The following is a 425,493-nucleotide window of genomic DNA, read 5'->3' on the forward strand; positions in this document are numbered from 1 at the left end:
GCTCTCAATTCTGCTCACTGTTCTTTTCTCCTGTCACTGTGCAAATAACACACCATTTTAAATACTATAACTTTATAAATTAATTTTATAACTGGTAGGTCAAATTGCTCCATTTCATTCATCTTCTTCAAGAGGGTTTTGGTTATTCCCAATCTTTGCTCTTTCAATTTAAATTTTAGGATTAGTTTGCTCGAATTCAACAAAAAAGTACCCTGAAATACTGATTGGAATTTTATTAAACCTACACAGCAGTTTAGAAGAAAAGACATCATTATAAAATTGAGTCTTTTATTAATTAACATGGCTTCTCTCTAATGTTTAGGGGTTTTTTAATGTATTTAAATAAAATTTTATAAATTTATCTTATAGTTTATACCTGTAATATTTATTGCTAGGTACTTAATATTTTTGATGCCGTTATAATAATTAAAAAAAATTTCCCCAATATGTGATTTATTTATTTATATTTTTATTCAGGAACAAAGGACACATTAATGATCACAACATAAGTAACTCTTTTTTTTTTTTTTTTGCGGTACCCGGGCCTCTCACTGTTGTGGCCTCTCCCGTTGCGGAGCACAGGCTCCGGACGCGCAGGCTCAGCAGCCATGGCTCATGGGCCTAGCCGCACCGCGGCATGTGGGATCTTCCCGGACCGGGGCACAAACCCGTGTCCCCTGCATCAGCAGGCGGACTCCCAACCACTGCGCCAGCAGGGAAGCCCAGTAACTCTTTTAATATTTAACTAATTTCATCCTGTAGCTATACATATAGTAAAATTTAAAACCATGTCTATTATTTTAAAAAGAAACAAAACTGAAGTGTTTAAATAATCCCACCAGTGATTTTTATCGCTGAGCAACAAATGTCTTCGGTTTGGTATTTTATATATATAATAAATTTTAAAATTCATTTTTGAACCATCTGTTGATAGTTTATACAAATGCAATGCACTGATATTGATGTATTTAGGAACATGCTATATTTTGAAATTAATTCTAATAATCTGTAGATTACTATGAGTTCTATTACTTTGGAACAATCATACTACCTGCAAAATAATGGACTTTTTGTTTCTTTCTTTTCATCTCTATTCCTTTTCTTTATGCCTTTCTGTGTTGTCTAGGATACCCAGTACACTGTTGAATGAAATAGTTATTGTGGCTATCGTTGCCATTTGCCTGATGTCAAGAGTAAGCTTTCACTGTTTCACAAATAAAAATTTGATGTTTTATTTTATGCACAGCCTTTGTCAAATTTAGAAAGTTCTGTTTCTAGTTTTCTAAGAGTTTTATCACAAATAAATGTTTTATCAAACACATTTTTTGCATTTATGAAGATAATCATATGATTTTTCTCCATTAAATTGTTAAAGTGGTAAATTTAACCTTGTATTCCTGAAGTTAAACCCAATTTTGTGAGGATGTATTATCTTTTTTAGCTGGATTTGATTTTTTAATAGTCTTAGGGTTTTTCTATTTCAATTCATGAATAGTATTGACTTGTAAATTTTCTTTCTCACACTGTTTTTTAAGTTTTTCTTTCTTTCTACTTAATTTTTTTTTTCCAGCTTCTTTGGTGATTTCAGACTTTTCTTCTTTTCAAATATAAACATTCAACACTACCAATTAGGTCACAGTGGTTAACAATGCTCAAAATCAGTATGTCTTTGATGTTTTTTTTCCAGTTTTATCAATTTCTGAAAGATCTCTCAAATGGTAATTGTGTTAAAATCTTCAGCAATAATTGTGGAATTGTCTATTTCTCCCTTTAATTTTTTCAACTTTTATTTATGAATTACACATGTTAGACTGCTTGATATTATTCCTGGTCTTTTTATTTTTAACTCTTTTTTCTCTCTGTTCTTCAGACTGAATAATTTCCATTGATCTGTCTCCAAGTTCTCTCACTCCTTCCCCTGTCATTTCCATTCTGCTTTAAGTTGACCCAGTGACATTTTTATTTCATATATTGAATTCTTGAGTTCTAGAATTTCTATTTTATCTATTTTTATAGTTTCTATTTCTCTGCTGAGATTTGTTATCGTTTCATTCCAATAATATCTTCCTTTACCTCACTGAGCATAGTTACAATAGCTGCTTCAAAGTCTCTGGTATTTCCAACATCTGGGTCATCTGGGATCATCCTTCTTTGATTATCTTTTCTCTTACATTTCTTTAATTCTTCAAATGTCAAGAAAATTTGGATTGTATCCTGGATATTGTCAATGTTGTGCTGTGGGATTCAGGACTGTGGATTCTTTCATATTTCTCCAGAGAGTATTGACGTTTTGTTATAGCAGGATACTAATTGGTTATACTTAAACTGCAAGCTCTTCCTTGCCTAGAGTGGCTGGAAGCTCAAATCTCAGTTCAGATCTTCTATTTTAGGGGAACTGCTTGCAGTCTGCCATATGTAGGTGTTGTTCAGAGGCCGGTCTTGGGCAGAGTTTATACACAGGAATTTGGGGTCCCCTTCTTAGGCTCTCTCTTTTCTGGGATTTTTGTCTCACTTTCTGGAAGCCCTTCTTACTTGGGGTTCTATCCCCCGGCTGCTCAGGACAGAACGATGGTTGACTTTCTGTGAGAGTCTAGCTGCCCATAGCATGCTTCATCTGTAGTTACCCCTGGAGGCAAGCTATAAAAAAGCAGGAAATTTACTCCAGGCTGGTCATCTTTTCCAAATTTTAATTTCTCTCCCAAACTTGCTGCTTTTTGTTCACTCTGCAGAGCTCTCAGGTAGTTAGTTTCTATATTTTGTTATTTGGTGGGAGTTTCAGTCTGTTAGGAGTTTATTCCTCAGTACCAGGAGAGAAACTTCCATATCTTAAGTTACCAAGTCATGTTTTAAGAAGAAATGCTAAATATGCCCTGGCACAGCACTATACATTTATTGGTGAGGGGGTAAAAGTGCTTTTGCCCACTGTTGTAGCAATGCCACAGCTGGCCAACCTAGTCACTGTCTTTTTAGGGTTGTTCCTAAAGGCAAGAATGACTGTGAATAAACTGGGGATGATTCTATCATAATCCTTTCAGATATCCCTCACAGCATGGTTTATTGTAAATCACTGACTTTCAGTATAGAGAACTGAATTCCTCTGAGACCAGCCCAGAAACTCTGGCTTTTTTCATGGTCTTCCTGGTCACTGATGGATTTATAATGTTTCAGCAACAATTTCCCAAAGTGGACATCACTTTAATAGCGCTTTCTAGGTGGCAAAGGTCATTTACCTCAGAGACCCTTCAAAAGCATTCACTGGTGTATTTTTTTTTGAAGGATGGAAGGGCAAATTGCCTGAAAGCTGTACAAATCACTGTGGTTAATGTATGGTAGGATAACCAAGGCCCCTAGGAGTACTAATAGCATGTTAGAAGGCATCTAATGATAGACTGTATAGGATGTTGGACATATATTTAAATACCAAACTTGTTAGAAACATTTTTTTTTCATTGTTCCCATGTTTATGAACGAAGTCATCTCAGTAAAACTTGGCAAGTCTGAAAATGTTCCAAGGTCCTCAAATTGGCCTGTACATCTTGTAATGATAGTTATGGGTAAGAGATAATGTTCATGATTGTAAAGAACGTTGTGCGGGCTTCCCTGGTGGCACAGTGGTTGAGAGTCCGCCTGCCGATGCAGGGGACACAGGTTTGTTCCCCAGTTCGGGAAGATCCCACATGCCGCGGAGTGGCTGGGCCCGTGAGCCATGGCCTCTAAGCCTGCGCGTCCAGAGCCTGTGCTCTGCAACGGGAGGGGCCACAACAGTGAGAGGCCCGCATATCGCAAAAAAAAAAAGAAGGTCGTGCCCTTTAGATCTGAAATCTTGTTGGTGGTGGTTTTTTTTTTTAACAGGTAGCTTCATGTCATATCTAAGTATTTTAAAGCAGTGTTTCTCAAAATATGGCCCAATAACCTCCTGCATTAAAATCTCCTGTGGTGTTGCTAGAAATGCAAATTCGTAACCTTATTTTAGCCCTAGAGAATGAAAATCACAAGTAGGGAGGATAGGAGCGATGGGACCCTTCGATTTGCATTTGTGTCAAGCTCCCCCAGATAAGTCTCACGCACATGAGAGAAAACAACTACATTAGATACTCAGGAGGATATTTTTCAACATAAGGGTGCCAGTAAAATGATGTAACAAATTCTGAGAATTTTTTTCTTTTTATCTAATACATTCACTGTGTATCTCCTAAGTAAAGAACACCATGCTAGCTGCTGGTGGGATATAAAGATGAATAAACATAGAGGCTCCTGTTCTGCTAAGGGAAGAGCAGAGTGCCCAGAGTAGCTTGATTAGAAAAAAAGCAAAAGGTTCTAGTTGGAGTGTGATATGCAATGAATGTGTCTCAAGTCTTAATGAATGTCATGAAGAACCTAGGGGTAAGGCAGGAATAAAGACGCAGACCTCCTAGAGAATGGACTTGAGGTTATGGGGAGGGGGAAGGGTGAGCTGTGACAGGGCGAGAGAGAGTCATGGACATATACACACTAACAAACGTAGTAAGGTAGATAGCTAGTTGGAAGCAGCCGCATGGCACAGGGATATTGGCTTGGTGCTTTGTGACAGCCTGGAGGGGTGGGATAGGGAGGGTGGGAGGGAGGGAGACGCAAGAGGGAAGAGATATGGGAACATATGTATATGTATAACTGATTCACTTTGTTATAAAGCAGAAACTAACACACCATTGTAAAGCAATTATACCCCAATAAAGATGTTAAAAAAAAAAAAGTCTTAATGAGTTTCTCAAGTTGTCTGGATATATATTAAAAAAGTAGTCAAGTTAATGAGGGACCACATTATAGATCCATCTCAGAGACTGCTCTAAAGTCTGAGGCCCACAAAAAGAATGGAATTCCAAAATGTATTTCTTTTAATTCAGACTAGTTTATTTTTAAAGTTTTATATATATATATATATTTTTTTTAAAGATTATTTTCCATTATAGGTTCCAAAAGTTATTTTAAAACAAATTTCCTCAGTGTTTCAGACAGGTTCTGAGAAGCAGAGCCTGAGACTGGGATTCATTCAATTGGTTGATTGGGAGAATGCTTTCCTGAGACACTATAAGGGAGGGAGGGTAGCAGGAGAGGGCAGGGGAAGAAGTCAGACAAACGTGTAGTTCAGAAGAGGTCTAGCCTCCGCCTTTCCTGCCCCTACATGAAGCATTCTCACAGGAGTAGGTATGTGCCACAGAGGCCTTCCGCACACCTGCACAGCCTCTGAGGGCCTGGAGCCACCACCGCCAGCCTCCCAGGCCTCCTAGTCATCTCCTGTCAGCCAAGGGTAACCCTCCCCCAAAGGGTGCAGCTGTGAGCCAGAAGCAGCCAATATTCACGTTAGCTGGGGACGCGTATGCTGCCCAGTAAAGAGATCAGGGAGGAACCAAAGCATCCGCCACCCTCACCCAATGCCTGAAAGGCTTCTTCCTCTATGCTGCGCTGACTCTGCTATTCAACTCTGCAGTCAGACTGCCTGTGTTCAAACCTCAGCTTCATCTCTCATTTGCCATCTTACAGCAGCCTCTTTGTGCCTCAGTATTCTCATCTTTAAAATGTAATTTATAAAGTTAACCATTAGAAGACTGTGAGGAGAGAATGAGATAACCTACACCAAGTATTTTCCGCAGTGCCTGGCATATAGTAAGCACTCAATACATTTTAGCAACACTAGTTATTATTTGCATTCCCTCACGATACTCCTCATTAAGACCTTGGCTACCTTGTGTCTAGGATTTTCCATCAGCTTCCTGCCTGGTTTCTCTGCCTCAGACACTGCCTCCCACTCCGCCAAAACACACTAAACAGATACACACCTTTTTCAAACTGTCCTACACACATAAGCATATATATGAGTTCTCTTCGTAAAAAGTTCCTTTCATCATATTATCTCTCTGCTCAAAACTCCATTATCTCCATGATAAAAATACCCACTTTAGCCTGCAATTCAAGTTGCTTCACAGCTTGGTTCTTCACTGTCTCTCCAGTTTCATCTGTCTCTTTCCTTTTACACCAGTGGTTCTCAAAATTTGATCTCATAACCCCCTTTCCTTCTTAACAGTACGTTATCTATTGATATTTACCATATTTGAAATTAAAACTGAGGAACATTGAAAAGTTTTACTTACTGATTCATTAAAAATAACAATAATAAGCACATTACGTGTTATTAATAACAGTTTTATGAAAATAAATGTATTTTCCAAATTAAACAAATTTTTTGAAAAGAATATCACTTTTTCATTGTTGCAAATCTCTTTAGTATCTGGCTTAATAGAGGACAGCTGCATTCTGATATCTGTTTCTGCATTCAATATGTTGCTTTGGTTCAAGTATATGAAGAAAATCTGGCTTCATGCAGACACGTAGTTGGAAAAGGGAGAAGTATTTTAAAAGCTTTACAGATAATTGTAGATATTCCTCTATGATACAATAATAATATTCAACCAGTGGTAGTTTCTCAAAGATTAGCTACAGTGAGGAATCTGAAACCATATCCACAGTCTTTTCATACTTGGTTACATTAGAATCCATTGGGCTTTTGCACTCTGAGAAGATCTTTTACTTGTTCATGATTTTGATCTCTCAGACTCCCTGAAAGGTCTCAGGCAACCCAGAGTTCCTCAAACTGCACTCTGAGACCAAGTTCTACATAAGCCCTTTTCATTCTGCATCTCTTGTTTTTAAAACATACCCAGGATTTTGGTTTTTATTCTGGTAGAGTGGGTCCAACAGATCAGGAGACAACTGCCATTGAAAAGATAGTTTGTTACTTACAGTTCCCAAGAGGAGGGGGCACGCCATGCCATGGAGGGCCACAGGAAGCACCACGTTCAGTCAGGAGGCAAGACAAGCGCGGGGAAAGCATGGGCAAAAGGTTTGTTTGTTTTTGCGATACGCGGGCCTCTCACTGTTGTGGCCTCTCTGGTTGCCGAGCACAGGCTCCGGACGTGCAGGCTCAGCGGCCATGGCTCACGGGCCCAGCCGCTCCACGGCATGTGGGATCCTCCTGGACCGGGGCACGAACCCGTGATGAAAGGAGGCTGAAGTGGGTACGGACGAGGGATTGATTGGTTTGAATATCAAAGGAGTGCTGTGTTCGCAGCACAAGCACTATGGTGGAGTACCTAGGAACTATATTTTCCTTTCTTTAGCTCTAACTCAATATCACAACCTGATTTATACTTACAGACAGACTATAAGCCTGTCTTATAGGTATAGTCAATAAGCCAAAAAAAAAAAAAAATTAAAGGTATTTAGAGACTACCTAAAGAAAAAGATGTATTTTTCATTTGTCTTTGTTTAAACCTCTAGATCCTTTTATGAATAAAAAGATCATGAACATTTTATTTTCTAATGGGGGCAAAAATAGGGAACACGTGTTGAGTGTTAAAGTGGTAGTCATTCATTTGTTACACTTAGGGTTTCCTTTTGACATTTCTTTAATAAGTGATATGCCTAGATTCTGCTAATGTGCTAATGAATTTGGGAAGCAAAGGTTATTTCATATTAACTGGAATATAGAAGATGTTAATCTTATGACTAAAGGTTAGTCCTAAAATAGTAATTTGGTAGTAGGTTAAGACTCCCATACAGTGTATTAAGAAGAATAGAGCAATTTACTTGATTTTTGTGTGATATTAGTTTTCAGCACCTAAGATTTGAATCTTAGACCATGGGGATGTTTTTGGAAGAACATTGTCCTCTATTTTCTCCTAACAACTCATTATGGATATATAATCTACAAATTGATCTTAATCTTCTTTGGAACCACTTAACTTTGAGGACTTTACCAGCCTAAATTTTTTTTTAAAGTGTCTCAAGTTTATTGTCCACTGTATTACGTGTATTTTGTCAAATTATGCTCATTAAATGTACCTCTTATAAACTACAAAGAAATCTTACCCACTTACAATATATTAATATTTAGTTAAGAGGTATATTGTCACTTTATCAACTCCTTCATGGTTTTACATGCTGTTTATTTTTTTTTAATTTTAAGTATTTATTTATTTATGGCTATGTTGGGTCTTTGTTGCTGCACGCGGGCTTTCTCTAGTGGTAGCGAGCGGGGGCTACTCTTCCTGGCAGTGCGCGGGCTTCTCATTACAGTGGCTTCTCTTCTTGTTGAGCATGGGCTCTAGGTGCATGGGCTTCAGTAGTTGTGGCACATGGGCTCAGTATTTGTGGCTCACGGGCTCTAGAGCACAGGCTCAGTAGTTGTGGTGCACGGGCTTAGTTGCTCCGCGGCACATGGGATCTTCCCGGACCAGGGCTCGAACCCGTGTCCCCTGCATTGGCAGGCGGATCTTTAACCACTGAGCCACTACAGAAGTCCCCATGCTGTTTATTTTTTAAATGAAGATTATAATGCTTAATTTTTACTAAATTTTTATAAGCAAATGAAGTATTGCATTACAGCATTTTTGAAAAATAATGCCATGTACATATGAACTACAGTTTATGAACTCTGACCATATTCCTTCTTAACGTCTATCTTTCTTAAATTGTAGCCTTACTCATTTGGCTGGTTTTCCGATAGTAGACCTCATATAGTTTATCACTCTGGTGATTCCTTTCTGGATATTTTCAAGAGTCATTATATTTGTGAAGTGCCACATAACTAGAACCATAAAACATATTTCCACAGCTATTAGAGTATGGTTTTATAAAAAAGTAAGTAGATGTTTTCTGCATTATTTCTGAATGTCTTCTCCATTTAAAAATCTTAAATACCTTACACAGTGGAGGGTCATCCACCACTACATTTGCCTGTCATGTAAGCTCAACAGTGTCACTTGCTATTTATGGCACTTCTACTTTAGCATCCAATGATGTTTAAATGTATTATTCAATTTGTTGAATAAAGCAATTTAGCCTAGTAGAGTGATAAATAGAAATAGTAAAATGTCCCCCTCCCTCCTCAAAAAACTCTTTTCAATTCTTGCCCCTGATCTTTTCCCACAGGATTGCACTGGTATCTCTAGGAGGGAGACCTACAGTAAGCTTGGATGTGCCCTCCTTTGTTATATTGACCCTATGATAATTACAACTTCTTCCCTTATTTTTTCTTAAATTGGGCCCATCATCTTTATAGAATTCCTTTTTATTTCTAGTCCAATGACTTCAGCTACTGAAATAATCTACATTGTTTAAAATGTGTTAGTTCACACCTGCGTTTATACATTTGCCCTAAATTTCCCTCCCAGATTAAGTTGGGGGGCTTGATGAGCCAGGGCTGGTTTAATGTGTGAGGGTAACAGAATTTGATGTCCAGGAAGATCTGAAACACAGAACTGACAGCAAAGCTAGAGCAAGCCTGGGAGAGAGTTGAACTGATATGAGTGTTGAATTTACTTGTTGCTAACTGAAGGGACAGTTAGAAGGGACACAGCAGAGAGGAGGATGCTGGGAATGAGGCACACGTTGGAATCAGAGACACTGAGTGCAACAAGCGGGTTCATAAGAGAAAGCAGGAGGGAGACGCCAAGAAAGATTCCTCAAGAGGCTTAACGATAGCCACGGGGATTGCAGTAGGACGTCTGAGGCCCTGCCTGTGGGTGGAATCGAACTATTCAGGACACTGAGACTGTTCAGGTGCATTTGTTCAGCCAACAGTTGTTTGCACATCCGCTGAGCCAGGTGCAGGTGATACAATGAATACTAAGTTGTAGCTCTTAGCACATTAAAGAGCTATTATTTTATATTACATACGAGTTTTTTTTGGTGCAAACAAAAGAAGGTTTTTTTAGGACATCTATCTCTATGCTTAATCTGAGATCTATAAAATATCTTATTAAAAATGTGAATATACTTGTGGACAATATGGTGACCCCCTGCAACAAACGTGATTTCTTGTTCTTTACATAAATCTCTGAAATGTCCTTGAATTGAAAATTTCCCTTGACTAGAAAGAATAGATAACTTTGACTAAAGTAAGAATAAAATAAGACATTTGGGAAAAAGCAACCTAAGCTGCTGCATGCTAGGTTAAAAGGCATGTATTAATTATGACCAAGAAAGAGATCTTAGAATTTTGAAGTTGGCTTCCTAAAGCTGTTGGTTCACGCTCAAGATCCTCAAGAAATTATTGGAAACCAAAAATGAAAATATAATCCTACCTGGTATATCTCTACTTGGAATGTTTCACTTTAAGTAACACTACAGTGATTATGGAAAGGATCAAAAAGGGAACCCAAATGGGACAAGAGACAAAGACAGTTATTTTTTAAAAAATATCTCTTATTTTAGAAAAAGAAAGATTTAAAAATATAGGATCTTAGGAGGATATAAAAATAATAAATTCAGAATAAATTCTGAATACTAAAATTAGACTGCACCCTTTAAAGCTAAAAGAGGTAAATTTTAGAATAACTAAAAACGGCTACTCCACATACTGAGTGAAGTATGTCAGACAGAGAAAGGCAAATATATGATAGCGCTTAGATGTGAAATCTAAAAAAAGGGTACAGATGAACTTATTTACAAAACAGAAGTAGAGTCATAGACATAGAAAGCAAACTTATGGTTACCAGTGGGTAAGAGGGGGAGGGATAAATTGGGAGAATGGGATTGACATATACACACTACTATATATAAAATAGATAACTAATAAGAATCTACTGTATAGCACAGGGAACTCTACTCAATACTCTGTAAATGGCTTATATGGGAAAAGAATCTTTTTAAAAAAAGAGTGGATACATGTATATGTATAACTGATTCACTTTGCTGTACACCTGAAACTAACACAACCTTGTAAATCAATTATACTCCAATAAAAATTTAAAAAAAAACCCAACTACTCCATAGCATGCATAAATTATGGCTGTATATTGCCTGAAAGTGACGTTTTAAACCTCAAATGCACGTTGAGATTTTACCTGTCTTTAGTGCCCAACCCAGATAACTGCTCTTCTGACTACCTCTGCAGAGCTTCATGGAGTGCTGGTCATTGTAGGCATAATAAACATTGCTGAATGACTAGCACAAATGAAATTAAGTACAAAATAAATACTATCTTTACATTAAAACTAAAAAGGAATTAATTTGTTACAGTCTCGTGATGAAGAATAAGTAAATATTGATATTTAAAACAGCACATCCTGGTTTATTGACATTCATTGGCAAAATGAATTTATCAGCAAATACTTTTTATTAAACTCAATGTAGGAAATATACAAATTTGGTATACTATAATGAGGTATTATTCATATAATTTGTTTTGTTGTTGTTTTTTTTTTTTTTGCGTTACGCGAGCCTCTCACTGTTGTGGCCTTTCCCGTTGCGGAGCACAGGCTCCGGACGCGCAGGCTCAGCGGCCATGGCTCACGGGCCCAGCCGCTCCGCGGCACGTGGGATCTTCCTGGACCGGGGTACGAACCCATGTCCCCTGCATCGGCAGGCGGCATATAACTTTTTAAGGTAGATAGAAAGGGCAATGTTTTAAATTGGCCAAATTGGGTTCCTGCAATTTGTTTCAATATTTGCTTCTGTATTTTGTAGTTATGGCCATTCTGTTGATAGGAAGTTAAACAATGCCGCCACCTACTGTGCAGGGCATGGTAATAAAGATGATAAAAGGAGAAATAAATAATTCTCCAGTTGTAAGTTAGTTATGAAGTAAAAAGCTAATTTTTGGTGTAATTACATTATACCACTCTTCAACTGTATTTTCAATAAACAATATTACTGAATAGAATCAACCAATCCTGCTGAGAGTCCTGTGAGCTAGGCCTTTATGGCCATGGGCCTTTTTTTTTTTTGCTTTTAAATTTTATTTACTTATTTTTTAACATCATTATTGGAGTATAATTGCTTTACATTGTTGTGTTAGTTTCTGCTGTATAACAGAGTGAATCAACTATACGTATACATATATCCCCTCCCTGTTGCATCTCCCTCCCACCCTCCCTATCCCACCCCACTAGGTGGTCACAAAGCACTGAGCTGATCTCCCTGTGCTATGCAGTTGCTTCCCACTAGCTATCTATTTTACATTTGGTAGTGTATATATGTCAATGTCACTCTCTCACTTCGTCCCAACTTACCCTTCTCCCTCTCCGTGTCCTCAAGTCCATTCTCTACATCTGCGTCTTTATTCCTGTCCTGCCCCTAGGTTCCTCAGAACCTTTTTTTTTTTTTTAAGATTCCATATATATGTGTTAGCATACAGTACTATTTTTTCTCTTTTTGATTTCATTCTGTATGACGGACTCTAGGTCCATCCACCTCACTACAAATGACTCAATTTCGTTTCTTTTTATGGCTGAGTAATATTCCATTGTATACATGTGCCACATCTTCTTTATCCATTCATCTGTTGATGGACACTTAGGTTGCTTCCATGTCCTGGCTATTGTAAATAGTGCTGCAATGAACATTGTGGTACATGACTCGTTTTGAATTATGGTTTTCTCAGGGTATATGCCCAGTAGTGGGATTGCTGGGTCATATGGTAGTTCTATTTTTAGTTTTTTAAGGAACCTCCATACTGTTCTCCATAGTGGCTGTATCAATTTACATTCCCATCAACAGTGCAAGAGGGTTCCCTTTTCTCCACACCCTCTCCAGCATTTACTGTTTGTAGATTTTTTGATGATGGCCATTCTGACTGGTGTGAGGTGATACCTCATTGCAGTTTTTTTTTTTTTTTAATATTTATTTATTTAATTTATTTGGTTGAGCCAGGTCTTAGTTGCAGCTCCAGGGCTCCTTAAGTTATGGCTCCAGGGCTCCTTAGTTGTGGCATGGAAACTCTTAGTTGTGGCATGCATGTGGGATTTAGTTCCCTGACCAGGGATGGAACCTGGGCCCCCTGCATTGGGAGCGCAGTTTTATCCACTGCGCCACCAGGGAAATCCCGTCATTGTAGTTTTGATTTACATTTCTCTAATGATTAGTGATGTTGGGCATCCTTTCATGTGTTTGTTGGCAACCTGTTTATCTTCTTTGGAGAAATGTCTATTTAGGTTTAGTGCCTATTTTTGGATTCGGTTTTTTGTTCTTTTGATATTGAGCTGCATGAGCTGCTTGTATATTTTGGAGATTAATCCTTTGTCACTTGCTTCGTTTGCAAATATTTTCTCCCATTCTGAGGGTTGTCTTTTCATCTTGCTTATGGTTTCCTTTGCTGTGCAAAACCTTTGAAGTTTCATTAGGTCCCATTTGTTTATTTTTGTTTTTATTTCCATTTCTCTAGGAGGTGGGTCAAAAAGGATCTTGCTGTGATTTATGTCACAGAGTGTTCTGCCTATGTTTTCCTCTAAGAGTTTTAAAGTGTCTGGCCTTACATTTAGGTCTTTAATCCATTTTGAGTTTATTTTTGTGTATGGTGTTAGGGAGTATTCTAATTTCATTCTTTTACATGTAGCTGTCCAGTTTTCCCAGCACCACTTATTGAAGAGGCTGTCTTTTCTCCATTGTATATTCTTGCCTCCTTTATCAGAGATAAGATGACCATATGTGCGTGAGTTTGTCTCTGGGCTTGCTATCCTGTTCCATTGATCTATATTTGTTTTTGTGCCAGTACCATACTGTCTTGATTACTGTAGCTTTGTAGTATAGTCTGAAGTCAGGGAGCCTGATTCCTCCAGCTCCATTTTTCTTTCTCAAGATTGCTTTGGCTATTCGGGGTCTTTTGTGTTTCCATACAAATTGTGAATTTTTTTGTTCTAGCTCTGTGAAAAATGCCATTGGTAGTTTGATAGGGATTGCACTGAATCTGTAGATTGCTTTGGGTAGTATAGTCATTTTCACAGTGTTGATTCTTCCAATCCAAGAACATGGTATATCTCTCCATCTGTTTGTATCATCTTTAATTTCTTTCATTAGTGTTTTATAGTTTTCTGCATACAGGTCTTTTGTCTCCTTTGGTAGATTTATTCCTAGGTATTTTATTCTTTTTGTTGCAATGGTAAATGGGAGTGTTTCCTTATTTTCCCTTTCAGATTTTTCATCATTAGTGTATAGGAATGCAAGAGATTTCTGTGCATTAATTTTGCATCCTGCTACTGTACCAAATTCATTGATTAGCTCTAGTAGTTTTCTGGTAGCATCTTTAGGGTTCTCTATGTATAGTATCATGTCATCTGCAAACAGTGACAGTTTTACTTCTTTTCCGATTTGGATTCCTTTTACTTCTTTTTCTTCTCTGATTGCTCTGGCTAAAGCTTCCAAAACTATGTTGAACAATAGTGGTGAGAGTAGGCAACCTTGTCTTCTTCCTGACCTTAGTGGAAATGTTTTCAGTTGTTGACCATTGAGAAAGATGTTGGCTGTGGATTTGTCATATATGGCCTTTATTATGTTGAGGTATGTTCCCTCTGTGCCTACTTTCTGGAGAGTTTTTAATATAAATGAGTGTTGAATTTTGTCAAAAGCTTTTTCTGTATCTATTGAGATGATCATATGGTTTTTCTTCTTCAATTTGTTAATATGGTGTATCACATTGATTGATTTGCATATATTGAATCCTTGCATTCCTGGGATAAACCCCACTTGATCATGGTGTATGATCCTTTTAATGTGCTGCTGGATTCTGTCTGCTAGTATTTTGTTGAGGATTTTTGCATCTATGTTCATCAGTGATATTGGCCTGTAGTTTTCCTTTTTTGTGTCATCTTTATCTGGTTTTGGTATCAGGTTGATGGTGGCCTCATAGAATGAGTTTGGGAGTGTTTCTCCCTCTGCTATATTTTGGAAGAGTTTGAGAAGGATAGGTGTTAGCTCTTCTCTAAATGTTTGCCATGGGCTTTTAAGATAAACCTTAGTATTTTTCTTAAAAAAACATACACACATGTGCACACACAGAATTTCCTGAATTTGTACCTCTGTTTTTCTTCTCCAACCCTTTTAACATGATTTTTAATGTTATTATCATTTGTTTATCCCTTACTTTTCCAGGTTATCTTTTTCTTTTTTTAAGCTTAATACATATTTTTCTAGTGACAAATTTTTATTTTTTAAATTTTTTTATGTTTATTTATTTATTTATATACAGTATAGTAGACCATGTTATCTTTTTCATAAGCTGATTTTCAAAATGATTTTTTTCTATACTGTCCATACATAGTTTCTCTTTATTTTGCTAAGGATTCAACCTATCCAATTTGTGAGAGTTTAGTTCAAGATAAAATTTCTTAATTACAATCGGAAGCATCCCAGACACCAAAATTTGTTAGGCTAACTACCCTCAACTAGGCAACTAAAATATTTTAAATAGCTACATACCAAAATACCATTGGTCTATATTCCACCAACAGTTGGTAATTCCCTTTTTCCTGTGTATTCTCTTCCATTAATCAATCATTTTCATAAATCACTCTCCTCTTCTAAATATAACTCATTCGAGAGCAGTTATATCATTTTCATGCCCCCATCATCAACTCTTTTTTTAAAAAATTTATTTGTTTGTTTGTTTTTTTGGCTGCATTGGATCTTTCTTGCTGTGCACGGGCTTCTCATTGTGGTGGCTTCTCTTGTTGCAGAGCACAGGCTGTAGGCATGTGGGCTTCAGAAGTTGTGGCTCATGGGCTCTAGAGCGCAGGCTTCGTAGTGGTGCATGGGCTTAGTTGCTCCATGGCATGTGGGATCTTCTTGGACCAGGGTCGAACCCGTGTCATTTTTTTTTTAATTTAATTTATTTTTGGCTGCGTTGGGTCTTTGTTGCTGCATGCAGGCTTTGTTGCTGTTAGGTGTGGCAGCGGGGGCTACTCTTTGTTGTGGTGCGCGGGCTTCTCGGTGCGGTGGCTTTGCGGGCTTTAGAGCGCAGGCTCAGTAGTTGTGGCGCATGGGCTTAGTTGCTCCGCAGCACGTGGGATCTTCCTGGACCAGGGCTCGAACTCGTGACCCCTGCATTGGCAGGCAGACTCTTTTTTCTTTGCCGTATGCGGGCCTCTCATTGTTGTGGCCTTTCCCGTTGCAGAGCACAGGCTCCAGACGCGCAGGCTCAGCGGCCATGGCTCACGGGCCCAGCCACTCCGCGGCATGTGGGATCTTCCTGGACCGGTGCATCAACCCGTGTCCCCTGCATCGGCAGGTGGACTCTCAACCACTGCGCCACCAGGGAAGCCCAAGCAGGTGGGTTCTTAACCACTGCACCACCAAGGAAGCCCCAGCAGGCAGATTCTTAACCACTGTGCCATCAGGGAAGTCTCCATCATCAATTCTTGCCCCTACCACTAATATTTTGTAAATAGTAGGCACCCAATGTTTAACTAAATTAAATGGGAAAAATGTAACGTACCTGAAAATATGCTTTTATTCATTTTGCAGGAGTGGGGAGAATAAAGTAACACAAAGGTAGAATAGAAAAAGATAAGTAAGTATTTTATTGGATATTTGGGCACTTCTTTCAGCCAAATTGGTAGTGGGAATTGGAAGGTGAGAAGAATGAATCAGAGAGGTAAAGGACAAGTAATAAATCAAACAGGGTTACTCAGTGTGTCTTAGTTCATGCTGCTAAAACAAAGTATCAGAGAGTGGGTAGCTTATAAACAACAGAAACTTATTTCTCACAGTTCAGGAGGGTGGAAGTCTGAGATCTGGGTGCCAGCATGGTCAGGTTCTGGGGAGGATCTTCTTCTGGGTTGCAGACTGCTGACTTATTGTACATTCACATGGCAGAAAGAGAGTGTGCTAGACTCTCTGGCCTCTTCTTATAAGCGTACTAATCTCATTAGTGAGGGCCACACTCTCATGACTTAATTACCTGCCAGTGGTCCCACTTCAAAATATCATCACATTGGTGACTAGATTTCAACATATGAATTTGGGGGAGACACAAACATTCAGTCCATAATGCAGTGTTTACATATTTTAAGTAATGGGCTATTTGCCTTGGAGGGGCACAGAATCAAAAACCACACAGATCCTTATATTATGCTCTTGGGGAGTTACAACTATTGCACAAGATAGGTCAGAAGAATATTAAGTGCTAACTAGTGCAGTGTTGACCATCTGTTCAACAAAAGTTTCAGAGAAGTGAAAGACGTGAATTGTGACCAACTGAGGAATGCTTCTTGAGAAGATGGGTGTTGAATTGGGTCTTAAATTTACAGATGTGAAAAATGAAAAGAGGTAAAAGATGAAGATAGGTGAATGAAGAAAGCACGCATTTCTAGAAAGGGAAGTATCATGAGATACAAGTAATACAGACAAAAGACACTTCTATTTCCTTCACCTGATTTTCACAATGTTTACTAGTGCTAGCTCCGTCTTAAATGCTAGCCACTAAGCTATGTGTGGCTATTTAAGTTTAAATTAATTAAATGAAATAAAATTTAAAATTCAGACACATTTCAAGTGAGCAATAGCCACAGATGCCTAGTGGCTACTAAATTGAACAGTGCAAATAGAAAACACATCTATCATTGCAAAACTTCCTTTTGTAAATGCTACCGAGCACATACTATATGAAAAGCTCTCATGATCCCATTGAATCTTCATAGCAAACTTATGAAGTTATACTTATAAATAAGAAAACTGAGATTCCTAGAACTTAAGTATTTTCCCAAAGTCACATAGTCAGTGGCAAGGCTGTGAAAATTCACCTGACTTCAAAAACTGATGCTTTAAGCCATGGAAAATAAGGTTATTGGGTAGGGAAAAATGAGTTATTTACCACAGACAGTGACAGCCCAGATTGAACTTTCTGTGGCAGGCAAATCCAGTAGGTTCTTGAGGGAACAAAACCATAAAGGTGGTGTTTCAGGATAATTAAGTTGTTTTGTGGGCAGGGATAGGCTAGCCCATATGATGTCTTTAAAAGAAAAAGGCTCCCTCTCTGGGAGAGACGTAGCCTTATGGGTTCATGACTCAGTTAACAGAGCATGAAGTAGATCCCAGCCCCTTCTATTGGGTGCCCTTTCTCAAAGGGAAGAATTGGAAGGCGTGGAGGAAAAGAGAGCGTGGGATACAATAGAGGTGATGCCAAAGGGAGGGGGTGGGTGGACAGCAAAAAGAAAGTTTAAAGACAGAAGTGAAACAATTAGGTTTTTAAAAACTGGAAAAATAGAAGCAGAGTTAGAGCTTATTCTAAGGTTTCTAGTATGTAGGTCCAAAACACTGTAATGCCTATGATAGAAAAGAGAGAAAAAGAGAGCCAACTTCTGGTTTCTGGTCTAGAATCCAAGAAGCTTAGGAGTTGTCACTCTGGTCCACACAATAAGAAAAAAAAGCTGACCTGAAAATCAACAACTCTTTTTAGCTCCCTCAGAGATCTGAGGTCACAGGGCAAACTGCTGCCCCCAAAGTTGGAGAGACAGACAGGCAGCAGAAGCCTCTGCTGGAACAAGTACTGGGGTAGGGAAACCTGAACTGTGATTGATGAACTGCTGGAGGCTCACTGTGGATAAGTCTGAGAGTTAAACACTTCATGAGGACCCAGTAACAGGGAGGCCCCCCCATTATTGTAAGTTTTACCTCTAGGAGCCCTATCAAGTTCCCACAAGGAAGATCAGAGAAAATCCCCTTGTGCTTCTGGCAGGGGGAGGAGGAAAGTAGCCATTCTGAAATAAGCCCAGAGCATTCTATTCTTTTTAAGGAGGCCTGACCTCAAGAGAAATTATTATTTTAGAATCTGGTAAAACCCTAGATTCTAACCTAAACTAGGGTTTTACCAGAGCCTAACTAACTAGGGTTTCACCAGAGCCTAACCAACCTGGCAGAAATTAAGCCAGGTTGAAGAAATGTCTAACATCCCTGCCATGTCTGAATCTAGTTCTGATGCTTGCTCTGCAAACTGTTTTGTTTTGGTTTTTGTCTTTTAGTATGCTTTGTGAGTTTTGGTTAAAAGCCAGACATGATATACTGGGTAAAAGGAACTGAGGAGAATAGGCCTTTTGTGTGAAGTTTTATGTTTACCTGGGTAGGGTTTAGGTTGTGCTCCACACAAGATTTACTAAATCAGAAACTCTGCAGTGGGGTCCAGCAATCTGTGTTTTTAGCAAGTCCTCCAGGTGGTTCTGATGCCAAATGTTAAGAACTACTTCCGTAGCATCACAATTACTAAGATCATGGTAAATTGGAGTTGGGTACAGGTAGAAGGGCATGCACTGGCTTCTATAATAGCTCTAGCATTTGAGAGAGGTGAAGACAGTTATAAAAACTGTGGAATTGGATGGCTGTTGTTAATTACTGTTAATGTGCTTCAGGAAGGAAATAACAAGCTCAGGTTAGCCAGCCCTCTACTTAAGGCATCATGAAGTCTAGGAATCTTCTATGGCAGCCTTTAAAGAGAACGTCAGAACCAGGTTGCCTTCGAGAAACGGTTGATTCTAAGAATGCAGCAGAGAATACACAAGATGAGCCTAGAGCATCTTATAGTACCAGGAAAGTAAAGAAATGCTAAAAAAAAATAGTAACACATCAAAGGGACATAGAAGTCAACTGAAAGAACTCCCAGTGACCAAAGATGGAACACTTTGAGCAAACGCAAACAAGAAAAGAGCAAAAAAAAAAAAGAAAAAAAAAAAGTATTATTGGGTTACAACTCAAAGTATAAGATAAATATACATGAGTTCATACTGCTATAAACAATTTAATAAATGGGTAAATAGGATAAAAGAGACAAATTTTCCTTATAGAAAAATTCCAATAATATACTTAGATATTCCCCTCTACAGAAGGTAAAGCTTAATGCCCTTCCTTCCCCTTGAGGGTGGGCTAGACTCAGTGACCTGCTTCCTAAGAACAGAGTAGGGAAAGGGAAAAATATTAACTTTTAAGTGGAGGAACTTGGCAAATGCTACATTTACTAAGTGCTAAAAGTTACCATCACCAGATATCATGTACTCCTTACAATAATGTGATAAGGACACTCTACCTCTGTGAAATACTTTCCAAAATCCTACAACACCCATCTAATCATGAGAAAGACATCAGACAAACTTAGATTCAGAGACAATCTACAGCATATCTGGTCAGCACTCCTCAAGACTGTAAAGGTCATGAAAAACAAGGAAAGACTGAGAAACTGTCACAAACCAGAGGAGACTAGGGAGACATGACAACCAAATGAATTGTGATACTCTGGTATGCAGAAAAGGGTTAACATAGCAGGCCTGAGACCACTATCCTTAGAAAGGCCTGCTTGCCACACCACTATATATAAAGTAAATCAACAAGGATTTACTGTATAGCACAGGTAGCCATATTCAATATCTTGTCATAATCTATAATGGAAAAGAACCTGAAGCTGTACACCTGAAACTAACACAGTATTGTAAATCAATTATAGTTAAATTTAAAAAAGCAATCAGAAATGATCATGCTAAGTGAAGTAAGTCAGAAAGAGAAAGACAAATACCATATGATATCACTTACATGTGGAATCTAAAATACAACACAAATGAACCTATCAATGAAACAGAAACAGAATCAGGGACATAGAGAATAGACTGGTGGTTGCCATGTGGGGGGGCGGTGGGAGAGGGTTGGATTGGGACTTTGGGATTAGCAGATGCAAACTGGTATATATAGAATGAATAAACAGCTAGGTCCTACTGTATAGCACAGGGAACTATATTCAATATCATGTGATAAACCATAGTGGAAAAGAATATGAAAAAGAATGTATATATGTATAACTGAGTCACTTTGCTGTATAGCAGTAATTAACATGACATTGTAATTCAACTATACTTCAATAAAAAATAAATTAAAAAAAAAAGGAAAGTCCTGCTTGCAAAGTTGGCCCTTGACTGGCATCTGGGAATTTAGATTTTGGGAGAGTTCCCACAATTTCCCTGATAAGAATGGCTCATGGTGTCTAAACTGTACAAACAATGTGGTTTATGCTGACCACCTGCTTTCCTTCTGAGAGTCTGGAAACATGGGTGCATGTTAGGTAGAGGGTGCCTGTGTGACTAGACCCCGGTAAAAACCCTGGGCATTGAATTTGCAATGAGCTTACCTGGTAGATGACATTGTTGTACGACTCATTGTTGGAGGATTTAAGCATGTCCTGTGTGCCTTCCTTGAGAGAGAACTCTTAGAAGCTCGCACCTCCAGACTTTACCCTATGTGCCTTTTCCCTTTGCTGATTTTGTTTTGTATCCTTTAGTTGTAATAAAGTATAGTCATGAGGATGACTATATGCTGAGTCCTATGAGTCCCAATGAATCATTGAAACTGGGGATGACCTTGGGGACACCTGGCACACCTGGATTGGATCCTGGAAAAAAAAAAGGAGGCCATTAATGTAAACATTGGTAAAATCCAAATAAATCTGTGGTTTAGTTAATAGCAATGAACTAATGTTAGTTTCTTAGTTTTGACAAATATACCATGGAAACGTAAGATGTTAACAGTGGGAAAAAGGGCTGAGGGGTAAATGAGACCTCTCTATACTATCTTTGTAACTTCCTTGTAACTCTAAAATTATTCCAAAATAAAAAGTTTATTTAAAAAACACTCAAACTGAATGCTTTGGAAATTAATGAAAAATAACATACCACTCATCCTAAAGACACATAGAGAAATTATCCAAACTGAAATACAAAGAGAAAAATGAGAGAAGGAGAGAGAGAAAGAGAGAGAGAAAGCTAGCTAGCTTTATTTGCTATGGCCAGAGGGGGGGCCAGAGGGACGGATTACAATTAAAAAAAAAAAAATCAGACTCAGGACCTGATTGTGAAAGTAGCAGAATTTAAAAGAAGGTTGAATTCATAACCCATAGCATAATGTAAAGTCAGGACTCTGCAGGGGAAAGAATGAGACTCTGAGACCTAGGATGATGGGGATATCTGGGTGGATACTCTTGAGAACTTTGAGCTGATAGATTCACCTCAGTCCTCTGGACTGACAGAAGTGGTGTGCTTGCCCCTGCTAGAGGATAGTGACCTCCCTTTGCCCGAAGACCATGGAGAAGCCTCATCTGAGGAAGATGCCTTCCAAAATGCTACTTTCCCTTTCAAGATTTCCCTTTTGATCCAGAAAGAACCAAACCACTGCTTTCCCTGCTGACCTCAATCCTTATTCACTGAAGTATTGGGAGGAGGTCATGTTCATTAATCTTTTGCGAGGGAGAAAAAGAAAAAAAGATTTCCCACAACCCCCTTCAGTTTTTCTAGACCAATAACTAGAGTCAAGTTTCATCATGTCTTGACTGGGGAAGCACTGTCCCTGTTTTGGAATAAAAAGGGTTATTCACCAAATACGGACTGGCAGAGTTGGAAGAACATACCTGAGGATGGATCTTGGTGTATGTTCAGAGAAAGTGGTGTGAGGTAAGGATGTAGATTTGTTGAGTGTAAACCCAAAATAATAATAACAACAACAAAAGCCCCTAAAGAGACAGAATTTAACTGAAATTGATGAGATTATTTTGTTATCAGGGAGACTGGGGCTCAAAAGAGGTTGTACAACAGAAATTTTGCACACCAGAACTTGTGGGCTGCCATTGACATATCTTTTACTTCTTCAATAACTTCATTAGGTGAAGTAACAATGAACAATCTTTGTATCTTCTTGTTTCTAACACAGGGCCTGGCTCTTAGTGACTATTAAAAATTTTGTTAACTGGATTCACCAAGAGACTGAGTATATGCACAGATGAGTAAATACCCATAGATTCTTTTTTTTTGCAGTACGCGGGCCTCTCACTGCTGTGGCCTCTCCCGCTGTGGAGCACAGGCTCCGGACGTGCAGGCCCGGCGGCCATGGCTCATGGGCCCAGCTGCTCCGCGGCATGTGGAATCCTCCCGGACCAGGGCACGAACCCGGGTCCCCTACATCGGCAGGCGGACTCTCAACCAGTGCGCCACCAGGGAAGCCCAACCCATAGATTCTTGAACATGCTTGCTATTAAAGATGTGGAGGAGCTAAAGGAATCTCTTTAAAATGTGAATAGTTTCCAAAGACAAATCCTCAGACCTTTGTTCTTATCTCAGTACAATCTCCTCTACAATATCTCTTCTTCAAATACTACGTAACTCCTAAACTGTTCCACTGCCTGGTCTGCTTCTTAATATATGTCATGCACACTGCTGTCAGATTACTATCTGGAAACTCTTTTTTGTGTACTCCTCTGCTGCTCAAAATCTTTAAATGATTATCTAGTGCCTTATGTGATAAAATTAAAAATTCTTAGCTTGCTCCTTAAGGCTCTTCCCAATCTGTTTCCTCCTATCTCTATCTACCCTTGTTTTCCATTCCAACACTAAGCCTTAATCCTAGACAAATTCACCTAGAAAGTCTCCAAACATATCTTGAACATCCTAGGTTCAATGGTTTTTGAAAATCAGCTCCTTTCACCTGCTGATGTTTCCTCCTTATTTGTGAACCTATCTTTATGATATAAAATGCAACAACCTTTCTGAACTATTCCATGTATAATGGTTCTCTCTTTTGTATCAAGTCTTTACACAGAGGTTGTAAAATGGTCTTGTTTAGCCCATTATTAAAAATGTTGAAGTAATTCTTAACATTAAAAAAAATCATTGAGGGATTCCCTGGTGGCGCAGTGGTTGAGAGTCCGCCTGCCGATGCAGGGGACACAGGTTCGTGCCCCGGTCCGGGAAGATCCCACATGCCGTGGAGCGCCTGGGCCCGTGAACCACGGCCGCTGGGCCTGCGCGTCCGGAGCCTGTGCTCCGCGACGGGAGAGGCCACAGCGGTGAGAGGCCCGCGTACCGCAAAAAAAAAAAAAAATCATTGAAAAACTGGAAGCTCTAGTAGAGCCCACACTTAAACAAATAGCTTAAGTTTACTGGTAGCTGCCATGCACTGTTTGGTTGGATTTGAAAAGTATTTACTGAGCACCTATTACTTGCTGGACACTGTTTTAGATGCTGGGGGTACAGCAGTGAACAAAAATAATCATGGAGTTTATAGTCTAAAGAGGAGAGACAGAAAACATAATTCTATATTAGGAAGTGATAAATGCTATAGAAAAATAAAACAGGGTTAAGAGGGTTTGGGAGCGTGTGGGTGGGAAGGGTGCTTGCACTTACACACTCATTTAAATACCTGGCTGTCTCCGATGGGAATTTGAGTTTGTGACCGCGATTGCATATCAGAACCGTCATGTATTGTCACGTATATGCTATACACTGTCCCCATAAAACTGTCAGCAACTTGAAGGCAGGGACGGTGCCTCATTCGTCTCTGGATTCCCAGAGTCGAGCAGTGTTTTCAGTGTAAGAGCGCGATGGAAAGCGAAAAGTGAGGAGTCCCGATTTCCACGGTGGTTATTCTGGCGGGGTTTAGGCGCCGAGGAGAGTGTAACCCCAGAACCGCCAGGAGCGGAGCCAAACCCTTCGCCGACTCTCGAAACCAGTGAGGCTCCATCCGTTTCCAGGGCAACGGGACTGTGACGCGAACGTAGCCGCGGGCCCTCAGCCGCGTGGGACTAGCCCATATTTTAGGAAGGAACTAAACTGGAGAGAACTTGGCCGTCGGAACCAGCAGCCCTACGCAGGGAATCCCAGAACACCTCGCCCCCTGCAGAACTGCCGCCGGCATTGCAACTCCCGGTCCTCTGGCGTCGCCAAGTTATAGGCTCGACAACTTCCGGCCCTGAAGGTCCCCCCTCCATGGCTTGCCGGGGTCCTAGCGATGGAAAGGTGGCCTCGGCGGCCGCCTGACCCCTACGGGGGCTTCGGATCAGGGCTGCCGCCTCCTCCCGGAGGGCGGCGGCTACAGGGCCGCTGAGAAGATGCCCGCAGCTGGTGGGACCTCATACCGGGAGGAGAGGTCGGGGCGGAGCGCAAGGGCGGAACGCGGACCTAGAGCTGGTCCGTCAGGCAGGAGTGGGGCAGATGCGGTGGCGGAAGTGCCGGACGCGACTGGAGCCGAGCCGTCTAGGAAGCCGGGGCCGTGGGTACCCCAGGCCGGAGCAGCTGCAGAGCCTCCGCCTGACCGCAGCAACTTGGGCTCGGGCGCCGGCGAGATGCCTCTGTTTACCGCCAACCACTTCGAGCAAGATGTGGGTAAGTGCTGGGCCGGGGCCCCAAGCCGTTGTTTGTTGTGCTAGAAAGTGGGCGGTGGCGACTCCGGGGACTGGAAAGCCTAGCAAAGGGGGAGGAGGGTGCGGCGTCGCCGCTGCCTGGCAGCCGGGATTTTTCTGGGGGCAACCTCGGCGCGTCCCTAGCTGCCAGGGGAGTGTCCCCAGCCCACCTGAGGTTGGGGACCCCGAAAGAGGACCGTTCCCCTCGCCAGGCACAGGAATAGGGAGGAGCCTGGGGTTCTCTGGAGACCGGACTAATTGAGCAGTTGCGGAGTTGATGACACAGAACTTCCAGCTCCCTCTAGAACTGGTTGAGTCTTGTGTCCCCCCCTCCCCACTCCCCCGCCCCGCGGTTAAAAGTGGTGCAGCAGACCCTGTTGTCTAGGGCAGCTCAGCACTTAGAGACTTCAACTTGCCCCGGTTCAATAAGAAGAACCTATTTTATCTCGCTTATATATAGATGCGTCCAACCCTTGATCGCACGGCTTCAGGATTTATTTATGATAGTTGGAAGTGTTACACTATCCATGGATAGTGCAAGTGCTATAAGGTGTTCTGCCTTAGGGTATGGAAAGGAAAACCCCAGGATTTCAAAACAGTCCAGAACACCTGTTTTACTTCTTCGGGGGTCGTCAGTGACTATGGAGTGAGAAAAAGATGGATTGGGCATGAGAACTCTTAACTTGTGGCTTTAGAAAAACAGTAAACCAAGCTGGCTAAAATAAATATTTTTGTAGCAGTAGTTAATTCTAGGTAGAGTTTTAGGATTTAGTGGAATGAAAAAAACACATGGCTGCAAATTGCCAGTTATACAGAATATTGCACCTGTTTCATAGTTACAATTTTCTAATTATGGGGAAAGTCTAGAAAGTGCCCTATTTTGGTATATTATGTGATTCCAAAAATGTGTTCAGAAGTCAAATATGATGTATAAGTACCTTCCTTTCGCAGAGAGCTAAAAAACTATAGATTTTGATCCTTAGATAGTCTTCAAATATGTATTTCCATAATTTCATTCAACTTTTTTCTTGGTAGTTTAACATTGCCGACTGCTATAAATCTAGGAAGCATAATGTTGAGGTTCACAGCGTCTGCTTTTGGAACACCTAATGATGTCTTCCTTTGCTGCAGTGAGACCTTCACTTTTTATTGTTGTGAAGACTTTCATTTTGTCATAGTGGAAAAAAAAGGCAAAATAGAATAAGACAAATGATTTTCAAACTTAACAACTGTGGAACTCTTCAAGGGAGATCTTTCCTGGCAGCCCATTGTTTTCTGATTGACAACTTCTCTGGTGAAAGTAAGCCAAGTTGCTTTTCTAAACCTCCCCCTCAGTGTCTCCTGAGGTTCCTACATGGTTTAGTGGATCACAGTTTAGTTCCACTGTAGTAAAAGAAGCACTGCTGTTCAGACAAAAAAAAAAAAAAAAATACTGTGTATAGATGATTTCATGGGCAGTGCCATCAGCCAAAACTTCAAGTACTTACTTGTTAACTCAAGTATGACTGACTGAAGTCAGTTTCCAAAAGGCAGTTTAAGATAAAATAGAAAGTTTGATTGTAACCTCTTTTAGGCAAGTGGTTGGAATTAATAGAAAAAGTGGCATGAAATACTAAGGATTTCAAATTGGCTTTATACATCTATCATAGAAGAAAAATTATATATTGCACTTTTCAAAACTTAAAGCCCCTGTTAATTTGAAATACAGTAGTTAAGTAATATGACGATCAAGTCATTGTTTAACTTGAGATGCCCACAGGAATGTTCCTTTGCAGTGTCATTGTCCTTTTCATCTTTCTTTGATTCAGTCAGATTTTTATTACCATTGTTTCTTTTTTGTCATAGCTTTGTTTACCTTTCATTCAACAAACAGGCTTTGAGTGATTACTGTGTGTCAGACAGTGTGTATCAGACTTTGGGAGCACAAATTTAATAAATAAACTGGGTTCCCTCAAGGAACTCTCAATCTAATGGAGGACTCGTACACACATAAAAAGATAATTGTATTTTTCACACCATATTACGATACTAGAAATACAGGAGATGCTTTACATTCTCCCTGCATTTAAAACAATCATCTTCCCTGAAGAGAAGACAAGGACCTTCAGGCAGACACTTTATTTGTAAAAGTGTTGACACTATCCTCTCTCTTCCCCTGCTATCCTGATAGCACTTACACCTGCAGGAAGTGACCATCTCTTACTATATGTATGGTTTGGTCATTTTTATAATTAACTGTAAAGTTGAAACTACATTCCTTTGGTCGATGCAGTCTCATCAGAGGGTGAACAGTGTTTCTGACATCATTCATGTGGGGAAGAAATCCTTTTCTCAGACCCTGAGACTCTGAGAAAAGGCTGTAGTGACTCAAGATGTCTAGGAAGGCACTCATAAGTTGATGATGGTATATGACTTGTCGAATGGTAGCCGGCCAAAGGCTAAGAGGTAAGGAACTCTGGCAAGTTCCTGGTTTTTTTTCTTTTTTTTCTTGGAGTCAGAACCTACAAATCCTGAAAGGTATGCTAGGTATGGTAGCATTAGAGCTCTTTAAATATTTATTGGATCGCTTCTCAGCCTTTTGATCGGCTAAGATCAAGTGTAAATACTTATTGGATTTCTTCTAATATGGGTTTATTGTTTGTTTTGTTGAATAAAATTCCTTTGAAGCTGTGCTGAGAAAAAAAGAGAAAATATCCACACACATCCCCCCTCACCCCGGCCCTGATTCTTATCTTGAAGGGGAGTGTAGGTTTCCTAAGGTAGAGAGCTGGTTTGGGGCAGCCTTTTTAGGAGATCCCAAGGAGAAAGTAAAACGTGAGGGACAGAGCCACAATAGGAAGATTTAGTGGCAGTGTTAAAAGGGCAGACAGATGTCATTTCCTTACATCCTGTACCGATTTTTCCAGTCTCATTACATTGATTCCTGAGTCATGGATGTCTGTTCTGCTCCGTAACCCCAGTTCTTATTTCCGTGTCTTTTTTCTCCTTACTCAAGCCAGGCAATCTTTCTTGCCAGTTTCTGTCTCTGTGCCGTTTACTACTATTCACTGATAGATTTTTGCTTTTTTCAGCAATACTTGGTATCTCCTTTCTTAAAGATAAACTTACTTGTGTCCCACAGAGCTGAGCTCAAATTCTACTTCTACAAAAACTCTTTTCACACAGTGGATTGAAGTATGAACTTTATCTTAAAAGGAGACTTTTCCAAGTAAAATTTGAATGCATGTATTGCTATGTCTTTGGCTTGTGTTTGGTCAAATAACTTGACAGTGAGTAGCTTGGAGTTTTTGATAATGGAATCGTTTTCTCCAATGAAATTTTACAAGAAACCCTAATATAAAAATAGATATTGGGCTTCCCTGGTGGCGCAGTGGTTGAGAGTCCGCCTGCCGATGCAGGCGACACGGGTTTGTGCCCCAGTCCGGGAAGATCCCACATGCCACGGAACGGCTGGACCCGTGAGCCATGGCCGCTGAGCCTGCGCGTCCGGAGCCTGTGCTCCGCAACGGGGGAGGCCACAACAGTGAGAGGCCCGCGTACTGCAAAAAAAAAAAAAAAAAAAGATATTGATGGCACTCTGGTAATACAAATTTACTTTATACATTTAAATATATTACATTTACATAGTCATTAAGGCAATTCTTGAACACATGAGGTTGTTGCAAAATATTAAAATTAAAAAAATTTTGGTTTTAGGTGAGAATGACAGCTGTAACAGCCAGTTTTTTTCCTATACTTTCTTTTGCTTACATGGTACCAAAAATTTCTAATACCTACTCCTAATTAAAATAGTTACAAATTTTAATTAATATATTTTGTAATTTTTTAAACGATGAAAAATTTTTAGCATAAAGTACAGAATATAACATAAACTCTATTCCTGTCAGTCACCTCTGTCAAGTCCTAACATTTTGCCACACTTCATTCTTTTTTTTTTAAAGAAAACATTCAAAATACAGTAGAAATTATTACTTTTATTTATTAGCTACCTGATAATATTCTTTTTCCTCTCTTCTCAGAGTTAAACACTCTAAAAAGATTTAAAAGTCTATTTTGTAATATATACTATACATACAAATATACTATATATATTGTTTTGCATGTTTTTAAACTTCATAAAAAATAATATTCTCTGTAGTCATTTGTAGCTTGTCATTTAGCATTTTTTGTGAGAGTTATTCATGTTGATGTTTGTAGCTTTAGTTCATTAATTTTAAGAGCTATGTGATATTCCACATTTTTTAACCCATTCTCCTATTAATGAACATGAAGTTTTTTGCAGTTTTTTGCTATCACAGACAACACTGCAGTGAAAGTTATTATCCACGTTTTCTTCTTCACAAGTGAGAGATTCTCAAGGGATTGTATCTTGAAGAGGAATTCTTTTTTAAAAATGCATATAGTGCAAAGTTGCAAAATGTTAAATAATACAGAATTGTTCTTCTAAGTGTTTGTGGGAGATTTTACTCCCACCAACAGTGGAAGTGAAGTCCCTGTTGTTCCACAGTCTCACTAACGCTGGGTATTGTCAGACTTTAAAATTTATGCCAATTTGATGGGTGTGAAATAGGGCATTGTTTTCCATTTATTTCAGCTTCATTGCAGTTGAGCATCTTTTCATGTCTCTTGGTCAGTCTGTTTTCTTTTTGTATAAATTGCCTGCTCCTTACTTTCATGTACTTATTATTCTGTTGGATTATTTTTTCTTATTGATTTTTAAAGTTTCACATGCGTTCTCTACTAATCTTTTGTTGTTTATGTGAATTGCAAATATATATCCTTGTCTGTTGCTTCTTTTTGTTTTTCTTTTTGTGCTGCCTTTTACTATTAAGAAGATTGAAGTTTCAGTTTAGTAATATTGTCTTTCTCCCTTGATTTTATTTTTCTTGTTCAAGAAAAGCTTTCTCTCCTCCTTGAGTCTATAAGGATCTTGCTATGTTTTCTTCTGAAAGTTTTATTGAAGTTTTGATTTTCACAGTTAGGTCTTTAGTCCACCTGGACTTGGTCTTTATGTAAGGTCTAAGGAGAGATTTGATTGGATAGTCGATTCACAGTAGACAATTATCAGTTGCCTAATCACCATTTATTGAATTATCTATCCTTCCCCCACTAGTTTGGAGCACTTTCTCCTTCATATAGTAAATCCCTTTCCTTGTATGAGGTCTGTGTCTGTACTTTCTGTTCTACACTGTTCTCTTTATCTATCCTGTACCAATACCACATTCTAATGCCATTGGCCTCTATAGGTGGTAGGGCAAGCCCCCTGTCTTGTTTTTCTTCATTTTTATACTCTTAGCTGTTTTTTGCCTTTTTTCTTTCATATGGGTTTATTATCAGATTAGTAAAATCATAAAAGGGAATTTCTTTTATGTTCTTTTAGAATTTGAGAAGACATTGTAGTTTATATTTTTGATTCATATGCACTGATGATGTTGATAGTTAATAATACACTTTTTATTTCCTGATAATAATGTTTAGTTCTAATCTTACTTAGATTATATAGTTGACCCTTGAACAACTCGGGGGGTTAGGGATGCTGACCCCCTGTACAGCTGAAAATCCATGTGTTAACTTTTGACTCCCCCAAAACTTAACTACTAATAGCCTACTGTTGACTGGAAGCCTTACCGATAACAGTCAGTTAACATGTTTTGAAGGTTATGTGTATATCTACATATATTTTATACAATTCATGACATACTTTTTTCTTATTTTTTTTGATATTTCTAGGCTACCCGGTTTGTCTGCAAGTTTTTTCTAATTGTTACAAATCTCCAAAAATTTTTCCAATATAGTTATTTTTAAAAATCTGTATATTAAGTGGATCTCTGCAGTTAAAACCCATGTTATTCAAGGGTCAAGTGTAATTGTAAAGTTAGGTAAGAGAGCAAGAGGATGATTTTTCTACAAGTAAGTATACACATACTACTACTGTCCCTTGAGGTGGAAGGGAAAGGGAAAGAACTTTTTTTTAAAAAAATATTATTGCCTTATTAGGCTCTGTAACTTTACTTGATAGTGAATAAATGTTTGTACTGAGTATAGGGATTGAACCTAAGAAGGTCTATATGACAGATATCAGACATTGCCCCCTGAAAATTATTGACATTTTGAAGCCACCTACTTATTTTTAGCTCATATTACTTCAACTTCATATAAAAAATTTGTTGGTACATGGTGGTGTAATTTTAAGAATTTTAGCCATTCTAGTGGCATCTCTTTGTGGCTTTAATAAGTATTTATTTATCTAATCTTTAATATAGTTGTTCACTAAATTAATATCCTCTTTTTTGAAATATCTGTTTAAGTTTTTCACCCATTTTTCTTTTCACTTAATTTTCACAACTCCTCTTTTAAGCATGGCAGCCATTTTAATTTCCATTTTACAGATGAGAACATGGATTCAGATTTGAGTCAGAGCTGAGGTGAACTACCTAGCAACCTTAAGCTAATATGTAAGTTTCAGAGCTGGGAATAGAGAAGGTGGGTCTTCAGTGTTAGTGGGTGATGTGTGTACTCCACATGTGCATAATGATTTCCTCAGTCTGCAGAGGTTATGTGGTCATCTGCCCAACCTAACTGCTTTTGATTCTCCATCTGTGATGTTTTGGCGTGTTAGTGGCTACTTTGAGACTCATTTTTCCTTTTCCCCAGCTCTTACTGTGTCTTGCACGTGAAGCTTCCAGATAGGTCTGTTAAAATAGAAATTATACTTACTACATTTATTCTTCTGCCCTGTTCCGTAATGTAAGGATGTTTGTAGAAAAGAGCATGCCTGTTCTGTGGAGTTGTGAGGGGGTATGGCTCTCAATGAACAGGATTACAGAGGGCATCTTGGGAGTATTAGACAAGAAGAAAGTGAACTTGTAGGAATGTAAAGGCTGGCTCTAGACCTTTTACCTTTTAAATAGATGATTTACAATATTAGAAGGAAGTAAAAGATGATTTTAATTTTGTTTCTTCCTTTTTCCTATCTGCCCAACTCTCTAAACTCTTCCTAGTCCCCCCACAAATGTTGGTGGTAACATGTGAAATGAAAAAAGAGTAGCAATCACTCTTCTGTATTCCACCAGAGCAAGAAGTTCTTAAATATGTACATTGTGTTATTAAATGATGCGGTAAATGGAGTTAAGTGTGGCATTGTGTCTGATTCTTTTCTTATAAACAAGAGTTGGTCTTGCATTTGTCCTATTCAGTATGTTTAAAATGTTCATGCATAGAGAAACTGAAAACTAACTTGTTGAAAGAGTTAATTTAGCAGTTTTGAACAAAAATTGCACCCAAGAGGCAGATTAATAGAAAATATGCCCTGAGCCAGACTGCCTAGACTGAAATCCCGCTTTTACTATTTAGTATCTGTATGATCTTGTGCTAGTTACTTTTCTGTCTCAGTTTGCTCATGTATAAAATGGGGCATCTTCATTGGATTCAATGTAAGTAGTTTAGCGTATGTAAAATACTTTGAAACTATTGTTATTTTTTTCTTTTTTAGTTAATTAATTTATTTTTGGCTGTGTTGGGTCTTCGTTGCTGCGCACGGGCTTTCTCTAGTTGCGGCGAGTGGGGGCTACTCTTCATTGCAGTGTGCAGGCTTCTCATTGCGGTGTCTCCTCTTTGTTGCAGAGCACGGGCTCTAGGCGTGCAGGCTTCAGTAGTTGTGGCACACTGGCTCAGTAGTTGTGGCTCGCAGGTTCTCGAATGCAGGCTCAGTAGTTGTGGCGCACGAGGCTTAGTTGCTCCGTGGCATGTGGGATCTTCCCGAACCAGGGCTCGAACCCGTGTCCTCTGCATTGGCAGGCAGGCTCTTAACCACTGTGCCACCAGGGAAATCATTGTTATTGTTTTTTAATTAATTATTACCTATCATTCATTACTCAGAGCTGTAAGTAGGCTTTCATTTTAGGAAAAGTAGAATTTATATTACTGTTTTCTCCAGAGTAAACTGAAGATTTGTATCAATAAAAATTTTACCCAAACAAATCAAAGCATTAAATGGGGAGGAGGATTAAATGAGAAAATGTATGTTGAACCCAAGTACTCTAAAATGCTAAGTGTGGTTGTTGTCATTGGAGTCAGAGAAGCAGTGAAATATTTATAATCTGTCAGTTTGAAGTATTGGGCGTTTAAATATTTTAATTTAACTACAGAAGAATTGTGTGGTCTAGAAATTTAATAACAAATATGTATTTAATAGTGTAAACATGTAAGATTTCTAAACTAGAAAAAATTGGCTGTTCTGTATTTTCAAGTAATTGTTTAGTTTATAATGAATTGGTACAAAGAAAAAGCATTTTTATATCTTTAGTAAAAGCTGTCAGCTATGGTTTCCTGTTAGATACCAAAATGAATTTTACTTATTTACTTGCTTTCCATTTTCTAGTTTATTTCTTCTTCTGGGAAAAAAAAAATTTTTTTTTTTGCCAGTTTTCCCCTGTTCTTCTACTATAGTTTTAAGGTATAAAAATAATTGTTTAAAATTAATACATAAGAAGTAATTTTTCCTCTAAGATCTAAGCATTGCTTTAGTCATAGCCCAAGATATTGATATATAGTATCCTAATTATAATAAAATTTTATGTTACCTTCTGTTATAGTCTTAATTATATGTTGTGATTGTTAATGTCCATGTGATTGGCTATTATGTTTGATCTAATACAAATACAGTGTATTCAGAGAACACACTGAGTCTGTTGTCCTAGATTATTTCTAGGTGTTGGTAGTTTTGTGCACATTTGAAGAAATATTTAAACTCTGCTTTAATGTACAGGCAGTCTTCACTTTACGTAATTCCAACATGCATGAATTTAGTTACCATGTGTAATTAATTAACAACAATTCCCCAACAACAAGTCTGTAATAACCTGAGCATAGAGCCCAACTGAGCCTGCTTAGATTTTGAACTACAGAACTATGAGCTAATAATGGGTGGTGTTTTAAACCACTAATTTGCATTTGTTACATAGAAAGTTTAAAAACTTAATATACTGAGACTCTTCAGTTTTCTTAAATCTTTTTTCGCTGTTCTTCAAATTTGATAACTTTTGTTGACTTTTCTTCATGTTCACTAACTTTTTTTTTTTTACATGTTCAGGTTTGTATCTGAGGTTATATTAACTGTATAATACTGAAACTTTCTTTTTTTACCAAATGACAACCATTTCCTCCATTACTCAAAACTGTATATGAACACATCCCATAGTAGTTGACAGTTAGGACTTTTGACTTAATTGCATTCATTCACTTGCTCATTCATTCATTCTTCAAACATTGAGTAGTCATTTTAATTTGCCATAGATTGTGCTTATGTGTTTCCTTTCCCATGATAAATTAACTTTTGAGTAAGGATCACTTTTTAAAATTTTCATTTATTTTTTGGTACAGCAAGTTCTTGTCATCCACTTTATACACATCAGTGTATACATGTCAATCCCAATCACCGAATTCATCACTCCACCACCACCCCCCCCACGGCATCCCCCCTTGGTGTCCATACGTTTGTTCTCTTCATCTCTGTCTCAATTTCTGCCCCGCAAACTGGTTCATCTGTACCATTTTTCTAGGTTCCACATATATGCGTTAATATGCGATATTTATTATTCTCTTTGTGGCTTACTTCACTCTGTAAGACAGTCTCTAGATTCATCCACGTCTCTACAAATCACCCAATTTTGTTCCCTTTTATGGCTGAGTAATATTCCATTGTATATACGTACCACATCTTCTTTATCCATTCGTCTGTCGATGGGCATTTAGGTTGCTTCCATGACCTGGCTATGGTAAACAGTGCTGCAATGAACATTGGGGTGCATGTGGTTTTTTTTGTTTCTTTGTTTTTGTCTAATACAGCAGCTTCTTATTAGTTATCAATTTTATACACATCAGTGTATATATGTCAATCTCAATCACCCAATTCAGCACACCACCATCCTCACTCCCCCGTGGCTTTCCCCCCTTGATGTCCATACGTTTGTTCTCTACATCTATGTCTCAACTTCTGCCCTGCAAACCGGTTCATCTGTACCATTTTTCTAGGTTCCACATACATGTGTTAATATACGATATTTGTTTTTCTCGTTCTGACTTCCTTCACTCTGTATGACAGTCTATAGATACATCCATGTCTCAACAAATGACTCAATTTCGTTCCTTTTTATGGCTGAGTAATATTCCATTGTATATATGTACCACATCTTCTTTATCTGTTCGTCTGTCGATGGGCATTTAGGTTGCTTCCATAACCTGGCTATTGTAAATAGTGCTGCAGTGAACATTGGGGTACATGTGTCTTTTTGAATTATGGTTTTCTGTGGGTATATGCCCAGTAGTGGGATTGCTGGATCATATGGTAAATCTATTTTTAGTTTTTTAAGGAACCTCCATACTATACTCCATAGTGGCTGTATCAATTTCCATTCCCACCAACAGTGCAAGAGGGTTCCCTTTTCTCCACACCCTCTCCAGCATTTGTTGTTTGTAGATTTTCTGATGATGCCCATTCTAACTGGTGTGAGGTGATACCTAATTGTAGTTTTGATTTGCATTTCTCTAATAATTAATGATGTTGAGCAACTTTTCATATGCTTCTTGGCCATCTGTATGCCCTCTTTGGAGAAATAACTATTTAGGTCTTCTGCCCATTTTTTGATTGGGTTGTTTGCTTTTTTAATATTGAGCTGAATGAGCTGTTTATATATTTTGGAGATTAATCCTTTGTCCATTGATTCGTTTGCAAATATATTTTCCCATTCTGAGGGTTGTCTTTTCATCTTGTTTGTAGTTTCCTTTGCTTTGCAAAAGCTTTGAAGTTTCATTAGGTCCCACTTGTTTATTTTTCTTTTTATGTCCATTACTCTAGGAGGTGGATCAAAAAAGATCTTGCTGTGATTTATGTCAAAGAGTGTTCTTCTTATGTTTTCCTTTAAGAGTTTTATAGTGTCCTGTCTTGCATTTAGGTCTCTAATCCATTTTGATCTCTAATCCATTTTGAGTTTATTTTTGTGTGTGGTGTTAGGGAGTGTTCTAATTTCATTCTTTTACATGTAGCTGTCCAGTTTTCCCAGCACCACTTATTGAAGAGGCTGTCTTTCTCCATTGTATATCCTTGCCTCCATTGTCATAGATTAGTTGACCATAATAGGTGCGTGGGTTTGTCTCTGGGCTTTCTATCCTGTTCCATTGATCTATAGTTCTGGTTTTGTGCCAGTACCACATTGTCTTGATTATTGTAGCTTTGTAGTATAGTCTGAAGTCAAGGACTCTGATTCCTCCAGCTCTGTTTTTTTCCCGCAAGACTGCTTTGGCTATTCAGGGTCTTTTGTGTCTCCATACGAATTTTAAGATTTTTTGTTCTTGTTCTGTAAAAAATGGCATTGGTAGTTTGATAGGGATTGCACTGAATCTGTAGATTGCTTTGGGTAGTATAGTCATTTTGACAATATTGATTCTTCCAATCCAAGAACATGGTATATCTCTCCAATTGTTGATATCATCTTTAATTTATTTCAACAGTGTCTTATAGTTTTCTGCTTACAGGTTCTTTGTCTCCTTAGGTAGGTTTATTCCTAGGTATTTTATTCTTTTTGGTGCAATGGTAAATGGGAGTGTTTCCTTAATTTCTCTTTCAGATTTTTCATCATTAGTGTATAGGAATGCAAGAGATTTCTGTGCATTAATTTTGTATCCTGCAGCTTTACCAAATTCATTGATTAGCTCTAGTAGTTTTCTGGTGGTGTCTTTAGGATTCTCTATGTATAATATCATGTCATCTGCAAACAGTGACAGTTTTACTTCCTCTTTTCCAATTTGTATTCCTTTTATTTCTTTTTCTTCTCTGATTGCCGTGGCTAGGACTTCCAAAACTATGTTGAATAAGAGTGGTGAGATTGGACATCCTTGTCTTGTTCCTGATCTTAGAGGAAATGCTTTCAGTTTTTCACCATTGAGAATGATATTGCTGTGGGTTTGTCATATATGGTCTTTATTATGTTGAGGTAGTTTCCCTCTGTGCCCACTTTCTGGAGAGTTTTTATCATAAATGGGTGTTGAATTTTGTCAAAAGCTTTATCTACATCTATTGAGATGATCATATGGTTTTTCTCCTTCAGTTTGTTAATATGGTGTATCACATTGATTGGTTTGCGTATATTGAAGAATCCTTGCATCCCTGGGATAAGTCCCACTTGATCATGGTGAATGATCCTTTTAATGTGTTGTTGGATTCTGTGTGCTAGTATTTTGTTGAGGATTTTTGCATCTATATTCATCAGTGATATTGGTCTATAATTTTCTTTTTTTGTAGTATCTTTGTCTGGTTTTGGTATCAGGGTGATGGTGGCCTCGTAGAATGAGTTTGGGAGTGTTCCTTTCTCTGCAATTTTTTGGAAGAGTTCGAGAAGAATGGGTGTTAGCTCTTCTCTAAATGTTTGATAGAATTCACCTGTGAAGCCATGTGGTCCTGGACTTTTGTTTGCTGGAAGATTTTTAATCACAGTTTCAATTTCATTACTTGTGATTTCGTCTGTTCATATTTTCTATTTCTTCCTGGTTCAGTCTGGGAAGGTTATACCTTTCTAAGATTTTGTCCATTTCTTCCACGTTGTCCATTTTATTGCCATAGAGGTGCTTGTAGCAGTCTCTTAGGATGCTTTGTACTTCTGCAGTGTCTGTTGTAACTTTTCTTTTTTCATTTCTAATTTTATTGATTTGAGTCTTCTCCCTCTTTTTCTTGATGAGTCTGGCTAATGGTTTATCAGTTTTGTTTATCTTCTCAAAGAGCCACCTTTTAGTTTTATTGATCTTTGCTATTGTTTTCTTTGTTTCTGTTTCATTTATTTCAGCTCTGATCTTTATGATTTCTTACCTTCTACTAATTCTGGGTTTTGTTTGTTCTTCTTTCTCTAGTTCCTTTAGGTGTAAGGTTAGATTGTTTATTTGAGATTTTTCTTGTTTCTTGAGGTAGGCTTGTATAGCTATAAACTTCCCTCTTAGAACTACTTTTGCTGCATCCCGTAGGTTTTGGATCGTTATGTTTTCATTATCATGTGTCTCTCGGTATTTCTTGGTTTCCTGTTTGATTTCTTCAGTGATCTCTTGGTTATTTAGTAAAGTATTGTTTAGCTTCCATGTGTTTGTGTTTTTTACGTTTTTATCCCTGTAATTCATTTCTAATCTCATAGCATTGTGGTCAGAAAAGATGCTTGATATGATTTCAGTTTTCTTAAATTTACTGAGGCTTGATTTGTGACCAAGATGTCATCTGTCCTGGAGAATGTTCCATGTGCACTTGAGAAGAAAGTGTAATCTGCTGTTTTGGGATGGAATGTCCTATAAATATCAATTAAATCTATCTGGTCTGTTGTGTCATTTAAAGCTTGTTTTTCCTTATTAATTTTCTGTTTGGATGATTTGTACATTGGTGTAAGTGAGGTGTTAAAATCCCCCACTATTATTGTGTTACTGTCGATTTCCTGTTTTATAGCTGTTAGCAGTTGCCTTATGTATTGAGGTGCTCCTATGTTGGATGCATATATATTTATAATTGTTATATCTTCTTCTTGAATTGATCCCTTGATTATTATGTAATGTCCTTCTTTGTTTCGTAACATTATTTTAAAGTCTATTTTATCTGATATGAGTATTGCTACTGCAGCTTTCTTTTGATTTCCACTTGCATGGAATATCTTTTTCCATCCCCTCACTTTCAGTATGAATGTGTCCCTAGGTCTGGAGTGAGTCTCTTGTAGACAACATATATATGGGTCTTGCTTTTGTATCCATTCAGCAAGCCTGTGTCTTGGTTGGAGCATTTAATCCATTCACGTTTAAGGTAATTATTGATATGTATGTTCCTATTACCATTTTCTTAATTGTTTTGGGTTTGTTCTTCTAGGTCCTTTTTTTCTCTTGTGTTTCCCACTTAGAGAAGTTTCTTTAGCATTTGTTGTAGAGCTGGTTTGATTGTGCTGAATTCTCTTAGCTCTTGCTTGTCTGTAAAGCTTTTGATTTCTCCATCGAATCTGAATGAGGTCCTTGCCGGGTAGAGTAATCTTTGGTGTAGATTTTTCCCTTTCATCACTTTAAGTATATCATGGCACTCGCTTCTGGCTTGTAGAGTTTCTCCTGAGAAATCAGCTCTTAACCTTATGGGAGTTCCCTTGTTTGTTATTTGTCATTTTTCCCTTGCTGCTTTCAATAATTTTTCTTTGTCTTTAATTTTTGCCAATTTGATTATTATGTGTCTCGGCGTGTTTCTCCCTGGATTTATCCTGTATGTGACTCACTGTGCTTCCTGGACTTGGTTGGCTATTTCCTTTCCCGTGTTAGGGAAGCTTTCGAGTATAATCTGTTCAAATATTTTCTCAGGTCCTTTCTCTCTCTCTTTTCCTTCTGGGACCCCTATAATGCGAATGTTATTGCGTTTATTGTTGTCCCAGAGGTCTCTTTATTTTATAAATAAAGACAGTCCCAGGCTGTCTTTATTTCTTTTCATTCTTTTTTCTTTATTCTGTTCCGCAGTAGTGAATTCCACCATTCTGTCTTCCAGGTCACTTATCCATTCTTCTACCTCAGTTATTCTGCTATTGAGTCATTCTAGTGTATTTTTCATTTCAGTTATTGTGTTGTTCATTTCTGTTTGTTTGTTCTTTAATTCTTCTAGATCTTTGTTAAACATTTCTTGCATCTTCTTGATCTTTGTCTCCATTCTTTTTCCAAAGTCCTGGATCACCTTCACTATCATTATTCTGAATTCTTTTTCTGGAAGGTTTCCTATCTCCACTCCATTTAGTTGTTTTTCTGGGGTTTTATCGTGTTCCTTCATCTGGTACATAGCCCTCTGCCTTTCATCTTGTCTATCTTTCTGTGAATGTGGTGTTTGTTCCACAGGCTGCAGGATTGTAGTTCTTCTTCCTTCTGCTGTCTGCCCTCTGGTGGATGAGGCTATCTAAGAGGCTTGTCAGGTTTTCTCCACTGATTCTTTCTGCAGTCTTCAATCTGTTTTAAGCCCATTTAGTGAAATATTTTAGTTGAGATGTTGTATCTTCAGTTCTAGGTATACCACTTTTTAAAATAGATCTTTATTGGACTATAATTGCTTCACAATACTGTGTTAGTTTCTGTTGTACACCAAAGTGAATCAGCCATATGCATGCATATGTCCCCACATCCCCTCCTTCTTGAGCCTCCCTCCCATCCTCCCTATCCCACCCCTCTAGGTCATCACAAAGCACCGAGCTCATCTCCCTGTGCTATGCTGCTGCTTCCCACTAGCTAACTATTTTACATTCGGTAGCGTATGTATGTATGTATGTCGATGCTACTCTCACTTTGCCCCAGCTTCCTCTCCCCCCATGCCCCCGCCGTGTCCTCAAGTCCATTCTCTATGTCTACGTCTTTATTACTGCCTGCAGGTTCATCAGTACCTTTTTTTTTTTTAGATTCCATATATATGCGTTAGTGTATGGTATTTGTTTTCCTCTTTCTGACTTCACTCTGTATGATAGACTCTAGATCTATCCACGTCACTACAAATAAATCAGTTTCGTTTCTTTTTATGGCTGAGTAATTTTCCACTGTATATGTGTGCCACATCTTATTTATCCATTCATCTGTCGATGGACATTTAGGTTGGTTCCATGTCTTGTCTGTTGTAAATAGTGCTGCAGTGAACACTGTGGTACATGTCTCCTTTTGAATTATGGTTTTCTCAGGGTATATCATTCTATTTTTATAGTTTCTATTTTTCTGCTGGGCACTCATCATCTACTCACTTATGACCATCGTTTGCTTTAAGTTCTTGAAAAAAATATATAATATCTGCTTTAAAGTACTTTTTTGCTAATTCTAACATTTGGATTATGCTTTTTTTTTTTTTTTTTTTTTTTGCTGTACGCGGGCCTCTCACCGCTGTGGCCTCTCCTGTTGAGGAGCACAGGCTCCAGACGTGCAGGCTCAGCGGCCATGGCTCACGGGCCCTGCTGCTCCGCGGCATGTGGGATCCTCCTGGACCGGGGCACGAACCCGTGTCCCCTGCATCGGCAGGCGGACTCCCAACCACTGTGCCACCAGGGAAGCCCTATGCTATCTTTTTTATTGATTATTTTTATCTTGATTGTGGGACACTTTTTTGCACATCTAGTGATTTTTTTATATTACGCTGGTCACTCCTTATTCTTTGTAAGGAGGCTAGATTATGTTGTCTTCCTTTAAAAGAGTGTTGAATTTTGTTCTGTCAGGTAGTTATATTATTGGAGAATCTTTTAGGTTTTTGTCTGGCCTGGTTTTCTTTGTGAGGTAGGCCTATTTCAATATTGTACTAAATTTTCCGGTAGCTGTACTCCTAAGGTGTTTTAGCCTTTCGGGGGTTTCAACTGATAGCCTGAAATGTTCTCTCTACTCTAATTGGGTGGAGTATTAATCTTCTTGGGCTGCCATAGCAAAATACCATAGACTAGGTAGTCAAGCAACAGAAATTTGCTTTCTCACAATTCTGGCAACTGGAAGTCCAAGGTCAAGGTCCCAGCAGGGTTGGTTTCTGGTGAGGGCTCTCCCCTTGGGTTGCAGATGGCTGCATTCTCACTGTGTCCTCACATGACCTCGTCTTTGTACGTGTGAGGAGAGACAAGTGAACTCTCTGGTGTCTCTTCTTATGAGGACACATTCTCTTGGATCAGGACTTCGACCTTATGACCTCATTTAACCTTAATTACTTATTTTGTGTCTAGTCTCCAACTACAGCAATGCTGGGGGTTAGAGCTTCAAGGTGTGAATTTTGTGGGGACACAGACATTCAGTCCGTAACAGGAACTTTAAAAGACTCCTTGCATTGCACAACCTTTCAGCCTCATAGTAGGTTATCTGTGCTAGACCTCATAGAGCCTCACCCTGTGTGGATGTGGGTGTGGGTGTGTATAGCACAGCCCTTGAGCAACGAGGACCCATGATTAAATCCCTGTGCTCAGAAATCTGCTGTCTCCTAGCTGCTTTATTTGAGCTAGTCCTCCTTGTGTTGGGACAGGAAAGTGTTCCCAGGCAGAACACTGGGGCCATCGAGAGGTTCACTTCATATTTCCCTTCCCTCAAAGACCTCAGATGTGCACTGCTTGTTATTCATTTCCTGAACACAGTTGCTTTGTATATTTTGGCCAGTTTTATCCTTGTTTTTGGTAGAATAGCAAATCTGGTACCAGATATTCTGCCATGGTTGAAAGCAGACAAGTCATGAGTTTTTATTTTCAAACATAGTAGGAGAAGCTTTAAAGATCTCTTTTGGGCATTCTTGTTTTTCATAGTTAATTTTTTTTTTAATATTACTGAAGAAGCCTATTTTATTAAAAGTTTTATGGGTAGACTTGGACTTCCCTGGTTATGCAGTGGTTAAGAATCTGCCTGCCAGTGCAGGGGACACGGGTTCAAACCCTGGTCGAGGAAGATCCCATATGCCACAGAGCAACTAAGCCCGTGCGCCACAACTACTGAGCCTGCACTCAAGAGCCCACGAGCCACAACTACTGAAACCCACACGCCTAGAGCCCATGCTCCGCAGCAAGAGAAGCCACTGCAATGAAGAGTAGCTCCTGCTCGCCGCAACTAGAGAAAGCCCGTGCAGCAAGGAATACCCAATGCAGCCAAAAATATATATATAAATAAATAAGTTTATTTTAAAAAAATGTTTTATGGGTAGACTTGAATTCTTTTTAATGCTGTGTGTTGAACATAATGGACTTTGTAGAGGGTGACTCTTTTGTTCGTTATAGGTATTGATGGACTGATTCTTTATGATATTGTTAGAACCTTTCTGAAGTATTTCACTGTGTATTTGAAGCTCTCTATATACAGTAATCAAAACCTGGTGATGAAATGTTATAACTTACACCCACCAAACCCTAGAAATTTAGCATTTATTTAGGCCCCAGGAGGGCTCTTTTAACTCTCTCCCCCTATATGAATTTGACATAGGATAATGTGAGATATGGCCCCAACGCTGGGCAAAGTGACATGCTATAAAAGAATGGTTCCTTAATTATAATAGTTAAAATTTTTCCAGGAGTTTAAAATACTCATAAGTACATAATTTAACTGTTACTTCGTTCACTTGAAAAATGAAATCCTTTTTGGAAGGCCATTATAAAGTCTTTAGATTTTATACTTTTTGAAAAGAGTAATTATGAGTCCTGTATTTGTTGAAAGTAAACTATGCTGGATAGAGTAAGTCAGGATTTTTCCATTTTCTATAAGGATTACATCAAGTAAAAACAATTCTGTTTAGATATTTTTGCAATTGTTAGAAGGATTTTGAGGGGTATTGAAAAGGCTTCACATTTAATTATGTATCACATCGCCAAAATTGAAAAAGCAATCATTAAAAGTTGAGTTCTAGCAGAAATAGGTAGGTTATTGGATGGTCCAAAATCGGACTCATTTGCATGTGGGGGGTGGGTATGAGTGGGTGTGAGTGTGTGTATTTGTACTCATACACATATGTACTGGCAAAATTTGGTAATTGATTATGCTGGCTTCTCAGATCAGAGAGGAAAGGATAGATTCTTAGATGTTGGAACTACTGAAATAATATATATATAATTTATATAATTTATATAAATACTTTTCTGTCCATGCCTCACTCCATGTGCCAAATGAAATTTCAGAAAGACTAAGGATTTGCCTGTAAATAATATATATACAGAAAAATATACGGGTGAATATTTAATCTCAGGTAGTTATAACATTGCCAAATGACATTTAAAAAAAAAAAAAGATCAATCTGTACAGCAAAAACAAAACCCCATCGATTATAAGCAAAGAGAAGAGTTGAGCATGAAGCTGGCAAGTCATATGTAATATATGTGATTTGTTCTTCAGACTCAAGGTAAAAATTTAGTCACCTATATATCACTGTACAAGAAGTCCTTTGCCTCCCTCTCAGGCATTCCCTTCCGCACTTACCTTGTCTGCCTGTTGAAATTCCCAGAGGTATTGTCATTCCTCTTTAGTAAACAAGCAGAGAACTGGAACCTCCCTCTTAAGCCCCCGAGTGCTGTTGCCTGTTGTTGCCACAGGGTGTTGCTATTGAAGCTTGATCCTGTGCAGCCCCTTGATGTCTGCTCAGCGGTGAAGCTCGTAACTGGTCCAGAAGTTTGCACAGACTTCACTGGGGGCACATGGGGCCTCTTAAAGGCTTTTAGAGTTCATATAATCAGAAGTTCTGCTATTGTTTCCCACTTTACAGCCATTGTACCAGGGTTATAGGATATGAAGGAGCAATGAGCATCATTCATTCATTCGACAAATATTTACTCAGCACCTGCTATGTGCACCAAATACTGTTTTATGAATTGGAAATAATAATAGTGAACAAAACAAAACAAAAAATTCCTGCCATAATGCAGTCTACATTCCTTCTGAGGATTGGGTGGAGGAAGAGTAACAGTGGCAGAGACAGACAGTAGATAAGATTAAGTGTGTATGCTATGACACATCTACAGAAAGGCCTATGCATGAAGTCCTGACCTCTTTTAATTATTTTGTATTTATTCTATGTGGGACATCAATATGAATGGTAACAGTAAGTGTATCAAAGAAGAGAGGCTGAGTACTTGATGTATTTAAAATTATAGTTTGCTGATGACTTCTCAGTAGCTTGTATAGGCACTTTGTGGCCACACTGTATACAGTGGTGCATCATGCAGCTATTAAAAATGTTAGTATAGACATATATTTATGAACATGGAGAGATGTTTATTATAAGTGGAAATGCAGGTTAGGAAATGATATATTTAGTATGATCACGGTATCTTATCTGATTGGTAAATTAGGGAGTAACTGGCCCTACTGATGCCCTTTGTCAGCATAGCAGCTAGCTAGTCTTTCCACAGCCATTGAGTGATTTCTTCATGGAATAAGTTGTACAGGGGCTCACCCCTGAGGGAGAGCTCTTTTTCTTTCTAGTGCTAACATGTCCACCTCTGGGGCTATTAGCAAGCCCATTTGTCCAGCACACCTAAAGCTTCTATTAGTAATGACAGTAATATTTTATTCTTTGTTTTGTTTCTCAACTTGTTCATTTGGCAGGGAAGTGGTTATCAGTTTTTGGGTGCTCTCTTTGGACACCTTATACTTATAAGCCTATTTTGTTTAGTTTTACACATATTTTTATTATTTTTCCATATACATATATAGGAAGAAGTCTGGGAAAATATGCATCATAGTTTTCCAAGAGGTTCGTAGAATTAGAAGATTTTTGCTTTCTTTTTTTTCTTGTCTGTACTTTTGAATTCACTGGAATTATTAGATATGTAATTAAGAAATAGTTAAGCATTTTAAACCTCTGAAAAATATAGCCTGGTCTGACTTTCCCTGTAGAAGAGTTAGTCATCTTTGTACAAGGGAAGAAGCTGGACCTGAGTAGATGTTTCCACCTACAGAGCTTGGTGCTTGAGTCTAGAACTTATGGCAGGCAAAAATATATTACTTTTCTGAAGTCTCTGACTTGTCATTTCATCACATATGTCAGAATAATTGCCTTTTATCCTTAAATTGTGTTAGGCAATTTGCATGATTTTTTTTTTTTTTTTTTTTTTTGCGGTACACGGGCCTCTCACTGCTGTGGCCTCTCCCGCTGCGGAGACCGGGGCATGAACCCGCGGGACCTGCATCGGCAGGCGGACTCTCAACCACTGCACCACCAGGGAAGCCCCCAATTTGCATGATTTTTAAAAGTTTGTTACAGTATTTAATTGAGGTCAACTGGATTCTGTATTTTTCTTTCCTACTTGCAAAATATAGCTGTTTGCTAATAAGCCTGTTTATTTTTTTGGTTTCTTTTACTATCCCTTGCCTTTAGAAAAGGAGCTACTCTAGATTCCTACCATCCTTTCTGTTTATCATAGTGATAATAGTACCCTTATATGTATATAGTACCCAGGTTTGTCTGTATTTGAAATCATAGGATATATTTATTAAAAGGGGAAAAGACATAAGGAAAATGTTTCTAAAGTGCTAGTTTTTATATCCCCACTTCTCTATACTAGTAGAAAAAAATTGTATTGTCCCTCTTGATACTGAAGTTGTAAAAGAGTAAACATGCTACATAATTAAATTATTATAGTTTGACCATGCTTTTTAAAAATTTACATTTTTAATTTTTATTTTGATCATGAAATATTTCAGACCACAAAAAAAGATACTGAGAATAAAATAAAGAATTTCTGCATACTCACTTTGCAACTTAATAAACAAAAGTTTACAAATACAATTAAGTCCCTGTGTACATTGTTTTAATTCCCCATCCACCTCCAGTTTGGTGTTTATCATTCTTGTGCATATGTTAATATATTTACTGTCTGTATATGTATATCTAAAGAATAGAGCATACTTTTAAATGTTTTTTTAAAACAGAAAGTTTTAATTTTATATGAAACATTCATATATTGCTAGTAAGAATGTAAAATGATACAGCTGCTTTGGAAAACTGTTTGCCATTTCCTAAAAAAATTGAACAGTTACCATACAACTCAGCAGTTCTCCTAGGTATATGCCAAAGAGATATGAAAACATATATCCACACAAAAACTTGTACACGGATGTTCATAGCAGCATTGCATTATTCAAACTTAGCCAGAAAAGCCACAAAGAAAACCCCACCCAAATGTTCATCAGCTGGTGAACGGATAAATAAAATGAGGTATATCTGTAGAATGAAATATTATTCAACATTGTAAAAAGGAATGAAGTACTGATACCTGCTTCAACATGGATGAGCCTTGAAAACATTATACTAAGTAAAAGAAGCCAGTTACAAAAGACTGTATATTTTATGATTTCATTTATATGTGAAGTCCAGAAAACGTATAGAAACAAAGTAGATTAGTGGTTGTCTAGGGGGAGAATGGGCTGTGATTTCCCATGGTTAGGGATTTATTTTTAGGATGATGAAAATGTTCTAAAGTGAGATAGTGGTGATAGTTGCACAACTCTGTGAATATACTAAAAACATTGAATTGTACACTTTAAATGGTGAATTGTATTGGGATGTGCATTATATCTCAATTTAGCTGTTTTAAAAGTTCATGTGAATGTTATATATAAGCTTTTTAAACTCAGCATAAGCCAAACAAATCATTTTGAGATTTACAGATTTTTGGACAGTTCAGTTCTTTATAACTCATTTTCACATTCTGTTATATGAATTTACTGTATTTTCTTAATCCATTTTCCTTTTTGCTCTTAAAAAAATGCTTCAGTGAGCAGTTCACTCCATGTTTCCTTATATTGTAACACATTTTTAAGGCTTTCTTTGAAGTAAGAATTTGGTAGAATTATTGATCATTTGAAATTTATTTAGTATTTAATTATTTAGAAGACATTTTATTGGTGTACCTCAGCACATTTAATTATACAACTTAAAATTGAAATTAATAAAAGTACTCATTGTCTGAAATCTTTCTGTGCAACTTTTATATTTGGCAAAAGAAAAGGTAAGACTTCTCAATCTTAACTACTGTGCCTTTCTTGGTATTTTTATTTTATTTTACTGTAGTTTAACTGAAGTATAGTTAATGTAAAATATTGTTAGTTTCAGGAGTACTACATAGTGATTTGACATTTGGGTGCATTATGAAATGATCACCATAATAATAAGTCTAGTAACCATCTGTGCCCATATCAAGTTATTACAGCATTATTAACCGTATTCCTAATCCTGTATTTTTATCTCTGTGGCTTATTTATTTTAAAACTGAAGTTTTAAAATATTCCCCTCATCTATTGCCCCCCCCAACCCTGCCAAATCCCTCCCTTCTGACAACCACCCACATTTGTTGAGTCTGTTTCGATTTGTTTCATTTTGTTTTGTGTTTTAGATTCTACGTATGAGTGAGTTCATGCAGTATTTGTCTCTTTGAGTTATTTCACTTAGCATAATATTGTTTATATCCATCCATGTTGTCACAATGGCAATTTTATTTTTTTCATTTTTTTAGAATATTACTGAGTAATATTCCATTACATAACATGTATATACACACACCACATCTTCTTAATCCATTCATCTTTTGCTGGGCGCTTTGATTGCTTCCATATCTTGGCTTTTATAAATAATGCTGCAGTGAACATTGAAGTGCATATATCTTTTAGAATTATTGTTTTTATTTTCTTTGGGTAAATACCCAGAGTGAAATTGCTGGACCACATGGCAGTACTATTTTTAATTTTTTGAGGAACCTCCATACCATTTTCCATAGTGGCTCACCAATTTACAGTTTCACCAGCAGTTCACGAGATTTCACGTTTCTCCACATCCTTGCCAACACATGTTATTTGTTGTCTTTTTCATGATAGTCATTCTGATAAGTGCGAGGTGGTATCTCATTGTGGTTTCGATATGCACTTCCCTGGTGATTAGTGATGTTGAGCATCTTTTCATGTGTCTGTTGGCCATCTGTAAGTCTTCTTTGGAAAAATGTCTATTCATTTCCTCTGCTCATTTCTTAAATTAGGTTGATGGCTTTTTTTGATGTTGAGTTATATGAGTTCTTGGTGTATTTTGGATATCCCTTATCAGATATATCATTTGCAAATATCTTCTCCCATTCAGTAGGTGGCCTTTTTGTTTTGTTGATAGTTTCTGTCACTGTGCCAAATCTTTAAATTTGATGTAGTACCATTTGTTTATTTTTGCTTTTGTTTCCCTTGCCTGAAGAGACATATCCAAAGAAAACTACTAAGACTGATGTCAGAGAGCATTCTGCCTATGTTTTCTTCTAGGAGTTTTATGGTTTCAGGTCTTAACATTTAGGTCTTTAATCCATTTTGACTTTATTTTTGTATATGGTGTGAGAAAGTAGTCCAGTTTGATTCTTTTGCATGTAGCGCTCCAGTTTTCCCAACACCATTTATTGAAGAATTTATTTCCCCATTATATATTCTTGCCTCCTTTGTCATGGATTCATTGATCATATAAGTGTGTTGTTCATTTCTTGGCTCTTTATTATGTTCCATTGATCCAAGTGTCTATTTTATGTCAGGACCATACTGTTTCGATTACTGTAGCTTTTTAGCAGTTTGAAATTAGCTAGTGTGATATTTCCAGCTTTGCTCTTCTTTCTCAAGGTTATTTTGGCTATTTGGGGTCTTTGTGATTATGTACAAATTTTAGAATTATTTGCTTTAGTTCTGTGAAAAATGCCATTGGTATTTTGATAAGGATTGCATTGAATCTGTAAATTGCCTTGGGTAGTATGGTCATTTTAACAATATTCTTCCAATCCAAGAACACAGGACATCGTTGTTTTCAACTTCTTTCTTCAGTTCTTGTAGTTTTCTAACTATGGGTCTTTTACCTCATTGGTCAGATTATTCCTAGGAATTATATTCTTCTTAATGCAATTGTAAGTGGGATTATTTTCTTAATTTTCCCTTCTGATAGTTTGTTGTTAACATATAGAAAAGCAACATATAGTATATCATTTGCAAACAGTGACAGTTTTATTTCTTCCTTTCTAATTTGGATTCCCCTTATTTCTTTATCTTGTCTGGTTGCTGTGGGTAGGACTTCCAATACTCTGCTGAATAAAAGTGGCAAGAGTGGGCATCCTTGTCTTTTTTCTGATGTTAGGAGAAATACTTACAGCTTTTCACCATTGAGTATGAGGTTGGCTCTGGGTTTTTCATATATGGTCTTTATTACTTTGAGGTATGTTTCCTCTATACCCACTTTATTGAGTGTTTTTATCACAAATGGATTTTGAATTTTGTGAAAAGCTGTTTCTATTAAGATGCTCATATGATTTTTATTCTTCACTTTGTTAATGTGGTGTATCGCATTGATTGATTTGTGGTTGTTGAACCATCCTTGCATCACTGGGATAAATCCCACTTGATTGTGGTGTATGATCCTTTTACTGTATTGTGGAATTTGGTTTGCTAATATGTTTTTGAGGATTTTTGCATCTATACTTATCAGTGATATTGGCCTATAATTTTCTTTTTTTGTGTGATTTCTTTGTCTGGTGTTGATATCAGGATGATGCTGGCCTGGTAGACTGAGTTTGGAAGCATTCGTTCCTCTTCAGTTTTTTGAAATAGTTTGAGAAGAGTAGATGTTAACTCTTCATTAAATATTTGATAGATTCACCTGTGAAGCCCTCTGGTCCTGGACTTTGGTACTTTGGTTTCTTGGAGGGTGTTTTTGTTTGTTTGTTTGAATTACTGATTCAATTTTATTACTGGTAATTGGTCTGTTCATGTTTTTTTTTCTTCCTGATTCAGTCCTGGGAGATTGTACATTCTAGGAATTTATCCATTTTTCCTAGGTTGCCCCTTTTACAGGCATACAATTGTTCATAGTAATTTCTTATGATCCTTTGTATTTCTGCATTGTCAGTCATAACTTCTCTTTTATGTCTGATTTTATTTATTTGGGCCCTCTCTTTTTTTCTTGTTGAGTCTGTCTAAAGTTTTATCAATTTTATTCATCTTTTCAAAGAACTAGCACTGAGTTTCGTTGATCTTTTCTATTGTTTTTTTAGTCTCTCTTTCATTTATTTCTGCTCTGGTCTTTATTTTCTTTCTTCTATTAACCTTTGCATTTTGTTGGTTCTTCTTTTTCTAGTTCCTTTAGGTGTAGGTTGTTTATTTGAGAGTTTTCTTGTTTCCTGAGCCTGGCTTCTGTTGCTATAAACTTCCCTCTTAGAACGGCTTTTGCTGTGTCCCAAAGATTTTGGATCATTATGTTTCCAGTTTCATTTGTCTCCAGGTACTTTTTTTATTTTTTCTTTGATTTTTTTTCAGCGGCTCATGGTTATTTAGTAACATATTGTTTAGCCTCCATGTGTTTGTGTTTGCAGTTTTTTTCTTGTAGTTGATTTCTAGTCTCATACCACTGTAGTCAGAGAAAGATGCTTGGTATGATTTCATTCTTAAATTTATTGAGAGTTGTTCTTTGACCTAGCATATAATCTCTCCTGGAGAATGTTCCATGTGCACTTGAAAAGAATGTGTATCCTGCTGTTTTTGGATGAAATGTTCTATATATGTTTGTTCCATCTGCTCTATTGTGTCATTTAGGCCAGTGTTGCCTTATTGATTTTCTGTCTGGATGATCTGTCCATTGATGTAAATGGGGTGATAAAGTCCCTTACTATTATTATATTACTGTCAATATTTCCATTTCTGTTTGTCAATATTTGCTTTATGTATTTAGCTGCTTGAACGTTGTGTGCATAATTTACAATTGTTGTATCTTCTGTTGGATTGATCCCTCTATCATTATGTAATGTCCATCTTTATCTCTTGTTACAGTCTGTTTTAAAGTCTGTTTTATCTGATATACATATTGCTACCCCAGCTTTCTTTTTGTTTCCATTTGTATGGAACACATACCTTTTTCCATCCACTCACTTTCAGTTGGTATGTATCTTTCGATCTAAAGTGAGTTGCTTGTATGCAGCATGTATATACAAGTCTTGTTTTTTAATTTATTCTGCCACCCTGTGTCTTTTGATTGGAGCATTTAGTCCATTTACATTTAAAGTAATTATTGATAGGTTTGTACTTACTGCCAGTTTGTGAATTGTTTCTGGTTGTTATCGTAGTTCTTTTTTGTTCCTTTTTCCTTTGATCTCTTGTGATTTGATGACCATCTTTAGTGTTACATTTGGATTCTTTTCTCTTTTTTGTATGCGTATCTATTGTAGGTTTTGGGGTGGGTTTTTTTAGTAAATCTATTTATTTATTTTTGGCTGCGTTGTGTCTGCATTGCTGCGCACAGGCTTTCTCTAGTTGTGGTGAGTGGGGGCTATGCTTCATTGTGGTGCGCAGGCTTCTCATTGCAGTGGCTACTCTTGTTGTGGAGTACAGACTCTAGGTGCATGGGCTTCAGTAGTTGTGGCACACAGGCTCAGTAGTTGTGGCTCGCAGGCTCTAGAGCACAGGCTCAGTAGTTGTGGTGCACGGGCTTAGTTGCTCTGCGGCATGTGGGATCTTCCTGGACCAGGGCTCAAACCCATGTCCCCTGCATTGGCAGGCAAATTCTTAATCACTGCGCCACCAGGGAAGTCCTTATTGTAGGTTTTTGATTTGTGGTTAGCATGAAGTTTATACATATCAACATATAGATATATATCGAGACATATACATACATATATAATCATATGTATATTTTTTGACTTGATGACTTCTTTTTTTATTAACTTATTTTATTTACATACTTGGCTGCATTGGGTCTTCGTTGCTGTGCACAGGCTTTCTCTAGTTGAGGCAAGCGGGGGCTACTCTTTGTTGCGGTGCACGGGCTTCTCATCGCTTTGGCTTCTCTTGTTGCAGAGCACGGGATTTAGGCATGTGGGCTTCAGTAGTTGTGGCACATGGGCTTAGTTGCTCCACGGCATGTGGGATCTTCTAGGATCAGGGCTCGAACCCATGTCCCTTTCATTGGCAGGTGGATTCTTAACCACTGTGCCACCAGGGAAGTCCCGACTTGATGACCTTAAGTTCAAAAACATTCTAACCACCTTACATTTCCCTACATTTTTAGTTTTTTTATGTCATATTTTACAATTTTTCATTTTTTGTATCCCTTAATTACTCTTGTGGTTGTAGATGAATTTACTATTTTTGTCTTTTAACCTTCCTACCGGCTTTGTAAGTAGTTAATCTACTACCTTTACTGTATATTTGCTTTTACCAGTGAGATTTTTCCTTTCATAATTTTTGTATTTCTAGTTGTGGTCTTTCCGGCTTAGAGAAGTCTCTTTAACATTTCTTGTAAAGCCAGCTTAGTGGTGCTGAACTCTTAGCTTTTGTTCGTTTGTGAAACTCATCTCTCCTTCAAATCTGAGTGATATCTTTGCTGGCTAGAGTATTCTTGTTTGTAGGTTTTTTCCTTTAATCACTTTAAACATATTGTGCCATGTTCTTCTGGCCTGTAGAGTTTCTGTCAAAAAGTCAGCTAATGGTCTTACAGGAGTTCCCTTGTGTGTAACTGGTTGCTTTTCTCTTGCTGCTTTTATGTCTTTCTTGGTATTTATTGTTATGCAAGACATCCTTATTTTTGTGTGTGCTTATCTCTTATAGAAAAGGCCACAAATGAGTACAACACTACCGAAGATTGGAGTCTTATTATGGACATATGTGACAAAGTTGGAAGCACTCCTAATGGGTAAGATGCCCAGTCATGCCCGCTGAATGTCTAGGAACTTAATAATCTGTGTCTCTTATCCTGATGTAACTTTGGAAGGAAAATGGGATTTTTACTATTTCCTTTTGGGGGATAAAAGTAAAGACATGCTGGGTGGCTGGATTTATGTGGTTAACCTCATCCTGAAAGAACAAATGAAAAGAATTGACCAAAAACTTGAAATATTAAAACACATAATTAAAGCCTTTTTACAGCAGGGACACACGTTAACAATGAATAGACTTAATTATTTAGGGAATTCCCCTGTGACTTAGACATGTTTAATAATGAAGTAGGTAAATACAATAACATAAAACATATATACTAAAAAGACCTTTCAATAATGAATAGGTAAATGCAATAAATCATAATGAAAAAATGAATATAAATAATGGTGCTTTGGGGATGGAATGGAGCAGTCAAGCTGAACTGATTATACGTTAGAAGTTTAGAAGACTGATGAAAGCATTTGTTTTAACATTACAGCTTTTCAAAGTGCATTCATGCATGTTTATACTTAAATCTTTTGAGACTGTGTATCTTGCTAGTTTTTTTTCCCACAAGATAAGAATTTGCTCTGTGAAAGCTCAGTCTGTCTTGAAGAAATGAAAAGGTAATTTATATGATATTATTCTCTTGTGTTGACTGACCTTTTTTGAAATGATTTGGCTCTTCATTTTTGATTTTGGAATGTACAACCTTTGCAACAAGTTTTCTTTTTCTTTTTTTTCTTTTAAGTTCTACAAGTCTATGAGCAAAACATTGTGTAAGATCATTTGATAGATTGAGTTCTTTAATGAAGTGACATTTGCAGGTGTATATATAAGGTATTCTGCTACCAAATAAGTTTAAATTTAAAAGTAAATGTTTGAATTGAAATTCTGAATACTTAACCTTCTTCATTTTTTTAGAGCAAAAGATTGCCTAAAAGCCATAATGAAAAGGGTAAATCATAAGGTTCCTCATGTTGCTCTGCAGGCGTTAACTGTAAGTGAAAGTCTTGTTATTATTTGACCCAAATTTTAAATGTGTATTTATTTCAGTTAAGTAAGATAATATCTCAACATTTATATATTGATTTTTATTTTAATTAATAGCTTCTTGGGGCTTGTGTGGCAAACTGTGGAAAGATATTTCATTTAGAAGTATGTTCCCGTGATTTTGCAACAGAAGTACGTGCTGTGATAAAAAATAAGGTAAATTTTAAAAAGAGAAGAAATTTGTCATTAAAAAATATATATGCTGTGTTATTTTTAACTATATAAAGCATTAATAGAGTTGTATAGTAAGGGAAATCATTTTAAATAGATTTGAAATGAAAAAAACTTTCTGTTCTAAAATTTGTTGTTTGCATTTGTAACACCAAAAACTGTTTTCCTCCCCAAATCATATATATTAGTGATAATAGCTGATCTTTATTGAGGGTTAGCAGTCACTGCTTTAAGCATTTTATGTATGCTACCTTTTTTAAAGCTCTTAACAACCCTTAGAAGTTAGATTCCCTTATCATTCCTATTTTATAGATGCAGAAACAGACTTAAGAGAAGTTAAGTAACTTGTCTAAGGTTATGCAGCTACTAAGTGGCATAGTTGATGTTCATATTCTGGTTTCTGTGACTTCAGAGTCCAAACTAACCACCATTCTGTCCTGATTCCCATTAGAGATGGTGAGCAAAGGGGGCCTTTATTTTAGAGCAGGGTGGAGAGGGTCTTCTTGATGGGGTTGTTATTAATTTATTTCTGTTAGAAGCTCTGAAGCACTATTCTCTTGCTATTAGTGGCAAAAATATCAGAATTTTAGTTTAGTTGATATGAAAAGCTTAATCTAATATTGAGAATATTAAGAAAACATAAAAGAAATAACCTCTGAATATAATAGATTCATTGTCATTGTATAAGGCATAAATGTTGATGTTCAAAAAGGGTAATTTTCTGGGCTTCCCTGGTGGCGCAGTGGTTGAGAGTCCGCCTGCCGATGCAGGGGACACGGTTTCGTGCCCCGGTCCGGGAAGATGCCAGGGAGTGGCTAGGCCCGTGAGCCATGGCCACTGAGCCTGCGCGTCCGGAGCCTGTGCTCCGCAACGGGAGAGGCCACAACAGTGAGAAGCCCGCATACCGCCAAAAAAAAAAAAAAAAAAGTAATTTTCCAAGAAACAACTATATATTAAAATGTAAATAAGCATTTATCAAGTGCTCATTTAGGCTAAGGATTGCTAGACTTTTGTTGATGTTCATAAAATGAGAGAATTTTGGTGGTAATTCTCTTTGTTAAATAATTCAAGTACTTATTTTAACAATTTTTTTCTTTGCCTTTTCTTTAAAAGGCTCATCCTAAAGTATGTGAAAAACTGAAATCTTTAATGGTGGAGTGGTCAGAAGAATTTCAGAAGGACCCACAGTTTAGTCTGATATCTGCAACTATTAAATCTATGAAAGAAGAAGGAATTACTTTTCCTTCAGCAGGTTCTCAGGTAAGAGATCATTCAGACTCATGGTTGACCCTATACTATTTTGAAGATATATACCTTGGGTAAAAGCTGGCAAGGTTTATCTTAGTCATCATTGCTTACCTGCACTCTACAGGAGTCTGTCTAGCGTAGTGCCTTATATTGAGTAGACATTGTAATTGTCAAGTGAATTACTTCTACAAATGAGAACTTTGAGAAGTGAATCATCCATAAATAATCTGTTTAATGCTACTCTGAATGTAGAGTCATGCAAAAGGCATAGATGTGTGAGAGAGCCCTTATGTTCAAGAAATTTATAGTCAATTTGGAGGGTAACTATATACATGTGAAAAATAACTAGTTATAATTGACAAATATGGATGAGGGATACACAAGCTAGATGCCAGGTTAACTACAGATTGGGATGGTGAAGAAGGTGAAGAGTAGAATTTTTAGGCTGGAATGTATTTCAGTATGTAGAGAGGAGTAAAGAGGTCATCAAGGAAGGAATGACATGAACCAGTTCATGGACTTGAGAAAGCTCAAGACCTGTTTGTTGAAGAATGAATATGCCTGGAGTGAATAGTGTAGTTTACATATAAGATGGGGTGAACTATAAGATGAGAAATTTATTTGGAGATGTAGGGGGTAGCTTTAGTAGGACAGGGGTGGGAGCAGGGATGATGAGTCACAGAGTAGGTTGTTTTTTTTAGTCTGTGGGAGAAAAACACTGTGTCTTGGCTTTTGCTCTCAGTGCCTCTTCTTTTCCAGGATGTGGGCTAGGCAAAGAGACTAAGAGAAGTACTGTATATTTTTTTTAAATTTTGGACTGTAGACTGAAGACACAAAAAGAACCTTTATAGCTGACCAGGCCTAAGGGTTCAAGATAGAATTTTGAGATAAAAACCTTATAAGTAACAAAAGTCTAGCATTTTCCTGCTCTGTCCTTTCTGCAGGTCATTCTCAAAAATCTGTGTTAAAGAACTGGTTGATGGTTCAGAATCCTGGACATCTCTGTCTTCCATGCCTTTAAGTTTAACCATGACCTTCCTTAGTCCTCTGCTATGCCTGAAGAGCCACCACCATTCAAACACAATGAGTAGTAAAAGGGGGCTTAACGTGTATGCCTAGAGCTGCACCTTTTGTCTGCGTCCTCCCTCCTCTTTTCTTCAGTCATTATCATGGCTTCTTGCTTCTACTGCTCGCATAGCCCTGTGCCTCTAGCAGTATAGCACCTCTCACTGAATGAGAGACCTTGGACCACTGAGATCAGGAAGTGCAATCAGGAAAGATTCATATTTAAGTACTTTCTGTATGCCAGGTTCTGTGTCAGATACTAAGATTTATGCAAAATGTAAGCCGGTTCTTTTTTTAATGTTTTCTTGAAAATTCTGATGTTCTGTTTTAGTGCTTGAAAACAACTACTTAATATTATCACAAAGACCTTCACTTTTAAGTGGAACTTAATTAACTTTTTAATTAGCATGAGCGAATAATCATAGAGCTTGTGTTTTCCTTGAAAAGGTAGTTGTGTTCATTTTACTCATACATTACAGACTGTCTCAGTTGCTGCCAAGAATGGTACGTCATTGAACAAAAACAAAGAAGATGAGGATATAGCTAAAGGTAAATAAAGGATCATGCACGTGTAATTTAGTGTTGCTAATCTAAAAACTAGTGGAGTCTGAAAAGTAAGAGAAACAATTGACGAGATATAAGATTGATTGAACTCATAAGCGTTGTCAGTAACATGTATTTAATGTCCTACCTTTGACGAGATTACATTTCACCTTTTCTTTAATGCCAAAGTTATGAGTCAAGCACAGAAATATGTTCATGACTTGTCCTATATGGAAAGCTACCCATATTATAATGTCACAATCTGTTTGCTGTAAAAATAATAGCTGCTATATATGACAGACTGTGATAATAAGGAATGAGCAAAAACTTATTTTAAAAAATGTCATGGTTCTCTGCCCTGTCCCCTCTCCCCTTCCTGCCCCCACAAAAGCTAATTGTTTAGCGTTCAACTGGACAAATAAGATATTCACTTGATTTATTCTTATTAAATAGTACATTATGTAATATTTCTTATTAAAGTTTTAAAAAATAAGAATTAATTCTGGCTGTCTTGTTTTTTGTATTTTAATTTTTCAAACTAGCTATTGAATTATCATTGCAAGAGCAGAAGCAGCAGCACACAGAGACAAAATCTTTATATCCATCTGCAGAAATTCCATCAAATAATAAAGTTGCAAGGAAAGTGAGAGCTTTATATGATTTTGAAGCTGTGGAGGACAATGAACTCACCTTTAAACATGGTGAAATTATTATTGTTTTGGATGACAGGTATGTTTTAAATATTTCTTGAATATTTTGAAGTTATTAAGTGTAATACCCTTAATTTAGAATGCTGGATATTCAGCTTTTGACTTTGGTGTATTTAAATCGTACTAGAACCTTTTCTACCTTAGTTATTTTTTTCTCAAATTAGACTGGGTAGTGTGAGTTTCTTATTCTTTTGTTAAATTTGGTAATAAAGTATTCTTTAGATCTTGGATTAAAAATGTATTAAATAATATTGTTTATTATCACAATTGGGAAACAGAAATATTCAGTCATCTGAATGGCATTTATATTAGGAGTTGTATATTCTAAAATTACTGGCAAAAAAAAACTTTAGGAAGAGATATAGTTATATTACCTTTGATCAGTGCAACCAAAAACTACTCAGCTCCTCCGCAATTCTTAATCTGCTACTGCCTCTCCCTCGCAATTTCTCTATCACTTAAAGTTGTAATAAAGAATAGATCTGTCTGTATTGGGCCTAAGTCTATTTTACTTTGCTTTTAAAAGAAATTGATGAAATTTAGCAAGAGTGAGACCTCATAGCTTGTTGCTGTGAAGAGAGATTGCAAATGTATTTGGTATCCATTATAAATAACTTAGTAAGGATACATTAGTATATTTTTAAATGTGTAGATACATAAAATCATTTTACTTTGCTACAGTAAATATTTATTGAGAAAATGTTATGTAAATAAGCTGTGTTTATAATAAAAAAGTGACCGAGGGCACAGTTCTTTCTTCATGAAACCTAGAATAAAGTAAGGAAGTTAAAGTTAGAGGTAATTAGGTGGGATGCAGATTGTGAATGCCGTAAGAGGTAACGTTGGGGTCCAGAAGAAAGCAGAATCACACCTGGTACAAGCATCTAGGAAAGAAGGCTTATCCAGGGGGTCTATTTCAGGTGTTTGGAAAGGAATAGACAAAATTATCATTTCCAGATTCTGTGGCTGTCCATTTACAAGGTCCAAGAGAATCAATGATCAAACTGTTAAAACTGATAAGAGTTCATCAGGTTGTTGGATATAAGCTCAGTATACAAAAATCAGTGGTATGCTTTAATCACAACTATTTAGAAAATGTAGTAGAAAAAAATGTCATTCTCTATAGTCACAAAAATTATAAATGATTGAGGAATAAATAAACCTAACAAAGGTACATAAGGACTTTATGGAAAAAATTATAAAATTCTTTGAAAGATACAAAGGAATATAAATATATGTAATATATTTATGTAAATATAAATGGAGAGAGATACCATGTTTATGGTGAAGAAACCTTAATATTGTAAAGATTTAATTTTTCCAATGTTAATGTATAAACAGTGCATTTCCAATTAAAAGCCCAATAAGACTTTTTTTTAGAGAACTTGAAAACATTTTAATTTTAACATTAATATGGAAATGTGAAGGTATACAGTAACATAGGGAAGGTACTTACCCTGCCAAGTATCAAGGCATATTAACAAGCTGTAGTAAATAAATACATAGACTGTTGCAACAGGATGGAATCCAAAAATAGGCTCATGAAAGATAGCAGCTTGCTGTTTGAAAGATAGGCTATCATAAATCAGTAGAAAAATTGGTGTACTATTAAGTAAATTTTGCTGGGATGGTTTTTTGTGCAGTATAAATAAAATTTGATTCAGCTTCACACAGTACATAAAATTTCATTCCAAATAAATTAAAGAACTAAACGTGGGAGAGGGATATAAAGGAAAACCTGAAACTATTAAACAAATATATAGGAGAATAGGAGTTCAAGGATAGAGAAAGATTTCTTTTTTAAAAAAGTGTAGGGACTTCCCTGGTGGTGCAGTGGATAAGACTTCATGGTCCCAATGCAGGGATTCAATCCCTGGTCAGGGAACTAGATACCACATGCATGCTGCAAATAAGAGTTCACATGCCACAACTAAGGAGCCCACCTACCGCAACTGAGGAGCCCATGTGTCGCAACTAAAGGAGCCCACGTGCTGCAACTAAGGAGCCCACCTGCTGCAACTAAGACCCAGCACAACCAGATAAATAAATATTTTAAAAAATAAAAAAAAATTAAAAAGTGTAAACCATAAAAGGTTGCTAAATTTGATTATAGAAACAGAAAACAACATGCAATAAAACTGTAAGCATATGTTAAAAGACAGTGACAGTTTGAGAGAAGGTATTTGCATAATGCAGACAAACAAATGCTAATCAGAATATGTACAGAACTCCTACATATCCATGAAAAGAGACAAATGACCCAGTGGAAAACGAAAAGTGGACAGAAGGTATGAACGAGCAGTTTACAGAAGAGGCATTTTGGATGCTCAGAAGTGCAGATGAGCACAGCAGTGAGATGATTTCTCCTGTGTGACATCATGTGTTGATTGGACAGTTAACACGTGTGAGCAGAAATGACATTCTCACACACTGCTGAGGGAAAGGAGGATGGTGAATTGCCACAACCACTTTAGGGAACATTTGGCAATACTAGTAACGTGTTCTGTGGCCCTGCAAGTCCATGTCTGTGAATAAGCTAGAGAATTGTTGCATGTACGCCCTAAAATCTAGAATGATTATTGCCCCAATCTTCATAAGGGTGAAAGACTGGAAATAACCTAAATGTCTGCCTGTATGGGGATGAATAAATCAAATATGCCATGTTTGTGTGATGCATCTTTAAAAGGAATAAGCAAGAGCTGAAAGTATTGACATAAAATTTAAAAGATGTATAATGACTAGTATTTATATCTATAGAGCTGACTATAGATATCTATAGGTATATAGATATCTATAGATATATAGATATTTATATCTATAGAGTTTACTATATAGATATTTATATCTATAGAGTTTACTATATAGATATAGTAAAAGAATAAAAAATACACTTGAAGGAAGGTGACATACCAACTTGATAGTGGTGGTATGAAAGATGGATGTGAGTTTGGGACTTGGGGATGTTGATAAAGGAAACTTCAGTGTTATTTATAATGTTTTGATTTTTTTTAAGGCCCAGAATCAAATATGACCAGTTGCTGATTGGTTCTAAATTTAAGTATGGGAGTATGGATGTTTTGTTTTATTTGTGCTTTTTTATAGTTCCTATTAAGTTTAAGAAGAACTACATTTAAATATAGTGGGATTTGAGCTGGTATTTTCAAAGTAGGCTAAATTTAATTTTTATCTTAATTACTCTTGACATTAGTGTACTGAAATGTAGAGTAACAAGTGACATTTTTGTACTGTATTTTCAGTGATGCCAATTGGTGGAAAGGAGAAAATCACAGAGGAATAGGACTCTTCCCATCTAATTTTGTAACAACTAATTTAAACATAGAACCTGAGGCAGGTAAGTTAAGTCTGAGGGAAGGTTGAATCTATTGAAGTTTTTTTTAACTTGAATTTTGTGGTTCAGTTTGAAATATAAAGTAGATTGGCATTTAACTCTTGTTTTAAATCATTTATTTATAAGGAATACAGTGTAACATACTGCTTACCAAATTAAGGCATTAACTTATCCCAGGTCAATTCCAAGAGTTATTTCCTTATCATTATATTTTAAATCCTTTGAGAGCTAATGTACAGAGGTACAATTAAGGCATAAAATAAGCTGTGCTTGACCATGTAAATATTTAAATCAATGTAATTATAGTTTAAGAGGCAGTATGTGTTTGTTCAGTACAAACAAATATTTGTTTTATTCATCACTGAAGCACAGTATCAAAGCGGGCTGGGGGTGGGGTGGTGGTTGGGAGAACTGGTTGACAAGTGCTGAGTTTGATTACAGGGGTTAGGAGTACGCCTAAGTTTTAGACTTTTCCTCACCTTGATTTGATCCTAGCGAACTCAGAACAATAACAAAGTCATGTAATCAAGGCAGTAGGTCCCTAGTTCAGATCTTCTGAACTTCACTCAGTTTTGCAGCCATAGACCGTTCCCCTCAGCTGCTGCCAACCATACAGAGAAAGCTTCCATTTGTTAGGCAGGCAGGGAGTTGGGGGGAGCTGAGTGTAAAGAATAGCTGATGATAACACTAATGATGGTGAGGATCAAAAATAGAATTGCTCAGTGGTGTTTAAGCACTCATTTGTCAGGTGTTAAGCCAAATCTTTTGCTTGCACTATTTCGTTTAATGTTCATAAGTCTGTGAGATAGGTACTTTTGTTACCTCATTTTACAGATAAGGAAACTGATGCTGAGGTTATGTGGCTAGTAGGTGACAGCCAGGATACTAAAGTCAGCTAGTCTGCCGTTAGAATATACTTGTACTAACTGACTCACTGCTGGACATACTGCTTCTAATCCTTATAGTTCTAGAGAAAGAACTTAAATTGAAAACTCTCTGCGCTGTGTGTAACATCATCTTTGTATGGGTAGGGTGATGCATTCAATTAAAATGAAGTGTAGAGAGATGAATACTGAGTACTCTGCCACTATTTATACTTTTTATTCCTCTAGTCTGACTCTCTAAGTAGGTATGAAAATTGGAGACACTAGTTTTAATAACTTGATAGACCACGCTCAGGGAATCCTATACTATGGTGATTTCCCCTTGGCATAGGCTAGAGAGATTGAGCTGCAGTTTTAAAAGGAAAAAATATTTGGGGTTTTCAGTAAGTCCTCATGTTATGCTGAGGTCTGCTCCTTAGGGCATATTTGAAAGTTAGCCAAATATTTGAAATAACTGTTGGGACTTATAAGTTCTTTGGTTATATAAATTTTGATTTTAATTTTTTTACTAAAATTTACTTTATTAAAATATAGTACATTATAGCAGTACTCCAGTGAGCATTTAAATAGTTTTTTGTATATGTATGTTTGTAAGTTATTTTTCAGCCTTCTTTTTCCTAGGAAAAGTTTCTGTTTTGTGTTGCTTTAACCGTTATCAAAGTTAGGTTGAAATCAAGTCTATTTTTTTGTACATATAGAAAATAATTTTTTATAGCAAGGAAAGAGTGTAGAAGTTGTTCATAGATTTAACTCTGAAATTAGCTAATTAGATAATACTCTGTCTACTCTCTCATATATATATATTCACCCTAGTGATAACACTCAGTTCTCAGGAAAGTATCTGTAATGACAGTTCCCATGAATTGCTTACTTGTTCCTCTAGAATGTAAGTTCCATCAGGGCAGGGATTCTTATCTGCTTTATTCATTGGTGTATTTCCAATGCCTAGAACAATGCCTGGCACGTAGTAAGGGCTAAATAAATGGTTGTGGCATGAATGAGTGAACATACGTAATAATTTATATTGATTATGAAATGTGATGATTATTTAAAGGGTTTCCATTTTCTTATGGATAATCACAGGCTACTTATAAATTAATGACTAAAATACCAAAGTAAATACTAAGGAACTTAAAGTTTACTTTGTTTCCATAGCAGCTGTGGACAAATTGAATGTAATTGATGATGAAGAGGAGGAAATTAAGAAATCAGAGCCTGAGCCTGTTTATATAGATGAGGTAGGATCCTTCTTTTGTTTAATGGTTAAACTGTTGAGACTTAAAATGTATTATCCTTGAGAATGCTTGGAAAGAGTAATTTTTATTATCATTGAAATTAAAACTCTTTGTAAAGTGTCCTATTACTTTTTTAGGATAAGATGGATAGAGCCCTGCAAGTACTGCAGAGTATAGATCCAACAGATTCAAAACCAGACTCCCAAGACCTCTTGGACTTAGAAGGTGAATATTAGGGATTAATGTCATTTAATGTTTTAGCTATTTATAATGTCTTAAATTTCTTCTGCCTTGGGTTGCTTCCAGAGTTTAGAAATCTCTGGTGGGAAATAGACTGGTGTAGTAAATGAGTAAACGTATTACTTAGAAGATGTTGCTGTAAAACTGCCTATCCTGTCCAGTGAAGAACTCTGCTTTTCTGTAATATCACTAGTGAAATTTGCAGTCCAAAAAAGGACAGAATTAGAAATAACAGCATATTAATTGAGTCAAAATGTTTGAAATTCTTATTCCTCTTTTAATTTTCTTGTGTCGTAACTTTAAATGTCAAAATTATACATGATCTGTGTTAACTTTGTAATGCAGTTATTTGATGCATGCTGATGTGTCTTTTTAGTCTCTAAGAAATCTGAAACAAAACAAATGTCTTTATGTCTTTTTTAATCCATTGGGAGAAAAATCTCTGTGATAAATGGATAAATGTTATTAAATTTTTTTATGGAAGAAAGCCTGGTTATGAATATATAATATTATGCTATTGTATCAATGTTTACATTTGGAGATATATAAAATGTTTTATTTTGAAATGGCTTAAATAAATGAAAAATGTTCATATCTAATCTGTACTTAATTACATATTTTATACACTGTGACTCAAATTCCTTTTACTTTAGCTAATAATAGTTTTCTAGGTATTTTTAAGATTTTTGAGGTAACTCCAAATTTCAGTCTGCAAACTTAGTACTTCCAGAGAACATGGTGGGATTTCTGTTCTGATTTTGACTTTGCCTTGGTCACATGATATTAATGTTGATGCTGAATAGTATTAAATTTGGTCTTTTATAGTACCTTCTCTAGCATAAACTTAATTCTCTTTGTATTTTGCATGGTGTTGCATATGGTGCTCTGTTGTTCAAAATTTTTGAAATTGACTTAAACTGGTTTTTAGTTTCAAGATTTTAAAATATTTTTGTATTTACAGATATCTGCCAACGGATGGGTCCAATGATAGATGAAAAACTTGAAGAGATTGATAGGTGAGATTCTTCATGCAGGAAATAACAAATATAGTTTTCCTAAGTTTACTTGTTTTTGGCAGAACTTTAAGCTAGGGAGTTTTTGTGGAACTGTTCCAATCTTTTGAAATTGTTTCTCAGTTTCCAAAACTCTTACAAACTAATAGCAGAATGGTACTTTTGATTTTGGTGCAGTTTTTTTCATGGCAATATATTACATGCAGAATGATAGACTCCAGCTCTTACAGTGCCAGTCTTCCTTTTCCTACTTGGGCTGGAGTTGAGAGATAATGAGTTGTGAAGAATAAAGCACAAAAATGGGAATAGGGATCTTAGGCAAGCATTGTTTTGTTATATAATGAGAAGTAGTATTTGTAAAACTTTCAAATGAAATTTCCTATGTGTTTGTGACTCTAAATCCAGTGTATATACCTTCTGTTCTCATTTTTGTTCCCTGTATTTCTGTATCTCTGTTGTCCTTTTAATTTCATTATCCTATCTAGTCTTACACTTCCTTAAAAATAGTAGCACTGAAAGACAGACTGTCAGGGTTTTGAGCTTTTAACTTAATTTTGCTCCTTCTCTTATTCCTCAGAGCTTTCTGTCTGAAGTCAGAGGGGGCAGCCGTAGTGAATGGCAGACAAGGAAGAAGGCTTTAGTGCTCCACCATCCTCCCTTTCTGTTTACTGAACTTGTGTACAAAACAGCACAAGAACAGGAACTACTTTACTTCTTATCTACCTTTACCAGAGAAGAGTAGTAGCAGCAAGATTTTTTTCTAGTCACTGAAGATTATAATCTTTGTTCCCTGAGACTTTTTTTTTGTAAATTTGTTGTATTTTCTACAGAAATGAAAAATAAATCCCTGTCGCAGTAAATGAAATGATGGTAGCAGTTTCATCACATTTTATTGGTCTTATTTTGGAGAAAGCATTGAATATCTACCTATACATCTGTTACTTTGGTTTCATTGAAGGCATGTTAATGGTCAGTGAATAATCAAATGGGAAAGATTAAAAAGAAAGATAGTATTATCTTAGGTGTGGTTAGGGGTGCAATTATTATAAACCTTTCTGGAGCCTAAACATAGTCTATATCTTTTAACCCAGCAATACTAAATACATAGGGATATATGCAAAGATTTACCTCTTAGAGTGTTCTTCACAGTGTTATTTATAACAAACTTGAAAGTAACTAAAATAACTCTTTTTTTCCCCTTAATTTTTATTTATTTATTTTTGGCTGCATTGGGTCTTTGTTGCTGTGCGCGGACTTTCTCTAGTAGCAGTGAGCGGGGGCTACTCTTTGTTGCAGTGCTCAGGCTTCTCATTGCGGTGGCTTCTCTTGTTGCAGAGCACGGGCTCTAGGCGCGCGGGCTTCAGTAGTTGTGGCTCATGGACTCTAGAGCGCAGGCTCAGTAGTTGTGGCACAGGGGCTTAGTTGCTCCGCGGCATGTGGGATCTTCCGGGACCAGGGCTCGAACCTGTATCCCCTGCATTGGAGGTGGATTCTTAACCACTGCGCCACCGGGGAAGCCCTAAAATGTCTTTCAATGTGAAATTGGTTTAAAAAGTATTCTACATCCATACATTCTACAATAAAAAGCATTACCACTGATAAATATCTATTGACATGGAAAGATGTCATGCTATATAATGAAAAAAAAAACCGAAGATATGACAGTATAATTTTATTTTTGTTGATAAAAAAGAATATCTTCAGAGAAAAAGGTCTAGAACAATTAAAAATTAGAGTGATATTTTCTGATATGAGTTAATTTTTTGAGTGAAAGCTCACCTGTTAACCAGTTCTCTCTTCAATTTCAGTTCCTGAATGGGCCAGCTGGCATTTTCCATTCCATGCCCACTAACTGCAGATGCATCTCCTGTTCTGGAAAATGCTTGCTGTTCTGCAACAAATTTTTATTGACTATTTACCTTTGTCAAACATTCAGAGATGAATAAAATATTGCTTCTTCACTTGAATGGATCATTGTCAGTTTGTTTTTCCTTAAAAGAAAAACAACTTTACTGTCAGAATTTAAAATTTTACATTTCATTTCTGTCTGTCATTGTACAGAATGAAATTTTGTAACATTTATCACACTAGGAAATTATATTGTGTAAACAATATAAATTAACCCCAAAAAAGTGTACATAGAGTTATTGAAGAGAGATCCATAGCTTGAACTTAACTATGTTCCAGGCTGTTCTAACGTTCTTTCCTTCTACCTTCCGAAAACCGTTTTCTACCACCTTAATCAAATTACCCTCTTCATTCTTCTCTCGTGTACCCTTCTCGTTCCTTTCACTTGCCTTAATTCACACTGTCCCACTGACCTGACTTAGCCTTCCTTTTTTTGCTTGGCCTCTCCATCCTTCCTCAGGTGCCAGCTTAAGTCCCAGCTTCTCCCTAAAGCCTTTTCAGTCAAATTAATCCCCTCCTCTAAACTCTTCTGTTCCCTACCTATTTCATTTAATTTTGCATTCAAATATATGCTGTCTTACATCATTTGCTATTTTTCAGGTGCTTAGCCTTGTCTTCCTAGTAAGTTGCAGTCTTTCTGAAGGAGAGGACCACACCTTCTGCCTAATTTCTCTGTCCCAGGATAGTGTTGGGCACAGTTTAGTAAAAAATTTTTTTCTTTGGTATTATGTCTCAAATCCTGGAAGGTGATCTCAAATGTGCTCAGTCATCCTGCCCTTCTATGTTCTTCTGGTATTCATCAGTATACTGGGTTATGTGGACCAATTGCCTATGGTTATTTCTTAGTCACAAATTTGTCAGCATGGACACTAATTTCTGAAGCTTCCTGTATGATTTATAACTGGTATTTCTGAAAATAGAGTTTGACCTCCTTTATACTGTCACACATGCAAGAGAGGAAACAGCACTTTTTGTTTGTTTGAGACATAACAGTCTCTGATAGAGGAAAGGTGACAAGTCCTGACAGGACTCAGTCCAGGTCATGTATTTGGGAGCCCTGTGTCTGGCTGCCTGTGTTTGCCTCTTGTCTCTCGAGTCTCTCTGTGTACATATTTAAAAAGCTACATTTAATAAACAGACTTGTGGGTGCTTTAGGCCAGATAAAGTGGCCGTTCAGGGTACTTCCCAGGGTAACAGGCAAAACTGTACCAAGTCAAAAGGATTTGCATTGGAGTTCCTTGGGCAGATTTGAAGATGCAAATTTGAAAATGTTCTTATTTGGACCTGGTTTCATTCACTTTTTCGGAAGAAACCAGCAAACAAGCAGTAGAGACTAGTTCATTATATTGTTTTCATTTTCATTTTCAAGGATAATTATTCTTTTTTTTTTTTTTTTTAATCCTTTCATGAGTATGAGCAGATGAAAATGTGTGTGATTTTGTTTGTGAATGTACTTTTATCTCAGTCATATTGTATTTCATAGCAGGCTCTGGGCCTTGCCTGAGGACTTTCTTCTACTAAGATTTTTTTAATTAAGGCTTGGACTCTTCCTAAATTTAGTAATTATTCTTCTTTGTAATTGAATTTCCAACAGAGACCTGTAACATAAGAAACAACATTCTCCTAGCACCAGAATTATGAATTGATTGCATTTTATGAGGTGTGGAAAGGAGTTCCCCTAATATTATGAAGTCATATCAGCCTAGACATTACATGAATTAAATAATTCCTCCTCCCATTTTCCCTTTTTGAATATACTTTCATATATATAAAGAACCTTTTAAAATATGAGTAGAAAATGTGGTAAATTTTTAAAAATAATTTATGTTGCTAAAAATTAAAAATATGCTTAAAATGCTTAAAAACTTTGAAGAGTATTAAAGTGCTTCCCTTCTATGTTAGGAAGCATTCAGAATTGTCTGAATTGAATGTAAAAGTCTTGGAAGCTCTGGAACTATATAACAAGTTGATGAATGAAGCACCAGTATATTCAGTCTATTCAAAGATCCATCATCCAGCACATTACCCACCTTCATCAGCTGGAGTTCCAATGCAGGTGAGCATTTTTGAGAACATTTTTCAAAATTTAAGAAAAGTTTTAAATTTAAAAAAAGAAAGCTTTAAAGCATAGTATTAAAATTTCTATGGTCTATGAATAACATTATAAAATTCACCTTTGTCAAAAAATGTTGGCTAAACAATTAGTGTTCACCAGGACAATTACAAAGACACTGATATTTCACAAATACATTTTAGTTCATTTATAACATAATGAAGAGACCATTAAATATATGAGGGGAGTTCTGTTCTTCATAAGCTTTTGTAAATATAAAGCATAAATCCTTTATGTAAGTGTAAATCCTTTTTGTAAGTATAAATCCTTTGATTTAGGACAGTGCCTGGCATGTCACAATTTCTACAGATGAGGTACTGATGCTGTTCCTGTTGCTCAGCAAGCAAAATTTAACATTTCTTTTAAATTTCTGTTAAGATTTCTTTGACTTACATGATTATTAAAAGGCTTCATTAAAGAACTCATTTTGTTCTCAGATCATGCTTTTTATATTTTCTTAGATGCACAACTTAAATTGTGCATGCATAACATATATGATGCAGGCATATAGATGCAGGTTCCATGAGCCATTCATGAACACCATCTTTTCCAGAACTTTACACCTTTTCTGTGTTTCCCAGCTGAACTGAATATTTATTTTTATCAATATCCATTATTCTGAAGCCTTTTTGAAATTTCAGCCAGTTAGTGGTTGAATTCAGAATGAGTTTGGATGAACAAATTTCATATTAATTTACAAAAACTGGTATGTAAAGGAGTGTGTGAAGGAGACACCAAGGAGAAAAGATAGAATATGGATGCATAATCTAGATGACTTGACACAACATAATTGTTAAGTAAAAAAAAGAATAGTCACCATGGTAACTCACATCGGACAAGATGCATTTATCAAATATGCCATGCCCTGAACTTTTGAAAATGATGAAAGAGTCATTACATATGAGGATAGAAAGAATTTCTGGGTGCAAAAGACAGCTGGAGTTTATTCAATATTGCTTCTGTTTTCAAAGAGTTATCTGCTGCTGCTATGAACATGGAACAAAAAGAAATGTTTGCGCCATTGTGTTATGGGACTGTGTATTGTATTTACTTCTTTGTGTGTCTGTAAAGGGTTATTTATTATTCCTATGTCAGGTTTTTCTGTTTAGTTGCATACTATTTACAGTCTGTGTTTTGCTAAGCATAACTCATTTCTTTAAAAAGCTAGCATTCAAAAAAAAAAAAAAGCTAGCTTTCTGTCTAGTTTGAGTCTTCACATGATGCTATCTGTACTGTTCGTGCATAACAGCATTTGAAATATTCAAAGTTCCTATTCTAATTTGAAAAAAAAAGTTCGTACTAAAAAAAGTTAGCGTAACACACCATTAATTGCATCTGTGAAGGCCACTCAGGAATCCTAACCTGCAGAAGAGGTCTGCTTCCACCATCTCAGCCTGTGGTCAGTGGGCTGTTATGTGTCTGCTAAGGAGGTAATATGATTGTACTTATTAATGTCATAGTTGATTTGGCATTTCTAGCATTCTAAATTTTCATGTCATTGGTCTTTGCTTTAAAAATAGCTTAGTTTAAAACTTATGGTTACCAAGGGGGAAGGGGTGGGGGGGAGGGATAAACTGGAACATAGGGATTGACATATACACACTACTATATATAAAATAGATAACTAATAAAAACCTACTGTATAGCACAGGGAACTCTACCTAAAACTCTGTAATGACGTATATGGGAATAGAATCTAAAAACAGGTGGATATATGTATATGTATAACTGATTCACTTTGCTGTACAGCAGAAACTAACACAACATTGTAAAGCAACTATACTCCAATAAAAATTAATTTTTAAAATGAGCTCAGTTTAAAACTGGAGCGATTGATATTTATTAAACGTGCATCGTTTTGATGCTGTATTTGGTAAGCAGATGGTAGATCCTGTATGTTACCCTGGAAATTAAGTAGGGCACATATAAATATTCACAGAGACTTAGACCTTTGCTATTTCTTAAGAGTACATCTCCTTTACCCATAGTTCTTCTTTCCTTTTGTCCTATCTGTCCTGCAGGCAGGATGAAGGAGGCATTGGCAGAGAGGGCCTGCACTCTGCCTTGATACCATTTATTCTTCAACTTGCTCTTTTAAGTTTCATTCTTAAGAAGTTGAGTAAGTCACCTGAGATGGGGGTGAAGAAGGTCATCTCTCTGATGGTAACTTGAAGTGATACTGTGCTGCCCTTCAAGGGAGTACATAGTTTTCTGTGGCTCTTCAGCAAGACATGTTACTTAGTAATAGGCAACCTGGGTGGATTCCAACGTGCTCCTTAAAAGTACACCACCTCCCTTCCTTTCAACCCCCTGCAAAATAAAAGAACAAGTAAATCATAAATTTCCATAGATTTGGCACTGTGATTTGGAAGCGCTTCGCTTTTTATACTAGGGTGGATAGATTGGTAGAATCAGATTGCTCCCCAAAGAAGTATAACATTTTATTTCATTTAAGTCTTTTAAAGTTTTAAATGAATTGCTAGGTAGTTGTTTGGGAGATCAGTAAGTCAACTTTTTCTCTTTGGTTAATAGACATATCCAGTTCAACCACATGGTGCAAACTATATGGGTCAAAGTATTCACCAAGTCACTGTTGCCCAAAGCTACAGCCTAGGACCAGATCAAATCGGTCCACTGAGATCGCTGCCTCCAAATGTGAATTCCTCAGTGACAACACAGCCTGCTCCAACTCCGTATTTAAGGTGAGTGTTTGGGAGCTGTGTTAATTTTGTAATTATATGCATTAAATTTTCACAGATTTTCAGAATGAGAATAATTAGACCCTTCTCTTTATAATAATAGTGCCCTCTTTTGCTATTGAGATGAAGTTGTAGAACTTCCCATTCAAGATCCCATGAAATTGGAATGGTGCTGTCTTAGCTTTGTTAACCATACTGAGATGGTGCCTAGACCTGGCTTATGGTCTGGGTCCCCGGGACAAAATAAAGCTAACTGTCCCTTACAGGACCCAAGCCTGTACTTGGGTCCTGTAAGGGTATACTTAGCACAGTGCTCTAATCAGCCTAGTAAAGTAGTCCCAGACATATTTTAGGAGCATGTACTCCTAAAAATCAGAAAACTTTTGTTACTTCGACTCTTAAAAAGAAGTGTTTTGACTGTGGAATTTGTAGTCTAAGTTTTCATACTAACTTCTATTCTGAAAAACATGTTTAAATCTTGCCTTCTGTTAACTTTGCTTAACCACACAAAATGTTTATTCAGTACAGTCACATGTAATGATTTGTAAGGTCTCTTCCCACTCTTAAATTCCATGTGTATAAATTTTAGACATTATCTGGAAATTAAATAAATCTGTTGGTATTGGTGTTTGATTAAGTTAAAATGTAAAAATTTTGTTATCCTGGGTGACACTAGGAATTACAGAGAGAAAAACGAGTATAGACATTACTCATTTTTGGACGAGTATAGACATTAATCCTCCTATATTGAAGCAGTGTATTTGGTGCATTTAAAAATTATATATCTTTTAAAAGATATGCTGTAGTAATTACAGGAACACATGAAAGTCCTGCGATTTGGTGTGACTTTTCAACTTAGTGGGGTTTGGGGGGTTTTGTTTTGTTTTTGTATAGTGTCAATAAGTAAACTATAGGTCAGGACTATTTTGAGGGTAGATTCAGGACCCTATGTGGATTACATGTTCTCCCTGCCTTTATTATTTTTATGTAGGGATTCAGGTTAAGCTATCCCGGGCAGCTTTGAAAGTGCCCTACCAAAGGAAAGTATAAAGAGTGGGTGAGGAATAGTGGTCTCCTCTGTGCTGATCGAGAGAAGAGGGAAGGGAGAAAATGGGCCGAGGGTGTACTTGAGCCGGGGTTTTGTTCTCATTGCAGCTGGCCAAGGACGCCAGCATCAGAAACAATCTGCATCTCCTCAAAAGCTTTCTAAATGTTTTCCGTGAGAGATTTTGGAGAGAACAGAATTAGATAGGCCGTATAATCCTATATTTTATTTCTTTTTGAGTACTTTCTTCTTCCCAAATATAAAAATTACATTAACAGTATTGGATAGCTGGAGTAGTTAAATCATAATCGGAATAGTAGAGGTATATAAACTTTAAGAGACGGAAAAGGCATTTTTATTTTCTCATGATGATTGATCTCTGACCGTAACTTAGATAATGTAAAGTAATTATGGCTTTCTTTTTAAAATTTTGTTTGTAGTGCTGGACAAGACACTGTTTCCAATCCTACTTACATGAATCAGAACTCTCACCTTCAATCAGCTACTGGTGCAGCTGCTTACACACAGCAAATGGGGATGTCTGTGGATCTGTCATCTCACCAGAGCACTACTTCCAGTTTGCCGCGGTCGGCAGGCTTTGCAGTGGCAGCTCCAGCTCATTCAGTTGCACAGCAGCAAACAGATTACCCTCAGCAGCAGCCTCTCCTTTAAAAACAAACCAAGCATTTTCTTGAAAGCCTTCCTAAGTGTACTACTTGACCCTTGTGATTGTAATCTGAAAATATTAAAAGAAGAAAAAAAATTTTTCTCAGCTCAAAAGGCCCATGAATAAAGCTCAGAAACGTATTTTACTCTAACAGGCCATAAAAGGTTTTTTCAGTCCCAACTTGTTTGAGGTCAAATTTTTGATGAGAGGCAGCTTCAGGTTCCTTCCAGTTAGTTTTTTCTTACTTTCAAATCTCTCTACACAAATCTGGACAGCCAGTAAGTAGCCTTATGACACTAAACAACATGACATAGGAGCGTATAAAGAAACCACCATTTACCCCTAAAATATGGTAATTGGGAGAGCACTGAAACGTTTAAGTATTTTTTGTCTGCATATTTTTTTTTCAGAGTTTCCCACCCATCATTATTTTAAAAGGCAAACATGTTTTTGTGTACGCTAGCTTCCCTACATATTTCCTTTGGCTTCTTAAATTGTAGTTGTGTTTGCAGTACTGTCAGTTTTGCTCTCAGTGGTGTGTTGAGTAGTAATTAGCATATAATTGTCTACAGAAGCAAGAGCACTTTGGGAGGAACAAAAATGTTTTCTGTTATTATCAGTGAAGACCATGTAAATGCAGTTGTGTGATAAAGCATTTAGCCAGTCCCCCAGTCATGCCAACAAGTGGGCTGAGGAATGCCCCACAAAACATTTCCATTCCCTGGAAAAAAACGATTTCTTTTCCTACAAGGTTCCTTGGCATTTAGAATTGCCACTAATGACCTTTTCAAGTGATTTTGGCCATTCTCTAATGAAGGTATGGTCAGTTTTTTTGTTTGTTTTGTTTTCCTGTAGTGTGGTGTGCAGAGATGCTGCATTCCCTTTTTACAGAGTATATGTGAATTTAAGCTATGAGACATTCCTAATAATTTGATGTGATATATATACCAAGTGTGGATGATGTGTGTTTTTATTGATGTTGTTCTTTTAAAGAGATGATTTGAGTACCACTGGTATGCCAGACTGTTGAAAATTTTGGCCATTCCTTTCAAAAGTAATCCTGAGCCTGTGGAATAATAACAGGTAATGGCTTTATAGGGAAGCCATCAAGACAGTTTTCCTGAAGCCTATGTTTTAAAGTGAGTTTATAGTGCTAACAGATTCCATGTATTTTAGGAGTTCGGTAGTAAACCAATAAGGATTGTTTTCTTTCCTAAAAATTTGCACACTACTGCATCATCTGCCAACTTTTTAGATAACACAACATGCAAATACATATGCTTACAGATATATGGTATTTAGACTGGGGAAAAACAATGGACATAAGTTTTGTTTTTAAAAAGTTAACTTGTGGGAATTCTCTGGTGGTCCAGTGGTTAGGACTCGGCGCTTTCACTGCTGGGGCCTGGGTTCGATCCCTGGTTCGGGGAACTAAGATCCCACAAGCCGCCAAAAAAAAAAAGTTAACTTGCATGGAAGCAAGATTTCTATATTGTTTTTTAAAGAAAGCCCTTAATCTTTCTACCAAGAATCCGTTTGAAGACAGTACTCTGGAAATTTTTGTCATTTATGTAGTTACAGAAATTTGATTATAAGTATGTTCCTTTTTCAAAGAAACTGTATATTAGAACAAAATAGTCTTATGTATACTACTTGGTCTACATGTAAAGGGAAAAACAAGCAGTATTTGAAAGCCCAATTTCTGTCATTGTCTTATTTCAGGTACAAGTAACTGGAAAGAAACTTAACCTTTCATGTCTCTGTTCTGTTTTTTATCCAGTATTTTCCTTCTATGTGAATTCAATTATATACTTATAAAAAATTCTAAAATGGCACCTTACTTTTTTGGAAATGAATCTTCTATTCTTTAAAGAAAACAAAACATAAAAAACATTTACAAAGCTGCTCTTAATAATAATTAGTGTTTGCATATATATGGAAAATCTTATTTTTCCCCCCAAACAATATTTAATAAAGTTATTTTAATGTTTGTGTAAATAATTCATGTATAGTTGTGATCTGAGTTGTAAAAGCTTAATTCTGTATAAGTCTTTGAAGTAGAATAAATACTGCACACCCACTAAATTGGGATCTGCCATTTAAGTTCACCTAATGTAGTTTTGTAATGATATAACATGCAACATGTATATAGTGTATATTGGCATTTAGCAGTGAAATTTTATACATCCAGAAGTTTCTTCTCCCTTTTAAATTAAAAATTATTTTTGCCATACTGTAATGAATTTTGTGTTGCAGGTTGTTGATAGTATAAAAACGTTATTGAATCTGTGCACTGAGATGATATTTTTGGTGTTAATAAGAAACACAGGGTTGTTATTTTTCTTTCTTTTTCATGATCTTATGGATTGTATTTAAGACCTGTTTATAATTAAATGTTTTCTGCCAAAGGAATTGTCTAACATCAGATTTCTACATTAGGTTCATAGGTTTATATAAAAAATAAAAATAACTTCTGCTTTTTCATATTGTATCTTGGTACATTAGAAAGAATTCCTGAAAATTTATAATAAAATTAATTTTCGCTAATGTAGGAAAAATTTCCCCTGGATGTTAAACTGTATAAAGTAGGATATGTTCTTATAGTTTGGAAAATGTACGGTCTTTCAGTATTGTCTTGTAATTTGGTAACTTGTTTATAAAATTACCTGAACATTAAATAATTATAATATTTATATCAACTAGGAGTTGATACTTGACTACGTAACAAATTTCACTGTAAATTTTTGAAGATAGTTATAGTTTCATTGTCCAAATTTTTTAAAAAATTGATTATTAGATGTTAAAAAAAATTATGGCTTAAAGATTTAAAAAGCAAGTTTTTCTTAGTAAAAATTGTAAGTGTCAAGGCCCCTGACTTCTAAGAGAGGATTTATTGAATTGTCATTATGATGAGAAAGCTGAAGTTATTTTTGTAAATAATAAATTGTAAATAATATAGCACCAGTCTGTCATGCTTTGTTTCTGTCAAAAGGCATTTTTCTTATTTACTTACATCAGTTTTAGTAAGTAAAGGGAGCATTCAATTCTAGGGATTTGATTTTTTTGTTGTTAATTTGATTTATTTTTGTTTGAAGGTTAAAGATTTTTTTTTTTTACGTTTATTTATTTATTTTTGGCTGCATTGGGTCTTCATCGCTGTGCTCGGACTTTCTCTAGTTGTGGCGAGTGGGGGCTGCTCTTTGTTGCAGTGCGTGGGCTTCTCATTGCGGTGGCTTCTCTTGTTGCGGAGCACAGTTTCTAGGTGCGCGGGCTTCAGTAGATGTGGCGAACGGGCTTAGTTGCTCCGCGGCATGTGGGATCTTCCCAGACCAGGGCTGGAACCCGTGTCCCCTGCATTGGCAGGCGGATTCTTAACCACTGCACCACCAGGGAAGCCCCAAGATTTATTTTTTAATAAAGCTTTCTGCAGAAGAATTATTCTAATTTTACCAAGCCAAATTTGAGTTTGCATCTTTAAAAAACATTACTGTGTCAAAAAAAATTAGGTTGCTTACGTAGAGTAGTGGGATGAATAGTGTCCTCCCAAAATTCACGTTCACCCAGAATGTCAGAATGTGACCTTATTTGGAAAAAGTCTGCAGATGGAATTAGGTAAGGATCTTGAGATGAGATCATCCTGGATTTAGGGTGAGCTCTAAATCCAATGACAGGTGTCCTTATAAGAAGAGAAGACACAGAGACAGCGAGCAAGTCATGTGAAGATGGAGGCGTAGATCGGAATTATTCTGCCACAAGTCAAGAACTGCCTGGGGCCACCAGAGCTGAAGGAGGCAAGGAAGGATTCTTCCCTAGAGACTTCAGAGGGAACATGGCCCTACTGACACCTTGATTTCAAAGTCTAGCCTCTAAAACTCAGAAGAAATTAATGTTTTAAGGCACTATGTTTGAGGTACTTTGTTATGGCCGCACTAGGAAACTAATGAACTTGGATAAAAGTGTACAGAAAAATCTGAATACCAAGCATTCCAAACTTTTACAAGATTGGTTAAAATTGTCACAAGAGTTTTGAGACAAATGTTTGTAGCCCAATAGCAATCTTTTATTATCTTTTCCAAACTATAATGAAATTGCATGGATAAATGAAACTAAGACCCCTGATAATCCCATAATCCCATTTTTAGTGATTTTTTTAAAAAACATCTACATTTCAATTATTGCTTTCTTTATGCCAGAGGTGTTAACAAGATTGTAGCTTATGCATTTACTATTCACTCTTCTCCTCTATCTTGAGTAGTGGGTATTGAACGAAAGGAGAAATGTTCAAAGGCAAGCAGAGGAACAGAAGAAGAAACCAGAAAACTGGATTGGATATTCCCCAGAAAGGCTACTGAAGAATGGAGTTGTGTTCTTATTTTATACCATTTAATATACTAATGAGGAAAAGAAAGACTTTCCAATATCTTTACAGCAAGTCAGTGACCTCTACTAATTACATGTGGTCTAGGGAGCCTGCTACCTTTAAAAAAAAATTGAGGTGAAATCATATAACATAAAATTAGCCGTTCTGAAATGAACAATGGCATTTAGTACATTTATAGTGTGCAGCCACCACCTCCCAAAATTAGACTTTTTGTGTCTCGCTGTTTTCACTTAATATAAAGTTTTTGAGGTGCATCTCTATATATACCGTAATATATGAGGTTCATATACCACAGTTTATTCATTCATCTGTTGATGGATACTTGGGATGTTTCCACCTTTTTGCTGTTGTGAATAGTACTGCCATGGACATGCATGTACCTGTTATTTGAGTACTGATTTTCAATTCTTCTGGATCTATACATAAGAGTGGAACTATTGGGTTATGTGGTAATTCTATATTTAATTTTTTGAGGATCTGCCAAACTTCCACCAACAGTGCATGAGGGTTCCAATTTCTCTACATCCTCACTGACGTTTATTTCCTAGTTTTAAAAGTTATAGCTCTCCTGGTAAATGAGAAGTGGTACCTCATTGTGGTTTTTGTGTTTCCCTAATGATTAATGATGTTGAGCATCTTTTCTTGTGCTTGGCCATTTGTATATCTTCTTTGGAAAAATATCTGTGTGAGCCCTATGCCCACTTTTTAATTGGATTGTTTGTCTTTTGTTATTGAGTTGTAAGAGTTCTTTATATATTATGGACACTAGACTCTTACTATATACATGACTTAGATCTAGTTTCTTCCCTTCTATGGGTTGTCTTTTCACTTTCTTTTTTTTTTTTTTTTTTTTTGCGGTACGCGGGCCTCTCACTGTTGTGGCCTCTCCCGTTGCAGAGCACAGGCTCCGGATGCGCAGGCTCAGCGGCCATAGCTCACGGGCCCAGCTGCTCCACGGCATGTGGGATCTTCCCAGACCGGGGCACGAACCCATGTTCCCTGCATCGGCAGGCAGGCTCTCAACCACTGCGCCACCAGGGAAGCCCTTTTCACTTTCTTGATGATATTCTTTGATGCACAAAAGTTTTTAATATTGATGGAGTCCATTTTATCTATTATTTTTTTGTTGCTTGTGCTTTTGGTGTCATATCTAAGTTCATTACTAAATCCAAGCTCATGAAGATTTTCTCCTGTTTTCTTCTAAGAGTTTTATGGTTTTAGCTCTTATAATTAGGTCATTGATCCATTTTGATTTAGTTTTTGTACATGATGTGAGGTAGGACTCCCAACTTCATTCTTATATGGGTATCCAGTTGTCCCCATTTGTTGAACAGACTGTTCTTTCACCAGCTGCTTTTTGACACTGCTATAACGTACTCTAATGGTGGTCAGTTCTAGAACCTAAGTCCTCCAACTGCAATGCATCAACCACATAGCTGTATAGTTTGCAGTTCTAAGAGGTGACAGCCTTGTCCTCATCTGATTACTTCTGTCACATACCAAAAGGGGAATCAGTGCTATCTTGTCAGCATATAGCTCCCCACTCAGTGCTATCTTGTCAGCATATAGCTCCCCACGGTGAACAGGTAGCCCATGAACAGATATGTTGGGTGTCAATGTAGAGGTGGTTTTTAGCTGTCACATAAATTTTTTTTTTCTCCAAGTAACTTCAAACAAGTGTTGTGAAAAGTACATTGTCTAAACTTTATAAATGGGACATAGAACCCCAGACAAATATAATCTTTATCATATTTCTTTCCTGGGAAACCCTCCCGCAGGGATTTTTGCCTACATGTCTTTGGTCAGGACTGTGTCAAAAGGCTACCCTTAACGGCAAGTGAGTCTGGGAAAGTGACTATTTTGTTTTCCAGCCTCTATATAATATAGAGAAGGCAGGAAAGAAGATGATTAGGAATGAATGTAGAGTGAGCCATTCTATAGTATCTGCCACAGAGACAGACCTGTCCAGGTGTGTTTACAAGTTGGTGTTACTATTTGTGTGCCTGGTAAATAAATTCAGACTCAAATTGCTCTGTTACTGTCCCATGGTCAAATAAGCTCTTGTTCAGATTCTCTAGTACAAGCACACCATAGTTTTTTAGTCAATAAAGGCTAGAATTAATATATTTACATCTGACTTGATTATTAAAACTGGGACTTTTTTTTTTAACCTCAGGAGAGACAGAGAAGTCCCTGGAAGTGGAGATGGGGATTAAAGATTTAAGCTGCTCCTGTCACTTCTATTTTAAAACAGATTTAAAAAATTACAGGTTTATTAGCATTCATTAATTAATTCATATAATAACATAGCTACTATATGCTGGGGATGCTAAGAACTAAATTTCCAAGGCTGAGTTGTTTCTCGCTTCACCATGCACTAACTGGTCATATAACATCAGATGTTGCACTTTCACTTGATTGTAAACCATTTTCATATACAGTGTCATTGAATTCTCAACACTTGTTAGAGAGGTAGGCAAAGAGGTTAAATAATCTTCACAAGGTCACACAGCTAGTTAAGTGGCAAAGTTAGGATTATGAACCGGTCTATCCGATGCTCACACATGTGCCTTTTCCCTTTTCCCTTTTCCTTTACGCTAGTGTGACTATCGCCTAGAAATGATTTGTATATTAAGGTTATCAGGTAACAGCTTCCTTTCTCACAAATCACTGAGATTGATGGGGTCCCAAAGGGCTCACATGGATTTAAAATGCCTTCAGATGTGAGAACGCTCATCTAAAGAAGAGCATACAAGTGGCTGGATCTATTTACTGTGTAACTTGTAGTACACTTAGCTCTGTCACACAGGTGGGCTGATGAGACCAGAGTTTGATGCAAACAGACTGGCTCTTTCTGAGACTCTGACAGGGTTCTGTGTTTGCTGAAAGAGTGAAATTCAAGGGATTGCTCTGAGGAAGACAGCAAGTGACAACTAGTTGAGTGATCTGAACTAGGAGAGTAGTTCCGAGTTGAAGCCTGGGGACCCGCCGTCAACATACATAGGCTGGTTTCTCCAAGAACCAAAGTTGCTGAGAAAAATCATTCAACCTGAGCTTGGGGTTCCGTTACATTCTCGGTAAGGGCTAAACTCTTAAGGATCACATATTAGGTAGGGTCTTCATGATCTCACCCATGTCAGTCCTTCTAAGCTCCTCCACTTTCTCACATATATGCTAGATTCCAACCCCCAAGCCCCAAATTCCTCAGGTGCTAATTTTGCTTTTTTGTGCCTGCGTTTGGCCCTGTCGTTTTCTCTGCCTAAAATGCTTTTGATCACCTAATAAATTGTGTTTTTAAGTGTCAGCCCAAATTTCACTGATTCTGGCTTCCAGACCTTGCTGCCCTTCTGTGAGTAGCATCTTGTAACTCTCTTAGCCTAGTTGCCATGTTGCATTGGAATGATCTGTCTGTGTGTCACATGGATGTCTCTGTGTGCGATACTATAGTTTTACTCACCATGCATTTCCAACCATCTTATTAATATTCCTCCATATGGAAATCAGTAAATAAGATAATAGGGCTTGCGTTCCTGGACTCCTTTGCAGCCATGGGTGACCCAATGACACGGTTTCAGTCAATGAGATATAGGTCAGAGGTCCTGGGGAGGGCTTCCTAGGATGAGAGAAACACCTTTGAAAGAAAAGGCTTTTGGCTCTTTCCCCTTATGGCTTACAAGGCAGATGCAATGTCAGGAGATAAAGCAAGCATATTGTGACTATGAGGAAGAAAGTTATGATGGCTCAGGAAGATTACAGATACCTGGCTCTGATGGCACCTTTGAGAGCACTACCAGTTCTAGACTCTCTTCCTCTGGACTTCCTCATATGTGAAAAAAAAAAGTCTTTATCTCTTGTCAACCCTATTTGTATAGGTTACTGTTGGTAGGGTTTTGCTATTTGTATCTGAAAGCATTCCTACCCCCACTAGGTCTACAAAATCCTTCAGAACTTGGCGTTGTGTTTTACTCATTGGTGTATTCCCAGGGCCTAGCATAGGCATATAAAACATTTGTGGAATGAAGAATAAAAATTGATTTAGCAGAGAGCTGCATAGCACCTCACAGTGCCTGGCATTCAATAAATTTGTGTTTTCTTCTAACTTTTCTTATCCTTGTCCTTGTTGTTTATCATAATCATTCCATTTTAACGTGTGAAATCAGGATGTATTTTACAGTGGATAGGCATGCATTGTAGGACTTCATTTTATTCCCTCAAAGCTGTTCAACCAATGATGCATCTTAAACTCCAAGTTGTCTTAGAATCCAGGGAAAAGGGCATTATTTTAACTGTCAAGAGACAAAGGGGGCTAGGGTCCTAATTGTCAAGAAGGCTAATAGCTCTTAAAAAAACCTCAGTGTCTCCACTGCTCATTGAATAATACTCCAGAACAGCATGCTCATTTCTCCACTCTGAGCTCAGGGACTGAAGCAGCACAGAAGCACAGTGAACATTTCTTTCTGGCTTACGGCAGGAAACAGTACATCACAGACCCTTGTTATGGGCTGGAGGAGGAGCGAGTGGTTATGAAGAACACTCAATAAATAAAGGAGTCACCTAGAAGGTTGAAAGGTCATAGGTAATTTAGGCAGGTGACATTAATAAGAGACACAACGAGAGGATATGGGGATTAAGGAAAAAGCAAATTCTACGTAATCGTCCTGACAATACTGGATATCTCCATTTCCATGTTTACATGTTTATGCTTGCTGTGAACCACTGGTATAGATTCATTCATGTTCTCTGCCAACTTTGAATCTCTGTAAGCCTTTGTCCTTCACTGGGGACAGAAAAGTAGGAAAACTAGTACAGTATTTGAATATTAGTTGGAATTTAATTAACATTCAGCACCAATGAACTTTTATTTATTTATTTTTGGCCACACCACGCAGCCTGCGGAATCTTAGTTCCCCAACCAGGGGTTGAACCCATGCCCCCGGCATTGGAAGCGCAGAGTCCTAACCACTGGACTGCCAGGGAATTCCCTAATTTGAACTTTTAGAAGAATGTTTCCTTTCAACATTATAGAAAGAATTAGCATTATTTATGACACCCAAAAATGGCAGAATGAAGATGATGAAGGATAGAGGTGATCAGATTTTATACCTACCTAGTTCAGTAAGTTATCCTTCAAGTGAAGGGTTATATTGTTCTTTGTAGTTTTTTACTCTCCCCTTTCCTGGAAGAGGCTTATACATATCTGCCCATGCTCTTGACTTCTGGAGTAGTATGTCTCCATTCAATGATTTTGGTATTGGTTGCATGTCATGCATTAGCCAATGGGATATGAGCTGATGCAACAAATGCCCACATATAAGCAGAAGCTTAAAGAGGCATCACGAAATTCCTGTAACTCTGTTTTCTACCCTCTTCAGAGCTACTATGTCTCAGATCGGGGCTGCTCCTTTAGCCTGAGCCTGGGAATAGGAAGACAAGAGGAACAGAGCCATTGCCTGGACCAGAATCACGGGCTCCACGGCGTTGTAATCCACTAAGATTTTAGGGTTGTTTGTTACCAAAGCAAAGATGACAAATATGACTGGTAAAAGAATAGTAAACAATTTAAATTAGCTAATAGTTAGCATCTCAGTATAATTCCCCACTTATGAGTCATCTTCACAGTAATTATATTTCAAACTTAAATTTTAAAAATTTACTTCCATTACCATCTGAATCATTTGTACCCTTTAAAATTGTACCCAGAGAATAGCATTTTCACTGGGTTTTATAGCATATAAGCTTTTTTAGGGTTAAGAAAGTGGAATTTTTTTCCAATTTCTGAAACTATAATAATCTTTAATATCCAGAAGGTCCATGGCTTTACGTGACTTTTGAACAGATTTGCAAAGTTTGAACCAGAGCATTAGGGGAGGGGTGGGGGGAGAAGAGGTAATTGGAGAAATTCTTTAGAACAAGACAAAGTAGATCCTCCCAAGACAAAAACTCAGAAAATTTACATTGGGATTGTTATGCAGTTGAGCACATGTGCTACTGTTGTGATTTTGTATGCTCCTAGCTTAAAAATACAAACAATATTCTCCAGGTGCGTGGACCCTAGACAAAGTGTGTTGTAATTTGATTTTTAAACATGAAACCACTTCCATCTTACGATTCTGAGCTGTGAGTTCTGCAGATCATGGTTTTTTTTTTATAACAGTGCCTCAGACAGGATAGTAACTGTAGGAAGCACTTTTCAAAATGTATTAAGTGACAGAATGAAGTTTATTAAGAGTATTTGCAGCTGAAAAAGTGATTTGGCAGCATGCAGTGTTTGAGGAAGGAAAGCAGAGTGTAAGGTCATTTGCTCTTGAGCAAGTCATTCTCCTGAGCTCAGATTCCTAATTTGCTAAAAGCGGGGCTTGTTCTAGATGGTTACTAAGTTCCCTTCCAGCTATGAAATTTTAGACTCTTTAAAAATAAAATGTTATCTTGGGATCGTTTTAGATTTACAGAAAAATTGTGAAGATAGTACAGAGAGTTCTACACCTAGTTTCCCCTATAAACATCTTATGTTACTATGGTACATCTGTTACCATTAAAATCAATACACATTATTATTAACCAAAGTCCATACTTGATTCAGATTTCCTTAGCTTTTGCCTCATGTCCTTTTTCTGTCCCAGGATCCCATCCAGGATACCACATGTCATTTAGTCATCATGTCCCCCCAGGCTCCCTTTGGCTGTGACAGTTTCTTGGACTTTCCTTGTGTTTGATGACCTTGACAGTTTTGAGGAGAACCAGTCATATATTTTGTAGACTGTCCCTCAATAGAGATTTGCATGACATTTTCCTCATGAATAGACTGGTGTTATATGTTTGTGGGAAGAAGACCCCAAAGGTAAAGTGCCTTTCTCCTCACTTGATACCACGGGTATGTACTGTCATCCTGATCACCGTTGATGTTGATCGATCTCGAACACCTGGCTGAGGTAGTGTTTGTCAAGTTTCTCCACTTCTCCTTCCCAAGTTGCACTCTTTGGAAGGAAGTCACTATGTGCAGCCCATACTGAAGGAGGGGCAGCTGTGCTTTCCTCCTTGAAGGGTGGAGTATCTAATAAGAGTATTTGGAATTCTTCTGCATGGAAGGTTTGTCTCTTCTCTTCTGTTTATTTATTTAATCATTTATTTTTATCACTATGAGCTCATGGATATTTATTTTATACGTTAGGATATATTCCAATACTACTTTATTTTATTGCTCAAAGTGTTCCAGCTTTGGCCTTTGGGAGCTCTTTCATTTTGCTCCTGTGCCCCTTTGATATACTCCCAATCATTTTTTTTTTGTTTTTAGCACTTCTTTACTTTCTGGCACTTTAAGATGCTCCAGGCTTATGTTATATATTTCCTGCCCCACTCCTAAAATCAGCCATTTCTTCAAGGTGCCCCTTTATTAGAGAATAGTATTAGAAACCAAGACCTGGATCCTAGATGCATTTGTTGCTGCTGAGATATAGTTATTTCTAGGCCCTCAACTGAAGGCAAGAAAATATGTGTGTATACTAACCTGTGTATATACACATATCTATAAACGTTTCTATATGGAACCATCTGAATCTATATCAAGGTACGCTTGAGCTCATACCAGTGTCTCTGACTCTAATCCATTACCACATGGATCACCCCAGCCTTCTTCTGTTGCTCATCTGTAACCTTCCACTCCAACAGTAGAAAAGCTGGCTCCCAGTACTGGCCATCTGTTTACCTAATTGTCCAATTCCAGTATGTATGTATAGTGACTTCTGAATTGTTAACCTTTCCCCATCAGGAAACAACTTCGTCAACTGCAGTACAGTGCTTATGCACAGTTCCTTTTGCCTTTAGTCTTACAGACTCTACTCATTTCCAGAGTTACTTAGGCCAGTACTCTTTCCCCCACGCCCTTCAGTGAAGTTGTTTCGTATATTTATAATAATAAAAATTTAAAAAAATAATATTCTTTTGTCACATTCTGCATCCCATCTTGGAATCGCCAAACTTCCTAAATGATTATTTTTTAAAATTTGCACACATTAAAGTTCACTCTTGGTGCTGTAAAGTTCTATAGATTTTGACAGATGCATAGTGTCAAATACCCACCATTACAGTATCATACAGAATAGTTTCACCACCCGAAAAAATCCCATGCTTCACCTATTCAACCCTCCCTGTCTCTAACCACTGACCTGTTTACTGTCTTTATAGCTTGACTTTTTCTAGAATCGCATATAAATGTAATCATTTATGTAGCTACAAAAGTAGCCTCAGACAGGCTTCTTTCACTTAGCAATATGCATTTAGGGTTTTTCCATGTCCTTTTATGGCTTGTTCATTCTTTTTTATCACTGAATGGTATTCCATTGTATGATTTACCACATTTAAAAAAATCCATTCACCTATTGAAGGACATCCTGGTTGCTTCCAGTTTGGGGAGATTATAAATAAAACTGCCATAAACATTTGCATGTTGGTTTTTGTGTGGACGTAAGCTGGACTGTTGGTGTGTTTAGCTTATTAAGAAACTGACAAACTGTCTTCCAAAGTGGCTGTACCTTTTAGCATTCCCATCATCAATGAATAAGAATTCCTGTTGCGGGCTTCCCTGGTGGCACAGTGATTAAGAATCCGCCTACCAATGCAGGGGACACAGGTTCGAGCCCTGGTCTGGGAAGACTCCCACATGCCGCAGAGTAACTAAGCCCATGCGTCACAACTACTGAGCCTGCGCTCTAGAGTCCGTGAGCCACAACTACTGAGCCTGCGTGCTGCAACTACTGAGCCCGTGTGCCGCAACTACTGAAGCCCACACACCTAGAGCCCGTGCTCCACAAGAGAAGCCACCACAATGAGAAGCCTGAGCACCACAACAAAGACCCAATGCAGCCAAAAATTAAAATAAATATAAATTAAAAAAAAAAGAATTCCTGTTGCTTCTAATCCTCACTAACAATTGGTATTGTCAATTAAAAATTTTTTTTAACCATTCTGATAAGTGTGTAGTGGTATTGCATTGTCATTTTAATTTGCATTTTCCTATTGACAAATGATGTTGGGTATCTTTTCATATGCTTATTTGCTATCCATATGCTTATTTTCTATCATCTTTGGTAAGGTGTCTGTTCAAATTTTTTGTCCATTTATTAATTGGGTTTTCTTATTGTTGACTTTTGAGAGTTGCTTGTATATTTTGTTTACAAGTTCTTATCAGATTTGTGTCTTGCAAATGTATTCTCCCAGTCTGTGACTTATTTCATTCTCTTAACAGAGTCTTTCACAGAGCAGAAATTTTTAATTTTAATAAAGCCAAACATACCAACTTTTACTTTGTTGGATCACATTTTTGGTAGTGGTGTTTCTAAAACCTCATCACCAAACCCAAAGTCATGCAGATTTTCTCCTATTTTTTCTCCTAGACATTTTAAAGTTTTGCATTTTACACTTAGATCTATGATCTATTTTGAGTTAACTTTTTAAAGTCTGAAGATTTTTCAAAATAGAGGCTTTGAGATAATCCATATACCATACCATTCATCCATTTAAAGTGTACAATTCAGTGCTTTTTAGTGTATTCAAAGGTATGTGCAACCATCACTCTAATCAGTTTTATTAACATTTTCTTTGCCTCAAAAAAGAAGCCCTGTACACTTAGCTATCACCTCAATATCCCCCCAGCCCTAAGCAATCACTAGTCTATTTTTAGTCTCTATAGATTTCCTTATTCTGGACATTTCATGTAAATGGAATCATACACTATATGACTTTTGTGATTGATTTCTTTCACTTAGCTTAATATTTTCATTTTTTTTGGCTTAATATTTTCAAGGCTCATCCATATTGTAGTTTGTATCAATACTTAATTCCTTTTTATTGCCAAATAATATTCCATTGTATAGAGATACCACAGTTTGTTTATCCATTCATCAGTTGGTGGACATTTGGGTTGTTTCCACTTTTTGGCTATTATGAATAATGCTGCTATGAGCATTCTTGTACAAGTTTTTGCATGGACATATACTTTTGTTTATCTTGGGTATATACTCAGGAGTAGAATTCCTGGGTCATTTGGTAACCTTATGTTTAACCACTTGAGTAGTTGCCAGACTGTTTTTCAAAGTAGATGCACCATTTTACATTCCCACCATTAGTGTATTATATTTCGAATTTCTCTGTGTCCTTGCCAACACTTATTATCTTATGTTTTCATTATAGTTATCTAGTGCATGTAAAGTGGTATCTCATGGTATGTTGTTTTTTTCTTTGGCCGCACCATGGAGCATGCGGGATCTTAGTTCCCTGACCAGGAATCAAACCCGTGTCCCCTTCCGTGGAACATTGGAGTCTTTTAAAAAAAATTAATTAATTTTTGGCTGTGTTGGGTCTTCTTTGCTGCATGCAGGCTTTCTCTAGTTGCGGCAAGCAGGGGCTGCTCTTCATTGTGCTACGTGGGCTTCTCACTGCAGTGGCTTCTGTTGTTGCAGAGCACGGGCTCTGGGTGCACAGGCTTCAGTAGTTGTGGCACACGGGCTTCAGTAGTTGTGGTTCACGGGCTCTAGAGCTCAGGCTCAGTAGTGTGGCACACAGGCTTAGTTGCTCCATGGCATGTGGGATCTTCCCGGACCAGGGCTCGAACCCACGTCCCCTGCCTTGGTGGGTGGATTCTTAACCACTGCGCCACCACGAAGTCCCAGAGCATCGGAGTCTTAACCACTGGACTGCCAGGGAGATGTCCTCATGGTTTTGATTTGCATTCCCCTGAAGACTAAAAATGTCAAGCATCTTTTCATGTGCTTATTGGCCATTTGTATATCTTCTTTGGAGAAATGTCTATTTAGATTCTTCACCTATTTCAAAATTGGGTTATTTGTCTTTTTATTACCGAGTTGTAATATATATATGTGTGTGTGTGTGTGTGTGTGTGTGTGTATATATATATATAATATACAAGTCCCTTATTACATATATTGAATATGATTTGCAAATATTTTCTCCCATCCTGTTGTCTTTTCACTTTCTTGATATTGCCCTTTGAAGTTCAAACATTTTAAATTTTGAAGCCCAGTTTACTTTTTTTTTCTTTTGTTGCTTGTGCTCTTGGTGTCATATCTAAGAATCCGTTGCAAAGCCCAAGGTCATGAAGATTTACCCTTATGCTTTCTTCTAATAGTTTTCCATTTTTATGTAAAACTTTCTCATTTAGGTCTTTGGTCCATTTTGAGTTAATTTTTGTACGTGGTGTGAGGTAGGGGTCCAACTTCATTCTTTCAGCTCTGGTTCTGGGGGCAGGGACAATGGTGTATCTCTCTGAGTGACACCCTCACTTTAGGAGCTGAGTGCTTGGTAGGGAGGGGCAGTAGGCCGGTCTTCTGGCTTGTCTCTCCATGAGTGATCAGGGCCCCAATATTCTCAGTGGCACTGTGTCCAAGGTAGAGCCCCCATCCCACAAGTGAGGGCTGGGCTAAAGAACGGAGCCCCCACCTCTCTGCTATATTTGATGGGAACTTAGCCTCAGCAACAGGTGGCTGCTGCAGGATGATAAATGCCCCATGACCTGTCCCTCTCAGGAAAATAACCCTCCATCTGGGAGCTGAGGGGAGAGGGAGCCCTGTGTTCTCAGCTGTACCAGTGTACAGTAAGTTTCCCTCTTTCTGAACTGGTTGGAGGTGGTGGTGGAGGGGAAAGCAGGTCTTAGTTCAAATACCACAGGCTCACTTTTCTTACTGAGTTTTAGTAAATTTTCTTGAATAAAGGTTTCTTCATTGGCTGCATACCCTCAGGACCATTTCCAGAGATTAAAGAATTTTTTAGAAACTATTTTCACCATTTCTGCTGTAAGGTAGGTACAGAGAACCCCTCACTGTCATGCTGCTGTAGATTCTTTTTTGATAACTCAAAGTAGTAAGACTGTGGGCAGTGGAACACCAGAAAACTCAAATCCCAGTGCCCACATAGTAATTCATTCTGTAAGTATTGAGTAAGTATCAACTAGGAAAATGGCTGAGAACTAAAAATGGATTGAGTTGACAGTAACTAAAGCAGGAGTTATGCATTGGCAGACATAACATTACCCATATACTTTATGAAATATCTACTATATGTGAGGTATAAGAGTGGAAGATAAAAAGCTAAAAATCTATTTTAGAAATTAGACTTTCACAAAAAGAGAACAAGTAAACCAAGGCAGTCTGCACTAAGTGCCCAGAGAATAAATGCTCCAGTTTTTCAGGGGCACAAGAAACTACCCAGACCTGGAATGGTCAGGGGAGATTTCTGTGGAGGGAGAGTGTGCTGAGCTAGGCTGGGAAGAAGGGTAGCATTCAGCCCAATGTGGGTTGGGGGAAGGATACATTCCAAGGCAGAGGTGCTGAAGTGGGATTGTATTTGGTATGTCTGAGTAATAATGAGTAGACCTGTCTGCTTGCCGGAAGGTCTGTTTAGAGATCAAGTTGGAGAAATGAGGTGGCGACCAGAAAAGTAGGGGCTTGATTGTTGGACCATGGAATTTGGACCCTGTCTTGTGGGCTGCTGAAAGCAATGAGTGCTTTTTAGAGAAGAGTGGCTTGGGCAAAGAGATTTTAGGAAAGTGGCTTTGCTTGTAGTGTGTAGATAGAATGGAGTGTGTGTGTGTATGTGTGTCCAGCAGGGAGCCATGAGGCAAGGAGACTAGTTATTAGGCTGTTAAAAAAATTGAAGGTCTGGATTAAGTGAAGGGGGTGGGAATGTAAAGAAAGTGTCTGGTGGATGGTAAAACATAATCAGGACCTCAATAAGGCCAACCAATTGTTAAAACAAACATGGCAGTTTCCCTAAAAAAATACTAGAACCCAAAGTGACATGGGCTGATTTAGCAGTTTGAGATACTATGCAAATTTTACTGATGGATTTCTCTTGCAGTTACTGTAATTAAACGGGGTCTCTTTATTTTTGAATTCGCATGTTTTTCTTCCCTCTTCTTATTACTTCAAATCCCTCTTCTCCACAATTCGCTTTTAATTTGATCTCAAATTAATCTCTAGTATGTTTTTGCAGGAGGAAACCAAGGGTTGCAACAACGGCAAAGATTGTGTATGATTTCAAAGATGAGTTTCCTCCCTTGAAAACAGATGTCCGCGTAGAAGTGGGAGGCACGTGGCCAACTCTTGCTTTTTAGCAGGTCTAACATGACCTTCAAAACTCCTTGGGGTATGCTGGTCTCCTGCGGGGCTGCATCCCCGTCAGACTCAGGTTGTCATAGTCTCCCGCGGCTGCCTGGATGTGTATGGCTTGGGGTTCTGAAGCTAGAGTTCACAAAACAATACAAAAACACCGACAAAAACCAAACCACAAAACCCCATGCCTTACCACCGTGGATAGATGAGTGAAGTCGCGGAAGAAAGGTTCGACTCTTGCTTGCCCTTTTAAAATTCCAGTGCAGCAAACACACACACGCGCGCGCGCGCACACACACACTCACACACACACACACACCCGGGTCGGCTCTTCCCACTCACTGCCACACTGCACCAGCGTCCCTCCCAAAGTCCTGATTCATGAACCGTGCCACCTTTGTCTCATTCTAAACTGTGCAGACTATTTTAATCCTCCCACCCCCATCCCCGATTCCCCCCCCTCCCTTTCTCCTCTGGAAAGCTCTGATGTAAGGCGCTCGCTAGGTGGGAGAGCGCTTCTCCCGATCGGCTCCGGTAGGCGAGATTCCGAGAAGCCCCTTCCGCAGGACCTGCGCCTGCGGGGTCCGCTGCCCGGGACCCCGCTGTGGGCGCGGGGGAAGCGTCTCGGTCGCTTTAAGGTGTTGCGCTCTCGGAAGGAGGGGCAGGGAGCACGGGAGCCGGCGCGGTCCCGGGAGCGGGTGGGGAAGTCCTGCCGCCCTCCCCTACCTCCCGCTTCCGAACGTCCGGGGGCCTCACCGCCCTCCGCCCACAGCGCCCGGGCCCGCCATGCGGCTGTGAACCATGTCCTCCTCCTACGCCAAGAACGGGACCGCGGACGGGCCGCACTCGCCCACCTCACAGGTACCGCCCCCTCCTCCCCCCTCCTCCCCCCTCTTCGGCTGCCCTAGAGCGCCCCGCCTTCGCGCCCGGCGCGCGTGGCCCCCAGTCCTGGGAGTCTGAGGCCCCGCTCCCTCGCCCCTCCCCCCGCGTCCCTTCCTCCTCCGCCCCTCCTCTTTCTCCTCCTTCTCTTCCTCCTCCTTCTCACCTCGTTCGGGTCTCTGCGCTCCCGCTCCGGAGCCCGCAGCCTTCCCCAGCCCATGCCGGGGACTCGGCCCCGCACCCTGAGAGTCTTTGTTAATGGATGTGGTGGGTGCTCGCGGGCTGCTCTTCTCGGGCGCCTTTTCAGCCGTCGAGGCTTGAGTGGGTGGGTGGGGTGGAGGCTGTATCTGGGGACCGCGGAGGAGACTTGGGTGCGGGCTCTGGGGGACCCCGGGGATCTGGTGTCCGGAGGCGGACTCTAGCCAGGGGTGGTCGCCCGGTTCCACACTGCCGTCCTTACCGGGTTCTTTCTGGCTCCGTGTGTCGAGTCCAGGTGGCCCGAGGCACCACGACCCGGAGGAGCAGGTTGAAAAGATCCGATGGCAGCACCACTTCGACCAGCTTCATCCTCAGACAGGTAGGAGGCGGGCGCAGGGGAGCAGGTTGGGCAGAAAGCCGAGCGCGCGGCCCCCACGTGCCGGAGCGGCTGGTAATGCCTCAGCGCGTCGCTTTTCGGCCGCGGGCGGGAGCTCCGGCTGGTCCTTCACCCTCTGCCCCGGGTTCCCAAGTCTTCGGGTCCTGGGAAGTTAGTTTGTGGGTGTGGACACAAGCCGGCGGGGACCTAGTTTAGGTCAGGGACGTTGAATTTAAGACTGGAAGTTATTTCTTTTTGCACGTTGGATGCGTGAGGAAGCGTTTTAGTCGTGTGACTGGACTTTGAGCGATCAGAGCCCCTGGGGCCGGACAACTGCTGTGATTCGGCTGAGAGAGGGCTCTTCTATTTTGCCCTATTTTGAATACTCTCCTTTGTCATCTCCGAGCTCTGGTCAAATGAAAGACATTTGGAACAGAAAGTTTGGTCTCGCTTTGGGACCTATTTGGTTCGCTCAGTTAGGGAAAGACAGCGGATCTGGTTTAAATCGAAATAAGCGAAGGCCGGCCCTCAGTTTCGGGGGTCTCGGTGGTGCTACACTTAGTGTTTGTTTTCTTAGGGGTTTTCTTCTGCGTGGTTCTAGTGCGTGTTGACAGTGCTAAAAATCGCCGGTTCAGCTGAATGCTGAGGTGCCTTTTACCTTGACACAGGAAATTGCTCCTTAATTTGCTGCAAAGAAACTACCCCTACATAGCTGCTGGGTGCTAGAGAGATCATGCAAAAGGGAATCACCTTGATCTCTCTTTGGAACAGAAACTGTCGAGGTGTGTGAGTTCGGGGTACCCTGGGAGGACTTTGGTCATCGCACCACGACGTTTTTATCCCAAGGCTCCGCTGTGGGCTGCTGGAGTGACACTGGGAAGTTTTTTTCCCTGTGGGTCACTCAGATCATTGTGTTTTTAACCTATGATGGCAGCTGCACTGTGTTTCTGTAGTGATTGTTATCAATTTAAACAGATTGTCCATGACGAATTGGGTATTAGACTCAGAATTGGACTCAGACCTCTCCTAAAAAGTCCATAGAGCATATTTACATAATATTGATTACATAGGCATTCATTTTCTGCAGAAACAGAAGTTATTCCTACGACTCTTTAATCCAGTGAGTACTAAGCATGTACATTTAAAAAATAAATATATTTTGGATTCTGAATTCATTTGAAAGTGTATTCTATCCTTTTTGCAGTGTTTAGATTATTTATGTATTTAGTAAAGCAAAGACATTCTTCATCTTTTACAAAAATTGAGTTAGGTGACTGAGATCTTGTTTATGTTATTTTGTAGGTGCCTATTTTTGGTAGTGTTTTATTATTGCAACTTCTTAGAAATGTTAATTATACAGCAGTGTATTCCATGAGCTGTTTGACTAAAACTTTTGAGTTCAGCTACACCATCACTTCACTAATGTTTTATTCTTCCAAGCACAGAGCCATCAATATCCTTTGTAATATTCTTATTCTTTCCTCAATTTAAATGAAAAAGTGAGATAATGCATGTATAAGTTCTTGTTAAGTGTGCTGGTATGTGTTGGCTTAAAAATGTAAAAAGTATTCATGCTAAATAATTTCGAGAGTAATTTAAACCATTGCAGATTTTTGGAACAAATATATTTCATAAGTCTTTCTGAAAATAGGCTAGGATTTGTTGGTGTAATAAGATGGCCTAATTTAAATTCAGAAGCTAGCTGTAATTGTATTATATACACAATCTTAACTAACTTTTCTGCACAAAAATAATACATAATTTTTGTGAGCACTTACAGTTCGGTACGCATCCTATATATGATCTTGTTTAAATGGCATAATATAGACTTCTATAATGGCTACAATAAAATAACTGAGGGATTTTTATTTATTTGACAAGAGATGAAAAATGATTCCAAATGTAACTTTAACAGTGTATTTTGAAATTAAATTAAACAGTTTTCACCCAAATGCCAAAAAAGTATTTTTTTAAAAAGCACAACAGCTGTTTATGTTACTAGAGACTCATTATTTGTAGAGTGACCAGTGGCTTATTGTTTTCAAATTCTTGATGTATTTCACAATCTCTGTGATGCCTTTGCACATGATGAAGATAGTGAGGATACCAATAAAAACAGTGCTGCTCATTTCTCTGCTATATCATTTACAGAGATGGGAGGGGGAAGATTTCACTTACTAAAAAAAAAAAAAAAGATTGTGTTGAATCAGATGGGTAAATCTGGGCTGGTGGTAAAGAACAGAGGACAGCTGGCAAACTCATCAAATAGAACAGTGTTTATTCTTTGAGCTGGTAAAAAAATTTCAGTGTTCATGTGTGTATATGCACAGATGAATATGTGTGCACACACATACACAGGTACACATGTGAGTTGGCCTGAAAATGAACAGACTGAGACAGAGAGCCTGCCTCTCCCCTGAGGACTGCTCACAAAGTCCCTCTGGCATCTTTGACCTTGTTTCCTGGTCTCCTAGATTGCTGCCCTCCACAATTTAGGAGGGATGGAGGTTTTGGAATGAATCCAGGGAGCAGCTAAATTATTTCTTTGAGGAAAAGTGAGAAGATTAAGTATTTTGCCACTGAAAGGAGAGAGAGCTAGGGGTGACCCAGTAATGATCTTCAAAATGTACACAAAGATGGGACTTCCCTGGCGGTCCAGTAGTTAAGACTCTGAGCCTCCCCTTCAGGGGCTCGGGTTGATCCTTGGTTGGGGAACTATGATCCCATATGCTGTGCGGTGCAGCCAAAAAAAAAAAAAAAAGTACATAAAGACGTTCTTTGGAAATATGATGGGCTGTTGTCAGTCTTCACTGAGGACGAAACTCAAGAATTGGCTACAATTAGAAAGGAATGATGCTTTTACAGCAGGACTTTCCGAAGAGCGTTGATATCATCGGAATGGCTTTCCAAGAAAGGCTGTAGAATTTTGTCTCGGGAGATTACTTTTGACAGGCTGTTTATGAATAGATTGTTATTCATGTTTTAAATTTTTAGGAAACACATTAAATATTTGCTATGTGCCTAGCACTGCACTAGGTACTGTGGAATAGGAATGAAAAGAAGAATGAGACACAGCTTCTGTACCCAAAGGATTTTATGATCTAGTTATGGAGACATAGATGTATACAAATAATACGGTGAAATGGAGCAAGGAATTAGGGTGTCTGCAGAATGCCCATGTGTGCTGAGTATATGAAATACCCATGGGTGGCACTGCATACAGGTTGTGTGGTAGAATGCTACAGGTTACTCTCACTGGAGTTACTCCCACCTTTCTCCCCACTGGCTTTCGAAGGAAAATCTGATCAGAGTGAGATCAGTTTGTTGACCTCTCCTTGTTAAGTCTGCCTTTATGAGAACTGCAGAGTCTCACAAGGCCTGGCTCCTACCAGCTTCCAGCCTCATCTTAAGCCATGATCTCTAAGCTCTGGATACAGATCTTGAACACACCACCCTCCCTCCTGCCATAGGCCCTTTGCACATGCTGAGTTGTCTGTGTGGAGGGCTCTTGTTCTCCCCTCTGCCTAGCTGATTTTTTAATCTTCCTTGAGACCTAAGTTTAGTCTTCACTTCTTCTTCTACCCTCCCTGTTAAGGTTAGTTCCTTAGCCACTTACCTCACCCCAGAGTGCATTGTGCCAGTTCTCAATAGTACCATCACGATTTATTTAACATTTCATTATTTAACATGTAATTAGATTTTTTTGTTAATGTCTGTCTCCCTATCCAGATAACAAGTTCCACTAGGGCAGGGACATGTCTGTATTTGGTCTCCTTTTTGCCCTCAGCACTTAGCATAGTAGATGTTCAGTAAATACTTATTTGATTGAATGAAGGAGTGGATGAATGGAGGACTAGCTTGATGTATTTTAGACATGAGGTTCTGCTCCAATATTAAACTCTGTTTAATCTGGAGAAATTGCCTCCTAACAAACCTCCCTCAAATTTAGTGACTTAAAGCAACAACATTTTAAAAAATGTCTGTGTACTGAGCAGACACAGTTCTTCTTTGTGTGATGTTACCTGGGTACTGGGAAGGCTGAAATGTCTAAGACAGCCTCACACGTGTGGTTGGTGGTTGGTGCTGGCTGCTGGCTGAGAACTCAAGTAGAGATTTTGGCAGAGGGCTCACTTTTCCTCTACCTGGGCCTCTCAGCATGGTTGCTTGAGCTTCTTCCCAACATGGTGGCTAGGTACCAAGCAGGACCATCCCAAGAAGCAAAGGCTGAAGCTGTAGACTTTATAAGACCTGGTATCAAAAGCTATATGACATCACTTCTGTTGCAATCTCTAAGTCAAAACAAATCAAAGGGATAGCCCAGTTTCAAAGGGAGGGGAAATAGACTCTATCTTTTGATGGAAATAGACTCTATCTTTTGATGGGGTGTGTCAAGGTCACCTTACAAAGGAGCACATAGAATGGAAGATATTGTTGCAGCCATCTTTGGAACCATCTACCTTAAAGCAAGGTTCCTGCTGTTTTTTTCAGATTATGGTAATCAGATAATCATTACAATAATTCAATGAACCCACACTGTAGGTAGAGATCTAAAACACATTCAGGTACTAAGTTGATACTATAATAAAACAAGTTGGCAAAAATATTCTTTGGGTTCTAATTTGAGCACTGGTTATAGACACATTTCTCTGATGAAATGCAGATTCATCAACAGAAGGTATAGGCTTTGTGCACAGCTCTAGGAATAATCATACACTTGGAGTCATGCATATATGCAAAATTTATCCATAAGCTTAGAATCACAGAATTATAGAACCGGAAGAGATTGTGAAGGGAAAGTACTTTGATTCCCCATTTTTAGATGAATGGAACACAGACCCAAGGACATAAAGCCCTTACCAAGGTCACACCAGTAGATAGTGGCAGAACAGAGACAGGAGACCCCCACTCAGATTCTACAGTTTTTCCACCACAACACACTTCATCCCTGAATAATCACGACAGGCACACAAACACACAAGGACTTACTCCTCTTAGAGCCTAGAAATATTCCTAGTTATATGGTTACTGTGAAGAGCAAAGCAACCACTGAAGAATCTGCAGACTGTAGTTTTTTCCCAGTTTTATCATGGGATGGAATTTTTGTTTGCATGGTTCACGGTTCATGGAGGTTTGTTTGTTTACTTACTAACGTACTAGTCATTGTATTAGCCAGTCTAACCAGAAGATGAAATTACTTGAGTTTTTACAGCTGAGGGACTTGAATTATAGAGACATGATTAAACAGGTGAGGGGAGGGCTTAAAAGCTAAACCTAGAGGTTAGCAACAGCGGGAAGCTGCTATCACCTCTAGGTACAAGGACAAGGGGAGGAGACTGTAACTAGAACCCAGGGGCCAAAATCACCTGGTAGATGCTGGAACCAGTGGGGTACTGTTTGTAGGAGCAAGAGACACAGAGGAGATGCAGCCTCTGTCAGAGAAGCCACTTGAGGTGGAGAAAATGGGGAGAAATACTCTGGCTTCTCCTTTCTTGTGCTCCCCACCCCTGCCTTGCCTCCCACTGGCTGACCTGGACACCAGCTGACATGGGAGTCTGGGAAACAACCTGCAGGCCATGGGCCCCCTGAGACAGAAAGCAGAGCAGAAAAAGGAGAGGATGAATCTGAGGAAAACAGGCCAGGACTGGCACAACTATTATTATATTTTAGCTGCGTGGAAGATAATAATGAATCGTTTTCATCAGCAAAATTGGAAGCTTTTACTTGCTCTGTAAGTCGACTGTCCTTGCTAAATGATATAATCCAGTGACAGTGAACCTTAAGGAAAAGTTTATACCTATTTCCTTTGTGAATTCTATCCGGAATGCATCTTCCCAAATTGAGATCTGATAGAACAAAACAGAACTCTGCCTCTGTGGCAAACTGTGCTTCGTTCTGGCTCTTGGGCTTGAATAAATGGAACTGAATTTATGAAGGTTCTTTCGGATTGAGAAATCTAATTACTAGGCAGCTAACCCGTTAAGCAGTCGTTTTTGCTTTTCTCCGAGTTTCTGTTCGTGGCGTGCAGAGTTCCCGAAATCTCATTTTTTACAGAATAAAGAACTATGTATCCTTCAGTTTAGGTTGATCAGATTTTATTGAAGCTTACATAAATTCTGATTCAAATTTTAATCCTTTTAGAAAATTATAGGACGCCGCGTGAAAATGAAGCTGAAAATGACCTTGGCTTTGCTGTGGCCCTCTCCCTGTAATTATTCCACGTGCTGCCCCAGACAATGTTGTTACCAAGGATCAGGGACTGTTTCTTCATCAAGGGAAAAAGCAAGGGCAGAGCGGAAGAGAATGTAGTTTTGTCTACAAACTACAGTGAGTAGCTAGTTGTAGAAACGAGTCTCTTCACTCCTGATGAGCCTCCTAACTCAGTGGGGTTAGCTGGGCTTAGCAGATCGAGTTCTAACCCATCTTTTCTGGCTGAGGTTGTGGCGTTGTCCAAGCTCATCATTGTCCCCTGAGTCTGGCCCTTTCTTGGTCTCATTTCTGCAGCTCAGATTCAGAAGAAAGCATAAGCCCTAACCAGGGTGAGTGGGCTTGCACCTCACTCAGGTTCACTGAAGACCCCAGGAAATGTCCACAGACTTGTGGGGAGTGGAGCGTGCAGGCCGCATTCCATGTTTGGCCTCTGCAATGTTTTGGAGAGGAGTGCTTCCTAGAACAGCGCCACCCTCTCTGCTTGCTTGCCCTTTTCAGCCGGAGTGTGTGTGTGTGAGAGAAGGACCATCTGAGCCCCTGCCTGGTATAGGCAGAGCCCCTGGATGGTGTTCACTTCCTTTGAGTCCAGGCTGTTGCACCAGTATTTCCCCTGTGGGCTGTGCAGAGCACTTCCTTACCGTCCCCAATGACACATTCTCTTGATAATACCTCTCCAGATTAGAATCCACCAAATTGATAAGTCTCAAGAAGAGCTAGGCTGTTATCTGTAAAGAACCTCCATAAAACCCCATTCCGATTTAAGCAGCCAGTATGGTCCTGCCTTCACACAGTTACATGTCCTCATTCTAACTGAGCCAGGAGAACGTAGAGGTAGCACACGCACTCTTTGTTCTAGAAGAGTGTAAGTTATGAACTTGACTACAGAGTGACACATCAGACGTTTTACATGGATTCAACCATGTGAATGGGGTCAGGGAGGGGGGTAGGGTGAGAACTAGAAGCCTGAACTAATGAAGAGGCTAAATTATAGATTCAATTTTAAGGGAATAGTTTTATTGCTTTCAAGTAACAATAATGACAAGCTGTGTGCTTCCTTAGCTGGCGTTGAGAAAGCAAGAAGGCTGATGAATTACCAACACCTGGCTTGAATATAGATGGTGCTTTGAAATTCCTTGAAGATGGTTTTCATTTTAACTAGAAAAACATGCCGCTCTGCAAACTTCCTACTTTCTTTACTATATCCTTTCTTATTACACCCATAAACAGAGCAGAGGTAATTACTTGAATCCGAAGGGATGACATTCAGCATTGTGCTTTATTTACTGAAAGTATAAGTTAGATGGGGCCATAAAACTTGAGGGACATCTGCTGAATCTTTCTCATCATTTTCACTGTAATCATTGGATGACAAAGTGTGCCTATTTTATTTCTCATTTTATGTTCTTTTCTGTTGGTGGAGGTATCTTTCTCCAGGGCTGCAATTTAAATTGCTGGAGCAGAAGTCTTTGTTTTGAGAGGAAATATTTTGTAAACAAACTTGAAAAGAATCTGCATTTTTTTCAGGTTGCGAGAATCACTAGAAATGGTAAACTTTTGTAGTGCTCACTGTGTCTGAATGTTATGATATTATTTTTTAACTCCTTACGAAAAATTTTTTTTTCAATTTCTTTTTTAATACAGGAAAGACCACCAGTAAGTGAAATGCATAATAACTCACGTAGATGAATTTATCATCCTGGCCCACTTCCTTCTCCAGTGGCCTAGTGCTAGGGTAACAGCTCAAAGGCTGATTATGTTTCCAAATCAAACAAGTGGATAAAATCCTCACTGTTGAGGTTGGAGTGCTTTATGGTCACACCTTTCTTATTTGGCCTCTTTGTGTGTGTGAGTGGAACAGAAATGAGGAAGTCATTCTTTCAGGAATTCAGAGGCTGTATTCTGTTATCACCATAATCTAATTTTCGAACATTTTCATCACCCCCCAAAAAAACCTTGTAACCATTAGCTGTCATTCCCCAACCTCCTTCCCACCTCCAGCCCTATGCAACCACTGATCTACTTTCTGTGTCTATAGATTTGCCTGTTCTGGACATTTCATTCCAAATTACATTCATGTAACTGGAACCATACAATAATATGTGATCTTTTGTGACTGGTTTTGGATTATTTCATTAGCATATTCTCTACACCAGTCTGAAGGTTTCCAGTTGTAGCCCCTGGTCTAAATGCAAATGTTGGCCTGCCTGTGCAAAGAGACTTGCCTTTCCTTAAGCCTAGATCCAGACAGCACTTCAAGTCATGGTGTTGAATTGGGTGGATCATATTTGTATTTATTTTGGAATTGCAGTGTCAGGTCATAAAGCTGAATTTGGGGGGGAGGGGTAAAACTATTTGACCTGCATGGAGATCAAATCCCTGACCTTGGCCTCCTTGTCATCAAGACTGAACAAAACTGAGTGACTCTCATCTGTAGAAGGGATTTATGTAATAGGATGAGATCGACAGGATTAAAGAAAAATGTCAGGATTAAAGAAAAGTGATCAATGCCATCATTTTCAATAATTTTTAGTGATAGAAATGTCTTGGGTACTTACAATTCAAAATACTTCTTTTATCTAGATGTTTGTAATAACTCAGCTTTGGTAATTATATTTCTTCCTTGAGAGATACGATTAAGGAGAAAGCAGAGTGCTTGAGTCCCAAGCTAAGTACAATATTTATGAGAATTATTGGGTGTATAAAACTGTACTTTCTATGTGGCAGGTGCTGCTCAATTATATTTGAGCACTTCCCTGGGGGACAAAAGTCAATTATCAACATAGTCTTGTGGGCGAGAAATAGGTCAGCTGCAAACATTCTCTGCTAATTTCAGAAAGCTTGAGGGGTGATTTCTTTTGGGGGATTTTTTTTTTTTTTTTTATTCCTTTGGTTGTTGTAGGAAGACCTTCTGATTAGGGAAGGCTGTTTTTCATTTGGGTGTCTTATTCAGTTACTTTACTGTGAATATTTCTTTTGATCATGTAAAATGAAAATTAAACAAAATAGTATCTTTTAAAAAACTGTCAAATCTACATTGTAAGAATAATGTGTACCATGGGTATTATTATTACTGTTTCTTATACATTAGTAGAGATGCTCAGGCTTTAAATTCACCTGGTAAAGTGCAAATTTCATATTTGCAAGTATTTTGTTTAATAGTTCTGTTACATAGGAAGCGTAAAAAGTGTTAATTGTTAAAAAATGGAAGGATACTGGTGTTTTTTTAAAAAAAATTATGTTTATATTTTTATTGTGGAAAAATACATGTAACAAACTTTACCATTGTAACCATTTTTAAATGCATAATTCAGTGACATTAAGTCCATTCGCTGGTGTCATTTTTATTTTATTTTACTTTTTTTTTTTATAAATTTATTTTATTTATTTATTTATTGGCTGTGTTGGGTCTTCATTGCTGCACGCAGGTTTTCTGTAGTTGCGGCGAGCAGGGGCTGCTCCTCATTGCGGTGCATGGGCTTCTCATCGCGGAGGCTTCTCTTTGTTGCGGAGCATGGGCTCTAGGTGTGCGGGCTTCAGTAGTTGTGGTGCACAGGCTTAGTTGCTCCGTGGCATGTGGGATCTTCCCGGACGAGGGCTTGAACCCATGTCCCCTGCATTGGCAGGCGGATTCTTAACCACTGCGCCACCAGGGAAGCCCTGCTGTCATTTTAAAAATGAGTGTGGCAGGTTATTTAAAAAGTGCAGACCAGGCAAAACTTAAATATATCCTACTTCAAAATACACTAAAAATGTCCACCATTGTCCAGGCCCCCAAACACAGCTGTGACCTTGTTTGAAGCCACAACAACAATAGCAGGAAACCGGCCCTGGAGCACGTCACGGTGCCATGGGGACTGCAGCTGAGCAGAACCAGGAGGCACTGTGGATGCCCAGCCGACCCCCAGGCTGGGTGTGGAGAGGTGGATGGGAATAGGTTGGGGCCCTGCCCCAGAACACCTGTCTTCTTCTTCCTCCACTGTCTGAAATCCGAACAGTTTCTAGATGATTTGGGTTAAGGAGCAGCCTATTTTAAAACTGTAAACGTTCCTGGGAGTCTTAAGGGGCTCTTGTCATTCATCTGTGATCGTGCTTTGACTTACTGCCGCAGGTAAGCTCATTTCACTCTTGTCCCCAAGCCCACCTCAACAAGGCGGACGGTTCCCAACAGAGACCCCAGTCTCCCTGGGTCTTGTTTGTCCTTTCACATCTGTGTTCTCCCCTTACTTTCCCCCCCGACCCGCCCCTGCTACAAGCACACCTGCCCAGACGCAGACTCAACTCCTGCTCTCTTCCCTCACCCCCTCAGTCATGCCATTCCTTCTCCTTGAAGAAGGTCTCACCATTTTCACTTGATGCTGATCTTTCCATCTGTTAAACCCTTCTAGAACCTTCTCCTCCATGAAGTTCTGTGATACGGCTGCAGGTCTCCTTCTCTGGCACTCCCTGACATTCTGTTTTGACCGTTCCCTATTAAATTCTCCTTTGTGTAACCTGAAGGACCCCGTGCCCCACCAGCCTGTGGGTCTGTGTGGCCATTGTCACTAACTAATCACATGGTGCAAGAGAAAGGAGAAGCAGCTTGGAAAGGAAGTCTTGATGTAGAGACATTGATAATGTCACATTTTGCTTGTTCACTTCTTCTAGCTGTAGACAGAGGAGTGCAACGCCTTGCCTCCTAATAGCCTGCCCATTATCTCTGAGTCGAGGGGGTGATCACAACTCTGTCCCTTATTGAGCTCGGCTGCCACAAGCCTTTGAAGGAGGTTATTCCCGCTGCAGTTGCTCTGCTTCATCTGTGAGGACACTGCTTCCTTCTTACTAAGATGCTGCTTCTCAGGCAAAATCTCAAAGGTGACTAACAGCACTATACTCTTCAGCCTCTCTGGACAAGTTGTGTTCCAGACTTCCTCAACTCTGGGTCACACTCTGAACCCTGGGCCCTCGAGGGGCACTTGCTGTGCCCTGCATCTCACATGTCCCCTTGTAAAGCCAGCTTCTGTGCTTTCAGCCTGCATCTCACTGTAGGGTTACACTGGGAAACAGACGTCATTCTGCCTCTGCCCCAGGACTGTACACAAAACTTGCTTTGAATAGCGACCCTCCCACCCATGCATACGTGTTGACCTGTACGGTTTGAGGTAGCCAAGGCCAAACTTTGAATCCCCCATTAGTCTCATTGATAAAATACTAATAGTAATTTATGTATTTTTTCTTTATTTTTGTTTTATGAATTTGAATGGGGGTGCGAATAGAAAAAATAAGAGGAAAGAGGAAGGTAATATTGGGGCCTGAAGCACTTTGGGAGTTAGTGCAGGCCTGGGTTGGATATCAGAATGGAGACCTTGGGACAGAAGGAGGGCACTGGGTGCCTGGAGAGAAAAACAGTGGCTGGTGGGAGATGGTTTCAGAAAGAGAAGTGAATGAGGAACACACTTTGTTTATTTCAAACTTTGTTCTGGAACTGTATCTGTTGGGAATCTTTCAGTTGCAAATAAACAAACTCAATGCAATTGGCTAAGGCAAAGTAGAGAATTACTGGCTTATGCTAGTGAAGAGTTCAGGAGTACGTCTGGCTAGCTTCAGGTATGGCTTTTTCCAGTTTATGACTTCATCAGGGCTTCTGTTCCCTTTCTCTGAAGTTCTTCCAGTACTGCATGATCTTCTGTGCTCAGTTCTGTGTGCTCGCTCAGGCCTCGGTTTGGCATTTTTCATGGTGGCAGCAGTGGCCACAGTGGCTCAGGGTCTCCCATTCATCCACTCCCCTGTTCAGAGGAAGAGCTAGCTCTCTTATGGTAGCTCCAGCAAAAAGGAAAAGAAGGTTTTGTTTGTTTGTTTTCAGAGGTACCACCCTCCCTCTGAAACAACACAATACACACACACACATACACACACATATACTTCTTGAATCTTATTGGCCTGAAATGGCTCATGAACCAGTACTGTGGCCAGGGGACTGCCTGAAGCCAGTGGTTGGCCACTCCTGGAGACGAGATTGGGGTCAGCCCCACTAGACTGAGAATGGGGAGGACCAGTTCCCTAAGGGAATTTGGGAGCTTAGTGGTAGACGGAGGGGAAAGTGGATGTTGCAGAAGCAATTAATCAGACGTTTATTCAAGGAAGGACCCTCAGGTGGACCCAGCCAAGATGGTGGGATTCATTCCTTCTCTTCCTTCTTGTATTACGTTTCATCCACTTCATGGGTTAAATAAGAATTTTTAAAAAATTGTGTTAAATACATGTAACATAAAATTGACCATCGTAACCATTTTTCAGTGTACAGTTCAGTGATGTTAAGTACATTCTCACTGTTGTATTATCATCACCACCACCCATCCTAATTATAATTTTGTAGGGAGTCTAACGTTCTGTTGTAACATTGTTTCTTAATGAGAAAATATGTACCAAATTTCAAATAACTGACTAAACAATGAATTTATGGGACACCACGCAAGTATTAATACAGGAGTGGCTACCTGAATTAATATTTCTCAAGGGCCTCTGTTTTCCTGTCTGCAGAACGGGGGTTTGAGTGGGGTGGACTAGATGACCTCTGAGGTTCCTTCAGTCTCTAGTATTATAGAGCTTCACGTCTGTGTCTGCAGGTGTGTGTGGTCAGTTCATGCATCTTGGTAGAAAACACTATATTCTGTAGTTTTTGCAGAAGTCCAGTGACACTTAGCTGCTGAGATGAACTCATAAAACATAGGGTCATTCAATATCAAATATTATTGAAAGTATTAGATGAAGGCATTCTTTATAGAATGTAGCAAAGAGATGATGTGGAAAGGTTTACAAGAGGAAAGATAATTTTGGATAGAGCTGGAATTTATAACTCTTTCAGGCACGTGCATACAGCCTGAAAGGATCTGCAAAGAATAGAGTGGGTTGTCAAGAATGAGATATTTGTGAAATGTGCTGAGATGGTTCTCAGATGTGCATCCTGGAAGCTATTAAGAGGAAGTCAGCTGAGAAGTAGTGTAGCTCCTGCTATTATGATGATTACAGCCACCAGGAAGAGCAGTAGCTAATGGGGCTTAAATCTATAATAAAGAATAACAAAAGTTGCCATATGGAAACTTTGCTGGAGGTGATTGGAACCACAAGATTGATTCTTATCATTTAAAAACACTGCATTAGGAGCTTTCAGTACTGACTTTCCTGCGTACCCCTAGTTTCATAGGGGAAGGATATTTAGCATTTGTAGTTCAGCACGGCTCCCCATATTCCAAAAAATGAGGCAGGAATTTCTGTTTTTAAGTGACATTAACTATTTAATAAGTAGACTTTGGTGGATATGTTTATAGAACTTCGCGTGTTCAAGTTGCCTGGGTAAGCTGGTGCACTTGATTGTTTTCCTTCTCATCCCTCTTCCAGTCAGTGGCACATGCTCCTTATTTATTATTTAAAAAATATGTTTACATCATGGCTTGGTCTGGAAATGACTTAAGTTAGCTTGTATGATGTCACAAGTGAAGAAAATGAACTAAGGAGAAAATAAGGCTAAGATGGTGTGCCAGTAAAATCCGAGTCACTTGTTAGTTGGGGGCCTCCAGTTTGACTCTGAACTTTCTAGGACGTACCCAGAGAGGAAAGCAAGGTCATTTACAGGATTTAGGATGTCCAAGGGTAAAAGTACACTTGTGGTTTAGGAGAAGCACAAATACTTCCCACTCTGAGACTAGAGAGAAGTTTCTCATGGAGTTGAGAGTGTGTAAGATAGTAAATTAAACCCTGATGTGACACCTTATCATTATTCTGGAGTTGTTTTTTTACTAATATCATTTACTATACAGATAATGTCCCTCATCGTGCTGGAGTATAGTTCAATAAAAGCAATTATGTGGGAGCCGTTGCTATATCATCCACAGATGTCTGTAATTCTCAACCTTGGCTGCATATTAGAATCACCAGGGAAGTATATAAAAATCCCCATGCCAGGCTGCACTCCAGCCTCATTAAATCAGGATTTCTGGATATAGGACTCAGGCATCAGTATTTTTCAAATCACTTCAACTGATGGATGGGCTTATCTGGACTCAGTAATCCAGGTAAGGTTTTTTTTTTATAACATCTTTATTGGAGTGTAATTGCTTTACAATGTCGTGTTAGTTTCTGCTGTATAACAAAGTTAATCAGCTACAGGTATACATATATCCCCATATCCCCTCCCTTTTGCGCCTCCCTCCCACCGCTCTAGGTGGTCACAAAGCACCGAGCTGATCTCCCCGAGTGATGCAGCTGCTTCACACTAGCTGCAGTAGTGGGATTGCTGGGTCATATGGTAGTTCTATTTGTAGTTTTCTAAGGAACCTCCATACTATTCTCCATAGTGGTTGTATCAATTGACATTCCCACCAACAGTGTAAGAGTGTTCCTTTTTCTCCACACGCTCTCCAGCATTTGTTGTTTGTAGATTTTTTTGATGATGGCCATTCTGACTGGTGTGAGGTGATACCTTACTGTAGTTTTGATTTGCATTTCTCTAATGATTAATGATGTTGAGCATCCTTTCATGTGTTTGTTGGCCATCTGTATATCTTCTTTGGAGAAATGTCTATTTACATCTTCTGCCCATTTTTGGATTGGGTTGTTTGTTTTTCTGATATTGAGATGCATGAGCTGCTTGTATATTTTGGAGATTAATCCTTTGTCAGTTGCTTTATTTGCAAGTATTTCCTCCCATTCTGAGGTTGCCTTTTCATCTTGTTTATGGTTTCCTTTGCTATGCAAAAGCTTTTAAGTTTCATTAGGCCCCATTTGTTTATTTTTGTTTTTATTTACATTTCTCTAGAAGGTGGGTCAAAAAGGATCTTTCTGTGATTTATGTCACAGAGTGTTCTGCCTATGTTTTCCTCTAAGAGTTTTATAGTGTCTGGCCTTACATTTAGGTCTTTAATCCATTTTGAGTTTATTTTTGTGTATGGTGTTAGGAAGTGTTCTAATTTCATTCTTTTACATGTAGCTGTCCAGTTTTCCCAGCACCACTTATTGAAGAGGCTGTCTTTTCTCCATTGTATATTCTTGCCACCTTTATCAAAGATAGTGTGACCATATGTGCGTGGGTTTATCTCTGGGCTTTCTGTCCTGTTCCATTGATCTGTATTTCTGTTTTTGTGCCAGTACCATACCATCTTGATTACTGTAGCTTTGTAGTATAGTCTGAAGTCAGGGAACCTGATTCCTCCAGCTCCATTTTTCTTTCTCAAGATTGTTGTGACTATTCGGGGTCTTTTGTGTTTCTATATAAATTGTGAAATTTTTTGTTCTAGTTCTGTGAAAAATGCCATTGGTAGTTTGATAGGGATTGCACTGAATCTTTGGATAGTACAGTCATTTTCACAATGTTGATTCTTCCAGTCCAAGAACATGGTATATCTCTCCATCTGTTTGTATCATCTTTAATTTCTTTCATCAGTGTCTTATAGTTTTCTGCATACAGGTCTTTTGTCTCCTTTGGTAGGTTTATTCCTAGGTATTTTATTCATTTTGTTGCAATGGTAAATGGGAGTGTTTCCTTAATTTCTCTTTCAGATTTTTCATCATTAGTGTATAGGAATGCCAGAGATTTCTGTGCATTAATTTTGTATCCTGCTACTTTACCAGATTCATTGATTAGCTCTAGTAGTTTTCTGGTGGCATCTTTAGGATTCTCTATGTATAGTATCATGTCATCTGCAAACAGTGACAGCTTTACTTCTTCTTTTCCAGTTTGGATTCCTTTTATTTCTTTTTCTTCTCTGATTGCTGTGGCTAAAACTTCCAGAACTATGTTGAATAATAGTATTGAGAGTGGGCAACCTTGTCTTGTTCCTGATTTTAGAGGAAATGTTTTCAGTTTTTCAGTTTTCACCATTGAGAATGATTTTGGCTGTGGGTTTGTCATATATGGCCTTTATTATGTTGCGATAAGTTCCCTCTCTGCCTACTTTCTGGAGAGTTTTTATCATAAATCGGTGTTGAATTTTGTCAAAAGCTTTTTCTTCATCGTTGAGATTATCATATAGTTTTTAGCCTTCAGTTTGTTGATATGGTGTATCACATTGATTGATTTGCGTATATTGAAGAATCCTTGCATTCCTGGGATAAACCCCACTTGATCATGGTGTATGAGCCTTTTAATGTGCTGCTGAATTCTGTTTGCTAGTATTTTGTTGAGGATTTTTGCATCTATGTTCATTAGTGATATTGGCCTCTAGTTTTCTCTTTTTGGGACACCTTTTTCTGGTTTTGGTATCAAGGTGATGGTGGCCTCATAGAAAGAGTTTGTGAGTGTTCCTCCTTCTGCTATATTTTGGGAGAGTTTGAGAGGGATAGGTGTTAGCTCTTCTCTAAATGTTTGATAGAATTTGCCTGTGAAGCCATCTGGTCCTGGGCTCTTGTTTGTTGGAAGATTTTTAATCACAGTTTCAATTTCAGAGCTTGTGATTGGTCTGTTTATATTTTCTATTCTTCCTGGGTCAGTCTCAGAGGGTTGTACTCTTCTAAGAATTTGTCCATTTCTTCCAGGTTGTCCATTTTTTTGGCATATACTTGCTTGTAGCAATCCCTCATGATCCTTTGTATTTCTTCTGGGTCAGTTGTTACTTCTCCTTTTTCATTTCGAATTCTGTTGATTTGAGTCTTATCCCTTTTTTTTTTTTATGAGTCTGGCTAGTGGTTTATCAATTTTGTTTAACTTCTCAAAGAACCAGCTTTTAGTTTTATTGATCTTTGCTACTGTTTCCTTCATTTCTTTTCATTTATTTCTGCTTTGATATTTATGATTTCTTTCCTTCTGCTAACCTTGGGGTTTTTTTCTTCTTCTTTTTCTAATTGCTTTAGGTGTAAGGTTAGGTTTTTTATTTGAGATGTTTCTTGTTTCTTGAGGTAAGATTGTATTGCTATAACTTCCCTCTTAGAAACTGCTTTTCTGCATCCCATAGGTTTTGGGTTGTCATGTTTTCATTGTCATTTGTTTCTAGGTATTTTTTTATTTCCTCTTTGATTTCTTCAGTGATCTCTTGATTATTTAGTAGCATATTGTTTAGCCTCCATGTGTTTGTATTTTTTATAGTTTTTTTCCCTGTAATTGATGTCTAGTCTTGTAGCGTTGTGGTCGGAAAGGATACTTGATACAATTTCAATTTTCTTAAATTTACCAAGCCTTGATTTGTGACCCAAGCTGTGATCTATCCTGGAGAATGTTCCATGAGCACTTGAGAAGAAAATGCATTCTGTTGTTTTTGAATGGAATGTCCTATAAATATCAGTTAAGTCCATCTTGTTTAATGAGTCATTTAAAGCTTGTGTTTCCTTATTTATTTTCATTTTGGATGATCTGTCCATTGGTGAAAATGGGGTGTTAAAGTCCCTGCTATTTTTGTGTTACTCTCCATTTCCCCTTTTATGGCTGTTAGCATTTGCCTTATGTATTGAGGTGTTCCTATGTTGGGTGCATAAATATTTACTGTTGTTATATCGTCTTCTTGGATTGATCCCTTGATCATTATGTAGTGTCCTTCTTTGTCTGTTTTGATAGTTTTTATTTTAAAGTCTATTTTATCTGATATGAGAATTGCTACTCCAGCTTTCTTTGATTTCCATCTGCAGGAATATCTTTTTCCATCCCCTCACTTTCAGTCTGTATGTGTTCCTAGGTCTGAAGTGGGTCTTTTGTAGACAGCATATAGATGGGTCTTGTTTTTTTAATCCATTCAGCCAGTCTGTGTCTTTTGGTTGGAGGATTTAATCCATTTACATTTAAGGTAATTATCGATATATATGTTCCTATTACCATTTTCTTAATTGTTTTCAGTTTGTTTTTGTAGGTCTTTTTCTTTTCTTGTGTTTCCTGCCTAGAGAACTTCCTTTGGCATTTGTTGTAAAGCTGGTTTGGTGGTGCTGAATTCTCTTAACTTTTGCTTGTCTGTAAAGGTTTTAATTTCTCCGTCAAATCTGGATGAAATCCTTGCTGGGTAGAGTAATCTTGGTTGTAGTTTTTTCCCTTTCATCACTTTAAATATGTCCTGCCAGTCCCTTCTCGTTTGCAGAGTTTCTGCTGAAATATCAGCTGTTAACCTTATGGGGATTCCCTTGTATATTATTTGTTGCATTTCCCTTGCTGCTTTTAATATTTTTTTTGTATTTAATTTTTGATAGTTTGATTAATGTGTGTCTTGGCATGTTTCTCCTTTGATTTATCCTGTATGGGACTCTCTGCACTTCCTGGACTTGATTGACTATTTCCTTTCCCATGTTAGGGAAGTTTTCAACTATAATCTCCTCAAATAGTTTATCAGTCCCTTTCTTTTTCTCTTCTTCTTCTGGGACCCCTATAATTTGAATGTTGGTGCATTTAATGTTGTCCCAGAGGTCTCTGAGACTGTCCTCAATTCTCTTCATCCTTTCTTCTTTATTCTGCTCTGTGGTAGTTATTTCCACTATTTTATCTTCCTGGTCACTTATCCGTTCTTCTGCCTCAGTTATTCTGCTATTGATTCCTTTTAGAGAATTTTTAATTTCATTTATTGTGTTGTTCATCTTTGATTATTTGCTCTTTAGTTCTTCTAGGTCCTTGTTAAACGTTTCTTATATTTTCTCCATTCTGTTTCCAAGATTTTGGATCATCTTTACTATCATTACTCTGAATTCTTTTTGGGTAGACTGCCTATTTACTCTTCATTTGTTTGGTCTGGTGGGTTTTTGCCTTGCTCCTTTATCTGCTGTGTGTTTCTCTGTCTTCCCATTTTGCTTAACTTACTGTGTTTGGGGTTTCCTTTTCGAAGGCTGCAGGTTCACAGTTCCTGTTGTTTTTGGTGTCTGCCCCCCAGTGGGTACAGTTGGTTCAGTGGCTTGTGTAGGCTTCCTGGTGGAGGGGTCTGGTGCCTGTGTTCTGATAGGTGGGGCTGGATCTTGTCTTTCTGGTGGGCAGGGCTGCATCCAGTGGTGTGTTTTGGGGTATCTGTGAGCTTAGTATGATTTTAGGCAGCCTCTCTGCTAATGGGTGGTGTTGTGTTCCTGTCTTGCTAATTGTTTGGCATGGGACATCCAGCACTGGAGCTTGCTGGCCGTTGGGTGGAGCTGGGTCTTAGCATTGCGACGGAGGTCTCTGGGAGAGCTCTCACCGATTGATATTACGTGGGGCTGGGAGTTCTCTGGTGGTCTAATGTCCTGAACTCGGCTCTCCCACCTCAGACACTCAGACCTGACACTCGGCCAGGGCACCAAGACCCTGTCAGCCACACGGTGATCATGAAATTGGAGGTAGCAAAAATGGATATATGCAAGTCACTCCTCTTTTGGCTGATGGTACTCTCTCCAAAGGCTGTGATTTGTAATTGGAAAGCCAAAACTTCCAGCTAGAGTCATGATCACAGATGCCTAGTTCTTCAAAATGAAATGAAATGCATGAGTCAGAACCAGGCTGCTAGTATTGGAGGGTCTCCTGCAGAGGCGGGGGGCAGCTGTGGCTCACTGCAGGGACGAGGACACTGGCAGCAGAAGTTCTGGGAAGTACTCCTTGGCGTGAGCCCTCCCCAGGTAAGGTTTTAAAGTAGCTATTTTTCAACCAGAATGTATTAGTCAGGATAGGTTAGGTGATGCTGCAGTAATAAAACTTTCCTCAAACAACAACTACAACAGCAAAGGCTTATTCCGCACTCACCCTCCATCTATCTCCTGGATTAGCTGAGAGTTTGTTCACTGTTCTTCTCACTCCAGTGGAGCAGCCACTATCTGGAACGTTTCTGTTTCCTGCAGAAGAGGGAATGAGACACATGGTGGATCATATTCTGGCTGTTGAAGCTCTGCATGGGTGTAGCTAAACTGCTGCAACACTGTAGTCAAAAGGTATCATATGTATTTGTCACTTAAGAGTCCAGAGGTTGGTGGGCAGTTCAGAGTGGGTAGAGGGCTCTATTCTAAGAGATCAGTGGTCCGAGGACCCAGGCTGGTGGGTCGGCTCTGCCGTTCTCAGCATGTAGATTTCATCTTTGGGTCTAACGTGGCTACTACCATTGTCACCATTTCCTAGGCAGCTCAAAATGAAGAGATTAAGTAGCTTCATTTTCAAGGGAATGACGTAGAAGTTAAACATATTTCTTCTGCTCACAGCCCATTGGCCTGAACTTTGTTGTGAGGCCACGTCTAGCTTCAAAGGAGGCTGAGAAATGTGATCTTTAGCTGAGTAGCCATGTGAAGGCTAAAAATTGCGACAGCTCTATTTCTGGAAGGATAGAGAGAATGGATATTGGGGCCAGTTAGGCAGACTCTGCCTTATCAGAGTGGTTTTCCAAGTTTGGTTTTACCATAAAAACCCTTTTTCCAAATGAAATTGCAGATGTCATTCTTGGCAATCAACATATTTGGAGATGCTTTGATTGATGCGGTGGCCTATATCTGGACCACTCTCCCATTATACACCTCATGCTCTCTGCAGCAGTTCTAGTGACATCTAAGAGAATCCGTAAAAATCACTGATGTAGATGAACTGATGCATATGCTGTAGACCATCCTCCCCAAATAGTCTTCCAGTCACTTCTATCTCAAAAGTCCTCTCAAGTCCATCCACTTCTCTCTGCATCTCTCCTGCCACCACCCTAGTTCCTAGTTTGAGCCAGCATCGTCTCGTCTGGTCTACTGAATCTCCCTGCTTCCTTTCACCACCAGATCCATTCTCCACACAACTTCTGGAGTTTTTTTTTTTTTTTTTTTTTTTTTTAGCAGTACGTGGGCCTCTCCTGTTGCGGAGCACAGGCTCCGGACGCGCAGGCCCAGCAGCCATGGCTCAGGGGCCCAGCCGCTCCGCGGCGTGTGGGATCCTCCCGGACCGGGGCACAAACCCGCGTCCCCTGCATTGGCAGGCGGACTCTTAACCACTGTGCCACCAGGGAAGCCCCTGGAGTTATCTTTTTAAAAAGGAAATCAGAGCATGTCATTCCCCGGTTTTAAGCCCTCCAGTGGATTCCAGTTGTGTTAAAATATAATCTGAATTCCTTATTGTGGTCTGCAAGGCTCTGTAATAACCTGACTCCTGACAAACTCTCCTTATTTCATCTTCAACTCTCCTGCTTGCTACTCTGCCCTGCCACCCCTTCCCCATCCCTGGCCTGCTTTTGTGTACTTTGAATAAGCCAGGATTAATCCTGTCTCTGGGCCTTTGCACTTCTGCTCTCTTGTCCTGGAGTGTTCCTTCCTCAGCTCTTTACATGGCTGGCTCCTTCTCATTCTTCTCATCTCAGCCCAAACATCACCTTCTTAGAGAGACCTCCTCTGGATGCCTGTCTGAGGCAGCCCCCCTCACCCCTCCTTCCATGCTTTCTTGCTGTCACTTTCCGTCACGATCAGAAATCACCTTTTTAATGTCGTTTTCTTTTTCCTTATTCCTATCAATCCTCTCTGGAATGTAAGCTTCAAAAAGGCAGGGAACTGGCATATCCTTGTCATTGCACATTCCCATGAACAGAAGAGGCATCTGGCGCATAATAAGTGTTTAATAAACATTGATTGGTAAGTGAATAGAATGACAGTGATTTTGAGGTTCAGTAGCTGGGTAAGAATCTGGGTAGGACTGAGTCTTTGTTGTCAGTTAAGGGAGAAATGGTGCCAAAGATAGACTTGATGTCTATCTTACAGACCTCAAGAACTGAGGTCTCTAAGAAGAACATGTTCCTGAAAAAGAAGGCTTAGAGGTGGTCCAGGGGCCAAAGGTCTTCTCAGAAAGTAGCTTGGAATTTACTCAAAAACACACAATTGGATGTTTGTGGACCCATAGTTTCAAGCCCAAAGACAGAGCTGCAGTGTTTTTGGCTTGGATAAAAAAGCAGTTGTGGTCACATGCCACCTTGGCCCCTACCGTGGTACACCTTGCTTTGAGAAATTTCCTTCCTAATCTACTTTCCAAAAAGGCCTCATGACAAAATGTATACCCCAAGCACTGAATTGCGTGGCTTGGTATCAGGGATGTTAGCTGCAATTTGGTGACATGCACGTTAGCAATCGCTTTACTTGATTGTTTCATTTGGACACTCCGTCCTGGATTTGCTTTGGGACAGTATCTGCCCGAATAGAGGGTGTCTGAAGAAGCCCCTTGGTCAGTCCCAACTGACTAACACGGGGCCTCAGCTCTTAATCTCCTTGTGGCTGATGCCTTGGTCCGGTGCCCGCTATTGGATGCCTGAGTTCCTGCAGACCAGATCCTTTCGTCCCAGACTTCCTTGGGAGGCGACAGGATGTGTTGGACTCTGGATTTTGAGCCAGAGTTAGGAAGGGCTGAGACAGGTGTCTGTGTGTAAGGCTCGGTGGAAGCTAGCGGTTTGACCAGACCTGAGGCGAGGCCCTCAGTCAGACCAGAGGTCAAACGTGGGAACATCAGCAGAGCCAGCGGGAGCTAAGGCAGCACAGTGTGTGTCCTTCACATATGCTGGCGCTCCACCTGGAATGCTCTCCCCTCCACTGCTTTATCTGGTGAACTCCTACTCCTTTTCTTCTTGATTGTATAAATGTCACATCCTCTGTAAAGTCTTCTCCAACCACCCCCCGCCCCGTCCCGGACAGAATTAGTTTCTTCTTCCCTTAGTACAGTCGAAACACTTCTCACATTGTTTTTGTTTGTTTGTTTGCGGTATGCGGGCCTCTCACTGTTGTGGCCTCTCCTGTTGCGGAGCACAGGCTCCGGACGCGCAGGCTCAGCGGCCGTGGCTCACGGGACCAGCCGCTCCGCGGCATGTGGGATCTTCCCAGACCGGGGCACAAACCCGTGTCCCCTGCATCGGCAGGCGGACTCTCAACCACTGCGCCACCAGGGAAACCCTCTCACATTGTTTTGAAATATGTTTACGGGCCTCTCCCACTGCCAGTGAGCCCCTCGAGGATGTGGCTGTGTCTTAATTTTCTTTAGAGAGACGACACAGCAGAGCTGTTCATAGAATCAGCTGTGGAAGCAGGTGGGCTGGAGTGTGAGGTCAGGCTCCATCACTTTTTACTTGTGTGACCCTGGGCAAGTACTACTGTCCCCAAGGTTCATTTTCCTCACTCGTAAAATAGGGGTAGCCATGCCTGCCTCCTAGAGTTTGTGAGAATTTTAAGAAGTGAGCTAATATATGTCTGTCCTGGATGAAAATTATTAAACCACACCTACTGTAGCTGTTCTGCTTTGTAAGCTGGGTAGTGGCCATTGTTTGTATCAGTACTGCCATCTTCCATTTTCAGGGACTGGTGGGGAAGGTTGACATTTCAAAGCCTCTGCCAGCTCCTCTGTGCTTGTGAAGGGGACATCCTAAAGGGATGATGGTCATGGGATGATGGTCATATTGGCGACGTGGCTGGTGGTAGTGATGGTGGTTGTGGTGATATTAGTGGTCATGATGGTGGTGTTGGGAGTGAGGGTGAGGGTGGTGGTGGTGAGGGTGGTTGGTAGTGTGATGGTGATGACTGTAGGATGGTGATGGTACTGATGGGAAGGGTTGGGTGGAGGTGGAGGTGACGGTAGTGATGGTGGTGGTGATGGTGATGGAGGTGCTAATGGGGGTGGGGGTGATGTTGGTAATGGCGATGGCGGTGGTGATGGTGAGGATGGGGCCTGTGATGATAGTTGTGGTGGAGCTGATGGTGGTAGAATTGGTGGCTCTGAAGGTTTGGGGAACAAGCTAGTTACTTTCTTTTTTTTAAATTTATTTTATTGACATATAGTTGATTTACAATGTTGTGTTAGTTTCTGTTGTACAGAAAATGATTTAGTTATACATATGTATACATTCTTTTTCATATTCTTTTCCATTATGATTTATTACAGAACATTGGATATAGTTCCCTGTGCTATGCAGTAGGACCTTGTTGTTTATCCATTCTATATATAGTAGTTTGCATCTGCTGACCGCCCCAAACTCCCAGTCCCTCCCTCCCCCACCCCTCTCCGCCTTGGGAAGCTAGTTTCTGGCATTTACTCCAGGATCCTCACTTCTGTTGCTCAGCCTGCTAGTTGATACTCATGGCCTCCATCTCCTGGAGTTATAACCACAGGGATTTGTTTTCTCTTGTCCTCTGCCTGCCCACCTGCCTCATTCTGAACTCAGTCCCCTCCACATGGGCTTCCCTGGGGCTCTTCACCTGGTTCCCAGCCCTTGACTCTGTTTGGACACTAGCTTTGGTGGCAGATTCCCAGATCTAGCATAGAATCCTATCCCACCTGTCCCCATTCTCTACTCTATAAAGCCTTGCCTCTTCTGGTCCTAGATCCCTGCCCTTCACCCTGGAGCCAGGGACACGGCCCCAGTACATTAGTCCTTTGAGTTGCCTGTCAGAGTGAGAGATTTTAGTGCTAGAGGACCACATTTCTTATTGAAGGGGATGCTCCAAGTTCTGAGAGCCCCCCTTTGAAGAACATGGCTGGCAATGGAGAATGGATTTCCTTTTAAGCAATGACAACAGGTTGACCAGTCAGGCCACAATTTTATTCTGTTCTCAAAATCTATCTTTAATTATTTTCACAGACAGTTTTTATTATCCTGCATTGTGTTCCAATCTCTTAATGTTATTTAACCTGTTTTTAAAATTTATATGTTTAGCAATTCATTTGTTTACATTTCTATCTTTGCTTGTTCAAAATTCATAATTCTGTCTTCTATGCCAGACGTGGTGATGGCACTAGAGTGTGGGGGTGGTGGCTAAATTCTTGTGGAAACATAGTGAAAACATGATGGCCAGCTTACTATATAGGGGAAACTGCATTGAGCTGTAATGGAGAGGACACTTCCAGGTGTGTCAAATTTGTTGCAGGGTTAGGGGGTGGGATGGGTGAATTTTTTGGACCTTTGGTGACCAGGAAGAAGGTCACTTTGTTAAGGAAATCATTATGCTGACATTGTGACATTTTTTTGTTCACTGATAGCTGACTACTGTCAGTTCTCCGGGACCTTACTCTTTCTCTGCCAAGTACACAAAGTAGATATGTACAGATTTCTCTCAAAGACCAGTAGCATTTGTGATATAGTGCTCTGTGAGAGCACTTCCCTGTTATTTTGCAAAAACCCTTAAATTGGCAGTAAATTCTGGTCTAGTAGAAAGAGGACAATATTTACAGCAAAAGCCCAAGTTCAAGGCCTAGCTTAGCTATTTACTAGGCCTGGTGTATGTGAGTCACTTAACTTCTTTGAGTTTTAGTTTCCAGCTCTGTAAGATGGAGATAACTGCTGTGCCTCATAAGGTTTTTGTAAGCCTTGACTGAGATATGATCTGTGAAAAACGCTTAAATGTTAAAAAAAATTTCTACTGCTATTTTTATATTTGACTTATGATACTTAGCTTGAGGCATGAATGCTCTGTAACTAGGAATTTTGCTGTTTAGGAAAACTAATACAACTATCACAGATATTTGTGAAAATATATATATATATATATATATATATATAAATTTTTTTTTTTTTTTGCGGTACGCGGGCCTCTCACTGCTGTGGCCTCTCCCGTTGTGGAGCACAGGCTCCAGATGCGCAGGCTCAGCGGCCATGGCTCACGGGCCCAACCGCTCCGCGGCATGTGGTATCTTCCCGGACCGGGGCACGAACCCGTGTCCCCTGCATCGGCAGATGGACTCTCAACCACTGCGCCACCAGGGAAGCCCAATAATTATATTTTTAAATCAGTTTGCATGCAAAAATTTCCCTACAATTTCATATTCATTAAGCCACTCTAGCCACGTGGAGTTTCTCAGGTTGTCTTGGAGCTGGCCAGTGACAGGTGTTCTCCAGATCTCTGCCTCCAAACTGTGCTCTCTGAGTCAGGAATGATTGTCCCCATTCCTGCCTGGTGTGCTCCTCCTCATCTCTGAGGCCCCAGCTCAAAAGTCACCCCTTCTGGGATGTTTAAGTCCTCCTGGCAGAAGGAGTTTTTTCTGTCCTTTTACATCTCCTTGTTCTTATCTCTAAGCCTCCCCTGTCAGTTCTTATCATCTAATTGTAAATGACACCTGACTGTAAGCTCCAGGAGGGCAGGGATTTCTGTTGCTTTCTATCACTGTGTGATTCCCAGGACCTAGAGATGTGCCAGACACATAGTGGGTGCTCAGTGAACCTTTACTGAATGAACGAATGGGTAAATGAATGAAGATACGTCACCTCCTTCAATTGCTTAAGGGCGTGAACTGGTTTACATTGATGTTTCTTGTGCCTTCATCTTGGTCAGGGCTTGACACCTACTAGGTTTACATGTTTGTTGAATGAATAAATTTCTGGATTAGGAACTAAAAAACAGAAGAGAAAGGCTAAATATTATAAGGTCTTAATGATGTCATTGTACTTTTATGCTATAATTGTTTAAAATGCATCCTTTTTATTTTGTTTTTAGGTTATCATAGGCCCAAATGCTATTTTATTATTATTATTTTTTAATGAGAATCACACTTTTACTGACATCGAACATCTTAAATGTGAAGACCACAGAGGGAATTTCAAGAATTTAAAAGTCATTTAAAAACATACACAATTAAAAATTACTTCCTACTTAAATAAATGAATTTTAAAACTTCTTCCTAAAGACATTTTTTTTCTTTTTAATTTTTATTGGGGTATAGTTGATTTACAATGTTGTTTTAGTTTCAGGTGTACAGCAAAGTGAATCAGTTATACATATACATATATCCACTCTTTTTCAGACTCTTTTCCCATATAGGCCATTACAGAGTATTGAGTAGAGTTCCCTGTGCTATACAGTAGGTCCTTATTAGTTATCTATTTTATATATAGTAGTGTGTATATGTCAATCCCAATTTCCCAGTTTATCCCTCCCCCCCTCCCCCGGTAAACATAAGTTTGTTTTCTACATCTGTGACTCTATTTCTGTTTGGTAGATAAGTTCATTTGTACCCTTCTTTTAGATTCCACATATAAATGATATCATATAATATTTGTCTTTCTCTGTCTGACTTACTTCACTCAGTATAACAATCTCTAGGTCCATCCATGTTGCTGTAAATGGCATTATGTTGTTCTTTTTAATGTCTGAGTAATATTCCATTGTATATATGTACCACGTCTTTTTTATCCATTCCTCTGTTGATGAATATTTAGGTTGCTTCCATGTCCTGGCTATTGTAAATAGTGCTGCAATGAACATTGGGGGTACATGTATGTTTTCAAATTACAGTTTTCTCCAGATATATGCCCAGGAGTGGGATTGCTGGATCATATGGTAGCTCTACTTTTAGTTTTTTAAGGAACCTCCATACTGTTCTATATAGTGGCTGTACCAGTTTACATTCCCACCAACAGTGCAAGAGGGTTCCCTTTTCTCCACACCCTCTCCAGCATTTATTGTTTGTAGATTTTTTTGTTGATGGCCATTCTGACCGGTGTGAGGTGATACCTCATTGTAGTTTTGATTTGCATTTCTCTAATGATTAATGATGTTGAGCATCTTTTCATGTGCCTTTTAGCCATCTGTATGTCTTCTTTGGAGAAATGTCTATTTAGATCTTCTGCCCATGTTTTGATTGGGTTGTTTGTTGGAGTAGTTTTTAAAACCAAACAAACCAAGTCACAGATTTCTCTGGACCAGTTTTTAATATAAATTCCTAATTTTTTTTCTAAAAAATGATATAAACATCATTATAATAGAATATACCAAAATATGTTTTACATCTTTAGTATCCTAATGTACAGATATTAGTAGTTCCCTCTTAATAAGAGTTACAGCAAATTCATGGTTAATATCAAAATAATGACAGCCCACAGTTTTGCACATGGCTGTTTGCCAGGCTTTCTGTAGCTGCCTCCCCGCTACTGAGTTTGAGGAAGTCTTTCTCATAGTAAGGTTTTTAAAATTCTACTTACAAAATTTTATATCCTCTTCAGCAGATGGGCTGACCGGCTTGCAATCTCCATGGTAACAAGGTTTCTGTATCCCCCCCCCCCTTTTAAAATAGCCTAAAGTCACAGAAGGGAACTTAGTTATTAATAGCATAAGAAATTTCAGTGTGAACAACAGTTATTAAATATGCAGCTTTTGATTACTTGTTTCTTGATCTAGAATCATTTATGATATATAGCAACTGTGATTAAGCATATATGAATATAATTGTAATACTCAGAGATTAGGAGTAGCAGTTGGTTTGCTGAAATGATTAACTGTTGGACAACCTGTTTAAATTAGTCCCTACTTCCCAACGTCCTTTTTGCCAGCCAAATCAGATTGTGCCCTATCCTTCACTTAGGAGTCAACAGCATAGTAATAATGCATTACATTATTTTAACCTCTATGTGGAAGACAAAACCAAGACTCTTTTGTGGCATTCCTGTGGACACCCATGTCTGTGTTAAGCATAAGTGTGGTGTTTGTTCTAAATGTAGGAAAAGCATGGATGATTTCTTGGGGCCACAGCCCGCCCCTGTTGACTTGATTGGGTTCTGGTATCTTTGATTGGCACATATAAGGCATTGCAACTCCAAACCCAGATAGTGCATAAATGATTCTCTAAAACTAGTACACTAGCAAAGCATGAAAAGCTATTTTTAAAAGAGAGGTGTATTTGGTTTGCTAAGATTCTGGCTTTTTCCCAAGAAGTGCCCTATTTTTGATACAGCATGTTGAGCCTCACACAGAAAAATTGATTCTTATTTTTGGGTCTACTTATAAATGTTTGTTTTCAAGACATCATGACATAGTCTTGCTTGTGTAGCTGTAAATATTGACATAGATTGTTATTCTATCAAAAGACCTTGAATAAAGGATAAGTTTTCTTTAAAACAGCAGAAATTTATTAAGCATACCTGGAATGCTTGGTCCTATAATGGGCTCTTTTGTAATATATTATTGGGGCTAAAATCCTATTACAAGATCATCTGAGAGTTTCACTTAAACATTTCACTAAGACTTTTTCCTCCTTGTTTTCCAGTGTCATGTCTCTATATTTACGTTCTGTGCTGTCAACTAATTAGGTTGAGCTGTAAAAGACCCAGTGTGGAGGGTATGTGTCAAAGTAGCATTTGATTCTACTGGAAAAGAAAAGAAGGGTGTTGCCTCTATGCTCGTGAAAGAAATTTAGTGGGAGATTGGTTAGGCTGGGAATCTGCTGATGACGCCTGTCGTCACTGGGACTTCTGCTGTGGGACCAATTTCCTTGGAGGCTGAGGGCTTGTCCCATATTAAAGCCCTTTCTCCCCCATTATCCCTAACTACTGGGCTTTGTTTTATCCAAAGTTCCTCTGAAAGCTTTTGTGCAGGTGCTTTATTTGGGAAGTGATTTTTCAAGCAGCGGGGAGTGGAGAGCAAAAGCCAACACCAGAATGTGTTAATAGGTTGGCCCATGCTGGGAGCCACTAGTGATCGATGATGACACCAGGCCTCCCTAAGGAGCCTTGTGAGATGCATGCAGAGCTGTCTACTCTGGACAACAGGAGGGGGAAGCATTTCTCCATCGGCTTCTGTCCCTCACTGACCAAGGGTGGCCCCGCAGAGGTTGGTTCCCTCACACTACCAGGCTGCACGTGTGTGAGTGCCAAGTATCCTGCACTGACCACACTGTCAGAGAGGTCCAAGGCCAGGAAACCAAAGGCCCATGGAAGGCGAAGGCCAGGCACTGTCAGATCTCACCAGGGCGAAGCTGGTCATGGCCCATGTGGAGCTGATACTGCAGCAGTGATGGGAGTAAGAGGTGGGACCTAGAGGCTGAGAAGTGGTTCCTGAAAGATGTACAATTGTGCATCTAAAGATACCACTGCCTCTGTTTGCAGTCCATTGCTTATCATCTTGGTAAAGGGAGGACTCTTCTCTGTGCCCTTCCAGGAAACATAGGTAGCGGGTTCTTCAGTCTCATATGATAAATTCATATTTATAGTCTCACCTGCCTGATCCTTGGATCCCTTTCTTGGTCTGGCATCTCCACTTCATTAACCAGGGAGCCATCATCCAGTCCAAGCTTCATGAGCCATTCCAGCTGGATGTTAGGACCAGTGTCAGGTATCCTTGCCAGGACTTTGAAACCAGAGTCATAGGAGAGTGCTCCCATGCCAATGAGTTATTCTTTATCCAGCTTTATATTTTGCACCCCCTGGTCTAAAACCCTCAGGATCCACTCTAAATAATCTTCCTCTGGTTCCAGCTGATATATATGCCCTTTGATAAATAAGCAATTTACTTCAGCAGTAGGAACTCTGTTTCCCTGCTTGGGCGGTGCTGAGATTTGACTCTAGTTATTAGTTCAGAGGCAATGGGATGAGGTGGCAGCAGATCTTAAAAAGGACAACAACTGGGCTTCCCTGGTGGCACAGTGGTTAAGAATCCGCCTGCCAATGCCGGGGACACGGGTTCGAGCCCTGGTCTGGGAAGATCCCACACGCTGTGGAGCAACTAAGCCCGTGTGCCACAATTACTGAGCCTGCGCTCTAGAGCCCACGAGCCACAACTACTGACTGAGCCCACGTGCTGCAACTACTGAAGCCCGCACGCCTTGAGCCTGTGCTCCACAACAAGAGAAGCCACCTCAACGAGAAGCCTGCGTGCCACAACTAGAGAAAGACTGTGCACAGCAACAAAGACCCAACACAGCCAAAAATAAAAATAAAAAAATTTATTAAAAAAACCAACAACAATTACCTTGTTAGGCACCTACCTACCTGTGAGGTGTCTAGGAAAGGGGAGGCTGCTGTCCTTTAGCAAGAAGGAGCGAGACGCTGTTAATGGTCTGGAGGATTCAGGGATTTAAGATTCTTAGGCTCATCTACCCAGATGTACAGATTCCTGGTCACAGAGTCACCAGTTTTCCTATCAGAGTCCAGACGTTGACATAGGAGATAAATTGAGACCGCATTCAGTCTCCTTTGCAGGACTTCCAATTATAGTTCCTGAGCGTGAGTTCCAGCACTGCCTGCCTTGAAGACATGAATGAAGGTCAACCTAAATGCTATCAAAGAAGCATTTCAACTGTGCCTTGTGTTAATAGTTGACTGACCTGGATATGGAATTTTAATTTTACCTCTTCACAACTTCCAAAGAAGTTAACAAAAAACAGACAGTTCTGTGATTCTTGTCATTACCATTGACCCCCTATCATTCAAGTACCTCAACTGCCAGTTAATTCAGCACTTCACACTCCATGTGCACCTCAGCCTCATTCACCACAGGTAAGAGTATTATTAAATGGGCTACTGCCACATGCCAGGGTTTATCATCATCTTGCTTACCACCAGCAATGGGGTGGGTGATCCAGCTCCTTAATCCAGAGGGTCTGCCTTTCAAGTCCACTTGCTTATCAGCACTCTTAGCTTTGGTCCCCAAGAAAGCAAAGCCTGAGATAACTGCTTGCATGCAGGTAGTTTATTTGGGATGTGACCCCAATTGGAGTAGAGGACCTAGGAAGAGAAAAGGGGAGGAGAGAAAGCCAAAACACATCTACATTGTCAAATTACCCACTGCTAAGGGCAATGGATGCTTGATTCCCCAGCACTTTTCAGGCACCATATAAAATGCATCCCAGAACTGTCTGCTTAGGGGCTGAAACGAAGAAACATCTATCCATTGGCCTCTGTCACTATTGGTCAAGAGTGGCCCATAGAGGATGACTCCCCTGTGTTCCTGGGTTGCAAATGCATGAGCATGGGATGGATACCTACGGGCTCCAAAGCCTTGGTTGGCATTAGAAAGCTCTGGAGCAGGAGGTGAAGGGTATGTGGATGGGGAGAGGGAGGCAGAGGCTGGGAGCCGTCAGATTGTACCTGCTTGAATCTGGTTGAAGCTTGCATGGACCTGGTCACTTCATCAGGGGCTGGAACAAGACGTGGGGCTTGAGAGGTTGTGAAGTGCTGAGTGAGGGATATCTCATACAGGCTTCATCCCACCTGATACATTGGTTAAATGGATTCGTTTTTTATGCTCCTTAGCAGTACGCACTTCTTCTTAATTTTTTTCTAATATGAACATATTTAACTTTCGTAGTCAAGAATATTACCCTTGGGCTTCCCTGGTGGTGCAGTGGTTAAGAATCCGCCTGCCAATGCAGGGGACACGGGTTCGAGCCCTGGTCCAGGAAGATCCCACATGCCGCGGAGCAGCTAAGTCCGTGCACTACAACTACTGAGCCTGTGCTCCAGAGCCCGAGAGCCACAACTCCTGAAGCCCGGGCGCCTAGAGCCTGTGCTCTGCAGCAAGAGAAGCCACCACAAATGAGAAGCCTGCGTACCGCAACGAAGAGGAGCCCCTGCTCGCCGCAACTAGAGAAAGCCCACGCGCAGCAAGGAAGACCCAACGCAGCCAAAAATAAATAAATAAAATTAAAAAAAAAAAAAAGAATATTACCCCGTTTGTTAAAAAAAATAAATATTGGAGTCTTAAAGCCAGGATATGTAGGACTGCCTGGGGGGAAAGGACAAGTGAAGCATGTAGAGAAGAGAATAAATTATGTAATTAAATTGCTGCTTGCTGTTACTTTTCAAGGGGAAAGTAGGGAAGCTCAACATTGTAGCAAAGAGCCTGAATTTGCACTGTGTGACGTCCTTGGAGACCTGGTAAGAACAGCTCATTGCTAAGAACTCCTATTTCTAGCACTTTCCTTTCCCTCATACTTAGGAGGATTATCTGTGTGCTTTGACAGATGTAACCAAGCCTTCAAAATAGATATTGTTACCAGCCAAGGAACTCACCAGAAGTGAAACTGGAAAAAAAGTATATCGCTCCGCCTAAAATTGGCACTATCTTGTGGATCAAGGTTGGAGGACAGATACACAAGTAAATAACATTTACTACACAAGCAAGAGTATACATTAAGCCTACTCTTTGCTGGGCATCTGACACAAAAAGGTAAATAAGGATCAGCCCTTGCCCTCAGGGGCAGTTCCTTCTGCTGGCCCTGATTTCGTAGGAGCACTGCTGTGTAGCAGCTGATTGGGGACTGAAGGGTCAAGCTTTTTGGTTTAATATTGAGTTTGTTGGTGAATTCCCTGTATGACTTGTGTAGACAGGATTTCTTTGATTTCTGGACTATATAGATAGAATTTTTTATGTTTTATGGTCAAGTTTCTTTGAGTATATGATATCAGTGTTGGTGTAACTGTCATAGCCATTATTTTACTTTAATGTATATCTATTATTTGGAAAATATGTATATGTAGTACTTTAAAGTGTATTATGAACATTGTGATGCAAATGTAAAAAATGAAATTTTAGAAGAATAAAAAATAGAAATATAAAGTGGAATATTTTCTTCCTGCACCCCAACAGTTGTCCGTGCATACCGCCTGGAGTGCCTGAAGTCCACTTTGGAGACCCTTGACTCAGGTGCCCTTGGCTGCATTCATATACTATAACAGGGGTGAACCTTGGAGATGTTTGGATTCATGTACTTGCCATTAGACATAACCAGACCAAAACCAACATCTTTGTATACAGACCTTCTTTGATTTATGATGGGGTTATGACCAGATAAACCCATCATAAGTTGAAAATTTTGTAAATCAAAAATGCGTTTAATACACCTAACCTACCAAACTTTATAGTTGTGCCCAGCCTACCTTAAATGTGCTCAGAACACTTGATTTAGCCTACAGTTGGGCAAAATCATCTAACACAAAGCCTATTTTACAATGAAGTGTTGAAGATCTCATGTAATTTATTGAATACTGTACTGAAAGTGGAAAACAGAAAGCTCCTGTGGCTACAGAATGGTTTTAAGTCTTTCCGTTGTTTACCCTGGTGATCAAGTGGCCGACCGGGACTGCGGCTTGCTGTAGAATATTGTACTGCATATTGTTAGCCCAGGGAAAGGTAAAAATTCAAAGTACAGTTTCTATTGACTGTGTATTGCTTTCTCAACATTGTGAAGTTGAAAACTTGTAAGTTGAACCATCGTAAGTCAGGGACCATCCACAGTTATATATTGATGACTATCTTCTTAACATTTCAGAATTTCTACTAATTTCCAGTACTCTGCCATTTAGAAGGCTACTATTGCCTTGCCTGCTGAGAACTTCGATGAATCTAGAACAGAGGTGGCAGCCTGTGTTTGCAGATCAGTTTTGTTTGGCTCATCATTCAGAGAAAAATAATCTTGAATGAGTGCCAAAATTTGAAAATTGTGGGGATTTTGCTCAAGAGTCCGAATTTTCAACCTTTGAAAAAATGTGAGAATTGGCAAAACTAGTTCTCCCATCTTCTAGGGAGACAGCTGTCTGGAGAGACAGGTAGACATTTGCTCTCTTGGTCCTCACTAACTCCCATCCCCCCACTCCACCGTCTCACATTCAGCATACATCACCCAGTTATGCTTTCTGTGTGTCTTCTGTGGAATTTAAGTTGTTCCCTTTGATCTAAATTTTGTGAATGGTTGATGTTAACAAAGAAGGTCTCTTGAAATTATATAATCTTCAGAAAACCTATTCAAGGCTCATTCTGCAAGGACTGCTGTCTATCTGGTTTACTCACTCAGAGCCACAGAATAATCTAGATTACATGCGCCGGTTGGAGTTGACCTGGTACAGTGTGGTTTATTATAGTTTAGTGATTACAGCACGCCTTTAAAATGAGATTGCCTGGGTTCAGGTTCTTACTCTGCCATTTCCTAACTGGGGCCTCAGACATGTTACTTAACCACTTCCTGCCTCAGTTTCCTCATCTGTAGAATGGAGATAATAACAAGTGGATAGATGTAAACTAACCAGCTAATAACATTGCCTAACATGTAGTAAGTACATGTTGGCTGTTATATTATCTTTAATTTATGAATTTTTAAAATTAGGTATTTGATAATGATTATGAAGAGGTTTGTACTGTTTGACAATATCTTAACTGGTTGAGAATAACTAAATCCACAATGTGGAATGATCTATCGATATATGCAGTTTCCTGAACAGTCAACTAGTCATAAGTATGTGTGTAACGAATTCCCAATAGCATGCTGGTGTGTCTGGTGTTAAATCCAATCCCTTTCACTGAGGGAATAGTGAATTCCTTAGTGTGGAGCAGCTACATGCATTGTCTCTGTCCTGGTCCATCTGGATATTTCTCAGCTCATCTCCTGCCTGGAGGGCTGGCCCACACCCTCATGCTGATCTGAGTCCAAAGGGGCACTTCCTTGTCCCAAAGCGGATATGCTAATTTCAGAGAAGTGCCAGCCTTTCTGTCTAAAATTGCTCACAGTTCACACCTCACGTCCTGCCTTCTGCTCTGTTTCCTTCCAGTTTGTCAGTACACAGGTCTGAGCAGAGCCAGACTTTAAGGAAGTTCCCTCTCCTCCCCTGTGTCCTCAGCCTCATGCCTGCAGTCTGTCTGTCTGGCCAGGCTGCTCCAACTGCACTGCTCCCTGAAGAGCCTCCTTCACTGTCCAGAGATGAGGAGATGATTGATTCTATCGCATTTCCAGTCTGGCTGGGCCACGAGGGGTCTTACTGTTTAAATTTCATGCCCATTCTGGATGTGTACCACCTTTGCTTGCTTTGGGAATGCATGTATCTGGTGGAAATGCTGTTTTTCTGAGTATTTCTTTGTTGTGGTGGTTTAAAGCAGACTTCCCTATACAATTAACACAGACATAAAGGGACTGGATCAAATTCAAAGTAAAATGACCTAAAAGAGTGGTCAATGACGTGTTGGTCAGTGTTGGTCTCACCTCCGCAGTGTTGGCAAGACCTCTGGCTCTGGGGATGGGGACTTTGTTCTTCACAGTATCTCGGCTGCCTGAATACTGGTTTTCTTAAACTCTCTGCCTGTTTTTTTCTTTCTACGTATCTTGATACATTAGGAGTTCCATATATTGGCCTGTGCTTAATTTTTAGTACCACTGAAAAGCATAGTTAGCTGAAATTTTCAGAAAAACTTATAAATAAGGCGACATGAAAATGAATTTATCCAGCAGTCTTCGGTATTTGCTGAAAAAAAATTACTCAGTATTCCAGTATGTTCATGAAACATTCTTAATCATTATTTTTGTGATCATTCCTAATTTTGCTATTTGAGATGACCAGTTGCATCTGGAACCATTCGTAACATTTCCCTTCCCTGCTTTAGGACTCAGATACCATACATCTGTTTTTTTTTTACTTACTCGGTATGTGACTTGAGCAAGTCATTTGATATCTGTAAAATGTACTTAATAAGCTCTTTCTACTCACAAAGTTTCGGGAGGCTCAAATGAGTCTACTTAAAGTTGCTTTAAAAATTAAAATGTGATCGATTATGTGAGCTGCTTTTACATTCCAGAATATTAATTTAGTAAATAATTCAATTGGTAACCTATGTTTGCCAAATTAGGATAATACTAATTAATTCTTTCCTCTATTTTTTTTTTTTTTTTTTTTTTTTTTTTTTGCTGTACGCGGGCCTCTCACTGTTGTGGCCTCTCCCGTTGCGGAGAACAGGCTCCGGACGCGCAGGCTCAGCGGCCATGGCTCATAGGCCCAGCCGCTCCGCGGCATGTGGGATCTTCCCAAACCGGGGCACGAACCTGTGTCCCCTGCATTGGCAGGCGGACTCTCAACCACTGCGCCACCAGGGAAGCCCTCTTTCCTCTATTTTTAAACAGTATTAAGTATTTTTGATTAAAAATAAACATATGCTCATTGAAAAACACCTGAGAAATATAGAAAAATACAAAGATCAACTATAATGTGATTATGGATATCTATTAACATTTTGGTGTATATCCTTTCACATTTTTCGATACATATGTACACAGAGATATAGGCAAATACACTTTTATAAACATTTATGTACCATTTTGTTACTTGCTCTTTTCATATAATACTCTATTGTAGACGTATTTCTCCGTTAATAAATAAGATCTGGTTCATCAGTTTTAATCCAATGTGTGTATATAACATGACTTATTTAACTTGCCCCTATTGCTGGATATTTGGTTCCCCAATTTTTTACTTTAAAAAATAATGCTAATGTTTTATTCTCTTACGATAAATTCCTAAAGCTGGAATTCTTGAGCAGTTGCTTTCTAGGCAGAAAAGCTAACATATTCCCACCGTGAGTTATAGAATATCTAGTAACATAGAACATGTCCTTTTTAAAAGAGTATTTAATTAATACATTATGAGCCTCACAGCATGCTGTAGTATTGGGTTTATCAGAGCACTAGTTTTTCTTGAACCTTTTTAAAGGAGTTATAGTTGTTTGAAATATCTGAGGACCTTATTATAGTATAGTTTTACATGTAGCCCAGTACAGTGGTTCTCCTGTGCATTAATAAGCATTAATAATTAATTTTAAATGTAGATATTTTAATGTAATGGTATTTAATGAATACACATTCAGCAAACATTTACTGAGTCCTGACTGTTTAATCAACTTTGTAGCATGCACTGGGGATATAAAGATGAATAAAATCTGTCATTTTCCTTTAAAAACTCAGTCTAGTGGGGGAGCAGATTTGTAAGCAAATAATTATAAAACATCATGGTAAACTGTATTATAGTCATTATATTATACTATGTCCTTGGAAAAATAAAAGTCCCTCTCACCACTGCCTGCCCTAGGCAGAAATTAGGGAGAAAGATAGTGCTTTGTCAGTGTACCTTATTAGGACCTGTCAAGGGTCAGATATTCTCTGGGGTCAAATCAATCTCTCTGCCTCTGTCTCTGTGTGTCTCTATCTATATATTAAAAAAATTTTTTTTTAGCCTAAGATAGAAGATGTCATAGTAGAGGAGGGAGGGAGAGGCTGAATAACACGGTGGAGTGGCTAAAGGATTCTTATAGAATGTCCAAGATGCACCTTTATGCTTTTAGTGTTTCTGTGGTACAAAGCCTCTATGTCTCCTAAACGATGAGTAAAGTCTTCTGCATACACAGACGTCCCACGTGAATGGGGCTGCTTGTTTATTTGTTAGGTTGTGTATTAGTTACCTATTATTGCATAAACAGCACACATTTATTATTTCATGGTTTCTCTGTGGTTGGGAATCTGAGCATAGCTTAGCTGGGGCTTCTGTTTCACCTGCAGTTACAGGTTGCAGTCAAGGTGTCAGTCAGGATTGGGGTCTCATCTGAAGACTTGTGTGGGGAAGGATGTGCTTCTGCGCTCACCTACATGGATGGTGGCAGGATTCAGTTCCTTACGGTCTATTGGGCTGAGGGTTTCAGTGCTTTGGCTTTTGACCAGAGACCACCCTTAGTTCTATGCAGCATGGGTCTCTCCAGTCAATGAAAGGGAGTCTGATAGCAAGTCAAAGTCATTCTCTTTTGTCATCTGATCACAGAAGTAACATCCCTCAATATTGCCAGATTTTATTGGTTAGAAGCAGGTTACTCAGGGGGAGGGAATTGTACAATATCAGGAATATCAGGAGATGGGGATTGTTTGGGGCCATCTTAAGGGCTGCTTCCTGTAGTTTTCAATGGAAACCAGTATAATGAGTTGAGGTCCACGTTTGCGGAAGCAAAGACACTGAGCAGAGAATAGGAACTCAGTGGAGATAAAAAGTCAAACATAATAGTATCTACCAAGATGAAACACCACTCTCTCCTCAGCCTCTAGGAATTTCAGAAATCTTGGATGGGTATTGAATTTTCCATGGGGTAGAATTGTGTTGTGAGCCAATAGTGACTGTAGCATAAAGGGCAGGGTGATTCTAGTTGCCATCTGGGTTATAATAATAATAGAACTATGAAGAAGATGCTGAGGATATCATAAAAGTAGAATCTGTTAATTGGCTGGTGAAGTTGGGAAGACTTCACCAGGGAGGCAACACTGTCTGGGTCTTCACGCATGAGTAGGAGTCTGCTTTGTGCAGAAGAAGGAAAGTACATTTGAGAGCACAGGAAGTTTTAGGGGTCCAATGGTTTTGGTAAACTGGGAGAAATTTGATAAGGCTCGAGTGTGCGAAAGGTGGGAGGTAATTATAGCAAATGAGCTGGAGAAGCATCTGGGGACTTAAAATTTCTGATTTCTAAGTTTTTCTGACTTCTGAAAAATCTTTCATATATTAATGAGTCAATTGATATAACCAGATTTTTGAATTAAGATCCCTCTGGCTGTGATGTGGTGGGTAGTCAAAGGGGGTGGTGGTGAGGGTGAGTGATGAAATAAGGATATTAAACTTCAGTTGCCCCAATTTGCTGTGTGTATTGAGCTCTCCTTCTCACACGTTGCCCAGTTTCTATTTCCTTCCTCTTTCCTAGTCAAAGTTAGAGAATTTCAGAGGCTAAAGTTCCTCTGACGAAAGTTATTTGTCTTTAAAACAACTTTTTAACTGTCTTCTTATCTCAGAATGGTGGTGGCGGGGAGATCACCTTCCTTCTTATCCCTCACAGCTATTTTAAGTATTAATTAATAATTCTGAAAGCCTGCAGAAGCTTAAAAGCCTTCCATAGCTGTGTGAGTGTTCAAGAATAATCATAGACATAATCAGAGAGCAGCAGGACTCAGTGGGGGTGAAAATCCATTCATGTCTCGCATTGCCTGGGGGCTGTGTGGTCTGCTCTCTCTGCATCTATGAATGAGTCAGGCCAAGGAGAAGCCCTGCTGCTAAAATGGAAAAGAACCAATGCCTGAGACTGCGAAACACAAGCTGAAAAAAGTTTGTTTTAAAAGAGTTTGATCTTGAGATATGACACCAGAGCACAAATAACCAAAGGAAAAACAGATAATTTGGACTTCATCAAAGTTAAAAACTTTTGTTTTTCAGAGGACACTATCAAGAAAGTGAGAAGACAGCCCACAGAACGGGGGAAAATATTTGCAAATCATATGTCTGATAAGAGACTTGTATCTAGAATATATAGATAAGTCTTACAACTCAATCATAAAAAGACAAACAACCCAATGGAAAATTAGGCAAAGGATCTGAATTGACATTTCTCCAAAGAAAATATACCAGTGGTCGATAATCACATGAAAAGGTGCTCAGTGTCATTAGTCATCAGGGAAACACAAATCAAAACCACAGTGAGATATCACTTTACACCAACTAGGATGGCTGTAATCAAAAAGATAATTTTTGCTGAGAATGTGGAGGATGTAATGTGGAGAATAATGTAATGTGGACAACCAGGTAGGAATGTAATGATCCAGCCATTTTGGAAAAGAGTTTGGTAGTTCTTCAAAAGGTTAAATATAGTTACCTTATAACCTAGCAATTCCATTCCTAGGTGTATACCCAAGAGGCATGAAAGCATATGTCCACATAAACATCTATAGATACAAGAATGTTTATTGCAGCATTATTCGTAAGAGCCAAAAAAAGGAAACAACCCCAGATGTCCACCAACTGATGAATGGATAAACAAAATGTGGTATCTCTACACAATGGAATATTATTTGGCAATTAAAAGGGATTAAGTATTGATACATGCTGCAATATGGATGAGCCTTGAAAACATTATGGTAAGTGAAAGAAACCAGACACAAACCCCCCACATATTGTACGATTCCACGTATATGAGAAGTCCAGAATAGGCAATTCTACAGAAACAGAAAGTAGATTAGTCGTTGCCCAAGGAGAGGAGGGGCTGGGGGCTTGGGGAGTGACTGCTAAAGGGAACAGGGTTTCTTTCTGGGGTGATGGAAATATTCTTAAATTGTGGTGATGGTTGCACAACTCTGATTATACTAAAACCACTGAATTGTATGCTTTAAATGGGTGACTTGAATGGTTATGTGAATTCTATCTCAATAAAGCTGTTACCAAAAAAAAAATGTTGATAGTAGAAAGCAGGATGAGGGAGTGTCTGGGAAAAGGACTTTATTAGGTAAACTTGCTCAGTGGTCACTTGTCTTTACATTACGTCATTCATTGTGTTGCTTTTAGAAAAACTGGATATGCCTACATTTTTCTTTCCTCGCTGTAGTGGACCTGGCCCTATTTGCTTATCAAAAAAACAGTGAGCATTGGTGGAATGTTAATGGTCTGAACTATATTAACTTCCCATCTGTCTGTTACTCTCCAGGAAGTCTCTTTTTATTTGATTGTGACTGATTAGAGGTTTTGTTCATGTTCCATTTGTGCTGATTTGGCTCATTGAGAATAAATCTAGTTTGTGATGCACCCTCCTCCCATCGTGTAGCATTTTAAACAGCCCTCCTCCAGATCTGTGTTCTCTTCATAAATAGCAAGTGAGACTTCTGACCAGCCAGAGTGGGATACAAATTGAGGGGAGAGTGAGGGTTGGAACTGGGTGTGGGAGACCCTGCAGCTTTCTTTCCTGGTCTCTAAATGACAGGTGGCAGGCTCAACACAGGGCGTTACTTTGGGGAGTCATTTTCCTGGCTCAGCTGTCATAAGCTGTATTTCACCAACAAACCTGTGGTCCTCATCCAACTTGCTATGTCCTGGAGCAGTGCCAGCTCCTTGGAGCTGCATCCACACAGCACAGGAAGGCTCATGCTGGGGTTCTCTGGGCCAAATTAAGGCATTTGGGCACCCCACCTCTATATTGTGTCCTGGTTGCTTCAGACACAGTTGCCTTGCAAACAAGTCAATACATCTGGCCTTTATTAGGAGTTCTTCATCTCAGGTTAATGATGGTCATTTGCAAACATAGTCATGACGTATGACAGTCTTATGTCCCATAAAAGGAATCATTCATTCATATGATAAAGGAGGAACTTAGCATATGGAGGCTTCATCCTTCAGGACACAGTTTGACTTTCTTTCTGTAGAGCTGAATCTTTTGAGGAGATGGAATCTAGGGCTGCGGCTGGTAACCTATTTCCTTCTTCTGATGAAGAAGGTCAGGGAGAGAGAGGGAAAGAGAGCGTGAGCCAGTGAGAGAGCCACAGAGAAAGAATCGTCATAGAGAATGAAGAGAAATGAAGGGGTCTGAATACAGAACAGGGAGAAAGAAGCGGGAAACCGGCTTGTAAAATAAGAGGGAAAGAGAGTGCATATGGAGAGGAGTATTGGTATCAGGGTATGGACAGGACAAGTTAGGATGGGTAAAGATGCTGGGAGTGCTGGGCAATATAAAAAGCTACTTCTTTTTTTTTTGCTGTACGCGGGCCTCTCACTGTTGTGGCCTCTCCCGTTGCGGAGCACAGGCTCCGGACGCGCAGGCTCAGCAGCCATGGCTCACGGGCCCAGCCGCTCCGCGGTATGTGGGATCTTCCCGGACTGGGGCACGAACCCGTGTCCCCTGCGTTGGCAGGCGGACGCTCAACCACTGCGCCACCAGGGAAGCCCAAAAGCTACTTCTTATTAATCCTTCCTTCTTTATGTCCTAGAAATTGCATTTGGTTGTTGCTGGTCTTAAGCCTCCCTGAATTTTCCCTGAATTTTCTTAAAAACCTGAATTTTCTTAAAAACCTATCTTAGGCCCTGTCTTACGCATACCATGCAGTCACCTGAGACTGTTCTGTTGTTTTCTAGGTTCTTGTGCCTCTGTCTTCTCCCTGCTCCTTCCCTGTACGGTCCCCCAAGCATCTGGCCCCTAAAATAGTTGTACTCCAGATCTAGAAGTAACCTCAAAGGAGGTCTAAAAGATTTGGCTCATTTGCTTTACACTGAGGAAAAGACATCTAGCAAAATTAAATGCCCAAGATCACGTGACCAGGGTTGCACAGCTGGACTAGAACACAGAGCATCTGTCCCGTGGGCACCTGTTGGATCCCGGTGGGCCCACCTCTGTCAGTGTAGGGCTGTCTCCCTGCAGCTCAAGTCCTTGGATAGATCGCCTCCTTGGCAAAGTGGAGGGTGGAGAGACCACAGGCCAATGAAGTGCTAGCTTTGTCAGCTCTTTCACATGTGGGAGATGGAGATTTGAGGTACTTCTTGTATTCTCCTCTCCTTCGTTTAGCTTGGAGATTGAAGTGGAGGCCAGTTGGTTTCCACTTGGACAAATTCTCATCCTTCCCAACCTGGGTCCTGCTGATGGGCCCTCCTGGATCTAACGCACGTTCTCAGGAGTGTGATGGGTGGGGGCGGAACAGGGGAGGAGCGTTCAGATTGACGTTTATGATGGTGGTGGGTGGTGGGATGGAATCTCATTTCATCCGAGTGGTTCTCAGCAGGGGTGATTTTGCCCCTGTGAGGACTTTCAGCAGTGCCTGGAGACGCCATTGGTTGTCGCCTCTAGGGGGTGCTACTGGCATCTAGCAGGTAGAGACCAGGGATGTTGCTAAACTCGACACAGACAGCCCTCCCACAACAAAGAGTTCTCTGGCCCACAAAGTCACTAGTGCTGAGGTTGAGAAACCCCGACTGACCAGTCCCCGAAGCCCAGGACAGACAGAGACACTTCTTCCTAACTGGGTGGAAGCACCAGGGACGGTTAGTTCAGATACCCGGGGCTTGGGCAGGCTGCCTGAGATGATAAGCTGACTAGAATTTCTGGGTTAATTAACTTAATTTAAAAAAAGCAGAGGTTTGATGAAAAGCAGGCAGAATTCTCATCTCCTTTTGAGATTCCTACAGCCCAGCAGGTGTATCTTAACCCCTCTCATCAGTGGCCTCTGCCCGGGTGACATCTTTAACAGGCAGAAGTAAGGGCTCTCTAAGATGAAGGCTTCCTGTGGTCTATGCGTGGTGCCGGATAGACTGAACTGTTAGTTGTGGAGAATTAAACAGAAAGGAAGTAAGCGTGAGGCTGAAGCGTGACGGGCAGATTTTTAAAAGAGCAAAATAGATCGTTCTGTTTGCCGCAGTCAAGTTGAAACTGGTCACAGCTGTATGGAAGAAATTATGGAAGGAAGATAATCATCTTAGCAGTTGTTCTATAAAATTGCTCTAGACCAGAGGTGTTTTCTTTAACATTTTTGTAGTTTAATCTCTTTTTACCTTGTTGGGCCACAGAGCGCGTTTGTGTTCCTAAAATACCTTTTTTTCTCCAGGAAGGAGCTGTTTCTGCCTGTGGTCACGTTTGAGAAGATGGGTGCTTGTGTTCTCTTGTCTCCTCTGAATGCATAGAGCATGAGATATAAAAATACATTCTGGGGCTTCCCTCATGTTGCAGTGGTTGAGAGTCCGCCTGCCGATGCAGGGGACACGGGTTTGTGCCCCGGTCTGGGAGGATCCCACATGCCGCGGAGCGGCTGGGCCCGTGAGCCTTGGCCGCTGAGCCTGCGCGTCCTGTGCTCTGCAACGGGAGAGGCCACAGCAGTGAGAGGCCTGCGTACCACAAAAAAACAAAAAAAGAAAGAAATACATTCTTATGTAATCAGAGTTTCCAGGTAAAATGTTGCCGTTTCCCTCCTGATCACTTATTTTCCTTTCTATTTTATTAAAAATGCTAACTCAGATTGATCTTATTTATATATGATGATTCTTTTCCCTTATTATAATAGACGTTGTTATTAAAGAAAAAGTTTCCCATCCTTTCATTGATTCTCAGTTACTCGGAAGATTTTGTTGGTTTCTAATCTGCCTACCTTCTAGTCAATTTATCAGAACTTTTTACCCCGTCTTCCAACCTCTGTTCCAAAAAAGGAAAAACAGTCCTTCCAACTGTTTATTACCTGTGCTTTTTTCCTTTTCAGTGAATCTGCAAATTTTAATGCACCCCTGCTAGCTGCAAGTCACTGTATTTAGAGCATGGGATCTACAGTTATGGATAAGGCACCATCTTAGCTCGCTTGGAACCAGAAGAGGGAATTCACAGGACTGTGAGTTCCCAGTACTATGTGTTTGAAATGGGATGTATGAAGCAGGGGGATGTGAGGTCACCTGTAAATCTGTGAGTCTGCACTCTGGATCCTCTTTTCTAATCCTTATCTTTTTTTTATCGTGATTAAATTTACCGTCATAACCATTTTCAGGTGTACAATAAAGTGGCATTAAGTACCTTCACATTCTGTACAACCATCACCACTATCCATCTCCAGAACTCTTTCATCATCCCAGAGTGAAATTTCCTCCCTCCTGCCCCTGGTAACCACTAGTTACTCTGTTTCTGTGAATTTGACTATTAGGTACTTCATGTAAGTGGAATCATACAATATTTGTCCTTTTTTTTTTTTTTTTTTTTTTACGGTACACGGGCCTCTCACTGCTGTGGCCTCTCCCATTGCGGAGCACAGGCTCCGGACGCGCAGGCCCAGCGGCCATGGCTCACGGGCCCAGCCGCTCTACAGCACGTGGGATCCTCCTGGACCGGGGCTCAAACCTGTGTCCCCTGCATCGGCAGGCGGACTCTCAACCACTGCGCCACCAGGGAAGCCCAATATTTGTCCTTTTGTATCTGGCTTCTCTCACTTAGCATAATGTTTTCCGGCTTCATCCATGTTGTAGCAGCTATCAGAATTCCATTCCTGTTCAAGGCTGAGCAATATTCCATTGTGGGCATGCACCACATGTTGTTTATCCATTCGTCTGTGGATGGACATTTGGGTTGTTTCCGCCTTTTAGCTGTTGTGAATCATGGTGCTATGAGCATTGGTATACTTCCGATCCTTTTAAAGCGTGTTAAAAACCTCGTCTGCTTTGTGGAAGCACCGAAAAGACGTTAGCAAATGATACCTCTCTATAACCATACATATATACATATATTTATGTATTTATCTAATTGCATGCTCTGGGAATAGTTACATGGTGGAAAATGATTTTTTTCTGGCCTGAAATTCTGAGCCAGGCCAATATTATTGCATTCACTTGCTTCATATTCTCCCTTCTCTGCACCTAATCTCCCTCTCTCTCTCTTCTCTTTCTCTCTCTCTCTCTATCTCTCCATCTCTCTCACTCCACCACCATCTCTTTCCAATGTCTTCTTTCTCCTAATTCAGTTCAATTTAGCAAACTTATATTACTAAGAACTTTTTGGGTGCAACATGCTCTGGGAATTGTGAAGCATAAAACTTCCCTTGGGTTGTTCATGGTCTCTCATTGGAGACAAGACCTCTAACACCAGATGTGTGGGCCAGGCCAGGTACCTGCTGTGGCGGCCAGGCTTTCTAAAGGGCGGCAGAGGTAAGGGCAAATGTGTTTCGGCCAGAGAAAGCCACCCAGCAAAGGACGAAGGATGGGAAATATTAGAGACGTTTCATTTTAAGTTGATTTTGTTTGAATGTGGCCTTTAAATGTTTTCCATTATTATGGTGTGCTTGATAAGCCCTCTACCTGGGAACAATAGTGATTTTTCTAAACCCTGTATTGGAGACTTTATTTAGGCAGTTTCTCTTTAGTAATTTTGTTTTAAAAGAGGTGCGTTTTTGTTTGAGGTAATCTCCACAGACGTTCTCCATGGTTCAAAGAGAGGAGCAAGTTTTTTTGGTGTCTTTTACGTCAGTAATTTATTTGGATTTTTTCCGTATAATTCTGTTGGTTTTTTAATTAAATAAATCTGATTGAATCAAATGTTTGTGAAGCCTGGAAAAGAAGACTTCTCAATTTAACAGTTTAATATTTGAAGAATGAAGACGTTTCTATTGATTTATTTAACAAAAGAAACAAGTGAATTCTAGATATTTTCCCACAACTATGTAAAAGACCCAAGTATTTACATGTGTGTATATATATATATGTCTGTATGTGCATGCACACACACACACACACACACACACACACACACAAACACACACACTTTTAACTCCAAGTGTGAAGGTAAAAAAATCAATACTTTCAGCCAGAAGGGACACCCGAAGATTCAAAATACTGTTTTTCTTTCCCATGATCATCTTCTAATGATTATTTGCTTTTAGCAGTTGGCCACACAGTATGGGCAGTAAATGATGTAGTAAATTTAGCTGGTGTTTCTGGTCAATGGTACTGCCAGTCTAGCTCCTTGGACCTCAGCCTGACTTCGAAGAGTGAGTTCTCCTGGTTTATAGGACTCACTCAGGAAATCTCAGAGGTCTAAGAGGTCCAGGATTTTTCTTCCGCAGGAGCCTGAGAAATACAATTCAACCCCCTGGGAAACAGCAAAGATATGAGAACAGAGCCTGGGGAGGGGACAGATGGAGGAATGAAAATGGAATTGGACAGCATTCCCAGGGGTAGAAGGAAACAGGAGCAGGACACTGCTTGAGACCTTGCTGGTGACCCCAGATTAGGTACTAGGGGGACCCAAAAGGCATTCTAGCCTTCCCACCGTCCAAGCTTCTGGGAGCTTGTCCCCCTGGGAGTCACTGACGTGCTCTGGCCATGGATGTCGGGGAGATAGAGTGTTGCATCTAAAGCACGAGTTAGTTAGTGTTGCATTTGTGGTGAGGTTTGGCTGGACTGAACGGATCACACAGTTTACTCATTTGTTCCCATGTGCAGCTAGTACTTATTGAGCACCTACTATGTGCCAGGCATTATTCCAAGTGTTAGCAGTGATGGGGTGAGTGGGACAAAGACCCCACACGGTGTTTATGTTCCGACGGATTTTAAAATTTTGATACATGTATCTTTTGTGAAATGATTACCACAACAAGGTCAGTTAATGCATCCATCACTTCACATACGTACAAATTTTTTTTTGGTAAAAACATTTAAGATTTACTCCCTTAGTCACTTTCAAATATGTAGTACAGTGTTGTTAGTTAAATTATTGTCACCATGCTATATATTAGATCCCCAGAACTTACTCATCTTTCTGATGGGATTAAGAGGAGTATTAGTGTTAACGTTTGGTCTTCCGACTCCCAGGGGAGTATCCTTCCACTAGTGCTAGACCACTGTCTTTTAATTACTTGCAAAATCTTTCTTTTTTTTTTTTGATGGTTTTGGAGGAAGAAAGAGAAGCCATACCCAAAGCTGTTTCTGGAAAGGCTCAGTGTTTCCAGGGAAGTGTTTCCAGTGCTATATCTCCAAGTCTCTTGGCCATGGATGATTTGCCCAGATTCTTCTTTCTTCCTGCAAGGTCTCCATGCCCCAGCCCCCTATCAGAATTCAACCTTGCCTGGTAGTGATTTTAGTAAACTCTCTCATAACCAACAAATTGCATTCTTCCAGCCAATTGCCTACTTTCTGTGTTTCTTCCATTGTTATATTAATATTGTTTTTTTTTTAAACTGGAGTTAATCCCTTGTGGCAAATTTAAACAGAAATGTATAATCCCCATTACAGACTGCCCTTTACCTTATTCCAGAAATGCTTCCCTTGAGTACTCAGTTTATGCAACTAAAAAACAATGATGCCTTGTAAATTCATGGGTTGTTAAACAGTTGCTTGAGCCTCAAAACACAGACCTATCTATGCACAAAGGATTCTGCAGTGAAAAATTCCACAGGGAAAAAAATAATACTTTGGAACTAGCTAATGGGAATGGGAAAAGTCATCTGTATGTCTTAGTGTCTCAGAATCACTATATTAAAGGCTAAGCGTTTGTTGAGAGAAACCGAAAGGGCTTTATTTGAGGTTGAAATCCTTGTTGTGTTCGTTCCACAGAATTCACAGATTCTACTCTGGCTGCTCAGAGGGTGTCCATCCTGAAAGGCTGAGATCGGGGGTCACAGTCGTTGCTCTACTGCCATGGGCATTTAAGACTTTGCAGAGATGACCAACGTGGAGATTTGATCATAATGCAGCTTTGTTTATGTGAACATTTTCTTACTAGGAAATGGTCCTGAAAATACCAATTTGTGTCACAAAAAATATCAACTGGGGGTTAATTACCATCATTTGGCACTGGCAACTTGCACATTTGGGTTTGAACAAAGGGCCAGATTTTTTGGTAAGGTCTAATAAATATTTCTCTGATCTTGAAAAATTATTACTGAATTTAATTTGCTGAAGGAAATATAATATCAGTGATTGGCTATACATGGTTCGATTCTCATCTAAGCTAGATTTGATAATAGAGATTTATAAATTTGAAGGTTCTAAATTTATTGAATTCTTTTTAAAATGTAGGAGTTAAATTCCATGAAATAGGAGAATCATGAATTTTCTGATACAACAGATGTAAAAGAATCTTTTAAACTAGTATATGGGTTAGACCTCTGGTGTTTTTGATACTTAAAAAAAATCTCCCGGCTAGTTTATTCAGCATAACCCATAAATGAGACATTTCCATTTAGCTGTAATGAAAACAGAGGCCATCGTTCATTAGCCAGTGTGATTTTTGTTTGTTTGTTTGTTTTTGCGTTACGCGGGCCTCTCACTGTTGTGGCCCCTCCTGCCGCGGAGCACAGGCTCCGGAAGCGCAGGCCCAGCAGCCACGGCCCACGGGTCCACGGGTCCAGCCGCCCCGCGGCACGCGGGACCCTCCTGGACCGGGGCACGAACCCGCGCCCCCTGCATCGGCAGGCGTTCTCTCAACCACTGCGCCACCAGGGAAGCCCAGCCAGTGTAATTTTTATAGAATAGAATGTGGAATTAGAATTCATATCCTGCTTGGATGTAAAGTACATTCATTTCCATAATACAATTAAGGGGCTTTAATCTTTGTCAACAAATTATGCCCAAAGTGTTCACAAGGTATGTGTTGTAAATATTTTGTTCCCTTGTCTTTATTTTAAATTCTTTTGAAAAATAGATGTTATCTTATGTACGTTCAGGTTCAGTGCTTCCTCCATGTCTACAACTGTTTCTGAGGACTTATTTCATTTTCTCAGAGCTTTGCTCTGCTTGCCCAGTGTCATAAAGGAAATTCTGCATTTCTGTGAGGAACACTGGTCCCAAGCTGCTCCCTTGCGCTCCCTGCTGGCCCTGGGTAGAGTGATCAGTCAGATGTTCTCAGTAAGTGATAGAAAGAAGCACACAACAAGGCTCTAGCCTCAAAGAGCAAACAACATAGTTGGAAGGGTAAGGTAGAAGCTATATGAAAACAATGAAGAATATTCCAGGGCTCCACGTGCTGTTGGCACGTGAATAGAGTAGGAAGGTGTAGGCTTTCTGCAAAAGGCCGGTCAAGGAAAGGTCTGGGTTCAACACTGGGAGTTAATAAGGTTTTTAAATAGGTAGAGAGATTGGAAAGGTATATTTCTTGATTTTTTTTTTTAAATACAAGGAAACATTAGCTTATAGAGCTAAGCCTTTAAAACATGCTGTTTAATGACCACTATATAAACTAAACAAGGGACCTGAGTGCTGTATTACAGTCGACTCTTGAACGACACAGGGGTTAGGGGCCCTGCCAACCCTCCCTGTGGTCGAAAATGTGTGTATAATTTATAGTCCGCCCTCTCAGTATCCACGGTTCCTCCATATATCCATGGTTGTGCGTGTGCAGATTCAACAACCTTGTGTCACGTAATACTGCAGTATTTACTATTGAAAAAAATCCATATATAAGTGGACCCAAGCAATTCAAACCTGTGTTGTTCAAGGGTCAACTGGAGTTTCTTTCCTTTCCTCTGTACTGGTCCAGAGCTGTGATAAGGGGCTAGCAGGAAGGCATCTCTGGGGAAATATCCTCATGTCCTCTTGGGGTGGGCATGCACAGGCCTGGGAAGAGAGTGGGAGTTTCTTTTCTGCCCAGAGTGTCCTGGGCTTGGAGGCAGGAGGGCTGGGCTCCTGTCCCTCCCCACCACCAACATGCTGTGTGACCCCAGCCAAGTCATAGCACCTCTTAGGGGCTCTGTGCCCATCTGTGTGGCAGCATTCCCTCCATCCCCCAACCCCAATCTCACATTCTCTGAGTCTTTGAAAATGACTGAATTTGCAGCTGGTCCTACCTTCTATTACCTGCGTCTTTCATGGAGAGAGATTCAAGAAGAAATGGGATCCTCAACCTCTGCTATTAAAGAGCCGAAGCAGAGAGAGACTGGGCTATGATAAAGGGCCGGTGTGAGGCAAGGACGGCCTTTCCTCTCCCGGGCCTCCAGCCGCTCCCTCGCACCGCCCCGCTTACATCTCCCAGCCAGATTCAGGGCCCGGCAGCAGGCCTAGGTGCTCATCACCTGTGCTGAGCGCACTCGCTATCTGCAATCAGGCCACACTCCACCTCTGCCCTGCCAGCAGCCAAACCCCTGTTGTCTTTAGTAGAAGCTGGATCCGGGATACACGGTCTGAATTCAGCCCCGCAGGCCAAACAAAGGCAGACAGCAGAACCGAAAAGGGCCTGGGGAGGGCTGTCCTGCCATTCGCACCCAGCAACTTGTACACACCTTGAGAATTAGCAAAGCCCAGAATTCCAAGCTCACCACCCTCTTGCCTTACAAGGCTGTTTGTTCTGTGTGTCCATTGCAGGTGAGCATCCCTGATGCTTTAAAGAATTTAGGAACTCTGTCATGGGCAGGATTTATGAAAGCAAGCAGCACTTCCACTCCCGCCCCCAAACACAGCATATGGTAAATCACAGGAGGTTCTTGACACGCCTTTCTTTGGGGACCCCTCTGATCCCCCCCAGTTTTCCCTGCCAGCTTGAACACTGAACAGGTTCCCTGGGCCCTGCATTTTGTCACTGTCTCTTTGGGGGCCGTTGCCTTCGGCATCTGGCTGCCGAAGCCTGGCTCCGTCTTCCCTGCAGGTTGGGGCTCTGCCAGCTCCCTGCTGTAGCATTTGGTGGGCAGCTCTGAAGGTGAGGGGCGTGCAGCAATACTGCGGGCCCGCTGATGGCTTGGCTACAGGATGGGCGCCCTGGCTGACTTTCAACCAAGTGGGAAAAGGAAAATCTCTCTGGCAAAACACTTCCTCCTTTCAGGTCACAGAGGGAAGCTCTGGCTGCCCTACAGCAATTCTTTCTCTCCCTCTCACCCATAGGAACAGAGGAGTGTCATCCTGAATGCTGTGCCCTCGCCTGGAGGGGTTAGGTGCTTTGGGTCAAAGCAAGATGAGTGAAAAAAATCTAGATTCACCAGGAGTCAGAAGATCACATTGAGTTGTTCATGGAATACTTCAAAATGTGTTAACATGTGTTTCTTTCCTTAGCATGTTTTTTGCTTTGAAATACCTAAAACAAGAAGTCAGACATATAAGCATTCTTGGAGGTAGGGTTTATGCTGACTGGAGAGCATCACAATTCCTTTGTATTGTCTGCAGATGTGTTTCTTTTACGAAAGATTGAGGTTTGGGTCCAAGCAGTGTTTATTTTTCTTGGAATGCTTGATTTTGTAAATCAGTGGGACGCAGAATGCTACACAAGCACCTTCTCAGATTCATACTCAAAGGAGAGAACCTTGTTACATTCTTAGTGTAGTGTTATACTTTATACTATACTAATACATTATTAGTATAGTTATTGCAGTATCTACCCTATTAGAGTACTCATCAAAGGGGATGAGTGGAATATTGTTATTATTTCTGCCCAACCCAAGGTTCTCAGATATGACTTATGCAAAAGGTAATGAAACAGAAGTCCAGGGGAGAAGACCTTTAACTAAGCACTTCGGAGCCTATTTGCCCTGGAAGAATAAACTGTGAGACAGTAGGTGTGCAGTATGGTCTATGAGCGCCATCTTGTGGCTAAGGCCATTATAATTGTTTTGAGATAGAAACACCCAAACAAAGACTTTGCCCAGGTTCATTGCCCTTTTGAAGCTGGAGCTCATGATAGCTGCTTTCTAGCATCTGGTGCAGTTCCTGGCATACTCAGTTAATCTTTGTCAAATGAAGGGGTCTCATATTGTGACAGAGGACCCTTGTTGTATGTTATACTAGAAGGCATAGCCAAGACTTTGGTATCACGTCTTTCAGCCATGGTCCCTAGGCCACTGGGTCCATTGTGAAAAAGAATAAATCTAAATCTAAATCTAGTCTGAGTGCTCTAAAGTATCCTGGCAGTATAACTTCCCATGTGCTGGAAACTCTGCTTCTAGAGGTTGATATCCTCATCAAAGTCTGTCCTTCATCACATTTAACACTTTTATTCTCGTTGTTATGATGGGGTTTAAAAGTCTTATGGAGAATTTAACTTATTCTTGAAGTTTTAAACTCAGAAATGCTTAAGGGAACAAGCTTGAGGGAGATTTTAATTTTATTTATTTATTTTAACATCTTTATTGGAGTATAGTTGCTTTACAATGTTGTCTTAGTTTCTGCTGTATAACAAAGTGAATCAGCTATATGTATACATATATCCCCATATCCCCTCCCTCTTGTGTCTCCCTCCCACCCTCCCTAACCCACGTGCCTCTAGGTGGTCACAAAGCACAGAGCTGATCTCCCTGTGCCATGCGGCTGCTTCCCACTAGCTATCTGTTTTACATTTGGTAGTGTATATATGTCAATGCCACTCTCTCACTTCGTCCCAGCTTACCCTTCCCCCTCTCTGTGTACTCCAGTCCATTCTCTATGTCTGCATCTTTATTCCTGTCCTGCCCCTAGGTTCTTCAGAAACTTTTTTTTTTTTTTTTAGATTCCATATATATGTGTTAGCCTGCGGTGTTTTTCTCTTTCTGACTTACTTCGCCCTGTATGACAGCCTCTAGGTCCTCACTATAAATAACTCAATTTCGTTTATTTTTATGGCTGAGCAATATTCCGTTGTATATATGTGCCACATCTTCTTTATCCATTCATCTGTCGATGGACACTTAGGTTGCTTCCATGTCCTGGCTATTGTAAACAGTGCTGTAATGAACATTGTGGTACATGACTCTTTTTGAATTGTGGTTTTCTCAGGGTATATGCCCAGTAGTGGGATTGCTGGGTCATATGGTAGTTCTATTTGTAGTGTTTTAAGGAACCTCCATACTGTTCTCCATAGTGGCTATATCAATTTACATTCCCACCAACAGTGCAAGAGGGTTCCCTTTTCTCCACACCCTCTCCAGCATTTATTGTTTGCAGATTTTTAAAAAAAATTTATTTATTTATTTATTTATTTATGGCTGTGTTGGGTCTTTGTTTCTGTGCGAGGGCTTTCTCTAGTTGCAGAAAGTGGGGGCCATTCTTTATCGCGGTGCGCGGGCCTCTCACTGTCGCGGCCTCTCTTATTGCGGAGCACAGGCTCCAGACGCGCAGGCTCAGTAATTGTGGCTCACGGGCCTAGTTGCTTCGCGGCATGTGGGATCTTCCCAGACCAGGGCTCGAACCTGTGCCCCTGCATTGGCAGGCAGATTCTCAACCACTGCGCCGCCAGGGAAGCCCTGTTTGCAGATTTTTGATAATGGCCATACTGACCGGTGTGAGGTGATACCTCATTGTAGTTTTGATTTGCATTCTCTAATGATTAGTGGTGTTGAGCATCCTTTCATGTGTTTGTTGGCAATCTGTATGTCTTCTTTGGAGAAATGTCTATTTAGGTCTTCTGCCCATTTTTGGATTGGGTTGTTTGTGTTTTTGATATTGAGCTGCATGAGCTGCTTGTATATTTTGGAGATTAATCCTTTGTCAGTTGCTTTGTTTGCAAATATTTTCTCCCATTCTGAGGGCTGCCTTTTCATCCTGTTACGGTTTCTTTTGCTGTGCAAAAGCTTTTAAGTTTCATTAGGTCCCATTTGTTTATTTTTATTTCCATTTCTCTAGGAGGTGGGTCAAAAAGGATCTTGCTGTGATTTATGTCATAGAGTGTTCTGCCTATGTTTTCCTCTAAGAGTTTGATAGTGCCTGGCCTTACATTTAAGTCTTTAATCCATTTTGAGTTTATTTTTGTGTATGGTGTTAGGGAGTGTTCTAATTTCATTCTTTTACATGTAGCTGTCTAGTTTTCCCAGCACCACTTATAGAAGAGGCTGCCTTTTCTCCACTGTATATTCTTGCCTCGTTTATCAAAGATAAGGTGACCATATGTGTGTGGGATTATCTCTGGGCTTTCTATCCTGTTCCATTGATCTGTATTTCTGTTTTTGTGCCAGTACCATATTGTCTTGATTACTGTAGCTTTTTAGTATAGTCTGAAGTCAGGGAGCTTGATTCCTCCGGTTCCGTTTTTCTTTCTCAAGAATGCTTTGGCTATTCGGGGTCTTTTGTGTTTGCATACAAATTGTGACATTTTTTGTTCTAGTTCTGCGAAAAATGCCATTTGTAGTTTGATAGGGATTGGGGAGATTTTATTGATTAAACTGAGATAAAGTAACCTTGTGGTTTGTCAACAGGGGTAGTCTTAATCCATATTGGGTACATTCTAATACCCCAATATTTTTGAAAATTGTCTTAAATAATTTTTGGAGCAAGGAAGGGACTAAATGTACAAAATAAAAGAGTCCATTTAAGAAAGTTCTGGCCTCCACAAGGCCTTTGGATATTGCTTGTAATGTGGTGGAGACAATGTCAGATATTTCTCTCTTCATAGGAATGTCAGACGTTCCTTCTCCTTCCCAGAGGCTTGGGGTTTTGAAGGGCATGGGATTGTAAAGTAGCCCAGCCAACTGACGATTAGGTCAGGACCCTGGAAATGTGTTCACTTAACAGGGGCCACTTATCAACCACTGACAATGCTTTTGCCACTACATTCCCCGCACTTCAGCTGCCTGGGTGGTTCCTTTGGTCAGCTTCTCTGCCTTAACCCATCTACTGATCCCACAGAGAATACAGAGTCAAAACCAGCTAGTTCCACTTAAGTAGCACCACACAGTGCTTAGGAAGGAATAAAAGGGCCAGGGCAACTCTTTTCCCCATAACTTATTTTTCTTACCTCAGAGGTTAGCTGTGTCTGGAAGGGTATTTTTGTGAGGGGCGCCGTCACAGAAAGTGGCAACTCTCTATATGATGCCATCCTCTGGCCTTTTAAAGCTGGACGGCAAACACCTAGAGAACAAGAAAGCCACCACCTCCTCCTCATTCATATGCAAAGCATTAAGTAAAAATGGACATTTATGTGATGCTTTTCCTGTCCATTTTGTGGTAACAGGGCTTAAAATAAAAAAGAGGGAAGGCCAGAGCAGGCAGGGAGATCAGCTTGCTTTCCTTGTGTGGTACAGATTGTCCTCGCTCTTAATTCCCCTGCAGGGTGGCCTTGTCCCTTCGTTGTCACCGCCTGTCACTGGAGTTCTGGGTGACCATCCTAATGGAGACCTTGGCAGCATTCAGTCCATAAAGTGTTACCATCTGCACCCTAATCCCAGCTCCCACCTCCCCTGCAGACCTCTGCTGCCTGGCATGGAAGTATTCAGACCTGCTTGCACGACATGACTTCTGGTGGGATTTTAATTTGAAATGAAACTTAAATGCACTAACCCTGTGCATTCTGATAATTTAACAGCCCTGTTGGGAGACGAGAAATGAGGAGAAAGTTGCTCTGAGTCGATCTTGCTCTTAAGCCTGACAGGTTTTATTTGGAAGAGCTGCCTGTTAGCAAGGGACAAATGCTCATTTTTTTTCCTGCCTGAGGAGCTGTTGAACTTTATTTTTCCCCCCAGGTGTTAGGAAACAGGAATTAAAAATAGTATGTGACCCAGACACTGTGCAATAAAAAGTTCTTTCTTTGATCATGTTGCTGATTACCTGAATCTTGTTAATAAGGAAGAAAAAGATCTGTTCCCCCAAAACTGAAGGAGTGAATCATTCTATTCAGGGAAATTTGAAGTATCAGAGGAATTGGTGGAGTTCTTGAAAAAGAGCAAAACCCTACATTTTTCAGTTTTCTCTTTATTTCATGTGACTTTTGCCCTCCTCCCCACTTCCCCCCACCCCTCCACTCGCTAAATGTTGTGTCAGATTATTTAGAACTTTCTAAATAGGGGAGAAAAAACTCTTCCAAGTTTGGCTTCCCAGTTTTTTGAGGAGATACCATCTGTGGAGAATTTATAAAAAGATGGGAGGTTTGGGTTCCTGTTACTTTTGGAAATGGTATTTACCCAGACCACACTAAATCTGCGTCTCCCCCTAACTGGCAGATGCTGATGGGGTGGCATCTTCATGTGCTAGAAAGGCTGCTGGAGACCGAGCTGAGACCTCAGGTGACCTGAACTACAGGGGTATCCAAGCAACTGCGGAGAGGGGCTGCAGTTTGCTCTTGCAGGATGCCGGGCTTCACCCCTCACTTCCCCCTGTGTTGTCTGCAGTAACCTTAAAGGCGTGGCAGTCCGTTCACAACACTCAGGGGAGAACTTACCCAACGAGTTTAATCTGCACGGGCAAGTAGAGATCTGCCCTCTTGCCAAAACACTTGTCAGAGTAGCTCTTCGGCCTCATTTCCCTCCATTCTCCTTGGTGGCTATTTTACCAGTTACAGGAGCCTTCTTGCCCTCAAATAAGCCAAGCTCATCCCCATGTAGGCTGTGGAATCTCTAGGTCTTTTTTCCCGGCTCCCTCTTCTTCACTCAGGCCTTAACTATGGTGTGACCATTGCAGGGGGGTGAGGGGGCTTTCCCCACCAACCTAGTCCGTCATTTTTCTCTTTTCTATCGTCATAGCCTTTTTCAATTCCAGAAATGGCCTTAGATCTAGCTCGTTAAAGGCACGGGCTGTGGCGTCAGGTCCCTTAGGTGTATCTCATCAGCTCCACCACTTAGGTGCTGTTTGCCCTTCGGTTTGAGCTTCCACATCCGGGTCCTCTCCTCATTGTTCTGTGTGGGCGGGACCACGGCTGTGGGGCTTCTTACCTCCAGCTTTCGGTTCTGCTAGCACAGCGGGGGATGCGGTGGTGTGGGCGTGAGCGGCGGTCCGGGCAGACCCCGGGCTTTCTCGCAGTCCAGGCACCTACACCCCTCGAGGAACGGCCACACCTCTGCCCCAGCGGCACCGTCCATGGAGCCGCCGTGTCAACGTCTTGCACCCGCTCCTTCGCGCTGGAGTGGACACGGCCCCCGCTGTTCGTGCCCTGGGGTTCTGCACTACCCCTTGTTGGTTTTCTTAAACACTTTGAAAAGCACCTTGATTAAACTCTCCTCAAATCACTCAGTTTGAGAATGCTCTTTATTTCTCCCAGAGGCACATAACTTACTAGCTGTATGAACTTGAGGTAGTTAATTAACCTCTCTATGCCTCTGTTGCTGCATCTGTGAAGTCCACATAATAACAGAACCTGCTTCATAAAGTTGTTGTAGGATTAAATGAGTTAATATATAAGAAGTTATTAGCAGGGTGCCTGGCACATGGTAAGTACTATATAAGCGTTTGCTTTTTTTTTATTACAGTAATAATTGTAATTATACAGTTATACAAATGTAATTATAATTATTGTGTGGTTGTTGACCCATGTATTGCCTCGTTTGTCCCCACTAGAATGCATGCTCCCCGGGGGCAAGGGCTCTGTCTTCTAGAACAATGCCTGCTCCATAGAGGCACTTTATTTATTTTTCTATTTCTCTACCTATTTATCTATTACCCATTTATTTTTAAAACTGGCTGTCAGATAACCAGTAAATTGTATTCTGTAATAAAATTCAAGTCCACAAACATTTATTGCATGTGTCAAGTTTTATATTCTAAAAAGTTCAAAATCAGTTATTGATTGATTATTGAATGAATTTTAATTGATTCAATCATATTTGAAACAGAATAAAATCTCTTTAAATAAACTCTAGTTTTATCAAGCTGATGAGCTTTAAATTTGCTAATTTTCAATACAGTAAAAAAAAATGGTTCCCAAATTACCGAAGTTTTCCAGGGTCTTAAACTTTTCATTTAGGCAGACTTTGTCTGCTAACCTGGAAAAAAAATAAATAAATAAAGCTAAAGGCATGCTTTTAGCTGGACAAGTGTCTCTTCGGGGCTTAATGTAAACCCTGCTGTGTGTGAGGAAATACAAGGCTGCTTATAACACTAGGAGCACATATTCTGGCTGAGGGGATATAAGATTCCATAATGTTAATGTGCTTACTGAATATATCTCTTTTTAAACTGAAATCAGTCAGTTTCAAAGTACCGTTTACAGCCTCATACATGCATCATGCAGTGTAGACTTCCAGGCCTTTTCTTCCTTTAAAATTAGCCATATTACATATTTTCAGAGGATCATTGGCTTTTATGTCTTTTGAGTGTCTCTTGATATCACTTACTTAATGGCAGTGGCAGTCGGACTATTTAGTAAATGCATTGAATCAATCCTTAAATCCTTTTACTCCGCTTGCTATTTAGCAGGAGTAGCAGGGCTTCCCATGGCTGCAGTTTGGGTCTGTAGCATTTATTGAACAGTAGACTTCACTGCGGGGGTCGGGGAGGGAGCAGGGTAAGTGGGAAGAAAGAGGGTAAAGAAGACGAAACATAAAGTAAATAGGAGGCAATCCTTCCTTCAGGCAGTTCACAGCTGTGTTAGATACGTGGGAAAGGAAAAGGCTTGAGGCCATTCAGAGATTAAATGAGTAAATAAAATTAAGTCTTAAGTCTGTGTATACAAGGGGACTGTGAAAAACATACATTATATTTATTTATTTTTATAGGGAGATTATGTTAACAAAGATCATGCAACTCCTTTTAGCAACATTGGTATTTACTCGCAGTAATCAGTGCCCTCACTGTACAAAGGAAATGCAACGATGGGACAGATTCCAGGGAATAAATATTGACAAATACTTAGAAGATATCGAAACTTATTTTGTCCAAAATGTGGTTCATTTAGGAAGATTCCAGCATGACAAAAGGGGTGGGCTGGGCCTACCTTGTTGAGAGCTTGTTGTAATGGGATTTAGAGAAGTTGTCTAGTGTCACAGTTCCAGAATCAGGTGTTCATATCCTGGCTCTATCAACTGGCTGCGTACCTTGGTCAAATTTTGCTGCCTCAGTTTTCTCATCTGTAGAGGGGGATAATAGTGACCCTTCTCACAGTGTTGTGAGGAGTAAATGATTCAATACAAGTAAGCCCATGAGTTCAATGTTAGCTGTTATTATCTGACATGCTTATTCATCTCCCAACAGAAATATCAAAAACTTTTTAAGGTAGAAAGATATGAAGTACATTGAGATCTTCTTTGGCAAGAGGAAATGCATTAAGTGAAAAAGCATTTAGACTTTTGAATTCTCTATTATTAAAAATTAAGTTTTATTAAAGCATCTCAGTAATATATGGTTAAACCACAGTGTTCATTTGCTGTGGTTAAGGAATTTATAGTTCATTACAGCATCCTTAAAATCATACCCACTGAGTCAGATGTGCCAGCTTCAATAGTTGATGGATTGGATCAGTTGCAAGTTAGCAAGTCAGTTGTTGACTCCTGTGGGCTGCAGAATATGTTTGATTCAATATGTCAGTCCTTCTTTCTTTAAGGGAAAGGTTAAACGAAGATGTGACACCTGGCTTCTGTCCCTGCTGGCTGTGTGGCCTGGGTCCGTCCTTTTCCTCTCCTGGCCCGTTCCTTCTCTGTGGAACAAAGATACTGGACCAGTGAGAAGAGGATTCCTTCTGGCTCTGACAGTCTTGGATCTATATTTTGAAACCATCTGCTGGGCAGTTTTAACAGAAGGTCTGGAAAATCAGACTTGGTCACGTGCCTCCGTTCCTCTTCTTCTCCTTTCTTTGCCACATTTCCCCCCATCTTGAATATCCAGAGACTTGAATCATCAAGGCTAGACTGCACTCTGTTCTTGCCTGAATATGAAACAAGAAAGTTTGCCCTCCCCTAATTGAACCTTAGTTAAAGCAAAGTTTTAAGCCCTTGGCTTTGCAAGACCATTCTTACAGTGTTTTACATTTTAGGGAGCTGGATGCTGACAGAAAAGGGCAGACTTTCAGCAACCGAGGGAAACATCCATTTTCAAAAGTGGATGGTTATTAAAGCATTCTCCTCTCTTCGATGCCTGTGACCTAGTTCTCTATCATTAACCCCAGGTGTCCCTTCAAGGTTTCCCAGAGTTTCCGCTGACTCTCCTCCAGCTCCCTGGAGGCTCTCGGGCCTCAAACTGAGGATGAGGCACTGCCAGCATGGGTAAGATGGGGAGGTGAGAAAGCGGGTGAGGAGAGCTGGGTGTCTGGAACATCCCCCGCCCAGTCCCACGGCTTTGGGCAGGAGGCCGCCGTGGGGTCTGCAGTACAGATGAGGGCACCTGTCAACAGTGGAAGGTCAGGAAATCACTCTCCTGCTCTTGAAATTCCTTAGTGCCCTGTGTTTCCAGTTTCTGGAGTGTACTCCCACTGAGCCGAACTGCATGTCCCATGTAACGTGTGACTGCAATTTAAGTCATGATTCACCCTCAGACTTTTATCCCATCTTTACTTCATTATCTTAATACCTTATACTTGCTCGGATTTAATATTTGTGAAGTGTCCTTTGTGGGGTCACATATGTCCTGGAGGCTGAGGGGTTTCGCAGGACGAGGGCGGATCGTTAGGTGCTAAAACCAAGCCGTTCCAGGCAACCCAGGATGGCTGGTCACCCTTGCTTGAGGTCCTCTTTTTCTGTCTGGTAAGGAGTTTGTCAATACATTGTTCCTTCTTCGTCTTTAAATATCTTGTTAGCTCATGGCCATACCTTTCGTCCACCCCAATGCCCTTTCCCTGGGACGGCAACACCCCATCTGCCCGTCACTCCCCTGTCTTCCTCCCAGACCCGAGACTGTGCAGTAAGTGAACCTTCCTTCCCGGCCTCGTTTTTAAATTTTCATTGGAGTATAGTTGATTTACAGTGTTAGTTTCAGGTATACAGCAAAATGAATCAGTTATGCATATGCATACATCTATTCTTTTTTTTTTTAGATTCTTTTCCCTTACAGGCCATTACAGAATATTGAGTAGAGTTCCCTGTGCTATACAGTAGGTCCTTATTAGTTATCTATTTTATATATAGTAGTGTGTATATGTCAATCCCAATCTCCCAATTTATCCCTCTCCCAGATCATTTGACATCAGTCTCAGTCTCAGAAGGTGAGAGTGCTTGGAGTTTGCCTCTGAAAAAAGGCATCTTGAACTTGGTCTTCAAGGTTCTCTACTCAGTGCAGCCTTTTCTGTGATTTCCTCTTTACTTATCGTCAGGATACTTGCCTTTGCTTCCATGTGATCAGTATGGTCCATCTCCTCAGCCCTGGCCTATTGCTCCTGGATGGAGTGTCCCCTCCCTAACAACCTAGATTTTTCTCCTCCAAGTGGAGTATTGCCTTCCTCTCTGAAGCCTTCTGGAACAAACCTCTCCTTCATTTTCCATCCCTAGCACTTATCGGTGCTTGTTGATGTCTGTATCCTTTTATTGCTGATGTCCACTTGTTGAGTTCCCTGTTGCTTATGAGATTTTAAGCACTAAACGCACGGATCTACTGCTCCTTTCCCGTGACTCCCCTGAAGCTCACTGCAAGCTGTTCACCACGTGGCTACACATGAAATATTTTTGACCAACAGATTGCTCATTTGGTCTCAGGCTTGGTTGGATGCCAAGGAGAACACATTAGAATAATACAATCTCTTCTGCTTCCTTCACAGAAAGACAGATACAAATGATATGGTTATACATATTGCATGATGATGATGAAATGATGGCATCATTATCTGGAAATCACATAATTAAATATTCAAAGGTACAGTTAAAGAGTGGTTTGTCTGTAGGCTGCAGTAGAACTCAGAACTGAAATGAATGAGGGCAGGGATGGGGCTTGGGCTGGTCTGTGCTGTAAAACAGGAGATGCCACTGGGTGTCAGGAGAACGTGCATTGACTCATGCGGGGCACATGCGAGTCTGGGCCACAGGGAAGTGCTTGTTCATGTCGCAGTGATGTGTTTCAGGTAGCTTTAATTTTGTAACACAACTTTTCTCCATTTTTCCCAGTTGTTGGTCTGGAGGTGCCAATAACAGCCAACAAATCAGTAACCCTTTGGTTTAGCATGCATCATTGGAATTGCTGGCATTCCCAGCCCTAAATGATTTCTTTCCATTTGAAGGGGCTTACAGGTACACCCTCCTCCTCTGCTCTTCCCTCCTTCCCTTACTTCACTGAGGTCTTGGCTCAGATGACTCAGGTCTTGTCGGGTGGAGAAGATCCAAAATTTGGTTCTGATGGGGACTGATGATGCCACATGTGCAGGGAGAGGGTATGAGGAGATTTATTACTCACGATGTGAGGCTCTCTGAGAGACCAGGGCAGGATCCAAGCAGGTCTGAAATGGCTTGAAGAGCAGGGAGGGGCTATTGGCTGTGGCTCTTATGGTGGGTGGGCTTTGGGCTGGGGTGGGCCTTGTGAAGTTTGAGCTTCCCACCAGAGCCAAAGGAGGCAGCACACGGCTTTCCTCCCCGCCTCCCCTGACGTGCGTCAGCAGGGGAGGAAGGAGGGATGGGGCTTGAAAGCTGTCAGGAGTCCAACATCAAAAATGGGGGCAGCCCTTTATTTCAGCCCTTTTCTCTGACCACCACTTGGCACTACTAGGTTTTATATTAAAAGTTTATTCATCTGATTGTTGTTCCCCCCACTAGGTTATGAGGTCTGATTTGTTTACCATCCGATTTCCAGGGCTGAGAACTGTGCCGAGCAGTGGTAGGCTGTCAGTAGATATTTGCTGAAAGGATGCTGGGCGTGGATGCTGGACGCCCCAGCATCCTCCTTATGACTGGCTGCATCTCTGACCCTCCTGCTTGTGATATTCTTCTCTATTCCTTCTCGTCTTTGGCTCCCAAGTCACTGGTTAGATTCTTCTTTCTCACTTTGAGTTCATCTACACTGGCATCGTTGTCAGAGTAGCATTGGTTTCCCTAAAGATCTGGAGATGTGATTAACCTTGGAGGTTAGCAATTAGCCTCAGTATTTTCTAGTGGTTAAGAGTCTACACTTTGGGATGAGATATACTTGGGTTTATATCTGGGCTGTTAAATAATTGTATAATGTTGACAATTTAATCAACAGTTCTCTGCGTACAGGGAGCTAATAATAGAACTTAGCTCTTCAGCTGGGTGTGAGGCTTAAACGAGTTAATATATGAAAGTGCACATTATAGTGCCTGCAGAAGTAGCAGGGCTACTTATGTTATGTGCACCCGCTGCACATAAGAATCACCTGGTAAGTTTTTAAAATACATTGATGCCCAGGCCTCAACCAGACTAATTAAATCAGAGTCTCTAAGGGTGAGAAATATTAATATTTCTTAAGAAATATTAATAATTATTATAATTATTGGTCTCCTCATTCATGCATTGAACTTTTATTTATTGAGTGCCTACTATAAGCCAGCACTAATTCTAGGTGCTGGGGACCAGCAATGAGTGAGCAAAATGGACCAAAATCCCTGTCCTCATGGAGTTTACATTCCACTAGGAGAGACTGAAAATAAACAAGATAAAAAATAAAAATACATACTATGTTAGAGTGTGATAAGTGTCAAGAAGAAAAATGAAGTAAGGTCAGAAAAGACTTGCAATTTTAAATAGGGCTGACAGGAAAAGACCTCAGTAAGAAGATGACATTTAAGTAGAGACCTGAAGGAGAAGAGAGAGGGAGGCAAGTGGTTAAATGGGAAAAGAGTGTTCCAAGTAGAGGTTACAGTAAGTGCAAAGGCCCTGAGGCAGAATCATGCCTGGTATGTTTGAGGAACAAAAAGGGTCAGTAGCAGATGTGATCTAAGAGGTCACAGGGGGCCAAGTCATGTCATCCTGACTTTTACTCCAGGTGAGAAGGGAAGCCTTTGGGTGGTTTGGAGCAGGGAAGTTACATGTTCTTTCTTACGTTTTAACAGGATCTCTCTGGCTGCTGAGTTGAGAGTAGATTTAAAGGGAAAAGGGAGGGTGGAAGCAGAGACAGAAAGCTGTAGCATTAATTCAGGCAATAGATGACGGCTTGGACCTGGAAAAGTGGAGGTGGTGAGAAGTGGTCATAATCTGGATATATTTTGAAGGTAATGTCAATAGAATTTGCTGATGGATTGAGTGTGGGGAGTGAAAAAAAAGGAGCTGAGATGACTTTGAAGATTTTGGGCCTGAGCAACTGGGAGAATGGTGGGGTAAGGAGTAGATCAGGAACTTGGTTTTGGACGTGCTACGTTTGAGATACTTGTTAGAAATCCAAGTCAGTACGTGAGTCTGGAGTTCAGGGGGAAGGTTAGGGCTAGATATATACAGTTTGGAGGCATCAGATGTAACACCCACATTGGTTACCAGGTGGCCTACTTTTGATATCTACCACAGGTGCGCTAGGCAGGTCGCTGTGAGCTCAGACTCACCTCAGGTGCAAACTGTATCTTTCACTTTCTGTGCCTGGCTTTCTCTGAAGCTCACTGCAGCTTAGAAGTGCAAGGGAGTTAATACCTCTGGGCAAACCCTCCACCAATGCGAAATGAAGCAAGTGGGTAAATGCTTTAGCATCCTGTGGAGGGAGGTTCGCTACACTTTTCAGGAGGGCCAGCAGAATCCAGTCCCTGTTGCCCATAACAGTGACCCTGAAAACACCCTTCATTGTTTTTTCATCATTCTCTCTTATTCTCTCCACTCTCTCCCTCCTGATTAATGGAATCATTTTCCAAATAAACTTCCTGCACACAAGTCCTTGACTCAGGCCCTGGTTTCAGATGAACCCAAACTAAGACATCAGCTTGTAAAAGGTATTTAGGACTTCCCTGGTGGCGCAGTAGTTAAGAATCCGCTTGCCAGTGCTGGGGACACGGGTTCGATCCCTGGTCCAGGAAGATCCCACCTACCGCAGAGCAACTAAGCCCGTGCGCCACAACTACTGAGCCTGCGCTCTAGAGCCCACAAGCTGCAACTACTGAAGCCTGCGCGCCCTAGAGCCCACGTGCCACAACTGCTGAGCCCACACACCGCAGCTACTGAAGCCCGCACGCTCTAGGGCCTGCGTGCTGCAACTACTGAGCCCACACGCTGCAACTACTGAAGCCCGTGTGCCTAGAGCCCGTGCTCTGCAACAAGAGAAGCCACCACAATGAGAAGCCCGTGCACCGCAACGAAGAGTAGCCCCCGCTCGCCACAACTAGAGAAAGCCCGCGCACAGCAATGAATGCCCAACGCAGCCAAAAATAAATGAATAAATAAATAAATATCTAGGGAATAAAAAAAGGTATTTAAAGCCACGAGACTGGATGATGAGATCTCAGAGAGAGTGAGTGTAGACAGAAAGAGAAGAAGGCTGGGAACTGAGCCACGGGGCGTTCCAGCATTTAGAGCAGTGATCCTCAATCGTGGATGAACTTCAGACTCACCTGGGGCAATCTAACAGCCCACTTGTGCCTGGGACCCTCCCCTGCTGAATTAAGTCAATCATTGGAGTAATCTCTGGCACTCTACCTTTTAAAAACTTCCTGGGTGAAGCTAGGGTTGAGGACCACGGGTTTAGAGGCTGGGGAGATGAGGATGAACCAAGGAGACTAAGGAGTGGCCAGAAAAGTAGGAGAAGATGCCTGAAAGCCAATGAAAGAAAGGGTTCCAAGGAAGGAGGTATGTTAATTGTGTCAAATGCTGTCATTGCTCCAGCTAGATGCATCTGAGGTTCACTGAAGGATTTAACCACATGGAGGCCATTGGTGACCTCAGTAAGACCATTTCTGGTTGGAGCAGTGGGCAGAGAAAGTTTTACTGGAATGGATTCAGGAGAGAATAGGAAGATGAGATTGAAGCCAGTGATTGCTGGCAACCCTTTCAAGGAGTGCAGCAGTAAAAAGGAGTGGAGGAATGGGGAGCTAATTGGAGGGAGAAGTGGGGCCTCTTGGTTTTTTTTTTTATGATAACGTACTCATATGTTGATGCTGGAAAAAAGGAAAGGAAAAAGTGGAAAGGGAAAAAGAAGGATGCAGGAGAGAAGAAAGAGAATTGCTGAACCCAGTGCATGACTGAGGGGATGGTCTTGCAGGGAGCTCGGGCAGTTTGCTCACAACCACAGGAGAAAACGCAGGACTCCTGGACCCATTTCAGGGAGGAGGGTAAGTGTGGAAGTTCTCTTCTGAGAGCTCCCAAGAGTCTCTCGTGGACACCCATGTAGAGGCAGTGATGGCCCTGGCCCTGCACCTTCCAGAGGCGCTCGCTGCATCAGCACCTCAGCATCTGCATCAGCACCTGTGCCCTTTGCGCCCCCCCCCCCCCCGCCCCCCAGTGCTTTGGTTACATGCTCTTTACTTAACACAGAGATGGGTGGGGCAACACTTCCGGCTGTAAACACAGTTCTTCGAATATACTTACATATTTCTACAATGCTCTAGGCACAGCTATAATCACATTTAAAAACAAATGTAAACAAAAAAATGCACACAAGAAAAATGCATGGTTTCACAGTATAACAGATGTTGACTTGTGGGATAATATAGAACATTTTCTGAAATCTTGTTAAAAACCACATGGGGGCACCATTCCTTTAAAACTACAGAATATCCCTTTGTGATGATGGAACCAATGGCTTCTTTTTTTTTTTTTTTTTTTTTTGCGGTACGCTTCTCACTGTTGTGGCCTCTCCTGTTGCGGAGCACAGGCTCCGGACACGCAGGCTCAGCGGCCATGGCTCACGGGACCAGCCGCTCTGCGGCATGTGGGATCTTCCCAGACCAGGGCACGAACCCACGTCCCCTGCATCGGCAGGCGGACTCTCAACCACTGCGCCACCAGGGAAGCCCCCAGTGGCTTCTTTGAAGTTCAGTTTCCTGAAGTTTATTTTCCTATGAAATGAGCAGCTCTTGTGTCATAATAACAAAATATTTTCTGCACCTCATAGGGCATTTGAAATGCTCTGGAGACCTGGATTTTAATTTAATCTGGGCCTTGAGCAATTATTCTTCTACTTTTACAACCACTTCCTTTGCACTTAAGGCACAATGAATATTTTTCTCATTTCTACTTTTTTATATGCTTACAATACAGGCTATGGACTAGCAATGAATCTAGTTTGTGCTCGTATCTGGAATAAGATAGATTGAAGTTGACAATTTGGGAGAATTTGGAGAAAATGTCCTTGTCTTTCTCGGTTGCCACCCCACCTTTCCCAGGCTCTCAGCTCTGAAGCTTGCACTTTTGCACTTTTTATGATGTGAAAGAGAAAATTCTTTTAAACCACTTCCTGTTTTCAGTTATACGTAATTTACACAAATGAAAGTAAAGTTTTGAGAGGTAAGGTAGGATGGGGAGAAGAACAGTGAAGTTCAGAATTGGCTTACCAGTCTGGCAATATAGAAGCTAGTGGTAGAAGATAATTTAGCCAAGATGGCAAATTGGTTTAAAGTTAATACTGGATTTTAGATTTCTGGTTTTGCAGGTTTTAAATGACTGCTGCCTACCGTATTGATACAATGACAGGTCACTAAGGGTGCAGCCCCTTTCAACTGTATAATGATATGCTTGTGGGGAAAGACGCGATGATGCCTGTCATAGTTGATGTGCTAAATTGATAAGCAACTATTGAGGCAGGTATTTATCAACTCTTTATTTCACAGTTCAAAGCTAAAATACCATATAATATTTTAATGCCATTTTTAGGCTATCCAATAAGAAAATTACAGTGTTCGTTACGTAAAGGCTTTATGGAAGCTACTTAAATACAGAAAAACAGACAAGCAGAAAAGGTGAAAAATAGCCATCATAGCTAAATAATTACAAAACCAGTGTCTACAAATATTTATTTTTAGCCACTTTGTGTTTTTCTCAGTTCCACTTGAACAGGTAAACAGTTGGTCCCTAGACAAGTTAGGGTGTTCCTGACGTTTTATGTCCCCCTGTCATGACCCATTCATTGTGCTTCATCTTAAATATCAGTTGTCACCATGGTAAACAGGTGTATGTGTCTCTAGGGCACAGTTCTAACTTACCTGTGCCTTTAGAGATTGTCTTTTTGGCTTTGTGATAACAGAAATGCTTTTACTTCTCTGAGTTTTACACTTAAGTTGTTTTTCAAAACAGATAGCCGGTTACTTTGGAGGCGGAAAGCTATTTAAAAGTTAATACTAAATGTCAGTACAGTACCCATCCTATCCACATAGTGGCCTTTAGCCAGAGTTCATTCTCTTTTTTCATTTTTTGTCCAAACTTATTTCAGTTTTGCTTTTCTTGGACATCCTCAACTTTTCCAAGGGCAAACATGGTCAAGAAATAGGAATTCAGGCAACCTCAGAACAGCCCTAAATTCCTTTGCCCTCATCACCTGGGTCCTAACGATTACAGTTGTGAGGCCTGTACATGATCTAATCAGTTAGTTGTGTCAACAGCATCATAGGTCCCGGGGTGCTGTGGATCCCAGAAGAACATTAAGCTTTCTATAATTCTTTGGCCTCATGTTATTTCATTAAGGAAAAATCATACCAAATGTCTAATTATGTGACTCTGCAAGGAGGGCTGAAATAAATGTAGTGATTGCACATCATTAAAATAAAGTCCATGCTTTCATACACACAAATCAATCATATTAAAGAAATGGAGATCTGTGACATGCTGGCCTTTCTTTAGAAGGAAATATTGTACTTTTTGTCCAACTTAATATAACCAGGAGGTTTTAGAAAAATTGTAGCAATAGATATAATTCTTGATTACTCTTCATGTTTTTCACACTTGTTTTTTACGCGGGCCTCTCACTGCTGTGGCCTCTCCCGTTGCGGAGCACGGGCTCCGGACGCGCAGGCTCAGCGGCCATGGCTCACGGGCCCAGCCGCTCCGCGGCATGTGGGATCTTCCCGGACCGGGGCACGAACCCGTGTCTCCTGCATCGGCAGGTGGACTCTCAACCACTGCGCCACCAGGGAAGCCCACTCTTCATGTTTTTAAATTGTACTTGGACTGAATCAGTTACTTCTTGCAAAGCACTCTGAAGCGCTCTGCTCTTCTATGATTTGAGCCATTGATTGTGTTCTTTGTAAAATAGTTACTAGTTTCACATTTCCTCTCCTTTTCTTTGACAGCTGCAGACTGTGTGATTCATCTCTGCCCTTTGCTCAGTGTAATGAATGGTGAAAACGAAACAAACTGGGTTTATTTGTAGGAGTTAAAATAAGAGGAGTGGTTTGAGTGGTGTCTGTTTGGATGGAGGTGATGCAGAGGTGGTGGTGGTGGGGGGAGAGATGTGAGTAAAAGCAGATTGCCGAAGAGAGGAGCTGAGAGGCCCTTTGTCTCCCTTGAGTTTAAGTGATGGGCTCATTGCAGTCACTACGGTTGTGAAGGAACTTGTCTGTAACTTTGGATCAAGATGACGTATTTAAAAATTAGGGGCTGATACCTTTTGAATAGTATCAGCCTTAAGTTTAAATTCACATTCTACTAGAGATGATCTTTTCAGGAGTTAGACAAAATGTAAAAAGCTAGTGTTCAGTAAGGTAAAAGAATAAGCTATATCCCTTCTTAAGAGTAAGAGGTGAAAACTGAAGACAGAAAGTAAAAAAAGAAACCTCAGGTTACTTTCAGTTTTTTAGTTTTCTTCCTTTCAAGGCTCAGTTCCGTGTACATTGCCTCAAATTCTGTGAAGTCTTTAAATCAATGATATTTTTACACTTGATAAAACATACACTTTTTACACTGGATAAAGCATCACGGATTCACAAATAAAAGTACAAGAAGGGAACATAGGCACTGTTTTAATCCTTAGAAAGGGTGTCAGATATTCTCCTAGATTTTAACAATATTTTCAAAAAGGAGACATTTTCAAATTAAGAGACTTTCACCTCGCTTTTACTGATAGTCAACTGACATTTCTAGGTGAGTCAAATGTTAAGGGAGGATGAGTTGATGCAGTTAATACCCCTGTTTTCATGAAGTCAAACTTTGGTTGTCTGCAGGGTAACATTTTTCTTTACTTGAAGTTTTAACCCTCTAAGTGCCAATCTATAATTTTATTTTATATGAAATCATTCTAAAATGGATTATGTATTTTTCTGCATACTTAACTAGCAGATACAGAACAGACTTTGGAAAAAATTGTTTTACTGTCTCAGAGTTATTTTGTGCATTTTGAGGGCAAGCCACAGATGCAGGTGACAGATTAAATATACGTATTTATATAAAACACATTTTGGGTGCCCAGTTTAGACTTTTGCCTCCGTCCCGTATTGTTTCAGCTGAGGAAATGCCCTGTGCCTGCCTTTCTAGGGCTTCCTCCTCCAGGTGCGTTCTGGATCCTCTAACCCTGTCACCCGGGTTGTCACTTAATTATCACTGTTATCCTCTGGGACTTTAGTCTCCCCCTACCCGCTGAGAACTTCTCCTTTGGCTGCAGTCGTACTTAAGCATACCCCATTCTGGAAAGTAAATTGGTACAGCTACTATGGAGAATGGTACGGAGGTTCCTTAAAAAATTAAAAATAGAGCTACCATATGATCCAGCAATTCCATTCCTGGGCATATATCTGGAAAAGACAAAAATTCGAATTCAAAAAGATACATGCATCCCAGTGTTCATAGTAGCACTGTCTACAATAGCCAAGACATGGAAGCAACCTAAATGTCCTTTGACAGATGAATGGATAAAGAAGATGTGGTAATATATATACTATATACAATGGAATATTACTCAGCCATTAAAAAGAATGAGATAATGACATTTGCAGCAACATGGATGGACCTAGAGATTATCATACTAAGTGAAGTAAGCCAGACAGAGAAAGATACATATCATATGATATGTGGAATCTAAAAAAAAATGATACATCAATCCCTATCAAATTACCAATGGCATCTTTCACAGAACTAAACAAAAAATTTTACGATTTGTATAGAAACACAAAATACCCCGAATAACCAAAGCAATCTTGAGAAAGAGAAACGGAGCTGGAGGAATCAGGCTCCCCAACTTCGACTAAACTACAAACCTGCAGTAATCAAGACAGTATGGCACTGGCACAAAAATGGAAATATAGATCAATGGAACCGGATAGAAAGCCCAGAGATAAACCCATGCACCTGTGGTCACCTAATCTATGACAAAGGAGACCAGAATATACAATGGAGCAAAGATAGCCTCTTCAATAAGTGGTGCTGGGAAAACTGGACAGCTACATGTAAAAGAATGAAATAGGAACACTCCCTAACACCATACACAAAAATAAACTCAAAATGGATCAAAGACCTACATGTAAGGCCAGACACTATAAAACTCTTAGAGGAAAACATAGGCAGAACACTCTATGACGTAAATCACAGCAAGATCCTTTTTGACCCACCTCCTAGAGAAATGGAAATAAAAACAAAAATAAACAAATGGGACCTAATGAAACTTAAAAGCTTTTGCACAGCAAAGTAAACCATAACAAGATGAAAAGACAACCCCCTCAGAATGGGGGAAAATATTTTCAAATGAAGCAACTGACAAAGGATTATCTCCAAAATATACAAGCAGCTAATGCAGCTCAATATCAAAAAAACAAACAACCCAATCCAAAAATGGGCAGAAGAGCTAAACAGACATTTCTCCAAAGTAGATGTACAGATTACCAACAAAAACATGAAAAGATACTCAACATCACTAATCATTAGAGAAATGCAAATCAAAACCACAATGAGGTATCACCTCACACCAGTCAGAATGGCCTTCATCAAAAAATCTACAAACGATAAATGCTGGAGAGGGTATGGAGAAAAGGGAACCCTTCTGCACTGTTAGTGAGAATGTAAGTTGATACAGCCACTATGGAGAACAGTATGGAGGTTCCTTAAAAAACTAAAAATAGAACTACCATATGACCCAGCAATCACACTACTGGGCATATACCCTGAGAAAACCATAGTGCAAAAAGAGACATGTACCACAGTGTTCATTGCAGCACTGTTTACAATAGCCAGGGCACGGAAGCAACCTAAGTATCCATCGACAGATGAATGGATAAAGAAGATGTAGCACATATATGCAGTGGAATATTACTCAGCTATAAAAAGGAATGAAACTGAGTTATTTGTAATGAGGTGGATGGACCTAGAGTCTGTCATACAGAGTTAAGTAAGTCAGAAAAAGAAAAACAAATACCGTATGCTAACACATATATATGGAATCTAAAAAAAATAGGTTCTGAAGAACCTAGTGACAGGACAGGAATAAAGATGCAGACGTAGAGAAAGGACTTGAGGACACGGGGAGGGGGAAGGGTAAGCTGGGACGAAGTGAGAGAGTAGCATTGACATATATACACTACCAAATGTAAAATGGATGGCTGGTGGGAAGCTGCTGCGTAACACAGGGAGATCAGCTCAATGCTTTGTGACCACCTAGAGGGATGGGATAGGGAGGGTGGGAGGGAGGCTCAAGAGGGAGGGGATATGGGGATATATGTATACATATAGCTGATTCAGTTTGTTGTACAGCAAGAACTAACACAACATTGTAAAGTAATTATACTCCAATAAAGATATTAAAAAAATAAAAATTAAAAAATGGTACAAATTAACTTATTTACAAAACAGAAACAGACTCACAGACATAGAAAACAAACTTACGGTTACCAAAGGAGAAAGGGAGGGAGGGATAAATTAAGAGTTTGGGATTAACAGATACAAAGTACTATATATAAAATAGATAAACAGCAAGATCCTACTGTATAGCACAGGGAAATATATATATAATTTTATATGTAAATATATATATAATTTTATATATATATATAAAACTGAGTCACTTTGCTGTACACCAAAGACTAACACAACATTGTAATTCAACTATACTTCAATTTTAAAAAGTGTACCCTATTCTGAAATCAAAGCAAGAATAATAACAAAGAAACACCACCACTCTACTACTACTGCTACTGCTGGATCTCTCTCTCCTACCTTTCATGTCGGACGTCTTAGAAGAGCAGCCTTCTATTCATTACCTTTTATTTCCTCATGTCCAATTTACTTCTCAGACAGGAGCATTTGGTTTCTTGCCTCATTACCCTATCCTGAAATGCTCTCTGAAAAGTCATCATGAGCTCATTGCCAATTTCTAAGCCTTCATAGAATGCTACTTAGTCTGTTCGGAGCATTTCGTCCTTCTGAAGATGCTCCTAACCCTTGACTTTGGAGGCATTCCTCCGTCTTGACTGGACTGCAACTGCTTGTTCTGTTTCCTTAGCTGGCTCTTCTTTAACTACTTGGCTTTTAATTGCTAGAGCTCTCCAGAGTTCTCACCTGGTCCCATTCCCAGCCTTCATTTCTTTGGACAAACTTATCCACTTACATACTGAATACTCCCAAATAATTTTACTTTCCTAAAACTGTCTTTGGGAGGCCAAAGACAAAATGGTCTGTTGATTCCACGACCCAAGTAAACATAGCTCATTGGTCACTTTGAAATGTCCTTCGAAACAAGACCATTCCCCTCGTTGAAAAGGTTCTTGTTCAACATGCACCAATGTATGATGTTGAAATACTGTCACTGTATGTTGGACATCATAGTGGCTAAGACTTGTGTCACTGGGTGTGGCTAAGATACTTCGTTCACCAGATTCATCTTTTTACCTTGCTTCTCTTTTCATGTCATGTCCAAATGGTTTTTCTTTGAAGTTTAACTGATATTCTTACTTTCCCACCCTTATTTCTAGGTGGAGGGAAATTATTATTCTCAGGTTTTGAGTTCTCTATATCTAGCTGCAATGGCACAACACAGCCCATCAACTGAAATTGAAATTCTGTTCAATCAGAATTTCTGGGTGGAGGGCCTAAGAATATGCATTTTCACTAAACAGCCCTAGCTATTTGTATGCCCTAGAGCTTGAGAACCATGGGAGTGGGTGCTATGCCTATGTTCTTAATCTGAGCTAAGCTTGTCTTGTATTTGTAATTACAAATTTCTGCTCAGTGAGCAGAAAACCCTGGTGGTTTAACAGTGTGGACTCTGGAGCCAGACTGCCTGGCTTCAAATCTTGGTTCTACTTCTAACGACTATATGATGTTGGACAACTTGTGTAAACTCATTGGGCCTCAGTTTCCCCATCTATAAAATGGAGATGATAATAGTACCTACCTCGTAAGGTGGTTGCATGAATATAGAAACAAAAACAATAAGCGTGCAATAAATGTTGGCTATGACTGCAAGCGTGTTTTTGTATAGTGGCTTTTGTGGTTTGTCCAAAGCACAGTGATTGCTGCTATACGATAAAAACATTTTCCCCAAACACCCTCATGCCTAAGCACGCATACACAGACATGCATGCCTGGTACCATGAATGACAGATCATGATCTGGCTTCAAGTAGCACAACTGTAGGTCAAGGTCACGTTGACAGTTGCTCCTACCTCTTTGAAAGCAAAATATCTAAGTTGAAGGAGTATCACTGTCTCAAGCCTTAATCTTTTTCGAGATGTTTAAGCCTCAAATTCAGAGACTCATCAGTGTTTTAAACCAGAGTCGTGGCTTTGTTTTAAGTTGAGACAGTGAGATAGGGCTCTTCCGTGTGCACTAAATTATGCAGCAATTATGATGGAATCCCATCCAGAATTCTACTGGTTTCTATGGCAACCTGAATTCAAAATAGGCTCTTAGAGGCCTCTTCAGAGTAGAAAAGGCAAGTTTCATTCCTCCTGTAGTTATGGAATATATAGCTTATGCAAAGAATTTTCTAAATGGAACTTTTGTCTTTTTACTTATCTTGCCATTAATAATTTTAATGTTGTTGTAGTACTGCATTCCTAAATGTTTTTTCTGTATCTCTGAATGAGAATCTCAAGCCTCCTTAAACTGCTCATTTTGCTATGAATAGCTAATGTTTCACTTTGTTGCTCATAACAGATGCACTATATATTTTTTTGAATTTATTTATTTAATTTATTTATTTTTGGCGCATTGCGCCTTCGCTTCTGCACACGGGCTTTCTCTAGTTGCGGTGCACGGGCTTCTCATTGCGGTGGCTTCCCTTGTTGCGGAGCACGGGCTCTAGGCGCGCGGGCTTCAGTAGTTGCAGCACACAGGCTCAGTAGTTGTGGCTCGCAGGCTTAGTTGCTCCGCGGCATGTGGGATCTTCCCAGACCAGGGCTCGAACCCGTGTCCCCTGCATTGGCAGGCGGATTCCTAACCACTGTGCCACTAGGGAAGTCCGCACTATGTATTTTTGACTTTTCTGACTAATACAGTAGTAATTAGTACGAGGGAGAGCAACTGCTAGAGGATTTCCAGGTTAGCAAGTCAACCTATTTTTAGTGACAGCTTAAAGAAATAGCATTTGAGTAAATGCCTAATTTTTGTAAAAGACATATTTTAGCACGTATCTGTCTGAGACAATTCCAAAATTGGAGCTTGTGCTCACAAAGAGCAAGTCTTTTGCAGATTTAGTAATGGCAAGTTTAGTGGTGAGCATAGGCTAGGTTTTCCGAGGTAACAAGCACACCCAAAAGTCTCAGAGGCTTATGACAACAAAAGTTCATTTCTCACTTGTGCTTCCTACCCACTGCAGGTTTGCTGTAGCTCCTCTCCCTGCCATCTGCACTCTGGGACCTGGCTTGACAGAACAGGTCTTATCTGGAGCATTGCTGGTCCTGTGGTAGAGTGAACAGAGATCATGGTGAAGCGATTTACTGACTCTTAAATCTTCAATGCAGAAGTGACACACGTTTCTGCTCACAATTCATTGTCCATAGCAAATCTCATGTCTGGGCCTGAATCCACAGGTTGAGGATGTATAATCCCCCTGCAAAGCAGTTAATAGGATACTCCCTGTGGTAATAAGGTCTATCGCAGCAGGGACATCAGAGTTTGGAGATGATATTTTTTTTTAGGGGTGTTGGTGGTGGGGAGTAATGGTTAAATGACAGAATTTTTGAGCTTGGTGAATTGGTCCACGAGGGTTTTGTGACTAACTAAAATCCTTGCAGCCATCGGCACTAAAACACGTCTCTTAGCACCAATTCTTTCTAGAATTAGGAGACTTGGTCTCATGGTTTTAACAAATGAGTTCTTTGTACAAGATAGAGTGTTCAGCCTTGGGTTAAAGCACTTTCTCTTCCATTTGTTTTTTGTTTAATGTTACTTTGGATAATTAAATTAAATTAAACATTTTAATTTCTGATAGTGGCACCCAGTGACTGCACAAATGTTTTTATAATTGGTTCTCTGAGGCATGACCTCTAAGTAATGAAAATGGCCAACAAGACATTTTTACACTGGTAGTTTTTCTATATTGATTTGGAATTATGTTTCTTTAAATTGCACCCAAACCATCAGAAAGAAGAAAGCTCTAGAAGGAGACCTGTACTGGGCCAAGAAGGACTTTTTTGAACCCTAGGATGTTGCTCGTTGGGATGCCTGAGCCATTGAACAACTGAGGGGCACCATCTGAGTCGTGTGGGTGGAGGTGGAGATGTACGACGGACTGTACGCAAATTTATGCCTGAACCATTTCCTTCGTGTGATACTGCTCCAGGAGAAGGCTTAAGTGGTCTGCCATCAGCCTGCCTGTTTCTCTGGGTAGATCAACTGTGACTGATGCTTCAGGGTCACTATCCACACGAAGGAGTCAGTGGTGTTCACCACATCCCAGTGTCCCGCAGGGTAGCATCAGCGTTTTTCTAACCAGTTGGGGAAGGTCTGACTTGCTTAGCTAGTGACGTTACCTGCAGAATAGATGGGGAGACAAGCAGAAGAAACATATTGGTCCAGGAGACTAGAAGCTTCCATCATATGGAGTGAAGTCTGGAAGTCTGCGAACGATATACTGTGAAGATTCTATTCTTCTGAAGGAAAGAACCAGCCTGTCTCCTAATGAGTCAGAAGAGGGTGAGCCTTCTTACTGCAGAATTACCGGGGCCTTGTGATTATAACCTGACATCTCCCACAGTCTTCCTGATTCCTTGGTAACGGTTGCATGAAGAGGTTGAAAGAGGACTTCCTCCTGTGCTGGGGGAAGGGTCTGGTGCACGGGGACTGCTTTTGTGAGGGGCCTGGTGCCTGATTCGGCTTCCTCCAGGTACCCTCGTCAGGGCCTCTCTGCTGTGTGAACCCCCGGGAATTGCAGCACAGTGGCTCGCTGGGGCATGTGCTAAAGGGCCCCCCGAAAACCTGAAGACCTCTCCCGGATGCTCATTCTTTGCTACCTAGTATTTTCTCTCACTGATATTTCTGTGTACCTACTGCCCGAGAACATTTAATATTCATAATCGTGTCTCCCTTCGAGTGCTAGCAAAGACTTCAATATGTTTGGTGTGAATTAGACATATTCTGTAGTTTGATCTCTTGAAAATTTGCGATCCTTATGTGGTCTGTGTATATTCTATGTATGTGGTAAAACTCTGTATTAGGATAGCTGAGTCTTGAGTTTCCGGGTTAGAAAGGATCTTAGGGTTTATCTAGAATTCTGGATCACTGTTCCTACATATCGTTTGTGGTCTCTCGCCTGTGGGGATGCAGGCCTCACTGTCCCATGAGGCGGTGACCTTACTGGAATAATTCCTTTGTGTTCTCCATTGTATCAAAGCTAAATCTAGTTCTGGCCTTCTTGAACTTTAGTTCTGCTTCCTGCGATTACCCAGAATGTCTGTCCCTTTTCCTACGTGGGAGCCCTGCAGATACATGGGAGAACAATCACGTCTTCCCGCGACGTCTTGTCACGGGGCCAAGTTTATTCTCTCACCGTTTCTCACAGGAACTGGATTTCGTTTCCCCTCCATCTGGTTGCTGTCCTTGGGCTGTGTTCCCTTGGGTCCTTGGTTCCACCTTTTTGGTGCTAGGCCTGGACTAGATGCGGGACTCTAGCTGTGGCTGGGCCAGCACTGTCCTGATCCGGGCAGAGTGGTCCCAATGGAAGGGGCACAAGCTCGGTCATCAGGCGCAGCTGGGCGCAGAATCCAGCTCTGCCACTTGCGAGCTGTGTGAAAATGAGTCATTTTCTAATCTTTGAGCCTCAAGTTTATTCATCTTGTAACATGGGGACAGGAATTCCTTCATCCAAGTAGTATTGTGAGCAATAAAGGGGTGACATGCTTGAAGTATCTCATATCAGTGTGTGGCATATAAGCTATTGTCAGGAAATGTTTGATTTTCCGTTTTCTGGGTATTATACTTTTATTAATTGATGATTATATTATACCTGCTTTTTGGTAGCCATATGATTCCTATGCCACCCTGAGCCAGAAATAGTCTCAAGTCCCAACGTCTTCCTCGTGTGCTTTGCTAAATCAGTCTCTCCTGTCCTGTTGAAAATGTGTAATAAGTATCCCATGGAGGTAGTAACAGCACCTGCCTTATAGAGTTGGTCTATAGAGTGAATGAAACAAGATCATACACATAAAGCACATGGCGCTGTATCTCAAATACAGTGCAAAGAAGAAATGCTAGCGGTAATCTTTATTATTACTAATTATACTAATTGTTTAGTACAGATTGATTTCAATGGTGCTTACTTCCCTAAGGTCAATATTTTGATATAAACAAAATGTGACAGAGCTAATGAAAAAGGTTATTTGAGGAGCTGAGAGAGAAAGAAATCATCCCACTTAAAGAGAAGGAGCTTGTGTAAAGAGTTTGCAGTGGCACCTGAACTTGGTCACCTGTTGGTAAAACTTAGTTCCCCGTGGCACTTGACTTGACATCAGTACTTTCTTCTAAGAATTGATATAACTTAAATTTTAATCTCAAGAAAGTACATTTCAACCCAGGAAAGGCAGATAAGATAATGCTAGCATATTGCTTAAGAGTTTCCTGTGTCCTTAACCCCAGGTTCTTGATGCCCTTTTAGCAGATGGCTCCCCTCAAGGAGAAAGATGAGTAGCCCATTAGGCAGCAGAGGCCTGTCCCAGGCCCAGCAGAGGGAGGCTGGCCTGGTGTCAGATTCAGGGACAGCCAGCTGCTGACCATCTTTCCTCAGTGCTGCAGAGGTGTCCCTTTGATTATAAAAGGTCCTGGAGGTACCAGCCTATTCCACAGCGGGAAATTAAAGACACAAATGTTACTTCCTACACATCTGCAGCTGATTTTCATCTTGATGTTCTGCCTGTTCTCTGCCTCCCCTTTTAAAATAAACTTTTTATGTTAGAGGAGTTTTAGGTTTACAGAAAAATTGTGAAAGTAGTACAGAGAGTTCACACACTCCCCTGTTATTAACATCTTCCATCAGTGTGGTACCTTTGTCACAATTAATGATACATTATCACGGACTCAAGTCCATATTCTATTCAGGTTTCTTAGTTTTTGCCTAATGCCCTTTTTCTATCCCAGGATCCCATCCAGGATGCCACATGCCATTTAGTCATGTGTCTCTAGGCTCCTCTTGGCTGTGACAGTTTTCGCTGCCCTATTTTTTCAACCTGCTTTGAGCTACTTTTCAAGGTATGCTTTTTCGTATTTTTGATAAATGCCTGATGGTATTAACAGGGCTGTTAATTTTCCTTATTAATCCTTCAATCAGCAAACATTTATGGAGCACCCCTGAGATGAGGTAATAGAACCTATCAACAGACTGAAGGTAAACTGCCTCTCCCTATCCTAGTATCACTCAACAATTAATGTGCTTGCAGACTCCCTGGAGATCTTGTTAAAATGCAGATTCTGGTTCACTAGTTCCAGGGCAGGGCCTGAGAGTCTGCATTTTTAACAAACTCCCAGGTGAGCCCACACTTGAGGATCAAGACCCCAAACTTGGGGACTTCCCTGGTGGCGCAGTGGTTAAGAATCCGCCTGCCAATGCAGGGGACACGGGTTTGAACCCTGGTCTGGGAAGATTCCACATGCCGCGGAGCAACTAAGCCTGTGCGCCACAACTAATGAGCCTGCGCTCTAGGATCTGCGAGCCACAACTACTGAAGCCCATGCACCTAGAGCCCATGCTCCACAACAAGAGAAGCCACCGCAATGAGAAGCCCGCGCACCGCAACGAAGAGTATCCTCTGCTCGTGGCAACTAGAGAAACCCCATGTGCAGCAACGAAGACCCAACGCAGCCAAAAATAAATTAATTAATTAATAAATTTATTTTTAAAAAAAAAACAAAAACACCCAAACTTGTGTAGAGCTCAATATTAGGTGCCAGTGGGAGTTAGGGGACTAGGATGGAGGGTGAGGGAAGGATACATAAATTGTCTATGACCATTTTGGCCATCAAGAAGTTTGTGATTCTGTTAGGAAAAAAAAAAAAAGACTGAATGAAACAAAGGAGTGAAAAGTAAAGTGCAAAATGGAGATTAAGACGATAGATGGTGGACACTACACACCATTAAGATGGCTATTATTTTTAAAAAGCAGAAAATAACAAGTGTTGGAAAGGATGCGGAAAAATTGGAAGCTCTGTGCATTGCTAATGGGAATGTAAAATGGTGCATCTTCTGTGGAAAATGATATGCTAGGTCCTTAAAAAATTAAACATAGAATTATCATATGATCCAGCAACTCCACTTTAGGTATATACCCAAAAGAATTGAAAACAAGGACTTGAGTTTGGGATTCACAGATGCAAACTATTATGTATAGAATGGATAAACAACAAGGCCCTATTATATACCACAGGGAACTATATTCAATATCCTGTGATAAACCATAATGGAAAAGAATATGAAAAAGAATGTCTATATTATGTATAACTGAATCACTTTGCTGTACAGCAGAGATTAACACAACATTGTAAATCAACTCTACTTCAATAAAGTAAATTTTAAAGAAAAAGAAAGCAAGGACTTGAACAGATATTTACACACCTATATTCATTGCAGCATTATTCACAATTCACATTCACATTATTCGCAAAAGTTGGAAGCAACTCGTGTCCATTGATAGATGAATGGATAAACAAAATGTGCTATATACATACAATGGAATACTGTTCAGCCTTATAAATTCTGACACATGCTACAACCTAGAGAACATTAGGCTAAGTGAAATAAGCCCAGTCACTAATGGACAAATGTTGTATGATTCCATTTACATGAGATACCTAGAGTCGTCAAATTCAGAGACAAAGTAGAATGGTGGTGGCCAGGGCCTGGGGGGAGGAGGCAATGGGGAGTTAGTGTTTAATGGGTACAGAGATTCAGTTTCAGAAGATGGAGTTCTGGAGATGGATGGTGGTAATGGTTGCACAACAGTGTGAATGTAATTAATGCCACTAAATCATACACTTAAAAATGGTTAAAATGCTAAATTTTACGTTATGCCTATTTTACCATAATTTTAAAATGGTTGAAAAAAGACACATGCACAAAAAGTACAACATGCAATAGAGCTGTCAGGAAAGAGGGATAAAATGGTACTAGTAAGTCCTCTTTTATGGACCACGTGTGACATGCCAGGCACAAAGTGCTTATTAACTCGTTTAGCCTCCACCAACCACCCTATGAAGCTTATTAGCCCCAACAATTGATGTCAAAACCAAGAAAGGGAAAAGATTACACAGGCTCTAACAGTCAGGGAGAAGTGTCCGAGGTGTCAGTGGAATTTAAGGTGGGCCTTGGAGGAGAGACAGGATATCAGTGGCAAGAGGTTGGCAGGGAGGGCGGCGGGGGGGAGTGATTCTAATCAGACAGTGAGAACTGGCTGAGGAAAGATACAGAGACTGGATGGGAACAGCTGTTCAGCTGGCATGATTGTGCCTGGCATGGAGGGTTCATATGAATAAAGCATGACTAGAAGGGCAGACTGTGAAAAGCCTTCAATTCCAGCATAAGAGATAGGGACTTTGTCTCTTAGTGTCTAAACAAGGAGTATCAAACTCAAGTGTTTTCAGAGCCAGCAGGCAACATAAATGAGAGAAGTGGACCAGGACATATATCCAGAGAAAACTCTAATTCAAAAAGATATGTTTTCCCCAACATTCACAGCAGCACTATTTACAATAGCCAAGACATGGAAACAACCTAAATGTCCATCGACAGAGGAATGGATAAATAAGATGTCGTAGATATAGACAGTGGAATACTACTCAGCCATAAAAAAGAACGAAATAATTTGCAGCGGATGAACCTAGAGATTTGCAATAATTTGCATTAATTTGCAATAATTTGCATTTGTAGCGGATGGACCTAGAGATTATCACACTAAGTGAAGTAAGTCAGACAGAGAAAGACCAATATCACATAATATCACTTATATGTGGAATCTAAAATATGACACAAATGAACTTACATATGAAACAGAAACAGACTCACAGACATAGAGGATAGACTTGTGGTGGCCGAGGGGGAAGGGGGGTGAGGGAAGGATAGATTGGGAGTTTGGGCTTAACAGATGAAACTATTATATAGAGAGTGGGTAAACAATAAGGTCCTACTGTATAGCACTATTGATATATTCAATATCCTGTGATAAAACATAATGGAAAAGAATATGAAAAAGAATGTATATCTATGTATAACAATCACTTTGCTGTACAGTAGAAATTAACACAACTTTGTAAATCAACTATATTTCCGTAAAATAAATTTTAAAAAATGGGAGAAGTGGCTTAGTACAAGGTGACAGGGAGTGGTGTGGACTGTGGCAAACTGAATAGAGCACATCCCACCTAAGACACTGAAGTCTCATACATAAACCCAGAGCAGTGTGGGCTGCTGTTGGGTTTTCAGCTAGGCATTAGATACTACTGAACTTCTCAAGGTGAGGTCCCCACATCCCTGAATGTATGCAGAGTGATGTTGAGGGCATGTAAGACTCCATGATATATGATGCACATCTTCCTGGCTGTGTCAACAGTACTAGAAGATTGTGGGTAAAAATTAATGCAATTTCACTAAGTACTTAAAGTATTTTTATTGTATGACAAAGACAAATGGAGTAGAAGGCTAATGTAGCTAACCAATTATTGGCACCAATTATTATGTAACGAATTTTAAAAATACATTCTTTTTTTAAAAGAAGTATTTATTTATTTATTTGGCTGAGTCAGGTCTTAGTTGTGGCACATGGGATCTTCGTTGCAGCATGCGGGCTTCCCTCTAGTGTGGCGCTTGGGCTGTAGAGCATGTGGACTCTGTAGTTGTGGTGAGAGGGCTCTCTAGTTGTGGCACACAGGCTCCAGAGTGCACGGGCTCAGTAGTTGCAGTGTGTGGGCTCAGTAGTTGTGATGTGTGGGCTTAGTTGCCCCATGGCATGTGGGAATCTTAGTTCCCCAGCCAGGGATCGAACCCGCGTCCCCTGCATTGGAAGGTGGATTCTTAACCACTGGACCACCTGGGAAGTCCCCAAAATACATTCTATCAATTAAAATAATGCAGAGCTAATACTAATTGGACACTCACTACGTGTCAGGCGTTTTCTGAGTACTTTGCATATATTATCTCCTTCAACCCTCGTCACAGCCCACGTGCTCAGTACCGATATTACCCGTTTACAGACGAGGCGATGGAGGTGTGGAACGGGGAAATCACCTGGCCCAGGTGATTGTGGCAGAAATCTAGGACGTGACAGCTGCTGCCGCTGTGCTTAGAATTAACTCTGAGTTTCCTGAAAGCCACGTTTCCTTTCTTTTTTCATGGCACTGGAATCCAAGAGTAATTTAAATAGGGGCCACTAGGTGTCATTACCCAGAGCTCCCTAAAAAAGAGCTGGGCAACCCTGTGACTCCACCTTGAAGGGAACAGAAAAAAACCCACACGAGCACTGGTATTTCTGGTCTTCCTGTTGGAGATGCCGACATGACCTGGTCGCCACAGCATCTGTCTCCCTCCTTCCCCCGCTTGGTCCAGCCCAGCTAGCTGGTGCTGTCAGACCCCCAACTCTGCTTTATAATTGTAGAAAAACAGAAGGGCCTCTGTCATTTCAGGAGTCAGTTCCCTCCTGCATCTATTGCCAGCTCCACTGAAGGCAGGGGGGCAGGACTGGCTGAGGGGGGTTTTGGTGGTTGTTGCTGGTGTGTGTGTGTGTGTGTGTGTGTGTGTGTGTGTGTGTGTGTGTGTGCGCGAGAGAGAGAGAGAGAGAGACAGACAGATAGACAGTGACAGTCTGAGTTGTGTTTTTTCCAGTTTTGAATACCCTGGGACACGTTCTTGCAAATCGGACTGGTGCTTCCAACTAAGACCCTTTCTAGCCCCGTGCTTGCCCAGGGTAGAAGTGCGACCAACATCTGCTGTTACACAGAGGGCAGGAGTGGGGCTTGTGCACAGGGTGCCAGTGAATGAGAGGAGGATCTGGAAAGGGTCCAGGGCCTCCCAGGGCAGTGGGTGGTGGAGGATGTGAGAGGAATGTGCTCATTCGGAGGGAAATAAAGGGGTGCAGCAAGGGGCACTGCGCTTCCTTACAGGGTACCTGACTGCCACTGATTTAGGACATAGTTATAGAATGTCCACGTTCTACTACAAGTGCGTTCAGAGATGTGCCAAGGATGAGCAAATCAGAGGTTTACAAAAATCCTTCCTCCTCGACCCCAGCATCCTCCAACTGATTTTGAAATCTTCCTTCTCTACTGTAAACTTCTCGAGACTTCTGCATTTATATCTAAATACAGTCAATAGATTGATGAATTACATTTCCATCACTTGAGGCAGGGAAATGAGGAGAGGGTTCTCTAAAACATGACGCTCATACAAAAGTAGTGCAGAGAAGGGGGAAAAAACTGCAGGGAAAAAAAAAGTGTAACGTTTTTACTGAAATGTGTCTCCTTTCTTTGGGGTCAGAATATAATAGACACATTCAGGAACTGTTTTGAAAAATGGGGCTAAGTTATGAGAACAGCTGCAGAGCTCTTTTTAAAAAATATGGATAATAAAGCAAAATAGTATAGCTGAATGTCTTTAAATAATAGGAAAAAATGTCAGTATTGGGCAGAACTTTGTGTTTCATGTGGGCCCCGGAGATAGAAATTCATTTGCACAGAAATGGAAAGCATGCTTTATGTTATGTTCATTGATAGGATGTGTTTTAAAAATGTGGAACATAATAATTGGTGCTCTCCAGAAACTTTCCACTTTTATTAATTCAAATCGAGACTTTCTGCTACACACATAAAATGCAAATGCTAATTTATAAGCTACAGTCATCAAGACAATATGGTACTGGCACAAAAACAGAAATATAGATCAATGGAACAGGATAGAAAGCCCAGAGATAAACCCACGCAACTATGGTCAACTGATCTATGAAAAAGGAGGCAAGGATATACAATAGAGAAAAGATAGTCTCTTCAATAAGTGGTACTGGGAAAACTGGACAGCTACATGCAAAAGAATGAAATTAGAACACTTCCTAACACCATACACAAAAATAAACTCAAAATGGATTAGAGACCTAAATGTAAGACAAGATACTATAAAACTTGTAGAGGAAAACATAGGAAGAGCACTCTTTGACATAAATCACAGCAAGATCTTTTTTGATCCACCTCCTAGAGTAATGGAAACAAAAATAAACAAATGGGATCTAATGAAACTTCAAATCTTTTGCACAGCAAAGGAAACAAGACGAAAAGACAACCCTCAGCATAGGAGAAAATATTTGCAAACGAATCAATGGACAAAGGATTAATCTCCAAAATATATAAACAGCTCATGCAGCTCAATATTAAAGAAACAAACAACCCAATTCAAAAATGGGCAGAAGACCTAAATAGACATTTCTCCAAAGAAGACATACAGATGGCCAAGAAGCACATGAAAAGCTGCTCAACGTCACTAATTATTAGGGAAACGCAAATCAAAACTACAATGAGGTATCACCTCACACCAGTTAGAATGGGCATCATCAGAAAATCTACAAACAACAAATGCTGGAGAGGATGTGGAGAAACGGGAACCCTCTTGCACTGTTGGTGGGAATGTAAATTGATATAGCCACTATGGAGAACAGTATGGTGGTTCCTTAAAAAAGTAAAAATAGGGCTTCCCTGGTGGCGCAGTGGTTGAGAGTCCGCCTGCTGATGCAGGGGACACGGGTTCGTGCCCCAGTCTGGGAAGATCCCACATGCCACGGAGCGTCTGGGCCCGTGAGTCAAGGCCGCTGAGCCTGCGCGTCCGGAGCCTGTGCTCTGCAACGGGAGAGGCCACAACAGTGAGAGGCCGGCGTACCGCAAAAAAAATACACAAATAAAGTAAAAATAGAACTACCATACGACCCAGCAATCCCACTACTGGGCATATACTCAGAGAAAACCATAATTCAAAAAGACACATGCACCCCAATGTTCATTTGAGCACTATTTACAATAGCCAGGTCATGGAAGCAACCTAAATGCCCATCGACAGACGAATGGATAAAGAAGATGTGGTACATATCTACAATGGAATATTACCCAGCCATAAAAAGGAACAAAACTGGGTCATTTGTAGAGACGTGACGTGGGTGGATCTAGAGACTGTCATACAGAGGGAAGTAAGTCAGAAAGAGAAAAACAAATATCGTATATTAACGCATATGTGTGGAACCTAGAAAAATGGTACAGATGAACCGGTTTGCAGGACAGAAACTGAGACACAGATGTAGAGGACAAACGTATGGACACCAAGCGGGAAAAGCTGCGGGTGGTGGTGGTGGTGGTGTGATGAATTGGGAGATTGGGATTGACATGTATACACTGATGTGTGTAAAATGGATGACTAATAAGAACCTGCTGTATAAAAAAATTAAAAAATAAAATACAAAAATTCAAAAAAAAATAATAGCCATACCACACATTTGAATCCCACTTTATCATGTGATTACATTTAAATCTTATATCAGCCCTGTGTGGTGTAAGGTAGACATTGTTAATTATATTTGATAGGTGATGGATGATCAAATCAAGGCTCAGAGAGGTTAATTAACCTGCCCAAAGCCACAGCTAATTATTGTATATGTTGATCGTGAAGAATCCTTATTAAAATGAATAGATCCCATTAATAAACATTTTGCTTTGGGGAAATTGCAAAATCTTCTACTGCAGATGTGTATTTAGACCATAGTCACTGTGTAACCTTGGCAGTATTTCTTGTATGAATGTGCAGAGAAAAAGCCAAGAAAATACATCTTTGATTTCTATTAGCTCCATATTATTTAATATTTTAAAAATTATCTTCCTTAAAAAAATCATATTTCTAATTTGTTGAATCAGGAAGTTCCATCATGGCTTTTTGTTTTTGTTTTTTTGGCTGCACTGTGTGGCATGTGGGATCTCAGTTACCAGGAATCAAACCCGCGCCCCCTGCAGTGGAAGGTCGGATTCTTCACCACTGGGCCGCCAGGGAAGTCTCCATCATGTTTTGTTTGTTTGTTTGTTTGTTTTTTAAGCAAGGGGAGGAGGAAGGAACCAAAAAAAAAATCTTCACTTTAAACATATTGCTGCATTGCAAGTCAGCCACTTATGAGACTTTGAAACAGTTGTGTTTAGAAAGATTCTTGGTACCTATAGTGAAGATGCAGGCACATCTGTGAGCGCATCTGAAGCAAGTAAGGGACGATGGTGGCAGCCCTCTTGCAGTGGGGTGTGGCGTGTGAAGGCTTTGGTGTGCCACGGACTACTCCTTGGAGGGCTGGTCATTGTCAGCATCTTTAAGTCTTTGCCTGGCAGGATGGCAGAAGCCAATTTTCTAAAACTACCTCCACAGATCTCCCTGGTATCTTTTTTTTTTTTTTTTTTACATCTTTATTGGAGTATAATTGCTTCACAATGGTGTGCCAGTTTCTGCTCTACAACAAAGTGAATCAGCTACACATACACTTATGTTCCCATATCTCCTCCCTCCTGCCTCTCCCTCCCTCCCCCCCTCCCCATCCCACCCCTCCAGGTGGTCACAAAGCACCGAGCTTTTGCATTGTCTTCGACCTGATTTGAAAAGTTCCCGCTGACCCTTCATGTTGACTTACCCTGTATTCAGCAATCCAGCAGAGCCGCGTTCCCCGCACTCCTTCCCTCAGATCTTGGCCTGATGTAAACTTTGTCCTCCAAAAGTATTTATACCATTATGACTCATTTTTTTAACTGAGTGGACACTGCCTTACCTGATGGTGGTTTCGTTCAGGAACATACATATTTCATCTCCCCAACTTGAGTGTAAACTTCAGGAGGGCAGGATTTGCAGCAACCTGGATGGACTTGGAGGGCATTATGCTAAGTAAAATGAGTCAGACAGAGAAAGAGAAATACTGTACGATATCACTTATACGTGGAATCTAAAAAATACCACAAACTAGTGAATATAACATAAAAGAAGCTGACTCCCAGATGTAGAGAACTAGTGGTTACCAGTGGGGAGAAGGGGAGGGACAATATAGGGGTTGGGGAGTGGGAGATACAGACTATTGGGTGTATGACAGGCTCAAGGATGTATTGTACAACACGGAGAACAGAGCCAGTATTTTGTAATAACTGTAAATGGAAAATAACCTTTAAAAATTGTATAAAAGTAAAACATTTTTATAAAAAATCAAAAAAACTTCAGGAGGGCAGGAAGTGGGTCTTAGGCCCTAATCTTTTATATATTTTTTATTTTTTTTTTTGCGGTATGCGGGCCTCTCACTGCTGTGGCCTCTCCTGTTGCAGAGCACAGGCTCCGGACGCGCAGGCTCAGTGGCCATGGCTCACGGGCCCAGCCGCTCTGCGGCATGTGGGATCTTCCCGGACCGGGGCATGAACCCGTGTCCCCTGCATCGGCAGGCGGACTCTCAACCACTGCGCCACCAGGGAAGCCCAGGCCCTAATCTTTTTTTAAAAAATTATTTATTTATATGTATTTGTTTATTTATTTGGCTGTGTCAGGTCTTAGTTGCATACAGGATCCTTGTTGAGGCATGTATGATCTTTCATTACGGCGGGCAGTCTCTTCATTGCTGCAGTCGGGCTTCTCTCTAGTTGCGGTGTGCGGGCTTCTCTCTAGCTGTGGCGTGGGGGTTTTCTGTCTCTAGTTGTGGTGTGTGGGCTCTGTAGTTTGTGGCACGCGGGCTCTCTTGTTGAGGCGCGCAAGCCCAGTAGTTGTGGCATGCGGGCTTAGCTGCCCTGCAGCATGTGGGATCTTAGTTCCCTGACTATCTGCCCTTAGTTCGACCAGGGATTGAACCCGTGTCGCCTGCATTGGAAGGTGGATTCTTTACCACTGGACCAGCAGGGAAGTCCCTCTTAGGCCCTATTCTTGCTCCCCATCCTTCCACCTCCCTTCGGCTCCCAGCCCTGGGCCCGACCCAGTGTGCTGAGAGGCAGAGGCTGTGGTGATCAAGGCCATGTACTCTGGGCCTGATTTCCTGGGTTTGAATCCTAACTGCAGTTTACTGATTGTGACCTTCGGCAACTCAGCCTCTTAATCTGTAAAATGGAAATCAGAACGTACCTACTTCATAGGGTTGTTAAGAAGATTCGGTGAGATATGGTGTGCAGAGTGCTTAAAACAGTACCTGGTGTGCAGTAAATATGAGAGAAGCCTTAGCTGTTGTTATTCTTCAGTAAGTATCTGCAGGCAAGAGACAGGAGGCCTGGGAAGAGGCTGCTGGGGCAGGGAGAGTGGAAGAGCCGGCTGAGGGCCCACACTCCCTGCTGGGCCACAGGCGCCAGTCGCCACCTCAGCACAGGCCCCTTCACCAGCTGCAGGCACGTTCTAGCTGCAAGAGGAGAGTCGAGTCGAGTGCTGTTGCTGAGAGAGGATGCTGAGGTAGAGTGGACAGGGTGTGGTGCCCATGAGAGTGGATGTGGGGAAGCACGTGGGGAGTTAAGGATGCCATCCAGCTTAGATGGCTAGGTCGACAGTGATGCTGTTTTTTTCTTCTTCTTTTTTAAAAAAAATTTTATTGGAGTATAGTTGATTTACAATGTTGTGTTTCAGGTGTATAGCAAAGTCAATCAGTTATACATATATCCACTGTTTTTTGTATTCTTTTCCCATATAGGCCATTACAGAGCATTGAATAGAGTTCCTTGTGCTATAAGTCCTTATTATTTATCTATTTTATATATAGTATTGTGTATATGTCAATCCCAATCTCCCAGTTTATCCCTCACCCCTCCCTTACCCCCTGGTAACTGTAAGTTTGTTTTCTATATCTGTAACTCTATTTCTGTTTTGTAGATAAGTTCATTTGTACCTTTTTTTTAGATTCCACATATAAGCGGTATCATATGACATTTATCTTTCTCTGTCTGACTTATTTCACTCAGTATGACAATCTCTGGGTCCATCCATGTAGCTGCAAATGGCATTATTTCATTCTTTTTTATGGCTGAGTAATATTCCAATGTATATATGTGCCACATCTTCTTTAGCCATTCATCTGTTGATGGACATTTAGGTTGTTTCCATGTCCTGGCTATTGTAAATAGTGCTGCAGTGAACATTGGGGTGCATGTATCTTTTCAGTAATGCTGTTAACTGAGAAAGGGATCTAAGAGTGGAACAGGTTAGGGACAAATAATGAGTTCAGTTATAGACATGTTGAGTTTCCAGTGTCTGGGATGCTTCCAGTTGGAGCCACCCAGTAGCAGTGGCAACAACAGATAACATGCATTGAAAGAATATCATGCTCTGGTCATTGTTCGAAGCCCTTCACGGGTACTAATCTACTCAGTCTCACAGCCACCCTTTGAAGGAGGTATTAATTGTTACTCCCATTTTACAGATGAGAAAACTAGGTGCAGAGTGGTTAAGTCATGCTGGTAATATGGGATGACACAGATATTGGAACTTTGAGCTCCCAGATTTAGCCACCACTCTATGCAGACTCTGTATCTGTGGTTTCAGAGGGAGGCGGGTCTGGACATGTGGATGTGATGAAGCCATGGTAGTGATGATACTACTCAAAGGGAGACTGCAGAGTGGGGTGGATGTTGGCTGGAAAAAACCCATTTGCTGGCATAAGGGAACATCATTGTGGAAGATACAGTTTCAACATAAGGTATGACTGGGAGGAAAGGTTAAGTAAGAGGATAGTGCTTGCTATGGACTGTGTTTGTGTCCTCCCCGAATTCACATTGAAGTCCTAACCCCCAGTGTGAAGGCATTTGGAGGTGGAGCCTTTGGCAGGTAATCAGGTCATGAGGGTGGAGCCCTCATGGTGGGATTAGTGCCCTGATGAGAAGGGATGTGAGAGAGAAGGTCTCTCCCAGCCGTTTGAGGACACAGCAAGAAGGTGTCTGTGTGCAAGCTAGGAAGAGCATCACCAGAACCCAGCCAGGCTGGCACCCTGATCTGGGACTTCCAGCCTCCAGAACTGTAAGAAGTAAATGCTTGCTATTTAAGCCACCCAGTTTGTTATTTTGTTATAGCAGCCCGGTTAGACTAAGACCATACTCTTTGTAAATCTCCAGGAAATAGTTATAGGCTTCATGATACAATGATTTGATAAAACACTATGTCATCCATTTCAGGCAACAAGGTTTGTTTAAATTGTTTTTAAGTTCCTTAACTTAGTGTTCTTTAGAGGTAAGTAGGTGGTGAGTGTTGTTATTGAGGGTACATACGGAGAAATGAATATGGGATAGGATCCTAGCTAGACACTCCCCGCCAAGCATGTTATATAACAAAGCACCCACTGGAGGAGGGTTTAGGTTGCAAAATACTAGTTATGTCCTGGAGTTGGTTTAGTTTTCAATTAACTTTTAGGGTGGTATAGCCTGGTACCTAAACAAGATGAAGTGGCTGCTAATGATTTATTTTGTACCGTACATGCTGCCTTAACTATACCAAGAAGATTAATGCTCTCAGCTCTGGCTGCGCATCAGAATCATAATCACCTGGGAAGCTTTAAGAAAATGCACACTTATTAGGCCCCATCCCTGTGGGTTTTGGTTCAGTAAATTAGGGAGGGGGTAGAGGAGCAGACTAGTGGGTTTTGTTTTTGTTTTTGTTTTTGGCTAATGCATTTTTAAAATAGGTGCACTTTTGACAAGATGATGGAATGACATAGCATTTGTTTGCTTTTTACCCCACAATCTCACTGAAATGATTTTCCCCAAAATTTTAAGAAGAAAAATCCATAACAGGTGGCAGACAGGAAGGGGTACAATCATCTGATAAGAAAATTTGAGGCTTTTCTGGAATATACCAGCAGGTGAGATTGGATTTTAAAAGATAACAGAGTAGAAAACTCAAAAGGATCTGACATGGGGCTTCCCTGGTGGCTCTGCGGTTAAGAATCTGCCTGCTAATGCAGGGGACATGGGTTCGATCCCTGGTCCAGGAAGATCCCATGTGCTGTGGACCAACTAAGCCCGTGCACCACAACTATTGAGCCTGCGCTCTAGAGCCCACAAGCCACAACTACTGAAGCCCGCATGTCTAGAGCCCATGCTCCAGAACAGGCGAAGCCACCACAATGAGAAGCCTATGCTCCGCAAAGAAGAGTAGGCCCCACTCGCCACAACTAGAGAAAGCCCACGTGCAGCAACGAAGACCCAACGCTATCCAAAAAAAAAAAAAATGTATTTAAAAAAAAAAAAGCATCTGACGTGACCTGCTGCTTGACGTGAGTGCTGTTCTTTGCCCTGGAGCTGGGAAGAAATGCCACAGTGCCATCTAGGGAGGTTGGGAGGATGCCTTGGAATGATTGATTATCAGGGTAATTAATTATTGACAATAAAAGACACCCTGTTCGCACCTGCTTCCTCATGCCCAGCAGCTGGTGGCAGCATTTGTCTCCAGGCTAGAGCTGCAAGAACAGTTCTCTAAATAAAATTTGGGCTCTCTTGGGATGAGAGGGAACATTGGCACTGAGGCGACAGAGAGAAGCAGAGGTAACTTTGGACTTTGAGGTGAGTGAGGCTTGCCACGCTTGTCCCACTTTGGTGGAGGGGTTGGTGACTTGCTTATTGCCCCGCTCACACACCCAACAGGAAGCCTGGCTGTGAGCCTGTCAGCTCACTTAATAAGCAGATTCTCACAACTCGGCTAGACAGCACTGGAATTCAGGGGAGAGGCCAGTGGTACAAATCGACCTTCTCAGGTGTGTGCTGAATAAAACAACATTCTGATCCAGATTTGGCATGGGCAGCCAGTTATTGGTCATATCCATCGTTGATTCTCCTCAATGGATTCCTCAGTGCCTCTACTTGCCTGTTTGCAGAGGGGAGATGAAGCAATGAGAGGAAGGGTAACAGCACTGGTGGTTTCTGTGCAGCCCCATCACTTTCACGTCAGAGCCTTGTAATAACTCTGTGAGGTATTGGTACTTCGGAGCACAGGCTCCGGACGCGCAGGCTCAGCGGCCACGGCTCACGGTCCCAGCCGCTCCGCGGCATGTGGGGCCCTCCCGGACCGGGGCACGAACCCGCATCCCCTGCATCGACAGGCGGACCCCCAACCACTGCGCCACCAGGGAAGCCCTGTGTTGGTACTTTTATTTCCATTTTACAAATAAGACAGCTGAAGGTCAGAGAAGTTAAGAGACTTATTAAAGTTCATACGGATAATACATGGCAGAGTCAGGATACAAAACTAGGTTTGGGGACATCATATTATGTTCTCTTTCCACTTACCACATAGGTTCTGACTTAATTTCAATGACTTGAAAAACATTCATTTCTCGAAGACAGAATGGACTTGGGGATTGTTAGGTAGCAATTGTTACCTGTGCCGGTGTAATAGCTGCAAAATATTGAGGAGTATTCGCAAATGATGGCTCCTATGTAAGGTGATGGTAGTGAAAAGGACAGTTTAATGTATTAATAAGGGGTTATTTTAGGGGTTTGATTATAGATGGATGGAGTGTGTATTAGTTTCCTGTAGCTGTTGTAACAAATCACCACAAACTTGGTGGCATCAACCAGCAGACTTATTTGCTCATAGTTCTGGAGGGTAGAAGTCCAAAGTCAAGACGTCAGCCACGGTCACCTTTCTCTGAATCTCTAGGGGAGATTCCGTTCTTTGCTTCTTCCAGCTTCTGGTGGCTGTTGGTATTCCTTGACTTCTTGGCTTGTGACTACATCACTCCAATATCTGCCTCCATCTTCACATCACCTTCTCCTCTGTGTCTCCCTGTCTTCTCCTCGTCTGTCTCTTTTAAGGACACTTGTTATTGGATTTAGGGCCTCCCTGGATAATCCAGGGTGATCTCATATCAACATCCTTAACTTTATTACATTTGCCAAGACCCTTTTTCCAAGTGAGGTATCCACTGGGGGATCCAGGAATTTGGATGTGGACATATCTTTTGGGGGGCTACCATTCAACCCACTACAGAGTGTAAACATTTTATTTTTCGTGGTGAAATTAAAAAATCCCTTCGTCTTATTCTCTATGGTGTATATTTATACAACCATCAGCATACCTAGTCTCTAGGGACTAGATCTATGTCATTTTTTCTTTTTTTTTTTAGTATTTTAATTTTATGAAGAATAGTTGATTTACAATGTTGTGTTAGTTTCAGATGTACAGCAAAGTGATTCAGTTATACAGATATATATTCATTCTTTTTTTTTTTAGATCCTTTTCTCATATTGCTTATCACAGAATATTGAGTAGAGTTCCCTGTGCTATACACTAGGTCCTTGTTGGTTTTATATCTTATATATAGTAGTGTGGGTGTGTTCATCCCAAGCTCCTGATTTATCCCTCCCCACCAATTTTCCCCTTTGGTAACCATAAGTTTGTTTTGATATCTGTAAGTCTGTTTCTGTATTGTAAATAAGTTCATTTGTATCTTTTTTTAAAAATTAGATTCCACGGGTGAGTGATATCATATGATATTTGTCTTTCTCTATCTGATTTACTTCACTTAGTATGATAATCTCTAGGTCCATCCATGTTGCTGCAAATGGCATTATTTTGTTCTTTTTTATGGCTAGTAATATTCCATCATATATATTGCGTTGGCCAAAAAGTTCTTTGGGGTTTTTCTGTAAGATGTTATGGAAAAACCTGAACGAACTTTTTGGCCAATGCAATATGTACGTCTTTATCCATTCCTCTGTCGATTGACGTTTAGATTGCTTCCATGTCCTGGCTGTTGTAAACAGTGGTACAATGAACATTGGGGTGCATGTGTCCTTTTGGATTATGGTTTTCTCCAGATACATGCCCAAGCATGGGATTGCTGGGTCATATAGTAGCTCTATTTTAAGTTTTCTAAGGAATCTCCATACCGTTCTCCATAGTGGTTGTACCAACATGTCATTTTCTCTTAAATGCCAACAGGTAGCAGCCGCGAGTTTGAAAATCAGAGCTTTTCTTGAGACTTTCCTATGTTTGCGTGTGATGACATTTCTTATGACTTTGTCTCTCCCTTCTTTTCTTTAGCTTCCTAGGCAAGACATTTGGATTTTCAGTCTTGGAAACTGCTATTCAGAAGAGAGGCAATCAAGCAAAAGAAAATAAGAAACTGTTCTCTGGTTTCTGTATTCTTTAGTAGTGGAAAGGAATGGCAGGTTTCTTCAGGTCCCAATTGGAAAGAAACATAAAATCCTTGGGAAGGGAGTGGATACTGGGCTATTTATTTTTCAGTCACTCACATTCTTCAGTTTGCAGATGGGAAAAACTGAAAGTCAGAAGGATTATATAAGGTCACTTGGCAAGTTGAAGGCTGACCCAGCATCAACGTAAGGAGCTTTGGAGCTCTCTATTCCCATCATTGGATCGTATTACATCTCAGGGGGTTCATGCTCCATTAATCTTGGGTTGTCTGGGCAATAGATGGGGGTCTTGACACTCACAGTCAAACTGACACACAGGCGAAGTCAAGCCTTGAATTTGTCGAGTTGGAGCCTCATTCAGTAAATGAGTAGAAAACCGAATGGTCTGATTGTATGTTCAGGCTTTCTCTAAGCTGGCTGGTGGTATGGTGTCTGCAAGCAAATGGATTTTCAAAACTCCCTTCCTAATATCTACCACTGGCAATGCCTTCCTTGAATCCAAGTAAATTGTCTGTAGGATAGCCATGGCTAGAGTCATTGTGTGCCTGGTTGTATGAGAAAAACAGCAACAAAACAGAAGACCGCCTTTCCTCTTCATATGACCTTGTTCCAACCGTTCACCTAAAAGCAGATTTTCCCTTTGCAGACTTTGAACTGCTTTGAACTTGTTTGCATGTTCAAATGATCTGGTGGAATGAAAGCTATTTGGGGAACTGGAGTAAATGTTTAAATAAACCGGGCCAAGGAAAACTTTGCTTCATCTCGGGAACAACTGAGAGCTCTAACAGGTACTGGTGGGCCATGTTCCAACGTGAGGCCAGCATGCCAGGCAATATTGCCAGGCTCCACAGTCCTCCAAGTGACAATCAGGCTTTAATGGAGCATCTCTGTTAGGGATACTATGCTTTGAATCATTTAATCTATGAATTTGGTGCCTGATTCTTTTTTTGCTAATGCTTATTGAATCTAATGTACTAAGCTTTTTTTTTTTTTTTATGGTAAGCACATGACTGAACTACTATAAGCCACGAATCTGACACTCAAAAAGTTCACATATGAGGTTTCTTCATTTGACCTAATAGCTGCATTGATCTTGTGGTTTATTGTCACGCCTGGGGGAGTTTTCAGGGTACATGTTGATTCGTGTCATCTAAAGGACAAGAACACTCCCGGTGTGTATCTAAGGGAATAGTCGTGTTGGTAGTTAAACGTTGGCAGTCATGCTTGCCAACCTTTTGGAGTTACTCAGTGGGCCAGTAATAGTTTGGAATATGTCTTGTTGAGTATAAACTTCTGAAAAACTTAAAAAACCAAAGTTTCTGCAAATTTATCAAATTCCTGTTCTGATCAGCACATGAGTCTCAAGGCTAAGTTTGTTTCTCTATCTTTGCTTGGGCACAAAAATCATTGCAAGAATTTTCAAGGCTAGTAGAAATCAGTGGGCTAAAAGGGACCTGGCCTCAATGATGTATGTGCTAGATGTAGGCTGGGCAGGCAATAATACTTGCTTAAGGAGACCAAGAGGCATCCTGTAGAAAAGAGACTCTTTCCCTGATTGTAGATAGGAAAATTTCACATGAGACTGATTTTGTAGATAGGAAAATTTCGCATGAGACTGATTTTGTCTAAATGCATTTCTTTGCGTTTATCCATTTCAGCTTTAAAAGTGGTCGCTGGTCTCTGCTCCTTTGTTCAGAGAATTGGCTTCTGGAACTAGCCTACTTTTCTAATTACTTACCTGGCACCTCATGCAATTTGTTTGCCTCCCCTGGCCTACAGATTTCTCACTGCTTTGTTGTTTCACCCTTGTTTTGCCACTTTTACCCTATGTTCCTTCTGGTCTGCCTCAACTTTCACTGGCTCCTGTGAATATCATCTCTCCTGGGCCCCAGGTTCCTACTTCCTGTCTCTGAAAGTAGGTCTAGGCTTCCTGGGTCAAACAAAAATTGTATCTACAAATTGCTTTGTCTCAAAGAGTGTTTCTAGATATAGTGAGTGATCAAAAATGTGTTTCCTAACAAAAGGAAAGTTTATGGGTAAAACCTTGATAGTTAAAAAAGATGTTAAGAAAATATGGTTCAACATCTCTGACCTTTGGGACGTCCCCCGTGGTCCAGTGGTTAAGACTCCACCCTTCCACTGCAGGGGACATGGGTTTGATCCCTAGCCGGGGAACCAAGATCCTACATGCCGCGCAGCATGGCAAAAAAAAAAAAAAAAAGAAAAAGAAGAGAGAGAGATTTGCTAAAGCTTAAATGGAAATAAAGATTACTATTAAAGAAAAAAAAAAAAACAACTCTGACCCTGACCTTACCAAAGATGTTTTCTTGTCCTTTCTTCCCACATCTACCACAGAAAGGTACCAGAGTGGAGAACCTTGTGAGAGCAGGCCTCAATTTCAGGCCTGTCAGTGGGTGTGAGGAAAACAATAGTTACTGAATTTGGAAGCCTAGGCAGGTGTCATTTTGACAGTACCGAGAACTGAAGTTTTCTGTTTGCATTGCTTGCAAAACTGTTTGCAATTTAGGAAGTGAAAGCCTCTTTGGTGACGTGGCTTGACCTTGATTTTGGAGGAGTAAAAGTCAGTCAAAGGATATGCTCAGCTTGCATCAACTAGGTGCTCATAGCATCACCTTTTTCTAGGGTGACAGAATGAATCCCAGTTGTAATAAGGGAAGAAATGGGCCTGAGTTGCATCTTTGATTGACACAGTAACTAGGGTCGGTTGCAGCTTTCCTGGAAACTTAAATATACTCCCCAAGGTGCCCGTTTGCATTTACACCTATCAGGAACTGTCATAATGACACGTGAAACAGTCACGCTGTTTACAGAAAGAGCTAGAACTTTGTGTTGGTAAGTAAAACCCTCCAGAGTAAGGATCTACTTAGTGGTTCCTGCCAGTGGTTATTATATGTCTTTCCATAGTTATGTACTTGACAACCTCCCAAAGCCATAGTTGCCTTTACATTTCGTTCTTAATTACTTGAAAGATAAACTAATAATGCAGGGAATGAATGCACACTGTTATTAATTAAGATCCCCAGGAAATGGGACAAACGGAAGAGAAAAGTGCTTCTTAAAAATAGTTAAGTGAAGCTTGCCACACTGCGTATAGAGTCTTATACCCACATAGAGCTATGGCTGGCACTTCTGGGGCCTCATGCCACATCTCGCTGGCCCACCTCAGATTTCAGCTGCAGCTGTGGTGGACAGTTCCTGTGCTTGAAACTGGCTTACCTTCTCTTTATTTGCCTCAGGGTTTCCCTCTGGAACCTGTGGAGTTTACTCAATCCTTGCTAAAGCCTTTTCCCAAATGCAGGGGAGTTAATGCCTTCTCAGCCACTGGGTCAGGAGAGTTGATGATCACATGCCCTAACCTGTCATCCTTCAGAGGGACAATTTTAAGGAAATTTTACTTAGTTGCTCAGAAGTCCTCAGTGGGATTGAGCCTGTTACCTGAAAAGTCAAATCAGTAATGCATCCTTCATTGGCTTTTCCTTTTTCTGTAATACACTCTCCTGTCTCCCTCATTCCTGCTCCCTGAGACCACCTCCTAAAGTCCTTTATCTTAGGTTCTGCTTTGGGGGACTCCAAAGAGGAGAATGGATACATGTATATGATGGCTGAGTTGCTTTGCTGTGCACCTGAAACTATCACAACATTGTTAATCAGCTATACTCCAATATAAAATAAAAAGTTTTTTAAAAAAGGATTAAAAAATAAATAAAATAAAATAAAATAAAATTCCATTTCCTAAAAAAAAAAAAAAAGACATCTGCCATCACGGATGAAAAAATCATTAGAAGCAGCTTTTTCAGCATTTCCTCTTAACTCTCTGTAGTTAAAGATAATACTTCCAGATAAAAAAAAATTTTTTTGGAAGCCAGAAAAATGGAAAGATGAAGAAAAGGGTTATTTGTTTCTTATGGTCATGTCAAAAAGACTCTCAGAAGCTGTGCATTCAGATGGTTATGGCTTCAGAAAGTTAGAAGCATATTCTTCACACACTATTTTCAATTATTGACATGTCGTTTGGCACATTTTCAGAGTTTGGCACCAAATGGCTACTTTCAATTCAGAACCACATAGGTAGAATTGTAAGGGTGAAATGAGGAAAAGTCATCTGGTCAACCTCGCAGCCTTCAGACAGGACAAGAATTAAACCCATTTGTCTTGTTAGGGAGCAACATGAAAAGATATGGAATATCTTTTAAGTGTTAAGTGAACTTAACAGCTATGAAGACCAACTTCTGGGAAGACAGTTCCCCAGGCTGGGTTCCATCCAGTATGGAATTTTGGTCTTAAGTATTACTGATTAAGAGCTAACATGGGTCTCCAAAATGGAACTTCTATGCTCAGAGACCTGAGGCTAATCTAGAGCTGAACTCTGAGTTAGCTAGAAGGTGATGAAGCTGCTCAACTCCATTGTTTAGGGCAACACACAACCCATCTTTCTAAAGAGATTCAGTAAATGCTGTTTTGATGGGAGCATGTTAGAGATAATCTGAGTTTCATCATAGCAGACTTCTGTCAGAGATTTTCTGATGTACCCAAAGGTCTAAAGATAAGTAGGACTTAGACATGCAGTTTTTGGAAGAACTTTAGTATAATTTGTATTCCATATATGATTCATTGAAAATTAATTCCCCTAGATTCTGTCATTTTCTACTGCCACATAATTTACCACTCCCAATTGGAAAACCATATTCCAAAATGACATTTTGAACAACTATTAGTGAGATTGTAAATGGACTTATTTTATTAAACTAATTTTTGAAAATTCTCCTCACATTTCTTCTTATTTATCTGCACATGGTAATCTCTTTCTGATACAGTTGACTGACTAATTCCTTGTTCCCCTTGCTTACTCAGTTGAAATTGTGGCTTAATCGGGATCAGTGTCGTGACCCTGGTGTGTTAGGTATAATCAGAGAGTGAAAGGGAATGGAATGTGTTTCATGGAAACTTCTTTACCAATGATGGGGTTAATCCCAGAATTCTAAAACTCCTTCATGTATTAAAAAAATTGAGGAGCACATTTTCTGTGTAACAGTCACTGCAGTGGCTGTTAAGAAATCAACCTGATACCGATCAGGGTTCTTGTCCTTTCTTAATCAATAGAAATTGATAAGAGGCCAGACAAGAAATTCAGGCAAGACTTTATTGGGGCCCCTGCTGCAGCAGGGGGGAACAAAAGCAAGTAACAGGTTCGCTTGCTTGCTCACCGAGGGGGTGGTGAGCTGTTTCCTTATGTGGGGTGAGGGTAGGGGCGGGTCCAAGGGTCAGGCTGGAGGGGTGGCTTAGGTGCTTTGCCCACCCCTTTGGTGGTGTTCAGTGCAGGAGGCATGCGCAGTACCCTGCTTTTGCTTCTGACACCCTGTTTTTGCTCCCAGCAAAGTGGCAGCTGGTTTTTTTTATTGGTCTTTTTGGTATCTTGTTGTCCATAATTTGCCCCAACTGTGCATGCACGCAGTTATTTTTAGTTCCTTATAGTTTCTTTGTATTTTGTTGCTCACAAAATAGTCCCTTATAGTTTTTAGTCCCTTATAGTTTTTAATCCCTTATAGTTTTAGTCCCTTATAGTTTTTAGTCCCTTATAGTTTCTTTGTATTTTGTTTCTCACAAAATATGAGATGTTTGTCCAGATGCAAACTCTGTAGCAAAGGGCCCCACGTCCCAGGTCCCAGCCTGTCTCAAACCCTGTAACGAGGTCCAGACCCTGTTCCTCTCGGAGCTTCCATTCTCACCTGAGTGCAGAGGGCACACTGTGGTCAGTGCTGTGACGTGGTGGCACCTGGACCTGGGAGACACTGCAACAGGGACAGGTAATCTCTGACCAGAGATGGGTGTGCCTTTGGCAAGGCTTCCAAGGCTTCCTAGGCTGACTTTTGAATGACTAATAGAGAAAGTAAGGTAAAGAATGTGATAGCGAAAACTTTTTTTGAGGAAGAGAGTTAAATGTGTTCAGAAACACAGGACAGTGAGTGCAAGTCCTTCAGCACCTACACTGTGGTATGGCTGGAACATAGATGAGGAAGTCTTGTGAGAGACGAGGCTGGTCACATCAGGAAGTGGCTGTACTTTATCTAAAAAAGAATTTGAATTTTATCCCAAAGAAAGGAAGGTGCCATTGATGTCGTTTAAGCAGAGAGTCTTAAGATTTGCAGGATATTTTGGTATTACAATGGAATGATATGTGGGACTTGTGAGATGGGCACAGGTAGAGGCAGAAATACCAATAAGGAGGCTATCACAATAATTCAGGGAAAAATGAGGAGAGCCTAGACTCCTAGGGATTGAGAGAAGAGGAAAAGTTCAAAAGGTATTAGGAGATTAATACAACATTGTAAATCAACTATACGTTAATAAAATAACATTTTTTAAAAAAAATGTTGGGGTAAACAATAACAGCATGGGGTTCAGTGGGGAGATGGGAAGGAAGCATCAAGGATGGTCCCCAAATTTCCAAATCAGACAACGGGGTGCAAGTGCCATTCTGTGTTATGGTACAGGTACTTGGCTTCATAGAAGATGGAGATGAGTTTGTTATTGGATATGTTGAGTGTAACATGTGTGGCCTGTGGGACATTGGGGTTGAGATATCTGGTAGGCAGTTGCATGGGTAGTTCTGGAACTCCAGACCTAAATTTGAACTGAACAGATTTATTCATAAATTATCAGAAGACAGGAGGTGGTTGAAGCCAAGGGACACCTAGAAATGGAATTCTGGAAAATTGGAGAGGTGGCTAGAGAGTTTCCTTGGCTTCTGTGGCAGGAACCAAGGAACAGGAGAGTTTCCAACAGAAGAGAGGTCAACAGTTTCAGAGGTCATGGAAGATGAGGTTCTATTACATATAGCAACAAAAAGGTCTTTGGCAATTTTGACGAGAACAGTTTGAGTCCAGGATGAGGATAAAGGTCAGATTATGAAGACTGAACAGTGTAGAAGAAGTGAAGGCTGAGGGTGTGGATATACTCTCTGGAGGTTGGCTATGAGACATAGATAGAAATAGGTTGATAACGGGGAGGGACAAGGCCAGGGAAAAGCTGTTGTTCTTGAAAGTGAAGGGGACTTCAGCATGTGTATGTTTAAAGGGTGACAACAGAGAGGAATGGGTCGAAGTTATAGTCAAGAGAGCAGATGGAATCAGGTTCTTATTGAGGTCACAGAAATTTGGATTTTGAGGACAGGTGACGTGATCAACCTTAGAAGGAGGAGGGATACCCCTTCCATTGAAATGGAATGGAATGGAAGGAGGTCTAATTTGTGGGATGGAACAGTAAATTCAGGGAATGTTGATTTGTTTGCCTCCTGGGGAGTAGGGAAGTGAGATCATCTCTTCATGGTAAAAGAAGAAGGATGAGGTAGGAATTTCAGATTGATGAAGATTTCTGTGGAGTAAGGAGAAAACTGATGATACATACAGGAGTGCTGGGCAGTTGTTATGGGCTGAATGTCTGTGTTCCCCCTCCAAGTTCATATGTTGAAGCCCTAATTCCCAGTGTGATGGTATTTGGAGGTGAGGCCTTTGGAGGTAATTAGGTTTAGATGAGACCGTGAGGGTGCAGCCCGCCACTTGAGGATGTGGCAAGAAGGCAGCTGTATGTGGACCCGGAGGAGGGCTGTCACCAGACACCAAAGTTGCTGGCACCCTGATCTTGGACTTCCCAGCCTCCAGAACTATGAGAAATAAATATTCGTTGTTTAAGCTACCCAGTGTATGGTATTTTTGCTATAACTGCCTGAGCTGACTAAAACAGTAGCATTGAGAGACCAGTGGAGGTCATCAGGCTGCATCTGCATAATTCTGATTTTTTTAAGAAATGAGACTCTTTACCCACGTTGGTGTAGGGTAGAAGTTTTTAGATTCCACTAGGATGTTCCTAAGTGAACATAGGAAAGATTGATGTATTAGATAAAATTGGAGGTGTTTAGGATCGGGGGAGCTCAGCCGAAATGTGAGTAATTGAGAGACACATTTAGAGGAACGAATAGAGGAAATCATGTCCTCGGGTGGGGAGCCTGGTTTGTCTATCCCTTTGCTATTGTTGTCCACTTTGACTTCTTGGAAAAAAATAATTTACAGCCAATCACTGTAACAACTTCTCATTAAGATTTTACTTTAGTTTGATTTCTAGATTATTTTAACAGGGTGTCTTAACCTCAAATTTAAGATTTTTTAAAAATTGTATTTCATTTGATAATTAAAAGGGAATATAAAAGTTATTTCATGGAATAAAATTTTCAAAAGGAAGGGTACAATCTGTAACGTAAAGACGTTTTTCACCCAGCTCTATGCAGATGTATAAATCCTCAAGAATGGACACCAGAAAATGATGCATACTGACTGAAATATTGTCATTGGAAATGGAAATGTACAAAAAAGACATTTAAATTGGTGGATCTCATTGAAACTGTGATATAATCTTCTTGTGCATAGGTACTATAAGTTATCTGAGTTAACAGAACTTGTAATGGTACTAAATTTAGAAAAGTAAAAAAAAAAATGAAGAAGGGAAAGTGCTGGTGTGGTGATTTACAGTGACACACAGCTAAATGCCTAGGTGTGAAGGTGTGACCTTGTGATTACTCTTATATATATGTGTCCTGGTTTGCTAATTACAGTCACCAAGTGTGGTGCACTTGTTAATGCTTTTTTTCTTTTACTTAGTTCAAAACATCAACAAAGTCCCTTTCTTTTGGATGCATCATCACAGCTTTTTATGCCCCGTGGCCTCTAAGCTTTTCTGTCTTGAGGCTTTTTTGAGGATGCTGTCCATGGCAGAAACAATCCAAAGGCTGCCAAAGTGGCCCCTGGAGAGAGATGAACAGAATGAAACAGAGTGTTCGCTTTGCTTCTCTGAACTCAACTGTGCCCAGAGATGAAAGCACCCCCCTGAGCTGTAGTAGTAAACCATAAAGAATATTCATGGCCATATAAAGATTTAATTTTTGAAGTTGAAATAGCCTATTCATCATTGTCAGTTAATTTGTACCAAGAGCCCAAGGTGGTTGGCATGGTAATACTGATACTTTGGGGACTGTATCTGCAGAACAGATAAAATAATTCATTTGGACTCACATTTTTCCTAATTTTGAAAATCTGTCCCTTACTTTTCTTATTGGAAAATTGTAGTGACTTTTCCACTTATGGATTTGTCAAGGACATGAGTTTACTCCTCCAATCTGACCCAACAGTGTAAGTGCTGGTTCTCAGCACTTAACTTGGTCCTCTCCTGCCATCTCTTCCTTCCAGAATGGTTTCTCTCTGGTGGTAGGGGATGACCACTTTTAGCATCTGAGAGGGAAGGAAACAATCTCTGAAACAATTCTTGCAGAGATTCTTGTGCTGTTCAATTTGTGAACCCCCAGTAGGGGTTCAGGCTCCAAACAATGCTAGGAGAGTCTGATTGGGCCTAGGCTGTTCTAATACTAGTATTTTCCAGCCAAATGGGGTTTACCAGAGTTGATGTGGAGGAAACGTTCCCTTCTAACATCAGAACTTCTTTTTTCCCCCATATTTCCCCCCATTATTGTGTTAGCTAGCCTAGCTCTGTGAGATGAGGGCAATTCCTAAGCCCAGGTTATATCAAGGTGACGAGTTCGCTAGGCCATGTGACACCAGTATCAACAGGCATAGACTGTTCAAGTGTGATGCTTAATTGTGTGAAGGGGAGTAATTGGTTGTTTAGAGATTGGAGTGGGATTGTGGGTGTGTCCAAGGGTCAGCTGGATTTCATATTTTGGTCAACATCAACATAAATCAGTAAATAATATCAACACTTATCCCTGGCCCATAGAATACAGGCAGAGGCTGTCCTTGAGTTGAAGAAGGTGCCATTTTGGAAGTTCACACCAGATGTTTATCCTATCTGCTGTTGTAAATACTTCTGCCAAGTACTGGGTATATGAATAAATGGTACATCAGTATTTAGATTACTTTCTTTTCACGTGAAACAAGGTCATTCTTAGAAATGAGACTAAGAGGTATGGGCAATGTTATGTCACTCGGTAGAAGTAGATCTCACAGGGTCCTAAGTTGCCTTATGGATGTAAGGTAAAAGCACCATAGAATAAAATGATAGTTTAGAGCATGATGCTCTTCATCTTATGCCTAAAGAACGCATGCAGTAGCTTATTCACCTGACAGGTGAGACATTTAACTGTTTCAGTCTTAACTCAGTGATCTTCTCATTCAGTTGCCTACTAAAATGGCAGTGAAATGTTTAGAAAATATAGATGATAGAACCTCTACTGAGTTTGAGTCTCCAGGGTGTAAATGGATTGTAAAAAAGCTCCACAGGTGATTCTGGTCCTCTGCTGTTGCTGAGAGCCATTGCCGCAGATACTATTTTTGTAAGACTTTCCAAAAAGAGACTGGAGACAAGAACATCACAGTCTCTTTTACTTGAATGTGGAAATTCCTTATTCAGAGACAGTAAATTTGCCATGCTTATGAAAAAGTGCAGTATTATATATATTTCACATGTATATGTTTATTAGCAAAAAATGCAATTTAAAGCAACAGTGAAATGCCACTTTTTCTGTATCAAATTAACAGATAAAAAAAATTAGGGGCTTCCCTGGTGGCGCAGTGGTTGAGAGTCCACCTGCCGATCCAGGGGACATGGGTTCGTGCCCCAGTCCAGGAAGATCCCACATGCCGCGGAGCGGCTGGGCCTGTGAGTCGTGGCCGCTGGGCTTGCGTGTCTGGAGCCTGTACTCTGCAACGGGAGAGGCCACAACAGTGAGAGGCCTGCGTACCGCAAAAAAAAAAAAAAATTTAGAATGTTAGGTCTCCCATTGCCCCACTGCTGATGAGGGCTAAGACCTAGGACTTCGTATCAAACTAGTAAGTATGTAAATTGGTAGACTGTTTCTCTACAGCATTTGGCAATGTGAGGCTTAAAATGTTCATGCACTTTGACCCAAGAATATCTGGAATCTAGCCAAAGAAAATAATCAGAATTACAGACTAATATGATATAAGAGCAAAACAGTGGGAACTGCCTAGTATATTCATATGATGCAATATTATATAATTGTAATAGGTTATGTTTATGAGAAGTTTTTAGTAATGTGAGAAAATGCTTGTGCTGTTATAGTTAAGAGAACACAAAAGTTTACATATAGCGTGTTCTAAATGTAAAATAAAAGGCACGTAGAGAATGATATCAAAGTGTTAATAGTAATCATGTTTCAATAGTAAGACTCCATATTTTTATTCTTGTCTTTGTATTTTTCTGAATTTTGCAAGTTTTCTACAATACCACTTTTTTAAAAAAAATTTTAATAGATCTTTATTGGAGTATAATTGCTTCACAATACTGTGTTAGCTGATGTTGCACAACAAAGCGAATCAGCCGTATGCATACACATGTCCGCATATCCCCTCCCTCTTGAGCTTCCCTCCCATCCTCCCTATCCCACCCCTCTAGGTCATCGCAAAGCACCGAGCCAATCTCCCTGTGCTATGCGGCTGCTTCCCACCAGCCAACTATTTTACATTCGGTAGTGTATATATGTCGATGCTACTCTCACTTCGCCCAGGCTTCGTCTTCCCATCCCATGTCCTCAAGTCCATTTTCTATGTCTACCTCTTTATTCCTGCCCTGCAACTAGGTTCATCAGTACCATTTTTTTTTTTTAAGATTCCATATATATGTGTTAGCATACAGTATTTGTTTTTCTCTTTCTGACTTACTTCACTCTGTATGACAGTGTCTAGGTCCGTCCACCTCACTACAAATAACTCAATTTTCTTTCTTTTTATGACTGAGTAATATTCCGTTGTATATATGTCCCACATCTTCTTTATCCATTTATCTGTCAATGGGTATTTAAGTTGGTTCCATGTCCTGGCTATTGTAAATAGTGCTGCAATGAACATTGGGGTGCATGTGTCTTTTTGAATTATGGTTTTCTCAGGGTATATACCCAGTAGTGGGATTGCTGGGTCATATGGTAGTTCTATTTTTAGTTTTTTAAGGAACCTCCATACTGTTCTCCATAGTGGCTGTATCAACTTACATTCCCACCAACAGTGCAAGAGGGTTCCCTTTTCACCACACCCTTTCCAGCATTTATTGTTTCTAGATTTTTTGATAACGGCCATTCTGACTGGCATAAGTTGATACCTCATTGTAGTTTTGATCTGCATTTGTTTAATAATTCGTCATGTTGAGCATCTTTTCATGTGCCTCTTGGCCATCTGTATGTCTTCCTTGGTGAAATGTGTATTTAAGTCTTCTGCCCATTTTTTAACTGGATTGTTTGGTTTTTTTGATATTGAGCTCCATAAGCAGTTTGCATATTTTCGAGATTAATCCTTTGTCTGTTGTTTCATTTGCAAATATTTTCTCCAATTCTGAGGGTTGTCTTTTTGTCTCGTTTATGGTTTCCTTTGCTGTGCAAAAGCTTTTAAGTTTAATTAAGTCCCATTAAAAACAAAAATTTGGGGAAGAATTGGCAGTGGAAGGTCTCATAAGACAGAGAGTTGATTTGCAAAGGGATGATTTGTGGAAAATTTCAGTAGACTACAAAAATGCTTAAGTTGGTTTCAAGCATAAGAAACAGCAGGAATCTGGATCATAAGCACATATTTTGGGGAAAGTGTAATGAGTGGATGAAATAAGGATAAAGTGAGAAAGATGTTGTAAAGTAGAGACGGCAGTAGACAAGTAGATGGAGAACAAATACAATGAAAAATATATTTTATTCTCTTCCTTTATGGTTTTAGAGTTGTGTGTTGTTAGGACACTTTCCCATGGTTTCTAACCCTTCAGCTCTCTCTGATTATTTTATATTCATTAAGTTTATGGTTAAATGAAGTAAACACAACCACCAAGAGCTAAAACTGAGAGGAAATGAATGACTCTACTGGCTATGAGGTTAGCTTGCTCATCCCCTCTCTTACTGGACCTTTTATTCTTCTCCCCCAAGTTTTAGTGATTGATTTGCTTGACTGAAGATAGGATGATGATATCCGAAGCTGTTATTTTGGTTCACATCTTACTGTTCTAGTAGGTATCTTTTTCAAAAGTGAGCCTTTATTAGTTGAGGCCCACAGGCCATCTTCCTGACATTGTCTTTTAGTTCAGTTCTTTCATGGAAAGCTTTAAAGGTACCTGGCAGGGAAAAATCTCTTAATTTCTTCATTAAGTTGGATAAATCTGAACGTTTACTCATAACATTCTTTTCCTAATGCTGGCAGGTAGTACTTTGAGATCCGTAACAATGTGTTTGTGAACCGCCCCCCTTATTTTCTGGAATGAACTATTACTGTCTGTTAGTATCTCTTTCATGACATGTAAACATATCCAAATTATGTTACAAAGGCTGTTCCATGTTCATGTGATCCATAGGTTTAAATGGTTAAAGAGCCCAAGAAACCTCTGGAACATGAAGATTTGACATTATTTGAAGATTAACAAGTTACTCATTTATTATCTTGTAGAGTTTTATATTTATTTAATTTGAAGGTTGAAAGAGTAACTTAGAGGGGCTATGAGAAATAATTCGTTTTAAACTGCTGTTTTTGAAAATTGTGATATTATTGCCTTTCCCATTTAAAAGAAAATAGATTTATAAGGTGTACAAGACAAGAGGGTCATTTCTGAACCCTCTCACACAAGGTTCAAAAATACAGTGAGTTGGGGTGCCATAAGGTACATGGCACCTAAATATTTATTTGGATATTGTTATTTTTAATTTTCAATCTATCTTAAACGTTTGAGAAATCACTTTCTGTAAGAAAAACGCATTGCCAAACAACTTTGAAAAACCGTGTGTGTGTGTGTGTGTGTGTGTGTGTGTGTGTGTGTGACCAGTCTATATGCTTAGTTTGTTTATGCTTTTGGATTTATGAAACATGCCTACAGATATAATGGATTATCGATAATTTTTCCACATTTTCGTCTATTTTCTATCAATACAAATGTATACTATTTTTTTATTATTTGTCCCCAAATTCATACTATTTTCTACGGAGATGATTGTTATTTTCCTTGAATATTTAATGCAGGAATCACTTCTGAGAATTGGAATTTAGATCAAGTAACTCAGCTTGTTTCCATTTGTGTCTCTCGGGGAAAGGATTTGGACTTAGTGCTCTAACTTATTTTCCATCCAGTACTGCAAAGGAAATGACCAGGTTAGGAACTAGGAGAAATTATATTGAAAATCTTCATGAGGAAATCCTTATGGACTTTGCTAAAAAGTGGTGAATATTTTTCTCTTTGTAGTGGTCTACTTCAATTTAAAAACCCGATCGAGTTGAAGATTTTCTCTGAACTCATTTGAGCTTTGAAAAAGCAGTATAAGATTGGCAATTTATATGTGTTTTTAGCTTACCAACATTTTGGGTTTTTCCTAATTTTGGTTTTAGAAAATAAACAGACTTACTGTGGCTAAACATTACGTAACAGTGTCTGTTTTTAATGGGGATGGAGGGGGTGGGGGTGAGGATTTGCTGTAACCGACCAGCAATGTCCTAGAATGAGGATTGCTGCTCTAAACTCCGATCTTGGTTTTATTAGCATTTCGTGAAAAAAGAATTGGAAGATATGCCACAGCCTAGTGAGAGACCTTTTTCTGAGTCCAGTGCCTACCTTATGGACGTTTTTTTCTGATTGCCTTCTTCTTGTTCTGATGACCTCCATCTTAGTTACTTTTGCAGTGGGCATTAGTTAATAGAAGCTGCTTTAACAAAGAGATCCCCAGGTAAAGATGTTTCTTTCTCTTTCACCCAGCAGTGTAGGAGAGCGGTCCAGGATAGCAGAGTAGCCCTCTTCACAGGTCATTTACTGACTCAACTTTCTTTAGCCCTAATAACTCTTCATTGTCCATCTTTCTGGTGGAAATTGGCTCATCAGTGCACATCCAAAGGAATGGGGAAGAGAGTGTGTGGGCAATCAGTATCCTTTCAAGGATGTAAGGTGTAAATTGGATGCATTACTTTCACTCACACTCTGTGGGCAAGACCTGGGTCACATCTCACTGCAAGGGAGGCTGTGAAATGTAGTTTGTAGTTGGAGAGTCATATGCCTTGCTAAAATTGGGGGTGGAATAGGGTTTATTGCTAAAAGGAAGAGATGGAGAATGGAATCTAGGGCTGTTAGTCATCTCGGCCACATAGAATAATAAAGAAGTCAAAGCTTGGCAGTGTGCACCAAAACCGCCCGCCCTTCCTTCCTGCTTACTGGGTTGCAGAACCTGAAAACTATCAACTTGAAGCTCAAGACCAGTCCATTGCCTGAGACAATCCTACTCAAGTCTAGCAGCATTTTGTAAAGCTTTAGGTCTACCTGCAGGTGGGACCTAGAATGAGGATTGCTGCTCTAAACTCCGTATTTTGCAGTTAGTCACATTTCTCTATTTCCCTGTTGAGAGTCTAGGATGCCTGGTGCCTAAGGCAGCATGAGATATGATAGAACTTGAAACACAAGGTCCTCTCAGGACTATGTTCTGTTGTGGCGGTCACCTATATCATACTAGCTTATTCGCCTTTTCCCAATGTAGTTATTGAACTTCTACTTTCCAGTTATTGTGATAGGCACTGGGTTAGAGAGGGGTATGTTAAGATGAATAAGACATAGTTCCTGCCTTTGAGGGGTACAGAGTCTGGCACTCTTTTCCATAGGGAAATAGGGGTTTCTCCAAAAATATGTTCTAAGGCAACAATGTTTTGGGAAACACCCTGGGACCCCAATGCTACCATCCACTCATCATTCACCAGTATCCCTTCTGCCCATAGATTCCACTCAAGAAAAGCCTCTGCCATTGACACAAGTCCAGCTCACACCTGAGTTCCTACACTCCTTTCCATCTTGTGGTTTGTTTTCTAAATCTATAGCAGCCCTAAAGTTGACCTCACAGATTCCTGGCTCATTCCCTTCTCTGTGGATTCCCTCTAAGATCTCAAACATCTACTAGACTAGACTGCATGGATTATGATGGAGGCAGTGTCATCAGGGCTCAAAACGTGGGTTTTCTTTTCATGTTTGTCATTCACTTTCTGCATCCAGTATTTATTGAGGCTCTTCTGTGGAATGAAGCATTTAGGGTACAAAGCTGAGTAAGACATGGTTCTTGCTTGAGTTGTTCATCTTGTAGTAGAAAAAACAGGTCTGCTGGATGAATTATACACTATTATGTGGTAGGCCCATTAGTAGAAGTCTAGGAGCATAGAGGGCTATGGGAGTATAGAATGAGTGTGTGATTGTCTGAGGGAACTGGGGAAAGGCTCAGTGACATTTACCTCGGACCTTCAAGAAAATGAATTCACTACTTAGAAAAAGTTGAGGGTGAGATGTTCCCAGACAGAGGGAACATTGTGTGCAGAGGTATGAAGGTATGAAAGATCATGGGGTCTTCTCTCCATCACCCCCCCAAAAAAATTCCATCAATACATTATATAAATTGTTTTTTTTTTTTTTTAAATAAAGGCATTGTTAAAACAGCACCTCTATGTCACACCTAGATTATTTAATTTGTAAGAATCTGAATCTGAACAACTCTCACCCAGTCAGGGCATGAAGACAATTTGTTGAGGACCCTCTAGGGATGTTCGTATTATGGGTTTTCTTGGCTCTAAAAAATCCACATTTCGTTTTGTGAGCTTTTTGTTGTTGTTGTTAGTCACTGCACTGTTTTGGCAGCCCTAGTGCAGAAGTGGCCAAGAGTTCAAGGCCATTGTGAGTTATTCGCATATTTATTTAAAGCTGTGTGTGTGCAAGGCACTGTGCTCGGCAGCGGGCATATGTGGCGAGAAGCTACCGGATTCCTTTTTCCATGGAACTCACATTCTGGAGACAGATGTTAATTCATCAGCTTCACTACTGCGTGTTCATGGGGGCGTGGTGGTGGGAGGGGTGGGGTTTTAGGCAAAGGGCTCAACTAGATGGAGCCCAGTGGTGGGAGCGGGTGTGATGGGGGTGTCCGAGAAGGGGAGGCTGGCTCTAGAGGAGAGAGGGAAGGAGTCAGAGGTGCAAAGTGAGGGCTGTGAGGAGAGAAATGCTGAGGCCATGCTAGACCGTGTTAAAGGTTTGAGTCTTCGCTGTAAGAGCAACGGGGAACCTCAGAAGGTTTCAGATAGGAGCTGACATGATCTGATTTCTGTTTGGAGGAGATACTAGGTACTTAGTAAGAATTCATGGATGTTTACTGGATGACTGAATGGATCTGTAAAAAAGAAACAAAAACAACAACAACAAAAAACATGTTATCAAATCAAAGAAAAAAACTCCCCCGGGGAGAGAAAAACCTGAATTTCTACCTCAAGGTGGTAACAAAATAGAAAATAACCTTTCATAAATTTTACATTGAAAAAAAGGAAACTGTTTACTCTTTATAGCAAATTAGGAATCACTGGAAAATGGTTTGCCCATGGCCATGTAGTAAGTTGGTGGCTGATTCATTTCTGCCCTGTTCCCTGAGTGAATTTGATCTCTTCCTTCCTCCTTCCTGCTTCTCCTGCTGAAGCTTTGAAGATAAAGGAATCAAATCCCTCTCCAGCTCTCCTCAGAGCTTCTCCAAATGTGAGAGCTCTGATTGTAGCCATCTCCTTGGTTCGGTTGCTGTCTGAAGGATCTCCATGCGGCTCTCTGGAGGATGCAGTTGCCCATCTTCGAGTTCCCAGCCTCTAAAGTAGTGCAGAGTGGTCAGCGATTGAAAGTGTAATGATTAAATTAGCATTGATCATATGAGCTAAATGATGTATAGGCGACGGGGAGGAGACCAGCTGGACTAGTCTCCTCAGCCCCTTTTGGCAGAAGCATGGAAAATAAAGTTGTGTAAAGTTAATGAAAATTGTGGCTGCGTGGAGTGTTTTTGCCGAGAGATTGGCATTTTTTTTTAACAGAAATTTCAGAAAGCAAGAGATTTCTGAGTAATACGTCAATCACGGGAAGGGATCTGTCATTTTCTGGCAAGTGAATAGGCCATGGGAATTTTTTTACCTTACCTACACTCACTCTTTTATGAATTATGAAGTATTATTTTTTTCCCGGAGCCATCAAGAGTGGCAGAGAGGAGGAAAAACGAGTCCACAGATTCATTCTTCCTTTGAGTGTCTCTAGGGTTTTTTGTCTCTGCCTTTTTATCCCTGTCTCTATTTCTCTTTCTCACTGGCCTCTTGCCTCCTTGGTGAGAACCAGTCGTAGCATGTGTTACAGGTTTTTCGCAGGGGTGCTTGCTTGGCAGTGGGCTGTGACAGGCTGGGGCAGCCAGGGAATGGCTGGTGGAGGCGAGGGAAGTCAGAATTCTAGTTTGGGGAGAGGCCGGGCTGTCGGGAAGGTCAGGTGCGCGTGGCGCGCCTATCCTGGGGCACACGGGAAGGATGTGGAGCTCGGAGGGGTGGGTGAAGGGTTGAGGTGTCGTCAGGCCAAGGAGGCCTGGGAGTCCCTGCCAGCTTCAGCATAAGGAGCAGTCAGCCTAGCCAGATGAAGCAGGTAGGCAGCCGGGAGGAGGTTGGCATGAAGGTAAGTAGGGCAGGGGGAGGCAGGATGCTGGTCTCGGCTCTGCTGGCTGAGACCAGGGACCCAGGTGGAGATTGAGAGGACCAGGCTGGCATCAGGGGCAGCAGGGACGAGGAATCCCACCGCAGAGGCAAAGGGCACCAAGTCTTCAGGCCAGAGCCCAGAGATGAGAAGAAGCAACTGATGCTTGTGCAGCCTCGAGTTTGTACCACACATCGTTCTGAGCACTTTCTTATATCGAGGCTTTTCATCTTACACGATAATCTTGGGGTAATCCTCATTTTACAAAGGAGGAGATGGAGGTACAGAAAGGCAAAGTAGCTCACTGAGTGTCATCCAGCTGGGAAGAGGCACCACAGGGATATGCAGGCAGCCTGGCTCCAGAGTCCCTGCTCTTCACTAGCCTGCTCTGAAGAATCCCTGTGACGCCGCTCCTGGGAGTACCATTCACACGAATTGCAGTGCATGGGGGCCCTCGGAGCTGGGCGATGTAGGCGGCCCTGATTCCACACTACTCCCTTTAAAAAAAGACTGATTCTTCACTCTGCCTTATGATGTGCCAGGCACTTTCTGTGTACCTTTTATGCATTCACTCATGAAGTCCAGAACTCTTTTTACCTCCATTACAGATGAGGCACGGAGAGACGTAAGGATACACCTGCCTAGGTAGTTATAACGGTCTAAATTCAAACTCGGAGGACTACTAAAAGGGCAGTCAGTTTGTAGAGTTTTGTTTTGTTTTGTTTTCACTCTTTTGTCTGCCCTGCCGGTACCACCTGTCTGAAGCATGTCAGAGGGGAAACGGGTTAGAATATTAACGTGCAAAATGCCATATATGTTTCTGGAGGGAAATAAGTGTATCTGTGCTTGCAGAAGAGGGAGAAAATCATCTAGTACACTTAGCTACTTAGAAAAACTTAAAAACAAAGAGCAAAATAATCCCCAAGGTTAAATTGTCAGGCAGAGACCTTGGGCTCGTGTTCTAGTCCATAGAGCCAATGAGAGTCCAAACACTGTTCTTTTGTCTCTTCCCTGACCTTTCAGAGTCCTGCTGCAGAACACATAACCTCACTGGCTTAGAAAGTTAAATTCTGGAGAAATCTGTGGGGGGAAATTAGATAGCAAAATTTCCTTTTGTTTCCAAATTTGTACCAATTGTCTTGATGACAGCTATGTAAAACTCAGAGCTAATCAGCTGATTCTTGGCTTTTCTCTCCCTCTTCCCCTCCCTTTCCAAACAATGGAAACGAGAAATGCTTGTCCTTTGTATTCCACCGTCAAATCCATGGGTGTGCACAAAGCCCAGCCCAGGTAAGGAAAAGCAACTCCATGTCCCTAAGTTTGAAGCCAACAAAAACTAGCTGAATGTTGCCTTGAGCTGCAGAAGAGAGCTTCCCTGATTTGTTGAGGACCACACCATTCCCTCCACTGAACTGAGCTCAGTTGAGACATTTGTCAAATTGCAAGAATAACCTCTATACGGAGAATCACGTGGAATTTAGAGAACAGAATCACACAAACAATGCCTTTTCATAAGGTCTTTTGACTTTGAACTGTTGATCATGGTGAGAGATGACTTGAAAGGAAACACAGTCAGCAGGGCACCCTCAAAATGGGAAGATGCCTTTGGGGGCTGTGTAGTTTTGGAGGCTACTCAGGGGTGAGAGGTGGACGGGTTATGGGGAAACACTGATGCAAGGTGACCCAGGAGCTTTTCAGACTGATCCTCATTGTAGCTGGAAATAGAAGTAGACCCAAGGGAGGGTTGGTTTCTCTTTCATCCTCTCAATCAATCACTTAACTGGAGAACTCTTCAAACCAAAACCAAGACGGTGCCAATCCCTCACTTGATGTTCGCCTCTTGCTGCAGTGAAATATGACACCCTTGAAATTTGGTCCTCAGAACTTAGACCTGATAGGATATCAAGGCCCTTTCACCAAAAGCTAGGGACTTGAGATGATCTGAAACAGGCCCAGGAAGCTCCCAGGGACCTCTCGCTACTTCTCAGCCAGCTCTCAGTTCAGAGAATCTTGGGACAGGAATGGTCAGTTCCAAGAGCCTCTTGGAGTTCGAGTTCACTTTTGTGGGAACTTCTCAGAGTTCCTTTGGGGAAGTCCAGACTGAGTCTCTCACTGGCTGCCTCTGGAACTCTGGGATCAGCCTGAGCATTGGGTTGAGACCTTTAGGTGACCTGTACGTGCAGTGCTTATTCTATGGAGATCCAAACACTAGGGGCAGACTCCCCAATCTATTAATTTTCAGTTGTCAACTTGTGGGTGGGTGACCAAATAGCTTGTGTTTAGACAGTTTTTAGAATGAAAAGAGTGGGAAAAATAGGGGTTTTCCCATCAAAGTGACCCCCCCTTTCATTTTACCAAATTCCTCCTGGGAATACACACACTGCTCCTCATTCCTTATCTTGAAAACCCCCTCAAGAAGGAGCAGGGAAGGAACACTTAAGTATAGAAAATTATGGCTTTGAATACATCAGTTTAACCTTTCTGGGTATTAAAATGAGGGCTGGATTAGGGGACCTCTGGGATTCTCCCACCTCTAACAATTTGCTCAGCATTTTTCTAACCTGGGAAGCAGGCAGAGCCAGGCTGCCCCTGCTTTACGTCTGTTCTTAGTCCTTGAGGGGTTTGGGTGTAGGGTTGCTGGGAGTAACCACAAGCTACTTTGCTTGATCCAGTGCTCCCTCCTGACTGCCGATCCTGAGTTATCTTCCTTACTGCCTACATTTGTATATCGCAAAACGAGCCCCTGCTTTTTAAAGACTTTCCTTAGACCCTTACATTGGCTGTTGGGAAATGCAGGAGAGGAATTGAGCCATGTACAGTTTTCCCAGTAGGGGGCAGTTTCTCTCATCTTGGTGAATTATGGAAGTGAACGGCTTTTTCCCACCCCCACCCCCAAATTTAGATTCCCATTTAAAGATATTCAGGAAATACCTATACTCTCGGTTGAAACAGTAAAATAAGGAAATGATCTGGAAAATCTAAGGAGAAAAAAGACCCTCTTGCCTTGATTTTCTGTTGATTCTGCCTAAAATATCACATGGCTGTAGTTAGAGAGTTAACTAAAATAACAGAATCTGATACAGGAATTTGAGCTTAGAAATCTTTTGGCCCAGTCCTCTTGCTTGATGGAGGAGTGAGCTGAGGTTAGCCTGGGAAATGACTTGCTCCAGGACACACAGTCGTCAACAGGTCGGGCTGGCACTGGGTCCCTTTCTATGAAATCCTGCCAACTGTACCCATCCTCTTCTGCCATCCTCCTGGTGGCACAGGTGACCTCCTGTATGAACCCTACCATTTTCAGGCTCTGAAGGACAGGTGAGTCCCTTTGGCATCTTTTATATTTGAAAGGATTGATGCTGTTCCCAAAGTGTGCAGCTGTGATTGGAAGACCTTAGTGGGTCAGTGCAGACCTGGGCGAACTGTGCTCAGCTCAGCAGTCGTAGCTCTCGTGTTGTTCTTTGTGACTCAGATTTGTTCCTTTAAGAGTTACGCTTTTCAGAGATACGGGCCTCATTTCCTGGGTCCAGGGCCAGACAGTTACTCCTGTGCTGAGTTCCCAGGAACTGCAGCCAGTGCCTTCCAGCTGACCAAGCAGGGTTGTCATTGATAAGTGTTTATGTTACGCTTTAGATTTGCAAAGTCCTTTCTCTGGGTTATTTCTTACCTCAATTTGGCAGGTGAGGAAACTGAAGCCCACAGAAGTGGCGACTGGTCCAGAGTCATCCGACCAATTAGTGAGGAAGCTGGGCTCAGCCTCTGAGTTTCTGGGTCATTGTTTTACCCCCGTGAGTCATGCAGCTTCTCTAGATTATGTTCGTTGCTCCTCACCAACTTCTTTTTTTTCCAAATTTAGCTGGCTTCTTTTACAGTGAGCTATAAATCTCTTCTGTTTCAAAGCTGCAGTACCTTATTGGTTGACCAGGAAGCTGCAAGTATCTAGGTATGCTCCAGTGTGGGACCTGTCCTAGGTGAAAACGAGCTGTGGTGTCATGCGAACTGGGAAGGCAGTGGGACTTTTCTGATTGGGTTTTTGGAAAAAGATCAATGCTGCTTTAGGAATATTAAAGGTCTAAGCGCTGGGGAAAAGGGGATTTAAGCTAAAACGTTGGCTGTCGCTTAAAGGCGATTAAAAAAAAAATCAAGCTAAAAAGATAATGGACAATTTTGCATCTACATAAAGGCTTTTGAGAGTTTTTGGCTTCGTTTCTACTTTACTAGTTGGGTCACAGAGGTATCTTCTTGTCAGTGAGGCAGAGAGATTTCGGTGAGAATATCGAAAACTTTCACAGTAGAAATTCTTTTTTTTTTTTTTTTGTGGTACGCGGCCCTCTCACTGTTGCGGCCTCTCCCGTTGCGGAGCACAGGCTCCGGACGCGCAGGCTCAGCGGCCATGGCTCACGGGCCCAGCCGCTCCGTGGCATGTGGGATCATCCCGGACCGGGGCACGAACCCGTGTCCCCTGCATCGGCAGGCGGACCCCCAACCACTGCGCCACCAGGGAAGCCCCACAGTAGAAATTCTTTTACAGTAGAAATTCCCACAAGAAATCTTACCATCTGTTTATTGTTTTTCTTTTATCTTGGTTTTTTAAAAAAAATTAAATGACTTATTGCCTGTTTGACTTCAGCTGCATCTGTTAAGTACAGGTGTTAGATAGAGATGAGTATCTGTTCACCTGTCTTTACACAATATTCTCTGAAAAAAAATTTCTCTGTTGCTCCCCATCCCCCTCCAATTGTGCGTTTCATTAAGAAGATGAGCAGTTGTGTTTAGAGTATTCAATCTCCCGCCTTTCCCAACATACCAAGCAGCCTTTTAGATGTTGATAAGTGTTTGCTGCAGAACTATATGATCCAGACGAAACAGGAAGCAGCTGTCTGCTTGGTAGGGTGCTCCGAGCGGCCCTCCACTCACCGAGGGAACACTCTTCAGCTGACTGAAGCAGGGGAGCTGAGCCAATCAGAGGCTGCTTTCCTAGCTCAGTCACCAGTCTGTGGTTGAGGAAGGGTTCTGCTTTTTTATGCTCTGTTTGGGAAGGCAGATAAAATGCCAGCTCTGGACCGCCTCTGGGGATAACCTCACCCTGTGCGATGTGAATGAATAGCATCTTGCCTGGTAAATTCACAGCAATTGATAAGGCAGGCGCAATTCTTCCAAACAGGCCTTTTCTGTCTTTACCTCTAGCTGTGGCTTCTGTAGCAGTTTTGTTTTCGCCTTGATAGAGGTGCTCTGGATTATCAGACCTCCATGTATGACAATTTGTACCTGCATGGAATTGAAGACTCGGAGGCTGTAAGTATTTTCACAGATAGCTGATTTCCTCTCCCCTTCTCTTCTTCCTCCCATTAACAACCCCCCCCCCCCACCTTATTTCTTAGGCAACGCAGGGAACATGGAGCTGAAAGCCAACATCATTCGGGTGCTTGCTGGCTGCTGTGTAAATGTTCTCTGTATAGTTTAGAGTTAACTGAAATAATTCTTTATTATATAATGTCTTGTCAAGCAAAAAACAAATTAATTAGGGTGATAGCTGAGGGATCTAAGGGTGTAATCTGCCTGGATATATACAATACTTGGTCCGCGTTTGATCTGACAAGGGATAACTGCTCCTTGCAGACTGGCTTAAACTATGCAGAAAGTGCCTATGTTTTCCAATAGCAGGGTTCACAGAAAAGGCTCATTCATTATATAATACACATTGTATTGAGCTAAGGTGAAGGAAGTTCCTCAGCTGTAGCTGTATGATGTGCTTTCTGGCCAAACAAGCAGTGCAGATCTCCTGCTTCTTTGTTAAGGAAATCAGATGCAAAGGTTGTGGTCATATAACACCCCAGCGCAGAGGCAGGAAGTATGTCCCTGTACTCTACCCTGGAAGCCCGGAGTAGGCTCACTTGTGTTTTGGGTTAGAAAACTGGACTCCCTTCCCTCCACAGGTCAGGCTCATATAATGTATTAAAATCAGGATGAAGGTGGTTTTGAGAAATCCCTAAAATCATACCATCTGAATGCTAGCTTTTGAATCCAGGGTAAAGCTGATGACTGAATCTTTCTTTTACTATTGCTAGTGGTGGTTCTTGATGTTTTTCATCAATTATATAGAAACCTTGCAAGGTAAAATGATTCGGCATGGGAATGGGACCTGCTGTGCGGAGCCTGAATTTTCAATGAGTGCAATGCCATACATGTTGCTACATTTGAAACAGGAATGTGTTATATAAGATTCTCTGGCTAAACCACCAAACAAACAGATTATAACAGAAAAAAAAACCCCTATGCTATACGTCAGTGCAGACGTATGTATCAAATGATGTGCTAGCCCTGAAAGATAGAAACCCTCTGTTCTGATGAGGCATCCCATTTTCCTGCCTGTCTGCGTGTGAGCTCTCACTCCAACTCTGTTTCTGCAAAGTCTCTCTGGTGCTGCCCAGCGTGCTCGTAAATTACCAACCTGTCAGTTTACTGCAAGGGACTGTAGTCGGAAACGGCGGTGGCTGAGATAGAGAAGGTCCACGTTGGCAAGTGGGATGGGAGGATGCAAACGGCAAGTACAGGAGTTGAGTGAACTGCTTCCCCGGCTTGGTTCTTCGGGAGGTCTGATTATTTCTCCTACCCCTTCTCTCCACACTCAGTTATGAAACATGTGATGCCTCATTGAATTGCAACTTTTCGACCCTTGGTTTTAAACTTAAGTGGATTGGACTTATTGCAGAATAACCCGGTGATGTGTGACACCGGCTGCTCTGACCAGAGTTGGCTAGGAATGAATGTATCCAGCACCTTGTTCTCCAGAACTGTGTACATTTCAGATGCAGTGGTTCAGAGGGGAGCCATAAAAGTATAAAAACATGTTTTTTCCCCTCCTGGTCCAGCCTCCCAGGACGGCCAAGCTTTTGGGTGGGGTGGCAAGTACCGAGTGCAGTGATTTGAGTCCGTGGCAGTAGTTGATGGCGGGTAGTGCTAGGTACTGCAGTGCTCTGCTCCCAGTGACTCAGTGGCGGCCAGCAGGCTGAGATCCTCAAGGCTGTGCACGTCTGCAGAGGCAAGGCAGGTGGGAAACTTGAGGAAGGAAGAAAGGCACCTGGCCCATCCTTAGTTGAAAGAGAGTAGGGGAGGCTTTCTCATGGGTGGGATCGGAAGGGTGTCCCATAAATCAGAGGGGAAGGCAGAGGTGTTCGGAGGGGTGAACTGTCTCTGAATGCTCATTTGAGTTTATTTGTTTTTATAAGGAAGAATAATGTGATGTGTTACCCAAGATGGTGTGAACAAAGCTTCAAGCCAATGGAGAAGACTAGGCCTAAATAGCTGACCCGGTGAAGTGAAAAATAAAGCCACACCTGGAGAGCCACATCCTCCGCAGTCTTTCTCAATGCCAATGCATATATGGCTGTAAGTGTGGGGTTTGCCCAGATCGAAGCTAAGCTCTCGGAACAGGTCTGGTGGATAGGTGTGGAGAGGCTTTTCTCAGACGCCCAGCTGCAGTCTGAGAATACATAGTCACTAAAAGCTGAGTACAGCGCTTCCTTTGGGGGGCTGGGGAAGCCACCCACATGTGTCCCACCTCTCTGTGCTTTTGAAAATGTCTTCGTGGGGTGTGCGGGGTTTTACCTGTCATAAGTGATTCTATTCAGTGTGTTCACACAGTCAGCCTGTAATAAGATCATCTCGCCTGGGGACAGATATTTTATTCTGAATAAGAACAAAGTGTTATTGTACACTGTTAGCACTGCACCTCCCCGTAGTATGAGAGAGACTTTGGTACTGTGATGCGAGGCCTTTTTATAAGAATCTGGTCCAGAGGTAGACAGTCTACTCCGGGTACCCTAGATTTTTGCTCATAACCTCTGTGTTTCACGTGCTGTGTATATACAGGGAGAGGGGAACAGGAGCCATGCTGCGATACACTCAAGTCCGGGCATTTTAGACTCGAGTCCTTTGGAGCCTTTTTGGGCAAGTCCATTAACTTCTGCTCTGGTTTCTAGGAGGGTAGTTAAGTGTCAGCATCATTTAGATTTGCAAGGAAGTACAAAAGACCTTTTGGTGTCCCATAGCAAGGCCCCGCACAGGAGTGGGAGGTTTCACACAGAATGTCACATCACTCCTTTTGTTGCCTTGACGTGGATAATGGAGTGTGTGCTCCTAAGTGGGTCCACACCCAGCCCAGGTCAGTTACTTCCATCATGCACAGACTGTGACTATGTTGTCTTCTGTGGGAGGGTTGCCCCATTCCACCTTCCCGGCTCCCATTGGGTCTTCAGGCAGCTCTTGATGGCCAAGATACTTTTCACTGGCTGAGCCCCCAATGTACACTATCTGTTTTTTATCTGATGCACAATTGATTTTGATAGATCTGCTCCTTGGTATACACATCTTATAAATGGATTCATTGCATATTTTGACGTTTGTGAAATCACTATAAGAACAGATTTTTTTCACTCGGCAGGGGTATTACACAAACAGTATGAGGGATGTTCTTATAGGGATAAATGGAAGAAGCACATAAGTAGAAAAAGTTACCTAAAATCCACCCAGAGATGATTGCTGTTAACATATTACTGTGTATCCTTTCAGACTGTTGTTGTACATGTATGTATGTCATTCTAAACCTGCTACTGTGTATTGCATTCTGTGAAGTCCTGTTCTCACTTGATAAGATATTGAGCACATGAGGACTAGACTGGCCTGTGCAGGAGACACTTTGCAAAATTTAAAGTTCCTACGTGGACCTTCTGGAATTTTGAGCATTTTAAGTGAAATACAGATTCTTAAGAGTATTTTGTAAAGGGAAGCCAGGCTTAACTGCACATTAAATTAATAGCTGATTTTTCTGACACAATTTGTTCCTTTTCCAAATGCTTAAATCTGAATGCAGAGGTAGGGACCTGAGCTTTTTCAATAAAAAAGATGATAAGATCATAATCCAAGGCATTTACTAGGGAGGGAAATATATTCTTTTAAGTGTTTTCAAACACAGAAAGGAGCCATAGTATACTTATTAACACTATTAGAACTCTTAAAGTGAAGGTAAATTTTACAAAATCTAATGTGTACGTATATATTAAAGCACGTATGTAAATTTACATCTACTTACATATTATAAGGATAACTATATGTTAATTATTTAAACTATTCATTTTCTATAAGCTGTGTAACTATGTGTGTTTGCCTAAATGTCTGTGTACCCATAGGTGTACACACACTGTACACCCTCGTACATTCATGGACATTCACGTATAGATATGATCCATGCTTTGCTAATTGATGGTTAATGCTAAGTGGGAGATTTCTGCCATAGAACTTTTGGAGAAGGAAAACTAACTGCTTTTGACATAAGGATACTCAAGAGGGTTGAAAAGCAACACATCCCCAAGAGAATAAATGATTGCTACTTTCAAAGATTATAATAGAGTTATTAAATATGAAGATATGTCCTTGTGCTTGTTAGGAAGGAGGATAAATTTCAAACAGAAGGCTTTGTGTGTTTAGAGACCTTTGGAAAAACACTCTAGGGATATTAAGGCTTAGATTTCTTTTGGAAATGTTTAGACCAGAGGTCTTTATGGTTTGGTATATCAGAAGATCCCTCCTGGGGTTAAAAAGTCTTTCTGGCCTATTTCTAGAGAGTCAGGCCTGTTCTATGAAAGAATCCATCACTGACCAGAGAGGAAAACCAAATGCTGCTTATGTGTAATAAATTTGACTAAGAAAATCAACTTGTTTTACTCAGTTGAGCAATTTTGGTGTTTGTCCCGAGTCTGTTAAGTAAGTGGTGAACAGAACCTTCTCTTCAATCAATCAGTTCTTAGCAATATATATTGAAATGATTTCTAGATATAATTGTCGTGGAGCTAAAGAGAGAAATTCCTTAAATCTGGTCAGAACCCAGGAATTTGCCTCTCCAAGGTCATCAGTCTTGCCTCTTTCTTGGTACTTTGCATTTTCGAGCGACAGAGGGAAGCATTAGGATCGACCCCCAACTTTCCTCAGGGGCTTCTGTATCTCCTTTCCTGCTGGTGTTCTGCTTCCTATTCGATTATGATGAGTCCATCAGGACTTTAGAATGTGGTCTTCTGACTCTATGTGTACACAGTGAACATTACATTATTCTGTGGTGTAAGATGTTCTGTAGGAAGGTCTGCAATAATGATGAAAAAAACATGCTTTTAGGGTGAAGGTGAGGAGGCATCCCGTTGCCTTAGCCCTTCCCTTTCCATCAGAGTTCAGCTTGGATCTTCTTTCTGTGTGGACAGTTCTCATCATTCAGTTCACCATCTGCCTTAAACATCCCTTACCTAGGTAAACTAAGCCACCCAAGGAGGACAGGAGACATAACTGAATGCGTTAAGTTGTATTCTTTTTCTTCCCTCTCCCACTGGTCCTTTACAATAATCATCAAGTCATGAGCTCAGATTTCCATGAAGCTAAGTTAAAAATTGCACCAAGAAAGCTGCATAGATAGAGACTCTGTATGCTGATCTAAATCAGGCTGACTTAGGTGCCTGTAATGTGTTTGCATCGGGCCGCGCAGACAGTGAACGCAGCAACAACTGTTACACTGCTAACCAAGGTGAGGCCCCGTGGAGCAGGTGCCTGGGATCTTACTTATGGAGGATGGAGCACTAGTAGTGTGTAAACTCAGGAGAGTTCACATAAAATAATGGGAAGCCGATTGGGAGCTGTAGATTTTTATACCTTGGACTTTGAACTTTTTAGGACTTGGAAGAGTCTATGATAAAACTGTGCAGCCCAGACAAAAGGAAGGTGACCCAGATAGCTCACATGGCAGTTTTAAAGATCTAAATAGAACAATCCTTGTTCTCACTATACATTTATGTATTCTTTTATAGCATAAATATGTGGTTTGAGCAATAAATACTTTTCTCGCTCTTAAATGGTGCCACAGTATCAGTACTTCCTATATCCTATTTTTTCCTTTTGCATCTGTTCTCAGAAATATTGAAAAGTCTCACATTTAAAACAGGATGTTTGAATTTGCTTTCATTCCTTTTTCATTCAAGGGAATTGATCTAAGATAGTACATCTTAACATGAATATTGGCAGCTGCCAGTTATTCAGGAGCTTGATTGTGTAGTTTGTGAATAGCTTAGTCCTCTTATTTTGCCTTTTTTGTTCCTATTATTCTGTAATCCCTCTCTTCTTCTTAGCTCTAGCACCATATAGGAAAAAGAATCTGACCTCCAGTGTTATTATTCTATTAGCAGATTTGTTGAAAAGTTCAGTGAGTGATAAGATTTTAATTAAAAGTATCTCTCAATCATTTTTAACCTCCATAAAACTTAAAAAAATTATCTTCTACTGAACATGGCTATGAGCTGGGAAAATGTCATTTACTTTTTGTGTTTTGTATTATGAAACATGTGTATGTGGTGTACTAGTGTTGTGATTAAAAACAGAAACTCAGGGCTTCCCTGGTGGCGCAGTGGTTGAGAGTCCGCCTGCCGATGCAGGGGACGTGGGTTCGTGCCCCGGTCCGGGAAGATCCCACATGCCGCAGAGCGGCTGGGCCCGTGAGCCATGGCCGCTGAGCCTGCGCGTCCGGAGCCTGTGCTCCGCAACGGGAGAGGCCACAACAGTGTGAGGCCTGCATACCGCAAATAAAACAAAAAAAACCCCCCAAAAACCAGAGACTCAGTCAAGATTGTCAGGGATTAAGTCCTGGCTCTCCACTTCCTAGCTTGTGGCCCTGGGTACATGTCTTAAATTTTCTGGGCCTCAGTTTCCATATCCCTGAAGTGTCAATGATAATGGAACCTGCATCTGGGGTGGTTTTGAAAATTAAATTAGTTAATATTTGTAAAGCTCTTAAAACATATACTGTAGGGCTTCCCTGGTGGCGCAGTGGTTGAGAGTCCGCCTGCCGATACAGGGGACGTGGGTTCGTGCCCCGGTCCGGGAGGATCCCACATGCCGCGGAGTGGCTGGGCCTGTGAGCCGTGGCCGCTGGGCCTGCACGGCCACAAAGAGGTTTGACTAGGTAATTTCTAAGGTTTCTTCAAATCCAAAGTTTTGTTCTGTTTGCTGATAAGCAATTTCTTCAGTTGGGGTACAAATGCCACTATATGCCATTTGATTTTTGAAATGATCAATTACCATGGTGTTTTATGTATGCTGACAAAGGGGTCAGGATTTGGACCTTGAGTCTTTTTCAGAATCTTTGAAGGAAGAAGGTGTGTGTGACACACATCTTTGAAAGGACTAGATGTTTGAAAAGGAAGATTTTTTTTTTATCTTAGATTTTTAACTCTAGAAGCCAAAAAAGGATGCTTTTCCTATTGTTCCTTTGCTTACCAATACCCACAGTGCACTTCTAGACCACAGCGATTTGAGGTGGAAACATTTGAGTCTCATCTCTAAGAAAAAAAAAATCAAAGGCAAAAGCTTTCTGAGAAGTAAGCTTCTCCTAATTCTTATTGACGATTGAGGAGAGGTATTTCTTCTTTAGATGATCCCTGTCTTTCCTTCTTAGTTGTACACTAGGAAAGTATTGACAAAGAAAGTTTAAATAATTGTTTTGTGATGGTTGTGATGTTTAATCATCAAGAATGTTTATTGTTTGGTGTTTTCTTGCTTTACAAACTTTTCTTCAGCTCAGCATTATTATCCTTTGGGGTGTACTGAAAACAATAATCAGTCAATAGGAAAACCCCAGGAATAGAATAAATTCTCGGAGATATTCATTATTTTTTATAAAGTCATTCATTACTTTTAAAAGGAGTGATGTGCCTGATCTGTTTGATTTTCCTCTATGATAAAGTGAAAGGCCACCAGAATGAAAAAGTAAAGAATGTTTACTTCAGCCACAAATCAGATATTCTCTTAGTGTTTGAATGAAGTAAGAGTTGGAGGCAAATATTTATCAACAAGCTAGAAAAATGTGATGACCATCATGCTAAAATAGTTAGTGAGTAAACAAATTAGTTCCCCAGTTTATTTCCAAAGAGTCATTATTGATAGCTTAATATTTAATTTCGAATGACGTTCCAGAGATTAATGTCTTGGGGTTTATTTGATTCAATGGCTCTACTGATCCAAGAGGTAGAATTAAGAATTTATTATTAGACTTTCAAATAATCTCACGTTTGATCATGTTGTTGTTGCTTAGAATATAGGGATGGAGTTATATATTTCTATTATGTAGGTGAAATTGGTAAGGTAGGGAAGCGCAGAACATTTCCTAGTTATCACGATGCACAGGGCCTGCTGTGAAGTGCGAAGATGCTGCAGAATAGAGTAAGAATTAAAACCACACAGGTCCGAAAATGCTATGTTGATACTTGATTTTACAAAGAAAAGATCCTTGATAGTCACATTTAATTATTAGCTAACTAAAAACCAAATATTTGGTACATAAGATATGATGTGTCTTTCTAGAGTACCAATGTTAGTTTTCTTCTATATTGTAACAATTTCTGAGGTCATACAGTGTATTTTATTGACCCTGAGGCATCTACCCCCTCACACACACATTTTGATACATCTAAAATTGGGCTACATCTTAAAATTAATGGTATCTCATAGTTTTATTGGTAGCTTTTTCCCCTAGTGATACGTAATCTGAGGTTGAGTCTTAAAATCATTGTTATCTTAAATTCAGTGAAATGAGGTATTTAGGAAAAAATATTTAAGCAGTAAAAAACCATATAGTGTGAAAAATTTGTCTTCCTTGACTATCTCCCAACCTAGTCCCTTCCTCAAAGGTAGCTGTTCTTAGCAATTCAGTGGGTATCCATGCAGACCTTTTTTCTATACATTGATAGACATGGATATTTAGAAAAACATACTTACAAGCACATATATGCTATTTGTAATTTTAAAAAATATAAATGAGATCATCATAAATATTATTCTGTGACTTGGCTTTCTTTACCTAAAAATGTACCATGGGTGTTTTTCCCTAACAATTTATTCTTTTTAATAACTGAATGACATAATGACTGTGTAGGGTGGATTTATCATAATGAATTTAGCCCATTGATAGATTTAGAATATTCCCCATTTTCAATCCTGCAGATAAATGTTATGGTTAATATTCTTACATATGAATCTTTGCATATACATAGAGCATTTCCCCAAAATAGTTTCCTAGAAGTGAAATTGCTGGGTTAGTACATTTTAAGATTTATAGATATTGGTGAGTATTGTAAAACATTTTTATATTAAAATAAATATAAACATTCTTTTTTCATTGAGAATAAACCAAATTAGCTCAAATTTTTATTGTGAAATATAAGACTTCAAAGAACTTTCTCGATCAAGGGAAGCAGCGTTAGGCTGAGGCTTCCAGGTTCCATAAGAAGAATTTATTTACTCTCTGTTGTAATGTTATTTGAAAAAACAAAGATTTGAGAAGTTGCATCCACGCCCCCGCCCCCACACTTCATTTCATAAATGAAAAAACTGAGGTTCAAAAGCGGTGAGGCAACTTGTGCAGAATGACCCAATTTGTGGTGGAACTGGCCCTAGAACCTCCTCACGTCTCTTTCTAGAGCAGTGTTCTTTTTACAGTGCTGAATACCAGGGTTAATAAGATAAAAAATTGGAATAAACCACTGAAGGGTGATATAAGCAAATTATTTTGTATGGTGCTTGCTTGACAGCTAACAAAGCAGTTGGGAGTTGGGAGAATATCCAAGATAGAGACTAGATTGCTCTCTGACGCAAATGGTGAGACCTTTATCTAACTTAGAATCCAGATTAAAGTTGCAATTTCTTTCAAGCTTTTTTGTTTGCTATTGCTTTCTGATACGATTTGAAATCCCCAGTCCTTGACAGATTAAAATGATAGTGCATCCATAAAACTTAAACGAACATTAAAAACTCAGTGTTAGAGAATGTCAGAAAGAGGTTTTGTGTTTTAGGAAAATGTCGGCGTCTTCATTATTTGTATGCAGGTCTTGATGACATTTGCATGTCGATGCTACATTTGGCCCTAGCCAAGAGTGACCAAAGTTCCATTTTTATTCTTTCGTATTTTCAGTTCATCTCCATGAGCTTCCAATCCAGGAAAACATTTGCATGATTCAGTAGTGATATTTTTAAAAGGTAAAAATGGATAGCAATATTTGTCAAAGGTAAAAGGAAACGACACGTTCTGAGTAGGGGGGGCGAGAGGTCCTTGTATCAATCAGAATCTCTACAAAAAACAGATAGCATCCTCAAATTAGGACAATTTGAGAGGGTTTAATAAGTTGAAAAGGTGTTGGTAGAGTGTAAGGGAAGCACGAGGTCTAAGCACCCTTAGGCTTAATAGGACCAGAAAAAGGCGTGGTTATGGAAACCTAGGAGGACTGAGTCCTGTCAAGAAGGCTACCTCGAGAAGGATGCAGCTTTGCCTGTGGAGGGTTGCAGCCAGCCTGAGGGCATCCCACGGGGAGGAAGCTAGGGGATTAATACCCTAAACTCATTCTCTCCCCTCACTCTGGACTCTGTTGGGGCTCCCACTGACTAAACCCAGCCAGAAGCCAAAGAGTAGGGCTTATAGGTCAGCCATGCAGTGTAAGAGTAGAGTGGGGAAGAGTGGAGGCTGATCTGGAGAGGACGCTGCTTTCGTGCACATTGTTATTGGGCCTTCTCTGAGTATATTCTTGTCAACAGATGAAAGCATGTACTCGGAAGACATTCCTAAAACATACCTCTGAAGATGCCAGTGAAGCTCGAGGTGCTGCTGTTGGTCATTTTCTTATTTTTTTCTTTTCTTCTGAAAATAAATTTATTTACTTATCTATCTGTCTCTATCTATTTATTTATTTATTTATGGCTGTGTTGAGTCTTTGTTGATGTGCGTGGGCTTTCTCTAGTTGCAGAGAGCGGGGGCTACTCTTGATTGCGGTGCACAGGCTTCTCATTGAGGTGGCTTCTCTTGTTGCGGAGCTTGGACTCTAGGTGTGCGGGCTTCAGTAGCTGTGGCGCACGGGCATAGTTGCTCCAGGGCATGTGGGACATTGGCAGGTGGATTCTTAACCATTGTGCCACCAGGGAAGTCCCTTTTGGTCATTTTCTATTGGAGATGTGTGTTGCCCTTCATATGTGAAAATAGTTCTACTGAAAATGGTGACCTGGATTTTTTTTTTTTAATGTATTTATTTATTTATTTATGGCTGTGTTGGGTCTTCGTTTCTGTGCATGGGCTTTCTCTAGTTGTGGCAAGCGGGGACCAGTCTTCATCGGGGTGCGCAGGCCTCTCACTATTGTGGCCTCTGTTGTTGCGGAGCACAGGCTCCAGATGCGCAGGCTCAGTAATTGTGGCTCACGGGCCCAGTTGCTCCACGGCATGTGGGATCTTCCCAGACCAGGGCTTGAACCCGTGTCCCCTGTATTGGCAGGAAGATTCTCAACCACTGTGCCACCAGGGAAGCCGGTGACCTGGATTTTAATAGTGTTTTGTCTAAATTAAGATTTGGATTACTTCAACAAGGTCTAGCAATGGGAGAAAATAAAAGATTTAAATACTAGTTTTGTGGAGAAAGCTTGAGACGTTAAGCTGTGCGGGCTCCCACCACAATACACTAAGATCTCTGCAGATAATGAGCAGATACAGAAAAGTGTGGATGAGACCAACTTGTGGCTCAGCTCCGCTCCACTGTCATGGCTGAACCAGAATTAATTCTTAGGATCCCTCCTAATGTCATCACATTGTGATTCCCAGCACATAAAACAGTGGGAGGTTTGGTGGGAGTAAGGATTAGCGCTGGGAGATTTTACCGTTCTGATGACAGCCTCCTTATTAAAAGACGTACTGACTTAGTGGAGCGGGGGTGGGAAGGCTAAGAGGAGTATTCCCTTTACAGTGTTAAAGCGGAAATTGTTTTGCAAGGTTATACGAAGTCCATGGAAAATACTAGCTTGGAGACCAGACTTTGCCATTTTGGGTAAAGCTAAACAGACCTCGTGTGTCTGTATTAAAAAGTCCACTTGAGGGCTTCCCTGGTGGCACAGTGGTTGAGAGTCCGCCTGCCGATGCAGGGGACACGGGTTCGTGCCCTGGTCCGGGAAGATCCCACTTGCCGCGGAGCGGCTGGGCCCGTGAGCCATGGCCGCTGAGCCTGCGCGTCCGGAGCCTGTGCTCCGCAACGAGAGAGGCTGCAACAGTGAGAGGCCCACGTACCGCAAAAGAAAAAAAGTCCACTTGACTGCTTGCCAGTTATGCAGTGTAAAATTTGTGAAAATCCATTGAGTTGCACATGTATATGGCATGTTTCTGTATGTGCCTTATACTTCAGTTAGAAGTTTTGTAAGTCTCTTTTGGGGAAGCAAGTGAAACTAGTGGGATTCTGGAAGCTGGGATAGGGATTAAGGTTAGGATGGGCATAATGAAGGCCCTTGCTTCCCATTGTTAGAGCCTGAGAAATGTAGAGGGAGGAGATTCTTACACTGACTATGTGCCGGAGGTCCTGAGTTCAGAAGAGCTCTAATCCATGACTGGTGGACCAGTTGGCCAAGGATGGGACACATGATGCATCACTGGGAGATGGGAAGACCATGCCCTTCCAGTGTCTGGAGCAGAACGTTCTCTTGTTGCTTGGTGCTCCTCTTGGCCTTTTGCTTCACCACCCTCCCTGGGACAGATTACTCACTATACTGGTGGTTACCTGCCATGTACGGTAGATGCCTCACCCCTCTAAAAATGATGATTCCTAAGGTAAAGAGGACTCAGAGTAGATTTTCTCTCTGCCTCTAGCAGTGTCTGCAGGGTCAGAACCAGGCTGTTTTCAGTGGTGAGAGCTGGTCCTTATGCTTACAGAACAGTGCCAGGGCATCAGCAGAGAGCCAGTTCAGACAACAAAGAATAAAATGATGATTGCCATGCGTCTCAGTTGAGGTTTATTTGAATAACGTTCTAAGATTCAGATGTTTACTCTTGGAAGAGTGTGTGCTTGGTACATGGGTGTACTCAACAGAGAGGTGCTGATTAAGTCTTTAAATACTAAAGCTAAGCTGGCAAACATATTACGTGAACACTGAGTGTTTTCATTTTGAAAACTTATCTACTTATAAAATAATATACATTATTTTTAGACATTAGTTTCTCATTATTTTTATAGCTCTGATTCTTTAATTATTGCTACTACAGAGTGTTGTAGTGTTGTAAGCAGGGTGAGGTAGATCTTATAATTATTATAGATGCTTTCATCAGCTGTGGTATCTTGAATGGTGCGCGCGTGCGTGCATGTGTGTGTGTGTGTGTGTGTGTTTTAAACCCCTTGGATCAAAGTTACAATATAAAGAACTATGCAAACTATGCAAGATACTATAACTATCAGGGTTTTCTTAGGACTGAGTAATATGTTGATAAGTGTGATATTGTTTTGCCCTGGTTTTGAAATATACACTGTATAAAGGTAGCTTTGAAAAAAGTTCTTCATGCCACATTCCAAACTTAGTGGGGGTGAACTTCCCAAAATATTTTTTAAGAGAAAGGAAAAGAGAGAAGAATACAAAAAAGACAGAAAAATAATAAGGAAATGCATAGCTTAGTTTCTATGAATGTTTTGATTCATATCCCTTTTAAGTAAAATATGTTCTGACTGTAAGATGTGCAACTAGATTTTTTGCTTGAGTGTTGCATTTACATAGAGTAGCTGGCTTTCAAAATGCCAGCCAGCAGCCAACTCAAATACTGAAGATTTGTCTAACTTAGTGACTAGTTTAGTAGGAAGATATCTTGAGGATATCTATGTGCAGGAGAGGCACATATTAGATACCTAGTTCTGGAAACTCAGCCAGAATTTTGTCAGCAGTGATCTGATTCTTAGGGTATTTGATTTTCATCTCCTAATTTAGGACTTGCAAAGATTCTGTGAGCATAAAACCTCACCTCCACATACTTAATTGAAGAGGATAATTTTGAAGTTCAAGATTGCCTTCCTGGAGAAAACTTGGCTATACCCGTCAGGCTCTGAATGTAAACTATACCATTTCTTTTTTTTTAATTAAAAAAAAAATTGGGAGGAGGCGGGGATTCCCTGGCAGTCTAGTGGTTGGGACTCTGCGCTTGCACTTCAGGGGTCACCGTTTCAAACCCTGGTCAGGGAACTAAGATCCCACAATTTTGGGATCTTAAATTTTGGGACAAAAAATTTTGTCCTGCAGTGTGGCCAAAAAACATTTTTTTTTGTTGTTTAAATTGAAGTATAGTTGATTTACAATCAACTATTTGATTTCAGGTGTACAGCAAAGTGATGCAGTTATATACCCTTTCTTTAGAAGTGTAAAAAGTGCCCACTATCCCCTAAGCATTTATGTTACAGTAATTTCTGAGATTCCCCCAGCCAAAGACATGGATAGACTCTGGAAGCATTTCCCAATTTACTGATTGGGGCTTCTTCTGCATCCTGATTCTCAAAAAAATTATTGGACCTTTCTACAATACTGAGGGACAGATCAGACACTGATAGATAGTTTTCTTTATTGTACCTCCACATAATGACACTGGCCTCCAATTTCAAAGGAGCCCTTTATTGTAGATCATGTATTACATTTGTGTTCTGCAGAATACACTTTGGGGAAAATTATTTGCAGTAGGTAATTGGGAGCTACTGAAGGATTTTTAAAACGGAAAGTGGTATGATCAGATGTGCATTGGTCAGAGTGGAAGATAGATTTGCAGAGAGGGAGAGTTGAGGCAAGGAGTCCAGTTAGGAAGCTCTTGAAATAGCATAGGTGTGAGATGATGGAGACCTCAAGTAGGGCAGTAGCAGTGGGAATAGAGGAGGAGGTGAACTGAGAAATATTCAAGTCATAAAGGCAGCAGGTTTAATAACTAACTAACTTAGGAAGGGAGAGGAGTCTAGGATGAACCCCTCCACTCTGGTTTGGGTGACTGACTGGTTAGTTGTATGCTGCTGAGATTGGGAAGCTAGGCCATTTCTTCTGATGCCTTTTGAATTAACCCAAGGAGCTCAGGTTAGAAGCAGTGTCCAGGTTTTGAAGGCTTCAGTCTTCCAGCTGTTGATCGTGATTTGTGGCTAAGAAAATTACTTGGCTTCATCCCAAAGGCTGTGAAATAGTTTTGTTTCAGAGATCTAGGACCCCCAGGGACCAGGAGCTGGCTGCAGAATAATTATGATCCAGCTGTCTCCATTCTGGGCCCTGTACCCATCCTGATAGACCCTATTATGTTTTCTTTGGAAACCAGAAAGGAAACATGCTGTGTTCCCCTAGCCTTGGCCTTGAGGAACTTCTCAACAAAGAAATCTTCAAACTGATTTTTAAACAACCCCTTCCTCAATAAACGAATATTATTCCAAGTGACAATCAGGCTACACAGAAGGGCATTTGGGATATTGCTCAGCTAGTAACCAGAAGGAAAAGCTATTTTAAAAAATTTTATTCTCTTATATATGCTTCTTTTTCTGTTAAGAAGTAGAAGATCATAATATTTTTCCAGAGTATCTCCACTCTCTTAATTTTGTTAGGCGTTTCTAGCCATTCGTTTAGTATGTTCACTGACATATGTGAGAGAAAAATGAGTCCCTAGTCAAGTAAGTTTGATAATGACCACATTCAGTGCCCTTTCAAGGCACACAGTAGGCCACTAAATTCTCTTAGCATTCTGTGATAAATAAACCGATTAAATTTTATTTAACCCAAAGATATCCCAAAGTCATCTGATCTCAGAGCCCATTTTTTTTCCCCCAGTGAATGCCTATTAACTACTTGAAGAACTGGTATTCTGCAGAATGCAGCTGGGGAAAGGCTCATCTAGTTATTTACACCAAGTCACATATTTTCTGGGAACAATCTCAGCATCTCAAATTGGGTGCATTTGGCAGGCAGGATGCAGTTAACATTAGATTGATATATATGTTCCCAGGCCTTCCTCTCAGAGACTTTGGTTCACTAGTTTGGGATGGGCCTTAGGGTTTTCATTGTTGACGTACACTTCTAAGGTGATTTTTATGTAGCTACTTTGAGGAGTACTGGGTAAAATTATCGCCCTGATCAGCCAGTGTTTGTTACAGGGCACGGTACTTGGAGTTTCCCTTTTTTTCGGGTCTCTGTCCCTCTGGGTGGCAAGCCCTTTGAAGTAGGAGTGTCTATCTTATTCCTCTCCCTACCCTTGCCTAGCCTTGCTTGCCTGGGTACTTGCCCCAAGACAGACACTCAGTAAATGTTTGCTGAAATGTATTGAAATTCAATAACCCTAATTCCTCCAGAAATCAAGAGGGACCTCGGGAATGGTCAGAAATGATTGAACATGGTGTATGTGTCAGGGATTCCCTAGGGACGTATATCTATGAACAGCCACACAATTATTTTTTCTTTAAAAAACCAAAGTAAATTTGGGCTTCCCTGGTGGCGCAGTGGTTGAGAGTCCGCTTGCCGATGCAGGGGACGCGGGTTCGTGCCCCGGTCCGGGAAGATCCCACATGCCGCGGAGCGGCTGGGCCCGTGAGCCATGGCCGCTGAGCCTGCGCGTCTGGAGCCTGTGCTCCGCAACGCGAGAGGCCACAACAGTGAGAGGCCCACATACCGGAAAAACAAAAAAAAACAAAGTAAATTTAAAAATAGAGGTTAGCAGGTTTAGGAAATCAGAAGGCCTGTATTTGTAAAAGAGCCAGAGTGTGATAAGGGAAACTCAGTCTTCTCCCCTTATATTTCCAACTGGGCTATATATTGATTGTAAACAGAGTGGTGACAAGGTAAGTTTCCTTCCACACCAGACTCCTAGACCCTACTCCATGGAGCCCACCTCTTTCAACAGTTTTTCTTTTTTTTTACTAGAAGCTTTATTGAGATATAATTCATATACCATACAATTCACTCATTTAAAGTATATAGTGCCATGGCTTTAGTGTATTCGGAGTTGTGCAATCATCACATCCCCCCAGAAGGAAATCTCATACCTATTAGCAGTCACTCCCCACTACCCCCCAACTTTCCCAGCCCTAGGCTGTCTCTGTGGAGTTACCTGTTCTGGACATTTCATATATATGGAATCAGTCATACGATATGTGGCCTTTTGTGACTGCCTTCTTTCACTGAACATGATGTTTTCAGGCTTCATCCATGTTGTAGCATATATCAGCATTTATTTCTTCTTGTCGCCAAATAATATTCCATTGTGTGGATATAAACTATTTATCTGTTCAATCGCTGATGGACATTTGGGTTGTTTCACTGTTTGGCTGTTATGAATAATGTTGTACAAGTTTGTGTGTGTATATGAAACTTAATAGTTTCTTGACCAGTCACTTTAAAATGTAAACCATTTTTTTTTAAATTGGAGTAAAATTGCTTTACAATGTTGTGTTAGTTTCTGCTGTACAGTGAAGTGAATCAGCTCTATGTATACCTATGTCCCCTCCCTCTTGGACCTCCCTCCCACCCCACCCCCATTCCACCCATTTAGGTCATCACAAAGCACCGAGCTGAGCTCCCGTGCTATACGGCAGGTTCCCACTAGCTATCTGTTTTACACATGGTAGTGTATTTATGTCAAATCTAATCTCACAATTCATCCCACCTTCCCCTTCCCCCCGTGTCCACATGTGCATTCTCAATGTCTATGTCTCTATTCCTGCCCTACATATAGGTTCATCTGTACCATTTTTCTAGATTCCACATACATGCATTAATATACAGTATTTGTGTTTCTCTTTCTGACTTACTTCACTCTGTATGACAGACTCTAGGTCCATCCACATCTCTACAAATGACCCAATTTCATTCCTTTTTATGGCTGAGTAATATTCCATTGTGTATATGTACCACATCTTCTTCATGCATTCATCTATCGGTGGACATTTAGGTTGCTTCCTTGTCCTGGCTATTGTAAATAGTGCTGCAGTGAACATTGGGGAACATGTGTGCTTTTGAATTATGGTTTTCTCTGGGTATATGCCCAGTAGTGGGACTGCTGGGTCATTTGGTAGTTCTATTTTTAGTTTTTTAAGGAACCTCCATACTGTTCTCCATAGCGGCTGTATCAATTTACATTCCCACCAACAGTATATGAGGGTTCCCTTTTTTCCACACCCTCTCCAGCATTTATTGTTTGTAGATTTTTGATAATGGCCATTCTGACCGGTGTGAGGTGATACCTCTTTGTAGTTTTGACTTGCATTTCTCTAATAATTAGTGATGTTGAGCATCTTTTCATGTGCCTCTTGGCCATCTGTATGTCTTCTTTGGTGAAATGTCTATTTAGGTCTTCCACCCATTTTTAATAATTTGAGATATACTAAAGATATGTTGAAGATTCAAGGTATTTTTGAATCCTACTCCACAGACCTATATGGTCATATCTCAGCTATTTCCATGTAACTCTGCTCTAGGCAGTGTGGTCCCCTCCCAGTTGCATGAATAGGCAGTGTTCAATCCCAAGTGTGAGAACTGTGGACACTGTTCCCTTTTTTGGGGGAAGCTCCACCCCCCTTTAGAGCTTTCACACTGCACAAGGTCCAGCTCTTATTCCATTCCTCCTGTGGGGCTCTTCCCAGCGTTTCCAGACTCTTCGGAATTCACGTGGCAACGTCTGTCCCACTCACCTGGGCGCTGACCACCTCCAGCCCCTTATAGCTTTGTCACTGTTTCATGGGTCTGTGTCTTCTCTCTGCAGGTGTGAGATGCTGGTGGGCAAGGATCAAATCCTACCATTCTTTTGCGCCTCCCTTACCCCAGCCACAACTACACAAGGGTTAGAGAGAAATGAATACTGAATAAATGGATGCTATAGCTCAAAGCCTCTGTGACATCAGTGTTCTCCATGCAGAGTAAAACGGGACTGGTTTGCAAGTGAGGAAATGATGGGAGTCATCGATTGAACCAGGTGCAGCTCTGAAATTGCGAGGGGCTCATTTAAAGAGTTGCGGACTTGTCACAGAAAATGCGGAAAGGCGCTCTGTTTAGAAATAACCTTGTCTGAACATCGTATATTCTCTTCATTTCTTCTTACTTGTTCTCATTTGCAAGGACATGTTCAGGGACATTGTCTTGAAAATAGGATCCTTGCAACTTCTTCTCTTTTATTTACAAGTTCAGATCATAATTTAGCGGCTCTATCATCATCAGAGCCATTATGTCTGTGATGGCCATAGACCACTTCACTAACAAGGTCAGTTCTTTGAATGAGCCCCACATAAACGGACCTTCTCATGTTAAACTCTAAAGCCAAATGGAAACCAAAAAGAAAAAATTATGAAAAATCAGATAGAAAAGTATAATAATTTGAAACAGAACAAAGGTATTTGTTTTTCTGGCATTTGGCAGTGAAAATGTCAAGCCATTTTCCTATAAAACCTTCTCTCTAGATATTTCTCTGTGGATGACATCCCAGTTCTTTCTTTATGAGCTAGTTATGAAAAGGTCCATGGGAATAATTCTGCCTAAATAAAATTACTAATTCATAGCCTTAATTTTTCTGTGATGTTGAAAAGAACTACAGCCTAAGACAGTAGCTGTTGGTCACTGCTACCCTGGTTTAGAATGAGGGGCTGGCTGAGGGTTGTAGAGACAGACTGTACATTATGGTGAAGCTGTGGCTGTTACTTACTATGTCAGGGCCACACTGGTTTGCTTGGTCACAGCTGTAATTGGTAGAACTGTGGTAGATCCCTTCAACAAGAATGTGTCTTTGGATCCCCGCCATCATTCATGTAAAGACAGGGGTCATCTGGGTGACTTCCTTAAATTCCTACTGTGCAAATATATTGACATGTTTGTTCAACAAACAGAATTTGTTGTGAAGGCATGAGCTTTGTAAATTAATCCTAGAACTATTTATTGGTGGCCTTTGTACAGAGCAAGTTATTAAGTCAGAATGTTACCAAAGAATTGTTTACAGGTATGTTTTTTTTTCTGAGCATCCAAATGAACAGTTAGTGAGTACCTATGGCATGCCTAACACTGTACTAGGAGTGGTAACCCCTTAGAGTTATAGAGATAGAAGGGGTCCCAGTATGGAAATGCTTAGGGTTAAGTCAAGAGGACCAGATCCATGCAGGGACCATAGAATAATGGGATGGGCTTTATTTTTGCAGAAAGAATTGGATTCACCACAGTGCTTGCCACTTACTATTTGGATTTGGACAAATTATGTACCTCTCTGAGTCTATTTTCTTATCAGTAAAGTGGGGTAATAATATCCTTACAAGATTATTGTGGTGATGAAATCAATTAGATAACATACATAAAAAGATAAAGTTCTGACACATAGTAGTTTAATAAAATTTAGATACTATTATTAATTGGAAGACAGCTTAGGGTGACTGAAACCAGGTCCAGGAGATTTGGTATAGAGTCTAAACATAGGCACAAAAGGAATTGGGAATCATAAAAAGACTTTGGAGGCATGGAATTAGCCTGTGTAATTTCATAAATGTAATATCTAAGCCAGACTACGGTAACCATAGTAATAGTTCCCATGTGTTATAGGCCAAAATTGTTGTAATTGCTCGATGTGAATTTTTTTCCCCTTAATTTTCACAATAACCTTATGATGTAGATACTTTTATCATCCATTTCCTAGGCGTAGAAAATGTTAAATGATTTGTCCAACGTCGTTCAGCTAGTAAATGATGGAACCAGGGTTTGAATCCAAGTGTCTGACTCAGAGCCACTTCCTAAAACAGGGAAGCGAGGGGTTAGGGTGGCTAGAAAGGCAGAGATGGCAGATCAAGTGAAGAAACAGAACCACAGGAGAAACACTAGGCAAGATATTGACAGACTAATAAAGATGGGGACCTGCTGGTGATCAGGCATGGCAGTGAGGGCTGGGACAGATCTGTAGGCAGAAGGGAGCCACTTCCTCTCAAGGTGGAACTTTATTGCATCTGGAGGAGTCCTGGCAACGTGGTGGTCTCACCTGACTGCATCTGCTGCATCTTTGAGTTCTACTGACAGTGACCGAGCCACTTCACATACCTTTCCTGTGTCAGGGCAGAATCTTTCATCTCATCTGAGTCGTTCCTTACTTTCCTTAAGTTTAGGGCAGAATTGCATTCCAGGAACCCACCTGATATGCACTTTTCTTCTCTAAACATACCCTGTCCTCTCTTTTCCACGAGCCATCCATGCACTCATCCGTCTATTCATTCAACCAGGCCTGAACACTTGAAGCCGGTGCTGGCAAAGGGATGAACAAAGTCAGAAATAGTTTTTCATCCTTCTCACACAGTTCCCTAAAATGTACCCCCTATTCCTGGGACTATAAATATTTCAAATATTTTTGAGAACAATGCCAGTTTAGTCAACATCCGCACCCCACCTCCACCTCTCCCCATAGCAGTCCTTTTTTTTTTTTTTTTTTTTTTTTGCGGTACGCGGGCCTCTCACTGTCGTGGCCTCTCCTGTTGCAGAGCAACAGGCTCCGGACGCGCAGGCTCAGTGGCCATGGCTCACGGGCCCAGCCGCTCCGCGGCACGTGGGATCTTCCCGGACCGGGGCATGAACCCGTGTCCCCTGCATCGGCAGGCAGACTCTCAACCACTGCGCCACCAGGGAAACCCAGCAGTCCTTTTTTGATGAAGGAATCAAGCCATTGATTTGCATTCTGGTTCATGCTCCTCTCTTCTGAGAGGGGGTAGGGCAGCCCTTTAAGTCCTGGACTAGCTGCTTCTGCGGTCCTTTTATTCGGGGCCTTTAGACTTCTAGGGCGAATTATTAGCCAGTTTTAAATGTACCTTGTGCCTATTTACACTTCCTTTATGCTTTCTTTTTAAGTGTCTGGGAAACAGGATCCATTTTGACACCTTCCCTGGAGATCAGCTGTCTACAGAAGTGGGGTGTGGTAAGGGGACAGGAGAAAGAGGAGGCTCCCGGGCAAGGGGGGACTTTCAGAGATCTTTTCCAGCCGGTACTTGCCCTTGTCTGTCATACATAGAGCTATCTAAGAGTGGGCTGTATTTTATAGAAACAATGCCCTCCCCCTCCAAATTCTGTTTCTAGCTGCCTCTTCCAAATAATAGTTACTCTTCATTGAAGGCTTACTATGAACCACGAGCTATTTCAGGGAAGATTTGTACATTACCTGTGCAGCAAACAGGTGGGACGTGGCTGGTGTCTGTCCTGATTGGATTGCTTATTTCGTTGTTTATGCTGATTAGTTGGTATTCATATCACACCACTTATCAAACAATTTGAATATTTCCCGGCACTTTCTGAATACTCTACATGACATATATCATTTATTTCTCACAAGAGCAGATGAGCTATGAGGTAGGTGTAATTATCCCTATTTTACAGATGAGAAAACTGAGGCATAGAGAGGATAAATAACTTCTCATGGTCACACAGTTACAGTATCCATGTTCATGCCCTAGAAAGCCCCTTTTCAGTGCTTGGTACAACTAAGTCATGTCTTGCTGCTTTGTTTACTAGATGCAGGCTCTCAGAGTACCTCCTTCTCGGAGACCAGAGGAGGGAGGTTTAATCAGCTTCCTTGTGCACAGTACTCCAGCCTCTTCATTAGTCTTTCCTGTAGGAAGAAACAGAGGCGCAGCCGTGGCAGAAGCCAGACAGTGCAGTCTACAAGCATCTCTTGAGCCACTTCCCCCAAAGCCTGCTGTGCATGTTTCTGCAATGGGACCTAAGCTTTCTTCCCATGCACGGACTGCCCTGATCTATGGTATATTGCATTCTCTTAAACTATCAGATTCCACCACTCAAAGGAGCAAACTGAAACCTGTTCTCACTGACCTGCCTGATTCTGCTGGCTCCTCTAAACTCTCAGCACCCTTAAGGGAAATTGAAAAATGTGATCATCCGTGGCTGTGTGCCAACTCTGGAGGGCTTGCTCTGGTCAGCTCCATCCTTATAACACTTCACTTATCAGGACATTGATTATAGGGGGAACAGGGTTGGAGAAAGAGGAGAGTGAAATTGGATCATTAGTTTTTCAAAAAAAATATTTTAATTGAGGTGAAATTTATATAACATAAAATTAACCATAGTACATTCATAATGTTGTGCAACTACCACCACTATCTAGTTCTAAAACATTTCATCACTCCAAAATAAAACCCAGTACTCATTAAGCAGTTACTCAGCACTCCCCCCTCCCCCTTCTCCTACCCTGGGTATCCACCAGTCTGCTTTCTATTTCTGTGAATTTACTTTTTCTAATATTTCATACAAATAGAGTTATACAACATGGCCTTTTGTGTCTGGCTTCCTTCACTTAGCAGAATGGAGATTCATCCACATTGTAGTATGTATCAGTACTTCATTTGTTTTTATGGCTGAATAATATTCCATTCCATGGATATATCACATTCATCCATGAATGGACATTTGCGCTGTTTTCAACTTTTGCTGCTAGAAACTTTTTTTTTTTAAATTAATTTATTTATTTTTGGCTGCCTTGGGTCTTTGCTGCACATGGGCTTTCTAGTTGCGGCGAGCGGGGGCTACTCTTCGTTGTGGCGCGCCGGCTTCTCACTGCGATGGCTTCTCCTGTTGTGGAGCACGGGCTCTAGGCGTGCGGGCTTCAGTATCGTGGCATGTAGGCTCAGTAGTTGTGGCACATGGCCTAAGTTGCTCCGTAGCATATGGGATCTTCTCGGACCAGGGCTTGAACCCGTGTTCCCTGCATTGACAGGCGGATTCTTGACCACTGGACCACCAGGGAAGTCCCTAGAAACATTTTTGGATAAGTGTTCATTTGAGTACTTGTTTTCAGTTCTTTGGGGTATGTACCTAGGAGTGGAATTGCTGGGTCACATGGTAATTCCACGTTTAACTTTTTGAGGAACTGCCAAACTGTTTTCCGCAGGGGCTGAAACATGGGTCGTTGGTTTTGGTAGAGAACTTCAGGGCAGACATCATGAAGATAGGAAAGCACATATGACTCTGTCTCTATAGAAAGTCTATACATCTTGGGACAAGACTGAAAATGTACTGTAAGATGTCTTCTAGGGACCAATACTGAGCAATAAAAAATATAGCTGTATGTGTATGTATGGGGGCAGAGATTTTCTTATGTCTCCCCCAGTCCATCTCCCACTGGGATTACTGAGATAACCTCTTTGCTGGTCACTTTCCCTCCGCCATTGTCCCTCACCAGTCTTTCCCTTGGAGTGGTTTGCTCTAGGAATTATCTTTTTAAAGTGCAGATCTCGTCTTGTCACTCACCTATTTAAAATCCTTAAGTGGTACCCCATGACCTTCAGAACACATTGCAGATCCCTCTCTTTCGTGCATCAGGAGCTTTACTCCTTGGTCCTTGCTGGGGTCTTCAGCTTCAGCTTCTGCTACACCCACAGGCATTGTCATCCTTAGATGACATTACCTACCTGTAGGTCCCCAATGGCTCATGCTCTTACCCCTTCTTGCCTTTGCACATGTTCCCTCCTCTGCCCACAGGGCTAACTGTTACATCTCCTTCCAGACTCCGCTCAAACACTGAATCCTACCAGAGGTCCCTCATGACTCCCCGGCCTGAACTTTGGTACTCCCCACTGTATTTTCATGGCTTCTTTACAGCTTTTACTAGGCTTCACAAGGATAGGGACCATTACTCTGTTTGGTTCATTGTGCGTCTCAAACACCCACAACAGTGCTTGGCACAAAGGAGCTCTCAAAGTAGGTCCTGACTGAATGAGGTCAGGATGGCATTTTTCATTTTGTTGTCTTACTATCTGACAGGTAGTAGGTATCAAATAAATGTCATTTGAATGAAAGGTAAGGTGGAAGAGAAGAGGACGGAGTGAGCGAGGGAGGGTGGGAAGAAGACATAGGAGAAAGAGAGATGGAGAAGAGGAAAGAAGAAAGCAGAAGAGGCAAAGAAATGACAAAAAAGATGAAAAAGAGAGTGGATAAAAGAGTGGGAGAGGGCTTTCCTGGTGGCGCAGTGGTTGAGAGTCCACCTGCCGATGCAGGGGACACGAGTTCATGCCCCCGTCCGGGAAGATCCCACATGCCGCGGAGCGGCTGGGCCCATGAGCCATGGCCGCTGAGCCTGCGCGTCCAGAGCCTGTGCTCCGCAACGGGAGAGGCCACAGCAGTGAGAGGCCCGCGTACCACACACACACACAAAAAAGAGTGGGAGAATGAATGAAACTGGGGAAGGCAGAGAGGATGCCTAGCTTCCAAAAAGTGTAGCCATTTATGCTACAAATTTCAAACTTATTACATTCAAACATGTGCTTGCGTATTAGAAGGATGGAGGGCTTCAAGTCTTGGGATGAATGCCCCTCACCCCGATCTCATCGCATTCCATGTCCACTCTGCACAGGGTCAGGGGAGGGTATCAGACACCTGGCAGGAATAGCTGCTTCCATCAGTCCCATCATCCTTAGTCTGTTTGGGGGACCTCTGGGTCAGAGCACATAAAGGGGCATTTGAGATCAAAGCGGGAGTGGCTGTCTTCTGCTCAGCCTAAGCTGCCTTCCTTTGCTTACATAGCACACGTTATGTAATTTGCACTTTGCAAGCAGCTGCTAGGTGATGCCGCTACCTTCTGGCTCTGCAGTGACAGAAGAAAGGCTCACTTAGGAAATGCTGGCATGGGACTAGGAAGGCTTTTTAAATTCAGGTCTCTATGGAGAAAATGACACCAGGTTCCTTCCTAGTTTCTCATAAGGGATTTTTAAGCAGCTAATCTAAATGCGATAAATGCCCTGGTGACAGGCTCCTGCCTACCCACATTGCTTCATGCATGCCAAAAGGTGGAGGAGCAAGAAGGCCTCCGGGTGAGTCACTGTCTCCTAAGGGCCTGAGTTCCTAAATGGAGCATCAGAATGCCCTCACGTACCTCCGGCAGCCCTGGCCGGGAAAAGACTCCTCAAGGTACCCCTTCTGCACTCTTTCATTGGCCTTTTCTCCCATTTTAAGGCTACTGCTGCTTGTTTCTGTAAACCAGCAACTAGTCAGCCAACAAATTGATATTCTCAAAACAGTGATTAAAATCTGATCTCATGTGTCTCACTACTGGGCTCTGTGTCGGGGCAGGTGCCTGCAGACCGTGTTGGGTGGGCTCAGAGAAGGCGAGTGGAGTTGGCGGTACTCACTCCCTATTAGAAGTGTCTCCTGTCAGAGCCAGAAGACCTCATGGCTTTTCACAAATCGAAGAAACTTCTCCTTGCAAAGGGAGCCCTGAGGTAAATGCTTCCAGAAGCACCTTTGGAAGTGCACAGACATTTTCAGGCCACTCAGGAACTCTTTCTAAAGTTGTTTATTCTCTGTGTGATCCAGAACCCCTGCAGCAGGGATTCTCAAAGTGTGGTCCGCAGACCACTCTGCGCCACCAGGAGAGTCCTCTGGGGAGCTGGTTAGAAATGCAGTTTCTGGATCCAGCATCCACTAGGGGAAGCAGGAAGCACCATCTTTATAAGCACCGCCAATGATTCTTTGCATGCTGAACACCAGAGCCACAGTCTTACAGGTTTACAGAGCAGCACATCTTGAAAGGCAAGCCCCAGACATCTCCTGTGTACGCACCTGCAGAGTTCCTTCTCTGTGTCTCACCTGGGTGACCCCCTGGTACAGGATGACGCGACCAAACACACAGCACCTGCTGCTGGCTGTAAGGGCACTTCTGGAGCTCTGATTTAAGCCATTCTTGTCAGCTGGGTTGCTTGTGTTGTTTTGTTTTTAGTGTTTATTTATTTACTTGGCTGCGCCGGGTCTTAGTTGTGGCATACGGGATCTATTTCCCTGACCAGGGATCAAATCTGGGTCCCCTGCATTGCAAGCTCGGAGTCTAAACCACTGGACCACCAGGGCAGTCCCCTAGGTTGCTTTTTTTTGATGACTGCTCTTTTCTTCATATTGGCCGCATGTGGAATGTTTTTCATCCGTGTCTCTCCTTGGGGGATTGGACTGAAACCAAATCTCAGGCTGTGAGTACATGTCGCCACCAGGATTTGTGGCACAGGGCACCAGGATTTACTTGGACTTTGTTTTCAGACCGGTACCGGTCTGTGGCCTGTTAGGAACCGGGCCGCACAGCAGGAGGTGAGCAGCGCGAGCGAAGCTTCATCTGCCACTCCCCATGGCTCCCCATCGCTCCCCTTCGTCCTCATTACCCCCTGAACCATCCCCCACCCTCGTCCATGAAAAAATTGTCTTCCAGAGAACTGATCCCTGGTGCCAAAAAGGTTGGGGTCTGCTGTTCTGAAGGACTCAGAATTGCCACAGTCCTTCAGAGTCCTAATCTTACTTCTATGAGGATCTATAGAAGAGATCCTCACAACGGTGGTAAAGTACCCTCCACCTAAGGATGGTTTTGATAAAATGGAGAGGGAGAAACAGCATCTCTCTGGCACCGTTGTTTCCTTCCTTTTTCTCTCCTCCCTGTGGGGCATGCTCACCCCTTTCTACCTCATCCTGCCTGATGCCAAATGCTCATCAGGAGCCCCTGGCTGGTCCGGACACACCCGGAAGCTCTGATCTTCTTCTGACCCGCTGATTGCCCATCAGAACTAATCTGTCATGTGGCCCGCGTTCTCAGAAGTTTGCTAAGCTAAGGATCTAATTGCAATGCTAATGGTTTAAACCAACCCAGCAACTCTCAGGTAACATCTGCATCTCAGTAACAACCTCATTGAAGTGAATGATGTAGGAATTTGAGGCCCCTTAGGGCAACACATGGCAAACGGGGAAGGTTGGTCTCTGAAGTCTCATTCTGCCTGTTCTCTGTGTACGGCCACCCTGCAAGAGGTAGTCCTGGGATAAAATAGTCTTCAAAACCTGAGTACTTTTTTTTTAATCCCACGTGGCTTTCCTTTTGATGAACTTTCAGTTTAGTGGAAAAGTGGAGAAATTGTTTTAACCAACAAATTCATTGAGGCGCCTGCAGAAAATTACCTGGTGCTCGCAGTGTGGGGTTCTCCGTTAGTAGAACTTCCAATAAATAGTGAACTTAGTCCCAGTGTGACTGAGATACTGAGGAAAGGTATTAAACAATGCCCAGGTTATTGACCCCAAAACTAAGGGAGGCCCATGATCTGTGTATTAGTCTGCCTGGCCTGCCATAGCAAAATACCACTTAAACAACAGAAATTTATTCTCTCACGGTTCCAGAGGCCGGAAGTGCAAGATCAAGGTGCCAGCAGAGCTGGTCCCTGGTGAGGTCTCTCTTCTTGGATTGTCGATGGCATCATCTCACTGTGTCCTCACATGGCATTTCCTCTGTGTGGCTGCATCCCTGGTGTCTCTTCCTCTTCTTCTAAGGACACCAGTCCTATTGGATTAGGACTCCTAATGACCCTGGTTAACCTTAATTACCTTACTGTTAACCAAATACATTAGGGATTAGGGCTTCCATGTATGAATTCTGGGGGATACGGTTCAGTCCATAACAATCTGGAAGGCAGAACTTCCTACTTCAGGGCTTGGTTCTGTCACTGGTTTGCCTCATGAGTAAAAGATAATTCTGAACCTTGTTAAATGGGTAATCTGTACAGCAACCTGATGCAGTTGTTCCAGTCAGTGGACAATGTGGTGTAGTCTAACTTGGGCTCAGCTCGCTTATGCTTAGGTTTCCCGAATCCATAACTCAAGACTGTGGGTTGTTGTTCTTGAGCATATATGTGTGTGTCTAACTGGAACTTACAGCCATAAAGTGATTATAGCAGAGGAAAATTCTGTGGGGAGCAGAGCTGTTGCAGAGTGACAAAACAGGTGTCTACTCCACCATAAACTATTTCTTCCACTCTTGGTGATCTTGGAACATCAGATCTTGGACCCTGAGGACAGCTGTGTTTGGCGCAGTTGCGCCCCCTCCTGGATCTCTTTCTTCTGTTGGTTTTCAGGATACACATTGTCCAGGGTCTTCTGCTCCTCTGATCTCTCCTGTATCACCTTTGCTGTCTTCTCTTCCACCTTGGAATCCCTTACCACTTGCTCTTTCCTAAGATTTACTTTAGACCTTGATCTTTTTTCTCTTTTCTCATTTTTTTTCTTTAAGAGCCCCTCTGTTTCTCCACTTCAGCCATCAGCTTTATTCCAATAAATCTCGAATCTTTATCTCTATCTGTGATGTATCATCCAAGTCTCCGGCACCACAGGCCTGATTGCCTACCAGCCCTTTCCACTTGAGTCTCTTGTTATCACTTCATTTCCAGTAACTCAAATAAGCTTATGCCTTTACTCCATCTCCCATAAAGTTGCTAATGACTAAATCCTGACAGCTTTTCTCATACTATGTATTATGCCATTTCCTTCTTAATTCTATTACCATTGGCCCAATCCAGACCCTGTTGCCTCATAACCGGATCACTGCCACACCTTAATTTCTGGCTTCCCATCTTTCTCCTCTCCATTCCATATGCTCCTGCTAGAACTGTCTTCAGATAAAACTTTTATCATGTCTCTCATCTGCTTAATACTTTACTCTCTTCTATCCTCCAGATCAGACCCAAAGAACTCTGACTAACTTTTGACCCTTACTATTGGGTAGGCCAAAAAGTTTGTTTAGGTTTTTCTGTAAGATGTTATGGAATAGGGGCTTCCCTGGTGGCGCAGTGGTTGAGAATCTGCCAGCCAATGCAGGGGACATGAGTTCAAGCCCTGGTTTGGGAAGATACCACATGCTGCAGAGCAACTAGGCCCGTGAGCCACAATTACTGAGCCTGCGTGTCTGGAGTCTGTGCTCCGCAACAAGAGAGGCCTCGACAGTGAGAGGCCCATGCACCGCGATGAAGAGTGGCCCCGACTTGCCGCAACCAGAGAAAGCCTTCGCACAGAAACGAAGACCCAACACAGCCATAAATAAATAAATAAATTAATTAATTAAATTAAAAACAAACAAAAAAACTATAAAAAAACAAAGATGTTATGGAATACATTCTTCATCTCTTTTGAACCATCAGAGCTCAGCACTGAAAGGGACCTTAGATAGTCTAATCCTGTATCCATCTGATGATCAATGACCCACACAAACTATCACTCAGGAGCAATATTAACACCTTTAGTCACAGGCGACGTAGGGAAGCACATTCCCTTTCATACACTTTAGTTGTCAGAAATGTCCTTCTTGAATACAGGTAAATTTGAAGTCTGTATACAATTGTCCATTGACCTTAGTTCTGCCCTTTTCCCACCTACTAGCTTTTAGGTATTTGTAAATGGTTACCATGTGTTGTCTTCCCCAAATAATACACAACCAGTTTCTTCAAATGATCCTCAAAAATCCCTTCCCTCCTGGTTCTTGTCTGGAGGCTCGCCTGGTTGACACTATTCATTCTAACATGAGGCACCTTGCACTGACCCTATTAGTTTGGGGGAGGTGGGGCTGTCATGGTTAATATTAACTTTAGAGTCAACTAAAACCACAAGCCCATTTAATTATTTTTTTTTTTGTGGTATGCGGGCCTCTCACTGCTGTGGCCTCTCCCGTTGCGGAGCACAGGCTCCGGACGCTCAGGCCCAGCGGCCATGGCTCACGGGCCCAGCCGCTCCGTGGCATGTGGGATCCTCCCGGACCAGGGCACAAACCCGTGTCCCCTGCATCGGCAGGCGGACTCTCAACCACTGTGCCACCAGGGAAGCCCCCTTCTAATTATTATTAAGTCAAGTGTCTCATAACTGTACTTGGGTAGATTTTTTTTCCCCCAGAAATAAATATCTTTATCTAGATTAAATTTCATCTTGTCCAATCTGGCCATGATTTCAGCCAGAAGAATTCTTTATGGATTTTCTGCCTGTCACCCTATGTATAAATGTTCTCTCCCAATGTTATGGTCAACTGTAAATTTGATCATCAGTGCTATTTATATCTTCATCCAAGTTTCTGATAATGACGTTTTGGGCAGGACACATTTGGAACCTGCAGCAAAGGTTGATACCTTGATAGGCATCCTGTGTCCAGGCACCTGCACAGCCATCAAGCACACAATCTGTGATTAACCCATCTTGTGAATAACTCTGTTCCATGGCTTGATGCATTCCAAATAGCATTTCTTGTTGCCATATCAGACAAGAAGAACATGGAAATCAGGGTGGCTTCCTTGTTATCCAGCATGCATGCTATGTTCGTGGTCACTTTGGGGCCTTTTTTCCATTCTTTCTGGCTAAAAGCTTCCCTTTTTTTTCACCTTTTACTTATATTCATAATGCTCTCTAGCACAGCCAAGAAGCCAGCACTCATCTCCTCCCCATTAATTCCAAGCATTCAGTTTTGCTACAAAGCCCCTAACCTTAAGGCACTTTGCATTGTTTATATACGTTGCTTAGTATTACATTTATGCCCAGAATGAAACACACACTCAGGAAATATTTGTTGGATGAGTGCAGGGTAGGCTTGTCATCTTTATCAGACCATAACCATAAACTTCTTGATGGGGGGTGCTAGCCTTACATTTTTTTTTTTTTAAATTCTGGAGAAATTCACATAACGTGACATTAATCATTTTAAAGTGAACAATTCAGTGCTTCTTTGGGGGCAGTCAAAATGGAGTAGGAAGGCAGCTGAAGCAGAGTCTCTCTTTCCAAGTCACTCCTGGTCTGGCTTGGTTCATTTGATATATTTCTGTGGAGGTACTAAATGGAAATTTACTTTCTAAGCGCTACTTGCTCATCCAGAAGAATTCTTTGCCTCTGAAATAATAGCATGAGAGCGTCTAATACTTTCAGAATAAGGCTTCCTTTAGTTCACAACTTAGAGTTTCCAAAAATAAAACACTGGCTGTGTTGATAAATTCATTTCAAAGGATCTGGGTAATTAGTCATTAGTCACAGCATGCTTATGGAGGAAACCGATAGATTATTGCATCAGGTTATTGTTAGCAAATGCCTATTTGAGGATTTCTGTATAGTTCTGTGCCAAAAGAAGAGTGGCACAGCTATGTGCACCATAATGAAATACCTTCACACATCTCTCTTCCAAGACCCTTTACAGTCATGCCACTGTTGGAAACACAAACATTTGGCAAAGGCATTTTATCCCACTTTAAACAGTTCATGCCACATAACTCTCCCTTGTCTTCTTTAATGCTTTCTAGTTGGCAAGCGGTTTCAACCTCCAGGATCAGTGAGTCAGGTGGTAGGTAGTAGCGTTGTGCCCACTTACAGATGAAGAAGACGGAGCTCAGATACGATAAATACCTTGCCTAAAGCCCAACAGTTAGTAAATGCTGAACCTGAGACTTAAATTCCAGCCTTATCTCCCAGTCTTTGGATGCCCCAGAGACACTTGCAACACTCAGGTTTGCCCCAGGTCACAAGCAGTCCGTGGTGAAACCTTTGGCCTCCTACTCTACAGTCCTGGTTTTTTGTTTTTTTTTTTTTTCTTAATCAAAACTGCATTGGTAACTACAGATTTTATTATGTGAACATCTCTTGTGACATGCATCTGTACAAACCTTTCAGGCAGTGGTCCACAGCTAGGTTATGAATAAAAGGGCATACGTTTTTCTCTCATTTTATTACAATGAAGTTTAACAGGACAGAAACGTCACATGACCTTGGTGAGTCTAGAACCCTGTTTTGGAGAAGCATTTTAGCTGAAAATTTCCACTCCCTCAACCCTTAATCCCTTTCCTGCTTTTTTACCTTTGTTCATGCCTTTTCTCTCTTCTGGTACCACTTACACATTTTCTGTCTAAATCCTACACAAATTCAGAGGCTTCTCTTTGGGAACATTCTTGAGGTTCTTTCCAGAAGGCCCTGTGTCATGCTGTGTGGTTTGAGGTCAGCACCATGTGCTTCACATCTCCCGTGTGTACAGTAAGGACTGAGAACACGCTTTGTTTATAAGTGTCACATTAACTAGAAAGAGCCATTCTTCTTAGGAAAAAAACTGGATTCTACTGCTTTTAATTTGCTTTTCACTTGGGCACACATATACATGTCAACACTGGCAATCATGCAGATAAACTAGGAATCGTTATTTGGGCAAATGTTATTAGGCTGGACAATTTTTTTCTGGCTCGATTTCATAACTAACAGGAGTATAATTTAGGAGTAGGACAGGTTATTTGATATAAAATATGATATAATTCATAGCCAGTCTTATCTGAGAGGCTAGGCTCTTTTACTTTAAGAAATGAATTGAAAGGAATGAGATGAATGAAACAATTTTTTAAATTTGTTTCGTAAGTCCTTACATTTGTGTGCTATGTTTTTCCTTTCCAAAAAACTTTTATATCATAACAGGGTGGGTTTCATCATTGTCCAGGCCCATCAGTTTTTCTTTGGTCATGGAGGGTGCTGGCAGGTGCCCTAGGTCGTTGAGAACAGTGCTCACATAGAGCAGTTTGGAAGGGGCTAGCAAATTGCTGGGTCACGGAGAGTCACTTTGGTTGGCTGACTCCTGGGTGAGGTGCCCATAGCTGTGAATGGAAAGTATTCATCTGCCAGAGAGAAGAAGTTCAGCCTAAGGGACCCACAGTGATGACATAAATGATAACTCATAAAGCCTCGTCTGGAGTCTTCCAGACTTTGTCATTTGTTCAAGGAAGTCCTGGGCCATTTCCACTTATTTCCAGTGGATTCTTAGACCTGATCCCCATGTCTGAGGCCCTCTGCAAAACCTCCTTTAAGGTCAGGGCCCTGTGCTATCTCTCCCTCCCCTCGACCCTCAAAATCCAGGTGACTGTCATCTGGTTTCCTCTGGCCTACTCTTTGAAGATTTTTCCTTTGATTCTCACAGTAACTTTCTTTTCCCAACAAAACCTACTGCTTCAAAATAAGTATTTGGGCTTATTTTATTGTTTTGCATGTTTCTCATGTAAGTATCAAAAAAAATTGTTTTTTTTTTGGAAGTCAGAACTGAGTGTAGATTCATTTTTCTCGCTGCATTCCTGCTCTTTGGGTGCCTGTACCGCTAAGGGATGCCAGTCCCCTGAGGCAATGTGGCTGCTGCTGACTGAGAGGAAAGAAAAGGGCTCCAACAAGGAAGGGCAAAAGAAAAAAAGCAAAAGGATTAATATCTTGCAACAATATATACTAGCTTTTTAAAATTCCCGTAGGAGCAACCTTGGGACATATGTAGGGAAAGTATTATGTCTCTTCTAAAGACGAAGAAATGAGACATGAGATCTAATGAAGGTCTCAAAGTTAGCACGCAGAGCTGAGAAAGAATCGAAATTTCCTGGCTCCCAATCCAGCTTTTCTCTCACCAGCAAACATTGCCAGTTGTGGTCCCTGCCGCCTTCCACTGTATTTACCACAGTTTGGGACATCTGAGGCTGTGTTTGCAACTATGTTGCTGTCCCTCCACCCAGATTCTCCAAATGCAAGAAATTTCAGATTATTCTCATTTTTGAGGGTGGTAGAGGAAGAAGGGTAGTTCAACCCTTCTCATACTTAAGATGTCCTTTTTAAAAAAAGAACAAGAGTTGAGGAAAATGGCGGAAGAATAAGACGCGGAGATCACCTTCCTCCCCACAGATACATCAGAAATACATCTACACGTGGAACAGCTCCTACAGAACACCTACTGAACACTGGCAGAAGACCTCAGACCTCCCAAAAGGCAAGAAACTCCCCACGTACCTGAGTAGGGCAAAAGAAAAAAGAAAAAACAGAGACAAAAGAATAGGGATGGGACCTGCACCAGTGGGAGGGAGCTGTGAAGGAGGAAAGCTTTCCACACAGTAGTAGCCCCTTCGTGGACGGAGACTGCGGGTGGCGGAGGGGGAAAGCTTCGGAGCCGCGGAGAAGAGCACAGCAACAGGGGTGCGGAGGACAAAGCGGAAAGATTCCCACACAGAGGACCAGGGCCGACCGGCACTCACCAGCCCGAGAGGCTTGTCTGTTCACCCGCTGGGGCGGGCGGGGCTGGGAGCTGAGGCTCGGGCTTCGGTTGGAGCGCAGGGAGAGGACTGGGGTTGGCGGCGTGAACACAGCCTGAAGGCGGTTAGTGTGCCACAGCTAGCCGGGAGGGAGTCCAGGAAAATGTCTGGACCTGCCGAAGAGGCATCAGACTTTTTCTTCCCTCTTTGTTTCCTGGTGTGCGAGGAGAGGGTATTAAGAGCGCTGCTTAAAGGAGCTCCAGAGACGGGCGTGAGCCGCAGCAATCCACACGGACCCCAGAGACGGGCATGAGATGCTAAGGCTGCTGCTGCCGCCACCAAGAAGCCTGTGTGCGGGCACAGGTCACTATCCACACCTCCCCTCCCGGGAGCCTGTGCAGCCCGCCACTGCCAGGGTCCCGTGATCCAGGGACAACCTTCCCGGGAGAACGCACGGCGCGCCTCAGGCTGGTGCAACGTCCCACCGGCCTCTGCCGCTGCAGGCTCGCCCCACACTCCGTGCCCCTCCCTCCCCCCGGCCTGAGTGAGCCAGAGCCCCTGAATCAGCTGCTCCTTTAACCCCGTCCAGTCTGAGTGAAGAACAGACGCCCTCCGGTGACCTACACGCAGGGGTGGGTCCAAATCCAAAGCTGAACCCCAGGAGCTGTGCGAACAAAGAAGAGAAAGGGAAATCTCTCCCAGCAGCCTCGGGAGCAGCGGATTAAATCTCCACAATCAACTTGATGTACCCTGCATCTGTGGAATACCTGAATAGACAACGAATCATCCCAAACTGAGGAGCAATTTGGACTTTGGGAGCAAGATATATTATTTTTTCCCCTTTTCCTCTTTTTGTGAGTGTGTATGTGTATGCTTCTCTGTCAGATTTTGTCTGTATAGCTTTGCTTCCACCATTTGTCCTAGGTTTCTGTCCGTTTTTGTTTTTTTTTAACTTAAATTTTTTTTCTTTATTATTTATTATTTTAATAACTTTATTTTATTTTATTATATCCTCTTTTCTTTTCTTTTCTTTCCTTTCTTTTCTCCCTTTTATTCTGAGCCGTGTGGATGAAAGGCTCTTGCTGCTCCAGCCAGGAGTCAGTGCTGTGCCTCTGAGGTGGGAGAGCCAACTTCAGGACACTGGTCCACAAGACACTTCCCAGCTCCATGTAATATCAAATGGCAAAAATCTCCCAGAGATCTCCATCTCAACACCAACACCCTGCTTCACTCAACGACTAGCAAGCTACAGTGCTGGACACCCTATGCCAAACAACTAGTAAGACAGGAACACAACCCCACCCATTAGCAGGAAGGCTACGTAAAATTATAATAAGTCCACAGACACCCCAAAACACACCACTGCCCACCAGAAAGACAAGATCCAGCCTCACCAGAACACAGGCACTAGTCCGCTCCATCAGGAAACCTACACAACCCACTGAACCAACCTTAGCCACTGGGGACAGACATCAAAAACAACGGGAACTACAAACCTGCAGCCTGCAAAAAGGAGACCCCAAACACAGTAAGATAAGCAAAATGAGAAGACAGAAAAACACACAGCAGTTGAAGGAGTAAGGTAAAAACTCACCAGACCTAACAAATGAAGAGGAAATAGGCAGTCTACCTGAAAAAGAATTCAGAATAACGATAGTGAAGATGATCCAAAATCTTGGAAATAGAATAGGGAAAATGCAAGAAACATTTAAAAAGGACCTAGACGAACTAAAGAGGAAACAAGCAACAATGAACAACACAATAAATGCAATTAAAAATACTCTAGAAGGGATCAATAGCGGAATAACTGAGGCAGAAGAACGGATAAGTGACCTGGAAGATAAAGTAGTGAAATAGGGCTTCCCCGGTGGCGCAGTGCCTGAGAGTCCGCCTGCCAATGCAGGGGATGTGGGTTCGAGCCTTGGTCCGGGAGGATCCCACATGCCGTGGAGCAACTGAGCCCGTGCACCACAACTGCTGAGCCTGTGCTCTAGAGCCGGCATGCCACAACTACTGAAGCCCGCGTGCCACAACTACTGAAGTCCGTGCGCCTACAGTCCGTGCTCTGCAACAAGAGAAACCACCGCAATGAGAAGCCCATACACTGCAATGAAAAGTAGCCCCTGCTCGCCGCAACTAGAGAAAGCCCGCGTGCAGCAAAAAAGACCCAACGCAGCCAAAAATAAATAAAATAAAATAAACAAATTAAAAAAATATGTAGTGGAAATAACTACTGCAGAGCAGAATAAAGAAAAAAGAATGAAAAGAACTGAGGACAGTCTCAGAGACCTCTGGGACAACATTAAATGCACCAACATTCGAATTATAGGGGTCCCAGAAGAAGAAGAGAAAAAGAAAGGGACTGAGAAAATATTTGAAGAGATTATAGTTGAAAACTTCCCTAATATGGGAAAGGAAATAGTTAATCAAGTCCAGGAAGCACAGAGAGTCCCATACAGGATAAATCCAAGGAGGAACATGCCAAGACACATATTAATCAAACTATCAAAAATTAAATACAAAGAAAACATATTAAAAGCAGCAAGGGAAAAACAACAAATATCACATAAGGGGATCCCCATAAGGTTAACAGCTGATCTTTCAGCAGAAACTCTGCAAGCCAGAAGGGAGTGGCAGGACATATTTAAAGTGATGAAGGAGGAAAACCTACAACCAAGATTACTCTGCCCAGCAAGGATCTCATTCAGATTTGATGGAGAAATTAAAACCTTTACAGACAAGCAAAAGCTGAGAGAGCTCAGCACCACCCAACCAGCTTTACAACAAATGCTAAAGGAACTTCTCTAGGCAAGAAACACAAGAGAAGGAAAAGACCTACAGTAATGAACCCAAAACAATTAAGAAAATGGGAATAGGAACATACATATCGATAATTACCTTAAATGTAAATGGATTAAATGCTCCCACCAAAAGACACAGACTGGCTGAATAGATACAAAAACAAGATCCATATATATGCTGTCTACAAGAGACCCACTTCAGACCTAGGGACACATACAGACTGAAAGTGAGGGGATGGAATAAGATATTCCATGCAAATGGAAACCAAAAGATAGCTGGAGTAGCAATTCTCATATCAGACAAAATAGACTTTAAAATAAAGACTATTAGAAGAGACAAAGAAGGACACTGCATAATGATCAAGGGATCGATCCAAGAAGAAGATATAACAATTATAAATGTTTATGCACCCAATATAGGAGCACCTCAATACATAAGGCAAATATTAACAGCCATAAAAGGGGAAATCGACAGTAACACAATCATAGTAGCGGACTTTAACACCCCACTTTCACCAATGGACAGATCCTCCAAAATGAAAATAAATAAGGAAACACAAGCTTTAAATGATACATTAAACAAGATGGACTTAATTGATATTTACAGGACATTCCATCCAAAACCAGCAGAATACACATTTTTCTCAAGTGCTTATGCAGCATTCTCCAGGATAGATCATATCTTGGGTCACAAATCAAGCCTTGGTAAATTTAAGAAAATTGAAATCGTATCAAGTATCTTTTCCGACTACAAGGCTATGAGACTAGATATCAATTACAGGAAAAGATCTGTAAAAAATACAAATACATGGAGGGTAAACAATACACTACTTAATAACAAAGTGATCACTGAAGAAATCAAAGAGGAAATCAAAAAATACCTAGAAACAAATGACAATGAAAACATAATGACCCAAAACCTATGGGATGCAGCAAAAGCAGTTCTAAGAGGGAAGTTTATAGCAATACAATCCTACCTTAATAAACAGGAAACATCTCAAATAAACAACCTAACCTTGCACCTAAAGCAATTAGAGAAAGAAGAACAAAAAACCCCAAAGTTAGCAGAAGGAAAGAAATCATAAAGATCAGATCAGAAATAAATGAAAAAGGAATGAAGGAAACGATAGCAAAGATCAATAAAACTAAAAGCTGGTTCTTTGAGAAGATAAACAAAATTGATAAACCATTAGCCAGACTCATCAAGAAAAAAGGGAGAAGACTCAAATCAATAGAATTAGAAATGAAAAAGAAGTAACAACTGACACTGCAGAAATACAAAGGATCATGAGAGATTACTACAAGCAACTCTATGCCAATAAAATGCACAACCTGGAAAAAATGAACGTATTCTTAGAAAGGCACAACCTGCTGAGACTGAACCAGGAAGAAGTAGAAAATATGAACAGACCAATCACAAGCAGTAAAATTGAAACTGTGATTAAAAATCTTCCAACAAACAAAAGCCCAGGACCAGATGTCTTCACAGGCGAATTGTATCAAACATTTAGAGAAGCTAACACCTATCCTTCTCAAACTCTTCCAGAATATAGCAGAGGGAGGAACACTCCCAAACTCATTCTACGAGGCCACCATCACCCTGATACCAAAACCAGACAAGGATGTCACAAGGAAAGAAAACTACAGGCCAATATCACTGATGAACATAAATGCAAACATCCTCAACAAAATACTAGCAAATAGAATCCAACAGCACATTAAAAGGATCATACACCATGATCAAGTGGGGTTTATTCCAGGAATGCAAGGATTCTTCAATATACACAAATCAATCAACGTGATACACCATATTAACAAATTGAAGGAGAAAAACCATATGATTATCTCAATAGATGCAGAGAAAGCTTTTGACAAAATTCAACACCCATTTATGATAAAAACCCTGCAGAAAGTAGCCATAGAGGGAACTTTCTTTAACATAATAAAGGCCATATCTGACAAACCCACAGCCAACATCGTCCTCAATGGTGAAAAACTGAAACCATTTCCACTAATATCAGGAACAAGACAAGGTTGCCCACTGTCACCACTCTTATTCAACATAGTTTTGGAAGTTTTAGCCACAGCAATCAGAGAGAAAAGGAAATAAAAGGAATCCAAATCGGGAAAGAAGAAGTAAAGCTGTCACTGTTTGCAGATGACATGATACTATACATAGAGAATCCTAAAGATGCTACCAGAAAACTACTAGAGCTAATCAGTGAAGTTGGTAAAGTAGCAGGATATAAAATTAATGCACAGAAATCTCTGGCATTCCTATACACTAATGATGAAAAATCTGAAAGTGAAATTAAGAAAACACTCCCATTTACCATTGCAACAAAAAGAATAAAATATCTAGGAATAAACCTACCTAAGGAGACAAAAGACCTGTATGCAGAAAATTATAAGACACTGATGAAAGAAATTAAAGATGATACAAATAGATGGAGAGAATTACCATGTTCTTGGATTGGAAAAATCAACATTGTGAAAATGACTCTACTACCCAAAGCAATCTACAGATTCAGTGCAATCGCTATCAAATTACCACTGGCATATTTCACAGAACTAAAAAAATTTCACAATTTTTATGGAAACACAAAAGACCCCAAATAGCTAAAGCAATCTTGAGAACAAAAAACGGAGCTGGAGGATCAGGCTCCCTGACTTCAGACTATACTACAAAGCTACAGTAAGTAAGACAGTATGGTACTGGCACAAAAACAGAAATATAGATCAATGGAACAGGATAGGAAGCCCAGAGATAAACCCACGCACATATGGTCACCTTTTCTTTGATAAAGGAGGCAAGAATATACAGTAGAGAAAAGACAACCTCTTCAATAAGTGGTGCTGGGAAAAGTGGACAGGTACATGTAAAAGCGTGAAATTAGAACACTCCCTAACACCACACACAAAAATAAACTCAAAATGGATTAAAGACCTAAATGTAAGGCCAGACACTATCAAACTCTTAGGGGAAAACATAGGCAGAACAGTCTTTGACATAAATCACAGCAAGATCCTTTTTGACCCACCTCCTAGAGAAATGGAAATTAAAAACAAAAATAAACAAATGGGACCTAATGAAACTTCAAAGCTTTTGCACAGCAAAGGAAACCATAAACAAGACCAAAAGACAGCCCTCAGAATGGGAGAAAATATTTGCAAATGAAGCAACTGACAAAGGATTAATCTCCAAGATTTACAAGCAGCTCATGCAGCTCAATAACAAAAAAACAACCCAATCCAAAAATGGGCAGAAGACCTAAATAGACATTTCTCCAAAGAAGATATACAGATTGCCAACAAACACATGAAAGAATGCTCAACTTCATTAATCATTAGAGAAATGCAAATCAAAACTACAGTGAAATATCATCTCACACTGGTCAGAATGGTCATCATCAAAAAATCTAGAAACAATAAATGCTGGCGAGGGTGTGGAGAAAAGGGAACACTCTTGCACTGTTGGTGGGAATGTAAATTGATGCAGCCACTATGGAGAACAGTATGGAGGTTCCTTAGAAAACTAAAAATAGAACTACCATACGGCCCATCAATCGCACTACTGGGTATATGCACTGTGAAAACCATAATTCAAAAAGAGTCATGTACCACAATGTTCATTGCAGCTCTATTTACAATAGCCCAGAGATGGAAGCAACCTAAGTGTCCATCATCGGATGAATGGATAAAGAAGATGTGGCACATATATACAATGGACTATTACTCAGCCATAAAAAGAAACGAAATTGAGATATTTGTAGTGAGGTGGATGGACCTAGAGTCTGTCATACATAGTGAAGTAATTCAGAAAGAGAAAAACAAATACCGTATGCTAACATATATATATGGAATCTAAGAAAAAAAAAAAACAGGTCCTGAAGAGCCTAGCAGTAAGATGGGAATAAAGACACAGACCTACTAGAGAACGGACTTGAGGATATTGGGACGTAAGCTGTGAGAAAGCAAGAGAGTGGCATGGACATATATACACTACCAAACGTAAAATAGATAGCTAGTGGGAAGCAGCCACATAGCACAAGGAGATCAGCTTGGTGCTTTGTGACCACCTGGAGGGGTGGGATAGGGAGGGTGGGAGGGAGGGAGATGCAAGAGGGAAGAGATATGGGAACATATGTATATGTATAACTGACTCACTGTGTTATAAAGCAGAAACTAACACACCATTGTAAAGCAATTATACTCCAATAAAGATGTTAAAAAAAAAGTCTATAAAAAAAAGGACAAATATTGTATATTAACGCATGTATGTGGAACCTAGAAAAATGGTACAGATGAACCGGTTTGCAGGGCAGAAGTTGAGACAGAGATGTAGGGAACAAACGTATGGACACCAAGGTGGGGAAACCACGGTGAGGTGGGGGTGTCGGTGTGCTGAATTGGGCGATTGGGATTGACATGTATACACTGATGTGTATAAAATGGATGACTAATAAGAACCTGCAGTATAAAGAAACAAACAAACCAAAAGAACAACTAATACTAAATTTTCTTTGGGTTATTTGTATGGAAATATGTTAATATAAATGTTTCAGACATTAACAAGAAAACCAAAAAACAACAACAACACAAAAACAAAAATTCTTTTAACCTCACTGACATCCAAGTAAAACTCTGAAATTATAGGAATCGTCTTACTTATGGAATCCAACTTAAGGGGAAAGTAAAAATGTGTCTAAGCACCTATGATACCCATCTATACCCAAGGGAGTGGGTCCCATTGCTTGCTAGCCCCACTTCGGCACTCAGAGACAATGCCACTCTGTAAAGACACAGGTGAGAAATGGAAGCTTTGGTTGCAAAGGGTTTTATATAACCAGTGAGAGGCTAGTTAATTAAGTTGAGTCCAAAATTTGAAAATGCTGTATCTTGTAGTCCTCCTAAAAAGAAGATGAAAATATATAGCTATAAAAGAAGAAATAAACAGTTCAGAATGGTTTGAATAGCCTCCCCAAACTTTCACATGGGCAGGTACATTCTGTATATGCATGTCTGTTGACATGTCTGCCGACATGGTTGTCCAGGAGGCCATATTAGCACATTAGGATACTTAAACAGAGGCCCTCGGGCGAGACTTTTACTCTCCTTATTAACTAATATTTGCTGAAAATATGCTAGAATTTCTTTAAATCAAAGGTAGTGTGTATGTTATTCAGCACTTCTGGTACATAAAATACTCAGGGTATGTGACAGCTGTCTTCAGATGTTTGAATGACTGTCATGTGTGTCTAGCTTATTCTGTGGGAACTCAGGGTATTGGATTAGAATTCATGGATAGAAATCTCAGGCAGGCAGATTTTTATAGTACATAAGAATAAAATTTCAGAACTTTCTGAAAATTGAATGCTTGAGTTCCCCAGCCTGGCAGGTGTTCAAGCAGAGACTGGAAGACCACTTGGCATTTGTTATTTAGATGGATCTCGATTCTTAAATTGGCAAATGAACTACATACTCTCTAAGACATCCTCCAACTTTGAAATGAGGTAATCCTCTGTGTCAGTTGGAAGTTAGACTTTGAAATTTGACCATTACATCAGTGACCATTTAACAGCCATCAAATAGGGCACCATGACATAAGCTTCCATTGCAGATTCTGCAAGTCACCATATATCCATTGTCTGCAGGAAAGGGGAACATGAACAACCCTGGGCATAGAGCTCCCCAGACTATAGATGCAGAGATGATGTATTGATTCCTTAGAAAACCTTCAAGTTTTTCTCTAATTTCTGAGCTGGTACCATTCCAGAGTATTCTGTTTATCTTCTCTATAGTATGCAAAAGCACACTGCAAATAGAAATCAATTGAGAAAGGTTTCCTTCCTTTTGGGAGGCCCTGGCAACTCAGATCCCTCTCTTTACCCTCCTCTTCCACCTCCAGGCTCTTAACTAACTCTTGGGTAGCTGGGAAGTGAATTGATAGCTTAAAAAGGCTTAATGTAATGCCCCTCAAGAGGTCTTTGAATTTTCATAGCGAGTTCTGGATGATCAAGGCAAAACGAAACAAACCTCTAACACTTAAAAGAATAACACACTAATGGTAGAAACTGATCCTGGGACTGGCGGAAAGATTTTTGGTGAGGGGACTGGAAGGGAGAAGGGCCTTTCTGGCATGTAGATCATTATCCAACGTATCCATTTACAAGGCCTGCTCTGATAGGAATTCACTGAAATGTGTTAATTTTAGTGGTTTCCAAATAGGAAACTCTGCGAATGTGGACTGGAATTTATTCATTGCTGAAACTGGGTTGAAAGGTAATTTGTGCCTTTTCCACGACTGCCACACATCTCCTCTGACAAAACCTTCTCTAATCCCTACGAAGAAAACCTTATTCAGTGAGACGTATAAAGATACCAAATGCACTCTCATGAAATGACCTCCATCAATCAACTGAAGCATCTCCAGTGATTTATGCTTTGAGAGGTTGGAGAACACTTACAGTCTTGAAACACAGGAGGGATTTTAGAGGGTTTTAGTGGCAGTTCTTCTGGTGCACATTAGACTAAAGCATACTAGTCCTCCGGAAGAGAATTGGCTTTATACCTGATGATGCAATAGGCATCTTGTTTCCCTAATGAGAGGTGGTCCAGGCCCCAGGGTCTTCACAGCCACTTATTACTGGGAGAGAAAGATGAAAGGGGGAGGGGGCTTTCACTTTCAAGTGTCAGACCTGCTCCCAAGAAGGCTACTTTTCATCCCTGAAGGAGGCAGTTGATACACAAATGACCAAGGAATCAAATACCACAGGACCTCCCAAGCATAGAGCACTTGAATTCACAGATCTGAAATTAAACAACACGATTCATTTTCAGCAGTTGTTTTCACAACAGCATCCAGAGGCTTTTACTCTTCTTTGTGGAATGGGAACCACTTAAGCAAAGTTTTTTGCACAACATTTCTTTGGAGTTCTGACTACCGTTTTCTGCTTCTTTGGCTGAGGTCTTTGGCTAAGATTCCCTGAAGAAGTAGGCATGGACCAGAACACATTATGATCCTTGAATGTCCATTAGAACCAAAATATGGCTTTTCATTGCAAGAAAGCCACAGTCCTCTGTGTAATTAACAGAGTTGGCTGCTCCCCAGAATGCTTTAAACAAGGATTACTAACTGTATAATGTCTGAACTTCCACTCCTTGGAAAATTAACATAGGCTTTCTGGCACTCTGCAAAAGCTGTTTACATTTCTGTTTCAAATAGTACTGAAAAATTCATGCATTGTACTTTACTCCAGAGCTTCAGTTTATTGTGGATCAGATTATTTAATTGACCAAATCTTGGGAATCTTAAGATAAAGGTGATGTAGTTTTGTTTGTTCGTTTTGTTTTTCAGAGCTGGCTTAAGAGTTCCTCCATGTATTAGCACCTGTAAACTTGATCCAGTAATCGTTTGGGAAAAATGGGTAAATTCACTTACATAAAAAAATGTAACATGGGCTTCCCTGATGGCACAGTGGTTGAGGACACAGGGGACACAGGTTCGTGCCCCAGTCCGGGAAGATCCCACATGCCGCGGAGCGGCTAGGCCCGTGAGCCATGGCTGCTGAGCCTGCGCGTCTGGAGCCTGCGCTCCGCAACGGGAGAGGCCACAACAGTGAGAGGCCCGCGTACTGCCAAAAAAAAAAAAAAAAAAAAAAAGTAACAAAGGATAATAATAGTCTTTCAGAAAGCAATCCAGATCTCCCTTTTCTAAGCATTTCAAATTCTTTGAAGGGAAACCTTCAAAGATAGGAGTGGGAAAATCTATACCCCTCGGATTATTGCTCTCCTCAGGGTGAAAGGCCCAGCTTCACATTCTGTAGTCGTGAGACTGCAGGTTTCGTATTCCAAGTCAATTCCTACTTTATGAAGTCTAATAACAAGTTTCATGTATTTGGTACCTAGTCCTATTAGGGATAACTATCTTAGGCAATCTCCTACATAAGTCAAAAAAAATCCTCAATATAGTTATTTTAATGGTGATCCTATAGTTTAATCAAAATATGTAGAATTGGATTTCAAGTGTTACTGCAACTGAATTAAGGATCCCAATGTTACAAGCCTGTCCTTTACTCATCACAGTACCACACGCTGTGGGCGGGGGCTGGGGGGTCTGAGTGGAGGCAGTGGGGTTTAGCAGTTCAAAGAGTGGACTTGGAGTTGCTCAGACCCAGATTTGAGGCCCAGCTTCTAACTATGTGATTTTGAGTATGTTGCTTAGTCTTTTTGAGTTGCGGTTTCCTTATTTGTAAAAAGGTGAATGGTTATAACAAAAAAACTAACCACCTCAAGGGTTGTGGTAGGGTTTATATAAAATAATGCATGCAGAGCACAATGTTTAATATTTAGAAAGTAACCTCAAGTATCATTACTATCATTATAGAATAAGATATGGTCAAGGTGCTTTCCTGTCTTGTTAAAGACACAGGACATGTGTCCACAGAGCAACCAGAAAATATAAATCTGTTCTTAGATTACTGAATTGTGTGACATATATAAAAGGCTAGCATGAGACACTGACATTTCTAGTTTACCCTGTTGGATACGATATTAATTTCCTGGGTCTGCCGTAGCCAAGCACTACAAACTGGGTGGCTTAGAACAACAGAAATTTATTGTATTTATAGTTCTGGGGGCTAGAAGTTTGTGGAGCTTTTGTGCCGACATTTGTGAGGTTTGTAATATCTAGGTCCTAACAGCAACAGGAAAAAGACAAAGTATACATATTATTCTCTTACAGAATGACCTCATTTAAACTTGATTACCTCTGTAATCAAAACAGGTCACATCCTGATCTGTAAGGGGTTAGGAGCTCAACATATCTTTTGGGGAGGACACAATGCAACCCATATCGGTTACATATTCTCTAGTGTTGTCTATAACCCCAAGCTCCACCAGTGAGGGGCCCTCACATGTGGTGTTTATTGACTGCCATGCATTGGCTGTTTCAGAATTTGGGGCTTATGTCTCATCTATAGCTTTAGGTGTGGTAGAAATCTGTCATTTTTGCACAGATTCTTTCAGGAGGTATACTTGTTTGGTGGCCTATTGTACTTTGTTTTAAAATGTTTTTCCCCTTTATTTTATAATTTTAAAATTATAAAAGTAGGGAACTTCCCTGGTGGTCCAGTGGGTAAGACTCCGTGCTCCCAACACAGGGGGCCTGGGCCCGATCCCTGGTCGGGGAACTAGATCCTGCATGTATGCCGCAACTAAGAGTTCACACGCCACAACTAAGAAGTCTGCATGCCACAACTAAGAAGTCCGCATGTTGCAGCTAAAGATCCCGTGTACCGCAGCTAAGACCCAGTGCAGCCAAAATAAATAAATATTTTTTTAAAAAATCAATCACACAATTTTCAAAAAAAATTATAAAAGTAATACGTGATTATTGTAACAACTCAGTGAAATGTAAAAGCAAAAGTTAGCCATCTCTCTCTAGCTTTCTTTCATTTTCACCTTCTCCAATAGTAATGTCAATATTGGTAACCCAGCATCTATCTTTCCATTAGTTATTCATGTTCAATCAGGTGCAAATATACTTTGTCATTTTTTTGGTAACTAATTTTTACAGAAAATGGGATTGTGCCATATTCATTATTTTGCTTTCATCCACATCATAGCTAGAGAGCTTTTGCTTTTGAATAGTTGCATTATATATGGGTATACTACAACTTTTTTCTATTCATTTTTAAAACTTACTGATGGAAGTTTAGATTTCTATTTTCCAGTTTGAATTGTAGGAAATGTTAAGGAGGGGTGGAAATCATTTGTTTGTCTTCCTACTGTGCTACTTGTAAATTTATTATTTTTAAAGAAAACCCTCCAAATCTCAGTTCTTATCAACGTAGGAATGTCTGGAAGGGTCTCACAGTGGGATAAAACCCTTTGCCACTTTGTTGCCCTGTGTCTTCATTTGGAAAAATGACAAAGGGTGTGCCTGGGACCAAACGGCAGTGTGAAATGTGGTTTGGGAGCATCTTTGAGTTTCGTAATTTAACGATGTCTGAATATCCCTAATTTGGTGTTGCCGTGTTCCTTTTGTGAGCCTGAAAATAAACCTTCGTGTGTTATGCACTACATATATCATTGCCAGCTAGACTGGATAAGCAGGCTCTTCAGGAAAAATAATTAGAACACACTAAACGTAACCTGGATTTTATAGATAAGCTTAAGCTGATGTCACCCTCCACTCTGGGGCCATTTCAGGGCCTAGTTTGTTCATAGAAATATCAGCAACAGGTCTCCCAAGCATTGTGTTGTAGTCACTAGTTAGCATCACTCATAAACTGGTTCTGTTTTCAAAGCAAGCACAGGATACAGGTTCCTTAGCAATTTCTGGTCAATAGTCAGCTGTTACACTGCAGTGACCTAGGATAATCTGAGAGTTCACTGCAGGAAGTGAGTTTTATAGGTTTATATGTTTTAACTGCAGGAAATGAGTAGCTGCTAACATTTTCTTGCATAATATGTATATTTCCAAGATGTATTAAGTGAAAAAAAGCAAATTACAGAACTTTATATATAGTAGTTTTCCACATATATTACACAATAAACTAATGTAAGCCTTACACATATATATATACTATACGTAAAGATACACACAAATATATATGTGTGTTTATGTTATTATATGTGTGTGTGTATGTATGTATAGAATATTCTGGAAATTTCCCTTTCACTGAATAATATACCTTCAACATATTTCCATGTTCCACCCCATTTCTCTCAGTTGTATCAAAATTAGTATCTTTTGTTTTCTAATTCACACAGGTTAATATTTTCAAACTGTAGGTCACAACCCATTTGTGAGTCATTAAATCCATTTAGTAAATTATGACCAGCATTTTTTAAACCTGAAATAAAATAGAATAAAAATAGAATAGAAAACTATCAGAGAGCATTACATATAGTAAGAGTTATGAATCTGAGATTTCAGTTGTGTGTGTATGTACATGTTTACTAGGTCACAAGATAAAATTTTGTCTCACTGTAGGTTGTGGTAAAAAAATCTTTGAAATATACTCATATAAGTGATCTCATTTCTGGAACTCACAAATACTTTTCCTTTTCCTCTGGCAGTTAGAGGATAACCCTTCTCGTGGCTCCATCTCCCCTTGCCTCCCCATCAGGAACACTGAGTGGAATTTTGTAAGCACTGTGATGGCTTGACAGCCTCTTGGAATGACAGTGGGGGCAGAAGCTCTGGCTTGGAAGGTGTTACCTTCAGCGGAATGTCCAGGAGGTGGAGACTAGAACCAGTTTGCTTTAAAAAAAAAAAAAAGGCAAAAGGTGAAGGCACTATTTGTTGAATTTAGGCAGAATAGTTGAATCCATCTGTATTAACTTTCTTGGTTAATTTTGAATTATTTGCCAAATAAAGTACAAGGATTGCAAATCCACAGTTGATTTTTCAGCTACCTTTCTGACCACTTAGGCAACTCAGTTTCTCAAGGAGGCAGAAATAGGAGAGAGATGATCAGGGTGTAATCCCTTAAGAGTCATCATGCCTACACATCTGTGGACTGCCCCCCAAGCACAAAGGGATGTCCTAAGGCATGGGAATAGACCAGGTGAGGTCCTGGTCTTCACAGGGCTGCTTGTGGCTCTGTTACATTGTAGTTATTCAAATACTTATATTTGAACATCTGCAATTTAACACAAAATGTAGAAAGTGCTGTAAAAGGGGGCGTTAAACTGGCCAAACACTCCCATTTGTAATTTGAAAGTCATTCAATAATAAAAAGATATATATATTTTAAAATTAGGCAATAAATGTCTCCCATTTGCTTTTACACCCTTCTATGCAGATAGTTGTATGTGCTCAAAGTCCAAAGCAGCTCCAGGGACCAGTTCTGAGCAGCTCATGCCCTGAGCAGTGGAAGCTGATGGAGCAACGGTCTCTCAGGAGATGGTCAACCATTCTCCTGACCAAGTCTTCTTCTTTTCCTACCTCGTACTCAACACAGGTTTCTGCTTACTTAAGACTTATGCTTACTCACAGTCCACCCATGCCTCTCCACCATACAGCCTTTTGCTTCTGCTTCTGCTGCCACCTGCCTGATGATTTTCCTTTTTCTAGTGTTTGACTCCCAGGAAAGCAGGAGACAGGAAAAAACAGAAAGGGAAAATGAATCTGATTGGTCACACTCACCTCTTCTGTATGCATGCTCTTTCTTTTCAAGCCATTGGCCACCCTCAGCAATCTTGCCATTCTCTGGCTTTGTCTTCATTTGCACAACCCTGGTTGCATCCAACTCTCCACCTACTCAGCACCTGCACCACTGAAGCTGGATGAGACTAGAGTGGAGCACACAGTCATGGTGACTCACTTGAAATTCATGGTCATGAACCTCAAGAGAGTCCCCCAGTTTTAGTCTCCAGTCACTCTGCATTTCACTAGTCCATTCACTCTCCTACTCTTCTGCACAACCATTTCCTTCATACCTTCTGCCCCCTCCTCAGACCTCTAGCACCTCCTCCCATCCTCACTGTCAACTGATGACTTAGCTTCTTATTTTAATGAGAAGATAGGAGCAATCAGAAGAAGGGTCTCATCAGCATCTCCTCCCCCATAGGGTCTCATCAGCATCTCCTCCCCCCTACCATAGGGTCTCATCAGCATCTCCTCCCCACTACCTGCTACTCTGTCCACATTCTATGCCTTCTCTTCTGTAGGTGCACAAATGACCCAGGTTCTTATCTTAGGCCAACTCCTCCATTTGTCCATCCATTAGATGAATCTAATTCTCTATCTCCTCTTGCCTACTCAAGAGCATTGCTTTAGCAATTCTCCCAATTCCTGCGTCATCATTGCCTCCCTCTGTAGTGAATCATTCTTATCTGCAGTACAAATATCTTTTTATTTCTCCCATGTTAGAACATTGTCTGCTGATGCTTTCTCCTCCTCCTGTTATCCATTTCTCCCTTCCATTTTCAGAGGGCACTCTTAACTCCTTTATGTCATGAATACCTTGAATAGTCTGGTGAAGTTTATGGACTCCTCCGAATAATGTTTTTAAATGCTTAAAATTAAATATAGGATTGCAAAAGAAACAAATTATATTGGAATATAGTCATCAAAATGACCTTCCACTGCTGTGATGTGGTAATGTGTTATTCTTCATTAACGCACTAGATAATACATTTAAAATATAGGCAAGCTAAAGGTAGACTTTATTTTTCAAAAGCATAGTGCTGCAAACGTTCTCGCCAATCATAGTTCTTGCATCCTGTAACCTTTGTGTTACAAAAGGTTGAGCTATCTTACAAGAATTAAGAATTCTCATTTGATCTGTCAAGTTTTGTAAAATTTAAACCATGACAATCACTCATCTCCTTCCATGTATTGACCAACAAGCAATTATGGATAGAACGGGAATACTGATGAACAACAAAGGTGTCTGGGTTCCACAGGGAGAATGTGTACTACCAGGTGGCTGAATGACTTCTGGGCACATTTGCCGCGCGTTGGCCAGCCATGTTTGTCCCAGTACTTGTACAGCAGATCCCAGTCACATGAGATCTAGTGATGGAGCCAGTAGTTACTGTACATTTAAAAGAGTGATAATCATGATGTTTTGAGAGATCTGTAACAACTAAAATGTGATGTGAAAAAATATCCACGATTTCTAGATTTGGCAACAAAGAAACAGACACTGCTGATTTTACATTAATAATTGGAGAAAATGCTAGATTAGTTAGAGAGTAGTGAAAATAAAGATCTAATTCTTTTCCCGTCTAAATTCATGAGCTTTCTGAATTCTATCCACAGATTCTTTGGGGACCCTAATTTAAAAGGCCTTGCTTTTGATAGCAATATTCCCTTTAAGAGCTGTTATATCCTCTGCTTTCTACTTCTCTTTCTCCTTTCTCTATTGAAGTCCACCCCAATCAAGCATTTGCCCCCATAATCCATTGAAACTGTTTTTATCAAGGTCACCAATGACTTCCATATCGTTATAGCCAATGATCTTGCTTGCCTTATCAGCAGTATTTGAGACAATTGATCATTCTTTCTTTTTGATATACTTTCCTTCACTTAGCTGCAAGGATATATACTCTCTTGGTTTTCCTCTGGCCTTTCTGGCCACTAGTTCTCAGGTCTCTTTACTGGTTCCTCATCTCCTGCATGCTGAATCTTGGAGTGACCCAGGACTCATCCTTAGGCATCTTTTATTTGTATCTATGCATTCTCTTGTTCTTTTCATCCAGCCTTGAGGTTTTAAATACTCATTGTATTCTGATGTTCCCACCCAATAATTTTAAGTCCAGTCCTGTCCTATCGGCTGAATTCCACACTACTATACCCAACTGCCTACTCAGTATCTCCACCTGGTTGCCTAATGGGGAAGATTCATCATGTCCAAATCTGGGTTCCCGATGTTCTCCCCAAACCTGCTTTTCTTGCCGTCTTTCTCATCTCAGCAAGTGGCAGCTCTATTCTTCTAGTTGCTTTGATCAAACACCTTGGAGTCAGGTTTCACTCTTCCTTCTCTCACATCCCACATCCAACCCATCAGCAAATCTTGGCAGTTCTAGCTTCAGAGTATATCCCGGTGTTACTATTTTCCACCACCTCACTGTTGCCACCTGACACAAGCCTCCAAGGCCTTTCCCCTGGTATACCATAGCCTCCTTACCACTCTCCCCACTCCTTTTTTCTGTCCTTAAAGCTGGAAGTCCACAAATCTTACAAGCAACCCATTCACTCTGCTCCTCAGAATTCAGAAGAAATATGCACAGATGCCTAACTATATTCAAGCTCTTCTAAGCGCCAGATGTTTTTTGCTAATGCACACAATTCCAGATGGTGGATATTTTCCCATGAGTGACTCATGGAATTCATTCAGCAGCCACATCATTAACCTGATAGGATTTTACATGTAGCACTACAGGTGTGATACCCATATTAACAAAGTTTAAAAAGCTTGGTACCTTAACTTTAGGAGCTTATTTTGAAAGGATGCTCGGAAGTGGTTTCAAATGTTCAAATGAAATTGTTACCTGGGTCCCCCAAATATTATGTTATTACTGTCATGTGACTGCCAAATACACAAAATGTGTTAGCTAATAGCCACATTCTTCTACTGTTCATTCTCTGCTATTGCATCAGAAAAGAATAGAAATGCCTCAAGTAGCTTAGAGTGCTGGTAACCTTTCTCAGCAATTAATTAAGGCATTCATTCAGTAAACACTTTGAATGGCTTTTATGTACTCCACTAGGTGCTAGGGGCACGAAGATGAATAAAATCCAGTGAATATCCTCTAAGAGCTCACAGACAAGTGGGGGAAGCCGAAGAGTAAACAGTTAGGTACAGTGCAGCCTGACATGTGCCATAATAGACATGGTAGATATATAACACTAGCACAAGGATTGGAATGCTCAGCTCTGTTTAAATTATCAAGAAGTTTCAGTCCTGTGACACTGTTTGGGATTCCTTGAAAAATGATATGCTCTTGGTCACCATGTATAAAGGGTACCTGTCCCTACCACACCTCAACTCTGTACCAGGGCTTGAAATTCTAAAGGATAAAAAACAAATATCATAGGTATTGTAACCACCCTAAGCTGGAGAAGGGCCAGTCTGAAATGTTCGAGAAAGTGAGATCTGTTCTAAAACCTCCTAAAGCAGGTATATTCCAGAACCTCTCTTATTCATTCAGAGATTGGGGAAGCTTCTTAGGCATTCTTACCTTATATATAATTTATCTCCATCATGTTATGACTTTTCTCCATGGTGATGTTTTACATAAAGGAGCATACACATACATATACTTACACATACATACACATACTTTAGGAGTTTTAGAACAGATTGTGTGTGTGTGTATGTATACACACACACACGTAAAGATATATAATATATAATAAATATATTTATATAAAATTAATATAAGTATATATTAATTTATAAATATGTCAGGGAATCGTATTTAAAAACCAGCCCTCCTGAGTGGAGATGAGATAGAAACTCATGGAAAATTATTAGAAATTTTAGAATTATAAGAGACTGCTTGAGTAGGTTCAAGTATCACTGTTCCTGTCTTACTTTACTAATAATAGGGTGCAAGGAGCCAGGAAGTAATCGCTCAATTCTCTTCCATAGTACTTATGAGAAAACTGAGACTGATTTGGCAGTGAGGAACTTTCCTAGAGTTATCCTGCGGGAATAGAACCCAAGTTTCCTGCCGCAGTCCTGTGCTGCTGCTTCTACTTTCTTTATGTGATTTCACTGGCTGGCACACAGAAACTTTTCCAATCAGGATTCTATCAGCTAATGGGAGTTTATTTAGGCAAGAATAAATATGTTGTACTTGAAGAATGGGATATCAGCTAGATGCCCACCGTTCGTCTCTGACCAGGCTCCCTCTCACTAGTGGCTGCAACAGAAAGGCCATGTGAATAGCTCCAGCAGTCCACAAGCAAGGGGCCACACTGGATCACAGGCCTGATGCCAGCACGGGAGAGGGTCAGGGTCTGGACAGCAACTCGTTGAATACCAAGCTAGCATGTGAGAGATCTAGTATTTAAGCAGAAGAGTAGGGTAGGATGTCAGAGTCTTTAAGGACAGAGAGGAATTGAGAGGCAAAGTGAGGTGAAGCTCTAATGGCCAAGTAGTAATCATGGGTCCCCTGGAACTGTAGGAGTTGGAGCCAGATTCAGAATGGAAGCAGCCTCTAGCAGGGGTGGCAAACTTATAGTCTGAGGACCAAATCTGACCTGCAGTTGTGTTTGGTTGAGAATAGTTATTGTTTTTAAAACTACTTTAAATACTTTAGGTAGGTCACACACTCTCCATTTTTCCAGCCTTACCTGTTGTCTCATATCTACTCAGACAGGTACTTAATGAGCCCAGGCTGCTGTTCCTTCAGGGGTCCAGGCATTGCGCAGCTGATTAGGAAGCAAGCAACGTTCCTTAACACTGTCTCCAGTCCTCAGAGGCTCACAAATATGAATGTGGATAAATTCCAACCTGAAGTTATTTCATAGTAGGCAAACCCAACAAACCTTGGGTATTGTCTAGATATGGTCCTTTGGAATCAACTCAGTACTTTATGAAACTGACTTATGAAGTACAAAAGGTTTCAAAATAATGGTATGAAGATAGCATTTGTGATTTACAGCTGCCTTGTAAAATATCTTTTTTGAACGTTTTGGTTGCCAGGAAACTCCAGAGTGTACATGCCAAAGATCTGACACTTGAAAGGTCATGAATCTTATAAACCCCTTTCTCACACAGGGCAAATTTTATATAAACTGCTTATAGTAGGCAGAATAATGGTCTCCCAAAGATATCCACGTACTAATCCCCAGAAGCTGTGAATATGTTAAGGTACATAGCAAAGGAGAATTAAGGTTGTTTATCAACTAACCTGGAGATGAGGAGATTATCCTGGATTATCCCTGCAGGCTCAGTGTAATCACAAAGGTCCTTAAAAGTGGAAGAGGAAGGCAGAAGAGAGAAAACCAGAGAGTTGGCCCCATGAGAAGGACTCAGCCAGGCATAAGGATTACAGGTGGCCTCTACAAGCTGGAAAAGGCAAGGAAATGGATTCTCCCCTAGAGCCTCCAGAAGGAATTTAGCCCTGCCAACACCATGACTTTATAGGCCAGTAAGACCCATTTTGTAATTCTGACCTCTACAACTGTAAGATAATAAATTTGTGTTGACTTAAGCCACGGAGTTTGTGGCCGTTTGTTACAACAGGATTATGAAACTAATACGCTACTAGATGAGGAAAGTGTGAAATGAGGCATGCCTGGATCAGTGTGGCTTATCTGCGTCATTCATGTTGTTTTAAACCAAGATTCACCATCTGATGTTTGTAATTTGGCATTTGCAGCAACAGGATGAAACTGGGACTTGTTCCCAAAGGAGGTTTGTGAAGCTCTTTGAACTTCCTAAGCCAATCAATTGAGTTTTAAATAGCACAAGCTAAGGATTCTAAGGCCAGCTCTCAAAATCTTGAAGCCCCATTATAACTAGCCACTTAGCACTGTTTCACTTGTCAGTTGTGATCGTAAAACATAGTTGCATGTTTAGATAGAAATTCTTTTTTGGTAAGTGGAGACCCAAATTACAAATTACATTAGACTGATAAATGTCTGAGGTTACTACAAAAACTCTAGACTAGTAAAGTGAAAAAGGAATATAGAACGAAGGCTCTTTACAATTGCCCTATTTCTATTAATATTCACGAAGGAAAGACACCTAATAATTTCTAAATTGGTGTGACACTTAGTGGGATGCCATAATAGGATTACCAAGCATAGAGCAGGAGCTAATTACAAGGCATTTAATTTGGAAATCACAACCACTGCAAAATAGCTCTATAGCTTGATTTTTTTGGGTGTTTGTCATGGCAGGAATAAAAATGAGTCCGGAATTCAGTCCTGTCTTGTCTGAACTTTCCAAGGTATATCCTGGTTTTTAAATTTATTTATTTTATTTATTTTGTATTTTTGGCTGCGTTGGGTCTTTGTTGCTGCGCACGGGCTTTCTCTAGTTGTGGCGAGCAGGGGCCACTCTGTTGCGGTGCGTGGGCTTCTCATTGCGGGGGCCCCTCCCGCTGCGGAACATGGGCTCTAGGCGTGCGGGCTTCAGTAGTTGTGGTGAGCAGGTTTTAGAGCGCAGGCTCGGCAGTTGTGGCGCACGGGCCTAGCTGCTCTGCGGCACATGGGATCTTCCCAGACCAGGGCTCAAACCCGTGTCCCTGCACTGGGAGGCAGATCCCTAACCACTGGGCCACCAGGGAAGCCCCTATCCTGGTTTTTAGTCGCATGAGGAAAAAATTCAGTCTGGGTAGTTTTTTTCAGACTTTCACTTAAGATGTGCCTCTTTGATGGTGGATCTCGTCTTAATGTTTCCTTTGGCATTGCTAGATCCTGAGTCTTCAAAGTGTGCATTGAGGGGCTTCCCTGGTGGCAACAGATAGATAGATAGATAGATAGATAGATAGATAGATAAAACAAAGTGTGCGTTGAGGACTGACGTACCGATTAAGGGGGCACCAAATGGGAGTGAAGGAGAAGGGGGGGAAGTGAGCAAGTGAGAAGCCTCGGTACAGAATTTACCGAGGTGCTCACTCTCTGGACTATGCACATGCCAGTCTACACTTGCATGACCCTGGTGGTGGTGCCTCCTCAGGAGAGAGGCAACCGGGCACTCACTCTCAGGGTCATGCACGTGCCGAGTTGGCACTTGCACCACCGTGACAGTGAGTGTCTTTTTAACATTTTACACCCAAGGCACCTCACTTGCCTCAGTGGTCTTGCCCTAGAGGTGAGGGTGTGGTCACCGATGGCTGTGATGATGGCTGTAAGCCTGTCTCTAGCTCGGGAAGTCAGGTGTTGCTGTGGGACTCCTCATGCATCCCAGACCATCCCCTTTGGCAAAAAACAAAAAACAAAACAAAACTAGAAGGCCTCCCTTAGTATGGCCCCGGATCAATCCAGAATTGAGCACGATCCCTCCTTCAAACCATACCTCTGAGGCTACGCTTGTCAAGGCTCTACGCTCACCACTGAAGAGAGCTTGACCCTACCGTTGGCTCTGGTTTAAAACACACCTTCCATGTGCTACAGAACTTCAGGGAACAGATCCTTTCAACTCTCCTCTATGCCTTTTGATTTCAGGAAACTCTTTCTAGTCAATGATTATTTGAATCTATTTTGTACAAATAGAAACAAATCTATTTTGTACGAAGTCAGAATGGTAAACTATAGATGTAGTTAACATGGTATTTCCATCTCTGGGCATGCTTTCGTTGCTGATTCTGCCTTTTATGCAAGGGATCACTTGTATGGAATGCTAATGCTATACAGTGCAGTTATAACATGAGTTTTACTGGGGAACAATTAATAAGCAGGCACAGAGCAGCATGTACACAATCCTTTGAACTCTCCTCCCACAGCTTAGACCAGGCGTGAAGGTCTGCTTGCACTGTAGCCACAGCTCGGGGAGAGAATGCTCGATGCACTTATAGGGTCAGTAGCCAGGGCACATCTATGTGATTGTTCAACAATGGAAGCTCCCTGGTCAGGGAGTGGCCTTATCAGAAAGGGAAAGCCTCTGGAGCCTAGCGGTTGGTATCAGCTTATTTTCCGTTGAGCTGAGCCAGCTTTCTTCTCAACTGGCAAAAGAGGGAAGGAAACCGAGTCTCCGGAGCCGTCCATATTTGTGTCTTGCTAACCACAGGTTTACTGTTCTCTTTGCCTGATTGGGAGCAATTGGAGAAGAAAGACAGTCATATGAATCTTTGCAACTCCCGTGGTACCCTGCCTGTGGTTGAGTGCTTAGTACATACTTGGTGAGTGAATGAATGAAATGCAATAGACCTCAATCAGTGCTGAATGAGTGCTATATTAAAAAACATAAGTACATACTTTCATGGTAACTTGAAGTATGGGCTATGCCTCCATAATGGCAAACCACATATTTTGGTGGAGAACAGACCAGTACATATGGCTGAGGGTGACTGCTGTATGGTTTTGGGTTTTTTTTTCAACAAAGAAGAAAAATGCTATTTTTTTTTCTGTTGTATGTTCTTAATGTGCAAATTGGTAGCACCCTTTCTCCCCTTGTCCTTTTCAATTTTGTTTCCAAACATTTGTCTCTGCCATATTGAGATGAGGAATTGAGACAAAAGACCCCCTTTAGTTGTCAGTACATGGAGGTTTCCAGCCAGTTTCTCTTTAATGCCTTTCTAGGTGTGCACAGACAAAGCACACGGAGGGGAGAAGAAGTTTGGGTAAATAGTGCTCATTTTGGAAATATTCTTCTTGTGTAGACTTGGTTTTCATAATAAGAATGACAGTCATCATCATCATCCTTATTCTAGTGACATTTACTCTGTTCTGCAGTGTACTGAATTCTTCATGTCATTTAGTCCTCAATCCCTTCGGGCAGTCACTGTTTATTAACCACATTCCCAGACCTGAGTTCACCTTGGAGTCCTTCCAGGTATTTGTTTTATAGCTATATTCCTTATACACCAGCAGCTGTCGTGTATAGGGATCCAGGCAAGCAAGTTTTGCCGAGTCTTCCCAAAGGCTTCCAAGTTGGCAGTTGTCTTTTCATCCATGATGGTTTCCTAGCAGGGAGATATATTCTCTTCTGGTTATTCAAGGGCTGTGTGATCAGAACACCAGCTTTATAAATATTGGCTAACATCGTATTAGGGTCCCTACATCCTAGATACCTTCTTATTGAAATATTTAAAGTGAAGCTATGGTTGACTGATAAATTGTTTTCCTGTTAATCAGAAAAAACACAAACATATTTCTAAATATATCCACTTAATTAGAAAAGATATACTGGTCATTAAAGAGAGCTGATGATTCTAAGCCAGTTTCTTTTTTTTTTCCCCTAATGTATGCAGTTTGTTGAGTTTGGACATAAACATGTACCCATGAAACAATGACCACAATCAAAGCAACAGACATATCCATCACCTCCAAAAGTTTCCCATGTCCCTTTGTTGCCCCCCCTCCCACCCCCATGGTAAAAACACAAGATCTACCCTCTTAACAAATTTTTAAGTGCACACTACAGTATTGTTTTTAATTATAAGCACTACATAATTCAGCAGATCTCTACAACTTACTCATCTCACATAACTGAAACTTTACACCCATTGAACAACAACTCCCATGTCCCCCTCCACTCCAGCCCCACACCCACCATGGAAGTCTCTGCCTCTGTGAGTTTGACTATTTTAGATACCTCGTAACGGTGGGATCATGCAGCATTTGCCCTCCTTATTTCACTTAACAAATGTCTTCCAGGTTTATCCATGTTGTCGCAAGTAGGATTTCCTTCTTTTTTAAGGATGAATGATATTCCACCATATGCATACACCACATTTTCTTTATCTATTAATCTGTTGATGGACACTTGGGTTATTTCCATATCTTTTTCTTTTAATTGAGGTATAATTGATGTACCATATTATGTAAGCTTCAGATGTACAATATAGTGACTCACAATGTTTAAAGGTTATATTCCACTTATAGTTATTATAAATTACTGGCTATATTCTGTGTGTTATATAATATATCCTGTAGCTTATTTATTTTATACATAGTAGTTTGTACACATTAATCCCTTACCCCATCTTGCTTCTCCCCCCTCCCCTCTCCCTACCGGTGACCACTAGTTTGTTTTCTATATCTGGGAGCCTGCTTCTTTTTTGTTATTTTCACTATTTTATTTTTTAGATTCCACATATAAGTTGTATCATACAATATTTGTCTTTCTCTGTCTGACTTATTTCACTTAGCATAATACCCTACAATTCCATCCATGTTGTTGCAAAAGTAAACTTTCATTCTTTTTTATGGCTGAGTAGTTTTCCATTCTCTCTCTCTCTCTCTCTCTATATATATATACACACACATATATCACATCTTCTTTATCTATTCATCTGTTGATGGACACTTAGGTTGCTTCCATATCTTGGCAATTGTAAACAATGCTGCTGTGAACATTGACGTGCATGCATTTTTTCAAATTAGTGTTTTGTTTTGTTTTGTTTTTCAGATATATACCCAGGAGTTAAATTGCTGGGTCATAGGGTAGTTCTGTTTTTAGTTTTTTGAGAAACTCTCTACTGTTTTCCACAGTGGCTGCATCAATTATATTCCTGTCAACAGTGTACGAGGGTTCCTTTTCCTCTACATTCTCGCTAACATTTGTTATTTGTGGTCTTTTTGATGATAGCCATTCTGACAGGTGTGAGGTGATATCTCAGTGTGGTTTTAATTTGCATTTCTCTGGTGACTAATGATGCTGAGCATCTTTTCATGTGTCTGTTGGTCATCTGTCTGTCTTTTTTGGAAAAATGTCTATTTGGGTCTTCTGCCCATTTTTAAATTGAGTTTTTTGTGGGTTTTTTTTTTATGTTGAGTTGTATGAGCTGTTTATATACTTTGAATTATTGGTCATACCATTTGTAAACATTTTCTCCCATTCAGTGGGTTGTCTTTTTGTTTTGTCAGTGGTTTACTTCTCTGTGCAAAAGCTTTTAAGTTTAATTAGGTCCCGTTTGTTTACTTTTTTTTTTCCTTAGGAGACAAATACAAAAAAATATTGCTTTGATTTATGTCAAAGAGTGTTCTGCCTATGTTTTCATCTAGGAGTTTTATGGTTTCCGGTCTTACATTTAGGTCTTTAATCCATTTTGAATTTATTTTTGTATGTGATGTGAGAAAATGTTCTAATTTCATTCTTTTATATATAGCTGTCCAGTTTTCCCAGCACCACTTATTGAAGAGACTGTCTTTTCTCCAGTGTATATTCTTGCCTCCTTTATCATAGATTAATTGATGTAAGTGTGTGGGTTTATTTCTGGGCTCTCTATCCTGTTCACTGATTTGTGTGTCTGTTTTTGTGCCAGTACCATACTATTTTGATTACTGTAGCTTTGTAGTATAGTATGAAGTCAGGGAGCATGATTCCTCCAGCTCTGTTCTTCTTTCTCAAGCTTGTTTTGTCTATTCAGGGTCTTTTGTGTTTCCATACCAATTTTAAAATTATTTGTTCTAGTTCTGTGAAAAATGTCATTGGTATTTTGACAGAGATTGCATTGAATCTGTAGCTTACTTTGGATAGTATGGTCATTTTAACAGTATTCTTCCAGTCCATGAACACAGTGTACCTTTCCATCTGTGTGTGTTGTCTTCAATTTCTTTCATCAGTGTCTTATAGTTTTCTGAATAAAAGTCTTTTCCCTCCTTAGGTAGGTTTATTCCTAGGTATTTTATTCTTTTTGATACAGCTGTAAATGGGATTGTTTTCTTAATTTCTCTTTCTGATAGTTTGTTGTAAGTGTATAGAAATGCAACAGGAGACTTCCCTGGTGGCGCAGTGGTTGAGAGTCCGCCTGCTGATTCAGGAGACACGGGTTCTTGCCCTGGTCCGGGAAGATCCCACATGCCATGGAGCGGCTGGGCCCGTGAGCCATGGCTGCTGAACCTGTGTGTCTGGAGCCTGTGCTCCACAGCGGGAGAGGCCACAACAGTGAGAGGCCCTCATACTGCAAAAAAAAAAAAAAAAAAAAGAATCGCTTGCCAATACAGGGGACATGGGTTTGAGCCCTGGTCCAGGAAGATCCCACATGCCGTGGAGCAACTAAGCCCATGTGCCACAACTACTGAGCCCGCATAATGCAACTACTGAAGCTTGCGTGCCTAGAGCCTGTGCTCTGCAACAAGAGAAGCCACCAGAAGGAGAAGCCCACGCACCGCAGTGAAGAGTAGCCCCCTCTCTCTGCAACTAGAGAAAGCCCACGCACAGCAATGAAGACCCAATGCAGCCAAAAATGAATAAATAAATAAATTAATTAAAAAAATAAATGCAACAGATTTCTGTATATTAATTTTGTATCCTGCAACTTTACTGAGTTAATCGATGAGCTCTACAAGTTTTTTGGTGGCATCTTTAGGATTTTCTATGTATGGTATCATGTCATTGGCAAATAGTGACGGTTTTACTCCTTCTTTTCCAACTTGGATTCCTTTGATTTCTTTTTCTTCTCTGATTGCTGTGGCTGGGACTTCCAATACTATGTTGAATAAAAGTGTCCAGAGTGGGCATCCTTGTCTTGTTCCCAATCTTAGAGGAAATGCTTTCAACTTTTCATCATTGACTATAATATTAGCTGTGGGCTTGTCATACATGACCTTTATTATGTTGAGGTATGTTCCTTCTATGCCCACTTTCTAGAGAGTTTTTATCATAAATGGGTGTTGAATTTTGTCAAAAGCTGTTTCTGCATCTATTGAGATGATCGTATAGTTTTTATTCTTCAATTTGTTAATGTGCTGTATCACATTGATTTGCATATATTGAAGAATCCTTGCATCCCTGGTATAAATCCCACTTAATCATGGTATATGACCCTTTTGATGTTTTGTTGGATTTGGTTTGCTAATATTTTGCTGAGGATTTTTGCATCTATGTTCATCAATGATATTGGCCAGTTATTTTCTTTTTTGTGTGATATCTTTGGTTTTGGTATCAGGATGATGCTGGCCTTGTAGAATGAATTCAGAAGCATTCCTTTCTCTCCAATTTTTTGGAATAGTTTGAGTAAGATAGGTGTAAACTCTTTTCTAAATATTTGGTAGAATTCACATGTGAAGCCATCTGGACTTTTGTTTGTTGGGAGTTTTTCAAATTACTGATTCAATTTCATTACTGGTAATTCGTCTGTTCATATTTTCTATTTCTTCCTGGTTCAGTCTTGGGAGATTGCACATGTCTAGGAATTTGTCCATTTCTTCTAGGTTGTCCATTTTATTGTCATATAGTTGTTTGTAGTAGTCTCTTATGATCCTTTGTATTTCTGTGGTGTCAGTTGTGACTTCTCTTTTTTCCTGTCTAATTTCATTGATTCGGGGCCTCTTGCTTTTTTTCTTGATGAGTCTGGCTAAAGGTTTATCAATTTTGTTTATCTTTTCAAAGAACCAGCTCTTAGTGTCATTCATCTTTTCCTTTTTTTTTTTCTATTTCATTTATTTCTGCTCTGATCTTTATTATTTCTTTCCTTCTACTAACTTTGGGTTTTGTTTATTCTTCTTTTTCTAGCTCTTTTATGTGTAAAATTAGGTTGTTTGTTTGAGATTTTTCTTGTTACCTGAGGTAAGTTTGTATTGCTATAAACTTAAGTGCTTTTGCTGCATTCCATAGATTTTGGATCATTGTGTTTTCATTTTTGTTTGTCTCCAGGTATTTTTTGATTTCAATAATCCATTGGTTGTTTAGTAGCATATTGTTTAGCCTCCACGTTTGTGTTTTTTACAGTTTTTTTTTTTGTATAGCTGATTTCTAGTCTCACAGCATTGTGGTTGGAAAAGATGCTTGATATGATTTCACTTTTCTTAAATTTACCAAGGCTTGTTTTTGGCTTCATGTGTGATCTTTCCTGGAGAATGTGCCATGTGCACTTGAAAAGAATATGTATTCTGCTGCTTTTGGAGTTGCTTCCTTATTTTGACTGTTAAGAAATAGTGCTATAATGAACATGGGAGTGCAGATATCTCTTTGAGATCCCAATTTCAGTTCTTTTGGATATATACTCAGAAGTGGGGTTGCTGGATAATATGGTATTATAGTTCTAGTTTTAATTTTTTGAAGAATAGCCATACTGTTTTCCATAGTGTAAGCCAGAGTTTCTGAACCTCAGCACTATTGACACCTTGGACCAGATAATTCTTTGTCATGGGAGCTTGTCCTTTGCATCTTAAGATGTTTTGCAGCATCCCTGGCCTCTACCCACTAGAGGTCAGTAGCATTCCCTTCCCCCACTCAGTGTGACAATCAAAATTATCTGTGGATATTGCTAAAAGCCCTCTTAGGAGGCAAAATTATGCCAGTTGGGAATCGCTAGTCTAAGCCCATAGTTTAAAAAGCTTGACCTTGCACCAGAACAGAAATTACTATTTCCTCTTGTGGCTCTCCAGGAAAGTTGTATGCAATTTCAATATTTTGGCTTTCTTTGTTAGGTATGAACAATCATTAAGTACTTTATAGTCCTTAGATAATTCCTTCCCTGTGACAATTTATAATCAAGATAAGATTTAAGTTTTTTTAGTTGACTGTTTTAAAACTAGTGATAGATTCTCATGTTGAATGTTTTTTTCCACAATAGGTCTTTTTTAATGGAAAGCTTTTAAAATAGGCGTGAATAATTTTATGCTTTAAGCACTTTTATTCTTCCAAGTATTCATGTAAATATAGAGTAAAATGGTTCAATTTATATCTGTCTTGATCTCTTATGTATTTCTAACTATTTGTTTTTTTCTATAGCACAAGACAGGGGTTATATCAGGAAATCACGTAGAAGGGGTCTTCTATGCTTTAGAAAGTAGATAAGAAAATGTAATCATAGTAAGAGACCTGAAAACCTTAAAAAACGACCCAGGAATAAGTAAGTCAAGGGTGGAAACTTACCTAAAGTCTTCTTTCTTCCTAAATTTATCCAATTATCATTTTTCAAGTATGATACCTGTTTGCTTTTTTTAAAAATATACATAACAAAATTCATAAATCCTTTATGTTGGCTTTTTTGCTTTTTACTTAAAGAAGATGAGAAAATATCTAACACGAACTTAACGATAACCAACTTAGTAAACTTGTTTAATAACCAATTTTTACTCTTAAGTAAAATGCCAGCTTATACTCTTTTAAGTAATCTCAGAGTTATGAGGGAACTTGAGAAAGTAGGGTAGGAGATTTCATAATATGAATCATAAACCTAGTCCTCTTACCATCTTGGTCAAAAAAATGTATTCTTATTCCTGACTTAAATCTCTCATGCTGCAGTGAGGCATGTTTCTTTCACTCTGCCCTCCCTGCAAAGTCACTTTCTCCCAGCAGCCCTTGAGTTTGAGCCATTCAGATTCTTAAAGCATGTTATTTAAAATCTTCCTTTGGCTTTCTGACTCCAGAGTAGTAGATCCAAATTTCTTTGTCATGATTTGTCATCATCACCTGCAACCCTCCACGTGCTTCCTTCAGGATCTTCACTTTCCCTCGTGTGCAGATTCCTGAAACCAGGGAGGGCTAAGGATGCCAGGATTGCACCACGGAGAGCCTGTTAAGGTATCCTGATTGACCTTAAGCTACTGTTCTAACTAGAATAAGATCCTCTCTTTATCATCAGGCAAAAGTTCAGCTTCCTTTTACCTTAAAAATAGTCCCTGCATAGTCTCTGCTTTCAAACTTTCCAAAGTGCTCAAGTTCACCACCTCAACCTAAATATACTGCTCTATATCTTTTAAGGCCTGGGAACATGGAAATTAGCAGCAAATGAGCTCCTTATTTTCTGCTGTTAATGCCCTATAGACCTTGAAAGGCCCCTTTGCTGAAGACAGGCTCTCCCTGGTGCCTTTGTTCCTTCTCCCACTGTGCCCTTCCTCTCCAGCCTCCCTGCCTGGGTTTTGACAGCAGCAAAGGCCCATCCCATCCGTGTATTCTCCTCCTGCAGCTGTTTTTTCTAACCCGTTGCACCAAGCTAAGCTTCCAGACAAAAGCCTCTTGAAGAATATTTGAGAACTTTTGATCCACGTGTGATCCCTTTGAAAAAACCAACTCAGGAGGCTCTTTATTACCAGTTGTTTTCATTGCTATCATCTCTACTCATCTCAGTGTCATCTCAGTGTCTTTGATTTAGAAACTGTGTGCTGACCTGATTGAAACATTCTTAGCCCAAATGAGCGAACAGATAGATGTGCCTGGCAATTGAAGCAGGAAGGCACCTGCTGTGCTCTTCCTGGCTGAGACCAGGAAAGGAAGCTGCTGTCCTGTCCATCACACCTGAGAGGGAGGAAACAGGAAGAATGGTTGAGAGGTTTAGTCAGTCTTTGAAGCAGTTTTTCTTATTCGAAATCAAATCAATATTTGATTTAGAAAAGCTTATACTAAACTTAATATGATATCCTGAACTGAATACTGGAACAGAAAAAAGGGTAGGAGTAGAAGACTGGTAAAATCTGATCGTATCTGGAGTTTCACTAATGGTAATGTACCAATGTTAGTTTCTTAGTTTTGACACATGACCATGGCCGGGAAAGATGTTAACATCGGAGGAAACTGAATGAAGGGTATGTGAGAACTCTCTGTACTATCTTTGCAACTTTTCCATAAATCTAAAATTATTCTAAAATAAAACGTTTATTTTAGAGGGCCCCAGCTTAATCCCAGACCCCACTCGCACCCACATAGATATTTGCATACATGCTGGATGGAGCTGGGTAAACAGGCAGGAGAATAGCCACACTGTACTTGGAATCGCAACAGTTTCCCTTGGCCTCTGGACATTCCTTCCTTGCCAAGGCAACTTCTATTTTATTTTATTTTTTAATTAATTAATTAATTAATTTTTGGCTGCGTTGGTCTTCGTTGCTGTGCGCAGGCTTTCTCTAGTTGCAGAGAGCGGGGGCTACTCTTTGTTGCGGTGCACGGGCTTCTCATTGCGGTGGCTTCTCTTGTTGCGGAGCACAGGCTCTAGGCGCGTGGGCTTCAGTAGTTGTGGCACACAGGCTTAGTAGTTGTGGCTTGTGGGCTCTAGAGCGCAGGCTCAGTAGTTGTGGTGCGTGGGCTTCGTTGCTCCACGGCATGTGTGATCTTCCCAGACCAGGGCTCGAACCCTTGTCTCCTGCATTGGCAGGCAGATTCTTAACCACTGCTCCACCAGGGAAGCCCTCCACTTCTATTTTAAATTAAAAATAAAGAAATGGAAGATGAGTATAAAAAGGCTTCTTTTAAAAGATAGGATATTTTTCTCTAGAATAATTTGGGTGGCTTACTTCTATTTCCTTGATGGTCAGTATATTAAGGACCCAATTCAAGGAAAAAATATTAACAAAGTACAGCTTTAGGACACAGCAGAGGATTGTCAGGGCTATAGCTCATCTATATCTGTAATGAATATATCTGGTCATATGTTAGTGCCCTTGCTTGTGCTATTTTTCCTACCTTCTGTTCTCTGCTTCTCTATAATAATTATTTACTTATTTACATGTTCCCTCATTCAATAAACATTTATAAAACCAGGCACTGAGTTTAACCCTGACGGGGGAAAGAAAAAGAGATGAATAAAGCATGGCCCCTGCCTGTATGGAAGGCACAAGCCAGTGAGGAAGGGACACACAGGGGGATAATGATTAAATCATCTAAGTGCAGTGATAACAAATGTACACAGCAGTTTTCACTAAGCAGGGCTACAGGGTGTTATCCCAGAAAGCATCCTGAACGGGACACACCTCTTCTTTCAGGATGAGTAGGAATTAGGATGGAAGTATTGAAGAGACACATCAGGGTAGGAGTCTACATGACGCATTCAGGAAACTGGGGAGCTACGAGCTTTCAGCGTAGCATGAAGGAGGCCACAGGGAGGGGTGAGAGATGAAGCTGGGGAAATACACCGGAGCCTGTCTTAGGGCCATCGACATGGAGTGGTCCTTCTGTTGCTGAACAAGACTGTAGTTTTCACCCTTTAAATCGTAATCAGATGAAAATAGTAAGACAGCAAAAGTTAGGGACTAGAGAATTTCTTCTTCCCTTTATTCCCCATCCATGACAATGGCTCAGGTATTTCCTAAAAGTAAGGCTAAACTGAAGGAACTGTTCTTGCCGTGAACGAATTGGTGGCTTTATAGATGCAATGATTACTCTTAGGCTCTTACCCTCTGCCCTAGTAGCTAGAAACAGTGGTTTATTTGTAATGTTTATATAAGTGCTGATGCCCAATTATGATTACTATTAATACTTAAACAAACAGTAAAATATCAGACAGTTATTTTTACCCCTGCAAAAGAGTGAAAATAAATCTGCTTTTATTCTTGGCTTTATTAATATTTCACCCAATGTCTTCAATTACTTCTCATTTTAAAAACTCCTGTGATGAAACATGAAAAGTTCTGATTTAAAGAAGCTGATAAATTGCTTCTTTTAAAATGTTCTTGCACTGTTGATCACACTTGAGTTGAGGATTTCTGAGATAAAAATGCATCTGAATCGTTCTTTTTTGATACCGGGTCCCTAAACTATTTGGGGAAAAAAGCCAGTTTTTATATGCTGGATCTGCTGCAACTCCTGGTGGCTACTGAGTAGGTTGATTAGAGTGTGTGTGTGTGTGTGTGTGTGTGTGTGTGTGTGTGTGTGTGTGTGTGTAGAAAGATAGAATGAGGTAGTGAGGTGCTGTTTATTCAGAGCTAGAAGGAAACCAAGGTAGGGTTCTGGCTAAACACCCTTTTTACTTAAGGGGATCTGGCTATATCAGGGTTTGCTCCCATTGAGTTGAATATGAACTTGATGTAAGAAGTTGAGTATTCTTTGTTTGTAAACGATTACATTAGGAAATTACTTCAGACAGTAAATGATATATTCCCATTTCCAGTCAGTGAATGCTTCTTGACGTCTAGCCCTCCTTGAGTGCAGGGGTGGCCTTTCTGGTTAGTTTCTTCAGATCCCTGTCCCACTTGGCTCTCTTTCCCTTGGTGAGGCTTCTGTCAGTGATGTTTCCCTGGGATGTGAAGAGTAATCATTTATTATCTAAAGACCCTGCCCTGACATAAAGCAACTGATACTTGAAGGAGGAAGCGGAACCTGATCCCCATTCTATATTGTCAGGTATAATATACATATTTGTGGCCATTCTGTCATAGTATTATTTTCTTTAGGACTCTGAATTAAAGAGAACAAGTCATCTACCCAAGACCTGCAAACACTTGGCCTTGACAATCAAATTATCCATTTCTTAAGCCTATGAATTGTTCCTCTCTGCTGCAGAGTTGGATTTTTAGCTTGAAAGTCAAGTGTACATAGGGAAGATGTGTTAGGTGGAAGTAAGATGCATTTTGCATTATCTGCAGCATGTGTGAAACTGTAAATTGATAATACAGTATATTAGCAAATGGAGTGACAGTGGGTGACAAGCAACTGGCTGGTGAGAACTCTGGTTTGGGAGAAAGAAATGGCTAGGCATGGAGGCTGAGCTTTTCGTGTTCTCCTTTGGAGAATGGGTTGGATATTTTAGGTTCATCTGCAGGCCTCGGTTACATTTAATAGCACACGATCCTGGCACACACTTGAACCAGGCTGAGAGGCTGACAGCCAAAAGGAGCTGGATCGTGTTCGCACTTCATTATTTGATTGCAGACTGTGAGGGGAAATGAGAGCATTCTAGTTCTTTTTGGAAAAGATTGCATTACCTTTCAGAATGTTTCCTTGCCAGATGCCGCATAGGAATTAGATGTAGTTCCTCTCTTCCCACCCGGCTAATAAACGTGGAAGCCAAAGAGATGTATTTATTTCAATTTCAGTCGTTAGCATGTTGCTAATTGTTACTGTCTTTATGTTGAATGTCTCAGGGTTCCCTGATTTATGGAATATAGCTGGATTTTTTTTTTTTTTTTACCAGTTAGTAGAAGAAAACGGGAGATTGAATGGTATCACATTTATTATGGCAGTAACCAAAGGGGCAAATGGAGTTCACATACTTATAGTTTTTGTAAATTATTCTGTTGTTTGTCAATAATGGACATTTTGTCTCTATTTTGATTGGCTAAGGGGTAACAGTGGCTCCATTTCAGCAGACAAATACTGAGGATTTGAATCTTTATTAAAATTAATGACAGCTGGAGGAATTCCCAGCTGCACATGTAACTAGATGTGCTTAACTACCCAATTAATCATGAATGGATGGATTCAGTGAAACACAAAATTCAATCTGCTTCTGCAGGGGTGGTTTTGAAAAATTGGAGGCAAGCATTTTTCTCCATTGAATGCAACCTGAGTAGCTAGTAAAATGCCATACGTTCTTTTTGAAGAGCAGTACAAAGAAATGTTCCTCCCTCCCTTCCTTCCTTCCTACAGATATAAGACATCTGCCGTGTGCCAAGCCCATGCTGGAGGCACAAAGATGAAAAAAGTGCAGTACCTGCCCTGAGAAGTTATTGTCAGAAAGGAAAACAGCTCCACATACAAACAGTTACAACTCAGTGGATGGATGAAATGGAGTTTGCCAGATGAACAAGGAGAAAAGGAGCTTTTCAAATAAGAGTCAACAGCCTGTACAAGGGCAGGGAGGCATTAGGGCATTCCCCCTCCTTATTCAACAAGTATTTTTTGCGTGCCTACTGTGGGACACACACTGTGAATGAAGCAGGTTTGAAAGCATATTATGGCCGGAGCATGTTGGAGGAGAAAGATGGAAGATGAGCCTGTGTTATTTTTGTTCTAGCTTGATGTTGATGAATTAAAGAGTAGTGGGACAAAGATTTTGAGTTGATTCAATGCATGTTTATACCTAATCTTAGTAGATATACAAAGAAACATACTGAATGAATCACAGACTCAGCATTCAAGAGCAGAACTAGGCCAACCCGTGGCACAGTAAACTACTGAATTCCTTATTTGGAAACTTCCAAATGGCTAGCAGGACCCTGGACAGACAGCAAGAGAGGGATTGAGGGCTTCCCTGGTGGCACAGTGGTTGAGAGTCCGCCTGACGATGCAGGGGACACGGGTTCGTGCCCCGGTCCGGGAAGATCCCACATGCTGCGGAGTGGCTGGGCCCGTGAGCCATGGCCGCTGAGCCTGCGCGTCCGGAGCCTGTGCTCCGCAACGGGAGAGGCCACAACAGTGAGAGGCCCGCGTACCGCAAAAAAAAAAAAAAAAAAAAAGAGAGGGATTGAAAAACCTCCTGTCTGGAAAGAGAGTCTATTAACAGTATTTTTTTTTTCTTGGCTGTACGCAGGCCTCTGACTGTTGTGGCCTCTCCTGCTGCGGAGCACAGGCTCCGGACGTGCAGGCCCAGTGGCCATAGCTCACAGGCCCAGCCGCTCCACGGCACGTGGGATCCTCCCGGACCAGGGCACGAACCCGTGTTCCCTGCATCGGCAGGCGGACTCCCAACCACTGCACCACCAGGGAAGCCCTATTAACAGTTATTTTGACAATTGTTAGTGGAGAGCAGCAACCAAGGGCTCAAAAAAAACTATCTGAATACTTCTGTAAAGAAAATGGAAGAAAATTTCACCCATCACAAATGGTAGTTTAAAATTCAGTGAAAATTATTGTAGGGTTTTTGTTTTTTTTAATTTCTGGTTGCACCTCATCTAGCAGAGATTTTGAGGTGACTTGAAAGACCATATAAAGTCCCCCTCCCAAATTAGTAACAAGCAGATTAGGGTCATGGAAAATGTAAATTCAGGTAGAAGATGTACACCAAGAGGAGAATTAGAACTTAGCTCTGAGTATCCTGGTGGCTGAAGCAAGAAACAAAATATAATCAATTATAGTCTTCTCATTGTCCATAGGAGAACATATCTCAGGGCAGATGATGACTTTGTTTTTATTGTCTAGAGCACAAGGTTCTAATATTTGTGAAGAGCCCTTCTTCATGTAGTCATCTGAGGTAGAAGGTGATTGTAAACAGCCTTCCATGTTTTGAGGAGTGCTTTCACTGGGGACTTGGCCCGGGCATTCAGGGGGCATTTTTGCTGCAGAGTTTTCATGTGAATTTAAATTGGCGTTTCATTGAAAGACAAGTGATAGTGTTATCCACCAAGAAGAACATGGCCAACTTCAGCTGCAGCCACTTTGTTCTCATGAGGACTGCTTTTTGACAATATGTGTAGTGATTTCTTTTCTGGTAAAGTTTGGGTGTTCTGCCAGTGTGAGCTTCATTTTTTCTCCATATGCAGCATGTATACAGCATTTCATACTAGGCGGTGATAGGTTCTATTGTAGTTCCAGTTTTGTAAGGGAGTAATATATTTTGCAGTAAAACCAAGCTTCCCTGGAATTTGTTCAGTCAAGCAGTGATTGCTTAAAAGGGGAGGCTTGTTTCTCAAATTCTTATTCTCAAAATTAGTGTAAGCCTCAGCCTCCACGTATTTTGCTTGTTACTCATGGCCAGTTTTTACGCTCTCTTTGGTTATAAATAACTTCTGCAACAAGTACCAGACCACGTTTCAACAGCAACTTTAAAAACTCAATCTGCATTCCCTTTTAAATCCTCTGTGATCTTTTCTTGGAGGAAAAATGATCTACTAATTTTAATTTTGTAACATTATAAATAGTATTCCCTTGAACCTACACAGCTCAAGTTGGTGAAGAATGTTTTTCCAAAATATGAAGTTAATAACGAGGATTTATTGGATTTGTTAAAGGACATATTTTAAAACGTTCCCACCTTTACTACATTTTCTCTCTTATGAGCTCTGATTTTTGTTTCTCCTCATCTCTGCTGAACGGAAGATAGATAAAATGCTCATAGTTTGTTGATGGATTTAGCACAGCTTTTAAAAAACCAAACAAACCGTGAAAACTATCGGTCTTCAAGTTGAAATGACTAAATTAAGGTGGGGTTTTTTTTGAAATGACTAAATTACGGTGATTGGAGGTGGGTTTTTTCCCACCTCCGATCACCCCTAGCCAGCATCCCATCCCATTCAGTGCCCAGCAGACACTAAGCAGTAAGTAAAGTGTGGGTATCCCCTATATCCTGTCAACCATTTTTAGAATCTGCCCTTTGACATGTGTTTGGGTTTGCCTTCGCCTCCTCCCTCTTCGTGCTCCATTTTCCTATCAATCTCCCCGTCGGTCTCTCTGACTGCACTCTTTCCCACTTCCAGACTGAGTCTCCTAGTGTCCCCTTTCCGTCTGATACTCTCCTGCTCACGTGCAGCGTCAGCCATCGACTCCCCTGCAGAGGGCTGCGATCGCCTCCTCCCGGCTTCCCGCTTTGCCGTTCTCTGCATTTACTCCCCTCTACAATTTTATTTCCAGCCTCTCCTCAGCATGAGCCTCTCAGGGTACTGCTTTCTGCCTTTGTTCACATTGCCGTTGCCTTTTTTTTAAATTTTATTTTATTTATTTTTTATACAGCAGGTTCTTATTAGTTATCTATTTTATACATATTGGTGTATATATGCCAATTCCGATCTCCCAATTCGTCACACCACCATCACCCCCAGCCCCACCACTTTCCCCCCTTGGTGTCCATACGTTTGTTCTCTACACCTGTGTCTCTATTTCTGCCCTGCAAACCGGTGCCCTTGCCTTTTTTTTGAAATGTCTCAGCTACAGTTTTCTGAACTCTGCCTTCTTTCAACTCTAAAGCTAGTAGCCCTCATTGCTTTTCTTTTTTTCTTCTCACTTCTCCCTTTTATTTTTATTTTTTTAATTCAAGTATAGTTGATTTACAATGCTGTATTAGTTTCAGGTGTACAGCAAAGTGATTCAGTTATATATATATGTATATTCTTTTTCAGATTCTTTTCCCTAATAGATTATTACAAAATATTGAGTAGAGTTCCCTGTGCTATACAGTAGGTCCTTGTTGTTTATCTATTTTGTATATAGTACTGTGTATATATTAATCCCACTGCTATATAGATTAATCCCAAACTCCTCATTGCTTTTATTAAATAACATAGTTCTAGCACTGAATTGCTTTGTTTCATGAACACATATCTCATCTCCTCAATTTGATTGTAAGCCGTTTAAAGGCATGAAACATGCCTTTTATATCTTTGGTATTCACCACAGCTCCCACCCCAATACTGACAACAGACTTGTCAAAATTCATCCTTCTCCAAACATATCCTTTATTTTCCTGCTCTTTTCTTTCCTGCCTGCCTGGAATACCCTGTCTTGATGACATGCTGTACAACCTATTCCTGACAGCCCTGCTTGTTTAACACCCTTCACCTTCTCCCAAAGATTTTCTATTCCCCCAGACAGAATTAATCTATCCTCTCCTATTCATAGTTGCATTTGTATTTCTGTTAGAGCACTTCTCATGCTCTCCTTCATAATGTGGTTGTTTGCAGACCTGTCTGCCCTAGCAGATCATGAGCCCCTGTTATGCAAGGACCGCATCTTATTCACCTTCATGCTACCACTGCACTTAGCACAGGTCGCATCCATACTAATTTTTCAACAAGTATTTGTCAGTTTGAATCCCATACTTGATGGGAGACAACCAGACATGAACTATCGTTCGTTGTTAGGCACCTCCAAGTGTGGTTGGTGTGCAGAGGGCCACTTACCTGCTCTGTCCTCTTGGGATACCTGGATCCTGGGAACAGTTATCAGTTAGATTCACCTGGTTCAAATATAAAAGTATCTATATATATATATATATATATTTTTAAGCAGAGGTCTTCTTAGAAGCCCATATGATTTAAATTTATTTATTTATTTATTTTTGGCTGTGTTGGGTCTTCGTGTCTGTGCGGGGGCTTTCTCTAGTTGCGGCAAGTGGGGGCCACTCTTCATCACGGTGCACGGGCGTCTCACTATCGCGGCCTCTCTTGTTGTGGAGCACAGGCTCCAGACGTGCAGGCTCAGTAATTGTGGCTCACGGGCCCAGTTGCTCCGCGGCATGTGGGATCTTCCCAGACCAGGGCTCGAATCCACGTCCCCTGCATTGGCAGTCAGATTCTCAACCACTGCGCCACCAGGGAAGCCTGACACATATATATTTAACCAAGCAGTTAAGCATGATTTCACTACTGTGCATGCAGTAATCCGTACAGACTCTGCCAAGGCTGTTGAATCCTTTGTCGCTGGGTGTTGGGAGTGCCCTCCCCCTGGAGAACAGAAGGAAAATGTCTCTGGCCCTTTGTTTCCAGGGCCCTCCTGCAGCACTGTTCACTGGCCCAGTATTGTTGTTTCTTAGGCCACCTCCACCTCCACCTTCCTCATCCAAAGCCTTTTTCTTCTCTGCCTGTTTTTTAGGCAGAGAACTCTTAGTGTTGTGTGTGCATTTGCCCTGGATTCTGCATTGTGGTACTCAGTCTCCCTGAACTGAATTTCTCAAGTGTCTCCCCTGTTCCAATTGCCTAGTGCATAGGTACACTGTACACGCAGTGCTGGGAAGATGGAAGCTCCTTCTCCTCAGCCTGCCCGGTGCTGCCTGTGGTTCTCAGGGTCATCCTCTTCTGCACTGTGGGTCTCTCTGAGCTTCGTTGTGGCAACGTGGAAGGAGTTTTATATACTCTGAAATACTGGGGGCAGGAGAAGAGCTTTTAGGATGCACCCAATGAGAGAAAAGCTTTCCCCCTGAATGAACGTTGTGTGTCTTGTGTTTTGGTATGAATTGCCTACTTCTCTTCTCAGGCTTTTGACCCCGACTTGGGTTTCGCTCTATAACCATCACACTGTTGTCGAACCCAAGTTCATGTGCCTGACATACAGTGAGGCCAAACAAACCCAAATGTCAGAATTTGGAGCAGAGAAAGGCTTATTGCAAGGACCATGCAAGAAGAACAGGCAGCTCATGCTCCAAAAGCCCAAACTCCTTGATGGTTTTCGAGGAAGAGTTTTAATAGGCACAATTTGCGGAGAGGACTGAAAGGCATGTGATCTTCCTCTGATTGGTTGGTGGTGAAGTAACAGGGTGGTGTGCCAGGAATCTCAATCATCAGCCTTTTGGTTCCAGCCAGTTTGTTTCATGAATTTTTTCTTGATCTATCCAGATGCAGAGTAAGAGCGATAACAAAAGACCTATTTTTAAATTCACTAGAGGTTTAAAATGGGAGTGTTTTCGTTTTTTAAGCATGTATTTCAGGGAGGCAAAAAGAGCGAGAAACTAAAAAAAAACCCCACAAAATATAGCTAAGTAAAGCAACTGCTGCCTTATTTTCCTCATTGAAAAGACAAGAGGGCACACTCTGTGACCAGAGAGCTCATATTCTGCTTTTGGAAGGGAAAAGAGTGTCATGTCTCTTTGAACCTGTTTAGGGATCTAAAAGTCTCTGATGGATTGGCTCGTTTTGTTGACGGGGCTGGCCGTGAAACCCAGGGCGTGGGTGGGTTAGTAAAGGACATGCCTGTGCTCTGTGACTGGTGACTGCCCCTAGCCCCGGCTGTCTTGATGAAGGCACTGGAGTCTTAGAGAGGAGGACTACCACATCAGCCTTGGTTGACGGGCAAGTCCCTTAGAGCTGCCATGCAATTCAGGGTAGAGAGTGGGTCAAGGACGTCATCCCCACATGAGAAGGACAGCAGTCTTCTTCATGCAGCTGTCTGACCAAAACCCAAAACTGACTGTCTTCGCATTATTCCCGAAGAGGGAATGCCTCCCGAGTGAACACAGCTTTTGCACGCAGAAAAAATATGGAGAGCTAAAGCCAACCTGATTTCTCAATTTCCTTTTAGCCAATACCTTTAATTGTCCCAATCAAAGTTCTTACTAGAGCCTTTAATTCTTCCTCATTTTGATTAATTTAAGCTTTGCATCTCTATGCATTTTTTTTTAAGAGAGGGGTTAAAAATAGCAAATATGGGCTCACCCAAGAAGCAAAGGGCCAGGATAAATCCATCAACGGAAGTGTGCTTGCTAACCAGTATGGAGTGATACCTCTGCTGAGTGCTTACACTGTTCTGAGTGCACAACCTTCACAGCACTTCTATGGGTTAGGTTAATATGCTTCTCTTCAGGAAGGGGACTGAGCAGAGAAAGATTAGGTATCTTGTCCAAAAGCAAATACCTAGTAAATGGCAGTCTTAGGATTCCAACATAAGTCTAGTTTCAAAGCCCATCTCTGAACTCTTTATTTTTTCCAGCTCTCATACAAATAATCACTGCCTCTTCTTATGTTTCCTAATGAAAAATAAAGATGATTCAAATAAATTAAATCATAGTATCTCTCCCAGACTCATTCTTTATTTTGAATTTTATTTTATTTTTTGTACAGCAGGCTCTTATTAGTTATCTATTTTATACATATTAGAGTATACGTCAATCTGAACCTACCAGTTCATCCCACCCCCATCCCCCTTTCCTCCCTTGCTGTCCATATCTTTGTTCTCTACGTCTGTGTCTCTATTTCTGCCTTGCAAACAAGTTCATCTGTACCACTTTTCTAGATTCCACATATATGCATTAATATACGATACTTGTTTTTCTCTTTCTGACTTACTTCACTTTGTATGACGGTCTCTAGGTCCATCCACGTCTCTACAAATGACCTAATTTCGTTCCTTTTTAAGGCTGAGTAATATTCCACTGTATATATGCACCACATCTTCTTTATCCATTTGTCTGTCAATGGGCATTTAGGTTGCCTCCATAGTGCTGCAATGAGCATTGGGGTGCATGTGTCTTTTTTTTTTTTTTTTGCGGTACGCAGGCCTCTCACTGTTGTAGCCTCTCCCGTTGTGGAGCACAAGCTCTGGACACGCAGGCTCAGCAGCCATGGCTCATGGGCCCAGCCGCTCCGCGGCATGTGGGATCTTCCCAGACCAGGGCACAAACCCGTGTCCCCTGCATCGACAGGCGAACTCTCAACCACTGCGCCACCATGGAAGCCCGGATGTGTCTTCTTGAATTATGGTTTTCTCTGTGTATATGCCCGGTAGTGGGATTACTGGGTTATATGGTAATTCTATTTTTAGTTTTTAAGTAACCTCCATACTGTTCTCTATAGTGGCTCTATCAATTTACATCCCCACCAACAGTGCAAGAGGGTTCCCTTTTCTTCACACCATCTCCAGCATTTGTTGTTCATAGATTTTCTGACGATGCCCATTCTAACTGGTGTGAGTTGATACCTCATTGTAGTTTTGATTTGCATTTCTCTAATAATTAGTGATGTTGAGCAGCTTTTCATGCCTCTTGGCCAACTATATGTCTTCTTTGGAGAAATGTCTATTTAGGTCTTCTGCCCATTTTTGGATTGGGTTGTTTGCTTTTGTAATATTGATCTGCACGAGCTGTTTATATATTTTGGAGATTAATCCTTTGTCGGGTGATTCATTTGCAAATATTTTCTCCCATTCTGAGGGTTGTCTTTTCGTCTTGTTTATAGTTTCCTTTGCTTTGCAAAAGCTTTTAAGTTTCATTAGGTCCCATTTGTTTACTTTTGTTTTTATTTCCATTACTCTAGGAGGTGGGTCAAAAAAGATCTTGATGGGCTTCCCTGGTGGCGCAGTGGTTGAGAGTCCACCTGCCAATGCAGGGGACATGGGTTCGTGCCCCAGTCTGGGAAGATCCCACATGCCGCAGAGCGGCTGGGCCCGTGAGCCATGGCCGCTGAGCCTGAGCGTCCGGAACCTGTGCTCCGCAATGGGAGAGGCCACAACAGTGAGAGGCCCGCGTACCACACACACACACAAAAAAGATCTTGCTGTGATTTACGTCAAAGAGTGTTCTTCCTATGTTTTCCTCTAAGAATTTTATAGTGTCTGGTCTTACATTTAGGTCTTTAATCCATTTTGAGTTTATTTTTGTGTATGGTGTTAGGGAGTGTTCTAATTTCATTCTTTTATGTGTAGCTTTCCTGTTTTCCCAGCACCACTTATTGAAGAGGCTATCTTTGCTCCATTGTATATTCTGGCCTCCTTTGTCATAGATTAGGTGACCATAGGTGCATGGGTTTATCTCTGGGCTTTCTATCCTGTTCCATTGATCTATATTTCTGTTTTTGTGCCAGTAGCATACTGACTTGATTACTGTAGCTTTGTGGTATAGTCTGAAGTCAGGGAGTCTGATTCCTCCAGCTCTGTTTTTTTCCCTCAAGATTGCTTTGGCTATTCATGGTCTTTTTTGTCTCCATACAAATTTTAAGATTTTTTGTTCTAGCTCTGTAAAAATTGCCACTGGTAATTTGATAGGGATTGCATTGAATCTGTAGATTGCTTTGTGTAGTATGGTCATTTTCACAATATTGATTCTTCCAATCCAAGAGCATGGTATATCTCTCTATCTGTTTGTGTCATCTTTGATTTCTTTCATCAGTGTCTTACCGTTTTCTGAGTACAGGTCTTTTACCTCCTTAGGTAGGTTTATTCCTAGGTATTTTATTCTTTTTGCTGCAATGGTGAATGGGATTGTTTCCTTAATTTCTCTTTCTGATCTTTCGTTATTAGTGTATAGGAATGCAACAAATTTCTGTGCATTTATTTTATATCCTTAACTTTACCAGATTCATTGATTAGCTCTAGTAGTTTTCTGCTGGCATCTTTAGGATTCTCTATGTATAGTATCATGTCATCTGCAAACAGTGAAACTTTTACTTCTTCTTTCCAATTTGTATTCCTTTTATTTCTTTTTCTTCTCTGATTGCCTTGGCTAGGACTTCCAAAACTATGTTGAATAGTAGTGGTGAGAGTGGACATCCTTGTCTTGTTCCTGATCTTAGAGGAAATGCTCTCAGTTTTTCACCATTGAGAATGATGTTTACTGTGGGTTTGTCATATATGGCCTTCATTATGTTGTGGTAGGTTCCCTCTATGCCCACTTTCTGGAGAGTGTTTATCATAAATGGGTGTTGAATTTTGTCAGAAGCTTTTTCTGCCCCTATTGAGATGATCATATGGTTTTTATTCAGTTTGTTAATATGGTGTATCACATTGATTGATTTACGTGTATTGAAGAATCCTTGCATCCCTAGGATAAATCCCACTTGATCATGGTGTATGATCCTTTTCATGTGTTGTTGGATTCTGTTTGCTAGTATTTTGTTGAGGATTTTGCATCTATATTCATCAGTGATATTGGTCTGGAATTTTCTGTTTTTGTAGTATCTTTGTCTGGTTTTGGTATCAGGGTGATGGTGGCCTCATAGAATGAGTTTGGGAGTGTTCCTTCCTCTGAAATTTTTTGGAAGAGTTTGAGAAGGATGGGTGTTAGCTCTTCTCTAAATGTTTGAAAGAATTCACCTGTGAAGCCATCTGGTCCTGGACTTTTGTTTATTGGAAGGTTTTTTATCACAGTTTCAATTTCATTACTTGTGATTGGTCTGTTCATGTTTTCTATTTCTTCCTGGTTCAATCTTGGAAGGTTATACCTTTCTAAGAATTCATCCATTTCTTCCAGGTTGTCCATTTTATTGGCATGGAGTTGCTTGTAGTAGTGTCTAATGATGCTTTGTATTTCTGTGGTGTCCGTTGTAACTTCTTCTCTTTCATTTCTAATTTTATTGATTTGAGTCCTTTCCCTCTTTTTCTTGATGAGTTCTCCCAGACTCATTCTAATCAATAATTTTATCTCAACTTTTTTCTTTTTTGTTTGGTCCAAAAGTTTCCAACAACAACAAAAAAGCAGGTGTGGATTTCCTCTCTGACCACTTTGGATATAATAATGAGCTAATGGATAGGCCTGAAGGAAGGGAAGAGAAAACCTGAAAGTTTGATAGTCCCATCCTTAGGAATAGTTGATTGCATGTATTTAGATGTGAAATCAAATGAATACTCTATCACCGTGTACTTGAAGACCTAATTCCTCTCACTATGAAGACATCTTTAAGAACAGATCTCAGAAGAATCTTAGAGATCATTCAAGAGATGCTCTGACCTGAAATGCAATTCTTGGCTTCATTAGCTGATGGTTGGGTGACTTAGGGCATGCAGCCTGACCCGTCTGTGAGGGCTCAAAAGAGCTTTGGAGAGAAAGCAAGATCGTTTACTGGGAAAAACATAGCATGGTTAGTAATTGTTAGTTCATTCTAAAAGCAGAGAGAGAGAGAGATTCTAGTGTTTTTAAGCCTGAAGCCTTAGTGATCTGCTCATCCAGCAGTATCTACCAACACCTCAACTGGGCTTAGTTATTAGCTATTAGCAAGGGCTTTTGAGTTAGTGAGATCAGAGTTCACCATACTTGGCCAGCTGTATGACCTTGGGCAGATTATTGGTTTCTCCTGAATCTTGGTTACTTCAGTGAGGATAATGAGCTCCACGTCTAATGTTTTTATGGTGACATTTAGATAACGTCTGTAAAGTGCTGTTTTATTCTGATTAAAGCCTCATTTCCTAGTTCCAAAGGTTGAACTAAGAATTTCCTCTAATCTAACAAGCTGCAATACAATTATCAGATGGGAGTCAAAAAGCAAGCCTTGTTTTCATTCCCCACTTCTGAACCCACTGCGGAGGAAGGACACTACCCAGGGAAGGTTATTGCTTTCACCACTCCAGATTCCATATAAAGTTGATCGACGCTGTTGGGGAGGGCTGGGCACTGTGTAGTCGCTGTCAAGGCCCCAAAGAGCAAAGGAGGGATAGCAAGTTTGTAAGGAATATAGCAGCCTGGAGTACAGGTCTCGTGACAGTGAGATGCTGGAGGATTCCTTCTCTGGAGGTAACTACGTGTGCATAAGGGACCCACCAGACCTCTCATATACCCTCAAATCAGTCACTGTCTTACAATTCAAAAATAGCATTTATACCTAAATTTAAACTACTACATTAAGTTGCATCATCTTGTTTTTAACTTAAGACCTACAAGCTTCACAAATTTAGGAGATTAGTGGTCAAAGAGAAAAACTCACGCTAACCTAGCCTTCGTTGGGGCCCCTAGCCCTTTCAGAGGGAATATTCTTTTCCAAAGACCACAGTTAATAAAAGTGGTTAACACTAACCACACCTATCAAAATCATCATTTGAGGTTAAGGCAGGTAATTTCAAGCTACATAACTCTGTAAAAAGAAGTACAGGGCTTCCCTGGTGGCGCAGTGGTTGAGAGCCCGCCTGCCGATGTAGGGGACATGGGTTCGTCCCCTGGTCCGGGAAGATCCCACATGCCGCGGAGTGGCTGGGCCCGTGAGCCATGGCCGCTGAGCCTGCGCGTCCGGAGCCTGTGCTCCGCAACGGGAGAGGCTACAACAGTGAGAGGCCCGCGTACTGCATTAAAAAAAAAAAAAAAACTATAGCCATAGTTTCTGCTAGTGCTAGTATAAATATATGTATATATGTAAGAAATACATAAGGATATATCTATATAATTTTGCCTTTAAATATCTTCATCTGCAATTTATTTTTGTATAAGAAATCAAATAGAGATCTACCTTTTTCCCCCAATCGGCCAGCTAAGTTTCCCAACATGGTTTACTGAATAATCACTCTTTTTCCATTGATTTGAAATGTTTCCAGTTATATATAGATATATATATTTTTAAATTTATATTTATTTATTTATTTTTGGCTGCATTGGGTCTTTGTTGATACATGTGGACTTTCTCTAGTTGTGGCGAGCGGGGGCTACTCTTTGTTGCCGTGCACGGGCTTCTCATTGCGGTGGCTTCTCTTGTTGTGGAGCACAGGCTCTAGGCACATGGGCTTCAGTAGTTGTGGCACGTGGGCTCAGTAGTTGTGGCACATGGGCTCAGTAGTTGTGGCTCACGGGCTCTAGAGCACAGGCTCAGTAGTTGTGACGCATGGGCTTAGTTGCTCCGTGGCATGTGGGATCTTCCCGGACCAGGGCTTGAACTCGTGTCCCCTGCATTGGCAGGTGGATTCTTAACCACTGCGCCACCAGGGAAGTCCCCCTGTTAAATATTAATTATCAATATATAGAGGTTGATTTGTGGACTCTTATTTCTTTGATCTGTGCTAGAACCAAACATTTTTAATTTCTGCAGTTTTATAATGTTTTAATATCTATTTTAAAAAGGTTAATTCTCCTTCTTTATTCTTTTTTTTAACATTTTTTCTGAGATTTTTGAATATTAAGTTTTCCAAATCACTTTCATATCATTTTGTCAAGTTAACATTGGTGTTCACTCTTCCTTCCAACATGGTTTCCAGCAACATCTGGAAGCCCAAAGTGTATACTCCCTTTGGGTGAAGTCTGGGCATTACCAGGCAGTCCATTTGTGTTTCTCTTCCTCCCCTTGAAACCTCCTTATTCACTTTTTCATTCAGTAAATAGTTTTGAACTCCTCTGAGGTGCAAAGCTCTGTGCTGGGGCCTCTGAGGACAACAAAAGTGGGGAAGACATGATCTCTGCCTGAAATGAAGTAGATGCTTCATTTTGGCTTCCGTCACATCTGCAGCCATCTCTGGGGAAGGGTGTCTGTTCTTGATGCAGTCAGTATGCATCATCGCTTTAATGAGAAACGTTATGAATACAAAATATTTTCAAAGAGTGAAGGATAATTTTTCATCAAACCATTTCTGAGGCTACAGAAATGATACAGGAGAGGTTCAAGTCCTTCCCTTACTTTCTTCTAAAGCAACCTATATTATTCCTTCCTTTATATGACAGAAGGAAAAGTCTTAAAAAAAATTTTTTTAAATACAAGTAATTGCTTGGAGCTACTTTTGGGAGAAACATATTTACTGTTATCAGGTCTCTAATATGACTGTCAAGAAAATAGACCACAACATAAAAGTAGTGTTTTGTGGGCTACTTTGTAAACTACTCTGGGGGTATGTGAAGTGTCAGTCAATCCCTTTTCCAGAAGGATCACAGACGCCCACATTTACAAGAAACCATTAGTTGCCTTATCACTATGCAGTTCTGCAGCTACCAGCAGCACATTCAGGATTTTCTGAGCAAATATATTCATTTCCTTTTTAACGTCTCTGCTGAAACTAGATTAGTGCAGCTTGAGCCACCGCCCTGGCATGAAGACCGCGTGCTGTGGCTGCTGCTTGCAGGTGCCGATGCTGGGATCGGCCAGGTGTAGCTGCCCAGACACTCACCTGTGTCCCATGGGTTGGTCAGAAGCTCTCGGTTCTGAGCAGGCAGCGCTGGTTCCGGGGGTGGCTGCTCAGTGTCCCATGATGTTGTTCTGTGACCCGTACAAAGTAAAGCTTGACTGCTTGAAGCCACCTTCTCCCAGCAGGCAGTCACTTTCCCTTTCCCAGAAGGAGAGTGAGCTCCATAATCCATCATCTGTACCATTAAAATAACATTCTTATTGTATGTAAAACGTGATCATGACTTTTTTCAACTTCTGTTGCCCTTTAGTCTCACAGGGGGTTTTGATTGATTACTAATTGTGTTCATTGATGTAGCACTTCTTACATACATGTATGATCCCATGCACTGATTATCAGAGCAGTTTGGTGAAATAGGATCCATATAAAGTCATCTTTATCTTTTGTTCTTCCCCCAGTGTATTAGGCTGAACCATATGAAACTGCAATCCTCATAGTAGCCCAAGCTAAGAGGAATCTGCCCCCGTTACCAACATCACCACTGATTTAACTTGCAGGTCTGCTGTTAGCCCCACATTGCAACTTCTCCTTTCCCACAAGCTCCTAAATGGCCATGACTGACACAGATTTCCTTTTCATCTCCATCTGGGCCTTTTTGTCACCTCCCTTTTTATACTGATGAGGCCAACTGAAACTTTTCTGCTGTTGTTGTATTGCCACTGATGGGTCTCCTTGGACTACCAATGAAAAGAAATACCTATCTATCATTCTGTGATATATGTAAGTCACATCATTATGCAGTACACCTTAAATTTATACAGTGCTGTATGTCAATTATATCTCAGTAAAAGTCAAAGAAAAAAAAAAGAAAAAAGAAAAGAAATACCTATCCGAAACCAGGCAATTGCAGCAGTTGCCAAACTAGTCAACATAACAAGAAGGATAGGTTGGCTAAGCTTTCTAAATAGTATTACTTCCTTTTAAATAAATTATGTAAAAACAGTTATAATAGAACCCATTAATTTGGATTCCACTAGTCAGATAATTTAGACAAAGCCTGCATTTTGTTTTTAACTACATATTGATATATAATTATAATTTAGTTATAAGATAAGAAGTAACCTGTAAATAAGTAGTTTAACACAACTGGAGGAGTTATCACTTAAGAGAAAAAGAAAACTCAAGGGGGCCTTAAAATCTCCTACCAATAACTAAAATGCTGAGCAAAAATCCTGTCATTAAAGCAGAAACTCAATGAAATTCACAAACCAAAACCTTGATAATCTAGAGTTACCATGTGAAGTTAGAAAAGCAAACATGTCTTTTGAAAAACAGTCTCCAGTTTATTTTCCATGATCTAAGAATGTCATTTCTTTACTTGCATCCATCGTTCCTAGCAAGTGAGATTTTGGTGTACGATCTGTGCTAACAAAATATTGCAGAATGTTGTTTTCTTTTAGTGAAGGCGACTAAAATGTTTGACTTTTTAATGTAAGTTTGCACCACATTTTGTAGAGGAAATTTAAAAAAAGATTCTGCCCATACTCCTGCACCCTGCAATGTGCCCTATGATAGTGACATGGAGGGAAGTTCTTATTGCCTGTTTGAGCCTCAGATGCCTCATCTATAAAATGGGGATAATCGTAACCTACTTTGTAGTGTTGATGTGATAATCTAAAGTTCATAAGTTAGTGACTCACATAAAGTAAGGGATGAGTAAGCATTCATTCTCTTTCCTTTCCGTTTATGGCCTTTTCTGAACATATTCCTTTGCTGCCATTGACTGCTCTTTGAAGCCTAAAATCGGAGCTTAGTCAGATTAATTGCTGGTCTTCTGTCCAATAAAAGTGGGCTGCAGAGCTTGCCTTATTCTTTCAACCAACATATTTGAAGACCTTCTGTTTACAAGATACGGTACAAGGTACCTTAGAGCAAAGTTAAGCTGTCATCTCTGAGGCATAATTTCAAAAGTTCCTTGTTCTGCCAAAGTGCTGATAATGTACACATTATATAATGCACCAGTGCTCTGGATTAGGGCACTGAAAACCATAATTCTTAAAAAAAAAGAAAAATCTCATGTTGTGGGGGGGCGGTCTGCTAACAACATCACACCCAGTTAGCATAAACCTTGATCAATTAACCAAGCACCCTAGAAGAACTTGAAATCATGGAACAAAGAATAGATTTTGATGGGAGCGAGAGTGTCTTTCTTTCAACGAAGTTGAGGTTCTGCTATGTTCTAGGCACTGCCCAGGTGTATCTACTTGGAGACATAGCCTGGACCCTGCTAGGCTGGGTGGGGGCCCTTGCTAAGAGCTCTGGACATGTTTGGTGAAGGGGGTGGAGGAGAAGAGAGCATCTGCAAGAAAGTGAGGGGCTATCCTATAAAGATACGTGTTGCCTACAAGACCTTTTTGTCTAGGGCAGCCTCACGAGGGGGCTCTTTACCTATCCACCCTGGGAACTCTGGGAAAGTAATCAAGAAAGAGCTTTGTTCCTTCTACATTGTGGAAAAGTGCATCGTCACGTCATTGCAAACTCAGTGGAAAGAAACAAGCTCACATCCATTGGGAGTGATATGTGTCTCTGGACATTCCACTTTCACTTAGCCCACTTAATGCAACTATTAAAATACCAGACTTACATCAAGTTTAACATTCACTTGTCTCATCTGGAAGGGCTGACATTTGGAGTACGTACCACTGCACAGCCCCATGTGGTAGCCACTAGTTAACCTGTGGGTATCTGCCTTTAAATTAATTAAAGTGAAATAAAACTTTAAACATTTAAAAATTAAATGATAAGTTCAGTTCTTCCGTCTGGCCAGGCACATTTCAAGTGCTCCATAACCACATGTGGCTAGTGGCTACCATACTGGACAGCAGCCATACAGAATATCCATCATTGCAGAAAGTTCTCTTGCACAACACTGGTTTTATTTGTGCCATTACTATGCTTGTATGCTATGCTATACCATGGTATCTTAGTAATTCTCCAGAATAACCCTGAAGGGTTCATTCCTATTTTGCCGATGAGGATAGAATCTCAGAGAAGTTAAGCAGCTCTCCTCTCACATTGTTGCCACTGACAGACGGTCAGTGTCCAGTGAATGGACAGCTAAGCTAGGTAGGAAGTGAGAGGCACAGGACTGACCACAAAGCCCAAAAGTTCCAACAATAACCACGTTCTGTTCCAGTATTAATGCATTTAAAAATCAAACATTTATAAACTCTCCCTTCTCCTTGCTGTAATTTAATGACATATCTAAATACTAAAACTACTCATAAGTAGAGGAAGTATATTTTAGTTTTAGAAGGACAAGATAAGTAAGTGGATCCCTGGATCTCGTGGTAGGTTTGGAGAGTGACTGCAAATAGGCAAAAGGGTTTTTTTTTTTTTTCCTGAAGTGGTAGAAATATTCTAATATTAGATTGTTGTGTGAATTGTATCCTGTAAATTTATTAAAAATTTATTGAATCATAATTTAAATTATGTGAATTTTATGGTATGTAAATTATACCTCAATAAAGCTGTTTTAAAAAAAAGAACAAGATGTAAATCCTAAAACTCTAGGGCAGCCAAAAATTGAATGCTGAAAAGCTGCCCAAAACTTTAATGAGTGAGTCAAATATTATTTGCTGGCAATTCCTCAATTTTCCTCATGATGGTAAACGAAATGATGTTCCATCTCAAATCAAACACTGGGAAACTCTGTGAGGTATGTGTTATTATCTCCATTTCAAAGGGGGAGGAAATTGAGACTCAGAAAGTTAAAATAAGTTGCCCAAGACACACAGCCAGTAAGAACTAGCAGCAGTGTCAAACCCAATACTTCCTGACCCCAAAGTCCACGGCCACTCTCCCATTCATGTCATGGCCTCTCTCTCCGAGCAGGAAAAGAAACTTTTCCATTGTTTGACTTGAGATCACTTTCCTTCTTCTAGGACAACAGTAAACTAACTGATTTTTCAATGTTTCTATAACGTTTGTATTTTATACTCAAGAAGATTTATGAAAGCTGTGAGGCTGGAATCTGTTTTCAATATTGAGTAAAAGGGGGAAAAAATCTGGGCCTCATGTTAATAGAAAGACATGTATGTGTTTCTTTTGATATTCATTAGGATGCATTATTTTATACATACATATGTAATGTTATATATATATAAAAAGACTTGCAGCGGGCTTCCCTGGTGGCGCAGTAGTTGAGAGTCCACCTGCCGATGCAGTGGATGCGGGTTCGTGCCCCAGTCCGGGAAGATCCCACATGCCGCGGAGTGGCTGGGCCCGTGAGCCATGGCCGCTGAGCCTGCGCGTCCGGAGCCTGTGCTCCGCAACGGGAGAGGCCACAACAGTGAGAGGCCCGCGTACCGCAAAAAAAAAAAAAAAAAAGACTTGCAGCAATTGTTTCCATTTTTTCCCCCCAATTTAGTTGTTTCTTTGGAGACTCAAAGATGTGACTTGCAATGGTTTCTGCTTAGGAACTTTTGAGGGACTAGCCTCTGTCATGCATCTTACACATAGATTAACAGCCCAGGTTTGGCTCACTTGATGAGTTGGGTGCCTTGCTCTTTGCCCATTTTATTAAGTGGAATTTTGGAAAACAAAAAGCTGATGGGGCTGCAGTTTTTACCTTTGGCCAGAGCTAGTAACCTTTATATCTTTAGTTCTGTCCTCTTAGCATCTAGCATTATTCCCTTCTTGCAGTTTCCCTCTTCCTGATCATAAAGGTTTAACCAGACCTCTGGGCAGTCCCCCCGACCCTCCAGTCCTACTAAGCCTGCTGCAGCCCCACTTCCCTTCCCCATCCTCCCTCTAGTCCGGCCCAGGCAGTCTCCTCTTGCCTCTCTGTGGCTCTCTTCTGCTCTCTGTCTTTGTAAACAACCTAGGTTCTTTTTCTTTTCCTTTCTTTCTCCTGTCTGTACTCTCTATCAACCAGTTGAAACAAATCAAATAAAAATCAATTGAAACAAGAAACCAGTTCTGTGCCAAGCCAGCGGAACATGTCCATGGGCCAAATTTGGGCTCTTGATGTTGGATCTCTGCTATCCCTAGGACCTTGAGAGACAGCAGCAATGATTTCCATATTCAGAGAAATGTAGATGTCATTGAAAGAAAAAAAAACAAAAAACAGAGTAAATGCTGTGAATCTCACACTGTAATTATAAAAATAAATATCACAGTGCTTTATTTTTCCCTCTACCAATATTCTTAGAATATTGTGTGCTTTTACATACTTGGCAATAGTAGAACTTATTAAGTAATTTTGAAATTCATAACAGTCTTGTTCACATTTCAAAATAAAGTTTATTTGCAGGAGCCCTTGAGTCACTCCTTGTGTGCGCAGAGGATTGAATGCCAGGATTTGAAAAATCGTTAACGGAGTTTTCAGGAAATTAGCCATCTCCTAGTGTCAACAGTGGATTGTGTATTTTAGCTGTTTGACTCACTGCTCCACTGGGCAGCCTGCTTTCTTGTGAACTGCAGTTGTTAGCCTTCCCCAGCACGTGTTTTCAAAACAAGTGCCTCCTTCCTGACTTCCTGCATCGTAATCACTTTATAGTCCAGACACTTTCGCAGACATCTAACACCTTAAAATGGTCTACCACACACACATCACACTTCAGCAAAGCATTGCCTAGAACTAACACAAAACCGTTTTCATATACTTTTTAGAAACATTGTTTCCTTTCTCTCTTCCTCTGGATTTTATGCAGATATACCTAAATTTGGACAAAAGATTTATGCTGATAGAACTCTCTTGTTTTAAAGGACTTCAAGGTAGCTCTTTTTTTTTTTTTTTTTTTTTTGCGGTACGCGGGCCTCTCACTGTTGTGGCCTCTCCCGTTGCGGAGCACAGGCTCTGGACATGCAGGCTCAGAGGCCATGGCTCACGGGCCCAGCCGCTCCGCGGCATGTGGGATCTTCCCAGACCAGGGCATGAACCCGTGTCCCCTGCATCGGCAGGCGGACTCTCAACCACTGCGCCACCAGGGAAGCCCAGGGTAGCTCTTTTTTAAGCAATGAATGCATCTATAAAATAGTCACCCTGTACTTATTTATTTTGTAGGTCCAGAGTTTTCCCCAGTAGATTTGCACAGATGAGTTTGGTTATAATTTGGTTAGCAAATACATTTCCTCTGTAAAGGGCGCTTTCAAAAGCACTGCATAAAGTGCATGGATTTGGACACACTGCAGTTATGAAACGTATAGTGTAATCATTTTGCAATATATAAATGTATCAAATCAACACATTGTACACCTTAAACTTGCACAGTGTTATATGTCAATTATATCTCAATAAAGCTGGGGAAAAAATTTATCGTGTTTTCTATGCAGCAAATACAATAAAAAAGGATACTGTACAGTTCAAGATGGGCAACTTACTTGCATATGTAAGTAAGCTGAAAAATGATTAGAATCTCTTAACTCTTTTTTTTTTAAAATCAAGGTAGAAATACCAGCACTAGGAAATAGAAATGAGAATAGCTATTTATTGTGTGCCTACTATGTGCCAGGTCCTGGAGTAAATATTTTTTCAAGTCCAGCTCAATGTAGGGTTTGAAACTGCTGGCTCTACGGTTGGATTACCCGTGTTTGAATCCCAGCTTACCCACTGCTCTAAGGATTCAGTGAGATAAGGTGTGCAAAGCATCTAGCCCCACGCTGGTGTGACAGCCAGGGCTCAATAATTAGGGATTCATTATATCCTATTCCATTTAATTCTGTGAAGTAAACCACATCCCCATTTTACAGAAGAGGAGACTGAGTCTTAGAGTGGTCTAGGAACTTGTATAAAGTCTTCAAAAGTGGGTTGCAGAGTTAGAATTTAGAACCAGGGTTCTACTGGGCATTCTGATATAACTCTTAACCAGGAATTATTGTTCTAGGCTGCCAGGAAAATCTGTGCTGGGATTTTTTTTATGGTGGGAAAGACTACCCCAGCTAAAATGACACCCTCTACTGAGACAAAGCTACCCATACAGGCAGCAAATTCACAAATAATGTATAAACAAACAAACCCTAACATTTCTAAGTTTAGAAAAAACTTTCAAAGTGCCCGTTTCAGCAGTCAGCCATTCTTAGAGTTATTTTTTTGCAGTGGGTAGCAAATTCTCAGCTATATGGATAAGCATACGCCTTCTAGAATCTGTACCTGGTTTATGAAACATGCCAAATACACCAGTCTTATCAATACGTCTGCTGTGGAAATATCATCTACACAAATATCAACTTCTAATGCCAGCTTAAGGAAATTGTAAGGGTGATGTTCTTTTAGCAAGCAGAAAGCAAGCTTCTGGGGTGTTTGTTTTTGTTTTTAACTTTTCAGCTGCTGTGGTTTTCATCTCTTCTTACGGCATGAGCACCAAGTGATGTCCACTGCCCGAAATTCCTTGCCACAAGAGTCAGGCTGGATTTCATTATTGTTCAAATAGTCCTTCTAGGAATGGGCTTCAGTTGAGGACATCCTTGTTCAATGGCGTTGACAATGGAACTGAAAATCATTTTACTAATTCAGGTTTCTGATTTGCTGTGTTGAAATCTTAAATTGATCATCTGTAATCCAAGATGTGGGTAGGAGTTACTCTTGTAATAGGCTAAATCTCTTACTCCTTTAAAAATCTGTATATGAAACAGAGAATGGAATGAAATTTCAGTTCCGCAAGTTGATATGGGCTTAATATAAAGATAGCACAAAACAAGAAGAATTGGGGCTGAACATCACATAATTTTCATTGCAGTTTACTTTCTAGCACTTAATCTAGTCAAAATATTTCCCTTCCTAACATTGCTACCTTCCGAATTACTCAGATGCTTAACTATATTCTGCCATCTAAATTTATGTCTGCAATAAGGCATAGAGCGTATTTATCAAATTCTATGCAAATGAGAAGAACCCACTCCAGGATGCTGTTAGATGTGATGATTTAAGAAGCTCCACATCACCTCATTCAAGCTACTCCGGGTTTTCCTTTCCAGGGTTCAGCGGATTCCTACACGAGCAGGCCGTCTGACTCCGATGTCTCTCTGGAAGAGGATCGGGAAGCAATTCGGCAAGAGAGAGAGCAGCAGGCGGCCATCCAGCTTGAGAGAGCAAAGGTGACGTTCTTGCCCCTCTTGGGTTCCAAAGTGGCATGTTGCTCAGCAGGTATCAGCTGCTCTTCCCCTGCCTCAGATTTCTCTGGAGTAATCATTTTATGATCATTCTGATAAGGCACCAGATTGCAAGACTCCATGATCTGTTCACTCCTGATAGTAACATTCTCAGGGAGCCATATCCCGAGACACGGACCCCTTCACCTACCTTTTGTGTTTGGTTTGCTGGTGAAAATTCTTGGTCATCTGCTAACTTAGCGATTGTGCCCCATATCCAGCTTGCCCCTCCCACTGTCGTTAGAGGGCCTCCCAAGGAACCAGCGTGCTTGCCCCGTTCTCCAAGACAGCAGCCTTCATTGCAGGCCACACGTGCATAACTGGTCAGTGGGTCTCCCTGTTGGTGTCTCTGTTCTTCCCTCTTGGTGTCAATCTCCCACCTCAAGTTCACCGTTCAGAGCTTTGAACAACGATTAGCATTTCAGCAAAGATGAGCAATGAAAGGCTTTGCCGCAAGAGACCTTCAGATATTCCACAGGGAGGGGCCCCCATAGGAATCCCTGCCCCATAGGAGGCAACAAAGAACAAATTGCATTTTTGAATGTTAGAACTGAGTCACTAGAGATCTCCCATGCTATGTCTTTCAGACTTTTTTTTTTTTTTTAAGCACAGACCCCTTTTGTCAAATGAAATTTTATGCACAGTAACAGATATAACATGTTCCTGGTCAGCCTCTCCTCCTTTGCCCTTCACGATAGACTCCTAAAGCATATTGATCTAGTCTTTCTAATTTTTAGGAGAAAAAAAAAAGCTCAGATAAAGTGAACTCCTTCCGTTTTCTATTTTTATTTAATTAATTAATTTATTTACTTATTTACTTACTTATTTATTTTTTTTATTTTTATTTTTTTGCGGTATGTGGACCTCTCACTGTTGTGGCCTCTCCCGTTGCGGAGCACAGGCTCTGGACGCGCAGGCCCAGCGGCCATGGCTCACGGGCCCAGCCGCTCCGCAGCATGTGGGATCTTCCCGGACAGGGGCACGAACCTGTGTCCCCTGCATCGGCAGGCGGACTCTCAACCACTGCGCCACCAGGGAAGCCCCCCTTTTCTATTTTTACAGTAAAATGTTTAAAAGAGCGGGAAGAGGAGGATGAGGCAGGTTCACAAGGTGTCTTCCTTTGCTTCCACACCCGTGCTACCTGTGCTGGTTGGCGGAAGGGGGTTGGAGCAGCACCTGGGAAAGGACATCAGTGAGACTCTAACTCGGATCCTGCCTCAGTGCTGTTGCTCCCAGGCATGGTCCCAGCACGAATAAATGAGCCCATAACAGAGCAGCCCGGGATTGCTGGAAACTGGTGTTCTTCCTTGTGGCTAAATTTTGTTTTAGGTTTCTCTCAGAGTTTATTTTGTGGCTATTGTGGTCACCCAAATGTCAGCAACAGCGCTGTTAGCTTAGGCTCGTGGCTTACTTAACCTCTGCCAAGCTGCACCAGCCCGAGAGCACTTTGCTGCGGAGGAATCTGTCTAAGAAAAGTTTCAGAAGCAGCTTTTGTTAGCTAGGGAGAAGGTGATGAGTGAGCAGCTCCGCCCTTCCTGTCTACTCGGACCGGGCTTTCTTTTCCCTGGCAGGACAAGGTATTCTATTGAGTGGGATCCTGCAGGTTTTCAGGGCTAAGGCTATTTCAAAAATATTTATTTTAACCCTCCACCACCTTTTTATTTAAGACCCAGCACACATTTCCTGTATGCCAAGGTGGAGGCGCCTGTTACCATTTAAAATAATAAACATGAGTTTTATGACTAGAGGCCAAAGCAGACTGCCCCTCCCACCTTTCCATCCCTTCCCCCCAAATTTTAGGGCACGATTCTTTGGGATGTTGGAAAGTACGACAGGAGGGGGAACATGGTCGGGCTGATAGGACTGAATCCTCTTCAGAGCCCTTTCTGCAGATTTCTCACTGCTGCCTGGAAATGTGGAACCCAGTTGAGATCCCTCTTTGGAAAGTGATTTCCCTTACTGCCTGGTACTATCCATTATCTGGTTCTACATTTCAGTGTGAAAAATCCTCTTCTGTCTTCCTCCCTCCATCCTTATTCCATGGTTCTGTTTCCAGTCGAAACCTGTAGCATTTGCTGTGAAGACGAATGTGAGCTACTGTGGTGCCTTGGATGAGGATGTGCCTGTTCCAAGCACGGCCATCTCCTTTGACGCCAAGGACTTTCTACACATTAAAGAGGTAAATGTAGGGCACTCTGTATCCCCTAACCTGCTACAAGGCCAAGGCCAGGAATCAGCTCTGAGCCAAACTAAATGGAGAGAAGCGCTGAGGAGCTGCCAATGTGTTACCTCTTTTAATTGGCTAAGCCTTCCAAATCCATTCCTTCTCAGCGAGATTTGGAAGCCTGAGATCATTGCTTACATTATCACACATTTAAAACATTGAATCACAATCATCAGAGGATCGATGTAGGATAGACCTGTGGTCCTCTGGTCACCTTTTAATCACCTACCATGATAGATCCATTGACATAGATCAATGGATCCAATTTAGGGAAACGTGAGTTTGGTGGCATGGCTCCTACCCAGAAGGCACCATTTACAAGGGATGTTGTAATTATAAACATCTGGATTATTGTCCCGTGGACCTTGACCGCCAAACCAACACTACAGAGTATAATAATTAAATTGTTAAAGTTAAGAGAAGGGCAGAGGACTTTGGGAAATAGAAACCTTGAGGGATTGAGCACTTGAGGCCTCGCATCTTGAAAGATGGAATAGTGACATCAAAAACTTTCATTTACTCAACCTGGGTGTATTGAAATCCTCCTTTATGTCAGACATCGTGCTGGGCATTTGGGGATCAGAGCTGAAGGTCCACTGTCCCCTCGGCCAGGGAGCTCAGAGTCTGGTGGGGGAGACAAACTAGTGCATAGTTTCTGCATGGGTTGAGAAGTTCTGTTATAGTAAAATTGAATGGGTGTTGTGGGAGCCCAAAGAAAGAGCAGGAGGGACCATCCGGCTCAGGAAGAGGAGGGTGGGGGGCTGGAAAGCTCTTCGGAAGAGGTGAAGCCTGAATTCAGGCTGGGGTGAGGGGTGGCGGTTTCAGGTGGAAGGGACAGCCAGGGGCAATGAGCACAGCACCGCTGGAGGGCGGTAAGCGGGGAGTGGTACAGGGGATGGGCCACGTCAGAGAGGCAGGGGCCAGATGAGAAAGGACCTCGTAGGCCATGGCAAGGAGGCTGGACTCGATCACCAGGCAGTGGGCTGGAGAGGAATTTTAAATAAAGGATGGATGTGACCAGCCTCGTATCTTAGCATGGTGACTCTGATGGTCGAGGGAGTATTGCAGAGGCTGGGGAGACATGGTAAGTCTAGACAGTGGCTGAAGCAGAGATGATAGAAAGAGGGAGCAGCTTGGAGACAGAGTTAAGAGGCAAATAGACCAGACTGGAAGATTTCACATGGTGGTGGGGGGGGATAGTGGAGAAAGTGAGATGAAGAGAAATGAAGGATGGAGGGCAGTTTCTCTAGCTCACCTGAAAGGGCAGAGGGTGGTGTCAGCTATCAAAATAAAGAAGGCCGAGAGGGGAGAAGATTAGTGACAGGGGTGACGTGATTATGAATTTGCTATTAGGTGCACTGTGTCTGGGGCACTGGGAACCTCCCATGGAGTTACTCAATGGGCCTTTCCCCACATAATGTGGAGGCCAGAGGAGAGGAATTGCAGTTTGCTCTTCCTAAGTGCTTTGAGTTGAAAAGGAGGACAGGTTTTAGCCAGGAGAAGGCAGCATAGAGTTGAGGGAGTGTTTTTACAAGTTTATTTGCTTTTTTTTGTTTTTTTAGGATGGGAAAGATTTTAATATGTTTTCCATGCTGAGATGTTGAACCCAGTGATATATATGGGAAGGAAAAGACCTAACTGATAGAATGAGGGGAGTAGAGGGAAGGAGTGATATATACGGGAAGGAAAAGACCTAACTGATAGAATGAGGGGAGTAGAGGGAAGGAGATGGCATCCGGAATATTGGCACAAGAAGTAGGCTGAGTCAGGAGGAAAGTCTTGCCTTCCTTGAACTTCCCTGTTCTGCACAGGATTTTCCAGTGGGGCTGGAGGCATACATTGGAGGACATTACTACTTGATAGTCTCCATTGGCTCTGCTGGAAAGGAGCCGTTAGAAATTGGATCTTAGAAAACAGAGAGTGGATATAATGGTGGATACATGTCATTACACATTTGTCAAAACCCATAGAAGGTACAACATGACTCTGGGTGAGAATAATGTGTCATTGTAGATTCATCATTGTAACAAATGTACCACTCTAGTGTGGGATGTTGATAGTGGGGGAAGTTATGCATGTGTGGAGGCAGGGGTATATGGGAACTCTCTGTACTTTTCCCACAATTCTGCTATGAACCTAGAACTACTCTTAAAAATAAAGTTTACTAATTAAAAAACATTTTAAAAAAAGAAAAAGGAGAGTGTAAGGGTGGAACAATAAAGTGAAACCTGACCCTGAGGAGCCTGAGGAATGTGATCAACATAAACCTGTCACTTAATGTCACTGAGACACCAGCATTTACCCTCTGGCCCAAAACAAGATGTGCACAGTTAATATGTAACAATTTGAAAATCACTGTCTTTCAAAACTCTGTATTCTACAATAGCATTAATGACACCAAGACATATACATTTAAAATTTTTTAACTATGTGATAGCAAGTAGGTCAAACACTGGGATGTCTACAGATGTCTCACTGTCTTTGCATTGTGCCCACGTGAACTGGGTGAAATTCTACATTTGTTCCTTTGTTCCATTCAAGATATAGTTCTTGAGCATGTAGTGTGTGCTAATGTTGGCAGATATTGTCTGACAGATGTTGTCTGACAGATGTTGTCTGACAGCTGTAAACAAAGACAGAGTACCTTCCCTCATGGACTTAAATTCTAGTGGGGAGACAGATAATGAAAAAATAAATCATTACAAATTGTGAATGCTTTGTGGAAAAAATGAACTGGATGCTGGGAATCTTAAAATATAGGGATGAGGAGGTTATATACTTTTAAATATAGGGGTGATCAGAGAAGCCTTTCTGAGTATGTGACCATTACGCAGGGTAGCCAGCCTTAAAAAAAAAAGAAGAAACCTTCTAGGGAGAGGGAACAGCATGTGTAAAGGCCCTGTGGTAGGACAAAATAAGCTGGCACAATCAATCAACTGGAAGAAGGTCATATGCCTGGAACGCAGTGAGCCCGTAGCAGGAAACAGAGTTGTAGAAGTAAGCAGGGCACAGGTCAAGTAGGACCTTAAGGTGACGGCAAGACTTCATATTTTATTCTAAGTATAATAAGATGGCACTGAAGACTTTAAAAGCAGAGGAGTGGGATGAATTTATTATTTGAAGGCTATTCTGATTGTTGTAGAGACAGTGGATTGGAGTGGGGTAAGTACGGAATCAGGGAGACTGTTAGAACCATTTTAGATTAGAGATAATGGGACTGAGCTGGCCTGGTGTCAGTGAGATGGAAAGAAGTAGACACCTTTGACATATATTGTGGAAGTTCAGTGATCTGTGCTGCTGATGCACATGTAGGAACTAAGATTGAGGGAGAAATCCAAGATGATCAAGGAAATCAAGCTTTATGAATTGAGCAACTAGGATGGAGTTGACCAGGGTGGAGTGAGGACAGATGGGAAGGGAGGTTAGGGAGTAGACATCTCAAAGGAGATATGAAGGAGGAAGTTAGATGTAAGAATTTGGAGCTCAGAGGACGGGGTTGGGCCAAAGAAATAAGTTTGGATCATTAGTTTATCCCGGTGGCATTTAAAGCTGAGGTAATGACAGAAGTCACCTAAAGAGAGAGGAGAGGGAGGAGAGAAAACAGCCCTGGATCAAACTCAAAGGAATTCCATCCTGCAAAAGTGGGGTGCATGAAAAGATTCAACAATTAAGGAAAAGGAGAAACATGAGATTTGGGAGGAAAATCAGGACAGAGCAAGGCATGGACATCAAGAGAGAAGAGCGTATCCAAAAGGAGGCAGCAACCAGCTGTGGCCAGTGTTGCGACATGTCACCTAAGACGAGGAGAAAGGAATGGATGTCGGGTTGGCAAAGTGGTCAGTAGCAACGAAGTCACTGGGACCATTGTCTGGAGTTGTGGAGACAGAGAGACAGAAGCTGGATGGAGTGTAATGAGGAGAGAAGGGGAGTTAGGAAGTATATTTAGCAAGCACAGACGGTGCTTTCAAGGGAGTTGACACTGACCGGGCAGTAGACTGAAGAGTGTATGAAGTCCAAAGAGCTTTCCTTTCAAGATGGGAGCTATCAGAGCACCTGTACATGCTGCTATTAACCACCAGAGAGAGAGGGAGAGATTGATGGGAAAGGAGAGATAGGCAAAGGAGTCAAGTTTTTGGTAGTCTGGAAGCGTGGGATCCAGACCCCGAGAGGAGAGACAGACCTCTGATACGAAGGGGAACACTGATTCATTATAACATGCAGGAAAAAGATGAGTGCAGGCACACACAGCTCAGAGCCTTGGTTATAAGAAGCTGAGGAAGCACTGAGTTGATGGCTTCTGCTTTCTCAATCGTGTATGTGGTGGGGATATCCATATTTGCCTCGAAGACAAGGACTCTTTACCTGAAACATGTACCCTGACATCTGAATGGTTACATTGACTTTGTCTCACCATTCCCATCAAAAATGACCAAACCGTATTCATTAGCTGCTCATACCCATCGTTTCCAAGGAGAAGCAGCACTTTAAATGGTAAGAGAAGTTTTCACATATTCCATGCACACTACTCACACCCTTATCCCCACCTTGCTATATTTTATTGCTTTCCTCCATTCCATCAATCTTCTCCATTTGTCCAGTGGGTTGCTTTTTTGAAGTATGTGCTCCTTCATCCGTGACTTTCTCTTGTCTGGCAGTTTGATGTATAGTATTGAGTTGGTAATCCTATGTGGATTTGAGCCACGTGTTTTCACGAGGTCGCAGATAAGGAAACATCTCAGAAAGAGAAAGTGCTCATCGTTTTAGGGAAATGAGAAGAATTGGAACACTAAGGTGACCTTGCCAGAAAACTGGCGTGTGCTCCCAGAATATCAACACAAAGGAACATATTTCTGTAATCGAGTTGTAGCCTTTCCTCTCATCCATCACCTAGAAGGCCATTTGGTATATGCTCTAAGTACTGCCTCAGTAACGAAAAACTTCAATGCAGAGAAACGCTACAGCTCTCCTTATCACATATACCAAAGGACAGGCGATTTAATAAGCTTTTGAACATACAACGCAGCTTTCCCCAAATTGGCTCAAAGAACTTTCATTAACGTTAAGTCAGATTCTCACTGTTTCTTAGAACTAAGGTAAAACATCTTGGGAAGTTGTGTTAACTACTTCAGAAACCCCTTAAGTTTATTTGGATACGACTTAGTAAGTTAGTGTTCCGGTGGGCTAACTTGATTTCCGGAAGTAACTTAAGCCCTAGGAAACTATGACTCATTGTGTGTTTTGTCCCTACCACAGTAAAATTTAAATTCCAGGTCTGTGCACCAAGCATTCTGAAAGGGTCCCGTTGCCTTTTGTTAATTCCAAAATAAACGGGCCTGGTATTTCAGGCCTGTTATCCTGAAATAAACGATGGAAAGATGGAAGAAACTGAGACCTAGATTGTTCAAGATTTTATATTAGGTCAACTCTTTTCTTCAGTGCAGGCTCAGACTGCATGCCATGCGGGCCTTGTGTAGGAGCTGTGTGCATAACAAAGGCCAAATCTCTAAATCATATCTTTTTGCTTTTGAGTGTGAAGCTGTTACTCAGAATTACTCAGTTACCTGGAATTTCATGCTGCGATGATTCAACAGAATCATCCATTCCTCCTTCACAGCGTGTCAATGTCATATACATATAAATTCTACTGTTCTCTGAGCTAAGCACAATATACCATAGAGAGTTACATTTCGAAAATACTAAATGGTTTCTGGATCAAAGAGAGAGAGTTACCTTGCCCAACACTGTTAAAGACACAAAAGGAAGTTTTTGGAATTATCTCTGGAGGATGTAAACAGTAGGACTAATATCTGCTTTCTAGAAATCACCTAGCAGAAACCTTCCCTTGAGGCAGGTAGCTTGGATTAACTATGCCTCCTCCTCTAGGATTCAGCAAATCTATCATTACAAATGCAGTTTTGCTGGCCCATCACATAGGACCATGTTCACCCCATATTGGCTGAAGCCTTTGTGTGGGTTTGTTTCCCAAGTTTATGTGTCATGGAACTTTATTTAAATGGAAATTCCTTCATTCCTGTTGGGCTTCAGGCCATTTGGAGATTATTTCAAAAATTCCACTTATGTATAACACGCTTAGCCTTTGTAAGAGTAGGCTTGTTTTTCTTCAGGTAGTAAGATGGACCTTGATTTGCAAACCTATATTTGGAAGATTATAATTTTTCCCCAGAGAGAGTAGAATACAGATAGTAGGGTGGAATTTTTACCTCAAAGCTTTTGACAAAAAAACAGACTCTTCAGTGTATTTTGTCTTAGACTTGTCGATCCTGTCTTCCAGAGTTCCAGTTACATGGGTGCCTATTTATCCATGTAAAATCTATTCCTTAACAATTGGCTAGAGCTTCTTGACAAGGACCAAAGGAATCCAGATGTTAAGACCTGACTTTTGCCCAGGGATTGGCAAACTGTGGCTCACAGGCTGAAACCAGCCTGCTGCCTTTCTTGGAAAGAAAAAATTTGTTGAAGCACAGCTGTGCTTACTTGTTTACGTATTGACTGTGGCTGCTTCCACACCATAAGAGCAGATTACAGTAGTTGCAGCAGAGACCATATGGCCTGCAAACCCTCAAGTGTTTACTCTCTGGACCTTTAGATTAAAAGTTTGGTTTCTTCTATGGACTGCTCCATCCCAGATATATATAATATAGTATAATATACTATAAATCGTGTTTGTGTATGTAATAGAGTATAGTATAATATTATATAATATAGTGTTGCATTCTTTTGGTCCCCTGAGATTTATAAATGTGAAGATCAGTGACTTACTGTTGAGAGCAGTTTTATTCCTGCATTCCAGAAATATAACAATGATTGGTGGATAGGAAGGCTGGTGAAAGAAGGCTGTGAGATTGGCTTCATCCCAAGTCCACTTAGATTGGAGAACATACGGATTCAGCAAGAACAAAAAAGAGGACGTTTTCACGGAGGGTAAGGCTCCTTCCTTTCTCTAAAGTTTTTTGGAGGAAGTAGGAAAATTAGGTGATATTTTCAAGTTTGCTTATTAGGTTAAACATATATGCTTTCAAAGTAAAAGCTACTTCTCTGTGTGCAAGGTGTTTCTGAAATTGACACAAAAGGGTTTCACATAGTTCACTCTCCCCATTGTGTGCTGTAGCCTGGACACCCCTGGAATCAACACGAATTCCACAGTGGAGACTGTTTTCTGTGGCTTCAGCAAACCCTCCTGGGAACCTAAGCTTTCCTCTGTGAGAGTCGTGTAGGGTATCCTTTCTCAGTACAGTAAGTGGGGGCCTGGCCTGACCTGGCATCATGGCTCTTCTTGGTTAACTTTCAGAGACTCTCTTTCAAGTGGGCACAGAATGCCATGGCACATGCAATACCATCCCGGGACTAGTAGCACTTTGTCCAGGGTTTTCTGTGGCTGCTGCCATCGCTTGGTACTTGGGGTAAGACTCTGTCCAGCTTCAGATGAATTAACCTCTAGTGAACTCATGAAGTAGCCACAAAGATCTCAGAGTGCAGGTATTTAAAGGTCCCAGGGATACAAGCAAAACCTGAGAGGAGAAATCAGAATCATACTGAGCCTGCATATATTGTGAGCCTACATTGAAGTACTGATTTGGTATGTGTTACCATTTTTTGAAAGTCCTAAAATAGAATCAGTTCTTTCTCTTAACTCTCAACCTCCTTTTTCTATTAGATCCTTTTCTGTTTCAAAAACTCCTCTGTTCTTCGGGGGCCCTTTTGCCTTTGTCATAATGGGAACCTCTTAAACAGTGATAGGAGATCACAAAAGTAGAGTGTTAGCCCACTTTTAATTATCATGCCTATAACATTATTAATGATTAATCCCTCTTATTACTTCTTCTCTAGACTTTTTATCTCTCATGCTGCTCCATGTGGGAACACATTTTCCTGTCTCAGGACCTTTGTAATTGCTGTTTCCTTTTACTGGACGCTTTTCTTCACTTTTCCACTGGATCACTCCATCTGCTTCAGATCTTAGTTAAATATCACCTTTTCAATGACCCCTTTCCTGCCACCACATTTAAAGTTGAATCCACTTCTCTTCCCTTGCTTCCTATCTCTCTCCCGACTCAGTTTTCTCTGTTGCACTTATTACTGTCAGAAATACTATATATTTACCTATTCATCTGTTTGATACTGATATTTCCCGTTAGAATTTGTCTGTATAAGGGAAGGAATTTTGTTTTTCCCCCCACTGTTGTATTCCTAGTTTCTAGGACAGTGAATACTCAATAGATATTTGAATGAAATAATAAATGAATTATTATCACCATTTCCAAAGTTATTCTACTATTATTACTATTATTCCATCAAATTATTTTACACTTCTGAACTAAAGGCTTACTTTGCCCACAGGCACAAGAGTAAAACCAAGAGCTCAAAGACATGATCTTCTTTTATCTTTATACCAACTGTGAAGTATAGTTTCTCCTTCTAGAGATGGGGAAACTCAGGCACAAAGATATGATATGGTGTGCCAAGGTCCCACAACTAGTAATGGGCAAAGCCAGGAGGAGAAATCAGATTGTCCTAACTCTAGGGACCATACTTAAGCACTGAAGGAAAGGACACTGGAGAAGTGGGAAGGTGGGCTCCTGAGGGCCCTGGTGGGCTCCAGGGAAGCTTCCCAAGCCACATGCAGGAACCAATACGAATGAGCTTCCGTTCCATTCCATAATATTATTCATGACCAAATCCTTACTGCCAGTTCTTAATTCTGATCCCCACATAAGAAGTGCTTCTTCCACATCTTACTGCTTGTTTTGAGCTGTGTTTGACATCCAGCTAGTGTACTGGTGACCAGTGTTGGTTAAAAAGACAGTTCACAAGAACATTCCTAGTAGTGATTCTTTTGCCTCATTTCTGCATTGAATAATTAGGAGACATACTTTAGCAAAATATTTCCAGGTCCTAGATAGTTTCCCACTTTCTCTGAGAAAGGAGGTCAAAGAAAACATTTGGGCAGATCCTTGAAGTACTCTATAGCAGGACTTGGTGTGTTTTGAATTACTTAGTGGATTAAGGCCAAAGAAAGCTTTGTACTCTCAAGTTCTATTTTGAAGGAATCTGGGGAATGAGTCTTTTTTTTCTTTGAATTTAATTTTATTTATTTTTTTATACAGCAGGTTCTTATTAGTTATCTATTTCATACATATTACTGTATATATGTCAATCCCAATCTCCCAGTTCATCCCACCACCCCCCACCAACTTCCCCCCCTTGGTGTCCATGCATTTGTTCTCTACATCTGTGTCTCTATTTCTGCCCTGCAAACCGGTTCATCTGTACGATTTTTCTATGTTCCACATATATGCATTAATATACAATATTTGTTTTTCTCTTTCTGACTTACTTCACTCTGTATGACAGTCTCTAGATCCATCCACGTCTCTACAAATGACCCAATTTCGTTCCTTTTTATGGCTGAGTAATATTCCATTGTATATATGTACCACATCTTCTATATCCATTTGTCTGTCAATAGGCATTTAGTTTGCTTCCATGACCCGGCTATTGTAAATAGTGCTGCAGTGAACATTGGGGTGCATGTGTCTTTTTGAACTATGGTTTTCTCTGGGTATATGCCCAGTAGTGGGATTGCTGAGTCATGTGGTAATTCTATTTTTAGTTTTTAAGTAACCTCCATACTGTTCTCCATAGTGGCTGTATCAATTTACATTCCCAGCAACAGTGCAAGAGGGTTCCCTTTCCTCCACACCCTCTCCAGCATTTGTTGTTTGTAGATTTTCTGATGATCCCCATTCTAACTGGTGTGGGGTCATACCTCATTGTAGTTTTGATTTGCATTTCTCTAATAATTAGTGATGTTGAGTAGCTTTTCATGTGCTTCTTGGCCATCTATATGTCTTCTTTGGAGAAATGTCTATTTAGGTCTTCTGCCCATTTTTGGATGGGTTGTTTATATTTTTAATATTGATCTGCATGAGCTGTTTATATATTTTGGAGATTAATCCTTTGTCCGTTGATTCGTTTGCAAATATTTTCTCTCATTCTGAGGGTTGTCTTTTCGTCATGTTTGTAGTTTCCTTTGCTTTGCAAAAGATTTTAAGTTTCATTAGGTCCCATTTGTTTATTTTTGTTTTTATTTCCATTACTCTAGGAGGTGGGTCAAAAAAGATCTTGCTGTGATTTACGTCAAAGAGTGTTCTTCCTATGTTTTCCCCTAGGAGTTTTATAGTGTCTGGTCTTACATTTAGGTCTTTAATCCATTTTGAGTTTATTTTTGTGTATGGTGTTAGGGAGTGTTCTAATTTCATTCTTTTACATGTAGCTGTCCAGTTTTCCCAGCACCACTTATTGAAGAGGCTGGCTTTCTCCATTGTATACCCTTGCCTCCTTTGTCATAGATTAGTTGACCATAGGTGCATGGGTTTATCTCTGGGCTTTCTATCCTGTTCCATTGATCTATATTTCTGTTTTTGTACCAGAACCATACTGTCTTGATTACTGTAGCTTTGTGGTATAATCTGAAGTCAGGGAGTCTGATTCCTCCAGCTCTGGTTTTTTCCCTCAAGATTGCTTTGGCTATTTGGGGTCTTTTGTGTTTCCATACAAATTTTTAGATTGTTTGTTCTAGTTCTGTAAAAAATGCCATTGGTAATTTGATAGGGATTGCATTGAATCCATAGATTGCTTTGGGTAGTATAGTCATTTTCACAATACTGATTCTTCCCATCCAAGAGCATGGTATATCTCTCTATCTGTTTGTGTCATCTTTGATTTCTTTCATCAGTGTCTTACCATTTTCTCAGTACAGGTCTTTTACCTCCGTAGGTAGGTTTATTCCTAGGTATTTTATTCTTTTTGTTGCAGTGGTGAATGGGATTGTTTCCTTAATTTCTCTTTCTGATCTTTCATTGTTAGTGTATAGGAATGCAAGAGATTTCTGTGCATTAATTTTGTATCCTGAAGCTTTACCAGATGTATTGATTAGCTCTAGTAGTTTTCTGGTGGCATCTTTAGGATTCTATATGTATAGTATCATGTCATCTGCAAACAGTGAAACTTTTACTTCTTCTTTTCCAATTTGTATTCCTTTTATTTCTTTTTCTTCTCTGATTGCCGTGGCTAGGACTTCCAAAACTATGTTGAATAGTAGTGGTGAGAGTGGACATCCTTGTCTTGTTCCTGATCTTAGAGGAAATGCTTTCAGTTTTTCACCATTGAGAATGATGTTTGCTGTGGGTTTGTCATATATGGCCTTTATTATGTTGAGGTAGGTTCCTTCTATGCCTACTTTCTGGAGAGTTTATATCATAAATGGTGTTGAATTTTGTCAAAAGCTTTTCCTGCATCTATTGAGATGATCATATAGTTTTTCTTCTTCAATTTGTTAATATGGTGTATCACATTGATTTGCATATATTGAAGAATCCTTGCATCCCTGGGATATATCCCACTTGATCATGGTGTATGATCCTTTTAATGTGTTGATGGATTCTGGTTGCCTGTATTTTGTTGAGGATTTTTGCATCTATGTTCATCAGTGATATTGGTCTGTAATTTACTTTTTTTGAGACACCTTTGTCTGGTTTTGGTATCAGGGTGATGGTGGCCTCATAGAATGAGTTTGGGAGTGTTCATTCCTCTGCAGTTTTTTGAAAGAGTTTGAGAAGGGTGGGTGTTAGCTCTTCTCTAAATGTTTGATAGAATTCACCTGTGAAGCCATCTGGTCCTGGACTTTTATTTGTTGGAAGATTTTTAATCACAGTTTCAATTTCATTACTTGTGATTGGTCTGTTCATATTTTCTATTTCTTCCCAGTTCAGTCTTGGAAGGTTATACCTTTCCAAGAATTTGTCCATTTCTTCCAGGTTGTCCATTTTATGGCATAGAGTTGCTTGCAGTAGTCCCTTAGGATGCTTTGTGTTTCTGTGGTGTCCATTGTAACTTCTCCTTTTTCATTTCTAATTTTATTGATTTGAGTCCTCTCCCTCTTTTTCTTGATGACTTAGGCTAAAGGGTTATCAATTTTGTTTATCTTCTCAAAGAACCAGCTTTTAGTTTTATTGATCTTTGCTATTGTTTTCTTTGTATCTATTTCATTTATTTCTGCTCTGATCTTTATGATTTCTTTCCTCTACTAACTTTGGGTTTTGTTTGTTCTTCTTTCTCTAGTTCCTTTAGGTGTAAGGTTAGATTGGTTTTTTTGAGACTTTTCTTGTTTCTTGAGGTAGGCTTGTATTGCTATAAACTTCCCTCTTAGAACTGCTTTTGCTGCATCCGATAGGTTTTGGAACATCATGTTTTAGTTGTAATTTGTCTCTAGGTATTTTTTGATTTCCTCTTTGATTTCTTCAGTGATCTCTTGGTTATTTAGTAACATTTTGTTTAGCCTCCATGTGTTTTGTGTTTTTTATGTTTTTTTCCCTGTAATTTATTTCTAATCTCATAGCGTTGTGGTTGGAAAAGATGGTTGATATGATTTCAATTTTTTTTTAATTTACCGAGGCTTGATTTGTGACCCAAGAGGTGATCTATACTGGAGAATGTTCTGTGTGCACTTGAGAAGAAAGTGTAATCTGCTGTTTTTGGATGGAATGTCCTGTAAATATCAAGTAAATCTATCTGGTCTATTGTGTCATTTAAAGCTTGTGTTTCCTTAGTAATAATCTGTTTGGATGATCTGTCCATTGTTGTAAGTGAGGTGTTAAAGTCCCCCACTATTACTGTGTTACTGTCAATTTCCTCTTTTATAGCTGTTAGCAGTTGCCTTATGTATTGAGGTGTTCCTATCTTGGGTGCATATATATTTATAATTGTTATATCTTCTTCTTGGATTGATCCCTTGATCATTATATAGTGTCCTTCCTTGTCTCTTGTAACATTCTTTATTTTAAAGTCTATTTTATCTGATATGAGTATTGCTACTCCAGCTTTCTTTTGATTTCCATTTGCATGCAATATCTTTTTCCATCCCCTCACTTTCAGTCTGTATGTGTCCCTAGGTCTGAAGTGGGTCTCTTGTAGACAGCATATATATGGGTCTTGTTTTTGCATCCATTCAGTGAGCCTGTGTCTTTTGGTTGGAGCATTTAATCCATTCACGTTTAAGGCAATTATTGATATGTGTGTTGCTATTACCATTTTCTTAATTGTTATGGGTTTGGTTTTGTCGGTCCTTTTCTTCTCTTGTGTTTCCCACTTAGAGAAGTTCCTTTAGCATTTGTTGTAGAGCTGGTTTGGTGATGCTGAATTCTCTTAGCTTTTGCTTGTCTGTAAAGTTTTTGATTTCTCCATTGAATCTGAATGAGATCCTTGCCGGGTGGAGTAATCTTAGTTGTAGGTTCTTCCCTTTCATAACTTTAAATATATCGTGCCACTCCCTTTGGCTTGTAGAGTTTCTGCTGAGCAATCAGCTGTTAACCTTGTTGGAGTTCCCTTGTATGTTATTTGTCGTTTTTCCCTTGTTCCTTTCAATAATTTTTCTTTGTCTTTAATTTTTGTCAGTTTGATTACTGTGTGTCTTGGTGTGCTTCTCCTTGGGTTTATCCTGCCTGGAACTGTGTGCTTCCTGGACTTGGGTGGCTATTTCCTTTCCCACGTTAGGGAAGTTTTCGACTATAATCTCTTCAAATATTTTCTTGGGTCTTTTCTCTCTCTCTTCTGCTTCTGGGACCCCTATGATGCGAATTTTGTTGCGTTTAATGTTGTCCCAGAGGTCTCTTTGGCTGTCTTCATTTTTTTTCATTCTTTTTTCTTTATTCTGTTCCACGGCAGTGAATTCCAGTATTCTGTCTTGCAGGTCAGTTATCTGTTCTTCTGCCTCAGTTATTCTGCTATTGATTCCTACTAGTGTATTTTTCATTTCAGTTATTGTATTGTTCATTTCTGTTTGTTTGTTCTTTAATTCTTCTAGGTGGCTGTTCTTTAATTCTTCTAGGTCCTTGTTAAACATTTCTTGCATCTTCTCAATCTTTACCTCCATTCTTTTTCCGAGGTCCTGGATCATCTTCACTATCATTATTCTGAATTCTTTTTCTGGAAGGTTGCCTATCTCCACTCCATTTAGTTGTTTTTCTGGGGTTTTATCTTGTTCCTTCATCTGGTACATAGTCCTCTGCCCTTTCATTTTGTCTATCTTTCTGTGAATGTGGTTTTCATTCCACAGGCTGCAGAATTGTTCTTCTTGCTTCTGCTGTCTGCCCTCTGGTGGATGAGGCTATCTAAGAGGCTTGTGCAAGCTTCCTGATGGGAGGGACTGGTGGTGGGTAGAGCTGGCTGTTGCTCGGGTGGGCAGATCTCAGTTAAACTTTAATCTGCTTGACTGATGATGGGTGGGGCTGGGTTCCCTCCCTGTTGGTTGTTTGGCCTGAGGCGACCCAACACTGGAGCCTACGGGGCTCTTTGGTGAGGCTAATGGCAGACTCTGGGAGGGCTCACACCAAGGAGTACTTCCCAGAACTTCTGCTGCCAGTGTGCTTGTCCCCACGGTGAGCCACAGCCACCCCCCTCTGCAGTAGACCTTCCAACACTAGCAGGTAGGTCTGGTTCAGTCTCCTATGAGGTCACTGCTCCTTCCCCTGGGTCCCGATGTGCACACTACTTTGTGTGTGTCCTCCAAGAGTGGAGTCTCTGTTTCCCCCAGTCCTGTCGAAGTCCTGCAGTCAAATCCTGCTAACCTTCAAAGTCTGATTCTCTAGGAATTCCTCCTCCTGTTGCCGGACTCCCAGGTTGGGAAGCCTGACGTGGGGCTCAGAACCTTCACTCCAGTGGGTGGACTTCTGTGGTATAAGTGTTCTCCAGTTTGTGAGTCACCCATCCAGCAGTTATGGGATTTGATTTTATTGTGATTGCGCCCCTCCTACCGTCTCATTATGGCTTCTCCTTTGTCTTTGGATGTGGGGTATCTTTTTTGGTGAGTTCCAGTGTCTCCCCGTTGACGATTGTTCAGCAGTTAGTTGTGATTCCAGTGCTCTTGCAAGAGGGAGTGAGCGCACATCCTTCTACTCTGCCATCTTTGGGGAATGAGTCTTAAGTTCCTTTTCTGTATCTTAGGAAATCCAGTGGAAATTCTTCTTCAAGTCTTGGAGAAATGGTATCAGGGACATTTCGAGCAACCCCCACATCAACAGGTGAGGGTTTCAGTTAGACCTTTTTTTTTTTTTTTTTTTTTTTTTTTCAGTTAGACCTTTTTTTAATGGAATGTATTCCTTTCTTAATATTTGAAAGTTCATGCAAGTATTTTTACTAATTTGGAAGCAATTTAAAAACTTGACTTAAAGATTTTTCTACTTAACTTTTCATTGCTCATTTGCTTTCTATGGTCATTTGATTTGATCTAAAGGGTACTTGTGGTACTAGAAATTCAGATCATGGTAATATAACTTTGTAAAATCTTATTTGCCCTCTATTTTATAAATCATTCAGAAGCAAGTTCATTATTCCACCCAGAAACCCAGCAGACTTTAAGATGGTGAGGGCCAACCAATTAAAAAGTTTTTACAAAGTTGTAAAGTCTGAAGAAAATGCTCTATTTAAGTCTCCATGTAAAACTTTAGGGTGTGTTGGTACAGCCTGGGCGGTGGAGGTGGAGAGGGTTGAAGCAGAGAATGAGGTTAAGCCCAGATGACCTCACTTCTGTTTGGACAGCAGATAACTGAGCCCTGGAATTAATGGTAATGAAGAGGCAGTGGCGGCCCAATCAGGAGTTGTGTATTTAGAAACTGTGGAGGTATTCAAGCAGGAGTTTTTCTTCCACCACGTTCCCTGACTCCTATAGGCTCATTTCATTCTGCCCAGAATTGATGCTGCATTAAGTCATCCAGGATTACCAATTCAGAATGACAGATCCAAGGTCTATCCTGGTCTATCCTAACTGCAGGAAACTGGATTGATTCTGGAACAGATCTGAGTATCTGGGTCCTTGTTCATGTGAATCCTGATTTCCATGGCTCTGAGCCAAACTCTGGGTCTCTGGGTTGTCCGCAAATGGACTGGACCTGATTGGGTGGCCACAAAGCCACTTTAATCAGATATTGAGTATATTTTGCCTCATCCCCATTTGTTGGACATTTAGGTCATTGCAGCTTTTCACTATTACAAACAAGAAAGAACAGGAATAACTGATTATAAACTTACTTGAAATTAAGAGCAACATAGTAGGAAAAATGTGTCAATATTCTGGAAAGTGAGCAGAAAGACTTAAGAACACAAAAAGAACCGCAAAATTTTTTGATAATTCACCAAAATTACAAATCCAAAAATAACTAGTGAGTGAGGTAATGATCATTACTATCCAAATTGTTATTCTAAGTTTCTTTTTATCAAATTTGATTTGTCCAAGTTGTTGTCAGCCACACTGCATGGTGTGTCCAGCACAGGAACAACCCATGGCCTGTGAGTGGCCCAGCCAATGTTATTATGAAATCCACCCTCCCCACCCCACATGAAATCAGGATATAAGCCCGTTCTAACGGGGAGGAAGTTGTCTGTTTTTGCATTTGTCTTCAAAATTGGCCCGACCAGTATGAAACAGTAGAGTGGTGCTCTGCAGAGTGGGTGAATTGGAAAATGACGAAAATGACAGGGACAAATTGGTACATTCTTCCTTCTTTTAAAAGCATGTGCTAACAATGACAGAGATTGCATATTTTGATATGGCTCTCATTGTTGTCTTTTAGCAAAACAGAAGCAAAAAGTGGTAAGTTGTGTTTCCTTTTTAAATCTGCTGTGAAGGTTTCTATCCATACATGCCTGCAATGCTCCATTTCAGTGACCCAAATGGCTATAAAATAAGGGAGGAGTCTCCTTGGTGGGACCTGTGGTCATCATTTCTCATTTGACCTGAGGATTGTGAATGTTGTGGCTGTGGAGGAGGTGTGCTGACCCTCCCCTTGTCATGCGTGTCCAATCATCTTTTTCAGACGGAGCACATCCCTCCCTACGATGTTGTGCCATCCATGCGTCCGGTGGTGTTAGTGGGGCCGTCACTGAAGGGTTATGAGGTACAAATACCAGTCTGTTACGCTTCAGTTCTTGATCAAGAACCTAGGTGACAGCCATTTGGAGCTTGCTTCTCAGGGTCTGCTTTCACACGGGTCCTAACAGAAGCCAGCCCTCAGCTTGTGAAGGCAGGAGGTGCAGCGTGGGGCTTACGTGGCCCTTCACTCTTTCTTCCCTCCCTGGCCCACTTCTTGCCTTTCATGTATTACAGTGTTCAGAAATAGCTCCCTCAAAATATTTATAATGGGAAGTTCTTGTCAAAAATTTGCTCTGCATTCAATTCAAAGAAAAGGATTTTTTCTGTCTCAACTGTTCCCGTTGCTATTAGAAATAATAGAGTATGAACAGCACAAGGGAACATATAGGCAATATGCCAGCAAACCTCACCTCAGAGCACCAACAGATCTCACCTTGCTGCGTGCTCAAGACAATGGCATATTCCACCAAACATTTCTCTGCTTCTTTACTTTAAAGACCATATTAAAGAAAAAAAAAATACTCCACTAAAAGTATTAGTGAACTCCTTCAGAGATTAATTAAACAAAACCATGCAAAAAGGAAAAGAGTAAAGACTTAGATCACTGCATTTCAGATGTTGCCATTTTGGCTTTATGCCAGCGTGGATAAGAATAAGTGGGTAGGACATTAAAATCTGAAGGTGGGCAACCTCCAAGGCACCCTTCCCACTGAGTTAGCATAGTGGCTGGCACATAGTAGGCATTCAGTACTCATTTGTTGAGTGAATTAATGAGTCTCTTTGAGGCAGATTTAAGAATCCCATCTCCTTCTCACCCACCCTCCCTTTTCCCCTTCTCCTTCCTCTCCTCCTCTCCCCTTCTCAATGGGGAACATCAGAGAAAGAGCAGGAGAGCGGGGTACAGAAATCCAGCCCTAGGCGTGGAGAATTTCCACCGACTTGCACAGACTAGCAGGAGGCAGAGCCCCAGGCTGGCCTGAGGAGCTCTAGCTGCTCCTCACTGAAGGCAGGCACCACTCAGGTACGCCAAGGATAGGCTGCACCTGCTCACAGAGCTAGCCTATCGTGGACTCTCGGTGGCAGTTCCACCCCCTAAAAGGAGATGAGGGTTTGCCTTGGATCTAGTGAACACTGCTGGTTCATGCCTCAACACCCTGGAGGAGAACCAAGGGGGGAAGTTGAGTAAGTGCAACTGGTTAAGTATTACAGACTCTGTCCACGGTCACCTGCCCTGTCCCACCTCCACCAGACAAGTGGCTGTGATCAGATCTTGGCTCCATCAGAATGCCTTCCCTTTCAGCTCTCTCACTTTTGACTTCTCTCTCTGCGTGTGTTTGCCTCATTCTTTTTTTTTTTCACCTCTGCAAAGGTCACAGACATGATGCAGAAAGCCCTCTTTGATTTCCTGAAGCACAGGTTTGATGGGAGGTGAGGCATACAGATGCTTTTGTATTCTTTATTTTCCTTTAACCAAACATGAATGATAAATTGATTTGTGGATCTATGTTTCTGGTGATTGCAGATGTCCTCTAATTAAAAGTTAACTCAATGTTCAGGGGAGAATACAATGAAAGTGTTCTGAAAATATGAAGTTATGACGTGTAGCATTGAATCCCTTAAAGAAAAAGGACCTTGAGAAGGAAAATTATCCATTTGTTTTATTTATATGTGTTAGTCTTTATTTTCTCACTTGTTAGTGAACTCATACCAAGCTTATGTTTATAAAAAATAATGAAAATATAGAATATTTCTGACAAATATGGTGCCTCACTGGTCAAGATGGGTAGTATCATTTGGGAATTGTACGTGTGCATGCATGTATGCGTGTGTATCATATGAAGGTATAAAGTACTGAATTTCCTTAAAAGAAGAGCGCAAGAAATGTTTTCATCATAAGTTTCCAAAAATGACTATTTTGTAGGGAATAGTACTTCTTTGGATGTTCAGTTCTGGGTTTGTTTTACTAGACATTTCATTGCTATTTTATGGGTTTCTTTTGTATGTATCCTATCCCCCTATGACCCATTATCAACAGGGCTCAGTCTTTAACCATCAGAAAATTTTATCATTTAAGTTTTGTGAAAAATATCTGGAAAGAGTTTCTGTATTTTGCAGAGAAACGGTAAAAAGTCCATACTGACTCAATACTAAGTACCAAGCTCTTTCACAATTCAGAATGCACTCCATGTAAAAATAACCACGTGCAAATACCTGAAGACTTATTAGAAATGAAGAAAACTTAGTGTGTGCTAAGTATGGTTAAATGCATCCAGCTTACCAAATATTTAAGTATTTGAAGACATTTTTAAAATATCCACAAATAGATTTTTTTAAATATGGTATTTTAAGAAAAAAGCAAACATGATAATGCTTTAAGTACAAATTGTATGCATTTGTCAAAAGAAAAACCTTCTGGATAATTGTGTTTGAAATATTTGTTAGTTTCTGGGACTATATACAAAGAAAATAAACTGAGATTTTAGTTCCAATAATTGAGATTTTAGTTCAAGAAAGCAGAATGCTTCAGTGCCATTATATGAATTGCTAAGTATCTTAGTACAGGCCAGGCTGCCTTAATAAGTAGAGCCCAAAATGTGTAATGAATCAAACACAATGGAAGCTTAGTGTTGCTCATTTAATAGTCTGAGGCAGGTGTTCCTCAGCTGGGAAGGTGGGTAGTGTGGAGGAGGGAAGGACTGGGCAAAATGTTTGTCCTGCCTGTCATTTGGGACCCTTGACCTGGGGTTGGTCTCTCCAATTAGCTGTAGAGAGAGGAGCAAGCTGGCCTGGAAGTGACTTCACATCATTCTCACATTTCATTGGCTAGAACTTAGTCATGTGGCCACACCTAATTGCAAAGGAGGCTGGGAATTACAGTCTAGCTGTGTGCCCAAGAGGAAGAGTAAATGGATTTTGCTGAACAAATAATAGTCTGCCACATTTATCTAGTGGACACAAAGGGCTTAATAAGAAAGTCATGGATGTATCCTATTCTCTGTTTTTTTGTTTCTGTTTTTTTTTAAACAAATAGGCAGAGGATGAAGTAATTTCAGAGAAAACAAGTGAAAAGCACTGAGTACTAGACTCTTGGAGTTGGAAGGAAATGTAAAAGTCCTTTTAGGCTAATCTCTTATGTCCCCAAACCACAAGTAGATGGATAACCTTCTTCTGTTGGAAAACTTTTGACTACTGGGAAATTACTTCTTAAAAAAGCATCACAAAGAAACAGCTGAACTCTGACTCGTTAAGTTAATAATACTGGTGTTGGTCCTTGCCTCTGATGACAGACGCCATCACCCTTACCCTCATGCAGCTCTCCCTGGGTTGGCCGCAGCTGACATGCCTGGCTCAGTCAGTCACACTTCCTTCAGCTGTGCTTAGAGTCACATGGTTCTAACCTGCAGTGCCTTTATTTAAGGAAGTTCTGAGAAGTGCCTCATCCTGTGGCCCCATAATAGCCCTTGAGCTGAACAAATGCCATCCTATACGCAATCAGCTTCTGTTAGATTGTTTTGGTCCCCACTTAACATCCCTGTAAGCAGCAGTATAATTAAAAGTTTGAAAGGTAGGACCTATGGAAAAGAAGAAAGGAATTATTATAATTTAGCAAAGAGAAAGTGAGTGACTTAATTACTGCCTTCAAGAATGAAGAATCTGAGGTTCTTCCTCAATCTTCAGACCCAAAAAGAGGAAATGCATTTAATTGTAAGAACAGAGATTTACCAGCTAGAGTTACCTGATTCACCAAGCACCTTGTACACACTATTGAAGTTGGTTTTAGTAGAAATAGAATTAAAATTTCAATGCCAAGTGTTCCATGGGGTCTGATGGCACAGCAGAGGGTCTGGAGATATGAGGAAGAATACAGCAAAAGTAATAGCTGGAGAAAGAGACTCAGCCCTAGAGAGATCTGATGTATGGCAGAGTTGGAGAAAGCTAGACATTAAAAGTGGGAGTAGGAGAGTGGATTTGCTTTCAAATTAGAAGAGGCCAGTGTAGCAGAAAAATGATAATGCATTCGTTGGTTGAGTATATATAGAGAGACTTTGGTAAGGAAGAAGAAATGTGCAATGTGGATACACAATGACTCTGACATGTCTGCTGTGTGGGGAATATCCTTACATTCTGAGCCATGACAATCTGCTGTGTTATGTTTTACCAATTAATAAAAGGAGAGAAAACAACAAATAGTCTTTAATTGAAACCAGCCAAGAGAACAATTACACAGTGGGCTTTTGCACAGCAATACAACATAAACAATATGTTCTAGTGGAAACCTACACAGTGTTTTGTTGGTTATGAATGCAGTAGGTCAGACAAAATAGGATAAAGTCTTTTCTTTTTCAGAAAGAGCCTAAAAAGCAAAAAAAAAAAACAACAGAAAAAACAACAACAAAAAAAAAACACGGCTAAAAGGCTTGCTTCTTCAATACCGTTTTTCAGATCTTGGCTAAAAAATAATTCAACAAATTGGATTAAAATCCAACATTGACTATTACAGAATCATATGCTTATTTTTTTATGATACCTTAGAAATTATTTGAATCAGTTTAAAGCTACTTACTTATTTTACAATTTTATTGTTATTGTAGGGACTAACTACAATCTATGTAAGAAAAATGGAAAGCACGATACTAAATACTTCCTGAGGGAACCCCTGTACATGTGGATCTCCACACATAGTGACAATTCCTATGCACAGATCATAAACTAAGTGAGCCTAACGAGCTGCTACAGTGGCACCAGCCTGGCAGGGACACAGTGGATGCACAATGGCATGGAGCTTTTCTTTCTTCATTTAACACCACAAACATTCAACGGGGATCATCCTTTCAGATGAGGTTTGTTCAGCTTGTTGAATCTACCATTCATAGGCTGAACAGCAAGCAGTCAAACCAATTGCAATTTGTTGACCTATGCTAATCATTTCAAATCCCAACAAAGTTGTAACTTTAGGCTTTTTGACAACTGGATCAGATCAGCTCTATGGCAGTTATAGGACACTTTGTAACTGACATGATTATGGCCCCAAATCATAAATGAACATACAAATAGGATCTGAAGCTATTAGCCAAGGAATGCTTAAAAAAAAAAAAAGGTTTGAGAAATAATTTGAAGAAAGGAGGCTAAGAATATAATTTAGGGAGACTCAAAGAAGTAGTATTTATTTATAAAAGGAAATGGCAACAGCTGATGCTATCACAAAGCAGCCAAGACATGGAAGATTTGCAGTCAGCAAATGGGAAAGAACAATACAGTGCCTTCTGTTTCATAACCAATATCATCCTCTTATTATCTCCTCCTCCTACTCTCTATTCAAATGCAGACTCATCAGTGGACACTCAAGCACTAGAGATAATTAATTGAAAACTTTAATGCCAAATATGATTTTTCAAATTAGCAGATTTTGATTGCAACATGTCTGACCTTATTCTCCCATCCTCAAAGTATATATAAATTTCACAGACTCCAAGAATGGGAGAGTTCATGGTAGACTGCTAACTTTTTTTTTTTTTTTTTTTTTTTTGCGGTACGCGGGCCTCTCACTGCTGTGGTCTCTCCCGTTGCGGAGCACAGGCTCCGGACGCGCAGGCTCAGCGGCCATGGCTCATGGGCCCAGCCGCTCCGCGGCACATGGGATCTTCCCGGACCGGGGCACGAACCCGTGTCCCCTGCATCGGCAGGCGGACTCTCAACCACTGCACCACCAGGGAAGCCCGACTGCTAACTTTTGAGGATAGAATATAAAGAAACTGTCTCCTTCAAGTCTCAAATCTCCAACAGCTACCTTGTATACATTATATATGTGCCTATCAACATAGGACACTATGAATAATTATTTAAGAAAGCACTTTTATATATTACCTGGTTTGCTCCTAATGACAATCCTGTGAGATAACTCAACAAAGCCACTATCACCACTTTATTGATTATGATATTGATGCTCAAAAGATGGCATGACTTGACCATGGTCACACAACCAGCCAAGAGGAAGACCCAGGAAGAGTACCGAGGTCTACATATGCCTTCCATTCCTGTTCTCCTGACAGTTTGCTGTCTGATCTTTGGAATGTTTTCCCTTTGTGAAGGAAGTCTAAGCGTTTTAATAAAAACTAATATACTAACAGGGTTGCATATTAGATGTGGCAAGGGTAGAGTTTAAAAGGATCTTTAGCTGTTCCATTATCAACATGGAAATACTAATTATTGTTGAATGTGCGTCTCACCTAAGAGTAATGTCTTTCCATAGAAAAATCTCAGAAAACTAATACTCATAGCACATGATGGACTGCAGAAATAATGAATTCCAAACCAGAAATAAGCAACAATTAGGGTTCAGATTTACTAGATTTAGAGATATATATATACAGTCTGCTGGGGAACTGCACTTCTGTTAGTCTTTTATCTCCGGGCTAGTAATTACTGACACTACATCACAAAAAAGTTTCCAAGGGAACTTTTTAGAGATGTATATCAAATAAGATACATAGAAGTACTGAAAGAAACTAGAGGATATGAGTATAGCAAGAAAAGAAATAGAAAGGGTATAACTTTAAGTAAAAAAAAAAAAGTAAATAGACTAGCATTTAATGATGAATGTAATTACATTGCTGGGGAGCCTTTTAAACAACAAAAAAAGTTTGGATTTGGTGTCTGAGTTTGATAATAGTAAGCATCTTTGCATGGAAAATAAAAACTCCTGCTTTGTCTTATTAGAGGGTTTCTGGAGCTGTGTCTGTCTTCTCCTGAGCTGTTTCATAATGTGTATTTTTATTAAGAAATAACCTATATTAACAAATTAGCTGCCATTTTATTGACCAATAAAAGAAGAAAAAGAACCTTTTATTGTCCACACCTTTTCCTGGTTTGGGAATACATGAAGCAGGTTTTTTTTTTTCCATTTTTGTGTATGTGTGTTATTGTTTTGTTTTTTTGGTAAAACTTTGGATGTGTCTGAAAATGGCTTGGTAAAAGTGTGTTAAAACCCAGAAAAAAATAAGAGTGCACATCTGTTGATGATCCTTTCAAGTTTTAAGAACCAAGGGTCACTATTTGGCTAGTATAGAGCTAGCAAATTTGATTTTCACTGAAGCAGAGTAGACTCTTTGGGCCCTCTAAAAATCATTATTCTAGAAGGTTGAATTCTGTCCCTAAACCAACCCACTTCTCTCCAGTCATATATTTGAATTGCTCTGGAAATTAACTGTATGTTTCTAACCAGCAACCCCATTCTTAAAACTACAAACAAAAAAACCGGAAACTCAAAAATAAGCAAATCCTCTTCTGTAGGTACAAGGAGCTATGACCGCAAAGACTCCCTATGAGATTTCATGCCTCAAGGGCAGCAGCCAACTGAGTAATGGAGACTCAGATGTGGGCTTCACTGACTTTAACCTGATTTAGATCTTGACCATCTCTCAGCATGTGGCCAAGATCTGCACTTGATGATGTGGCTGGTATCAGGAGATTCAGCGTTGCTGGAGAAGAAAACTGAAACTGTAAGAGAATTGTGAGTCAGGTGACTAAGTACTGGCCTGGTGCTTGGGGACCTGTACTTTAGACCTTCTTAGACTCTAAATAACCATGTATAACTTCCTCTCTGTGTCTCACTTTTCTTCTTGATAAAATGAAGAAGTGGGACTTCCCTGCTGGTGCAGTGGTTAAGAATCCACCTGCCAATTCAGGGGACACGGGTTCGAACCCTGGTCATGGAAGATCCCACATGTCATGGAGCAACTAAGCCTGTGCGCCACAACTACTGAGCCTGTGCTTTAGAGCCCGCGAGACACAACTACTGAAGCCCGCACACCTAGAGCCTGTGCTCCACAACAAGAGAAGCCACCGCAATGAGAAGCCTGTGCACCACAACAAAGAGTAGCCCCTGCTTGCCACAACTAGAGAAGGCCCACGTGCAGCAACAAAGACCCAACGCAGCCAAACATAAATTAATTAATTTTAAAAAATGAAGAAGTTGTACAGACCAGTGTTTTCCAATATCTTTTAGCAGTTGAACAAGTTCTTACAATGAAATCATAGATTAGCCCTCTGTGTAGAAAACGTAAATGCAGGGGTGTTTGCCTGGCATTGAGGGTCAGAAAGCTGGGGCCCTCCTGGCCTACTCAACCCCCATTTAACATTCTCAGTAGCCCAAGATGTATTTCACAAAATTCTTGATTTCTTCAGAAGACAATTTGAAGATGCCTCGAATAATTTATTAGAGCCTAAAAAATTCTAAGAAGTTAAAAAATTTTAAACTTCCTGACCATCTATAGCTTATATATACAACAATGCAAACAAGGAGTACTTTGCTTTAAAAGAGCACAAGAACTTTTGCACAGCCTGCTGCTTTAAAGAAATCATTTCCAACCATTTATGAAAAGGACTATTTTAAACTCTCCCCAAGGATTCAGGTCCCTGAAGTCAGGTGAAGAGTCTCCTGAGAGTGCTGACAGTGTTGTCCCCAAATAGGTGTGAGATGACATATGGCTCAATAATTGTTGCTAACTCTACCCTCTTCCCTGCTCCACCAGCTAGAGGCGTTTGAAAGTGGGGGAGAATAAGTGCAGTGAGTACAAAAGGGAAGGGGCGAGACTCAATTCTTGTCTCCTTCCTGGAACTCTGCCAAGTTTTGGAGATAAGAATGAAGAAGGGCCCATGATGGCAGTAGCTGGCTTAGAGAGGCATTCTTTGCATTCTGCAGGGAGATCATAATCTGAAGTTGTGCAATCCCAGCTTAAAATAAAGAATTTTAAAATTATAAATTCCAGAGCTTCTCATCATATACAGATAGACCCCTGTCTCCATTCATTTGCAGTGTCTCGGTTTTATTCTTGTCTTGCATGACTGCAAGATACTTCCTAACTTATGGAAATCCTGGAACAATCCTTATATTGCCTTCAGCAATAGTGTCTTATTACTGCCCACAATATGCATTCAAAGCAATATGCAAATATGCTGAAGAATCCTTGTGCCTGCCGAAGAGAAATCATATTTTTCATATTCTTAGAAATGAAACATTCCTTTGGGCCTGTGGCGAAATGCTTCATGTACCATTAGTTAACTGTTGAGCATCAGGAATGCAACACAGCTGATTGTCTTTGATGATTGGAATGAAGAGGATTTCCCCCTTTGACCAGCAGCATTGATGCACCTGGGCAGAGCATTTGCCGTTCCTGAAAGTCTTGTTCAAGAGCAAATCAACTGTGAATTGTGGGGAAATTGTATTGCTGCTTCCTAGAAAGAGCATGGTTTATTCGTATGTTTTGATTCCCTCCTGGTATGGTGTGTATTATAAGGAGAATTCGGCAAGGCAGACAATAGTGGAGGAAGAGCTGCATTTTTCCTGGAGTCTTTTTTTGTTAAATACCCAAAACCTTCCTCCATTCTGCTCTGCCTGTATTTTAATGCTAGCGAAATCCTATTTAAAAATACTTGTGGCCAATGTTTATTATACTGTGGTTGCAGTATAGTATGTGAGGCGGTTATTAAGTACTGTGGTTATAAATCTCTTGGAGAGCCCCACGACATTTTTACTGGCTTGTTCTGTTCTGTGTTCCTATTCATAGGATATCAATAACAAGAGTGACAGCTGACATTTCTCTTGCTAAGAGGTCTGTCCTAAATAATCCCAGCAAGAGAGCAATAATTGAACGCTCAAACACTCGGTCCAGCTTAGGTAAGATGTTCAAATGTGGTACTGCGCTCTCAGACCGGGGTGACACATGTTGCATTTGTGAATGTCTTTCCAATTTGCCCATTTTCCCCATTCTGAAGGGGGAAGCGCTGATTAACTGACAAGAAGGCTAGCCATGGAAAAGCAGGGAGCAGAGTCCTGCAGTAGCCTGAGACTCCTCTTTCTCAGCTCCAGTCACTTAGCTAATTAGTAGTCTGGTAGGAAGAATCCTCAACAGGTTGTCCTCCTCTGTTACTGCCTCAACACGCGAAACCACTCATCCCTGCTTTGCCTGAGCTTCTCAATGAGGCTAATGATATCTGTCATACCCAAGTCACAGCCGACATGAAAGGAAATGAGATGTCCACCTTTCCCAGATCCTTAGAAGGAAGCTAGATAATGATGTTCTCAGTGTGGTTTCTGCTGCCAGCTGGTGCCCAGAGTAGTCACATCCTTAAGTGGAAGTAGCAACCACCATTAATACCGTTCAGGGAGTTTAAACATGTCTTTCCTGGTGAACCAATCAGAAAGCATCCTGAAATTCACCACAATGGAGAAGAAAAAGCACTATATGTGATTAGTTCCGTCAAGCCATGCAGGAGCGAGGCTGTGGAGGATGGATTCACCAACCACAGAAGTGGGTCCAGCCCGCAGGAGAATCATATCACTCATCTCAAAAGCCTGTTTGTGGTTTCTATGGTGGCCCAGAGTGGTGTAGTCCACTTATAACTCTCTTTTGCATTCACATTCTGAGGGCAACTTGTTTACTGCCCTATTCCTCATGGACAGAGTAGGAAAGACAGGGTTTTTCTATGCCACTACATTTTTTAAAAAAAACTACTTAAATGAGCTCTGTAGGTGATAGAAAACTTTTTCTAAAATTAGGGTTTCTAAGATAGATTGCATGCCCAAATATCCCATCAAGTGTCCATTGAAGGCTATGCCAAGAATTGTGCAGGTGGAAAGAGACGAGTGTCATCTCTATTCCTGGCCTGGGATTGGCACATGGTAATTGCTCAATAAATGTTTGTTGGATGGCTGCTTTTTGAAAGAATGCTGAACCTACCAAATGGGACAGTTGTCAGCGTTTGTGAGAGCAGGATCCCAGACATCGGTGGTTCCTTCTTTAGTTCTGTATTTAGAGCCTTCCACAGACAGAGTGAAACACTCTTAAAGGCACAGTATTTTGACCTTCAGGGGTGTTGATGGCAGAGTTGATGATGATAAATCAGATTAGGTAACTGACTAAAGTAGTATATCATGGGTGACAAGGATACCAAATTAGATTGAAGGTTTCTCAAATAAGCATGTGTTCTCTGTTCTCCTGTCTTCCACCCTCCTTTCCATTCCTCACAGTGCCTTTGACTCTTAACCATTCCTTCCTCTGATGTATAATGAGAGGCTAAAGGACACTTAAAAACATAAGCTAGGTTGCCTGACTTTTTCAGCCATCTTGCACCAGCCTAGAGTGTGATGGGCATTCTGTGAGGTCATTCCATATCACCTTTGTAGTCACCTGTTGTCAGAGTCAGTGGAGTGGGTGCAGTGGGGTTGGTGTAAATATTGAGGAAGAAACAAGGTAGATATCAGTTCACTGGTTTTCCTTTTTACTCTGTAAAGTCATAACTCCCACAACCATTGGAGATAATTTAATGGCAGCCTATTATAATAACCACTATGTGAGCCACTTATGCCCATTTGTCTGCTTGTTAATGCACATGTGTAGATTGTTTCATCAAATGTTTATTGAACACTTGTTACTGCCATGCATTGTACCAGACTTAGGAAGTACAGACATAAATAAGGCAAAGTATCTTAGCCACAGGCAAACAGAAAAAAGGGAGTGATGGTTAAAATACTGTGTGATAATGGAATTATGAGCAAAGTACTAAAAGTATAAAGAAAGAAGGGTAGGGAGTAAGAGGCGTCTGAGAAGACTTCACAGAAGTTCTTTTTGAGCTGGTTCTTAGGGCAGTCAAGAATGTACAAAGGCATTGACATATAAACACTGTGTGGTTGAGAAACAAGTTGTTTTGTGCAGAGCATATTTAGAAAAAGGAAGTGGGGGCATGATTTGAGAGCAACAGAAGAGACTGAAAAAATAGATCGAGGCCAGTATGTTAAGGCTTTAGTACACCTTGCTAAAGAGACCCCAAAATAGATTCCAAAAAATGTTGATTTTAAAGGATACTAATAGTATGTTTTCCGCAGTCAAATAAATTTGAAACTTATGGATTAAATAGCTGTCAGATTTCTTCACTGCAACACTTCTTAGAGGCATTAAGATAAAGAGGGTGATGTACATTTGAAATTGCAAGAGAAACTATTATAGCATGTGATACCTCCCTTGCAAAAAAAACCCTTCTTTGCGTAGGCTATCTCATGAGATTAGTGATCCAGGGTACTGCCTTTGGAAAATGTTGCTTTGGGCCACAGGGAGCCATTGAAGTAGTTTAAGCCTTTGGATATAAGAGAAAGGGCACAGGTGACAGAGATGCTGGGGAGAGGTGGGTCCAGACCAGTTGTGGTCAAGTTATAGAAGTGTTCACTGAGATCCCTCCAGGTTCATGGTCCATGACTTCTCAGAGTTCATTTGTCTGGAATAAGATCATGATAAAGCTTTGATTGGAATCAGCCTGGGTAGTCAAGATTGTTGTGTTTGGTTAAAGTTTTTCTTTAAAAGAACTGAGCTGTGTAGGTAAATATGTCTTTCTCACACGTATAATTTATTCATTGTATTCCATATACATATTATCCCAATATTGGACCCACTCCAGTATATAGGGTGGACCTCTGCAGCCTCCTGGCCTGCTCTGCCCGAGTACCTCTCTGTTGATACCCACTGCCCAAGTTTTGTTTTGGTTAAACTGTAGGTGTGCCTGCCCTTGGTGCTTTCACTGCGCTTTCACTGCCAGGCCCAGGTTCAACCCCTGGTCCAGGAACTAAGACCCCTCAGGCTGTGTGGCATGGCCAAAAAACTCCCGAAAAACACCACACTTGCCTCATGGCTGGTGCAAAGTAAATAAGTCCCAGGTGTCTCTGAATTATTTACACAGAGACTCAGAGTGCCTCACGGGTTCTTTGTACCGGGGCAGTCTACTTTGCGTCACTGCCTTTTTGCTACTTCAGAAAATATTGTATTCAGATTTTAAGTTTAAAGCAAGATAGCCTTGTTCTAGTACAGTCCTGGCCAGGAGTTACCTTAAACCAGTGGCAGTTTAATGAAAAAAGAAAAAAAAAATGAAACTTACTACAATAAAAATAAACTTTCCAAACTTCTCTCATTAAAAAAATCTTTCTGTTTCTGACATGAATAAAAAGGGACAAGTAGGTTGTTTTTACTAATAAATGTAGAAAGTATTTCAGAATTTTGCAAATAAGCCAAATTGTCCAGATTCTTTACATTAATATATTGAAAACTAGTTACCTTTCAGAGCAACATGAAATCTTTCAGGATATTGGTATTGGATAATATGAAAAATGATAGATATGTTGCTTTTTTTTTACTTGAACATAGAAATTTGTTTTCTCAGAGTCTGGAGGCTAGAAGTCTAAGATCGAGGTATCCACAGGGTTGTTTTCTTCTGAGGGCTGTGAGGAAGAAGGTGTTCCATGCCTCTCTGCTAGTTTCAGTTGGTTTGCTGGCAATCTTTGGCATTCCTGTCTTGTAGAAGCATCACCCCAGTCTCTGCCTCCATCTTCACGTGGTGTTCTCCTGTGTGTGTGCCTGTCTACAAATTTCCCCTTTTTATAAAGACACCAGTCATATAGGAGTAATTCCCACCCTAATGACCTCATTTTAACTTGATGATCTCTGTAAAGACAATGTCTCAAAAATAAGGTTACATTCTGAGGTACTGAGGGGTTAAGACTTCAATATATGAATTTAGGGACGATACAATTCAACCCATTATAGGAGGGAAATCAGAGAACATGTTGAGAGTCAGAAGTTGAACTGAACAGCCTCTACTGGGTTCTAATGACTCTTTAAATTCATACTTCTTATACAGATCATGCATTAAACACCAGTGGTTTTGTGGGAAATAAGAATTTTATGCTATTAGCAAAGCCCTAGAAAATAGAGTTACATGATAGTTTTGAGCATTCATGATCCCACACACCCTGTCAATCTGTCTGGTTATGGAAGGGAGAATTTTTGGTGGGTAACATGAATTTATACTGAATAAGCAAAACAAATCACGGGATTCTGGTACAAACTCTTTTCAATGAGGATATTTAGAGCAACATCAACTTTTTCCTAGGCCATCTTGGAAATAATTTAAATTAGGTAGCTTTGTCTACTCTGTGTAATTTGGATAAGATTACAACATTGGTAAGTCATGCTATAGCCAAAAATGAAAATAAGCAAAAAGCAAACAAGATCGTCTCTCTTAAAATTAAATAGACTAATTCAGACTGTGGACATGATCAATAAATCAGGTGATTTATAAAAATATATATTAAAAAGCTTTTTATATTTCAGAAAGCCATATTATATTTTTATAGATAATCTGCTTAATTTTTGCTTAAAAAATAGCTGGATTGCTTTTGACATTGAAAATAACTAGATTTTTCATTTGACCAGATTCGTGCACAGATTCAGGTCAGTTGGCTATTACAGCAAGCCAAGTAGATTTGCATCTAAATGCATTGTGGCACTTTAGTATAATTGATCTTAGGTTGTTTTTTGTTTTTTTTATTTTAATACTGAAGATAATTATGCCTTAGAACAAGTCCACTGGCCCTAACACTTGAATGAAGACTTAGCAATATGCTAGTTGTTAAGAGTAGATCCAGAACATTTAACAGGGATACAAAAATGTGCATATCAGTCAAAATAGATGAGTTGTGAGATGTTAAAAAACATATCCATAAAATATTAATATGGAAGTTGTTGATTGGTAGGCGTATTTCAGCATAATTTGCTTTCCATGTGATGTTGCTCTGCACATGTATTTCGATTGCTTCCTAAAATGTAGTTGCAGCTTCTATAGCTAAAATAAAAGTTCTTTAGAACAAAAGCACAATCAAAACCAACAGAGCTATGTAAATAGCTAAATATTAGGGTGAGCATAAGAAGCAAATCAAGAAAGCCTTCTCAATTTTTTCCACCAACTCTTTGGTTTTATGTAAAACTCAACCCATCTCTCTTTAGAAAAGATCTTAAGTTAGATAGGACTATGAAAATTCAAAATGTTCTGTTTTGCAATGTAGGCTAACATCTGAAAGAGGTACTATTTTTTAAATATAGGAACTAATTAATAAAAATACCATGACCTGTTATTTGATATTTCTCCTTTTAGCGGAAGTACAAAGTGAAATTGAAAGAATCTTTGAGTTGGCAAGATCTTTGCAACTGGTTGTTCTTGATGCAGACACCATCAATCACCCAGCACAACTTATAAAGACTTCCTTAGCACCAATTATTGTTCATGTAAAAGTCTCATCTCCAAAGGTAATCAGCTCATTTCTGTCTTAAGGGTTAGAAGCTTGTTTCTTCTGAAATATTTTTTGCTCTGTGCATTTTTGTTAGTGGGCAAGGAGAATGTCTTGTTGAGACCCTTTTAATGAGCAGTTTTTAATTCACCTGTTCTGTACAGGTTCTAGAAATTTTGAGATAGCACATAAAGAATTGTTTATTCCTTCAAGAAGCTCAGTGTCTATTGTGGTTCCCAAACTGGGCAGTTATGCAAGAGTATAATAAAAACAAAAAGAACTAAGGTGAGGAAAAGTAAAGTCTGGCTTTTCAGAGACTTTAGGTTCTCTCTTGGTAAATCTCTTAGGTAATATTGATTCTTGTATCACCTATGTTCTCGCCCCAGTTGAGAAAGTACATAGTTCAAGAAGTACATATATATGTAAAGCAATTATACTCCAATAAAGATGTTTAAAAAAAAGTACATATATATTTATCATATAAGTCAAACATCACTGTATAAAATCTCTCATGGAAACTTTATAGACCCTTAATTTGTGCTTAGGTTGGGTTCTTCAAGGAGTATAGTTGTTCTGTGGTTGAGCACAATGTCATGTCTGCCATGTATCTTTATGCCAATGGGGGAGATAAAAAAAAAAGTGACACAGCCTCAAAGTGGTCCCTTTTGACTTGGGTGTTCTTTAATTTTAAAAAGTGATGATGGGCCAGGGCGGTAGTGGGGGGAGAGATAAATTGGAAGATTGGGATTGACAGATACGCACTACTATATATATAAAATAGGTAACTAGTAAGGACCTACTATATAGCATAGGGAACTCTACTCAATACTCTGTAATGGCCTATATGGGAAAAGAATCCAAAAAAGAGTGGATATATGTATATGTATAACAGATTCACTTTGCTGTACACCTGAAACTAACAGAACATGGTAAATCAACTATACTCCAATAAAAATTAAAAATAAATAAATTTTAAAAAATAGATTATGCATTTATAAAAACTAAGAGTACAATGAGATTGCTTTTAAAAATAAATATCGAAATTTGAAAAAAAAAAAAAGTGATGATGGGGAATTCCCTGGTGGTCCAGAGGTTAGGACTCCATGCTTCCACTGCAGGGGGCATGGGTTCAATCACTGGTCGGGGAACTAAAATCCCTCATGCCACGTGGCGTGGCCAATAAATAATTAGATTTTAAAAAGTGATGATGTTCTAAAAAGTTAATATGAAATGGATACCCTTGGGAGGTACTACCTTAACAATCAGCTTCTTTTCAGTGGCCCTAGGAGTGCATTTTCTTGCTTAAATGCCAATTCAACTTCCAGCCAGAACAGGGGTCTCCTCTCACAGGTAGAGAATGTGCCCTTCCCAATGCTTCTGAGCTTCTCAGCCTTCCATCTCTACAGGCACTGGTTCTGTGCAGGATGAGCTTGGGAATCCTGACCAAACCAGGACCTTTGGGGAATCATTAAAATCGATTGAAAATGCCTTGAGCACTTGGAATCTCTTTGACCCAGAACTGAAGGGGATTCAAGCACCCTTACTGCAGTGGAATAGATTTCAACCCCTCTCGCCCCAGTCACCGTGGGCTCCATAAGTGCAGGAACGGGGACTCCTGTGGATATATGTGCTGAGATATCATTGAGCCTCATAGATTAGTAGTAGTTGGGGGGAAGGGTCTTACTTCTGCTAAAAAAAATATTAAGGGAAAGATGAGTATATGGAAAAATGCAGTTACAGCAGTGCCCAAAAGACATAGGTATATCCCTGGTTTATACGTAGCAATACACCAGTACAGATGTTCTGCCTAGATGTCGATCATGAAATTGTCCTTTAATGTAAGATTAGACTGGAATGCCTTAATTATCAGTGACACAAAGGGTCAAATATATGTAACTCTTATATTTATCTGACATTGAGATAGTGAACCAAAATATTACTGAACTAAATTTGGACATAAATGACCTGGTACAGATCAGTGCCTGCACTTTTGCAGGGCTCTCTTTGAAATCTCTGGGTAAAATCTAGGGTGGGAACTCCAGATCCCACCAAGACCTCACATGGAGCGAGAATAGGATGAACATGTCAAATCCACTATAACTGAAAGCTAGTGTAAGTGGCTGATGTCATTACAGAGTTTATATATATATATATATATATATATATGACTTGTTATATTGTATTTCCTCCCTATTAATACTTAGGCTAAGTAGACTATGAAAAAAGGTCTGGATTTATTTGGTTTTCTTTCAGCTCATTGACAGTATCTCAGATTCATGTCTTCTTCTATCAGGTTTTACAGCGGTTGATTAAATCTAGAGGAAAGTCCCAAAGTAAACACTTAAATGTTCAACTGGTGGCAGCTGATAAACTTGCACAATGTCCCCCTGTAAGTACAATCATTTTTTTTGTCTTAATCATTCTTGACTAGTTAGGAGAGGTTGGTAGGTTTTGTTTTTATCATATTAGCATTGTCATTTTTATTCTAGAATCGTCACGATGATGGTATGTTGTCATATATCTAAAGGATTTCTTGGAACAGACTGCTGCTGTCATGTTGGCTTACCCAGGCATCCAGAGCTGTGTGGTGTCTGCCACGTAATAAGAAATGAAGTCGGTGTCCAGGGTCTGATGTCCTTACTGCCACCTTGATTGCCTTGCAAACAGTCAGCAAACTATTTAATGCAGTCATGTGGACACTTTTATGAAAAGAAAACAACAAATAAAACATACTGATTTGACTCCTTTAACTTTTCTGACAGAAAGTTCCTAGAGGCATAATAGATTATGACATTGAAAATTGAGAATTTATTAGAACTAGAAGAGCCCTGTGGTTATAGCAGATGAAAAGGTCAGGGTTAAGTAAGATGAAAAACCATATTAGAGCAACTTTTCTTCTAATGCCATTACCAGAAAACAGCTGCTGAGTTCAAAGCTGAGCAAATGGCGAGGAGGTGGGGGGGTAGGGGTGGTAACTGCTACCGTGTGGGTCACCAATGTCTACACCTGCTCGGCTGACTTACTATTTCTGCGCCTGTGTTTCTCTGAAGGAAATAACTGTTTTTCCTACTGATTTAATTCACTAGATTTTGTTATATGCTTATGTAAGGATCATTCATGCTCTGTGGAATCATAAAATTCAATTCAAGTGTTTAGAGAAGCAACACAGCATAGCTGTTAAAAGTACAGACTCTGGATCCAGACTGCCTGGGTTCAAATCCATACTAATCTACACTAAGGATTACATCCCTAGTTATGTAATCTTGAGCAAATACCGACCTCGTTGGTTTGGTGTAAAGTGTCAATGAGTGAATGTGTAGTAGAGCTCTTAGAACAGTACCTAGCACATAATAAGCACCATCTAAGTGTTTCTGTTATAATTACTGGATGTACTTTGTGCTGTGCCATGCCTACCTGTCAGGCTCTGCAAGGATCTGTGCCTATCTGGTTCACTGTTGTGTCTCAAGTTCCTATCATACTAGGCCCACGATAAATATCAAATGAATGAAAGGATGTACAGGCAATAAGAGTACAGGGTAAGAATAAGGATGTACAGGCAATGCGTTCTTTTATTAGATGCTTACAATGGGCCAGACACTGTGCTAGGTGCTTTATATAGATTATCTCTAACCCTCACAGTTACTATCTCTAACCCTCACAGTTACTTAGTAAGGTAGGGCAGTATTATCCCCATTATATAGTTGAGGTGACTGAAGACAGAGAGGTTAAGGGATTTCCTTAAGGTCACACAGCAAATTAGGATTAGATTTAGATCTGTCTGGCTCCGAAGCCAATTTTCTCCCCAATCGAACCCACCTATTCACACACACACACACACACACACACACACACACACACACACACACACACACACACACACACACACACACACACACACGCCTGGTTATCTGCTTGCAGATAATTTGGATAGCTCGGAGTCTGGAGTCCTATTTTAAGTCTAATTGTAGTTAGACAGACGCATTGCTGACTATTGAAGTCCACTTACACAATGGAATGTATGATTAAAGCACTGAGCGAATATAGGAGAATGTATTACCCAGTCCCTGACTCTAATGCCTCCCAGTTGAAGGAAGCTAACCTTTTTTTAGCAGCTACCAAAAGACAGGAACTATGCTATTGTTTCCAATTTTTAGAACAGTTTTCTAAGGATAGTTATATCAGTTTGGGTCTTCTGGGAAGCAGACACTTAAGTGGAATTCAAAGTACAGATTTATTAGGGAAAATGCCTATGAGAGGAAAAAGGGAACAGGGACAGAACTGGCAGGGACAGCCTTCAGACCTGATGTAGTTCTGACTCTGTGAAAGGAAAAGGGGAAGGAAAAAGTGGGTAGGAGGAGCCTCAGACTGTGATGTAGCCTTGAGAAAATCTCCCACTTGGAGCTGGGGACTTCCCAGAGCACTAGAGGAGCCTCATGTTGGGCAGAAACATTTAGGCTCTAGTCCACGTGCTGTGCTCAGGTGGTGGCTGGGAGCAGCCTGGGGAGAGCAGGTCATTGCTTGAATGCCCTGGTGGATCCCGAAGGCGCAGCAGCCCAAGGCTGTCTGCTGACTGCACTCAGCACAGCAGGTTCTCACTCCAGGGGAAGTCTCGGCATGCACCTCTATGACCGCCACAGTAGATAATACTATCCTTACTTCCTACAGGAGAAAGCTAAGTCCCCACTAAGAAATTTGTTGGAGGTCACAATTGTTAATCAACTGTGCTGCAATATAAAAATTAAAAAAAAATAAGTGGGCCCCAAGATTCAACTGCTTTGTCTGACTCCAGCAAAGCTCTGTCCACCGTACTGCTCCACTGGTACACATAGCTGTGTAGTGTAGATGGATCTCTGGCCCCCAACTTCGATGTGCAAGAAATGGCTCATTTTCTACTTTGACCCCTTAGCCCACTGGGCAGGCAGGATGTTTAGCCAGGCTTGCAGCTGCCTTTACCCTAATCCAGGGCGGGCTGAACAAAGACAAAGGGTGGGGCTGGCGGGAAGTTGAGGGAGTGAGGGGGAGAGTTCCAATGCAGACAACCTATTCATTGACCAAATCCACGTGGTCCTTAAGGATGGAGGCTGTGCTGCATCAGACCTTATCGGGAACAGGGGGTCTTTGGCAAGGCTGGGAGACTCATAGCCCCTCCTCTCTGGGACATTGGCAAGAGAGCTCCCTTCTCTTCTCTGTCTGAGAGAGTGGAGGTATCTTCCTTTTTCCCCCCTCTTGTCACTATTAAAGGAACTCTCTGCTTTTGTTGTATCTAAAAGCATCCTCACCTTCTTTTGTTTCCAGAGGCAGTTAGCACAAAATGTTTCCAACCAATTTAGGCTTTGGGGACACAAAATCCTGAAGGAGAAATGGAGAGCTGGCAATTTCCTGCCACAGACACCTCCCTCCCCCACCAGACAAGGAAGCACAGACCCTGCCACCTGCTTAAATGGCGGAAAATGAAGAGGGAAGGTACAAAAGGAAAAACACGGATTCATAGCTCAGATCTCATTGGCCGTGTCTGAGTTCTCTTATGTAGAGATCCACACTGTGAGGGCAGCGCTGGTTCTGTGAGGTCCCAGACGTGGCGCTAAGATCTGTGGGAGTATGGGGAAGCAGATCTGGGGGGACTTGAGGGCAGTTAGGCCTGTGTAATTTCACTTGACACAGTGATCAGACTCACCCAACAGGAGGAAGGCATTTCACACATCTGCTCAAATGCAAATGCTGAGAAGAATGGGACGGCTTTCTAAGTAGAGAGCTTGTCTCTAATTGCCTTCAGTTGGTGGCAGGGATGCGGGTGGAGTGGGCTCTAGGACCTGATGTCAGGTGTCATGGAAGGAATCTCCTCTGGTGAAGGCTGAAAGCTATGGTAGCTAACATCCCTTCCCAACTCTGACACTCTGATTCTATCTAGATTTTGGAAGTGATCAGCACAGACATGTTATTGAAATCATGAGGGTTTAGAGCCCAGGGAAAAGGAGAGTATAAGCATAAGCAGAAGATATATCAAGTCAAGTAATATGCTTATTGTTTCAAAACATGATTAAGATGTTTCACAGAATGACATGTGGGCACGTCTGAAGACGTGGTATCCATGTCTCCATATGGTTAAACCAGACAAACTCAAATATTTAGTCATTTCAATTCTGTGTAGCTCACCTACAATCAACCTTCTTGGCGAGAACTAAAATACACTCAGCAAACATTATTTAAGCTTTAGGCCTGTTACCTTGCTAGGTGCTAGAGAGACAAAGGCACGCTCCTGCCTTCAAGGAGCAGATAGTCTAAAAAGGTTCCATTGGTTGAGTCAACTCTTGGCAAACAATTTGTTAGGTCATAAATATCCTTGCAGGGCTTCCCTGCTGGCGCAGTGGTTGGGAGTCCGCCTGCCGATGCAGGGGACACGGGTTCGTGCCCCGGTCCGGGAGGATCCCACATGCCGCGGAGCGGCTGGGCCCGTGAGCCATGGCCTCTGGGCCTGCGCGTCTGGAGCCTGTGCTCCGCAATGGGAGAGGCCACAACAGTGAGAGGCCCGCGTACTGCAAATAAATAAATAAATAAATATCCTTGCAGATACTACTTCATAAATCTTTTTTAGATTAAAAGAGAAATTTAGATCAGGGTTGCTCCACAATTGACACTGTAGGTTGAATAATTTTTTATTATAGGGACCTGTCCTGTATGTACATTGTAGGATTTTAGCAGCATCTCTGGCCAGTAACAAACCCCAAGTTGTGGCAACGAAAAATATCTTTAGACGTTGTCAAATGCCCCTTAGTGAAAAACGTCACTCCTGGTTGAGAACCACTGGTTTAGATGAATATCTGCACAAGTTTTGGTTAATAATGTTATAAGAAGTCTCAGTAAGTGATTCCTTGAGATGCATTTCAGGTGAATTGAACTTGTTCCTTTTTAATTTGATCTTTTTATGAGAATGAGTTTATTAACATTTATTCCTAATAATTAGTAGAGAAAATAACTTGTGTCTTATTAAAATTGATGTATTATAGCTGCTGAGACAGTTGATAGTTGAGTATGTATACAGTACCTGTTACATCTGAAATAGCTGGAACCAAGAAAAGATACGTGCACTTAAATGCACATAATACTGTGAGCTGCCTTAGGATGTGTCCTCGTGTCAGGAATCTCCAACAGCCTCATGCACTGCGAAGGCAGCTTTACCCTGTCATTATTTCAGCAGGGTAAACACTTCCTTGTTTTATATAATTGGTTCGATAACCTGGAATTCTAAACAAGCAGTCTGGATAAGCAAGGTTACCTTGTATTTAATATTTTCTAAACACTTTACATTATTAAACATGTTCATTTAATATTGCTTGAATAGCATTTGTAATGCTAAGAAGGAATTGTACACTCTATTTTGGCATTCACGAAAAAAATCTTTGGATTATGAAAACCAGTAGTAGTCTCAAAATGTATCTGCATTTGTCCCTACCCTACTTCAAGACCATAATTATCATTTTCATCCAAAGACGGGTGATCACTGTGTCATTTTAGTTCCTCTAGGAGAATTTGCAACTTGCTAAATTGGCCACTGCGTCTCCAATCTGAAAAGTCAGCAAATTACACTGGTGGAATCTCACATTGCTAAGAAATTAAAGGCGACAGTCTTTAGAAAGGGAAGTCTAAAAGAGTACTGAAAAAAGTTGACTCTATAGCCAGAAAAAAGAACTCAGGGACTATTGAAGCAAAAAGGGAACTTGGAAAGCACCCTGTGTAGTATTTCCTGGAGTGCGTTCTTCCCACTACAGGTTCCATATGCAATGTCAACAGGTGGAAAGCACTTTGGTACCAAAAATGTTTGAGAAAACACCTAAGTAAACAAACGTAGACTGGTTTCTTTACAACAAGAGCCTTAATGTGCTAATGAGCATTTTATATCTCCATTAAGATATGTCGTGTACAGTGCTTCCCCTGAATTTTGACTATAGAACCATTTTAGTGTTTCATGGCACAGTTCTAAGGAAAGTCTCATGTTACAAATGAGGGGACTGAAACCAAGAGAGGTGAACTGGCTTTCCAAAGGTCATGCACCTTGGGCAAAGCCAGGGTAAGATCTCTGTCTCCTCATCTAGCAAGACTTTAGAGAGTGAATGGCAACAGACGGGCTATTATGTATTCTCCTGTAGAGAGAATCATGGGTTTCATGGGTGAGGCTTCTTGTAAGAGTGGGGTCAGCAAACTTTTTCAGTAAAGAGCCATATAGTAAATATTTTAGGCTTTGTGGGCCATGTGGTCTTCTTCACAAAACTACACAACTCTGCCTTGGTAGCAGGAAAGCAGCCACACACAGTATGTAAACAAATACAAGTGTTCCAGTCAAATTTTGTTTATAGAAGCAGGAGGCAGGCCCAATGTAGACAGCCCACCAAAGTTGCCATCCTTCTTCTAGGACAAGGTTCTGGTTACCTATTTCTGTGCACCGAACTACCCCAAAACTTAGTGACTTCAAATGACAACCACTTGGTGGTACTCAGCTGGTGGCTGACCTGGTCCCTTAGCAGGAATGGTTGGAAGGCTGGGCTCAGCCAGCTCCTCTCCGTCTCCGCGTGGTCTCAGGGCTCTTCCATGAGATCTTTCCAACAGGAATATGAGCTTCTTACATGGCAGCTCCCAGGGCTCCGAGAGCAAGTATTCCACTCCCTTTAACTTAGATACTGGGCTTGGATATTGGCTCAGTATCACTTCCACAGCCTTCTGCTAGTCAAGGGAACGTAGAGGCTGCTCAGATGCAAGGAGAGGGGACATAAACCCTCCGTCTCTATGCAGGGAGTGTCAAAGAACTTGTGGCCATTTTTAATCTGCCACAGACAGAAAGATGAGCTGGGAGGATGGGCTACTGAATAGTTCTACTCTGGAAGAGGGAGGGACTTTCCTTCATTGCCTGCTCTGGATTCACAAAAGAAAAGTTGGGATGGGGCTTCCCTGGTGGCGCAGTGGTTAAGAATCCGCCTGCCAATGCAGGGGACACGGGTTCGATCCTTGGTCTGGGAAGATCCCACATGCCGCGGAGCAACTAAGCCTGTGCGCCACAACTACTGAGCCTGTGCTCTAGAGCCCGCGAGCCACAGCTACTGAGCCCGTGTGCCTAGAGCCCGTGCTCCGCAACAAGAGAAGCCACCTAAGTGAGAAGCCCGCACACCACAACGAAGAGTAGCCCCCGCTCGCTGCAACTAGAGAAAGCCCGCACGCAGCAGCAGAGACCCAACGCAGCCAAAAATAAAGAAAGAAATTTATATTAAAAAAAAAAAAAAAGTTGGGATGCAGAAAGAAAAGGGGTTTGTGAGACTAGAACCCATAAGCCCTTTTCATATATGTAGTTTTATATGACCAGCCTGAATTTGCATTTGGAATAGCCTTCTGTACTCTATAGTGTTGGATTTCATTTTGCTTCTACCAGGTATTGGTGCCCTTTTCCTTTTCAGAGAAGTTGAAAATAGTACATTTTAAGAAGCGCAAAGTTCAAATTGCCCCAGTACTGTGGTCACAAGAGCTACGTAATGCATGGTGAGAAAAGCAGACAGGCAGACAATTGAATATATAAATGAAATGTAATCCTTTCATCCTACTTAGCTACATGCTGGTTTGTGTTACCAAAAGCTCACCCTGGTTCTTTGAGCTCTGTAATTTTTCTGTGCGTATAAAATGACATTGACCGCTCTGTCTGCTAGAGGGGAGTGTGTCTCCTCCACAGTCTTGCAACCCTCTAACGTTACAGTAACCATGGTCATTCTCTTCTGTCACTCTTCATTTTCCATTGCTGAATGGACTCAGATTTATTAAACACAGGAACTCCGAAGTGAGTGGCGGTGCTCAGTATCCTATCACAATAGTATTGCTATCATGGTAGTAATTTTCCACCGCCCTTTTCCAGTAATTTTATTTAAATTATTTAGAATTGTGTGAATTCACCTACCTGAAACGCCATCCCCATTGGTGCATTCATTATTACAGAGCCTCTGGATGGCATAGTTTAATTCACAACATTACTTTTGAAAAAAGAGAATAATTGATTTCAGATGTTTCCTTCATGAAACAAGGCCACATGGGATCTAGTTTCTCTCAGTCCTAAAGCGACTACTCTTGCAGGAATTTCAGCCACCCAACTTAGATATACCAAGTTAGGGATACTTCAGTACTGTGATGTAAAGCATTGGATTAATATGGACTTAACAAAAACACTGGGTGCCTTTTCTGCAGACAGTAGCATGGGTAAATGTTGTTATAATCTTTGAAGAATAAGAGTGGACAGGATGGGAGTTCCCTGGCGGTCCAGTGGTTAGGACTCAGAGCTTTCACTGCCATGGCCCCAGATTTAATCCCTGGTCAGGGAACTAAGATCCCATAAGCCACACAGCGTGGTCAAATAAATAAATAAATAAAAAGCAGGACCATCTTTAAAAAAAAAAGAACGGACAGGATGGATGGGTGTGGTGAGAAAAATGTGGTTGGTTTCAGAATGAATGTCACAGATCATTAAAAGAGAGGAACTAGAAGGGGTCAAAGTCACTGTATTCTTTGCCTTCATGTTTTCCCCACCCATCAGTGTCAGGAATTCTGATTGTCTTTCCCTTTTGGCTCATTAAAGTGGAAACTGTGCCTGAAACTAACTGCTAGAGCCCCATGATATTGGTAGGCTTTCCTTTATCCCCATGAGATCTCCTAAATCTTTCAAAATCCCTTTAACTTAGTTTCCTATCACTAGTTGACCAGTGAGTTGAGCACTCAGGAATTCAAAAGCTTTAATAATATAAAGAATACAATTTTAATATGAAAGAAACATTGGTTGGTTATTTTATAATTAGCATTGCATATTTGCCATTCAGCCATATTATTTCACTGAATAGTACTTGCCGGTCTTTTTTTTTTTTTTTAATGGTGGCAGATTTAGGAGCTCTATATTCCAATAACAAAGAAGTAAAAGTGTGCTCACCCCTATTATTTCTTTTCTCCACTTAGAAATAGGAAAGATGCCCCATATGAGGTTTTATCTCTGCACAACAAATAAATGTAAAGCAATGCATATACCATGGGAGAGTTTGTATATATTTAATCCCCTGGCTAGCTAATATTCAGTAATGCACCAACTTTTTTAAAAAGTTAAGATTAAACTGCAAAATTAATTTCTAAGTTTTACAAACTTTTTATTTAAAAATGTTTAATAACAACTCCTAGATAAAACATATAAGAAATTATGTTTGTTTTAATGAAATTCTCCCTCTTTGCTAGAAAGTATATATTTCACAGTCATAAAGAAAGACGTGCCCACTCTCTCTATATCTTCCCTCCCAAGAGAATGTAAAAGAAATAAATGGAACCTGTTCCAGTTGTCAATGTAGGAACTGAAATGTGCTCCATTTTTTCTAAAAACTAGGGTGACTGACCATTCCATTTCTCCCCAGTTTTCCAGATTTTGGCACTGATAGTCCCAAGTACCCAGAAACACTCAGTCCCCGGCAAACCAGGATGGTTGGTTGCTCTAATTCAGGTGCCTTCCTTAGGAACGTTTGTGATACTCTATGAATGAAGAACTAGACAGATCTTTAAATACTTAAAAAAATTTTTAAAAGCTATTGCAGATTTTCTTCATTCCCATTTTATTCAGCTTCAATCTTTCCCTTTCTTCCCTGTCATTTTTGTTCTCTGGACCACTGCATAAGCTAGTTTTTCACTCTTGTTATTTCTAATGCTTTAGTTTTTCATTTTTCTGAAAGAGGTTGTCCAGAAAAGGGACCTACTCTGCCTGGTTTTCTGGTGATTTGTTTTGACTCCTCTGTTCACTCCTTATTTACTTTGGAAGCCACATTATTTCTGCCCACCTCAGCTGAAGAAAATACCCCATCACAAAATGTCAGAGGCGCGTGCTGTGTCTGTACGGTGCTTTGAAAACAACTCAGCGTTACCCTTATCTCCAGCAGTCCCAAGAGCATGGTATCACTGAGTGGGTAATTGTTCACTGCCCGTGACTGTCCCATTACCCACACCCTCTTCTCCTGATTAGATAGCTCTCTGCATCCATATCCCATGCTGGAGGCTTCACGTATTACACAGTAAGGAGCTAGCTAGGCTTGAACATTTTTTTTTTTAATAAATTTATTTATTTTATTTATTTATTTTTGGCTGCGTTGGGTCTTCGTTGCTGCACCGGGGCTTTCTCTAGTTGTGGCGAGCAGGGTCTACTCGTCGTTGGAGCACTCGGGCTTCTCATTGTGGTGGCTTCTCTGTTGCAGAGCACGGGCTCTAGGCGCGCAGGCTTCAGTAGTTGTGGGCATGGGCTTCAGTAGTTGTGACACACGGGCTCAGTAGTTGTGGCGCATGGGCTCAGTAGCTGTGGCGCAGGGGCTCAATTGCTCCGCGGCATGTGGGATCTTCCTGGACCAGGGCACGAACCCATGTTCCCTGAATTGACAGTCAGATTCTTAACCACTGTGCCACCAGGGAAGCCCAAACTTTTAAATTTATGAAAAATTGGTTTGCATAATTCATTCGGCTGCTTTTCGTTGAATTTCTCTTTGTATAATTAAAAAAATTTTTTTTTCTCCCTTATCCTCATTTCCTAACACTCTGGTCTAATCAGCTGTGTTATTTCCTAAAGAGTTGAAAAGAAAAATTGTCACAGATATCCAGGCTGTGAGATTCCTCTTAGTTGGAAATAAGCCGCATATGTCAGTATTCATTCAGAGGCTGAAATTTGCTTTGCTCTGTGCTTTTGAAAGCCTAAAAGCAATTTCAGATCATCTTCTATCATATAGCTGTCTTTTTAGCAGTGCAAAAGCTTAGTTTCCTAGAAATGATTGAGGCTTCAGCAAACAGCCATGTGCTGATATATACAAATTCGATCCATTGGCAAAGAGAAGTACTTTATTAAAACTACTTGTAATTAAGTGTATGTTTAATTGTGTCTGAAGCCCTGACCATGTAACATGTGGAACAGCCAGGGAGATAAAAAAAACTCTTTCAAATAACACTCTGCAATGAGGACTGCTTACCTTGTTTTACCCTCTCTGGACTTTGCAATCCTGGCTGTAATAGTTAGAACCCTCAGTCCAAGTGTCCCTGGAGGGTTCATTAACTTGGGACCTTATGAAAGCAAGGAAATGACGTGTTGAGATTACACATTGTTGAGATCCCACATTAAAGAATGAGATCTACCTAATTGAATTATACAGTTAACATAAATAACACTATGTAAACAGCAGACTCCAGATCAAATAGAATTTGTGGACGATTTTAGCCTGGATTGGCCGACAGAGTGGTCCCTTGTTCCATTGCTGCGCGGTTTCCTCTTTCTTCTTCCTGTGTCATCTGTCTGAGTCTGTGCACGCCCTTTGGGATGGGGCTGTTCTCGTTCCACTCAAGTTAGCACTGCAGTGCTATCAGAGGATGCAATGTGTGTATCAGAGCATTAGGGACATTTCTCAGAGTCTCTGTTTGTAACTGTTGACGGCTTAGATTAATGGGGGGAGGGAGCTTTTGATTGCAGGAGACAGACACTCCCTTGATTTGCTTTAGTGGAAAGAGGATTTATTGTAAGGATGTATGTTGACTGACACTGTAGGAACTAGCTGTTTTCCTGTTCTCTCATGGGCTCTATCGTCTCTTCCATTGTGTCTTTGCTCCTCTTTGTTTTTTCTCTTCCCTCTACAGATAGAATTCTTTGACTTATAATTTCCTCTCCCTCATAAGTTTAACTTTCACATATCTCTCTGGGCCTCCTTCTAAATCCAGAACTTTAAGCTGCAGCTCTGAACATTCACTGGCTCAGTCTCTGTTGTTCTGAATTAAAGTCCTGGTCTGATGTAGGGTATTATGGATTTTAATACTTGTCTCTCCCCCGAGACTGGATGCTTCTTGAGCATAGGGATGAAGTCTGTTTTCTTTGCCACAGTATACCCACAATGCTTAGCACAGAATAGGTACCGAGTAAACACTTTATGAATGAATAAAATATGCGAAAACCCATCTGAAATCCACTAATAAGTGTTCTTGTGGGGGAATGGTTTCTACATGACTTCAACTGGCTGAGTCTTCTCAAACACCAGTCGGTTTAGGCTGAAGCCACCTTATTTCTTTCCTAGTTGCTAAACGTATCTCACTGCTCCAAGGACTTTGAAACTGCTTTGCAAATTAGGGTCAAAATATTCAGTAAAGATCAACGTGATGAAAAAAACATTCAAAGAGTTAATGTTGGGAGAGAGATTGTTTCCATGGTGACTTCTGCTCCAGGGAGCCCTCGTGCTGATGAGAGTGAGTCAGCTGACCCACACCAACTCAGAGTCATCCAGTTGTTACAAACCTACAGTCCACCTGCCGCATCAAGCGTTGATGGCAGTAACCCTGTATTTGATTTATTACTGGGAGCTCCTTCTTTGGGTAAAATGAGCTTGTAAAAGCAGGTGGAAGTGGTGCAAGAGGGAAGAAGTGGATTCAGAGGCTGAAAGTCAGGGGTGTGCTTTCACTTACCCATGGAATGGCTTTTCTCTTTATGAGGTGCCACGGTTATCTGACTGTCCCTCCAGGGAATCTGTGTCCCGGTTATATTCTGTGTTCCTGACCACACTGCAGTGACAGAGGGGCCACTCTGCTCCTTTGGGGCTGAAGAACAACTTCCTGATTATAGAACAGGTGTTGGACAAAGTCCTTACTGTCAGAAACACGGACCCCAGATACTTCTTGGGCGAACTACCCCCCAACTCCCTGCCTACCACCACTGCAATCAAGTATTCGTTCTTGTTCTTTTTTAACCATTTCACACAGTGATCCTCCGGTAGCAGAAGTCACTATACTGTGGTTTTCTACTATTGATCCTAAACCTTTCGTGTTGCTTTACCACGAGACAGATAGCAGATAACATTTTCACCAACATTCTAAAAATTACCTAAGTAAATGTTATTTCCTCCAACATAGTTACTTTGGGAGATGAAATGTTTATTCCAGTGATACATTTGTTACCAAAACATTTTTAGAACTCCTCTTTCCGTACCATTAACTTGCTTCTCTCTTGTTCTGAAGTATAATTCAAAACTTTTATATGGTATATAAAAGAATGTATTCAGTAAGTATCTATAGGAATATATGGATAAAGATGTGAATACATATGTGTTTTCACTCTATTCTCCTTAGAACACTTTTACATGTACCTCATCTTCTTTTTTTCTCAATGAAAGATCCAAATATTTGATGAGCTTTCCCATTTTTATGTGAATGTCCAAATTTGTACATGGTTAACTGTGCAGTTCTTCACTTGACTTTAACTTTAGCAACTTCCAGTACAGCCCCTCAAGTTTGATATTTGCTACTGGGCATTAGAAACAATATTATCCGCATGCAGTGAAATTTTAGGTTTCATTGCCTAAAACCTGAAGTAGAAATAAAATGGATTTTCCTTGTCATCTATAGGAAATGTTTGATGTTATACTGGATGAAAACCAGCTGGAGGATGCGTGTGAACATCTGGGAGAATACCTTGAGGCCTACTGGCGTGCCACTCACACGACCAGTAGCACCCCCATGACCCCACTGCTTGGAAGGAATTTGGGCTCAACAGCACTCTCACCATACCCCACAGCAATTTCTGGGTTACAGGTAGTGTCACTTGTGCTCTTACAACCTTACATTTAAGGTTCTATAGGAAACTTGACTGAGATGGAAACTGGGAGTGGCCTAGAGAGCCATGCGTTACTATATTAAAAATCTAAAGTATTGCCTAATCATATAGACTATTTCACATTTTTACAAACTCAAATCACTTTGGTTCATATACTTGCTCTGAAGTCTTGGCAACAAAATTCTTCAGATTCACATTTTTGGCTACATTGATTCTAACAGATACAGACTATTTTACATTTTTACAAATACAGACTATTTTACAAGCTCAAAACGTGTTACCTAATTATGATCTGCCCTAGACAAAGTTACCCTGAGAGTGGCGTTTTCCTTAGAACTTTCTCCTCTGTTAATTTATAATGGCTTTTACCTAGGTAAATTCATCCCTCCTGTGTCTAAACCCTGCTAAGAAACTTTCTACCTACTATGCAACTGTCCATTACCTCTCCGTGTCACTTCTTAAGGATTATACAGTGGTGGCACTGTCAGGCACAGGGCTAGCTAAGTAAGGTATATGAGACAGATGGACCTTATGGCCACCCTTACCTAACCCTTCCCCCCGAGGCTGCGGGGCCTGTCCCCTAGCTTGCCCAAACAAAACATGCACATAAGTAGAGTCGCCTTGTTTGGAAACAGTAGTGAATCCCTGAGTTTTCTTAGGGGCGGGCAGGGCCCACCTCGGTCATCGGCTATGGCCAGTGTCCTTTAGGGAAGCTGGGGACGAGTGTAGGAGCAGGAGGCTTGCTCTCCTGCTGTTGTGGTGCTGCACTCAGGGCTAGAGGTGGGGAGCCAGAGGCATTATGATACAAAGTGGATCTTGCCTTCCTCCATCAATGATTCTGTACCATCTACCAAGGCACTGCTGGAATGTGGCCAAACCCCCAGCTGACTGAGGAACAGGTAGTCAATTGAGCTCTCTTGCATCATGACTAGTTTTGTATTAATGGGTTATAATGATAGTCATAATTGTAGATCCTACAGAGTTAACTCTGAGATAAATGGCACTCTCTCAAATGTTATTATAACTGTATTACTCTTTTACAGAATTGCATCTTTGTAAGCAAAAAACTGCCATGTAAATGAATAGCTTTCGAGGCTGGAAATGAACTTGGGAAACGGGCTATTGTAATATGCAGTGTATATGTGCGCACTGGGACTCTTTCTTTCTTTCTTTCTTTTTTGGGGGGGGGGGACTCTTTCTTTCCTTGTTTCACTGCCTGCCTGCTGATCCGAGTGTGGCGTTCCACTGACTAGTTTGGGTTGGCTTCAAATTGTACACTGTAGGGTGAGAAACGGATTCATGAAGCGATATGCTTCCACCTACACTAGTAGGTGGAAATGAAATGTTGCACTTTGTTTATGAATATAACACTCCTGACTTATCACCTCCAAGATATCCACGTAGAGTGCTTCTCCCAGTTTCACTTGAGTTACCGTGGTGCCCTTTATCCTGGGGCCTATTTCTCCTAGTAACCATGGGCACTTAATTGTGAGACCCCTGGTTGGGGCTCCCAGCACAGGCTGTGACTGTTGAATGAGCTTCCTGCTGTGTGCAGGTGAGTGTCCTTTAGAGGAAATGCATCTGGGTCTTTGGTTTCATCAGCATCCTGTTTCTTAACTGAGGCGACCTACCTAAGCAGGTAGACACAGCTATGATACATGTTTTCCCATGATTTGAAGCAAAACGTTAATAGCCTTTTCTGAGCGCGCAAATAAGTGTCTAAAGATATTAATTTCAAGTAATGGTATTAGAGGAATTTAGTTTATATTCTGAAGATTATTTTTGCAGGACATTTCAGTTGAGGAAGCAAGAATTGTAAATATATCAATTCACTGGCTCCATAATTATTGTGTACTTCTTTGGAGAGAATATTGTTGAGTCTTATGTAGGATGTAGAAACAAATATTTTATGGGTAGCACAAATCATAATTTTATTAAAATATTTTTTAAAGGTATCAGGAACATTCAGCTAATAAAGATGAACTGTGTGACTTTAGGAGGAGAAAGGTTTTATCAGTTCAAGAGAGGAATAAAATAACAGATGCTATTCTGAACTTTAACTTATTTCCCAACAGTAAAATAATCCTCATTTTGCAATAGAAGTGGAATTATTAGGCCTTCGTAAATATATTAAGTTCCATTCAGCAGCTAACTTTAAATTCTGTGTTTTTAATAGGAAGCATAATTATGCAGTATTATGTAATTAAATTCATAACCTACCAGCACTTTGGCATCTTTGCATGTTGTGTCCCAAATACATAAGACCAGGTATTTCGAGCAGACCATTTGTACGTCAGAATGTTTTATTGAGTCAGATATTTAGCATCTTATTGTCCAGATCCTACCGTTGTACATACATTTGCATGTTCTAGAAGAATGAAGCTGATGTAATTTAACCAGTGAACCATCTGATATTTTTAGAGTCAGCGTATGAGGTACAGCAACCACTCCACAGAGAACTCTCCAATTGAAAGGCGAAGTCTAATGACCTCTGATGAAAATTATCACAATGAAAGGGCTCGGAAGAGTAGGAACCGCTTGTCTTCCAGTTCCCAGCATAGCCGAGATCATTACCCTCTCGTGGAAGAAGATTACCCTGACTCATACCAGGACACTTACAAACCTCATAGGAACCGAGGATCGCCTGGGGGATATAGCCATGACTCTCGACATAGGCTTTGAGTCTGCAGAAACAAGCAAAATATTCATCTGTTGACAATTTGCCATTGCACTGCTAGGATACAACCAATCATCTTAACTCGGCAACTACAGCACAGTATTGACTGTGCTTATGGGCTGCTGTCATTGATGCTAAGAAGGGGCAAAAAGAAAAAAAAAAAAAGTGTACATTATGCCCTTAAGTCTAGATGGATATTAGATGCCCAATCATAGAGATATTTTTAAGTGCAACATTTACATAACAGTACCTTTTGTTTTCTTCATTAGGTTTAGACACATCAATTTGTAATTTAAGGTACTTATCAAGGCACATATAAAATAATTTCCCATGCTGGAAATTCCAAATGACCAGTTCCAGTTGGAACCAATTTATAAACCAATTCCTGTTGGAATTTGGGTGAATCGACTAGAAAGTCTACTTGAGCATGTTGTAATCAATTTAAAAATCTGAAAAAAAAAAAAAAGAAACTAATTAATAAAATCAAAATACCAATAGAAGCCAAAACCAGCTATGGTATTTATTTGCTGGAGACTAAATTTACACTTAAAGTTGGAATGTATAAACATTTTAATATATGTTAACGTTGCCAGAATGGCTTTTCAAACTTACCAAATGTACTGATAGTGCCAAAAAAAAAAAAATCTCAAATTAATGCAGAAATTCTACAGTCTCCTCAGATTTTAATATTTTTATTTCTTTTCTGGCACACCTGTTGTATTCAAAGTGTTTTGCTTTTTGTTTAGTCACAACTGTTAGCTTGTTTGAAGTTGGCAAAAAAAAAAAAACTCAAAATTTCTTTAGCAGTGAGAGAGAATAGTAAAGAGAAGCCCAATCATAGCTGGTTATGTGAGATGGAAAATGGGGTGTCGTTTCCCCTTTAATCAATCTGAGCACAACTACATGCATCCAGGAATCTGAAGTCAGACAGTAAGAATGGGGCACAGATCCTCCTGAGTGCAAGGCTAAACATCTCCAGATGGAATTTCACCTATCCCACTTACCACAACTACGGGTTCCGTGTTTACCGCCAGCACAATTGAGTATCTTTCCATTGCTTCACTCAGTCTCTGTCTTTGAATATCTGAATGTTCTAGCCCTTCACCAAATTCTTTATAATCATGCTAAGGATTTTTTGTTTTACATGGACACATTGAATTTTGATATTGAAAGCTGTGTTTATACAAAATGATTAATTGAAAAACTGTGAAAACGAATTTAAGAGCTTGCAGTAAAAAAATAAACTTGTAGATTCAGAATAGATTTGTTTACTAAAATTGTATCATTTTTATTGCAGAGAATTATAAAGCATTTGAAGATTGAACTGCTTTATTTCTAATGAACACTCCTCTTTACCTATTAAGTCTTCACAGTTTTTCCAGTGACTATAATTACAGAATCAGTGACCTTATGTCTACTATAATCAAGGAAGCCTTAGATTCACTATGATCCAAGAAACTATTGAAATTGACCCTTTTATACAATACCCAAATGTCTTTAGGAAAAGACTCTTGTTTCTAAGAGTCCGTTTTTCTAAAACTCACATAGGATCAGGCATAAAAGTCCTTTTCTACTAGTACATGTCATGAAGCCTATTTTTTTTGGAAAATAATAATAGTTCATATTCTGTTATCTTATTTCCCCCCATCCAAGCCTTTCAGTGTTTAGGCTCTTCAAAGCATGCACCAGTTAAATAATTTTCTTGACCATGAAAATAGGTTCCATATTGTTAATTAGTGATGTATATATCTTGAGCCTCATTGTAACCCCCGCATTCCCTCTCCTCCTGTTATTCACTGTGCATACCCCATTATGAACCTGTTTAGCTGATAATGAGGATGCCTATAATCATGTAAGTTATCGCAAATATTTGATACAATTAAGAAATGTGGGCTCAGTGAATTCTAAAAGTTAACATGTGATACTGGCTTGTGAGGTTCTTTTGTCATCTAGTGAAGCTTACAGAATTTTCAGTTAAGACATTTAAAAGAGCTATATCCATTAGGCACTTTACTAAACATACAACCTGCCATTACTGAATACTTTGTTAGAGCACAGAAGAGCATTTTCCAGCAAACAAATATATTTATTACATGTACAGCACATATTTGCATGAAAAAGAAAACACTAGCCAAAACATTTTTCTATATGCTTTACTGGTTTCTTGTTTGTGCGCATTAAAGTATTTAATTGCAAAGAGTGCACCAAGGTGTTAAACTTAGACTAGACAGCTGTTCAGCTTTTTCTGTAGTAGCATTAGCAATCTGGCCATTTAACTACTTTAAGATATTTACATTTTATGGCAGGTAGCTGTAACAGCATTTACATATATTTCCTAGTCAGCAAGATTACCATATTCTTTCAACTTTTAAAAATCTCTTGTTTTTAACGGCCTCTCAAAGCCTAGTTTCTATGTCCTCTATGTCACGCTGATAGAGAGGTCCATTCAATATCTGTGCACAAAACCAATCTTTCCTTTACCATCAAGTGTCCATACCTGTTTTGCTTTGCATTCTTATTCAAAAGCTAACAATCTTGGAAAGGGTATAATGTATATTTTCTTGATGGATGTACTTAAATTTTTACTTTGATTTGGCATATTCTTTCCCCTTCCTTTTATAATACGTTATCTTCTCCAAATGAATAAGGGATATGCATTTTCCTTTCTCTTTTTCTTAAGCCTTAGAGTTTAATGTGTAAATGATACTAAAATACAGATATATACTAAATGAAAAGTTTTATTTTTACCAAGCACATCAAGCACCTTTGGAAAATACATACTCCATAAATACTTTGTTTTTAACTGATTTCATTTAAAGATTAGCAAATGATAAGCAGGAGAAGCAAGTCTTATAATGTTTTGAGGCTGTTTTAACTTGTAGTATAAACCACATATTCTGTAATTTCAGCATATATAATTTCAGAATATGTAAATTACATATTCTGTAATTTCAGTCAGCGAACATGTAACAATGTAGACACATGTGACAATGTGGAAGTGTAGTCTTGGAAAAAAAAGGAATGCAATTTGTCAATCCTGATGTTAATTCCTCAAGGCTGTAATGTGACTCCAGTATTGTAATCAACCATGTTATCTTGTTTCCTCCAACATTTAAAGCAACACTTAGAAATGTTTATAAATGACTGATGATTCTCGTTTATCTTTATACAGTTCTGTTGGAAAGAAAATTGAAATTAACAATTCAGACTGATAGTCTTTCCTAGTAAGAGAGTCCTAATTATGTGACAATGTGACATTGCTTAGTTCTTAATGAAATGATTTTTTTAAATATAAAACAAATTCTGAGAAAATTATGTGTTCCCTTTGAATAATTTGTTAATTACTTTAATTATTATTGTTGTTGTTTGCAAAATGTATTTTTGGAATGTTAACCTCTTTAACATACCTGCATACTTGAACTTGTCTTTTGTGTGAGGGCCTTAAAATTCATAATAGGAAGCTAAAGCAGTGAAAGGGAGGGAGAGAAGAAAATGATGCCAAAAGACGGTTTGCAAATTTAAACTCCTTGAATGAACATATCATAAAATGTTGTTGAGACCCAGGATGTCAGTTAAGAATGTTTCTAGGCAACCTTAATTTGCATGCTAGTGTATTTTCTTATTATACAATTTTATTTTGGTATTTGCTAAAAAATAAAAACAAAATAATACCACTACAGAAATTGCCCTATATATTGATATTTGTACTACCTCTTCTCTAGAGAAGACAATCTGTCTTTAAAGAGAAAACACTTTTCAATAAGTAGGGAATTTATTACTCTTACTGCTAACCTTGCTGCAAAGCTAAATGCATAAATTGTTAAAATATACTTTCCCCTTAGATTTTCAACTGTTGACAAAATGCTCTTGTCACCCTTTCATTTCTTCCATGTTAGTGAACTTTTCTTTGAATCAGTTCACAGTTTATCAGGAGACAAGGTAAACATTTAGTATGTCAGTAATCATAGGGAACAAGACAAACTGCAAGGAAATTGCTTTTGTGTGCAATTTGTTATAACATCTAGCTCCAAGTCTGAGAGTAGATTCAGAGATTTGATGTTTAAGTGAAGTTGGCTTGCAAATTCAAATTTTGTTGATCCTTGACTTTTCCTATGGACACTTAGCCATTTACTGAGTAGGATCATCTTGGACACTCATGTCATTGGAACAAACTTCATATCAATGTTTCAAATAAATGAGAATGTACCCCTTATTTCTTTTATATTTCTGCCTGTATTTCTGTCTTTCATGACACTGTTGCATGTTCTTTTCTTTATTAATTATATAAAATTCATTTTTTAATAACTTTATGAATGAAAACATTTTAGGGACTTATGTAATAAAATTTGTTTCATTAGTTCCTCATACCTTTAAACATTAGTTCCTCAACACTTTAAATATTGTTAATGCTGTAACTGTTATGAAGTTACTTACTCAAGCTGTGTCTATAGGGCAGAGAACAGTCCTCTTCTTTTAGATGATAATCATGATCAAACCACTCAATACAATAGTTGTCAGATAGACAACAAGGATAACTTTTTTGTTGTTGACTTAAGCAGTCAAGTTACCAAAATAGTAAAATTGGTTTATATGAGCAGACAGAGCTACAGCATTCAAAAATTACTTGTTAAAGATTTCTTTTTTTGTTAAAATGAACTTTCTCAAATGAAACTCATCCTCATGTAGCAAGTATCTCTCTCTACTTGTGGATGGTTTCATACCAAATGCTTCATGTAATTAAGGGACATTATGAGAGGACTAGAAGATATTTCATCAGATAATCTTGACTAAGGGCTGTAACTCCCACTTACCATGAAAACATAAATAAGAGTGAATAGTCATGAGTTTGGGGGAGTCATAGTTACATATGAAATTTTCCTTTGTTTCTTTTGATGTATGTAAAGTGTTCGTAGAAAGATGGTAGAAAATGTTATTAATGAATTTAGAGTGTTTGGGGAATACACTGATGCTTCTTGTTTGAAAATTATAGAGTTAAAACGAGGACTATCTAGGAACCAAAATTGGCAGGCCTCCAGCTTTACAATACTTTGTAAGTGTTCTTGGTTATGTTTTGAACATTTGAATTTCTCAACAAATGGCTATGTCTATATTTATGTAGGGGCCACTCTTGCTCTACTTGCATGCCACTTTCACACATCTTTAACTGAGATCAGTGTGAATTCTGTATGCATATGGGATGTATTTTAAGACGCAGGATCATTAATGCTATATTGTTGCATACTATTTTTTATTTTTCATATGCCTTACAATATTTTCTGGGATGTTATTAAAATGAAAGCATTTTATTGCCAAAATAAACCTATGTTGTTATTTCTAATCTGCATTAGCAGTAGAAAAATAATGTAGCAAAAACATATATTGTATAGTACAAAATTATAAAAGATATATATTTTGCCAATAATATAAAAATAGATTGAGGAGAAAGAAGCACATTTGCTATAGCACAAACTTACAAAAAAATCCACTGTTAAATTTGGCAGTTGTATTTTTTAAAAGTATATAGATTTAGTTCTAAGTTTTATCAGATTTATTTCATCTACCATCTTTTTAACTTGCTGCTTGATACTTTTCCAGCAATTTACTTCATAGCCTTGCAATCTGTGGATGTAATTTATTTTACTTTATCCCCTTCCATAAAACTTATTAAATTTTATTTTGTGATAAGACTCCTACTATATTTACTGTTCTTATTTCTTCTCCTTCAGTAACAACTACAAAAAGTAACAGCAAGTGAGCTTATAGGGCTCCTCTGAATTTTGGACATGTTTGAAATGTTTTATATTTTTCACAGCCTACAGTCAGAATGAGAAATAAAGATGTCCCAACAACAACAAAAAAGTATTTAGGGATTCTTCAATTTGTTTTGTACTGAATACCATTTTGAAACATAAGTAAAAGCCATTAGCTGTTTTTTTTTGAAAGGGTGGGGGGAGGGAAAAGCATTAACTTATTAATACTAAAAATAAAAATGGCAAATTGATGTAAAAAGATTTCCCTACTATTCTGAGAGCTGTTGATATCCCAAACTATTGCTATATCTCCAGCTACAAAGTGGGAAAAAAATGCTTTTATCCAGTATTTTTCCTTTCTTTAAATTTTAGTTATTTATTTTGATAATTTACCCCCTTTTATTTTTCTTACATAGGTAAATGTGTAGCATTCTACAAGGCATGCTGGGTAAAATATACTATGCAAATGTGTACAGTGCTGCATGTTTTGTTCTCCCTCTGCTTTAGTGGCTTTAAAGAAAAAAAAAAAAGTGTTGTTATTTTTGTGAACCAAAACATTTAACAAAGAAAATGCAGAGTGCATGCATATAGTATCCTAATTTCTATGGATTTGTTTTATGGAATTTAAATGTGTACAAACCAACTGCATTAATTTTTTTTCTTTTATATAATAAATGAAAAAAACACTGAAACCAGCGTTATACCTCTCCTTTATATTATTCTAGAGATATACTGAAGATATACCGGAAATCAGTAGGTATATTCCCGTACCTTTTATCCAAAAAAAAAGTCTAAACGTTTACCCTCAAAACACAGGTTCAGTTAAATGACTACTTCCTGAATACTCTGCTAGGTGTTACAAGTGATTGCAAATATTAGGAAAGAGCTTGTAGTTAAATACATACACATACACGCATGTGTGCATGAAATAGAATATATTACAATGTATGTGTGAAATAGGATTGAATACAATATAGAAAAATAAACTAGATAAACCGTATTGTTCACAAGAAATCCCTATATGATTATTTTAACAATTATCAGAAGTTTCCAAAGGTATTTTGTACCTGTAAGAATTCCATGGATGGCATACAGCTTATGACTTGACATTCCATGTGCTCAATGTCAAGTGTCCGTGCTATGACTTGATCCGTATTTGACTTTTCTCTCATTGCAGTGCACAAGAAGTTCAAAAGAAATGTGTACTATGTTGACTATTACCACTGTATTAGGATTACACAGTGATTTATTATAGCCAAATTACTTCACAAGCATTATCACATTTGATCAATCTGACCCCCCTGATGGGAAATAGGCAGGGCATAGGTTATTAGACAACTAAAATGAAGATGCCAAAGCTCATTGTAGTCTTTCTCTCTAAAGTACTGTTATCTAAAAATACATATATTAAATGCTTTTAGGCTGATAGTCATCTGAAGCATACAAAACAAGGCCTGGAATACAGTAAATAGTGACTGAATGAATGGTACCTGGGTTATTGGAGGTGTACTATATAAGGCTACCCCAACTATCAAGGCATTTCAACCAACAATCTGCAAGTCCCAACTGGAAGAACTGCAGCTCACTGCAATCACTCCATCAACCTGGCCCTGAAGCCACCTTTTGCATCATCAGTGTATCTCCACTAATGAGACAGGTTGTAGAGAGAAGCATCTTGTTTGTCCTGTCATACAACATGCAGATTAGCATGGTGGTTAGACTGTGGCCTCTAACCCTTGCCTGGGTTCAAAGCCTAGATCCAGCAGTAACTAGCTAGGAGTTTGGGGCAATCACTTAACTTCCCTGTGCCTGTATCTATTTTGGTAGAGTGATTTTTCTTTTGGTTATGGGTCATGTTTTCATATTTCTTTGAATGTCCACTAATTTTTTTATTGGATTCAAGATATTGCAAACTTTCCACTGTGAATGACTTGATCTTGTCTTCTTGATCTGTAAAGAACTTTGGCCTTGTTTTGATAAACAACTGTGAATTAGTTTGATCCTTTCAAGGTTTGTTTTTAAGCTCCTTTAGGACTGGTCTAGAGTAAGGGTTATCCTTAGGCTAGTTTAGCTCCTCTTTTAAGATCTCTGGGTTGTCTACTGAATGTCCTGTATATTCTGTGTGTTCTCTTCACACTGGCTGAAGGGAACTCAAATGATTCCTGGTCCTTTGTAAACTCTGGTAATTACTTGTTTTACAGCTCCCCTGTACTTGTTTATTTCCTTTAGTCATTACTGGCTAGCCTCAGGGGGTTTCATACTGGTTTTATACTACACACGTACAGATTGATATGCAGTCAAAGACTCAATGCCTCAACCTATGTAGGTTTCAGGAGCTTTTCTCTGGATAGCTTCCTTCTTTCAATCACTCTGCTTTACAAATTCTAGTAGCCTTGATCTCTTGGAATGCTGATCTATGTCTTCATCTCCAGGGAATTGCCAGACTCTATTTGAGTTTCCACTCCCTCTGTAGCTGGCTGGAATTGCCTCCAGGCAGAAAATCCACATAATAATAAAACTTGTCCCATTTGTGTCTCTTATGAGGGATCACAGTCCTTTGTTGGGTGTGGGCCGAAAACAGCTGTTTTCTATATTTTGTACAGTTTCCTATTTATTAGTGGTAGGATGGTAATTCCAGACCATCCCACTCTCCTTTACATGGAAGCAAAATTCTCTCCAATGACATTTTGCATATCACTATAATCATGAATAAATGAGTCTTTAAAAAGTCTCATAAGGAGTCTGTTTTTACAAATAGCTTCATACCACCCAACAAACATTCCCAATTACTTCTTTAGTAGTTCCAAATTTGTATTTCACCCATGGATCCTACAGTTGGACAAGATTGTATTAGGAAAATTTCTTCTCCCCCTGCCCGCGCACCCCCACCCCCGCCTATTTTTTTCTTTTTTGAGACACTTAGAAGGTAAGCTGGGAGACCATCTCCCAGGTTATAAAATATGAAGCCCTAACTTCCCAAGTTAATATGGATATGACACCCATTTAATAAGTTGACAGAGATGTGTGGGGAGTTTGCAAAAAGTTTTAGAGCTGCCAAAAGCATTACCTACAGTGGGCAAGAATGGAAATAGTTGTTTTTCTAAATAGCCTAGAGAGTACTTTCTTATTTTTTTAGGAACTTATTTATTTATTTTTATTTTTGGCTGTGTTGGGTCTTCGTTGCTGCGCGTGGGCTTTCTCTAGTTGCGGCGAGCGGGGGCTACTCTTCGCTGTGGTGTGTGGACTTCTTATCACAGTGGCTTCTCAATGCAGAGCATGGCTCTAGGCGCGTGGGCTTCAGCAGTTGTGGCACGTGGGCTCAGTAGTTGTGGCTCATGGGCTCTAGAGCCCATGCTCAGTAGTTGTGGCGCACGGGCTTAGTTGCTCCGCAGCATGTGGGATCTTCCCGGACCAGTGCTCGAACCCTTGTCCCCTACATTGGCAGGTAGATTCTTAACCTCTGCGCCACCAGGGAAGTCCGAGAGTACTTTATTATGTAAATATAAACATAACAACCCATAAATTTAAATGGATTAATATAGTAATTTTCTTTCCCTTCATATGTTTCCTCTAAACTTTGTTTCATGATAAGTCCCAAAAGAAACCAAAGGACTTTTTCTTTAACAGTTGTTTAAAAAGAGACATGTTTCAGCCCTCAATGCTGCCCTTTGTTTCACAGGTACAAGTTTGCTTACAGACAACTACGAAAAACTGTAGACTGTCTTGAGGTCTTACTTAAATGGGTTATTTTTCTATGTATTGAGATGAGATAGTGTATGACTAGGAGAAGTGGTGTGGAAAGGTGGAGTTTATTGCTGATTTTGTTTCATTTCATTTAGCTCTTGCACATGGGGGGCAGAGCAGTTCAAAATGTCTTTTACAGCTCCCGCACCTTTTTCTTTCTCTTTTTACCAAAGTTAAAGAGAATAGAAGGGGTTGGAGCTGTTTCTGGTTTCTTTGTGGAAGGGAAGAAGTAAACAACCTCAGTTTGTTTTCCCACTCTTGCCTCTAACAAGAATAGAGACTAATTATCATTGTTCTCAGATGATCTGGAATCGAAGAAAGACCTTAGAGACAAACGCCTCTGCTGCTCAAAACAGCTTTAGTGGCCACTAAAAATTTTTAAACACGGGAGTGAACTGATCAAGATAGTTGTTTCGGGCAAGATTGATTTGAAAGTGAAGGGAGTGGAACGGGAACAGCCTTGAGGTGCAGGACGGCCATAAGGCGACCGCTTAGGTAAGGCCACCCTTCAGGGCGTCCAGGTCAAGAGATTTGAGAGATAGAGGTATTCAGCTTCCCTCAGAGCCCCTGATGGAATGCCGTGTCTTTGAAGGCCAAGACGTGGGACTTTTGGTGTTCTGTGCGTGCAGGGTTGGGGATGTGCACTGGGCACTCAGTGACATGTTCACATTTTGGCTCTGTGTAAGAAATGCAGAAAAAAAACAAAACTCGGCGGGGACGCCAAAGCAAGCAGCCCAGAGCCACCTGCCCCAACCTGCAGCCCGCATTGCCTGGATCCCGTGGCTCAGTCCCGCCGCCTGAAGGTCGTCCGGCTTGGCACAGCAGCTAGGGCCACGCGAGTGTCCTTTCCCAGACCCCGCCCCTCCGGCCGCGCGCCTGCGCCTTCCCGTGGCCTCCGCCCCGCCCCTCGCCTCCCCCGCTCGCCCGCTAGTCGCCGCCTCAGCTGCCCGAGAGGAGCTGGGGGAGGACGGTGGCCTGCGAGGCTCCCCGCAGACAACGCGGCGGCGATGTCCGCGAGTCAGGCGGGAGCCGCGGCGGCAGCGGCGGGTCCTCGCGCACGACAGGGCGTCCTGGGCTTCGGCCTCCCTCCGGTTCCTAGGAAGCGGGCCGACGGCCAGCGCGGGAGCAGCAGCGGCAGAGACGGAGGCTCCGGCGCGTCTCTCTCCTCCCCTTGAGCCTGAGCCGGGGGAGGCCAGGCGGCCGGGGTGGCTGGAGGGGTTCCGCTGCCCGAGAATGGGAATTCTCTTCACCAGGATATGGAGACTATTCAATCACCAGGGTGAGGGGCTCGGGCCGAGCGCGTACGGGTTAGGGAGAGCGTCAGCCCTGGCCGGGTGGGTGGGGGTCTCCGAATACTTCCGGAGTGTGGGCGGCGCGGTGGCGCGCGCTCTCTGCGCTGGGTGCGGGCTGCTGCGGCTGCGGGCCTTGGGGCTGTTCGCTTCCACTCCCAGCTCGGGAAACTCCCGACTCGCAGCCCTTTGTCTTAGGAGAGCTTCCTAAGAAATCATGCCTCAAATACACCCATTGCTCCGATTTCGATTGGGAGTGGAGAGGGTTTCTTGCCTCACGTCCGACGCCCCTGAGTGGCCCCGCTTGGTCCACGTTTCAGTCCTTTTTCCTTCAGCAGTTGGGTTTGCACAGCACTGAGAAATGCTGGGGTTCTCTGGGATGAAGGTTACAGGTTGTGGCCCCAGCCGCACCACTGAGCCCCCGAGGATTGCAGAATGCGGTAAAACGTGAGGAATCGCTCTTGGCTTGACCAGTACATTCAGGTTTATGAGCCTGCCCTCCACCTCCACCCCGCCCTTCCCCGCTTTGGGGAGATTCTTCTGCATCCTCAGTAGTGATGGTCCTCTCTCCTCTTGCCATATTGATATCTGTGTTTAAGGTTAAGCTTAAGGTCAGTTTTCTACTCGTGTTGCTTATTTTGAGGTTTTGGGGGGCTGGATTAAAAAATGGTAAAGTGTTTCACCGAAAGCACTTAAAAATCATATCATATGAAACGTTTGTTAACTGTAGGTAACGACTAAGTTACCAGGTATGGAGTGTATTATAAAGAGATGCTTAAGTTCATCTAAACTCAAACATTGCCTTGAAATGCATATCAGATTTATTGAAATTTGTTACAAAATAAGTGTAAAACTGGGGAAGAAGATACAATTTTAACAAAAAGAGTCCATAGTCATTAAGATGCACTATAGTTACTGGTGTACTTTTGTTCTTTTTAATTCAAGTAGGGTGATTCATCATCCTGGCTGTCAGTAACTTAGTTTGTGTTTTTCTCTTGTGTAAGCTGGTGGTGATGTCACAGCCCAAAGTTTTCCAGTAAAGACTTAAATGAATGGTGGCATCTATTATGTACAAGCATCTCCGCCTCCTCCTTCGTTATCCAGCTGCTGCTGTAAGAAGGCGATTGGGAGGGAGCAGAACTGGAACTTGTGATCGATCTCTAGTGTATCTTTTAAAAATATAAAGATGATAGTGTCGATCACATGATAGTGAATGGAAGAGCAGTATTTCAAATGATTTTCAAATGATATGGAGAATTTTCATAAACTGGAGAAAGCCAGTTCTAATCTACACTGTCTCTGGCTAGCTGTTTCTGTTGAGAGAAGGGTGAGTGGGAGCCAGTCACTTAACCTCTCTGGGTCCGGGTCTCACCTAGAACAGCAGGGATCTTGACTGTGTGACTGTGGAGCCCACAAATCCTAAAAACTTAATATGTAGATCTTAAGAATTGAAACTTAACATTGCTGTAATACTGGTGGTGCTTATAGTAGATAAGATCTATTCTAGTTTTTAAATCCATAATTTTGTATTATTTTTAGCAAAGCTAGTATTTCAACTCTGCTGTGAAATTTAGAAAGGCTTTGCTTGTTAATTGAGCTCTAGTCCTGCAAGAAAAATTAGGTATTTCCACTTTCTATTTTGAGTCAATGATAAAACTATTTGTCTCTGTAACTTAAGAATGAATTAGAACTTTGCCAACAGCTACTTGCCAGTAGTAAATAATGATGTGTGCTTTGTTACCACTAGCAATCGCTGAGTAGTGTTCTTATTACCTGTATTTTGTGGTAATTTTTGACTGGACATTTATTTCAGTGTTGGGAATTAATAGTAAGAGAAATTAATGAAGTTAAGTTTTTAAAATTTAGATGTCAATATTGTGAAAATGTGAATAAACTATTTCTCTCCTGTTAAATGATGTGGTTGTCTTATCAGCAGGGTCACTTTAAAAAATATTCAGCATTAAATCTAATGTCAGGTACTTGTTGGTCTTTTTAGTTCTGTATTAAACTGGGTATGTATATGTGTGTTAGATATATCTTGGATGCTTTATTTTACCTTCAGAAGATACAGAACACAGTCCTATGTTCTTTTCACATAAACTGTTGGAAGGAAGTTTTGGGGGATTGCAGAATTTGCTATGCTGATGAAACAAACTGTAACATCTCTCTCTCTCTCTCTCTCTCTTTATTTTTTTTGAGCTCCCTTTAAAACAACTCTTTCAGTTTAAGCTTAAAATGTGAGTACACAGTGAAACCTAATTGCATATTGCTCAAACTTGAAAAACCAGAGGTTCCATTTAGGTGATACTTAAATCAGTAGGGTACAAACTTTGTCCTAGATGCTGTTGTATATATCATTTTTAAAAGTTTCCACAGTCCTTGGAAGTAGTTATTCTTTTCTCCTGAAAAGAGGAAACTGAGGTACCAGTGGAATGATTTTCCTAGACGATGCAACTGGTAAATGCCAGAGTTAAAATACTGCAGAAATATGCTGCTGACACTGGTCTTAAAGAAGTGACTGGCATCATTTTTTTGTATGAAATCCCCTCCCCCCCCCCAAAGGTGTTTCTCAGTTACTGAACTATAAGTGTTTACAACTTTAGGACTTTGAAGAGTTGCCATTAGTATCTTTTAGTATAGAAGGACTTACGATCAGTACTCGGTTTGTTTATTAAACACGTATTTTGAACACCTATTTTGTGCTGGAGGACTGTTCTAGATGGTGGGGATAGACAAGGAACAAAACAAACAAGACCCCCTGCCTTTATGTGGGGAGACAGAAAATAAGCTAACTTCATCTTTATAGATAAAATAATAGCAGTTAATACTGGCATGCAACGTTAGGTTCTACATGTTTCATGCAGTTTAGTCTTAATTGATTTATTCTTAACCACAACCCTGTGAGGCAGATATTCTCCCCCATTTTAAAGGGGCAAAGAAACATTAGGTACCTTGCTTCAGGCACTACAATTAAAAGTGATAGACCTTTTAGATAGAGATTTTAACCAGGATAGTGTAGTGCCTGAGTTAGTGCTCTTGAAACAAAACAAAACAAAACTTCCTTTGTATAAGAAGGATGCGTGTTAGATAAAAGGAAGAACTTTCAGACACTACTATGAACTATGAAAGAAGTTGTGAAGTTTCCTCATGGATAGCCTTGTTTCATTCTTCCGATTGGTTCTTAGGAAAGGAATGATACGTTGTGAATGAGTTCTGGACAAGCTCCCTGTGCTGCAAGACCTGGTGCTGGGAAAGCCACCTCTGCTTCTGTTGTTTTTTTTCATTGTGTGGGAATTCAGAAGTGCAGAAGAGTACATATAGAAGCTGAGTAGCCAAAGGGGTGAACTATGCCTGCTATTAAAAATTTTAGCTCCAAATTCACCCTTTTTGCATGCTCTGTGGATACAGAACTGGGTCCTTTAAGTATTTTTCTTTTGCCCTTTGGCACGGTGTTAGGCTCTGTCGGTAGACAGCATTGGAGGGACCCTGAAGGAGGAAAGGATTTTTCTTCCTGGATATGTCGTGCTGCTCAGCAGGGTCTGTCCTGCTCATGCAGTGTGGACATCTCGAGTGGCTGGCTCTTGCACTGTGTAGTGGTCAGCAGCCCCTTCTTCTAGCACCCACTTCGGTTGGTCTCAGAATGGAGGCCCTCCAGTGAAATACCTCCCAATGAACAGTTTTCTCCAGCATCCTAGAGGGAGGATTTCCAGAAAGATCCACTGGCAAGTTTGCTTAGCTACTTCTCTGACATTCAGTGAGCCCTGGCCCGGCCCTCAGCAAGGTCTGCATCTCAGTCCTGGGGAATTGGGGGAAGCTCTCAGCCCTAGAGATAGGGAATGCTCCGTGTATTTGTCATTCCTTTAATCTTTAGAGTTACTTCTTGTTAGCCAGTCCCTCATTACTCCAATCCTCTGTAGTACTTATTTTCTTTAAATTAAACTTTGAAAGTTCAAATTGCTATGTAGTTTATGTTTCCTAATTGGATCTCTACTTTTGCCCTGTATAATTGTTACTTTTCATTCAGCGAAGTTTTTTCCCCCTGAAACTTCACTACCATTGCTATAAATCGCAAGTTTATTTTCAAACTTTGTTTTTTATTGATGATACTTTTAGATTTTGCAAATTGAATTTTTAGTATGTAGAGACTTGATTAGTTATCTCCCTTCTAACCTTTATGTCTTCAAAATCTGATTTATTTATTCACTCATAGTTTATTAAGCACAAGCTTTATTTTAGGCTCTGTGTTAAGGCCTGAGAGAACTGTAGTAAACCTGACAGAAATGGATTTTTTGCTCCATGTGAGACAGAATCCACGGGGCTTAGTGATAGTTTGGATATGAGGTGAGAATGAAGAATCAGGAGGACTCTCAGTTTATCTGCCTTAGTATTTGTAGTATTTGTGTTTTCTGGCTTTGGTATGATTCACAGAGATAGAAGTCCTCCAGGATGACAGTGACATTTCTTTTTGCTTAATTTACTGACTGGTAGCTGGTAGGATATATATATAGAGAGAGAGAGAGAGAGAGAGACTCTTAGAACCTGGCAGTAAACAGAACTGCTAGGCTGCCTGCGTATATCAAAAGGAAGTGAAGAAGGGAAACAAGCATTTTCATGACAAAACAGTAAAGTATTGATTGGGAAACTAAAGTCTAAGTGATAACTCAAAATTCCATCCAGGCACTGTGACAGTGTATAGTTGTTTTGGCTTATCTGAGAAACTGCAAGAATGCTATGGCATAGATATTCTAGAAGAAGAACCATACTAAGCAGTAAACTTGTCATGAATCACGTGCATCAAAGAGTTGGTATAACCAAGAGTTTTATTACATTTTCCCGTAATAGCGTCTCTTTGTATACATATTATATATTCTATGGAATGTTTGTTTTGAAGTGCATTATAACAGTTTTTAGCTACAAATTTGTGTTTTTCGTAGAACATTGTTCTGGTAATGAGAGACACAAGTTGGGGTGGTGAAAGAACCTAAGGATAGTCAAAGGAAGTTGATTTAGTATTAGAAAGTGTGAATAATCTAACACTATTGTTGGGGATAAACTGGCTCTTCACCATTGAGTCAGCACCTTTATGTTTGAGCCCATTGCACAATTATGTCTTAATTTTATAGTTCTCACTGTGACCCATGTGCTATACCTTAGACTTAGGAAGCTGTTATATAGCCATTGGTGCTTTATTGTAAAAACACACAAATATTCAAATAGAGACAAGTTCTAGGAGGGAGTAGATATAAGTTGGTATTGAATGTGGCTTGTAGGAGTTTAGGTGGGGTGAAGAGGTGAAGGACCTCTGGATCATGGCCTCATTGGAATGCCCTCCAAAGAAATCTCAGACTGCTCCACAGAACATGTGGCTCCTTGGAGATTTTCTACGTTCTGCACATGCTTGATGTGAGACTCTTTCTTCCTCTTTTTCTTTTTAAAATATTTTGACCACTAAAAGAACCCCTCATGCGTTCAAATATGTTAGCTTGCATTCACTTGAATGACTTTAGAAATCTGCTTTCTGTCTTAAGAGTTTGGAGGAATGTTTGCGTATTTATGGCATTTGTAGGTGACAGGAATTCATTGTGTTTGTAAAATTAAATAGACAGAAGAGGGAGGTTGTTTCCAGTATGGACAGTGGTTTGAGTAGCTTCTTTACTACCCCTGTCAACATCTCTGACACTCTTTTCTCCTGTTTACTCTCTACCATGCCAGACATGAATTCTCGCCCTGTATTGTCCACCAAACCTTCTCTCCCCAGTGTGCTTCCTTTATTTCTAGGTACTAGTGAAGAAAGACTTAACGAGACTTTACATCTTTATCTACCACAGGTTATGTTATCTAATTTCAGCTTATTCTCTAGTTGATTCATTCATTCAGTGGCTGTAAAAGGTGTGTCTTGAAACTGTTCCCTCCATCCTGTCCTTAGCTGGCAACTAACTTGTGTAAGGAGGAGCCTGAATCCCGTTGTGAGCCTCTTCTGCCATCTGCTTTATCTCAGTGTATGTGTGTTTATTGCACAGTGGTTTGTTCACAGTAGTTTCACCTTATCATGTTCATCTTGTGGTCAAGTATGATACAGAATCTTTCTTTAGTTGTTGTTTTTTTGCCTAGTTAGTCCTTCCTCACAGAAGTGGTAGAAGAGTACTGTGTTTGAAATCAAGAAATAAGTCCAATGGGGCATGGCTAAATTAAGGAGACCACTTTAAAAAACAAAACCAGATGGGGTTTTCACCTTAAAAGCAAAGGAGGCCAGATAGTTTTTCTGCTGATACATCTTACTATTACTCAAAATACCTTTTGAAACTCCTTTTAGAATTTCTTTAGAGACACATTTAAAAATAATATCATTTAGGAATCACACCTCATTTAACAACAAAAAGGTAACAATCGTCTTAGCTGCCTTTTACCTTACGACTGAGATGATACCACGTGGCTCCCCTCCCCCTTTAAAATCAAATTCATCTTCAGAACACCATTGGGAGTGTTCAAAACAGTGTATCTCAGGCTCTGAAAGCAATGGCAAGAGAAAAGTAGCAAAATATTTTGAAAAATGGTAGCATGGTTAGAATAAGTGTTTAACCTCCTTAAGTGATTAAGGGCCTTGTAAGAGACAGTGCTCTTGTATTTGTGATCTCTGTGTGTATAATTCATACACACAGATGCATTTTTTAGTCAGTCTGTAGTTATTTATCATAGATCCTTGCCTAAATTTGTATTGTTTGCTTTTGCCCCTATTTTGTACTGTTTTTAGAGTATCATTTCTTTCATTGGTCAGAGTAATTGTATTTTCTTCCTGAGTACTGGCAAGTCTATCTAAATTTAGTCCTGCAGCTAATACATAGGGGTTTACAAAATGATGTTCCTGAAACTTAAAAATAAGTTGACGTTTTAAGAATTATATTATTAAAAATTGGTATTCAAGTGAGAAACTAAAAAAACTTTCATCCAAGTCAGCGGTCAGAGTGTAGCCCAATATGAATTCTGCTTATATTAGAATGTTTACATTGTTTGTATTACTAGAACTGAAGAAGATATCTGTCATCAAAGGGGGAATGCCTAATTTGGGGACATAGAAAAATATAGAGTCAGGCAAAATTGCCATGCCGTTTAAAAACTTCCCGGGTAAAAAGGCACCCTGCTCCAGGGACTCAGTAATCTGGCCCTGATGCAGGTATGGCCCTCCTGTGAAGATGGATTTGTCAGTCACCACAGCGTTTAACACTCCCTTTGATGGGATTCCATGCTCCCCAAGTAATCTGATTTTAATTCAGTCACCCTACATACTTTTTCTTAGGCAGAAACTGCACTTGTCAGGTAGTTTCATTTTCTCAGTTCCTTCCCCGTAGTCATCTCTAAAAGATGATAGACTGGGCCTGCATTTTTTAAATGACTTTTAAGAACCTGTGTGGGGGGAGCATGGTGATGTCAGTTTAGGACCCTGGTGGTTCTAAGCTGCCTGCTCTTTCTTCAAAGAAATAAGTGATTGGATAAAATGGATTGTATTAAAATTTTCTATTTACTTGATCTTCGTATTTTTGTATAACAGGAGGTACCTATGTAGCATTAGGAATTCCCCTCTATGGTAAATGTCAACTATTTGGAAAACATCTACTACCTGACTGCAAAAGCTTTTTCTTAAAGATCTCCTTACTCTTAGGTGTTATAATCCTTAGCATTTATTATTTATAGAATGAATATTAATTCAGCATTTACTGAGTACCTGCCTTGCACCAGAAAAAGTTGTAGTTACTAGGAATATGAAGATGATTAGCATGTGATCTATATACTTGAAGGGTGCCTCATTAAGCTGAGATTAGTGAGTGTACATGTAAATTATTATAAGTGCTGTCTTCGAGGTGTGGCAGAAGAGCAGGAGGAAGTGATTTTTCTTGGGAAGCTAAACTTTAAAGATTAGTAGGAATTCTTTAAATGGAGAATTGGAGAGCATAATTCCAGCACAGGTAAAAACCATGAGTATAGAGGTAGAGAAATGTTTGCCGTGAACATACGTGGCAGCTTGTGTAGGGAGAACAGCTTGAACTCCAGCTTAGATACCTGGCGGTAGTGGTGAGGGGTAATAAAGCTGAAGCCTATTCATTTGGGAGTGGCTTTATTTACAAGGCTGAGAACTTGTACCTTGTTTTCCTGTCAAACTGGAGAGCCATCATTTAAATAACAGTGGCATTATGAGCTTTATTGTTTCTAGAAAGATTACTCTAGAAACATGAGGAAGATGGACTGGAGATAGTCTGCTTAGGTACAGTAAGAGATGAGGAGGACTACAACTAGGACAGTGGGAGGAGGCAGGTTTGGGATATATTTTTGAGGTAGAATAGAACTTGGTGACAAATTAGATGTTCGGGTTGAGGGACTCCAAAGGCATCTGAATTAATGGTAATACTATTAAGCAAGTTAAGTAAGATAGAATTAGGAACAGGTTTGAATATTGGGTTTTTGGTTATGTTGAGTGGCACTGTATGTATCCACTAGGTAGATTGGAGCTTAGGAAACATTTGGGAACATGGATTAGGAATTGTCTTTCTTGGTGGTAGGCACACCCCATGTGCTGTCTTAATCATGACATAAAGCCAGAAAGAGAGGTAGTGTTGCCCCTGTTTTACAGTGACGAAGCTAAGAGTTAGAGAAATAAGTCATTTGCTCAGGGTCACACAACCACATGTATTTTTCCATCTTGCTTCTGTTATCTATTACTGTGTAACAAGCCAATCATAAATTTTATGACTTAAAGGGATAATTTATTACTGTCTCTCATGGTTCTGTGAGTTCACTGAGCTAAGTTAGGAAGTTCTGGCTTGGGGCTCATTTGATTACATTTGGATGGCAGCTAGCACTGGAGTCATCTCCAGCTCCACCTGGCTGCATATCCAAGGTGGTTTCTCTATTTGTGTGTCTGGCGTCTCAGCTGGAATGGCTAAAACAGCTGGGGGCATCTGTGTGTCTCTCTCCACAAGATCAGGCCACGTGATTAGCCTGAGCTTCCTCACTCATGCATAGCAGTCTTGGGGTAGTCGGACTTGTTACGTGGTGTCTGGCTTACCCCAGGGGGAGTTGTCCTAGAACCAGGCAGCAGCTGCAAGGTGTGTGATAATCTAGGTGTGGAAGTCATACAGCATCACTTCTGCTGCATTCTTGTGGTTAAAAGCAAGTCATAGGACCAGCCAGGATTTAAGGGGGGAACTATATAGGGGCATGAATATCCAGAGGCCATCTTTGGAGATTAGCTTTCTCCACACACTGCTGTCTTTCAGAATAGTTTTTAGACAGCACGGCAATAGATAGGCCCCAAGATGCCTTGTTAAAATGTGAAAGGAGTGTAAGAAGAGAACTCTGGGAAACATGAATGTTTGAAGGAAGACCCAAGGAAGAGGAGTCAGTGGAAAAAAATAAACATCAAGAGACAGAGGAAGAAAACTTGGAAAAAGTGATGCTTTAGAAGCCAAGGGGAGAGGAAGCTGCTGCCACCATAGCTATAGGTCCTTAAATTTGATTAGAAAGACCCTATGGTTCAAATGTACTCAGATAGCTTACAGTTGCCTTTTGCCAGCAGCTTTAAAAGGCTGCCCTTTTTTTCCCTTCCCATTCATCCCATCTCACCTATACATACCCAGTTAAGGCCTAAAATTCACATTTAGAACTTAAGTGACTTAGTTAAGTTTAGTTAGGTAAACTTAAGAACTTAAGTTTCCAATGTGAAACATTTATACCTCAAGTCATCCATAAATTGTTGTGATTACATTTGGGATACTTTACTGAGAGTAGGCTTCCATAGAGTGGAAAGAATGTAGTGCTTCTGGCTTCCTTCAGAGAGATGAGATGAGAGTTCTCTATGTAGAGTGAGGGGGATAGGAGGTTAGACCAATGGCGTACTTCTGGTCTTGCTGTGATGTTCTTTTGAGTTACAAGAAGGTATAAAGTGCCATGTACTGAATTATACCATAGCTGGAAAGAATGGGTGAAATAGGAAAATTTTTGTTTTTGATTAATAAATCACTGGTGTTTTTCTTTTTTTCAGAGCACAAAGTTATCATTGTTGGGCTGGATAATGCGGGAAAAACTACCATCCTTTACCAATTGTAAGTACTAACTACTTAAGATTTTTTATTTTATTGTTTATAGTTTTTCAGCCTGAGAGATATTTGATTAATGAAAGCAATAAAAAATTATATGGAATCCAAGTTACTCTTTAAAAAGGCAGGTTGGCCATGAACCAGGAGCCAAATTTAAGCAACTGTTTCTAGAGAGCTAGAAATTTATATGACATTGAGCATGTTGTTCAGTTGTTTTGCTTGTGGAGAGTAGAGAAATATTTGTTTCTATAGTTTCCTGGAATGAATCTAGAGTATTCCAGATAGTCCACTACCTAGCTCCACCTCTGTTTAAACCCTTCATTCACTCTTATGAGCTAGTGGAAAGGGGACATTTGGGTACAAAATATAAAAGTAGGTCATGCTGACTTATCCCTTAATTGAAAAATTTTCAAACAATCTAGCTTTCTTGCTAACTGTAATATATTTGAACTTTTTTTTCCCAGTTCTATGAATGAAGTTGTACATACGTCCCCAACAATAGGAAGTAATGTAGAAGAGATAGTGATTAATAATACACGTTTTCTAATGTGGGATATTGGTGGCCAAGAATCTCTTCGTTCTTCATGGAACACTTACTATACTAACACAGAGGTATGTTTCTTAATATACTAAGTCTTCTATGAATATAATGCCTGGGAAACACCTTCCAGATATGAACTCTTATAGCTCGTCTTTTTGAAATATCACAGTATGTTAATATAAGTAGAGTTTAAACATAGTGGAATCTTTGATTCCCTCTTTCAGGGTCATTGTTATATATATCCATTCTCATTGAACCTCTGTAGGGAGAATTGGTGATTGACTAATCTGATTTTATATTGATCCTAGAGCTTGCCTTAAGTACTTGTTTTAATAAAGAATTCCATTTCACAGTTTGTAATTCCATTTCTCTCTTACTATTTATTTATGTCTGCGTAGAGGAAATCCTAGTTAGATGCGAGGGCTCTGATGGTTTGAATTCTTGGCCAGAATTTTACTATGTGTTTTCTTTTATGCAATACAATTGCACATTAAAGAATTCTTTTTCTTTTGAGTATAAAGCAATTTAGACATAATCATGTGTTTTATTTACATATTATTTGCCAAGAGAAAATTTCTGACGTTTGAGAGCTTCACTATATAGACCTTATAAGATGAAGGGCTGTGACAGTTGTTCTTGTAGTGCTGATTATAAGTTAATAAATCTCCAAATGTATATACAGATGAATATTATGTCAGTAAGACACTATTAAGTGTCTCTAATGACTTGATCCCCTAACACTCCATTAAGCATTTGATTATGTCTTTTGGAGAAGGAGGAGTATATATAATTAGTATTCCTATATAAAACGCTGCAGGTATCAAGTTCATGGCAACATCTTGAAAATTAATAGCTTTGTTAAGAAGGCTTGGAGTAGAACAGGTGTTATAGTGATAAAACCACGTATCAGTAAGGTCTCAAGTGAGAGAAGAGGGAAAGTAGCGGTTCTATTATCCTTCTGCATTATGGTTGATGAAATCTGAAGAATAGAAAAGATCCTGTAAATTACTGTGGTTTATTTGGAAATGAAAAGCTAGTTCTAAACAATAAATAGCACATACTAATAATAGGCAGTCAGAATTAACTTGGGCATAACAAATGCCATCATAAAGCAACTATATCTGCTTCTGTTTCCCTGGTGCCTTTTGGTGTTCATGGAGTTGAAGAAGAGGCACACTGTAGCTCAGTCCTGCACAGCTCCTTTCGAGTCTTTGATTGCATCTGGTCTCATCGTCAGTTCAGGAAAGAGTTATGCCACTTATATAAGGAAGAGAGCATGGTTTTCGATATAGATTTATTCTTTAAATTTGTTGATTTTTTAAAAATTGATTTCTTTAACTGTCACATTACTTTATTCTCATACGCATACCCTTTTAGTTTTTTTTATTAATTTATTTATTTGTTTTTATATTTGGCTGTGTTGTGTCTTCGTTGCTGTGCGCGGGCTTTCTCTAGTTGTTGCTGTGCGTGGGCTTTCGCTAGTTGCGGTGAGCGGGGGCTACTCTTCGTTGCGGTGCGTGGGCTTTTCACTGTCATGGCTTCTCTTGTTGCGGAACACGGGCTCTAGGCGCACGGGCTTCAGTTGTTGTGGCACGTAGGCTCAGTAGTTGTGGCTGGTGGGATCTAGAGCACAGGCTCGGTAGTTGTGGCGCCCGGGCTTAGTTGCTCCAGGGCATGTGGGATCTTACCGGACCAGGGCTGGAACCCGTGTCCCCTTCATTGGCAGGCAGATTCCCAACCACTGTGCCACCGGGGAAGCCCTCTTTTAGATTTTTAAATTGACATTAATAAATAATGTCTGTCTTGAAGTAACTTAAATTTAGGATCATATTTTTGTCTTACTGACTTATGGTGCAAATAGGCCCATTAGCATTCAAGATATTAATTTAGAAAACAAACATGTTACATATTGGTTAGAATATTAGCAGAATATTCTAAAAGAATGATAACATCATATTGTCTTTTACTTTCTCTTAAAAATTAGTAAATATGTCTGAATTCAGGATCAGACCTTTAGGTTTCACCAAGTATAGCGGGTATCTCTGGTTTTCCAGTAATACCATACCATAAGGTTCTAATTTCTTGATAGCTGTTAGCCTGTAAATCAAATAAACACTTGATAAATTTTACAAATATCAAATTATGTAATCACTAATGATTTTTTTGTTTTGTAATTTTAGTTTGTAATAGTTGTTGTGGACAGTACAGACAGAGAAAGGATTTCTGTAACTAGAGAAGAACTCTATAAAATGTTAGCCCATGAGGTAAGTAGGATTCTGGCATTAGATGTACGGGGGTGGGATATTTCTATCACCTTTGTCCTTTCTACTTTCTCATGAGCATACTATTTCAAATTTTTAAAAAAATTCTTTATCTGCTGGCCATGCCTGCTTTATAATTTTGACACTTTCCAACTTGGAAGCATATCTGGAAGCAGCAGAAAGATTGAGGAGTCAATTGTAGTATTTTAATTCCATTCATCTAAGATAAATTTGGTCTAGAAGTTTTCCTGGCCAAAAAGACCTAAGTTGACTTTCATTTTGCATTTTAAATAGATTAATTATATAGACGATTATCATTAGAAATGAGATTTTACAGTGTCAGGGACACACAGCGAGTCTTGATTGTAACTCAGTTATCTGACTAATATTTAAATTTGTTGCTCGTAGGTCTCTGATATTGTTTATTTAACTGAACAAAACTGTTATAACTAGCCACATTTTCTTAGTCCTTGAGAAATATTACTGGTAGCATAATTTGAAAATTACATAAACTGAATAATATAGTCAGTAATGATAATAATAACTGTAAAATCATATAATATTTATAATACAGTCATATCTCTCTATCAGCAGAGTTTTGGTTCTAGGATGCCCACGGATACCAAAATCTGAGGATGTCCAAGTCCCTTGTATAAAATGGCGTAGTATTTGCATATAACCGGTATGCACATCCTCCGGTATACTTTAAATCATCTCTAGATTACTTATAATACCTAATACAATGTAAATGCTATGAAAACGTGCAGCAAATTCAAGTTTTGCTTTTTTGAACTTTATGGAACTTTTTTTTCCTGAATATTTTCAGTCCGAGGTTGGTTGAATCTGAATGCAGAACCCACGGATAAGGAGGGCTGACTGTAGTGGCAATTGATTATTTTTGCATGCCTTTTATTGCAGATGTTACTTTCTCAACTCAAAGGTGGAAATAGAAAAGTTAATATTCAGTGGAATTTTAATAAAGCTTAAGAAAACTGGGATATCTTTGTAATGAAGTTTTATATTAATTTTAATATTGATTCAATGATTTGCTTCTGAGATTTTCATTAAGAATTTTGGTATGTTTCAGACGTAAGGAAACTTGGTAAAGTGGTTATGTAAACTGAAGTTTATGTTTTGCTTGTGGTGATCATACCCACCAAGATGCACCTTCCCCTGTTTTGGACTGATTCTAGCAGTTGTGCTAAACCCTTTGGGGTTTTTACAAAAAAACACATCTTGCCTTTGTACATGTATTTAACAGCTTTCAGTTCTAGTTTGAGAAACAGTAAGCAATAAAAGAGGCAGGGGGCTAAGGATTTTTTAAAATTTCCCCTTTGCATTTTACAAGAATACATCATTCTTCATTTTATACCAAAGGGTTGTTTTATTGTTGTTTTATGAAGACTTTAGAAAAAGAAAAATAAGACACAAAATGTATTTGTCTCTTGACTATATTTTTTACTCTGTAAACAGGTAGCCTCCCTATTTGATTCTTACTCTAATTGGCCAGGATGTAGGAGGATCAGTATTATAAAAAGCCCAATAGTAGGGCTCAAAGTCATTGAATTTTATAAGTTGGGTCATTAACTTGGATAGATCAATTAACCTCATCTGTTATGGATTAGTACGCTGAGGCCCAGTAGTTTATGGGACTTGAATTTAGGTATTCACGTCATTCAGGCTCTTTGCTGGGAAAAAAAAGTAAAAGCCAGAAATAGGGCCTAGCTGGAAAGTGATAGGAGAAGGGATGAGATTACCAGAGAAGAAGGGAATTACAGATGAACTTGGGAGCTAGAGTAAGCCACTTAATAGGGTCAGGAAGAGCCAAATAGGCAGAGTTCTGGAGAGGGAGGGACATCCGGATCAAGGATGAGAATGTGTGAAAAACAAACTTTGACATGGGTTGGTCAGATGTTTCTTGCATACCACAAAAACCAACAGAGTCGAATTATCATCACCAGTAATGATTCTATGTATTACTAAATACAAAGCTATAAAACATGTAAATTCATTTCTGAAAGCTTCATCTTAAATGAAGCATAAAACTTTGACGCTCATGAATTTTTAAAAAGTTCCAAAGACAAAAGGATAGATGAATTTTATTCAGAATGACTCAACTTCTAGGAATTATCTTCACAAAGGAAGCTTTGCGAAACAAACTGACAACTACATATGGCATATAGAAGATGCTAAATAAGTATGTTTCATGTGCTGTTATTCATTTTCTTGACTAAACTAAAAAATATTTTTAGACTCTGAAGAACAGAAGTTGATATGTAGCAGAGATATGTAGCAGAAGTTTTTCAAAGTGTTTAAAATGGGTGTTGTACAAAAGACGCTGTTTACCTTGTACTTTGACCTCGTGTTAAGTCAAGTTGAACAGCCTTAACCCAATGTATCTCTTTTCTACTATTATCATAATGCATAATTGGTTGTGAGGTTATTTAATAAAAAGTAAAGGAATATTTTCTTTCCTCTCTTCCTAAATATTTAAAAGTGGGTAATATAGCTTAAAAAAAAATCAAGAACCCTAAATAAAAAAGTTTGAGCCTGTGAAATCTAGAAAAAGTACATTCAATATGGATTTTTTTTCTTTTCTCTTCTTTAGACCTTTCAGTAAATGACTTTTTATTTCTTACGTTTTCCAATTTTCAGTCCAGGGGCTTCTCCAAATAATTTTGTTACTAAAAGTGATGAAGATAGGTTACTTGTAAATAAAATAGCATAAACTTTGTGTCCTAACTTGTGCCAAGTATTTCTGTTGTCAGATATTTCTAAAGTGTGTTTGTTCTCTGAACATGCCAGCATTAGCAATCCTGACCTATATAAAAGATTTCAACACACACTGGCAAGAGATAGTGAAACCTAGACGATAGGAAGATAGGAATTAAATCCCATGGAAAGTCCATCTACTCAATGATTCAGCCATATATCAACTATTGATAACTGTTCCATGTTCTGATTAGGATAAGAGAAAAAATATCCATATACTTGATAATGTATATGTGTACTAGTTATAGTTCATCCCTTCAAATTTTTGCCTTATATAAATAGACAGATGAACTGAACTATAGCTGAAACAAATTGAATAGGAGGTCTTAAAACTTAGTGTTCTAGAGTATCCCTTTCTGACCAAGCTATTCAAGTAACTCTGTCCTTATCTGTAGTAGTGTAGTTGCCATCCTGCAGAGGACACTGTAACTAAGCCAGCCTCCTTTGTTATATAAAGCATATTGCAGAACTCCTTTTAACCAAATAAGAAATTTACTACTTATATTTTTTATTTGCATCAGAAAGAATCAAAGAAGTCATGGAAACTCTGTTCTAACAAGAGTAAAATCATGTGGAGCAATGTCAGTTTAAACTTACTGAACACTTTCTTGCTTCAAACACACATACACATGATTGAAACCAAAATATTCCAGTAAGATCCCTAAGAAGAAGGTGGCATTCAACACAGCTGTGAAAACTTGCAGACATAGCCCAAAACCTTAGTTTCCTCAATATCTCTTAAAATATATAGGCAGAATTTTATGAGAGTTTAATCCACTTGTTGAGTGCATCCATCATAGTTTCTTAGCCCAGGATCCACGAATGGACTTTAGGATATCTATTAACACCCTAAAATCATACATAAACTTTTTTTGACATAAACATATATACATTTTTATGAGGGAAAGGTTCATAACTTTCTATAGGTTATCAAGGAAGCTCCCGGCTGTAAAAATGGTTGAGAGAGGGGAAGGTAGAGTACAGCAAAAGGAGACGTAGAACCTTTGGTCTGCTTTGTGAGTAGAGTGTTACATCAGTCATTTGGGGGCATGCACAAGGGTAAAGCTAATCCTCATTTGCAGAGCAATAAGTGAACTAACATTTGTTGAACTGTCGCCAAACCCAGGTACTGAACTGAGTGCTTTAAATATAGTAATTCGTTCATTCAAACTACATCCCCAGGAGGTAGGTGGTGGTCTCAGCATTTTACAGATGAGGGGCAACAGCTATAGTAGGCAGATCTCAGCTCAAACCTGGCTCTGTTATTGAGTAGTTATGTGACTCTGTATGAGTTACTTACATCTGAGTCTTAGTTTCCTCATCTGTAAAATGGGAATAGTAAAGCGTATCTTGTAACAGTCTTGTGAGGATTAAAGAGATTTTATTCGGGAAATGGTTAGTATCATGGGTGACTTGCTCAGATTAGATACTCAATAAATGTTAGTTATGAGGAACAGATTCAGAAAAGTTAAAAGAACTTACCTCAGAGTTGAAGCATAGAAGTGGTAGAACTTACTATCTAATTGGGAAATTTGATAAGTTTAATGGTAGTCTAAGAATGCCTTATCAAATATTCAAATCTAACACATCTTCATGGACAAAGATAGAAGAGCTAGATCTCAGAAGATGAATAAGATTGGTTTAGGTTAGCACCTTCCAATTGAGAAAAGTCCTAAGGCCTAAGGTGTATGTTGTATATAATGAGTTAGTTTATTTCCTAAATAAACTGGGAAGAAGGTTGTAACTTTAGGTATAGATACCTATACCTACAGTATAGACTGGGGTAGAATTTTGAAAAGCTCTTGAGTCCCATGCTAAAGAGTAGTTCTTAGTAGCCGTAGAAGTTTTGGGTTGGGGAAAGGGTTAGATATGTATTAAATTGGAAGATGTGACTGTTTGTTAAATACTGCACTTTGGACCATAAAAATGTAATCTAGGAATGTAAGAAATATATAAATCCATACAAGTATAGATTGATTTATTTAAATGTGTTCAGTTTGATATTTACTTTCCATCATAAGAGCTATGAGATACTTTTATGTCAAGTAGTTGAGAAATTCTAGGTTACAAAGGTTATCATATATAATCTGTTAATTAAGTTGGAAAATGTATGAAAAAAATGAACTGGCCCTTACAGTTTTGTTTGCTTTTATAGGACCTAAGGAAAGCTGGATTGCTAATCTTTGCTAATAAACAAGATGTTAAAGAATGCATGACTGTAGCAGAAATCTCCCAGTTTTTGAAACTAACTTCTATTAAAGATCACCAGTGGCATGTCCAGGCATGCTGTGCTCTTACTGGCGAGGGGTAAGATGTCTTCTTCATGAATAGCATGTATTTAACTTTGAAACATGTATTTCTTTTTAAAATCAAATATTTAAGGTTACCATGTACAGAACTTCGTAAGGGAAAGAGGTAAGACATAGTCCATGTCTACAGTGAGAGAGTTTTTAGCTTGGTTCTGTAAAGAATTAAACACAACATACACAGAATACACATAAACATACTGAACTAAAGCATGTGAGCATATGGATGATAGAGTTGCTGTAGGAATTCTGAGAAATGGGCTTGTCATGAGTCTGGAGAAGTCAGGAAATAGTTCCTGCACTGGCGGTGCTGACTTATAGTCTAAGAAAGGAACTAACACTTGCTGAGCATGTCCTTGCCTTGAGTGCTTTCTATAGAGTGTTTCATTTATTCCTAACAATCATGTAGACCAGTTGTTTTTAATTCACATTTTATGCATAAAGAAGCTGAAATAGAAGATTTGCATGTGGGACTAGTGTGCGGATATGCCATCAGTGCTGTCAAGAGGGAGTTGCTGCACTTAAAAAAAATAAAAGAGTTAGAATTGGAGAGAGTGTGGCATGAGGGGGTGCCTGCAGTAGAATTTTGCCCATGTCTAATGCCCAGAGATGAAAGGATTTCAAGAAGACAGTGGTTGTTAGCATTGTTATATGTAAGATATATAACATAAAATAATCTATACGTGGCATAGATAGATAGTGTCAGTAATTCAAGGTTTGGTTTACTCTTCACTGTGGTCTTAAAAGGAAGGGAATTTCTGCCACTTCAGGTAAACTCATATATCTATGCCACAAGCTTCTGCCCTTTCCTGACACCTGAAGAACCTCAACCCCAAATTTAAGACCTTTATTTAGAAGCCTTCATGTATATATTTAAAAGCAGAGAAAAAAAAAGAATTAAATTGGGGGGCTTCCCTGATGGCGCAGTGGTTGACAGTCCGCCTGCTGATGCAGGGGACTCGGGTTCGTGCCCCGGTCCAGGAAGATCCCACGTGCCGTGGAGCGGCTGGGCTCGTGAGCCATGGCCCCTGAGCCTGTGCATCCAGAACCTGTGCTCCGCAACGGGAGAGGCCACAACAGTGAGAGGCCTGCGTACCGCAAAAAAAAAAAAAAAAAAAAGAATTAAATTGGAGATGAAGCTGAATCTTAGTGTAATAGAAGCCACTGTTACCTGATTACAGATATTTGGAAGAGCATAATTAGATCCTCAAAGAAGCAAATCTGTTCATTAAAAAAAAAAAATCAGACAATACCAATTGTCCACATACTTATTTAAGTAAAAATATCTTTTACATATTTCTTTGTCAAATAGTTTAATACATGTCAAGATGCATATATAGATATAGGTATATCTTTATATATTATCTTTGTCTATCAAAGGTCTTTAGGCAAAAGCACTGATTATAATACTAAATTTGACAGCAAAGACAAATCATCTAGGATTGATAAAAGATTCAACTTATATACTTTGAGTAATTGTGTGGAAAATATATCATTAGGATACATATGAACTCTGGCAGTTTTATTTTTGAAAGGGGACATCAACAGATGATGGTATCTTTTCAGTTTGGGATCTATGTAGACTTCCATTTGCAGCAGTTGGCAAGTGGAAATGTTTGGTTTGGGGGGTACTGTTGTTTCCCTGTGCAGTCTGACCACCTTGGTCTAAATGCTTGGTTTTAGTATTGGTGACATTTTGACTCCCATCTCTGCCATTTGCTAACCTCTCTAAGCCTGGGCTCCCTCTGTAATATGGGAAGGGTTCTGGTCTTAGTGTTGTGAAGATTAATGAAGATAATGGATATTAAGCGCTTAGCGCAGTTTCTACTTGGCTGTTAAGTAACTACTATACCTTTAACGGTTTGGAATTAAATAATTTACTCACCTATTATTCTTATTATTTTGTATCATTTTCTATGAGTAGTTTAAAAATAAGGAATCGAGTAATGGCAGAAAAGTATGGGCCAACACCAAAACAACCACTTATTTACCTCATTGTCCTTTTTTCCCTTCTATTTCTATCATCTTTTACATTGTTAGACTGCTATACAAAAATCTGAGTTCTGGCTTTTTAAGTATTAATATAGTAGCATAGTTTCTATATCTATAAAAGCTCCTTGTAGATAACGGTTAATGCTTCATAACAGTCCTTCATTTTCTTATAAAATTATATGTACAGCCATTTCTCTCTTACTAAACATTTAGATTCTTTTACTACAATGAATATCTCTTTCTGTATTTTGGATTATGCTCAATTACCCATTGTTCAGTGGTAACTGGTGTTAGTGATGTGAGATTTTATTTCTTTCAGATTTTTAAAATATATAGATGTAACAAATATTGTGTGCATACTTTGTTTTAACAACTCTACTATATATTTAATATCCTGTCATTTCTACTTCATTTATATCATGAGCATTTTATCATATTGTAAAATAGTCTTTGAAAGGAAGTTTTTAATATTTCATCATATGAATGTTCCATAATTTGTTAAATTTTTCCTCTGTTGCCAGACATATAAATTTTACTTTTTCCTATTAAGAATGCTTTCATGAACAGTCGAAATACATAAACCTGTCTTTATCTCTGATTATTTTTTAGGATACATTTCTGAAAGTAGAAAAAGGGGTAGAGTATTGATATTTTAAACGTTTTTGATACTTCTTGCTAAATTACTTTCTGTGGGCATTCACTGTGTAATTATTGAGCTCCTTGTATGTGTCAGGCAGTATTCTAGGCACTAGAGACATAACAGAACCAAAAATATACGGATGCACTCTGTGAAAGTATGGCTTCACCACAATAGCACCAACATTGAATATTACTGATTTTTTAATCTTTTTTGTTTAGGTAGATGAAAAATGATATCTTCTTTTAGTTTGCTGTTCATAGCTTTTTAGTTCATAGCTAAAATATCTTAGTTAATCAAGATATTTTATTTTCTTTATAGATTATGCCAAGGACTTGAATGGATGATGTCACGACTTAAGATTAGATGATCTCTACTGACCTGTTCTCATAGACTTTGTATAAATGAAGTGCTGGACTTTACCTGAAAGCTGCAAAAATTAATGGTTTAGATATATTTATAATAAACTGATTTAAACAGTTAAACTTTTTCTATAAGAAGAACAATTAAGACCACTTGTTTGAAAACAAAGATGAAGTCTCACCTTTCCATCTGCTTTCTCATTAGTTCCTTCCAAAGCAAGGTCTTAAAGCTGTGATGGACATTTTTCTCATAAAGAATCCTCTCAGGACATTGTGTAGCCTGTGGTAAGTACAAAGGGAGAGGAGGATATTTTTAACTTTAAGAGCTTTATTATCAAAAGTATTTTGCATAGGGTTGTGTAGGTATTATGTATATACCTCAAATTCAAGTTAATGGCTTTGATTTATGTTCTTAAAAAAAGGAAATAACACAAAAATTAATAACATCCTTAGTTATAACCATAATGAGATGAGTACTGGCATTGGTGGTAAGTGCCATTTTGTACTTCCCCTATGTTCTCTGTATCATACTAAGCAACCCCCAAATCAAAAAAGCAAGGAAAAAGCTTGACATTGTGTACCTAATATTTTGTTGACCAAATCACGTACAAGGAAACATGTAGTCCAGCTGAGTGAAATATCTGTCATATTCTTGACTTAGTATTACTTATGGGCAGAATTGCACATTGTGCAATCACCAGATTGCTCCCTTTACTGGACCTTATGCCATCTAAATTTACTGAGTAAATTGTTAATCTATTTTCAGTTAATCATTAATTGTGATTAAAATTATCAAGTGATTTTTTTCCAGCATTAATTGGAAACTGTTGCATGAAATATGTCTACCCAGAGAAGAAGTATCACACTATAAATATTATCAAATAATTTAGCTACAGTCTTCTTAGATATTAAATTGTATGTCAAGCATTTAAAAGTCAATTTGAGATGAAAAGTAAAGCATATTTTCTAAGCAACAAAGATAATTTCTTAATTTGAAAGTTTCTTATTTCTTAACTTAGGAGTTGGAATAGTTTGAGGGTTTTTTTGTGTGTCTGTAAGTTTTCCTCTATCATCTTAAACCACATGAATGCATTGTTTGACAATTACAAAATATGAATCCTTTTTAATGCTTTTAAGAATTTGGTTTAAATATTGATCAACATAATGTATGATTTTTACTAAGAAGTAACTTGGCCCCAAAACCTTTTATGTTTGCTAGGTTTTTTTTTTTTTTTTCCAGCATCTGAAAGTCTAAGGTATTTCTGTTTTAAATGTAAACAGACTTATCCTAAATGTGTTAAAACATATTCTTGGGCACTCTGTTGGTATATCTTTCATGCCCTGAAAATCTGGTGACTAATCCCAAACTGGCACGTTTTAGAATATTCAAGGAAAAAAAAAAAACTACTTTTAATACCAGCCTTTTAGATTTCAAAGATTTTGATGAGAAATAATAGTACATACTCTTAAGTATTGACAAAACTTTGAAAGTTCCTTTCTATAAAATATAAAATGCTCGTTATATAAATCCAAGTCAGGCATGGGAAATCAGCATTTAAAATTAGATGTTTTGTGTTTTATATTTATATTATAATGTTCAAAATGCAAGTATAACATTTTAATATTTGTGAACTTGCTTTTACAAAAGTAACTCCTAAATTACTAAGCTTTATTTGTTCATATGTCCTCATACTTTTTCAATCACTGTAAGAAATTGCTTGTATATTAAAAACCCAAATCTATTTTGTTGATGTTGCAGTGTCATCACAGACAAATATTCTGTAAAGTAGCCCAGCAAATCCACACCTTTTATCCTTTTTGTCTTTTAATTTCAATAACCATGGTTTAGTCCCTTGAATTGCTGCCACATCAGTTCAACAATATACCAGCATATTCCCTTGTCATCAAGGTGTTAGCCAAAATTTATTCTTTTTTTTTTCAAAATTTATTCTTAATTGGATGTTTAAAGCATGTACTACATTGTTACAGTTGGTTTAGCAATTGACATGGCATCATGAGCATGCATGAAATCTTTTACCACATTTATGAAACATGCTTTTTTTGTTACATTCTACCCTCCAGGCCAAGCATTAGAAAAAAGGTGGTACCTTTATACTTGTGCATAAAACCAAAATTACAATGGGAAAAAACTTTTTAAATTTGTGTACGAAAATACATCGAAATCATTGTAACAGTATTACTTCCAAATAACATGGAGAGCCTCATGAATAGTCATATTGGTGATTTATATGTAGTTTTTAAGTGGAATTAAGCAAAGGGCAATGCTTTTGGTTTTTTAATATGCTACTTTTGGGTATAAACAAACATTTTATTTAGGGTTATTATGCTCAGCTTTGAAAAGAACAAAGCTTCATACCTCTGTACATGTGGCTGGATTTAAATATCCTGTGTTTGATACTAATTTTGAAAGTTGTGTAACTTCTCTTGATATCTTCGTAAAAGTAACCATATTGCTATACGCATTTAAATATGTTTAATTTTGTCATATTGCATTTAGGAAGTATATCTTACACAGTCTAATAAGGATTCTTGTTTGAAATTTTTCAGTTCTATCTTCTTTGGCCCTCATGGATGGGCAAAGAATACATTGAAGGCAGGTAGTTTGCGAGGCAGGGGAAAGTGGGTAGGGAATATGACATTTTGCCTTAAGAATAAAAAAGTGCTTCAGCACTGCTGTCTGGCATTTTTAATGCAGGTAAAGTGATTTTAGAAGCGTGGCATGGAATAGAAAAGAGTTTCTGTTTTCTGGCCTTCAAGAAGTGCCTAGTAGGTAGTGACAGTGAGATCACAGAGAAGTGCAGGGCACTGAGGAAGGGCCGGAAGTCCCTGAGATGTTCTTTTCTTTTCTGAGTGTATAGTATTAAGATATCTAGAAATGGGATTCTGTTGTCCCCCCTCACAGGCACTTTACATCTCTTGCTGTGACTGCAGCAACCACATACAGTACAGACAACCTCAACATTTGTTTATATTAATGCACATAGAAAAACTGTAGACAGATTTCTAGTTTTCTCTGCAGGCATTTTTGGGAATATATCTGTAGTGTGTTCTACTTTGTATATAGGGGGTAATAGCACATCCCAGATTATCTGTGGACTTTGGAATCATCTTCTCTCAGTTACCCAGTCATATCCTAGAATCAATCCATCTTTCAAGGCTGGGTAGAGACAAGGTTTCTTTGCATGACTTAACTTTGAATACTCCCACTGTCCAAATATAATCTGGAACTTCTTGCTTTAGGATTGGCTTTCCCATAGCTCAGCCATCCCCTGCTCTCCGGTATCTTCATTGCCCATCAACGAAGATATATTATCTTGGTCCTGGAGATATTCTAAACTTTACCCATATCCACTGTTCTCCAAACTACTATAGTAGTTTCTAAGTTGGTTCTCTGGTTCTTTGCTATCCTCCACTGGCTTGATTCATTGATTTGCACTTTGCTCATTAGAGAGTATTATTAGAGTTGTTGAGTACATCACAAGACTGGCTTGCTGTGTGTACAGCACATAAATACATACCAGCAGTAGAGTCCTTTAAATTATACTCTATTTAACATTATAATACTACTTAATTTTAGCTTCTCACACTGAAAGGTAGATTCAGAAAGATAAGAGAACTACCTAGACTGCCAGCTCCTTGAGCTACTGGGTAGACGTGAAAGGGATTAAGTTATATGTGTATTATCTTCCCATTACCAAAAATGAGTTACGTTTTGAGGAATAAAAGACACCAGACCAAATTCATATGTAGTGTTTAACCTGAAGACATCCCCACATCCTTAAAACCATAGACCACATTTCATTTTTTTCCCTCATGTTTACTTAAAGAACAAAGATAAACATTAGCTGTCTAAAGGAATTAGTAATGAGAAGCCTATCTTTACAAAATAAACCTGTTGAAATGGACTTTAAAAACATCAAAATTATCAATCACCATGTATTGATACTATCGATGCATATATAATATAGACAATACTTTTTTAAAGTTCCACTTATACAAAAAATAAAACTTCTATATCATGCTCCCTCAAAGAATGTACGATAATTTTAAGACCAGGATGGTGGAGTAAAGGAAAGAAAGAGAGAATTTAAAAACCTTGGATGCTAAAAAGTGAATCTATTAAATCCTTAAATCATGTGTGGGATTGTGAAGAAATTGTAACAGGATACAGTTGGATTAATTATGCAATATTTCTTACCGAATGTCTAGCCCTTGTGTATTGTTCTGAAAACTACAGTTTGAATCTTTATGGTCTTGCCTGCTAGATATTGTGTTCTTTGGTAGAAAATTCCCATAGTCTGTACTCAGCAAGTGCCTAAAACTGATTTGTGTTGATTTTTAAGTCCATCTAATAAATTATACATGTTTTCTATTGTATTATATGTGCTTGGCTTACTGATGATACAGCCTTGAGGGTTTTTAAGTCATAATTTTTGCTTGGTTTGACTAAAAAGCCTCAAAACTGAAAATACCCATCCTAACCCTGAATAAACCATAGGTTAAGGAAGCACGAGCAAAACCATTTTTTCTCTTTCCTAATACAAATATTCCATGACCCTGGTGTTAGTTAATGCAGAGACTAGAAAACTAGACTCTATTTCTGTTCTTTTTAAATAGTTTTAACACACAGAAAATTATATTGTGTTTTAAAATCATAGTAAAAGTTTGTTGCTTGTGTAAGAGTAGCCTCTTAATTCTCATACTTAGTGGTTAGTAATTTTAAGTCGTATCATTTAGATCTTGAGCCATTTCATGTGTGTGCACACCAGAATCCTTCCTCTTTAGATTCTCCTTATAAAATGAAATATTTGATAGAACTCTACTATGTTTCTCATGTTCATTCTTCCTTCCTTCCTTCCTTCCTTCCTGCCTCCCTCCCTCCCTCCCTCTCTTCATTCCTTCTTCCTTTCCGCTCCCTCCCTCCCTTCATTCCTTCCTTCTTTCTTCCTTTCCCCTGCCTCCTTCCCTCCCTCCCTCCCTCCCTCCCTCCGTTCATTCCTTCTTTCTTCCTTTCCCCTCCCTTCCTCCCCTCCTTCCTTCCTTTCTCTTTCTTTCTTTCTTTCTTTTTTGACTGTAAACTCTGGGGGCAAAGACTGTATTTTCAGTGATTCACAATTACATTTTGTTTATATTTTAAACAATCTTGCATGAAAAGTGAAATGTATATATGATTTTAATTATTATAATATATACTATTCTCTTCCAAAACTTCTTACATTGGTGATGTAAAGAAGTCCTCTAATTATTTTTGCTTGAAATAGTCCTTTAGATTAGAGTAGTCTTTTGTTACATTATGTCCCTCTATGGTTCCTTAAGAGGAAGTGATACCTGCAGAGCACTTTTAAAGATATTTTCTGGGTTAATGTTCAAGATAACACATTGAAAAGGAAGCTATAATTATGTCTAATGAGGGCTCTTTTGGTTGCTAGAGATGAGAAAAATGAATACTAATTTTAATTTGTGCTTAAAATATATTTTACTAACTATATTGATTTTTAAATATGACACATGTATCTTGTAGATATTAATCTTCCTTGCTTATATTTTCCTAGAGAAACTAGATGAAAATGTGTTCCAACTAGTCTCTATATATTGACATATGTGCTCTATGTATATTGACATAATTGAAGCTGCATTTAATACAACTAATTAGAAACATTTTGAAAATTTTTAGGTTTATTGTATTGGAATTTCTAATATGATACAAGGTTTTGACTCAAGCTTTGTATGCAAGAAGAGGTGGAAAATTTTTCTTATCTCGTTATCATTTTATTAACTTGTATTTCTCTGTATCCTAGGAAAATTGTACATTCAAGGAATATTCCAAGAAGTGATAATCTTAGAGCACTTGGGTGCTTTTCTGTTTCATCAGTGCTGATATGTTAGGTACCTAGGGAAATAATGCTTCAGGGCCTTCTTGACAAGACAACTTCGTGGGTGGCTGGGGGATATTTATGTTTGTGCTCATGTTGGGTTGGAGTGGCAGATGGTATAGGGACCTCAATTGGTAAAGCAGTGCAATCAGCTTCTTTGCAGGTGTGTTACTTCATTATACTTGTAACATCATTCCTGTGTCCATAACTGACTGAAATGTCAAGTTCCAGAAATGTAAGGCATTGGGTCAGGTGACCAGTAGTAGGACCTAGTTTATAATGCAATAAAGGAATAATGTTAAGGTATGTTTGAGGGGAAATAACAAATATGATTTTACTGCTGAATTTCCTTTTTTAATATGTATATTAACTTTTTTTTTAAGTTGCATGTTAACCTGGTAAAAAGTATTGTCTCTGCTTTATGCTTTGAGCAAAAAGAACAGCAAAAAAAAAGACAAGTTAAATTGTTACCCTATTATGTACTATTACATATACCTTTTCTTTTAGAAAAGGTTAATTATAATTACTATTCACACATCCATGTTGTCAGTGTTTTCATTCTGGTTTATTGTCTTAATGTGTGCAGACTTGGTGATGGTAGCTCTATTAACTGTCCAGGGCTGGGATCGCCAGGGCAATTGAAAAGGTATGACGGTTGCATTATGCAAATGAAAAAACGATTGTCCTCATCTTCTCTAGGAACCTTTTTATGGAACTCCGTCAACTAATAGCATTCTATCTTTTACTTCTGGGTACTTGAATTGGACATGAACCTAATAAACAGTGTGACCAGTTTGTGTGATTAATTTGTCTTAAAATGTGAGGAAGGTCCAGTCGTTTAAAGTGAATATTTTTTAAAGTGAACGTCATGAGAATGGTTGACAGTAAACAGGAGAAAACGGAGGAAAAACACTGCGGATGCCTGGGGACGGCACCTCCACACGCATGCTTGTTGAGTAGCGGTCTTTCTCCCCTCTGCAATGTAAGCTGCAGGACCACAGTGACCACGATTGCTGTGTTTACCAGTTTACATCTCTCAGCGCCAAATACGGTGCCTAGTATGTGACAGGTGTTCAGTTTATGCGTGTTGACAGACGAATTAATGAACTATTAATATTTTTGTGTCCTGCCCCCCACCATGAATGAGCTTTTCTTATGTCTGTGATTGTAGCATACTACCTCATTTAATTCTTATTTCAATTTTTATCTCAACTTTTATTTAATTCTGCCTTATTTCAAAAGGAATTCAGGGTGACTATTTTTCTGACTAGTTCTTCTAGTAGAAATAAGACATATTTCCTTAAAAATGGCCTAAAAGCATCATGCAGTGCAAATAAATATATACAAATTTTATTTCTTTGAGATCTGTGTGAATCGGCATCTAGGAATGTCAGGAATGCAGCAGAGTTTGTGGTTTACCATCTGTAGACATTGAAATAGTAAATGGTACAACAGCTCTTTTGGGAAAAGATCTGTGTCATCATCTTCTTGATCTTTTATGCCCTTCCTTTTTTTAGTTTTCACATCTGGAATATCCTCTTTTGGGTGCTAAATAAACTTTATCCCATGAAAAGAATATTTTCACAATGCAAAATAGCCTCCAGCAGTCCTTTTGAATGTGTTCCTAATGACTGGAACCAACTTTTGGGGGATCCCATGAGTTGGGCTGCCTAAGTGACCAGTTATTCGCATCACTACATGGCTTACATTCTAGCAAATCATTCTGTATCAAAATGGATAAAATCTTTTTGAAACAGATCCAGTGTTTGAATTCTTCTAGTATTCAAATCCCCAAGTAATCTTCTACTGTATTTCCATTATTTTATTTTACAAGGAACATCGTGATTGACATCTTCCAGTGAAAGTTGTTTTCATAGTTAGGAGTATTTCTTTTGACTAGAATCCCAGAAGAGAAAATGGTTTGATGGGATTTGAGAATGCCTATTATTCCATATTTTATTAATATTGTATATTTTGGGTGGGGGAATTTCCACTCTAATAAAAGAATAAGCATGTTGTCTTACTTTGCACATATTTGATTATTGAGACTATTTTTCTTATATGCTTCAATGTCCTCTTAATTATTCTTTTGTTCATTTATTGTTAGAATCAGTGTTTTTCTTGTAAATGGAATAAGTTCTTTAAATACTAAATATATTAGTCCTTGATCATTAAACTTCCCCATTTGTTCCTTTAATTTTAATAATTATCTTTTCTTTCTTTTTAAAGATTTGATTTTATTTATTTTTGGCTGCATTGGGTCTTCCTTGCTGCACGCGGGCTTTCTCTAGTTGCGGCTAGCGGGGCCTACTCTTCATTGTGGTGCGTGCGCTTCTCATTGTGGTGGCTTCTCTTATTGCGGAGCATGGGCTCTAGGTGTACTGGCTCATTAGTTGTGGCTTGTGGGCTCTAGAGTGCAGGCACAGTAGTTGTGGCACACGGGCTTAGTTGCTCCGAGGCATGTGGGATCTTCCCGGACCAGGGCTTGAACCTGTGTCCCCTGCATTGGCAGGCAGATTCTTATCCACAGCGCCACCAGGGAAGTCCCTATAATTATCTTTTTAGCATATAAAAGTGTTTATGAATATTAAAAAATTACATAAGAAATGCATGATTTCTTTGTGTGAAAACCAGAAAAGAGACATAATAAGCAAAAAGAAAATTAAAATCATTCAGGGCTTCCCTGGTGGCACAGTGGTTGAGAGTCCGCCTGCCGATGCAGGGGACACGGGTTCGTGCCCTGGTCCGGGAAGATCCCACATGCCACGGAGCAGCTAGGCCCACGAGCCATGGCCGCTGAGCCTGCGCATCCGGAGCCTGTGCTCTGCAACAGGAGAGGCCACAACGGTGAGAGGCCCAAGTACCGCAAAAAAAAAAAAAAAATCATTCACTGTCTCATCATTCTAATAAAACCGGTATCAACACTTTGGAATGGGTATATATTTGAGTCAATATTTTGAATACAGAATTCTAAAAAACCCTGTAATTTTTCCACAATATACTATAAACATCTTTTACACATGAAACATTATTTTACTGGATGTATTATGTTTGCCTGTTTGGATTATCATAATTTATCAAACCAGTCTTCTGTTGTTAAATTGTTCCTTAGTTCTCACCTTTAAAAATAATACAATTAATACTTGAATTTATTTTTTATTCAAATTACAAATTGAATTGCTGTGTAAACGTGTTTGAATTTTAAAAGGCGTTATTGACATGTTGCATAATTGTCTTACCCAAAGAGTACCCACATCCTGGTCAATTCTTCACTCAAGCACATGACCATCCCTATATTAAGACATTTTTTTAAAAAAAATTAATTAATTAATTTATTTTTGGCTGCTACTCTTCGTTGCGGTGCACAGGCTTCTTGTTGCGGTGGCTTCTGTTGTTGTGGAGCACGGGCTCTAGGCACGTGGGCTTCAGTAGTTGTGGCATGCGGGCTCAGTAGTTGTGGCTTGCGGGCTCTAGAGTGCAGGCTTAGTAGTGGCGCATGGGCTTAGGTGCTCCACGGCAAGTAGGATCTTCCCGGACCAGGGTTTGAACCCGTGTCCCCTGCTATGGCAGGCGGATTCTTAACCACTGTGCCACCAGGGAAGTCCCAAGACATTTTATATTATAGTAAGATTTGTTGACCTGTTCATTGCTCCTCACAGGCCATCACTGCTCTCCAGGCATTTTCAGGTTGTGCTGTACATTGACTAGTTCTCCCTCACTTAGCAAAGGGCAGCACAGAGCTTCTCTCTACCCTCGACTTTTCTGTGATCTTTAGCCTTTAATTATTGCACAAAGTTTATTTGTTAATCCACTTGTAATGTATCCATCCTGTGCTAATCATAGATTTTTTTGGAAGAACAGAAGGGAAAAACCTAAAAAAGGTACTCTCTGCTCATGTTTTTTTAATGTGGGGGAAGAGTAATCTCTAACACTTTATCATCTAACAGAGATGACTGGTCTTCTGCCTGGTGATGCTTTCCTGCAAGTGTGTCAGTGTACAACTGGCAGCCTTTAATGCTAGTCCTTTTACTTTTCTTTTAAGGGTTCTTTGTCTTAGAGGAAGTTTACATTCATTTTAATAATAGAGATTGTACTCTTTCCCAGTGTGACTGAAACTCCCATCTTACCGTTATCTCTTGCAAGAAAATTGCTTTTGATGAACAAGTTTTTAAGTTGCAGGAACACATCTTCGTATATTTCAAACACTTACTGTTTCATCCTTTTAAATTCTTAGCTACTCTCTGGGTGTGTTTGAGGTATGAGATTGAACATCTTCATAGATTTTTGGTCATTTGTATTATATAAATTTTCTACCTCCTTTGTACATTTTGCTCCTGCTTTGTGAAAGTTGTTTTAAAGTACAATGATCTTTTGCCATGTGTCATTAATCTTTTTACCTTTTGTGTGTGTGTGTGTGTGTGTGTATATGGTATCTTAAGTTGGTCTCAGAAGAATTAAAAATTTTAATTGGATATATTAAGCTTTCTTTATGGTTTGTTGTTCAAAACTTTTGTGATGGAGAAGATGGAAAATAACTATACCTAATGGTTGTAGGATATTTTTTTTGTACGCTGAGTAGATGATAATGACTTTATATTTATTCCTTTTTTCCCCCAGTAAACTGTTTCTAGTTAATGTGATAGGATCAGTAAAGAGGACATGATTGGCTTTTTATCTACTGGAATATATTTCCTACATTTTCTTTGTTTTTAAGATTTTGCCTTTTTTGTAGAACCCTACTTAAGCCATATATTGAATACAATTCAAAGGTAAAAAGTGTTGAAAGTCCTGTGTTAATTCATTCAAAATATATATCCAGTGTCCATCCATTAATGTCCAACATATTAAGGGATTTGTTAAATTATAAGGTGAAACATGCTGCCATTAAATTTTCTTTACAAGGAGATTTTAACAGTGTGGGGAAATAACTGATGTGACAGGTAAGTGGGGAAAAAAGGATACAAACTTTTACGTCTAGTATGATCTCAACTATGTTTAGGAAAAAAGCATAGAAAAAAGGAAGAAAATGTATCCTAACAGTATATATTACAGGTTGTTGTAAGATGACAGCATTATGGTTGATATTTTTCTGATTCTTTATGCTTTTGTACATGCCAGATATTCTGTATTGAGCACGTTACGTTCATACTTAGAAACCAGTGTTGGATCATTTTTGTTTGTTTTTAAAGAATCATCTTAATGGGGTAGGAAAAATACAAAAATGTTTCTAATTTATAAGTAAATGAGATGCAACTCTGTTTTTTTGTTTGTTTTATCTTCGTCTAACTGCATTTGGGGCATTATGAAGAGAGATCAAGGTGATTAGTAAATATTAATTCACTGATACAATACCATTTGCAAACTCCAGTTGCAAGGTTGATTAATTTTGATAGAATTCCCATCAATCATTGTGGATATAAAGATATGAACTACTCTTTTAGCTTGTTGTTGATATTTTACTGCTTTTGAAGGATTCTTGACCATGGATAAGATCCATTCAAATGGTTATTTTTCAAAAGATACAAGCAAAATGCAGTGAGAGTTAGAAAAAAGAGGTATTATTTCCTGTGCGGGGTTCAATAACTCCATATAAGCAGGCTGGTATAGTAAACCAAACACTAGGCTGGGAGACAACCTGAGTGATAAACTTAGATCTGCCGTGTACGCACTTCCAGTGCTTTAAGACCTCAACTTCCTCATTTGCAAAACCCTTTTTTCTTAAGTGATATTCTGTGAAACCCCATGTAAACCAAAAACAGATAAAACTGTTGTTTTATTTCTGTCCATTTTCCGTAAGTTCCCACATTTACTGGGTGAAAAAAAGGGGGAGCAATATAATTAAAATTTAATTAGTATCAAATTTAATTAAAATTTTACATTTATTTAGAATTTTTTAAAATGTGTTCACTTTTTGAAAATAGGAAAATAATAATTGACAAAAAATGGGAAAGATGGATTTACTAAAGATAGAAATAAATTTTAAATGTTTAATCGTCTTTTTGTACATATAAATAGTGTTAGCATTTTGACTTCATTTTAATAAAAATAGGATGTATTTGAGAGAGAGAATGGTAGTCAGTTTTTAAGAAAATATAAATTTTTTTCACATTATTAAGTTGCCTGCTTGTTTTTTGTACTTGATAAATGAGAGCCAAATTAAAATTATTTATAGTTTAATGGATTGCTTCACTAATATTTGCCAGGTGAGAACATTACTTTAATAAAAGATGTTTATACAACATTTTTCATGGTGAGTATGGCTCTCAAATGTTTTATTCTTATATTATCATTTGATTAAAGAACAAATTCATTTGATTCAGACAAAATTATTTGCTACCCCTTAAAATGAATGCATTTAAGAGTCCATCCATGAAAAAGCAAAGTTGATATATAAGGGAATTATACCAAATGGATAACAGTGGCTCTCTGTAAGGAATGGGATTGTGGGAAGGTATAAAAATGACTTAGTTGTAACTATTCTTTTATTTTTATTTAATAATTTAATTATTAGATTAAATTTTTGTAATTAGTATCAAATAATTACAATTAAACAATATGTTATACTTTTGATATAAAGTTGGAACAGAGAAATATAAGAAATATAAATATATCTAGTGAATAATGACTATAAGCAAATAAATTATAATTTTCAGCTGACTTATCAAAATTAATTATAATTAATGTGCTGAATTTGAATATTAGAAAACAAGCTAACACTTTAAACATTAGTAATGTATTAAAAGTAAAATGACTCTTACTTTACAAGAGGATTCAGGTAATTCAGGCTAAACTTTCTTTTGACTTTAAGCTGCCGACAAGAGTGCCAACGTGATGACTTTCTGGGTACCGTTGCTGTAAACAAGCATATATTCCGTTCCTGCTGTGTGAAAAGGAGCCACATGTAATGATTGTGGTCTTATTCAAGGACAGAGTGCTGATGATATCATTTCCATAGACAGTACAATGCTGCAGCTGGCTCTGTCAGTCTAGGAGGAGAGTGCACTTAAAAAAAGACCATGAAGTAATTTGCAGTTCAGGGGCAGTGTTTTAAAGGAAATGAGCTGGAAGTCTACTCACTAAACCTTGTGCTGTTTTTTCTTTTTAATGTTTTTGTGTCTTCAAAGTGTAACCATACCAGCTTGCATAGCCCACGTTAGGAATTCAGGAAAGGGTGGACAGCGTTAAGAATTTTGCTTTTTGGAAAAGTTCTTTGGCGGGAGACCTTGGAAGAAAAAATTATATACATGTCTGGAATTTAAACCTACATTGGTAATTTCATCTAAGACATTTAAGAAATGTGTTTCAGGGATATTTATTAGTTATCTGTTCCCTTGCAGTGCAAGGCTGACAAGCATATAAGTGCACGAGTCCCAACAGCATGAAAGCAAGGAGTCAGAGTTCCCACTCTCCTTGGCTCAAAGGAAACACAAGTGAGTAGCATTCAGTGGACCAATAACCTGACCAAAAATCCATTAAGTGCATAGCTAGTTTTCCTAGGACAATATTTTAGCTACAGGTGATTTTTTGACACCATGTGTATCTCCTCACTCCTCTTCTCTAGTGTCCAAAAATGTATCTTTCAGCTTCTATATACAATAGCAAAATAAAATTCAACAGATAACCTGAATACCTACCATGTCTTAGAGATGGTGCTAGGGGTCAGGGATGTAGAGAATGAAACCACGTATGTTCCCAGGTTGCTTAATCTCGTGGGGAAGATTTATGAACAGTTAGCTTGGGCAGTGTTAGAAACATAACATTAGACATGTAAGTATTTCTGCTTCTGGTTGTAAGATTTCTGGCCCAAGACTCATGAGAAATAAATCTGTGCCAGAGCATCTCTCTCTTTTATTAGGTATCAGTCACATAGCTTGGTTCCTCTTTGGGATGTATTTTTTTCATATTTGTGCCTACTGACTCCTCTTTCACCCTATATTGTGGGAATTCCTCAAGACACACCACCACTCTGCTATTCCAAGTCAGTCAGGGTATTACCAAACCTCCCTCTCGGTCCCTGACCATTTGCTTTTTATTGAGACTCATGTTGCCTACAGACATATGTTGCCTGTGTGATTGTTCAGATGTCTGAAATGTGATGTGTATGTCAGAAAAATTCATCTTCCCTACTACCCACCTCTTGCTTCCTTTTTCCGTTTTCTCAAATTTCATTACCATTGATCTTCTCTTGGTCCTTCAAGTAACAACCTCCTTACATAGAATGGCCTCTCCTTTTCCCCTCCCTCTCTCCCTTCAACCTTTGTTGCCAGTATCTGTGTTTCTTTCCTTCTTTCCAACTTCAAACAAACATTTGAAAAGTTCTCCTGGTTTAAACTCAAAACTTTATTCCTTCCTCAAGTCTGTTCTTTCAAAATTACTGCTCAAGTTATTTAATACTAATCAGTTACATTATCACAAAAGTACTAGTATACCAAGTATTTTTTAAAGATTTATCAGAACAATGACAACATTTCAGAGATGTTTGCTAGTGATTATACATTTAAATTAATAATGTTTTGTATGCATATACTTCTTGATTCTCAGTCCACTCAACAAAAATGGTATTAAAATTAATTCTAAGGTATTGTTTGAAAAGTAAGTGGATAGAAACAGCTCTGAGTTGAACTTTAACATGTATTCAGAGATTTTTCTAGTTGTCCAGATGTTTATCCTTTCCTCCTTCAAATACTGGAACCACCTAAATAAGTCTGTTGAACCAAAAATCCCATAAAATGATCAGATGCTGCTGAATTCAACTGGCTGGTTTTCTACAGATTTACCTATTTACCTGTAAACCAAAATAAGTCAGAGATTCCTTGAAGTTGTTTATTTCTCCCATAATTGTCCAAGGCAGGTGTTCCAATTTGATGGCCAGGTCCTTCCGTCTTGTGACTCTACCATCCCCAAGGCCTTGCTGTTAACTGCATCAAGGCTGAAGAAGGGGACAGAGCATGGAGGAGATATGTCTGCTTCTTAAAGGCCTCAGCCCTAAAAGTGGCATGCCTGACTTCTGATCATATTCCATGGGCAAGAGCTGGTCACATGGCCACCACAAGATCCAAGGGAGGCTGGGAAATACAGTCCCTGGCTGGAGAGCCACTTCCTGGTCACCACTGTATCACAATCAATGAGTGGGATTTGGTAGACGACAACTCTCTCTGTCATGTAGGGCATTTGGACAAGTTGACAAATGATTACAGTATGGCAGTAAAGAATACGTTTAACTCAGTTAACTCGGACTGGGGGACAGGTCAAGGAAGGCTTTGGGGAGAGAGTGGCATTTGAGCTGTGTCTTAAAAGAAGAGTGAAAGTTAACCAGGTGAAGAAGAGGAAATGATTTGAGGCAGAGAAAACATGTGAAAGATAAGGAGGTATAAAAGTATGATTAGGAGAACAAAAGTAGTGCAGTATAAGTGGGTTGCATTGCAGAGCTGTGATAAGGTGAGCCAAAAGACGTGAATAAAGAGGCTTTAGATTCAAAGGAAAACTTGCGTATTCAAAATATTTTGTAGGATGTAGAATCCACAAGGTTTGGATGGGAGATGAGGTCTGAGATAGTGAAAGGTCATACTACCTATGGCCTTGTAACCACGGGGGAAATTTTGGATTTTATTGTAAATAAGGCTAAACTAAGGACACACATGTATTTATTCAATCACAACAACCATATTCTGCCCCCACTCCCCAGAATACAACATTTCCTAAGTGGTACATGTCAACATAGTGTACTAGCATGGGACTCATTATTTTAGAGTGACATTGACATGTTTATTTGAATTAATGTTCTCAGCTGAGCTGTCTCATGGTGAGAACAAGTTCACATGCAACAGAAATGAAGACAACAGGTATAGAGGGAGGAGAGAGAATGAAAATAATGCCAAACAATGCTAATGTGAATTTTTTTCTAAAATGAAACGTTTTGGGTATGGTTTTGCAAAAGCCAAGCCAAGATTCAATGTTGGGGGTAGTCTCCAAAAGGAAAGTTTTCCTCTCATTTAAGATAATGGTACCATTTCCCCCAAAGGCTGTGGTCCGATTCTCGTGGTGTCTGTGACAGGCACCGGCCCAACAACTCCATGCAGAGGATTTGGGGAAGAGTTCAAGAGAGGTTCAAGAGAATTTATATTAGAAAACTCCTACTTCTAAATAAGAATCTGGGACCTGATAATATGAAGATGCACTTTTCAAAAGAGCCCTCTTGAGACTCAAGGAAAAATTTTAGGAAAGGGGAAGGTCTCAGAGTTGAAGAGCAGACTTTGACACAGTTGCCTGTAGGATATGATATGAGAGGCATTTCTGAGAGGATTTCCTATTCAAAACAGCAATGTAGATAATTTTGAATAGCTAATCCCCAGACCCCTTGCTAACCCCAGGAACTTTCCAAAGTACTTGGTATTAAAATGTCATTCCATTGGTCAGGGTGAGATTTTTGTCTTAGAGTACAGTGGAATTGCCTTTACCCTGATATGGCGGATGCATTAATAGCCGAGTAACAGACAGGAATCCCATTTTGTAGAGTGTCTCCTGAAGCACCTAACTCCACCCACAGCAGGTGCCCCTTCTTGCCCACATGAGGTATTGCAACACTTCAGTGGACAGCTCAGCTCTCCTCTACCATTTTCCTTACTTTCCTTTCCCCAAGCTCAGCAGACAACGTTGCTTCATAATTAAAAAAAAAAAGTCAAGGCTATGAGGTGTTAATTTCTTGGTTTTCCTGCCCTCTTATCTACATATTTACCTCCCTCTGCCCATTTCTGGGAATTTGTTTCCTCCACTCACTGAGGAAAGACACAGATTCTACAAAACGTGTCCTTGAATTTCTAGACATCTAGGCAAAAATGATTTCCAAAAGGGAGGGAAGCAGGTGGTGGTGCTGTGAGGAGAAAACTGACCTTGACCTTGGGCCCTATCTCTGCAGGGGAGGCGGTGTAGGCTGGTGGTGGCCAGCCAGGGTTTTAGCTGGATTCAGTTTTGAATCGTCTCTCCATCCCTTACTGATTGTATAATTTGGAGCAAATTAATCTCTGAGCCACCTCTTTTAGCTTCACTTTTCTTCGGAAAATCGGAATAATGTCTACTTTGTAATGAGAATTAAATGAGATCATACAAGTGTGGAGGAAAGAAAATGTAATTTAAAAACCTAATTTCAGATGCTTCCACATGAAACGTCCTCAACAGAGGAAAACTTATCCTTTTGATTAGGAAAGCATATTGATGGGCCACCTACTTCTGAGAGGCAAAGTACAGACCCAACTGGATCAGAGAGGTTGGGATATAGTGGGTATAAATGTAGCTTGCTCTGAGTAAAGAAGCAGTGAGACTTTCAAATTTTCTCCCTGAAACCGAAGGAAAGCAGTTTGGACCCTGGAACTAGAGGAAAAAGCAATGGGGAAATAAGCCCAGAGTGCTCTTCCCAATGGGCATAGTAGATAATAAAGTGATGGCTGCTTTTTCCTTGGTGCTCCAGTTTCTTGTTACCCTTTCCTGTGTCTTCAGTGAAGCTTTGCAGCTTCCTTAGATTTGTATTAACACTGCCTTAAGGAATCAGTGGAACGTCATGTTCAGAGCAGGCTGGGGCAGGCCACAGGATGTCGATAGGGAATCAAGAGTTGCGTCTAGGGACTGGGAGCAAGTGGTGAGAAGAACCACCAGGAAAATGTAACTTCCTCTCTGGCGCTCCTCAGAAATATTAGGAAGGGAGCTGGACTCTCCTAGTTATCCATTTATTTGCATTTTGGAGGCTTTGTATCCCTTTGAGCCCAAAAACGTGGAGGACTTGGGGACAAGTGAAATACACTGAGTACTTTGTACTGCCACCACCTTAGAATAAGCTACCACCCCCTCTAACCTGGACTACTGCAAGTGCCTCTTACACATACAGCATCTTCCATTGTCACTTCCAATCCATTCTTCATACAATTGCCAAAAGAAGGTATTTTAAGCATAAAATGGATCAAGCCACCACCCTACTTAAATCTTTTCTTTGGCTTCCCACTGGATAAAATCCAAACTCCTTATCTTGACCTATTAGGCCTGCATGTTTCCATGAGCCGCCTCATGTGTCCGATGGCGCCCTTCACCGACAGTGCTCCAGGACCCTCAGGGTCCGTACACACCCTTCTGTCTTCTGAAGTCCTCCTTGTCCTCTTCACATTTCTGGCTCATCCCACTCCTGTCTCAACACCAGTGTCACCTTCTTGGTGCGATCTTCCCTGGCCACTCTAGGTAAATAGATCTCGCCCTCTGACCCTTGCTATTATCTATTGTGATACTCTGGCTGTTTCTTCATCACACTTACCCAGTTTTGTGATTATTCATCTTTTTGCTTTCTTATTTACTATCTGTCTCCATGAGGGCAAAGGCTTTGAGTACTTCACAAACCCCACCATGCCTCTAGCACCTGCCTTAGTGCCTGAACCCTAATATAGGCACTCAAATATTTGAAGGATGGATAGATGAATGAACGTGCGTCCAGAGTAACACCATTCAATAGAAGTATAATGTGGGCCACATATGTAATTTTAAATTGTTCAGTGGTTACATGTAAAAGAAACAGTAAAATTAATTTTAATAGTGTATTTTATTTACCCAGTATATCCAAAATCTTATCATTCCAGCACGTAATCAACATAAAAATTATTGAGAAATTTTACATTTTTTTGTACTAAGTCTTAAAAATCCATTGTGTATTTTACACTGTCATCACATCTCAATTTGACCTAGCCACATTTCAGGTGCTCAGTAGCCACATGTGACTCTTTGACAGTGAGGTCTAGAGCATACTGGACAGTGAGGTCTGTACTGGACAGTGAGGTCTCGAGCATACTAGGGCTTAATATGTGGTAGCTGTTACATGATAAAAGTAATGCAAAGCTTCAGATGAAGAAAGGCTCATTTTGAGAGCTGCAGAGAGGAGCTGTACCTACTGGCCAAGTCAACAGTATACCTGAGACTTCATTCACCCGCTAGCATCTGGAACAACAGGGAGACCTAGCGTGCCCTAATGGATGAGTAAGGCCACCGGAAGAGGAGCAAGATGGACATCTGTGCAAAAGCCCTTGCCTTCCAGATGCCGCAGAGCGAGTGCAGAGAGGACAGCAGAAGAACAACAGGCTTGCTGTATGGGTGGGAGGACAGTGGACAGCAGGCTTTGCCGCAAAGTTCTCTGCCAGCGGAGTATCTCAGAATGGAATCCATCCAGACACCATCAGAGATCTTGCAGAAACATACTGTTTCTGGGGTTTGTTGGTAACAGAGTATGTAACGCTGATTTTTTTTTTTGGTGATTTTTTTTCTTATGATTAAAACTTCCTTTGGCTAATTTGTGGCCAGCATGCTTCCAGTTAGGAAGTTAGAACCAGCCAATTAGGCTATCTACTGAAGAGTTTTAACCAGTTTTCTGGGTAGGAAATTGTCTCCTAAAAAAGTGACTTTTAGATGAGAGCGTCTCACTAGATAATATTCACCACTGCATCCATGGCACAGTGCTTGGGAGAAAAATCCATTATGTATATTTAAAACTCAGTTGTAATACTCTGAGAGTAAAATGTGTGTAGTGTAAAGAGGTAAGCCACTTACTGGTATCCAAAGCAAGAAATATCTCCCACCCACATTACATTTCATGGCTCAATGCCATTATCATCTCTTGTCACTGTGAGTTCCTGAATCAGAGGGACAATAGGGCAATTAGTGCCAAGTCACTGAGCCCACCTCTTTGCTCTTACAGAGCAATCTGGGTAGTGGATTCTGAATCGTTTTGCACAGAGAGTTCCCAAAGGCGTCAGTGGAGATCTGTAAGCAGGAGCACGTTTATGGATATTTGAGAATTCAGCAGCCCAGATCTGAGAACCCAGCCCACAGTCCAGAGTGAACAGTTCTAACATGTTGACTTCTGAAAATGAAGACCCATTCTTTGCAAGCTTCAAAGAATATCTGCCAGTAATATTTTGTTGGAGATCCATGATTTACAAAAGGTCCAATAATTTTGGTGAGAGCTTTCCTTAGTGGGGTGAGGAAGGTAAGACACTTTCCCCAGCACAAAGAAAGCTGCTAATTTGATACAATATCAGCTGTGTTTGACAACAAACAGAAACACGCCATGAAAGCACAACTGTTCATTTCAGACTATATTAATAGAAAAATCTGGTAAACAAAGAAGATTAGCACAAGAATGTTCTACCAAGTAGATCCAATTTCTCCAAGGAAATGTTAATCCATACTGGCTACAGGCTTTCACATTAAAAATAAAAAATGAGTCATCATTGTCTCACTGATTATTTTAAGAGATTTTATAAAGGTTAACGGGTGTTTTGAGTCAAATGAATCTTTTTTATTTCTTTTTCTCCCCTTCAAATACTTATAATGAAACAAAACATTAAAATATATTTTTAAGTTCTTAAGGGGCCCTTGCCAGTTTCATTTCTCTTTCCCTCTTAAACTATATTATTATGTCTGAGCTCCAGTGTATTTTCTACTTGCTATATATGCATGTATCCAGAGATAAAATACAGTATTGCCTTTGCATATTTTAATTTTCAAATAAATGGTAACTACTGCTAATACTTTATGTCTTCTTGCAGAAATTTCTGTGACCATACAAGCATATATAATTTTTTACATACATAAGCTCATATACACATTTCCACACCTTGTGCTTTTCACTTAATATGTCTTAGATATCTTTTTATATTTACCCATGTAGAGCTACCTCATTTGACTTAACAGCTCTGAGTATTCCATGTTAGATGTACCTCAGTTTATTACCCCAATTTCTTATCAATGGGCATTTAAATTGTTTACTTTCTCCTATTGCAAAAATCCCTCTATTACAAATATTGCTGAAAATGTTTCTGTGTACTTACAAAAGTATACTTATGAACTAAATTTCAAAGGCTGTGTTCATTTTAAATTTCAATAGTCATAACCAAATTGCTCTTCAAGAAGTATGAGAGTGTTTGTTTCCCCCTATTCTGGGTATTGTCAGATGATTTGACATTAGTCAAGCACTGGTGAAAAATGGCATTTTATTGCTTGAATTTGCAATTTTCTAATGTGTGCAATAAAAGCTCTTTTCATCTGCTTATTGGTCCTTTTTTATCCTGTGAATTGCCTATTCATAGCCTTTTCTCTTTTAAAATTTGATTCCTTTTTCAAGTTGCTATACAAGTGCTTTTTTATATTAGGGAAATTCAACCCATTCTCATATGTATCGCAATTTTTTTTACCAGTTTTCTTTTGACTTTGTTTATGGTATTGTTTAAGTTACAGAACTCTGCAGAATTTGATTCTTTCTTACTTCTCTTTCTTACTCTAGTCTGGGTCCTTGCCACTCAAAGATTTCCCATTGAACAATTACAGAACCAAAGCGGGGCATTACTAATAAACTTGCCTCACAAAATTGAGGAATCCCAGACCTTGGAATGGTTCAGACAGGCACTAAAATTTATCTGACAGGACTGTTGTGTGGAGGACAGGGAGACTGGATTTGAAGATATTAGAGTTCCTTCCATTTTTCAATAAAACCCATGGTGCTATGAAGAATCTGCTTGGAGTCATTTTTTGGAGTCTTTCAGAATGAGCATTTTTGAGTTCTCCTTATTGTCTGTAGCTACTTGCATTTACTGTAGGAGACTTCACTGTCTTGGCTGCGATTTATGCCCATGTGGCTCTCTGGAAATAAAAGAGGTTGGAAATGTGTGACTCGGGCTTATGGCCAACACTCCCCTCCCCGACTCCACACCTCCTCTGCCCTCGAAGGTCCCAGCACCTCCGTGGCCCAGGTGGGGAATGAGGAGTGGGTTTGTGTGACCTGTGAGGCCTCCAAGGGCTGTTGTGGGACCATCTGTTGATCAGCCAGAACGAAATGTACCCCCTTCCCAGCCCACATGTAGCATGTTTGCCAGCTTCTTCTTGAAGATGGACACATTCCCTTTTCTGTTTACACCATAGACACTCAATAAACAGCAAATGTTAGTAGTCATAATAACCCATGGTTGCCCTGAAAAACGACAAACTCTTGAGTAAAATCAGCATTAGTGGACTCCAAACAACCATCACATCTCAGGCGCCTCAGAGTGAGCTTGCTATTTGGTAGCCAATGACCTTTCAGTGCCAGCCTGCCCCTGCGTGTTACTGGAGGGGGACCAACTGCTTTCCCAGAGTGCTCGGGGCAGCTTCCGACAGCTGTGTTTGCCCAACTGTTTGATGTCACCTTCCTATTTAGTCTTCGTACTAGATCTGAGAAAAGAAAACACAGCACAACAGCAAGTTCTAAACTGTAAATATGACATGGCAATAAAATGACTTGTCTGCTTAGATATTGGGAATGCTCCATAGAGACCAAAAGGCTGGAAAGGGAGGCTAGGATAAGATTTGGAATCCCCATTTCTAAATTAAGGCCTTCAGAAGTCTGGATTTGTTTAGCATGTAAATTCCTTAGAACTGGCATTCCTCAATTGATTGGAGAGTCTGAATCTGGGCTGCTGACAGAGAGTCTAGGGGAGGGCGATGGGTAGAGCAGAGTGATTAATCATCTCATTTCTTTAGAAATGGAAACGAAGATCTTCCGTCATTGTGCTGTGGCTTAGTGGTAAGGGATCTGGAGTGTATCTGGAAACAATCCCCTAGTTCTGGCACTACCTGGGCCAAGACATTTTATCTCTAGGCTTAGTTTATCTCACTTTGCCCATCTGTGTAATGGGAGGGTCAGGCTTCATTAGATTGTCTAATGAAACTCTAAGAGCTTCAGTAACCTTTGCAAAGTTAAACAGAGACCAGAAACTATCCAGGAAGCCTTGACTTTATCCATAAAAAGGGCTTATAAAGACTTTTAAACTTGTCCCCTGTGAATTTTATATAAATTTTGCCACTCCCTAAATCTTCTCTATCTTTCTTTGGAAACTAACTCCAAGGAGGGTTAGTTTCATGAATCTACTCACAGGAGCAAAGGGAATTTGACCAGCTGGAATAATTCCTCAAACTTTTAAACTCTGAGTCCAGATCTTGTCTATGACTCTCATTGATAACAGAAACAAATATATATTGAATATTTACAGTAAGAAACTTACTTTGCCAGGAACTTGATTGAAAACAAAATCGGCCCTATGCCTGACAGACAGACTCACATGGTCATTGTAGAGGTAAATTTCAGATAACAAGGTAAAACACAGGGGTGGCATTTTCTGGATTGCAGTGGAAAATGGCATCAGGATGCTCTGTGGATGGGGAGAGCCCTGACAGGAGCCTTGAAAAAAGAGGTCTCAGAGTAGCAAAGTAAAGCTGGGAGGTGCTGCAAGCCAGGAGGAATGATGCACAAGGACACACAAGAGCAATATTTGGGAGACACTGAGCAGGTGAGCCTCTGAAAGACAGGACCAGTGAAAGCGAGTGGCCAGCAGATTCGGCTGGAAGTGAGCTTGGAGGTTTTGGCAGAAACTGCTAGTTACTTACTCTGATATCTTCTCCTCTCCTCCTTAGTAATCTAACCCTGATTTTTAGCTGAGCTTCTTACTGCTCAGAATTAAAGATTACTTTTTCCAAGTTCCTTTGCAGTTAAGTGTGAACATGTGGATGAGTTCTGGCCTATAAAATATTGATACAAGCAGAAATGTTCTGGGGGACTCTAGGAAAATGCATGTTTATCTTTCCCCTTTTTTCCTGCTACTTGGAATGCAGATGAAGTGGCTTGAGCTCTAGCAACCATCTTGGACCAGGAGGTGATTTGAGAATGGGTATCACATGCTAAAATTTCTAGAGAAAAAAGGAGGAGACTGGGTCATTAATAATGCTTGGAAGCTGCATACTAGCCCAAGACTGCTTATCTTCAGACTTGTGTTACATGAAAGAGATTTTTAGGGCATAATTCTTTAGTATTTTTCTTTAAAAAAAATCTTTTTATTAAAGTGTAGTTGATGTATAATATTACATGTTACAGGTGTACACTATAGTGATTCACAATTTTTAAAGGTTATGCTCCATTTTTAGTTATTATAAAATATTGGCTATATTACCTGTATTGTACAATATATCCTTGTAGCATTTTTTTTTTTTGGCCGTACCATGCAGCATGTGGGATCTTATTTCCCGGACCAGGGATCAAACCCGCGTCCCCTGCAGTGGACGCTCAGAGACTTAACCACTGGACCACCAGGGAAGTCCCCCTTGTAGCTTATTTACTTTATGCATAGTAGTTTGTACCTCTTAATCCCCTACCCCTATCTTGTCCCTCCCCCTTTCCCTCTCCCCACTGGTAACCACTGGTTTGTTCTTTATATGTGTGAGTCTGTTTCCTTTTTTATTATACTCACTAGTTTGTTTTATTTTTTAGATTCCACACATAAGTGATATCATACAGTATTTGTCTTTCTCTATTTAACTTATTTCACTTAGTGTAATACCCTCCAAGTCCATCCGTGTTGTTGCAAATGGCAAAATTTCATTCTTTTTTATGACTGAGTTGTAGTTTCATTGTGTATGTATATATATATATGTGTGTGTGTGTATATATATATATATGTGTGTATATATATGTATATATATGTGTATATATATATGTATATATATATGTGTGTGTGTGTATATATATATATACACACACTTTATAGTAATTTCTAATAAAGTTCAATGAAGTTAAGAATAATAATAGTAGCTAAACTTTTTTTTTTTTACCATGTGTCCTGTATTGCAAAAAGTATATTACATGTATTATTTAATTTAGTGCTAACAGTAACTCTGTATGCTAGGTACTGTTGTAATCTCTATATTTCACATGAGGAAACCGAGTCTTGGAGAAGCTAGTAACTTTCCCAAGGTCACACGGCAGGTTCACAATGGAAATGGACAATATTTCCCTAGTTTGTTTTTTTTTTTTTTGCGGTACGCCGGCCTCTCACTGTTGTGGCCTCTCCTGTTGCGGAGCACAGGCTCCAAACGCGCAGGCTCCGGGCGCGCAGGCTCACGGGCGCGCAGGCTCACGGGCCCAGCCGCTCCGCGGCATGTGGGATCCTTCCGGACCGGGGCACGAACCCGTGTGCCCTAGCATCAGCAGGCGGACTCTCAACCACTGTGCCACCAGGGAAGCCCTCCCTACTTGTTTAAGAAGAAGGTTAGTGAGTTCTCTCTGTCGCCCCACACAGGTGTAAACTGAGTCTGGGGTGCTGAGCAGAGATTTCTAGGCTAAAAGGATTTATCTGGCTGGTTCAGAGAGCAGGACATGAATTTTGACGCCCTGGGTTTTGAGGACATTTTGACTGTGCCGTCCAAGCATACTATCTGTAGTGATGTTCTTTTTAAATATATCACAGGAGAGAGTTAAAATATGAGAAATATATGTAAGTTAAAGGCAAAAAGTGAACCCCCTGTTTATAAATTTATCTTCTTTCTTACAGATTCAAACAACGCATTTGGGGTATGAAGATAAAAGCTTTGCTTATGAACCGTGTGTGAGTCACAGTGACTTTAGGAAATGATGATTCAGCAAATGATTCAGCGAAAGTTGACAGTAAGCAAACTATTTCAAGTTCTCTTAGAGTCGTAGAGTTGGAAGGACTGTGGGATGCTGAGGGCCCCCCAGCATTCCTAATCAGAGGTTGTACAGCCATCTTCCATACCCTTTGAGTTACAGCAACTATTACCTCACCAAGCAGGCTGCTCCTTCGTCAGACAGCTCTAGTTATAAGAATGTCTCTGTCTATGTTAGCCCCTAGTCTACCTCTCTGTGACCCCCCTCGCCCTCCATTGAGCCTCATTCTGCCATTTGGAGCTGCTCAGGGATTCTGTCTAATCCCTCTTCCACATAATATTAACCTATGACTGTTTCCAAGTTCCAACTCTGAGGTTGCCTACCTCTGAACAAAAACTAAAACTCTGTGTGTGTGAGAGAGAGAGAGTGTGTGTATGTCTGTGGCATTGAGGGGAGGAAGAAAAGACGACCAAGTCAGATCACCACTCCAGGACCGGCTGGTTCACTCTGGTGCTTGAACATGCACGTCCGAGCCTACATTTGCTCAGTGCTAGCTGGGCTTGTTACTTTCAAAGGTGGTTTTGCCTAGTGCTTTCTAGCTTAGAACATCCAACTGCTCTTTCTGTTGCCTGTGAGTTAACGCATGAGGGAGAATGAGAGTGACTCCTGGGAAAGGTGACTGTCTTCAAGTTTACCTCAGTCCATGGAACCCTCAGAGGATGGACATCCAGAGGAGCTATCATTCCAGGAAATAACTCTCTGCCCACACACTCCCCTCAACCCCCAACACACATACCCTGAGCCCTGAATCAAAGGTAGGGCTGCTGCCACAAAGCTCATGAGGGACAGCTCAGTGGCTCATTAAGAATCGGAGAGGCTACAGCTCCAGAGGCATCACAGTGACAGGGATACTCGAAAGGAGACACAGAGTCTGATGCCGGCGGTTCAACGTGGGAGCCCAGCCACACACGTAGGAGAGAGGGCTCTGGTGTCAGCGCTGCAGCTAAATAGCCATCTTCCTTACCTTCTCTGATGGCCAGTGTCCTCATCTATCAAATCTGGTAGGAATCCCTGCCGTGCAGGCCTTAGCACCGATGTTTGCTCAGTAGCTCTAAACTTCCTTCCTTTCTTGGCTCAAAATGTTAAGGCAGGAAATAACTTAATGAATATCATTAACTTGAGATTTCCTTTGTGGTTCATTATAAGGAAAAGAAGGAGAGAGGGGAAGAGAGGATATAAATGAATCAAAGGCAGCTGGGTTTGGTAGGATGAACACTGGCCCAGGAGAATCAGGACCCCTGGACTTTTAGCCCCAGGTTCTGCTGCTAACTGGCTGTGTAACCTCGGGCAAGTCAATTGACCTCTCTGGGTGGGCCTCGTTTTTCTCATTTCTAAAATGAATGCCATAAACTGGGAAGTAATTTCTAGTGTATTATACTCACAAAAATTCTAATCCTCACTCATTCAAGTTTGTTGTGTACCTTTCACACACCAGGGACAATTTCACAGCCAGGAGCAACTCCCGAGGTCCCTGCTCTCAAGGTTCCTGTGTCCCGGCGAGGGAGACAGATAATGAATAGACAAATACATGGTGATGGCTAGTTGGTGATGAGCACCACGAGGGACAATAAAGCAAGGCAATGTGATGGAGAGTGGCTGGGCTGGCAAGCGCTGGCCGGCACACGGTGGAAGGAAGTGCTATTTGGGCAGCAGCTTAATGATGGAAGGAAGAGAGCCCAGTGACTATTTGGGGGAAGAATGTTCCAGGCAGGGGTCACAGCAGGTCTGAAGCCTGGAGCTCCCAGTAAGAAGGCCAAGGGGATTGGAGCCCACTCTGGGGAGAAGTGAGCCTGGAGGGGCAGGAAGCAGGCAGATGCAGGAGATTGGATCTCACTCCAGGCGTGGGGACTTTCATTCTATTTTGGTTCTCAGAGCTGTTCAGTCCATGTGTAACAGGGAAAAACTGCTTTTCCTAGCTCCCTCCCATCTCCAGTGGTGCTGAGAGGTGAGAGGTGCTGGAGGTGAGAGAGGGAGGCTGGGGAGGGAGGTGGGCGGGGGAAGTGGGCATGGTAGGGCTCCTTGGAGAAATTGTGAAGTTGAGGAGTGAAGGCAGGAGGCTGGCAAGAGAATGGCTTCCAGTTCATCTTGTATTTTTCAAACTCTGAGTTCACTATTTAGAATGAAGAGAGAAGCCCTATCACATCCCACCTTTCCCTTTTCCCTTGTATTTTCTCCTGTGTGAGAACACAGGGGCAGTCAATGGCAGTGCCTATACTTTCCTAGCTTATTTTTAAAATATTTGCTAAGCCAAATAATTATGTGTTGTGCAGAAGCTGTTCCCATATTATCTTCGGTCTTTATTTCAATACAACCTTTTGAAGCAAAGAGGTAAAACCATTCCTTTCCTGGCCTCAGTGTCTCCCGGGGGCGTGGCTGCATGGGCCGATGCATGTGAACATCTACTCTCCAGAGGGGCAAGTTCAAGCCCTCTAAAACAAAGAAAAGAAATAACGGAATAAAATAAACTGATAAATGAGTAAAAAGAGCCAGTCTGGGACTGGATTCACAAATCTAAAGCAAAAAGGGCAGATACTAATGATGGACACGGATCAGCTACTTCCCAGACCTCAGATCAGCTGTCGGTTCGCCCTTCCTTACCTACACTTGGACCAAGTTGAAAGACTCGTGTTTTGCATTTTGTCTCCTCTCCCCAGTTTACCTTTCCTAGAAGTCTATTGAGGAGGGACAGCTCCTGAGTGGGGGGGAGAAGGAGGAAGGAGAGAAACAGTGGGCAGAAAGATGCCCACTCCTGAATTAGCTCCAAGAGACTGGGATTGGAACTTACCCTCTGCAAGGAATGGTGGCCCTCTGGCCACCTCTCAAAAGTCTGTGCAAGACACCCAATCATCAGAACTAACACCCTTTCCAGGATTATCGATGTGCACCACAGTGCACGTGGCTGTCACTCCCTGACTCATAACCTTCTAAAAGCATGATCAGGGCCGATGGGATCTGACTCTGATGTGTTCCTGAAGGGTTCCCTGCTAATCTCCTCCATCAATCCCTTCCAGCCTCCTTGGCTTGGCTTTTGCTTAAATAAGTCAGGCATATCCCTCCCTCAGGGCCGTTATATTTGCTGTTTCTTCTGCCCAGAATGGTCTCCCTCAGACACTCACATGGCTCACTCTCGTTTCATTGAGGCCTGCGCTCCAACTTCACCGTATCACAGAGCTTCCGTGCCTCTCCTGACAAGCTTGCCTTGCTGCCCTTCCCTCTCCTCTTAGAACTTTGATCTGTCCCCCTGTATACTATCTGTCTTCCTCACTGGTATGTAAATTCAGGAGGATAGAGACTTTGTCCTTTTCAGTCATCACCATATCCACATCACAATTCCTAGCACATTAATTGGCACTCAATAAATATTCACTGGATGAATGCTTTGGTGGGGCAGAGTCATACTTGCTGGTCCAGCAATGTCTCCAGCACAAGCTTCATTCATGAGCCTATGTATATCATCTGCACTAATTATATGCCCTGCTTGTGTGTGTGTGTGTGTGTACATGTGTATACATTCGCATGTTAAGAATAGCTCTAATAAAAGTGCTACATTTTTTTTTTTTTTTTTGCGGTATGTGGGCCTCCCACTGCTGTGGCCTCTCCCGTTGCGGAGCAACAGGCTCCGGACGCACAGGCCCAGCGGCCATGGCTCACGAGCCCAGCCGCTCCGCGGCATGTGGGATCCTCCTGGACCGGGGCACGAACCCATATCCCCTGCATCAGCAGGCGGACTCTCAACCACTGCGCCACCAGGGAAGCCCAGTGCTACATATTTTGATTTTTGAAAATTGTAAAACAGGCATGGTGGCAAGTTCAGGAACCTATGTGGCCAACAAACAGAGGAAACGTTCAGGACCTCAGCCTTGAAGGCTTTCACTAGGGCTCGGGTTGGCATGCCTTCCTGTTGTCCTGCTAGCACAAAAGGGAGATGCCATCCAGAATGCATCTGGCCTCTGGGCATTGCTGAGGGTGGATCTCAAAGAGGGATCCAATTAATTAAAAAATAAATAAATTCTTTAAAGAGAGGGAATCTACTGAGCTAGTGTTGATAGGAGCTGTGTATTGACCCAGATCTCTTTGGGGTCCTCATATCTCCCAAACAGCCTCAGGGTCCTCTGTGGTTTCAGCCACATTGGATTGAGGAGTTTGATTGCCTTTTAGCTTGGTTTCTCTGTTTACATGAAGCTGTTAAAAGTCATGAAAGGACCTCAACACCTCTGAGTTTCCTCTCTTCCCCAAGAGGACTAGCCCATGCTGCATGAAATACCCATAAGGCAGTACCAAGAGGAAAGTTGTCACCATTGTGTCATTCCTACAGCTTTTGTTGACTAGATCTTTTTAGTCTGGCTTGCATTCATAAGCAGTGACATCATTTAGCATCTGTTAATCCAAAATTCACTAAGCACATATATTTTGAATCTATTGGAACATTCAATAAATATTTACTGAGTAGCTACTATAATGCATTAAAATGAAAAACCAAATTCTGCCTTGTTTATCAGGAGCAAAATTCCAATATGTAAAGGAGGAGGGAAAATGGAGAAATTCTACTATCAGCTATTCCTAGGGTAACCCCAAGAAAACTCCTTCCAGCCACGCAGGGCCCCAAAGACCATGGTCAAAAGACCACGGTCAGGTAGAGTATTTTTAAATGTTAAAAAAAAAAAAAGTGTTCTCACGGCTATAACAATAGCTGATTTTCAGGGACTTCCCTGGCTGTCCAGTTGTTAAGACTCCGAGCTTCTAATGCAGGGGACATGGGTTCGATCCCTGGTGGGGGAATAAGATCCCACAGGCTGGGTGGCATGGCCAAAAGATTAAAAAAAAAACAACAACTGTTTTTAAAGTATTTAACATATCTCAGTTTAAAAGCCACAGTCTCTTTAACCCTCTGGCAAACTATTGAAATTCACACTGCTTGGCAGGTAGACAGGCCAGAGTGTCGATTCAGAGAAAGGAAGGCCCGTGGTAACCAAGTGTCACATCTAAAACACCTGTGTGGGTAGGTGTGCACCTAGATGGGTCAGAGTTCTCTCGGTTTTCTGATACCGTTTATGCCACTGTACAAGACAATCAAGATTCTGACCATTGAACACGAGGTGTATTTACTGCAGTGTGGTCAGTTTAGCCAGCGGCAGGAAGCATTTCTCTCTCTGGTGACTGATTTGAAGGCCAGTTGCCGTGAGAATTTGGATTTTTCTGGATCTTTTCTCAGGCATATGGGAAACAGATGGCAAGCACGTAGTCGTTCTCTTTTCCATCTGATCCTCTGGGCAACTATTGAGGTTGACTGGATGGTTCCAGTGTTCAAGTCATGATGGTTCTGTTAGAAATAACTCAGTTTGCATCTAGGGGTAAATAACAAAATACAACTTTTTCTAGTGAGGTATAAATTGGGTATCTTTGAAGTTATACATTTTGAAGAATTTAAAATGTCCAATACTTCTGAAAACACATAACCTTTAATGAATTGATTTTTGTTTTACCATTTCTTTTCCTTTTGTTACGTATTTCATCTTTCTAGAACTGACATGTTTAATGATAACATGATTATTTTCAACCAATGGTTGCGTAGTAATCATTACAGTAGCCTAATTGTAAAAGTCATTGAATATCAACTCAAAGACTGTTGACACCAACATCAGAAATTTATACACACCCTACATACACATGTACTTGTGTATGTGTGTGTGTTCACATGTGTGTACATTATATATGGAGAAGGAGAAACACTGAATTACAGCTAATATCTCCCACATGTACACTGGACATTGAAGTGATACTCATTTTTAGTTTCAAGGAGTTGTTTCCCAGGCAAATCAGTAAGGCAATAAACTTACTTTTTAAAAGACCCAAAAGTGTGTGACTGAAGGCTACTCAGAGGTAAGGGGCAGATCTGAGGTCAAGGCTGTGTGACCAACTCAGTGTCTCAGATCCCACAATGTCCTCCAGGGCCATTTGCTGCTGCCCTGGTTTCTCACACCTAGCACCTTTGTATACCTATTAAGTTGGAAAATAGTTCAGTATTCAAGGGCTGGAGGCTGAAGGTGGACCAGCAGCCATGGTGAATCCCAGAGGTTCTTTGAGATTCATTCGTTCAGTCAACATGCATTTATCAAGCAACTATTATGTGCTGAGTTATAGATGAATAAACACCACCACTCCTGCTTATAGCCTAATAAGAGAAGACAAACATAAGGCAACACATGGGATCCTGTTCTAACAGATGCCTGGACCATCTAACAGAGGCTGTGAAAATAGAGGGAAGATGTAACCTTGTGTAATAGTTACCTAGAGCTGTTGTAACAAAGTACCACAAACTGGGTGGCTTGAAATAATAGAAATTTACTGTCTTACTGTTCTGGAGGCTGGAAGTCTGAAATCAAGGTGTTGGCAGGACCATGCTCCCTCTGAAAGCTATAGGAGAGAATCCAATCTTGCCTCTTCTTGCTGCTGGTGTTTGCAGGTAATCCTTGGTTCCTTGGCTTGTAGATGCATCACTCCAATCTCAGCCTCCATCTTCATGTGGCCGTCTTCTCCTTTGTGTCTCTCTGTCTCTGCACATGACAGTCTCCTCTGTGCTTCTCGTCTCTTTGTGAAGACACCAGTCATACTCTTTAAGGGCCTATGCTACTCCAGTATGACCTCATCTTCACTAATTACATATTCAACAACACTATTTCCACATGAGGTCACATTCTCAGATCCTGGGGATTTAGAACTTCAACGTACCTTTTTGGGGCAAGGGTTGGGGGGATACAATTCCACCCATCACATCTTGATGTTCATTTTGTAAAAGTTAATGTAAAGCTTCAGGAGACTCAGTGCCTGGCCTGTTCCACTTTCTCTTTGGAGACTCATAATCTATTAAAAAACAACTCTTGAAAAAATTTTGTATCAGGATTGCAAGATTATAAATATTATGGGATACTTAAATGTTTTCAATCAACAAATTAACTTCTAAAACAAAAACAGAGCACAATATAATTATGTTATTCATGAGAAAATTGCAGAACTTACTTAAAAATCTTAATTTACAGTGTACTCTAGGAAGTGGGATCCAAGTTTTAAGTTCTCTGATGAACGGCAACTTATTTTAATCCTGTCAGTTTATCTTGGTCAGCTATTGTGTAACCTCACTAGACTTAACTTCAGAGGCCTCCTCTTGAGGCCCTTTGTGAAAATGAGGCTGGGCCTCACAGATAGCACAACCCCCCTTGAAAAGAAGCCATTTTTGATTGAAATGTGCTTAGTTCCTTCCCTCCTGCCCACTGAGCCCACACACACTGCCTTTGCTCTGGCTTAGTTTTCCTCACACCCTCATGCCCCTGACTCCTTGCCAGAGGGTGGACACATTCTGTCCAGCCCACAGGTGGCTGCTATTTGCAGCAGTGAGCTCCGCGTTCAACACTGTGTTGACCCCAGGTCTGGAGCCTGTTTGCTCTTGTCTGATGACCCAAAGACAGCTCAAGGGCTCAAGACAGTTTTCTAAGTGCGGCAAGCATTCTCCAGAGACATTGTGATGGCTCCTGTAATATATTCTTCACAGGTTGGTAGAGAATATTGCTTTACCTCACCACATTGCTACTGCCCCCAGAGAAATGATAATAATAAGAACCAACATTTATTGAACACTCACCATGTATTAGGCACTGTGCTCACCTTTTTACAGAAATTCTCTCAATCTGCAGAAAATTTTATGAGGCCAATACAGATGTCTTCCTCATTTTACAGGAAAGGAACCCAAGGTACAAAGCAGGTAGGTTACTTGCTCAAGGTCACACTGCTAGTATCCTTGCACTCAGGTGCTCCAACCTCAGGGACAAGACTCTTCACCGCTCTGGCCACCAATGGAGGACAATGAATGGATGACCAGTGAGTAGGTAGTTGGATGGACGGACGGTAGAGAAATAGATTGACCCCTGTACAGTGAGCTCAACTGGCCTACCCTAGAATATGTCAGGCCCTTTGGATAATGTCACATCCCCACAGTCACAGACATGCTCGTGAGGCGGTAGCACACAGGGGTTAAGAAATTGGGCTCTGGAGTGACACTACCTGGGTTTGAATCCTGGCTCCATTACTTCTAAGTAATGTTGGGCAGGCTGTTTGCAATTTCTGCTGCCTCTTAAGTTTCCTCTTATGTGAAATGGGATTATCATAGTATTTTACTCATGGAGCTTTAAAAGGATTAAATAAAATGATGCATTTTACAGTCAGATTAGGCCTGGCAAATAATTAGTGCTCACTAAATGTTGGCTAGTGTAATTGTTTCCGTTATTTAACAGCAATACCTTACTTTTGTCTTGTATCTATACCTCAGAGCTTTCAAAGCTTGTTATAAATGTTTTCTCATTTGAGCCTCATCCAGCCCCATGTGATATACAAGGCAAGCATTTATCTCTAGTTTACGGAGGAGGAATTCATCTCAAAGAGTTTAGGGACAAAATAAGTCCTAGAGCCAAAGATAGTGAATGCAGAATGGGCTGGAAAACAAGTGGCTTGACTGGGCCCTGAGGGGTAAGACCTACCCAGAGGAAAACTGAAAAAGTAGAGAAAAATCTAGCTTTGGCCTCTCCGTCCTCCTTTTCTCTTCACCCCCGCAGCCTGAGTTGCTTTAGGCTACTGATCCCCTCCAAAATTTGATATTGTCTTGAAGGGTTGTTTTTTACATGGCTATGGCTTGTTTAAGGAGGGCACCTGTGGGGTTTTTAAGACCCTAAGGAATGTAGCTGTGATAGAGATGGTTCAGGCACTACCTGAGGAAGTGAAAGGGGAGGTGCGCTGTAGGTACTTTGGTGTGTCTGAAGTCCAGGAAAAGTTAGGCAGGAGACAAAGCACAAATGGCCTTCCATGAAGAGCTGAAGGATCTTAAACTTACCTTTAGATGACAGACTGCAGTGGAAGCATTTGAAGCACTAGAGGGACACAACACATTTGCATTTTAGACACACACGCACCAGGGCTGATGGAGACTAGATGGGAGGCATGGATTCAGGGAGACCAGTTGGGAGACTGCATTGATAATTCAGGTGAGACGTATGGACCGGCCTGAATTAAAGCAGTGGCAATGGAGAAGGAGAAAAGAGGTCATCATGAGAGAGATTTACGAGGTGGCGCTGAGAGTTTGAATAAATGTGGAAGAGGGTAAGAACTGGAGTTGGAGGTTTTTACAGTCAGATTGTGGGTGACAAGAAATGCTTCCTAGAACAGTAGTTCTCACATTTCATCGTGCATCAGAATCACTTGGAGGTCTTGTTAAAATAAGGATGCTGGGCCCCTACCCTAGAGAATCTAATTCAATAGGCTGGAGTAGGGGCCCAAGATTTGCATTTTTAGCAAGTTCCCAGGTGGTCCTAATGCTGCTGGCCCTGGGACCATACTTTGGGAACTCTCCTAGAGAATGGTATAGTTACATTTTGATGTAGCTTCTAGGAAGGATTTAGACACAAATTAGCTGAGAAGATAGAGGAGAGCATTTTAGGGGGGCTCAAAGGCATAGGCAAGGCCATCATGACTTACTCACTGGAGTGGCCTTTGGAGAGCTTCAGCATGTTGGAGGTGAGATTTGCCTTGACAACTATGCCCCTTTGCAGTATAACCTGTTTTTGAGAACTTCCCTTCCTCATTGTGAAATGGCCATCGGATATAACGAGTCTTAGTGTGGGTTTTCCCAGGTGCAGACGCTGAAGATGGATTTAAGTGAAAGTACTTTATTTAAGAAGCACAAGCAACTCCAGTAAAGAAAGGCATGTTATACAGGGAAGGGAAGACAGAACTATTAAGCCTCAGGGAAACTGGGATCAGTGCAAAGCACACGCCTCAAAATTATTCCTCCCAAGGTGGGAGGGAGATGGGGTATTTATACAAAAACTCCTGACAGGCACTATTGAGTGTGGTAGCTGGTGACTTGGGGTAGTGTGTTAATTCCTTGGCACTTCTGGTCTGCAGCTTGCTGGGCAGGACAACTTCCCTTAGTGCTGAGGAAAAGAGCCTGAGGGACAGAGATGCAGATTTGGCTTTAGAAGTGGTGGAATATGTCCAAAGGGGCAAGGGACAGACTGTACATTGATGAAACGCCACCTGGGGGTAATCTTGAGCTGAATGCCAAAACTGGTCTCTGATAAGTCTCCCAGTCTGGGCCTTCAGGCAGCGTGGCCAAGCAACAGTCAGCCTTGTAATTCAGTGTTTATTTTCATTTTGTGCGTCTGGGGAAAGAGAAAGTCAGGAAGGTGAATTGAGCTGAGGTAGGAGGAAGGATTCCTTTGGCTGGCTAAGGATGGCAGGTATTTAGCCTCTGGGAATAGCACATTTTAGAGTTAATATTCTCTACCTATTCCCTACATGTAGGACTATTCTTTACGTACTCCTTATCTGTAGAACTATTCTTTTCTTATTTCAAGAAGCAGAAGTCAGTTCCAAACTGCTAATGGGGTTTGAATTTTGTTTTGGTTACTCGAGATTAACACATTGCTAGCTTATTATCTCATAGTTTCTTCTTATTACTTTTTCTCCCTGAAAATACCATGACTTAGGTATTTCTTTAAATGTTCTTCCCTGAAAGCCATATTTTCTTTGGCATCTAAATTAGATTTGCATTTTACTTTTGGTCCTTCTCAGTCTCTGCAGCCTTAGGTTCATTTCTAGATCAGCTGGTGTTTAGACCCTTTTGTCATCATTCAGAATTAAGCAAAATAACAGAGAAACGAAATGGTTCTGCTCCCTGTTAAGCTCCTGGGGTGGTCAAATAAGGCACACCTGTAACCAATCAAGAACTGTACTAATCACATTGAAATGTCTTTTATTGGTTTCATAAAAAAAAAGGAAACAGAATTTTTTTAGGTAAAAAGTCATTATTAACCCCAATGGCCCCTGGGATGACTCTAAGGTGCATTGAGATGCCTCTTGGGTGTTGACCTGTCCAGAGAAATTGCTTGGTAAGTTTTAAACTTATTTTTAAATAAAAATCAGGACTGTCATTCATACTTATTAAATTAAAAATATGTCATTGCTTTATAGTGTAATATAATGGTTTTTAAATAGTGTAAAATGTTTTCTTTTGGAGATCAGATTGGTCTTGTTTGAAAGTTACTATGTGTCAATCTTCAGCTATAAATTCATCCTGAGACCCAAGATATGGAACATCTATTTATGGAAGATTAGCTGTGGTGTCTGTCACTCAGCAGCCCAAGGGGCAGTGGTGAGGTCAAGTTCTAAAGTGAACCTCACACATAGGAAGATATTTCATGCAATGCAGAGTCGAAAGGGTCATACAGCTTGCTCATTTTACAGATAAGGAAAATGAGTCCCAAAGCAAGGGAAGGATTTCCTAGAGTAAGACATTTAGTTGTCAATTAAATGACATGCAGGTCAGAGATGGAAGGTTGGTAAACTGACTCTCTCTTCCCAGCCTTGGGTGCCAGGTTTTTTTCTGTGCCAGTCCTCAGGGTTTGTTTACACCAAGGCAGGTCTGGAATTGCCACACTGGATAAATGTTAACGTCGGGATTCACAAAGTATATTCAGTGGGACAAAATTAACTTAAATATATTGTACTATGGTTGAATACTTTTCAGACATGCAAGGAGAAACCAAAGAAGCCAGTAGATTTCTCTTCCTTCGAGGCTCTGTTTCTTGGGGCCATTACAATTGAATGTGCCTGCAAATCTCATAGAGGGGTTAGAATGCTCAGCACTTCCCACACTTCTTGACAATGGAACCCTCTTCTCATGGACCAACTTATAAGACTAATGATTCTCAAGAACTCCTACTGGGAAAGGCCAGTCACAATTCCCTTGTTTACTTTTGAGGAAAGGAAGCCACAGAGAAGTTTTATGGGACAAGCTTGTATTTTGGAAAAAACTAATCTCAGGGGACTTCCCTGCTGGTGCAGTGGTTAAGAATCCACCTAACAAAAGAAGTAAAACTGTCACTGTTTGCAGATGACATGATACTATACATAGAGAATCCTAAAGAGTCCACCAGAAAACTACTAGAGCTAATCAATGAATTTGGTAAAGTTGCAGGATACAAAATTAATGCACAGAAATCTCTTGCATTCCTATACACTAACATTGAAAGATCAGAAAGAGAAATTAAGGAAACAATCCCATTCACCATTGCAACAAAAAGAATAAAATACCTAGGAATAAACCTACCTATGGAGGTAAAAGACCTGTACTCAGAAAACTATAAGACACTGATGAAAGAAATCAAAGATGACACACATGGATGGAGAGATATACCATGTTCTTGGATTGGAAGAATCAATATTGTCAAAATGACTATACTACCCAAAGCAATCTACAGATTCAATGCAATCCCTATCAAATTACCAGTGGCATTTTTTACAGAACTAGAACAAAAATCTTAAAATTTGTATGGAGACAAAAAAGACCCCGAATAGCCGAAGTCTTGAGGGAAAAAAAAGGAGCTGGAGGAATTAGACTCCCTGACTTCAGACTATACTAGAAAGCTACAGTAATCAAGACATATGGGACTTCCCTGTGGCACAGTGGTTAAGAATCCACCCGCCTAATGCAGGAGACACAAATCAATCCCTGATTCGGGAAGATCCCACATGCCACGGAGCATCTAAGCCCGTATGCCACAACTACTGAGCCTGCACTCTAGAACCCGTGAGCCACAACTACTGAGCCCACGTGCCACAACTACTGAAGCCTGTGCACCTAGAGCCTGTGCTCCGCAACAAGAGAAGCCACTGCAATAAGAAGCCCGTGCACTGCAACAAAGAGCAGCTCCTGCTCGCCACAACTAGAGAAAGCCCACGCACAGCAACAAAGACCCAATGCAGCCAAAAATAAATTAAAAATAAATTAAATAATTTTAAAAAAAGGACAATATGGTACTGGCACAAAAACAGAAATATAGGTCAATGGAACAGGATAGAAATCCCAGAGATAAACCTGCGCACCTGTGGTCAACTAATCTATGACAAAGGAGGCAAGGATATACAATGGAGAAAATGCAGTCTCTTTAATAAGTGGTGCTGGGAAAACTGGACTGCTACATGGAAAAGAATGAAATTAGAACA

At 40.3% G+C, this 425,493-nt stretch overlaps 3 protein-coding genes and 2 long non-coding RNA genes across 16 annotated transcripts; 3 read left to right on the forward strand and 2 right to left on the reverse strand.

Moving 5' to 3' along the window:
* The first annotated feature begins 24,425 nt into the window (after positions 1-24,425).
* Positions 24,426-73,069, forward strand: STAM2 (signal transducing adaptor molecule 2). 2 transcript variants are annotated; one of them, XM_067741967.1, is made up of 14 exons: positions 24,426-24,932; positions 53,018-53,102; positions 54,032-54,107; positions 54,218-54,316; positions 55,445-55,591; positions 57,124-57,193; positions 57,730-57,916; positions 61,155-61,249; positions 63,289-63,368; positions 63,503-63,590; positions 64,567-64,621; positions 68,429-68,582; positions 71,172-71,341; positions 72,824-73,069. In XM_067741967.1, exons 1-14 carry the CDS (start codon positions 24,659-24,661, stop codon positions 73,053-73,055), a joined length of 1,812 nt encoding a protein of 603 aa, XP_067598068.1. In that variant the 5' UTR covers positions 24,426-24,658; the 3' UTR covers positions 73,056-73,069. The 2 variants fall into 2 exon arrangements, with proteins under 2 accessions (XP_067598068.1, XP_067598067.1); XM_067741966.1 differs by having other exon boundaries at positions 24,433-24,932; positions 63,286-63,368.
* On the reverse strand, positions 65,503-92,083 carry LOC137226654 (uncharacterized). 4 transcript variants are annotated; one of them, XR_010944457.1, is made up of 5 exons: positions 91,892-92,083; positions 72,876-73,049; positions 70,768-70,949; positions 66,398-66,509; positions 65,503-66,146 (listed from the first exon to the last, which is right to left on the reverse strand). It is a non-coding gene; the product is annotated as an uncharacterized lncRNA (long non-coding RNA). The 4 variants fall into 4 exon arrangements; XR_010944456.1 differs by lacking the exon at positions 91,892-92,083 and adding an exon at positions 91,598-91,883; XR_010944458.1 differs by lacking the exon at positions 91,892-92,083 and adding an exon at positions 80,889-81,513.
* Positions 91,045-359,504, forward strand: CACNB4 (calcium voltage-gated channel auxiliary subunit beta 4). 7 transcript variants are annotated; one of them, XM_067741968.1, is made up of 14 exons: positions 91,045-91,413; positions 91,925-92,008; positions 302,541-302,660; positions 304,771-304,893; positions 311,750-311,880; positions 319,960-320,036; positions 321,585-321,604; positions 321,828-321,908; positions 323,253-323,311; positions 331,450-331,559; positions 336,860-337,011; positions 339,286-339,381; positions 352,407-352,592; positions 355,036-359,504. In XM_067741968.1, the coding sequence occupies exons 1-14, from the start codon at positions 91,354-91,356 to the stop codon at positions 355,294-355,296; spliced, it is 1,560 nt and encodes a 519-aa protein (XP_067598069.1). In that variant the 5' UTR covers positions 91,045-91,353; the 3' UTR covers positions 355,297-359,504. The 7 variants fall into 7 exon arrangements, with proteins under 7 accessions (XP_067598069.1, XP_067598070.1, XP_067598073.1 ...); XM_067741969.1 differs by lacking the exon at positions 91,045-91,413 and adding an exon at positions 91,546-91,698; XM_067741972.1 differs by lacking the exon at positions 91,045-91,413 and adding an exon at positions 213,452-213,611.
* Positions 359,505-365,718: 6,214 nt separating this feature from the next.
* ARL5A (ADP ribosylation factor like GTPase 5A) lies at positions 365,719-393,464 on the forward strand. The gene is made up of 6 exons (XM_067741983.1): positions 365,719-366,064; positions 376,108-376,168; positions 376,627-376,774; positions 378,884-378,967; positions 383,892-384,043; positions 386,993-393,464. The coding sequence occupies exons 1-6, from the start codon at positions 366,019-366,021 to the stop codon at positions 387,039-387,041; spliced, it is 540 nt and encodes a 179-aa protein (XP_067598084.1). The 5' UTR covers positions 365,719-366,018; the 3' UTR covers positions 387,042-393,464.
* LOC137226653 (uncharacterized) lies at positions 384,875-399,837 on the reverse strand. 2 transcript variants are annotated; one of them, XR_010944455.1, is made up of 3 exons: positions 399,686-399,837; positions 387,216-387,313; positions 384,875-385,130 (listed from the first exon to the last, which is right to left on the reverse strand). It is a non-coding gene; the product is annotated as an uncharacterized lncRNA (long non-coding RNA). The 2 variants fall into 2 exon arrangements; XR_010944454.1 differs by lacking the exon at positions 384,875-385,130 and adding an exon at positions 386,971-387,101.
* Positions 399,838-425,493: the final 25,656 nt, after the last annotated feature.

This window comes from Pseudorca crassidens, chromosome 6, assembly GCF_039906515.1.
Source record: "Pseudorca crassidens isolate mPseCra1 chromosome 6, mPseCra1.hap1, whole genome shotgun sequence".
Classification (NCBI taxonomy): Eukaryota; Metazoa; Chordata; class Mammalia; order Artiodactyla; family Delphinidae; genus Pseudorca; species Pseudorca crassidens.

Excerpts from the sequence above, each read along its gene's own strand:
- STAM2 (XM_067741966.1), top strand. The coding sequence starts at position 24,659 with ATGCCCGCAGCTGGTGGGACCTCATACCGGGAGGAGAGGTCGGGGCGG. Across the intron at positions 54,108-54,217 it reads TTGCTCTGCAGGCGTTAACT|CTTCTTGGGGCTTGTGTGGC; the intron begins GTAAGTGAAAGT and ends TTTAATTAATAG. Across the intron at positions 55,592-57,123 it reads TTCCTTCAGCAGGTTCTCAG|ACTGTCTCAGTTGCTGCCAA; the intron begins GTAAGAGATCAT and ends CATACATTACAG.
- CACNB4 (XM_067741968.1), top strand. The coding sequence starts at position 91,354 with ATGTCCTCCTCCTACGCCAAGAACGGGACCGCGGACGGGCCGCACTCG. Across the intron at positions 91,414-91,924 it reads CGCACTCGCCCACCTCACAG|GTGGCCCGAGGCACCACGAC; the intron begins GTACCGCCCCCT and ends TGTCGAGTCCAG. Across the intron at positions 304,894-311,749 it reads ACTTTCTACACATTAAAGAG|AAATATAACAATGATTGGTG; the intron begins GTAAATGTAGGG and ends CCTGCATTCCAG.
- ARL5A (XM_067741983.1), top strand. The coding sequence starts at position 366,019 with ATGGGAATTCTCTTCACCAGGATATGGAGACTATTCAATCACCAGG. Across the intron at positions 378,968-383,891 it reads ATAAAATGTTAGCCCATGAG|GACCTAAGGAAAGCTGGATT; the intron begins GTAAGTAGGATT and ends TTGCTTTTATAG. Across the intron at positions 384,044-386,992 it reads TGTGCTCTTACTGGCGAGGG|ATTATGCCAAGGACTTGAAT; the intron begins GTAAGATGTCTT and ends TTTTCTTTATAG.